Here is a 568,897-nt window from a genome sequence, read left to right on the forward strand (position 1 = left end):
CTCCGTTTTAATTTTCCCCCAGTTGTTCTGTTGGAGAAGCTGTGTATACCTGGTTTTGAGGCATTTCAGAGATAAACAGAAGCAGTTATTTCCATTCATGCTATGGATTATTCCAAAGTGTTTGGCACTTAGATGGAAGAAATTCTAATCTAGGAAACTTTTAACTCATATCCGCAGTGCTTGTGACCACAAAGGTTATTGTACATAATTCATTCAATTATATTCTGAAAAGCTCTTTTACTTCACTGTTTGCACTTGAACCTTTGAACTCGGCAGAGGTAACTCTGACGTTATAGAAATGTTTCAATATAGGTGTTTTAAAACTTGCTAGTGCTTGATTTTAGTGGTATTCTTTTAATATGTTTTGTTTGTACTGTAATAAAAATAAAGTTTTGTGATGAAAACTTATTGCCCCTGATTTAGCATCTGTCTTTCTGGAAACAACATGTCCTTAGTTTATGGCTTCATAGAATCATAGAATAGTTAGGGTTGGAAAGGACCTTAAGATCATCTAGTTCCAACCCCCTTGCCATGGGCAGGGACACCTCACACTAAACCATATCACCCAAGGCCTCATCCAACAATCAATGACTGGTCAGTTCCTCAACATGAGAAAATTTTCCTTAGCAATGTTCACATCTGATCACCGCATAGGAGAAAGGAGAAAACAACATTGTATTGTTTGCCACACAGATTCACCTTTCTGAGAGCTTTAACTAATACTACTATGTAGCCCTTTGAAGTCTACCACCCTTTGGTGGTGAGTAGACCTTTTTTTTTTTGTTTGTTTTTATATGGGTAATGGTTTCACCCCCAAACACACCTGTAATTCCTATTAATACTGATGTGAGTCTAACAAAAACAATTCTACCACACTGAAGCTTTCCTGTGCATAGAATTCCCATTAACTTTAATCTAAGTTCTGCAGAATAAGCAACAGCAGGATCAGCACTCATTTTGAAAAGCAAAGTAGTATGTAATGATTCGCCACATGTGCAATGCCTTCCTGACTTTTATTTATCATGCTTTTATGTCGGTAATCATTCTTGTCTCATTAGAATGGTTATTTAAACTTGTGAGAGGAATCCATTTCAGCATTTTAGCACATACATTTGTATCCATCATAATTCTTAATTTAGGCTTAATAAAATAATTTATCAGTATAAAATCAATTATTAAATAATTGATTTTTTAGCACAATAGTACAAGGAGCAGGCAAATCAATAGCATTCATGGCCACAAAGAATTTCAGGTTATCATTCCTGATGCCTTTGACAAATCAATGGGTAGTTGAATTCCTACTAATTTTATTATGTGTAGCTTGCTAAAAAATTTCACTGTATGCAAAAAAGTCATTCTTCGATTAAGTACATTTCTGCTCTTATTCTCTCCTGTGCTTACTCTCCTCTTTGTCTTCTCGGGGCCACGCTATTTAAATAAGCTCCCATTATTTTCAGTAGGATGACTTGCTAAAGGGAAATATTTGTGTCCCTTCAGTGGACATCTGCTGTTGGTATGAAAGCAATCAAGAGGAAAAAATGATGGTATGAAGCACATTTAACTTTCACGCCTCTTCATCATTCTGCACAAGCGAACACCAACAAAAATTCAATCATAAATATGTCGAAATATATTCCTCCCCTTTCTAAAAAAGCAGACATATAAAAAAAAATCAGAAAAAATGCTAAAGATAAGTCAATTTTACTTGTGAACCTTTCAACTTTGTAGTACCTTCCTTGACCCATTACTACCATTAAAAAAAAAAAAACAACTTCTAAATATACAAATATGAAATAAATTCTACAAATGACTAACACAAACTTCATAATTTAGACTTGTCATCAGTAGAACATATAATTTACTTATCAACAACTTTTTAACATACTAAGGTAAAAACTTGCAGTCAGCACAGGTGGTGGTGTGAGAGGTTGTACTTACATCTATGTTCATATGCTGCCTCTGATGGATTCTGGATCACTGACTACTGTGGGCTCAGAATTGCCTCTGATGAGATGGTATTGCAGTGTTTTGCAACAGTATAAATTGCTGTTAAAGTAGACTTCATGGAAATTCTTTTTTTTTTTTCTGTTGTAAAACAAGATAAAAAGTGCATTTCCTTTCCTTCAACTACAACTGTAAGAAAAAAAATCTGCACCTCATGTGCCAATTGGATCCAATTTTATAACATCTCATGAGTCTCATATGACAACTGCATTGAAGTAATAGTAGGAAGTTGCCTAGGGATGCAGTTGACATGAATGCTACATTGCTAAACAGGAGTTAGTAATGAAGAGGCAGAAGAAACTAATTCTATCCATCCACAACTGTTTTTAAGACCCACAAAGAGAAACAAAGAGGTTGCATATTTCACTTCTGTTTCACAAACTCCTAATTAGCTGTAAATGAACTTTTGTAAAAACTTAATCTTATGCCAAGGCACAGCTATCATTACCTGATGCTAATTCAGAATTATTGAAGAAAAATAAGAGAAATATATGTGAGTGAACAAGCTCAAGGGAAGTCAACAGGTAGAAAGAAAACTAACCTTATATTGAAGATGGCTTTTCAGCTGGTTTTTGCCTCTTTTCATTTTTTCAGCTGGCTTTTGGGTTCATTTTTGGTGGAATGAATCCAAGATGTCAGTTCTCCTAACTGGAGATACCATCAGAAGGGCTCTCACAGACATGATCAGTCAACACTAGCACTGATGGCATCAGACATTACTATTCCAGTTGTCTGCTTCCGTCCTCTGCTTTATATGAAGACAACTGAAAAACAAACTTTTGTCAAGTATTTCTAGAGATTGCTATTAAAGGATATATTCCATCTGATGGGAGCCTGCAGGAAAACACACTTTAGAAATGGGTTTATCTATGGAGAGGGATGGTCTAATTTTTAGCAAAAAAAATTATAATGCTATAGCTCTGCTGGTATAATTCAGTGTGTGTTTCTTCTATTATGTAGTAAATGTTAATTTGTTTTGGAACAATAACTCTGTCTTGAAAGACTGAGAAGTTAGCTAACTTCACACTGCTTATCTCCTAAATTTCGATTCTTCTGGTCTCGCTCTTTGACACAGTTGATTATAAAAGCACTGAACAGAAAGAACAGCAACTTGAAGTTCAAATGAGTAAGGAGAGGTAGAGCAGTACAGAACTTTGAAGACAATGAAATTAAGCCTAAATTTGTAATAGGAAAGGATGTTAAGCCAGATGAGTGACAAGATCAAAGCAACGAATGACAAAGATGATATTACAGTCTGTATTTGTACAGACTTTGAAGACTGAATATATGAATATTTGCAAGTATTTGCATTTGATCAATCCTGTGTTTCTGTTTCTTTCTGCTCCTGACCAATCTTATTCAGCCACAGACAAATCTGAAGGTTATACTGCTCCCAGTTGGCATAAGTCGGTGTTTGTTTAACAGTATTAGGTATTTGAACCATCTTGCTCTTCTCTCCTATACATACCTCCTCATAATGTTGATAGAGACACAGCTAAGGACATGCACTTTTTAGGAGAAGCTAGGAAGAAGTGGGAAAAGAAGAACAGTGAAGATGCTTTTCTTTACAAAGTAAAATATTTTCATTGTATGGGAAAGCTAGAAAAGTATGGGAAGTACAAGGAGTTAGAAAAAATATTGAGAGCCATGTAGTACATTTGAAGATGCAAAAGTAGAAAGTAAGATGGCTCTGAGTGCAGTAACAAGCCTTAAAGGTCCTGATTAGCCTCACCTGGAGCTAGTCTCTGCCTAGTCTTCCCAGGAGCCCTGTTTCAGATCATGCTGGAGCCTTTAGTGTCTACTGGTCCTATGCTGTAGGAACACTGGTTTCCATGTGTCTGGTCACAGACCCTGTTTACCCAGACTCTGGCCATTGGGTTGACTTCTGGGCTTGATCTTGGATCTGTCTTGTCACTGTGGACCTGCTTGGTGATCACCAAACATGATCCTAATTCTGATTTCTAGATTGTCTTCCTGCCTTCATCTCAAACCTGCCTCATCAACATAAACTTGCCTGACGGAGTCTTGGTTGAATCTGGCCATGGTCTCTCAGCATGCCCTACTTAGCTTGCTGGGGCTGGTGGATTAGAGCCCCCAGCCCCATTCCTTCTGGGAGGTGTTACTGCTCTCAGCTTCTGGTTCCCCATTCATTAAGGACCAGCTGACCCCTTCTGTTCCCTGACAGGAAGGTCAACTTTGAAGATCCCTGCTTCTCATGTATACTATACAATGATTAACTATTTCTTAGGGTTAAAAGCCACAATGGTTTTATGTCTTTGTAGATTGTTAAACACAATAGATTTCTAATAAGATGCCGACAATCAGAACACAAGACAGTATTTGGCTTGCAGACATCAAAATGCATCAAACACAACCAGAATGAGGTACATGTTCTTCCTTGTCTGTACAAATCACATGTGGATAGGAGACTATGTTGATTAATGATCAAAACTCCCCTCCAACCTTGCTCTTTGCTTCCAGCAGAAGGGACAGCATTGCATATAGAGTTAATTTTTTTACAAGTTTACAAGCTTCTACCTGCCTAGGCAAACCTCTATCTTATCCACCTTATTATAGTGAAGTGTGACATTATAAAATAGATACTATTCCACAATGTAGCTATTTGTTCTTGGGCTTGAATTAGCAATAACCTTCTTGCTACAATGCCATCTGTTGCTCTCTGCTCCTTCCCTGACTTTCAGAGCCTAAAGGTCCCCCGCTGATTCCTTGGCTATTTCAGACCTGTCACCTCTATTTCAGCAATTGCTCATTAAAGATTGCTTCTCTCTGGTCTTTTAAATAATTTCTTTCCACGGATCTAGATGTGTTTTCTCTCTCAAGTCCTATCTATGGTTTCATATAAAGGCCAAGAGTGGACATGTAGAACTTCCTCAAGTATCATAAAAAATGTTATTTTTTGACAGTTGGAAACAAAGAGGACTTCTGTTTTTAATACCACCAAGCTTCAGAGTGAGCAAGTGAATAAGGCAAGGTGTCCTTGGTACAAAATGGATCATTATCATTGCTTGCACAAATCATTAGTACAAAAAAAAAAAAAAAAGAGAGAGAAAGAAGCAGGCAGTCATATTACACATGACAATATCTGATAGGGAGCAGCCACAGTTGTGATTAGCACATCTCAGTGCCAAATGAATAATCAGGGATCAATTCCAGTGCCAGCAAGCCCCAGCAGCAATAAGCAGGAAAGATGATGAGCCTCTACTGAAGATGGAACATTTTGTATGCAGCAACTTTCGCAGCTGGTTTATACTGACCTTAGATTTTAAGGAGTTATCTGTTGTTCCTCAGAGGCAGGCGAAGATGGGGTATGTGATGAATGTGATCTTTTAAGAACACTATTATGTCCTCACTTTACCCCTCAAAAATAAAAAAGGGGCACACCTGACGTTTTGAATAAACACTAGATTTGTTCGGAACACTACATTTATCACTGAAATAGCTCTTCAGTAACAAATGAAGCTTTTACAGCAGCTAATGATACAGATATATTAAACGTTATGAAATAAAATATAATTGAGTATAATACAATCAATAAATCCTGGTGCAGACATAAACACTTTTTTATTTTTAAAGCTTTCGACAAAAAATCAGCAGTGAATGGAGAAGAATATAAATAAAACTCTGGGTGAGAAGATAAAGCTAAGTGATAAGTGAACATTGGCAAAGGAGATGATATTGCTCTGTATTTAAGAAGAAAGAGTAACAAATGGATAAGAAGCCCAAAACCTTTTACGTTCGGCATATTCTCCCTCAGCCTACAGAGACAGTGGGATTTCTCCTGCATGGTCCTCATGGCCAAGGATTTCCTCTGCAATTTTACTGTAGCAGAGAAGCAGTTTCGATCAAAACAGAATCTGAATCATTGTCTGTATTCCTTTTAAGAAAGAATATCTTATTTTTGCTTATTAGCTGTACTTAACTAAGAAAATGTGCCCCTGTCCTGTGATGAGAATTACTTTTTCACATGTAGACAGTCGTGTCATTAAAAGATTCATGAAACTTGTCTGTCTGGGCTTTATAACAAGATGGAGTGTGCTACTGAAAATCATTCTTGTCCAACTACTTTATAGTGCAAAAAATAGCTTCAAGCTGTGAGTGATGTTATCTGCTACAGATCCAAAAGATCAGGTTACAGCTGTGTAGCCTGCATTCTTGGCCACTTAATCAGCATTGTCACAGGTCAGAAAAAGGCAGGATGTTTGACTACTCACTTTTCTATTTGTGCTGTAACACGATCAAGAGCGTGTTCCTGCTTCATATCATTATAGGAGAGGTGACTTCATGCTACGGATTATGCAGGATGGCCTTGATGTCTTACAGAAATTGAGATATGTTTACTTGTTCTTGTGCCAGTAATATAGAATGAATAGCACTGTGAATATCATTAGTACCTTACAGGAAAGGCAACAGCTAAATAGATAAACAATATATATGTAGATGTTCAGCATATATGTATGCATATCCCAAGAACTTTCCCTTGACATTGGTCAAGTACTTCTGCTTCCACATTATGATAAAATTTTCACCTCACACCACTCCAACCATTAACACAGTTCTTTCTCAGTTTGGAATTTTTAAAAATTATTTGTTAGAAGTAGCTCAGAGATCTGGAATATCAGAAACAGATCTGCAAGAGAATGATCAGCATGGAGAGGGCAGCTGAGCTAGTGAAGTTTGTGTAATAAACCATGTAATTATTGGTAATTTATCATCAGGTTGTTTCATTTTCCCCCAGTGGAATATACACAAATTCCATATTTAAAAAATAAAATAAAAACTTTGCAATGAAGGCTGGTTGTGTGCATTTCCTATTGATGTACATTAAAATCTAGGAGACAGTTGCAGCAATGTCCAGATTATTTTTTCTCTTTATTCCATATGTTTTACTCATTCTTTTGACTCCTTTCAAGCAGGAGTAATTCTATTTGTGATACCTGTGATCTTCTATGCTCCTAAGCTGAAGTGTAAGTGGGGAATGTAAACACGTATTTCTTTGAGGTGAACTTGGTTCAAGAAAAGATGCAAAGTATCTGTTTGTCAGTAAGAAACAATCAGCAAAGTAATTTTTTTTTTTTTTTTCCGATGATTCCAATCCCCTTTCCAGGCACAGTTTAGCTCTTAATGAACTCTCTTGAAGGCATTCTTGGAATCATACCACTAGTGAACCCGTGTTCTTTTCTCTAGTGTTTTCTTGATGCTCTAATTATTTTTCTTGTAGTGTTTCTGGACTCTTTTTTCATACATGCTCCAGTACTAAACCACAGCAAAACAGAGCTAACAATTCCTGATCAGCCATGCATGACCTGTGTTTCCTATTGTTCACACTGGTTTAGCTATTCCCTGGAGCTTAACTGTTTCTTAGATTTACTGTAATTAAAGTAGAATGGTTATGTCTCTGAAGGTCAAGCACTTTAGCCTTACTCCTACCATAACTGTGACCAGTTTTAGATACTCTTCTGTAATTCACAGAACTCAGTGACTTTTGCTTCCATCTTCACTAAGCTAATGCTAGATTGCTGTGGTTATAGGCATGGAGTTTTTGATTCCCTGTAACAAATATGGGGTTGAAAGTTATGGTTTTAGGTCTGAACATGATACCTCACCACACTGTGTTAGGATTGACATTGCCTGATCAGAGATAAAATTTTACGTGTGTCTGGACATTGTGAAACTAGACAAAAGTCATTGTTAGACTAAAAATTAGTTTTAACTGTCCATTTCTGGATTTTTAGTGACAGATCTAGCAGAACACACATTTTACAGTTAAATGTGCCTTAAATTACTTATGAGACTTCTTGAGGGTTTTTAACAGTTTTATAGTTACAAAGGTAGCACTTTCAAGACTAGCTATAAGTTTAGAAGCCATAACTGCAGCCTTTAAAGAACATAAAATTTGCATAAATTATGCAACCAGGAAAAATTTTAAAATAAAAAAGAAATAGAATTTTTACTGCAACACACCCCTAGGTTACCAAGACTTTGGCGGATCAAGGTAACTTTTTTTTCGGGGAGAAGACTGGGAAGTTTCAGGCAAGTAATAAATGAAAAGGATGCTCACAGTTCAAAGGAAGTCTGACGTCAGGAAACACAACAATTAATGCTATTCTGCCCCCTTGCGTTAATTTCTGAGGTAGCTGCCTTACCCCACGCACCTCAAAGCTCACTTCCCTTCGTGAAGATTGCATCACATAACAAACGCATTAGGGAAAACATAACAGAGCAGTGTCCTGACAACAGCATGGCTGGGCGACCACTAGAAATGATACAGCTGCGTGCCTAGGTTTGAAGATGGTGTATTATATGTAAAAGTAATGCAAAATATGCACAAATCATTAATATGTTGTAACTTGCACTATCATGTGGGGGATGGGTAGAGTTACGACTTCAACCGAAATGGGAGTGAAGCCAGCTAACTGTATATGAGTAGGACAGAAAACAGAAGACCTGTGCTGGAGAAAAAAAGGAGAATCTAGTACTTGAGCTCTCCCATTTGTTTTTGCCAGCTCAGGCCCTTAATTATCTGGAATCTTGGTTTTACCTTTTTATTTGTAACCCGCGGGGAATAATAAATAGGCATTAATTTTGGTCACACGTGCTCTTGAAATAAAGCTTGCACTGAAAGCCATAGCCAACAAAAATATGTCCACCTTTAGAAGACCAATTTAGAAACTGGTTTAAACCCAACAAACACATCTCTGCAGTGCCTTGGACACAAGGAGACAAAGCCCCAAAGCGGAAAAGATTGTCAAGCAGCTGTATTTCATTCGTGATGTAGAGATAAGTGCCAGAAGTCGCAGAGTGCAAATAACGAAAGGTAACTGCTATTTTAACGCGATTTTACTTCCATCATTACTACCTAACCCTGCCAATTTATGACGTCATTCTTCACTCACAGGGCTGAAAGCTGCGCCCCTGCTTTGAGCGGGGGGACGGACTGGAGGAGCTCCAGACGTTCCTTCCCACCTCCCGCCCTTCCCAGCCGTCCCAAAGCGCTGCGGAGGGACGCGGAGCGGCCGGGACTGGGGGCTGCGCAAGCGGCTTCGCAAGCGGCTTAAGTTTTATTAGCGGCACACGAATGAGAAGCAATTTATTTACAACGCAGTGCCGCTCGCCGCCAGCCCGGAGAAACCCATTTACATCTCAATTTCCTTTCAGCATCAGCTTTTCGCTGCGAGGGCTGAGCTCTTACGCTGGTGATTTCTGCGGAAGGCCGAGTAGTGGCCTCGAACTAGTTCTCCTGACAGACTCCAGGCAGCCTGTAAAAACAAAACAAAACGGTTATGAGGAGCCAGCTCCTTCTCCGTCTCTCACTGATCCATCCTCCCCTTGTCCCGTTGCCCCGGCACAGCGCCAGAGCGGTGGGGCGAGGAGAGCGGGGCCGTTGCCCTGCGCGGCGGTAGCCACTCTCTCAGGGCCGGGACAGGTAGACACGGCGACCTACGGCTCTCGCCGGGGCCGGCCCGCGGCAAAGTTACCGAGTCGCTGGGTTGAGATTTTATTTCGTTACTGTTATTCCTCCCTCTTCTCCCCTCCTCCCCTCGGTTCTTCTCTCCCCCGCTACCCAGGAACTTTTGACCTCGTCTTGCCGTCCATGGAGCCGCCTCCTCTGCTCACAAAGCCACTCTCGGGGCAGCGAAGGGGGCGGGAAGGAGGCTTGGGCACTTCGCCTCCACAGGCGACGGCCGTAACCGCGATCCCGCCCGCGGCGCCCCGCCGCTGCGAGCCTCGCCCTCTAGCGGGAGAGAGCGGCGGAGCCGGCGGCTGGGCGTGACTTCCCGCGCTCCCTTTAGCCTGCCTGCCTGCCGGGGGGGACCGCGAGTCAGTCAGGGAGCCGAGCTAAAGCGGGACTAACGGCGGCGCCGGGCGAGGAGACTCCGGGATTAACGGTGCCCCCCCTCCCCGGGCACCGGGGGAGGCGAGCGGCCCCTGGGGTGAGGGCAGCGGCGCGGTCGGAGGAAAGCGGGCAGCCTCCGGCCCCTTGCACCCCTTTTCCCTGCCCTTAAAAGCGAATAGAGGGCGAGGAGGGGAATACAGCCCGCGGGGTACCGAGTGGGGGAGTCTGGCTGCCCCTTCCCCGCCTGCACCGCTGCCTGGAGGGGGGCGAGAGGGGCGCCTCCTACTTTGGCAAACACTTTGGCACTTTGCTGGATCCCGAGCAGGAAGGGGTGGAAATATGGGGAAAGTTGGAACTTGCCTGGTTACTTTGGCCGGACTTTTACTGGCGGCGGGAGCGCAGACATTCACAGGTAAGAAGCCGTCTCGCCGCCCCGGGGCTCGGCAGCGCTGCTGCGTGCGGGGGCAGCAGAGGTGCGAGGGGGAAAGCGTTGCACTTTCGGAGCCGGTTGGGTTTTGCTTTGGGGTTTTCTTTTATTTGCTTTTTATATAGATTTTTTTTTTTTAATTTTCCTTCCCTGTCTCGTGCCGGGGCTGACCCTTCGGAACCGCTGCGTACATAGCGGGGGGGAGGGCGGCGGTGGTGCCGGGATGCCCCTGCGGGCTAAGGCGAAGGAGGGCAGGAGAGAGGCCGGCGGGGCTCGGCAGCTCGAGGGCAGGGCTGGAGACGGACGGGCGGGACTCAGGCTCACCCCGGTCGCCGACTTCCCGAAAGTTTCCCGGTGTCCCGGCTCGGGAGGCGGAGGGGTGAGGTGAGCCGCCGCCCAGCCGCGGGGCTGACGACGGGGGAACTGGAACTTGGGGTGCTGCCCGGCGGGTGCTCCACCGCCCGCCCGCCCGCCCCCGGCGGCCTCCCCGCGCTCTCTCTCGGAGCTCCCCACCTTTCGCGCTACCCCCAGTTACGGCTGTGGAACGCCGGCAGAGCCGGAGGTAAAGCCTTGGCCCCTCGTTTTCTGCAGACCCCCAGGATCGTCACCTCGGAGGGCAGGGCAGAAGCTGCCCGCGTCTGCGGGGTATCAGGATTCACATCCCCCGAGGAGCCCGGCAAAGTGCTCCATCAACAACGTTTTGTCTGGTCCCTGAAGTTCTAGACCTGCAGATGGTTATCTTGGTCTCGAGTCCTCAGCCTGCACCCCTGCCCTATTTATATGTTGAAGAAACCCATAATTTTAGACAGAAACTGGGATTGTGAAATAGTTCTGTGTGCTTCACTGAGAAGAGTAACTTCAGATTTTGTTTATTTTGTTCCTAACATGAAGTTAGTGCAACTGAAAAGCACGTTAAATTGAAGACATCTGGTCTTCGGTTCATGCGAAGTGTGCTTTGATCTGGTGGTGGGAAGCAATACGTTTGACTGTCCTTGTTCACGCTGCAGAACAGTTTATGTTTTGTATGTTATATATTGCTTCTATGCAACACTGTAGCTACATCAAGTTTCATGGCTAGGAATTGGTGGTCTGTTTTAAAACTTGCTTTAAAAAATAAACATTTCTGGGTTTATGTTATGTTCCAGGGACCTTTTGTATACGTAGCTGCATTTCCCCTGATTTCTCTCCAGCATTTTTACTGCAGATGAGACAGAAAATCCCTGAGCAGAAAAATGTTTTGTACCGTGGTGATATATAACAATGATGAAATCTTTTCCAAACAGTCACGTTAGGAAGAAACTATGTTCTGCAGAGAATTACGGAGCTGAACTCATGTATATTAGCCCTATAACTCATTAATATTGTAAGTCTAGTGTCCAGACTTCAGTGAAAGCTCTTGCTTTATTAAGATAAATCCATAACTCATTGCTGACCTGCATAAACTGTCTTGTCTTCTTGTTTAAAGATAAGCTGGGGCAACTCTTCTGGATATTTAAATGACTTGTGCATGCGATATGCTGATGCTATACTAGGGTCAGAACAAAACTGATGAAATTTCCCTTTTTGTACTTTACCATTTGAAGTGTGTGCCTGGGAGTTATTTTTGCTTGGGGGAAAAAATTGCTGTTGCTTTTGTTAAAAGCTTGATGTATCAGTGTCATAGAAATTAAATTACAGAAAAATCTGTCCTTGAGTTGGGTAACTGTCTTTTGTAATAGCTATCCCTTGTTGCAGATGGGTTATATGACTAATGTATAAAAAGTTTAAAAACAAAGGAAAAAGAAACAAAACTAGCTTGATACTTGTCTAAGCAAAGAATAGCAGTGGTGAGCTAAGTAATCTCTGGCATTTCTACTTCCATTTTTATTTTTACCCTTTTCCAAAATGACTGTTTTACAGAGCTTGGTTCTAACTTTGCATTCAGCTATTGTTTCATTTAAGTTTCTTATTTAGAAAATAATCTTACTGAAAGATCAGATCTTGGCTTTTTAAGGCCTGGAAGCTTTTGAGTAATCTTTTGAAAGCAGCTTAACAGTTAATAACAATGAGATCTTCTCTGAGTCCTTAACTAAAGAATTTAAAATTCTGGATTCATCAGTTCAAGACGCAAATGGTCTCAAGAATTTGAGTTCATGAGATGTTACTGAAAACTATCTTAAATGGACAATGCTACCTATCTTAAAAGTAGCTGGGGTCTTTCTGCGAGAGTAGGTTTGGGTGGGGATTGTTTATGTGGTTGTTTTTTTTAGCTTCTTTTCTGAGAAACCGTAGCACACCTGATTTAGCTGGTTTCGTTTATAATTTTAACATAAATATTATTAAGTGGTCCTTATGCTAATATGCTAATATTACAAAAGTTACTGAAACATCGCATTCCTGTCATACATAATGCCACTTGACTCCACGGTGTTTCTTCTTCCATCTCCTTGCTAGATAATGCCACCTGACCCCACTGTGTTTCTTCTTCCATCTCTTTGCTAGATTATTCAGGCTAGGGAAAGCAGTCTACTCCTCTAAGAGATTTAGGTCAAACACAGAGATGTGGAAAGTTAGAAGGGGCACTGTAAGCCTGAATATCAGGCCTTATATAAAATAAAGGGTCTGGATAAGAAGGTTTCTGTCAAATAGCAAAATGGGAAGCTGAAATCGAAGGCAAGGAGATGTGTAATAGAACTTGGAAATGGTGTTTTTTATTAGGTATTGTGTGCAGATAGATACACATTTGCACACAGCTGAATGCTGAAATTGGTGCTTCTTGCTTATGACCTGAATCTGACCAAGGATGGGCTATTGAGAGAGAGATCTGGATGGGTAGACTGACTGACTAAAAGTGCTTGTCAGAGGCCATTCATAATGAACTTTGCACCAGGACTAGTGGCAATTATTAAAACAATAGGAGGCAAAGTGCTGTACAAAATTGAAAATCACTTTTCATAGTGACTAGTAAAGGCCTTACATAGAGAATAGTAGTCCTCAAGCTATTTTATGGATTAAAAATACAAAAACTTGCATTCTGGATGGGTGTTGTGCTTTATATTAATCTGTTTCATTTCTGGGTATGGGTGCTCTCAAACAAGAATTGCATTTTTCCAAAAACGGAAGAATTTTGATGTGCTGAAGCTGAAACTTACTGTGATGAAGTTGATGCTTGGTGATTGCAGAGAGGGAAGATGAAAAGAAAGAATATAGGTTAAGTCCTTATAGCTCCTACCCTAGCTGAAATGAAACTTCTGGCAATTGGAGCAACGTACAGAAAATAAAAAGTTTCTCTTATAATTGACCACGTTTAAAGAGATTTCTCAGATTATTTAGGATCTCTGTTTGGAAGTCTTGAATAAATATTCTGATCACTCTACCAGCAAATAGTTCCAAGTGTGGTTATATCTCATTTTAACAAGTTCTGCTGTTGTTTGCATTGCTTATTCCACCTGCTTTCCTTCCTCTCCACCCAACTATCAAGTCTGTATTCCTGCACTTCCTAAGGGAAGTAACATATGCTACTGAAAATGCAGCTTTATTAGTGGCTGACAGAGTTAGCTCATCAACAAAACTTCCAGTTAAATTTCATAGTGTGAACTTGGCCTCACTAAATGGTGAGAGCTGTGGTGGAAAAATTCTTAAACCAAACTTCCCTCTGTCAGAGATTTTTGCTGCTGCTGTTACAGCTGTTAGGTGAATAGGTGAATTACTTGATTTGTGTTTTACACCTAAAGGTATTCATCTTTAAAATAGTCCAGCAAATTAATGGAAGCATGTTGAAGAATTTGCTTCTGAATTTTGCCTTAAAAAAAAAAGAAAATCCAGCCTTTGACAGAAACAGAGAAACTGATTTTTTTTTTTTCTCTATAAGCTGGGATGTACTTTAGAATGTTTCAGGAAAAAATGGGTCTGGGCTTTGGAAGTGGCACAGTTTGTCAAAAAAGGAACTGCAGTGGGTATGTGGATTGGGTTTATTTTTTTTTTAGGTATTTTGGTCTTGTTCTAGTTACAAAAGTTAGTGATGAATCCTCATCAGAAATTAAAAATAATTCATGCAAAATATAAGGATGTAATAACACAGGGAGAGGAAAAAAATCCTGTGATGTTTATTTGGTCTCTTGACGTAATGTTTGTCAGAATCCGCAAAGAAAACGCATCACAGTGTCCTGAAACAATATAGGAACGTATAATTTACGAAAAAAATAATGTATTTAGTGCTCTAAGGAGTTGCTAGATTGACAGGTAGAGAGAGCAAATCCTCAGGCAAATCACAGAACATGTTAGGATAGAGCGAGTAAGCTTCTGAACTCCATCTCACTAATGTCGTTTGAGTCTGACCTGAAGAAATGTGGAGATTATTTAGTTTTCATGTGTGCGTATTCATGCGCTGAAATGGTCAGCAAATGTGTCAAACAGCCTAGCTGCCAGTGGCCAGGTCGGTTTTACACATTATTGCTGAGACAGTTGGTTCAGTTTGCATCATTAGATTCAGCTAGGGGAAGATAATAGGTGTAGACTTGACAGAGCAAAGTCCAGTGATGTTGTGGGGTCAGGACCTGTGAACTGATCCTGCATTTCACATGTTGCAACTCTGTGCTGAAGGAAATGCTATTTGAGAGGGATCTCTCTTGTGTTTAAAGCTCATTAGTATCACTGTCAAAAACTTACATGAGGTAGCTACATCACTAAGTTTTAAAGATGTTTCCCCAGAAAGTGACATGCATTTATGAACCTTTCAGCTCACATTTACAACTGTTGTATAAAGAAGTTCTGAAAATTTTCCAGGGAATAAATTCTTTGTTGATATGTGAATGCAGCTGAATTATTAGATCAGTTTCTTTAGGAAAAATTGGAAGTCCTCTTTATTTCATTTGATATTGCTGATAACTTCTAGATCTGTATTTCTGTTTCAATGTGTAATGTTATCGATGTATTAAAAAGCATTTTAAAAAAAACAAACCAATTTGGAACATATGGTTGTATATGGGGGGGGGGGGGAAGGAGGAGAGGGAGGGAAGGAGGAGAAGTGTAACAAATTTTATTGTCACTTTATGTGAACATAGTGGAGTGAATAAATGCTCCTTTCTGTTTTTTTGTAGTGTCTGAGTTTTGCCTGCTGTGATCTGCTGCTGATCACTAGGTGTAGCTGCATCTCTAAATCCGCTTTTTGAAGCACAGAAAGAGGAAGGGCTGTAAACTGGGCTTTATAAGAATGTAGGTGTGTATCTGGAGCTGGGTAGGTGTGAAAATATTTGATGGATTTTTTTTGACCTAGAGAGTTTTAATCCATTGGTGGCTTGTTTGCACGAGTTTGATTATAATACAAATGATTTTTTAAATACTTGTAAAAAGGCTACTTTCAGTATCATTGTTAGTATATGAAAGAAGGATGAATAAATAATATAATAAAAGTACATAGTAAAATACATGAAATTACGAAGAAATTGTCAGTAGTTTCCTAGTGGTTTTAAATGCAAGTTTTATTGTCATAGAGATCTAATAAGGGTATATCTTAACCATCTTGCTTGATCCTTGTCTTAAGGAAAAGCTCAAGTGTTGTGTGAGTATATCTCTCCTCTCACAACCTACCAAGCTTTCTGTTCCATGCAAACGAATTCTTTTCAGATGTGATGTTGATGTCAGTGGAGTTCTGTTCTGCTTTTGGAAGGTGGTGTGTTGGTTTTTAAACCACGTAACTTCCATTAGGGTTACAAGAAGGTACAGAGGGTAAGTCCCCACATACTCTTTAAAAACGAAGGAAAGACATTTAGTCATAAATTATGGTGATTGAGTGTAATAATAGTAGTTTCTGAGTGTAGTAATAGTGAAAATAAAGGTGTATTTATGCCTCTAACACATACTTGTGTTCAGTAGCTGCAGAGAATAGGAAAGAAATGTCTTGGCCAGAAGTGTCTGACTCCACAGTGACCCTTTGCCACCTGAGGAGCAAGGGTAGGAAACAATGTAATGACCACATTTGTTCAGGCAAAACCACAGCGGGACTGGCAGGAAGGAGTACTGAAACCAGGTGAGAATTAGGGTGTTTGAGGAGGAAAGGTGGGAAGGAAAGTATAACATTTTCTGGAAGAGCTTAAGAGATGAAACTGACTGAAAGAGAAGATGTGCTAGAAAAAAAAATCTGAAGTCCTAAAGGTAGCTAAATTACATCTGGAAAAATGAAATTAATTTGTAATTATTCACATATTTTTGTCATCTTAGTTTTGAACATGTTTGTCTTTAATAATATGTTCAAGGCTTGAACATGTCTTCTGGCAGTGTTACGTAACAGTAGTTGATTATCTTTACACATATAATTAGCTGTAATGATGTTAATGAATCTTTAATTTTTTTTCTGTGGAATGGTATAAAACCAACATTTTTCTTACAATTGTATTTGTCCCACCCCCTCTCCCTCCCCTGCTCCCCCAACGTGTAATCTGCCCTGATTCAGAGAGCAATAAGTTTTGGTTGCAGTAGGGTTTAGGTTGGCTTGGCTCTTCCCTACCCACCCCTCCCCCCCTTTTTTCTTTTTATCTTCAGTGTTCAGCTTTTATAAATATCTCTTACAGCAGTGTTCTGTTAATCACGAGAAATGTGTTTTTGCTCTGGAATAACAGCTAATTGCCTCTTTCATCACTTTAGCTCTTCATCTTCTAGGAAAAGGAAATAGAGCATCTTATGGCTGTATTAGAGCAGGGTTGTTTGGAGTTTGTTTTGCTCTTTGAGGTTTATGGCACAATTATTTTGGGGAAGTTTTCAGAAAGATGATGCTTTATTACCTTGAATCCTATTGCCACTTTTGTCCTTAACTCTGAAACCAAATATTGTTTAGATTCTATTTTTGAAAGTAATATACTGGATAGAATACTTTTGTCTGTGGCCTTTTGTTTTAATTCTGTAGTGCATAAAGGTAGGCTGATGAGGTAACAGAACTGTTTAGTTGTGCTGGAAGATTCTAACATAAGATTGAAGAGGATATTACAGCAGTTTCTGCGTACTTTCAGGTGAATAGATAGTAGACCTCTACTGTCTTGAGGTTTTCATAATGGAGTTGTTCTTACAGGTAAATGAATAGAGGAGCTTTTCACGTTTATTTTTCTAGTGAATATAGGCTAGCCTGAGTAAATAATTTCCATCCATAATGTGTATTTCTGTACTTGTGTACATGCTTGTAATCTGTGCACTAGTTTGTATGTCTGCGTCTGAAAAAATTGATGAATTGTTACCCTTTAGCAGACTTTTGCTGTACTTTTTGGTGTTCTCGCAGCAGTGATGGTTGCAGGGGAGTTACTTTGTTTTTTTTTGGTTTTGGGTTGGTTTGTTTTTTTTTCCTTCTCTTTTTCTTTTCTCTCTAAGGTCAAATAATTCCTTATTTTGGGAGCTGATGCCTAGTAATTCTGTTATACCTGTAACAGTAATTTATGATAAAACAAATTGTCATCTACATGCACATTTTAAAGTTTTGATTACCAAGTTTACATAGTTTTTGTAGAGAATATGGTTCTCCAGGTTTGAAAAAGGAATATTACCAGGTTGTATATCTCAAGAAGAAGCTATCATCTTCCTAAAGAAGTTCATGTTGTCCTCTACCTGCACAGAAACTCTTGTTTGTCTCACTTCTGTTGTTCTCAGGTTCATGGCTTTTTACTGTTTTAAGAAACAGTTCAGGTAAAAGTTGAAAACAAACATGAAAGTCAGTTGCTATCTCAATGAACTGTGTTAGGCCCCAGAGCAGACATAACTATTTTCTCTGGATTTTTTTTTTACAGTTGCTCTTTCTTCTTATGTGATTTGTGTATTTATTTGTTTTTTCTTTGAAAATAAAAATTCCATTATTGCCTATTTCCTCTTCCATCCTTCCAGTAAATAAAATTGCTGTGAGAAGTCCAGTGATTCCTAAGAACTCTACAGCCTGTTCAGAGTATGCTCACAGGCTTGGTAGAAACTTGTGAGGAAATATATTTGTTTCAAGGTTGACACTGTTTGCATATCTGTATGGGACTGTATGTAATCCGTTGTGATTACTGAGATGTTTACGTCGACCAGTAGAATTCAGGACCAACAGAGTTCTTACGACTACAATTTTGGGAAGTAGTTACTATTTTGATAGTGTAAGATCTCTTACTTAATTGTTTAAAGATGCGTCATATAATCTTAACCAGGAGATTATTTTCTCTCAGTGGAACTTTCTGAGCCTGGCAATTTTTCTGGTTTCACATTGGGATGACATAGCCTAACATGATTCATATCACTGGTGCACAGAATGAAAAAGGCAGATATATATATTTTAACTCCAGTTGTAATAGTCAGTTGCTTAGCGATCAGAACTCCTACAGAGGTGTAGGAGACCAGGATTTAAGTCTGTGCTCTGGTATTTGATTGTGTTATGGGTGAGGATTTTCATAGCCAGGCTTTTCTGTTCTTTCTGTGGATTTTTGTTTAGTTTTGATCGGTAAGGTTGTTTTAATTATTTTTTTTTCCCATGGTTGAGAAATCTGCTAAACTTTCATATAAAAAGAAAAAAGAAAAAAAAGGAAGGTGGCAGTTCCAATCCCCCAGTATATTTAGAGAAAATCTACAGCAGCCATTTGTCACCACCTGTAACTTCAGTTTTCCCTCAAACCTTAGCAATGTGCTTAAATAATGTCACATGTTTAGGAGATAGAGACAATTGTGGACATTTTCAGGAACCATAGTTCTCGGTGGGGTAGTTCTTATGTTAATGACTGAGAATTACTGTAACATTTTTTTCTTTAATGTTACCTCTTTTGAATTCTGCAGAGTAGATGAAGATTATTTTACAAAGCGCTGCATTCAACACTTTAACATAAGCACTTTACATAACACATCACTTAAGCTGTTTTTCTTTTTAACTTCTGCAGAGACAGCTGTTACTGAAGTAATTTCTCAGTTATGTAAGGTAAATTGTTGTCCCAGTGATAATTTTAAGACATTGCAGTTGATGCCCTCTTTACTGTGTCTGAAAGATGTCAACTTGACTAGGTCCTAGCTTGGAAGAAAAGCTTTGCAAGCAACTTTCTAAGTATGAAGGCGACCTTTTGGTTAGGTCTGTGAGTGTCATGAGAAACCAACAAAACCAAAACACAATTAAAGTTAATATTTAGTTAAAATGTTAGAGGTTGAAAATTGGAAATGGAAGCCTGTATATTGCCCAGCATTACTACCCTCTGTTTATAGTGACAGGAAAGCACGTGGATTGAAGAGCACATATGAAGCCCATGAGGTGTGTTTTATTTATTTTTACTTTAAGAATTGCTTTTACAATTGCCTACATAAATCTAGGCTAGTAAGGAATTTATGTGAATTAGCCTACCACTTTCATTCAGGGGTCTGGAAAACACTGGGGTTTGACTTATTTATCTAAGAGTGTTTGAGACTAGCACACGCCCATTAGACTGAATATGCATTGAAACTGCCTAGGGCTCAGAAGCCCAAGACAAGTTGAAATACACTCTTGACAAATAAAGGCCTGGCTTCTACAGCAGTCATTCAGCAACAGCAGACATGGACTGGGGTTTTCTTGAGTTTTGCAAACAAGTCTTGCAGAAACTTCAGCATTGCGTTTTTGCATGTACAATTGCTTGACAGAATGTCAGTTTGTCCACTAGGATCTGGTACTTCTTTGCATCCTGAATATTGGGAGTTAAATATTACCCACGTAAAGAACTTGACACAACCACAAAAAGGTGTGCACATAAGAAGCCTAAAAATGTTCTTCAAGTTGTAGTCCAGTGTCTAGCATCGGATTATCCATGCCGGGAAATGATGTGGAAATAGCCCCTTAAGAATAATGTTATTCAGCTACTTCTGTTCTGTTTTCAACCACAGACAAAAATACTGTTGTGCTTGTGGGTTGATTCACTGACAAATCCATTGATCAAAGTACACTTCAACCTTATTCACCTGTACCTTCCTTTGTCATACAGTGGACTTAGAGTCTAGAAGTACAGGTAGTGATTTTCAAATTGGGAGTAAAGCCTTAGGTATTACATATGTTCAGACTGAGAAGTTCAGGTAAAGGCTGTCTGAGTTTGGCCTAGCTGTATTTCTAAAGTTACTTCAAGGGGAATTAGGGAATGTAAATTGTGCATGCATTGTCTGCTGCTTTTGAAATTATTTCTCTGATTTCTACAGAGAAAACAGATACAGTCTTTGGATGATGTCTGAATTTTCATTTGGAAGGTACCGTCTATGATTCAGTGATGAATAGAAATAGAAAGCAGGACTCATCAGTCAGGAACTTCTTTTGGAGATTTTGGTTACATGGGTTGTAGTTTAGGCTGCAGCATAGAAGCTTGTATTTTGAAAGTTATTGCTTGCCTGTCACTTCTGTTGCATTCATTGCAGAAATTGAGTCAGTTTCTGATGTGTAGCACAAACTCCAACACTTTGTAATGAAAACTGTCAATATTTTTTAAGATCTCAATTTCAAAATGAATATAAACTTGTAGCTTCCTGAATTGGACCACAGTAAATCTCCTCAGTGAAGTAGTATATGACAAGCTTGCTTGCTTCAAATCAATGCTTGTAGTGGGTGGATCACAGGAGTTTTTCAAACTGCGATTTGTGAACCACTCACTCTAAGTGAGAAATTGCACTTTTCCAGAACTTGCTATGTTAAAGTCTTTGCAAGCTGCAGAGTGCTAGGCTTGCAGCAGTGAAAAATTAATTCCGGCTTGTATTGCAGAATTGGCTGACGTGTATTTCTGGACTTCTGGGAGCAGAACTGGAAAAAAAAAAAAAAGAGAGATCTGCATGTTTGAAACTGGCATTGAGCAAATATGTGGCATTCACCAGCAGCCCCATTCACATGATTTCAGTGCTTTGACTCTACACAGTGGTCTAGCAATAAAAGAAAGAATTGGCCAATTATAGTAATCTGCCAGAGCTGTGTACTGTGGAATTCTGTGCAGAGGAAGAGGGAGGGTTCTTACCTACTCTCAGTTCCATCTACAACTGCACTTTAGTACCAGCTATCCAACAGCAAATAACATACATATTTAGCAAAGCTTCAACCACCAGGCCTCCTTTAAGAACATATTGCTTACCTGCCACTTCCTGTGCTGTACTTTTCTCTGTTCATGTCTGTTCCTCATTGCTGTGTGCCACAAATTGCAAATCATTTGTGCCTTCCTCTGCCATCTCAATCCTTTGGGCATCTGTGACTGAGCTGAGAAGACAGCGAAGACTGGAGGATGGTAGGTCCCATTAGGATATCCTGTTGTGCCATGGGCCATGCTGTTGTGTGCCCCTATGGTTTGGAGATCTATGTGTGCATTTTGAGAGAGCCCCAGAGGCTCTGGTGGGGGGCTGTGACAGATGCTTGGGAATACAATTCCTCAATGCCTCAGTATTATTTGTAATAAAGTGTTGGCTTTTTTTGTTTGTTTGTTGTTTTTTTTGTTTGTTTGGGTTCTTTTTTTTTGTCTTTTTTTTTTTCCCCCTGAGACAGATGAGATCAAAATGATCCTGTGCATGTGCTAACACACATGGCAGCAAAGCATGTGCGTATTGTAAGTACAGCAAGTGAGTGAAGCTCAAGTCTTTGCACTGAGTACATTCACACCAAATACTTGATAGGAACAGCAGGTGCTGCTAGTGGAAAATGAGATACTGTTGGCCAGATCTAGATTTCAGACCAGATGGACATTATTTGTAATATTATTTGTGTGTGAATGGGTTTTACTAGAGTGTGAAGTAAACTGATGAAGATCTTTTTGTTTGTTTTCCAAGCTGAATGAATTAGTACTACTGGCACTATTTACGCAAACACAAACTCAAAAACTAAAGATGAATAACACCATTTTTGGGCGTACTATGAAAGTAATTACAGAAAGCTCCTGTTGACACAATAATTGCAAGTGAATCAGGTGTTAACAAAAGTCAGCATGAACTCACTAATATCAGCATTTTGTAGAAACGTAGTTACATGTATAGTTTCTGGAAATACAGCTTGGGTTAACCTATGTTCTGTCCATGCTATTTTGGCCTTTGTTTTTATGTGCTTTTAATGCATATAAATGTGTATGCATAGTGTATTCTGTGCTATCAGTGCATATTTTTACCAGTGAAAATTGTGCTTTAAGATGAGTTTGAAAGTTTCCATTGTACTTTGTGCAAATTATTAATGAGGTTCCTATTGATGAAAGTTCAATATATAAGCAGGATACAGGCCATGCTCGCAATGCAATATATAGTCTGTGCAGAAGCTGAAGTGGTCTATTAAAGCATTCAAGTTCTCACACCATATTGAGGGCAGATTTCTTCTTAATCCTCGTATGGCTGGTGTCTCTGCTGGAGTGTTAATAGATAGTCTAATTTGTGAGCTAAATTACTAATTGTATTATGAGTCTAAACCTTATTAAGCCTTTTGTGTAGAATTAGATCACAGAGCTTTGGGAAGCTGAATCCTAGTTGGGTTCTGTCTCTTGTCTTTAATGATGGGAGCAAGTTTCACTGACGTCTTCAGAGCTGCATAGCTCTGAGACTTCCAACTGATTTCTCTTGCTACCTTCTACAGCAGAATCATAAGTTTGAAAAGCAGAGTGACTTTTAGAGTAGATGAAGATTTTCAAGCAGGGTCTCAATTACCTGGAAGGACTAAGATTCTGTGTTAGCTGAGGTGAGGCCATGATTTGGAATATAGAAGGGGGTTACTCTGATCTTGTGTATACACAGTGTGTGGAGGTTCAGCTATGGAGGAGTTTTTTGCAAAAGCTTTAAAATGGCCACAGTTATTTAACAGGATAATGAGTCTGTTAGAGGTATATTCCCATAAAAGTTCAGGTAGATAAACTTTTAACTTCAGCAGATCACTGGAGTTAGATTCTTATTTCCAAATATGCTCACTACCCACCTAGAGGTGGAGGATACTCCCCTTATCGCTCACCTGTGCTGCTAGATTTCACAGCACTCCTCATCTCTTTCTGTGCAAATCTATCTGGGTCAACTGAAACTGTTTTCAGAGGTGGTTCATGCTCCCCATTCTGACTTTGCACTGGAGTCAGCCTGCTAATGGAGCCCGGCTGGAGACAGAGCTGATTGCCTCCAGCGGCAGATTGGTAATAAACAAAGTGGGACTTAATGGATTTTGACATCACTTGCAATAAATTTTTATGTTGATGTGAAGATGGCTGTGAACTGTTGCGCCTTTGATACAAAAATATTGCACCCATAGTAACTAATTTTCTTTAAGAGAAAATATTCACAGTTACTCCATACAGTTTCCTGTGTATACACGAGATAGAGTTGCAGTAGTATCAAGTTTTAATTTACGCACTTTATATACAACAGTACTTTAATCTGTTGTGAGAAGCTACTCTTATTTTACACCTGAAGCTATCAGGGCCCTGTATGTATTTAGTGGCTTTGCTTTTTATTGTTGTAGATTTCATGCTATTTGAAATGCATGGGCAATAAATGAAAATAATAGGATATATCATCTTCTATTTTTATAGAGCTTTTTTCTATTTCTGCATAGCATTTTGTAATATACTTTGTAGAGTATATTAATAAAAATACAGTGTCTGTTCTGAGAAAGAAAAAATCATAGGCTTCTGCACTGTTCTGCTTCATGTGCATTGGTTCTCTCAACCTACACACTATTTATTGCGTTACCGTTGAGTAAAGCAGCCACAGGACATTGCCAAGAACTAATTGTCTTCAGGTGTATCTGTGTAGAAGCCTGTATTTCTGTGTAGCTCCCAAATTGATTATCATACTTATTAAAGTATTTTGGTAGGTGAATGGTTTTTGAGAGAGTTTTTGTTTGTCCATTTTATGAAAAATAGTCCATATTCAGATGCAGCCGCTCTTGAGACAAAAGCTTAAGAGCACTACGTATTAAATTTCTGCTGACAGGAGGGCAGTCATGTTGAAACTCGCAAGTTACCTTATCTACCTTTTGGTAACAAATACAACTGACTTTGGCTTAGATTTGCAGATGAAATAATTTTGGGATCCAGGAATGATGAACTTCAGAGCTTTTTGCATACTTTGTTATAGATGTGGCTAGGAATTAATGATTGGACCAAATCAAGCTGCTACTTCTATAGAAGAGAATAATGCAGGTCACTGAGGCTCATACTTCGTTAGAAAGGCAGAACTAATCTTCCAAACCTTAATGGCCTAACCTGATGTTCTGGGAGGGACTAACACAATCTGTATGTATTAAAAAAGGCAAGTGAGTCACTGTGTGCCCACCCTGAGACCTCCGGTCCCTTATAGGAAAGGATTTCAACACCTCACCCCGGTCTTGCTTTCTCTCAGGAAAAGCAAAGGTGGATGTTATCTACAAAGCTGGTTATCTTGTTTGTAGGTTGACCAGGCAGATGTTGTTTCTCATTGACATGGGTATGTATTAGGAGAAAAGGCCAGACTAGGTTGCTGAGACCCTCTATATCTACATTCCTGCCCACTTGCTGTCTTTTCCTCCATTTCTAGACTCTGTGCTTAAAAAGTACAGTGTCCTTCTACCCTGATCTTTGTTAAATAGTCTTGGTAATTTTCTTGGTCTAGCCTTGATTGGTTTTATTTATTTATGAGGTTTATTTGAGTTTGGGATTTTGTTTTTTGTTTGTGTTGTGTTTTTTTTTTTCCCCTTAGGCTGAGAAGTGGTAATTGAGCATCGGTAGCTTTCCTATGGTGGTTTTCTTTGTGTTCTCTTTTTGCACAAGAGGCCAGGTTCCCATAGAAAATGGCAAGAGCAAATTAGAAGGGTCAGTGTTGTTTCACACCCCTATTAAGTGCAAGTGTCTTTTACTGGAGGTAGTACAACAGAAAACATAGCATTGCCATACTTTATATCTTTTAGGGCTGGTGTCACTGTGTGTAACAGCTTCATTTTCAACTGCAGCTACTGATTTAAACCAATAATTAAGTGGCCTGTTAATTGATTTTTTGAGAACTCCTATGCTTGATCCTTGAATGTATTGTTATAATATTCCTGTAGTTGGAGAATGGAATATGGATTTCATGTCTTCAAATAGCAGCATTTTGAATTTTTACATTCTCTTTGGTGCTTTGAAGAAGACATTGCAGACATAGTGCCTCATCTGACGATAATCAGATAACTACGTGCAAAAACTACCTCCACTGAAGCTTTTGCTGCTGTTTTTCAGCTTCCTGAGGCTGGGAAGGAAGTTGGTTCCAGCAAATAGCAGGGGGCTACAAGAGTTACAGGTATGGAGTAGCTGGGGAGTGTGGTGGTCACAAGTGTCTCTGTGTGTTTCTACATCTGTGCTCCATGTGATGACCTTATCTACTTAATGAACTGAGATGGAAATAAAAAAATTAAGAATATTGGTTTTAGTAAATATGCCCTTTGAACCCCAAACACAAGTGGCTGATAATGTTGGGAGAGTACATGAGAGGTAGGGCACTTCCATATCAAGGAGTCATAGTTTTAACAAAATTTATCCTGAACTCAGTAGCTGTGTGCCCATCTGGCTTACACCCTAGTCTACAACTGGTTCATTTCATTAGTACTGGTCAGGATGGACCCACCTTGGTAGAGCCTGGACTTAAGTTTTAAGGTCTTATACTGGGCAAAAGTTGCCACGTCCACAATCTGTTCTTCTTCCTACTGCTTCCAGCAAAGCGTACTTCTTCCTACTGCTGCTCTGTAGCAAGAGTTTACTTTATGTCTTCCCACTTTTGATGTCTGCCTCCTTTCTACACCTGTCTGTGGGAGCAACACAGTTGCCTCGTTTGGGTTGTAGCTATCTGGGAAGAGGGGGCTTACTCAACTTGAAAAGCAAATTTTCTGTCCCCCGTTGTGCCCATCCAGTGGGCAATGGCATACGAGTAATTCAAGTCAGGAAACAATACTTGTGACTTCGAGTAAGCTGTGGTGGGTTTTTTTTTGTTTGTTTGTGTTTTTCTTGCTACTTATGGTATATGCTACATATTAATAAGGAACCTTCCGTTGCCATGGGCAGAACCTCCCAGTGGGAGGTACAGGAGAAAGCTGTTTCAGAAGCAGAGAGTGATGGAGAAACCTGGCATGGTGGCATGGGAATTGGAGCTGGGAGGGCTGACGGAAACATTGTAAGTGTTGAATCTTTGCCACAGAAGAAGCCAGTGCTGTACTGACTCGGGAGAGAACTGTGCTTTGAGCTAGGGAATTTGTTCTAGAAGTTTTCCAGGGATTACTACCACTGTCACTGCATGAAATGTAGGGACAATTTGTGAATGGACATGCAGCTTTACAAAAGCATTGCAAACTAAGAGCTTTTCAAGGTACATTTAGTTGCCGTGCTTTTCTGCTTAGACTTGCTTATGGTCTCCTATATTGCATTTACGCTGTGGGAGTTTGAGAGCTGTGGCCTTGGTGTTTATTCCTAAAGAAGGGAATGCTTCTATATTAAAAAAAAAGAAAAAAAAAGGGGGGGGGGGGGGGGGGGAGAAAAAAGCGTAACTGTGTGGTTGTTATGTTAAATGAATTTTAAAGCTGGTGAGAAGAGGCATTCAGAGATGAGAATGCTTGGGGGGAGAAATGAAAGCACATTGAAGCTGTTTCCCCTTGAGGGCTTTAGGCGCGATTGAGAAGAAGTGGTGCATACTGAAGCCTTGTTTATAGTCTTTCACTTACTGTTAATAAAACAGGGATGTTCTAAAAGGTTTCCATAATTAAAATGCAGTCCTTGAGTATAGTGCATTTTCAGAGTGGTCTAAACCCCGCTGCCTCTCAAACTGCTTAAATCATTATTTATAAAAAATGCTTCAGTGGACTTACTTAGTGCTTTCAAGTTCTTTTCAGTAAGAATTATGCTAGAAATGTTGGGTATTGAATAAATGAAAATAGAACTTATGGGGAAGCTTATAAGTGTACAAATTGACTGGTTAGTAAGTAATTACCAGTACAAAGATTGGTTTTGCATTCTCTTTTTTTTTTAATTGCCTGAATATTAATAAATGTGGTTCATTTCTGGAAAACAGCAAGTTTTAATAGTCGAGCAGAAATTAATAATAAAAAAAGCTGAACAATTAGCATAATAAATAATTATGGCTTCTAGGGTTTTTATTGTTAAGATAATAAAATGTTAAAAAGCAAACCACTTGAGTAGAAAGTAATTGCACTGACAAGCGCCACACAGCTAGCATTCACAATAAAGTAAACCTTCCCTCAATGTCAACCTGATTTGCTATCCACATAAATGCTTCCTCACATTATGGAAATGTGCTTTTTCTATCAACAGAAAAGAATAAAACTCTCAGCATCTAATTAATCTTGCCTGACATTTGATTTCATACTCAGGTTAAAACATGAGTCAGGTGGGTCTATTTCCCCCCTTACTCTATGTACATGACCACAGGCAAATCTCTCCATTAATGTCAAGCTGCATCTGTGTGTCTCTGTCTTTGCCACATGTCAGTCATTAATGCATTAGTGTTGCTCCTATTTGATTCATATGCACCAGTTTTCTTGTCTGGAGGGCTCGGTAAATAGGGAACCGCCAGGCTTCAGCTCTACATTAGAAGTGTTTCACCTTGACCCTCCCTGTAAAGGAAGAGGGACGCTACAAGAAGGATCCGAAGTAGTAATTTGTAGCATAGGGAATTTCTGAGTTGGTGTGATCAAGTAGAAGAAAGAAGCAAAACCGATTTGGCTTTGACATTTTTATTGATTAAGGGTGCTCTTGTTAAAGACTAAGAACATTTAATAATGCCTAACTGTATTACCTGCAGTAGTTTAGACTTGCTGATGGCAGGATTGTTTTTCTGATGTGCACAGAAAAACTCTACAAAACTAGTCAGGAGCATTATGGGTATTTTATTTTCGGAAATTCTAGTTAATGGTTTCTGCCAGAGGCAGCGTGCAGCACTTGAAAATGTGGTTGTTTGACCTTGTACGCTAAAACCTGTGTAACTCCATTGTATTTTCACATACTTTAGTAGTGCAAACACTTAAAAAGAACTTGGGTCTAAACTCTGCTTGTTTCTAAAAATAAAATAGTGATAAACTTAAGCAGTTTCATAACTAAAAGAAAGTTAACAAACTGAAAAATATCTCATTATGAACGTAGTCTATATGTGAAAATATTTTCCTATAGTGTTTACATGCAAAATCCTGTAGCGTTGGGAAATAAATATTTGCTTATGTAGTTGAAAAGTAATAGGAAGATTTTTTTATTTTTTTTTTTTTTACTGACTAAATGCAAAAAGTAAAATCATCACTGATGAAGAATGCCTGAGTTTTTTTTTTTTAATATGTATTTTAAAAAATTAGGTTTCAAACTTCTGTTTCTAGTGTCAGTCTACTACATAGCAAGTATGCAAGTGTGAGTGAAATTGTTTTTCTCTGCATTCTGCATAAAGAGTCTGGATGCTGTTTGGAAGAAGTGGTTTACAGCAGTTCCTAGATATAGCTGCATAGCAGTCCATTCTATAAGTAACTTATTAAAGCTGCTGAAGAATCCTTAAAAAAATAGCGTACAAGATCAAACAAAAAGATTGGCACAAGGAATCCAGGAGGTTCCTCGATTGTGTGGAAGACAACTTCCTCCTGCAAGTAATAGAGGAGCCGACAAGGAGAGGTGCCGTGCTTGACCTTATGCTTACCAGCAGGGAGGGGCTGGTTGGAAATGTGATGCTCCAGGGCAGCCTTGGTTGTAGACATCACAAGATGGTCGAATTTGAGATCCTCAGGACAGTGAGAAGAGCGTGCAGCAAGCTCACTGCCCTGGACTTCAAAAGAGCAGACTTTGACCTCTTCAGGAACCTGCTTAGTAAGGTTCCATGGGATATAGCCCTAGAGGGCAGGGGGGCCCAAGACTGTTGGTTGATATTCAAGGATCACCTGCTACAGGCTCAGGAGTGTTGCATCCCAACCAGAAGGAAGTGCAGCAGGAGGGCCAGGAGACCTCCTTGGATGGATAAGGAGCTGCTGAGGAAAATTCAAATGAAAAAAAAGGCTTATAAAAAGTGGAAGCAAGGACAGGTGGCATGGGAAGAGTACAGGGACGTTGTCTGGGAAGTTAGGGACCAGGTTAGGAAAGCTAAGGCCCAGTTAGAAATAAACTTGGCTAGGGATGTTAAGGATAACAGGAAGGGATTCTACAGGTACAAAGTTAATAAAAGACAGACTAGTGACAATGTGGGCCCTCTCTGGAAGCTATCAGGAGAACTGGCTACCCTGGACTTGGAGAAGCCTGAGGTTCTGAATGACTTCTTTTCCTCGGTCTTCACTGGCAAAAGCTCTGACCAAACCACCCAAGTCTTGAAGGGCAGATGCAGTGACTGTGAGAATGAAGACCCTGCACCCACTGCAGGAGAGGATCTGGTTTGAGACCATCTTAAGAACCTAAACGTGCACAAGTCCATGGGACCTTATGAAATCCATTCATGGGTCCTGAAGGAGCTAGCAAGTGAAGTTGCTAAGCCACTGTCCATCATATTTGAGAAATCATGGCAGTCAGGTGAAGTTCTTGATGACTGGAGAAAGGGAAATATAACCCCCATTTTCAAGAAGGGGAAAATGGATGACCCGGGGAATTACAGACCAGTCAGTCTCACCTCTGTGCCTGGCAAAATCTTGGAGCAGATTCTCCTGGAAGGCATGCTAAGGCACATGAAAAACAACAAGATGCTTGGTGACAGCCAGCATGGCTTCACTAAGGGGAAATCATGCCTGACCAATTTGGTGGCCTTCTATGATGGGGCTGCAGAACTGATGGGCAGAGCAGTTGATGTCATCTACCTGGACTTGTGTAAAGAGTTCAACACTGTCCCACACGACATCCTTGTCTCTAAATTGGAGAGACATCAACTTGATGGATGGACCACTCGGTGGATAAAGAACTGGTTGGATGGCCGCACGCAAAGAGTTGTGGTCAATGGCTCAATGTCCGGCTGGAGACCAGTAACGAGTGGTGTCCCTCAGGGATCGGTGTTGGGACCGGTCTTGTTCAACATCTTTGTCGCTGACATGGACAGTGGGATTGAGTGCGCCCTCAGCAAGTTTGCCGATGACACCAAGCTGTGTGGTTCGGTTGATACGCTGGAGGGAAGGAATGCCATCCAGAGGGACCTTGACACGTTTGTGAGGTGGGCTGCTGCCAGCCTCATGAAGTTTAACCATGCCAAGTGCAAGGTCCTACACCTGGGTCGGAGCAATCCCAGGCACAGCTACAGGTTGGGCAGAGAAGAGATTCAGAGCAGCCCTGTGGAGAAGGACTTGGGGGTGTTGGTTGGTGAGAAAATGAACATGAGCCAGCTTCAGTGCACGCTTGCAGCCCAGAAAGCCAACCATATCCTGGGCTGCATCAAAAGGAGCGTGACCAGCAGGTCGAACGAGGTGATCCTGCCCCTCTACTCTGCTCCCGTGAGAACTCACTTGGAGTATTGTGTGCAGTTCTGGTGTCCTCAAGATATTAGTAAGTATTCTATGCAAAATGCATATACAACTGATGTTTGTGCCAAGTTGTTTATAGATGAATAGAATGTAACCAGAAGATAATAGGCAAAAAATATAAATAAGAAAAGTTCTCATTATGGTGAGCACTGCACTGAGTAGATGGCTTCTTCACACGACATCTGGTTTTGAACAGTGACAAGTAGAGTAAGATACCAAAGGAATTAGCATGCTCATGATTAACTTCTGGTGACTGTGGCTTTCCTGCTTTGTTGTGTTGGTGCTTGGCTTGGTTGTCATACTGTAATCTTGAAAGGCAGCCTCACCAGGTGGAGGTAGAAGATGGAGCCATGAAATGCCACTAGCTGCTGAATTATTCTCAGCTATGAGGTTCTTCTCTTAGCTTTTCCATGGATAATTCTTGACAGACTTTCCCTTCAAGAAGCAGGTCCAGAAACCTAAAGGAGGAGCAGTAACACAGCTTTGGTCCATACTTACTAATTTTTTCCACCTCAAAGAATGAATATTGCTTTCTAAAAGCTTTAAGAGACTTTGAAACATAGATGTGGAGTTGGAGAAAGGGTTTCCTTCAGAGTACCCCATGTTGGTAAAAGCAGCAGATTTTTAGACTGGTTGTAAAGCAACAATCAGTGCTCTGCAGGTTTTTTTTCAGTTGCTTTTGGAAGGGATTAGAGTCACAGAAAAAGTAGAAAGAAACTTCTTTAGACTGTGCAGCCCAGCCCACTGCTCAGTGCAGAGCATGCTGACTTCAAAGCTACGTCATGTTGCTCAGGGCCTTGTCCGTTTGAATTTTGAGTATCCTTAAGGATACTTAATATGCTTAATATGAACTTGAAAAATTTACTTTTTCAGCATGTTAGCGCAGTATTTTTATACAAGAGAAAAAACTGAAGAGAAGATATTCCAGAGTGTATTAAAACATAGAAGATAAAAGCTAAAGGATGTTTTAGGTTTCTGAATACACCGATTTTGTCATACATCTGTCAGGAAGGTCTTTCTAAATATCTTTTCATAGTTTTGACAAATAATTTTGTGGGTGCCAGTAATGGAAAATGCTTTCTGTCTAGTTCTGAATGAATACAGTTGTAGCAGTGACTGCTTCTGATTGTGTTATTTTCAAATAAGATGATGACCTATATCAAGTAAGAGATAGTTGTTCCACAAAACATTTTCATTTGGTTTTCAAATTCACATAGCTTAAAGGCATAAGCTTAACTACTTTCATAGCAGTAATTGTCATTGTATGATACCAGCATTCTTGTCTAATGACAGAGAATACTGGAGCTCTTCTTAATGAAGATGGTTTTTTTTCAATTAAAAACTTCATCAGAAGAAAATACACACTGATACTAAACAGAAAACAAATTGCAGAACCACTAAAATGAGAAAAATGTATTTAAAAAAATCCCTGTGGAGGGAAATTAGTAGTTGAAGGATAAGAACTGCTGTTTTGTCCCAGATAACACTGGCAGCAAAAGAAATGTTAGTATTGAGACTCAGTGGGGATTTGGAAGGGAGGAGAAGTGGTGCCTCTAGAGTAGTTTGTGGAAAAGAACAACAAGCACAAACATGTTTTCCTCTTGCAGGAGAATTAGAGGTTATTATGCTGTATTAAAAGATTTTTTTCACAGAATCACAGAATGTCTGGGGTTGGAAGGAACCTCTGGAGATCTCCTAGTGCAACCTCCCCTGCTAAAGCAGGTTCACCTAGAGCAGGTTGCAGAGGATCATGTCCAGGTGGCTTTTGAATATCTCCAGGGACGGAGACTGCACAATCTGTCTGGGGATCTTGTTCCAGTGTTCTGTCACCCTCAACATAAAGTTTTATTTCATATTCAGATGGAATGTCCTGTGTTTCAGTTTGTGCCCATTGCCCCTTATCTTGTTGCTGGACAGCACTCCAAAGAGTCTTGCCCCATACTCTTGACACCCAACCTTAAGATATTTATTTGTATGCATTGATAAGATCCTCTCTCAACAGGCCCAGCTCTCTCAGCCTTTCCTCATAGGAGAGATGCTCCAGTTCCCTAATAATTTTTGTAGCCTTCCTCTTGACCCTCACCATTAGTTCCTTCTGTTTCTTGAACTGGGGAGCCCAGATCTGGACACAGTACACCAGGTGAGGCCTCACCAGGGCAGAGCAGATGGGGAGGCTCACATCACTTGACCTGCTGACCACACTCTTCCTGATGCACCCCAGGTTACCATTGGCGTTCTTGACTTCAAGGGCACACTGCTGGCTCATGACTTGTTCATCATCAGGACCCCCATGTCCTTCTCCACAGAGCTGCTTTCCAGCAGGTCAACCCCTAACCTGTACTGGGCTGTGGGGTTATTTCTCCCTAGATGCAGGACCCTGCACTTGTCTTTGTTGAGCTTCATTTCATTCCCTTCCATCAAAGTCTGATTTCCTGTGCTCCTATGCTTCCCTCCCTCCCCCTAATTTATCTAACTGTTGTTGACTCTCAGTTGAGTTTTATTTGTTCCAAGTGCTGTAGAAACCTAAGCCTTTCTTTTTGTTTGGAGACCGAATTAAGAAAGACTCAGAGAAATGGGCCCAACTAGACATGCTTTGGATCCCAGGCATTCTGGTATTCACAGGGCTATTTGTTCGTTTGAGACTTATTTAACATAAGTCTCCATTGCCGTCTGCTTTCCTTATTTATCCTTCTTGCAATAAATTTTGTTCTTGCCAGAAATGTGCTAAGTAATGAGATGACATATGCTGGTCATTTCCAGGGGATTAAAGTTCATGTTTTCAGAGAATTCCAGAGTTTATAGTCACAGTAAAAACATCTTGCTGGTAATCACTGAACAGTGAAAAGGTTATGGGTTATTCTGTGTTTAAATTAATTACCATGTCAGACTTCTAATTAGGAATTGGTGTATTATAGCTGAGATTTCATGAATGACTAAAATCTGTATTTCTTTCTGTGTTTTAGGAATCTCAACAGGCTCTGTAAAAGTGACGCTGGAGAATCTAGGTGCATAGTGGGGTTTTTTTTGTTGCTTGTTTGTGGCTTTTTTGATGGTTTGATGTTTTGTTGTTTTTTTTTTTTTTTTTAGTTCTGTAGGACAGTGTAAAGGGGTTCTTTTTATTTTTTATTACTTCTGGTGTGGCTACCAGTGCTGATTTTTGTCTTAGAGGATAAAATGCAAAAGACTAAGTAGCATGCTTCTGCATGTAGTCATGTAGCTGCTATTATCGTTTGAATCTGTGTGCACATGCATATGGGCACATAAGTGCCAATTTTAAGAACTGTCAGTTCAAAGCAAGACAAAAATACACAGTTTAAAAAAAAAACACTTTATACTTGCAGACCAATAGAATTGTGAATATCGGATTGTACATAAAAGGTATCTGTGAGCATTTTCCCAGAGGTAGCCTATTTGACTCAGGCCAGCAGGGAAATTAAGCGAAACCTCCTAAGTGTAGGTCCTCTTTTTTCATTCTCAGTCTCATTATTTGACACTAACAGAACTCAACACGCTACTTTTAGCCTTTACTTTTTTTTTAGCGTTAACATTCTTTTTACCATACTCCTCGCTGACATAGTAATTGTGGCTGTTTGGAGTATTGCTTTCTATAGGCAGGAGGGCATTTTGAACAGTAGCCAATGGTTCTACAACTTGAAGCTTCAAATTCTGTCTAATTTTACAGTGGCTATTTTATGCCATGGACTGTTACTTGTAAGAGTGAAGTCAGAGAAATAGAGTAGGCAATGTATGGTGTTCTGCATTTCCATTTTGCTCTCTCTGTCTTCATTTCAGTAGTTGACAACGACAATGTCTTCACAGAAATGGTGGTGCAGTGGGTTGTGTGTGTGGTAATGGCCTCGGCTTTTTGGTACTTGGGAGAAAAGGGATCATCAGGATTGTGAGAAGGTAATATAGGAGGGATACTGATGAAACCAGCAAGCAGAAGTTACACAATTGAGAACTTTGATATTTCATTGCATGGTTGGGAACCCACCTGATCCTGATGAAAAGAATACAGTCCCAACCTTTTGCTAGGCCAGCATCTTAATAATTTAAGCTAACAGGAGTAAAGGAGTGTTTTTAGGTGCCATAGTTGGAAAGAAAAGCTTGAAAACATGGACTCTATGCTAACTGCTGCAGTGATGCTCGGCTTACAGATACTCTTTCTTATATGGATGCTGATTTTAGTGTAACATTGTGGGTACCAGTACAGCTGTAAATTGTCAGGTCAGTTTTGCTTTCTAACTATAAATGTAGAAGCAGGCATTGCAGTAGTTTACTGTGGAGAAGACAAAAACAATACTGACAGGCTGTGGCAGGGAGGCTGCAAGCGTGAAAGTCTCCACGCTTGCAGCGCACATCAGTCAAGTATCAGAGGGTTGTAGGAATGGGACAATAAAAGTTAAGGTTTTTTTTTTTTGCATTACTCTGTTATTTTTCTTAGATTTCCGGTGACTTTCCCTTTCCTTTCCCTTCACAGATTAGAACCTACAGATCTGCTTTCCAGCACATCATTACATAAGGCCTCTCTTCTTGGTTTTTCATATTAGCATTAGTTCTTCAGAATGTATTTAAAATGTCCTAGTTGTGAAAAGTGAAGTTTTGTGAGAGAATCCTAGTTGTGTTAGAGAGATTGCAGGGATAATTGAGAAAGGAGACCTAGGGAATTGTGAAGACAGAGAGGATATTGACAGAACTGGGAAAAGAAAGGGAATAGAAAAGACAGGCTGGAAAACCCTGCAAAGCAGAAGACAAAAAAATTGTTGAGAACATAGCCAGAGAGAAGAGAAAGAAAACCAAAATATGTGTGGATGTGGAACATACGGGAATATTTATCTCATTTATTATGTGTAAGAAAAGCAAAAATAAGAGGCAGCAGCAAACTCAGTGTTTTCAGTGTATTTAATAAAAACTAGTTACAGTATGTTGCAACTAAATGAATTACATGATGTCTGTAGAGCTTTTTTATTTTTTGGGGCATCTGATGATGCATGCATTTTCCAGTCTAGATATCAGGTAGATTTGCTGCAGTAATGGACATCGTTAAATTTTCAACTTCTTGTATGCATATCAGACATGAGTAGGTATTGCATTGTCTCTTTCTTTGCAATGATAGTTTGCCCTTAAAAGAATCTTTAAAATTAGGATATTCCTCCCCCTTCCCTCTCTCCCCCCTGTTTTCTACACTCTTCAGTCTGGGCAACCCACTGTGTTTTTAGTTGACCATGAAAATAAAGCAGATTTGTCTACTCATTTAGTCGGTGTTATACAGCCTGCCGATACTGGCAAAACTGCACTGGGGCAACGTTTGAGGCTAATATATTGCTCTTCTTTTCTTTCTGACATCTGCTTAAAAAAATAAAGCAAACAAAAAACAAATGAACAAAGAAACCTCACAAAGTGAGGTTAAAAAAAATATAATCGTTGATGCTCAATCCCCTTCTCAAGCAGGTTGAATGTACAAAGCAAATAATGGATGTTTTGAAAGAGTGTCGTAGATCTGTATGTAGGACTATATGGGTTGTCACAGTCATTGTAGAAAATTATATACTACTGAACTTAAGCTAATATATTCTGTTAACTATTTTAATGAAATATAACATGTATTTACATTCTTAAACTGAATTGCTGCAGCTATGAAAGATCTCAATATTTGCTTCATGTATCTGAGTTCTTCAGGCAAATGCACAAAAATGCTTTGGTCCTTGCTACTGTCACGTCATCAGTGAAAGATATTTCTTCGGTGTATGTAAGTTTAGTGATTGAAGCACGATTTTGGATCTTATCTGGGTATTTGTACACCCATTCAGTAAGAGAATTTGTGATTGAACTGGCATGTTTAATATGAGTCAGTGTTGCATATAGTCTTTTATGAGTACATTTATACAGAATGAGTTATTTAAAATAGAATTCTGCCTTTTGTAGAAAATGCCCTATATATTATGACTAAATTATCTTTTGACTTTAAATATGAACTATATAATGGCATTCCAGTGGCTAATTGTTTTTGCTGCAAATGTATAATATAGTGTAATTTAAGGCTTGGAGGACCATTAGGTCATGATCTCCTCTGATCTCTGGGGCATAGATCAAGTATCACTGCGAATGAAGAACAAGTAAAGCCGCACTTATGAGCACCAGGAGAGGTGTGCTCAGGAGTGTGTGAATTGAGGATGGTACTAATTCCCTTTTGAATACACACTGAAAATTTGGATAACTGTTTGAAAAAAACAGTAAATTATCTTGCTTTTAGGATTTGTGCACAAATACATTTACTGCACACTAGACTAAGATGTGGAATTACATTGTACTGGCAATTCTATACTAGCTTACAAGAGGAGGCTCCTGAAGAGCTGTGCCTGTGAAATAGCTGTATGAACCACCAGTGCTTGGAAAAACAGTCCAGCTTGAAGGTATTCAAACTGCACTGTGGAAAGTATCTATGTAATCTTTGTGGTATTTTATCATTTTCTTGGGATAATTTTTGTCTTTGGTATATTTCATGTCTTATTTTAAAAGGATTTAAAGTTCTGATTTCATTATACTGTGTTACTGTCTTCTGCGGTAGATTCAAGGGAATCTTCTGAGTTGGTCAAAAGATTATGATTATTATAACAGATTTCCCACCCCATCCCCTGCAGCTGTTATTGGGTGGCTTGCACTAGCTGTCCCTGCCATCTTATGAACTTGAAGAAACAACAACAAAAAAAGCCAAGAGACAGTGTGAAAGATGTACACACAGACAGGAATTTATTGCTGTTGGTGCAAATTACATTGCCACAGCTGTTCAAAGTTAGATGAGCATGCATAAATGTGGCATTTATTTTGACTGTTTAATATTTTCTGTTTTTTTTCAATGTTTAACCGTCACCCGACTCTTTTCACCTCTTTGTGGTATTATACAGCCCAGTTCTCATCTCTCGAATTCAAATGCTGCTGCTTAGGGCTGTAATAGGCATTCTTACACTGATTTATTCTTCCTTTGCAACAATACAATTCTGAACTGTGAATTGATGAGTAAACCAGAAGCTAGGCAATGTCATTTGTTTCCTTTTTCAGAAAATCTCAAGGCGAGAATAGTAACTATACCACATCATCTACCTCCTTTTAAAGTTTTGTGCCTAAATTGGAGAGACCAGACTTTTTGTTCCCCAGTACTAGCCTAATATTGATTCATATGGTTTTGAGTGTTTATATTTTGAATAGGCACTATAAAAATAGCATTTCCCCCCCCCCCTTTTTTTTTCCAGACACTTTCAAAATTTGTGTTAATTAGGTCTCTCATCATTTCCTCTCATGTAGCTGCTTCTTCATGGGCATAGTGCTTGTTGTATGCTGCTTTGCTGTTAAAGAAAACCTCCTTTTTTGTACAAGGGAAATATTTCTGTAGTCTGTTCTTTTTAAAGTTATGCTGGATGCAGTGGGAAAACAAGTTCTCTATCAGGCTGATGTGGGTGAAACAGAACCCCCTTAGGTGTCACTGCAAATAACAGTTTCCGATGTCTAGAGAAACAGCTTTTAATTGTCTTGGCTTAGCTAATATTAGCAACTGAGCTGCTGCTTTCTGAATACTTCTTAAATGTTGGCAGTAATCGAATAAGAGATTGGTGATGCCTCGGTGCTTTTCCAGTTTTCAGATGGTTTAGGCATAGAATCATAGAATATTGTTCTAGGTAAGACAGAATACTATATGCATGTGCAAAATGTTTATAATTTAATAATAGTACAACCTTGGAATAAATAAAACGTATGTTGCTATTTGTCAGTGTGTTAATTGTGAGCTCTTAATTCAGTCTAACAATAAGTTTAGCAGGGCTAATTTTAAAATATTTGAACTTTTCAATAAACATATTAAAAGAATATTCTCATTTAAAGCCAGAGGTATTTTTATTTCTTTTAAATATTGTTGAAACGGTGCATATGTAAAAATACATCTTGGATAAGAAATATAAATCTGTCACGTGATTTAAAGGTTAAAAAACATTAAGCACATGTGCCAAGCTGAAAAGATCTCGATGACAGTAAAATAGTTCCAGTTGTTTATTCCCTCCACACTGATCATCTGTAGCTATCTCTTCTCAGCAGATCTCAGAGCACATTACAGAGAAAGGTATGTTTCTTCATTTTATGGAGGTGATTTTGGCCCTCTGCCTTATTGATCGATGCAGTACTTTTTTCTGAGTACATCATAACAACTCCGCATCAAGAGCTCTTGAAGGCTATAAGTAATGATGAGATTTTCTTGTCTTTCACAAGCATTCTGGTGCAATGCCTATGTATGTGATAAGATATGGCCCTTCTATAGAACTGTCCCTTCTCCTTACCTAATGCAGCAAAGGTCAAAGAAGGTATTTCAGGTTTCGTCAGTACTGCATTTACAAAAGTTCAGACATCTGAGCTGAATAAACCTTCATGGATGTAATGCTTGGTTTCTAATGTAGCGTTTTGCAGTCATAAATTTAAGGCAACATAAAAGGCTTATTTCAGCTTTCTTCTGTGACTGGAATAGCTTGACAGTGCTGTAATAGAGGAACTGTAGAAAGATGTGTGTCCCACAGGATTATGAGAGTCATGATGTTGACCACTTACATTGGTTATAACATTCAAAATTCTAGGTCTGATGCATTTTAGTTTTTTTTGTTTGTTTGTGGGTCTATCTAACGTCCCAAAACTCTTTTCCAAAAAATTTTGGATTGCATTTTGACTATTCCATTTTCATGTTTTTTTAGGTGTTTTATTTGATAAAGCGAGGTAAGCTACCATACTTTCTTATCAGATGACTGTTACACTTTTATAGTGAAAAACATGGAAGGCATAGATTGCAGGATCGTTCAGGAATTTCTTGAGACCTACCTGGTCCTTGGAAGATAGAGGATAGTGTTAGCTCAGTTACAGGGATCAGTGATGCTTTAAGGTTAGCAGCAGCAAACCTTCACAAAATCTCATGATATAGTAGTCTCGCAAACTGCATGAGGAAATCCTCCTGAATATATGTTGTGGTGGGTTTTGGAGATGAGACTTCATCTCTGCCTTTGTGTTTGAAGGATTAGCTGTAGGTTTCTGTATGCTCTTGGGAGTCTTAGGAGGCCAAATGATCCGATGCAGTTATTGCTAATGGCCTCAAAATAACACTTGTATTATGGCCAGTGTGATTGACAGGCTGTGATCATCCAGAACCATCTTTAGTTTGGATCATAATTGGTAGTGAGGGACCGATTGCCAACACATTGCATGGACTATTAATGTTTGTACACATCTAAAGTTTTGCCTTAGCCAGAGTTGGGAAGTGGTTGGTGAGGATGGAAGCAGGTTATAGTACACCCTGTAGGCACAGGTGGGACTTGAAGAGCAGTTTGAGGATGCGATGAGACAACCAAGATGTTAACAGCAGGGCAATTTTAAGTGTTCCTTTCTCAAGCAGCCTTGATGTCCAGTTCAACAGTAGTACATAATACTTCAAGCTTGTTTATTGCTTTCTATTTTCCAATATTTCAACTCCATTCTGCAGCAAAAGAGGATGCAGTTGGCAGGTGGCTACTGTACTGCAGAAAAAGAGGATTGGACTTCTGGTCTTTCTTGTGGCAAAGGCCTGTAGAATTTGAAAGGAAACTATCCCTGCCATCTAATTCTATTGGATTATTTACTATAAGAATTACTTAATTTGGAAGATACTGTAGGAGAACTTTATATATACTTTTCCAGTATGCTCAACATGGTTTTGCTAGTTGATATCCCTATTATGTTCTACTGAATTTTATAAAACTATGCCTCCAGACAGATCTGGATAACTCTTCTTAATAGCTAGGAAACAAGTCAAATAGGAGTGGGGAGATGTGTGGTTGCACATATATGTATCCACGCACATACTTACATCTATCTCCAAAATTGAAGGCAGGCATTTATAATAGTTTTATTTTTACATTTTTTCCCTGTTCATCAAACACATTTTGTAAGGGGAAGGTTATGCAATGTAAATTTTCTCAAAGCAATTTTTATTTGAAATTTCTAGAATTAAAAAAAATCCTTTCAACAAATAATAAATAGTATAGATTAGAATGCTTATCTGCTATGTGTAGATTGGAGTGATCTGGGGAGACAGCAAAAAAAATTAGCTTAATTTTTGTTTTAATTAAACAAGACTTATATCAGTTATGAAGCTCCTTGTGCAAATAATCTGCTTAAGTATATTTTTACCAGTCTCATTTAAAATATCATGTTTGATATCACTGCCTTGTAATGCAACTACTGTGACTTACTAATTTGCCACTAATTCTTTATTAACATAATCACTGGAAGTTTTAATAAAATCAGTCTGGCTGATATTAACAATTTGCTATGGATTTGGTACTCTGTGTTAGAGCATATACAGTTTGTTGTGCTCACTTCCTGGTATACAACTTGCTGAGAGTATGTTTCCCATTTTGTAAAAGCTGCGTACAGACAAACCCAAATGCTTCTTTGGAACTAAGTTCTGGAAAAGTATAGTTAAACTACTTGCGGTTCCTCTTAATTATAGTTCGATTATATGTAGAGATTTCCATGCTAGAATAGTAATATGTTTTAGAAAGGCTTTATCCCTGATCTGCTTCAGAATAAAATATTTTTGTTATTTTTACTTTTTTGTTCTAGAAGTATTTAAGCTAGAAAAAAAACAGTGAACAAACCACTATTTCCTCTGAACATGTCTTTTTCTGCAAAAAGTCTTTAAAATTCTTGCTGTTTTTTTATTGACTTAAGAAGAGACAGAAATAGGAGCTTACTGAAACTACCCAACGATGGGAATACCCGCAGTGTGGTTAATCTGAATAAAGTATGGTGGTTCACAGTGAAACTGGTTATGAAACAGTTTTGGCATAACTGGTTTTGGATTTGTATTTTTCTTTCCTGAAGTAGTTTATATGACTGGGTGCACAGACCTCCAGTTCAGTTGCTGCTGTGCCTCCAAAAAACATCATAATGTCATAATGCTCTAAAATCTGAAAAATATTTGCTGTCTTTGCTGTATGGACCTTTATTTCATTTTATGTGAAGTTTTCATAACGAATACAGATTTTTTTAGTTGTGGCAGCCTTAATGGAGAAGCAGCTTAATTATTGATAATTTACAAGGGTGGTACACTGGCTGGATTTCACCCATGTAAATCTGCTGCTGCCTTAGCAATAGCTGGAGTGTATCATTTAGTGCTTAGGCTGTTTGTGAGCTATACAATATCATAATTATAGAAAGAAATGTACAGATGTAGGGGGCTTGAATATAAATGAGTTGTGCCTCATACAGTCTTGTTTTTTTTTAGGAGGGATATACACAGCATGTGTGTCTAGCTCTCAAGTTTCTTGTCCCCCAGTGTTGTCCATAGTGTAAGGGAACAGTTGGTTATTGTTTAGGACTACTGTACTGCAACATAGGAAAAAGGTTCATGGAAGCAGATAGAAAGCAAGAAAGCCATTGTGTATTTGTTGTGAGAAGCAGGACAGTACTTCAGACCTAGACTGGTATTATGGCTGACACAGTGTAAGCAGAGCAGTAGATGCTTTTGGTCAAGGAGAGGCCTACAGCTGAAGATAAAGGACACACTCAAAAATGCAGAGAATAAAACATTGATCACAGCAGCTTTATTAGAGTAAGTTCTGCAAAAGAAAACCCAAACAAAACCACCTCCTCAACAAACGAACCCTGCGAATAAGCAAACAAAATAAACTAAAAGAAAAAAAATAAATTACAAGATTCTGGTTAGTTTGTGTCTGGATGGGGCTTTGAGCAGCCTGGTCTATGGAAGGTATCCCTGCCCGTGGAACTAGATGATTTTTTAAGGTATTTTCGAACCTAAATCATTCTATGATTCTGTGGTTTCCTATTTATTATGTAGCACAAATCTCCAGCAGTCTAGCAGTAGCCTTTGTAATAGTGTCATTCTTGACACACTTGACATTTTAAGTGGCTGTTTTTTTATGTTTGTTTACAAAGATACTTTGGTTTGTTTCCATACGCTGTACTTGACTCTGTGTGAAATATTTTATTATACTGTGCGCTGTTCTTAATGATTATTACTAAATAGAGATGATACAGGTTGGGCAGAGAAGAGATTCAGAGCAGCCCTGTGGAGAAGGACTTGGGGGTGTTGGTCGGTGAGAAAATGAACATGAGCCGGCTTCAGTGTGCGCTTGCAGCCCAGAAAGCCAACCATATCCTGGGCTGCATCAAAAGGAGCGTGACCAGCTGGTCGAAGGAGGTGATCCTGCCCCTCTACTCTGCTCTTGTGAGACCTCACCTGGAGTATTGTGTGCAGTTCTGGTGTCCTCAACATAAAAAGGACATGGAACTGTTGGAACAAGTCCAGAGAAGGGCCATGAGGATGATCAGGGGACTGGAGCACCTCCTGTATGAAGACAGGCTGAGAAAGTTGGGGCTGTTCAGCCTGGAGAAGAGAAGGCTGCATGGAGACCTCATAGCAGCCTTCCAGTATCTGAAGGGGGCCTATAGGGATTCCAGGGAGGGACTCTTCGTTAGGGACTGTAGTGATAGGACAAGGGGTAACGGGTTAAAACTTAAACAGGCGAAGTTTAGACTGGATATAAGGAGGAAGTTCTTTACTGTGATGGTGGTGAGGCCCTGGAATGGGTTGCCCAGGGAAGCTGTGAATGCTCCATCCCTGGCAGTGTTCTAGGCCAGGTTGGACAGAGCCTTGGGTGATATGGTTTAGTGTGAGTTGTCCCTGCCCATGGCAGGGGGTTTGGAACTAGATGATCTTAAGGTCCTTTCCAACCCTAACTATTCTATGTTTCTATTCTATGATACACTATGGAACAAATGTACAAATCCTTGCAAATACATATAAGGAACATCATTCACTCTCCATCATCACCTTCCTTTTCCATCTTCATTTGAATGAAGGATTTTGCTGTACACATTTATTTTACCTGTCACACTGTATTTATCCCTCTTTTTCCGTAAGAACAGAGCTTTGTTAACAAGCAGGCTCCTCAGTGGAGCAGCTCTTCTAGGGAAGAAAAAGAAACTTGAAACATACTAAATATATTGAAGAAGTCTCAGTATATTTATTTAAGCATCTGTTCACACAAATCCTCATTTCAGCTTTTTTATGCACATGGGTTAGATGACATATATTGTTTCCTTCAAAAGGTACCAATTTTGTGCACTACAGTACTCAAATGTCATTGTAGAAGAAGCACAGGTTAAAAGAGATGTCACGAGTTAGGAAAAAGAATGAAGTTTTTCATACAAAATCAGTTTTAGAAGTTTCTAAAGAGTTGAAGTAAAAGAAAATTAATGGCTGTTAAGATGCAACCTTTTAATCTGCTGCTTCAGACATAATGTGTTCACCAGTGCTTTAGTAGAGTGTGAAGCACAACCAAGACATCTGAAGTGACTCGACATGGCAAAAAAGCTTGGAAGTAATACACTGATTTCTGTAAGCAGTGCAGAGCGGAAAAGGGAATTTATTATTTAAATGTTTATGAAAAGAACAAGAAGTTTTAATGTGTGAAAGTGCAGAAAAAAAGAAGAAAGCCTAATTGAATGGTGGGGAAAACTCAGCTTTCAAAGCTAGCGGTGGCTTTTTCTTGCTTCTTAAATTAAGCTAGGAAGAAGGCTTTCTTTTCCACTAAATAGCATAATTACCCCTACAGTAACTGTGTGTCTTGAAGTCTCATGTTTGTTTTCATGACCTGCTTGTTTATTTGTAAGAAGTATTATTAAAATAATTGGCAGGCTTTGCTCAGTAAGGTGTGTGTGGGCAACACACTAAAAAAGTGGGGTATGATAAATGATGCACAGTATGATAAATAGTTTGGGGATTTTGGTTTTAAATTCCATCATAAGGATTAAGGTTTAAGGTTCTGCTTTTTGGGTCTAACTTTTCCAGTCATAATTTGTCCTGTGTCAATTAGATAAGCCACAATATGTTTCTTGCTCTTTTTGATTCTTGGTAAAGCAAAGATAATTGTAAAACAATTCCTCTGATGTGGTATGGATGTTCCTTAGCTGTATAGATTGTTTTGGATGTATTTGTTGTGCTGTACTCTATATTTGGTTAAAATACATGAAATTTAATGAGAGATCTGGATTTAACATTTGGTTTCTAATGTCTAATGAGTTGTTCACAGCTTTCATTTTAAGTTGGGAATTTCTTTTGTCTGCTTAAAGAAATTCCCAAATTTAATATGAGGCCTAGTTTTGTCTCCAGCACTGCATAAAACTACATTCTGAGTAAAGGCTTTTGTGCTTGAAAAGTGGTCTGCTTTTTGGAGGTTTTATTTTTTTAATGATTCTTTTTTATTGCATTTAATTTAGATTAAATGGATTAATACACTTATTTTCCGTTCTTTATATCTGTGCCTTGCTTACATTCTTAGGGAGCACTGAGTTTCAACTGGACATGTACCTCTGACATGAATTTTAGAATTGGCTGGGTTTGTGCACCTCAGTTCATATTGCCAGACCCTTCTGGAGGAGGCAGATTTGGATTCTTTTTGGATGAAACTAAAGCAGGAGTTGTGTCACCTCCTGAAACTACGGGGTGTCCAGTCCTTGAGACTACACTGCCATTACTCTTAAAGTCAAATCCAGTGTGGAAAATGGCCCAGCTCAGCTGTTCTGCTCTGCAAGGCCCTCGCACCATCCAGTTCCCATTTCGTTTTGAAACCCTTACAGGTATGATGATGCTGCAGCCAGGACCATGGCAGATGTTTGAAGGCGTTGCTGCTTTGTGATGCCCGTGTGCCTGTTGTCAGTTAGTGACTGTTGCAACAGAACATAACTCTGTGTTTATTTTCATTCTGTCATTATTTTGTGTTTGTTTTGGGTCACATTCTTCATAAAAAACTAAGGATTAGACAATGAATCCTCTGGCTGCATGGACGAGGGCACTGTACATTGTTAAATGAGTAACAAAGGGTTGGGCTCTTTGAAAACTTTGAAATTCTTTTTTTTTTTTTTTTGAATTAACTTGACCAAAAACTTGAAATTTTCATTTTAATACATTCCAGGGTGTATCTAAGAAGCTTTCCTTGATATTCTAGTATTTGATTAACATAAATGTTGCTAACCCAAAATAAAGCTTATGTAAATCTGTGTACATAGTAAAACTAGACTTACTATACTCTGTAATAGATGAATTTTGTTGAAGAAAATACTTGCTGGGAGACTGAATGGGTTAACAACTATTCTGGTTTACCTGAAAATCCTAACTTGAAAAAATATTCCCAAACTCTTTGCATTATTAAAGTCACCTTTGCAAAATCTCTAGTGTGTGTTATAGAAAATAGAGTTGTTTGCTAACCAACTCTATCGCCCTTATTAAGCTTTTTCCATTCTGTAAAAGCAATAGCTCTGAAATACAGAAGAGGTTGCATTAAATCCTTGGCTGGCAATTTTGTGTGGGATTGAGTACTGAAATGCAGCAAAGCAAATAATGAAGGCATATGTTTACCTATAATTCTTTTTACCTTGGGAGAAGGATTAAATAGGAACAGTTTGGTTGTTGTCAAATTCTTAACAGTTGCTTTCAAGCATGAAACAGTCCCTGGGCTCTCAGAGGATTTACTTAGCAGTTTGAATAGAGAGGTCTTTACTGCTAATGGAACTGAGATGGCAGGCTTAAGCAATGGGGTGCTTTATAGCCTCTTTAGCCACTTGAGAAGATATAGCATCAAATAGCTGAAATTGTCTTGGTCTCCATTGGTGTTTGCAAAGTTGCACAAAGATTGGTGAATAAATAATTCAGAGCTGTAGGAACATCTTGATGGCAGAACATTGCAAGTATCTAAAAGCTTGATTCATGGAAGATTTAATACTAGGAGACATTCTGTAGTTTTTGTGAACTTTACCCCAGGGAACATTTACTGATGATACAGAAATAAAATAATAATTGAAAAACAAAACCCAATCTGATGGGGTTGAGGTTTGTACAGAACGATTTAAGATTCCAAAATTTTCTTCATAAAAAGGCATATGCTATCTTTGTGGAACGGCTTACAATTACTGAATTATTTCATAATTTTTAATATGAAAAAGTTGAGAGTTTTCAGTGTTTGAGGTGTTTGCTGTTGAATTCCGTTACTGTGTGATGCCTTTTTAATAAACAAATAGAGTTTAATAAGATCTTTACCAAAACATTTAGGAAGTGTATTTAGACAATCCACGACTGTGGATTCATGCTCAATCCTACCTATAAATCAGATTTTCAGTTCTGTTTTTACCTTGAGTTTTTTTTTGAATGTTTTGTTTTTGTTTAATATTTACTAGGTATGCAGAGTGGATCCTTTCTTTGAAAGGAGGAGGCAGCAGAAAGACTACTAGCACTGGAAGAATGTTAGGTTTGCATATTACCTTTGTTTTCTGCCAAGTGGGACAACATTATTTATGATTTTAAGAAGTACAAAACATTCCCACCCATTCTCTCCCCTTCCCCTTTTAAATTTCTTACTAAACCTGCCAAGGAGATATTTACTATTTAGAAGGTTTACTACAGGGTTCAAAACGTAATGAGAAACTATTCTGGTTGAATACCCACAAACTTGGGCTAATTTTCAGTGCTTTGAAAAGATTCTTGCCTGCTCAGTTCTGCCCACGCTAATTGCTGAGTTTGTACTGAAGTCTTAAATTTCAGCTTCTCTAATCTTTCCTCTGAAGGCTATCAAGTCTGTGCCATGACTCATTTGTAAGAAGGTCCAAGAGCAAATATATTAATTTATAGATTTGTAGATTTTAATCTTCCCTGTTGCCTTCCCGTTATGTAATGGCTTTCCCATTACATTTTGCGCCTTTTTTGGACCTGTATCTGCAAAGGTTTTGATACAGAAAGTCTATCTGATAGATAACAAGCCATATCCTGAGCTAAGTGGTTTCAGTGGTAAATTACTGTCACTTGGAGAATTTAAATGAATGCCTGTTTCTAATTTGATTTGTCTGACTTTGAGTTTCTGCTCTGTTGTATCTCCTTGTGCATTTTTTTCACTAGGTAAGGAAGTTGCATGTTCTCAGAAATCTCCTTGTTCTTTAAATTCTTTAGACCATGAGCAAATCACCTCTTAAACCTTTCTGAAATTATTAATTATTTGGACTTTATCAGTCTTTCATCAAATGACAGATTTCCCATACCTTCATTAATGCTTGCAGTTCTTTTCTAATAATTCTTTGTTTTCTTCTGCTGAAAGTCTGCTGTACACTGAAGCTGGCTAATTCATCTAGCTAAAATAATTGATACTGTATTTTATTAATTAATATTTTGATTGCAGTATTAGCAGTAGAAGGCTGCTTGTCTTCATGCTTTTAATCCTTTAGTTCTCTTTAGATTCCCTCTTACACCATCTACCCAGCCCATTAAAAGTTAACATCTGAGATTTCAGAAACTAAAGTTCCTGTCTAATGAAAAAGCTCAACTATTACAACTGCTAGTGATGACATCATGAAAGTCAGTATGCTGTATCTTCCATTGGTCCCTTCGTATAGCTGATACATACTGTCTCACCTAATACATTGCTTTTAGTCTGCAGTAGAGCCAGAATCACTCTGATTAGGTTCCCTTACAGGTAAAAAGAACATTCACTCTGATCTGGTCTTGTTTTGCTGTCTTCTGCAAAAAAAATGTTGGTGGAATTTAATGAAGGCATTTTGAAGTTTACTGCCAGGATAAGAGGATACTACTATCGTGTGCAGAACTTGCTCCAAGGAGGCTGAATCCAAAGAAGATGTATAGTGGTGGAAAACATTTTGCTGTTTCTAGGAAAGAGACATCTTGATAAGGGGCACCCCAAATTAAAACCAAAATGCTTTCAGATATTGCCTCAAATGTCCAGCTGGACATGTGCTCTGTGCTGTATGGGTTCTGTCAAAATGGTAGATGAAGTCACAGTTTCCATGGAAGAATGGAAAAATGATGTCCGTCTCCCACAATCTTTGAAAAACTTATGACCTATTGGTAGGTTTTAGTCACTCTCCTGGGGTATTTTGTTGCTAGTTTATTTGCGGGGTTGTTTTTTTTGTATTACTGGGGGGACGGGGGTGGTGGTGGTGAGCCTTTTTTTGTTTTGTTCTGGGTTTTTTTTGCCTGGTCAGGGCTTCCTTCGAGTAACACTCCATTTAGTGGCCTCTTGCTGTGGAATATAAGGGCACTTTTGTTCAGGTCAGCAGACCTTATCCTGAGGTATTGTTACATTACTTGTCTTCTAAAAATGAGTATCACTTCAGGGACTTACTTGGCTAAACTCTGACATGTTCTTGGGAACCTAAAGACTGGTCACCTCCTGTTATCCAAGAAATAGCGTACTTAAAACTCGGCTCGTTTTCAGGCATAGCCAACTTTTACAAGCTTCTTTTCTTCTTTAAAAGAAAGGCAAGGAAATTTTCCAGGTCAAGTGCTCTTTTTCCTCAGCTGTGCAGTGAGGCACATGGCTTCTGAAATCAAGAATATGAAATGGGATAGCTTTGTTCTGCTCAAATCTTTTGGGAGCCAATGCAGTAAGGCATTTTGTAACTATTTACCAGTATGCCTGCAAAGTGTTTGGGATGAAATCCTTGGAGGTTTGGTGAATCCTGGTGTCAACCTAGAAGTAGTTGCTCTGGTGGATGATTTCCACCTGTAAACTCATAGGCAAGGTAGATACGATTTTAGCAATTCAGTTGCCTGGACGTGCAGAGGGATAAACAGATTATTGGTGTGAGTGAAATAACTGGGTTAATGTTAAGACATTGGCAAAAAGATGATGTTTAACTGCTGTGAGAGTGTACGCATGGTAGAGAATTTATTTTCTTAAAAACCACTGACTTCTGAAATCTTAATCTTGCAAGCACAACGCTCCCTGTCCTTGTATTAGATTGGGCAGTTTAGTGATCTGATCATTACAAATCCCTGATGTTCAGTGTCTAGCACTTCACAGTGTACTTGTAAAAGGATGGGGGGGAATATCAGAAATCCTATGTTGAAATTCCAGCTGTATGTGCAGAGGTCACTATAGTGGGGATTGAAGTTTTCCACAAGCAAATCATGGCAACTAACAGTGATGAAAGAAACTCCATTAATTCAAATATAATAGCTATTTAGAGAAATTGGATAGATGAATGCTCTGCAGTGTTAACTAATTTACAAAAGAATGGGTATTAAATGAATTAAAACAAATGAATCGCTCTTTACTCTGGAAAAGTAAATTGCTAGTACGTGCAGGTTATATGCATGCGCTTGCAAATACTGGGCTTGATGACTCTTGATTTCTCTAAAATGCGATAATGAAGTTCTGTTTCTGCTGGTAACAACAATTAGAGTGAAATCTTAGTTTACGGGTCTTGAGATAGTCTTCCAGGCCTTCTGCATTAGGAGTATGTAACAGGAAATTTTGAGCTCAGGGTCACCCAAGCTAAGAGGCAGCACAGCTAGATAAGCTCATAACTGGGTTTTTGGGTTTATGTTTTTTTTTTTTTTTTTTTTTTTTTTGTTGTTGTTTGTTTTTTTTTCTGTTATCATTTTATAGTCTTACAAGCACTGGATTTGAGAAATAAATGTTCACCTTTGAGAGAACTCATCCTTCCTTGTTTTGCTGTATTGTTTCGGTTAGTATTTTGCATACGTTCATTTTGTTTAGAGTGTGTAAGAGGACAATGTTTCAGGGATGTACTTTATCTGTTGTTTCTGCACATCATTGTTACCTGGCTCATTTGTTGCCCAGCATTTTAACACTGCTTGAGTAAAGCCCATAGCATAAAAATTAGGATTCCCCCTAGCTGCCAATTTTTAAAAGGTCTGTGTTGGTATTGCTGAAGTCATGTTATGGATATTAACAGTGCTCAGAAACTCAGAAGTAGGTGTTGCTTTCTCACACCTGCACTCTAACAGCCATTAGTCCTTCACTACAGAAATAGGGAATTTCCATGCCTATTTGCCTTTGAAACGTATGGTCATGAGATAAATATGTACATAACTATTGTTCGGTGAAGCAGAAATCTGTGTATGTATACATATGAAAACACATAGTGTTTCGTTTCCCTACAACATGGTGGCATACACAATGTTGGAAGCTGCTAGAGCTCATGAAAAAATCCAGAGGATACCAATTATATTTCTGTCAGTGGAGTATGCGTAACCTCCAGGGTTGCCCTTTCTTACAGCTTTTTGTTTTCCTATATTTTGTTGCTTTAATAGTATCCACACATTTGACCTCTACATCCTGTGTCAGAGCTTTACTGAAATTCTGTACAGAAATTCTGCTTTAGTAGTCTGTGTCCTTTGCTATGGCAATCTTGTGGAGATCTTTTTTATTTAAAAAATCGACAGAATTTGCTGTTGTGAAAGGTTGATTTTACTGGGCAAGAACTTTTCCCCCTGTTTTGGGCTTAATAATAAATTGAAAGGTATTTTTTAACTAAGAAATGAAAGATTAAGAGATTATTAACTGCCTGTTAAAGGCCAGTTTCCTTCTTTTGTTTCTCTTTCCTTGCAAAGGAAGCTAATCCGGTTTTTGGTTTGTGGAAATTGTCACATGATTTGTAGATTGTATTACTTGGAAGGTACTGGGGGTGGATGAGTATGAGTGGGTCTGTCTGCCTGTGAACTCTAGGCTGTAGCAGTTTCCACAGTTAAATCCTCCTTGTACCCCAGCATTTAATGTCCAGGTAGCTAACTTCCACCTGCTGTTCATATGTGTTTCTTTGACCCCACAATTCTATGAAGAACCCACATTTGGTTGACTGTCTGGGTTTGTTGGTTTTCTTTGGGGGGTGAGGGGAGAGGAGAGGTGTGTGTGTGTTTGTTTTTAAATACTTGAGCTTTGATCCTTCCTTCCTGGCATGGAAGCCCTTGTTCTCCATATTTATCCTTTACCTCTGAACAAAAGGTTTTATATGTGCTTGTCCAAATGATTATTTACTAGTCTCTGACATACTGAACGTAGCTGAGGTTGCTCTGTCACAGTCTTTATTACTTAATGTTTTTCTCAGTCTTTTTGACATCTTGAAACTGAATTTGGGGTTGGTGCAGCTTTCTTAAAGGTCACTAATGCTGTCCTGTTCAACATTTTTGTTAAGACCTTCCACTGTACACCTAGTTAGATTTGGTTTGTTTTGGTCTTTTTCCCCCTAAATGGTTACCACTTGAGATGTGTTTCAGGTACTAGGTTTTCTCCTAGGTTTTAGTTAATTGAAGAAATGTCAGAAATTTTATTTCGTGCTCTGATTTTCTTTGTACAGTGTTTTAAAGTCCTCATGAAAAAAGTGCATCAAAACTGTTATCTTTTGATAAATTTGCTTCTAACGATATATTTCAGTTTTTCAAGGTATTCACTATAAACTGTTGCAAATTTAGGGTAGTTTGATGTGACTGAACTTTGTAGCAGCTGTTCTCTCACTGGGGATTGTTCCAGAATTCAGGGAGAGGTTTCTTGTTCTTGTCTTTTTATTTATTTATTTATTTATTTATTGCCATTCTAGCTTTATCTTCTTATTGCAACTTTATTTTCTGAAATTTGCTGGTGTTCCAGGACTTAAATTCTTGCGTAATTATTTCCTGAAATAACTATGCATGACTAAGAAATTGCTTAAGTCATCTCTTTCAAAAAGTCTGAACTATATGATCTCAGTAGAACTGCCTGTGGGATGTTAGTCATTGATTAACATTCTCCTTTACTAAAACAAAATTAATATTAGAGACTGCATTGTAGGAGAAGGATCCCTCCCCTGTCTTATAATGCAGGTAATACATCTGCAGCTTTGGATGCTTTTCCTAGTGCTGCTCTTAAATAGAGGATAAAGCAAGTCTGCAAACCTAAAGTTTAGTTATATCTTCATTTAATTAAATGTATAACAGTGTAACTTGCCATATTTCCTGGTTTTGAGTTCCTCAGCCCTAGTAAATGATCAAAGGTAGTCAGTAACTTCATCAGGTTCATAAGGCTGTGCTTAGTAATACACCTGGGTAATTTTAACCAACTTCGTCTGGAACAGGACTGGGGAAATGCATTGGAAGCAAACGAAGGTGCATGGGATTATACTTGTGAGATTAACACTAATATAACTGTATTGAAAGCTGGTTGTAATCTTGTACCCTGTTGTCACCAAGTGTGCTGTTTGAACACAAAGGATAGGAAGTCTCAGGCAAAATTAAGGGTAGTTTATCTTGGCTGTACACCCTTTTTATGTAAACCTTGAGTAAGAAATGAAAGCTTTAGCTTTGCTGGATGCATTGTATCTGCAGTTAACTGTCCTAAGTGGTGAGGTATATGTGACTGCTTCTGCTTGTTGCTCTGTCAGTCCCTCATTGCAACACGGGAACTTGCTTCTCCACATTTAACAGCTGAAAAAACCCTCAGAGTTAATTAGTTCCTGTTAGTTGTGTGAAAATTGGTGACTGAGTAAAGGAGAGAGATTCAAGTTAGTGTGTGCCAGGGGAAATGACTGCTGCAGAAGCTCAGCTGTAGAGTGGCTGGATGCTTGCAAACTCGGAACTGTCACTGTGGGATGCTCTGTTATAGCTGATGGGAGGCAGGAGAGAGCATCAGGGTATTGAGGGAAATGTGAAGATACCAGTTTGTGGAAGTTGTGATAAGCTGTTACAATTTGCAGAAGGAAATCTTGGGCTGTTTCCTAGGGCTTTGTTCTGTTGTGAAAGAAGCCAAAGAGCTGATTTTTCTTCCTTTTTTCTATCCTTTCACTTTGATAAAACTCAGATACACAAGTTTAAAATTTGCTTTCAAGAGGCACGCAGTGGAGAAGACTTCTGACAAAGATATTTTGGCTCTTCATTGCTGCATTTTCTTTCAGAGTTGTTTTTAGTATGTTTAACATTCTGCTGCATCCTGAGGGTAGTTCTTAAACTTCTGTATGTTAACATTATTGAATTAATTATTACTGTTATATGGACTTAATGAAGATTAGGTTTTGCAGTGTTTAAGGTCGTTTGCCTGAGGTTCTAAGCTTAGGAATATGATTAGCTGATTGGTCTGCCATGAACTTAAGTCTTGGCCTAAACACAAATAGGACATCTGCATGACAAAGCATGAATTATATATTTCTATGGCAGTTAAAAAATAATTTCTTTTAAAAAAGATAAAAGATAGAAGAAGAAATATGAAGGCTGCTTGCGTTCCTGTCAAGTTGCATTTCTTTGTCAGAGTGCTACTTTAAGTAACTGCAGATAATATTACCTGCGTCTTTTCAAGGCTGAACAGGCCTAGCTCCCTCAGCGTTTTGTCATAGCAGAGATACTCTTGACCCTTAATCATTCTAGTAGCCTTCTGCTGGACTTGCTCCAGGAGCTCCGTGTCTCTCTTGAAGTGGAGAGCCCAGATCTGGACACAGCACGCCAGGTGAGGCTTCACCAGGGCAGAGTAGAGCAGGAGGATCACCTCTTTCTCCACCTGCTGGCCACACTATTCCTGATGCACCCCAGGATACCACTGGCCACCATGGCCACAAGGACATGTTGCTGGCTCATGGTTAACTTGTTGTCCACCAGGATCCCCAGGTCCCTCTCTGCAGAGCTGCTTTCCAGCAGGTCAGCCCTAACTTGTACTGGGCTGTGGGGTTATTCCTCCCCAGATGCAAGACCCAGCACCTACATTTGCTAAATTTCAAGAAGTTCCTCTCTGCTCTTCTCTCCTCCTGAGTGATAGTACAGCACTCTGAGCAATAGCCACTTCACCTAGTTTTGTATTGTCAGCAAACCTGATGAGAAGGGGCAGTCTTCATCCAAGTCATTGATGATTAAGTTAAATAATACTCAACTCAGTGTTGAACCTTGGGGAACACTGCTAGTTACAGTTGTCCAACTAGACTTCAGTAGGTTGTTCACCTTGTGTTGTGAATGACATGAAGTGGAAGAGTTGAATTGCATGTTGCCAGGGACAGTACCATCTAAGACCTTTGCCCTGATGCAACTTGCGACCAAGATGCTGGCTTATAATTTTTGCTTGTGGACAATGACAGCTAGTAGGTGTTCTGTTTAGAAGTTGAATTATGTTGTAGGAATTTCTAGCTTGAGTTCATCCCTGAACTGAAAAAAAAGAAATGCTCAAAAATACAAGGAGCTTTGAAGGCAGTTTCTCACAAAGACAAAAGGCAATTTAAGTTAGTTGAAATAAAATACTATCCCAAAATATTTACCAGACTGGTGGTGGAAATACACAATTAACTTTGTGTAAGGAACAAAAATATTATATTAAGAACAGCTGTCTTCAGAAAAGCTTACAGGCCTTCCTGATCTGCTTGTTCCTTAATAGCCTTCCTCTCCTTGAAAAATCCTGAGAGAACTGGAACATTTTGCATCTTTTCATGAAGGTCAGCATTGTGTAGTTTTGCAGAATCAACCAATTTCAGAGTTGGGCACCCCTGCTGAAAAGCCGTGCCAGAGCATAATACAAACAGAAAAGTGTTTTCCTAAGTAGCTGACTCAAAATTAATGTCAGTGCTACCAATCCTGTGCCTCCACACCTCTCTCCCTAACAAATAACTCACTGAACCCTTGGAAATCAGCTGTTGTATAGCGAAGATCAGAGACGATCTCAGTAAACAGATGTGTCGCTTTGTGGCCAGTATAACATCATGGCTTTTACAAGAGCTGCATTATAACATAGAGAAGAGGCAAGTGAATCTAAAACATGTGAATGAGGTTCTGGCCATGAGAACATGAGTCACAAAGATGACAAAGAACAAGGGAACAAACCCCAAATTAAATACAGTGACCTTGGTAAGAATGCCAGTTACGAAAGTGTCATTGAATGCTCACTGCTGTTATGAATGTATTTGTATGGAGGCAAATGCCCTATCTTTAAAGAAAAACAGCAGAAGAAACTAAAGAAAAAACCCAAACAATTGCAGGCTGCCTAACAACTACAAAATGAAGACAAAATCCAGTAAGGAACCAATAATTAAAGGCAGTAAGCGGAGGCACTAAGCCCATCCATTAATAAATGTACATCAACAAAGTAATCAGCAGATTAAAGTCCAAATAATGAAAACATTAGGACTGCAATACTAATTTAAAAAACTAAATTAAGCAGAGGAGATGTTACCATTGTTTCTGAAGATTCACCCCGTGTATATGTCCTCAAAAATAAAACTGAATTAAACAGCTTTTACTGGCCGGGGGGGGGAAGTTTAATCTACATATTTTGTGGTTTAGTTTTGCTGAATAATAGTGGGTTGGTTATATTCCACCCACAAGCTTTTAAAATCAAAATGTAACCATTCTAGTCAGGAGTAGATATAATACCACCAGTAATTAAATATTAGTAGATGATGTGGTTGCTCTGTCAGAACAGTAGTAAAATAAGAAGGAATAATATCTTTTTGGTAGCACACGGTAGGAGTTTCACTAATAAATGTTTCCCAATAGAAAAGGTATTTCCATCATGGTGTGATCTGAAAAAGCCTGAAAGGGAATCATAGCAAATTAGTCTTGGAAAAAAACCCTTGAAAATCTGATCTTTGCAGAATGACAGATTTGCCATTTTTTGATGATAATTTTAGTTGAAATTACCATTCCAGCTTTATTAGATGGAAAGATAGCCAAAATGCAATGACATATTATGAGTAGTTTATTAATTTATCTTTTGAATAAAAAAAAAGGATGAATTTTTCAGGCAGTAAAATACATTGTCTTGTTTAAGTATTGTAAATGACAAGATTTCTGATTTAAGGCCTTTTTAACAGTTTAAATGACATTGCAGAATGTCACTTGTTCTAGGTTTCTCCTCTCCCTTTTTATTTTGTCCTGCAGATTTTTAGATGACCATAAGTTTTACTCCCATCTGTCGTCTACCTGCTCATTCACTGTTGCAGTTGTTTATGCCACAGCAACAGGGGTAGAAAATAATTGCTACTAAAATCAGTTGAAATGTAATGTGAGAAAAAAGTTCTAATTCATTGTAAGCATTTATTTAGGTAGTTGGTAACATTTGGACATACGCTAAAACGTGGATTAGCAAATTGCTAAAGTTTCTGCAGTTTTTTAATGCCACATGTGATGAGGTTATCTATTACTATCTTTAAAAAATTGATACAGCTAAAATATCTTCAGTAATTTTTTGTTCCTGTCTCTTCAGTTATTGAAATTATGCATCTGTCAAAAGTTCATTATGGTACAAAGATGAAAATCCCATTATTTTAGGATCCTAAATGTCTTAGATCTGGTTGATAATATCCTAATATGATGAAACCACTTCCATAGCTTGTACAACTACAATTTCCAATGTTTCACTTTTCCATTCTAGATAGTGCCCAGGCACATAGTGTATTGTTAGACCTGGGAATGGTTGTCGTTGCTGGCTTGTAGGTGATCTGCTGGAATCACATACTGGCTGCAGTGGTTGATGCTTCTGACTTGCTTAGATATAAGGAAGAAGTTATTTACTATGAGGGTGGTGAGACGCTGGAAGAGGTTACCCAGAGAAACTGTGGCTGCCCAATCCGTGGAAGTGTTCAGGGCCAGGTTGGCTGGGTTTTTGTGCAACCTTGTCTAGTGGGAGGTGTCCCTGCCTGTGACACATCATCTTTAAGATCCCTTCCAATCGAAACCATTCTGTAATTCAGTGTTCTCTCCACTTCTATGCCGCTTGTGCATGTAATAATAAATAGCCTATTTCAGATACTCCAACACCTGCTGGCTCTTATATCTCAGGAAAACTGCAGAGTAGTCATTAAAGCAAAGGTATGAAATAGCTGTTCCATTATTGACACAGCTACAGCCAAAAGGTAACTTTAAACCAGAAAGAGCAATGTATATTAAGAGTACTGAATTAGCTTATGCTCTGAATCAAAACACATTTCACTTTCACTTAACAAAACATATGTGATCATCCTGATTTCTGCTACTGGGGTAAACAAGCTGCTAAAGTACAGCAGTTCCTGTAACATAATGGAGTTGCAGTATGTGCTGAAGTCTGTTGGCTGTTTTTTCAATACTCAGTTCCAGAAGTTACAAAGGGAGCAACTTCAGGTAGTTATAAAAATATTTGTGACCACTTTAAAGTTCAAAATCATTCCTTAGGTGTAAATTCAGTGTACTTGTTCAGTATTTTTCAGTCTTGCCTTCAGTAATCTTGTGTCTTCTAACAGACCTTTTTCACTTCCTAGCACTTGTGTTTGGAGGTGACAGGAAGAAATTGTGTTACTTGGATGTTATTCACCTCTGGTAATAGACTACAGTCTCTAATATTTCTGGGAATCTTGATACCTGGAGGTTGCCTCTACTGCATTGGTCTTTTCCAAGTGCTAAAATTTGTATAAATACCTAATCTAAAAAAACCCAATGCAATGTATTTAATTATATGAAACTTAACATTCATTATAAGCTTCTTAATCCTATTTTTTTTTTTTGAATCTTCAGATAGCACCCAATCTTGCAATAGGTAATTTTAGTGACATTTCATATTGATTTCTAAGATGGATGCAGTTTATCTTTGAATAACAAAAAATCTGAAAAGTAATGTTAAGAGCATGTGAATGGCATTTTAGTAGAGATGTGTATGGTAAGAGAAATAAGAATTTCAACATATTTGTATTTTGTGCATTCTTCAGTTTCTTGGTTTTAATTTGTGGATCAGCTGAGTTAGCAAATATTTTTTCTGCCCATTCCATTTAGAAAAGTTACTCAAAACAGAGATAAGGTGCAGCAACAACTACCATTTACTTTGTAATATCAGTAAGAGAAGGCAGATCTCTTTAATGTCACTTTTTCTAGAGTTTTAACACTTGGATTTTTGCTCAGTGCCTTTAGAAACTCTTTGAGATAAAACAGAATTGCTCTCTCAGGGCTTTTGTTGCTCAGTTCAAGTCCTTACATGCATGGGCATGAGTTTTATGGACATTAATCTTCTGGTAATGGGAGCTAATTTCTTCAACCACTTTTGGTCATGAAAAGCCTCTAGAGTTTCTTTAAAAAACACAGGAAAGGCACTGATAACGGCTGTGGGATACCCAGGCGTTAAATGCTGTGGTATTTGTGGTTACTTCAGTTTGAATATGTGGAACAGGTTTTGCAGTGAAGTTAAAAATCCCAGTCAGTTCTGCACTTCAGCTGTTGGAGGCTGGAGCCCACAGTACGAGGCTGTACATGCCTTTGTTTTCTTTGGAAATGCTGCCTCTAGTTGCTGCTTCGTCATTTAACTTGCAGATATTGGCAGCTGAAGTTTCTGAATTTTGGAAATCCTAAACTGCACATGGTACTGGAAAACCACTGTTAGATTAGCTTTTCATTAGCTGAAATTCAGATGTTCGGATGTTCATTGTATGAAAAATCAAAACACTCAGGAAGAATTACTTGATATGTATATTTCATTAATTGGTGCTTGTTTTGAACTTAGAAGCAAGACATAATTTTGTGTGTGTGTGTGTATTCTTGTTTGGTTTTTTTTTAATTTTTTAATTTTTTTTTTTAGATTGGGTTTGTGCATTTGTTTCTATCAGTCATGATATCATAAATGAAAATCCCTATTGGTGTTTGCTGGATCACAAAGAATGACTGGTATTTTTTCATGAAGCATAAAGAAAATCCATTGTATACGTCTCTGTAATCTGTGTATTTCCATCATATGTTTAATTTCTTTTGATGTCTTTTTTTGAGGTAGGGTGTGAGTGTGTGTGGACGTTTAAAGGGACTTTGATTCAAATTTATGGAATTACTAAACATGTTAAATTGGTGAGAGTGTGGAAGAGCTCAGTATGCTGATCATCAACAATTCAGGTTATCATCAACAATTCAGGTGTCTGTATTTAGAGACTTAGTGTCATTCACTCGGAACAAAATATAACACCTCCACCTCTGTTACAGGTCTTTTTACAGTGAACCAACGCTGTTCAGCAAAAGAAGCTGTGATTTTGGCTGAGTTAAACTGTCTGTCTACCTGTCATTTTGTTTAATAACAAAATCAGACTTAAGATTTTTATGTCAATAAAAGCAAGTTCTCCAGCACTTTTTTCTAGGGATCAGGCCCCAAGTTCTGTATAGTTTGAGAGTTTGCTTTGTGTCAGTGTTTAGTATCTTTGGTTGTTAGCTGTATAGCTACTAAACCAAACAATTAGCATAGAAAAACTTGCTTAGTTCTTCTATGATAAAGCATGTGTTCAGTGATCTCTCACAACAGAACATTGACTGATTAATGTATTGCAGAGGAAAACTGGAAACTTCTCTTTTTCTTTCCTTTTTTTTTTTTTAATGATTATTTTTATTCCTGTGATTGCCTCAGTGCCCTGCATACTCCTGTGTCAGCAATTAGCGGTAGCAGTGTTTCATTAAGCCATCAGATTTCTGATGCGGCACATTCTGAGACCAAGAGATAATAGGGAATCATTTATTTAAACCTCAGGATTAGCCTCTGATGCATCAGGCTGCAGTGTGTCATTAACAGCAGTGGTGGTAGAACGGTAGACTAAAGCAGATACATGGCCTGTGGTTGGTACTCTAAGGTCAAATGACTGCTGTGCTGTCTTTGTACCTTTAAGCTGGCAAACAGGTATTGCAGCTTACATATATTTGAGTAATAGCTGTGTGTTTATATTTCCTTGTTGTATGAATCAGTAGGTTGTAGTCCCCAAATATTTGTTTTACCATGTTAAAATAAATGTAAGTCCACAAAGTAACTTTATAAGATCCGTATATATCAACAGACTCTGAACTTTCAGAATACTTGCCAGCATTCATGTTGGTAAGTCCCTATAGGACTTAATTCTGAGCAGCTTTATATGCATACATAAGCAAGAAACATCATGGGCAGTTATTTTCATTGTGCCATTAGCACATCTGATACCAAATTCATACTGAAAGGAGCTCAGTTTTGTTTTTCATTGTTAAATGCATCTAGATTATTATTAATGCAAAATGCATTTGAGATGTTTCCTTATACAACACAGCAGTTGTATGAAACCAGAGTTTTTATATTCCTTGTAAGCTTTTATAAGGAGATACTTGATTTCTGTGCTGAAGCACTAGCTTTTAAAAGTAAGACCTCAGTTGATTTAATTTGTAAATTACACAGTATATTGAACTTGCAAATTATTGTGCCATTAGAGAGATAAAAGAGGATTTATAGGTGCTTTCTCCTTTTGATTGAATGGTACTGTCACAAGAACACTGTAAGTGCGCAATGGCTGAAGTGATGAACCTTGCAATCCTATTTGGCTCATATGCAGAGACAGAGATTCTACAGGACTGAATGGCAGATAGCAACTTGTCTACAGTGCAATCACAACATGGCATAAATGAGCTCTAGTTCATCTGTGTTACCAGTATCAGGTCTGTTAAGATATGTCAAAGTCCCACGTAAGGGTTGTGCTGCACAGAGTGAGGAGAGGTTTTCCACTGTGACCAGATAGTTTTAACCTGTTGTTATTACTAATGCTCAAAGACTATCAGGCTACTTCTTGTTGTAAATCAGCCCCTGGCTTTGACACCAGGTCTGCTATCCTCTTTCATATCTTTTGCTCTTAGGTCACTTCACTGGCTTCCAAACTCCCTCAGACCTCACCTATAAGATCATAGAATCATAGAATAGTTTGGGCTGCAAGGGACCTTCAAAGGTTGACTAGTCCAAACCCCTGCAATGGGCAGGGACATCTTCAGGTTGCTCATAACCACATCCAGCCTGGCCTTGAATGTCTCTAGGGATGGCGCATTGGCCCCGCCTCTCTGGGCAACCTGTGCCATTATTTTACCACCCTCATTGTAAAGAATTTCTTCCTCTTGTACAGCCTTAATCTCTTCTTTTAGTTTAAAACTATTACCCCTTGTCCTGTTGCAATAGGCCCTGCTAAAAAGTCTCTCCCCATCTTTCTTATAGGCCTCTTTAAAGTACTGAAGAGCTGCGGTAAGGTCTCCTTGTAGTCTTCTTTTCTCCAGGATGAACTAAGTTGCATCAAATGAAAATTAGCCCTTGCAGCCTGTCTTCCTTTCCCTGTTGTGTCAGGAAGAGGACTGTGAGGGAGCCACAGCCGATGTGCCGTCTGTCCCAACATGGAAGGCATTTTCCTGAGTCCTCTGGCTGCAGGCTGGCTCCACTGCCCATAGCACAGATTGTGCTGATGGCTCTGCTCCACAGAAAGTGAGGAGCTAAGGGCTTCCTCCTGGTTCTGCTGCCAAAATAACACAGCCTCAAGGTCAGCCATGACTTGTATATAAATCCATTTGCCAAAGTGTACTCTTGCCTTATCTCCTGTTACTGCAAGCATTGGGGGGGAACCTAGTTGAGGACAATCCTATACCAGTCCTTCCTAAGGCCAAGCAGATCCCTGCGTGGAAGCACTATGGAGGTGGGTGGGAGGGAAGTGAACCTCTTTCCTTTTCTTTCTTATCTTGAAATGTATCAGCTGATGTGAAGGCATAACTACCCTGCAAAGCCAGGCAGAATTTTGCTTGTGTTTAATTCAGTGCACTGGCTTCTTATGTACCTGGTATTCTTAATTTGAAATCAGCAACAGCTGCCTGAAGAAACCTTTTTCTTTCAGATTCTGTTATCTGTTGAGTTCCTATGTTGCCTTTCTAACTTTGGTCTGAAATGTTTCATGTCTTCACAGCTTCTTTATATTCTGTTTGTATTTTTTTGTGGAAGGACACAGGAAGAAATACAAGCCAGCGTAAACTGGAATGGATTAGAAATTTGCTAGCTATGATGCCTGGTTTCATGGTTTCCATATTTTTGAATGGCTGCCTCCTGTTACCGGTATTATGTATAAAGACTAAAGTATAGTAGCTTTGGAATACTGATTTTAATCTTTAAACTTGTGGACTTTACCTTCTAATTCTTTTTTTGCTTGTTGTAATTTCCTTCTGTAATTTCTATGGAAGGTAATTACAGTGTTTAGCAGAATCTTCAAGTCCACAGGTAAATGAGAGAGGAGTCAAGAAAGAATAAGAAAGTCATAGTTTCTGGCAAGGAAAGCTGATTTACTGTTCTGTATACTGAGGCAGGTTACAGGAATAAAAATAGCATGAAAAATACATGGAAACTTTTTTAATTTTTTGCAAATGTCTTTTCCACTTAACTGCTCAATATCTAATTACTACTTCTATTTTGAGAGAACTGATTTTAAAAGTCGACTACAATAAAATACAATAAAAATGCTTATTATAGCTTAAGTTGGTAATGTTGACACCCTTAATTTGAGTGGCTACAATCTCATTCTAGCCCTTGCGCTTTTACTTTGTTTTTGTTGACTAATGGAGAGTATTTCCACATTTCTAAAGTAGCCAAATAACATCCTGATGTATAGGCACTGTATGAGCTAGTCAAGTCTGAGACTGTAGCTGCACCTTATGTAATAAGGAGATCAGTGAATAATGAACAAATACTTGCTGAAATGTAGAATATCAGATGAAGAAGACTTCAAAGCTCAGGATTCTATAACATTTCCTTCTGCCATCTCCATTTAAAAGTAAAATATATATGCCTAGGTTATATTGTGAATAAGAGGTGTACTTACAGGAAATAAATAATCCTTTAGGTCATGTTGAGTCAGCAGAACCTAGATATGCGAAGAAGTCTTACTAATGTGCAATGTTTTCATATAGTTCTCTAGTTGTTTAATTCAGTGAGACCTTTCTCTCTGGAAATACTTAGTTTATTGTGCTGAACCAATTGTCTTCCAAGTAGCTCTGTTTGAATGATTCTGGTTGAATAGTGTGTGCTTCCGTCCTTGTCCTCTCCAGATATCTCATCTTTCCTGAGCTGGTGAAACACTAGATGTTTAGTATATGCTACAAGTAGGTAGAAGTTTGTGGAAAGGTGATGTTCATTCTGCAGACTTTCAGTAAGGACACTGAATGCAGACCACTGTAGCCCTCAGTAGCTGTGTCAGTCTGCATGACTCTGTACAGTGGACTCATCTTTGTTGTCTCCTTGGGGACCAAGAAGGTTTGGGATCTCACAGGTATCTACTCCTATCCCAAAAGCTGTTCTCTTCCATTCCATGTGATAGCATTTGCAGAATTCTTTGCAACAGCCCTGGGGATTTCTCTGACATTAAAAAATAAAGGAAGAAACTGTAACAGAATGACCTTTTATTAACGAGAAACCTTAAGCAACTTGTCAGAGCTGCTGGGGTAAAAGCAACACCATAGTGTATTCAAATTTCAAATTGGTACAGTTACATTTTCAGTTTTGTGTCTGTTAATGTCCTCCCTTATGCACTGGGTGGCTGAAATTTTCTTAATAGGAGCCTTCAGCTAAGGCTTTGGAGAGACTATCCAGTTGACTAATAACATGTAATAATATATAACCTGCATGGAAAATTGATCAGGATTGTTTTCCACTGGGCTGTATAAAAAAAGTTGCATTTCCTCCTCTGGCTGTTTGGGAGCCTTTCTTGGCTTCACTGATGGGCATTTGGGGGCAGGGGTGATAGCCTATTTTCATTTGGAAAACTGTGGCTGAGTGTGAGCTGCTCTTTTCCATGGTCATTGCAGTTAGAAGGAACAACTGAACAATTTGCCATTTACTTGTATCTTCTGGAGCTTTCTCTTCCCTTCACATGAAATTATTTTAGCATCATGACATCATTGCAAATTCATCTGACCTGAGGCAAACTGATCTGTGGTCAATGATGATGGTGCTGTTAAGACAGGTATATAGTTACGGTAGCATGAAGGTAAAGCTGAATTATTTTTAAATTTGGGATGCTATTTCTGCACCAGGGACTAATCCACTAAATAAGAAACAATCTTATTACATGTATCCAGTAGAACTTACTCTATAAAGCTATCAGGCTTAAAAAAAAAAAAAGAAAATTAGCCTCTGATGGATTGTGAATCAATAATCTCCTGCTGTATATGAAATGTTCCATAAAGAAGCTCCATTTTAGGAGAGTAAATGGAGATTAGTCCTGCTAGGAGAGAAATTTTGTGTTATAAGTCATTGAGGCTGCTTATTTCTTTTTCTCCCTCCATGCCCCCTGCCCTGTTTCTCTTGCTTCTTCCTTACAGAGAATATTGTGCCAATGAAGGGAGAATGGCAATCCTAGCTGCCTCACTCTTGTTTTGCAAAAGTGAATATTGAGAAGCGCTTGGGGGGGTTCTTTAAAAATAATTATGTCTTCAGAAAAATAATTGTGTATTCCTGTGCCCTACTCCCCAGATGTTATCAGTGGGCCTTACAAAGCATACTTTGCCATACGTGCTTGTGCAAAAGCAGAGTCCTAGGAGGAGTTAGGAAGAGGCAGTGAGGTGTAGAGGGGCTGCTGAGAGGCAGGAAGACCAGCCTGTGAAGGGTCAGAGCCTGGGGAGAGCAAGGTAGGAGTCAACAGGGAGGGAAGGTGAGTGGAGGGTCTTCAGTAAAGTGGCTAGTCTCCTGCTGGGGCTTTTTTTCCAAGGAATGGGGGAGTAAGGTGGATAAGTTATTTTTTAACTTTCTTTTTTGGGGGTGGAAGAGTGGGAGGGGGAAAAGGTGTCATGGTGCTTTTATTTCACATCACACCGAATTATTGATCAGTGAGGATGTAGATAGAATGGTGGAATTCGGGATCTTGTGTGGTAGGACCAGTAGAATACCAAGTAGAATTGCAACCCTGGACTTTAGCAGGGCAAACTTTGGCCTTTTCAAGCAATTGCTAGGGGAAATCCCATGGGCAAGGCTGCTTGAAGGTGAAGGGGCCCAAGATAGTTGGTTGGCATTCAAGGATTGCTTTTTCTGAGCTCAAGATCAGAGCATCCCGACGCGTAGGAAGTCAAGGAAGAGGGCCAGGAGGCCTGCGTGGCTAAATAGGGAATTGCTGGATATGCTCAAGTGGGAGAATTTACAGGTCATGGAAGGAGGGGCTGGCCACTTGGGAGGAATATAAGGCTGCTGCTAGAGGATGTAGGAAGGCAGCTAGGAGGACTAAGGCATCCTTAGAATTAAACCTCGTGAGAAGGGTCAAGGACAGCAAAAAGAGCTTTTTCAAATACATGGCAGACAAAACTAACACCAGAGGCAATGTAGGCCCACTGATGAACGGGATGGGTGCCCTGGTGACAGAAGATACAGAGATGGCAGAGTTACTGAATGCCTTCTTTGTCTCTGTCTACTCTGCTGCAGGCAGTCCTGAAGAGCCCTGTACCCCTGAGACCTTAGACGAAGTCAGGTCAACGGAGCGGTTTGCTTTAGTCAATGAGGAATGGGTTAGAGAACAGTTGAGCAATCTGGACATCCATAAATCCATGGGTCCAGATGGGATTTACCGGCGGGTGCTGAGGGGACTGGCAGAGGTCATTGCTAGCCCACTCTCCATCATCTTTACCAAGTCTTGGGAAACGGGAGAGGTGCCTGAGGACTGGAGGAAAGCGAATGTCACTCTGGTCTTCAAAAAGGGCAAGAAGGAGGACCCGGGTAACTATAGACCGGTCAGCCTCACCTCCATCCCTGGGAAAGTGATGGAACACCTTATCCTTGGTGCCATCTTAAGGCATATCAAGGATAAGAGGGTTATGAGGGGCAGTCAACATGGCTTCACCAAGGGGAAATCATGTTTGACCAATCTCTTAGCCTTTTATGAGGAAATAACACGGTGGATGGATGATGGCAGAGCGGTGGATGTGGTCTACCTTGACTTCAGCAAAGCAATTGACACAGTCTCCCACAGCATCCTCACAGCTAAATTGAGGAAGTGTGGACTGGATGATCAGGTAGTGAGGTGGACTGCGAACTGGCTGAAGGAGAGAAGCCAGAGAGTTGTAGTCTATGGGGCTGAGTCTAGTTGGAGGCCTGTATCTAGTGGAGTGCCTCAAGGGTCAGTACTGGGACCGGTATTATTTAATATATTCATCAATGATTTAGATGGGGGAATTGAGTGTACCCTCAGCAAGTTTGCTGATGACACTAAGCTGGGAGGAGTGGCTGACACGCCAGAAGGCTGTGCTGCCATCCAGCGAGACCTGGACACGCTGGAGAGTTGGGCAGGGAATAACTTGATGAAATATAACAAGGGAAAGTGTAGAGTCCTGCATCTGGGCAGGAAGAACCCCAGGTTCCAGTATAGGTTGGGGAACGACCTGTTAGAGAGCAGTGTAGGGGAGAGGGACCTGGGGGTCCTAGTGGACGACAGGATGACCGTGAGCCAACACTGTGCCCTTGTGGCCAAGAAGGCCAATGGCATCCTGGGGTGTATTAGAAGGGGGGTGGTTAGTAGGTCGAGAGAGGTTCTCCTTCCCCTCTACTCTGCCCTGCTGAGACCGTATCTGGAATATTGTGTCCAGTTCTGGGCCCCTCAGTTCAAGAAGGACAGGGAGCTGCTGGAGAGAGTCCAGCGCAGGGCAACTGGAGTGAAGCATCTCCCTTATGAGGAAAGACTGAGGGAGCTGGGTCTCTATAGTTTGGAGGAGACTGAGGGGTGACCTTATAAGTGTCTATAAATATATAAAGGGGGAGTGTCACGAGGATGGAGCCAGGCTCTACTCAGTGGCAAACAATGATAGGACAAGGGGTAATGGGTGCAAACTGGAACACAAGAGGTTCCACTTAAACTTGAGAAGAAACTTCTTCTCAGTGAGGGTGACGGAACACTGGAACAGGCTGCCCAGGGAGGTTGTGGAGTCTCCTTCCCTGGAGACATTCAAAACCCGCCTGGACACATTCCTGTGTAACTTTATCTAGGTGTTCCTGCTCCGGCAGGGGGATTGGACTAGATGATCTTTTGAGCTCCCTTCCAATCTCTAGCATACTGTGATACTGTGAAACAGATACGCGTGCACACACACACACACACGCACGCATTCATGTACTGCATCTACATATATATATATCTTTGTGTGTCTGTAAGTGGAAAAGGCTACTATTTGAGATAACCAGGCAGTTTTGCATTTAAAAACACAAATAGGGAAAAAATGACAGAATTTCAGAGTCTGCATTTTCAGCTGCTTTCTCCTGAGGGGATCAAATAATAGGATTAACACTGCAAAACCAAAACCAATGTGTAAATAGCCCTTGCTTTGAGTTATGCTACAGTTAAACAGTTTTTATGTCTCAATATCTATAAATAGTTTGGTAATTCTTGCATTAATACATATGTTGGTAAAAACTGTACTGTTTTTTCATGATTAGAAGCACCACCATTAGAAGAATATAGAACAGATATTCATGCTATGTGATAATCTTCTACTAACTGTTTTATTTGCTGTTTATATACGGATATTGGGTTGGAAGCAGTGCTCACTTTGTAGGGTAGAAGGTGAAAGTATGGCCTGGCTTAGCACAGAACCTTATCAGAAACATACAGTCAGCTTCTGAGGACTGTTTCAGATTTAAAGCATCCACCTTTACCATGTTGTAACCTGTCCAGCAACCACATAAGGTTCTGGAGATAGTTCAGAAAAATCTTGTTGATTATGACGCAGTTGCTCTAAAGACAGTAACTGCAGTGAGTGCAGGTTGCCTGGATTCCTGCTTAAAGCATCTGGCAAATTGCGTACAAATCACCAGAGCCTGTGTTTTCAACACCGTTCTTGCCTGTTCTGTCTGTTATTAAATTACCAGCATATGTTTGGCTGGGCTTTGGTGATTTGTTATGAGGACACCTCCCATTTTGCTTGAGAGTGACAGTGGGCTTTGTTGTAGCACAATCTTCAGTCCTAAATCTGTTACATGTAAAATCGGAAAGATTCCAACATTCGTCTTTGTCAGGTGGGTGTGGAGTTTGGATCTCAGATTCTGTAAACCGTGCTGCCATTCAACTCAATGGTACCCTGACTGTGGAGTTCAGTTGAAAACAAAGTAGATCTAGGATGCTTCTGAATATAAAATTTGTGAAGTTTTGTGCTGTTGATTCTTATGACTATAGAACTTGTATAAAATAATTTTATAAGTTGTTAGCTGACTGTAAGTGAAAGTCTTAAACAAAATACAGTTGATTTAATTGACTACATGGTAAATTAATGAGAAATGTCTATTACGAAATTTTCAGTGCAAGACTCCAGTGTGCTCTACACTTCATTAAATGGTTGTGAGTTTTAGGGTCCCTTGGTAAGATACTGTCAGATATATGCTTTGACTTTGTGTCTGTGGATGACTGAGGGATGACATCTGTGGTACTGTTGTAAACGTTCCAGAATATTTAATATTAATGTGCCTTAATTTATAAACTATTCTTAGCAAATGTATATGTAACTCCTTAAAATCCTTAGGTATAAGAAAGATTTAACAAAATAAAATCTAAATCACTATGTTGTGATGAAATAGGGTATAATCCTCTCAGTGAGCTTTCATGCTGTAAAAGGGAAATGGCTGTTCTGAATTGAATGCTCATACAGACCTCTTTTGTTTGCCAGGTGTCAAAAACTCAGTGTCACATGTAAAAATAAAAATATTTTACAATGGGACAAAAGAATGTAACTAATATGTTCATGATGGCATCATTTGTAGATGGCCTTTGGTCTTTCAGTAAAGTGTTACTCATCTCTGAGAGCAATAATAAGTATACAACCTGTTAGCTTGCCTCTGGTTTATCATCTCTTTGCTTATTATGAAACAGGATCAATGAACTGATATGTAGAAACTTAAGCATGTTTCTCTGTCTCTCTTTTCTAGTTTTTAACTGTTTTTATCAACTTTTTCCTGTTTTTCCAGTCCTTTCTTGTTGATGGTAATGACACTGCTGCTTCTCTATGGTTTACATTTCCATTAGGATTTCCTTTCAAATTCTAGCCCGTATTTCTCTTTCATGGTCAGATGGTCATTTGGGCCAACCGCTTCCACTTAGTCTCTTATCTCTCAGCACCAGTCTGAGTGAAAAATGGGGCAAGTTGGTCCACTGAAATGTGTGTCCCCTCCCATGTTGTTATTCCTCCTTCCCCCCCCCCCCCCCCAAATGTCTGTAATCATTGCTCTATCATTTAAAAAAAAAAATTATAGTCTTTGTTGTTGAAGGCTGCAAGTCACATTGGATTCAATTTCTGAATTTTACACTGACAGGAGGCAGATTGCAGTGAAGACCATAAACTGACAGTTTAGGGCAAGCATGCTATTGCCTGAGGCAGTCAAGGATGTGGACCACTCCATCCTTCTGACTTAGGACATTCATCCCTCCTGAGGTTCCTTGTCCTTTCTGATGATAGATTGAGAAAGACAAGCAGCACATGGATAGACAAACACCTCACCCAGGCACTTGGTGCCATTTAACAGTTTCTTCCTGCATTTGACATTTTCGTTTCCCTTCTTCACCTCGCTCATCACTAACTGTTTGGGTCTTGTTTTCTGTACACAACACTAATAGAGAATGACAGAATACAAATACGAGCTCCATTACTCATTTTATATGCTGTATATTCTAGCAAAATATAAGATTATATAGGAAGCCTCACCAGCTGAACCATGAAAGGAACACTTAAGATTTAATTGACACTGACCTTATGTGACTGTCATTGAGGAAAAAGTTGTTTGGATTTTTTTGTTTCTGTTTTGGGTTTTTTGTGGTTTTGTGGGGGTTTTTTGCTTGTTTTTAATGAAGCATCAATACCCATGAATATGCAGGTATTCATTTATTGCTCTGTAAAACTTTCCTGAGTTTACTACCATCACAGTACCACTATCAAAATATGCGTTGCATATAAAATAATCTTCTTGTTTTGTTACTGTGTTTTGCTCAGGTGGAATCTTAATACAGAAGTAAGAAACTGTAGTGCAAAACAGATTCCTTTATAGACCAAATATGTGAGCATGCATGTATTTTCCAATTCAGTGTTACAAGATACAAGCTCAGGTTGCAGAGGAAAGAGTCTTTAGGGAGACTTTATCTCAGTTTCGTGCATATTCTTAAAACTGAGAGATGACGAGGAGTTAGAATCTTGACCAACTTGGTCGGTAAGTGGCGAAGGAGAAATGCCTTAATAATAATTTCAATTCTGGTCTCTGATAGGGGCCCAGGTGATGCATAGTTTGATGTTCTTCATAGCAGTGTAAGGAAGTTCTCAGAAGAGCCACAGCAACTGTGTGAACCACTGCAGGAGATGATTCCTAGTCGGTGTATTCACCAAAAATCCTAGCTTTCATCTTCAATACCAGTAAGCAAAACATGCCTTTCCATAGCTGTACTGTTGGCATACAATCAAAGAATCAGCTAGGTTGGAAAAGACCTTTATGATCATCAAGTCCAACCATTACCCCAGGACTGCCAAGACCACACTAAACCACATCGCTGAGGGCTTCATCTACATGGTTTTTGAACAGTTCCAGGGACAATGATTCCATCACTTCCCTCAGAAGCCTGTTCCAAGACCTGATTATCCTTTCTGTGACAAAATTTTTCCTAATATCCAATCTAAACCTCCCCTTGCTCACCTTGGGGCCATTACCTCTTGTCCTGTCACCTGTTACTTGGAAGGAGAGACCAATTCCCACCATACTACAGCTTCCTTTCAGGTAGTTGTAGAGAGCTATAAGGTCATCTAGCCTTCCCCTGCATTTCTTCCAGACCTTTTCCGGTAAGATGGTGGACGAGACTCTTCTGCAAATATCTTCAGAAACTTACTACTGACACTTCTCATGCTCTGAAATAAGGCTGGATTAAAATAGGCATAATTCTAGATGATGATACTAGTATATGTTAGTGTAGATTTTTGATTAACAGCATTGATACTGTGCAGAGATTCCATTTTGAAATCTGTTCTTCCTTGGGGAGACCCTAAACTGGGAAGAAGATACTAGAGATCTTCAGTAATTCAGATCACTGTCCATTTATACACTTGGATTGAGGTTTATTGTTTTCATTTCTATTTCTGAGGATTGTTTCCATTAAGAAGAAAATACTGAACTCATCAGAAATCTATGGTCAAGTGTTCTATCTCATAACCTGTGAGCGTGGTTTTATCTTAATCACAAAAAGGAAGAGAGGTAGTCTTTTGTAATAGGAAATAATTGCCTACTCAAACCCACTGAAAAGAAGGTACAAATGGCACTGTTAAGGGTGAATTAACAGAAAAAGAGGCTTCCCGTGTTTTGCTGCTTCCCCTTTCAGATGCTTCAGTGCATTGTGTAGAACAGTTTGTGGAGCTGTGATTTAAGTTAAAAAACTATTTAAATCAAGTTCTATGGGATTATTTAAATCAAGTTCTATGGGATTATTTAAACTGAGAGTCCCACCTGCAGATGGGCAGACAAACTGTAGCCTGCTCAATTGTGAAGTGAGTATTCATATTGTTTTATGTGGTTTATAATAATGGAAAGTGAAAGCTCGTCAGCTATTGATTTTGACTGCTGAAGAATTTAGCAATACGTATTCAGTTACCCAACGATCATGAAGAGCTATAATGGCTTTGCTATGTCTCTCTTTCCTTCTATCATTATAGCCTCCTGACAACATGGACATTATCTCCAAAAATGATAAGTATGCTATTTAATCCTCTTTTACATTGAGCTCCTATGGGACAGATTATGAAGACAGAGAAAAGTTTGGGTGTTATATGGATATTGCAGTCATGTGCATCTCTCATCTCTAATCCCCCATTCTTGAAAATACAAAAATTCTCGTAACTTCTCATGGAGAAATTCATTACACTGGGTTAGGAAGCTTTGCAGGCCACTGTGACTGATTTGGTTGTCCAAATTTGTTTTATGGCTAGAAACTGCATGTAAAGTCATATACGGTCTCAAAAGAATGCTGCTACTGCATATTTAGCATAATGCAGAAGAGCTGGTAGTTAAATATATAAAAAGAAATATCATGAGTATTTACAGATGCTTTACTGTGAGTTTAAAGATAATAATTTGTGGATTCCTTCAAGAAAAAATTGAAAGGTAATTTTTTATAACCATTTATAATGTTACTCATAAATTTTCCAATTTCTCTGCTACTTAGCTACAATACATTATTTAGAACATAAAAGATATTAATTTGAAAGACTGATCTCTAGAGATAAGCCATCTTTCCTTTTTAATAAACCATTTAAAGTACAGGGTGCCTACCAAGAGTTTTGCAGATAATATTTCTGATTGCATTAAAATAATTACTTATTTCCGGTTGTATTATTCCAGACATTTGTACTCAGAGGAGGAGTACATGACAGAATTTAGACTTCATGTCTGATGATAAAACACCACATTCCCATATGGAGTATCTGCAGAAAATGAAGGCATAAAATTTGCTTAATCATAAATACCCTAAACCAGGCGTGCATGCTTCTCTGTATATGATGCACATATGGTTACTTCCAGAATACAAAGTTTGGTTTTTTTTTAATACCTCTTTATTAGATGAATAATATTGGACAGAAAGGCAAACCCAGTCTATAAAATAAATGATAATTCTGAATTCTTAAGGAGGTAGCAAAAACTGGTAAGAAAGTGAAAAGTATCGTATTTGCTAAGCATATGAATCTCAGTACCCCATGACAATACAGATTCTGGGAACTCTTTAGTTATCAAGAGTTTGCTGAATTGATTTACTCTGCAACTGGCTTCATACATAGTTCCCGATTTGGAGTACAAGGATTACATGCAATTATTAAAGCAGCTTCCATCATCTTCCTGCTTGCTATTACCATCTTCAGATCGAAAAACATGTTGGAGTTTGTTTGCCTCTGTGTGTCTCATTTGGAGAGCTGACTGTTGTCTTTCCTGAGTATGCTCGACTGATAACTGGCACTTCACTGGGTCTTCACTATTCAGTGGACCTCTGTGCTTTCTGAAATCTCTCTGATTTCTGAAATCTCTCTGCTCTCGTATGATTCCTAGAATAGCTAGTTGAAGGATAATGCGTTTCTCGGGGAAGAAGAAAACATTAAATGAAGATCCAATTTGATGGATTTTTTTATGCTGAATAGCCACATGAGTGAAATTCAGACTCCTCTTGCTTAAAATGCTACACTTAAACACCAGTGATGTGCCAGACACTTCTTCAATTGGATGGGTGGAATCCAGTGTCTCAGTTTCCTCTCAGGTGTAACTCAGGAGCAAGGAGTACTAACTCGGCTTCTCTGTTCTCCTAGTGTCTCCTTGGTGTTAAAGGTGAGGAAGTGTGGTTTGATGTAGGTAATAGAAGCCAGTTTTGTCTAAGAAGCAGATGAAAATTACCCATTTGCTTGTTGGGAAATTGCTCAGCTGTTTCTGGGACAGACCAGAATGCTGCAGTGCTTTGTTTTTATAGAAATTGCATAGAAATAATGGGTTGTCAGCATCTGGCATGTGCTATCCGGGCCACCTCCTAGGTCTGCTGCTCTTCTGCTGAGACATTTTAAGTTTTTCACTTAAATTATAAAATTTAATTATGTTAAATTAAAACATAATTTAAGTTTTACCTTTTGCTAAGGTAAAAGGCTGCTCTGTTATTCTTGCTAACTGGTTTTTGAACAATGAAGGTTGTTTTAAGATTAATTTCTTGAACGGCCGCTTATTTGGTAAAGCTGAAAAGTCTTTTCTGTATTTCTGGAAGAAATTACACTGTTTGGTGCCGTCTGTGTCTCCTGTAATACAGAAAATGTTTGGCATCATATGTTGTATTTCACATTTCAATTGCAATTCCAAGGTGATAGCAGAGGAACAGAGTGTATTGCTTTTTTTACTATATAATAGAATTGGCATTCACACGAAGTTAAGATGAATTCCTCTGAAACAGTGTTGCATTTCATGCTCTTTTTATACTGGCATTTGCTCGGATATGGCTGAACATGTTGTTTTTTGGTCTTGTCATCTCTCCTCTTGACATGCCCTTTCCACTAGAAGGGTATGAAATCAGCTAAGGTACACTGTCAAGGAAGTTGTTACATGGAACATCATCTCTTTCCCTCTTTCTCATGCATTAAAAGTAATATGCAGGGATATCTTGTCCGTAAAAATTGTTGTAGTTTCTCTATGTGTATTACCAATCTCAATGAAGTTTTCTTGTGATGTGCATTGGCAGTAGATACCAGAGAAGGGTGGGTTAATGTGAAATGTGGATGCTGTGCTCATAATTCAGAATTAAAATAGAATGTTTGTTTTTGCTGCCTCTCTCCCCCCATTCAAAGTTAACTCATTTATTCTCATTTATTTCGCAAGTGCTGCATTGCTGTGTTGTTTCTTCTCTCCCTTCCATGAATGACTCTCTAAATTAAGAATGTGAAACGTTTGTTTCATTTAAAATGAAGAGGATACTAGAGCTGTGATTATGAAACTTGCTAGTGTTCTTAAACATTATAAGCAACTTAAGCATATGCTTGGATATGATGTAGCATATGTTTATGGAAGAAGAATTTTATGAGTAATCACTCTTGCAGCAAAGTAGCTAATAGTAAAGTCAAGAAAGGACATCTGGAATCCTGTTCTCTGGCCAGTGACCTCTACTTTTTCCTGAAGGAAGTGGATGTACTTTTCAAATATGTCAGGAGCTTCCAAGTTGGGTCACCACCTTTTCCTGGCAGGGGTAATGGTTACTAAGTTTTGTCATCGGTCCAGTGCCAACTTTGTTTATAAAACTTAGCATTTTTAGTACATGTTCAGTAATTTAAAGTGCTAGTAGGTTGAGAGTGGGTCTGGATGAAAGTAGGCAAGATGCTTAGTGTTCGTGAAAGATCTTGAAAGGGAGGAGATATCAAAGATAGAGTAGTCCAACCTCAAAAGGCAATGTTTTTGTTGGAGAGAAGTAAAAGTATATGCTAGGAGGAGATGGAGAATGTTGGATCAAGGAAAGTTATTTTAAGGGGAGAACTTTGAGTCATTTTGTTTTTCTTATTTTGACCATGCAGTTTTTCTTTTCTTCTTACACCTTTTTCTCTGACATAAAATTTTGTGTCCAAACCATCCTTTTTCTGCACAGAAGGAGTACGTACTGGTAGATCTTGGCACACAATGGCTTCAGTGCAAGATTTCAAGCACATGTAATTGTTACATACAATTGGGCTGGGTTTGGGTGGTTGCTACAAAATTTAGCAGCTCTTCCCCCAGCCTACCGACAGTGTCATCTGCTTCCTTCTCTGTCTTGAGAGAGCTGAGCTGTTGAGATATAATTGGCAAAATATAGTGGATGGAAATGGAGCTATGTCAGTGCTTTGGTTGGTTGTTGGTTGTCAGAACATGTTTCTTGGTTTGCTTTTTTTTTCTTCTGTTTTTTTTTTCTTTCTTTTTAAGTAAGTGCCATTGTAATATACTGTAAAGATTGGTTCAGATATACAGGTGAAATGTGGATGAAAAGGCATACTCAAGTCTGTGAACTGAAAGTGCGCAGGAACACAATAGATGTGTTTTTGAGGTACACACTTTGAGCAGAAAAGAATTCATAAATAAACTTACATGCTTTGAAAATACAGTTTCTATTGGTGGTTGTTTTTTAGTTGCATCTTGAAGAGGATGGAGTAAAATGTACTATAAAGACAGTAAATGTGTTGGAAACAAAGCTAAGAAAATTCTACTTTAAAGGCCAAAATTTATTAAAAGGCGCCAGTATTGTGAATGCATAATTTATGCATAAAGACTGAATTGTGTTTTGCAGAACATCTTTTGTCCTAGTTTATCTCTTTATACAATACTCCTCTAGTCATTAAATATAGTTTACTTATGTTGGAAGACAAAGTTCTGTATGTTTACAAATCTGCACAATGATCTTGAAAGAAAAGAATCTGTAGTCCTATTGTACTATTGCAAGTGCCTTTTTCGTCTTTGGTGGAGACTGAAATTCACTGAAACAGACCAAAAAAGAAAACAAAGGGGTTTGTGTATTCTTGGATTTTTTTAGCATGTGTACAATAAACTATTCCTTGGCAAACAGGACTTTCAGTAAAGAAACAGTATGTAATTGTTTTAAATGGTCCCCATACATTCCACTGAATCAGAAAATGGAATATTGTAATTATGAGTCACATTTTTGTTTTCGAAACAATGTTGTACGTTTAAAACTTAACATGGGGTACTTGGAGTGTTTTGGGTTTGGGCTGCGTGACATAATTTGTATGCTGCTGGGAAAAAGAGGATATTGCTTTTACCAGAATTTAGTCTCAAGTGCCTTAAAAATTTAATCACTGTAAAGATCAATATATAAAGTATTCAATATTTTGCAAAGCTTAAAGGAAGTTTGGAGTTACAAGATTTTAATGAATTATTGAATGCTACTTGCGGGAGAGAGATTTAAATAAACTAAAAATAATTTTTTTTTTTTTCTTTTTTTTAATAGAGTGCCTTGCTTTGTTAACAGAAGCTTAAATTATCCTAAGGCTGAAAGACTGCTTGTGTAGAAGTCACCAGGCATGGTTTGCCCCAGAATTATTTGGAATGATTGTATTATAAATGCAGAGACTTTCAGGGCTACATGTAAACTGCATGCCATCTTATAAATTATTCACCATAGCCCACAGGTATAATTATTCAGAGAAGTGAAAATGAAGAAAATTATTTCCTATTAATGTTTGCTTATTCAGATAATTATTTTACTTACTTTTATTCATTTTTTTAGTTCTAAATTGTCTGCGTCCAGCTCGTATAATGTACATATACTTTGTATGCATTTTCTTTGTGAGCCAAAAATAATAACAGATGCATGAATAATATGTGTTAATGTTTCTGCAGCACATTATGTATTTTATTTCACTCTTGCATGTTGTGTTTTTAAGCAACTCCGTCCTTTATCTCAGCTGCAAAATACAGACTTGCCATATTCCTAGACTAGCTGTAATGCATCAGAGGATTTCAAAAAGGTGCCGAGGTTGATGAAAGTGGGGCTCTCCAAGCTGCCATCTATAAAATATGAGTGTTCTATATGGAAAATAAAAGGCCTCTGTGTGAAACAGAATGTCAAGAACAAAATTGCTTTAGGTCTCATTCTTCAAACAGTCATATATACAAATGTTTTTGCTAATGTGAGTGTCCCATTGAATAAAATTAATCATGTTTGGTGTTTAAGATAAGGACTCAATACTCCAGCCTCTCCAAAACAAGTGCAAAATTTATTAGAGCTCTTTCTGTGCTTTGCAATAGCTGGTAGAGGCAGTGTCCATTGCCTCTCAGCTGTTGTAAAAAACAGAAAAACAGCAAGATCATGCATATTTTCTTTTTAATTAATTTTGGCCTCTTTCTTGTGTGATTTTATAGCATTTCTGTGAATGACAAGAGCCTTCAGGTGTCATTATATTTTTCTAAGTACAACAAAGAGCTGGAACTAATTTTAAAATCAATTTCATTGTGTGCTCACTCTTCTTTTGAAGCATTGTCATCCATTTGTAGGTAGAGCAAGTCATGAAAAGCAAGTTCTTCAGTTAAAATAAAATCAAGCTCCCCCTCCCCCTAACTCAGTCTAGAAAATAGGGGACCGATTTGTTTCTTTTGACTCAGTGTGTTGAAGTCAGACATCTTGTGTAACCTAGTTGTTTAGGCTTCTCCACTTGTTAGTGGCAGGAGACGTTTTACTGGGTCTCACCTTTCTTAGTTTGGGATGAATTACCTTAGAAAGTGGCTGTCTCCTCTTTGTTACAGGGACAGTGTAAATGACTAACTTAAAATAAATAATGACTTTCCAAGAGCTGAAAACCAGTGAGTGCTTATATTAGTATTTTTGCAGCTCAAGCCATTGGTAATCCTCATTGGATATGGTGCTGCAGGTGCATAATGTCACCATCAATGCTGTCATCACTGTCATTGTTGGAAAGCAGCAATAAATAGGTGCTTTTTCTTGATCTGTCCCTGACCCTTCCATAGCTTGAATTAAAATGTGGTTATAATGTATTTCTCTATTAGGAACTTTTGAAGAAAAAAAAAGTCATCCTTTATGTATTACTATCTAAACAGACTAGTAAATAATTCAGCAACTCTGGGGAGTCCCAGAAACAAAAATATAAAATTAATAAGGATATATAATGGTCTTGGGGAAATGTAGTTTTGTACTTAACTCTTCTCATAAGTAGGTTGCATCGATCAGTTTGTAGTTGATATATGTTAATAGTTTCAAAATTCTGAAACTATTCAGTAATTTTAAAGTTAATCAAGAGTTTCAAAAGAAAAAAAACCCAGCAGATTGAAATTTCAAAGTGGAATGGGTCACCTTGATGTAGTTCATGTTTTTTTTTTAAACTGAGATAATCTCAGTTTAGCAGAGGTAGAATTACCTCTCCTGGGGAGAGAGTGTGCTTAGCTTTCTATGGCAGTTGCAGTAGGAGGACTGTCGGATGTAATGGTGTCTTCCTGCCACAGTGAGTATTAGGTACAGTAGTGCTGCCTCACTGAAACCAGCAACATCCCACATACTTTAACAGAAGAGAACATAAACGAGGATCAAAAAAGTCTGGGTAATAGAAATCCATCTGGCTCTTACATCTTTACCTCATCAATTATGAACGGCTTGTTTTTGTGTTCAGGGACCTCAACAGCCCCTTACAATGCATCTCCACCCTGTGCTGTCTTCTCTCATTCACATAGACAGGCTGGTGCCAGCTTCCATCATCAGATGAGTACAACTGTGGATGTCAGTTTGTGTGACAGTTTATCCATCTCTGTTCACTCCATAAACCTAATTGTCAGTAGATGGCTGTCATCAAACTTGGATATGAAAATGTGAATGTAAATAAACAGAATCACAGAATTTGCTGCTAGCAGTGAGACTCAGAGACTTTCTGTAGAAATATCTTCAAACTCCTAGATCTCTAAATCAGTTGACTCAGATCCATGAAGTTCTTTGGGACAGACAGGCTGTTCCAGTCTGGAATACCCAAAGACTTTCCACATAATTTTTAAATTTTCACTTGTATAAAATCAAAAATAAGCATTAACACCACAAACAAGGTCATGTTTCGACTGTGTGGTATTGCCAGAGATATGCACAGAAGAAATGTGGATCCAGGGCTCACATCAGAGAGTGTCTGATACTCTCTCAGCTCCACTGTCCCTGAATGGTCTGTGTGAAATGGCACAGGTTTCTGTCTTCTTGTTTAATTTCATGAACTTCAGCTGAACTTTCTTCCTCCTCATCGCTCTACTCCCTGACCCATCTTCTCCTTCCACTCCCTGCTTTCTCATTTTCCATATTTCTAAATTCTGGGGAAGGTTTGATCTTGGCACAATTTTGCTAGCAGTGTCTGTCTTCGAACTGTGTTGAGTTACAGCATTTGAAAGCTGTCTAGTTCACATTTCTCATGTGGGTGTAGATGGAAGCAAGATACAGAATTGGCCTGGCATTTAGTCAGGTACTTAATATATCTATTCTTGTTGCCAAATGCTGGGGGTTTTGCTGACATCAGGATTTGTAAAATTGTTCTTTTTGATAAGTACTTTGAAGAATTCCCAATATTAAACAGGCTTGGTCTGCTATTAAGGATGGTGGTTCCCGAACGGCTTCCGTGACTGATCTTACTCTTTTGCTTAAGCTGATACTTAAAGCAAACTGATTTTTCTTCAGTGAATGATATCTTATTTTTCTAGTACTGTTTTCAAAGTCCATTTTACTCAAGTGTCTTAGTTCTCTCTGAGTTGGTCAGGTTCTTCCACAGAATTTTATAACCCTCTCTAATACTTCAAAAGTTAAATATGTACAAAATGTGTTAGGACATGAACAACTTAAGTGTGCAGATTAAAAAAAAAATTATTCAAGAGCTTTGATTGAAACACATTGTTAAGTTTAGGAAAAGAAAGAAATAATTGTTTTCCTTAAATATAAATCTTTAGTGGAAAACAAAAGATATTTTAAAGATGCAGGGTATGAGAACAGTTTCTTCGATGCTTATAAAATGTGAACGTTTGTCCTTAGGCATTAAAATCTTCTTGTGCCTTGCCTGGTATCTCCCATTTGTCCACTTCTGTTGCTTTCCTCTTCACTTTAATAAGTGATCACGTGTGCACCAGCTAAATGTCTGATAAATCTCCAGGCGAAGCTAGGTTGACTTGTGTGGAACTGACTTTAAAAATATTTGATGGAACATTGCTTCAGTCTCTGAATACTTGTCAGCTTAGATTTATTACAGCTGCTCCCATTACAAAGATGTGCACTTTGGTCCTTAGGGATCTTTCTCTCTCCTTTGCTATATAGTCCCAGCTATTGTGGTGTTGCAGTTGATCAATTATTCACTTCGACAATTTGAGTCCAGCAGAACATTGACAGAGTAACTTATCACTGCACCTTCCTGATTACTTTTCTTTTGTATGTAGTTGTTTGGTTTTGTTTGTTTGGTTTTTTTTTTGAGTGAAAGCACTTGTATATTTTATTTTTTTTGTTAAGTAGATGTTAAATTTTATTCATGGGGTGAAAAAGGCTCCAGTGTCTTCTGAAGCATCACATAGTGTGTGGAATAAATGTATGAAATATCAGTAACTCTCCTTAATATGTTTGTTATTGTAGTCATAGCCCAAGTTTCTGTATATAGGTGAATTACTATATACAGTTGTTGTGGGAATAGGAACAATAAGGGAATTCTTTGGAAGATCTTTAATAAATAAATCAATATTATAAAAGTATTTCCATAGGAATGCCTTCCAACAGGCAGTTTAGAGTTTGTGCAGAATCATAGCTGGCATGCCATACTGCTATGTAGCTGTGATATGTAAAATAAATATTCTTAAATATACTTTTTAACCTTCTGAAAATATGTGTAGTCTCAGTGGATTCTGATGTCATTTTACTAAAGTAAGAGGAGTGCGTACTTACAAGGGTATAAGCAGAATTGATGACTTACGCAACTACTGTTGATGATAATGGTATGAATTGTTGTTTAAAAATATCCCTTGAAACAACAGAAAACCTAACCCCCCCAAAACCTCAAACCCCACCAAATTTCTCATTAAAATAATCAATGGTACAGGCTTAAAGTGGAGCCAAGTGGAACTGACAATAAATTAACAACAATTTTAATTCAGTTGGAAACCTTTGAGCAGTTATATACCAGAAAAATAATATTGCCTATGTATTACCATACTTCTGTCTCATGTGGTTTGAGAAAAACTTCAGTAGTCAAGGTTAAACATGTAGTAATCATATTTATTCCTCCCAATAACATAAAAAAGTATATTCTCTAATGTCTTAAAGTGGAAGTATCATGTAAAAGCTCAATCAGTGTTTCTTCCCTGTCCTCAGGAAAAAATCCTCCCCCTCCCTTTTCCTGCATCTGTACTGGAAAAGTGTAGGTCAAAACTGCAGAACCTTTTAGTGTTAGTGGTCAGCTGTGCTATTTAAAGTTCTTCTAAGTGGACCCCTGCGGAGCTGGTCATTTATCACTTTAAAGTGGATTAAGTTAGCACTATGAGGTCAGTTAAATGTTCCTTCAAGAATTTTCTTCTTTTCTCTGCCTTGGGATAAAAGAATAAAAGTGGACTTGTTACCAGCCGTTGTCAGAGAAACTACACTTGACAAACTTGAAACTGGTTATCACCCTGAAACACAGCACTGGGCCATCCTCTACTTCATGAACAGTTGAGATTTAGATTTACTTCCTTTTCCTTTGTCTAACAATTTCCTGGTTTTCTTCTTTTCAGACAAAACTAGCTGCATACTCACTTTTGGGGAGAAACTAAGTGAGTTTGTTCTGGAGCCAAATGATTTTAATTCCAAATTGTTTAGTTTTCTCAAGGCATTTACTCAGTGCTCTAGATTTTGCTCTAGACTCAATGCTCTAGGCTTTTTTCCTGTGAATAAAAGAATGAATACACAAAAAAAATATAACAAAGTATTTTTCCCTTAGTTTTACTGAATGAATGTCTTCAGTAAATATGGTAAGTAGGATTTCAGCCCAGAGAGTAAAGCTGAGGGGAGGTGGTGGAGAGGGAATCAGATCTTACAATCTGTAAAGCTGCAAGAAGAAAGCTCTAGTGGGAAATGGAAATTAAGGGAAAAGCACCAGCATTACCAGCCTTTTACAGTAAACTTATATGAATTCTCTCCCCTCTGAGAGGGGAATTCTTACCAGCATGCATCTGTTCTCTTAGAGGAACCTAGGATGAGGAGGACAGGTGATCTGTAAGGTAACTGGACCATATGAGGGTTTTTATAAAATACGAATAATCTAAATTTCAGCTGAAAACCTGAAAATCTGAATTTTGTGTCAAGAAGCTCTGCTTGTTAACCAGCTGCAGCATCCTGTGCAAGCTTCAGGTTCACGACTGGCTCAGGGTACTGAGCACATGCTGGGCATACTGGGGCACTTCTCTTGCCTACTGTCAAGAGCAGGCTTAGCTGACCTGCTGTGTCATGTCTGCTGTCTTTTCCACTAAGATTTTAATTGGAACTTCTATGCTCACAAGATTATTTTAACTGATTTAATATTTTGGTAGACTTAATTTTAGGAATGCTTTAAAGTTAGTTCATCTTATTCTCTCAGCTGAGTTCAGGTTGCTATTAGGTGAAAGGCTTCCAACCACTGGATGGCCTTTGCAGAGGGCAGTATACTTCTTGTGAGGTTCTGTATTCACATTATTGGGCTGGAAGTTCTGAACTGAATTCAGTTCTTCATTTGAAAAAGACTCTACAACGTGATACATTATGTTCCTTGATATTGGCTGGGGTTTTTTTTGACTGTTGGTTATTTAATTATCTCTAAAGTATCTTTGAGATCTAAATGTTGGACTTAGCTTCAACCACAACTGGTTTGTGACCCAGCTGACGGTGGGGAGAGGGAAGAAATAAATATTCCTGTCCAAATCAAGTGATTCTGAAGGGCAAGCTTTTCTTATGATTTGAAGACTACAATATGGATTTCATGGTGTCCAAAAAATCTGGGCAAGGCACTTCAAGTTTGAAGTTCTCCAGAATGCATTTAGTTTCTTTAGGATCTGGGACTATGAAATTATTTTTAAAATTCTATTTTGAGCCATTGAGGAGCTTTTACAAGTCTCTGTATTACTGTTAACTATCATGACTTATTTCAGTTGTGCAGATGGAGTTAGTAGTCAGCCAAGAGGGATGATGATAGGAATTTTAAGTTGTTGTGTATTTGTCAGTTGGGTAGTCAGCATTATGAAGACAAAATTTGGTATATAATCAACTTTCAAATTTACTGTTTTTTTCAGTTCTTTGATGTAAGAAGCAGATGCTCAGAGCTTCCTTGGATACACTTGCAAGGCAAGCTTAATTAGATAATAATTCATCTGCTATTTGTGAAACACTCTATAGAGTATCTCTCCTGTAGATTCTTGTGCTGGTATTTTCTGTAAAGAGTTTATTTACAGTCCATTCTTATACCTGTATTCTTGAGTTTCACTTGCTTCATGCCTAGTTTAAAACCATAATTAAGTAAATCAGGTTTGGATTTCACATACAGGCTGAGCCAATGTTCAGACAGTGTACTGTTCCAAGAGACTAGTGCTGTCTTGAATGTTGCTTGGTTAAGCAAAGTGACTGAGTACATGTTAGATTTCACTTTGAACCTCATAACTAACTTGCCCTTTTCAGTTAAAACTGCCCACCCACAATAAAGAGGTCTTCACTAAGCAACTTAGTTTAAAAAAGGAACACCATTTATTTTCCCTTCCCTAGAGTTCCATGTATTAAAGGCCTCCCCTTGGCTTTCAGCAGGCTGCCCGTTGACGAGCAGATGCTGAAGTACTAAAACCCTCTTTCCCGGATGGTGGAGATTGTTGGCCACATGTGCAGGGATCATGGTTGCATTTAGAAGTGGAAGGGGAGGGGCTATTCCCCAACTTCCAGTGGCTAATAATTGGTGAGTATTGTTGGGACATGTTGCTTTGCTAACCTTCGTAGGTTACGTCATAGTATGTTGCTTATCCAGTTCTCTGCCTTGGTCATTGTTGCCAGTCTTCATAAAGATTCCAGAGTGGCAGCTAGATTCATTGTGAGCCACATTGTAAATATGCTGTCCATCATCCCTTGAACACATTGTATAAAGACTGGTCTAATATATAACTAGTCATCAGGGAGAAAGGTGAATTTTATGTAACTTAAATTTTAAAGAAATGTTCAGAATTAATTGCCTGAAGTATTTAGGCAAAAGAAGGAATGTAAAAATGATGGACAGCACACCATCTTCCCCTTTGGCCTATGCATGGGAAGTAGGTGAACAGTACCCTGCCAAATCAAATCTCTTTTGGATGGTCATAATGGCAATTTTGTGCTTGCGTATTCAGTATATTTAAAAATGGAAGGTGAGCTGAAGAGCTGTTCGGAAAGTTGCTGTCATTATCTGTGGTGGACAGTTAGGGGAAGGAGAGAGATACTTTGTACATAATGGGAAAATATGGATACTTTAGGTGTCTGGCTGTAAGGCTATCTACTATTCATCGTCTGATTGTCTGGCATCTTTCATAATCTAATGTATCAGTCCTCTGAAGCCCTTTCAGGAGAAGTGCTTGTACTATTAGGGTTTTTTTAATCAGAAGCCAAGGTCTAAAGTGCTAAACTCAAAATATTTTCAAAGGTAAGTGTCATCTAGAAAAGTGAGATGCAGGTCTTTGAAATGTGCAGAGTCTGAATTAATGTATACATTATGTAGATTGCTTGTTCTGCAGTGCTTAACTGCTGAAGTCTTGTGTAGGTGCAGTTATATTGGAATGAAGATGATTTTGTTAACAGTTGTTTCCCTTGCTGAATGGGTATATAAGTACATAGCAGGGCTTTTACCTGCGGAGCTGCCCCAGCAAAACTTTCATCTGTGGTTTTCCTGGAGGGCGTACAGGAAGCGTACTGTTATGTGCCACACTGAGCTGCAGGTTCCCGAGTCCCCAGACACACCCATTTGGTGTTTATTCTCTGTACTGTCTGGAAAATCAGGAACAAGTGTTTCAACATGTTGATTATGATGAAATAAAGATGTGCTTTATCCCTGCAAATGAATTGTAGAAGCTAGCTTATATGTTTATTCAGCTAAGGATTCTTTATATACTTAAGTTCTTGCACATCTTTCCTCTCTCTCCGGGACCCAAATTTAAATCCAGCACTCAGGGATATCGTGCGGATTTGTAGACTTGTTGGTGGATTGTGGTTCAATAAAACAATGAAAAGATTATGCTTATCCATGCTTATTCCATCTGTAACAGATGTAATATTAATAACATATATATTTTTTTTACTTAAGTCACTCAGCTATAATCCAGTGCAAATTAACTAAAATTAGAAATAGTCTTTCTCATTTCAGAGCACTTCAGACAAAAGAACATATCTGATTATTGCTTGTAAAAGATGCTGATAGGTACATCCTTTTTGCATACAGTATGATTTTCAGTGAAACAAAATCATGTTGCAACATGCTCTTGCTTTAGAGGTGGGCTTGCTGGCACATTGACTGAAATGTTCCTTCAGTGGCTTGCTATAATTTTTTTTTTGCAATGCAGAATTCGGGGTTTTAAATGCATGGTATTAGGTAGTGATAGATGATGTTTAGGCTCTCAGTTACTGCTATGGAAAATTCCCTCAGCTGTGGAGACTTTTAGTAGCTTCCTACACCATTTACCACTTTATGGGATAGAAAACATCTTGGGAAGGGAAATAAGAGTCAAACTGCCATTGTTTCAAACTGGTGACGTGGTCCAGGTGAAGTCACAGGCTGCTCAGGAGGGTTGTGGAAGCTCCTTCTTTGGAGACATTCAAAACCTGCCTGGACACATTCCTGTGGAACCTGCTCTAGGTGGCCCTTCCTTGGCAGGGGGGTTGGACTAAATCATCTCCAGAAGTCCCTCCCAACCCTAACGATGCTGTGATTCTGTGAAGCCTGGCTAGTATCTCACATGTATGTTATATTTCTAAGATTTTTCCCAGTTGCTTGTACTTGCAAAGCCTGAGATACTGTATGGATGCTCAGGTAGATCGGCAGGGTCAGCTGAAGTTGCTCATTTTTCTAAATGGAAGTATGCATGTTTTTTTTTATCACTGGGAGTTTGTGTTTTGAAGCACGTATGAAAGGAAATGTGCTCCACAGATACACAACATTCCAGAAATACACAACATTTCTCCTCTATTATTGCATCCGTTGGTTAGACAGGTGTTTGACATTAGCACAGACACACTATAGTGTGGTTAGCAGAAACCATTTAATTACTGTCCTAAATTTCCAAATTGGTTTGTAGATGAATGCCTTTCTTCATCAGCAGCTAAAGTACGATGAAATGAAAGGCTGGAACAATAGGAACACTGACTTTTAACTCTGCAACAGTAGAATGCTTCTCTAGATTTACCATTTTCTTGAAAGAATTTCCTTTAGAAGTGAAAAATTAGGTATTGTTTTGAATATGTCTTAGAAGAATAATTGTACATTGTATATAAATAACAGGTAGCATTTCCAATGGCTGTGTGCTGTACTGAGAATACGGGTATGTTACCATCTGCTTCTTATAATAGGATTGCATCTATGTTTAGTGAATGCTTTAAAATAATCCTTTTTTATTATTTTGCAATATGATAATATTCCTTTTAAATGAACAACATGTATGTTTAGCATGCACTTTTTAAAAGTCAACAATTTCTGTGAAAGCTATCATGGTGTAATAGCATTGTATGAAAAGCTTCTTTTCTTTATAAACCCTTATATTTAATCCCTCAAAGCGGCAAGCAACATGCTGGCCAGAGAATTAACTTCAGATTGAAGATAAAGGGGAGGCCAAAGTTAATGACAGCTACAGAAACCTGAAAGATATAATTTGAGTAGGAGAGTAGCAGCTTACAAAACAGGCTGCAGTATTTGCTTTATGGCAAATAACTGTTGCAAATGGAAGTATATTTTCTGTGTCTACACAAAACCACATTTTCTGGTAAATAGATTCTTAAACTCATATTCCTGTGATCATGCAGGTAATAAGTTACATGGGTTATATTTGGATGATACTGGCTAGCTATTTGACTTTAGAATTTAAATGGCAATGTTGTGTAATATGAAATTAATTACACTAATCATACTTAAGTTTCTATTTCATATTATGAGATAGTCAAATAGAAAGGTAATTTCTTTAATGGGAAAATAAAGAAATCTTATTTGCTGTGAAACCCAGAAAAAGGGATACCATGTTATTAAAGGTCAAAAAATATTATGATTTTCATGACTTTAAACTTGTTCTTAAAGAAACATAGTAAATATTCTCTGACATACTTAGCAATTGTTTTCAGTCCTGTTTCATCAAGTGCTTTAGTTATGTATAAGTCTCAGTGAGTTTCTAAAAATTGATGTGATGCCTCAGAATGTGCCAGAAGTTAATGGTGGAGTCAGGTGGGGATTCACAGCTGTCTTGAAAAAATTGATTTCTTCCTAAGATCATTTAATTTCATTTGATCGGGGTAATATAAAATAGTATACGCATCTCTTAGAAGTCAAGATGTAAAAGAATTGGTCAGGTGTATAATTGACATTTTAAAGTAAATGTTCTCTTAATTTGGGTGTTCCAGGCAAATGCTGGACCAGGCACTATTGTTGACCTGTATTCTACCTCTCCATAATTCATGAAGTCCCAGAATGGCTGAGATTAGAAGGGACCTCTGGAGGTCATTTGGTCCAATGCCACTGCTCAGGCAGGGACACCCAGAGCCAGTTGCCCAGGACTGTGTCGGGATGGCTTTTGAATATCTCTGAGAAGGATGAAGACTCCACAAGCGCCCCAGGCAACCTGTGCCAGTGCTCAGGCACCACCACAGTAGAAAAGTGTTTCCTACTGTCAGAGGAAGCCTCCTGTATGTTTAAGGTTGTGGCCACTGGCTCCGGTCCTGTCACTGAGCACCACTGAAAAGAGCCTGGCTCCATCCTCCTTGCACCCTTCCTTATGTACTTATAGAAAGTGATTGGATCCCCCTGAGCCTTCTCCTTTCCAATCTGAACAGTTGTTAACTGTAGGATTTTTCTCATAGGAGAGATTCTCCAGTCCCTTCATCATCTTTGTGACCATTTGCTGAACTCTATCCCATATGTCTATGTCTCCCTTGCATTAGAGAGCTTAGAAATGGGCACGATCTGGTGGGAATGGTTGGAGATGGAGGGAAAACAGTGATTTCCAACCTGCTGGTTGTGCAGTAACACTGAAAGCCAAGGGTGAAGAGTCTGAGGTTATGAGACCTTCCTTCTGTCCCAGCTCAACTCTTTACTTCTGGGAAGATTCAGGAGTTTTTACGGTTGTGTCTGGATCTTTGTATACAACTTTCACTTGTGCTGTGTATCAGTGCTGCAAGAGACTGCTTCTTTACAGAAGAAGCACCCAGTTTATTGTGTTTTGCACACTTAATGTGGGGAGAAATAATGAGAATAAACTATAGTTGTTCCTTAAGACGTAGTAGTGGTATTCAGCTTGCATGGGTACAGGACTGCTAGGGTAAAAATAAGAAAAAATTCATTTGGAAAATGTACACAAAACCTATTGGATCCATATGGTGAGGTGAACACATAGCAATATTCAAGCAATGCCGCTGTCATGATATTTTCACATACAGAAAGAAAAACACTTTCATCAAGTCTGCTAATAATTCTTTGTGTCACATGGCACTGAGGGTACAGGAACTTTGTCCAAATTACTATTTATTCTATTGAGAACAGAAACAAGGCTTTTACATCTTTGTAATTTACATGGGGTATCTGTGTACTGCAGCTTCCTAGAAAATGCATCCTAAATTAATGCTGCTTTTGAAGTAAGAGGTAGAAATTATCTAAAAATTACATAAGTAATCAGCAGCATTGAAACCACTTGAAGAATGAAGCTGATACAGTCTTGAGAGTTAAGTAGGGCAGTTTATTAAAACAAATGGAAGTTATCAATTCCAAGCTTTCCCACTTTCTGAGCCAGTATATTAGAGCAGGAATAAGCACTGCATAAGAGAATACTTTAATGACAGAATCCTCTTATCTTAGAAACCAAGTAATAAAAACAGTTATTATTGTCTGGATGCAGCTAGCTTAGCCTTGGGATTAAGTAGCACAAATAGGGAATCTGCCTTTTTAAAGAATGGCTGACTGTTTTTTTGCCACATAGGTCAGGAAGGAGAAAACTCTGGCTTTGTTTTATGCACACCTTCCTACCCTATTCAAAAGGCAAAAGGTGGTAATGTTGCTTTTGAAGAATTCATTAATACTGCTTATAAACTTTTAATGCTACCTTACTTGAGGCTTATACTGACTTAGTTACAGTGATTATATCCTCTAATGGAAGATTGTTGTGGTCTCTGTTTTAGAAAATTCAGAATATCTTTTATTGAGGAACAGGTGAAAGTATCTATTTGGTGAATGTTCTATGACAAAAAACTAAAACTGATATCTGAATTCATAATGCCTTGATCCTGTGGAAAACCTTGTTTGGGGAATATTTCCAGGCATGGCATGAGCTACCTATTTCTTTCTGATAGATTTCAGGGTGGTGAGTGTTTTCTCTCTGGAGGGTCCTCTTAAACTGCGATGTTCAAGCTCTGCTGTTAAGCAGTTTTGAAGGGAATTGCAGAACAAAAGTTCTCAACAGAGTTCTGGCTCTTCAAATTGGTGTCTTGCATAGTATTCAGTCAATATACCTTCAGGGAATGCGTCAGGGTTCATGTTTTTTCTCCCATTACTTCAGCCTTTAGATCTCAATTAAGCAAAGTAGCCTAGCACAAGCATATTGTTATGTAGGCAGTCCTGTCAAAATAATGATGCTCTTTAGATCCTAAGTAAGCACATGTTTATGTCTTAATAATGTGGAAGGTGAAGAGCAGAGAGATCAAGGGGTAGTTCTTCAGCTGGAGGTGGGTCTCCCCTCAGAGAAGACATAAAATACTACTGTAGAGCTTTTTAAAATGGTTTTAAGCACTCTGCATAATCAAGTATTCCTAATGCATATTTGATTGCTTTTCCACAAAGAGTGGTTGTTACTGTTTTCTCTTTCTCTGGCTCTTTTCTCCTTTTCGTATAGTCAGCATAAAAGATTTAACATTTTTATTTTGTATTTCAAAACACAGGTTGATGGCCCAATCTCTGGAAAGAAAAAGCTCTGTCTGTGCCTCTGATGTGTCACTTTTCACTGCTTCTTCTAGGAGACTCAGTTTATCCCTCTTCATGGTATACCTTGAAGGTGGGTCATGAGGGTTAGCATGGGCAAAGGGAAAAAGTTTGCCTTTGAATTTCATTTACCAACATGTCAGCTTTGACCCAGGTCATGGAGTCATTCAGCTGAGACTTAGGAAAGGCCTTACCAGTACTGTGCTGGGCTTTCTTTCCTGTCTGTAAGGAGTGACTGCCTTTGTAAGTTCAGACATATTCATACAGGCTTTAATCTCCAGTGTTAGCTTTTTCCTACTAACTGGTTCTAGGCTTCACCAGACTTCTCTAGAAGAAAACACAGAGAGTTTAATGAATCTGCAGAATTAAAATTGTGTCTTAAATGTGCAGAACTGTGTTTTTATTTCTCAGCTTGACAGTTCTCTGTTTAGTCAGATATAGCAGTGGTGTCTTAAAATACGCAGTGTCTGTAACACCTACCTACTTGAACTTTCTGAATCATCAGAAGCATTTGATATATTTCCCCTAATGTCTCCCCTACCAAAATACACTGTTCAGATTTTGCTGAAACTGTTCCCTTCCAAGTCTCTTGAGCTTTTCTTAGTCCTTTTCTTTTGTATCCTTTCATCCTACCAGGAAAAAGATAACCTGCCAACTAATTAGCCCATCTAGGTTAAATGAAATTACCTTATCATCAGGACATTTCATATAACTTGTTATAAATGACAGCATTGGCACTGATTCGCTTCTTTCACTTAAATGCTGTGGTCTTGTTAACAGAGTTCATGTGATGAGCAAACTGAGATGTTCAGAATTGCAGATAATGATCCTCTGACTTCTTTTCACCTTTCTTCTCTCATTTGATGGGACAAGCTCTAGTGCATTCATCTGAGTTATTAAAGTGATTTTTGTAATACATGAATCCCTTTGAAACTTATACTTCCTTATTTCTTACAAAACATAATTATCGCTTCATTAGTAAACTATAGTCATGAGATTTTGCCATGGGTAGCCAGTTAGTACTGGTTTTCTTGTTTGATCATTAACTGAATGTTGTAGTTAGACAAACATTTTGCTGACTAAAATGCCTAAAAATACTTGGTGAAGTTCAAAACCATGAACTGTTTTGGATGACCTTGAGTTTACAAAAGCACATCCAGTGTGCTGTGTGTGCTTTTCTAAGTCTGGGGTTTTTGCCATGGGGATGGGCAGCTGTAAGCATGTCCACATATTTCTGTTCAAAACATTTGCTCATGCTTATATAAATAAAATGTTCAGTTATAAGACATCATTCTTGCAGTTGTGTTTTTTTATAAATTATTTTCAGTTATGGCATTAAGTTGCAGAACAACAGTATGAACAGTCAAAATACTATTTGGGAAACAGCCCATTTCACGTTCATCACATAGTCTGTAGGGAAGTTCTTTGTCCTGCTGAAGCTGCTGTTTTATGTGATGAAAATGGTGGTGGTGTTGCATATTACAGTAAATATGAATAGCTTCCCGAATTTCAAGTAAGTAGACTTCCAAATTAGCAGTCACTTAATTTCCTGCTGATCTAAGAGACTTGGCTTAATTTCAGTCCTTTAGAAGTCAATAAAGTGACTTTTACGTTATTCTTACTTTTTTAAAACATGAAAGTTGACTTGTGCTGATGGGCAAAAGTTGCTTCTTAGTGATAGGGTATAGTGTTGCTAGGCAGTCATAATAGTTAATATTTCTGTGTAATATTTTTGTGTAATATATAGGAAAGCGATTATCACGAAGAACACTATCTGATAATTCATCTGAAATAAAATGATGTTGGCAGAAATATTGGCATGGCACCTATTACAGCTTAAGACCATAAGGAATGTTTATTATTAATACAAAATCTGGTCATGCTTCAATTCCTTTGTGCACCCCATACAACACTGGCAGCACTACTAATACTTGAAATTTCAGGCATCAGTAGAAGTTGTGCACTGTTTTAATCACTTTAGTGTTAGTGTCAAAATTTACCATAATAATTTAAAACCCCCAAGAGAGTAGTATTAGCCAGTGACAACTTCTTGAGCAGGCTTATTTATCAATGTAGGAACTGTACATATTTTATAATATACCTTCCAGAATCCGTGTTCTCTAAGGTCACATCTGCAAAATTCAGGCTTTTTGGATGCAAATTATTTAACCACACTTCTTGCCTAAGCACTTCAGCTTAGTTGATGTGATAGTAATAGGTAATGTAAGCATTGACTCTTGGCTTCTTGGGTTAGAAATTCCACTGTGCATCTTTCTTCTCATGCCTAGTTGGCAACAGTCCTATTGTGTAAAGTTGAGTTTTGATTCTTTGAAACAAGAAAGTGGTTCTATCTTATACGGTGTTACATGATATTGGTAACACTGGTAATTTTGTCTTTCATGTAGTTATACATCCATGTGTGTACTATTTGACAGGGCAACTTTATTCAACAGAAGAGTGAAATATACTGTGTAACTGATAGTTTTCTCATAGAATCCTGTATTTCCATATTTATCCTGTTTATGCTAATCATGCAATTGCTGTATATTCATATTTGCAGATTTTCATTCTGTGCCCGTTGATTTGGCTGTTTCAACTGTAGTTTTTATGTCTGAAGATGATCCATAGAAATACAGACAAGGAATTGTATCAGCAGTATTTTATTACCAAAGCTGAAATATGTCAGACATAATTACCAAGACTAACATCTGGAGTGGTTTATTGAAGGAAAACCTGCCAGGATTGTTAGCACATACAGTGGTGCATTATCCATATGTATGAAGCTTTATAACTGGAGCAAGTTGGGCAAGTAATACAAGTGAAAAGTATAAAGCACAACGAAGATAATTTATGAACGCGCCTACTGTGCTGATGTGTTTGAGTAAACTACTCAAAGAAGCTGTATCTCGAATGTTTCCAAGGTAATGTGTACTGCCCAGCTAGAGGAGATTTTGGCAAAAGCTATGGGATACAGAGTACTTGAGCTTACAGTTAAATATAGGGTAAAGTGAAATGTGAGACTCTTCAGGAGAGAAAAGGTCTGAGGCAGCGTCACAGAATGAGTGGTTAGATTTTGTACCCTTTTATCAGGCCACTTGTTAGCTCTATTAGGAGACAGTTTTGGAGTGCTGAGAGTCTTGATACTGGTTCTTCCCCTGACAGGGGCTTGACAAAATGGTTTGGAAAAAGTGTTAACTATCTATATTCTCCAGACTGTCTTTTCATAGTTTCTCCTTGCTGGTAGAATGGGGGCCAGTGACCTTTAACTATCTGATACTTACAGACAGGCATAAGGCCTACCATGTATCTTGATGAATCTAAGGTACATAGGAAATAATGAGGTAGAAATTGAGAAATGCTCTCAATCCCTTGGAAATTTCCCACCACCACTTTAACATTTTCTACATGAGGATTCCAGTACTGGATGGGGGTTTGTGCAGTCACTCTGCAACACAGGGCTTTAATAGTGGATTCTTGTGTTATAGTTGCAAGCAAAAGTAAGTGCATATGGCATCTGTGCTGGGAGTTTTACAGTGGTTGTTTTGTCTGGTGATGATTTACACTAGTAGCATGCAATAATGTTAATATGATTATTGCTGTAAATCCACTGTACCCATCCAGTGTTTACTTAGCAGTATCTCTTTCTAGCATGTGTATTAGGATAATAGGTTAAAAGTCAAGAGTATTGGAGGGATAAAATTGATATTTTAAACCATTTTCCCATGTTCTCTCAGTGTTAATTGTAAAGCTTTTATTTTATCATGCTTTCTCTTACACATCCCATTGTCGTGCATATTCGCTTTCTGGCCTTTTTCCCCCTAATTGTCTGTTGCATGACTTGATGATTGGCAAAAAGACTTAAAATGTTGATGTAAAATGCCTCTTAACTAGGACATCAAAATCTATGTTATTGATTTCTGGATGTTTTCAGTTATTGCATAATTTGTGAATGTACTTCACATGGATAACTTTAAAAGTTTGTAGAAAAAGCCAGTCACAAAGCGTTCAGCTAGTTCCCATACCAGTTTTGGTAGGTACTATAAGGTGTAGAAAAAATATTTTAATGTAAAATGCTTGTTTATGTGAACTTGAAAAATAACCTGCTTTTGGAAAGTGATAAAACTACCTGAGATAATTTTTCAATGAAATATTAATACCATGTAATTAATTTAAAATAACATTAAAAAGATAATTTGGTAAGTGTAAAATTAAATATTTTTAGTGAGTACAAACCAAATATTTGACTTTAAACCCATGTATTGCCTTAAAAGTTGCTAGTAGTTGCTGGTTGCGGAACAGGCAGTGTCCTGTTTACTTAGATAGCTGCAGTAAATACTTGTTTACAGATCTGCCCTCAGCAAGAGTTTCAATTCATGCTTAATTATTAAGAACAAATGAGTCCCCAAGGAGATGTCATGTATTTCATTATATCTGAAAAGAGCTGGAGTGCTGTTCTAATTACTTTACTAGTTTCTTCGTATGCCAATTATACCTCATACACCGGGAACATCAAGATTTTGTTCAGAATCAAATAATGTTTGAGTTTTTATTTTTCTTCCTCATTTTCAACAGTTTTAAGAAATCGGGTAATCCACAAGGAAGCTTTAATTACAAAATGTACACCTGCATTAGAAGGTAATAGCCCATTAGTCTAATACCTTACATGTCTGAGGGTAGTATTTTATATTTAGTAAAATCAGTTTAACGGCACTGAAAGTCAATAAAACCATAGTGGGTATGGTGCAACCAGGGTTTGTAAATAATCATAGTAACTCCATTTCATATTGGGGATTTTCCTCTTGGGAGGCAGTCATATATACTTAAGTTTGGAATTTTCTTTTGGGGTTGAGCTGAAACCTGATGACTTGAGATGTGTGAGAAAAATCAATTTTTTTTTTTTTTAAAAGACACTTCCTTAAATGGTGATTTGTATTTACTTTCAACAGTAAGTGAAAATAAGAGGCCACAGAGGATTTAATCTGGGTCAACTTTGTGAAACTCATTTATAATATATATGGATGACATGTGTAAATTAACAATAGTCATTTATTTATTTTAGAAGTAATAAACGGTGTAATGAATTACACTGATATGTTTATTTTTCTTTTAGATGTGTGTTACCATAAGAAGAAATACTGAAAATATGGCACTTGACAGTCTTATGGGTAAAAAATGCAATATATGATGTGCCAGTGCAGAACTGAAGCCTCTGTTTAATAAACTGTGCCAGTGCAACAGATTTATGTTGCAAACAAATCTTTCTTGTGCATGTGAAGATCAAGTTAAACACATATTTCCTTGCACGTTACTGGTTTGGTTTTGCTCAAAAGAAAGGAAGTAAAGCTGAAACACAACTTAAAAACAAACTTGCCACATTTCCAAACAGAATGATGATCACTATTTAAAAGAGTGTGCATCCTCCTCCCTCCCTCCCAAACCATTTAATAACCTTCATGTAATCCTTTAATCCTGTAAGCTTTTATCTGGGGTTTTGTATATATTACCAGAGCAACTTTCTTTCATTACAGTATCATCAAAAGAATGGATTTCTGATGTTCTGTAGCACACAGGGAACATTAAGAATTTTTTAAAAACAGTTCCTTTCTGTCACTGCTTTGCCTTTTAGACCTGACAAGTTTTTTCCTTCTCTCTGCTTCTAATAATATATTTGAAAGGCATTTACAGTTTGGAGGTGTAGTTATAAAAATCTTGCAATTGAGTGTTTTTCCACAAAACTTCTTAACGGGTAATAACTTGAAGGTTGATAAGGAATGTCATGTAACTCACTTTATTAATTTATGGTCTAAGAATTCTTCCCTTAGTGTATAACAAGCTGACCTTTTGCAAATTGCCAAGACAGGAAGAATAAATGACATTGTTACAATGAAAAAAGATGTATAAATCGAGTGTTGCATTTTTAAATTTGAAGGCTGAAGGTCCAGTCATGTTATTTCCAAACTTTATTAGTGATTGATGCAAAATTAATTTTCTAATGTTTTGGCTAATTTCCTTAAAAGCTTGATTGCTATAAAAAAAAAGTTTCTGTTTAAAACATTAACATTGATGTCAGTTTTCTGATTGTTATTCTAGACAAATCTTTAAGGTTTTTATGCAGTTGAAGTTATTTCAAACATAATGTGTGGGTTATATTTTTGTTAATTAGATTGTAGCTAGGAGTAACATCCAAGTGTCACTGAATAAGCTGCAAATCCCTGTATTTGTTTTATGTGTTAAAAACAGAGTGTAGTGTTTGTAGAAGTTGTCTCAGAATGGTGTGAGTCAAGTCCAACAATTTTTTTTTAAGCATCAGATCACAGACTATTCCTGTGTGGAAACCTATACGTCTTGTAGTTCTCTTCAGTGACTAAAATTACTGGGGAAATATCTGTGTGCAGAAGGACTGTAAATGCCTCTTCCTGGACCATTCTTACTGTCATCACTGACAGCAGGCAGAAGGCCTGGAGGGGCATCTCTTCCTCAGCTTGAAATACTCATCTTTGAAAGGACTGATTCTGACTTTCTGATTGCCTTTGTCAGGAGCGTGTATGAAATTTCTACATTGATCTATGTCATAGATATTTCTACATGATTTTGTGGGTGGGGAAAAAGTAGCTGAACCTAAGAGAGGCTATAGCTTTCTAGGCTAAATTTGATACATATCTTATGACCACAATTTATGTGAAACGTAACTAGCAGTATTTGTGAAACAAATTGGCCTCCAGTTTCTTTATATTGAATTAACTTGTTCCAAAGGACTGCCAATTATAATCAGGCTTCTTTTGAAGAATCTACTGGGGATTACATTTTTAAGAGAGCAATTTATTTGGTGAAAACACTGTTATTTACTTACAGTGCTCTTTCCATCCTTTTACTGAAAAATTCTGGCCTAGTGTTTGTCACTGCAAGTGTTCAGCCTAAAAATTATTGCAGCAAAATATAATAAGTATTGAAATAGGTCTAGATTATTCAAAGTGGGGTGAAATTAATTCTTATGTCTCCTGCTTTTGAGAGGAAGGAAAAATGTCACATTGACTGGATGTACAAAGGAGGAAGAATTTTTATTAAGTCTTAATAAAATTCACATAATGCATTTTATTGTTGATAATATGTTAATTTTATTTTTAGTTCAAGTGTAAAATGATGGAGTGCTTAGTTGATGTTGGTGCATTTCAGTGATTGGCCATTGCAGATGGAAAAGGTACTTGCTGGTTTTATTCTATCATCTTCTTTCAATAGCTCTATTTCAAAGATACTTAACATAAATTTAGCTAGAACTATGTGACTGGAAGCCGGAAAGGAACAAATGTAATATTTTTTTTTTGTTCATTCTAATAGTAATGATGATTTTACCTGCCTTCATGTGGTCAGTGTTTCACAAATTCCCATATTTCTCTCACGATTTCTGAGAAAATGTTTTGTTTGATTGTTGGGGGCTTTTTTATTATTTTATTTTAACACTTGCTGTATAATTAGTTTTCATGCTTGGCTCTTTTGATCTCCCTTTGCTTCTTAGTTTTTCTCCTAAGAAAGAAAGGACCTGAGGACTTACCTTTATTCTTATTTTTATAGCCAGTATTGTTTTCTAAGTATTGGTTGTCTGTGCTCTAGCAAGAGTTCTGTTATTTAGCAGTCTTGAAATGAGCTTGCTTAAGATCACTTCTGGTACGCCAGTAGTGCCCACTCCCCAGATATATAAATAAGTCCAAGAGAATTTACTGTTCTTATCTGAGTGAAAATTCAGCTTATTCACTTGTAATGTGCAGGACTGATCTAAGTAACTGTGTCTGCCGAAATACGGAAGCAAAATCCACAAAAATCTACGTGTTCATGATCTTGCACATGTGTTGTATGAGACAGTGCCATGTCTCCAAAATTTAATCCATGTTGGATTAAATGCAGTAGGATGGAAAGAATGACAGATGTTCTTCTATCAGCCTTGACAACTAGAAAGGCATCCTTCATAAGGAAACTGTTAATTGTGTTTCTGGGAAGGATTTTCATATGCCTAAATAGACATTTTTTGCTTATTGACTTGTTACTGAAGATGACTGTTAGTGGAGGAAAAAAAGCTATCCTTCATATAAAACCTGACAAATTCCTGCACTGGGAAGCTTTGTAAAATAATAAATACCTGAGAAAGCCCAGAAGCAGCTACGGAATTGCGAGAAGTTGTTGAATAATAAGAAGTGATGAAAAGGTCAGGAGAAAGAAAAGGAGAAAACTTGCTGTCTGTATTCCTCTAGTGTAGGCTAGTGCAAAAAGGGATGGATAAACATGGTTTAGTCTTTGTCTTGACTGTTTTACCAGAAATCTACTGAAACCAGACAGAACAAGCAGTGAATGCAATTTGTCAATGGGCCATCATCTTTCTGATTTTCAGGGCCTGAAGTGAGAAGTGTTAGTTTCAAATCCAGTAAAAATACTTTAAAGAGCTTAGGTGTCATGCCGTGGAGCTTTTTTGGATATTGTAGTGAATGCTGGACTCTTGCTGGGCATGCATGGTCTTCCTAATACATTTGGGGCATTCTCTGTGGGACAAGAAGGAAGCCAAGCGTTCCAGGGTGGCTGGCAGAGTAGGCAGGCAGCTTCGCCAGCTCACCTTGCCAATTCTGCTTAGAATTAACCATCAGTGAAACACCAAGGAAAACAGAATGCCCAAAAGCTTTCAGTGGGTCTTCCGGCAAATGCATCTTCCTGAAGGTCCAGGACTTGCTTTTTATACAATTGCTGCTTTTTTCTCTTGTCTTTTACTGTATAGTAGCTTAAAGTTGTTCACCTTCAGGGTAAGTTCTTTTATTGTGAGACTGTAGTGTCATCAGTCATCCTTCTGTTTTCTTGTCTTTGGACTGGTGAGTCTTGCATCCTTTTCTGCACAGCAGTACATTTTAGTGAGCCAAACCCAGGACAGAGGGTATCTTCCCTCCAGAGAATTTAAGGCTTATGTTGGCCAGTAAACTGAGATCGAATCTGTTAATTTAAATCCAGGAACATTGCAGGACCCCTGTGCTGCTTTTTAAAAATTTGTCTGTTGCTCTGTTGTGTGGTATTCCTTCCCTAGGGTGTATGCTAGCCATGGTCTCTGTTGCAAATAGCACCTCGCTTTGGGATCTCAGTAGGGCTCGTAGCACCTGCCACAAGTCAGGCTTGTGGAGGAAGAGCAGCAGGGCTCAGCTCAAACCTCATAGTTCAGCTGAGCTTTCAAAATAATCAGACTGCTGCAAGGAGTTAAATGCAAGCATTTCATATAGCCTGTTTGGGCTCATCGTAGCCTTAGCTCTAGGGAATGCAGAGCTGAAATTCTGCCACTTAATGAGTTTAGGTGGTTTGGGATTGGGGGACAGCTAAATCAAAACAACAAATACCAACTGATTTTCATGTTAAAATTTTCTTCAGATTGTACTACACCCAGTTGAGGGTTTTTTGATGTTTTCTTTACCATAGTGTCTGCACTGGTATTGTAATCTGCTTTCAACTACACACATAGCTTTTGTTGTCCAAGTAGGACCCAGTGAGACAAGAGTGTATGATTTTACTTAATTGTTTTTCTGAAGTATAGCAATTTCTTCTGTCTGCTCTTTGAATATTAATCTCTCCAAAGAAAAATAAGAATTATGAAGGAGGTCCATATGATAAAAGTCTGCTTCCATCTACCCTGTATCAGGTATGCCTTAAAGGAAGGGTGCTGGGAAAGTTGCAAGAAACCAAAAATGGTGATTTAGATAGTAATAGCTCTTTCAACCTTAAGTATAGCATTGCTGCGGCTGCACTCTGTAATTACGATGTCACTTGAGAATTGCTTAACAATTTTGATGCTTTAAAATATGACAGACTAATTCTAAGAAATGTTATTTTAGTTCTGTGGCACTTGGAGTGGCGCACAGGTGCTTGAAATTTCTGAATGTACACTACTTTCTGCTTAGAAATTTGAGACAAAAAGGCACCTCTGAAATGAACTGTCAAGCTTCCTTAAAGGAAGATGATTCAGATCTAACCTTCCACAGTAGGTGGTATCACTAGGGATGAATGAAGAATTCTGCAAGATGTAATGCCATTTCACCAGCAGGAAAACACTTCATATTTAAGATAAAAATGGTTTTTGAAAGCTCCTGGCAGACTCAAAGTGACAAGGTAGCTCCTATGTATTCGGTCTGTAGCAGGATGGGAAACATCAGAAGAACAACCTGGGACAATATATTTAAGGAAAGCTAGGATGAAACGAAGTTAATACAAATTGAATTTGTCCCTGAGCTTTTTTACTCAGAAATCTTGTAAATGTCACATTTGAGTTTTTGCAAACTTTACTTAAAATAAGATTCCTTGTGCTGCAGCGTGTGTAACTGTCAGGATGCATTTATGAAGCTGTATACCTGTCAGTCAGACCACATCAATGAGATTTGACAGAGCTACTGCCTCGTGTCTGTACTTCCATAAACTTTTCATAAGTCTTTTCATCAAAGGTGGAGAAACTTGCTAGTGAAGTTAATAGTCTAGCTTTTTTTTATTATTATTATTACTATTTTTTTTTTATCCCTTTACCTTTTTCTTTTTTTTTTTTTCCTTAAAGAAGCCGGTCTAGGTTGAGTCCTTCTTCCATCTGTTTGACAGAAACCTGCTGTGGAAGGTACCTCACTCTGTAGTATGAATTGTGTACATAATGCTGTTCTTCTGCTGTGTTAAATTATACCTCACCAACAGCTAAAGTAAATACCCTGTAATCTTTGAAATGTGTGGTACTTTGTCAAATCAATTCCTTTTGTTTTCTTTGTTTTGTTTCTTTTTTTTTTTTTTTTAAGTCTTAAGGGGGACAAAGCCTGACTGGATTTTCTTGTAGACTTGTCTTTCCTGGATGTACCCCCACAGGTTTCAGAGACTTTCTCCTGGCGCACATCTGAAATCAGAAGTGGTTTCTGTTAATCTTCCAGTACATCTCTCCAGATATTTTGAGTGTATGGTAGTATGAATACATTTGGAGTTACACATGGAGACATACACTATCTTTTTCTAAAGAAATCTCTGTATAAGCCATTCTCACTTTATAATTTCTTCCAAACTGAGGAACTCCAGACACTGTCCATCTGTGATTAAATGAAGAGCAATCTAGCTGAAGGACATAATGCATAGTAAAAATACATTCTCCTGAAATGCACACTGTTTGAGCATGGATACTGAAATGACTAGAAGTCAAATGCAGTCACATGCAACAATTACTGCAAGATAAAAACCCTTTAAAAAAGTAGAGAGTATGGATTTTCTTTTCTAAAGCTTAGTGCTCTAGGATTTTGTGGAATGTGTTAAAGTGACAAAATGTACATTCTGGGAGTCTCTGTGCAGGTTATTTCAAAGAGCAGGTAATTACACAGAATCTAGTTCCAGCCCCCCTGCCAACTCACACTAAACCATGTCACCCAAGACCCTGGTCCAACCTGACCTCGACCACTACCAGGGATGGAGCATTTACCACTTCTCTGTGCAACCTATTCCAGTTCCCCACTACCCTCACAGTAAAGAATTTCCTTATATCTAACCTGAACTTCTCCTCTCTAAGTTTAAACCCATTACCCCTTGTCCTGTCACTACAGTCCCTAATGAAGAGTCCCTCCCCAGCGTCCTTGTAGTCCCCCTTCAGATACTGGAAGGCTGCTATGAGGTCTCTAGGGAACCTTCGCTTCTCCAGGCTTAACAGCCCCAACTTTCTCAGCCTGGCTTCATATGGGAGGTGCTCCAGCCCCCTGATCATCCTCGTGGCCCTCCTCTTGACTTGCTAATAATTACCAAATGGCTGCTCACTTGACGTTTTCTTAGAACATTATCAATGTTTTTCTTCTTTTATGAAAGAATTGTTTTTACATAATTTTCAGTATGTGACTTCAGTGCCATGTTAGCTAATTGCTCGAGGAGGTGTGGGGGGAAAATCCTATGTCTTTTGGGGGGTTTGATTCACTATCCTCTTCCATTCCCCAAGGTTTTCATAATGGGCTAATAAGAAACATTTTTACCAGATATGCATTCATTTACTGTATTTAAAATAGAGATAGTAGCAAGTGTTAGTTACATTAAACACATGCATTTATTGTTGCTGTTAATGTCAAGGAACTTATTCTGCAACATTTTTGGCCTTCAGCTTCTTTATCATAATTACAGAACATTGTGCTGTTCTGATGGTTATGGATTCAGACTGTTTATTGACTGGATGTTTTTTCATGAAACGGATGGTGAACAGAATGCATTGAAATTCAGTAATATGCATAATTCATCTATCATAATTTAACAAATGGAAAAGACTAAGACAAGCTGCCATCCATCACAATTATTTAACTACACTCCAGGGTGAGTTAAATTGTATTAAACAACTTTTGGTTTAACAGATTTGGAGATTGTATTGAACAAGTTGCATCTTCTCTATCAGCTTACTGCTACTGTTCAGTGGTTTACAGTTTTGACATTTGTTACAAAACATTTAATTTGAATTAGATATTTTTCAAAGCTCTTTAAAAAACAAACTTGCATAGGTAAAACATTAGAAATGTCTAGCGCATAAATAGCTGCAACCAAATTTGGAAGCAATACTGCTGTAAATCTGAACTGTTTCAGAGGTATCTGCTTGTTTCCTGGATTAGATGGTGGGGGTCCAGGGCCTTAAGGGAACTAATTTTTCTGATTTAGGCAGTTGTGTGTCCAAACTCAAGGAGAGGTAAATCCTCTTGCAGTCCTGAGACTCTTCAACCCTTAGATTCAGCATGTGCCTCAGTTTTCTTACTTTGTTTTGAGTATTGTATGTTGCTTGTATGACAGCTTAGCCAAACTAAACTTTCTTCCCATTAATAAGAGACAAGCTAAATAAAGAGGAAAATCCAGTTAACCAGGTAGTTCCTTTGTACTTTGCTACATGTGACAATTAGCTGTTAAATTAGATTTACATGTGTTAGGTAAGAAAAAGCTAGCACGTTTTTTCTGAGTTCTGCTCTTCCTCAGGGGACTTTCATAGAAAAGGAATTATGGTGTGCTAATGTTGGATTTCGTGGCATGTGGTGATTTAGAGTGAGTATTTGCTTCTGGACCACGTCACTGACTGTGAAAGAGACTACCAAAGATCAGTAGAAATTATTGAGAGGATACAGTCAGAGAAATGCTGGTAGTGCAGGGCAGGCTGCACTAGCTGTTGAACATAGCCAAGGTCTGCAGCTTATATTTGACATGTTGCACCACTGTTGCCAAAAAATCTTCATCCTCTGCCCATCTTAAGAGGATCTGAAATATGACAAATTTAACTGTCAGGCTTTCTTCTTCAAGCCGTTGGAATGTAGCTGCCATCAGACCCAGGTCATCAGCTTGGAGATTCTGGCTGTATTGTAAATGCACTTGGCTGCTGGTCAGTATAACAGCATGGGTGTGATTGAGCAGCATTACACTGCGCTGTATGACTTGGCTTGAAGAAACTTGGGACCTGCCCCTAGAAATGCTAAATGGAGCAGACCGTCAGGCAAAATACCACTGTGCCTGCCATGGGGAATTCTGCTAGGAAGCTGTGCTGAGCACAGATGTTTCTGGAATGTTGCAGTTGTGTTTTCAGATGAGTTCTTAATTTTGAATGCACTTAAGCACAAAATGGAAGTATCTCTGCATGCATTTTGGTTAAGGAAAAAAGCATAATAGAAGGATGGGACATAGAACCATAACTTGTGGGTTTGAATTTCTAGTGTTTCTTGATATACTAATATAAACTTTGTAAACTCAACATAGTTTTGTTTCATCTTAATAGTAAAAAGTCTTCTCTTCAGATTTTCCTTGGTGTCAGCTTAGGGTCTGTGCAGTTCTTACTCTGTTGATAAGTAGCTACTGTATTAGCAACATCATAAAAACATGCCTGCGAAATGCTCTTCTTCATTCTTTACAGGTTCGGTACTGCTTTCAAAATATCCAGAGAAATCCTTAAGATATTTCTGCCTGGTGAAGTTTTTGTTAAGTCACCATAACATTTTTTTAAAAGAAGCTTGTATTGTATCCCATCTCTTCTGAAGTGTAATATGATATCATACAAACAATTACGTTGGAAAAGACCTCCAAGATCATAAAGTCCAACCATTACCCCAGGGCTGCCAAGACCAGCACTAAACCATATCACCGAGGCCCTCATCTAGACAGTTTCTGAGCACTTCCAGGGATGGTGATTCCACCACATCCTTGGGAAGCCTGTTCTAAGACCTGATCACCCTATCTGTGAAGAAATTTTTCCTAATATCCAATCTAAACCTTCCCTGGTGCAGGCTTGAGGCTATTACCTGTTGTCGAATCACTTGTTACTTGGGCACACTGCAGGCTCATGTTCAGCCAGCCATCAGTCAACACCCCCAGGTTCTTTTCTGCCAAGCAGCTTTCCAGCCACTGTTCCCCAAGCAGGTTGCATGGAGTTGTTGTGGCCCAAATGCAGGATCCAGCACTTTGCCTTCTTGATCCTCATGCCATTGGCCACAGCCCATCGATCCAGCCTTTCCAGATCCGTCTGCAGAGCTTTCCTGCCCTTCATCAGATCAATACTCCCAGGCATCTTGGTGTCATCCACAGATTTACTGAGGGTAATTCAGTCTCCTCATCCAGATCATCAATGAAGATATTAAATAACACTGGCCCTGTTCTTTGCAGAAGAGTCTGAATAATAGTTTATTCTTAATCCAGTCCTTTTCATCTTCCCTGGATTATCTCATCTACTCTTGAATGCACTATCCTTATGCTGAGAAAGTAGGGGGGCACTTAACTCATCTTAGATGATGCTCTTTACACTGTTCTTTCTACTCTTTCCCATGCTTCTTGATTTAATGAATCTTGATGTTTTATTGGGGCTACAGCTCTAGTGCTTTGTTTTCTTTGATACATGCATATTGTCTTCAAATAGTACATAATTCTAAAATCAGATGCGTTCTTTTCTTGCCTTTGCAGAAAGATGTTGTATATGCCTTGCTCGCCTCCCCCATCAGTTACTGCAGCATCTGCTGGTGTTCCTTTGTATAGTCCATTAGAAATCCAAAACTGCATTCCCTGCCGTTGTGCTAGAATGAGTGTTAATACTGCAGCCTTTCGCTTGACTTGCCTTCTTCACTAAAAGCTTCCTGCTGTCGGCTTTTATGGATTATCACGTTTGTAAATTTGCTGTTGGCTGTAACTGCATCTTTCTTCCCCCTTCCCTTAAGCAAGGCTAGTTAGCTTTACCTACCTGCTACTTGCGGTCTTCTTGTAGCTGTCTACAAGCTATCTTTCATGCCCCTTAGTCAAGTGACTTCTTCCACATGGTTATCTGAATTCAAAAAACATCTTCAAACCTGACACTGAGACTATGTGCAAGTAATTAGTCAACTGATTAGGATGGAGAGCAGTGAAAGGCAGCCTAAGATGATACTAATTAGGGGCTTTTGGCAATGTGAAAAGTGAACAAAGATGATTACAGAGAGATGGGCCTTAAAGGCAAGGATTTACAGTTTTCAGTAAAGGATTTACAGTACAGAAGCTGTTGTTAATTCACCATCTGTGAGAACTACTGCAGAGTGTTAATTTGAGATTTTATCTTGAGGTTGTCTTCATGAGTAACTCTGTGGGATAGTGGTGTGCCCTTTTTAAAATAGTGAAGCCATCTTTGTTGCTTCAGTTTTTTTTGCTTGTCTGTTTATGGTGGGCCTTCACAGGGACTACGGTTAGCTGTATCAAAAAAGACCTCAAAACCAATTCCATTCTTGTCAGGTTTTGTGCATGTCAGATGGCTCCACACAGTGCTCAGGATATTGTAATGCAGGGATTAGTTCCCTGCAAAGAAAATGCCAGAATTGGGATATTACCATAGATAAGCTATGAAGTCAACAGCAAGCAAGCAGGTAAGAAGGCTCTAACACCATTCCTTCACAAGGAAGAATATGATCAGAGGGCAGCTGAGTGAATGTACATCATCCCCATTGCCCTCATGTCCTGCATCTACCTGGCTCTGAAGTATAGCTGTTTTAAAAGTACAGATTGTAAGTAGGCCATTTCTTCTGTTTTAATAGGCTTCTTTTGGGAAAACAAACCAAAAAACAACCAGAAAAAGAGGTGTAGGAGGGGGGGTATGGGTGAATGCCACTAGTCCTTTGGGACTGAAGAATTGATCTACTGCTGAAAATCAGCAGAGGAAAATGACTTTAGCATTAGTATTAGTCTTGCATTTAACTTAAATAAGCTTCCAATATGCATGAATTTGAAGCTAGACTAAAATACTTTTGTAAAAAATGGGAAGCTAAGTATGCCAAACAACACTTAGAAAAATAAAAAATACAAATCTTATGTCACTGTGGTTCCTTTAGTTTAATTCTCGGTTGTTCTTGGGCTTACCTGGGGGTGGGGGGAGAAAGAAAAGAAAAACTGTGTTAAGAACATTGGAAAATACGGCTGAATGTAATGTGTGTATAAAATGTAGGACACTTGTCTTGTAAATGAGGCAATTTTCTTGGAAAGGAGATCCATTATTTTGTAGTACTTTCCCAACTGTGGAGAAGCAGGGGTGCATTTTGTCAACGATATTTTTAATTTTACATCGATAAAATAACTTTCTAAGGAATAGAAACTGTTAAACCCCGTGAAACTGGCTGTTCATCTTGTAACTACTAGTGTCCATTTTAAAAGAACAAAAGCTCATTATAAATTTTTCTCCAGAAAGTTCTCATGCATAGAATTTCCTGCCCCCATGAATGTTTTAGTCCTTTATTTACTTTTGTTGAGCTCCGTTTCTGTAGTCCCATTGTTCACAAATCAGTGCGTTTCTAAATAAAATGCCGCATTTCCCAGAACACTGCTAATCATTTCATGTCACAGGTGAGTTATATCACAATTTTTCTTTCCCTTGCAAATAAAACAAAGTGTGTGAAAAGGCGTGTGTGTGTTCCTAAAAGCCTCAATCCAGCTTAGTGGAGATATTTGAAAGGGCAGTGAGTACACTGATATTGATGATGATTTCTGTTATAGCTGATTGTTTTACATCATTGCTCTTGAGCTATGTGTGTTATTTTCATGAAACCTTTTGGACTGGTAGGGTCTGTTTAAAAATATCTGTATGACTGGTTTTATGTTTAAGTCTCTGGGTTTTGGGGGGCTTTAATTTTTTTTTTTTTTTTTTTTTTAGGAAATGTCCCATACTTTCCTTACTACTACGATTAGCAATTTACTTACTAGAATCATAAACCCACATAACTACATTGGTAGGCTTGTTTATCATAAGAACATTTCTTTCTAACAATTCATAGGTGCTTATTTGTGCTTCCAGAAGTAATGTGGGTTTAGAAGTAGGAGAGAATGAGGTAGTCGAATTTATATGCAGAATATTACTAATAGCAATAATAGGTTTGGTTTATACTTGTTAAGTAAAGAGGAAAAGTAAAATAGGTTATAAAACTAGAGAGGAAGTGGGGGAAAGAGGTAAAGGAGAAATGGATGTGCATTAGAAAAAGTTAGGAATTGTTTAAAACTGGTAAGAGAAAGCATTAAAAGGGTGAATGGGGATGACCAAGTAATCATCTGTAGAAGCAGTGCAAAATAGTAGAATGGCTGACTGGGAGTCACCTGTGTTATGTATTTGTAATTCTTCAGTAATTAATTTCAATCAACATGAGGTTATGCGAAGGAGATCTTTTCTCAAGAGAGTGTGATGTTTTGAGACAAGATTGACTCTTCAAAGATATGTGACATTTAATATTTGTAAAATATTTTATTTGGGGCCGTTTGATGTCTAGAAATTGGAATAATACAGAACAATCAGCATAAATCAAGTGTGTTTTTTAAAAAACCGTTAGTAGGTCTCAATAACATAATTGTAGTTGGTAATCAATGTGGAGTATGTAGCGGTCCTCAGAGGATTAATTTTAGATTCAGCAGTGTTTAACCTTTTTATTAGTGATAAGGAAGAAATACAGATATTCCATACAGATAAATACAGATAAAAGCATGCAGATGGCAACAGGGTTAGTGCCCTGCTAAGTAGTGATCATAGGGGAGCTGAGTGATCTTACAAGCTGGAGTGCAAGACAGCACTGCATATTTTGACACAGAAATGAAGACATGCCTCTGGCTTCAAGAAGCACTATCAAGCAAACAGTAATTGAAAAAGACTTGGAAGCCATGTTTTTTGATGTCTGATCAGAAGTATCTGAAACAGGAAGAATACTTGGCATTATTATAATGTCATCAGAATACTTCATCTAGGTCATGCACCATCACAACTCCTGAAGGACAACAAACTCAAGGGAGCTCAGAAGAACTATGTTGAACCATTAAGTGTTTGAAAGCATACTTTTGAAATTCCTTAAATCTACCAAATACAATCTATCCAATAAATCAAATCGACTACATTTGATCTGAGTTTGCAAGCATGCTGTAGAGAATCGTTGTTTGATACTTGAGGCAACCCGCAGGATAGCAGGCCACTGGTAAAACAAGCCTGAATGCCTGAACAAATTTAGGCTGAGAGTTAGCTGAATTAAGTTTTGGAAAAAAAATAAGAGTTGAAGTGGACATTCCTTTGGTACCTGCAGTCTAGATGGGATGCACCCGTGAGTGCTGAGGGGGAGCTGGCTGATGTTAAGGCCCTTTCTAACCCTAACTATTCTATGATTCTATGATGTCACTGTGAAGCCATTGTTCATAACCTTTGAAAGCTTGGTGACTGGGAGAGGTGCACAAGAACTGGAGGAAAGCAAACATCATTCCTATCTTCAGAAAGGGCAAAACAGAAAATCCAGGCAGCTGCATGCAGGTCAGCCTCACCTTGATCCCTAGGAAGGTGATAGAGCAGCTAATTCTGGTAACCATTTCCAGGCATATGAAGAAGGAGCGGTGAACATGAACTCACCAAGGGGAAGTGACTGATTTATAACCTTCGTGACCAACTTAATAACCTGCTATGATTAAATGACTGGCTTGGTAGATGAGGTGAGAGCACTGGATGTTGTCTGCCTTGATTACAGTAAGGCTTTTGACATTGTCTCCTACAATATCCTCTCAGAGAAGCTGATGAAGTATGGGCTGGATGAACAGATGGTGGGATGAGCAGAAAACAGTCTGAACACCCAGGCGGCCCAGAAGGTGGTGGTCACTGATGAGAAGTCCCATTGTAACTCAGTGACTGGTGGAATACCTGTGGGGTCTTTATACAGGGTCCAGTCCTACTCAGTGTCTTCATTAATGATCCTGATGATGGGGCAGAATGTACACTCAGCAAGTTTGTAGAAGACATCTGGGATGTATGACTGTTACGCTAGGGGTTGTTCAACAAAGGGAATTGCAAAGTCCTGCGCCTGTGGAGGAACAGCCCCACGCATCAATACACGTGGGTTCTCACCAGACAGAGAGCAACAATTTGAAGGTCTGCCTTTAAGTTCAGTCTATTTCAATACTGATATCACATTTTTGGGGGACAGGCTCTTGTGAGAGCTCATTAGGTCGTCACTCTTGTTACCTTGTAATGTGACTGACTCTTACTAAGGAGAAATGTCAGCTCTGACATTTTCTTGTTCACTTGTGCTTGCATTATTAGTATCATCTTCAGATTTGAGTTTCTTGCAGGGATTTTTTTAAGCTGCTTGTCCATTTGGGGGGTTACTTCTAAAACTAGATAATATCCATAAATCCAGGGACAACTGAACTGCAGTGCATTGCAGTTTCTTTGAGGCAAATGGTCAAGTGAGGTTGTCATAGTCACTTGCTTTGTGGAAGACATGACCGTCTAACATACAGAACAACTAAGAGTACTAGTGTCTAGTTGTTTATCAAATATTAGTAAAACTTAATTTATTTCTTATTTTTGTGTAAAAAAAAAAAGTAGAAGTTCTAATATTTTCTTTCCACACCACAATGGATTGTCTAGCACATACCCCACTTTGGAGTCTCCTGTTCTAGGTTGTCCATGTTTGGAGTGGGGAATGTGAGATGACCTCCCTAGGTCCTTTCCAACCTCAACCCTTCTCTGACTCTGTGATTCAAGAATCTAAAAATGCTGAGAAGTAATATTGCAAATACATTCAAGTGATATGTTTGAGATGGTGTTGTGGTGATAACTGGATTATTCTGCCTGAACTCATTTTCCAGGGAGGCTGACAAACAAGAAGAGAACTCAATAGCTGGATGCATAATTGTCAAATTATTATCAGGAGACAGTTGTAGGAGAGCATCATGCTTCCACACCTGAAGCTGAAAAGAGGACTGTATTGTTAATTCATGGGAACAGTAATTTGAATGGCTGTAAGCAGTTAGGAATGTTTGCTGAAGTGAGAAAGATTGAACTGTTCATCAGGATCTGTACAGTACTAATAGAGAGGGAGGCTGAGGGTAGAGAAAGAGAGGCTTTTTGTGAAGGCAGGGTGTTTTTTGGTTTATTTGTTTGTTTTTTAAAGACTATACCTCCAAGTCCTAAAAATGTTAAACATTATGGGAAAAAAAAACAAAACATGCAAAACATACTGACTTTCTGTGTTAAACTGTTGTAGTATGTTTTTAACTTGAACAAATACTGTTTTGTGTTTACAAGATGTTGTGGGCTATCATCCTTGGCTCCAAAAGGAACAGAAGAACTTTAGATGTGAATAGATTGGGCTGGCTGAGAGTAGGATGAGGGACTGCAGTCTATAATTTGACATGATAGCAGGAGAAATACTGAATTCTACCTGTGAAAAGAGTTGAGAGCTAAGGCCTGTAATGGTGCTCAAATAGACTATGAAAGAAGAGAACACAGTGAGGTTAGTAACTGACATCTCTATAATTTAAAATGTTTAAAATCTGTGTTTGCATGTGTCAATAAAAGATAGGCTCTACTTCAGTTAGGAATCAGTTACTTTACATCCTGAGGTCTGTGCTGTGTGTTGGCTTAGACTGGTGATGACAGATTACTCTACCAGTGTGTTGCATCCACTTGTACTATCCCTGTATTTGGACAGCATTGGCACTTGACGCACAGTTTTCACCCATTGAAGCCTTGAGACCTTTTGGCAACCTCAAAAATAGAGGCCAGACATTAAGTAATATGCATTTACATAAGAAGAAAATTGCTTCAAGAGCTCAATTGTTTATTGTTTTCTCTGTAAGTAATTAAAGGTAAACTAAGAAAGATACTTCAAAATACAGGTAAAATATATATCTGTGTACACTGTAATAACAGTTAAAATTTATGAAAATTGCACTTAATAGTATTTTAAAGTAATTGAGCTAAAAAAACTCTGAGCTAGTCTAATCTGTTGTAAACCAGTGACTGTCCTAGCCTATACTGTTTGGAGACATGAGCATACATTTAGCTTTTCTTAGATTATCCTGTCCTGAAGTGAACTTTGGCAACAGAGGGCAAGACCTTCCCAGTTTAGTAATGTTCTGGGCTCCAAGGAATAGCAGACCCTTTTCACAAAGTATTGGAGTTATTTAGCCCAGTGTGATGACCTGAACCAAGCATTGCTTTCATCAGGCATGGAGCAGGAATTAGTAGAAAGCAAAAAATAATTTCAATCAACCTGACAGTCTTTGGATTTGTTGGTGCTTAGATATTGCAGTCAGTCACACAGAGACTTGAAATGGTTTCTACAAGGTTAGAAAGTGAGAAGCTCTCTCTGGCCTTGATTTGTCTTTTAGTTGTGGTGCAAGCTTTAAGTGAGTTTACTAATGACTTATCCTCTTATAGACAAGAATTGGAAGTAATTATTTTATCTGGGTAGTGTAGTGATAGTGCGCTACTCTATGTGGGAAATTCAAGAGTTTGCTCCTTGGGTCATACAAGATGTAGCATGTCAGTGTTCCAGCAGTAGTGTTTTTAATGCTGTGAAATATGTGTCTCTCTTATAGTTGATCAGACCTTGTGAAAACGTCAGAAGTTTTTAAAATTAATTATTTCTTCTCTTTCTGGAAGGCTATAGATGTTGTGAATGAAATAAAGTATGATTTATTGCAAGAGATAATGACTAAAAATGGGTAAAAAAAAGCAGTAGCTAGCTACATTTAAAAATAGAAAGTTATTTATACCTGTAGTACAGTGAGAGCCTGTTGTGCTGACTGTATTTAACAAGCGGATCTGGGATTCAGCCTTGGTGCTGCTAATGACTGGAGGCGTTATTGATGTAGTAAACTAATTACTCATGTGATGAAGTTGCCTGTTGGAAGTTTTTGACTGCTTCATCGCTGTGGCACCTCCTGCAGGTTAATTCACTGAGCAGCACAGGTAAAACCTCCAGATGGAGGTCCTGCTCTCTTGTCATCCAGGCGTAAAGAGTTGTACTGACAGCGGTAACTAAATTGAGATGAATATTTTCTTGAATTATTGATTGAATAGCTGGAGCTATATCATGAACTACATGGTTTGGGATGCATCTTTAGCATTTCATGGTCGCTGCATGGGAAAACACATACGCAGTAACTTTAAAAGGCAAAACAAAATTATTAACAGCCTTTCTTAGCTGAAAAACAATCCCCAGATTAAATGAGGAAAAGTACAGCAGAAAACCTGTAGACTTAAAAAAAAAAACAAACAAACTTTTTGATAAGCAGGCAGGGAAAAAGGGTGCTGCAGAGAAATACCTCTTTGTATTCTTTCTGTGTATAAAATTCTTTGAATGCATTTGTTCTCAAATGTCTCAGTACACACATTACAATTCAGAACATAAACAGCCTGTTTAATTAGATGATGAACTATTTCACTTAAAATTTATAGGGAAAAATGCCATTTGTAAGATAGGCTAATAGCAAATGGAATGAATACCAATGTCTCCTGTCTGATTTTGCATTTGCTCTATCCATTCATGAAGTATAATATAAACCTCAGCATATTCTGTCCAAATCTAGGCCTTTGATATATTGGGCAGAAAAAATATAAAATCCATCTTAACATTATTAGTTTTATAAAAATATTTTAATTTTGTGGAATCCTTTATGCAGGAATGGTTAATGTTTTGGTTTTTTTAATAGTGGTGTAGCTGAAAAGCCTCATGAGACTAGTAAAACTGACGCTGCTTTTGTTCTTTACTTAAAGCTGGAAGTGTGTTGTAAATAGTCTGGTTTTCTCATCCAAGCTTAATATGCTGTTATCTAACAGGATGCATTAAGTGTTCTGTAACAACTGCAGAACTCATCAAGCAAATGGAAAGATTAGCCCTGAAATCAAGCTTCAAACTTTTATTTTCTCACAGTCAATAGGCAAGTAATGCATGCTGGATTTATAATGATATTGAGATTGACTGCTTAAATCCTTTTTAAAGTTCAAAGCTGGAAACAGATTGTGTGTACAAGCAATCCACTGTAGAGTTTCTAAGTAGGGCTTGCGATAAATAAGTGAAATTGGGTTTGACTGAAATGGCCCATCAGTCCCATAAGGGTTTAACAGGAAGATTTCAGCCTCAGAAAGACGGGTTTTGAAGAAGTATCAAGCATTGGTTTCACATCACCTGAGATTGCTTTGTGGAGTCTGTCCCCTGGGACATGTAAAGACAAGAGGCTCATTAAAAATGAGCAACACCAGAAGAATGATCTAGCTTGAAGTACACTTGTGTTCTTTAGCTTGAAGAGTTTAAAGGTGAAGATACGTTTTAAAAACTCAACTGGCAGATAAGAAGAATGCTGTCAGGTTTCTCAATGAAATCCCTTTATATATGGATAAATAGGATATTACTGTTGTTTTTTGACAACAGCAAAGAAACCCACCAAAACTCAAACTTCCTCAGCTCAGAATATCATGATAGTTGGATGAAATTATAGTTAAACTCTCAGCTATTAAAATTGGATTTGATAAAACAGGTTGTCTTCAGTCTTGCTATCTGATGAATTTAGAGGCACCATTAACTGCTTTCACTGTCTGTGAAAGTTGTGGAAGCTGGGGAAGAAATGAGCCTTGGGACTTTGAGGATATCCTACACTTTACTATCAATCCTGCCCTGGTATGTTTAAGTTTGCTGTGGGCCTATTGGCTTAGAGCTGACTTTCACCTACCCCAAGATTTTGAACTGTTTTGCGCTGTTTTATTTATTGACCTTAGAAAAGCATAATGATACCGAACTTCAAAATCAGAATTTTATTTGCTTCTTATTCTGATATAATCTGTGCTGTTAACAAGTACCCAGGAACGTTTTTTTAAATATCACAGGTTTTGATTATTCTGTGACAGCATGAGGATTTGTTGATGACTGCCCATTTACCTAATGCTGTTAAGGCAAGGAGTGAGCAAAATGACTTTGACCTATAAAGTAGTATTGGTTTGTACAGTCAGAGCAAGTGTTCTTTACCTCAATCTGAATTATTGTAAATTTATGTGATGAATGTGTTGAAGCAACATAGTCTTTTTTTTCATAGTCTCATAGTATGAAATGCAGCTGAAATCTTATTTGTTTTATGAAAACTTGAATGACTTGGCACAACCACAGATGTAAGAACAGTGACTGCTTACTGTGTTGCTTATCCTTGCCTTCATTCATGGCCATTAATTCATGCATCCTTATTACAACATGGGGGAGATAATTGTAGAGTACAATTTCTAATGAAGGTGTCAGATTTTAGTAACTTTAAGTCACAGGTGCTATTTCTCAAAGTTATTTAAAAGTACTTTACTGAAAATCATATTACACTGATATCAGGAACTTAATGGCCTTATGAGTTTAATGACTGGCAGTGGTGGTTGTGGAAAATGGGGTTTGACTGTCTTTTGTTAGGCTGTATATCCCCAGAGCCCTAGGATGGATGTATCATGAAAAGGTTTGTCCTCATGACAAACTGAAAATCTAATACAGTTTTCCTGAACGGATGTTAGAGAAATGATCTGTTGTGGTTTCATGGTTACAGTCTTGATGCCTGTATGTTTCTTAGGTTACACTGTTTTATAAAGTGTTGGAGTGAGCAGACCCTTTATTATGATGGATTTTGGCTGCGAGGTGTGTGTTTCAATCCCCTCCTCTCAGCTGGGGTGAAAAAAAAGACTAAATATCCCCACCCTGCTTTTTCCTTCCTTCTGAATTGCATTTTATTTCATCTCAGATTTTTCCCCTACCTTTTTTCTTTAATGTCATCTGTGCAATTTTGTATTGTTTCCCACTTGTACAGTTGTATTGTTTCCCACTTGTACAGTTGTATTGTTTCCAAAATGCCTTCCCCTGCTCTCCTCTCCCGTTACCTAGCTGCTTCTAGAGCAGCTCTACCATGATACATGTGATTTCTAGTGATACATGATGCTGGGGTACTCAGGTGAGGTGAAGTGGGAAGGAGTAAGCAGTTTTTAGGATAAACAATTTAAAAAGTAGGATTAATATAAAGTACTGAAAGCAGAGAGCTGTCTACTTTCTGTTGTCTTTTGCTGAAATTTGCTAATCTCCAACAGATCAGCACAACTACTTAGATCCTTTGTAAATACTATATTGAGAAATTAATGGTGAGTGATTCTTGAGCTTACCCTTTGTCAGGGCAGCACTTCACGTAAGGAAACAATTTAGGATTTTGCCACTAGGCCTCAGTAGCTCTATAGGCGTAAATGAAGCAAGGAAAAAAGAAATCAAATTATTAATTTCTTAACATGTTTAGGTGTTTTCTCTTAATTCCAACTGCATGTACTTGGGCAGGGGGGTTAGAACTAGATGATCTTAAGGTCCTTTCCAACCCTAACTATTCCATGATTCTATGTTTTGGTGATAGCTCTCCTCAGTGAACTGAAAGAAGTGAAGATAGAACTGCAATAAAATCCAAGTGAGGGAAGGATGGAGGCATTCTTCATAATACTTAAATTGAGAGGGGCAGTTTCTGTTACCAGTGCAAGAAATTGTAAATAGATGTTGAGTGGAAAAGAGGGACCTATAGTATGCATTTTGTCCCTCGGCTGTCAGAAGGGTGAAGTGCTAGAGGCTACTGCTTCAAAGTCAAAACTGGCTAATGTATGGTCCCCAAGCTATCCTGAAAATTACCTTGTTTAGTTTCTTCCCTAGGAAAAGGTAAAGAAAACACTGTCTCGTGTTTTACTGTAGTTTTTCAAAACAGAGGTGTCATTTCAAATCCATTAGAGCTACTGCATATTAATGTGTCAAAAGAAATTATGTCCGGTTGTTGCCTTCTGTATGTATTACTGCAGTATGTACATTTCCCACCCTTCCAATACGTCTCTACTAGTCTGCATTTCAAGTAAATAGGAAAAAGTACCTCTCCCACATCTCTGTTTTGTATCATCTTTCTTTACCAACCAAGGTGATTGAATGCTTTTACATGTTTAATAAAGGAGTTTTGTGCACTCCTGGGTGGTATTTATAAAAATAAATTAAGGTGAATCCTGTGATATAAACTATATGAAAGAGGAGGTGTTTGGTTTTTTTTTTTTTTCTCAGGGGGCTTATTCCACTGCCAGCGTATCTTTTGAATTTTTACTTCTTTTTTTAAGTATGTGAAGAGAAGGTTCCTTTTGTTAGTTATGCGTGGGTCAAAGCTTAATGTCAAAATGTTTTAGGCAGTTTACACAAGAGATTTCTGCACTTTGAGGCATGGTTTTGTCGTGTATTTGTGATAAACAAGATACAAAACGTATGGGAAATGTGTCTTCTACTTATTCATTTTTGTTGTGGTTTTGACCACAGTCCAGAATTTGGGCAGGTTGAAAGAGCTTCAAAACACACGTATATCACCTGCCTTTCTTTTGCAACTGGTATGCCTGATGTAATTTTTTTTAATATGCTATGTACATCTGTAAGTTAAATACATGTTGCAGTCTGGACTTCTAGTTGTTCCTGCAAATTCATTCCAAAGTACTTATCATATAGAGATTATTTATTTATTTATTTATTTATTTATTTATTTATTTATTTATTTGTATAAAGCTTTCTTTCAAAAAATCTGTCATAACGATACGATATTTATTACTTTTGTGAATTCCCTGATCTGGAAGTCAGTTTAAGCATTAAATTAATAAGAAACAACGGTATGGATACAAAAATATGAAAAATGAAAAAAAAACCCCACCCAAAACAATGAAACAAACCAAAACCCCACACAAACCACTAAAACCCCTTCAATCACTAATAGTTACCCATACCAGTTATTTGTACAGGGAATTTCTCTTCAGTATTAACTAGGACTGGAAGGCCAGCTAGTACTTTTAACCTTTTAACCTTTTAACCTCATCCTATCTTTCACTATTACTAAAGCATAAACTCTGATTTCTGCAAATATGCTTGTTTTAATAATACCTTTCAAAATAGGGTTTCCTAAATACGTTTCTACATAATCCTCTACTTTCTTTATTGGATTTAACACTCTCAAATATTTCTTTTTGTAGATCTGTTTTAATTAATGGTAAGTGTAGTAGGGATATAATTTGTGTAAGTCAGTATATATGCACACTTGCCCATATAAGCCATACTATACTAAGAAAAGCTATCACTAATATCGTAAAGTCAAACACCCTGGCATTAAAAAATGGCAGGAATAGGTTTGCTCACAAAATAGTAACATGCACTCATTTTCCTCATAAATATTTACTGATATAAAAATGACACAAATGTATGGATATTATTTGCTTACATGAACAATATTTATTTTAGGAACTTTTATTAATATCTTTTATCCTTGGTGAGTGGTATCTGTTCCTATATTCCGGTATCTAAAAGAAGTTTAAATACACATTTTCTGAGGAAACTGTTCCTTTTTTTCAGAGCTTTTCACTAGAGTCCAGGAACCCAACTTTGAAGCATTCTCAGTTCCTATTAGGCAAGTGTAATTTTTAAAAAAACATTCTATTTGCCCAAATGTGGGCAGGTTTCCAGGGGGACTTACAACTAACAGGTATGTTTTCCGTAAAATGCAACTTTGCTTACAGTATCCTGTGTCACCAAAATTGAAACATTTTGGAGACATTTGTGTTGATACAGTTCTGTCTGATGAGCAGAGGGAGAACAGACAGAACATTTGTAAATGTTTTATGAACCTGTAGTAAGCTTTTGAAGTCTCATAAATAACAGCTTTTAATGTTTATCCAAAACATTTTTTTTCCTCTGTATACTGTCATCACCTGCAATCCTTCTGAATTGGGTCCATGAATTCAGAGCTAACATTCTCATACCACCTTTTCCATGTATCTTAGCACAGTTTCATATCATTTTCCATCTCTTACTCTCCCTTACAGCCAGAATTAATATCTGGCCTTTCTTAGTTGCAAAACACATCTTTCTACCTTAGCATCTTTGCTCTGGCTCATAGGGTTTTTCCAGGTAGCTTTTTCATCCTCTACCTTTCTAAAACCCTTCCTGAGCACAACTGTGATCAGAGAAGTTTCTAATTGTAAAATCAGTTTCATCTTGCTTACCTCCCTCACCCCTACATATATGCAGAGTTGACAAAACGTAGACCCTGTTTTAAATTAGATCACCTTTATTCCACACATGGTTTTTCAAACTGCCTGACCAGTAATCTGTATTACAGTATTTTTTTACAGCTCTGGACACTTACCTCTAATATGTCAAAAACTTGGTTTATTTTGAGAGAAAATAAATGTTCCACTTACTTTAAAACAGACTACCCACTGTTGAAAGCTCACTTGTAAAGCCTGGATAAGAATTGTTGGTGTGTGTGTCACAGCAGATACGTGGCTGCTCTGCGTGCACTTTGGAAGCACACAGAGAAGTGTGTCAATAGCTGTCTCTGAGCTAGCATGTCTGCAAAATCCTTTTAACGTGATGCTGTAACACCTTTGAAATGGCAGGTAGAGCCTTTTTTCCTGAGATCCCAAACACAAAGCAGAATCCAGGCAGGCTGTTATGTCCAGTTTCTAATCTGTTCCTTAAACTGTCCATTTGTGTAGCTGTAGTTAGTCTACTTGAAGTTTTATTGGCTCATTTATTGATTTCAGAGAGTTAAACAATCTCTTATTAAGTGATTTCTGTTATCACCCTATCTTTAATGAAAGTTGTACAGCAGACCAGAGTCATTATACAGGTTTAGAGATAGCATTTTAATGTGTTTTTTTTTACATCAAAAATTGTCCACTGATTCCCACTTCTGCTTTCTCTGTTAGCCAGTGTATAATTGAGAATGGCATTTTATTTTCTACATTATAACTTCTTATTTGCCCACAGGGGAGTAGTTTATTCTCTGATATGATGTTTGTCAGTTTAGGGGCTCAGGATCCTGTTTTCCTAAAGCTTTGTTTCTTGGTTTAGTTTTTAATTGTCATGAAAGTGTCTAGATAAGGCCTTTGTATCAGTTCTAGTAATGTACGCATGTTCCCTGCCAATGCTAGCGTTAATACTCATAAGCATTAGAAATTTTAGCCCTTGAACATTTGGCAGCATATTTTTTCTGGAAATTACATACTGATCTGAGATCTTTGCAGGAAGTGGTGTGTCCAGCTTAATTTTAACCTTGTTTTATGTCATTTTTTGTGACTTAACCAGTCTTTGTCTTCTATTATCCTACTTTTTTATAAGGTATTCTTTGAGAATACTTCATAGCAGGTGTCACAATCTGTAAGACAGAATACTTTTCCTGAAAAAGACTTTATTCACATTAGGAAAAATGTAGTGTATTCTTTATCCCATTTACTTTAATTGGTTGCTTTCATCTTAAATTATATTCCTCATTTAAGCTCATAAATTTTTCAAGATCTGAAGTAATTTAACCAAATAAAAATAGAAACACGCAAAAAGGACTACGTTTGGATGATGGCATAGTTATATTGAACTGGATTCATGATGGTTAAATGGATAATTGCACTTGAAAGAACCATAGGCTGTAATAGACTGTGGTGTATCTTGTACATTTGTCAATTTGATTCCTCTTAGGAATCCCAAAATATCTACAAAATGCAGCATAAGCCAAAGAATCTTAATGGGATACATATCTCCTGTTTTAGTTATAAATATTTCAGTCAGCACAGAATTCATCCTTTAAAATACATTTTGGCTATCCAAACTGTAATGCAAGTATAATAGGCAGGGAAATTGCTTGATTAAACTATATAGCAGACAGTGTGTATTTTGATTGTAATTTATAAATTCTAATAGCAAAAATGGGCAGAATTTCTCAAGTGTGCTAGTTGATTATAAACAGCTGCCTATCTTGGCAAAGTGTTGTGGAAAAGGGCAGGAGGGCTTGAGTAGATGTGAATGTAGGGCTTTGTCAAATGTCATGACCTGTTCCTAGAGAACTTCATCTTATTTGTGATACAGTCAGATGTGAGAGTCTGAACTCTGGGGAGCAGGCATAAGCCATTAGGAGGGTTGATGACTTGTCTTTTTTTTTGTTCCAGGAAGATATTCTGTGTTATTTGTCCAGTCTATAAACTCGCCTAGACTTCTAACACTTATATATGCTGTGTATGCTATTTTAATCTACAAAATACTTGCCAGAAAGCCATGGCTGGGCAAAGCCTTCATTAGTATTCATCTTAGTGGCTGGCTATAGAAAGAAAAGTGGCTTGGCAACTTGTTCTGTTAGAGATCGTCTGTGAACTGGGTAATACTTGGTGCAGTTTGGTTATTAATTGTCGATGGAAATGACTTAGGAATGGAAGGAATTTGAAAGTTCCTTTTGTAGCAGATGTAAAGGTTAGATATCCACTTTGGAGAAGTTATAGTAAATTCACAGAGGTTTGAAGGATGTCAATGGCAAAGATAAAAGAAAAGAAAAAATAAATCCTGACAGTGATTTAGCTATAGACTAGCAACAGAAATGAAGAAAAACAAGCAGTGAGAAACAGTCCTGCTTTGACAGAAAAATGGTCTAGACAAGTAGAGCTGTCATTCTATTTATCCATGTTTTTGACATCTTCCTAACCAGTGAGAAAGGGATAACCCTTTATTAACCATGTAGAATCACAAACTCTTCCCTTTTTTCCAGTATTGGACATTTTGCAGTATTTGGCTAAACTTCTGTGTTTGAGCAAGAAAACACCTTAAATTATTTTATGTTGTCTTATTGCTAGAGATATGTATGATATCATGAGGTATGGGAGCCATTCCATACATTCATTAGTCCTGTGTTTGAATATAAACCCTTATTTATGCCAGGTTTTATTTTGGTGTGTATTTTTTGCAGTGTGCAATGTAGTCAAGCTTGGCATAGCTTGATATTTAAATTTATTTCCTAGTATCATTTGCAGTACCTTTGCAAGGGAACTACCTTTTGCTTTACCTGTGGTTTGGGCTTTTCTATTTTTAGAAAAAAAGAACAAATAGGTCTGTGAAAGTTGATGGTTTGCTTTTGTGTCTGAAACTGAGCTTGTGGCATATTTTATGAAGTTTGAAATTATGCAAGTACTGTAACAAATGCGTAAATGGCTGCCTAATTTTCTAAGCCTTCCCACTGGAAATGTTGCAGATGCTGTTTGATATACTTTATACAAATCTCTTGAATTTGTGAATTGGTTTTAACTTTAGGAGAGAGAGAATTTATGTGTTGTTATCATGGAGGTGAAAGAGCTTGGAGTTGCGAGTTCCTTAATGGGTTTTCTGTTCCTATTAGATTATCTATTTGAATCTTGTGCACCTAAAATTGTACAGAAAGATTCAGTATCCAGAGGTGCCAATTTCCCTGATAAACTTCGAGCTAATGAAAACTTCCTATAGAAAGATATTTTAGGAAGGAGAAGAGTATAGGATGACCACTAGCCAAATTTTGTCTTCTGCTTATTTATAAGGTATTCTGTATTGCCATTTATAAACTTCTAGGAAAATTTAGACTTTTTAAAGTCTTTTTTAAAGCTAGATCTTGTCTGTTTCCTATTTTAATACAGCTTGGCAAGGCTAAGCCTACTGTGCCTATGGACAGACAGCAAAGATGATAAATAGCCCTAAAGTTTACTTTTGTTTGAACAGCTGCAGCATTTACTTTAATATGGACAGAAATATCTGTGACTAGGGTTATATTTGTTTTCCTGGATAGGAAAGATGTCATTCTTCACTGGAGTGAAACATCAAACATCAAAGAAAACAGAGTTTTGTAACCCTGTGTTAGTCTCCTGTTAGAAAAGAACAGTGTAAAAAAGCTGGAAAAGTTTCCTCTGTACCAGAGGAACAAAGCAAAGCTTTTCCATTTTCTTGTGGATAATGCTAAATTCCATTCTTCTAAATCTATGATGTTAGATTTTTCCCTGTCCCAGCTTTGGATAGTGTGAGCTTTTATAACATGTTACTCTTTTCTAAATTATTTAGGAGAAAGTTGGAAAAAGAGAAGATATAATATTGCTTTTTTTCAGAGAGTTTAAGGCTACGTGTAGATTGGCATTTTGAGGTAGATGTGCTGTATTGTACCAGAGGCACTGACCCCACTAACACCCAGGCTAGTACCTGTTTGTAGCACCGTGCGCCAGGAAGCATTTAGACCTCCCCTTACTCAGGATGCATCAGCTGGGAGCTGATGTTCCCACCCTCACAGTTTTCTTCTAAAATGTTCCTGGGCATGGAGTAGTTTGTTTTTCCTGAAGAGTGCTAATCCTTCAGTCTTATAATGTTCTGAATTCTACTGCTTTTTATTTTGCTGGTTTGTTTTTGATACCTGATGATTGTGTCATAGGAGAAAAATTGTCTGCAGTTCTAAATCTGCTCCTTTACACTTGAGATTTTGTTGTCATGATAAGAAGGCTTTATACTCTCTCCAAAAGTGATGATTAATAAATACATAATAATTTGCATTGAGACATCTAAAAGTTAACGTAGACTGCTATCTGCATGCCTTGTTTAGTTTTTATCTTTGTGTTTATTTTACAGGATGCTGTACTTTCGATGAGCCTCTCAGTTCCTGTGGCTATAGTCAGTCAGATGATGATGATCTTAACTGGGATCAGGTGAACGCACCGCTAAAGCCCTCGTCAGGTCAAGGGATGCCATCTGGTTGGTCATTTATTTTGCTTTGTTTCTCCTTGACATTATCGTATGTGTTTATTCAGCATTTCTTGACAGTTATTGTTAGATTTAGACAAAGTAGCATTGTTTAATTGCAATGCTCAGATCTTACAAAGTGATTTTTGTGAGGTGTATTTTGCAAATCAAAGGTTTTCTTTTGTGGCATGGGGAACGTAAAGGTTAGAAAGTAGAAATAGAACCTTGATGTCATCAGGGAAGGCAGAAAGAAAACAGAACAGTGGCATGAAAGTGAATACGAAGTAGTACTAGAAAGAGGCAAACAGAACTACTCAGTAAGACTCAAAGGAAGGAGAAAGAGTAAGAGATAAAACAAAGATGGCCTTAGGCATTTTCATTGAAAAAGATATTAATCAAAATCTGTTCTGAAAAGAACTGGAGGGTGAAAAGAGTTATGAAAAAGGAGAGGAGTGGTATCCTGACACAAGTGCCCTCAATGATACTGTGCTTGTTGTGCTTAAAAAGCAGCTGTGAAACTATTATTTAATGCACTTGATGAACTGCATGCAGTTGGACCTAATTTCATAGCAACGACCCTTGTATCCTGCTGAGCTATAAACTTACTCTGGTAATACAGTCATTCGTTTACCCTTTCACCCTCACAAATATGCAAAATCTGACCATTGGTTGTAAAATATTCACTAGCCTAAAATATATCAATTATTCGTTTTTTTTTACCCAGCCATGTTAAGAATTCCCACAGGTACTGATCTCCATCTCCTGGGGAAAGCAGCATCTTTGGCCTTTAAAAGCAGCCTCTTGTAACTTGTCACCTAGAAGTAGCCAAACAAAAAGACCACTTTATAAAATCACTGGTTTTAGCATCAGGATGACTTCTACATTAGCCTCATAATTTAGTATAAATATATCCAGACACTTAAAAGCATTGCAGATGAATATCCTGGTGTTTCATATCCATTTAAATTATATTTTCAAAGCACTCATAATGTACTTTGATAATTTTGTACAATCTCTTTAACAGTTACCCTTCTCAGGTAAATGTTCCTCTGTTATTTTTGTATATGGGAATTAGGGGATGAACAGTGTGAATCTTCAGAAGTGACTGTATAAACAAAGCCAGAATGTGTGCAGTCATCACTAATAGACTAATAAATGCACTAGAGTACAATATGCATTAATCAGCCCTAGGTATCATTCACTTTGAAAATGCTCACTATAGATTTATCAGTGTTGCTGTGTGTTGTGGACGATATCACATTTGAGGTTGATGGTTGAAGAGAAGTGCCTTTTCCTTCAGCACTTCATTTCCCCTGGCAAAGTTAGGAATCCCAAATTTGAGATGAATGTTCAGTTTGCCTGAGTCTCGGTGCTTGGATTGTTGTGCTTGATTGAGTTCATCATTCCAGATAAAGGAGGTTCTTGCAAATTCCTTTTTAAATTGGATCTTGTCCAGTGGTCTTGGCATACACTGCTGAAAAATTTCTGGACTATTTCAGGAGTGTTTAATATTGTTTCTCAAGTTGGAGCTAATACACATAGTTTATCAGACATTTTGGCTTGCAGTACGAGTTATACATTCTTTTTCTCAGTCACGCCACTGGAAATTCATTTTCTACTGCAAACTTCATTCATTACTCTCCCCACTTGTGTTTTGTGAAAGCTATTGTTGCTATATGTTGTTCAGTCTTCTTGGCAGATAGAAGAGGTTCAAATCTGTGTTCTTTTCTGTGGTGTGAGCATAGGCTTGAAGAGTATTTGGTTTGTTTTGTTTTCCCAGGGGCAAGAGTCTGGACTAGGGACTGTTTTGTTTTTTTTTTTATGGAGGGAGAATGATATAGTTGTAATTTCATTTATCAGATGTCATACAACTTGTTTGTTGTCTTCCTTTCTTTTTATCAGAAGACTAAAATAATGTTCTGACGGTCAACTAAGATATTAAATTTGGTAACAAATTGTATTTAGAGTTTAGGGAGTTTTATTTCTGCCCATAAAGGAAGTGAAATGCTTTGGGAGTCTTGGGTCAGAAGATGAATGAGTTAGTCTGAGGAGGGTTTGGATATTGGTGCCTCAAAAGGTCAAAGACCCCTTTGAGAGGGAAACAAATGCTCATTTTTTGCAAATGAGAAGTGCTGTGTCTAAAGGCACGATCCAGTCAAGTGGTATCTAATTTTTCCTCATAATTTCATCTAGACAGTTTTTTCCTGTTCTTGTTCAAATCATCTTAATGATTTTAATTAGTTTTCAGTTAGCCTTAGCCAGAGGGTTGTGTGATACACTTAAAAAATGATTGCAAGTAGTTTCTCAGCAGTTTCTGAGCTACATATTTTAGAATAAGTAAATTCAGATGATAATGAATAGAACATCTTAGATTAATGGTTTGTGGGGAATTCTTGGCTTGAAAGCAAAATGCTTTATGCAATGATGTTGTAATACTAGACTGAAACAAGAATTCCCAGTTCAGTAGTCCCTTGTCAGTAGAAAACATTAATGCACATAACATTCCTAATATCAGGCAGTATGCTCCAGTGAGTGAGTTGATGTCAATATGTAATATTTTGTATAATTTGGTGGCAGTCAGGGGGAAGCACACTAGTTATGGCATTTGATTTCTTTTAATCCACGTGAGACTGTTGAGAGTGTAGCTGTACTTCGGATAGATAAATATTTTGGCTTGATGTGTTATTTCAGGGGGACAAAAGAAATGTCATATAACATTTATGCATGTGTGTGCATGCATTCATGTACACTCTACATTTTAAATGTTAGTGAGAATTAATAGTTTTTTGTGAGATCTAGCTTCAGATGAAAATTGGTAAGTTGTATCAAAGATGATAACAAAAAGTTTCTAGAAGTGTTTCTTACAGTGGACTTTAATCTTTGTTGAATTGTTACTTTAGTAGAGAAATAGAAATTTAGTGCTAATAAAGTAAGTAGGGTTATAGCACTCTAATTTTCTTGATAAATATAAGCATCGCTTTTAATGAGTCAGTACTAATCTAAAACTGTGTTAAACAGACCCAAAAAGCAATGACATGTATATTTCTGTGTGTATTTGTATGGCTAAAATGAGAGTGGTTAATGCACTTTTCTTCTGTTTCAAGTGACCTGTGAGACAGATGGAGTAAATGCTGTACGAAGAGTGGCTCTTCTCTTTTCTCAGCCCCTTTCTCCTTGTTTTTCTGTTCCAAGAATGTATGTTTATAATATAGTTCTAAACTATAATTATAGAAACAGTCATATTAATGCCATCTTGCATTGTTCTATAGAACAGTTAGACCAGTTTGATATTAATGTATATATATAATGCATGTTTACAATTACAGGTAGCTGTAGACCCTCTAGCTGTAGCCCAATAAAGATGTCTTCAGAAAAATAATGCCCAAACATTAGATTACTCTATTGGCAACTGGTTGGCACTGGGGTTGCGCTGGTGGCTTTTGTGAGAGGAGACCAGGGGCTGCCCCATGTTGGACACATCCAGTTCCAGCTGTCTCCAGTAGGCCAACCTCAGGGCACAGCTGAGCTGTGGCACCTCTGGGATAGCATGTTTAAGAAAGGCTAGAAAATGCTGGGCAGCAGCTGTGGGAGAGAACACAGAGAAAAAAAGTGAGAGGAACACCCCTGCAGACACCCAGGTCAGTGCAGAAGGAGGAGAGGAGGTGCTCCAGGTATCAGAGCAGAGCTTCCCCTGCAGCCTGTGATGCAGACCATTGGGAGGCAGTGATGTGGTTTAAGCCTAGCCGGTAACTCAGAACCACACAGCTGCTCGCTCACTCCCCCCTCTCCTCCTCCCAGCTCTCAAAGGGGTGGGGAGGAGAATTGAAAGAATGTAACTCCCACAGGTTGAGGTAAGAGCAGTCCAGTAACTAAGGTATAACACAAAACCACCAACGCTGCCACCAATAATAATAATGATCAGAGGAATAACAAGGGAAGAGAATACAACCGCTCACCACCCGCCGACCGATACCCAGCCTGACCTTAGCAGCGATCTAGCCCTTCCGGGTAACTCCCCCCAGTTTATATACTGGGGCATATATAATGCTGTGCCCCTGCAGCCCATGGAGGTCCATGGTGGAGCAGATCTCCACCCACAGCCAAGGGAGGACCCCGTACTGCAGCAGGTGGATATGCCCTGAAGGAAGCTGTAGCCTATGGAGAGCCCACACTGGAGCAGGCTCCTGGCAGAAGTGGTGAGTGTCCTGTCTTTATCTTGACCCACAAGATTTTTCATCTCATCTTCTCCCTCTATCCTGTTAAGAAGGGAAAGTGGAAGAGGGGCTAGGTGGGTGTCTGACAGCCAGGCAAGGTCAGCCCACCAGTAAAGGCTTACCCAATCCAGTTAAACACTTGGATGCTGTGGTTGTTTTTTTAATGACATTTTTGATGAGTGTGGGCTGTAGCACCGTTCCTTGTTTACGTCACATTGATGGCATCTTCAGTTTTGGCTTCCTTTTAGAAAATAGCAAATTTAGGATGTAACAATTTATGCCAAGTTCTTGCAGATTTATGTCCCATGGGTATCTACAAACTACTTCGCATTTGAAATGTAGTTGCAAAGATCCTGTTCTAAACCAGCTGCTTTTACATTATTATTTTTTTTAATTTCCCCTCCTGTACTGCATCAAATACAAACTGTTTATCTCAGTTCCTTGTCTGCTGCCTCCTTAGTTATCACATATTAGCATAAGTGGTGTTATACCAGTTTTGCTTTCTGCTGTATCATGACGGCAGTCTTCATCATCTAATTGGTAAATTCCGGGAGAGACCTCTATGATTTCCTTCATGTCGCTTCACCACTGAAAGCTGCACCCTGTAAATACATATGATGCTTTCTCATTGTTTTTAAAACTTCCTTTTGTTGTTATGTCTATGAGGAAAAGAAAAAAATGCTGTGCCTAAGTCCTTTTGTGCTGTTCTGATCAGTACTGTTTCCTCATTCATTTGTTCCATTTTGTGTTTGCCTAGCAGTTCTTGTTTAGTGCTCTAAGGTCCTGTGATACTGCAAATAAGCATAAACAATATTCTGGAGCTTCCTGCATTTCTAATCTGATTTTCACTTGATCTCCAAAATAAAAGATCGGTTGCTCTTTGTCTTCCTCTGGCCTCTGCCAGCTTTACTCTGACTCATTTCATGCTCATTTCCCATCTAGCTCATTGTGGCCTGTCCCATTTTGGTGGTGTGGTGTTCCCACAGAGGAGTACTCTGGTACTTCACATTAAAGCTCAAAACTATTGCTTATTCTTAGATGTTTATGGGAAGGAATGCAGGCTGAGTATGTAACACTGCGGTAGTGAAGCCATCTCTCTGACACCTGGCAGTGTGTCCTAGAAGAGAAGAACAGAATTACTGAGAGCAACAGAAGTGTTGGTTGGATTAAAGGGGAGAGAGGAGGGAGGTACAAGATGAAGAAGTGTGTAAAAATATGTATATGGGCACATGCGTGCATACAGTGATGCAATTAGAATTTTAGAGCTTACAGTAAGAAATTAAAATATTGTAAAGTGCCTGCTGAATTTGTCATTTGCTAGATATATTTTCTGTTCCTGTCCATGTATTTTTTTACTAAACACTGTGTTCAGTTGTGTAAAATCTTTCTGCAATGTTTCACAGTTCCACTTGATTTCTAAAGGACAGTAGCATCATTTTTCTTTGATGCAGAGGTTGGTTTGATAGCACTGAAGGGATGTCACTGCATTTGCAGTGAGTCACTGGCATCAGGTTTCCATTCATTTTAGAATTGTACAAAACCAGTTACAAATCAAATCTTCACAGGCTGCCATTCAGTGCATTGAAAGGATATTTTCAGCAATGAAGACTTCTGTGTTTGATGTGGTGCTGATCAAAGCCAAGATGAAGATTCTGTTTGTGCTATTCAAGGTGATAATATGTGATTTTCATGGCTATATGTAATTTTTTGAATGGCCTACTATCGTTACTTGTATCCTGAATATCTAGTGTTGCTTTAAAAATTTAGTAATATCTGTGCAGTGTCTGCAGAAAATGCATATAATGCTTATATTAATTATTGCTTAAAATGGCCTTTTGATACCTAGTTAGCAGACAAGTGTAGCTAGGAGATATTCCATAGACCAAGCTACTGATTTAAAGGAGTATTTAATATTATAGGCTGTGAAGTAGTTGTGTGAAAAATGTACCTTGTTGTTTTATTGTGCGTGGAAGTGTTGTGATCCGTTTTAAAGACAGATAAAGCGATCAGTTGGCAAGTCTATGTTAAAGCCAACTACAGTGTCACACCATGTGAAGTTGTAGTGCTGTCACTTTCCATTGTGATGAGTATTTTCTCATTAAGTATATTTTAGCACTGCACTATATTTATCCTGTGTTAGCAGGGATGCTTTTCTTCTGTTTAGAATCAGACAGAAGAGAATTAAATGTTTCTTATTCAATGCTGTTTCTCCCAGATTAAATAGCTGCATTTTTAATTTGTGAGAATACTCTTAAGAGATAAAGTACTACCAAGGTGTGGGTGTTGTTCCCTGTGTCACTGTGTTCAAGTTACGTTTTTTCATAGAATTTTCTAGACCTAGAACACCGGCATGTTTAGCATTTTATTGCATATCCAGGTAATAGCTGCAGACATTAAGGACATGCCTGTTTTGCAAGTAGCTCCAGCTTGTGTTGACATATTCAAGCCAGTTTCCAATTAACTGCCTAAGCTAATATCAGTTGCTGCTAATATGGTGCAACGTGAAGGTCAGCCTGAGCAAACCACCTGAGTACGGACCCAGCTAGCTTTGTGCTGCCATGGCTACAGTCTAAGCACTAAAGGGGTTAGCTAGTTTAAAAACATACCTGAAGACTTTAGTGAATAGTGTGCTTAATGGATTTGTTCAACTACCAAAGTAATGCCACCAGCTGTGTCTGAAGTATTGCTTGTTCTGAATCTTGAGGTCTTTTCTGTAACTTCTGACCTGACTTACAGATTTCAGCACCTGACACAAATCCTGGGCTTATTACAAATGTTGAGCCTCCAGTATTCTTGCAAAGGGAAGTAGAAGATTGATCTGAATCAATGATGGAAGATGGTCCTAGCTTGCTTAATAGGCCAGCTGGACAAGTTATTTAAATGCATTTTGTTTACAAACCTAATGGTTTCAGACATAATAGTTGGGTTGATAAGGTAATGTATTATTTAATCTTTTGTTGTAGATGTTCTCTACATATGATTTATTTTACACTTTTTTCTTCTTTTGTAGGAAAAATATTTTGAATATAAGCAGTGTGATTTATGAAGTAATGCCCAGTGTAGATGACTGACTTTCAGATTTGCATTTGAAGTAATGGGCTTTCTTTAGCATTTATAACTGTAACTTAACAGGAGGAGAACAGTTGTCCTGTTTTCTTATACATCCCAGCAGCCCTCTGATGCTTGCAGAAATGCAGAGCATGTTGCACGCTAGAATCTCTCAGTAGTTGATAAAGATTTGTTAAAGATGTTTTACTGGAAAATTATATGATAAATTATGTTTGAGGAACTCTCATGTAGAAGACGGAGTCTGTGAGAGGTCTGGGAATTCACATTTCATTAACCCAAAGTATTCTCAAAGCAACCTGGAAGATAAAATTGACTGCTGAGGGTGTTTCTGTGTAACACTATGTAGTGGCACACAGTGCTAAGCAGGCCTTCTAGCCTAACTCATTTAACTTGCTGTGATTACATATTTCCTGCTGACGTATATAACCCTGCCATCATATGTGCTGAAAAAGTTAACATAATAAGCTAGGCACTGGAGCTGGGCTTGAAATGGATTTCTTGACAACAAAAATATTTAGGATTGCAAAGTTTTACTGTTACGCATTAGAAACCCAGTCTTCCTCCCATCTTCCACCCATAGTGCCAGACACTGTCTTGCTGGTTAAGTGCATCAGAATCTTCTTTCAGATTTCCCGGCTAAATTAAAAGTAAAGTACACTGAATAACTGGGATTTTTTTTCCGTTTTTTTTTTTTTTTTTCATGTTTTTGGGGTGTTCATGAGGAGTTGCTTTGAATGGGTGTAGGATTATCCCAATTGGAGAGAGGGAAAGTGAGGTAGGCAAATCCCAGCAAGAGGGAGGGAAAGTGCTTTGTGTTGTGCAGCCAGTAAATAATGGCTAAAGTATTTTATCAGGGACTCAGGGCAGCTACCTTTGCATTACCTTCTGGTGAACTGGCATTTCTCAACTGGACTATTCACCTGGAAAAGAAAAAATCAGTTACTTCTTGTGTAGGCTCTTAGTTCAGAAAAGACCACACAGAATGTAAATTTTCTTTCCTGGGGATATGCCTGAGACATGTAAATGTACCCCAGGAAGCTTTAATCTAGGCAGTTAGGGATCTCATATAATATAAATGAAATGGCACATTCTGTAGTCCCTAGGTACTCAGTGCTGAAGACTGTTACTGTACATTCCCTACCATGGGTAAAAGCACTGCAGTTTCTGCAGAATTGTCTTAAGTATCAATACGAGTTTTTGTGCTTGTTTGCCTACCTATTTTATTCTGTTGGACAATGAAGATACTTAGCCAGTTTGAGGAGAAATTGTGACCAGTAAAAAGCCTGTGGGGACTGTGAGTAAACAGTGAGTCTGAAGATGTGCCTGTAGGAGCTGCGCTCACTGCATTACAAGATCAGGAGGAAGAGAAACAATCAGAGTATTCCTAAATAAGCTTTTTCTTGTTTAGTAATTAATCTACTGGAAAAAAAGCCTCTTAATTTCTTGCAGTCTTCAGGGCTTTTCTTTCATTCTCATGGTTATCCCATTAGATTTCTTCTCATCCATCCTGCCCTTTAGAAACTAATAAAGAGTGGATCAAAACCTTTCCTTGCATTATAGGCTTTAAAGTATGTAACGTGACTGCCTCCATTTGAGGGCCTAAGTCTGTTATTTCCTGAGTTAGAAGTTTATCTTTTAAGACAGTTCTTTTATAGGACAAGATCATAGTCACAGTTAAAATGCCAGTGAGCGGCAGATGGACTCTATCATTCCTCTTTAGGAGCGCAAATGGTATGATTCCTGAGGGAATCATATTCTTGGCATATTATTTTAAGGATTTTTTCTGCAATTAAAGAGGGAATTCTTGTCTCAATTAGATTTATGGGAGATTTTTTTTCATCCCTTCTTACAGCACTTAATTCGTTGGCAGGCATTGATGACTGATAGTATGTTAACGGCTCGAGCTGTGACTATAGTTAGAGCAGCCAAAAAGTCATTGATTTGAGTGATTTGAGACAGAGGTCATTAAATGCTGCATCAGAAAGCTATTTGGCAAACCTGTCATTCACGGAGTACTTGTTCTTTGGGTTGAATTTGAAATTGCTCTGAAGTACAAGATAGTAATAAAGAAAGCTTCTTCCTCATTAGTGTCTAAAATGAGCCCCGTATTCTGACCAAACCCATCTTTTGATCACAATTTAAGAACAATGTATTTTTAGCATCTCCTTTTGTCTTCCTCCTTTTACCAGAGAATTATGTGGTTTAAATTACTCTGCTAACCTTAATCAAGTCTTGTAGGAAATACTCTGTGTAATATTTTAAAATCTGATGCACAGTAGAAGTGTGCTGGATAACATGCGCAAGCAACCTTTTTCGGATGAAAGGAATTGGTTCAGCCAAAAACAGCACATTGAGCAGACTACGTATAGCCACCTAAAAGTTCTGCTTTCTGTGCACCTGCAAGTGTCTCCAGATATCTATGATTTTTGGGCTTCTTCTCCCACGCTGAGGACAGTCATGTTGGCAGAATGTCAGGTGGCAAATGTGTCTGTGGAGCTAGGTTAGTACACAAGCAAAATGGATGGATCATATTTGCTATTGTATTGAAGTCTTCTTGTATTCAAGGCAATCAGATTTCCCAACATATCAACACAGAGTCTTAATTCCCTTGTATATGTTCAGAGAACCCGGAGTCAGAGAAGAAGCAATTAAAAGGCTTTCATGAATTCCATGAGCTGAATTAAAGAGCTCAGTACTTCTTTGTTTTCGGTGTTAAAGCTATATAGTTATTTCCCTCAGTAGCTGAAATAATGCATTCTTCATCTAGGAGTCACAACATTTCTAATCAACTGCATTTCAGTAGCACAAAGGAAAAAAAACTACCCAGTCTGGACCTCATTGAAAATGTAATGATGTACACAGCCATTTAATTATGAGGAAACAGGTGCAGGTAATTATCCAAGTCATAATGCAGCAGCTAATAGCATCAAATATTTGATAATTGCATGCAAGCAATTGATCACAGTTCTGTGCTTCTCACATGATACAGATTTGAAAAGCACTTTTCAATACATACATATTCATATTAGAACATGGATGCTACAGATGTACTCTTCTCACCCCTAACTTTATACACTGTGATTTTTCAATGAGATTAAATGTTATTATATTGTTACTTAAAATCTTACTGTTTCATTTTTCCCCTTACCTTCGAGGGGAGGAATCTCCTTCTGCCAAATTTGAGTTCCTGATTTCCCCATGTTCTTGCAGTCTTCACCTCTCCTTGGTGTCACAGCTCTTGCCAGTTAACTCTTGAGTCATTCTGGTTTCTGCTGGAGCATGACTTGGTGGAATGCATTTCACTAGTTGCTGTTGCTGGGCATTGTGGTGCCAGCCTGAACTCAGTAGTCAGATGTTCTTCCCAGGGTATGTGTCTCCTGCAATTGCACAAGAAATACATCAGATGTAGTGACAATGGGATGATCCTTAATATATTCTCTCACTTCTCATGTGTTACAAGCCACCAAAAAAGAAGGGAGGGGAACTGGGAACCTGCTAAAGTAGCTTGCTCTTTTACACAAGGCCTGTGTGATCAGAACACTGTTCAAAGGAGCTAGAGATGCTCCTTTCTGAAGCTTCTTTAAATTCACATCTTACAGTTGCAAGGAAATGGCCCTGTCTCCAAGATGGGAACCTAAGTTGGTCATTAGCTCTCCTTTTGCACATGAGCTATTGCAGAAAAGAAGTCAACATGAGAAATTGGTATGTAGAAGAAAAATCAAGATTTGTCAGGGACTTGAGAAGGCTCTGAAAGGAAAACAGCAGGTGAAGAGAAGCATGTCCTCAGTCTTTTACCTCTACAGTATTTTAGTGATTTTCGGTGAATAGGAATCAAAGCTAATTGCTGTTTGAGTGGCAGACAGAACTGACCCTGTGGTTCTCACATCTTAGGAAAGGGATTCTTCTACTATACTGCTACTTGAAAGGGTGGTGTTCAGATCTCTTACAAGTAGTACCCCAAGACGGAACTGAGAAAACAGGCTTTCAGAGGAGGATTCTGGGCTTTCTGTATCCCAAGTAGGGAAGGGTACTTTTCTAGAATCTAGCAGGGTACCTGAAGAAAGGGATATAAAACTTACTATTTTCCTTGGTGTTTCCTTATGAGGTTTCCTTATTATGCAGCCCCATATTAAATGAAATGCCTTTGAAAGGTCCAGGCTGGGTTGATGAGGGTCCTGAGTTCTGAGTTCTGGAAGCTCATCACCTAGCAGCACTAAGAGTGATTTTGTTCCAGTAGCTGAAGCAAAAACTTACATTCTAGACTGGAGTTGGGCAGTGGCAGCATGAGGTTCTCTTCATGAGTGTGCAGTTTACCTGTATAAAGAGATGTGGTATATTTCAGCAGTGTTACTTAGATGTTACCGTGCTATGGTGCTTTTCTTATGATGTTTCATTTTGGCATGAGGCGTATTTGTGAAGGCAGAAAGTTGTTTGGAAAAATGTCAATTCAGGCATTTTACTTGCATGGCTTGAAAAACATAAGCAGATTTACTGAGTGCATGGCAGCTTTTCCCCCGCCCTGTTGTCGTTCCCCTCCACACCCTCCCCCTGCTTTTTAGTGTAACAGTAACAACAATTACATAATTAGTAAGAAGCTAATTATTATTTTAGTTACAGCAAGGAAAAGCTATATTTTGCAAGGATATATTATAGCACCAGTTGAATTTAAATTGCCCACGCTAACTGTTGTAGTATGTCTACATGCAGTTGTACTTGTAAGTTAATGCAAAGTATTAAAACAGGTCAGTTTACCTCCTGTGCAAGTCAATAAAGAAGTAAAGTTCATTAAAAAAAATGAAGGAAAAAAGAAATAGCCCTTGGAATACACACCTTAGGCATGGTGTGTATTCACAAGTGAAGTCAATCTTTAGGATTTCTATGTGTATAAAATGGATTTATATTAGGTGTAGTCTTCACATCTGCACAACACCAGCAGTATGACAGTACTTCTCTTGTGTTGCAAATCCATGTCAATTAACCTTGTCCAGCCTCCCCTTTAGTTTCATCTTTATTTTCTGTTCATTCTCTTCAAGCTGATTTGATGTTCTCTGTAGCATCAAGGTTCAGATTACATGCATCCTTTTCTATCAAGTTATTCTCCTTTATAGCTGTTAGAGATCATTTTCCCTGAACAGCAGTGATATCTTGACTCAGTAACAAATGGGTCATTAAAAAAATGTTCTCGAACGTGGATTATTTCTGGAGTCTGAAATCTGTAATTGCTGTGATCTACTGAAAGATATTTAGCAATGACATGTGAAATTGTCCAGACATAAATGAAAAGTTTAGTGAGTTTGTTTCTCATTAATGAATTTCTTTTCCAGGAAAGAGCTCCTCTGAGATCTTTTCTTTACCTGTATTACTGTCTTTAAATGAAAGTACACTTCTGGAGAAGCTAGCTCTCTACCTGTAAGGATGAAATAAAAATTGATACTGCAATGATGCTTCAGAGTGCTGCTATTTATCTTTTGTGTTGGCAAATATAGCCTATCATGTGTAATCATAGAATGGTTAGGGCTGGAAAGGACCTTTAAAGATCATCCAACTCTAGATCATCTAGTAAAGGAACACAGGAAACCCTCTGGTATAATTTTAAGTTGTCTAGTTTCTTTCACTGGTAAATTTTACTCATATTGCAAGAAAAATATTTGAGATTATGTACCCTGAGGCCTCTGTTTTGCGTGCTAATAGGTAGGTGGCTTTTATGATGAAGGGCATTTTAACAGCTTTTCAATGGCTGTTAGGCTGAAGCCTAACAGAAGTCCTAATTTTTGTACTACATTTGTTAAATGACAGATCTTTGTAATGAAAGCAAACATTAATTGCCAAAAGATTTATTCATTTTTGTTACTTTTAGATTCTGAGGTTCTGTTACTTCCAGGATTCTGTTCTTGTTCCAATTCTGTACAGTTTATCTACTATGATACATCTTGAGAGAATATATATATTTGCAATAATTTAATTCTCTCTTCCTTCTGCTTTAAGCTCAGTATGTGCATAAGATTTCTGTGGTCAGGAAGTCTTCATAGCACCTTTCTAAAGTCTGCTGAATCCAGTAGCCACAGACTTGATATTTTGCATTGTCTATTGTGTTTGTTATTGTGCGCCAGATTTCTCTCTTTGCCACCTCTAACTTGAGATGCTTTTTGTAAGCATTATTATTTTTCAAGGATTCATTTCTTAAGAAAGCTCTGTTGGTGTACTGCATTTTAGCATATCAATGATGTGGAGTCTAGGCAAGCACAAACTGTCAAATTCCCTAAAGGATTCAGGGATATCCTTTTTTATTCAGTAGCCATCTGAGCTTTGCTTTGCCTATTGAAATGTGTTCCTTGATGGTTTTCCTAATATAAATAAAATTTGATGGAACATTTGAAGATAAGTCTAAAAAAGCACATGTATTAATATTTATGGTTGCATTTATTCCAACTCCAGAACTGGATGTAACTACGTTGATGATTTTCAGTACATCTGCTGAGCCACAGGATATTCTGAGCAAAGTAGTTGCCTTTACTTTGAAATGAACACATGAAGAGATTCAGTTTAACTTAGCTTTCACATGCACAGATGCATTACTTAAATTCAAGATAAATAATGTTTCAGGCCGCTTTTTCTTCCAAGGCATCCTTCAATACTTAATACAAAGCTTCATAATGCATGCTTCTTTTTATGTCAGAATTAAGTTGTGAGAAAGCATGTTTCTAGAAATCGATACAATTTGTCTGCGATTTTGGAGTTGCTGTTTAAGTGCAAATAGAAGCAGATGACACCAGGTTTTGCCCTCATCTGGTATTCTTTGTCTACAATTCTGAACTTTGTTATACAACACATGTTAATTATAGCATAGTAATTAAAAGTATAATCACTTTTTCTTTGTCCAGTACATTCTTTGTTATGGTATCAAAAAGCATTTTGCCTCAAAAATTTTAAGTGTCTTTTAAAAGAGACAAATCTCGTTGAAAATGAAATTCCTAGGTAAATTTTGAAGTGTCTTTTTGGAATAGAAGTATTTTATTATAAGAAGACAAAACTTCCTGATGGAAGTTGTGAGGACAGCATACTTAGAACTTGAACAGCATGTTGATTTTTAGTAATGCATTGTGTCCCAACCAGGGGCTGAAGCTGAATTACAGTTATCCTGTCCATCCTGATTTCACCTGGGCCTCATTTACTTATGCTAGGCTAGATACATGCAAATGCTCAAAACTAAAATTGTAATGGACTTTATTTTGTGAGTATAAATTGCTTGTAATTCAAAATAAGGATAAACTTCTAGGAAAAAGAACACAATAAAATAACCTTCCTGTGTCATTCTTTCCTCTCCTGCTCTTTTTTTACTCCTTCCTCTGCCTTCACATTCTTTTTCAGTAATGACAAAGAAAGCCTATTTTGTGTAGTTACTTTACCTTAATTTGGGGGATTATATTCACAACTCTGTTACACTAAGGAAACATAAGTGTAGTTTTACTTTGGAGTTCCAGATTGCATGTATGGATGCCTGAAATATTTTTACTTTGAGACTTGGATGGGAATGTGCTTCTTAATTTTACTGGAGTTCCTTTAGGGGAAAAGAGAGTGGTTTTTGGTGGGGTTGTCTCTTTACAAGGAATGCGCCATGTGCCTTAATATTCTATGCACTCAGACAACTGCACTTTCCAAATATATGTATTGGCTCTGGTCAATGCAAGTGGAATATTAAGTTTCTTTACAAAACAACAACAAAAAAACCCCAAACCCCATTAAATCAAAACCATTTCAGTTTTGAAAGGATAAATCAACCACTTTCATAAAAACAATTGTGTAGTGAAATAGCATAATATTTAAATATTGATGTGCTAAATATATATTTGAGATATTAAATGTTACTACACAATTTACTAAAAGAAAAAATTCAAGGCAGTAAAGTTGTGTGTACAGTACAGTTGCGTAGTGTTGTAGTAGGCCTTGTCTCTCAGCTGGGTATTTTTCTGCCTCTCTAAAATTTTGGGTTTTTTTTTACTATTAGAGGTCAGGAAAAAACTAATAGGTCTCATGCCAGCCTACTTAAGGGGTGTCCTAGTCTATAAAGGACTTGCTTTTATCACAGGCAGGATAGCTGCTGCTGGAATAAGCTTGACATTAGATGAAACCAAGTATTGCCACAGTTGAGGTTCCTGCGGTTCCCATCTGTATTTTGCCATACATCACAATAGAGAGAGGGGAGGAGCTGAAATGTTGCTCAGACTTAGTGCTTAAAGGTGAGTTCCTCTTGGAGTTTAAGCCGTCTTAATTAGCTACATTGTATGCAAAACAACTCTTGTTTGTTTAGGGATGAAGGAAACTTTTAAATGACCAAGTCAGCATTTTCTGAAACCTTTCTTTAAGTATAAGAAATCAGATCATAAGCAAGACACTTCAACGGACATATGGATTGGGTGGGGAAAGAACAAATACAAGAGACACATGTGGAAAAGGGTGCTTGGAAAAGAATAGAAAAAGTATGTACTCATTTTATGGTCTTATGATTGGTTGGTTGGTTGGCTGGTGTCAGACAAAAAAAAAAACCAAATTGGGTTGGTTTTGTTGGTGTCAGACAAATGTCTTAGTTTTCCTTAATTTTCTGTTTTGCTGAGTACTCTGTCCATCAACAATTAAAGTCTAGTTCAAGCACCGTCCAATTAATAAATATTGTCCCTTTTTATCTTGGGATGGGAGTCACGAGAAGCTGTGCTAGATAAGCAGATGAAGATCATGTAGTCTGAGTGGGGCAAGTTGATAAATCATGTTCTGTGCTCAATAGCACTGGTAGCAGCTGGAACAGAATTTGGAGGGCAAGAGATGTTTCAAAAATAGAACATCCAATAAGATGCTGGAAGAACTAGATCATCTTTAAGATCCCTTCCAACCCTAACCATTCTATGATTCTGTGATTCTATGCTAACATTCAAGTCTAATTCATAATAAAATTCCCAGAGCAGTTCTTTTAGGTGTTTTCCAGTAGTTTCTCTTTTACTGGAGCAATTTAAAGTTGAAATGAGGCCTTTCTGGGTTCTGTCAAATGAATCCACCTTTCTAATCCTGAAACACCTTTCTTCAGCATTTTGAAATGGAGTGGAATAGCTCCTGCTTTTAGAAGCCTTTCAAGATTATGCTATGTTTTCAGCTTCTATTTTCCTGTACTACAGGGTCATCCTTTGAAAGAAATGTGATGGGCCACACTGCTGTTACTTTCTGGTTTAGAGGTAGGCCGTATCAGTTCGTAGCTGTGATTTTTTTACTTTTTTTTTGTTGTTTAACATTAGCATGAAGTCTAAGAGGGCTGTAATGGTTTTGCTTTAAGATAGACAATGGATCTACCAACAATAAGCAGTTGTCTGGGTAGGGTGAGATTTTCTGCATCAGTTTTCTCACTGTTATCAATGAAGTGCCTCTTTAGTTATTATATTGCAAACATTTAAAATGTGATGGAAGTGTTTAACTCTGCTGTAACTGCTTTTGCAGAAGACCTGAATCAATAATTCCTGGTTTCTTTAGTAAGCGCTACCTCATGTAACAAATGTGATATTTTAAATGTCAGTGTTGCTTAGGATTTAATTTCTTACTTTCCAGTTTGTACAACTGGAGAGGAAATACATATATTATTATTTCTTGTGGATGAGCTGAGATGAAGCCTGGGTTTCAGTCATTTTACACATGCTTATATGAACTTGACCAACACCTTCCTTCCCCTGTTAGGGAGCAGCAAGGGCTGGCTGCTTCTTAGGAAAAGGAGATTTGGGAGCCAAGGGTGACCCCAGCACCAGCTGTGGCCTCACAACATCTAAACACAGCATGACAGAGCTACTGAGAGGATTAATATCCTGCTAGTGGGATCCAAGGAAAGCCCCAGGTCCAGGGTCCAGAGACCTCGGGTAGGAGCTGAAGGAGAAGAGCCTGGAGACAGGGCTGGGGATGGGCACTCTTCCATCATTGCCAGGAAGAACAGCAGATCAGTTGGGTCCTTGATCTGGTTTACTGCGTGGCCTCATAGGGCAGAAATAGGAAGTACACAGTAGAAAGGTGTGGACTGCTTTCTTTAGCAGTACTGGTCTGTAATGGCTTAAAGAGTAATTTTGGCTACAGAGGTAGGCGCTGAAATGCTTCCTAGCCTAGCTTCTGCATTCCACCTGATACGCTGCTTAACAGATGGCTCATCAATGGTAGTTGAAACAATTCTTTGCCCATTTCAAAAAACAATTACATTTGACTGCAACAAAATTTCATGTTATACCTAGGGAAACTAAAGTTTTTTGAAGGTTATGCATTAACAAGTGTCTCCTGAGAAAAGACCTTTTCTTCCTTCTGTCAGCATGATCTTTTTTTCTGTTTGTGTAGCAAAACTGGAAAACAGCTTATTCCCGTTTTAATTAAGACGAGGGGAAAAGAGAGAAAAAGCTCAGAAGATGTTAGTAAGATGTTTCCTGTGAGTCGACCAATAAACATGCATTCCCTCACCACAAGCTGATGATCTCTGTATCTCTTAAGCAATATTTGGCATTAGCAGGCATATGTACTGTGTAGTAAACAGTCTTCTGCTTCTGGCTTCAGGTAATAATAATAAAATAGAAAACTGCATATAAACAGCTCGAATGGGCTTGGTTTTAACATACCTGTCAAATGAATAATGGTATGCTGTAAAGTAATTATTTGACTCAGTATTACATAGGGAGTATGGTTCTACTTTTTACTAAACCAGAAAATTAATCAAGGACATAGTAATCATGACTAAAAGGTTACCATTTGTTTTACTTTCCAGAACAAAATGAACTGTCTTATTTTTGTGGATGCCGTTGTCCCAATTTTTGTTTCAATTCTGTATGAACTGACGATTATTGTCCTTGTTTCATGCCTGTCTTGCATACTTAGTGCAAAAAAGCTTGTCAATATGAAAAACAGGGCAGGGACTGAGAAAAGTGACATTCACCACTGATGACCATTTGGGAGAATCATTTATCATGCAAAATAACTGCAAATGCACATAGTCTGGCCCTCATAAGCTGATTTCTTGTTAACTGACAGTAATAAAATTTGCACTCTTATTTATCCAAGAATTTCAACTGTTTTTCCAGGAATGAGTAACAGCCCATAACAACCATGAGGCCCTGTGGTGTTCTACATAATTTACAGACAATCTTGTTGACCTACGCAGGCTAACTGACTCACTTGAGATAATGAGCCAGTGGCAGTGTGTGGAATAAAGCTGGGAGGCACTTTAGACTAGTTCATGATTCCTAACAGGATGCCTATATTGCTTTCCATTCTAAAACACCAATGCTATCTCAAAGTTTGTAGTCCACCCTTTATTTCAATGAAAGTTTTTAAATTAAAAACAGCCCTAATGAAAAAGCCATTATTAAAATATAAGCTTCTTATAATGGATGTTTGAACTCAGCACTGGGCAATTATTCTAAAGGAATGCACTAGAAGCAGTGCAGGTATCCCTGCATATAAGGTAACAGATGTTGATTTTTTTTCTGTATTGCATATCTTTCTCACTCCAGTGAGCTCCAGCTTGCAGTTGACTCAGGTGAAGTTTCTCTTTATATTAGTGCAAGGCTGGCAAAAGTCCTTCTCATTCTTTAGGCACTTTTGTTGCAGAAAGCCTGAGTTATACCTCTTCAGCATTTACCCAAAGACAGAGCATTATGTCGAGTACTTGAAGTTCGAGGGTTTCTCTCAAAGTTCATTTTACTTTGCAATCATTTATAAACATTAGTATTCTGATATTACTTGCCAACAGTACTAAATGTAATTTTTTTTAATTTCTAAGTCTGATCATCAGATACAGATTTGTGATACAAATTGCTTTTGATGGGCTAGAGATTTTCTTTGGCAGTTGAAATTTTTAAGTCTTCGATTCCAAGTCTTTGATTTTAGAGATGGAGTCACTGTGCAGATGTACACGGGCACTAGTCATGCTTTTCAGCATTTTTGGTGATGATTTGCACGACTTGGGTATCTCTTCTTACCTGGGGTCAATTAGATCATTTTGAGGCTAACAGCTGCAAACCGCATGAAGGTCTATGGGAGAACAAAGCAGAAGGATAAAGAAAAACGTATAAATTACAGGGCTTTCAGTAGGCTGTGCAGCAGAATTATTTCCACTGGATTTTCTATTAAAATTACAACTATTTTTTAAAAACAGTGAATGTTTATATTACTCTATTATCATATTAGCTAAGTTGTCCTGACAGAACCCAACCCTAAAATACTACTTGTCTGTGCTACCCAAGTATTAAGCCATTGTTAAATAATTACAGTACTAAGTATCAGTACTCCTTGTTCTCAGACAATTAAAAAAGGAAACCAAACAAAAGATTACTTCCTATGGAGGATTGCAGGGTTTCTCTCTTGGTCTTAGTAACCTTATTAACCAAAGTTCAAAAGTGTAAAAGGAGAAGTAGCTACTCTATAATTGCTGTCCTAGCTGAGACAGATAGAAAATCATAATTAACAGTAGAATGACTATGTGTTTGTGCTAGAAATTTGTAAGGAAACGTAAGCCATGGGAAAATATGAGTTTAAATCTCTTTGTGGATATAAGCTAAGTATTAGAGAATTTTAGTTATTTCTGGGGATATGGTCTCTCTTGAAGTGCAAACAATCTTTTCTAACTGTTTAAGCATGTTCTTATACTGTTGTAGGGAATAAAATACTCACTGCTTTTCTCCTCATGTTTGATTAAAAAGTAATTTCCTGGCAGTGGTTTTCTTGGGCATCTGAGAATCCTTAAGCATTTTTTGACTTTTTTTTTCTTCACCCCTTTTTCTTTTCTTTTAATGGACTGAACTAGTGTATTAGTCTTTAAAGAAAAAAGAAAAAAGAAAATCTTTTTAGTTGCCATGAAATAAAAAGAATGCTACAGAGAATAGCTGAAGTGCTGTTATTTTGGCTCAACCACTGTCTTTCCATCTGTTAGTAAATCATTTGGGATTTTAAAGGTATGAAATACTATTTTTGTTGTTTAATGCATGATTAAAATTAATTCATCTAAAGAATGCTTTTTATATGTACGTTAGCACATGTCATCAGTAGATAGGTAACTGATGAATGCACTAAGGTTGTCAATGCTTTCCATTGCTTTCAGACCCTGACTGTGTGCTTAGGTCATGTCTATGTTGCTATTTGCACAGTGTCCCTTCTAATTAAGTTTAAAGGCTCAATCTACTTTGTAGCAATTTTCCTGGTATGCATGAGGTCAGGTCAAACCATACAGTCTAAGTGCTTCTGTATACGATCCACCTGCGGTTTTAGAAATTGTGGTAGCCATCGCTCCCATTAACAGAAATTAAGGAATTGGGATTCAAGACAGAAGCAAAAGCAAAGTTCAACAATTAACTTCTTTAGTCTGTTAATATATTGAATGCCCTTTCAAACTGATTTAGTCAAAGAAAGAGGGTGACTTGTTGAACACTGTGAGGGAAGGTACACAGGGACATGATTGAGGAAACCATTGACTGAAGAGGTTTGCTCCTAATGAAGCAAAGAAGTTAGGTAGAATGTGGCAGTACAAGGAACTCCAGAAATGTAAAGAAAGAATTATGCAGGTAAACTGTGAGTCTTAAACTAATTTTTGTCGGTGTGAAATAAGCATCAGTACTTGTTAATAATTACAAATAATGAACTACCTATACTCAAAAAATGCATCCTTTTTTAGGAAACCTAGATTTTCATAGAAGTAAACAGTCTTCACAGACTCTAGTTCTTAAGACAATTAGGTTTCATAGGATTTTATTCATCTCCCAGGTCTTTGCTTCCTCCTTTGCTTTTTATTCTGAAAGATTCAGAAAAGAGTGGTTATGAATTACTGCTGAAAAGTTTACACAGCAGGTACTGAGACAGCAACTTTTCTAATAAAGTGTAATGACTTTTAAATCAATGAAACAGGAATATAAATTGTAATAATTTAAATAAGTTTTAGTGCTGAACTTGGTTTGTTTTAAAATATTTGGTTGAGGAAAAATGAGGATTCTAGGGAAAACAGAAGTTCAAGATTATTCCTGTCTACTTGCTTAAGGTAGACTTGCAAGGCTGTAGGTCCTTCCTGGAGTAGCCATTGTCAGAATATATTCCAGCATTTTTGTCCCTGACTTTTGACAAAACAAGGAAATTCATAACACATTCTCCTCATCTGCCAAACTAGGCTGAAAATTAAATTATTTTGTATTAGCAATCTTGCCAGCCCCTACAACTAGAGGAAGTCCTGGCTGGAGGTTTCTCTTTTTTAAGAAAAGGCAGCAGGAGCTTGTGTGTACCATTGGCTCCTTTCCTTCATTGCTTTTCCAGTTTTGCAGTGTGACTTTTATTACTGAAATACATGAAAAGGTGACAGACTATTATAAAAAGATGAGAGGAAGCAGTGTATTTGTAAGGCTGGACTGATTAATTCTCACTGACCTCCATTACAGAAATGATATCAGCCAATCCACCTACTGAAGTGATAATAAAGTAGAAGTAATTAAGGTTTAATAAAAACCTCTCTTACATTATTCTTTCAGGAAATTAACTTACACTCTGTTAAAACTCAGTGAGTTTTACCTCTTATATCATGACAAGCCTTATCAAAATGATGAGCAAAGGTTAGGAATAGCCTACATGCATTTGTCTATTAATTTTTCATCATATGGCAAAATCTATGGAGTTACAGTCTGCACAAAAAATCAAGTTTGAATGTTATGAAATGGGTGACGTTGCTGCTTAAGTAAAAAAAACACTTTCCTTTTAGAGTAAGTACATTACAAATTATTAAAAAACCTCTCTCTTGAGAGGCTTACATAAGAGTAAAAAGAGTTTTTTAGTTACAAAAGTTAGTGAAAATTTTAAACAAGGTGTGAACAACAGCGCTCAGCATCTTTGGTGTGACAGTTCATTCTGTGCATAAATGGCATTCAGTACGTAGCTGTCTGTTGTGCTTCTCATAGCAACATGGGTGTCTCAGCAAGCATTTCAGAATACTTGTTTAAAATATCCCCCTCCTTCAAGAGATATGTTTACAAGAATTATATTTCAGATGTTTTCAATGTGTTCCAAAGTCTTCATCTCTGAATTTGTAAATCCATAATTGTGCAACAAATTTAAAAGATTGCAGACATCTGATGAGTAAATGTACATTTGGATTTCAGCAGACTATTCTCGACTTTCCTGTGTTCAGCAGGTGATAAGAGGCAATAGAGGACAGATGACTTGGAAAAATTACAAGTATAATACGGAGTGAGCGAGTTAGCAATGTTCAGTGTTCAGATTAATCCAACAGATTTAGTAAACAGTCCGGTTTGCCTGTGGAGCTGAGCTTTTCGCTGTGCTTCAGAGAGTTGGTACTTTCTAAGGGGTTGTTTTATTTATAGTTTATTTTCTAGCTTTTCTGAAGAAGGCACCTAGGACTCTTAAGATGAAGTTGCAGCCATCTATTTCAAAACAAGTCAACTTCCAAACTAACTTTAAAAGGTGTATTTATGGCACTATACCTACAGTCAGTTTCCCCCTCTCCCCCCCCCTTTTTTTTTTTTCAATTCCATCTCCATTTTGGTTTTAAATACCTGGGAGTCTGAATGTTCTATATACCGTCTAAAACACGCAAAGTACGCTGGAAAGATAGGGACTGTATTATTTTTAGCTTGGCTAAGTACTAGAGTTGTAGGTATCGCTGGTAATAAGGAGCCGAGTAAAAAAAATACCGAGATTATAAATGGAATTTTTAGTTCAAGGATGTTCTGCCACTGGTATTTCCTTGGCAAATTATTCCTGGGATGATTGCAGATAAATCTTTGAAATGGGTGCACATTTCATTTATTTGAAACTTCCCCGCTACACCAGTCGAAAATATTTGCAAATGTAAAGTAGCCAGCCTTCAAGTGATCACAGCAAAAATTCCAGCAGAAGGAACTGTGGTGTTGCAAGTCTGGTTTCGGTAAGTCAAACCAAAACTATATTAGGTAAAACCATCTTATTAGGCAAAATGAGAAGGCAACAAATGAGAGAAGAGAAAACAAATGCAACAGTGTTTCAAGTAAACCCAAGTTGTTTGCCTAAAAATGAATTTATGTCACTATGTTTTGCATTCCTGCTTTTGACAAGTTGTAGTCTGAATGAAACAGTTTTTATTATACTGTAAAGGGTAATTGACTCTAGCAATCATTTATTGTAGGATTTGATTTTTCCTTAAAATTTTAACATAATCTGGTTTACTATAATGTTTTATAATATTTCTGAAGACTTTTTTCCTTATAAAATGCTGTTGGAAGTATGGCTTATTTGGGTATGTGAAACAGGCTTTGAAAATACTTCAGAAGATACATTAAAATGGTTCACATTTGCAGACAAGGAAGGGAAGTTTAAAGGAATTGAGACTTTAAATCATATCTTTAATTGAACTTAAACCAAACTACAGTCAGACACAGTCAGTTTGGAAACTTTTTTTGTTGTTTTTTTTTAATTAATCGTTATAAATACAGAATCATTACTTCATGCATGGTTTGACATACCTAGACCTAAACTGTTGCCTACAGTGTTTGTTTTTATGGTTACCTAGGTATGAGGCTTAGCTTAAGGCTGCCTTCTTGTACACAGGCTATCTGTTGTTAATATTAGGGTGACAGAAATAAGAAACTGTTAATGTAAAAAACATTAATGATGCGTAACAGGCAGAAGCATTAAGGTGTATTTGTAGTAAAACCTGCCTGTAGCTATCATTATCATGGTCAGCCTTCACCTCCCTTCTGCTGAGAGCATTGCAATGGGGATGGGTTGCTCCAGTGGTGGGTTGCTAAGGAACACTTTGTGCCACACAGCAGCATCGCAGTAACCATTAATTGAAAGAAACAGTTGAAATTCCTCTCTTTCTGATACCTAAAGGAGAGCTTACAATAAAGCTGGGGAGGGACTTTTTACAAGGGCCTGTAGGGATAAGGCAAGGGGCAATAGCTTTAAGATAAAGAGAGGGTAGATTTAAATCTAAATCTAGATATTAGGAAAAAATACCTCTGCCCTGTTATCTTTTAGTTTGGTTTCTGGTTGATTCTGCTTTATCCTGCAGCATATCTTAAATACATATAAATACATGTTCCTCTTTCACAGCAGTTAAAGCACTTAATTTATTGCTATTCCCCCTTCAGAATCACTCATGCCTGAATATTTAACATCTGGGTTAAATTCTGTCTTGAAAACATTTTCAGGAGTGTAACTCAAGTGTTGTCCAGACTTTTATGGTTTGAGCATTGCTACCAAGCCTTAACTTTTTTTATAGACCACCAGCCAACCTTAATGTAAAATTTAACTGAAAACACCATACGGAATGGCACTAAATATGGTTCTGCATGGTTCATTTACTTTCGTTAATTTCAGAATTACAGCTCTATCAAGAAGTGCCTAAATACTGTTAGAAAAAATAGTTTCAGGGCTTATGAGTCTGAGTTTACTGAATTAATTAGCGCTTCCTTCTCAGGGCAAGGGTTAGTTCAGATGCTCTGTTAATATGCACAATATATATATATGTGCTAGCATCATTTTACAGCTCCTAGCTCCTAAATTCCTCTTTAGCTACTGTACTTTGTTGACAAATTAGCTCTTATGAAATCACTCTAGGATTTCTGTATCACTTAGGTATTTCTGAAAATTTGTGTGCGTGAATACAACGGTATTTCAGTTAACAATTTTTAAATAAGCTGTGAAATGTCAGGTTCTTTCAACAGCAGGAATTTAGAACTACAGAAAATATCATGCAGAAGCATTATGCATGTACCTTCTCAATTTTTAATCCTATTGAAGCCAAATTAAGTAAGTATCTAAGTGCTTTCCTGAACGATACTTAAGCACATCATTAAACTCTTGTGTTAATTAGAGTCTTAAGCTTTCTTTATTGGGAAAAAACCCAACCCTGTTGTTCTCTTGAGTGACAGTCTAGTTCCTGGGATTGTGAGTCATGGAAACTGGAAGGTTTATTTCAGTGATGAATCAGGCCCAAATTAATACCTTTAATGCATTTATAGCAGACTAGAACTTGAAAATACAAACAGTATCCTCCATGGGACTGCATAGGAAAAAAAGATATGCAGTTCCATGGGGTAAGTTGTTAACTTCATTATGTACACTGGTTGAATAATTTAGGGATGTTTTCTACTATATTTAAGGTGGAGATAAGTTGAGACTGAGTAGGACATAGCAAATAGCTGTAGTAGTATAAGAGTTAAAACCAATTCCATCTCAGGCTTGGAAAAAGACTCTTTAAAAGAATGAGAAAGAAAATTCCTACTTTATCAGCATGGAGATGACTTTGGAAAGTCTGCCTGTTGCCACAGTGAAGAAAATTATTGTGTGAATAAACACTGATAAACTGGCAACCTGCACAGTATTCATTACTTGTGATGTGGTCTGTGACGTAATCTCTTCTAGATAAGAGCTTTTAAAGACAGATTGCACTGTAGTGATTCACATGCCTAGAATAAAATAGTTGAGTCTTTTTTTTTCTTCCTGGAATGCCAAGAAGGTTTTTGGTTTGTGGGTTTTTTTGTTTTGTTTTTTTGGTTTTTTTTTTGTTTGTTTGTTTGTTTGTTTGTTTTTTGTTTGTTTGTTTGTTTTTAAAAAGAATTTTATTTTAGAGGTGAGATTTCAAAATTGTGGAATTAAGTTAAATATGTTCTTCAGACAAATATGACCCTTATGCCTTAAATTATTTTGATTTTTTTCATTTGTCATGTACTGAAACCGTATCATGTAACCCTGTCATAAAACTTAGGCCTTCGATAACAAATATATCTGTACTTTTTACTTGCTTTAGCATTTGGAAATCAGGTAGGAAAAAAGAAATCTGAACTCTTAAGATATGTCACTCTTCTCTCTGTCATTGCTAAGTGTAACAGGATCCCTAAAAGAAGAAAACCTAAGTGAAATATGGCTTTCTATACCAGTTTGTAGAAAATGCTGCCAGCAGCTTCTTTGGCAAAGGTAAAAGTGCATTAAAAAAGAGAGAAAGGTATTCTGGAATGGAGATGTAATGGGTCTCTAATTCCCATACAGAGTCAGTCCAACTAATGCACTATTCCAAGCTGATATACACAGAAATATAAATCTTGGTGTAAACCGGAGTTAAATTCCATTTCAAAAGCAGATTTTGACTTCATGGTGGTGGGGTTTTGGTTGTTTGGTTGGTTTTGTTTAAATTTTTTTGGGGGTGGTGGTGTTGTTTTTTGCCTTTTTTTTTTTTAAGTTTTTTGAAGTTTGGTTTGTTTTTCTTTTTTAACTGTTGTGCAGTTGCCATGGGGCACGTGAGTGCTTTCATGCTGATACAACAGTGCTTTCCTGTGGGTACATGGGCTCAAGAGTAAAGGTTCTGCACCATCCTGTTGCTCATCAGCTAAACACAGGCTCTGATGTGCTTAAAATTTTACTCAGCAAGCCTTACTTAAGGTCTCAGAAGTGTTTCTATGGAAGAAAAATGCTGTGAATGCTAATCTAAATTAATGTGTAGTATAAGTGGGGGAACTACTTGTGTTTTGTAGTTTCAATCAGTGATTTGGTTCACAAAAACAAGCGAACAAACAAAATATAGAAGTATCTTCTAGGGAAGCATCTCTGATTTTACTTACACGGGTAAGCTTCTAATTTCTGAGTAGGATTTTTTATGTGGAAGTGGAAGAATTGAAGCTGTATATGGTTCCTGCTAAGGGAGCTTTCAGATGAATGTATTAAGCAAATGAGAAAAAGATGGTTGCTTTGATTCAAAAGAGTAGGTTAAGCATTACATTGTCATCTACTACAGATCTGAAGTTGTTTTTTGTTTTATTCTGCCCTGTTCTTTAGATAAGGTAGATAAAGTAGATTTCTTGTTGAGTAATCTTTATTCACACTCATTAAACCAGGAGTAAATTACTCCAGTAACAGAATGGCCCTTGAGGCTAATATGCTTCTAAAATTACTGGTATGTTAAACAAGATATCAGAAGACTCCGTATTGTGGGATTTGGCACCATAGGCAATACAGTAATGTTTTGTTTTCAGTCTTAAAGGTCTGTGACAAGCTATCAGACTTTTGGGTGAAATTCAAAAAATGGATTTAATTTGCTTGTGCTGTGTTACTGCAGATACTAATCTGTGTAGCAACTTAGTAGTAGTTTACACGCCTGATAATATTATGATGACAGTTTGCTTTTATTAGTGGTTAGGAAATTGGTAATGGGCCAGGTGGCAGTATACTTTTCAGAGAATATTGTATGCAGAAAGTCTGCTTTTAAATGGAATGTAACTTACTGCTGGAGTGATCTGAAGTTTGGAAGAGTATACCAAGGTATGATCATTAGTCAAACATTAACCTAGCAACCTAAAGCTGAAACAAAATTGAGTTTCTATAAGAGTTGTACAGCTCACTGTCTTTGGGCATTCAGAAGCTTTTTGTTTTAACCTCTCTGTTTAGCAAACCTTTCAGCCAGTCATCAGGAAGGGAGAGGAGCACCAGCAGCACTTAACCCTGTTCTTGGAGACGGCCCTTACTGTATTTACTTCCTCAAAGCTGTTAGTTGAAGAGTAACTGGTTTACCCCAGGAGCTCCCCTGAAACATGTTAAAGCTGATTTCTGCTTATCTCCTGAGCATTGTTTCTTAAATGCTGAATTGAGTGGTTGAATGGTTCACAAAAATAACACCTAATGTTACTAGCTGTTCAGCAAAAAGAATGTGCTTAGAAAAGAAGGGAGAATTTCAGGGCTACAGCATTAATTGTTAGCATGTGCTGGTTAATTTTACAGCTACTTATCTTTGGTGACAAAACAACTGCCTCATGCTTTGAATGCAAAGTTATAATAAAACACGTTGATAGGTAAGCAACTCATTGAAAAACAGCTTGCAGTTTTGCTTGCTTGCCCTCACTGTGTGTGCAACACACAAAGAAATAAAGTTGGATTGGGAAGGAGCAAGCATGGGAAAAATAGAGGGATAAAGGGATTCAAGAGGTTCATCAAGTGTAAAATATCTGACCACTCAGTGTACTGTTGTGACTCTGCCTGACGCTCGATCAGCACAGACTGTCCTGTGTTCTTATTAAGTCCCATTTCTAACCATCTTGTGTGTAGGTACACTCTCATCTTAAGTGTGTGTGTGAATGCTTGTGAACTTCAAAGTAGGCTAATCAGAGAGTAGTCAAAAAGATTTGGGTGCCGGCAGCTGATGTGGGACCGTGAAAGTCAGGGGCTCTTGGGTCTGGGGGCCTGAGCATCTGGGGAGGAGCAGGGTGTGGGTTCCTTTAGCAGACTGAAATTCACATTAGCTGGAGAGGAGGAACAGGGTAGGGCTGCCCATGCTGTTCGTGTGAGTGCTTTGTGTGTTTATAGGGATGCTTGTAGAGGCATCATTTTTTTCTGTATTTGATCTTGGGGCCATCTCTTTGTGTATGAATGCCTGTCTGCATTGGGAAGCCTCACCACCAGCTGGATTTGAGGACAAGAATCTGCAGCAGTCCTGTCTTTGTCAGGCTGGGAGAGGAAGATTCACCCTGGGTCCTGAGAGGAGCCTAGATTTGGGTACTCTGACGCTTTGTGTTGTTTTGCCAGAGTTTGTTGTATCATTGAATTTTTTCTAGAAACTATTTGACATCTATTGTAATATCCTTATTAAAGAAGTTAAATAGCATCTAGTTTAATGCTGATCCAAAGAGAATCTCACTAGCAGAACCTCATCCCTTGTTTACTGGAATTTCTTAATTAACATTTGCTTCAGTGACTCAGGCTTTAATAGACTTGATGTGCTCTGTTATGCTGCTCTAATAATTTTGTTTACTATGTTAAGTACTTTACAGAAGTCTTTTGTATCTTTAGCTGCTGTTTTGTTCACCAATACTTGCAATCCTCTCCATCTGTAAACCCACGCTATTTTTAGCAAGACCTGTTTGTCAGTTGCCATGTTGATTGGTACTTTTTCTATTTCTATCCTTTAGTCCAGAAAATAACTGAATCCTGTATTTTGACTTTTCTTCTTTTGTTTAGGATAGATCTAGCAGCTGTGTTCTAGCAAGCCTGTTCCAATTTCACTGCAGGTACGCAGACTAAAGAGTTAACTGGTGGAGCTGTGTACTATTAGGAACAGACAAGGCTAGGAAGATCTGTGAGTGTAGCCCTTGGAGGCAGGGAGAGAGCCTTTTGCCAAACAAGTTTTATTCTGTTTCTGAGATTGGAAACTTCATCTTATTTCCCTGAAAACAGAACATGCAAAAAATTCTTCATGCTCATATTGTCATTTTGTGTGTGACAAATGAGGTAGTGATTCAAGGAGTCTTTGAAAATTATTTTTTTGCGCATCTTATATGCTCTGATAAGTCTATGGTTGGTAACAGTGTGCTTTTTGCTCAGGGACAGTTCTTTGAAGGGAGAAGAGAGGATTTCTTCTTTCAGAGCACCTGGCCGTAGGAGCAGCTTTTCCAGGGAAGAATAGGGCAAGCAGTAATAGATGTGCTGAATGGAGAGCTCACACTTCAGGAGTTTTCTTAGAGTGATGGGGAAGAGATACAAAACCAGGCCAGAGATGATGAAAAGAGGGGAGATTTTTCTCTTGACCCAGAGGAGAACAAGTAATGTGCATTGAAACCATACAGGTTATTGAAAGTTGCTAGTGTGAGAAGCAGCTCTGGAGGGAAAGGGCCCTTGTTGCAAAGACACAGTTGGGCAGAAAAGGTATTTATTTTCAAACAGTGGTATTTTATCTCTCTCACCCAAAAGAATCTGGGTTGTCAGACAGAAGAGAGTTTGTTCAAGTTTATGTTCTAATAAAACATTGCTTCTTCAAAGCCCTTTCTGTATTTTTTTCGTGTGTTCACTTTAAAGAAAAGGTGCAGACAGGTCTGTGTCATGTTTGAGATCAAGTCATAGCATAAAACTTAAAAAATCCAGCTGTTAAAAGAAATTAGCCACCTTTAAAAAATCCAGCTGACTGCATCCTAAACACTCTTTGAGAAAACTTGAAAAAAACTTTGTGTACCATTTGTGGGAAGACTCTTTAGTGATTTTTACAGATTAGTTTACTCTTTTAACAGTTTATAGCACAGTTCTCACTGGCTGTAGGAGCTCCTGGTGGAGCTGCCAGAGCATTTCGTGTTAGGCCAAACATGGGATGAGAGATCTTAGAGAAATTAAAACAAGAATGTGCAAGCAGCGCTGATGTTTATGTGCAGGTACCAAGTGCTTGGTATCTGGAAGCGGTGCACCTGAGCAGAAGTTCCAGCTTCTTTAGGTACTACTAGTCATGCTTTGAGAGATTTTCCAAATTACAGGAGCTCCATAATTTTCAAATAATACTTGAAAATCTATATTCCTTTATGTGTTACATTAGTAAATAGTAGGAAAAAATACTGAAGACAAAACCTCTTCTGTTTGCTAGCTTTGGGAATTAAAATCCAAGGCTGGCTGTTACTAAATTCAGGTCTTCTGCTTTTTGCAATACTTCCAAGACAGTCCATACACATGTTTATAAAGTATAATAAATAAAATAACATGTATATATGCATATATAGGGAGAGATAGAGGGAGACTTCGCCTTGCCTGAAAGTGGGCACTTGAGCCTTGCAGTTCATCTGCATATGCACAGCAGTTCCAGTATCTTGGACAGTGACATACTTAGTCTTGGGCACTCAAAGTAGTCACACTCAGTGGTATTTTATTGGTAAAATGCAGCTGCCCCTGTTTGTGTTGGCAGTAGTATTGGCTGGCATTTAGGGAATCCTCATTTGTTAATAAAAAGTAACTGTTTATATCCACCTAATCACAGCATTTTTGGTACCTTTCAGCCTTACAGAGATGTTTCTGCACCTGAAGGGTGTTTTGTTAATAAGGTACTGCATAGAATATGTGTTCTTTAAATCAGACTTTCTGCTTTCCACATTTTTCAAATATTAAAGGTCAGAATCGACCAATACTGATGCCTAAATAAGCTAAATGCCACTACATTGACACAAAAATAAATATAATTCTAAATGAAATCACAACAGGATTGTGTCTATAACCTATATAGGTCATAGAATGCTAGAATAGCTTGGGTTGGAAAGGACCATCAAAGGTCATTTAGTCCAACCCACCTGTGATGAGCAGGGACATCTTCATCTAGATCAGGTTGCCCAGAAACACATCTAGCCTAGCTTTAAATGTCTGCAGGGATGGTGCATCTACCACCTCTCTGGGCAACCTGTGCAAGTATTTTAGCACCCTCTTCACATCCAGCCTGTATCTTCCCTTTTTTCATTTAAAACCATTACTTCTCATCCTATCGCAACAGGCCCTGCTAGAAAGTCTTTCCCTATCTTTCTTATAGGCCCCTTGTAAGAACTGAAACTTTGCAATAAGGTCGTATCTGTTTTCACAGTCTGGAAGGAAAACTAATCATTTGTCCTCAACCATGAATAAGACTGGTGAAAAATGAATAAAGTAGCTTTCTTTACTCACTAGTCACGTTTTCTTCATGCATGAAAAATGATATTGCATTCATTTTCATTGCTTCTGACATTCTAAATATAAAAAGTATCACTTAACAAGGTGATATGACATGGTGAAAACCTGCAGAAGTGAGTGGATATTTTTGCTTGTGCCATTTCCATCATTTTCATAGGACAGTACATTGCTTTTGCAGTTGTCAGTTTTGGGGTTTTTATTTAAACACACATTTCTTTTTTCCTCCCACTTCTTGTGTCATTCTATCTTGCACATCTTTTTGTGTCCAAAATTTTATTTTCTTCTGTGCTTACTTCACAGAAAATTCCCATTGATGCTAATGAGAATCACCAGGATGTTTGATTGCCCATTTACTCTGGAGCAACTCTAGTCTGTATTTTATTTTGCAAGTATTGCACCTCCTTAGAATTAATATTTTAATGAACCAAATGTTTGCTGAATTACTGCTGAAACATTTTTGCAGTACAGAATTGTAAACAACAACAGCAACTGTAGCAAATTCGTCAGTTTGTTGATTTAAACCCTCTGGGTAAAATGATGAAATATGGATGATTTAGCAAGTTTGTGGATTAAAGAAGCCTGAATTTAAAGGATGCTGAGTACCATCAGCTACATTGTATTTTATTCTCAGCTTGATTTCAGTGTGTACTTTCAAACTATTAAACTGCATGTAGTACCTAAATATAGACCTAACCACTGAACCTACTACATCACATTTAAACTTTTTGACTGATGAAATATCATCATCCATGTGTTCAAACATGAAAGTACATCTAGGGAAATCAGACATTTTAGAAGGAATATGTTTATAGTAATATGTGCACTTGCTATCTCTTATGAATGAGTACTGAATTGATTATAATTTTATGTTTTCTTGTGGAATAATTTTTTCCTGGCAGATAACTTGTTTCCTAGTAGATATACCAGTGAATAGATGCAGTTATATTTTGTATGTATTTCTTACGTGCTCATATATGTTATAAATGATTCTGGAGAAGTGATCCACCATAAGAAAGTATGCCATGGCTTTTCTGTTTTGTTTTGGTGTTTTGTTTTTCTATTTGCAAGGTTAACGTACTTCCCCCCCACACCCCAGCCCAATCACCCCTTTTTTTTTGGTCAATATTAAGTGTTTATTTGTGTATTTATTTTCTCCACATGCTTTAGATTTATATAACCATCTGGAATAGCATTCATTATTCAGCAATCCTTTTAACAGATGACAATAGTAAAAGCTGAAAGAGGAAATTTCTACATGACTTAACACTGAAGATAAGTTGACTAGATTAAAAAAAAATCCAACACTGTAAGAAAGACTTCAATGCATTCAGTTCACTTTTTTTCTGTATGAAGACAGTATAGCTTTAAGTAAAACGTATGTGATGATTTCTATCTAATGATTATGCCATGTCATTTTATTACTTTTTTTTTTTTTCTTCTTCTTGGGAGATCCACAGTTAGGTGTAGAAGCTGAGTTGATCTTTATCAGAATTCCCATGTCTGGTAAAACAGATACTGTCAAACAAAATACTGAATTCCTTCATGAGATGGCAGCCTTTCAAAGACAAGGGCTAGAAAAGGATTAAGGCACTTACTGGGGGCTTCCATGAAATTTATCATAAAATCATAGAATAGTTAGGGTTGGAAAGGACCTTAAGATCATCTAGTTCCAACCCCCCTGCCATGGGCAGGGACACCTACCACTAAACCATGCCACCCAAGGCTCTGTCCAGCCTATCCTTGAACCCTGCCAGGGATGGAGCATTTACCACTTCTTTGGGCAACCTGTTCCAGTGCCTCACCACCCTTACTGTAAAGCACTTCTTCCTTATATCCAATCTAAACTTCTCCTGTTTAAGTTTTAACCCGTTACCCCTTGTCCTATCACTACAGTACCTAATGAACAGTCCCTCCCCAGCATCCCTGTAGGCCCCCTTCAGATACTGGAAGGCTGCTATGAGGTCTCCATGCAGCCTTCTCTTCTCCTAGCTGAAGAACCCCAATTTTCTCAGCCTGTCTTCATACAGTGGGTGCTTCAGTCCCCTGATTATCCTCATGGCCCTTCTCTGGACTTGTTCCAGCAGTTCCATGTCCTTTTTATGTTGAGGACACCAGAACTGCACACAATACTTCCGGTGTGGTCTCACAAGAGCAGAGTAGAGGGGCAGGATCACCTCCTTGGACCTGCTGGTCATGCTCCTTTTGATGCAGCCCAGGATACGGTTGGCTTTCTGGGCTGCAAGCACACACTGAAGCCAGCTCATGTTCATTTTCTCATCAACCAACACCCCCAGGTCCTTCTCAGCAGGGCTGCTCTGAATCTCTTCTCTGCCCAGCCTGTAGCTGTGCTTGGGATTGCTCTGACCCAGGTGCAGGACCTTGCACTTGGCATGGTTAAACTTCATGAGGTTGGCATCAGCCCACCTCACAAGCATGTCGAGGTCCCTCTGGATGGCATTCATTCCCCTCCAGCATATCAACTGAACCACACAGCTTGGTGTCATCGGCAAACTTGCTGAGGGCGCACTCAATCCCACTGTCCATGTCAGCGACAAAGATGTTGAACAAGACCAGTTCCAACACCAATCCCTGAGGGACACCACTCGTTACTGGTCTCATTGAGCCATTGACCACAACTCTTTGCATGCGGCCATCCAGCCAGTTCTTTATGCACCGAGTGGTCCATCCATCAAATTGATGTCTCTCCCATTCAGAAACAAGTATGTTGTGCGGGACAATGTAAAACGCTTTGCATGAGTCCAGGTAGATGTCATCAACTGCTCTACCCCTTTCCATCAGTTCTGTAGCCCCATCATAGAAGGCCACCAAATTGGTCAGGCAGGATTTCCCCTTAGTGAAGCCATGCTGGCTGTCACCAACTGTGTTTTCTTTTTGCTTGACCTTTGTCAAACCCACAAAAATACAATGGCTTACCTCTGGATTTTAGATTTACCCATATTCTGGTAGTTGCATAAACCTGAGATTTCTTGTGTGAATGTTTCATGTTCATCTGGCCCACAGTGTGTTTCTGCTGATTATGGCCTTCTTACATTTTAGATTACTGAAACATAGTGAGAAATAGAATGTTGCAGATGTGTGTACTGTAGATTTGAGTATAATGTAATCAGAAACTTTTAGAAAACAGTGATTGCATGGAAAAGTGCATGAATCTTGCCTTCTTGCTCTCTTTCTTTCTGCTAAACTAAAAATTAAAAGTTTTCTTCAGCAAAGAATGGATACTCATTCAATTACTTCTATTTGTGTTACCTATGATTAAGGATATCTCCGATTATGTTATAATAGCAGTCTATAAATTTAGTACAGAATAATGCCTTTTAGGAAGTAAAATACTCAAATTTCACAGTTAATTTCCTTTTTTTGTTTTTTTTTTTCAACTTTACAAAGTCATTTATTTCCTCTAGAATGAAAATTAATGAGAAGTTATGCTTGATAAATAATCTAAAGAAACTGCAAAACTGTACTATTGAATAGGTAAACTTATTTCAGATAAAGGTACAGTCTGGACTCTAAACACATTCCATTTTGAGAAATGGCTGAGGAGACTGTATCTCATTAAAATACCAAGGTATCATCACCCATCCAAGTAAAATAATAATAATAAAGAAAACCAACTAAACGGCTTAAAGATTGTTTTCTAATAACTGTTTGAGAAATGTGTGTGCTTACATATTTATGAGAGCAGTTAGCTATGCATTTATAGCATGCAATTGCAACAAATCCATTTCTTGACTTTTATGAAAAATGTAGGGTTTAAATTACCTCATGCATTTTGTTGATGCTTTTTCTTTCCACAGTAGACATTGTGTTGAATTTTATTGCCTTCTGTGATATCATAGTATATGTATTAATAGAATTATTTCCTTGTGATTTGTTCAACCCAGAAGTATTAATGTCTTGAAAAGCATGTTGTATTTTTAAATGTGATGTCTGTGCAATCATTCAAATTCTTCATTCGCACGTGTTCTGGAACATGATTACTTCGAAGGTAAACATCAATTAAACACATTAATAACACTGAAAAATAGGGCATGAATTGACTAGCAGTTCGTGTGAGGGTTGTTTGAATGTAAGTCTTTGAACTCTACGTTCACATTTCTTGTTTGATGCTGAAGTTGGGACCATAGTGTAACATTCACCCCCCTTTTTTTTCCCCTCTCCTACAAAGTTTATCAGTTTGCTGAGTATTTTCTTTTGTTCCTTTTTTTCTCAGCTCTTGAGGGCAGGACGCAATTGTCACAATCAGTCAAGGATGTACCTGGTGATCAGTTAGAGTAAGGCTAAGGAATCGAGAACATTTTAGACTCTGTCTACATCATATACTGCAGTCCACCAACTGAGCACAGCTGCAATTGTTTTTTTTTCCGAACTTCTTAAATCTGTCATCCCAGAGGTGTTACCACTATAGCTGATGGGCTCAGCCTTAGCCAGTGGTAGGTCTGCTTTGGAGCCAGCTGTCATTGGCACTGTCAGTCACAGGGGAAACTTCTGTCAGCTTCCCACAGAAACCACCCCGTGTTTGTTCCACTACCAAAACCTTGCCAAACAAAACTCAGTACAGGGCCTTCGTATAGAGATGTTCATATAGCTGAGGCCCACAGCAGATTCTCTTTTAACATGTAGATTCAGCACAGCGCAGATCACTTTAGTGTTTGTTTGTCTCTTTCTTTGTCCAACTATAAATAAGGATTCTAATACTTACGAGATTTGAAAAAGTATCTTGAGATTCTCTAATATACTTTGAGATTTAAATACCTACCAAATACAATTACTGTTATGTTAATAGAAGCAAAGCAAAATGTTTTGGGGTGTTTTTTTTTTAGTGACCCTTTAATTACAGATTGCCATATTAGGGGGAGGAAAATAAAGAAACTGAATGAGTGACTTTGTTTTGCAGGTTCTTTCATGCTGGTGAATACATCTGGGAGATATGCGGGACAGAAAGCTCACCTCCTGCTGCCCCATCTGAAAGAAAATGATACACATTGTATTGATTTCCACTATTATGTTTCAAGCAAGACTGGATCTAGCCCTGGCACTTTGAATATATATGTGAAAGTTAATGATGGTCCTATTGGTAGCCCAATCTGGAACACATCTATCACTTCTACTTGGAACAGAGCAGAACTGGCAATTAGTACTTTCTGGCCCAATTTTTATCAGGTATGTTTTATTTTTCATGAAATTTTGTTTCTCATAGTAGTTACCTGGTTCTTAGTCATAATGCTGACTTTAAATCAAAATATTTTCTGTATTTTTTTGATCTTAATTATTTTTTGTAGATAATGCTGATTGCTTTTATGTATATGTGGTTGTGTTTATATGTTTACATCTATTTTTAGAAGATCATGAAGTGTATGCACAAACACATGTTTTAAAGGTGGATGAAACAATTATATTGAAACAATGTAGAAATTTTACCATTGATGTCAGTCAGTTGCATTTGTTTCATTAGGGATGCTGGAATTGAATGCCAGTAGATTTGATTGCAGTAGAATCCTCAAGTTTGATCTAGATCACCAATAGCTGTTGCTTTAGAACCAGCATAATCCTTTGAAACCTCAGTTTAAGTCTTCAGTTTGAATGCAATATCCATTTGATTTGGTCAGTAGTAGACATAAATATAGCAGTAGCTTAAACCACGACACTATTGTAGGAATAGTCTTCTGATTACATCCTAAAGATTTAGAAGTTCTCTTGACATTTCCTAAGGGTGCTGCTTTTCTGTAGGAAAGTTTACAGATGATACAGGTATTTATCGTTGAATAATAATTCAACAGTTTTCTCCTTCCCATGAAAATACAGTCTGTCTCCACAAGCAAGTAATTTGGTGTAGTAACAGCAGACCAGTCAATCAAATATGTTGTTTGGGCTCCTCTCATCTTCCCTTGCAGTTTGGAAAGTTTGGGTTGGATTTTATTTGGTCCTGTGCACCATAGAATCACAGAATAGTTAGGGTTGGAAAGGACCTTAAGATCATCAAGTTCCAACACCCCTGCCATGGGCAGGGACACCTCACACTAAACCATGGCACCCAAGGCTTTGTCCAACCTATCCTTGAACACCGCCAGGGATGGAGCATTCACAGCCTCCCTGGGCAACACATTCCAGTGCCTCACCATGCTTACAGTAAAGAATTTCTTCCTTATATCCAATCTAAACTTCCCCTGTTTAAGTATGAGCCCATTACTCCTTGTCCTGTCACTACAGTCCCTAATGAATAGTCCATCCCCAGCATCCCTATGGCCCCTCTTCAGATACTGGAAGGCTGCTATGTCTCCACACAGCCTTCTCCAGGCTGAACAGCCCCAACTTTCTCAGCCTGACTTCATATGGTTTGAAGTTTTCTGAAGAAAAGCTGACCCAAAGATGGGGGTTCTTTGACAGAAGACCTCCCTAGGAAGTACAGTATTGTCATTCCATAGTGTTGTTCCAGGGGGTGACAACATTTTAATACCTACATCAATACCCTGATTACCAATGTCACAAGCAGCAGAGCTTTGTTTCTGTTCTTGAATGTGATGTTTAGGCTGACCAGGTGTTTGGTTCCCTATCATATTCTCATTATGGTGTGGCGATGTCCACTGCAAGGTTCTTTGGGGGGATTCTAGTGGACTTTTACCTGTGGCTGTAGCATCTGTTCTGTAAGGGTGCCTCAGGTGAACTGAAAATACTCCTTTTGAAATTTTTTACATCTAAGTCAAAAACACACTGAAGAACTTTCTGGAGTCTTTCCCTCTGTGATTGTTTCAACCACAATCGACACAAAAAGCCTGGTCCAAAGGATGAGTTTGGAGTGCCTAGCCCATCTTGCCCTTGGAACATGGGATAGGTGGCAGTGAGTGCAGTATTTGCAGACCCAAAAGAGCATACTTACTCTTCTTGCGTCAGATAGTGCGTTCCTAGATTGTGTAGGGATTTTTTGCAGGGTCCACATTTGCATGCTGTGCTGTGCCTGAAGTGGCTAGGAATTGCTACATCATTGGGGCTTCCCGAGAGAATTCATGGTAAATTTATGGACATCTCGGCAAACTTAAGTGGAAGGAGTCATGGTGTGGATCTTGTATAACTGGCTCCAGGCTTGAGGAGTGAATACTGGCAGAAGGGCAGGCATATTGGCAGAGTTGAGGCTTACCTCAACATTGTGGGAGCAGCTGTGTACTACCCGTTTCTCTGGAGCATGAGGCTGTATCCTGACTGCGGAGTCCAAGCTTGATTTAGCCATATCTTTACATGTGTCGGGGTGAAAGGTCAATGTGTGTTTTGTTGTCTGTCAGAGTTCAAGGACTGTTTGCAAAGTGCACTTAATCATATGGTTTAATTTTACATAGTCCTGTGAGGAGCAGGAGTTTAAGTCAGTGACCCTTATGGGTCCCTTCCAACTCAAGATACTTCATGATTCTATGACCTTACTGCAAGACCCCACATTTCCAATTTTGTGCAGATGTTGAGAATGCCCTCCAGTGATTCCAAATAGCCTTCCTGTCGTCACTGAAATAATAAGGACCAGTCTTATTATTAGCCTCAGTAGTTGGTGGGAGTAGAGCATTTGACAGACAATTTCATGGCTGACACTGGATATAATGCTGGCCAGTTTGTAACATGGGATGTACTGGAGGGTTCTGTAAGCATGCTGGATGGTTCAGGAGTGCTATGTGGCGTGTGTACATTTCACAGACACTAGGTGAATGTGTGACTCTCGCGCATGCCTCAGTTTGGACCATTATGAACCCATCTGCGTTCGGAGTGAATTTGGAGAGGGGCTTCTAGTTTCCTGCCTTTTGGGTTTTATGCAACAGAACTAACTGGTCTGTGAAACAACAGTTGGTGAAGACAGCTAGTGCTTCATAGCCCCACTCTAAACCAAAATGCTAATGTGGACAGTGGAATCTTAATAGAAGACTTGACTCTGACTAGTAAACTTAAGCTAAATTAACATGTTAATAAAAATCTAGGCAAGCTCTGATGGTTTTAAATGTTACTGATATTAGTAATAATCTGTGTCAGATTTCTAACAATATGATACATCTGACTGATGTCTGAATAATATGGATATTTGGCCATAGAAATAGAAAGATAAACTTTCTAGTCTGCTTTCTTCTCAAGACCTACCATCTGGACTGATTCACCCTTTTTCACAGGTGAACCCTTATATTCCTGGATGGGCTACTGTAGTTTAGCATATTACCATGTATCAACTGATACATAATAAATACCTGAGTCTGTCTGTAGTGGATTGCCTGTTCTCTCTTTGCCTCTGGAAATACAGAATTTTTTATGTAGTGTTTCTCTTTCTGAGGAATATAGTAAGTAATTTTCTTTGCATTTGCTGCATATAGTCTGAAATAATACCTCCTCGGGTATCACAATTTAGCTGACGTGCCAGTATGTCATATGCTATAGTAAATCCATGGCAGTCCAAGGAATCGGTGTAAAATAGTGTAACTTCACTGGTTTCACTGTAGATAAGCTCATTTATTCTTGGGGAAGCTCTGTCTCCATTTTGACAGGTTATGGTCAATCATCTTCATTTTGTTTTCTCCATCCTCTCAGAAATCTGTGATGCAATTTCCTCACTCACCCAGTGACACTTGCAATTTCTCATTGTTTCTGAATTCTTTTTATCTATTTTCATGCTTCTCCTTCTTCACAGGGTCTATTTTGGGGGGAGGCAGGAAGTTTGCTGCATGCAGCTGGGAGAAGGGCAGGGAAAGGAGAAGGGGTGTATGTGGGTTTTGTGAGAATGTGTGTCTAAATTAGGTGAGAGCTCAGATGACTGCATGTATGGTAGGAGAAAGCAGAGGGCCCATCTGACAGGTGTCTAGCACCCAGGTCTGTTTCCTGAGCTGCTATTAATTTGATTCCAAACTCTGACCTCTTTTGGCACAAATGCACATGTTTATCACATAACCTCCAAAATGCACAAGACTTCCTCCCAGGGATTTTCTGAGGCTGTCTGTCCTTATTAAACAGAATGTAAAAAAGTCTAAGAAAAAAATTAAGGAATGATAGGGCCATCTTAAATTCATATATGAAAGTTGGTAGTTTCCCAATGAGTAATCTTCAGGAACACACTCGATGTTACTACGTTGTCCTGGGTTCAGCAGTAGCAGTCATTTTTCTCCTTCTTGGTAGCTGGTGCAGTGCAGTGTTTTGACTTTCAGCTTGGGAACAGAGCTGATAACAAGCGATGTTTTGGTTTGGCCAAGGACTTTGTGAGCCTCATGCTCTGCCAGGGAGGAGGGGAAGCCAGGAGGAAGCAGAGACAGGACACCTGACCCAAACTGACCAAAGAGGTATTCCATACCACAGCACGTCATGCCCAGGGTGTAACTGGGAGTTAGCCGGAAGGGCTGGGGGACTGCAGGGTTGGAGGAGGTATCGGTCGGAGCTTGGTTGGGCCTGGGGGGGCGAGTTATCGGTTGGCTGGTGGTGAGATGATGTATTCTCTTCCCTTGTTATTTCCTTTATCATTATTATCATTGGTGGTAGCAGTAGTGATCTGTGTTATACCTTAGTTACTAAACTGTTCTTATCTCAACCTGTGGGAGTTGCATTCTTTTCGATTCTCCTCTCCATCCCTCTGAGAGCAGGGGGAGGGCAAGAAAGGGGGGAAAGTGAGCGAACGAATTACCTGACCGGGTTTAAACCACGACAGTTCTTTTTGGCGCCCAACGTGGGGCACGAAGGGTTGAGATAACGACAGATCTGACCGGATTAATAGTCACTTGTCACAATGCTGATTTATTGGGTCTCAGAGTTGTTTTGCTTGATCTCACAGCTTCAGAATGTTGTAACTTACGTAGAGCCGGTATTTGCTGTGATAGTGTTTGTCAAGTATGGGGCTTGGGCTAAGGTTCTTGTCTCACTGTGCTTTATGGCAATGGCTTGTAATACGGGCGGGCTCCAGCAGCAGGGCGGGACGGACGTGGCCGTGGACTTGTACCTGGCCGTCCGGCTGCTCTTCACCGTCCTGGCCCTCGCCCTACTCTCCATCTTCGTGAGGCTGTGGGGAGCCGAGGGGGAGCGGCCCCGGGAGCAGGCGGCTGCTGAAGCGGCCCGGAAGAGCGGCCCCGGGCACCAAGCGGCGGCGGGAGCGGTGCCGGAGGCCGCGAGGGGACGGCTGCGGGTGGAGGAGGTCGGGGCGGTCGAGGAGCAGAAGGAAGGGGCTGCCGAGCAGCGGGAGAAGGCGGCGGAGGAGCCGAGCCCCGCGGCCGAGCCGAGCCCCGCGGCCGAGCCGAGCCCCGCGGAGGAGCCGAGCCCCGCGGAGGAGCCGAGCCCAGCCTCGCGACGGCCGAGAGCATCCCCGGAAGCCGCCCGCCGAGCCCCAGGAGGATGCAGGAGACCACGCAGCATTTCCCAGCAAGGCAGAGGAGGAAGAGCTGGACTCAGGAAAAGAGAAGCTGGCGGTGGGAGAGCCGGCAAGCACAGCAGCTACACCAGCCCCAGTGACAAGTACAGCAGCTACACCAGCCCCAGTGACAAGTACAGCAGCATCAACTGAGAGTTCTGAAGGTTCTGAATGGCCTTTGGGTATCCTTGGGACCTGCCTGCTGATTGTGATGGGGATCAGCATGTTGGCACACACACAGACTGTGTTCTACCCACAACCATTTTGTCTGATCTCAAAAGTTAAGCAGAGTCAGGTTTGGGTCTTGTCTGGGGTTAGACGACGATATGGCGGGACCAAGAGATTTTCCCCAAGGCTGGACAGTCATGAGTGGCAGGGTGTGTGGGACAGTATGTGCAAGTATCTAGTCCACTGGGCCCCTCCAGTGCTTTGGAAGCATCGGAGATGGAAGGCAGCTGTATGGAGTCCCCAGCAACAAGCTGCAGAAACTGCTTAAGGGGACAGTGAATTATTTTGAGCCTGGGGGGCCCATGGCACTTCAGGCCATCAGAGCAGAGATGCAAAAGAGATGGCCTCATGATCGAGGGGTGGACTTAGCAATGGACAATATTGCCCAGGTTATTCACAAGTGTGAGCACTGCACACAGTCTCTCCTGCTCTGGAAGATTGTTACAAGAGATGGAGCCTGACATCATGGACCAGATGGACTCAGCAGCTTTATAGGGACTGGTCCGTGCACTAAGATAAGAGTGCACCGAGATAAGAGTGATGGTATATTGAAAATGTGGGATCTGAGCATGACGTGAATGGTATGGAATAAGGGGTGGATAATGTCCTGGGTTCAGCAGTAGCAGTCATTTTTCTCCTTCTTGGTAGCTGGTGCAGTGCAGTGTTTTGACTTTCAGCTTGGGAACAGAGCTGATAACAAGCGATGTTTTGGTTTGGCCAAGGACTTTGTGAGCCTCATGCTCTGCCAGGGAGGAGGGGAAGCCAGGAGGAAGCAGAGACAGGACACCTGACCCAAACTGACCAAAGAGGTATTCCATACCACAGCACGTCATGCCCAGGGTGTAACTGGGAGTTAGCCGGAAGGGCTGGGGGACTGCAGGGTTGGAGGAGGTATCGGTCGGAGCTTGGTTGGGCCTGGGGGGGCGAGTTATCGGTTGGCTGGTGGTGAGATGATGTATTCTCTTCCCTTGTTATTTCCTTTACCATTATTATCATTGGTGGTAGCAGTAGTGATTTGTGTTATACCTTAGTTACTAAACTGTTCTTATCTCAACCTGTGGGAGTTGCATTTTTTCGATTCTCCTCTCCATCCCTCTGAGAGCAGGGGGAGGGCAAGAAAGGGGGGAAAGTGAGCGAACGAATTACCTGACCGGGTTTAAACCACGACATACGTGAAGGGACAAAGCAATGTAAAAATTTGATTTTCTTTGCTGGTTTTGTATCACATATCCATGTAGACATCTGCATGTTTGTGAATGCCTTATGATTTTGTTCCATTAGCAGGAGACCCACAAGGTGTCTAGCTGCAAATGAAAACAAAATGTACTACAAAAATCTGAAGACAAATTACATGTGATAACATTTCAGAGTTATAGTATTTGTACAGTTTGGGATGTTTAAATACACAGCGGTGGTGGTCTGTTTTGCTGTTGATTCATGGAAAACGTAGGCAGCTCCCACTAGGTAGCTGACTAGAAATTAGATTGTGAAAAAGTGAATTAGATTGTGAAATGTGGAGTGAATTTTAATCCAGCTTGTAAAGATTTATTTCTTTAAACTGTGTATTATTAACACATAAGTGCAAAGCATTCAAAAGATTTAATAATTAACAGTATTTTATTATTGTAACACCAGTTACCCAAGCTTGTTAATGCCTTTCAGGTTGGGTTTCCATTTAGAATTGGCTATTTGGAAGTACAGTCTCTGAAAAAAAGTAATTGATTTCTTTTAGTGTGCACTTTTCCTTTTAGTAGGTAATTATTTGTGTAGGTTTCACCCCATATGAAAGCTGTATTACATATATAAATCACAATGATAACTGGCATGTAACAACAGTAATTGTAGTTTAATTACTGCTTATTTAAACTTAAATTGTCAAGTATTCTTGTGATTAAGGATATCTTTCATTCTATAATTAATGGTCCTCTAAGTGCTACTGCTTAACATCTAGCATTGACTTTAGGGTATGTCTACGTTGGGGTCCAGTTACTGATTACAGCATAGCTGTAGTAACATAGGTTCAAGCTGCCAAACACCTTCTGAGGGTTAAAGAAATCCGTACAGCTTGTTCTTTTCTGCTGGGCCTCCTGGTCTCTGAGCTATTTGTTTCTAAGTAGCTGGGATATTTCTACAGGAGCTAGTCTTATTTCTGTATTATAAAATCCTTTTAGGAGCGCTCCCCAGAAAGCGCATTGCCGCCTTCTTTTTATCATTGGTCACAGGAGAAGTTTGTTTTGCTGAGCTATTGTCTACTTGGTGCATCTTAAGCAAGAGAATCAAGGAGTTTATCATGCCATTAGAGACAGCCTCAAACAAAACAAGGCTTCGCATAATTACTAAGACCTTCACCCTCCATACTTGAATAGAATTAGGATGTACACAGAAAAAGAGGATTAAATACTATGTAGATTTCTATGGGTAATGGTGAGCTGGTTTTTACATTCTTGAGGAGCAGTCTCAGTATGTTAGGAAACATTAAAATTGATGCTTGAGATCCGAGTCCTGAAAAGTCTGCTCCCTAGTGAGGAAAGGGTTGGAATTTTTGGTGGGTTTGTTGTTGTTTTATTTAATTTTTTTTTTCCTCATTTGGATGTTTTAGCAGGAGGAAAATCTGTTGATTTCAGGCTTGTTTCTTGCTTGTGTCTTTGGGGTGGTTTTTTTTTTTTTCCTTTTTTTTCTTTCTTTTTCATGTTTTTTTTCCCTAGGTTAGGTAATGATTGTCAGAACAATTATTACTATTTAAAATATATTTTATGGCTTTGAAGCATTGCAGTTTTGGAACTTTATAAAATGCAAAATGCCACTACTGGATCGAGTCTGGTGAGTGGCTTGCATTCCACAATTTGGAGCAGCGCTATTGCAAGTGACACACCTTCCCCCTATCAGTTTTTATATTTTGCATTTTTTGTTTTGTACTTTGTACTTTTCTGGGAGCCAGGTATGGCAGCAGTGAGCTGAAACAAATCTTGATTAAATAGAACAACAAACACTGCAGTTTTAAAGTCCAGAAATGGAATTGAAAGGATTAAAAATAGCTTCCAGTGAAGTAATACTACTCTCTATGATGCTGCATGTTCTTTAAACATAAATTCCTATGAAGCTGGAATGAGAAAATAGGGTAAGAGGCTGGCAGTAATTCCTGATCTTTCTCCGTAAGGACACAAAGGAGTTACAGTATCACTTCACACAGAGATGAGATTTATCCTTTACATTCTGACACTTTCTCTTGTAAATTAGGAGTTTAGGGAATAAGAAGCAGTAGGTCTAACCTACCTTTTCAAATCTGGTCTTAAACTTTCATTTGTTCCATAACCTGCTTTTTATATGCTTTGCTTGGAGTTTGGCTCATGCAATGTACTTAAGTCATCAGCTAGGACTGAGAATTAAGCTTCTTGTGCAGTAAAGGTCAGGCTCACATTCTTGTGTGTTGTGTGTGTTGCATTCAGCTGTGCGTACACAGTTCCTGAACTGTGCTTTGAACTCAAAAGAAACTTTGAAATGCATATTGCATTTTGAATCACCACCGTGTGTCAGGCATCTTAAATAGTTCTTCTTCATTGAGTTGGGTGATTTGGGAGTAGTTATTTTGAGAAAGATGTGACCGTGTCAAACCTCATACCTAAATTTAAAAACCTCAGCAGTCTAAAAATGGCCAAGAGTAAGCAGGTGTGAGCTTTTTGTCATATACACAAGTCTGTGGTTTCTAAACCAAGAAAGCTTCTGGCTGTTCAGTAGAGAAATGTAAGATGACAACGGATTTAGAAACAAATACAGACAAGTAAGATTTAATAAGTCTTAATATCAAGAGCTCAGTTTTCAGTGTTGCTCAGCTGTAAGAGGTTTTTTTGGAGTCTCACTCAGGCTGGCAGCAACCACCAAAGTCTTTAATGGGCTTGAGTGCTTGTGTGAATGGTGAATGGTAATTGTGCAGGAGTGAGGGGTGGGGAGGGAGATGGCATAAAGCAGATTCCCAGCTAAGGAGGCCTGAACACGTATTAGACAGCCTAAGTCAGTAAGCTGGGATGGGTTTCTGTGGGGCCCACATCTTTGAGGCAGCAGTCGCTGTGATCATGTACTGTTGGTAAAGCGGGTACTCCTAGGGTGAGTCAGAAGAGTCCAGAACTCAACCCACATGTGTACAAGACAATGCCAGTTTTCTGGAGAGGAACTGTTCCCAACACCTTGCAAAATATCGTCAAGGAAAGGCTATAAGCAGCATGTAATACATCACTGTCCCCTTACTGGGGGTGCAGGGAAGCAGGAGTGCAGCCTGACGTAAAGTAGCTTTATGAATACACCTTTCTCTTTATTGTGTTTGCAAAGTGCTATTTTAAGTCCTGTGAAGTACAGTGTGTTTATATTAAGTACAATCCACCTTTTGACCGAAGGACTAATTTCTCTACAACAAAAGCAGGAATTTACGGAGTGAGGTTGTGTGGCAACCAAACCTGTTTATTTCCATTGTTCTTTGTAACAGGCAAGTTATCTTGAGTCGCACATTTTCAGCAGTAAGCATTTATGTTAGCGAGCAGACCCCCTTTCTTTGTTCATATGTAGCAAGGGGAAGTGGCAGGAATGAAAAGCTAATTTTGCTCTTCACTGAAGCAGGGAGGATCAGGGACAGTGCAGCGCTAAGCCGCTTCCCTGGTTCCTGTTTGGCAGGCCTGTGAGGGGGAGAGTGGTGTAAAACAGCTCGCAGCGCAGGCTGACATTCGCAGAGTTCTTCCTGAGCAAGTGAATTGAGTGTTTTAACCAGTTGTTTCCGGACTGATAAGAGGGAGGAATAATAGGAAAAAAAAAAAAAAGGGAAATCCAAGGAAGTCAAAATGTTACAAGACAAGCTACTTTTCAGCTGTGAAGTGGTGGGAAAAAATGGATGGGAAATAAGTTTCTAGGTTTCATTTCTAGTGAAATTACTAGTAAAACTGATCCAGATTTGTGCATAGTCTTGACAACCTTAATACATGCTTTTCAGTGAATAAATGAGGCAACAAATATTTCTAGGTCGATTTCTGAGCAACTTCGAACCCCTCTAACAGTGTGCAGCACACTTACTAGGACTTTCAGAAATGTGTCATGCGTAGAATCAAATTCTTTTTTAGTGTAAAGGGGAAAATGCTTAGTTAAGCAGATATTTTGCTCAATAATTTTCATTTATTACTTTAAATAAAACAAAATACTGGATTTGGATACAGCACTTGATAGTATTTCACAGCCTGTGAATGGAACAGAAATTATGTTACTGTATCTGGAACAGGTGTCATGTTCTTTTATATATGAAGTAAAAGGCACATTAGTGATGTCTCTGACACTGGTATGACACAACTGGCTATAGTGTCTCCATTTACTATAAATTGCAATTTTTTTTGCAGAAGAGGTTAAGACTTACAATTATTAAAGTTGATACCAGGTTGGCTATTGCTTTCAATAGAAGCATGAATAAACTATCAATATTTCAATTTATATTACTTTGGAACATGTCCTCTTTAATGCCAATAATTGTAATTTAATAGTGTGTCCAGCTGGCACTTTCTTGATGCATTGCCTTGCTTACTTGTGATAATGATATTTTTGATATGTTGTCCAGAGATATGGCAGTGTATTTTAGATCACTCACTGAGTTTTTCTCTGTTCTCATAAACAGTCCAATTCAGTTATTTCAAGGTTGCAGTTTCTGCCTGTGAACTGAAAGAACTGATTTAAGTTTAAAATCCTTACATTTTATTTGTCTGCAAGTATATTGCAGTAATATTGAAAACTCTTGGAGAGCCTGTAGCTAAGCTCCCCTGTTATGAATTACAGAAATTAAAAATTTTGGGAACTTCAACTCAGGTATTGTGTACGTTTTCTTTTCTAAAGCCTCAGGTATTTGGTTTTGCTGGAAGTCAGGTAATTCTTTGGAAAAGACACTTCTATGCAACGTTTTTTAAAAATAGTTAAAACTACAGAAATTAAAAATTTTGCATGTGCCAGTTCCTCCCAGGGTTTTCTAGAATTTAGCATACCTAAAAGTGAAGGTAAAATTGCTCTGCAGTGATGGGGTTTTCTAGATTTTTCAGAAAGCCTTATAATAAGTGCTTAAAAAGAGAGAGATGTTTCATTTGGTTTTGTTTTTTTAATAAACTGTATTTCAATGAAAGTTAGAAAGTTAATATTTTTTTTTTTTTCTCTTCATGACAGCATATAGGAGAGAAATCAGTAACTGTTCCAAACCCACTGTGTTTTTATAGGCAGGTCTCAGCCTCCACACTTAGATTCAGTTAACATAATGATTTTCCTAGTGGCAGTGTATTTCCCCATGAAATTTTTCCACCACTTCTGAGACCAGGCTGTCTGCTGGCTGTTCTTCACTGCTGTGTTGTTATAGCCTTGCATTAACTGCAGGTTCCTGGGACTATGCCATGGTTTTCATGCCCTACAGTCTTTCAGATGATCTCCATTTTGAATAGGCTTGGTAGCTCTTCAGAAAGCGGAGCAGTCTCCTCCTCCTTCCAAGGGCACCAGTGTAACCATTTCCTATCAGCATAACACAAACATGCAACTGTTTGTCACGTTTGGTAATTGCGACTGCTCTTTTTCCAAAGTTCAGTGAGTGAAGCCAGGAACTGCATTCTACATCTTGCACTGCTGTCAAAACTTAGGGCTACACTGTGCAAGTCTCTGTATTTCCATTGTAGTGCTGTTAAGGTGAGCATAAGAGCGATCATGGTTGGAAAATCTCTTTCAGGTCTTTGAATGCAAGTTGTTATTTAAGAGCTTCTTCTTTTTTAGTTCAAGAGCTTCTGCTTCCCAAGACAGTTCCTAAGACCAGTTCCACTGGGAAATTTTCTTTTTTGTAGGAAAAAGATGTTGTGAATTTTTGAGTGGTCTTGCTCTGAATGCTCAAATGAATGCTGAAAGCTAAATCCATGTCCTGTTCGGATCAGTGATACCAACTTTTAAGTGCCATCGGAGTACTATTGGGCATTTAAAAGGCCACAGGCTGGGGCTTGTGACTTACCAATTCTTTTCTTGTAGAAATTGTTTCTGCAAAGTTTGTTTGGTGGCTTTTGAATTTTCCCCATTGCTGTCTTGTGTTTTCTTGTTGCTGCCTGGTTATCTAGGAGCAACATAGGCACTGTAGGTTGAAAATTCTGTGTAGGCAGGAGGCAGAACTAGAATGAAAAGTAGTTTTTTTTCCCTGGTCAGCCGTGTAGAGTTAAAGCTATATTTCATTAAAGTGAAATTGGAAGGGAGAAATGAACAGTGTTTAGGAGGACAATGTCCAAGGGAGAAGAATAGTATTGGTGTCCATGAATATAGCAACGAGAAAGATGGGAGAAGGCAGAGGCAAGAGACGGTGAAGAATTTGCTCACTTCAAGGCTTGTTTTAAAATCAGAATTAGTGTTTATTCGTCACCAGGAAACTATGATATAATATTACGGGCTTATGTTATCCATGTGACATATTTCCATTCTGTATCATCCTCTTTCTGCTGAAATAATTTCAGTAAAGGACACGATGCATAGTGTCCTTCTGCATCTGTTCCAAGGTCAAGTAAAGCATATGCATGAAAACAGTTTCTAAACTCTCTTCCTCAGTGTATTTCCTGAGACTAGTTACAAAAGGCAGTTAGAGTTAACTTTCCAAGCAAAAGGATAAATAAAAAAATTACAACCTGGATTTGATTATGAAGTTCTTGAGCATTGGCTTGGAAATGTACCTGTTAATGTTACTGGCATATTTTCTTCTTTTCCACATAAACATTCTTGGGATATTCAAAGCTAAGGCTGCCAAAGTTTGGAGAGGTTTACTTTTGAGTGTACTTAATTCTGACGACAAGAATGGTCCATTTATTTTGTGACCTATTTATAGCCATTAAACAAACCATGGCAAATGGATCTGCTTTACTTAATTCGCTACATTTGGTGGAAGATTAAGAGCATGGAAAATACATTCATGAAAATAGGTATGTTCGTCTCTGATACCGTGCAAATCTCTGTATAATGCAGAACTGTGTTTTTTTTTAATTAAAGTAGTTTACTCTGCAAGACAAAGAATTGAAAATAAAATACAAATCTTAAGATGATTATTTTGTAACTACTTTAGCAGACCAAATACTGGGGGGATTTGGTTATTCCTCATTGTGAGCTATGTATGATCACACTTGTAAGTCTCCAAAAATACTATAAAGATGAAAAAATGTGAATTATGTTCTCACTAATTTTAATTATAAGAACACCACATTTTGAGTTTTTTTAATTGTATTTTGTTTTCAAAGTGTTCTCAACATATTAAAAAATTAGATATATTTTCCATAACAGAATATTTTTATATTCCCTGTGTTACAAAGCTGGTAACTGAAATTCTCTTTTTGCTTCTCAGGTTGTTTTTGAAGTGGTCACTTCAGGTCATCCAGGATATGTGGCTATTGATGAAGTGAAAGTTTTAGGACATCCATGTAGTAAGTACCTATCCACTATTTTAAAGCTAGCCCCCTAAAATGAATAAGCCACTATGCTTCAACACATGTGGAGCAAAAGATAAGGAGAATATCAGAAAACAATGTAACTGCTATAAACGTAGGCTGAGTATGTACAACGTGTTCCTAGCATTTGGGCACTGCACCTTATTGGCTTTAAAGACATCTCTTACATGCACCTCGTGTACAGCACTTGGCATGAACCCCAGAGCCATCTAACTACTCATTCAGAGCAAAAGTCATCAAGATTTGTTGACCAGTTTTCTGTCTGCATGAAAACATCTGTGCAGCCACAAGCTGAGACATTAGTGAGAGCAGATGAAATATACAAGAGCTGAATATATATGATTTTTCTTTCCAAGGTTTAGAAGGAAGAAAACTCAGCTGGCTGAGGGCTGAGGCTTTGCTAAGCAAGGTTACTTAGGGTGCTTCATGAGGTTCATGGCTTAATTTCTGCACTGTTTTACTTATATTTCAGGTAGATTTCCTTATCCCATTATTAAGGATATGTAATACTTAACTACCCTAAGTTCTTTTAAAACTGATGCCAAAACAAACCCTTGTAAATTAATGCTTTAATAGGGTAATCTAGATGTAATTGATCAGACTACTTAGATAATGATGATTTCACATATCTGCTATTTGTTATATGTGTTAAGATCATACATGGAACTGTAGGTTGTTAACTTACTGACCAAATGACCGAGTGGGGAAAAAGACACCTAACTTCTGTGTAATTGTTCAGCATATTGTGCTTGCATGCGTTCTTCATGGCCTGTAAGAGCTGTGATTTAAAATAAAAAGTGATTATCTGTTAGTAACAGAGTACCTCCTGAACATGGCTTTAGTGTTAATGGCAAGAAGATACAGACATTTCTTCAAATACAGAGACAGTTATGCAGAATCAGCAACTGTTATTTCTGAATCACTTAGTTCTAATAAACACAGCAGGCTCTCATGTTGTTAGACAGTATTTGTGCTTCTGCATTTTGAATTTTTATCTTTGGTTCAGATGGGGTAAGTCTAAGGCAGCATTTTATCAGCTTAATAATTTTTCTTATACACATTTTGAGAGGTTTGATCTGTGCATTTGTACCAATCAATTCTAAAAACCTGCAAATAGCTCTTAGTGTGGAGACTGAGTTATACCCCATAATGCATAGAGTTCTAATGTGGCAGTGCTGAAATGCAAAAGCTTTAATGAAAAGTTCTTTGATCAAGTAATTAAACTGTTAGAAATTAAGACATCAAACCAGTTATATTGTCTACAGGAAAATTGAAAATCGTGTGAAAATTGGAATAGAGCTACTGTGTGTCTAAAACTTTGCAAGACTCATAATGCTGTTATTTCTGTATATTGCCAGAAAAAGTACTTTTGGAATGATTAATTCTTTAAACACAAATTGAAATAGGAAAAATATTTGCTAGGCAGTTTTCTGGGTAGGATGGATGAAGACCAAGCAGAACACAAGCTCTAGCTAGGCATGTAGAACTGAAAGGGGTAGATTGTGGTGGGTGGGTGAGGGTTTTCTTGTGTGAATGTTTCTTTTTAAAACCTAATGCCCCTCTTCACCCTCTCCACCAACTGTGGTAAAAGCAGATGTAAAAAAGAAAAAAATGACTGAGAAATGGGGAACTTGCTGAAGAATTTATGGGTTAGTTAGACATTAATAGCTAGATAGGCAAAGAAAAAGGTGACTTTGGCTCCATCCCTGGCAGTGTTCAAGGCCAGGTTGGACAGAGTCTTGGGCACCATGGTCTGTGGTGAGGCATCCCAGACAATGGCAGGGGGTTTGGAAGTAGATGATCTTAAGGTTCTTTCAAACCCTCACCCATTCTATGGTTCGATAAGTCTGTCTGCCCTAATTGGGAAGTGTTCAAAAAAAAAACCAACGAAACAGTATGTCTAATCATTTACTATAAGGGCAGTTATAATGAAAAGATTTTGTTCTCTAGTTAGATATTAATTTGAGCTATTTTATTCCGTCATCTTCTCCTTCTTATACTGCTTTGCACTGGATATTAAACAACTTTTTCTTGAATACTGGTAGCTGGTTACTTGTAATTCCTAACAAACAATTGCAATTTCTCCCGGTGAGAAGATCTTTTAAGAAAATGTTACCAACACTATAAATGGTTGTGGTGCTCTGCTAGAAAATGTATATTTATTTTGCCAGTTTACTGCTAGCACTGGCATTTCCATGTCTGAAAGTAATGTTCAGAGCCTCACTTATCTGCTGGTATTAGTCAGTGCAAAAAGTCACCTTACCTGCAGTAGGATTTGAATGTTTGGGAATGCTGCCTTTTCAAGGATAAGTTTCTGTATCAAATTTCTGTGTTTTTCTGTGTCATGTCGTTGACTTTTTCCAGTAAACCAAAAATATGCATACTGCCTTTCCTTCTTCAGTGGACATAGTTCTTTTTTGAATATTTATTTCATTTATTAGGTTATTTGTAGCTTTAATGCTTAAATTTTTGCTGGAAATGTTTTCTTTTTCTAATTGAAAAATGAGAATTGATAAGGAGAATGCACTGGGTTTTGGATTTGTTTTTTTTTTTCCCTGCAGTGTTGTTGAAAATAATTTTATTTAAAGAATACAGCTGTGGTTGGTGAGTGCTGTGTTAGTATTTTAGCTGTTTTATGTGCTACATTTCTAAAGCATCTCCTCTATGGACACTGTACCTGGTTAAAACAAAAAACTTGTTTCCCTGACAACATCAGTCAACTTCTTACTGTTTTGTCTAGTTGGTAGTGTAAGTATCTAATAGGATATTTTTTCAAAACATAATTAGTTTCTAATATGATCTTTATTAATAGAGTGTTATTACCAGAGGGGCACTGAGCTAAGATTATTTACACAGCAGAAACTATTAAAGAGCACCCTTCTCTTCTGCTCTTTCCCAGGTACAGAAGTAAAATCTAATGCATAGTTGTCAATTTAAACCTTTTAAAGCAAGGCTGTTTAATTTGCTCAGTGTGTTGTTCATAGCCAGTACTTCCATGTTGTATAACTCCAGTGCTCTTATCTTCTTCCAACAGCAAAAACTCCCCACTTCTTGCGTCTTCAGAGTGTGGAGGTCAATGCAGGACAATTTGCTACTTTTCAATGCACTGCCAATGGTGGAACAGACTCAGGTGACAGACTCTGGTTACAGGTAATTTCTTTACTAATGCAGTGATATGCTGGGAGGAGAGTTTGTCACTCTAAAAGGAATGTAAAACATGAAAATGATAGGGCTGTTCATTTCATCAATATTAGATTTTATAGCCCCTTTGCACTGCTGCAGATTAGATGTTCTACTGTAGAAAATTATACTGGAAGATTTTCTTCTCTTGTTCCAATGGGGTGTCTTATTAAAAATAAAGGTACTGGTTTTGTTACTTGTGGCGATTATGAATAAAGGCTAAGAGGAAGAGCCAAGGAAGGCTCCTCTTGGCCAAGAGGAAGGCCAATGAAGAGCACATGACTTTCTCATGTCTATGCTGGCGAACTGCAACATTACATACAATGACTTTCTCTGTTTACCTCTATTTCTGTTTAGTATTTTCAGCTAGAATTACGTTGTTACTTTTTAAGTATGGAGAAGACAAGTATGACAGTCAGATCTGGCCTTTTGTATTATAGAGCCAAAGGATCTTGCCTATATTCATTGTCTGTAATGTTTTACTTATTCAGTAATGTAACTTCTAGATAGGTGTCAGATCTTGATTTAAAGACTCTCTCCAACTCATTTTCTTTCAGTAAAGGCAGTCTCCCCTTATCCATATATGTAATCTTGTATTGAAACCATGCATCTTGATCTCTTTTAGTAACGGGCATGCAAGTTTAACTGCTGCCTTGTCTTACTGCCATCATTCCAGTGTTGTCTGGCCTCTACAGCAAACAGTAGTCTGTGTTTAGACTTAGCCTTAGGGTATAGTAACCTCCAGTTCTCTACACTTTCCATACGTGAAAAACAGCATGCTAGAACTGAGACATTGTCTGTGAGAAGTAAATAAGGATGCCTAAAATAATGCCTAAGGAGATCAGTCAGGTGAAAGTGCAGTATATGGAGAAGGTGGAATAGGAATATTGAAGCAGTAGTAACAGGTGGGACTTAGAGATGAAATTCTCTATTTTTGTTGTTTAAACAATTTCAGGCTTTTACTATAGTCTTCCTTTGACATTGCACTTGATGTAAAATTTCATCAAGCATTTCAGATATGATTCATTTTAAATATGACAGGTTAAACAGATGAATAGTTATACGAAAACTAGTGTACAAGCAAATAAGTAAAACCACTTCAAAAGTGAAGACATATTTATCCATATATGAATGATAAACTGTTATGTCTATCCAGAAAGAGCCTAATCAAGTACAGTAGAGGACAATGGAAATCTCTGTTATTTTCTTTTTGCATGGTATTTTTAATCTCTGTGCTGATTTAAGGCTGATATTTCTCTAATTTCTCTAAGGATATTTCTCTCGAGCCCTTTAAAGCCAGTATTACAGTGTTGAATTGGTAAAATTAGACTCCCATCTTTCCTAAGACACTGAGATTTTTTGAAAGAATGAATTTTTCCAGTCATGAAAAGAGTTTAGCATGTATGGGAAAATAGTGGGTTGTTATTTCATCAGTGATAACCTTTGTAGAGCCTTTGCATCTTTGCATAATGCTCTTTTGTGAAATTGAAGGTAGAATTCAATATAGGGAAATCTTGATTCCATTCAGTTTTTCCATATATTTCAGGACAGTATAACTTCAGCGTGAACTTTTTTGCATGGAATGTATAATCATGTACACAATTATGAGATTTATTTTCTTTTTTCTATATATGAAGAATGAGAAAGTAGAGACAGATTGACTACTCGAGGAATTTTATCTTCCGGCAGGGCCACTATTTACTTATCCTGCCCATTCAACATATAGGTCCCTCTGGTAATCAGTCCAAGGTTGTGCAAATTCCAGGTGTGCCTTTGTGTAAGAACATTTTAAAAGTTGACAGGATCTCCTGGATAGCTTTGATTTATTTTTGTGCTTGTTTGCCAGTTTCCACAGATGTCTGCTGCAACTTTACTGTAAGGGTGATCAGAGAGCTCCATTTGTAGAACACTGCAAATCAATGCTATGAGATACAGTTCCCAACAGGATTAGCTGTATTTTAGTGTACTAAGTCACTGTCTGGTAACAGATCCCTAGGCCTTGCAGTTCTCCATCAATCACCTGAGACCATCTGGTTTCATGGTGTGATGTTAAGGAATTTTGTATATGCCTGCTTATAACATCTCATGATACTGCCACAGGACCATGAGTACAATGGAGCTATCTGTAATAGCTGTCAGGAAACATGATATCTTCTATGTCATATGTCTCATTAAATGGATGTTAAAGATCCTTTCCTGCCCAGATAGAAGCAATATTCAACTACAAAACATCTTAGTGAAAGATGTTCTTATGTACACTAGAGCCAGAATAAAATGAGCATCATTCTCTGGAGACTTTTATGCTAGCATGCAGGTAATAGGTTTTAGTGGTATTACAGATGGGTCATGCAGTCTCTCTGATGCGTCTGCATTGTCCACCAGTAATACTAAGCCCTTTCTAGAATTATTTTGACGTTGTGGGGATTTTTTGGGTTGTTTTGTTTGTTTGAGGGGCTTTTTGTTTGTTTTTTTTTTTTTTTGTTGGGTTAATTTTGGTGGTTGTTTTGGTTTATTTTTTGGTTTGTTGATTTTTTTTTTCCTTTATAAAACCTTGAGGGAGAGCTGCAGTAAATACATAAATAAATAATGGTTGTGTGATTTTTATCAGGGCTTTCTGAGCATTTCTGCCATGTAAGTCATATGAGGAGGCCTAATCTGTTTGGAATTTACAGTTCCAAAATATCATGAGATAATTTGCTCCCAAGTGATTTCCAGTACCAGTCATTTGTTTTCAGATTCACATTGTTAGTCTGAAGTACAGGTAAATTGACAGAGTGAAATTACAAACCCACTGAGTTCAATGACATTTCTGAGCGTCTTCAGCATTGGCAAGATTTTACTCCTGTACTTCTGTCTCTTTTATCTTGTACCTCTCACTTTGTATGTAGCACAAGACTTTTAGTAGTACAGAATTTTTCTCGCAAACAAATATTTTACTTTTTGCAGTCTTTTAGAGACTGCAGGAGATAGATGTTCCTTAAAACAAATGAATAATCCTAACTTGGTTGGTTATTTTAGTCTCCTCTTGGCTGAGTAGTTGTTGGAAACAGCATAGATGTTCTTAGTGTAATAATGTCCAAGCTCTGAAGCAGTCTTAAGTGAAATCTGTAGTCCATTATTTTTTTTAATTATTTTTTTTTTTTTCATTTTTCTTTTCAAGGCTATCCCATTTTTATTTCCTATGGAATACGAAGTCTGTTAATTTATGGAATATTATGGAATTTTTTTGCAATTAAAAGCGTGATAGGGGAACCACAATGTATAGGTTAGCTCTCCAAATTAGGCCACTGAGCCACGAAATATTTTCATGATGCTGTGATCCATATTTACTCTTTGAGGAGAGGGAAGACAGAAAGCTGTTTTCCTATTCCTCAGTGCAGTGTTTCGCAAGAGAAACATTTTTCCCTGATCCTCCTAGGCAGCTGAGAACACTAGTGCATGAGCTAAGATTGCAAGCTTGTCAGAAAATTTGACAGCAAATTGTGGGTATTTTCAGTGATATCATTTAAAGTCAAGCAAAAGGACTCAAGAACACCGCTCTGCATTGTACAACTAGTGTCCAGTAAGGTCATTGGCTAGATTGTATGTCTGTGAATTCACGTCCCAATTAGGTTATGTTCTAAACATAAACATACTTTAAAAATAAATCTGATGACACTAATGAAGGAATGTTTGTAATTAATAGATGCGTCCCCTCTGCTTACATTGTCTTTAACGCATCTGTGGACAACACAGGTTATTTGTCAGGATGGGACGACTCTCTTTTTTGTTGAATGATGGATTAAAAATGTCATTCCTGTGCTCTTTCCTGTGTTTCCACTGTAAGGGTACAATATAGCCTTTACAGTGGGAATTATAGCAGTTGCTATATTATTTATTTTGTTTCTTTTAATTAAACAAATTCCTTCTTGATACTACAAGCTCCAGAAGTTGACACCAAAAATAAGATAAAGCACTATGCACTAAAGAAGCCAGGAGTCCCAAGGAATGGAAATACACTTCAGAAGGAGCAAACAAAACAAACCCAAAACATTTGTAGGTGGGAGCCAAAGTTAGAATTGGGAAAGAAATTAACACGTGGAACACAGAACAGTTAATAGTCAAGTGAAAGCAGCTGAGACAACATCTTCTAAAAAGCTTGTTCTATTATTAGTATCTAGTAGATTGGCACAAGAAACACTAATCTGTATTATAGGAGAAAGAGAGCGGAATTCTTATTTGGAAATAGCCTTCTTTTGGTGCAGCCTAGAAGACTGAAAAAGCAAACATTCTGCTTTCCACAAACATCTTTGAGCCAGGAATCTAAATTGTAGCTTGCAAGTTAGAATGAAGTTTAGAAAAATAAAGATTTATTTAAAACTAGGTAGATTTCCTGCACTGCAAGCCTGAGGTAGACACATACATAGATTTTTTTCCTCTGGAAGTGTATGAAGTTTGAACTGTCATATATTGAATATTTATATGTACAAAATACTATATTAAATAGTAACCAAAATAAAAATTATCAAGTGAAAAGTGCTTAAATATTAAATGTTTCCAAGGCAATACTTGGGAAAAGTATTTAGGGCTTCACTTTGCCTGCTAAATACTGTGTAAATAATGGCTGACTATAATCTTAGTGCTTCATAATATTACGTTGTTTCTGTGTGATGGACTGATATGATCTTCATTTAATAGTTGAGGATCATAGACACTGATAAACAAAATCAACATGTATTCCTTGTGTTTGGAAGCAGTCTCTGAGACATCTGGACCTGATTCCCTGCATGTAAGGCACTGATCATGTGTCCACTGATGTTAGTTGCAACTATGAGTGGCCAGTAGTTTGGGGAATTGACCTTTTCAAAGAGTTTTTTTGTTTTCAAAGGCTTCGAGAATATCAGTAAACAAGAGTCCTGGAAGCACTTTAAGTGACATGGCAGAGGCATAGTTTTACTATAAAACTGAATCTTTTGATAATAATATCTGAAGATTTGTTATAGCGTCACTAAACATGCGACAGTTGCCTTTTTCAGGGACTTGTACCTTGACTCTGTGGGTAGCCTTTCTTTGGGAGAGGTTCCTCAAACAGTGGAAAGCTACAGTTGATGAGAAAGAGAGGTCATCATTTCAGTGAAGTACTGTTTTTCCTAGCCTCATTCTAAAACATGGTTGAAATTCAAATAATTATTTATAAATTTAATTCTCAGGCACATAACATTTATTGCAGAGGTACAGACCTAAGTGTAGTAATTTGTTGAAGGTAAGCAAATAACAATAGGATCTCTGGATGTATCCGACAGCTGTAATAAATGGCATCATCAGACTTGCCAATAGCAAGAGGTTACTGGGTATTCTCTGATAGAAGGGGAGAGTGTGAAGTCTTTCATACCTAATGGTTTGTGCATGCTGAACACATACTACTTGATTGCAGCCAACAAACTGAATAGTATTACTCTCATGGCCACTTTTCTCTACCCTATATAAACAGCTTGTAACCTGTTAATAAGGGATTTCACTTTTCTTCTGGCCTTTCCTGAAAGCTGCCTTTCCCCTAATTCAATGTGTATTTTTGTGTATCTTCAGTAATCTTTTGCTGAAGGTATAAAGAGTATGAAAGGTTTTATTCCTCTACATGCAAAACTGCAAAACCTGTATGCATTATTTATTGTTAGTCAAAGGTAGAGATCTAATCCTGTGTCAGAGGGAGTTCTGGAAAGCAAATTGCTTTCTGTAGGAATACACACACACACGAATGAGAGGTATCAAAAACATCCTTGTGAGAGTGTAGAACCAGTGTAATGACTCCTGGCAAATTATGAAAATAAAGTATATTTATAGGATATACAAAGTACGTATGTGCGTGTGTGTGCACATATGCTTATGTGAATCATATGAAGTATACCACAAGGTACAAGAGTTTTGTAAGAATTTTTCGTTATGCTGTAAACTCTGAGGCTTTCATATAATTACAATTTTCATAGCTACATCTGGAAGCACTTGAGGAAAAAATGTTTCAGCCATTCTTGAGTGCTAAGATAATGAAGCAGTATTTTACCTGTTAAAATTAAATCATATGCATATGTAACAACTTAGTAACACAAACAGGTGGAACTATTAATGCAAACTGTACAATGAGGTAGGCCTAAAAAAGATGTTCCTTTGAATATTAAAAAAATGGTAAGGGTTTGATCAGTAGGTGCTTTTGTGTACCGTGGGAGTGTCAAGTGGGAGCTTGACAAAGTTTGTTTGCAAGTAACCTGAAAAGTCAGTAGCTTTTGATCCTCCTCATTTGCTGAAGATGTCTTCTTACACCTTGTATCTATAGTGTCAGAAGTGCCACTTAACAGAGCCATTATTATTTTTATTTAACAAGGATGATATGACACTTGGACTTTGGACAAAAATCTTATGGTAACAGGTAGTTGTTCTTTTTTCTTCTTCCTTTTTCCCTATTAGAACTGCATCTCAAGTATTCAGGAACTACCAGATACTAATGAATTGACTGCATAGTCCACTGATTTGCAGAAAATTTGAGGACATTTGTGGACATAAGCAAGTTAGAGGAGATGCAATTAAATTTATCCCTTTCCTCCAACGTTATCCATTCCCATAGATAATCTCATTTGATGAAATGACCCATAAGAAAAGTTATGGTGGTATTACCTTTATTAGTCTAACCTTTTTGACATTCTTGTCTCTGAATTTGAAAGTGAAGTGATGAAAGTAGTATTCTCTTTTTAAGAAACTCAGTGTATATGTTTTAATCTAATGATTTTGGAGTGTTAAATAACATAGTACCTGTTGATTAGCAAACTTGAGATAATGGAGCAATTGACCTGTGCCATGGAGGGCTGGTTAAATTCAGCTTGTGTTTTAGGAGTGTGTTAGGTATGCTTGTTTCTGGACTCTGAAGACTGCCTTGATATGAAGCACAGTTTAGCAGCAGTAGAATCACTTAAAGACACATATAACTTAGGCAATTGATGAAGTAAATTCAATAAACTTTCTGTGCTATGCTCTTGGACCTTTGGAAGGAAAAAAAAGAGTGACCTTTACAATGAATACTGTACTTAAAATGTACAAACTTACTGTCGGCGGGTATCATGTTCTAATTGGAGTTGAATGGGGGGTTCTTTTTTAAAACCAAGGGCTGTTGAAACTTCTTTGAGACAAGGAGAATCAAAGTAAAGATTAAATTCAATTAAACCAACAGGGAAAATGACAGGAAGGAAAAACAGAGCATTGGGGGAAGTGTGTATTGGGGGTGGGAGCTGTTAAAGTGACTTAGTAAGACCAAAACACCTCCAGCCAAACCCCTCTGTTAGCTTCCCTCTTATATGAACTAATGTATACCTTATTTATTTAGCTTATTATTGCTGTGGTTGCATTTATTCACTAGCTGCATTCTCACTGTTGAATTTACTACAGTTCCCTTTAACCATAGGCATGTGTCTCTTCTTACCATTCATTTCTTCCATTTAGAAGAATGTTTTCAGTAGGCCACTGCCTCACACTTAACAGGGCATGGGTTCTTGTCCTGAAATGTGTGTACTACTTTCTTGGCTACTTCTTCTTACTTGCTTTGTAGGACTTAGTATCTCTTTGGTTTTGCCTGCTATTCTGGTGGTTTAAAACCTTGGTTGACCCCAGAAGACATGTTGGTCTTCCTGCATCCCATGTTGCTTCTCTTTCCATCAAGATAATGCTTTTCCAATGAAGAGAATGTGGGACTTGAGCACACTGTTTTTTAACTGTCCTGTTATGTGCTTGGATAGAAAAGGCAGAAAAATGCCTGCATTAGTATATTTTGCATTGTATATACAGATGAAACTATACTAATGATCTTTACTTTCTCATTTTCTCCTCATTACTTTGCTTCTTCCCAGCCCCTCCATAAAGCCTGGTGTTTGCAGAATGTCAAACCAGAGTATTTAAAATCAATAAATAAAATAATAAAATAAAAAAGTATGTTATTTTCATCTTTTTAGCAAGGTGTTCATCCTAATTCTTGAAATTTTTAATCATAGAATCACAGAATAGTTAGGGTTGGAAAGGACCTTAAGATCATCAAGTTCCAACCTCCCTGCCATGGGCAGGGACACCTCCCACTAAACCATGTCACCCAAGGCTTTGTCCAGCTTGGCCTTGAACACCACCATGGAACACCGCCAGGGATGGAGCATTCGCAATTTCCCTGGGCAACCCATTTCAATGCCTCACCACCCTTACAGTAAAGAACTTCCTCCTTATATCCAGTCTAAACTTCCTCTGTTTAAGTTTGAGCCCGTTACCCCTTCTCCTATCACTACAGTCCCTAATGAAGAGTCCCTCTTCAGCATCCTTTTAGGCCCCCTTCAGGTACTTGAAGGCTGCTATGAGGTCTCCACACAGCCTTCTCCAGGCTGAAGAGCCCCAACTTTCTCAGCCTGTCTTCATACGGGAGGTGCTCCAGTCCCCTGATCATCCTCGTGGCCCTTCTCTGGACTTGTTCCAACAGTTCCATGTCCTTTTCAAGTTGAGGACACCAGAACTGCACACAATACTCCAAGTAAGGTCTCATGAGAGCAGAGTACAGGGGCAGGATCACCTCCTTCGACCTGCTGCTGATCATGCTCCTTTTGATGCAGCCCAGGATACAGTTGGCTTTCTGGGCTGTGAGCTCACACTGCCAGCTCATGTTCATTTTCTCATCGACCAACATGCCCAAGTCCTTCTCCACAATGCTGCTCTGGATCTCTTCTCTATTAATACAAATAAAAGGATGATGAAAAGTACTTAGTGTTTTGTATTTCATAGAATTAAGATACAGTATTAGATTGAATGATTTTATAAGTAGGGGTATGAATTCAGCAGAATTCTTAGCAGCTGCATGGATCATTGACACAACTTCTGTCCAAAGTATAAAACTCTCCATTACAGAGTGATTTCACAGTGCTCTCTTTTCTCCAGATGTTTCTGAGGATACAGCTTCCTACAAGTCATTTTGTATTCTATTGTGTGCTGTTAAAGATGAATGGAAAGAAGATTTGGGATTTTTATGTATTTTATGAGCACTGACAAATTGTTAGATAATATAAACTCTTCTCAAACACTCTGGAGTTTACTTGAAAACTAAAAAATACATTGAGCGGGGGGGGAGGTTGTTTTGGGGTTTGGTTTCTTTTTTTTTTTTTCTTTTAAAATCTTAAAATCTCTGTGTGGTAATAACAGATTTGTTCCTGTCAGAATGATGGAAAACAATTTCTGTATGTGCAGAGTAACTGCTCTGACTAAATTACACTGATGTTAATGACTGCAGGAAATGAAATAATATCTTTGTGTTCTTTCTGTTTGTTTAATTGTATCTTCAAATAAATGTCATTGCTTAACATTTGAGAATGTGACTACTCGATGTGTAACTTTAGTAATATTTTACATTATTACCTGGCAGCTGCAGCCAGCGTTTAGGTTTAAGCATAATAAACAGAGATTTATGGAGAGCCATGTGATTTAAAGAAAAGTTAATGTTCAGTTTAATGTTCAGTTACCGAACATTAAAATATTGAAAGCTGAAATATTTTTTGAAAGGTAAAATAATAATGTTTTGCTTGAATGCTCATTAGCTACACGTGCAAAGTGCAGTTCTGGCTCATAGCAGAATAATTCCAAACAGGACAATAATAATCTTCTTCCAGCACAGCCTCATTACTTAAATGAAATACACTTGTTAACTTACACAGATGTGTAATACAGGATAATCACAGGATATGTGGTGGTTCTGATCTAGACTGACAAACAGTTGTCTTGGTTATGAAAGCAGTTCTAGAAATTCAGAGGTAGAGCCAACTGTCTTAATTATTGGAATGATATAAACCCTGCAAAGCAATTTTGTTGAGGTATTAATTACTATTTGATTTAGATTTGATACATATTTTAAACGAAATTACTTTAGGCACTGCTGATGTTATTTGAGATCCCACTGGTATGGCTCTAATCACAGTTTTATTAATGTGCATATTTGAAATTGGAATAATGCCGACCCTTTCTTTTATTAAATATATGAAAAGCTCCTTAGTCTACCTGTATGGACAGAGGGTGACTGACTGACTGATGGTTCCTTTTAAGTCTCTTCTGTCAGAATTGTTGAAATATACCCTGAGAGTGATTAATGCAGTGGTACTGCTGGATGTAACGTCCCAGAACTTCAAACCCTTTGAATTACTGATGCATTTTTGTTAAAAGTATTTCTGAAAGGTTAATACATATCTTGCTGTTAGATTGCTTTAATTTAGAAAACTAAGAGTTAGTTCATTGTGTAAAAGAGACTTTAAGTCTCATTTAAATAACCATCAGCTTATTTATTTTCATTCTAGCTTGCCTAAAATGGAAAAATAATATGCATTTTAGAGTGCTTTAAGCTGTCTCTGCATGCATTTTAATATGGTGGTACTAGGAATATGGATTTTTAAGCTGTGTATATCCTGAGGTTAAATTAAGATTTTTTTTTCATATCCCTATGTATTAAGTAGCATGTTGTTTAACAGAAAATTAATTCTTACAAGTGATTTATCATTTACATATTTTCATTAGTTGTCTTAAATAGCATTTTTAAAGATGTGCGTTTGTTTGTTTGAAAAGCTTTCTCTGAGCATTTGAAAACATTATGGGCTGCTCAGCAGCCGGTAGAATCTGTTATTTTTGGTTTTGGGTTTCAACGTCTTGCAGTCTTTTGTTTTGTGGTCAAAACTGTTCTGCTCTAAGAAGGTTAGATAGCTCTGCCCTGGGGACGTGGCCTTTATGGTCCAAGCAGGTCTAACATTAAATGATTAAGGCATTTTCCTCTTTCCAAAGTCTGAAGAGTCCTGTTCACACAGTTCTCTGAGTCCCAGAGGCAGGAAAAGCTTACAGGCGTAGTCTATGGTAAAGCCTCAGTCAGTCTTTCACATGGCAAAGCAGGGCTGAAGTAAAAAAGTAAAAAAAAAACCCCAGTTTATCTTTGAATTGTATTTAAAGTAAACAAATAAAGCCCATCCAGAAAAGAGAAGCATCCTACAGATTTGCTCCAATTAACTGTTTTAATGAGTTCTAATATAGAGTAGATCATGAGTTTTCTAGTCATCTGTGGAATGGGATTAGTAAATTACAGACTTATCATTTTTTGTTTAATTTTCAGTAATTCTTGTGAATACTACTAAAAATAATAATTTGTAAAAAATGGTATAGTGGGATGAACTAATATGTTAAATAAATGAATGTTACTTTGATATCAGGAAGTTATTTCTAGCCATTATAAATGAATATCTATTGACAATCAGTACTGAGAGCTTGTCATTTTTCGCACCATGCCATTTATCATTTTTTGAACCAAAATGTGCCTGTTAAATATGGAAAAGGAAACATTATTGACTCTCCCCTCCAAATTTCGGATAGTGAAAACCGTAAAAGTGACCACTGTCATACCTGTGCAGCTTTCTGAAGACAAATGTGAATCACAAATAAAGGGAGCGAAGCTGGCCATTTCCATATAGTTAAAACAGAACCTATTCTGTACTTAAATATACATATCAAATTATAAATAGCATTTTTCAGACTAAAAATAGTCTTTTGCCATTTTTTCCTTACTAAAATAAGAGTCTGGGAGAGGTTGTAGGTGTAGGATTTTTTAATTTTTTTTTTTCTGTGCAGCCTGTTTAGCTCTCTTCTCCAATGCCTGTGGATTGAACTTTTCTTATACTTGAATTCATTACCTTCATTACCATTCCTTTATATTCAGTTTTAAATCAATTAGGCAACTCTCCTATTCATTTGCTGTAGTCCCAGAAGAGAGAAGACTTGTTCTCTTCAGGTGGTTCTTTTTTTTTCTTGTGGAAAACAAACCAGTTATATTTCTTAGTCTTTGTCTATTCCAGGCACTGTGTTTTCCAAGAAAATATTTTTCCCAAAAAGACTAAATAAAGAAAATCTGTGGGTTTGGGGTTTTTTGTTTAGGGTTTTTTTGTTTGGTTGTTGTTTTTTTTCACCTATGACTTCTAGTAGGAGGTATCATGCTATTGGTTTCTGTGGATCAATTTAAGTTCTAACTTTTAATTAGACACTCTACGCTTTGTCTTGTTGAGTCTGTAATGTTTAAGAGAAGCCAGTCAAGATAATCTTTATGAGTAATAGTCTCACATATATTTTACAAGTGTATTAATAATAAAGGCTTTTTGTTCTGGAGCTCCTTCAAGAATTTTGAATCCACCATTCATAACCATTTCACATATGGATTTTGGTGGGGGGCAAAAATCCTCGAATTCTCTGTAGAGCCAAGCTGAGTTACATTTAAGGCTCATGTAGTTTGTTCATTTGAAGAAAATGATGTGTGCCTCTGAAATGTGCTTTACCTTCTTCCTTTTTTAGTCAAAATTATTGATGTGAATGCATAGCATGTGTTGCTTGGCCATATAAATCAATTATTTGGTCAAACTAAGATTTCCTGTTTTAGAACAGCAGTTAAAAGAGTTGAAACCAGGTGAGATTAGTGTTTTCAAGAATCAGCAGAAGGTGAAAAAGATTATGGGACCCCAGTGAAAAGCTGCAAAGCATTGAATAGTTCCCGTTTTCATATACATAGGCACAAAAAAAGATGGGAAATATTTACTATGGGGCCAAGTATTTGAGCAGTTGCCTTTCTGGACTGCTGTTCATTTATATGACAACTCAGGTTGTGGTGGTCAGGATTTCTGTTGGCTACTGGGAGACCTGATGGGGGCCTGTATGGTAAGAGACAGTCCCCTCTCTGTCTGGGGCCAGTGGGGAGTGCACATGCATCATACCTTTCCATGGTCTCCTCTCCTACTGAGCTGCAGCTAAGGCAGAAATTATACTGCTTCATGGTATTGCCTGGTCCTTTCCCTTCACTTTTTTGTCCCTTTAGCAGCATCCTGTAGCTTTTGTTGGGTGAGAACAGCAAGAAATAATTCTTACAATATTCATATGGTTCTTCAGTTGTGTTGTAACCCATGAGTGTCCTGGTAAAGTCTGGATGCAGTTGCCCTGCATGGAAGGGTGGGTGTACTGTGCAGGCTGGAGTGCAGAGGGGCTTGTTAGCACTCTAAATGAGCTGAGCTAGTTTAGGTACTCAATCAGTGTGTGGCAGTGTGTTGTTCTCTAGGGAATAACTTACCCTGTTTCTTGGCAGGGTAAAGTAGCCTGTGTAAAGCTTCCCGATGTTGTGACTAGTAAAAAGGAAAAACTAGCGTGGGTGGATGTAACGTAAGCACATGACTTGGCTATGCATAGAGTCCTTAAGGAGTCTGAAAGCTGAAGAAATGTACTTTAAAATGAAACTCTTAAAATGTGGTTTGAGACTGGTCATTAGCTCTGATCATTAGGATCAATCAGTTATTGTCTTGGGGAAAATATAATGTTGCTTTTAAGAAATAATAATTCTCCAAAATCATAACTAACCCATCTGCTTGCTTCCTGCTGTCTGCAGCCATTCTTGCTAGAAGGATATTACAGTGGTAAAAAACAGTAGTTTAGAAATAGTAGTGCAAAATATTGCTTTCCAAGTGTTGTTTTGGTAACTGTCATGCCATGTCAGAGAAGCCGGTTTATCAGCAACTCCGAATTCTAGGAATTTTAAGGAGCTGGTAATTGCCTGAAGTACTTCCCAAGTAATAATTTAAGACCGAGTAATTTTTAAGGCATAATAGTACATTCTTCTTTGGGCATCTTACAAGCCCTTTTTTTTCCTTTTAAATAAGCTGTGCTTCACCCATGTTTATTTTTGAAGAGAAAATAACTGCCTTACTGTAGAGTAATCCTATTTACTGTTACTTGTGCTGCTTCTTTAGCATTTAATGGTATGATGAATTTTGATGTGGTTTTGTGATTTATGGGTGAGTTTAATTTTATGTACCTTGTCCTTGAAACTCTCTGGGTTATAACTGGTATTTTAAGGGTACTCTCAATGTAGTGGTAAGTAAATGCTATAACAAAATGAGTTTACTATTTCCTATATAGATATTAAATTCTGCTGGACAAACTACAAAATCTAGGGCAGAAAAACAAATCACCAGCTGTGTTGATGGTTTATAGAAGCTTGGTAGTGCAGGAGCCTTGCCCTGGTTGAAGCTTCTGAAGTCAGGAAATTCTACTAAAACGATCTGGTATCATTATATAGCATCAGACTGGGCATATACCTTCATGAAGAGTGCCTTTTGGGAGGTGCTTATTGGTGTTCTCCAGTTTCTTTTGATGTTTTGATGATGGCTATAGCCTTCAGTTTGTTGAAATATATGTTTCTATGAAAAGTGCATCTTTCTTGTTCGCTTTCTTGAGTGAATGTTTTCGCTAGATTTGTATATGTGGGTTTTTTTTTTCAGCCAGCAGTTGTAATTCTAGTAATTCTAGTAATCTGGTAATTTGATGATGATATATTTTCTGAGAGTTTGCTAGTGTTCATAGGACACGGATCCTGTTTCATGGACAGGTGAAACACACTTTCTGATGACTATCTGAGAGCCCAGTCTCAATGCCCTCATCTTTGTGTCAGAGAACATGACAAGATGTCATCTCTGCCCTCTTACGCCTGCTGCCCTCACTTTTTCAGTCCTGCAGCCATGTGCCAGATCACATGAGGGAGCAGGTTGGTAGCATGGGACTTACACTGGCCTTTGTGCTCCTCAGCTGTTACACAGCTCGTTTTCTTGTGCCCTGCCTACACAAGATGCACAGTATGTTGAACTGAAGGTGAAACACTGCACAAGAGTAGAAACTCCCCAGTTCCCATTATCAGAGTGAGGAAGTGAGAGATGGAGACGGTCTCAGCCTTGTGGTCATTTGCCTGGTAAATCTGTGCCTAGTTTCTTCCTCCTGAGTCACTAATATCCCCACCTGTAGGTGCTGCTATATGAGGACCACCCACTTACATTTCTGTGCAAGCTGTGCAAGATGCATACACCAAGTAGCAGATGCAGAGCAGGAAGAGAAAGCAGACACTGAGTATGCTGGGTTTCGTGTTTCTTTAAAAGAAGTAACTTTAAATATTTGTGTAAAGCAAGCCAAGCAAGTAAATGTTACATTGCTCCTGAATCTTTCTATTAGTTAATCTATAAAGAGTTGAAAACAGCTGTTCCAGATGAGTGGTTGCCCACTGATGATAAATGGTTTAACTCACATGGCAAGGCAGTAAAGTCTCACAGAGTAAACATCTGTAAAAGTAACATACAGACTTCTGCTTTTATCTTGCCTCCCCTCTTGGGGAACTTGAGGTAAATAAAATTGGTTGTCAGTATTTTTTTTCTTAAGTATGACTAACAATATTCTTTATTTTTGTTTCCTTACCTAGGGTATTTATGTAAGGGATGCACCTCTGAAGGACATAAAAGTGTTCAATTTTCGCCGATTTGTAGCTCTTTTCAGTGTGGTAAATGCCACAAAGAGGGACGCTGGCAACTATCGCTGCATGATTCGGACAGAAGGAGGAGTTGGTGTATCAAACTATGCAGAACTGATAGTCAAAGGTATGTCAAAATAAAATTCATTATTTGCAAGCTTGGTACATGGAATTGCTAATTCAGTAAGAGTACCATCCATAGCCTGTTAAAGTCGATAAGAGGTTCAATAAATAGACTCTGTTTATGTAAATCTTAAGAGTCTATCCAGCTGTAACAATGGAATGACAGAAGCAGCCAGGGCTAATTAACCAGTTACTTGTTGATTGTTGTTTTAAATATTTCCCCAAAATGCACTGTTTAGAGCTGTGTATCTTTCAACTTTTTTTTAAAGTATGAGCATAATACTGGCTGTTTACCTCCTTTGTGGAGACTGCTTTCTAAAAACATACTTACTGCAAAATATAAGAGATTTACACTAAAATGAGCACATAAAATATATATACTCCAACATATGCAGGGCTGTTTTTAAAAACAGCAGGAAACACTTAAATAAAATGCATACAGGTCTGTACATCCTCATTATAGAAAACTGTGCTAAACCAATTTTTAACATTCATTATGTTTAAATTCCATTTTGCTTGCTTGTCTGTGAGATGAGCAGGTGTTGATTGGAAAGGAAGAAACTTGAGCTATGAGTTAGACTGGGGAATAATATTAGAAGATTTAAGAGAATCATAATAAAGAAACAATTTTCCAAAAGCAGGAATATGGTTTTAATGGATGCGGATTAGGAAAAATGGACAGAAACAGGACAAGACAAAGAGAAGCATGTTGCAAATAGCCAGTGTGTGAAGATAACAGGACAAAACAAATTGTAGCGTTAAAAGTGAGATGAACTATTAGAATGGACAGATGGAGAACAAAACAGTGGCTGAGATGAGAATATAATTATAAGGCATGGTGGAAGAAATTAGGTTATTTCAGTTCAAGCATGAAAAATAAAAAGAAATAAAAGGGAAATAAAAATGGGTGGCCGAAAATGGGAATGTCAGCAAGGAAAGAAATTGTGCAGTATAAGCCCCAGTAGGAATAGCATCTTTCACACCTAACAGCAGTGAAAATGAGGAAGAATGGAGACTGCCTGAAGGAGGCAGATGGAAGACTTGACTATATCAGTGACAGGAGGTACAGAAGCTGAAGAATTTAGATTTTTCCAATTTCTTTAGTTTAGGGAGTTTTAATTTATTAGTGCTCCCTTTGAGGTGTAGTAGTTGAAATTATGAAGTGTATCATTACAGCATCTGTGCTTACTCAGATTCTTTCAGAAAATTTGCACTGGGCACTGTGGACAAATGGATAGCCTTAGGGTGTAATCCCATTAACTACTTGTAGAGTGGCAAAGTAATTATGGTAATCCCGGTTGCCTGTATTGGAGCTTTTATGAGGCCACCTGCAGGTCATTCCTTCTGACCTAAAAAGACCCATTTTAAACATTGTGCTGTAAAACCTTAGATGACTATACTGAAATAGCAGCATTAGGGGCTAATTAGTAAATACGCTTTTACATTGATGGCATATAATTAAGAAATTGTATTTCCTATTTTTTTCAGCAGCCTTTCTGCAGTGTTAGTTAGCAGAATTCAAAAATAATGGATCGATTTTGGTGCAGCTATATCTTTTTTTAATCCATTACCATCAATAAATCATGGAAAATGTACATTTACCCCTATTGCATGTAATGCTTAGTATACTTGGGAATTACTGATGGCTTAATAATAGTATGTGTAGAAACAGTGGTGTAATTACTCCCTGCTCTTTGTTGGAAACAATGAATCTAATTCTCTTCTCATTTACACTAGCGTAACTAAACTGACTTAGTAGGAATCGCCCTGGAATTACATTGCCAGGATGACAGGACAATCAAACCTAGCTTTTGCAAATTAAACAGAATCAGTTTTTCACTATTACTGTGCTCTGTTTCATTCTGGTTGCTGAATTTGTAACTCCAGTTGGAAATAAGTAAATTCTTCTTTTTCAAAGTATCTTTGCTTTTAATTAGGGAGCACGTTACAGGTCTGTACAACATTCATTCTACTTCATTGTAGACATAGTTTCACTAAGTAGGAACTTATTCTAAGTAAATTCCAATTACTTACATAAACCTTTTGAAGGTTTGTAGTGTTGCTGTAGCATGGTGATGTGTAGCATTGGACACCAAGTACCAGAACTTTTGAAATCAGCAGAAAGGCCAGTAGCAGGTGCTGAAAAATAAACCCGAAATCACAAAGGAATAGGAATGCAATCTGGAAGATAAGAGATGTGTAAGTAACTGCCTGATGTTCTTTCTTTCCCTCTCTTTTGCTTCTTTACCTGAGCAGATACAGTTATAGAGAGGTTTAATCTGTATGGAGGACAAAAAAAAAAAGGCAATTAAAGAGCTGTCAGTTAATCCCATGTTATCTCATTAAAGAACTGTAAACATGAATATTGTGTAGATCACATGAAAAAGCCTGTCAGTGAACAATTAGTCTGGCCTTAAAAACGAAGGAAAAAGAATCAAGGGTATTTTTTGAAAACTTGTTTGTGTTATTTGCCTTTTAGAGGATGGTGAAATAAAGTATTGATTGATCTATTTAAATAAATCCTGAAGGGGAGGTTTTCAATTTACTTGAGTGTTTGTTCTGATAGGAGAGGCTGAAAAGACAAGTGCCTTGTCATTGTGTGTGCTCAAACCGCACACTATCCTCATCTAAGTTTGTTGGAGAATTGGATTGAAATGTCACTTTTTCTAATTGGAGACATGAAATTCTTGTCTCCCTTGCCTTGTCAGATCACCCACTTATTGTAAAAAACAGCAGTTCGTATCTAATAGGTGACATAAAAGTAATCAAACATCAAGCAAAAGGAAAATTGTAGGGTGGAATTGATTAAATGTATTTGGTGAAGTAAATTAGACTTCTACATACAGTCCCTAGGTTGAATTTTTCTAAAAGTGGGCAGACCCAGCACTGATTAGGTTTAGAAGAGCAGAATGAGTCCGTCTGACCAGACATCAGATTATTACAGGGTTCAGACTGCTTATTGAGTTCAAACAAGGTAAACCTAGGTGTCAGATTGACCGAAAGGAGTTTTGTTAGGTTTTTAAGGAAGGACATAGAAAGGTAGCCATCTGTAATACAGGCAGCTTAAATGTCTGCATCTTTCCAAATGGAAGATTTAACACCAAGAACAGAAACAAACCTATTTGGATATCTACAGCAAACAATTTATTCTGGAGGACAAAATCATTTTGAGAGCAAGAGACAGTAAGAATATATTAATGGCTGCTTATCTTTAGTATCAGTTGTTCTTATACATTAAGTATACACAGGTACTTAACATCTCTTCTCTCTGCCAACTACCCTTTTATGCTGGATCCATCGGTCTGTCTGTACCCCTTTTTTTACAAACTGCTGGTATGAGGACTCTATTTTTATGGTTGCTTGACAAACCCTGTCATGAAGTCCTGCTTTCAGATGCTGTTATTTTGACAGACTGACTCCAGGCTGATATTATCCTTTGTGGGTGTGTGCCTCAGCCTGAAGGTTTTGAGAAAACCTCCCGCCAAAACAGATGAGATAGTTCAGCCATCTTAGCAAACTTGCTTTAAGAAAGTGCTGAAAAACTCTGGCTTTTGAAGCAGGAACTTTTTTTCAGGAGGATAATAGTTAGGTCAAAACCACTGTTTGTCTGTTCCCATGAAAGTCAATTTAAAAGCTACTGAATAAAACCCAAACTTGGAGTGGGAATTTAGGGTAGATGAATTTAGAACACTTAGGTAAACAGATGTGGATGGAGTAAAAGTAGTGCAGGCTGAGGCACCACTGTCTAAAAAGAAGAGTTGGCAAGTCAGGAGTGGACAATTCAGAATGTTTGAGTTTGGAAGAAACCATGTTTGGGGAAGAGAACTGTTTGTGCCTTGCTGGCATGGGTAGTAAAAGTACAACTGTTACTACTATAGGGTTTAGCAGGAGTGCCAGCTGATTAGATTACGCCTGCATAGGTTTACCAGTGTATAGTACAAGGACACTTGTTTTTCTGTAAAGTTTAATAATAGGTATAAAATGAAACAGTTACTTCTTTTTAAATAATGACTTTAAAAGGAATTTCAAGAACATTAGGGTAGTGGGCCAGGTCAAGTTTTCATCCTAAACAATCTCAGTAAAGGAATAGTGTAAAATTATCTCGTGTTATGCATCATAGTGTTTAGAGGTATTGTTTAATTAAATAATTAAATGTTTTGGCAGGAATTATTTAAAGCCTTTTTTTGAGAAAAAAAAAAAAACAACAACAAACCAAGACCAGAATTGCATGAGGAACTGTAGTGTTTCGGTCACCTCCATGTCTTTTGTTATCAGCGGGGATATTTGTTGGCCTTCATCCACAATTAAACGCTGTAAAAATGACACTGTTCTTCATCATTCCCAATGGCATGGAATCATTTGCATGCTCAAAAGAGGAGCAGAGGAGCACAATAATATGTATATATGTATATGTGTATATATATATAAAAAAAATGTAGGAAAATGGAAGAAAGTAGTCTTAAGGCTGTTTAGTTGATTTCAAGACTATACAATTATGATGATGTGATTAGTTTTATAAGTATTAAGACCTTATTAATGTGGACATAGCATCAGAGATGATTGATACTTTATCACTCCACCTGCTCATGATATGCTAAACAGTATCACATGGGAATACCATGGTATTGACTTTCTAACAATTACTGTTTAATTTAGGAAATAAATCAGATTGCAGGATTAATGTTTTTTTCCCTGTTCCTCTGTAAGTGAAGCCTGGCTCCATTCTCCCACTCACCTCAGAAGAAAAATCGGAAAATATTATTATTATTGAAGTAGATATCCCCCCCCCCATTTTTTAAATTAGCTCTTCTGAGCCACCAAGGATAAACGTGTATTTTTTGTGTGATGCCTTTCCTCTCCCTATAAAAATTTTAAAAGAACTGCAAAACATAAAGATCTTAGGATCTTATAGAAAATATCTGGAAATTCTGTATTATTCTGTGTAATTAAAATACAAAGCAGTGTAAATAAAGGAGTTGACTTTTCAAGTTTCCAGTTAATATAGAAGGCATAAGAATGAATAGTTTCTATGAATAAAGTTTCTATGCAAGTACGGTTAAATTTGGTTTTATCCTCTGCCTATGAGAAGGGTTGCTCCTTATAAAGGCTTTGTCTTTTTCTCATATTTACTGTAAATGCTCTATTTATGTAGGGTAACATTAGAGCATCTGCCTGAAGCCTTCTGACTTCTGCAGATCTCTGGTTTAGTAGGGTGGCCACTGTTTCCTTTCCATAAGAGATTATGCTTATCTCCATTTGTCACAGAATTTAAAAGCACTGAATTTGAAATTATAGATGAACTTACCTTTTTTTTTTTTTTTTTGAGTTAATGTTGTATTTCAAAAGCATTTTTAAAGGGTTTCCCAGTACTGGACAGCGTTTTTTTTTTAGCTGTTTCAAGAAAGATCTACAAGGAAGAACTCCTCTTTAAGCTAACCAATTAACCTAAACAGCCAGTGCTAGAAACTTGTTTCTGCAATCAGTTGAAATTCTTTTTCTGAATACCCTAGCTGTAAAAACACAGGTTATTGTACCATTTTTGTAAAGGTATTAATCGCAAAGTAATTTGCATGATATGTATTTCAGACTACCCTGGTGGCAAACAGTAAAACTGCTTTCAGTGAAAGGTGGTGGTGCTGCAGCCTGATACTTATCTGATTAAGTGATTGAAATTTCTCAGTATCCTAAAAAAATTAAACCATTCTGTCTAAAGAACAAGTAAAAAATAACAATAAAAAAATAACAGAAACAAATAAAAAGTCAGAAGAACAAGTTTCATATTTCAGTCATGAAATTGGCTCATTATATTTGGTAGTACACTGTATTAAAGTGTCTGCTTAACTCTGGATCTCATGTTTTTAACCAGTCACTTAATAATGAGCATCATATTTGTAATGAAAGGTTCATTTTATGTAACCTCAGTCTCTGGTAAGAAGACTACTTTTAGTATTAAACTACGTTACTAGAATTAAACTGCAGTATATGTAGGCTTTGATAAAATAATGCAGCTTGCATTAACCTTTTGCACTGTGGTCACAAAGGAATGAAAAATATGCCCTGAGGGATAAAAAGACAATAAAATACTGTCTGTTTCAAGTTCTTGTAATACTTGGAATGAATTGTTGTAACCACTAACCTTAGTGACCTAACTCCTGAGTTCGCATTTTGAATGGCACTTCAACAGCTTTTAGTAGCATTTGAAACTTGAAAGTAATTAACTGTTCTTTCAGCATGGCTAAGTAAATGCCTTAGGATGCTCTATAAAAGTTACATTTCATGTCTTGGCTCACAAAACAGCCTAATGATTTAAATTGATGCTAAATCATTTTGAGGCTGTTTCCAGACGTGTTATTGCTGTATGAAGCCTGAGTTTATATACTTCAGGAACAATAATTTCAATAAAACTGCAGTATGACTCTAACCAAAAGATGACATCAGTTTGCCATATACTGCTACTGACATATAACCTTGTTTTCCTTACTGATTTGAAAATGTAAATAATATTATTTTCTTTATGTTTTGGAATCTGCCATAATATAATAAGCAATTTTTATGTCTATTCCTATCAGTGATAATTAGTTAGATGTCTTCAAAGGCATTCTGGATTGTTGCTCACTGTATCATGCTCTTTATTACAATAATCAATTTGTTAAGATGAAAATATATATTGCTGGTGCCTTTGTTTGCCATTTTGTGATGGCATATTTCAGCAATTACTAACAGGTCACACAGATCGAAGCTTACATATGAGTGTGCAGTGCTAATTAGAGACTAACTATCTGAAGCATAGCTAATCTTCAATGTACTTTGTGCTCTGTGGGTTGAGTACTCTTTCTGTAACTAAAGAAAGGTATCATAATGCAGAATAATTACATGTTTGTTAAAATAGCAAATTTGCTATTTTTCAGGAAACAGTAATACCTATTTCCAGAGTTCCTTTGTCCCCTGTGCATCATTCCTATATGTTTTTTGCTTTAACTCTTGACTTTGAAGTCTTTGAAAAGAGTATGAAAAACATAAATTCAGTTTCTTTTCTGTTTGACTACCTATATCTCAGCACGCTGGAAAATGGTTAGCAGAAGAGGATAAATCTGAATCTACAGCTTAAGGAAGGCAGATGTTCTACATTCATTACATATTCTGTGTAGCCTTAAGAAGGTGGCAGTGTTTGCTGATAGATATGTTCAGAATATTGGATAAAACAATGCCTTATTACAGCAGCCTGATTTCATTCTACTTCAATATATTTAACCAATGGAAGGGGTATTTTGTTATTTTGTGCAGCTGTGATGTATGAAGCAGCAGAGTAATTTCCTGGTTAATCAACAGGAAAAAAAAAAAGAATTTATTTTCCTTTAAAAGGAGATGAGGTCTGCAAATTATTTCTGCAGTCTAATTTTAAATGAGGTGTCTATCATCTGTTAAAGAAAAGTTGTTTTAACATTTAAACTTTTGAAATCTTTAGAATGCCAACTATCAAAAGATGCTTGCTCTGTGAGACCAGGTACTGCTTCTGTGTGGCAGCAAAAATAAGCCGTAGGATCAGACTCATATGAAAGACTAAAGAATTCCCCTGGCTCTCATTTAGAAGCTCTTTCTGTTTAACCAGGATAAAGGACTTGAAAAATGCTGTATTTATTCTGCTTACACTGAAGTCTATGAAAATACGAAGGCTGAGTAGCGCAGTCCATGAGAAATAATGAATAAAAAATTCATTTTGTTTTCATGCAGAACTCACTGTTCTGGTTATGTCTAAGGATAGACTGCAATAGCAATTTTAGCTTAAAAAAAATATAGTTTTCTGTAGGATTTCTATTTACATCCAGTAATAACGATATTTTGATAGGAAAACCTGACGTCATCTTCATTTTTAAACTGTAAGTTATAATTTGCCATGTAATGTCTGGTGACTGGAGTATCAGTACCTGGTTTGAAGTTACTCAGAATAAAACAAAATTTTCATATTAGAATCTCCAAGTACATAAGCAACACAGTTTGCATATTAGATTTTATTGGAAATAAATTATTTCTTCATAACCCTAGTTTTATGGATTCTTCAACTCTAATATAGTGCAAAACACATTGCTTATTTGAATGTTTTAGAAGCAGAAAAGAATTACAGTGTAATCATTGCTGTTTTTTGTAACTTGCTATGCTTCAGAGCCACCAGTTCCCATTGCTCCACCTCAGCTGTCCTCTGTTGGTGCAACTTACCTGTGGATACAGTTGAATGCCAATTCTATCAATGGGGATGGACCCATTATTCAAAGGGAAGTTGAGTATCGAACTTCAAGTGGAAGCTGGTATGACATACAACCTGTGGACTCCACAAGCTATAAGATTGGGCACCTGGATCCCGACACAGAATATGAAATCAGCGTATTACTTACAAGACCAGGTGAAGGAGGAACCGGCTCTCCTGGCCCAGCTCTCAGAACAAGAACAAAATGTGCTGGTAAGTACTCAAAAGTAACTGGAAATTTGTAAGCATCTTTCTAAGGTTGAAAACGTAAGTTATTTCACTAGCAGTTTTTACTGTGTACCTTAAACCATCAGGCTGCAGGATCTAAGACTGAATGCCTTTAAGTATAAGCTATTGGTGTATGTCAGCTACAATGACCTTGAAGCCAACCTTCAGTGCCACTGTAGAGATGCCTGTGCAGTCTTTATTGTCAGGTATGCACTGAGCTCTCTCCATTTCATTACACCCCTTCCTTGCCAGTTTATGTTTGATCCCAGGTTGTTTTTTTCTTCTCTCTCTCCCCCTTTTTTTTTTTTTTCTCCCTAGTATCCCAAGCCTGATAAAAATTCTCTTTCTTTTGGGTAAAGTTCCTTTTTTCTTTTTTTCAGTGTCAGATATATCAAACTTGCAGACAAAGTGGAAAGAGATCCCTTGTAACAGCAAAAGTATGCACTGTTAAGTCTCAATTAGCAGATGAGGTTTAGCAAAGGGCTGCTTTCTTGAGTGACTGACAGCATGTCTTTTCTTTAAGTGAGGTAGTGTGATTTATTTTCCTGGGTTTTCCTGGGTTTCTTGGCTCCTGTTTTGGATGTTATAATTAATAGTGCTGACCTCTGTAAAAAGAATTCAGAGTAGACCTATTATACAAAAGCAATTGTACAGTAATTTTCAGGAAGACTGGCAGTGATATTAATTTGGGATTCAACTGCTCACAGTATACTCTGACCTGGAGGGTTTTTTTTTTTTGTCATTAGTATTTTGAATCTTCTTTCTGCTGCTGTAAAGTTGGTGGAAGATAGGCAGAAGTGTATGTAGAGGAAATAGGACTAAGCAAATGGTATTAGCTTATCGATCCTAATCTTTTAAAGAATGACTTAGTATTATTTGTCTTTTTAACAAGAAAAATCACATACTTCAGTTCTTAACTGTGAGGTTGGCGAGGCACTGGAACAGGTTGCTCAGAGAAGTTGTTGCCGTCCAATCTCTAGAAGTGTTCAAGGCCAGGCTGGACAGGGCTTTGAGCAACCTGGTCTAGTGAAAGATGTCTCTGCCAGTGGCTGGGGGTTGGAACTATATGAGCTTTAAGGTCCCTTTCAACCCAAACCATTCTATGGTTCTGTGATTTCATGTATTTCCATTGGATATGAGAGTAAAGTTACTTTTTGTGAAGTCACCTGGCCACCTGTCAGTGGCTGAATGGCATTTTAGGTGAACTGACTGGTAAAACACCAAACATAGAATGAAATAGTTGTTGTCAGAATCCCAGTGTTACGTTTTGAAGATGCAAGCTTATACGAGTACTAACCCTTTTATATTATTTTTGTTTGTTTTCTTACTGTCATTACTGGAAAGAAGTATTTAATGAAAAATACCAGAAAGCAGTATTGTTATCATAACAGTTAAGTATTTAGTATTTATAAGATTTATATTTACTAGACCAAGATAATTTTAGCTTAGTCAAAAGTGAGGCATAAAAAAATTAGAGTTCCTATCAGGAGGCTTTCTAGGTGACTATGCCTTTCATAATAATGTAAAATTATCTGTCTAGTCAAGATAAGTATGTATTTAATACACAAATATTTCAGTTTTTTTTAATTAAAACAGTTTTTTCATAGTTTGATCATAATATGACATAGAGTGCTGTGTAAGTGAACCTGTCTGTGCTGAAGGCTTAGAGTGTGGTGGGCTGATAGCCAACAACCAAGTACCCACACAGCCACTTCACTCAGTCACCTCTGCTGCAGGACAGGGAGAAAATAGAAGGAAGCAAGAAGACTTATGGTTTGAAATGAAGACAGTGTAATAGGTGAAGCAAAAGTTGCACTTGCAGGCAAAGTGAAATAAGAAATTTATTCAGCATTTCCCATCAGCAGACAGGTGTTTAGCTGCTTCCTGGGAAGCAGGGCCTTGGCACACGTAATGGTTGCTTGAGAAGACAAACGCCATAAGAATGAACTTCCCCTCTTCCTCTCCTTTCCTTGTGCTTTGATTGCTGACCATTACTTCATATGGTATGGAATATCCTTTTGGTCAGGTGGAGTCAGGTGTTCCCACTGTATCCCCTCTCCCAGACTCTTTTCCACCTTCAGTCTACTCACTGCAGGGACAAAGTGGGAAAAAGAGAAAGCCTGCAAGCACTGCTTAGCAGCATTCAAAACACTGGTGTGTTACCAATCTTCTTGTAGTCACCAATCCAAAACACAGCACCATACGGGCTACTGTGACGGAAATTGATTCCACCCCAGCCAGACTCAGTAGAGAGAGAAGTCCACAAGTTTAGTTATATTTTTGGCCATCATATCCTTTTGGTCTTTTCAGTGGTGCATACTGTTAAGTGTTAAAACATGGTTTCAGAGTCATAAACCGTTATGTAGTGGAAGTATTTTATTATCTGGTAATGCCTTGTAATACATCAGCATTATTTGTGTTTTCATTAAGCTAAATGATAACTCTTTTCAATTAAAAGCAGAAAGTGATGGCTGGCTGAAAAATGTACATTGTGTGATGATATTAAATCCATCTCTATAAATTGTCTTTTTTTTACAGCAGGAGATCCTGCTTTGAAGGTGTAGTGGTTATTGGTTAACTATTAGCAAATGTGACATGCAAATAAGTGGCCCAAGGGTTTAAAAAGAGATGTTGATAAACTAATGACAGTATAATTAAGCTGGGTAGGAGTAAAATAATGCCAGTCTCCAAAGCATACCATGGAATTAATAAAGCAGGAGTCTTAAAGAGGAGAGTCATTGCACCTTTTTAATTACTGTGATAATTGTATGCTGCTTGCCTGTTCCCTAGGGGTCTAGTGAACCACTTGGAGACTTGAAGCAGTATGCTAGATATTCAATAATCTTAATATTTCTCCAAAGCATTTGAAATATGTTTTCATTTTAGCAAAATGAGATTTCAGAGGCTTGTAATAGACAAGTCTTATCTGCAATTTTAGTAAATAAAAGCATCTATAATTAGAATGCAAAGGAAAAAAAATCTCTCCAGACTTGGTTGCATCACCTCAGTGGAGCAGTTACAGGCTTTCTAAAGTGCTTTGACTTCCTTTTGATCAAATGTAATACAAATGTAAGTGCTTTTCCAGTGTAATATTCAGGAAGGCCAAGGAATTACATTCCGGTCCGGATTAGATTAAACCTAGACCGTGGAGTTCAGGTTTGAAAAAGAGGAGTTTAATGGATTTTGGCCATTGTGGATTTTGGTTTGTGGAACCACATTAGAGTCAGACTTAGAAAAAAGGAATGTTTCTCCTTTCGAGATCTGAAATCAAGACCTCACCTAGTTGTCTGGAATTTGAATCACCAGTTGCTGTGCTCAAAGCTTCCTCTTCCTGCAACTGTCTCATATGGTGTTATGATCCTAGAAGAGTGATGCCAATTAAAAATAAAAGGGGGGGGAGGGGAAGAATATCCATCAGGAGACACATGACATAACATTTCCATCATACAGCATATCTCAAATTACTCTGAGGTATATTTCGACTCTGGCATAGTTGTAAAATAAGGATTCCAGAGTAGTCACACACAATTAGGACTATTTAGGAGCAGGATACCCGAATGCTGCACACTAAAGACACTGTTATTTGAGGAGTAAGACTTTTAGCTTAGTGTGGTGCTCACAACGTCAACTACTACTATAGAGACCTCAACCACCCAGCCACTGCTAGCAGTTAAATAGCTGCACAAATATTTGAACAGAAGGAATCACCTTGTATGTAAGCACAGAACCAACAGTGGCTCTGCCATATGGGATATAATAAGTTTGAGGATCTGAGAATCAATAGTTATAAAAAAAACGCTCTTATGCTTTACTGAAGTAGATTGGGAATCCTCTTGTGCCTGAAAAAATCCAGAATCAAATCTCTAAGTCTGACCCAAACCCAGTAGAACTGCCCATAGTAAAACCTACGTAGGATTGTTGAAGGATTAATAAGGTAGACAGTGTTTTGTAGTTTCCCCTTATCTGTATCAGTATTTCTGTGGGTAGAATTATTTCAATGTTTTGCAGCATGTTTTGTCTTTAAAATGGATTGCATGATACCAATCTTGATCCAGTGTATGTACCTGCACTCTAATGGTGAGACAGTGCCCCAATTAAAACAGTCTCCCAGAAAATCCAGAACTGCTATAGCCTCTCTATTAGGAAACTTTATTTTTTAACAATGTCATTCCTTGAATCCACTGGTGAACAGAAATAGCATAAAGCAAGCTACTGGAGGAAGATAAAATAAAATCCTTTCTCCTGCTAAGGGAGAGGATTTTTAAGGCCTTCTAGGGAAAATCATTAACTTTCCTCATCATGTTTCTTTTTTCACTGTGACATATTGAATAATTCTAGAAAATTAGCATATTTTCCTTTCCCAAATCGGAAGACTCTACTGTAATTTAAGAAATTGAAAAAGAAGTAAAAGACTGCCATGAAAGAAACTTCTGATGGACTATCCCCAATTTGTGAGGTTTTTTTTAACAGTCAGAACGAAACCACAATTATTGCCTTGGGATATTTGCAAAAAAAGTCACTGGCAATTTAACCAATAATTTTCCAGGCAGAGAATTCACACATTCCTTGTACAAGGAAGTAACAGGAATGTCTTAATTAACATAGTTCATTTTGCTGTCTCTTCTACCCTATCACCAGAGATTGTCAGGAGGAAAGCTGTTACTCACAGTACAACTGAGCTCTTGATTCACTGCTGCAGGTTAGTTGTAAACTATCTGTTACTCCTGGAAGGCTTGTTGCAATCTGGAAGAACAGAGGAAAGGAACTCTTCAAATCCCCACTCTTAAAGATTATTCTTTTTCATTTTATGCATTTTGATCACTGCTTTGGCTTCAGCTGGGTAATTTTTCAAGGTGTCAAAATAGCTAGTTCTGTGCTGGCATCTACTCGTGCTGTGAAGAAAAATCTGCATGTGCCAAAATGCTCACTGGAATGAACAGTGAATGAACAGGGATGGAATGAACATCCTCTTTCCTCTGATCAGTTAAGACCTCCTCTCCTATTACCAGTTTGTGAAAATTATCAGGTGTGGACCAGAGCAACAACCCTCTTTTGATTATGGAATGTTAACTAAGTTGCCTGTTTACTCTTCTTCATTTATTAAAAGGGGTCATAATTTACAAGCATATAAGACTTATAGCCATTTGAAAAACTGTAGGGACTTTTTAAATAGTCCCTAAAATTATACAGTACTGTATTGTCATACATTCTCTAACTGCATCAGGTTGCAAGAGACAAAAGTATCTTAAGGCAGGTGGTACGGGCCAGCACCTGTCTTGAACCCTGCATGCAAAATCAGTGTGCTTCTGGCACACCAAAGAGTACTCTATGCCACCACTTCCCTCCTACCCCATGACGTGGAGCGCTTTGCCAAGTCCTACATGGTGGACAGTCTGCAGCACCTAGTGTATGACATTCTGAATGCTCAGTCATCTTCGTAGTTGATTTTCCCTATTTTCTACCCTCTTCTTTTGTCATCAGTTCTGTAGGTAGTCTCTCCCTTTGTCAGTGTTCATGCCCTAGCATGTCTTCAGTCTCAGTGGTACTGCTTATTTCCATGCTCTTCCCCACTCTATATCACTATTAGGAAATTAGTTTCTTCCTAAGAACTTCTTCAGGTTGAAATGGTGGCTGCCTTTCTCTGTCCTTGCAGGTTTCTGTGGATCTTTTGACCCTTTTGTCTCAAGAAAGGAGGGAGAATCTTTGTGTCACTGGGAATTAAGTTCTTCCTTCTTGTTGTTGTACATTGGGGGACTGCCTGTGAACATGTTCAAGTTTTTTCAGGCATATAACAAAGTCTTACCATGGCTTAGTTTTGAGATCATAAGAAAATGTCAACTTGAAGCTATAGTGCAGATTCTTTTCTACAGCTGTTTCTCAAAACTTTGCAATTTTATCTCAGAAGTTTGAAACAAGGTTGTGCAGCGGTTTTGTGTCAGAGCTAGACCTCAGATCACAGACACCTGCACCCTGAGGAGGAGAGTTGCAGATACTGCACCATTTTATATTCCATGGAAAAGTTCAATAGTGTTTCTAAGGTCACCATTCAAAACCTGAAGATGTAATAAACTTTAGTAGGAAGTTGGATTGATTTATCAGAACAGGAAGTCCACAGTGAACTTACATTTCATGTATGGGTTTTATTGTGAAAATAAATTACAGTTTTAAAAGAAATTTGAAATTGAGAATTCCTACTGTATCGTATACCATCCTTTTCCTAATACCTTTCCAGTATACAAATCATTCTCATATAAGGCTCACTTTCTCATAAGGGTAAAGGCTAGTATTGTTTTTTGTTGCAGCGTAGCAGGTGAATCACAGCTTTTGGATGTGCAGAAAGTAAGCGCTTAGATTTTAATAGAATTCCAAGAAAATGTTACCTAGTAGGATGTATGTCCATGTCTCTCTGTCAGTTGTCACTTCCCTCTGATTTAGAAACAAGAAAAATTTATTCTTGGAAAGGGCCCTACTGAAAGTACAAATGATGTCCAGCTGTAACTGCTGTCAGAAAGTTCTTCGCTGGCAGCCACTTGCCTGGAAACTAGGATCCCCATTGTTCCTTACTGACCTCTGATGCTGTTTTACAAAACAGCCTTCCTTGGTGTTATTGGAGATCTTGAGTCAAGAAAAAAAAACAAACATAAATTTCTCCCATAAAAAAAAAATAGGTTTTTTTTTTCAATCCACATCTCCTTTTCATCTCACAGTGCAAAATTCCCCTCTGTGAGTCTGGTTAAGTTCATGAAAGTTAATGCAGCTACAACAACTGTCACTCCTATCTTCAAGACGGGCAAGAAGGAAGACCCAGGAAAGTACAGGCTGGTCAGCCTCACCCTAATTCCTGGGAAAGTGATGGAACAACCAATCCTAGAAACCATTTGCAAACACGCAAAGGACAAAAGCATGATCAGGATGGATCCACAAGGGACAAGTCATGGTTGATGAACCCGATAGCCTTCTGCAATGAAATGGTTTGGTAGGTGAGGGGAAAGCAGTGGAGATACTCAAAAGCTGTCTGGACATGGTACTCGCAAGGGAAATTGCAGGTCAGTTCTCCATTCTGTGATTCTTCAGTCTGTGAATACAAACACTTTTCCTAACAGCAGCAGACAAGGAAGCTGGTGTTATGTAGAAATTACTAATCCCTGTGCTTTTGTGTTGTCATTACTCACTAAATACATATTTTCTGTTAAATTACAGAATCCATAGGTCTCACTGGAGAAACAGAACATTTTCCCTCCCCATCACCTGAAGGGGAGAGCGGGAAGGGGACAGGGAAACTACTGTGAAGGTCTGTTGGCCCTCTCTGATTGGACTACAGATGGCTGGAGTGTATAAGGAATATAGACACATTCTAGTGATGATGAAGACACAAGAGTATTAAACCTGAATGTCAGATTGGTTTATTTTGAGGAGCCTCTCCTTACAATGGGGGGAAGCATTTAGGATTCTTTTCTGACAATAATATTTGGGTTAATGGAGGGGTGAACACTGTGTTTGTATAACTGCCAGGTAGGACTGTCTTTGGTCATGTGAAAACCAGTTATATAAATGGAGACTTAGTTCTTCGCTTTATTATATTCCCATTTCAAAACATTTACAGAGGAAGAAATTAGCCTGCTCTTTGAGACAAATGAACCTTCACCATCTTATAGCAAACCTGAGGGGCAAAACTATTAATTTCACATCTGCCAGGTAGAGGGAACATAAAGAAAACATAATGACCCTTGAGAAAAAATAGATAATATAATTCTCCTTATGACATATTTCCATCTTCACATTTGTTGCAGTCTCTTATTAATTCTAAGGACAATTCTAAGGATAATCTCAAAAAAAAAAAAAACAACAAAACAACCCACTCAAAACCCCAATTTTACCCAACCTTGATTTGTGAAAAATTTCACATTATGGTCTGAAAAAAAAAAAACAATGTTAAGCTGGGAGTGCGCTTGTTATAAACAGAAGACTGGTATGTGAGCACCTTTCATAGTAATGGTACATTAGCTATACTTGTGATAAATATTGATAGCGCATTACTTAGGATTATTCTGTTCTGAACAAATTGAACATGAGCTGTTTCATGGATGCATTGAACCTCTGTTTTCAGGAGTATTATTAGTGAAGATTTATATGCACACAGTTCTCTGTTTTTAAAAGGAATTAGAAATACAGAAAAAGGAATTCTTTGGGTATAGGTGCCTTCCCTGTGAAGTTCCATGGGTACCTTGAATTTATCCTTAAAAACTTTCTGCTGAGCACTTTCTCCCCTCTTCTGAGGGGCAATTTTCACATCAGTAATTCCAGTTTTCACATCCAGTTGTACCATACTGCCTTCCTGTTATAGGCAAACTTCACTTTAGCAAATGATATGGGAAAGGATAGCTTTTCCTCTGCTTTAGTCACTAGAGAGGGTTTTATCCAAAAGCAAAGCAAAATCTTTTATACATTTGAAGTGGGTAAAGTGTATTTGCTTCTTTAATTTATGTCTAAAAGAATAACTAATTATGTGTGCCTGAGAGTGTATATGTCTGTATACATACACACATATATATCCCCATCAATCCAGTTCTCTTTTTCCTTTATATACATGTATGAATATATCACCCCTATGACCAAAGGGGACTTAGGCTCTGAAGAACAGGTTTTGTAATTAAAAAAACACGAACAGTTGGGTGAAATTCTGAGCCCTCTCTTTTACGAGCCAGGAAAGTAAGATATCCCATGGACAATGGAAGCCTTATTTCTGAAAGATTTGTCAACTAAATATCATCACCTTTTGACGGTAATCCCATTTGCCCTTATGACAGACCTGCAAGGCAGGAGGCAGCGCTCAGTTAACCAGGAGTCTGCTGTCAAATGGAGTATTTGATGTTAAGACTTCTGCTTCTCTACCCTGAGCCTCCTGAATGAGTGCACTAGCTTGGCTCTCTCTCATCTTCTGGAATTAAATTCTAGCAGGTCTGCATCAAATTTAAATATGATCCAAGTCGATTTGGATAAAATATGCCAGTGGTTTTAAAGGGGATTGAGAGATGGATGGATGCATGGACAGGCGTGCTCCTCTGTTTTATTATTTTAAGGCTCACTGTTTTATTTGAGACTGTTAGACCATGTGCTAGCTTGCATAGCATCTTTGGCCAGTTGTGAAAACACAGAACTGCACAATTCTATCGGAGCATCTGTGAAGCATGAAACATCCAGGACTTACATAGAAACACTGAAATCTCTTAGTTTTGTTTTATTTTTTTAAATACTTTACAAAAAAAAGTAGAATCACAGGTTTGCAGAACGAATGGTACATTAATTCTGCCTCACTTCAAAGGAAAATGCACAATAACACCACTCAGGTGCTTCCGTTCTTTTTTTCAGTGCTTGGGAGGCATTTTGGCTTTGCAAAGCTGTTTGTTTTACAAATGTAGAATTGTACACTGATTCTAGTCCAGCCTTCTGAAAGTTCCCAGGAAGAAGGGCCTGTTCTGTGAGTTGTGGCTTTTCTGGTACTACTTTTTTGCCATAAAGTACAATTACATATTTATAGCGTGGACTGTAGATGAGGTATCTAGTTTTAAAGCTGAAATCAGGACAGATGCTGATGAAGTTATTTTTTGATTTTGGAAGAAAAAAAAAATCTCTTCAGAGTGCTGGGTCACTGCAGTACTGAAAATAGGTAACGCCATCCTTCAGTTCAAGTATCTCTTCTGGTCAGCAAGTGTACATCACGTTTCTAACTAGAGAATAACAAATTTCATACAGTTCAGAGAGCACTAGACCTCTGTTCTGATAGATTTAAAAGAATATTTCTGTTTGGTAATCCACCTAATTACTGCTGATTGTGGTGGTTACACAGGGATGGGCATCTCTGTGGAAGTAAGATTCTTCCAGACTCTTGCAGGCAGCAAACATTCCAGACAGAAAAGTTGCTCTATATTCTTTTTTTGCTACACTGTATCTACATGGCTAGATGGATTCTGGCCCAAAGAAAATAGAACATTTGACTGTGAAGACACTGAGCAGACAAATACTTGCTTAAATATCTAAAAGGAAATAAAACTGGAAATGCTGTGCATAGCATTATTGTGAAGTACTGTATTAAAAGAAGAAAATGGAGAGCAAAATAAGACTGCCAATGAAGTTGATTTAAGGGTCTTGCCTTTCAGTATGCTTTTTCATCCATAGGGTGATCTTTTTTTAGAATGAGAATTATGACCAACCATCTAAAATACTTTTAACAATTGTGTTTTCAGTTTTATACTTCTGATGTCTGCATTTGTCTTTCAATATATACCAGGCTTTGAGCACTCTTTTTATTATTTTAAATGCAGTAACAATTATCTGTGCATTTAGTTCATAATTATTCATTCTGTTCAGCTTGATCCAGTTCCTCGTAAGAAAAAAAGGTTTTCTTTTGGGAGAAGCAGAGTTCAGTTTTATCCATTAATTCATGATTCAGAGCCCTCTGAAAATGTTTTGGTTCAGAAATTTTGCAGTAGAAAATGATGTTTATAGTGGACTGGTATCTTTTAGTATTATACATATGGGAAAAATGCATGTAGAACAAAAAGTCAGTAGTGTTTACTCTTGACCCGCAGAAGCACCTTTTCATGTCTAAAAAAGTTATATTCTTTGGAAACAAAAATCAAATTGTCTGTCAGTTACTTTTTGTTTTGACTGTTTCTGCAGATATTTTTCTTGCAATTAGCTAAAAAAAATAAAATTCAATAGTTTACTTAATTACTGTTGTACAGCATTGAGTTTGAGAGGATGAACCAATGTGTAACTGGTATGTTTGGCCAAGTAAATTAAAAAAAATAACTTTTAATGACCTGAGCGTAATTATAGATGGCTTTGGAATGACAACTGGCAAAAATTGTACTATAATTAAATTTCCATTATAAAAGTTTCATCTTTTTTGTCTGACATGTAAGGCTGGATTGTGAAGAGTATTCATTTATAAGAGGAAGAATTAGAGAGCTATAATTTATAACTCAGGATAATCAATGAAAGCATTTCTTTTGTCAAAAAAACCTTTCACTGACAAATAGCATTGCATTGTTGTTTTAAAAAGAAATGAAAATGTCTTCTCATTATTTTTTCACTTACTGTAAAAGGAGATGAAAAATTTTGGTGGTTGGATCAAGTCTTGCAGTAATTCAGAGCAATATCATGCAGATAGGGCGCTCAGTCTGTTTTTCTGTTAATTAACATTGTCTCAGTCTATATCTAAGAGTGTTCATGTAGAAGTAGGATCTTTCTAAAGGTCATCTTACCAACTTCCATTTAATCTAGAACAGAGTTGCTACCAGTAGAAGTGATAACATATTGTGGTTTTCAGACTTTCCAGTTATTGACTGAAACGGACCCTTTGCTTTCCGATACTGAGGTCTCAAAGAAAATTAGTTAAAACATTATGAAGCTACCCTGTTCATTTTTTACATAATCCTTCAAAGGGAACTCCATCAAAGATCAGTATTTTAAAAAGTTTTGGCACCAGATTTTCAAAGGTAACTGCAAAGCTCAGAATCATTCTCATTTAACTAACAAATGGGTGACGCTTCGTCCATATGCTCATTGGTGCTCCGTATTTACAGAATTGTTTTCTGTGCTTTTGTTATCACTGTTAATTAGACACAAGTCTAATTGTATAGTGATTCCTCTTACTATACTATCTCTTCATTACTTGAAATGTATATGCCATTAATCTCAAAATGTGATGCTTGCATATACAGAAAAGTTAGACTCTTGACTAAGTAAAATTGCCTTTCATCTTACCAGTGAATCTGTTAAATAAATGAATCTATTTCTGCTCAATTAACATGACAGAATAGTTTGGCATGAATCTTCCTAAGCTAATTTATTTTATTATGTGTTACAGTGACACACTGTCTGCTAAGCAGTTAATGTACAATATTGCACTGAGTTCCTGAAACAACTGACTTGAAAATGGGTGATTTTCATAACAACGATTTTCAGAAACTGTCTGCTAAAATTCAAAGTGATCATTTCTTCTGTGTGTACTACCACTTTACTGTTAGTCTTTTGACTTATAGACCATTGCTTATGAAAGCAGTCAGTGTTAATATCTTAAAACCTGTCAGAAAATTACTGTTCTGTATTCATTTTCACACTGTGCAGTAGCTGCTTTCTGAATGGTAGTGGAGGCCAGTTTGTAGTCTCTTTCTTTTCATTCAGACAACAGGTTTTGAACTCTGCAAGCTGATACATACACTGATTACTAAAACTATACAGTTTGCAATTAGATAACATCTTAGGGTTTATTCTGCATCTGGAGCTTTATAGATGGACAGTTCTTCAGTGGATCAGAATAGAGGTTTTTTTTTCTTCCCTTAAAATTTGAAGGTTTGAGCTGTCTTCTGTTATTGAGAAGTTTTAAGTGGCATGGCCCTAGATGTCTTCTGTAACAACTGTAGTCTAATATCAGTTGACTTGACAAGTTGAAATATTGAAATGGCAGGGTGACACAATATTCTGCCTTTGCAGTGTCTTAAAGATGCATGAAGAAGAAAAAGGCATCCCTCATGGAATTTAGTGAACATGAGTACGTTATAGATACACATAAACATTGAATTATTTCTTCATAGGGAATAGCTTATTATCTAGATAAAAAATGGGCACATCTAGTAGAGCTCAGCAACAGAGTAAAGAAAATCTTTATAAAAATTCTTAGATTATACATAAATGGTGAGTTACAGCTCAGATTTACAACTCTTAAATCTAGGTTTATTTTTTTGAGCCCAGGTAACCAATTTCTTTTTTCTTAATTTTTTTGCACAAGATTATTTCTGGCCTTAAAGGAATGTTGAAGCTATCAAATAATGGTGAAAAGACATGTAATATCAGATAAAATAATTTTTAACTCGTTCTCAGAAAAAAATGGACTATGTTTGCTACCATCTTCCAGCATGATGAAAGTGGAAGAATAGTTGTTTCAGTCTAAATTGTTAATATTCAGCAAGATTAACACAAAGAGTTGGTAAGAGACTGATAATGAAATATATGTGACAAGTATATGTACTGGTATCTGCAGGCCTGTACTTCCTATTACTGTGCTCGTTCTCACACAAAACACCAAATTTAAGGTTACCAAAGCAATTCAGGAGATAATTAGTTGCTTTATTTTAACATGCACTGTCTGATGCCTGCCTAAAATAACATACATTGAGTGTCATTTAAAGTAGTAGTGAATAGGTTTGATTTTATTTGGTAGAAAATGTTAAAGAATATATGCTACTCAAATACTCTTCCTAAAGAAACTTAATGTGATGCCATTTTTATTGGATTGTACAAAAATGACAACAAATTCAAATCAGAATTTTGTCATGCTGTGTTAAAAGCACAGGGCACATGATGTAGAAGAAAAGCAATTTTTGTTTATTTTCAGTTTTATGTTTCCATGGATTGCAAAAGTTGCAATTATGGCTGTTTGGAAGAGGGAAGAAGGCTTCAACGGTGTTGCAGTGGTATTAGATGTTGAAATTATGACTGGAATGACTTTTTCCAGTAAAAAAAAAAAGAAGCTGAAATGTGCTGCAACTCAAGACTGCTCTAGAATGAGACAGCCTGAAGGAAGATGCAGAAGCTGCTATGGATCACTAAACCTTTACCTGCTTAGAGCTTAAGACTTGTGAAAGTTAACACTTGGGTGGCTGGAGGCTCATTTCAGATGGAAGCTTTCTAGATGAGGATAAGGAGACCCTTGAGTCCGTTGCTTTGGTTGAAGCTCATTAATTCAGTCCAACCTTGGCTTGCATTTTTTTGCTGATTTCCAGCATTTTCTTTTTCTTATATCCATGGAGAGAGCTTCTTTCCTCCTTAACTTTCCCATTTCATTCATCATATTTGACACTAGTTTTAGGTAGCGTTTCACATATAAACTGTATTACAAAATAGGTTATGTAGGCGTAATCCTGAAAAACGCAGTTGATAAAGCATGAATTCAAATAATATTAGATTTTTTTTTTTTTCACTAATAATGATCTAGTGCAGGAAAAGAAATTCCAAGGCAAGTCTGTGGTATTTATCAGGAGTAATCAGAGTAGCAAAGCAATGTTTGTTTTCAAGGTACTAATAAGTAATCTGATTATGCTGTATAATTGTATTACCATCATGCTGTTATTTCAAGTGATTTTATTTTGGGGAAAGTAAATATAGGCAGTAACACTAGACTAATTTTGCCTTCCGCAGTCAAACTTGGAAAGGTTTTGTCAATATTTTCACAATAAATTTTCTGCTGACTTTTCCAAAGAATTGCTGTGAGTAATTTGAGGAAACACTGTAGTTTCTTAGACAGCTTAGTGCCTATGGAAACAATAAATGTTACTCCCATAAACGTATTTTTTAAGATTTAGCAGAAGTATGGGTTGCTAATTGAGAATTACCTCCAGCTTTTACATATGCTATCAGAAACTGTGCTTTTGCTGCTCAGTGTAGTCAGCATGGAGATAAAGGCTTTGCAAGAGGCTGATTCAGAGCAGGATCCAAACAACGTGTTCTTATTCATCTTCCAAATGAATTTTTGTTTTTTTTCTTTTAATGCAGCTTTTAAATTAATCTTTTAAGTTTAATTGTCTTTTCACTGATGAGAAAATGCTTGTAAGGGAGACTACCTCCTGCGTCTTTGTAAATACCCACGTCTCTTTGGAGATAAAGATAAAATATTCTAGGATGAAGGTGAGATTTGCTGCTATTATAAGATAGGTAAAGACCTGTTCAGGCTATTGGCACAGTGATAGTGTCTATCATTGCGGAGGAAGGGCCAGATTCAAAACTGAGGTCAGGAACACCTTGTTTAAAGCCTTGCTTTTAGGTCTTTGTTGATTAAGTTCTGTGTTATAATATATGAGATGGTGCTTTGACTTTCTCAATCTGAGCAGAATGTGTTCTTACTCTGAAGAGAAGACAAACGTCTCCTTAATCTTCCAGACTTTGTTAATTCATTTTTAGATGGGTCATTGCCAAGGTTAAATTATAACACTTTGCTTGCTCTCAAAGACTGTTTCGAGGAGTATATATGTAATATACTGCTGAAGCTAAATCAATTGCCGGATTACTCTATGCCAACAGTTTGCCTATATGTCCACTTTTTTTAAATTTTATTTTATTTATAAAACAATGAACAAATACCAGTGTATGTTTTGAGTGTAGGGTTTTTGTAACCAGCTGAATGGTAAAAAACATTGCAGGTCCTATACCACTGCTAGTCAAGATAGACTAGAAAGTACAGTACTGGACTGAGATAGCTTACATTTACATTCTCACATTTTGATAGTTCAAAACAAGACTTCCTTTATACATAATTGGCAGCTGGAAGAACAAATCTCTGATTTTAGCAACGTCCCCTCCAAATCTGATGAGAGACAGGATAAGGTTCTTAAGACAGTAGGTGACTGAAAAAAGGGTGGCACAATGGAAAAAGAAACATAGGCATGCCAGACCTCCCCCTTCCCTACCAAAATATGTACTAAATTCAGTAGGTTCAAATCTGAGATGTTTGATTTTTTAAAAACATTTTACTAATTTTCATCAAATAATTCTTAGAATGTCATCCTGTGCTGCCTGCTTCTTCATTTCTTCTTGTGAGTGCTTTTATTTTCTAGAATCTTTACTTTTTTTACTCTCCTTCCTCAGCTGCATATTTTTCTTTTGGTTTAGACAACCCGTCCCTCTATGGCATGACATTGAGGATCACATTACACTTAAGTCTCACTAAAGTAAATATGCACACCTGAAAGAGTGTAGTAAATTTTACGCTTTTCCATTTTACTGTGTTTGGTATGGTAAGAGTGAAAATATTAAAATATACCTTGTTTTAAGATGCAGATTGTATGTTTGCTTTACTCTTACTATCCTGTCCACCAGAAAACAGAAATGCTAGAAATAAAGCAACTCAAAGATGATGATCTAAGGGACAGTATCTTTATTTCTTTTTCCTCCCTTTTTATAGGAAACAATTTAACAAAAAAAAAATCTAGGGTAATACCTATGGGATTTCAAAATTTTAAAAACTAGAAATGTTTGAAAGAATTCTTTAAAAATACAGGTGACTGAGGCATTATTTAAAATAATACATTGTATTGCTTTCTTTGAATTCAATGATGAAACTTCCTTGCAATGTTTTCAGAAAGCAAGGATGGAAGAGGTTTGGCCATAGCAATAGCCATAAAAATGATCCCAGGCTTAGACACCTGGCAGTTGAGCTGGGATTTTATAGATTATGCTATGGGCATGTCCATTTCTCCTGGGCTCCACTTCTGGGGCTAGAAACTTCTCTGAAACTTTAGCTAAGTGACCTTTTTTTCACTTGTGATCCATTGTCCTTGGCCAGCCAAGGTCTGCTGAAGTCTCCAAAGGAAATGCCAACAAATAAAGGAGAAGCAGCTCTTTCTGTCCTGTGGAGGAATTAAATTTGGCATAGGCCATCATCAGGTGCTTCAAGCAGGATTGGCCTGTGAAACAGATCAGAAGAACCCAAAAGGAATACTATCAAATAAATGTGAATGTCCTGCATCATCTGGTTAATCTTCCTTGTAAAATAGAGAGCTACTTCAGAGTTGAATTTGATCCAAGAAACTCTTGACAGTTTCTTTGATGTTTTTTCAAACCAGTGAGGATTATTTTTTTTTTAAGCTATAGTTTCAGCATTGAAAGGACGTCTGTCATTGATACATATGTGCATTTGGCTTCTCTATGATCCCAAGAATTTGTAAAGAGTTTTTGAAACTTGTGGTGAACTTTTTTCTTTATTTGGATGACACTTTCATCAAGCTATCATCCAAGAGCAAAGTCATTTAGAATATAACCAGGGTGAATTGTGAACTCAGCACACATTGATTTGCAATAAATCTAGACTAAAGCAATCTCATCTTCAGTAGAGCACTGACTCCTCCAGGGATTCAGATAAACACCAAAAGAGACAGAGCTGTTCTTTCAGAAATTAGATTTAGAAAAATGAAAGCTGTATTTCTGCACAGATTTCCAGAGATACATCAAGTTTTGGATTATTCAGAGTTAATGATTTTTTTTTCCCCACAGAGATATTGCACCTGTTCAAACAGTGCTAACTTCAGCATGGAACCATTCCTGGATGCAAAGGAGTAGCTGGGATCCACTTAATAATAATCTTGTTGACCTGTGTGACCCGGTGTACAGGGGGGGTCCACTGGCAGATAGCATCATTCTGGAATTCAGAGCACATTGAAAAAAGGAGAAAGCTTAGGAATTTGAACGTTAGCCAGAAGGCGGCACAGCCTGAGTATCTTGGAATATGGGAGTGTTAAATTGGCGAGGAAAGTCCCTAGTAATGAGGAGTCTTTTAGGAAATAGTTCCTGGACTAGTTTCAACTCGTATTTTTGCAGAAAAACATAAGGAGGAGTATTGGCTTCCCAAAGGGTTGGATTCCAGCCCCAGCACATATGTTTTACTGTATTTTTTTTGCCAGTTCCATGGTATCTCTAGAAATGTAGAACTGAAAACTATCGTGCAGCTAACTAAACATCCAAGTAGAGTTAGCTATAGATTTTTTCATCAGATAGACACAAGACAAAATACTTGCTTGGAGGCCTTTTCCTTTTTCACAGATCAATTTCTTTCAGTCTTACTGCTTTGCTTTTCAAAGTCAAATTTTGACGGAACTCAGATATTCAGAGAAAGCTATTTTTGGTGCCTAGTCTTCTAAGAAAGGATCATGAAATTGGTATTTTAAAAGGGGATGAAAAGAGATTTGCAGCCTGTATAAATCCTATTACGATGCAAATATATAGTGAAATTTCTCTTACGTCATGGATTGAAAGATCTTTTGAAAATACAGAAGTTCATACCTTATCCTTTCTTGGAAAAGTTAGTTAGCAAATTTATTCAGCCACATTTTACAGAACCAGATTGTGCTATAATAAGTAGCAGGATCACCATCAGGTAGGAGCAGCACTTGCAAATCTTAAATGTCATGGATTATGTCATAAATGGTGACGTGTAAAGATCTGCTGTCAAAATAGTTATACAGAATATAGGTATTGCTTGGAAATGTGCTAATAGCAAAAGGAAAAGAATTAGAGGAGAGATGTAATGATCCTTTTAACAATCTGCAGGTCATAATATTTCACTTCCTTTTACATGCATACAAGTGGCAAATAAAAAAAATGGATGTAGAAAGTAAATGGAAAAAGTATTTTTGTTTTCTTTATAAACTTACTTGAAGGAAGCTTGGCATGTGAAAATGGCAGTTCCAACTACAAAAATATTGGAAATATTTCATCCAAGTGTATTTAAACCACAAGAATATTTTCCACATCTTGGACTGGTACTACTGCATAGATACTAGACTTTTCTGACGTTCATTTGTTGAGATGGAAGGAACATATTATTAAATTCAGATGTTAGCATGTTTCCCCTGTTGACTAGTCTGTGGTTTGCAGAGCTGCAGATGTTTCTGTCCTCGTAAAAAAAAGGCAATTCCTTAACTATAATGATACCTGTAGTTAAGTGTGGTTCCAAAACATATAGCGCTAATGATATACAAACTAATTACACCATGTGACTTTCACTGTAATAACTCATGTAGAATCAATTTTATTCTGGTTTGGATCTTTTTCATCTATTCTTCATGCTTTTATTTTATTGTGCTTGGTTCTCTTACCAGTTAGTGATTTCCTTTCAACTGCTAGCATTTCGTTTTTCATGACTATGCAGGGTTAGTGCTGTACTGCCTTTACTAGACTAGAGACAAAAAGTCCAGGTCTAGGGGCCTTGCCTTCTCCACAGGATCTTAGCTGTTATCAGCGTAATTAGCATCACTGTGAATGTGAGAAGTCTCAGACCCTGATGTTCAGTGTGTGTCAAAACTGCCTGGTCTCAGGTGCAGATAGTGGTAACAATCCTCTTGTATACGTATAACATTGCTGGCAGAGTGGTGATTTCACTAGTTTAATTGATATTTCCCCCAGCATTGGCTAGAAACTTAATGTACTCTTTAATTTAAAAATCAGACTTTGAGACAAGGTGGAGGTTAGAGCTCTTAATTTATACTTTCATGGTGTTGGTAGATCAGATAGCTTTAGAATGATTAAGTAATGTGAAAAGGAAAAAAGTTTAATGATTGATTTATTTGTTTTGGTAAAGCACAGTTGAGGATTTTTTTTTCCAGTTTTCATTTCCAGACCTCCATACAAATTTTAACAGCTGTACAGCTGTGCCATTACTGCTTACAGCATGCTGTATAATGCATATAAGCCTATTGACCAGAGGTCTGCTCAGTTACCTGCTGAGGGTTATACAGAAGTAATTGGTGGAGCCACAGAAATCTCAGCTGAAAAACACCAATCCTGGTGTTTTATAGAAGGATTTGTGATAAACTCTGTCATCTAGACTAAATTGGGAATTACAAATTTTGTAAATCCACATGACTGTTACTCCCATGCTTAGTGTGTTTCCTAGCAAATGGTTTAGACGTGGGCTAAATTTTGCATAAAAAGGAAGCAATACTGATCCATCTCCATGCCTGTAGCTTCTTAGTACAACATAAGACTTCTTATGCTTTTTCATTTGACCATCTCTGAATGCTCAGTTCAGAACTGCATAGGTTAATGGCATGTGCTGACTAAAGAATAATGGGAAACAGAAAAAATTGAATTACTTATTCCAGGAGTAGAGGGGAAAGATAAGATTTCTGTTAACCCAGATTAGGTCTGTATAAGTGTTCCTAAGAGAGGAATGCTTGTAGGCTGTGAGCTGGGCTGAAAGTCCTGTTTGCCTCGGTTAGAAAACACAGTATGTTCTTTGGAACCACTATTGTCAGTGATGTATTGCACTCTCATAGTAGCACCTCAGCTGAAGTGTAGGAGGTCTCAAAGCTCAGACAGGCCAGCTCATGCCTGTCCTGGGTTCAGCAGTAGCAGTCATTTTTTCTGCTTCTTAGTAGCTGGTTGTCCTGGGTTCAGCAGTAGCAGTCATTTTTGTCCTTCTTGGTAGCTGGTGCAGTGCTGTGTTTTTGACTTTCGGCCTGGGAACAGAGCTGATAACGCTCAAATGTTTGGTCTGGCCAAGGACTTTTCTGAGCCTTATGCTCTGCAGGGAGAAGGGGAAGCTGGGAGGAAGCAGAGACAGGACACCTGACCCAAACTGACCAAAGAGGTATTCCATACCACAGCACGTCATGCCCAGGATGTAACTGGGAGTTAGCCGGAAGGGCTGGTAGACTGCGGGGTTGGAGGAGGTATCGGTCAGTGCTTGGTCAGGGTGGGGGGCACGAGTTATTGGTCAGCTGGTGGTGAGATGTTGTATTCTCTTCCCTTGTTATTTCCTTTATCATTGTTATTATTGGTGGTAGCAGTAGTGATTTGTGTTATACCTTTAGTTACTAAACTGTTCTTATCTCAACCTGTAGGAGTTGCATTCTTTTTGATTCTCTTCTCCACGCCTCTGGGAGTAGAGGGAGGGAAAGAAGGGGGAGAGGGAGTGAACAAGCTGTCTGGCTGGGTTTAAACCACGACACTGGTGCAGTGCTGTGTTTTTGACTTGCGGCCTGGGAACAGCGCTGATAACGTCAATGTTATTAGTTACTGCTCAAATGTTTAGTCTGGTCAAGGACTTTCTGAGCCTCATGCTCTGCCAGGGAGGAGGGGAAGCCGGGAGGAAGCAGAAACAGGACACCTCACCCAAACTAGCCAAAGAGGTATTCCATACCACAGCATGTGATGCCCATTATATAAACTGGGGGCAGTTACCTGGAAGGGCTAGATCACTGCTTGGGTCAGATTGGGTCGGCGGGTAGTGAGGGGTTGTATTCTCTTCCCTTGTTATTTCCTTAATCATTATTATTATTGGTGGTAGCAGTAGTGGTTTTGTGTTACACCTCAGTTACTAAACTGTCCTTATCTCAGCCCGTGGGAAACATGAAGCAAGGGACCAGGGGTTTCATCTGATGGCCTCAGTTTCAAGACCCTGTGATAAGATCAGAGATCTGCAGTAATAGTGATATAAAAGTTAGGACATATTTGCTCTATTTACCATAAAGCATTTGTAATACTAAATTTATTGTACCTAAAATAACCCAACATAAAAGCTACCTCACCTGAATGTGGTAGAGGTTTTCTAAACTTCAGATAAACAGTGTATGCCATAATTGCTGGTCATAATTGATAATCATTGCTCAGCACACAAAAAAGATGGTCCATATGCTACAGCTTGACAAGGAGCAGCCAGATTGTGAAGTTTTATGATTATTCCTGCAATTTGTTCCATACCAAAGCAGAGGTTACATTGTCCAGACAATAAGGAAATGTCTGTCCTGGGTTCAGCAGTAGCAATCAATTTTTCTCCTCCGTGGTAGCTGGTGCAGCGCTGTGTTTTGACTTCCAGCCTGGGAACAGCACTGGTGATACCGATGTTTTTGGTTGTTGCTAAGTGATGTTTACCCTGACCAAGGACTTTGTGAGGCTCATGCTCTGCCAGGGAGGAGGGGAAGCTGGGAGGAAGCAGAGATAGGGCGCCTGACCCGGGCTAGCCAGGGAGGTATTCCATGCCACAGCACGTCATGCCCGGGGTGGGGGGTAAGTGGGAGTTACCCAGAAGGACACTGGCTTCTGGGTCAGACTTGTTTCTCGGCCGGTGGTATTGTTTTCTCTTCCCTTGTTATTTTCTCTTACCATTGTTGTCGTTGGTGGTAGCGGTGGTGATTTGTGATGTACATTGGTTGCTGGACTGTTCTTGTCTCAACCCGTGGGAATTGCACTCTTTTGATCCTCCTCCCCGTTCCTCCGGGAGCAGGGAAGGGGAGAGCCCCGGGCGGCGGGCCTTGATTGCTCTCGGCCCAGCACCACTCACTGGGAGTGAGTGAACAAGCTGTCTGGCTAGGGTTTAAACCACGACAGTGTCATTATTGTTGATGTGCTTTGTTTATTTACAGTTTTAAGCTAGTTTTATTTTAGCACTAGTAGAAAGAGATGTTTCCAAAGATTAAATATTATGTATATATAGAATCATAGAATCATAGAATAGTTAGGGTTGGATATGTCTTGTTTCTAGGTATCAATAAGGAATATCAGATAACTATGGATGACTTTAACAAAAGAAAAAAAAACTGTAAAAAATTTAGTCAAGGAAAAAGAGAACCTACCAGTGAAAAACAGGCGAGAATTTGGAAAATGCAGTTTTACTGTGTTTGTTCTTAGGAAAGTTTACCAGCTGGGTTATGTTTCTGTAGGAGAAGGAACGGATCCTGAAAATAGTCACTACTTGCACAATTCCCTTAGACATTAGGTTTTTGAAAATTCAGTCGTTCTACAAACTTGTATAACTATTTCTAAAATATTTCCTGAATAATGAACACAGGTAAAGCTTTGTTTATGCTTGTGTGCACCAGTGTCTTACCATGTTAATTTGTTCTTTCTAGACAAATCATTTACAGCTGAAAAGAAGTTTTCTAATTAGGGATGCAGTATTCTATTCTAGTTTTTCAATAAAAAATCAAGCCTGTGCTAGAAGGGTTGAGATTCTTTTATGCCAGCAGAACCCTCTTGAGTTTGTACACTTTACAGTTACAGTACAATTTTAGAAATTCAGGTAAAGAAAATGGTATGTGGTGACTTCCTTATCTTTCTTTTTTTGTTTTTTGGATGTTGGGTTGTTTTTTTTTTTCCTCTTTACCCTTCAAAACCAAAGTCCATATATATCTCATTAGCCAGTAACTCACTGTAAAAGCTGAGGAAGTAAACAAGTTTCTAAAGGTACTGTTATCCTTTAGCAGTAATTATATGGGTTATAAAAGTGGTAGTTATATAAAATATAGTATCTACTATAACATTTCAGCTATATTATTACCTAATATTATACTTTTAGCTACACATTGTAGCTATATCACATAAAATGAGTAGTTATGTACATTGAAGGAAACATATGATATATGTGACATGTAGTCTAGGAAGTAATTCCACATGAAGCCCACAATACTAAATGTTTATTTTACATTTACTGGCTTGGTTGCTTATTTTGCAGCTAGTATTTTTCTAGCAACAGCAATCCAGTTATAATGATTTGTCCTCGCAGAGTACATTGCCAGGAAGCTGAGCCACAGTCAGCCCATGGTTATCTGTTGGTAAATTATCCAGCTTTACAGTAGGCTGGGCCACAATGCCAAGACCTGAGCTGGCTGCCAGTGAACTTAGCTGGGGTCTGGAACCACATGGCTGTGTTTGTGAAAGGTTATGCATTGGAGCCCTCAGGCTGAACTGACATTGCTTCCTGAGGCTTCTCCACATTCTCTTTTCTGCCTTAGACCCATACTGCACACTCCCATTTCAACTTGGTAGTGGCCTAATTTATACAAAGTGTTTCGTATCACCTAGAGAGTTTTGTTCTGTCTTGCTTATCTCATTTTTCCACTATCTGAACAATAGATAATTTACTGTATCTTGGTTTTGGTTGCTCACAGCCGTATAGATTTGATTGGCGCTATATCTTATGGTATGTCTGTAAGACTGTACTAGTTTAATTGGAGTTCTGGCCTTAGACTGGTTTTTGAGGCATGATCTACAAAATCTATGGTTTCATGTGGTTTCATGTGAGCTGTGTACTCCCACTTGTCACTTTGAATTTAGTCCTGCAAAGAAGGAACAAGTCCCTAAGGGTCTTTAAATTTTTAAAAGCTTGTTATCCTGAGGAAAAGGCATATTCACACATTTTCCATTCTCAAAAAATGGCTTCTTTAGTTAAAAGAAAGCTCTGGCAAATCTCTCTCCTCCTGAGCAATAGGGTCTAAGTGGTGGCAGGAAGTATGATGTATTGGGATTATAGCTTGTGCTGTAAAGGTCTGAGCAGCGTTTGGATTGCCAGACTTGGTGATGTACTATAGAACCAGGCATGTACTATTTAACTGAATGTCTGTTCAGTACCTCTTCTGCCATGCAGTCAGATTTACCTCCAGTCTGGAGGTACTTGGTTAACAAAACAAGAAAGGTGCAAAATTAAAACAAGACTGATTTCTGTAATAATTATGTCCTGCATACACAAACTACAGTAGTTATGTTGAAGGGCAAAGTCAGATAATGCCCCAAAGCATTTTAACTTCTATAGCTTCTGAATGAATAGGGGCATGCTGTGACTCTGGGGCATATTAACAAACTAAAATCCTTACTTGGATGAACCTCTATAATACTAACTCAAGCCTGATGCAAATTTTGTAAGAAAATAATGCATTCTAATTTTTAATGCTGTCAGATATCATTGTAATGTTCAGAAAAGAGACAGATTTTCAGTACTGTTCTGGAGTACTTCTGAAAAATTATCCACCCATCCATGCCTGGTTATGCAGATTGCAAAATTTTTAGATGGCATATGCCCTGACAGGCCCCCTCTGAGGATCAGCAAGTATTTTGGTATGGAGATGAACTGTAAAATGTAGGTGAATAGTTACGATTTGAGTATGTGGTAAATTAGCAGAGGAAAATTACATAAAAGGTCTTCTCCATCTTAGCAAAGTGCTAATACTGCTGCCATGTTAACTACCAATATCAGATCGTCCTCCTACATAGCATGGAAATTGCAGACTATCAGATGTGTACAGTAGGAGGTTGTCAGTGAAGTCCTGTGCAATGCAAAATAGATGTCAAGGAAAATCAATAAACAGCTGCTGACACACTATAGGAAAATTAATGGGTGAGGAAAAAAAGGTGGTGAAATGTGTCACTGTTAAGCTTAAAATATTTTTTTTTGAGGAAAAAAGAAACCTCTTTTTGTCTGTATATATTGTTTTTAGAACAGATCTGTAAAAAAAAGGGAAATCGTCTTCATTTTGCACTGTGAATGTGTTAAGAAACAAATAGTTTTCTAACTATGCTTTTAGGAAGTGTTTAAGAAAGCACATGATTTACTTTTCCAAAGTATGGATGGTTGTATTTTCCATGGAGTAATAGTAACAGAAATAGCTTCTGGTTCTTTAATAGCTTCACTCCTTTCTTTGGAAATGGGTGTTACCCATAAGACAAAAAAGGAACACCTCTGCTTGTTCCACTGTACAGAACTGCTAATGCACCCGCATATGGCCCTGTGTTGCGCAAAAGCTTGAAAAACTTGAATGTAGGCATTAATTTTACCTGCATAAAGGTACACAGTTCTGAAAGCAGATGGTGTTCTCAGACTGAGCTTTTAGAGCTTGACTTTGCTTCTGTTACCTGGACGCATGGGGCTGAAAGAGGAACATCTACGAATCCCCCACAGTCAACTACAGCAGCATTTCTAAGCTCCACTGTGGAAAGCTGAGAGTACATTTTTGTCATGTGGCCTCATATTAACGTCACCATCCAAAAACAAAATTGAAAGGAGACTGGTGCTTTTTAAATGCTGTTGGAAATAGTTAAAGGGATGATGATGGAAAGAAACACAGGTAGGGCAGCAAGGCATGTGTTGATAATTCATTCTAGCACTACTTTTCAAGCAGTCAAGAACATTAATAACCTGCAAAGGGCAATATGTATGTTCCCTAATACATTTCCTCCAGCAGTGTGGAATTGCATATTGTGATTGGAATCAGAATTATTCTTTGCTTACAAAGCTTAGTATTGATATCACTGTAGAATTTCACAGAAGACAGCGAAAGAACTGAGTAATTGATTTAGTTCTAAGTCTTTCCCTTGGCTTAATTTGCTGCCTTTTTTTTAAATATAAAGCTAACTTTTGTTACTGTGTGCCTCCATTCATGTGCATTCATTTCAAACCTGATTTTTTTCTAGGGGGAGATATATAACATTGTACATGGCTGAAGCAAAGCAAGCACTTAAAGGAATTTTGCAGTTAGTGTATTGCAGCTGTGGAGTTAGTTTTGTTTACCTTTATGACTTCATAGGGAACAGAAAAAAGAAATAAAGCAGCAGCGGATATGGAAGGAAATCATAACCTAGGAAGAAATCTGGATTCTCTTGTTCCTTTGTCTGAGTTGCTTCCCTTATTCTCTTATTTTCTCCTACTCCTTTCAGTCCACTTAGTCAAGCTAGACGTGTGGTATATTTGCTTAAGTAAAACTAATGTTACTCAAATGACAATGTGTTAGATTGGTGCATGCAGTTGGTATAATTGCCTATTTTTATATTTTGTTCCCATTATGCATGTAATACTAAAGGAAAGAGAATAGATTGGTTTATAATAGAAATAGCTGTCTGGGGCAGTCAAACACATAATTGAATATTTTTCTTGTTTCTTTTCCTTCTTTTCATGAATGATTCTGATAGTCTGGGTCCTGAATGTGATAAAACTATATTTAAAAACTACTAAGTAATCGTGTTTACTCTGTTTACTCCAGTTCAGGTCCCTAAACAGAAGTAACTAGTGAGTATCTTTGAAGATTCATTGTAGTGTTGCTCCGGTCTCTCTGCCAATCCAGAAGGGCAGATGATCTCTCACATTGTCTATCTTATCTGAAATCCTTGTACAGATGAGATATGCTGGAACATTTCAGCAGTAGGCACCTATGTTCAGGCAACTAAACTGTGCTCAAACACACTTTATTGAGGCATGTTGAAATAAATTGTGTGGATGAATTTGTTGTTCGTTCATTTATATTTTCAGATTTTGATATTTACTTGCGTGGGTGAAATCTTGATAGATTAGTGCCGTAGCATCTTCATCCTCATACTGCTTCTGTGGAAGGCAAACATTTGTATTCTATTACTCTAAAGTGCAGAAGTATTACATGGCAATTAGAATTGTGAGGATAATTGCCTCTTATGGGTGCATTATGCATCAGTTGTTTACTGCTAAGTGAAATGTGAAAAGCTGATACCAAAGCAGGCAATAATGAAGGCGAGAGCTTGACAGAAGGGAATTTATTCCTTGCTTGTATGTTCTGAGTGAGGAACTCTTTTTATGTATGAAGAGCATGAGTCTGCAGTCAGGCAAGTCTGCAGATCTTATCAAAAAAAACTTCTACTGTGGAAAATACGTGCCATTCCCTGTGACTGTTCATCATTTATGTGGCAACCCAGTAGTATATTGCTATGAATCCAGAGAAAAATTGTCAATTACAAATATCCACTTGCATGCTCTGGTAGCCAGCCAGAGCCTTGAAGAAAAGGGCTTTGCTCATCTCTGTCCTTCACATTTCATTTCTAAGAATGTTGTACAGTTTCTTCTGCAAAACTCATTCTGATAAGCTCACTGAACTGCTGAAATTGTCTCATTTCAGTAAATCTACAATTACACATGTTATTTTAGAGCATCCAGTGCAAACTAAATCACAGTATGAAAGGGCATAAAATTTGTATGTAATAACAAGTACAGTGTGTACAGTTCTTTCTATGCTGACCCTGATCACTGCTTTGAAAGAATGCCTTACACAACATTGGCAACACGTACTAGACAAAAGAAAGTAGGGTTATTCACAACTCCTGCTACTATTTTCCTTATTTCAATCTTAACAATAAAAAAAGAGTATGCACACTTCTTAATTTAGGATGCTCCAAAAGAAAATTTAAGATCTTGCCTTTTCCACCTTGCTCTCCAAAGGGACTTTTGGAGTTCAGAAAATGAGTTTTTGTGAAATGTAAAAACATGCAATTGAACAGTGGAAGACAGATTTTGTTTCTGTGTCCATGTCTTTTGGTGAAAAATAGGAGGTTTGTAAAATGTTATGCCTTGTGAGAAGGGAAAGGTAGGAATGTAGCCTACATACAGACTGGAGGACAGAATTTAGTACTGAGGGTTGTTCCTTCCAGGCCCATTGAGTCCAATACCCTTGTGTTGCTCTGAGATCATAGCATGTGCATAAGTACTGTAGAGATTTTTTTGGATCTAAGTGAATTAAAGACTCTAGACTGCCACACTAAGGACTTTTTATTCCAAAAACAATGATATGTGAGGCAAATAAAAAACAATGGCATTCTGTATAACACTTAAGTATTTTTAACGGACTATCCAGAATGAAAAACAAGATGATGAGAATCTCTCCATATCTAAATCTGTAGCATCCTTTATTCATTATGTGAAAATAAATGAGTTCCAGATACGATACAGTTATCAAAGAGATTTATCAGAGATATATAAAGATATATTTCTTCACAGTTTTAAAATACATACTGTAGAAATTTTTCCTCCCTGGCATAAACTATATGATGTGTATGTATCTAATATTATCTGATGTTTCACTTGTTCTCTGCAACCCTTGCATCTGAATCTGTTCTGTAGTCTCTGATTTTGTCTTCCATTTTACTGAGGTTGTCAACAGAAATAGGTGCTGTCATTTAATTTTGTATGTATTTGCCTCTTAGATCAATGGAATAATGAATAATTATATAAACTAGGCCCAATGGTTTTATAAGTGATTAATATTATTGGTGTTAGATTAGGCACTACTAGAAGAGTATTGCCTGCTTTGTTGATCATTTAATGATATAACAAGTTATTAATTTTAATATATTTAAAGGGCCATGTTATTGTTAGTAGGCTGCTGTTGAGAACCGTATTCATATAGTATATAAAGCATCTGTTTTCTTTCAATAGATAATTTACCCCCCACCCCCAAAAGATTTCTGTAATTTGGATTGCCTTTTTGATTGTATTACTTACTTATTTTTAAATCTCTGTTTATACATTAGTCCATTATCCTTTCTGGGAAACGGGTGTTGCTTTTTAAACCACTCAGGTGTGTTGACTGGATTTGGCAGTGTAAATGTGCGAAGGGCTTGAAAGGAATGACACAATTGATTCCTTCCTTCACTTTTGGTAGATGGCCATTCAAGAGATAAGTAGGGGGTCAAGACTTTAATAAAATGGAGAGCTAACTGTTAAGTATATTAAAGGTCGTTGTGATGATTTTTAATATCCATTCAAGAATGGGAAGTTACTGTTGTCATTCAAATGCAAGCTGGAGAAAATTAATTAATTAATGCAAGTTAATAGAGTAAAGCAACATTTTAAAAATTTGTAGTACTGAAAAAATGGAGCTTGTTTTTTCTATTTCTTCTTATTTGTCACACACCATTAAACATCTTTTCCCCTAGGCTAAACTAGACATCTGCTACTTTGGCCTACTTATCAAAAGAAATGAAACTTTTATTGGCATGACATCATTACATTTAAGCTTCTTTAAAAGAGGAAGAAAATACCAGCTTAAGGTATCTAGGGTGCCATTTAATATCTAGATGAACTACCTACTTTTAGCAGAGAGAAGTGCTAATTCGTAAATGATCACTCAAGTTCATGCACCTTTGTGTGTACTCTCCTGCTCACACACAAGTCCTTGGAATGATTATATCCCAGATTTTTACATCAGAATGGCCATCAGCCTCACCTCAGAAAGAAAGGAGAATAACCAGTCAGCAAGAGCAAGGAGTTAATGATGTTGATGTGTAGACGGGTTTGGGGATTTATTGACATCAGGGTTGGATTTTAAGTCTCCTGAAGCTATTTTTAAATTGCTGGCAGATTAAAGAAGAGTGTGTTAGTACACAGGCTATTGCAATCACTGTGATTTGTTTTCAAAACTTCAAATGTTTTTTTTTGTTTGTTTGTTTTTGTGGGGTTTTTTGTTTTTTTTTTTTTGTTGTTGGTTGGTTGTGTTTTTTTTTAAGCTAAAATTAAAACTTAATTTCTGGAGTATAGAACTATAGGTAGATTTCTGAAGCTACAATCACAAAATAACAAGAGATTGCTGTATTCCACCTGTCAGCCTAGAGCTCTGTTTATTCATAACATACTTCAGCCTCAAAGGAATCCATAACATTTTCTTTCTAATGCTGATGTCAGCTGTTGCCAATGGGCAAGCTACATTTTCCTTTGTCTAGATTTTTGGAAGCTCTGCGTTCTTAGTCCACACATAGCACTGCATTTCAAAAGCATGGGAGGGATCAATTAATGGCAGACTTAGAAAGCAAGCAGCTATCTCTGGCTTTGGTTTTGGTTTTCTCATGGTTTTTACTAAGAATCTGTTTTCAAGGAAATGATGTTGAATTGAGTTTTCTAGGGGCTTGCCCAAAGCAAACCACATTAGTAACTGAGTACTAGTATTTGAATATTTCTTAGTAAAAACCGGAATAGTTTAGTAGTATTTTCCATTTCTGTTATCACCATGGTTTGCTTTTCAGTGGAAGGACTCTGCCTGTTCTGAAATATGCCATGTAGCATGTCAGCCAGATTTCTTTTTTTTTTTCTTTTCTTGTTTGTGACACCTTTTTTGTCCAGCTTTCTCAAAGGAATTAGATCTTGTAATTTCTTCATCCCCAATACCAGCAGTTCATACGATTAAAAGTTTTCCTAATCTTGAAGCTAAGTCTTCTTTGCTGCAGTACAAACCTGCTATTTTTCAGCTGTAGATGCAGAGAAAAGGTAATCCCCTTCCTGAACATTCTGGTTGAGTCCTGAGCAGTCCCAGCAGTGTTGTTTTTTTCACATGTGATATTGCTAAATCGTAAAGTTAAAGAATCATGACAGGGTTTTGTCTCGGGAGGTCAGCCGGTCCAATCTCCATCTACAAGCAATCCTTAAAAGGCTGGCTTAGCTTGTTCAGAGCTTTTTCAGTCATGTTTTGAATATTTCCAAAGACTGAGGTTCCACAGCCTCTCTGGACAGCCTGATGCAGTGCTTGACCACTGTGAAGAATTCTTTTTTCTTCATAGTTAGTTGAAGTTTCCAAGATGAGAAATGGCTCTCATCATTTTGTTTTGCACATCAGAGAACGTGACAAGTTTTTATCTGCAATTCTCCTTCATGTGCAGGAATGCAGTAATTAGAAATGTCTCTTTGACTGAGCATGCCCAAATGTGCAGTTCCCTCAGCTTCTCCTCATTATTTGATGCATTCCAGCCCCTTTATTCACCCTCTGAGCCATTTCAGTTTGCTGTCAAATCTCACGTACTAAGCAACCTAAACATTTGCACATACATACAGCCTCACTAGTGCCCTATACAGAGGAATAATCATTTTCCTTCACCTACTGCTAATGCAGTCTCATACGTACTTAGTAAGGGCACATTTTCTGTCTCTTTGACTGACAGTACAAGCTTCATGCTAACTACAAGACTGTCTTCTACAGTTTCCAAACTCAGGGCCTGTTGCTTTGTCACAGAAAGAAAATACTGTAATTTTCTATACGATGTTTTCTTAGCAAGTCTGCGTTGTCTTCTACTAGTTTGGCAGGGATGCAAGTAGTCTGGTTAGTTGTTCTATAGCCTTATAATTCTTCATGTATCTTCCTTTAGTCTTAGAAATAGCCTTAAAAACCCCACCTTAACAGCATTTACTTTTGCCTTTTTGAGATCTAAGTTATTTGAGTGCCCTTCAGCATACCTCTTTCTTCTCTACTGCAGGCTAAGATCTTAATCCCTTGAATTTGTTTTTGATAATCAGTAAGTCATAGTTGAGTTTTTTAGTGCAGACTAATACAAAAAGGACATTACATGCTTCAGTTACCTTAGTGTCCATACTGCATATTTTTCCTTTTTGTTCAATAGCAAGCCAGCATTCTCTTTGGTATTCTTTTTACCATAGTTTCTGAATCAATTATATAGTTTTGCTGCACCCTACTGATGCTGTCTTTGTGGCCAGGCATCTGTACTTAGTGATTTGGCTGACTTGTCATTGGCTTCTGGTATGTAAGGTTTGAAAGTAAAGAGCATTTTCCACTTGAATTTCTGAAGTTTTTGTTGGATAAAATCAATATTCAGCCAACAACTTGGATAACTCATTAACCCTCATTATTTTGGCTCCAAAGAAGACGAAATCTTTTCAAGACTTAGAGGCCTATGCGAATTTCATAGGTTATGAAAGAAAGAAATGCAAAAAGCCTTCCATTCTCTGTATAGAAAAGTTTATAGAGGATTTGGACCTTGTTGCTTAGGTATCTGTATTACTCTGTGGATTCTTGGGTGTTGTTTCATATACAAAGTCCAAGTACAGTTTTTCTGCAAGTCCCCAGCTGTATGTACCCTTCTCTGTAGGCATATTGAATCTCTGTGTTTTTCAAAAGAAAAAATGTCAGTCCAACCAACCAGCAGAGCAGAACAGAACAGAACACAATGTTTGTACAGGTTGCAAAATTTGTATTATGCATTGTAAACTGAAGGAGTTTTAAATTGAAATTTTTAAGTAGAAAAGTGCCTCTCTGGTTTTAGACACAGTTGCAACAAAAACTGTGCATTTTTCTTTCACTGAAATGCATATCAACATTAGCAGTGTGAATGACTTCCATGTAATTTGAAAAATACATGTATATTTGTTTCCTTAGGAACCTGCGTAGTTCCTGAGTTTTATGCTGTTTGCTGTTTCAGCACGTAAATCTCGTCTAGCTATTATCTGTTTATTTCCAGAGAATTTTGAGTCTGTCCATATAAAAGATCTCAAGAATATTGCAGAGCTAGACAAAATGAATAGCCAAAGATTTACTGTTTTTCTTACAGTTACTTTGTCTCTTTCACATTTGTGAGTCATAGTATATGGTCGATGAATGAAAGGTAGGTTCTTCTACTTACAATATGAAAAGTGCAATGAATATATAGTATTTTCATTCCTAGCTGTAGAATCTTCAGTGCAGCTGAAAACAATGTTTGTTAAATAAATTTATTTTAGATTGATGTTTTCAACACTTACTTCTTTTGAGTAAGTAAAATAATTCTCAAGTGATAAACAAGAACAAATAGAGGAATTACATGTTATAAGGAGGAGACAGATATTTCTGGGATTCCACAGAATCGTAGAATTATAGAATTGTTTAGGTTAGAAAAAAACTGTAAGATCATCAAATCCAACAGTAAACCCAGCACTGCCAAGTCCAGCACTAAACCATGTCCCTAATCTACACATCTTTTAAATACCTCCAGGGATGGTGACTCCCCTGGGTAGCCTGTTCCAATGCTTGACAATCATTCTGTGAAGAAATTTTTCTTAATATCCATTCTTAGCTTCCCCTGGTGCAACTTGAGTCCGTCACCTTAGGTAGACAGTATACACAGCCTTCCCATCATCCTCTAAGCGGGTCACAAATCATATATCATCAGAAATGTATTCCTGTTGGTAAATGGAACCCTTGGCATTGACGTGTTACCACTTCAGATTCTTCTGGAATGTGTTTCATGAAAATAACCTGACCAGTCTTCATAAATTTCCACTTACAATTCCAGTTGTCAATGTTTACAGCTGGCAGTGTTTGCATAAGTAGTATGTAAATTCCTATGCATTTATTTGTTCAGCTGTAATTAACAAAAACAGAATTTTGTGGTGATGGAAAAGTCAAACTTCTGATCCTTAGTTTAGCCACTTAAATGCATTTTGGATGAATTAAACTGTGAAATTTCTAGAAATACAGTTTACTTTCTATTCCCTCTGAAAATGCCCCATTTGTTCTTCAGATGTTCAGTGGGGTGACGGTGATGATCTGAAACTGAAGGAGAAAACCTTTTTTTTTTTTTTTAATGGTAGTGAGAAAACAAGAATACCCTTGATCTCCCAGAGGTCTTGTTCATCTCCACCACTGTATGGTGGGAGGTGTCCTTGTGTGTGTCTAAGGCTCAGAAGAGCTTTTATTCATAGGCTGCTTTGGCAAATTGCTCTGCATTTTAAGAAGCTAATTGTGACCCTGGTCTTCAGTGATCGTAAGTTCTCATATTCAAGTTTTCAATTTGCACATGTAAAATAAGGCACCCACTGAAATTATAAAGCACAATGGTTCTTCAGAGTGTTGTGAAGTATTTCTACAGTACCTAACTAGCATCATGTCCCTGAAGAATAACAGGAAAAATTGTTGGGGGCAGAACATGAAAATGGTGGCAAAAAAGACCCAGAGAAGACAGAACAGTGATTCACACAAAGAACAGTCAAAGGCCAAGGGTGAGGAACTGAGACAAAGAAAATAGTTAGTGATAGCTTAGTGAATGACAAGGAAATTAGGAGGATCTTGACTGTGGAAATATGTAGGGAAAATTAATATCTCCCTGTGATGAGGAGGTCAAATACAATAAAGCCACGCATGGCAAACTGAAAACAGCATGTAACAGGGTAAAGTGACAAATGGCAGAAGGTGATTCTGCTGTTACAGGTGGAATTCAAGAAATGTGGAGGACAGAGAGGATTTAATTTATCCAGGATAATTCAGGTATGGGGGCTTTCAGGAACCCAGGGACTAAAAGTTGGTTTTTGATAATATCACAAGAGAGAACAGGTGTTGGCAATAGGCTGAATGTAGAGGGGCTTAGAAGGGGTTTAGGTGGGGAAGCTTTGACTTCTTTCTTGCTCTGAAATTAGAGGAGTTATGCTCTTTCCTTGTAGGCTTCTGCCCATGTTATTCAGTTAAGAGGCTTGTAATTCTGAGTTTCTGTTGTCTGACACTGAACAGGTGCTTCAGCTTTTTTTTCTCTCCAATTACTTAGAAACAATTATTTATTCACTGTTTTTGTTAAACTTTAATAAATACATGAGAGACTAGCTAACATTTTGCTTGACGCATCTTAATGACTCCCTTACATCTTCATGTGCTTGAAGATAACTGGTGAAACCTACTGAAAATTAAGGCTATAAATTTACAAGTAGGGATTTCAGTCTAATCAATATTTTGCTGGTAATGATATCAGTTTATTCTTGTGAAATACATTGGTTATAAGGTGTAGACTCAAAGTCTGCAAATGAAAAACAGGTGTCAGGTTTGGCAGGGGCATTACTGTCATGATCTCTGGAGGCCAGTGGGTTGTGTCAGCAAGCATAGCAGTAATTCATAGCAGTATGTGAGGAATTAATGGCAAAATTAGAAACTCTGGTTCTCATTTGTGAGCTTGAGTTCTTTGATAATATGTTCTTCTTGGTTTTACATCACTTCTCCCTCTCTTTTCTTTCAAGTTGAAATTCATAATACAAAATGTATGTTCTCTACCTGTTTTTGTTCAATTATGGCATGAGGTGCAGTGTGTGTTAGTGTTCCTAACAGTTCCTACTCAGAAGAGTGGAACATGCAAACGCTATGCAGGTCTCTGTGTGTGTGACTCTATGTGGTCACGCAAACTCGAAGCAGATGTTAAAAGACTAAAAAAACATTGAGGCCAGAGAAAGAGAACTTAGAAATGGTAAATGTAAACACATTTCCTCATCACATCCACAAACACTTACACAAAAATAAAAATTCTAAAACCATGATTTGTGATGAAAGATAAAACCAAGTGCTGTATAAAAATTAAAAACAGAAAGCTTTTCTCCATTGTATCAGAAAGCTCTGATTTTGCAGTCTGTTTTCCTATAGCAGTTCAATTTTACCCATCTATCAGGAAGCATTTTAACAGAAAAGAAGAGACTGAATAGAACATGTCTTTGCTATAAGTTATACTTTATAAGCTTAGGAAATACTTCAGATGATGTGCTGAGTACACACCGGTTGATGAAAAATACTGCTTATAGTTATGCTAATACAGAAGTAATGGCATCAGTCAGGAAAGGGATCTCTCCAAACTTTGTAGGACTTTGCAGCTCCAGTAGTGCAGAGAGTTCAGGTCTGGTGTCAGGGAATAGTGATCATTTTAGATAAGCTGCTCTCATTATGCTGGGAGTTGCTCATCTTTGGAGCTATCTGTCCGTCACTTGACAAGTCACACTTTTTCTGTCCTCTTGTGGTAACAGGAGGTATCCTAGCCACTCTATTACTATCAACTCCCAGTACTGCCAAATGCATCAGCAGCTGCTAAAACTCTCATCTACAAATTGTGGAAAATATCAACAGTATGATACCATGCTGTTTCTTTATGAACATTAAGAAGATGTCAGAAATAGAATCACAGAATCAACTAGGTTAGAAAAGACCTTTAAGATCATCAAGTCCAACCATTACCCCAGGTCTGCCAAGTCCACCACTAAACCATATCACCGAGGGCCTTATCTACATGGTTTTTGAACTGTTCCAGGGACAGTGATTCCACCACTTCCCTGGGCAGCCTATTCCAATGTCTGAGCACCCTCTCTGTGAAGAAATTTTTCCTAATATTCAGTCTAAACCTCCCTTCATGCAGCTTGAGTCCATTACCTCTTGTCCTATGGGAGGAGAGAACAACCCCCACCTCACCACAACCACCTTTCAGGTGGTTGTAGAGAGTGATAAGGTCCCCCTGCACCTTCTCTTCTCCAGACTAGACAACCTCAGCTGTTCCTCATAAGACATTCTCCAGACCCTTCACCAGCTCTGCTGTCCTTCTCTGAACCTGCTCCAGCACCTCAATGTCTCTCCTGTAGTGAGGAGCCCAGAACTGAACGCAGGATTCGAGGTGCGGCCTCGCCAGTGCTGAGTACAGGGGGATGATCACTGCTTTGGCCCTGCTCGCTACACTATTGCTGATACAAGCCAGGATGCCGTTGGCCTTCTTGGCTGCCTGGGCACAATCTGCTCATTCAGCCAGCCAGCAATCAGCACCCCGAGGTCCTTTTCTGCAGGCAGCTTTCCACCCACTCTTCCCCAAGCCTGGAGCATTGCATGGAGCTGTTGTGGCTCAAGTGCAGGAGCTAGCATTGAGCCTTGTTGATCCTCCTACCACTGGCCACAGCCCATTGATCCAGCCTGTCCAGGTCCTTCTGCAGAGCATTCCTATCCTGCAGCAGATCAACACCCAGCCAACCTGGTGGTGTTCACAAATTTACTGAGGGTAACTCAATCCCCTCATCCAGATCATCAGTTTGATATCTTCATATTAAACGACACTGGCCCTAACACTGAGCCCTGAGACAACACCACTAGTGACTGGTCATCAACTAGATGTGATGCCATTTACCACCACTCTTTAGGCGTGGCAGTCTAGACAGTTTCCAGCCCAGCAAAGAATCCACCTCTCCAGGCTGTGAGCAGTCAGTTTCTCCAGCAGTATGCTGTGGGAGACAGTGTCAAATGCTTTACTTAAATCCAGATACACAATGTCCACAGGCTTTCCTTCATCAACCAGGCTGGTCACTGTATCATAGAAGGAGATCAGGTTGGTCAAGGAGGACCTGCCCTTCATGATCCCATACTGACTGAGTCTGGTCCCTCCGCTTGCCCACGTGTGCTTTATGTTGTCACTGAGGATCATCTGCTCCATGACCTTACCCAGCACTGAGCTCAGGCTGACAGGCCTGTAGTTCACAGATTCTACCTTCCTGCCCTTTCTGTAGAAAGGTGTCACATTGGCCGATCTCCAGTCGCCAGGGACCTGCCCACTAGATCAGAACTGCTGATGGATAATGAAGAGTTGCTTAGTGAGCTCCTCTGCTGGCTCCTTCAGCACTCTTGGGTGTAAGCCATAGACCTTGTGTATGTCTAAGTGGAGGAGGAGGTCTATAACCATTTCTTCCTGAATTATGGGAACTTCAGTCAGCTCTCCATCTCTGCCATCCAACTCAAGGGACTGAGTACCCAGAAGATGGCGGGTGTGACTATTAAAGACTGAGGCAAAAGCAGCATTAAGTACCTCAGTCTTTTCCTCATCCTCAGTCACTAGCTTTCTCCTAGTATCCAGCAGAGGATGGGAGTTCTCCATGACCCTTCTTTTATTGCTAATATATTTGAAACAGTACTTTTTATTAACTTTTATGGCAGTGGCCAAATGTAGTTCCATGTGTGCCTTTGCCTTTCTAACTTTCTCTCTACGTAACATAGCAACATCCTTGTACTTCATTGGGTGACTGTCCCTTCTTCCACAGGTGATAGATTCTCTGTTTTTTTCCCAAGTTCAAGCAGTATCTCCCTGTTCAGCCAGGCTGGTCTATTCCCCATCAGTTTCATTTTTGGCACATAAGGACCGCCTGCTCCTGCATCTTAAGGATTTCATTCTTGGAAAGTGTCCAGCCTTCCTGGACCCCTTTGTCCTTCTTTCCCAAGATATTCTGCCAACCAGCATTCTAAACAGGCCAAAGCCAGCCCTCCAGAAATCTAAGGTGGAGGTTTTGCTGAGCTTCTTCCTGACTTCTCCAAGGATTGAAAATTCAGTCATTTCATGATCACTTTGCCCAAGACGGCCTCCAAACATCACACCACCTCAAGTCCTTCTCTGTTTGAGAGCAGCATCAAATCCAGGCAGGCATCTCCCCTAGCTGGCTCACTAACCAGCTCCCTCCAAGAACCTCCTGGATTGTTTCTTCTCTGTTTCTTCTCTGCTGTGTTATACTTACAGTAGACATCTGGTTAGATTGAAGTCCCCCATGAGAACAAGGGCAAGCAATCGTGGAACTTTTCCCAGTTGTTTGAAGAAAACTCCATCTATAGCTTCAGCTTGGCTCGATGATCTGTAACAGACTCCTACCAGGATATCAGCTTGGTTGGCCTTCCCTCTGATCTTCACCCACAAACGTTCAGCCTTCTCACTCACAACATTGAGTTCCAGGCAGTTGATGCACGCCCTGACATACAATGCGACCCTGCCACCTCTTTTGCCTTGCCTATCCCTTCTGAAGAGCCTGTAGCCATCCACTGCAGCACTCCAATCATGCAAATCATTCCACCACGTTTCTGTGATGGTGATTATGTCATGATTTCCCTGCTACACAATGGTTTCCAGCTCCTCCTGTTTGTTGCCCATGCTGTAGGCACTGGCAGAGATGCATTTAAGTTGCCCTGTGGATCTGGATTCCAACAGCGGCACACTACCCGATGGCTAATGTCTAGTGAGCCTAGTGTTAGCCCCTTCCCCCTTCAAAGCTTGTTTAAAGCTTTCTCTATAAGCCCTGCTAGCTCCTGGGCTAGAATCCTTTTTCCTCTTTGGGACAGGTGTGCCCCAACTGCCACCAGCAGCCCTGGTGCTGTATAGACTGACTCATGGTCAAAAACCCCAAAATTCTGGTGCTGACATGTCCTTCCTGGCCAGCAGAAATGACTTAGTTTTCTTTGCTTTCTGTCAAGAGGATGCCATCCTTGAGCACCTTCTCAATGACTGCCAGCTGAGACCACCTCTGACACCTGCCGGGCTACTGGGCTCTTTGCACTCACCCTGCCCGTGCAGACTGCCACACCACTCTCCTGCTCACTTACGCTCCCAAGGGCAGTGTTCAGGGTTAGTGCCACCCATTGAGTCATTTACTTGGATCAGCAGAGCTGCCCTATCCTGGGCAAGTCCTGATGAGGACTTGGGGCTCCCTTGGTGGCTCCCAGCTGACATCTGTACACTTGCAGTGCTCTGCAGGAGATGTACTTGACCTTTAATTCTAATTATACTTTTATAGTTAATAAATCACGAAGTCTGGATATTCTAACACAATTTGTCTTTGCAAAAGCAAAGCAAGTCATGAAGTATGTGCAGAGCTACTTTCTTGCTGAGATACCACATCACCTGAGAAAAAGACCTGGCATGGGACAGAGTTACAGTATGCCTGTCTTTTAAATAAAGCTTAAACTATTTCCTGCTTTCCTTATCAAAGCTGCTAATAAATGCTAAAGATGCCATGTCTTTGGTACATGCCTCCAGTTAGGTACCCAATTCACCTTATTTCATAATAGTACCTTAGACATCTGAAAACAGAACCACGAGGCTTTCAAGCAATTCTCACCTTATATTTGTAGGTATCATTAGCTAGTCAGTGGACTGCTGAAAGAAACTTTGCAGTGAACTGAAAAGAGGGAACATGCTTCTATTTCCGTGCCTTTTAGTAAGAGAAATCAGTGTATTCCAGAAATGGTGTTTTCCTGATATATCTGTATGCCTGCAAAGCAAAGATTGCATATAGGAAATGAATACAGCATTAAGTTATTGTGACTTTATGGTATTAGCTTCAAGCAGTGATAATGTGCTTTCGATACTTCTGTTATGGTCTTAGACTCCCTAGAGAACATTGACTTTCATCATGAAATCTCATGCTTCAACATTCTTTGTTCATTGTTGTTTCATTTTCCAGTAGGGTGATCTGTAAACTTAATGTCTTGTCTTTTATCACATGTGGAAGCCATATGAATCAGGTAGATTAAATCTTTTGCCCAGTGGATAAATATGGATCTGATATTTCATCTCAGATTGGATATTAAGAGCTGAACAAATGTGCTCATCTTTGGTAAAGGAAGTTGCTGCAGGAAAATGACCAAGCAAAACTGGCTTGTTCACACAAATTGAATCGCTCTAGGAAAATGTCATGACAGATTGCAAGACTAAATTTGTAATCAGTCTGGTAGGACAGCCTTATTGCTCGACAATCACATAGCTGTCACATGGACTTTTGAGGTGTGGGCTGCGCCCATTCCAAAGCCATGGGATACACTGCTTTCTTGAAGAACTTATGAAAACATTACATACATTTTGTATATGAAAGCATATACAAAAAAGAAATATCATTAGCACCAAACCTAATTACAAATCCATTTGCTAGCAATTACAAACTTGCAGGGCTATGTTGCGTATGAAGCAAAGACAGCAAAGCTTGTGAAGACTGGAGAGAATGTTTTCCAAGCAAAAGATGTCTCCAGATTGAGTTTACAGACAAAATCAATTGCCAACATTGTTCTATAAGTAATGGGAAAGTAGATTGATGGAGGCTTCTCACTACTCCTAGCTATTCCATATTGCCGTATTCCTAGATATTGTAAATGCTTTCATTTGTTAGGTAATACCTTCATAAATTCTGTTAATAAAATAAACCAATGATGTGTAATAGCTTAGACAATTTGTGTTACTCCTGAAGACATTGAAATGAATGGATAAAAACAAAGCTGCATGCTCAAGTTTTTGGTCACCCCCTATTAAATGTTTATGCATTATTGTGAATGAAGGAATTTCTCACATAAAATGCAGACTAACTGTGCTGTATCGCAGTGTATACCTAGCTCGGTTTTAAGGCATAAACACTTCTTGGTGTACTTTTAGGATTCTGCAAAACATCCAAATCCTACAATAAAAATCACAGAAACGTTTCACCTTGTGAGAACTAAGTAATCATCAAATATTTAATGAAAGTGGATGCTGACTGTGTTTAATCATGCTAGAAATTGGTATGAAAGATTAAAGAACCATCGTAAGGGAAAACCATTATGTGAAAATGTGCACTTAACAAAAAAGAGAAATGAATTGAAATATATTTTAAATGTACTGCTTTTTTGAAGATTCAAGGGCCTCAGGTCTGCTGTAGATAGAAGGGCCTCTAGTCTTTTGCCTTCTTATTTTGCAACTAGTAGGTGAACAGTTTGCAGGCACTTTGCAGATACTGTAGGCAATATGCTTGGCTTAGCTTTGTAATGTTGTAATTTGTCTTTTTGTTGAAAGGATAGATTTATTTCTTTGCACTCACATGGCCAGATTCTGCCCCGGGTGTGTACCTTGGGTATCAGGTTGCCTGAACCAAAATGACAGTGTAGTTTCCTATAGGCAGTGTTTTACTATAGTACAAGATTGAGATGTTAGCCTGTGCTCACAAGGTGAGCCATTTGCCATCTGATAAAGTTGGTTTTATTTTGAATGCAAGTGAGACAAACACATTTTACAAAGTAGAGTCAGTTGCAAAAGGAAATAGAAGTTGAAAAAGGAAATAACCTTATGAATTATCAGCTTTACTTTGCCATATACCTCCAGCTATAAATGTTTGATTTATATGAAGGACTTCTTTTCTTCTTCAACCTCAGATATTATATTTTAAAAGTTATTTCTACAATATTACTGAAAAAATGTTTACAGAAACAAGCTCAAAAAGCAGTGACTATTCACAGTGTAACAAGTGTACAGATTGTGCTATCCATATACTTCTCTGATTAGAATAATTGCTAAATAAAATTGGTAATTAAAGTTGGAGGGCTTTTTTCTATCCTTTTTCTTCTTTACAATTGTCCTGTATAGATGATGTTCCTTTTTTTCTCCTCTACAATCTGGTCAGCATCTTCCGTTCCTTAAGCTTCAGTCTTGTCTTTGCTGCTATTTAAATTCTGTTCAATAACAAGGGTGCTCACCTGTAAGTACTCAATGTGGTATAAGCCACCTTTTGCTCCCCAGTGTTTGGGAATGTCTCTTCCTGGTGTTGCAGCAATCATACCTAGACCACCAAGCTGGTGGTGACCTGCAGTCTGCAATGGCATAGGACAGTTCTGAAGGTCAGATGTCACATGAATAGCACAATTGTTTTCAACAAACATGCTTATCAATAAGTATCTCATATGACATTTCAGCTATAAACTTGATGGGAGTCAAGAACCCAAATCCTTTATTTTGTGAAATTCTGCTTTTAATAAAAAGAAAGTTTTGCTGTGTTAACCTAAGTCCTGATAGTACTCCCTATTTGCTCTTCTTAAGTTTGCATCTTCATGCAGTTTGTGATTTTTCTTTACTTTCTTTCCATAACTTCTAGAATGATCCAGCTCTATTTCAACTAAAAAGCAAGCTATTTGAGAGCTGTTTTGTCTATTTTCAAGAAAGTAGTCAATGATATGAAACTTTTAAATATGGCTTTTTATATTAGTTAGCCTTAGAGTTCAAGATAAAAATTAATGTCCTGACATTGTGTTACTCAGATTTTGGATATTTAAATGTATTTTAAATTGAAACAGCAATCACTAATGTTGCCATATGGACTGCCAGACTTAAATGCATGTAAAAATAAATTTACATGGGAGTGAGATATCTGCAGGCCACTGCTAAATTCCTCTCCTGATAAGACAAACAGCTATACCTACCTCTAAATGTAAAGGCATACACAAGAAAACCACAAGATCACTCAGATTGATACCAGCATTATTTGTGCATTTCTGTAGCTTTATTGAGAAATAATAGAATTATTTAATTTTTGTAACCAAGTGAAGGAACTCAGGATTTTCAGTGATATTTGTGATACTGTCTGGCTTTTTTCTGCCTGTTTATAATGTTTTCATAATGGCTTTTTTGTATATACAGTATTTTTGTAATTATTATTGAGTGTTATGGGAGCTCTATATTAGTCAGTGGTTTTGGTAGTTTGCCTTCAGAATGTTTCCAATGCTCTTCTTCATTTTTCGTTAAGGAAATGAAGAAAGCTCAAACCAACTATTAGCAATTTTCTTTCATGACATTCTAAACAGTGCCTTGGGCAAGAATAAAGTATCTTCATGTGTATATAGGACAGCCTTCATGCATGTATTTCTTTTGTCTCCATAGCATTGCTATATTTGTTTTGTTGTCCATGTGTTTCCCTCTTGACTTAAGAGATGGCTCTATATTAAGATCAGGAAAGCTGTTTCTATTTTTTAAATTTTAAATGAGTTGCAAATTCTTCTGAAACAAATAGTTTAATTTATTGTAGTTTTAAATAGCTTTTGGGTTGTACTGAGAGTACAATTGTTTCAACCACATACAGTCATGCATACAGGCCATCCTATGGTCTGCTCAACATACTGAAAAGAATAATATGTCTATGGTTATGAATATTAGGCTTTGATTTTATCAAGAGATTCTAGCAACATCATAAACAACAGGTTTGACTCTTGAGTCATTTGTTCATGTCATTGGAAACTGTAGATAGAAATATTGCTTTATTTTATGTAAATTCTTGGGCAGTACTTTTATATATGGATTCTGATTTGGCCTGTTTTTTTTATGGGTTTGCTGTTTTGTTTTGGGTTTTTTTTAATTTTGGTTTTCTTTTTGGTGTGGTTGGTTGGTTTTAGTTTTGTGTTTGTTTTTTTTGTTTGGGTTGGTGTGGGTTTTTTTTGGTGGTGATGGTGGTTTTTGTTTTGTTTTGTTTTGTTTCTGTTTTTTTTTTTGAGAGAGCAACTGGGTAAGTGTCTAGTAGCCAAAACCAGTGGAGGTCAACCCACCACAGATGGGTTTGGTATTTTGACTACTTAGGTCAGATTCAGTTACAAGGGAGTGTTCCCTGAATGAAGAATACTGTAACAAGACCTCAGTAAATAGCACACTAGAATAGACAAGAAATTTTGCGCTATACAAATGTTTTTGTTTAATTTTTGATGAATTCATAATGTATTAAGTACTGGAGCGAAAAGCAACTTTAGATTTATCATCTCTAGGAGCATGTAGCCATGGTAATTAAAACAGTATTATTTTAAAAACTACAGCAGAGCACTCAAGATATATGAAAGGGAAATATCCAAGAAAGAACACCTTTCTTCTGATAACTAAAGACACAGACATTTTTACCCCTACTAAACAGTTAGTTAGATATGCTACAGAATAATGCGGTCTGCAGCGTGGTCTCTGTGAGGAGAGGCCAGAGCTGACGCGTGCTGGGCTCCAGCCAGCTCACTGCAGGTCACAGCTGTGAAGAGGAGGAATCTGCTTGTTTCAGTTTGCTTTTGTTCCTCGCTACTTAAATCTATTTCAACTGGCAATAAATTAAATTAATTTTCCCCAAATTGAGTCTGTTCTGCTTGTGACAGTAACTGTTAAGCAACCTTCCTCTCTTCACCTTGACCCATGAGCTTTTCCATCTTATTTTGTCTGCCTCTCCTGTTGAGGACTTCACAAACTGTGTAACCTATTATCTTCAATTTTTTTTAGTTTCATCACCGTGATAGAGACAGGGGAAAACCTGTGGTGAAATACTTCGGTGCTTGGAAGAAAACGGCATGATTTATAATATATGCCAGTAATTTATAAATTCAGATTAGAGTAAAATATAAATAGTGGCTGTATAGCCCTTGCTTTTTTATTACATTGTGTATGACCTTTTTCAGAGTAGCAATTATTTTCCATTAGTTCAGTTTGATTGGGGGAAAAAAATGCTTAATGGACTTTGAATCCTGAGTCACTGGTGATTGCTGTCATATGCTTTTCCGTAATTTCTTATACCAGCTTAAGTTCTGGTGGACATTTACCAGCCACCTTTTCTGTGTTTTCCATGAGGTGTGTGGTAAAACTGCAATCCAGGGCTCCTTAGTGACCTGTGGAGCTGGCTTATGACTCAACAGATAGCAGCTGTCTGTCTAGGACCAGTGAAACTGTAATCTAGTCCTGGCCTCTCTCCTTTGCTCAGGTTTGCAGGTACTTCAGCAACCAACCTCCCATAACCTCCACTTTCCTGAATATTTGATGGATGCTTTGTGTTCTTCCATGTCAGTTATGGTTCTGGCATAAATGCATACATTCTTTAATCCATTTGACAGGACCAAATTTAGAAGAGGGAAGGAAGCAAAAGGACATAACCAAATGCAAAGTGACCTGTAGCAATTAAAGCCAGGGATGCTGGAGGCAAAAGGGGAAAATGTAGTCCTGATAAATGATTAATTTCTATGACTAGAGAAGGGAAATGGCACAGGCTCAAGACCAAGTGTGGAAATAAAGCATGGCTTAAAAAAAATAAGCAGCACTAACCTGTGGTACAAATTACGCAAAAGCATATTTTCTTCTTTATCCTGTGCTTGCATTCCTTTGTTTACTCTTTTTGTCAGTATTATCATATATTTCTGTACCTGAGGCACACCATCAAAGTCCCAGCTATATGCATTTTTGTGGGAATCTTAGAACCCTGATAAATCTTATGAGGAAAAAGAGAATTAACTTTGAAGCACTTTACTGTCCACTACACCTGTTTTCCCCAGCTCTTTTCCTTCCTCCTCCACTGGAACGTTATTTTATTACAAATGTGTCAGAAGCTAGGATGGGCTGATTTATCCTGTATTTAATAGTATAGTTTGACAGTATAAATTCCCTTCATGAGCAAGCATGTTTTCTTACATTTGCTTTTTACAGGGAATGATATAGCAGAGAATGCTGGTGGCAATTCAGCTGTCACAGGAAAACTCAAACAAATCTGCCAGAAAGGAAGCAATCTGGGGGAGTTCTTCAAGAAATTTTCTAGATATTGTGATGTAACAGGGAAAAAAAAAAGAAAAAAAAAAAGCTAACTATATTCCACCAGCAAATTCAAGCGTGTATACTCGTATTATAGGTATTTTCCAAATACTTCAATGTATAAAGATGTTATGTACAGTTATTGAGTGAGAAATACAGTCAGCAAGAAGTTCCTTTCGTACAAGGTGGCCTGATACACAGGCAAACAAAAATTACTTTACCTACATAATTTATGTAAGTTCTTATATAATTCTAAATTAAAACATCCCAAACTTGAAGTTACCCAGATAGCACTGGGGAAGTTTGTATTTTGCTTCTTTTAAAAAAGCCTGAGTAAACCATTGGTTTTGTTTGTGCTAGCTTGAGAAAGGAATCAGGAGTTCAATGTTAAACTGATATGGAGGCCCAAATTATTAGTGACAGAAGGTACACAAAAACAAAGATGGGAGTTTAGATTGGTGGGTGAAAAAGCATCTTCGTTAACTCAGTAACTCCTCCGGCTTGTGTGAAGCTCCTGGAAAAGTCCTGAGGATGGGCCTAACCTGAGGAAAGTTAAAGGCTGTACCTAAACTGACTGGGAATTATGTAGGAGGTTCTCTTGTGTAAAGGGTCTTGTCAGATACTAAACAGGTGATCTTCTCAGCTTTACAGTAATTACCTCTCATTTAATATTGTGATTACATGTTAATAGTGGTTAGCACATAGTAATGTAGTAGGAAGACAGAATATTCTCTTCCCTTTTGACATGTATGTATCTAAGTCCAAAGTTTCTTTTACCAGTTGTTACAGAGAATCTGATTCATTTATCAGGCTTATGCATTTGAGAGTTATTTGTCAAAACTGATCTCACTCTACATCATTTGGTTAAGGTTGATTGCACATGTCAGATTAGAAAGAATGGTAAATACTCTTTTTGGACAAGTAACATCGATTGGTGACATTTTCTCTTTTACATGGATTTATAAGACCATGTTGTCCTGTCATCTAGGTTCAATAAAGGCCTGTTTTCAATCCCCAATGTAGCTAACACCACTGTACATAACAGCTCTGAATTAATGTGATTTGTCAGTAGCAATAGGCCACAGTGATAATCTGAACATACTGCTACATCTTATTCTGACTGATCTATGAAACAGCATTGCCCATTTATTTTTGCACGACATAATAAACAGTCACTGAGCTTCTACTTTCAGGGCAAATATTGAGCAGCTGAAACAATCACTAATTTACACAATGGTTTATCTTTCCTCCAGCTGACTTCAGGGGCAACTCAAGCAGCTGTGCTGTAAAACTTAATGAGTTCAAACATGCTAATTTGTCACACAACAGGGCAAATGGTACATGTTTTGCCATTAATATTAGTCACAATTAGAACGTGACTGGGGCACTTACTGTACAAAAATACATGTACTGTATTGGTGTATAAAGAGAACAGCTACAGTGTCATAGATGTATTCTAGACATTTCCAGGAAAATGGGCTAGAAAAAAAAAAGATTTTTCCCTCACACTAGAAATTAAACTCTTCTCCTGGGTTCCCAATTTTTGACCACTGCGAAGAAGAGTGTGTGTTACGTTAATGCTGTTTCCACTGTTTATAGCGTCTGGATAAAATTACATCTGTTTGATTATGAGCCAGCCACCTGCACCAACTTTTATATATCTGGAAGTTTCTGAAGTGACCCTGTGTTACCAGGTGGTTTCATGTTCAGTGAAGACAATACTGTTTCATGGAAACTGTGTAAAGGAATTATGTCTGGTGGCCACACGAGCAATTCCTCAGGTCTTCACTTTCCTTTGTGTTGCTTGCAGCTTCTCTAATATGAGCAGCATCTGGGCTGTATGCTGTATAAATTGTTGTATAACTCTGCTACTTGTACCAGCTTCTGAAGGGTGCCACAAGTGTGGAGTACATAACTAAATGTGGCTCTGTGTCAGATCAGGAGATAATTACGTCTGCTTTGTTAACATACAATGGGTGTGATAGAAAGTGACAATAATGATACTGTAAACCAACCATGTGATCAACTCAGAAAAAGGGTTAAACACCTATGATTGATACATTCAGTCAGGAGGGACAGTATAGGTCATTCTGATCCACGAATCTGCGAAAGGTGGTTCTACCAAAGGTAGCATCTAACAGAAATAGCCACTTTATTTGCCATATTACCATAGTAATTCTTCTGAGAATTATTTGTCACAACCATTTATTTCTTGTTGATTTACATATTCATGTAGGTTCCTGGGGTGAAGTGGGGATAAATTGTCACTGCCATATCTGTGAAGTGAAAAGTATATGTCTGCACTCTTTATTTTTCATTTCTCAGTTAGATGTGTACTCCCTTCATGCAAAAGAAAGAAAACCTTAAGAACACATGCTTGTCTGTCTTTCGAACTCTCTAGAATTAGCTTGTCATGAAACGTAAAACTAATGTGTAGTTGTAAAAACCACTGCCAGCATTTTCCTCACTGGTGGCTGATGGCTAAGTAGATTTCGAAATGAAAGGGGTTATTATAAAGTGATTACTGAATAGCTAGGTATGTCATTTTAAACAAGCAACTGAAATCTTGGTTGCAGATTTGGAATGTAATCTTGTTTGTATCATTCATACTTAAAATCCGATTTTGATTGTGGAGGAGTAATCATGTAATGTAGGTAATTTGACAAAAATATATTGACTGATGTTTTTCTTTCATTCCTTATTTAAATGTATTAGAATTTAAATGACTCACCATTCAGAGTATACCTATAAAATGACAACATAAAGAAATATTAGATTCAATTTGAATTGGTGGAGATTCAAATTTACAATAAAGTGAAAAGTTTGAGTATCAGCTCTCATAAAAGAAAATACTGTATAGAAACTAACACATAAAAAATGCTACCTTTAAAAGGGTGGTTTTGATGATTAAAAGGGTGTTTGATGATTAGACCAATATATTTCACGACTGTGAATGTCAGCCTGAAGGCGTAGGCCTCATGGGAGATGTGTAGCCATGAACTGGAGAATAAGACATGAAAAAGCTAAGGAAACCATCTCAGGTAGGATTACATCATTCATGTTTCGGTATCCAGTGCTTGTAGTAATACATTACTAAAAGCTTAAATCCAATACCTCATCTGGTTTCAAGCAACAGCTACACTTACTTTTTGTAAGCAGTGAACTGATGTCTCAGATGCTTATTAGAATGTGTTTTCAGTAAATCTTCTATAATTGGTGAAATATCATCATTCTCTCACAAGAATTCCTGTACTTCTAGGTTGTGTTTCAGCTAGAAATATCATTAAAAATAATCTCCTAGTCATAAGGTAATATTAGTACTTATGCTCCTTCCTGAAAAAAAAGTAGACTGCTGCTACATTTCACATTTGAATTTGTGGAGAAGTGAGTGGGGATTCAAGCTGGCTCATTTTAAGAACTTAGCCTACTCATTTTAGTGCTGTGAGCGGTGAATATGTGTTTTGTTGTTTTCTGAGCTCACACATTGTAGAACTAACCAGTTCTGTCCACAAAGTACAGAAAAACCTGTGGAGAGCTGTGCTCTGCTGTAGTGAGTTAGAAATAAGACTGAGAATTAGGATTCCACAGCTTTTGCTGATGCCTTGTAAACTTCAGCAGATAATTAATTTCTTTTGAACTTCAGTTTCTTTGTATATAAACTAGGAGAAATGCTATTATTGTACCTCATACAGATACAGAAGTTTTAATTACACAATACTTTGGAAGTATATGCTAGAATAAAACCAGTGGAAACACAGTCTTGTGTCTGGTTCCATGCTGAAGAAGAGGGGTATTAGCTATAATCTGACTAACAGCATTGTACCTTGGAAGATGCTAGCTTTTCATTTTTGCCCATTAGCCTGCTGGCATGCATCTCTGGCAGGAAAATGAGGCTGAGTATGAGCACATGCTGTAAGTGTGAATCTTGCAGTTTTCAGATGCTGGAAGTGGGTTATTGAGAGATACAAAACTATCCGTGCTGGGTTGCCCTGAGATATGTTTTTTTATACTTAAGTCTTGTCATGGACACCCCTCCATTGTGACAGAGTGGATGCTGATTGCTGATTAAAGGTGCTGGGCAAAATGTGCAGGAAACATACACTTCTGAATGCTCTAAAGTCTGCAGTCATTTTGAAGGGTGCAGAAGGGACCCCCACAGGCTACTGCTCAAAGGTAGCATCCTGATAACTTTAGGGTACATACACCCTTGTGTTCATCTTCCTTCACTGGCATTTTGACTGCGGAAGATGAATATAATTCAAAAGAAGATAATTATTTTTTTTTTAAGACTTTAATTAAAAACAACTAATTTCTCTTCCCCCGTCCCCCCCAGCAGAATTTGCTCAAAAAAAACGAGGCATAGTCCAGTTTTCATCGTACTTTATATACAAACCTGATCATTCCTCTTTTGGGATGCAGATGTCTATCATTTCAGTTCTGCTGTCTCATAGTTCTTTCTCATTAGCACTGCAGCTCTGCAGGGCTTGCATCCCAGCATTTTTTAAAGTGTCACGGAGTATGTTTAGAAGACTTATGGAAGTGCTACTTTTCTGTGGGAGGCATCTGTTTTTGCAGGAGAGACATGTTCTTTTGGAAATGCTATTAGGAAGTAACAGTGAAAGATTGGTGAGAATTTTAAATACCATAGCTTGAAACCTTTCCAGAAGATGCTGGCTATCTTCTGTGGTCTGTTCTGGCTATCTTCTGTATCTTCTGTTACTCTTACCTAAATGATCTTAGTAACTATTGCTATCAATATCCACGGCTGCTCCATGCCAGGAAGTAGAGATGCCCCAGATGAAACCAATGTTTCAAGTTTTTACAAATTTACAGCTGATCTTTAGAGCTTTTAATATATTTCCTTTCTGCCCAAACAACCTGTGTTCTTAGATAAGGAAGATGACCACTCTCTAATGTTCCCCTCTTCACTCTTCACTTCGTTTTGGGATCTTCAGCAGCTTTGTGCACACTGGTAGCTTTGTCTTTGGTTTCACTTTAAAATGATGGGACTCAGCAGGACGATGACATCAGCACCATCATACTAGGATTTGGATTTTGATCATGAGTCATTTCTCCCTTTGTGTCTTTGTTTGCCTTCTCTTTGTTTGATTCCTTTCTTTTATAACCCAAATAACAGGCGGTATGAAAAATCACGAGGGTAAAGTGGCCCTTTTATTCCTTTAATCCTAACTATAAAGCAGTTCTTCATAGTAACAAATTTGACTGTTCCTTTGGCTTTGAGATGCAGCTGCATAAATCTAATACTTCTGTTGACCAAAATAAAAATGTGTCAAAAAATGGTAAAATTACACCACCTGAAATCTTGCCCATTGAATATTTCTTCACAGCATTCTTCAGGTTTTGGAAACTGAAATTTGAAAAACCCAGATCTGTTACCAGATCTGATAAATCATGTGGTATTTTGAGTAAAGAGGAGCTCTTGTTGAACTTCAATCTGTTGTTGAAGAATGCAGACGAAGAATAATTACAGTATAAAAAATCATTCCATCACAGTTTAATGTGAACTTTTACAAAACTGTCTGACCAAGTTTGCAAGGAGCTTCAAATTGTTTGCATGCATGTATATCAAATCAAATAAGGACAAGCCGAACAACTGACATATTTTGCCTACTTTCTTGTTTGTTGTCAACTACAGATGTATACAAATCTTGAGATTTGTTTTCTAAAAACAAACCAAACATTGTTACTTTGATAGCAGCTGTCTTAGAAGGAATATAGTCTCTTCCCCTATAGATGAAATTATATTTCATTACCTCATGATCTGTGCCCCTGAGGCATAACATAATATCTAGACTACTGAGGAACAGCAGGGTATCTGTTTATCTTGAGAACTGTAGGGTGCGTAGAGAGGTCTGGCTTTAAAACTTCTGCACAGTGGAGTTTTACCAAGTAAAGACAAATACGGGTGAAGTACGGTGTGCATAAATATATTTAAAGTTGTGATCTCTTTAATTAATATTTTTGTTAATTGTTTAATGTTTTATTTTTCCTGCATGGAGAATTGAACTTTCTGTGTCACCTCCTCAGCTGTTCTGTTTTGTTCTTCCCTGGAAGGTACTTCTGATTCAGCAAAGTGCCCTGACAGCCTGATAACTTTTACCTGTGCTGGTGAGCTCTTAGAGCATGTGTTTGACTTAAAACACAAGTAGTCTTTTTTGAAACAAAGTATATGTCTTAAATTGCCTCTTGAATCAGATGTAGCCCTGATTTAGCATGTAGAATCAAGTCTAAAGTGTGTATGTGCTTCTGGTCTCAATCACTGTAGTATGCAAGTTACAGGCATTCATGAAACTGTTTGCGACACCCTCTGATACTGATGCTAGAGTACTCTGCCTTCAGATTACTTTACTCAGAGTACTTGATGTGAAAAAATGTTAAGCGATTTCAGCAAGACTGCTAAGGCAATCTGTGACAAAGTGTATACATTTAATTGTAATTTAATACAATTAAAGTAAGTTAACTTCTGTGTTTAAAAAAGCTGTAGTGGATAATTTCTTAAATCTCAGATGATTCAGTTTTAATCTGAAATGTGTATATTTTCTTGTTCTGTTGATGCTTACTTCCTGTGGAAGGACCGTGGAGTCCAATCTGGAATTTAAATCGTGAGAGTTGTTACAGAACTAACTACACTAATAGTTTGCCTAGACAAGAAGTAAATTCTTCATTCCTATCCAGATGCCTTTGAATAGTATCTAACACACCAGATGTCTGCAGCTACCAGAGTAGCATGGAGTGTCAGAAAATCACCACACCACCACTCTTTTCTTCATCTCTTATTTCAGTAGGTCTGTGCAGTCTGTGGTGAAAAGACAAAACTTCTCAGACTGAGTTTTCATTCTAAACCCAAGTTTTTATGATCAATGACAGGATCCTAAAAATGCACCTAAATGTCTCTGTGATTCTGAAATTGACTTTCTGAAAAAGCATTGTACTTGTGGCAAGAGGTGAAGTGAGAAATGAGCTGTGAATTGCAGCTGGAATGGAAATTGATCCTGTCTGTCAGCCTCTGCTCCATATTCTTAGGAAAACAGAGTGGAGCAGAGAAGGAGCCAAGATCACCAATTAAATGGGATGCTAAAGTGCCAGGGGCTAGAACCAGGCTTGCTGGTCCCTCAGGTCAGAGCTGCAACTGTCAGAATTCACTCCTGGATACCCTGCTGAAACTGGCAGAAGGAGAGCGGTATGAAAAATGCTGCAGGTGCCAGCAGGGGAATTAGTAAGAACTATCTGGCTAAGCTTCAGGCATGACAGGCAGTACACTCCTTTGGGAGGAAAACCTCGTCTCGTGAATTGTTAGGTCTTATTCTCCCCATTTGCCTCATGATTTTACCAGGGAGGTGTAAGAAAATAGCTGGGATACTGAGGAATGACAGAGGCTCAGTTCATCTAGAGAACTCCCAAGTGAATTGAGAAGTGTGACTGCATAACCTCTCTGAAACCTTTCCCAAGTGAGGAAGAAACAAAGGTTCAGCAAATAGCTGTTGTGGCATGAGGTATATACGTTGCATAACAAATAGTGTGGCATATTAATCTCCTTACTCATTTTCTGTACTTAAAACATGATTTCAGCTGTGATTAACGCTGTGAAATTACAATTGTCTATGTAGCTATTCCTTACCGTACTTAATGCAAGGTACCAACAGCAGTCCATTGCTAGAATGACAATCTTCAAGTACCACATCAATAGGTAGGGCAAGTCCCCTGAGCACAACATCAGCATCTCTATTGAATGCTTATTTTTTTTCACTTAAATTTGGGAACTCACTATGGGAAAGTAATAAAAAGATCTGGTAGAAAACAACATCAGATAAATTAACTTAGTATGCTGTGGTAATTAATTCAGCTTCCCCTTTTAAAACAGTCATTAGCTGTCATTCATTTTGTTTTGCTTAACATTTTTCTTTCCCCAAGTATCCTGCATCCTTCATAATTAAGAACATATACTTTCCAGATATTGGAAGGGATCTACTATGCTCTCAGAAGTATGTCACATTAAATATTTCCTCTAGGGTATACAATGATACCTCCAGAGAAGTTCAGTGCTAACTTGATCAAATAGAAACTTACTTTTCTATCTTTTGTTGCAATAACTGCTATTTTTCATGGCTGTTTTAAGCCATGTGGGGTTTTAATCAAAAATCTCCATTGTTACATTAGCTTTTATTTCTTGTTAAAAGTAGAAATGTTCCCCTTCATCTCTTTCCTGCTTATTGTATTAATTAACTGTTCTTAACCAAAAATTGTATTTGACTAAAAACTCAGATGAGCAGATGAGAACTGATATCCTCAGATCTGTAATGAGGTCATGTCTGATAAATCAAGGAAGCGTGGTATTGAAAAGAAAAATGAATAAGTGGATTAAAGTAGTGGTACATCAGGAGTTAGGTTTATTTGATGAAAGAAATAATAAAGCATCATCTTTTCTGCTAACCATGTCCATTTTGAGAATTTAAAAGTGATGTTGAAGACACAAAGTGAGGAAATTCATTGTACAGGCTTCTATCTTCAGAGGCTTTTTCACAAACAAACCTCTTTGGAATATTCAACCTCACTTTCTCATTGGACATCCCCCAAAACCAGCAGTTATTCCACTTGGTGCTTCATAAAAGATGTTGCCTTACTGACTTCCTGTGCTGTGTCCCAGAGGGTTTTTATATTCTAACTCTTCCTTTTCTTTCACTACATGCTGTCACTGAGTTGTTGACACTTACCCATGAAGTGGTCATTAGGGCCCTATGAGTTCCATAATCTCTTAATGAATGGTAAGAAAAACAGGTATGAGCTGCCTGATACTACAGATTATGGAAGTAAGGCAGGAACCAAAGCAACCAGGGCATTTGCCTTATCTGATGAGCTTTATCCTGTGAATATCAACAAAAACTGTGTTGTCTCCATCTTTACAATCAAATTTCTTTTTACCCTGGTCTGTTTTGTTAGAAGTGAAAATGTATATCTGTCATTCTCATAGCAATGACTTCAGGATTTAACTAGAGGGCTAACTCATACTTTTTATTAAGGCAACATGACATAAGAATATTTTCCTCCTGGGTAGAAATCTTGGATAGGTTTTGATCCATTTACTTTTTTTTTTTACAGCTTGGAAAAACTCAGTTTCAGTTTCAAAATGCTATGAATTAGTTTTATATCTCTAATAAAATGATTTCTCAGCTCCCATGTGAATTTTCTGATGTGCCTACTATGGAGCTAAGCAGGCTGTTCCATATTCTTGCAGCTAGGAGCTTTGTTGTATGTCAGGGTCACCCCAATTTTGTTGTTTTCTAGTCCCATTAAGCCCATTCAGGTAGCAGTACAGTTATACAACACCCACCAAATCTCCTTTGCTATTCACAGCCTCACCTACATGAAGAAATGCTTAATAGGAAACAAAAAGAAGAAAGAAATAGAAGAAAACACTTTTTTCTTTACATTCATGTCTGAATTATGCAGGAGTAAATGCTTAAAGACATGAAACTTCTAGGACTTACTTACCTTTGAGCTTTGCCCTCAGTAATCTTAATTGTTGTAGCAGTAGAAAATGTCCCAAACACCAGGATTCTTAGCTGGGGTATCTGTGTGGGGAAGCGGGTAAATGGCTCTATTGTGGCTTATCCTTGGTGAGTATATTTTTACCAGTCAGTCACTAGAAAGGAGACCAGGATTAGATCTCTTACTGAATTTATTGTATTTTGCCATTTTGTCACCGATTGTCAAATATTCTATGTTGGTGATCAACACTGTTGAGTAGTGGCAATTAAGAAAAAAGAAACAAAAAAAAAAAAAGAAAAAGAAAAAAGAATCTGGAGAATTTGAAAGGGGAAAAAATTACCGTCCTTTGTAGATGTTAGAGAGAACAAGCAATTTCTTAACACCTTTTCTTCAAGGAGTTAAGATGAATAACATCTTTGAACAAATATTTCAAGCATGCAGGGATTTTATTAAAAAGTAAGAAGATGAAATCCTGTGTAAATTGTTTAGAACATTCCTAGTGAAGGCACGTTGATTAATAAACATAAAAGAGGGAAGATGCATATTAATTTGTTTACGTGTAAGAGGCTTCTAGCTCATTAAAACTCTTCTAAGTATTTAACTAGTGAAGCAGTGGATAAAACCAGACATTGTCTTTAATCTTGTTGAGGGCTCCAATATGAAAAAAAACTAGATTATTGCTAAATATGTATAATAGCTTTATTAATGACAGTGTTTTGAAGACGTTTGCGGGGGGTGAGGGGGGTGTCAACTCAGTGGTTTCATTGTAATATGGTGGAAGTTTGGCTTCACTTTTCTGTCTCAGCCTCTGGGACCAGTAGGACTGAATGTAGACAAGGCCCTTGGTGGCATGGTTTATTGGTGGACTTGGCAGTCCTGGGGTAAAGGCTGGATTTGGATGATCTTAAAGGTCTTTTACAACCTAGCTGATTCTATGACAAAAATTTAACTACATCAATGACAGTCTTTGGTTCTTGTGTATAAGTAGCCGTGTTCTTGGGTATGATTCTGTTAGATGTGATCTATGCCTGGTTATCAACTGAGAGATCACCAGGAAAGCACAGGTGCATTAGGGTATCAGCTGATGTGCCTTGTCTGTTTCTTTTTATTCTTTGCTAAACAACTAGGACAAATTTTAGAGGGGGGGGTGGGTATGGGGATGGACAACGAGATGACGACAACATTACCAGGTAATGTTGTCAGGAAAAGAGCCCTATGGACTATTTTAAAGGAATTGAAATATTAACTTAATGTCCTGGCCAAATAGAGATTGAGTAATTGCATTCAGTCTAACTTAAATGACTAAAAAATAGCGGAAGAACAACTTAACACTTTTTCTTTGTGTAAACAGTCCCAGGAGAAAATCACTATGTATTTGCAAGTTTTCCCTTAACTTTTCTTGTTAGATACTGGTTGTGTTAAAGTTTTTGCTTTTAAAGTGTTAACGCAAATTAATTTGTAAAAAAAAAATGGGATGCATTTATTTTTTGCAGGCAGCAGATAAGTAAATAATAAGCATCATTTAAACTGTATCATGTACTTTGAGTTAAAGCATAAAAACTTTCTGGTACTTTGTTTGCTCTTCATTTTTCATCAAAGACTTTTCTGTCCCTTTCCCATGTTTTGTCTGGGATTTTTTCCCTGATTTTTCAGATCTGTGCTTTTATTTCATTGTCATTTTCACGATTAGAGATAAAGCAGTGAATTTCTGTTTCTGCTTATACGTCATATTTATGGAAATGTACAGCTTGCTACTCCTGTTACTTACTGCTATAACATGAATAAATAATCATACTAGAATTATGTTGGTAATTTTGCAGATCCGATGCGTGGGCCACGAAAACTAGAGGTTGTGGAGATCAAATCTAGACAAATCACCATTTGCTGGGAACCATTTGGATATAATGTCACACGTTGCCATCGATACAACCTCACAGTCCATTACCGTTACCAGGCTGGAGGACAAGAGCAAGTGAGAGAAGAAGTAAGCTGGGATACAGAAAGTTCACATCCCCAGCACACAATTACTAATTTATCACCATATACAAATGTCAGCATCAAATTAGTACTAATGAATCCTGAAGGACGAAAAGAAAGCCAGGAACTTGTAGTACAAACCGATGAAGATGGTGAGTTTTATATTTACAAATATTTATACATGCATACTGTCTAATAGTCAATACACTTCTGTATAAATGCATGTTCTACTTTCACTCAAATCTGTAACAAAGTTCCCACCAAATTCACCAATTTTAAGGTATTAAAGGATCCATTGGAAGTGTTAAAATGAGTGTATACATAACCTAAAACATCACACGTCATTTAATAATTTCTTCATTAAAATAATAACTTATGCTTGAGCTATGCTCTGCCTATTAAAAGTTCCAGTATCATTTTTAAGAAATTTCAGGTGATTGTTCACAGTATCTTCATGTAAGCTTTCCTATAGAACGATGTGCTCAACATTAAATATTTGTTCTTGACTTGTGGTTTAATTTTTTCCTCTAGCTTTGGCTTTCCAACTACTGGACTGCTTATTCAGACAATATCAGTATATTCCATATACTGACATTGAACTATGTATATATTCCCTTCCTTTTTGGTATTTCCAGCTAATGGGGGGGGGGGGGGGGGGGGTGGTGGTGGTGGTCAGATCTCATTTTTTTAAATTTTGAGCAATAATGTAATTTATGAATGTCTTTTTTCAAAAAAGCATGACAACATAATTGGCTAATATGGCTCTGTAATGTTCTAATAATATTACATGGAAAGGTTATGCTGTCCTCCTAAGTCCTCTGTGATATTATTGTGATATTGTGATTATACTTGCAGAGAGTTTACTGGAACTCTGTTAGCTATGATACCAAAATGTGATTCTTTGTTGAATTGGTCATGCATCAAGAATCAGTTTCACTTTCCCAGAGCGTTCTGAGATATAGCCCCTTCATGCACTCTACAAGTGCGCCCAAGTCTTTTGACCTTGCTTTTAACTATTTTAAAATGCATACTGTTCAAAGAAACGTTATCAAATGACTGGCATTGCTTTGTATAACAAATCTGTCCTCCTCCCAGTTTTATCGCCTGTGATCTGAACAGGAATGGCTTTGTATTTTCTTCCAGATCAGCAATAGATTTACGGCAAACATGTTGGAAAAGTTTCTAGAAAAAAAATCAACAATGATGAGTTCCTCTTATAACAAATACTTGGAGTCTGTCATTTAAACCTATTAAATCATTTACCATCTGCTGTCTTGGTTTTGTGTACTACCAATTTCTAATCAAAATATATGAGGGAATAAATTAAACAATTTAGGAATGTATAGTTGCTATTGCAAAAGTTTTGACAAAGCATAGCTAACAAAACATTGCTTAATTAGAATTAATTCTGCTGTCATCCTCTAAATTTTATTCAGTTCAACTGTAGGATGGCAAAGCTAAAGACCTTATTGTTATCTGGGCTGTTCATGTATTTTCTGTAGAATTTCACATAATATGTTCTTATTCCTGGCCCTCTAGATTATTCCGAGACCTATTAAAAAACAGCATCGGTAGTTAAGAGAATACCGTGGACAAAAATTACAACTTTTTAGTATACTGTACACCTCCAGTAAGGTACATAAATCTGGATGTAACACAACAGAGTGTACTGACCCAAATAACCATCATAATTTTTCAAATCACACAATCATGTAGATTGCAGGGGACCTCCAGAGCTCATTTAGTCCAAGCCTTTTGCTCAGAGCGGGTTCTACTGTATTTTTGCATATAGTTTGTGGAAAAGTGCTAACCCATCAATGCCTGTTGCCTCACAGCAGTGCTGCGTGCAATCCCGAAGATTTTCTTTACTCATTCCATTGCAAGTGTTCAAAAAATAAAACTGCAAATACATGTCTGTGTGCTGTTTACACATATTCTTCTCTCAAAACTGCATTGAGATTGGCTGAGGGATAAGGAAATTTGTTGCAGAACAAACAGTAAACAGAAATAGATCTCTGACAGTGGTCTTGATATCCCTGACTCTTCAGAGCTCATTCACGTAAATTAAGAGACTTTTAAGAAAAATGAATAATGTTAGATATTTGGTTTGGCTGCTTCATAATTACCTGACATTCACCCTGTTGTAGGTCTTCAGGTCTAATGCCACTGAGCACTGCTGTTCTGTTGAACACGTGGCTCATCTTTCCAAGCTAACCATTTCAGTTCAGTCTGTTGAAGCTATACGTTGTTACTTCAATACTTGTCCATTTTCATATATGAATGTTTACTATGTTTTTCACTGTGGGACAGTAACACTGTTGAGAAATAGGTACCTCAAATAGATTTTACTTGCAGGAATTTATATTTGAGATATCGCCTAATTCCTTATCAAATGCTGGCTTATCCTTTTCTTTCATTAGTAGCATTTATGGGGTAAGTGTTATGCTCACTAATTCCTTCTTACACTGAAGGTGACGCGTTTCCTTTATGGCACAGTTTTGTTAAATTAACCATTCTTCTCCTGAACTGCCCTGGCCTTGGGGAATTAATAGTGGGATGGGTTTTATGCCTCTACAGCCCAAATATTCATCAGAGCGTCTCCTGAAATTTTTCTCAAAAGATCATTTTTTCCTCTTTTTATCCATTAGTCCCGAGTGCTGTGCCGCTTGAATCCATTCAAGGGAGCACCTTTGAAGAGAAGATTTTTCTTCAGTGGAGAGAGCCAGCGCAAACATATGGTGTAATTACTCTGTATGAGGTACCTAGCATTTTGCCACGTTTAAGTTGTTATGTATAGTTTTGATTTTCAAAATGCATAATTTGTAAGAAATATTTTTTTTTACAGTGTATGTAAAATTAATCTTCTTTTTGAAGATGGTACCGGTTACAAAGTAATAAAATCACATACGTAATGTAGGAGTGAATTATGCAGGAAGCAAACTGTCCCTGGGTTATCAGCTCTAAGAAACCTGGTATTTTTAGAGCCATGTGATGCAGCATTCTACCTAGTAATGTGGATCAAATATTGTAAAAAGACTGAAAGAGAGATCTTAGTGAATTTTTTTAAAAATAGGAGGCATTACACAGTGGCGACAGTCAACACCACATTTAGACTCATTACAGGGAGCCTATTGTAATACAAACAAGCAGGCATAATTAAAAAAAAAATCCCCTAACATTTTTTAAATGCAAATTAACCAAAATTGCATGTTGTTAGATGTCTAAAAATCGCTGCTTTTCCTCGTGTAGAACCTTTGCCTGAATACCTTTTAGAAAAATTGACAAAAGACTGCACAGATTAAGCTGTCAGACAGTAATCACTGTTAAGCTTCTTACCTGACCTTACTACAAAATTGGTATTGAAATGCTTTGTTTAAAAAAAAAAAAAACACCTAAATGAGATACTGTGTAAAAGAAAAGTTGAATTGAATGGTAACCTATTGATACTGTTTTGAAAACTACTCTATTGTAAGAGGATAAAATGTTATGAAAAACTATGAATTGATTGTTTTATAAAACTAACTACTTTCCAGCTAGTTCAACAGTTGCCTGTCTTCAGGGATCAGAATGTTTTGGTTAATATGTTAATGTTCTTACTGATGTTAGGCTTTGTGCACCTAGACACGCACCATGATGAACCATCTTTCTACTTACAAACGCGCATGCACATCTAATTACACTGCTGAGGAGTATATGCACTGTATACGTGCAGTTCATTCTGTAATGTATAAACATACAGAACTCCATCATCTGTAATGGGAGATGTGCAGATGTATTCAGAGATGGAAAAGAATAGCATGGCCAGACTTTCTAAGGTAGTCAGGACTGTGCAAGTCAAAAGAAACTAGTATTCCAACAGTGAACAGAATATTGAAAGGTAAATGCCGGTATCTCATTTACTGTTTATCTAATGCAGTTCAAAGCAGAGTCTGAGGGAGCAAGGCAAACAGTTAAGTCATAAACTTGATTTAATTACTTTTTAAGTAAAAGATACCAACAGCCTGATACAACCGATCTGTCCCTTGTTTTAAGGGTGCCGACTGAGTCCAGTCAGGTGGCTAAATGTGTACAGACACCTAGTTGCTGAAGATTTATTTGTCAATACTTTTTCTGCCCTGATGTTTTCTTATAAGCCTAAAATGTATCACAAAGGTTTTATTAATATGACTGCTAAACTACCCAGAGGCAAGCAAATATACACAGTGAATCATGGGGACATTTCATCTATTTGAAATGTATACTTGAGGGGAAATATAAAAGTATACTTCAGGCATATTTTATCTAACTGAAGCAGGTCACAGGGTAAGATCCAGACAAGTTAGATGATATTTATGTGGTTTATAGATTGATTTAAACTATTCATGATGTCTCAGTAGACACCTCTCTGGCTGATCACTGTGCTGTCGAGGTAGTGGATCCAGCACAGCTCCAAACAACCCAAGCTTGAAAAGTGAAGTGTCTAACCCCTGCCTATAACTTGTATATAACTTGCCTATAACTATAGGCTTAGAAAAAGAGTCATCTAAGCCCTGGCTGTGTGTACATCAAATATTCTGATAATAAAAAGCACAGCCATTAAAGTTGCTCTTACACAAACACATGCTGTATTTGGTATGTTCATGAAAACTATGGTTGCCCTTGGCATTCATCTTTCAGAGAATGGTCTATCGGATGAGCACTGACCTAGTAAGGAGAAGGTCAGGGTAGGGGACATTTCAGATTGAGGGATTCCCCAGTTCATTATAACATGCTTGCAGGGGAGTGACTGAGGCATGCAGGGAGGGGCAAATGGTCCTTCCATTTACCTGTCACCTGCCACTGGGCTGTAAACAACCATGGGTACAAGAATTGTAGTGCCAGGAGGAAAGCAATTGTGAGAGTGCCGAATACTTAAGTCTGGAGTTGAAGAGGCATAGCTTGGGTGAGGCAAAACTGCAAGTATGTAAGCCTGAGTCAGACGTAGGAGCAAAGTTGCTCTTTCCAGGTGTCCTGGGTTCAGCAGTAGAAGTCATGTTTCTCCTTTGTGGTAGCTGGTGCAGTGCTGTGTTTTGACTTCCAGCCTGGGAACAGTGCTGGTGATACCGATGTTTTCGGTTGTTGCTAAGTGATGTTTACCCTGACCAAGGACTTTGTGAGGCTCATGCTCTGCCAGGGAGGAGGGGAAGCTGGGAGGAAGCAGAGATGGGGCGCCTGACCCGGGCTAGCCAGGGAGTTATTCCATGCCACAGCACGTCATGCCCGGGGTGGGGGGTAACTGGGAGTTACCCGGAAGGACACCGGCTTCCAGGTGGGACTCGTTTCTCGGCGTGTGGTATTGTATTCTCTTCCCTTGTTATTTTCTCTTATCATTGTTGTCATTGGTGGTAGTGGTGGTGATTTGTGTTGTATATTGGTTGCTGGACTGTTCTTGTCTCAACCCGTGGGAGTTGCACTCTTTTGATCCTCCTCCCCATCCCTCTGGGAGCAGGGAAGGGGAGAGCCCTGGGAGGCGGGCCTTGATTGCTCTCGGCCCGGCACCACTCACTGGGATTAAATGAACAAGCTGTCTGGCTAGGGTTTAAACCACTACACCAGGGCAAGCTCTTTAGCTGGTAGCTGTTTTTTATAGGGGTAGCCTTAAAACTACAGGCACCTTCTTTCAGCAAGAGGTCCCAGGGTCTTGATCCCAGCGCACAACATGAATTTAAAGTGCAGTCCTGAGTCTGCATCCCTTCAGCCAGTGAGGAAGCTCAATCTTCTCACCTCTGTATCTAGCATTTCTTACTCTGAGTACCTAACTTTACATGTTGTTAAAAATCCCATAACTTGGCCTGTTTCCCAGGGCCAGGAATTTGCTTTTATGCCTGAAGGAGACAGTCTTTTAATATATGTGGATATCACATATATTGGAAGTGTGTTGAAGTATCAAGTATTAAAGTATTCATTGCTATTGTGAAATTACATGCAAATCCAATTATTTTACCAATATTTAAAGAGAAAAGCCTTTAGATGAAGAAATGACATAATGACGAATTATACTATTTTGCTTCCCTATCATCAGTACAGATCTACAGTTGGAGGAATAAAGGGATTAGTCCTTTGGGCAAGGTTCTGTCTAAATTTGATAAAAATAGTCAGGATCCAGTAAGAAAATGACCCTCACGCCCTTTTTTGTCATCCATCATTCTGGAACATCAGCTCTTAGCTATCTAATAACTAAATGCTGCAAAAAAATTGTAAAAATCTAACATGGACCGTGGAGTCTCCAATATCCTGGCATTATTTTGAATAGAACTTAAATGAGATTTTGGAAAATTCATTTAAGAATCATAGAAATGTAGAAAACAGAGTTTACAGGGAGCAGCAAGGCATCATTTAGTTCACGTATCTACATCAATTGTGTATAAAATGTAATTTTAATGCAGTTGTTTAACCTCTCTTTTAAAATCTCCAAAAAAAGTTCTGACCCACTCTCCCACAAGCAGGCATAACAGCTACCATCAGAAAGGGAGATTATTTTGGGCAATATGTAACCTTTACTTCTTTACTGATAAAAGTTCAGATACTTGGTAATGCAGTATTCTTCTGTCATAAGTAGGAGAGTGAGTTGAGTCATTTTAGGGCACTTCCAGTGCAGTTTATGGATGAGGAGTTGTAGAGGATCTGCCTGTATCCACTGAAATAATGTTGGGGTTTATCTAGGTGGTATCAAAGATTTTATTAACAATTTTCCGCACTTTATTGGTGTTATGTTAGATGAGTCATATAAAAATCAATTTTCATTAAGTCAGAGGTTCTAGGAAATTGCAAGTGTTTAAGGTGTGTAATGCCGACATTTAGATGTTTCTATGTACTGTCTTATTAAGTATAATGATATGGAATAAATATAGCTAAAGGAGTGTCAGTTATCACTTTGTATAATAAGAGTGTTTGGAATTATTTGCATAAAAATGAAACTTTAAAAAGGAGGGATGAATCATTTTTACTTTTTTAATGGGTTTCTTACTTTTAAATTCTCATTACAGAGCATAGAAATTAGTAATTAACAGAAGAAATCTGGATCAAGTTTTACTGTGAACTTATATTAACATTTCTAATGAAAACTGAAAATACTGTTTGAATCAAAGAAAGAGCTGAGGATACAATATACACTATGCATATATTACTTAACATTTTATCTCTGTTTTCCTCCAATGAGTATCTGACCTAGGTACAATGTAATAACCTGAAAAAGTCCAAATTAGCAATTACGATACCTAAGCTTCAGACTAAAATAGAAGCTTTACCCACTTCCTGAAAAATTTGCCTTAAGCTGCCCTTATCATCTTTTATGGATAATCTTATTCAGAGCAAAGTGTAATTATAATGAAGTCAGCTGGAACTGGATGCTATACCTTCTGTTATTTGCTTATCTGTTTACCTGATTGTTTTGGTTTTCCTGTTGTTATTGATTGAAACCAACAGTAAGATGAATTTAAAAAATGATGCTGTTAAAGCCAGCATCTTGAAAGAATTAATGTAAGCCTTAGCCCATCCTTTAGAGTTGTAATCCAGCTGCCTCTAAGTCTCTGTATCTATAAAAGTAATAACTCATACCAGTTACAGCTGAGTTTCTGTGTCCCTTCATGGGATTTGGAATTTGAAGAGTACAAGAGAGTAAGATAGCTTATCATAAAATGTCTGACAGCGCATATATCCAGAGGGTTTACTGGATAAAGATGCAATCTCTGTCCGTCTGTTCAAGGCAGTTTATAACTTTCTTATTCTTTTGCAGATCACCTACAAAGCAGTCAGTTCCTTTGACCCAGAAATAGATTTATCCAATCAAAGTGGACGAGTCTCAAAGCTAGGAAATGAAACACACTATCTCTTTTTCGGACTGTATCCTGGCACTACCTACTCTTTCACCATTAGAGCCAGCACAGCTAAAGGCTTTGGACCTCCAATTACAAATCAGTTCACCACTAAAATATCAGGTACTTGATTAAAGAATATTATAATTTGCTTATGATAACATCGTGTGCAATTCTTTTGTTGTTTAGTTCCTCCTTAGGATTTAACAAGCAGCAAATTGAAGAAGTAAAATACATGTTCATCCCTGATGTCAAAGTGACATATATTAACATATCTGAAAAACTTCCAAGTGCTTAAGTACCAGCTAGTACTTTGAAATTCCTCTTCACAACTGTAACTTATGACCCAAGAAACCCTGTGAATTATTTGCCTCCAGTCAGTGCCAGCTGCTGTTGCAACATTTAGCATAGGGTTTTCTGGACATGAGGATGAAGGTTTCATTCAGAGCTTAGTCAGCCTTGACGTGGTTCTAAATTAGTACAGTAACGGTGCTGGAAAATCTCTTCAATGAGCCATGAACAATTGAGAGTAGAGCAGAAGTACTGTATGTCTGCCACTCGCTTAGAAAGTGTAGCTAACTGCCTGCCTGAATATGTTCCTAGAAGGCGTGTGGACTGAAGTGGATATGAAACTGTATTAGACAGGAACATCAGGACTAGTGGTTTTCAAATAGCAGCAGCATGCCTTTGTCACTTCTGCAAATCCATGAACAATGTTTTAAAGCCCTCCCAGAGGCAAAGAAACACTTCATTTCTCTAGCTGATGGGATGCAATACAATTGCATCCTCTAAAATACTTATGTAATTGATGACAAAATGTTTTACAAAGTTACAGTTGGAATCCCTTTACTCTTCACTTCTATACAATCTTCTTGGGAATTAAACTGACAGTTGAACTATGGCCCCTTAGTAATATTTATAGAAAATTGCCTTATCTATTTGTGGTCAACTGTGCTTTTCAGAAAAGATAAAGGAATGCATTTGGGTTCAACATCTTGTTTCTCTTTTGCTCTCATTCTGTGTATTGTCCCCATCACTCATTTTCTGTCCTCACTGGAATGAAAACAGGTAACAAGTGTTAATCAGAGATAGATAGACCAATTTATTTTTTGTTCTTACAGGAAAGGGCAGTTAATGCATGGTGGAAATTATTGCCAATACAGAAGTTAGTTGATAATTTTCAAGTTACAAAATAATTCTTTGTAGGAAGTCTTAACATAATTAACAGTGATCAGTAAAGATGGGATTCATTTTTCATCCCATTTCCTATACTGAGCAAAATCTTTCTCTGTCAGAAATCAATTTCTGACACACCAAGACTCAATAGGACTTAAGATAGCAGAATCAGCCCTTATTACAATGAGGAAGGAAGAAAGAAGACTATTGAGAATGGATGAGAATTCAATCGTCTGAGAATAGTGCTGGATCTTAAATTTTTTTCTTTTCCAAATTTGATATGTCCCCAGCTAAAACTCAGTGGTGTGAGCAAGCATTTCAGGCATGTTTGGGAATGAGAATAACCTCCAGGCTACTATGTGATGAAGCTTTGCTAGCTATCTCATCTGCACCCCACTCTCTCATTACATTGTGTTAGTTACTGCACTAACAAGGAGTGCTTATGACTTCTCCATGGGTAGTTAAAGCCATGGACAAGCTTTAATCTCCTGGGGAATTTAAAATAGAAGCAGAATGCATATATTTCTTAGTCTTGTTGAAAAATCACAACTGAAATTTTAGCTGTTGAATATGGTATCTTCTGCAGTGCTATTGGCCTGTGATCTCATTGTCTTCCTGTAAAGCTTTGAGGTTCTTGATGTGGCCAGTGCTCTCCCTTTTGGAGATATATGGAACAAAACCACTGAACATTTATGAATGAAAGGGTTTTGGTTTTTAGAACAGATGAGGTGGCAACAGTGCATTCTGACCAATTTCTGGATTGAGTCATTGCATTTTACTTTGTCTAACTCTAGACCGCATTTTCATTTGAATAAGATACTCAAATTTCCTATCTTAAGTGTTTGAGTACTGTTCTGTACTGTAAATAGTTGGTATGTTTCATTCTACAGTAGTGTGATTGGCACTGATGGATGAAGCGATCTGTATGTAAATATGTATTACCAAAAGCAGAGCTGGTAGCAGTGCATGCTATCAGAAATGATGGGCACTCTATTAGAAGACTGTTTTCTGTTCCATATAACTTTGTGAAAAGTCAGCTGTGTGGGCTAAAATCTTGTATGCTGTCTTTCATACTAAGAAGAATTTCATCCATCTGAGGAACGTGGCTGACATTGTGGAAAATTCTGCTGACTGATACATTACTGAAGTGTTTCCAAACTGGGATTTAAATATTTAGCAAGAAGAGAGACATTAACCTGGACCATCACTCTGAAAATCTGTCCAGATTAGGGCAATTTGTAATTTTTACAGTTTGCACATAAATGATTGAAAGTTGACAGAATTGAGCATCTAATATTACCATAGATACCATACTTACTGAACATTTAAGTTCTTTGAGCTTTGAGAGCCTTGCTTGTGTGTTCGTCAAGTCAGTGTGGCCCAACACAGAGAATCTCTAAGGGCATTACCTTTTAGCGCATCTGAGCTTTCTGCTTCCCGAGACGCATGCAGTTGCAAAAACTGTGGACAGGAAAAAATATCTCCTGTTTTCTCTGCTTATTGATAATCTCATTCTTTACATGGGAGCAGTGTGGTGGAGAAATACTCCTAACCTAGGCAGGAGAAAAATGGAAGAGTAGATAATATCCAAGTATCTGTGGTGAAGAGAAAATGTAACCAGGACTAGAAGATGGGACTTGGAGAACCACAACTCATACTCTGGTCAGGAAGACAGTTGCAGTGGAGAGGCACTAAGATTAGTTTAGAGTGCACGTAGGGACCTAGGACACGTAAGTTGGGAAGATTACAAGACTTGTTAAAATGTGGGCAGGAGACCAAGGGCAAGAAATGACAATTGCAGTGTTGTAAAAACATTGAAAGTCCATACAGTTTTCTGGAGATGCACTCACTCTGTGCTTCCCTTGTTTTCTTCAGGATGGCCAACTTGAAAATAGGGCATTATGTGAACAAATTCTGGATATTCAAAACTGCAAAACTAAAATATGTGAAAATTGTGTCTGAACCTTTAAAGTACTGTAATATGCCTTTAGACTTCTCAAAGTGGGTACCCAATTTACTTAAAATTATTAGTTTAAATGTTTGTACCTTATATCCAGGATTGTAAACAGAATAAAACCTTCTCACCTTACAAGGAGGTTTTAGAACACTATCTTTTACATTTGTAAAGCATTTCAAGACAGGTGAATATCAGTGAAAAGCAATGAAAGTGTTAATGTTTTCATGGCAGACTGAGGAGTTGTGGATGAAAGTGTTAATGCAATCTTTACTTGGATATGTAAGGCAATATGAATAATGGAGAGAGTTCATATGCCTTTCAAGTAGATGCAGCTGCTACTGGGAATGTGAAAAAGACTGGAAAATACACTTGAAAGAAAGACTCATATTGTTGCAGCATTTCATTTGCTAGAGGGGCCCACAGGTTGCTATATTTATGCGGAGCATACTATGAGTAACTTCTTCAGCATGGTACACAAAGTGTCCAGTGGCTGGAAGTTTCAGCTGAACAAACTGAGATGCCAAATAGGTCTCCATATTCATCATGAAGTATAATTAACCATTAGAAGAACCTGCTGGAAAAAAAACATCTTGTCCCCTGCTAAATGTGTTTTATTTTTCAGCATGAATCAGCTTAGGTAAGTTCACTGCCCAGCATTATTCTTGTGGTCAGAAAAAATCATTGTGATGACAGCTTTTTGCTTCTGTAGTCTTTTAATCTGCTAATTGTATATCATCATTAACAACTGGAGTCTAAGGATACAACAGGCTGCTAAACAACCAATTAAGCAAGCAGCCTTCCATCCAATATAATGATAAAATGTGACTAGATGATAGCACTGAAAAAAGTAGCAACAGTAAAAGACAATAACTGAGGCATCGTTTGGTTTTATCCCAACTGTAGTTCCTTAACGAGGACATAGTTTGCAAAAGTGCCATGGAGTATGGCTTCAAATGAAGGTACTCTCTCATGGTGATAATCCTGATTCATTATTGTAAATTATGTCTGTGGTGGATAATGGGCCCAGGACAGTTACAGCACTAGTTAAAATTCCAGGAATGACAAATTCTGAGAGTGCATCCCAATACAACTGACATACTGAGAAAGCTGGGCTCAGTTTCAAAAACTACAGTCACTTCAGCATGCGCATTCGCAGATGTTCTTCTTGAGATAAGTTTTCTGTTTCCAAGTCATGGATTCTCAATACTTTCTGCAAACTTACTCCTGCTAGTGTCTGTTTCCTGTCTTGAAATTGGCAGCATTTGGCGAAATTTCTTTGTTTGGTTTTTCTTTCTTTTCTTCCCCCCCGCACCTCCCTGAAGTTATTTAACAGTGGTCTCACGCTTGTGTTGTAAATGGAAAGCATCTTAGATGTATGATATGGTCTTCATATCTGAAGACGTCTTTAAAATTACCTATTCAAATAAAGATACAGCTCTTGAAAGAAGAAATACAGGAATAATTATTATTTCTGCATCTTTTCTTTTCTTATTCTAGCACCCTCTATGCCACCATATGAACTTGAAACACCTTTGAATCAAACTGACAGCACTGTGACAGTCTTGCTGAAACCTGCACAGAGTAGAGGCGCTCCTGTCAGGTACTGGGGGGAAAATCTTCATAAAATTAAAACCAAATTGATTAATTTCTTGAACATGCTTTTTGGGGATTTTCTACACGGCAATCAGTGTCTAAATTCATGTCTTTATTAGCTCTAATTAAATTAAATAACTGAAGAAAATGAAGTGCTTTGATGTTGAGTGTTTGTGTATTGTTTAAAGGATTTGATCCAGATGCAAGTGGCTTGTTCTTTGAAGATAAGGAACAAAGCCATAGTTCTGTTGTGTGGGTGGCTTCTTTAAGGTAATTGCTTACTGCAATGTTATAAGTTCAAGGGCATATCACATATTTTATGCTGAGCTACTGTCTTTAATATTCAGTCTTCTTGTTTACTTCACAGATTTAAGATAAACTCCTAGTAAGTTAGCCCATTTAAACAATACGTGCTGTAACATTCAGAACGGATTTACATTTAATTGACCATGATAGCAGAAATAGGAGAAAAAAAAATCAACCTGGAAAACCAGTAGTTCATGTTCTTTAGTGTTATATAGTACCTGTTAATGAATTTCCAATTTGCAAAGGTTTATTTCACTGCCAAGAAACATGGTACTGTGTAAGTCCTTCATTGATTGGAACAAAAGATGCCTGCTTTTAGCTGAAGAAAACAAAGGAATGATTAGATTATTTTGAATGCGAACCGGTAATGAGCTCAGTACTGTGAATAAATGAAAATACAGATAAGAGAAATACAGATATTTCAGAGGTTTAGGATGTTTCCCTCTGGCTAACTGTGTATCATTGAAAAAGGTGAATTTTTTTATTACTGGAGGAAGTTTCCATCTGTAGTGTGTGATTGTCAATTATTTTCATTGTGATACTAAGGTCTTTGGTCTGGGAAATATAGACCTGGTAGACACGTATATGTGTGAATGAAAATAAATGTGTTTTGGGTTTCTTCAGAATATTCAATGTTCCATGTAATTAGTGGTTTGGTCTTATTTTTACTATGCAACATATTTATTGCTGCCTTATGTATTATATGAATGAAGCTTTAGGTATGTAGGAAAGGCCATCCTGTTGGTCATTAAGAAAACTTTTTTAAAAGAACATGTGAGACTTTGGGTAACTCTGTGCCAGCTGAGAAAAGAAAAAAAAAAACAAACCAGAAAGCATTTAAAGCAGGTTTAATGAAACTGATTTAGCAAGATAGATTAGAAACAGAATGATACAATATTTGTCTTAATTTATTTCACAAAGCTATAATTTGGTCATTCTAAATTCAAGTATGTGGGTTGAAATAATACCAGTTCAAGTTGTTGTTTAAACACAAATGTATTAGACCATTAATAATAATAATAACAAAAAAAATTCATTCCTTTTATCTGCATCCTGAACTTAAGATGATTGACTTCTACAGCAGTAGTGACACATCAGAAACTTCTGACAGTAGAAAGGAGCTAGTTAGGAGATTAAAGTATGCTAAATGAGGGGCTGAGTGGTTAGGAAAATAGGAGGGAAGATTTAATATAACATGAAGCTGTAGAACTGACAGATGAACACAGAGTGGCAGATTTACCGAGGTCCTTTGCAACAGGTCTTAAAATGAATGCTGACTGCAAACCTACAATGTAAATTCTGAGTGAAGCAGTGTGAAAATTAAAGAATTTCTTAATACCTACAACATTTTATCGTGCATTACATTCTCAAGCACACTGTCATTGCTCAGCTTGTAGAACAGATTCTGCATATGGATTTTATCATCTTAATCTGTATTCATTGGGTATTAAAAGTTTAGTCATACTTCATTTATGCACACCACTAAGCAAGATGCCTTGTCTATTGATTCTGCTACAACTACCAGCTTGGTTAATGCAGATTTTTGAAACTGCACTAAACTTGCAGTCTAAATGATTGTTGTTGTTTTATTGATCAACACATCAGCCATGTCACATAAAACTTTTAAATTCCTGAGATGGATAAGGAGAGCACAAATTCTGCTGTTCAAGTCAACAAAGGCAATACCTGAGGTCATTCAGAATTTCAGCTTTTTTTCTGTGATGAAATTCTTCTTCTCTACTTAGTATGAAACATCCTGGTATCTTACAACTTATTTAGAATCTGCACGCAACCACTACAGCATTAAAGGAGAGAACGGGCAATGCTGATTGTTTAGATGTTGATTCAAAAAGCAGACTTTATAGAATGTTCAGGAAGCCCTGTTTACAATGATAAAGTACACATTAATCATGAAGGCCAAATGGCATTCCAGGTTGTTTTAGAATTCGTAAGACTGGACAAGATTAAAATGTATTTTGTCAGAGTTTTAATACAAAAACTTCAATTTCCATCATGTTTTATGACTGTTGCATTTATTTCAAGGAGATTATTTTGGAATTATATATGTTTAAAGCAGTAATGCATTCAGTAATGATGAGTGTATGTGCTTCTTTAACAGCTGGCTAAGCTATTTTGATTTTTTAGAATTATTGTAATTTGCAAGGCTTTTTTTTTTTTACATCTAAGATGATGGCTTTGTAGAATTGCATAATACATGTCCTTGTATCTGAAGGGGGCCTATAAGGATGTGTGTGTGGGGGGATGGAACATTTTGTTAGGGACTGTAGTGATAGGACAAGGGGTAATGGGTTAAAACTTAAACGGGGGAAGTTTAGATTGGATATAAGGAAGAAGTTCATTAATGTAAGGGTGGTGAGGCACTGGAATGGGTTGCCCAGGGAAGTTGTGAGGTGGTGTTCAAGGCCAGGTTAGACAAAGCCTTGGGTGAGATGGTTTAGTGTGAGGTGTCCCTGCCCATGGCAGGGGGGTTGGAACTAGATGATCTTGAGGTCTTTCCAACCCTAACTATTCTATGATTCCATGATTCTATTGTGGATATTCTGTCTTCTTTTCAAAGGTGTATTTTACAGTAAAGTTCTTAAGAATTTTCATTAAAAGCATGGAAATGCAAATATTTTTTTCTATGAGGGTTCTTCAGTATCTGTTGAGGAACTCACTTTTCCAAGGCAGTATCATTTGTATCTTTTACTTCTTCAGGGCAAGTTAGGCTAAAGTTTGAAAGACCCTGAGGACAAATTGTCTGCAGGTTTATAGAATGGTCAGGTCCTTATACTTCAGCTAAGGACCACTAATTTATTGCAAAGATTTGGCTCATACACAGAAATTAAAACTGTAGTGCTCGCTGACTGCATGTTAGAAAGAGTTTCAAATTGTTTGCCACATTCCATAAGAGGTTCTTCTGACCTCCTCTGAAAAAGTTTTCCTCCAAGCTTTTAGCTTCAGCAGAGAGAAGCAAGTTTTCTCTGTCACATAGCTTTCCAGTTAGTCTTGCCATAATAAAGGTTGAGTGTTTCCACTTCCTTTATCTCGCTTACATAATCAGCAAAATACTGTTGCCACACCACCCTCTTCCTGCTGTTCTGTGCCACATCCTCAAAAAACCTTAGTAGTAAACATCCCAAAGACTTCTGCCCAGATAACACAAGAACGACCTGGACATGGCAGGCACACTGAGAGCAGCAGACAGGGGAAAGGAGCAAGGATAAGAAAGAAAGCAAGACCATCCAGGCTCTACTCTGCCCCCTGGTCTCTCTCACATTACTGACTTTGGCTCAGCTGGATTTGCCCCTTCTAATCAGTTAATGGCTCATTCAGACACCCTTTCTGCTCTTATAGACACCATAGACACTTGGTACTCTTCTGTTCCAGTCTGAAGTGAGAGAATAGGAGGGCCAAGTGTGTCAGCTAGCAACACCCTGGGAATACAATACTTGACATTAAGGATGCCGCGGTGCCTTCTGTGTGGAGTATGTGGTATCTGTCCCACAGCACCTGAGGCTGCAAAGTCCAGACGAGAGAGAGAACTGCAGCAATTGCGAAGTACTACAATTTAAAAGTACCTTAAAGAAAATATGGAGAAGGAAGCAAATAAACTTCAAATTATGTGAGTTGAAAGCTGAGAGTGTGCTAGAGTGAAGACAGTCTGTGTACTTTCAATGCATGCCCTTTATAATCAATGTGCCCAACATCTTCAACATGCATAAATAAGAATAACTCTACTGGGAAAATAAAGCAAACATCTCTTTACTTGAAGTGCTTAGTTTTGAATCATACTTTTAATCTCTCTTCTCTTACTTCTCTTCTCAAGAAGTAATGTATACTGTATTTCATCCTGAAAGGCCATATGAAGTTATTAAGTATTTTGAAGTGCAGCTGAAAACTACCATAGAAATTTCAAACTGCATGTTCTCTAAAGTGATAAGCACTCCTTTCTACTACTTATCAGATAAACACTTCACGATCTGTTCAGACTGTTTGAATTCCAGAGAGATTTACATTTCTTATTGGCCTAATGCAGACCTTTAAAGGCACCTTGTAAATTCTGGGTTCACTGTCATAGGTGGAATTAAGGCCATCTGCACATGATCCCTAGGATAGGAACGGCATGATTTAAAGGAAGATGCATGGTGTAAAGAAACCATTGTCAGCTTAGGTCCAGGACATAATCCTGTAGATGGCTTAGGCGTTTCAACAACATTCGTAGTATGATTCTTAAATGAATGACAGAACACCCGATTCCTACACACTGTCTACTGGTAGGAAGGAGTAAATTAAACTGAGGCAGTCACCTTTGAGATGCAAAGACTCATATGTGATGAAACAGTTCCCTACTTGAGCCACCACACACTCCACACTAAGCAGAGGTCACAGTTGCCTTCCCAGCCCTGCCACACACATTGTGAGGTAGGAGGTCATGTCTAAGGGCCTCATCTCTTTCCTTCAGCATGACAGGTACCATAAGGATTAGCTTTCAGTGACTGCTCTCTTTCTCATAGTCTGAGAGCAGGACTTTACTCCTAGTTCTACATCAGTTAGGGCATGCAATACTGTTTGGACATTTCCACGTAAACGGAGATGGGGTCATCTGAAGCCTGAGAGCTTTTGCAGGACCCTGCAATCCTACAGATAGCCTTCCAGAGAAGTCATTACCTGCCTTTATTCTTGAAACCTGCTGTCTTCACAAAAACGCTCACCTGGTTGGCAGATCAGCAGATTAAATTGTTTTCCTGGCAATCAAGAAATCCAAACAAAAGCGAGCAAGCTAGCCAGGCTGTTTAGAAACCCATGGCAGGTATCACTGAAACTCAAAAATCAGCAGGGCTTCAAGCATTCTGTATACAAAAATTTCAGGATATTTTCTATAACCTTGAAGAGTCCATAGGGGCGTTTTTATTGCTGTTGTAACTACATGACAGTGAAAGGGCTGGGCCTTAATGTTGTAATCCACTTCACAGAGAAGAGGTACTGGTATCTCCATCTTGAGTTTACATGTTGCATAGAGTGCAGCATTAATTCCCATGCATGAATTATAGAGGCAGACATCTTAAGTATGATTGTAAGTTCAGGATAAGTGAACAAATGAGTTTTGAGATGAGAGAATGCTGATTTGCACAATAAGAGATTTGTTACCGTTCTGTGTGGGAAAATAACAGGGCAACAGCACATGCAAATAAAAGCATCGCAACAACATCTGTATTTTTAGCTCCGTCCTCTCACAGTTCCTACCTGGCACATTATGTAATGTGCTAGCATGTTATTCTAATTTCCTTCTATTCCCAGTAACATTTTATGATAATAGGGTAATGAGAAAAAAAGAAAACCTCATCTAGATGCAGATGAGGAGAGAAATATCAAAACTGTACATTAACGAGGAGGTTGGAAAGCTTCCCAATAAAATGAAAAATTAACTTTGGCCTTTCAAGAGCTCACTGATAAAACAGTCTAGATATTTGGTGGATTTATGATAAAGGAATGGTTATGTTGAAATAATGTTATTGTACATGTTCAAGTAGCATTACTAACTCGGTAGTATTCTGAAATGCCATGTTCAAAATATAGCCTTTAGAAATAGAGTGAGACTGCCAGGTCTAAAAAGCATGAAGGGAACTTAACTGTCCATTCTTCGGTTTGCTTGCTACAAGCATCCTTTCTATTGTTTAAGGGTCTGTAAACATAAAGGTTTGAGTTGTATGCTGTAGGGTCAGCTCTTGCCTGCAAATTGTATTTTCAAATCATAGTTTTACAACCTGTAAGGCAGCCAGTAAATTTGTTTGAGGATGTCTGTGATACAGAAGGGATGGGTTTTTATTAATACCCATAATTGTCCTTCTTTATAGCAACAAGTATAATTATTTACAGCAGAAGGGTCAATTTCAGTTTCATTGAGGGAACAGTACAGTAATTGCTTATGCTGTAAAAATGCTGTAATTCTTTTTTGTTATGCAGTAGAACTTGTCCTTGGATTGTTACTGGGACTTGAGTTAGAATTCATGGTATATGTTGTCTGGGCATGCCTGGTGCAGCTTCACATGTTCTGCTGGCTTATTCAGAAATTTCTATGGTCCTTTTACTGTGATTTCTCACATAATCCCTTGGTAAAAGGAGCATCAATTCTTGATTTCTTTATGTAATTATTCATGTCACTGAGAGCCTAGCATGTAATGCTATCTGTCATTTAGCAATATGACTAATAAAAATGAATCTATTATAAATAAAGCAAGCTATAGTGATTCCAGAATAAAAGAGAGAATAGACTATTCCATATCTCCGAAGAGATTATTTTTCAGTTTCATATCTCACCAATAATTTCTTGTGGGTTATGGTTATAATTAACAACCGAAGCATTTGCTGCACTATTATGAGGCGCCGCTTTTTGATTTGGTTTTGGGTATTTGGTTGTGGTTTTTTTACTTTCCTTCTACATGCTGGTCTTAAGTAGAATGCAGTGGAGACCATATCGTTGCATAATTCCTAATGATAGTCATCTCTGAGTTGCTCACCTCTCATACTAGCAGTGTGATAGTCCAGTTCAGCTGGGCTAGTTCTCTGCTAGCATCCTTTGGACCACTGGATCCATCAGCAATTCAACTGGTGAATCATAAACTCTTGGAACTCATACCCTGTTTTGCTGCCTCTGGACGACCAGCTTCAGTCAGAATTGATAAAATATGTTTTTCTTAAGCCTACTTACTGAAATGAACAGCTCAGACTCTCAGTGTGCAAGGAACAAAACAGCGTCATTTCGTCATGATCCTTTTCCATGGAACGGCTACTTAGCGCTCAGCTTAGCCTACTTGAGTTCAGACTTCAGGTGTGTGTATTTACTAGTGAATTTTGTATGCCCTATACCATTCTCTGGTCATGAGGCCAGCTGGCTAAAAACAGTCCATGTACATACTGCAGAGCTCACAGGCCCAAGGATCACCTCTAGATTGCCAGCTGAGAATGGGCCCTGATCATGTCTAGAAATTTTGGGGATCTGGTAGCTGGCTGGTCCAAAGCCCTGCTGGGAACCTTTCAAACCATTTAACAGGGAGGACAGTGTTGCATTTCTGTGTTCAATCTCCTGTTAGACATATAGCTTAGATGCATTTAAGGCAGCCCAGTGTTAGCAAGTGTGAACCGCCACCCCATTCTGAATTATTGCTTGAGTATCTCAGTAAACCAGTAGAAACCTCTAACTAGGAGCACACAGTTTCTGAAGCTTCTCCTGGGCAAGCAAGAGACCTGAAGTTCTTGCTCCTTTCTCATGGGACCTTAAATGTGTTATATTTTAGGTGGTCATTGAATTAAAAGGGAAATAATGGACAAAGAGAGTAATCCATTTGATTAGACAGTTTCCTTTATGAACACTATCCTGTGATTTCTTGTATTTCTGTCTACATGCTAGGCCAGCCTCAGCAGGAGACCACAGTAACACTGCTCAGATGGCTGTGGGGGGGGAGCAGTTTGGTGAAAGACCTCAGGTTGAAAACAGTATTGAACCCTGGCCTCCAGTTTCTGATAACATGCTTAAGTTGTTAGGTTATTGTGGAAAAAGCTGGCATGACTGTCACATCTCTCTTAAGACAGCTCAGCCGTTTATCCTAAGCAGGTGTAGACCTACATGGTAAAGCCCCAAATAAAGTCTGTTTCAGGTCTTTAAATGTAAGCATCCACTTCTGGCTGTGTTTAGGTAGTTCCTCAGTTCTGGACACATTGATCACCCTGTAGAGACAGTATGAGAAGTACAATACCACCTTCATCTCAGAAGTAGCCTCTGTAGTTATAAAGAGATGTGTTTATATCTCCCACAGAGTGTGTAGGGGACAGAAATACTCAAGTGTATTTCTGGGCAGTTGCCTTGAGAGAGGGAGAGAGAAAGGTGTTAACTTAGGGATCATAATGAAAAAGTAGTGAAAATTGCTGATAATTACTGCATTGCATGATTTTAAAAGTGTATTTGGTTTATACATACCTGGGTTCAAACACAGAACAACCAGAGCACTCCTTGAAAAGGTAAGAAAGAGATACTGTTGCCCTGTTTTTACTGCCAGATACTCGTTTTCATTTTACTGTGCCCTGTGGGAGGATTGAAGGGGGAGTATGTGAGTCAGCTACTTTTCCCTGAGTGGCTGTTGTACAGGATTACATGGGGATGTACTTTCTGGAAACATTTTGAAGTCATTTTCTGACAGTGTGTATCACAGTAGCTGTATGTTACTTGGTAGCCATAGTGTTGAGTGACCCATTCTGAATTCCTGTAAAACTGTTAGGAACTGCCAGGCACATATAACCCATTACTGTTTTGGGAGCTTTCACTGTTGATCTTACTGTATATTATGCATGTGCACTTCTTACATCCTTAATGTCAATGTGAAATTAGATTTTCCACTCTGGCTTATCATCTCACTACAGTTCTTTTGTTTTCTTGGAGGTTAGAATCTCGTTGATATTTTTGCTCTCAAGTGCTGGATGCCAGTGTGAGGTATTGCTGCTGCAAAGAATGGAGTTGCATTTAGTAATTGTTTACCCATTTGGCTAAATGAGCACTCAAAAGTCAGTCTTGCAGGTCATACTGGAAAACATAGCTGCTTGGGTTCTGTTAGTTCTGAAGCCTTGGTAATGTTGCAAACAGTCTTTCTGTGTTTTAGCTGTGTCATATACTTGAATTTTTTTTTGTTGTTCTTGAGATTCAGTTGCTTTTCTTTGATAAGTATTTAAATTAACTATGTATTTTGAAGAGGCTCACAAGAGCTCTAAACCAGCGCCATTATTATAAGTAAATGTTCAGTGTGCTGTGTTGTGAAGTACTGAATTATCAACTGAGAGGTGACCTGATAACATTCTGAATGTTTTGTTTATAGATATCAAACATAAATACAACACATTATAATCCATTTGGCAGCAAAAGTAGATCCTACCTGCAGCACTGGATTGGAATGCTGCACAAAAAAATACTGAATAGTCTTCAGGATTAACCTCCTACAAATAGGATGAGATGCAAAGTCTGCTTTTTATGACCTAATAGCAGGGATGCATATTGTAAGATACAGCCTCATATCTGGATATAACAGAGAAGAAAGTGTGTATTGATGACTTGTGGTATGACTGAATCATCAAAACATGGCATGGCTGTGAAATATTCAAATAGACTTTACACCGCAGGTGGGGTTTCCAGCAAAGGTGACAAGCTGTAAAAGCCATTGTACAAGACACTGGCAGGACCTCATGTGAACTCCTGTGCCTAAATCTGATCTACCAAGAAACACAGCAGCAGAGTATTACTGCATAAATGATCAGAGAATTGGCAAACTTGTGTTACATGTGGAGGGACCAGGAGAACTGGACCTGTTTCAGCTACCCAGTTAAAGCCAAGAGAAGACATGATTGTTTTCTAAAAATAGATCAGAGGAGGCAAAAGAACTTCAGGGAGGCAAAAGAACAATTCCAGTTCAGAAAGCATGTGCATGAACATCTCAAATATATAGCCTCTTCCCAGTGGTGAATTGAAGCACTGAAACAGGTACAGATATAAATGTCAAGAAGGTGGTGCTAGATTAAATTTATAGGAGTGATGATGAGGTTGCGGTATTGTGTGAGTTAGTCACATGGCACTGTGATGCCAAAAGTCCCTTTTCAGTTTTCTGTATATGACGCCCCACAAAAAGCACAAACTTTTGTCAAGAAGCTCACACAAACTAGGATTGTGTTCATCAAGGAGCCAAAAGTCAGCAGGGCTTTTTCTCGTCTCAGTTACAACACAGAAGTAATCTGTACCATTTTAATTGCCTTTTCCATAGATCTTTTGGCAATTGTGCATTTTCATACTGCTGTTGACCTTAGGATTTTTATTTCCAGTGCCAAGGCCCTGCTTTTCTTCCAGTATTGTGTTTTATGAGTAAGTTTGTATGAGCCCTTTATTCACCAGCAAACACTAAATAGATGCATTAAAAAAGATTCTCTTAATAATATATAAATATATGGCAGGAGGACTGTGGTTTCCAAGACAAAGTAATTTGGGGGAATTCCTGACGCAGTATAAATAATACTTGACTGACATATTCTGTGTGTACTAAAGTATTTTGATCATGCATTACAAGCAAACAAGTGAATATTTTATTTGGTGTTAAGTGTTATTAAAAGAGACCACAGAATAAAGAGGAATGCTACATGGAAAGGGGAAGGAAAGCTATAGATGTGCTCTGAGTGCAGCACTGTCTTTTCCTGTACTGGATGCTAAAAGAGTATTAATTTTACTGAACATTAACATGAAAACTTTCTTTCTGCTACACTGTTCATTTAAGTAGGAAAGGAAATCACTGGCATTTACAACAAGAATCATGACTCTAAAGCATTGCTAAGTAAAAGCTAATCTGCTCAACTGGATTACATTAAATGACATAAAGAAACATTAGAGTCACTTCCTGGGCTCAGCAACTGAAAGCAGCAACTCTTAGGAGCACTATAAATGCCTCAGCCTGAAACAGTCTCAGAGAGCAGTAGCATAGATGTCTAAGGCATTATAAAAATGTTAAATTTAGGGAGAAATTGCCATGGGGAAATCAGATGAAGGCGAATGAATTAACTGTATTCTCCCATCTAGAGTTGAAGCTGTTTTCAAGATTAGTCTCGTAGGGTAGTAGAAGCACAAGACCAAAATCTCATCTGTATTTAACAGTTGTGCTAATCCTGAACTGTGCAGAATCTTTTATCTGCAGCCAGATTTCCTGTGGGAAGAGCTGTACAATGTCATGCTGCCAAGGTTTCTATGCCATCTAATCCTACCAGAGTTGTTCCCAGAGCAGGAAAGAGGAAGAGTTATACCTTCACTGACAAAAGAAGGTCAGCTTTCTATTTAGCCGCAGAAGTCCTGAGAAACTAGGGATGATGCCACAAAAGCTGACTGGTTTTCTGTATCTGCCTGCATCATTCTGCACTGCTGATTAGAGTGCCCTGTGGAGTCTTTTCGTAGGGAAGAAAGGATGAAAATGAACACAGACAGTAATCTCCATTTCCAAATTGCTGGACCAGGCCCCACTGCATTTAAGTTGTGGAAAGAAGCGATAGCATTGAGAATTTTGTTGTGGGTATTCTTGCTGTGGTCCTGCTCTCCCACATCAGAGTTGGCAGGAGAAAAATGTATCTGTGCCTTGGGTTGCTTAAGTGATAACGCTAGGCTTTTCTGTTCCAACAGCACAGGCATGTGCTGCTTTCCACCAAGTCTTCTGCGAAAGCATAGCATCTGGCAGGAGAAAATGGACAAATGAGACAACATCTTAAACCACCGCAGGGGATCTGCTGGAGCTAGTCTCTCTGTGCTCCATGTTGTATCCCTTAGCTGAATAGATTAAAAACTTCATATCCTCTGTGAGTGCTTTAATGAGCAGTAAACAGTTTTCAAGCTTTGAATCCAAAACCTGTTGAAATTGGCTTGTGTATTCATTCAGCTTCCTCAGCAAATATTTTTCTTTCTGTGCTGCATGCAAACCAGCAGGTTGCAGAGCATCATTGAAAAAGGGAGAAAATAAACATTCTTCCTCTACTTATAAATTGCTCATTTTAATACATCTTTTTGTTTAAGTCCCCAGCCCAATTCAGTAGTGAGTTTCCAGTGCACAGCTTTGTAGAATATGGAAAGTTCTCTTTATTTTAGTGTTAATATTGTCATTAATCCGTTAGCCAATCTCCTGTTCTACATGCTACTTCTTCATTTCTATGTAATATACAATTTCCTTGATCAATTTGCATGTGTATATTATTTTGAATTCATAAATATGAGCAGTGCAGCTTGCCATGGTTACACACGTGAACGTTGTTGCATTTGCGTAGTGTCCACACCTCACGGACACTCTCCAGGGCACAGTCACAGGCAGGGCACAGCACTGCAGGAGTGTATGGTTTATTAGAAAGTATTGCAGTAGAATATTGCTTACTTGTAATAAGTTTTTCTCAGTGGAAGTGATTTGTTTCTAATTTGTTTCTAATTTTGTTGTGATTTTAAATATATAAGCTGTAGGTTTGTTTTTCTTACCTTTTGCAGACTGTATCTCTACGAATTTGCAGAGAACAGAATGTAAACCACTGTCCCAGGATGCGGCATCTCATATAATAAACATAAATTGGGAATTGAATACAGGAGAATGAGCAATAGTGTATCTTGTCATCTTTCTATTCTTTAAGAAAATCACATTATTTCTCAACGTATTTTTTTTCATTATTCTTATACTCCATTTTTGTGCAGCTACTGATCTTCAGTGCCACTGAGGAAGAGACCTGGCGTCTGCAGGTGGCCCTGGATGTCTTTAAAAGTAGAAATCCTGCAGGCAGGCTTTTGCATTTTGCCTCTTTTTCAGTTACTCCATTCCTTTTAATTCCAGTACAGTATTTTATCATATTATATCCAGCAAGCCTGAACATTGTAGAATGATAACAACATAGTATAGTATTTCTTAAAAAAAATACTTGATTCTCAAAACTGTTTAGTGGAGATGACATGACACACACAGCCCCTGTAAATTTAAAGAGCTAGGAGTGTCCCAGTTAGGTGGGAGCCTGCCTTCTTGCTTTCTTGAGATTCCAAGTGAGCCGGTCATTTCGACCTTGCTAGATCTGTTCTCTACCTACTTTATGAAGACTGGGTGATAGCATTGTGTCATGTCTGTAGTAAGAAAAATAATTAGTTTGTTTCTTCCTTGCACCCTGGCTTACATAGCAGGAAGGAACCAGGTGGAATCTAATGGTTCAGCTACTGCCAATGACTTTGGTGGAGCTGGCAGTGTGTTGTAATCAATCTTTCCGTTCTAGTCAGAAGCAGAGCTACAATTTGCATGCAGTAATGAGCTTTCTTTGAATGTCAGAGACAGGCTTACATTTTCAGAAAGGCTACTACTGATTCTGATAGGATGGGCTGTGTGATCTCACGTGTTGTTGCATATTGGTTTGCTTGTGTTCAGAATTTTGGAATTTCCTTTTGTTTCGTCCTTGTCGATCTGTACGTCAGTGCCATTGTGCATCAATACTTTCTTTCTCTGTGACAGATTGAAAGGAAAGGATCAATCAGCTCTGCCATTGCTTTTAGTTTTGAATATTTGCTTCAGATCCCCTCTAACTTCATTCTTTTTTGGACTAAATTATTTTAGACAGTTTTGCTTTCTTTGAGTTCTTTTAATCTGTGACAAGCCTTTACTCCTTTTTTCATTCTTTCTAGTTGTTTTATAAATTGGCTTTGGCAACCTGAAAACTTGTGAGTTAAATGGTGTAATATTGGCTTATAAAAGTACCTCGCTTGCTGTACCAAGATATTCTTATCTTGTATTTATGAACTTAGCTTTTTTTTTCCTGTTCCTTTTAAAAAGAAATTAAGCAAAGAACATAAAGCTGATTAAGAAGCTTTGAAATGGTCTTTGGATTGTTCCAAATGTCATAAATGTAAATTCATTGAAAGTATGTTTTCTGGCTTGGTACCAAAATATGTTGCCATAGTCTGAGCAAATTTTGTTGAAATAGAAAATACTTTTAATAAAAAACACAGTTCTTCAGACAATGAAAATCTTATTTTATGATATAATGGCACATTTTAGCCTGCAATAATAGATAAGATTGCTCAGTTCTTATGATTCACTACTACACATAGGATTTCAAGGTCGTATTATTTACTTTGGGCTAACTTACAGTTGTGCTTTTTCCCAATCTGGTCTTGTTCTATTAAGTTTTTGGTAATTCACTTGACCTTACACTCAGGTAAATTGAGCACATGAAGAGAAATGTATTCATTAAGAAGTCTTTATTTATATTTCATTGCTGGTATTTTGTTTAAAAAAAGCCTTGGCTTCCTAAGATGGTAGGACCACATCTGCTATAGTTTGGTGCTGAGAAACTGCCAATCTGACTGAAACGAACACTTTTAGAATCAGCTGCTAGTTCTTATTGATTTTTTATACCAAATAAGGTGATCATTTTGCATACTGTGTGTGATATCTAACCTTTCATTATAAGTGCTGTGTCCTTGTCCTTGTTACAAATTTCTAATTACTGAATTGCAATGACATCAAAGAAAAAAATCACTCAGATAAAGAAATCTTTAAATTAGTTAAGTCAAAAATATCATCAGCAAAAATCTTTCATCTTGACCTAATTTACTTGAAATTCTATGCCTGATGTGAAGATTAATAACAGGTGGCCTTTTAGGGAGCTTTACTTTAATGTTCTGGTTGTTCTTTTATTATCCCAAACCTCTATAACTAAAGGATTTTTTCACCGTGCCCTTTGTTCACAAGATGGGCCTGTAATTGAGTTCATATTTCTCACCCAACCTTTCAGATGTAATTAATATTTTATTATATCAGATTTTATCACTGAATAACTGAGCAGCAGGGTATTGAGCCACACGCACACTCCCACATGCACGTGCACACACAAAAGTGATAGTGACTTTGTGATGCCAGGCAAGTTCCATGTAATGAGTTATGGTTGAGAGAATACAAAATACATTCATGGTACCCGGCTAATATTTGAAAGCAGTTTAGGACTGATCTTATCTTTATCACACCAGGACAAAGAGAAATTAAACTTACAAGAATGAAATATTCAACAGTGTGTTATTATAGCAAACATATGGCACCTAACAAAAATTGTCTGTGCAAGACCAGTTATTATCTCTTTTCATTATTATACTTTATGAGCAAGAACTGTTAACGTCATGCACTTTTTGTGCTAAGAGAGAGTTACACACTGTTTTCTGAGCTTTGTAAGCAAGAACAGCTCCACAGCATGACAGATGTAAAACTCTGAGCATTGAAGTTGATACACTATTTGTTCCTTAAACTGGAGTAAGCCAAAATGCCTTCCTTTCACTGCACTGCATACTGAGGGGGTCTTTGTTACTTTAAACTATTCTGATGGAAAGGAGGTGGGTTTAATACAAGTTTTGAAAAATGGAGGCAATCTTACCATGTAAATAACTGTAAACAAGATTGGAGAGAAATATTTGCTAAACCTATGTAACTGATGATCAGTGTTTTTTTGTTATAAAAACATCACACATAATTTGGGACTAACTGGCATTCCTATTCCCTGCACAATTTTACAGAAATCTCCCTCTGGCTGTCCCTCTGTGGCTGTCCCTCTTTTCCCTTGCATCCCTCTCACCCTGCTCCTCTTTCCCACCCCTGCTTGGAACAGGCAATTGACGAAAAAAAAAATACTCAAGACAGAGGTCACCATCAGGATGGTGTAGAAGAAGGTTTTTACTTGAAACGGTTTGTTCATTCTTTGATATCAACAGAAATAGCCTCTTGAAATGTATCTATGCAACATTTCTTAACATTATTTTTACTGTTTGTACAAAGCAAAGTCACCCAGATAATGAGTGACCCATCTTAGGTGGGTTATAGAGATGAAGAAGAGCTAAGCCTTTTCAGATGGCCAGGAGAGGAATTACAGTGTTTCCAGTTACTGAAAGCCTTAGTCTTACTGTGGTAGGAAGTATGGTCTGGAAGATACAGCACTGGAACTCAATGCAGATGGGAATATTCTTTTATTTCTGGTGCATGTAGGGACAATTTATGCAGTGTTCTGCAAATCCACATATCACGCCATCTCCATTCTTATCTCTAAAATTAAAGTAAATGAAAATAGCATTTTCCTCTAAAGAAAAAGAGAAGAATGTATCTATGTATGGTTCTGAAAAAGTTGGCAGTGGTGAGGACTGTCATAATAAGCAGCTGTATGTATAGCTAACTGTCTGGAGGGAAACTTTTTTACTTACCTCTTCCATGATGCAACCTATCCTAGTGGAAAGTCCTGCCTACAGCAGGGTGGTTGGAACTGGATGACCTTTAAGGTCCCTTCCAAAACAAACCATTCTGTGATTCTGTGATGCCCACCAGAAGATCTCAGAATAGTGGCTTTGTGGAATGTTTTGTGGAATTATCCTCACAATCTGCTCCTGGTTTCCACTTATCTTAAAGCCGTGTTGTGAGCAGACTACAAAAGAAGTAGAATGCATCACTATTTTATATTGCTCTGTAGTGAAGTCAGTCTAAAAGCCCTGGAGAATCTGAAGCCTCAGGTTAGTTCAGTTTAGACCAGCATCACTTAAGTGAGTGATACTGCTGCTTGGGCTGTAAATTAAGAGCATAAAGCCTTGTGGAGTGAGATCAATAGTGTCTGGTGTCTAGAGGGACTGAGCCCTTATACTCAGTAGGAATAAAAACTTGTTCACTGGTAAAATGAAGAAAAGAAGTACTCCTTGGCTTGTGTGTGCTATGCAACATATCGAAGATAAGAAACTTTCTGGAACATAACTAAGTTAAAGTTTATACCTGACTTTATCTTGGTTTCAAAAAAAAACAAAAAACAACGAATCTTATTTATCATGTTGTTCACCTGTCTGTATGTTCCTTTCTTCCCGCATTAATTTTGGACCTCTCAGAAGCTTTCAGACACGTATGAAATAAATTAAAATTTGCATGAATAGTAAGTTTCTCCCACACTTTGGAATCTCTGGATACAGAGGGAAGACTGACATTAGCAGATTAGCATCTGATGAAGGATAGGCTGTGTTACAGTATGAACTAGTTAGTTCATTTCATTTGGTCCATCAGTAGAGAGCTACAATTCACATACCATCAAACCCGTATGTAGCTCAGAAGCAGCCACAGCATGTGTTGCCTCTTTTCCAGCCAATATTTGGGAGATACTAAAAGGAGCTTAGCATATTGAGGGTGGGAGCTGGGTATCACAGGCAGTGTGTGGAATATAGATAAGACTATGGCATGTTCTTGGGCATGCATTCTCAACTTCTTGCTGTAAAACTCGTACCATCTTAGTCTATTTATAAGGCTTTGAAGCATCTTCTGTTCCAAGTGGCATTTAAAGAACCCGGTACTGAATCAATGTATAATGGGATGCTCTTATCACATATACGTTGAAGAGATATCAGCAAAGAAGTTTTATGTTTGCCAAAAATATAATGGTGACATACCTATTAGAAAGGCTACCAGATTGGTATACCGGAGTTATTTATGGGAGAAGCCAAGTATCAGTTTATAGAAGAATTAAAAAAAATAGTAGATCAACATGAGTGTAAAGAGATCTTGTAGCAGTCATTCTTGAATAAACAACCCCCTGAATCTTACGAGAGTATGTGTGATTTCATAACTAAAATAAGAAATCTAGTAATTTTATTAATGTGTACCTTTGTAAAAGGTGTTTCATAATACAATTATGAAATCAAACACCTTTAAAAACGTATTTCATGTAGTTCATAAAAAAGTAGCTGACTGTAAGCTGTTAAAAAAAATGTTTTATTTAAAGTATATCTGTATTAGACAGAATTCCATTTTTATTCTACCTTTCTTCCTACTACCTTTTCTTTCACTTCTTGCTTATCAAAGATAAAGATACATCTCAACCTGTTTCCAATCTATTTTCTGTTCTTTTATTTTCCTGTTATTTTCTTCTTCTCTCCTTCTCTGTATTCCTACCTGTGTAGTCCTTTGTATTAAATATTTCAATATTTTTATCTGGGTTTTTTTTCTCTGTTTTTATTTCTTTTTTTGCATACACATTTACTTATCTACACATTAAAACTATTTAAATGTCTCCTTGCAGTCTCTTAATTCTAAATAGCCAAATTTTCTCTTGCCTTATAGTAATTGCACCTGTAGAAAATGATGTAGAAGTCAGTGTGAAACACATTACAAATAGGTTAAATTTTATTACATTCACTTAATTCTGTGCAAGACTACAGAATTTGTACAGAAACTATATATTTTCTTGGCATTTGTGAGTTTGCAGAGAAAGAAGCCAAATGCATAAATCCATATTAAGTATGGAAAACACAAGCCACAGAGAGGTTGTTAAGTGGTTCAGAAGAAGTATGTTTCTGATCACAGAATTTTGTAGCCTTCAATATTTTAGAGCTGGTGCGGTTTTTTTTTCCAGTAGAAGAAATAATAATGAAAAACTTTATCTTCAAAATGACAAAAGGACATATATGCTTATCTTTATAAAAAAAGGGAAGAATTATGTGGTTATTTTGTATTATGGAGCTGCTAATACATTGTGCCTCATCGAAGTGATTGTATCAGTACAGAATGTAGTCAGTCCCTTGAAGAATGGGCGTGGGGAAACTATTTCAAGATTAAGGAATTTCAGGTGTAGAAAAGTATGTTGAGACATAGTTGTGTCCTTTTCTTCCTGTTTGTACTGTTTCTGACAGTCTCTTACACTTGCATACCAGTATGATAGTATCAGTCCCAAGCGTTCTGGGGCATCACTATTTAAATAATTAGGAATAATTAACCATGTGGGGCTGTATAGCCAGTGAGAAAAACAGAAAAAACAAACAAAACAAAAACAAAACAACAAACAAAAATAAACCCAACCCATCAGTATTTATCATGGATTTGGGGGTTGGAAGGGTTAAGAGAACAATTTTGACTCCATTGCCAGTCAGCAAACCTCAGTGAATAGCAGAGCAGTCTCTTGCGCCACAGTCGTTGTTGGCTTTATGTCTAACTATCACTTACAAACATGTTAATCAAGTAGTTCTTATCAATTTTACCATGCTGTTTCAGCAGTAAACTAATACTTGCTTTGAATAAGGCTAGATTAGCATGTGTATTGAATTTATTGATTTTTGCAAAGGATGGATGGGGCAAAGTTAAAACTGCAGTCCAGCAGCACACTGAATGTTGTAAAACAGAATACAGATTATCTACTGCCTCTTACATGTTGATAATCTTTTATTATCCTGCTAAAGCAAAAATATTACAAGCTGAAATCCTTAAAAGATTTTTTTATTCCTCCCTTATTCTCTGTCTGATTTGTTTACTAACAAAACAAAGTTATATTTTGAGTCATCATTTATGATAATTGAATACAAAGGCAGAAACATTTCATGAATGGTACATGGTTTCCTGCAATGACAAGCCTGAAGATCTGCTGGACATTCTCTGTCCCTGGGCTTAGATTCTCTAAACCAGTGAACCTGTATACCAAGTAATAAGGCAAAAAATTAAATGCACTGTGTCATCAGGACTAAGTGACACCCATCTTGCCAATGGAAGGTGGAAGAAGTGTGCCTCATTGTCTCCTTTTCCTTTCTTGCAGTTTTTCTTGTAAGAATTTTTGGAGCCCAGACTCTGATGTCTCCCTTAAATCCTTGTTCAGACTTGTAAAAGAGGAACTTATCCGTTCTTCTGTGTTTGGAAAAAAAAAATTTAAATCCATGATGAACTTATGGTGGCCATTGCTTTACCACTTTCAGAGCTCACCTGACTCCTCTGCAATTATGATGTTGTGTAGTAAGTGTTTCCCTCTTGAGGGAACTGAATTCATTGTCATATCCTTCCCTGGTGACTGTTCTTGGAGGAAAGATCAGGCAAAATATGTTTAACTTCCAGTGACATAATGCTCCCCATATGAGAACCATCAGGATTTCCTGTATAAAGAAGTGCTAAGGAGAGTTTTGATTGGATGTATTTTTGCCAGAAAATCCCTTTTGTAAATACTGACTTTTAAGTCTTGGAGACTGTCCATACAAAAGAGTTGGGCAGTCACAAAGCAGCTTAGGAGTTTTACATGAAAAACAAGAAACCGTTCCCCAATGGACTTGGTTCTGTGAAGATAAAGCCTATTAGGACACCTGAGAGTTTACATTTGGCAGTATCTCAAGGGGCTGAACCTAAGCTGTCTTATCTCCTCCTTTACAGCTGTTTAGGAATTTCTGCTTTGATTTAATTGAGAAATAGGGGCCCTTGCATGACAGTGGAGGTGCTGTATAATATTTGACCCTCTCATGTTCACTTCAGGTCTGATTCAGAAAGATTTGTGTCTTTCTCCAATGTGATTTTTCCCACGGGCTGAAAATTTCAAGTGCCAGTAATAGTTTTTCCCAAGAACAAAGACAGACCATGCCTTGGAGGATCTAACCAGACTTATCTCTTGACTTGCAAAGCCAGTAAATAAAGCCAGGTATGAAAGAATCACTCCATTCAAGTTTCAACAAGCTACCAGCACAAAGTATTTTTGTTTTCACAAAGGGACTTCCTAGTCCCTTTCTTACACTTTGGAAGCACCAACTGTCCTACAGACATAGAAATCTGCTAGACTGTGGAGCTTTGGTTTGCATAAAACCTCCTGACTTCAAGTAAAGATGCAAACAGAACGTTACAGGATTTTAAAACCATTTACTCACAAAAAGAAAAGGCAATACACCTTTAATGCTGGCATGTCAAGCACTTAAATGCAAGAATCCTGACTGCTTCTGTGTTGCCACTATTATTTGTAATGTTGCCTACTTCTTTTTTCCTGGTTATAAATTAGATCTTAGTATATTACTTTAACAATGCTTGCCTCATTGCTGGCATTGGTACAGCAGTCTTAATTTGGAGGGTTGGTTTGGTCTGGTTTTGTTTACTGTAAATTCTGTATTTTTATATCTGAATCTTATGTTCATGCAGGGCTCTCTGGCTTCACATCTGTACTGAAAATGACTGCACATGGAGTGTATTTTGTTCAGTATATGTTTTGCCACAACTCCAGAAGTAGTGGCAAAGCCTATGATGGTGAGACACCTGATAAATCTGGGATTGTCATTCTGTTTGCCTGATAGCTGTAGATTATTAATTCCTGTCCTTTAAAAAGTAATTTCCCTCTTCCATTTCATGATATGGTTTACATATTATTCCCAGTACTATAAAATCATAAGTTATAGATTAATTACAAGAATATAGTGCAGTATAAGGGCAGGAAAAAATAGATCAAAATAGTCAATTTTAATCCGTATAGATAGATGTGTTATGAACACATCAGAGACAACTAATGACATGAAGAGATGAAGAGGAAGTTATGTTGAAGATTAGATTAAAAAATTGTCCATTGCTGAGGTGAGCAGCTCGAGAGAGGACGCCTTCAACACCGGAGCGGGGGAGAATCCGCGTCCAGGAGCCTCAACTCGGAGCGACGAGAGCCACCGAGGGAGCATCAAGTCCTCCACAGGACCCGCCCGGGAGCCGGCAGCTCAGCTGACGAGAGCGAGCAGCTGACTCACGGGGGGGGGGGGGGGGGGGGGGGGGGGGGGGGGGGGGGGGGGGGGGGGGGGGGTGCCAGGAGGAGCAGCACCAGCCCTGAGTAGATAAAAACCTGCAGTGCAGGGCTTGGGGTGCAGAAAGTGCCTACACTGGTCTGGTGAGGGAATGGTGCACAATGGGCAGGGCTGCACTCGGTGCTCCCTGGTGGAGGTGCTCCTGCAGCAGGGGCTGAGCTGCGGGATGCTGTTAATGGGCTGCGAGATGTCAGGGAAGCTGGGAGGAAGCAGGAATGCTTGCTCCACGCCCAAACTGTGCAGGGGCCTCAAGCATCCGCTGTAGTTTATGGAGAAAAGAAGGAGGCTGTTAACCCAGGAAGCTGGGAAATAGTAACAAAAAAAAACAACGCAAAAAGGAGGAAGAGGACAATTAAAAGCATGAGGTTTCCTCCTAAATCCCCTGTCCCCACTCAGAACTGCTCTGCAGTTCTACACAGGGCTGATGAGGAAACATCCTCACACCAGAAACAAACAGCTGATGCCCTGGTAAAGAAGATCTCTACTGGTACTGCGAGGAAAAAGCAGCAGGTCGTAGCAGTAGGGGACTCTACACTGAAAGGGACAGAAGCACTTGTCTGCCGTCCAGACCCCCTCTCAAGGGAGGTGTGTTGCCTACCGGGGGCATGGAAAAGGGCTGTCTGCTCTAGTAAGTCCCACTGACTACTATCCACTTCTAGTGATCCATGTGGGTGCTAGTGATATAGATAGTAGTAGCCTGGGGAACATAAAGAAGGACTACAGAGCCCTGGGAGAGGTGGTTAGGGGCTCTGGAGCTCAGGTGGTCTTTTCATCAATTCTCCAGGATACAGGGGAGGACCTAAAAAAAAGCTAGGAGGATTGGCCAGGTTAATAACTGGTTAAAAGGGTGGTGTCATAGTCAGGGGTTTGGGTGCCTTGAACATGGGACCCAAGTTTGTAGGCCAGGTCTAGTGGGGGCTGGTGGAGCTGGTCTGATAAAGTAAAAGAGCAGTTTTGGTAGGAGGCTTGCCAGGCTGGTCAAGGAGGCTTTAAAATAGATGTGTTGGGAGAGGGGGGCATCATTCCATCCCAACACACCCAGTCAGTTGCCAGAACCTATAATAAATGCTCAGAGCAATGTAGAGATGTCCCAGCTGCTCCAGCCAATGAGCCGGCTTCAGTTGGAGCTCGCTCAGATGCCTCTATGCAAATGCCTGTAGCATGGGGAACAAACAAGAGAAATCGGAGATGTGTGCACGTCTACGGGAGTATGATATAATAGGTATTACAGAAACATGGTGGGATGGCTCCTGTGCCTGGAGTGTTGGAATGGAAGGTTACAGGCTCTTTAGAAAAGACAGGCCTGGCAGGCGGGGAGGGGGTGTTGCCCTTTATGTTAGGGATAGGCTGGAGAGTATGGAACTCTGTCTGGGGACAGGTGAGCAGTCCACAGAGATTTTGAGGGTCAGGGTTAAAGGGAATATAGCGATGGGAGACATTACTGTGGGCATCTGTTACAGACTGCCTGATCAAGGAGAACCTGCGGATGAGGCACTCCACAGACAGATAGGAAAAGCCTCACACTTGCAGGCCCTTGTTCTCATGGGGGACTTCAACCACCCTGGTATCTGTTGGAGGAACGGTACAGCCCAGCACAAGCAATCCAGGAGGTTCCTCGATTGTGCAGAAGACAACTTCCCTCTGCAAGTAATAGCGGAGCCGACAAGGAGAGGTGCCATGCTTGACCTTGTGCTTACCAACAGGGAAGGGCTTGTTGGAAATGTGATGCTCCAGGGCAGCCTTGGTTGCAGCGATCATGAGATAGTCGAATTTGAGATCCTGGCCTGGAGTTCGAGAGAGCAGACTTTGGCCTCTTCAGGAACCTGCTTAGGAAGGTTCCATGGGATACAGCCCTAGAGGGTGGGGGGGCCCAAGACTGTTGGATGGTATTCAAGGATCACCTACTGCAAGGTCAGGAGTGTTGCATCCCAACTATGAGGAAGTGCAGCAGGAGGGCCGGGAGACCTCCTTGGATGGATAAAGAGCACCTGAGGAAAATTCAAATGAAAAAAGAGGCTAATAAAAGGTGGAAGCAAGGACAGGTGGCATGGGAAGAGTACAGGGATGTTGTCTGGGAAGCTAGGGACCAGGTTAGGAAAGCTAAGGCCCAGTTAGAATTAAACTTGGCTAGGGATATTAAGGATAACAGGAAGGGATTCTACAGGTACGTAGCAAATAAAAAACAGACTAGGGAGAATGTAGGCCCCCTCAGGAAGCTCTCGGGAGAACTGGCTACACAGGATTTGGAGAAGGCTGAGGTTCTGAATGACTTCTTTGCCTCCATCTTCACTGGCAAAGGCTCTGACTGCACCACCCAAATCTTGGAAGGCAGACGCAGGGACTGTGAGAATGAAGACCTTGGGCCCACTGTAGGAGAGGAACTGGTTCGAGACCATCTTAAGAACCTGAATGTACAGAAGTCCGTGGGACCTGATGAAATCCATGGGTCCTGAAGGAGCTGGCAAATGAAGTTGCTAAGCCACTGTCCATCATATTTGAAAGATCATGGCAGTCAGGTGAAGTTCCTGATGACTGGGAAAAGGGAAATATAACCCCCATTTTCAAGAAGGGGAAAACGGATGACCCGGGGAATTACAGAGCAGTCAGTCTCACCTCTGTGCCTGGCAAAATCTTGGAGCAGATTCTCCTGGAAGGCATGCTAAGGCACATGAAAATCAACAAGGTGCTTGGTGACAGCCAGCATGGCTTCACTAAGGGGAAATCCTGCCTGACCAATTTGGTGGCCTTTTATGATGGGGCTACAGAACTGATGGACAGGGGTAGAGCAGTTGATGTCATCTACCTGGACTTGTGCAAAGCATTCAACACTGGCCGGCATGACATCCTTGTCTGTAAATTGGAGAGACATCAATTTGATGGATGGACCACTCGGTGGATAAAGAACTGCCTGGATGGCCACACACAAAGAGTTGTGGTCAATGGCTCAATGTCCAGCTGGAGACCAGTAATGAGTGGTGTCCCTCAGGGATCGATGTTGGGACCGGCCTTGTTTAACATCTTCGTCGCTGACATGGACAGTGGGATTGAGTGCGCCCTCAGCAAGTTTGCCGATGACACCAAGCTGTGTGGTTTGGTTGATACACTGGAGGGAAGGAATGCCATCCAGAGGGACCTCGACCCGCTTGTGAGGTGGGCTGATGCCAACCTCATGAAGTTTAAGCATGCCAAGTGCAAGGTCCTACACCTGGGTCAGAGCAATCCCAGGCATAGCTACAGACTGGGCAGAGAAGAGATTCAGAGCAGCCCTGTGGAGAAGGACTTGGGGGTGTTGGTTGATGAGAAAATGAACATGAGCCGGCTTCAGTGTGCGCTTGCAGCCCAGAAAGCCAACCGTATCCTGGGCTGCATCAAAAGGAGTGTGATCAGCAGGTCGAAGGAGGTGATCCTGCCCCTACTCTGCTCTCGTGAGACCTCACTTGGAGTATTGTGTGCAGTTCTGGTGTCAACATAAAAAGGACATGGAACTGTTGGAACAAGTCCAGAGAAGGGCCATGAGGATGATCAGGGGACTGGAGCACCTCCCGTATGAAGACAGGCTGAGAAAGTTGGGGCTGTTCAGCCTGGAGAAGAGAAGGCTGCGTGGAGACCTCATAGCAGCCTTCCAGTATCTGAAGGGGGTCTGTAGGGATGCTGGAAATGGACTGTTCATTAGGGACTGTAGTGATAGGACAAGGGGTAACATGTTAAAACTTAAACAGGGGAAGTTTATGTTGGATAGAAGGAGGAAGTTCTTTACTGTGAGGGTGGTGAGGCACTGGAATGGATTGCCCAAGGAAGTTGTGAATGCTCCATCCCTGGCAGTGTTCAAGTCCGGGTCGGACAAAGCCTTGGGTAACACGGTTTAGTTTGAGGTGTCCCTACCCATGGCAGGGAGGTTGGAACTAGATGATCTTAAGGTCCTTTCCAACCCTAGCTATTCTATGATTCTATAATAGTTTTTTTTAAAGAAAGATAAAACTTGTTACATCACATACAATGAGCAAAGATGTATGAATCTGTGTGTTCAGAACTTGCATGAAATATTTTTAAAATGCAATTAAATGTCAGTATGATGATGATCTTAAAGATCTTTTCCAACCTAGCTGATTCTGTGATTCTATGACAGGACTTTCACTGTCTACACAACTATTGGTGAAATTGTGAGGACCCTACCGTTTGCTAGATTTGGGCAATCAAGTTATTAATGGACATAAAACTGGGAAAACAAGGTGGTTTGGGGGTCTCTTAATTTTACCCTCTATTGGAACGTGAGTATTTTATCAGAAGATTGCAGTAAATTGATTCTAGCATATAGACAAATTAGGGCTGTAGGAATAAGTAACTGAAATAATGGTCATTATGCAGATTCAGGGTTATTCTATTTTTTGGTGTTTTAACATTTAAACGAAGCAAGCAGACAAGTCGAGATACAGATCTATAAGTACCAGGTTTATATGTTTATAATAAAGTATGAGACTAAGAACAATATTGTTAGAATGAGCAGAAAACTTAAAATTAATCTTCATAGTGTCACCATAACAGTCAGCCAAGATAACCCAAGAGTTTACACAGCTGATCAGGACACTGTTAGTGCAGTTTAACAGCTCTGCAGGCTATGTTCAGGTTAAGTTTTCAAGGACAATTCAAAAAGCAGATATTGAAGAGGTTTCAGTTTTGAACAGTTGAAGCAGGCTAGAGGGAGTAAGAAACTTTCCTATTCTCATTTCACAGCAGGAGAACTGTGGCACAAAATAATTGACTTGCCTAGAATCACACACAACAGTTGTATTAAGATTAGTAAATGAATTCAGATAATCTTAGTCTAGATTCAGGTCTTTAGCCCATCTTTCCTTTACAAAATAATTTTTAAAAAATTCTTTATCGCTTCCATTAAGTGAACCATCAAGATTGTTTAAGAGAGAAAAAATAAAACTGACATTTCAATAATGAAGTAATCAAGCTTGTTTTGCCTTTGTTTTTGATTTAAAATTACTTTTGGTGGAGGTATAATCATAAATTCTTAAGTCTCATGTAATAAATGCCTAGATCATTCATGTTAAGGACATCTGAATTAGGAATCTGAGAGTCCATGCTGGTATCCAATAGGCCCTTATTGAAAAATTATTTTATCACTTTGAATAAGACTTTGATTAATTAAAATTTGATTTGCTGTGTTCCAGTAATATGGACTAGTGTCTTGATTCAGCTGGTTACTGAAGCTCATCAGTTCATGTACTTAAGAATAGATATACACTTAAGTCTCTAGAATTGTTTGAACTGTCTGGTTCATTTGCAAAATATTCTTAGCATCTTTGATTACTGTGTCAACATGTTTTCTTTCTTCTTTCATGTCTCTTGTTCCACTCTGAAAAAAAAAAAGGTATATTTAGCAGACATTGACTGACTATTTTAATTTAAGCAATCTGATTTCAGTAAATATCTGAGAAGGCTGGTATGTCTAATTTCTAATGAAAATTACAGCCATTATTTTCAGGTCTGTATCTCTGCACAATTATTTAGATTCGGAATTGGTTTGGAATTGTTAAAATAAAAATTAACTTCAAAATTGCATATTTTTTTCCCCAGGCATCTTTTTAATCCCCAAATTTGAAATATTTGAATATTAAAAATAATTCCCATGTGTTCCTTTCTTGATGCAAAGTAAGTTTCAGTCTACATAAAAGTTGATTTTGTGTTAAATTTTCAGGGCATTGGAATTCTTCAGGAGAGCTGTGTAATATGAATTAAACTTAAATTACATTTCTTTCCTTCAGAAAGATCAATCTAAGTTCTACCAATAACCAGTAATGCTTTTGGCACCTTTCAGTGTAGTGTAGCTTTTATTGTTTGGATTACAGATAGGAGGAATTTATTCTCTGAAATGTAGAGGTGTGGAAAAGGAATACTACAACCTCAAGCAAGCAGAAAATCCTAAGAGGAGTAATATAGTCCTGGTGCAGTGCTAGCTCAATTCTCTAAGCCTGAACTCTTTTCAGAGTAGACAATTCAGCTGTTATGTATTAAAGAAAGCAAATTTAATAGTAAGAATTAGAGGAAGCTTTTGGATTATAATTGTAATAGGGGTAATTTTGTAAGATTCATTAGGAAGATCATCTCATTTATACAAATGTAAAACGTATCACATATAAAGTTCTGTCAGGTTTCCATTGACCCAGGTACTTATAATGTGTTAATTTACATCAGAGAAACAGCAGTGTGTGGAAATTGGGCAGCAGGTAGGATTTAGTTATTTTTCATTAGCACTTGGACTTTGATAGAGGGGAACAGAAAAGAGCTGCTTGACCTTCCAGTGCTTAAATTATTAAAGAGCAAATAGATTTGAGGTCTAGATGCTTGCAAATCTAATTTGGCTTGTGGAGTAAGGATGAAAAGACATTTTGAGTCTGAAATTGCTCCAGTCAACTTAGTTTGTTCTTTAATGTATCTGAAGATGAATAGATGGTAGGCATTTAAAATGCAATATACAAGGAGTAGTGCATGTAGTATAACTAACATGAATTTCCCAGGGGAAAAGTAGCATTTTAATGTTTCTAAAGTATCTACAATCTTTACGTTTAATCACTGAGTGAAAAAGTAAAAGAATCCTCATTTCAACCCACAGTGAAATACATTGTCTGTTCTGAGGTCCCTCGTATATTCGGTCCTGTTGCAAAAAAAATAGTAACAGTACTCTCCTGAAGGTGACAGCCGAACAACTTAGTTCACTCTCCATCATACTTCGGTGAAACTGAGGGATTTTTATGTTTGCTGTGCTACTAGCAAGTGTATCCAGCTTCATTACCTTTCAAGATGTTAACACTGCACCCTACTTTTTTCCACTACTCCCTTTAAATTTGAAAATGGTATTTATTGTAGTTTCACTGTAAATTAGTTGTTGGAGGAGGCAACACGCTGTCCTCAAAGTAGCTCAGAATCCCAATTCTAAGCAACTGTGTCTTGGGCTAGAAAATTAACTGCTGAAATTGTGTCAAACATGGATTTGGAAGAGCAAAAATAAGATTTTAATGTAGTTATTTCAGGGCTAGTTTTTACAGATCAGTTCTCACAGGATCAAAGAAAGGTTGCCATTTATTGACCTTCATTTACTACTCAGCATGGAATTAATCAACTAATAAAAATCTTTCTGCTAGATGAGTAGACTTTGTTTCACAGAGCTGTAAAATGTACAGATGGTGGCCTTCAAGTAGACCCTAGAGACATTTGTTTGGTTTCCTGGCTATACCAAACATAAACATGGTTGAATTTCTTCCTGGGGTTCAGCATTGATTAAAGCTTCTAAATTTACATAGGCCACTTACAGATGTCTACATGTGAGCTGAGTATTTAGTTATTAAATACAGTCAAGTGGAGCTTAGGAAGCAATGAACTGAACCCCAGAATAGACCCTCTCTGGTCAGGTCTTGAAGATCTGTTGCCTGAGCTGAGTAGGTCTCAAGTGACTGTAGTAAGAGTTTACAGATGTATAAACATCTTCATGAAGACACTAAAATTTAAGTGTCTTAACTTTAGGCTAAATTGCCACCATAGTGAAAGTCTAAATCAGGCAGAAGAGGTATTAAGCATTCTCAGTGATAACTTTCTGGGCATTTTTTGTGAACACGGGAAGTGCAACATCTCCTAGTGGAGATGCTAGATCTTAAGAACATAGTGAACAGGGTCTGTTGCTCATGATCAGTAGGTCTGGTAAAAAAAAAACAACAGTAAGATAACCAAGAGAACAGGCGTTCTTTTGCCTCTTGCTGATACTCAGCTATGAAGGCTATGCAGACCTAGCATCATGCTGTGATAGAAACATAGGATCATAGAATGGTTGCAGTTGGAAGGGACCTTTTAAGATAATCAAGGCGAACACACACACCAGCTGTGGGCAGGGACATCTTTCACTAGACCAGGTTTCTGAAAGCCCTATCCAACCTGACTTTAAGCAGTTCCACTGATAGGCCATTATTCAATCTCTCAGCATTATCTAAACATGCAAAGGTAGCTCGAATCTAGAAGCAGTTAGTCTGGTTGTGCACTGGGTCAGTAAGGCTCCAGGGGGTGCAAGAGGTAGAGAGCTGTATGCCAGCACTCAAAGCAGCTTGAGTCTAACAAGAGCCCCAGAAGGTGTAGTTTGCTTGCTATGAGCCGACCTGGTGACTGCACAAAGTCATCCCTTTTATTTCTAAACCAGATTTGCCTTTGGAAGGGGAATAGCCATAGCTGTGCAGTGATATGACTAAGCCAATAAGCCCTGTTAGGTCCAGACTGAGACCTGCAGGGGCCCGTGCCACACATCCCTGTACTTTGGGCAGAGCCTTCTGCAAACATGATCATGTACATATGATGGAGTGGGAACAACATATCAGAGACAGTGCATATTTGAACTTTAAGAAACATACCATATGCAGAGAATGCTGCTTTTTATGAATTATCAACCTGAAACGTTATAAATTGTTATTAGATGTAGATGATGTGCAAAAATGTGGACACATTGACACTTTAACATCAGTTACCTATACTGACTTGCTTTTCAAGATTCCAGGAGACAAATAATGATTAAGAATCACTGGTCCCCAGTGAAGCAATAAACTTGCAAGCCAGTCCTCTTTAGAGACATGGACTTCCCACTTCACAAATTTGAAAGCACTGACTCAGGTTTTACAGCAACTGCAAGGGTATAATGATTACACTGTTTGCATATACAGCAGAAATCACAATTTCTTTGTTCTTGCTTGAATGTCCATAGCACCTTTACAACGAAGAAGGATGGACTGCTCCCTTTAGGTCCCAGTCTAGCAAAGAATGCAAGTGGAAACTGCTTTGCAGGATGCAGAAACACTTAAAAATCTGTTTATCTTTCAGGTGTGTAAAAGTTCTTTGCTGAGTGAAAATAACTTCCATCAAAGTGTTTTATTCTTGCTCAGCAACAATCAGTATGCCACTGAAATTTAAAAAACCTGTACTTTTGTGTGCTTTTGTAAGTAATTATAGTGTCAGCAGTTAAGCAAATACTCTTCCCTGTCTCTCTGTAATTTATTTCTTCATTTTTGTCTTACTACTAACTCAATTTTCTTTAAACAAGATAAGCAGGTTAAAGAATGGAATCTATAGCTTTATACTTACTTCTGTGAACAAAACAATACATAATTCACATTTTAGCACTAATTCAGGAAGCTTTTTTCTGTGCAATAGTTAGAATAAGAAAGTGTTCTGTGCACTTGCTGGAATGAAAAGCTGTGGTGTGTGTAGCTAGATCTGTTTTTCGAAAACAAAATTAATTTATTTGAAAGCATGAATCTATTCCACAAATACGTAAATATCAGAATGACATTTTCTTCCTGTGTCCTTTGCTTTTAACTATTCTTTTTTTCCGTAAAAACCGGTATGCTAATATGGTATGAGAATGAGTCGACTGCCCAAGTCTTAAAATAACCTGTGTGTTTCTTTTGTTTGTTCCTTTATACACTCTTAGTGTCTATCAAATAGTTGTTGAAGAAGAACGCCCACGGAGGACCAAAAAGACAACCGAAATCCTGAAGTGCTACCCAGTGCCCATTCATTTCCAGAATGCCTCACTTTTGAATTCCCAGTACTACTTTGCTGCAGAGTTTCCAGCCAATGGTTTACAAGCTGCTCAGCCTTTTACTATTGGTGATAACAAAACCTACAGTGGTTTCTGGAACACCCCTCTTCTTCCTCATAAAAGCTACAGCATCTATTTTCAAGCTGCTAGCAGAGCCAATGGGGTAAGTCTTATGACAGGTGTGGTTTTCTACACAGTGTGTAAACAGATGATTGGCATGAACTACTAAGACACCCTTTTTAGTTGCTAATGAGAAAATGAAGTAACCATGAAATTTAACACACTGAGTTTAAAAAAATAACAGTTTTCCTAATGCAATATTGCTTAATGATTAAAAGTTACAGGAAGGAGGAGGGGAAGACAGCACATTTTGTCAATAGTGAATAAGCAAAGTAGTGCACTACCATTCTATCTTAGTATTTAAAAGCTGTCCAATGAGTTTGTTAGGTTGTTTTTCTTTCTTTTTCTCTTTTGTTCTATTGCTTTGAAGAGAAGAGTGTTGTGGTGTCTTTTGTGAAATTTAAGCCAGACTTGATTGTAAATTTTAGCACATCTGTCTTGGCGCATCCTGTCCCATTACCTTAGTTTGTAACATCTTGAACACCCATTTTCTCATTTGGTTCCCTGACTGAATTAGAAACCTCTTTTTTCACCCCTTTTTTCAGACAGTAAAAGAAGATAAGTAGATGGGACTGAAATAAAAAGTGTGTAAAAAGGGCTTTGCAGATCATGTTTCATCAGACTAATTCTTCCTAGAATTGTTTTTCATTTCCTGGACAGACCTACCCAGAGCCTTTCAATTCTTGATAAGCTTTGGCTGTCTGTGCTGACAGCCTGGAAATGTCTTCTGCCAGAAACCATAATGGTCCCTCTTCCACAGTGTACTGACAGTGCAGAAATGTGAAACACCATTGATTATTTTTTCTTTCTAAAATTATCTAACATGATGCCTTAAACTGTACTATCTGTAAGAAAAAGAAAGATCTCCCAAGGTCATTGTGTTGCCAAAGTAAAAAAGCTGAAGTCTTGCTTGTGCTCTTGTGAATATCTTTCACGTATTCTACTATACAGGTTTCATTCTTAGAGGATTCTCAAGTGAAATGTTTACGTACCATACCCAGGCAGTGTTTGTCCATAGCATGAAAGCACATTGAAATTGCATAAAAAGCAGTTATATATCTAATGAGGCACATTAAATAAACAGTCCTCTGACATTCTATCAGTACTTTTAAGAATAGAATCGTGGATTACTTTCTTTTCTTAGAAACACATGATGTGACCTTTTTCCTCTTTATTTGACACAGGAAACCAAAATCGACTGTGTGAGGGTAGCCACAAAAGGTATGTTCATATTATGTCATGTATTTTGTATTTCAGCTTGCTGACCTTCCCTTCACACCGTCTTTGCAAACTTCCAGGAGTGTTTATTTCATAAAAGGCATCACTGAAACCATTACAGAATTTTAAGTGATTAATTTGCATCTCTTGTTGAGCTTTGGGAAGTTTGTTTGTTTGTTTGTTTTTAATAATTATTGCTCACTTTTAGTTTTCTACTTGAACACAAGGTTTTTAAAATATATCCTGTGGGTTTTTATATGATCTCACAATAAATATTTTAGACTTTTATATATATAGTAGAGTTGTAAAATTGCAAATTTCAGAGTGCATATTAGCTGCTTATACATCTGTACTGAAAAATTACCCCTTACTCATAAGCAATTATCTTAATTGTTTTATAAAAGAAAAATGAAGAAATCATGTTCTTCATTTTCATGGTGCAGAACAGCTCCGTTTATCGAACTGTCAGCACCAGATACTACCATTTGTGAGACAAGTTTGTGGAACTGAGACAGTGCTAACTGTAGGTTTGATCAGCAAACAGGGAAAGATAAACGTGCTGCTGCTATATTGAACTTCGGAGGCTACGATCTGTCAGTGATTATCTTTGCAGTGTCACTTTTTTAGTACATCTAGCTGGTAGCAACTACAGAGCCTGAGAAAGAAGTGATGGGGTAGTATGATTATATGATTATTTGGAGTTTGTAATAGAGGAAAAGGGAAGAAAGTTCTGTTGTGAATAGGAACAGGTACTACCACCCTGCGATCTGGGCACCTGGTAAGAATAGGAAGCAAAAACTACTTCACCCCTGTACCACTGTTCCTTGTGGGAGATCATGCATGTCTCATAGTGACTATCCCTAATGTAACTGATGCCAGCATGATTTCCTTTATATGTAGACTTCACAGTTCCACCGCCATTGCTAAATCTAAATCAGATGGATGAGAATCTCATTGCTTAACAGAAATCTTAGTATGCAGTTGCCTCTGTTGAAAGGCTTGATCCTCCCTAATGTGACAAAAATTCTTTTTTTTATGGTTCTTTGAAGTGGTTCCTGGTTTGGTAGTTTTTCCAAGCCAAAAGAAGTAATTTTACTTCTAATTTAACTAACTGACTGCTTATTAAACCATAGAAAACTTTCAAATATCTAAACTAAAACCCAGTAAAGTATAGATGAGAGACTAACTACAGATTCAAGTGGAATCCTTTGTTTGTTTCCGGTAGATCCAGTGGTACTATGAGTGGGACACATTACCTCAGAAATCATAGTAGATGATTAGACGAATGGGTTTTAAATTATTTTAAGTATTGCATTCCTAATTGCTAATAGATGTTCAACTATTTCAGTTACATGACTGACTGAAAACCTTAACTATCTCATTTGAGAAGCTAGGGTAACTTTATGGATCGGAATAGCTCCCATAGCAACAAACTACTTTGAGCTTACCCGTTTGGCAATAGATATGTGAGAAATGCAGCTTTTATTTTAAACAAATCTCCATACATTTCTGCTTTGAAAGCATGTTTCTGAATACTTTGTAATACCTTTATGAAGCCTGTAAAATTATATGAGGGGTTGTTTTGAAGACTTGGAAACCAGAGGTGTCCTCTATGGCATTTATAGTCTCCCCTTGCAAAACTTTCTTGGGGGGCTTCTGTAAAGCGCTGAATGTCTGTATTATATTTTAAACTACATTAATATTAAAAAAAAGAATAAAATGGTGGCTATGGCATATTGCAATATGATATTATCATAGCTGTCTGTACAGATTTTTTTTTCCTTTAGACAACGGATACTTGAGAGAAAAGTAGAGTTCTGTGCCCCTTTTGGACTTTCCACATACGCACTAGAAAAAATAGCAAAAATGCTGAATGTCTGTAGGTCAGAAGTCACCACACCTACAATGGTGACCTCTGTAGGTGTGAGAGAATTGTTCTCTCTTGTTCACGCTCCCTCTTTTGTAGACACCCCCCAAACAGCTTAGTAGCAATAGTCAATGAGGTGTCCATCTATTTATTACAGTGCTTTTTACAAATAAGGTTGCAAATGCTCTCCAGTGCAACATGTAGTTTTCATATACTAATAACATTACTGAAATTTTTGTATTCTGGGCATCTGTCATCTTTAAAAGTTCAAGTTTGGTGGGTTTTAAAGCTAAAAGGGAGTGCTTTAGGCCATTCATGTATAAAACTGGTACAACCATTTTTTTAAATTAAGGTCTGATCCTGAAAATAACTGCAGCCTTGTGTAGGCCACTGGAGTTAGCAGATGTACTCTAGAATTTAATATGAATGTGGGCAATTTAGGTTCTAATCAAGTCAGCTATGTCCCTAATTTTGAGCTCAAAGGATAATCTCATAATAATTGCAACTATTCTGTCTTAAAGTAGAAATATATGTATTTTACTGGATAAAAGATCTGTGCCATAAAGTATGCCCTATAAAACAGAACATGACAATGCAGCCAAGCGCTTGTTTCTCGAAAGCTTCTGCAATTTCCTTTCTGTGGAATTTAAGGATTGCACCAAGGAATCCTGCCAAAGTATCAGCAGCCCTTCATGGGATCCAGGTGACCTAAGGCAACCTTCAGACTGCTCAACTGAGCCAGCTGAGCTTGGTTGTCTGTATTAATGATGTGTGGTTAACCTGTTTGCAGTCTGTTCTCAGGACCAGTATGGGAGTTCAGAACCTGATATGAGTGTGGCTGTATCACTTGCTAGCTCTTTAATTATCCCAACTCCAGATTATCTACAAGTTGTTGGTGCCCTTGAGAGCTTCTGAAGGTCATAGAGATTCTGTTTTATTCCAAGTTTTGCAGTGTCCATTCAGTGGCTTTTCTATATTTTTTGTTAAACTAAAAATAAATGAGTAAGTGTAATATAAAGATAGAGTGTTCTTGCCCTGGTTCCAGCAGAATCCTTGAGTATGTACTTCACTCCAGTTGATGCCAACAGGAATAATGCACGTGATTACTGTTAAGTATGTGCTCAGCTGGCACAAAATAAACTGTGTTGTTGGATCAGAGCCAAAGTGTGCCAGATAGCATGTTACTGTATTGACAGGCTTCTTGTTAGAATAGTACATCCTAACTCTACTGAGTCAAATGCATGTGTAGCTGGATAATAGATAATACATTTTCATTCCATCAAGTATGTAACATTTTGTAAAATGCTCCTGGTTTATGACCATTACAATTTTACAAATGAAACCTCTGTTAAATGTGTTCTTTTAGAGATCATATAAAAATCCTGATTGCAATGATTGTAAGTGTAATTTAGGATCAGAATATTGGGGTTTGTAGAGCTGAAAGTTCTCTTCTTGCTTCTGCTGAAGTCAAGGGAACCTTTGCCACTAACATTGCTAGGGGAAGGATCAGACAGCATATTCTTGTGTTGTGGAATCTTCTGATCTTAATTGTCTATGGAGAAAGGCTTCTAGGACCTCTGTGACTATTTGGTGTATATATGTGGAAACTGCAGGGTTTCCATTCCCGTTATATTTTATAAGATAATTAAACAAACAAACAAACAAAAATCAGGAAGATATTTCTTGTACCAGTGGTAATAAAGGTTGTGTTTTGCTTGAAATATGGCTTTCATATACCTACTCTTTCTTCAAGCTAAAGGACTGTAAAATCTCAGCAGACAAAGTTGAAAACATTCCAAAACTACTCCAAGTCTATTGCTATCAACTTTGTGGTGGTTTGTGATTTATATTAAGGGTGTATTTCCTGATGTGATTTACAACACTGTCTGGATAGAAACATCTTGATTACCTCCAAGGAATCCAGTTCTCGAGGGAGACATCATTGTTCTAATTTTGCAATATTGGAAGGCTTTTATTAATTATTCGAGAGAAAAGGATATTATAATATTTTAAATCCAATAGCAACAGTACTCTAGCAGCTATTATCAACACTGCATTTCAGTGTTGCAGAGGGATATTTCAAAATATTATGCAGCAGCAGTTTTGCGTTTAATTGTCTGCAGATGGTAGATGATCTATTTTCCTCACTCATTGCCACATTTCTAATAGCACCCAGGCTGTTCTATGTAAATGAGTGATCTTTCATATAATTTTGTCCTTAATTTTCCAATATTTTTTCTTTGCATCATTCTCCAGCTGCATCATGTTGGATCTGACCTTTTAATTTTTTTTATATTCCTTAATATATATGTATCATAGTGTGCTTAACCATAGAGGCAATCATAGAACTGCTGGCAAACAAAGAAATACAAGAATATATTAATGTCAGCCATGGTAAGAGTAATCTATACCAGTTAATGATTGTTACAGCTCTGACACAAAAGTCTGAATACTTCAGGCACACAAACAATTCAGGTTTTTCAGCTGTTTTCTTGTCTCAGTTGGCAAAACATGAACTTGAAACTCAGACCCCAAAGAGTTACATCCATACCTATGTAGAAGCATGCCAACTCCCAGTGGTTATTCTCTGTATGCTGAAGGTTAAGTATACATGCAGCGTGTGCATTTTCAAAACAAAGACCCAAGTGGGTACAAGAAAAATGAATGTTACCTAGCTCAAAAATACTTTACATGAAAATTGCCTTTAAAATAATTCTAGGAGAAATGTACTATTATGAACTAGAAAACGAAGTGAAACTAGTTCAAATTACTTGGAAAACTTAATACTTAGAGTGAGATGAATAAGCAGTTAGCTTTCATTTAGAAAGACCAGTGCTGTGACTAGCAGAGCCAAAGAGTCTCCAGTTCCTTAAATGCATTGTATGTAAGTAATGTGCCTTAGTCCTCTTCCTGAATGAAAGTCACATATGAAATCTTATTAATTTGCAGAAAGTCACATATGAAAGCTTATTAATTTGCAGAATAACCAAACTAACAACTGAAGATAAAAAAGAACTTGTGGGAGTTTTTTTGGTTTCTTTGTAAGAAGTTCAGACAACAAACTATTGACCAAGATTCTTTTTGCTGGCCTAGCTTCAGTCTGGCTTTTTTTTCCCTCATGCATGCTGACCTGGAAATCTTCCTTTGCCTTAGCTGCGATAATCGTGACTCAGCTTACAACACCATACATTCGCATCGCCCCTGCTGCAGGCGACGACCAACTAACAGGTCAGATGTTCAAGTACAGACAAGTCATCATGCCCATTTTGTCTCATTTTCTCTGGCTCCTTTTCCCTGACGGTTTCTTCATTCTCTACTCATGAATAGTTTCCTATGTTAAAAGTTTCTTTTTGTTTTTACATTTTTCTTCAGCTCCATTAAGTTAAGTGGTGTGGTTGGCACCAAAACTTACACACACATCCCTCTATCTCCAACTCCGCTGCATGTGCCCATTGTGTGTGTTATCTGTGGAATGTTCCTTCAAGACTGATGTTGTAAAGCAATCTAGTCTTGCTCCATCCATAAATTAAATGACAGTTTAAATATAGATATATATCTGTGCACCTGTTTATTTTTTCTCTTTTAATAGATCTAGACACTAGAATTTCTAAATCATTTAGGCTCAAGATTTGCATGTGTAAGTTAGGACAAAGATCTTGCATTAATGGATTGGATTTTTTTACTACAGAATGTTGGGAAGATCATATTTTCTGGCAACATTTCAATATGCAGAAAATCAAAATAAATAAAATTAATTCCCTTTTAATTCATAATTAATACATGAGTTCTGGGACTAAAACAAAAATAACCTAGCAGGTCACATATGAGAATGCATGAGACTGTAAGGTTTTTAAATCTAATTGTCAACATAAACTCAGTATGCAAGGTAGTTATTAATCTGTGCATGGCTTGAAGGTTGGTTCAGAATGTATCAGCAAATCTCTGTGAACTTGGGGAAAGTACTCATTTAGTCAGAAAATATATGAATAAAGGTTTTAAGAGATTTAGAAATCTTTATTTTCAAACATAAAGACCATTAAATCTCTAGAATCTAAGATGAGTTTGATGGAATATGTAACAGGGGAAGTTAAGACCCAGTCCATCAGTATTTAGCATATGATAAAATCATTGCCTTGTATCAGGAATACTGGCATAGTTATTTGGGAAGCATGTAAATGTTGCAATCAGGATGTCTAAGGGTCAAAGAGGAGTTCAGATGCTTAGAATCTGGATACTGGCATAGTCAATAAGAAACAGTTAAATGATTCAGTTTGACAGGATTAGTGACGTATGTGTTGCAGCTTTTAATTCTGGGCTATGTGTTATAACAAAGCTGAGTGATCCATAATGGCCAAGTTGCCATGTCAATCAAGACAGAATTGTTGCATGTATATTTGTGTTATGTAGTAACATATGAACTAACCAAAATAACATATTTAAATGATGCCAGGAAGTACTAGCTTGTTCTTCTTAATGCTCAGTCCACATACATTTTTATAGCTTGTTTTTTTTTCACTTCAGAATACAAATAAATCATTGAAGAGAGAAAGAACATCTCTTCCATAGCCTCAAACGTCAATGAGTTTTGATTTCTTCATTGAAAGATTCAAATAAGTTTACAGACATACAGCTAGCACAAGATAGCCAGCAAAGTATTTGTTTGCTTTGTCACTAGTGGCTCATAGCATTGGCACTCTGTGGCTGTCTGTCAGATATGTGACTTTAATTTCCTTTAAAATAAATAAATAAATAGATAAATCAATAAATCTGTTCTAGTAGAAACTAATTTTATACTGAAAAAGTTCACATGATACAGCATTTATGGCTCTCTGTGAAATGTATTTTAAAAGCCTCTGAAATCCTCTCATTATTTTCACGACACCGTTTCATGCTTGAAAGATTCACTCTCAAGTTGCCACAAATGCAATAGGGAGTGAAAAAACCTCACCCAAGCCACATGATTGGTCCCATGACAGCAACAGCAATTCGTGGTTGTTCTACAGAGGCATGCTTTGCAGGGATACAGTAGGCAGGCTTTTCTCTCATATCACAGTACAGCAATAAAGGTATTGGCAGTATCCACGAGGATTCCAAAGATTTTCCTAATGGAGTTTTACAGGATCTGGACTGGACACAGGGAAGCATGACTGCATTCCTAAATATTGTTACCAATTTTGAAAGATCTTTTTCAGAAAGATGATGAAAATACAGCTCAGCTTTCAAAACAACTCTACTGGCACTCACTTCCTCCACCCTTGTCATCAATGCATCCTGGCCTTTACAGGTGCAGTTTATAAACAATGCATTATTCATCTTTGCTTTTCTTTTCTCCTTCCTTTTCATACAAAAATAAGATGATTTTCCTTTATAGGATTACCTGCTATTTGCCTTAAATATCTTGACAACCAGTCCTTCAATACTCCTTTGCAGCCTATAGCAAAGGGAACTTTTCCTTGCAGTTGCACTTAAATACCTATAACGTAGTTGTTCTTAAGTTATAGTATAATAAAACATGCTGTAAAGACAACTGTGTGATTTTAATTCTTACAAGACAAAATAGGCAAATTGTCACTGATGCACTAACTTAGTAACTAAGGAACTGAAATTTGGGGAATTTTAGGGAATAGTGTTCAGCTTTCAGTGTTAACCTTACAAAAGTAAGGTCACTCAGTTGACTCTATCCTCAAATATATAGGGAGAACATCTATCTACCATCTGTCAGCCAGGAGAAAATACTATGTGTACATGAAGCACAATAGTCCTCATGATACCATCTCCATGTTTTCATAAACAAATACACTTTAACAGGGTGGTTGAAATCATGTAGAAGGTTAACAAAAACTTAGCAGATGCACAAGTGACTGTATGATCTTGACTTTAAAGTTGAGTAACAAATCCATGTTTTTGAGAAATCCTGAAAGCATTTGCAGTTTGGTTCACTGTTTTGTAAGAGACACTTCATGTATCAGGGTTAAATTGTCCGTATTTGGTATTCACTTGGCCCTCATCTGTTTTGTTCTGTCTGCATTCTGATAAAATAGCATGCTTGGAATTATGATTAGGGTGTTTATTCTTTCAGGCATTTTCTTAATTGTTGAATTATGTCTGAGCTACTTATATTTAAATTAAAGTATTTCCATTTGTGATTTAGTGGAGCAGCCACTACTTTACTGGATATTGTTAAGGCTGATTTTCGTAGAACGCCCTTTTTTACCACCCATTGTTAATGCAGCTGGAAGAGAGAGTTCTGTAATGTACACTCTTTGTGGATTAAATTCTTGGTACAAATCAGATACAGCAAGATATGTCAGAAGTTTTGCAGAATGACTGTATTTAAGAATTGGGAAGAATTATTTTTTAAAAAAAGATGGTGGCAATCTTAAAGCTTAAATTCTTTTTACCTAACATACATTAAGGTCTAGACGAGCAGCATATTTTATAACCGTGTTAAATGTGACGTAAAATAATCTCAAAGGCTTTCTTCTCCCTTATGAAGTTAGTAACATAATAAAATACACAGTGTATTTAATACAGAGCAGAATTTATTACTGTAGTCTGGGTCAGATTCCATTCTTAGCCATTCCACTGTAAATGTGGAAAAAAGCAACTGAAATCATTGATTGATTAAATCGCAACCTCATTGGATTTTCTTTATGTCAAGGGATTTCTTCCAGATTAATACTGCATTACTGAAGATACAGTTTGTTTATTAACACAAAAAGCAACAGCGAGAATTTGAGAAGGAATGTTTTCCTGTTTACCTAGTTTCTTGTCCTTTACAGTGCATTTGAGGTATAGCAACTTGGGCTGGACAGACATTCGCATTCATTTTTCTCCATCCTGAACCATGTAACACTGATTTAGATGTATTCTGACATGTTGAAACTTGAAGTGCTATTTTGTGTAATGGAGAAGTCATGAGTTCCTAGTTGAGACTACAGTTCTTTACAGTTCTTCTATAACAACAAAACTATATGCCGATTTGTCTGTCTGCAGGTTGAATACACCATTTTATGAGTTTATTCTTCTCTCGATTCTTCTGTACACCAGGGTGGTGTAATATCCAAGCCATATTATGATGCTGTTGCATGGCCAAGTGATGGGGAAAGCAGAGTGAGAATGGGTCTGACTCTCCAAAGTGAAATTCTAAGCCTGTTTTTTACATGATGGTTCCAGAAATTGTTGCCCTGATTGTTTGAGGATTCTAGTCCTCTTGCTCAGCTGGGCAAAATGCAAAGCAAGAGGAAATCTTCCTACTTTCTGCAGCACCGTTTGAATGCATTTCAATGGGCTGTAGTGTCACTCGTGATTTATTGCCCATTTTTGTTCTTTCATGTGTTATATTTGTCATTTTTGCAGTGACAGTTTCATCTATAAAACAGTATAGTTACAAGAAAATGTTAAGAGCATACAGGAGTGCCATGGGAGCTACTGTTGCCTTTTCTTCTATTTTTTTTTTTTTTTCCTAGTAACATTACAGAGTCAAATGTCAGATTTTCTGTTTTTAAGACAGTGATGCCAAAGCATCCAGGATTTGGAACTTAAGTACCTGAAAAAAACCTGAAGCTAAACAATTAGACAAAAAGGACATAAAAATAATACTGGTAACAACTCACAAATGCTGAAATAACCCATAATATAAATACAAGCCCTTTCCAGCTGCAGACACTAGAGAACCTGGGCTGATGAGGTCAGTTACCAAGCAGGTTCTCTTAGAGATATTAAATGCTCCAGTTATGTTTTACAAAAATAAGGATTCCTACAAGGTTTTCTGAAAATGAAACCGTAGTTTTGAATGTGTTCAGATCATTACAGAAAAGCCAGAGGCAGGATTCCTTCCATTCAGCTCCTCTCACCCTGAACCGGTTGGGCTGGGGACAGTGGGACCTTTGCAACTCTCCTGCGTAAGTAGGAGACTAGGGAGGATTAACTGCAGAGGGTCATACCAGCAGTTCTGCTCCAGCCATTGGTGCTGACCAAGTGTTGGCCAAGGATGTATGGGTTCATCACCACCCTGGCACTGTATCACCAGAGCCAGTGGTTTTACAGACCTGAGACAGGAATAGTTGGAGAAGATCCCAGGACCTAGAAGAAAGTATCAATCTTTCTCTACCCTATAGGAAGGACAAGAGGCCTAATTAGGTATGTTTTGCATTATAGAAACTGTTTGGCTTTTATTCAGGGGTGTTAAAAAGTTGTTTACCACAGAGTTAATAGTCAGTTGTTGCAGGTGCTGTGTTACATCCCTCAAGTGCATAACTGATGGTGAGACTTGAATGTTCCAGTCCATAACTGAGAGAAGAATGTAATTCCAAGTGTCAGTGTCAAATATCCCTCTCGTGAAGAAAGTGAAAAATATACCTTAGATCACTAACAATGAGTCTGTTTGATTCATCCTAGCTTGAAAAAATAATCTATTTGCACAGTAATGTGTAATCTTAATATGAGGATATCTGTGAGATTCTTTGAGTTTGGACTGGGGGAGGGCACTCTCCTTAATCTCATTACAGAGAATGGAAACATAAAACCCAGTCATGAAAATGTCAATATGAGTGAACTGACCAGGATAAATTCTTAATGAACTGAAGGAATCTCTTCCATCTGTCTAATACTGATCAGTGTCACATCTAATACAAAATATTTCAGCAGCAGCAATCCACAGAGAAGCAGAAAATGTAGGTGAATTTTAGAGCACATCATATAGTGTGCTATTTCATTTTTGTATAAAAGAAAATACGCCTCTGATTTTTAGATTCAAAGCAGAACGTATTTTGCATGTACCACAATGAAAAATTAAGGAGACAAGGGAAGAGAGAGAAATTCAGAGATACAATTAGTAACTAAAAAAAAACTGTGAATTTCAGTGTTTCCCATCTGTAGTTATGAACTGTATTCATAAAATGCTAAGCAATTAGAATCCTAATTTGAAAGAAAATGTGGGATCAGTTGTGGGTAAAATATCCTGTAGTTCTTAAGAACTGCTAGTCTGGTGTTTGTATCACTGGAGAGTTTAACAAATGTGTAATGCAGTATTACATAGATTGCCTCTGTTCATGTGTAGGTGAACATCAAAATGTGTTACAGTTAAATAGAGTATGGTGAAGAGGAGAGTAGTAGTGTTGTCTTTAATCAAAAGACACAGAGCATACTACCTTGGGCAAACTCTTGTTTCAGCAGTTCCTTGAAATAACTGATATCTAAGCTGCATTTGTCTGCTTGGAGTAAAAACTCACTGTTCAAGCAGTGACTGTAGTTACTGATGGGTTTTTAACACTCACTTCTCCAGTCATTATACCAAAATGTCCTTTTCTGCAGTAATGGGAATTAGACTGCCAGAGCCAGTAATTCTAGAGCTCTAGGAAAAACATTCAAGTATATGTGTGCATTTTCAAGTCTTTATTTTCTAAACCTTTTAACTTTCATTTCCTTCTCTTAATCTGATTTTCTGTTACTGCTGACCACTAAGAAGTTTTTGTGCAAATAGAAAACTTCCATACAAATGAAAGTTGTGTCACAGTTTTGCATAAAAGTGAATGGAAGTTTCTGTCTTACATGGTTTCAAGCTGACAAGAGAGGGAATGCAGCAGATTCAGGTAGTTTCATCTTTTGAGTGCACATCAGAAATACAAAGGGAAACAGGAAAAATAGTAAATTGTCACTGGTCAGAAGGGAACAACATATTCATGAAACATTTTTTAGGCAAAATTATTATATTTTGTCCTTTTTGGTATGCTTCTATTGAATTAGCTTTGGGTTATACGTAAGTGTGTTCATAATTAAAAGTGATGTGAAAAGAACTGATGAGGAAAATGGCTATTTAAGGCATTCCTAATCAAATAGGGCAAATGGAGATTTTTCTGTAACCCCTAAAACCTACAGGAAACATATGATAAATGAAATGTAGATCAGAGGTGACCATTCAGAGAAGGCCTAGTCTATTCTTCTCTCTGTAATAGATTTGGTGCATCTAACATTGCTTTGGTTTGGACAGGCTTTTTATTGGCAATACTGTAACTGCTTCTGAACTGTGAACAAAAGAATTGCTACACTGTATTGGCACAGAGTTAAAATTCTGTGGAATTATTTTTCTTTCCTTATGCTGATTCTCCTTTTCAGGTCTTGTAGCCATCCTTCCTACCCCAAAACAGTGTTGACTCTGGAAATGCTTTAAAAAAAAACAGTTTTGTGTTTTTTTTCCTGCTTTTTATGAATTTATCAAAAAAATATTTTTTAATTTCTCTGTGAGTCATTGCATGTATAATTCTCTTTATCTTTGAGCAGAAAGAGCTATGTTATGCTCTCCTCCAAGAAAATACATAGATAGTGAGTAATGATAAGTAAATTCTGAGAGTGATTGTGAAGGATTTATGAAGAACCCATCATAGGGGATACAACGTAGAGGGAGGCTAGTAGTGGAAACCAGCAGGAATGTCAGCCTCATCTATGAGCCAATGGCAGCACAGGCCAAAAAAATGCACAGATGTGCAGACCTACCAATGGGATTCCTATATTACATTGTCCTTCTGCCTACACATTGGCAAAGTAACCACGTCTTCACTGACTTTCAGTTTGGAACTGTTCATCAGTGTTCCTGTAAATAAGTCCTCAGTGGCATCAAGTTCAGAAGACAGTACCTTACTCCACTGTTTCCTACCCATAGCTTCAGGTTACCCAGTTCCCAGGCTGGATGTGATCCCTTGCATTCATGGATGGAAAATAAAACATGCTAAGAACACTTCAGCCTGAGTAGGTCAGCTCCAGAAACATTACTCTGATCTGAATTCACATCTTTCCTGCCTGATGAACGCCGAGTACTAGAAAAATACATTTTTCATCTCCTGAAGAGGGCAGAGTCATCTTCAGGCTACAAATCCACACCTTTTTTGTTTGCAGAAGATAGCTGAAATAATAAACTTTCAGGGATGTCCGATATTTCTTGACACTTTTCAGAATACTTTCAGTAGTAGATCTGGTGTTGAAAGCATGAGAGTCAACCAGAAGTCTCCTTTGGTGACAGGTGAAATTTAAATGTCCTTGGTGAGGGTGATGATAAATTATCCAGTCTTTCTAATGGAGTGGTTAGAAAGTGGTGCTGACTTGCTTAGGAAATGTATATATGGACACAATCAGTTGGGCTGACTGCTTTCATTTTCTTGGAACTAATTTGTGTCACTCTTCTACCCTGAGTACTGTTGAGTTGAGGTTATCTAGAGAACCATAAAATCAAATGTTTCAGGGCTAAAAGCTCCCCTTGTTGTACATTATACCTTTAGGACTTCTTGTTCACACAAGTCAGATTTATAAGATGTTGCACTTCTAATGGTTGCAAGTGGTACCTTTTCTGCAGAGCATCAGCTGGTAGTGAGTCCTACATTTCAAAGTACTGAGACACCTGCAGTTCCAGCTCTTGTCGGTGCCTCTTTCTCAAACCTCCTTATCCAGTATGAAACCTACATGTATAAAGCTAATTTGATCCAGCTATGTTCATGTTGCTCCTTGGTCAACCCTCTTGTTCAGAAATTTGCATCTCATGAAGTCATATTGACTTCTGCTGTGTTTGGCTCGTCGGAGAGCAGTTTGGTAAAGAAGCGCAGTTTCTTCTTTCCATAGCAGTCAGGATAATTTTATCTTTTGTTTCAGTGGCAGGTACTGTCTTTCAAATATGCTGCCATGACTTTTCCCTTTGTTGACACAGAGGTCTCTGATGTGCACCATTGTGTCTGCTTCTTTGGCCACAAGGAGTACTTACAAATATGTAACCAAAAACTTCATATTTTTTTACTTAGGAAATTATTTATTTCCAAGAAAGATATCCAGCATGTCTGTATATTCTAGACTGGTAGTGGTGTAGCTGTTGAGCCTGCTTTAAACATCCCTTGATGATCTCAGTGCTATTAAACTGCAGGAACTTACACTTTCTTTCTTCCAGTATGAGTGAGGGTTTCCAAATGCTTGGGTGCCCACTGGAGAGGAAAACTTTTATGTATTTTAATTATTTAAATTTCCTTGATTAAGAGGAAAGAGAAAGAAAAGGAGCTAGCAGGAAGGTTGGTGGGTTTGTTGCAGAGGAGAAAATGAGCTGTTTGTCAAGGCTTGCTTGCTTGTTTTCTTGTCTGTCCTTTTTTCAAAAATCACAGTTGCCAGAAAAATCCAGTCTAAGGCGCCTGGATTAAAATCCTCATAGAAAATAGATTGTGATGAGACGAAAAGATGTCAAACTGTGAACTTTATTTGGTTTAGGCATGTTTTGTAAAGAATGTTATTATACTTGACAACCAGAAACACAGATGTTTAGCAAAAAAAGTCTTTTCGCTCGCATGCACCAACATGAATCATCTACCAGTGAGAGATAGAGTTCATTTGATAGTCAGTTAAATGAGTCATATTCATCAGTGAAGTAGTTCTTTGCATTTCTTTTCATGCAGTTCTTTGTTGCTTATATTTACATTTTTTTAAAGAATATAAAAAACAAAATTAATAATTCATAATTATTGTTACACAGTGGAGCCTTATTTTGATAGTCCCTTCTTAGCACACATCTTTTAACAAGGCTAATTTTTTCCTGCATTTAAAGAACATCCAATAAACAATGTACAAAATCAGCATGGGTGTCTTATGGAAGTACAGAAATCTTTTTTAGGCAAGGACGATCTGTACACAGCAATATGTATGGAACCGGTGATAATAAATTACATAGAAGGTACTTTTCTGCTAAAATATAAGTGCTATTTGCCATCTTTCCCATACATTCAAGAAATAGATTTAGGAGCACTAACATGTCATAGGAGGGAGAATCAGGATACATTGATTTCAACATTTAAATGGCTCCTGTGCTCAGCAAAACAGAAAGATAACATAATCCCTACCCCGTGGAAAAGCAGTTTATACATGAGCATTTCCAAAAGAGTCCAAGAACAGAAAGGGAAAAATACTGCAAAAAGTGAAGTAAAGCAGACCTTACTCTGAGGCATTTACAAAACCAATATGTTTGAGGCATGGAGTAGGGAGAGAAAACTGAAAAAAATACTGATCAAAATCACCCTCTGTCACAAATTATATACCCTGCCCAACACCACCTCATAACTTCTACCATATGGACAAAAAAGCAGTGCTGTTTTGAAGGAGAACTAGGAACACTGATTTGAAAGCTAACAATGAGGAAAGGGAGGGAGAACTTTCTCCCTGGAGTTCTACCAGGAGTAATAAAACAAAGACTTTGTTAGCGGAGTACATGCTGGCTAGCAGATGAGGACTGAATGCCAGTCACTTACAGTATAAACAGACTAGCCAGTGTGGTAATTCATTTCATCTACAAATTTGTATGTGTTTTGGGTCTTGTCCAGGACAGCCACAAATCCTGGCATCTGGAATGAACTTGAAGCTCGAATAAAAAGCATGTTGGATTGGCTTGCCTTTTCATAACACCAGTAGTGCTGCTACAGACTTACTTAAAAATGAGGGTACAGTTTCCTGCAGTCACGGGGAATATGGGGATATAAATGCTGCAGAAACTTCTGGAGGAAACTGGATATTTTACACTACTGCCCCATTCAGGTGTATTTTGCAATCTGTGACATAGGACTGTAATTCCTGTTGATCGTTTGACATTTCTGAGAAGGACCTATCTCTGTGGAGCACCCCTTTTCATATCAGTAGCACAGACATATTTGTGTACATTCTTTTGTCATACTGCCTTTTATCCCAGCCCTGTACTTTTGGCGCTTCTGCTTTTCCTACCTTTATGTTCCTTCCTTCCTTGGAGCACCCTAACAATCATCATCCATAAAAAATTCCATCATCCATAAAAATTCTGTCCCTCAAATCATTCTTGAAGACCTGTTTCTACTGTGTTACTAATTGGAAATACTGAGTGATGCCAGCTAGCTAAAGGAGCAGGAAGGGTAGAAGTCTTCATTTATTTGGGCATTGTAAATGCATTTTCTTAGGGATATTTGCCTTTCCCTCCCCCTTGTGATTGCTGTGCTTGCCTCTTATAGCCTAACTCAGCTAGATGGTATGCTTTTAGTGGCGAAGATTGCTCAGCTGTGTGCTTGCCCTGTTCTCAGCACAGTGGGCCTCCCAGTCTAATTTAGAGTTTCCAGATTCTACTATCATACAAATAATAGAGAGTAATAATTATAATGGCCTTTGTAATTTGTGTTGTCTTTGGAGAGCATGGGCAGAGACTTTAAAGACGAGTTCTCTGATATTTTCAGTCTTTTTACTTTGTGGTAGGGACAATAGAATCCTAGTGATGGGTATTCCAAAGAAGCATCACATCTCTCTTCCGCCTTTCTGCCTTGTACCATTTTGCATGATTTCTGCCACCTAATCACACTGTAGCTGTCACACAGGGGTATAATGTTTCATTTTTCTACTCACTCTATGAAGTATACTAAAAGTAGGAGCTGAGATAGTTGAATCACACTGCTGGCAATAAAAAAAAATCATGGTCTAGTTACTAACACAAGTTAGTTTTGAGTTTGACTGGGAAGAAGGATGATTGGGACTAACTTCATTATTACTTTAAGGCCTTGTAAAGTTAGCCGTTACATCAGTCACTGGAACACCTGTGAATGAAATACAGTTGTAAAGTCTTAAAAGTGATTTACCAAGCAAGTAACCTTTTAAGCCGCAGAAAGGAAGTATAAAAGGTGGCAGATATGAGTGAGACAAATAAAATTACACCAGTGTAGTTAATTAAAGGAAGGGATTATTTGTTGACTCATCTAGAAGAAATGTCTGGATCTTTTAAAGATGACTTTGGATAAAACAACCTATAGCTATTTTTTAGTACTAACAAACGGCTTTGATCTTAATCCTTTCTTCAAAAGGATAACTACCAGCTTCTAGATTATTAAACCAGGATTACTTTATTGGTCATTCTTTACTATAAAATGCTCAGTCCTTTCTAAGTACACTTTTTTAAGGGGTTAATAAACACTGAAAAGCAAGTCCAAACTTTTTTCATTTACAAAGAGAAAATGAGAAGTTTTGTTCAATTTGGTTGAAGTCCATTTCTTTTAGGGAAGAACATTTTCGTTGGTTTTGAAAAACAAAGTAACGAAAAGAATGATTTTTTTTTTTTTTGCTTAATCAGTGATCAGTCTTAGCTTCCATTTTAATGAGGAATAGTTCAGCTCAAACTTTTCTATCCATAAACTACCTACAGGAGATTATTGCTTATGAGTTTTGGGGTTGACCAATAACATGGCACTTGTGCCTTCTAAGTGAGAAAGAGATGGCAAATTTTCCAGCCAAGAAAGTAGCAGAACCCTTTTCTGAAAAGTATTATTCCTACAATACTAATACCAGACCCTTATTCTCTAATGAGAACTAGAAATTCTTCAGAGACAGGAAAATTTTTACCTGGTCTTCTAACCCTTGGTACAGAAATATAAATTTCATTGCATGAAGTAATTTAAGAATTCACAGTATGGCAGATGCTAAATATTAGCAACTAGAATATAATCCAGTTCTCAATCTGAAGAGAACATAAAATGCCAAGAAGTGGCTGAGTAATCACTGAACTTCAGAAAAGGAGATTCTAATGTTAAGAAAAAGGTAATAGATCAGGTCTGAGAGTTGGAAAAAAGTGAAATAAAATCCTTAGGTTGTTTCATGGATACTACTTAAAAATATTATCCCTGGATCTTGCGAAGTACTGAACAAAATGGGACCCATGAGGGAAAGTCATTAATCAGGCCAGGTGAATACAATTTTTCTCAAAGTGAAGGAAAAAAAACAAAAAAAAAAAACCAAAAAACTTTCAGATTTAAAATGCTTCTGTAGGGAAAGCCACAAAGAATGGGCAATAAATAAGAAAAAGGGAAATTGAAATCACTGAGATTAATTAGAAAAATAAATAACTACGGCTATGGAGCCAAACAATGTTACTGTCTTCAACTCTATTCAGTGCAGAAAGACTGTGGAAATACTTCACTGGGTTTTGTGGCACCTTGGGGTTTACCTATAATTATATCTCTGTTTTTCACTTCTGGCAGGAAGCACTCTAGCTCTCATCAAATAAGGACTTTTCAAAGTCAGCACCTTAATCCTTTTTAAACTGGCAGGAAGCATTTCCTTGTCCTTTCATTTTCTAAGTAGTAACCTTGAGCTGTCCAGTGCTCACTGCTCTTTGTTGACCTATTGTCTTTCTAGAGGTGGACCACAGTGTATGTATCAGCTTGACGTTGACTCTTCCAACTACACTAGCCCTGACAGTCTCAGTAAGAAAACAGAAGTGAAGTTACTGTGCAAGGTTTGAAGTCAGGTTTCTTGTGTGCAAGGATAGAACCAGAACCCCCTAAGTAAGTCATTACGTCCAGTGTTACAAGGAGAGTAGACTTAGCTCAGCTGCTGGCAACAATATGCATTGTTCTAATTAAAACCAGGTATTTTAATGGAGATACAGAACTCCAGTAGTCTTGCAGTTATATATTGTTAAAGGCACTAGAGTGATCAAGGAAATAAAAAATTGCTATGTCAGACACACTTGTTGAAACAATAATAATAAAGAGAACAAAACACCAGGGCTATAATATCATGATACAATAGAATCATAGAATCATGGAATGGTTTGGTTTGGAAGGCTCCTTAAAGATAATCTAGTTCCAACCCCTGTGGACACCTTCCACTAGACCAGGTTGCTCAAAGCCCCAGCCAAAGTGGCCTTGTGCCTTGTACAGTTAACATCATTTATGTTAACTATATAAGTATATACATATACATACAAATATATGTATGTTAATATTATTACTCCAAATAATAGTGTATAGTTAACATTATTTCTGTAAAGAAAGATTACAGTTCACTTAACTGTTTCAGTTGTATCAGTACAGCAGAGTAAAAGTGAAATCATGGCATTGTTTTTGTAGACATTTGAGATAATTTTTTTAAATCTTCCTTGAAGACATACAAACAACACTAAAAGCACAGATTGACATTGAAGTTTATCAAGTGACAAAACAGATTTCGGGACTACTGCCCTAGCTGCTTCAATCCTCTTCCGCATGGTTCACCTTTCTCTCCATGGCGCCAGTGCAATTGCCTGTGTAGCTATAGGTTTAAAGTGAGTTAAGAAGTAATTATGGTGTGAGAGTCAAATATTACTCTGGACCAAAAATACCTTTTAGACAGAAACTAGAGAGAAGTAAACTGCCAGCTTTTATCATAGCAAATGCACTTCAGAGTTTAATATTATATGCTGTACAGTATGTTTGTTAAATAACATGGAAGAGTGAGTGTTGAAGCAGCAACTCTTGAGTATGATGCTAAGTGATGTGGGTTACCAGAACTCAAACTGGACTCTGAAGGATTTCAGCAGAACAAAAATTAAACTGAATAAAGAGGTAGTGCCAACTCAAATTTCAGTCTTCATAAATGCAGTGTAGTGTTCAGCAGAGGTAAGTTTGAATTACTTTAAATTTGAATTACTTTTAACTCATACAAGTTTCAAAATTGAACACTGCACTGAAGAAAGGGATGCAGGTTTCACTGTGAAGAGTGCACCAGTGACCAGTTCAGTGTTCATATGATGTCAAAAGAAAACCAAACAGAATGCAAAGGGGTATAAGGAAAGGAGTGGAACACAACAATTTTTACAAATCCTGTTGTACAAAAACTGAAGTATGTTAAAGGATTAAACAGTATTCAATACAATTAAGAAAGTTGATCCAGAATTCATAACACTGAAAGGCTCAAGGGATGCTCAAGAAAGGTGAAAGGTGGCAAATTTAGTTCATTTACCCAAATGGATTTTTGAAACCACTGATACCAAGAAAGGTTCACCAGTCAGTCAGGGAATGACTGGGATGCTGAATGGACCTAAAGGAGAATTAAGGTAATGCCAGTCTTAGGGTTTTTGTAATAATTAATGATAGGAGTTTTTAAAAGGCATGTCAAACATCACATTTCCAGTTTAAGACAATCTGTTACGAGTTAGGCTGAGTCCATCATAGCGGGAAGCTTTATTCTATTTTTAAATCAGGGTGGCATCACATGCACTTTTCTTACACAATTTGAGATGAACCCTCACTTCAATAATCAATAGATAATGCAGTATGGTGAGTTCAGAGTCCTGATGTTAGGCTTTCTATCTCTTCTTATGTAGGCTTTCTTTGAAGAATTTGCTGTAGTGATGGATTCCCCAGCTTGTCCATGACTCCCAAGAGAGTAATACTTTGTGTCATTGAAGGCATTTCATTAAAGTTGTGCTCCATGATACAGAGAGAGTGTGCGTGCTCTGATAACAATTTCAATATTGTCTCCTCTACCTAGTGTAACTCTCAGTGGTTCCACTGAAGTGAGGACCCTGTGCTGTCAAAGAGAGACTTGACATGGATAAAACACATTGGGTAGTTGAGAGTTGTGTGTGAAAATGTAGCAAGGCTGCTTTCACTTACTGTTAATGTTTAGTATTCATGATCCCAAAACTAGCATTGGGAGTCTTAACTAAAGGAATAAAACCATGAGGCAGAATTTGATTTAAAGAAAGAATTGCCAGTGAGTATTCCAGGAAGGTGAGGTACCCTGAGAGAGATAATGAAGACTAGACTTTGGAAGGAACCAGTCTTAGAAATTACATCTAGAAAGATACTGCCTGTTGTTGACTTTGCATTTTTACTTGTCTGGATTTTAGATAAAAAAGAGGACTGTGAAGTTCTTGTCATGTCTTGCTATTTGGAACATACTTGATTCACTGTTTCTGTTTGCCAAGTTTAATTCAACAGCTGCCTTTTGCACAATGATACTTTAGATGTCTTCTGAATATCTGCTACAATTTGAGTGCCATGCAGGTTACAGCAGTACAGTTTAACAAAATTATTTATATATGACACAAGGAAAATAGAACTGTTTATAACAGGATTTTGTGCATCTGCACTGAAGAAAATAGAGCTAGATTCTGTTACCTTTACTTGTATGAAGTGAGAATTTTACTAATTCAGAATTGTGTTGTGTATTAACAATACAGTGTATTGCTGTTGAACTAATACTCTGGTGGGACTGGGCACAGAGACCAGCAGCAGATCATCTTCTCTTACTTAGCACTCACACAAAATACCATGGCCAGAATTTTCCAAAGAACCTGGTTCCTGCAGTTAGCGCTAGATATATTTTGATTTAAGGTTATCACCTTCTCTGGCAGCAAGACAAATTACCAGGTTTTCCTGGCATTCCTCCTTGTAAGGAGTTTTGAAGATGTAGTTACACAAAAGTGTAACTGTGGCTACGCAGAAGTACTCAGAACTGGTTACAACTGCGATTGTAACATTGGAAATGCTTTCATTGGACTTTTCAGAAAATACCTCTGCATGTAAACTGATCACAGTTTTGCTTTCCCTCTGTAATGGGTTGACCCAGGCTGGACCTCAGGTGCCCAGCAAAGCTGCTCTATCACTCTCCTCCTCAGACGGACAGGGGAGAAAAAAAATAACAAAAAGCTTGTGGGTCAAGATGAGGGCGGGGAGAGATCACTCACCACTTACTGTTGGGGGCAAAACAGACTTGACTTGGAGAAATTAATTCATTACTAGTCAAATCAGAGTAAAACAATGAGAAATAAAACCAAATCTTAAAAAATACTTCTTCACAGACCTAATTTCACTCTCAAATTCTCTACTTCCTCCCCTCCAGTGATGCAAAGGGATGGGGAATGAGGGTTGTGGTCAGTTCATCACTTGTCTCTGTCACACCTTCCTCTTCAGGGGAGGACTTCTCGCACTCTTCCCCTGCTTCAGTATGAGATCCCTTCTACGGGGTGCAGCCCTTCAGGAACAGACTGCTCCAGCGTGGGTCCCCTGTGGGGTCACAAGTACTGCAACAAACCTGCTCCAGTGTGGGCTCCTCTGTCCACAGGGCCGCAGATCCTGCCAGGACCCTGCCCCAGTGTGGGCTTCCCACGGGGCCACAGCCTCCTTCAGGCGTAACCCTGCTCTGGTGTGGAGTCCTCCATGGGCTGCAGGTGGAGATCTGATCCACTGCAGACCTCCATGGGTTGCAGGGGCACAGGCTGCCTCACCATGGTCTGCACCACGGGCTGCAGGGAAATCTCTGCTCCAGCACCTGGAGTACCTCCTCCCCTCCTTCTGCACTGGCCTTGGTGTCTGCAGGGCTGTTCCTCTCACATATTCTCAATCCCCTCTCCTGGCTGCAGTTGCACTGGATTTTTCCTCCTCCTTCTTAATTCTGTTATCACAGAGGTGCTGCCACCATTGCTGATGGGCTTATCCTTGCTAGCGGTGGGTCCATCTTGGAGCCGTCTGGCATTGGCTCTGTCAGACACGGGAAGCTTCTGGCAGCTTCTCACAGAAGCCATCCCTGTATTCCCTCCCACTACTAAAACCTTGCCATGCAAACCCAATACACTTTCCAAGAAAAGGAAGTGAAGAAACAAGTAAAATATAATTGGTGGTATCAAAGTCATCTGTGAAACCCAGACTATGAGAGTAGAATGTGTTCTTGAAATATTACACTTCACTTAGGCTTTACTCTTCCTTCTCCTTTTCCAAAAAAGCTGTAGCAGGAAAGTGATCCATAATCCCTATGTCCACTTTATGACATGGTGCCTCAAATAATGAATGCTGTCACATTTTGATTTTTTAAAAAAATGGAAGTCCATAAAAAAATAAAATTGGTTTAGTGAATTGAATGTTGCTTCCTTAACATTTTTCATCCTGAACTCATTTAGAGGAGGAAATGGATATTTCATCAGACGTGGATTTGACGTTCCATCACATTATACAGTAAACAGTACAAACGATATTATTTTTTTCAAATGGAGAAGCTGGAAGAGCTAAGACAGTAGCTGCTGTAAGGCACTGGTTATCTCATTTAAACAGATATTAAATGTAGGTGCCAGTGGTGTGATCATCAGCTGCTTCCCACTTTGTGAATAAATTGCTTAGAAGGAGTCTTTTTGCCTACCAGATGTGACCTAGATTTAGATTTCCAAAGGCTAAAAAAAAAAAGTCTATTGTGTAAAAAACAATTGTGGGTAAAACGCATGGAAAATGAGCTTATCTCACTTTTCCAGGTGTTTAAGCTAATATGTTATGGAATTACAGCTTCATTTATGAAAAATAATTGAGGAAAATGTTCCAGCAAATCAAATTTGGATAAAGGCTTAGGCTGGTTATTGTGTTGTTAGCAAGTTTCTAAATGGCAGAAAGAAAGCGAAGCCAGCACAGATAATAAAAATACAGAAATTTCTGAATCTGTGAAGAGGCTCTTATAAAAGGTTCAGGGCTGGCAGAGGTATCCCACCTGTGTTGTGCTCTTGAAAAATATAATGGAACAATATGAAGAATTATATTCTTATCAACACATATGGAAGCAGCATTTTTTTTCTTAAAAGACCAGGCACTGATATCTGTTGGCTCTGGATAAGACTAATGACATCGGTAGGTTAAATGATAAACATCGAAAGAATAACATCCTTATTATTTTTCTATCTCCTTTTTCCTTTGACTGATTCCATAGGGGCTGCCACTCGAAAACCAGACCCAGAGCCTGAGAAGCAGACTGACCATACCGTTAAAATCGCTGGAGTGATTGCAGGAATCTTGCTGTTCGTCATTATTTTTCTGGGGGTCGTGCTGGTAATGAAGAAGAGGTGAGCAATTAGTAGATGTTCTCTATGTATGTATTCATATCACAGCATCTCCTACAGCAGTTCTCAGTTTGATATTGGCAAAAGTATCCAGCCACCTTCATGCCCTTTGCCACAGAGTTTAGGAAGTACTGCTCCTTCCCACCCCAAAGCTCTGTTGAGTTTTCACAAAAACCACAGTTATCTGTTTCATCCCACCGCATTTGCTGTGAATTAATGTTTGTGGCTTTGTTATAAAAGAAAAACAGCCAAAGGTTAATGGTTCTAGCACTTTATGCATTAGTACTGCATGATGGACTCTAATCATAGAACAGTATCACTATCCTAAAAGTGTGAATCTCCACTCTATTCAACAGAATATTAGATATAGTTTCATTCTTGCATGTAAAAGAAATCCTCAATCAAACCGAAACTAGTTCTAAGGTAATTTGTGCTAAGAATGGGGTCTCTATTTTCTGCATAAATGTCATTCCCTGAAAAAAATATGAGAACATTGCAAGGCTGCTGACTGTTTCCAAATGCTGGTTCAACACACACATGGACTGAGATTGTTTTGTTTTGAATAACATTTGAAAACTAATACAACATTAGAAGTGTAAGGTTTCTAAACCTGATTGCCTTTCTCAACACTATAAAAGGAAAAATAATAAAGGGGAAAATACCTCATAGCTAGGGAGGTGGCCTGGGTAAGAAGAAAATCCATGTGATCATAGGAGCTAAATCTACATTGGAAGAAATTAATTAGCAAATAGAATTAAGTTCTTTGGTTTTATCCTGAGCAGCTGTAGAGATAGGTTTTGGAAATGCGTGAGGGCTGTGTAAAGGAACTGAGTCACAAATTCTCCTTCCATGTCTGCCTTACTGTCCCTTAACCCCTCACCTCTTTGCTATGCACGCTGTACTATCCCGTATTCTTCCTTTGTTAGCAATCTCGGTCTGATTTTGCTATCCCAACAAAAAGTGATTTAACTGTACGTTAACTAGTTTGGCAAGTCTGAGATAGTCCAAACCCCTGAGATGCCTGAAATTCTTCCAGAATTTGAACAGAGGAGGTGCATAGCTAAGGAGGCAGCTGCCTGACAGTGCCTCTGGGTAGGCAACAAAAGTAGCTGCTTTTCACTCTCCTTGAAGAAAGAAGCTGGGCCATGAGATAGAAGGGCTCTTTGCAGAGAAAGGTGAGCTGTGGCCAGGGCTGAGGGATAGGTCATGACAAGAGGCGGGTAAAACAGTCAAAAGCTACCACAGAGAAGAGACTGAGTCTTAAGCCCCAGGGTTAGTCTGGCTGCAGCAATGAAATTGACCCAGTAACCAAATCTTCTCAATAAAGTATGGTGTAGCCGAGTTAAAATCTGTTCTGACTTTGCAGTTCTTTTTTCTTCCCACTTCTGATTTCTTGTGTCATTCATACCTTCAATTTTAACAGTTGAACTCCCAAACTCCTCCTTAGGGCCAGACACAGCACTTGTCGTGCAGGGAGGAAGGAAGGCTTCTCACGTTGTCTGGCCAATCCTTCTCATAATTCCCTGGTCAGGACTCATCCCTCTCTCTCTTCCAGCTCTGAGTCTCTCCTTAAGTGTTTGCATCAGAGGCAGAATGTATTCACCTGGGGGAGACAAGTTCTTCTTAATCTTGAAGGGAAGGCATTGTAAAATGATCCAAAAAGTTTCACAGTAAATAAGGTGTCAGGGTCTCTGGCTAAATGGATGCTATACCAGCTCCTGCTTCATTCTCTAGGGAATAGCTCTTTGATAATCTAATTGTTAGACACAGGAAGGCTCACATGCTATGTGTTTGCATATTAATGCAGAAGAATACTTGATTCCTTCTGTCTACCACAGCACAGTAATTATTATTCATAGTATTTCTGTTGTTAGAAGAAAAGTGCATTATGTGAGCTTCTTTGAGGTTTGAAATAATCTGCTTTTGACGGAGATAAAACTATTAAAAGTACAAGTCCAGGAACTCTGTTACCAAATGCAAACATTTTCATTGCATAGTACAAAAAGAATGGTACCAATAACTTAAACATATCCCAGAATGATGCTGCAGCCTTCAACAAAACAAACTGAAACGAGTTGAAATGAATATTAAAAAGTAAGAATGGTTCATCTGTGTAACAGGATGTGACTAGGCTTTAATGAGTGTTTCAGGAGGTTGCTATATTGTGTCCCAGACCTCTAAAGCAGATGCTGTAGCATAGAAGGTCCTGAATACAGTTATACTCATGACTTAAGCAAAAGATGAACCAATTATTCAATCATTTGTTATTAGTGCATTTATTCACTGTGCTGCTGAGAGCCTCTATGGTTTCACCTTGGTTCAGTTACAGTGTATGCATTATGGATTTGAAGAAAATGTATAAATCATTCTCCAAGCTTATTATAACTGTAGTGGTTTTGCAGTTTTATGGTACTTTAAGTGCTACTTTGTGAAACAGTCTTATCAAGCTAGCGTGTCATTTGACTACTGTACTTGATCATTTTACTTCATTTACTTTATCAGGCATTTTACTGGAGTAAAGATCAGAGTGAAAAATAAAATAGCACCTTATAATTCAGTGGCACCTTTCCCCTGGGAGCTACTTTACTCTCTCCATTATTACGTGCTGGGCTGCGGTGCAAGGTTTCACTGTGCTGGGTCTACATGTTCTGAAACTTTTCTTGCTTGGAGTTGGCTACAGTACTATACCATTCACACTCCTCTATCCCAAGGCATATCCCAAGGCATATACTGTCTGTTACTCATTTCATGGAAATTGTAGACCTGATCTCCACATCTCACCAGTAGATTAAATTTATTCTGTCTCTGGGGCTTCACAGTGCTTAATTAACTTAATTTCAAACCATTGCTTTCTGTTGTCAAGAGATTTGGAAAGCAGGTTTACTGTATATGATAACCATGACTTTGTCCAATATAATCCTTTAGTAGTCACCTCATTTTATCCAGCAACCATTCTTTGCAGGGTTGATGCCAGGCACCATAGGTTTGCACAGATCAGCCTCTTTGACTTTTAATTCAGTAGCCAAATAGACAAGACCAGCATTCAAAGCAGAACTTTCAGTGCAGTACAGACATGCTTTGGATATGGTCAACTATCAGAGCAGTAGGTAGAGAAGTTCTGCAAATCAATACTCATTATTATTATTAATTTCACTATGTAGTGGTATTCTGAATTAGTTATACTATAAATTGGGTCACAAAGAGATTAGGTGGCCTCAAGGTATGGTATGGAATCACTAGTGAGGGTAGGAACACCATGTACACTAAAACATTTTGTGTGTGGACACTCAGTCTTTGACTAAAATAAACCAGATTTGTGTGCTTGTCACCTGGGTCAGTGGAAGGCTAGTGGAAGACTTTTAGTGATTAGTGCTTTCCTAGTTTTCTCACCACTTGGTTGTTCAGAGTTCTTTGTCTGTTCTGTTCTTATCTTTTCTTTATCCATTCAACCATATTCCTGCATAAAGATGTCATGTAATGTAGACTAGGAACCTGCAAGCTATTCCTGATACCAGTATAGTCATATCAATGAGGTGATTCTTCTCTGTGAAGTCAGAAAAATGCCAGTAGGCTTTCCTCTCATCAGCTGTGTACTGAATCTCTCCCATAGGAGGTCACACAAAATCAGTGGAAACCAATGCATGTGTTACCACAATATTGCTCCACAATAAAGTGGATTTTGAATCTGATCCTGAATATTAAATGTCAGGCAAGGTCCTTGATCTCTGTCAGTCTTTGATACACCTGCATAGGACTTTATAAAACATAAAAAATAAAACGCAGCAAGTAAGTTCACCTTTTGGTCAACTTAAAGTAAAGGGGTGAAAATGTTCCCACAACCTTTGGAAAAGCAATAGCAATTAAATCAACACTTGGAAAAAATCAGAACCTCACTACTTTACTCTTTTCTCTCTCTTTTTTTTTTTATATATATATATATATATATATTCTATTTCAGCTAAATTTAAAAAATATGCAGGAGTTGAGAAATTAGATTTGTTGGTCCAAGGTTCGCTTAATAGTATTTGTGTTTTTGAGAAAGCTGTTTCTTTCAGGGAGACCATCTTGCTGCTGCAGTGGGATTGAAGTAAGGAAGCAGTTATTAAAATTTAATTATATTGGCTTCTGCTTCAGTTGTAGACTAGAGCTCTTCTGATCACTGCATTTCTCCATGAGAAAAGGTTCTCTTCTTTTGCCTGTCTTTAGTTTCTGTTTTCAGCTGTCTCTGTGCCTGAGCCTTCCAGTAGATTCTGATATGTGTAATTGTGGCATCTGTTTAACTCCTAGTTCTCAGAATTATAAGGTAGGCTTTTGAGCTCAGTGGAGCTGGTCTGGGAATACACTGGTCCCATTCCCTGATTGCAAATCAAGCTGTTCAGTTATACACCTTTGCCAACAATTTAAAGCAGTTAGGATAGAAATTGGAGATAACAGGTCTAAAGGAAAGCTACAGTCTTCTCCTGGTGCTACCCCTGAACCTCTTGTTCCCTCTAGGCTAACTGCAAAAGAGAGAGAATGAAAGAAATCGCTGCAGTAATTACACAGTTCCGGAAGTTTACACTTTAAGTGGTACAGTCCTCCTGCAGCCAGTTGGGTTGGTTTTGATAAATTTCATAGTGGGGCCTTGTTGTACAAGTGATACTTATGAAATTTATTTATGTCTTCAGTCCTGAAGGATATAAAAGTGCTTTATATTATCCCTATACACAGAAAGAGTTCATTGGCATAAGACAGCCTTTCTAGTGGGATATGTCTGAAGAGCCACGCACAGAAGAAAATTGGGCAAAGATTGTCCAATGTTTTTGGGTCACTCTCTTTAAGAGAAAAAGACATTTCATACATAGAGAGAAAGTTTGTATACATCATGGAGTAAGTAAAATGGAACTTGTCCATATTTCTTAAAAAAGTTAGATCTTTTTCAGTTAGGAATGGTGATTTTTCATGTGGCCCAAGAATTTGGAAGTCTGAAACCTACTGTTTCTGTAGGATTTTAATTTATTGTTTTTACCTGTTTTTTATGTGGTGTCAGGTATTCTTGAGAGTCCAAAAACACAGTGCTCTTTTTCAAGGACTTTCATATGGAAAATCTCAGAACTGTAACAATATAAAAATACGTGGATCTTGAGACTTAATTTTACTCATCACATACAATTTTTTAATGGGGCATTTACACAAATTAAAGCTCCTGGATTTTCAGCATTTTTTCATAAGGAATAATTTTTCTCTATAACATATTTGGCAGAATTCTGCATATAAGTACCAGCAGTGCTCCACTGATAAATTGTATTTATTGTTGTTTCTCACATTATTTCACATCTTTTAGAAGTATGAGAACATTTGTACTAATTACATTAAATCTCTGTCATGGCAACATATGGCAAGAAACAATGTTGGCAGTGTTATGAGATAATAAATGAAAGTGAGAGAATGAGTTATTCTGAGAAGAAGGGGGGGGCGGTGGGGGATATAATTATGACTGAACCAGAAAACAGCCCCTTGCTAATAGAGCAGGTAAGTTGATCTGCTTTGATAGGATCTGATTCTTTGCTCCTTACTGAAGGCAATGGGATATATGTGCTGGTAGAAGCATATAACTGTTTTGCATCTTTCCCATTACTCTGTTCTTAGTTGTCTTTTAAAACTCAACCCTAACAGGTGTGCCTTTTTGCAGATGTGCCAAATGATTAAATATTAAGTATCTAGCCTCTTGTGTTTGAACAATACTGTTTGCACTAGAAAAATGGGAATAAAAACTGGGAAATATTTCTAACAGCATCTTCACACAAAGAAGATGAGAGAGAAAAATTGATGAAAGCCTAGTTTTCAAAGAGTTGCCTGAAGCATGTAGCTAGAGGCAAGTTAACGTTAGTTATAGTCCTTTGCAAGGCCTGTTTACATGTTTCCTCTGTAGTCAAAGGGCTGTACGTATGTGCTGTAATAATTACAAAATTACTTTCAGTCTTTTATCTTACCAACATGTGAATGGTACTTGACATTATGCTCAGATATGTTTTAAAATCTCCTGCCTCTTTTTAATTGCAGTCAATATATGGAATTCATTTGGGTTGGAACTTGCCCCTCTTGAAGGGTTGCAGTTCTGCTTGTAGTGGACTTGTAAGTGAGAGAGAAAGAGATGTAAAGCAGAACAGTGTAGCTTGAGGGCTTCTGTACTTTGTGCTTATGCAGAGCATGTCTGAGTGGAGGATCAGGCTGTGCAAGAGGTGATGCAGGAGAGACTGGCTGGGTCCATACTTCTCAAGATGTGGTGCTAGGTGTTCCCAGAGTCTTCTCTTCTCCAGGCTGAGCAAGCCCAACTCTCTCAGAACCGAGAGGTGCTCCAGCCCTCTGATCAACTTTGTGGCCCTTCTCTGTACTTGCTTGAGCAGGTCCACCTCCTTGTGCTGCAGGCCCCAGAGCTGATCATAGTACTGCAAGTGGGGTCTTGTTGAGGTGTAATTGGAAGCATTTTATCACTTCAGTTGGGAGTGTTTGTATGCAGAGATAAATGAGCATTAAATACATCGCATTACTTAGACAGTAGGTTTACTTTAAGTTGGTTCAGTTTGAACGTGCATTATGTATTGTATTGCTTAATGTTCAATGGAGATTAGATATGTCATCTGTCTGTTCCAGGCGCTGCATGATATGCTAAGATACGCATTCTTGCTACCTTTCACTTGTGTCACCAGTTCTGGTCTCAGTTTCATCTTGATTTTTCATACATTAATATTTGGCTTTTCTTTCCTTCCATTTCATCTTTCCCACCACTGCCTAATCCTTCCACCATCATGGCAGAAGAAGCTATCACTCCTACACTTACTACCTGTAAGTAATTTCTTTGTCATCAGACATGCACTTTCTGCCATGTTGTTTCATGCATAAGTAGTGAATGCAAATCTTGACAGTTCCTTTATAAAAACAAACTTCGTAAAAGTTTTAGCAAAAACAAAAACAACATGGTCAGTATTGTAATGAAATATTAAGCTTTATAGCATTTTTTTTTGCCTCTTGCTGTGCATTAGAGTCCTTTGAATATCATTATGTAATGAATTTTCTTAATCAAAACATAGTAAGTATAAATATAACTACCATGTCTGTGAGAAATTTTCATGCCTAAGTAACTATATCTAGAATATATTTAGTGGTTTCTTTCTCATCTGTTCTGTGAAAAATATAGCATTGGTTAGACATGTACAAGCATTTCCATTTGTTGCTGCGTACATATTATTACTTGTTCATGAATAATGACTATTCATAAACATTATGAGTTGCCATTACTGGAGTGAATTTCAAAGGAGAGAGCACTAAAAAAATGAGGGCAAGATGAAGCAAAACTTTCAGTAAGTAATAACGATTCATTTTGATACAGTCCTTAGTAATACCATTATATGATTCTTTATTTACCCAAAGCCTTTGTTTCATTCCATGCTGTCAGCAGGTGATGAATGAAACAGGTTCTTCTGTGAATTTAGCAATTCCCTTTCTGAGGCTTTTCTCACTTTCCAGGTACAAGGAGTACATGATAGCTTTGGATTAGCAAAATATTAGGGGTCTTAGTCACAAAATGTGATTCATTTAAGCTTAATCTTGTTGGCAGCTAGAAAAATCAGCTGTCCAGTAGATACCTGTGTTTTTTAAAGCTCAGATTTAAAAGTGATGGGAAACTAGGAGGTATTTTTATATACTCTAAAGAAGATGGGGTGTTACTTGCATGAGACGGATTGTAGTACAAGTTTTCAGGTACATATGGTAATGCCATGCTCTTGAAAGGAACGAATTTCAGTAAATTTTTTATTCATTTCTAGTTGCCCTTCAAACTTTTAAAATATTATTTTCAATTATTTTGAAAAAGCATGAAGTATTAATTTATGGAATTTATGGAAAATTAGTAGACGTTTTCTAACTTGAAAACTTGGTAAGCAGAGGCATGCTTGAAATAAATTAGAGCAACTAAAATTTAAACCTCTTAGCTGAAATTCTGTAAGATTTCTGAATACATTAAAACTACTCAGTTACTTAGTAATTCAGATTTCATATTCCATTATTTGACACTTACAGTGCAATTTTTTAAGTGTTCTTTAAACCACTGTATTAATGCGAAGGTCAGAAAAAAATTCTCTCTTCCACAGATACAGTATTTCAAAATTTGTTTCTGTTCCCAAGATGGAAAGACCATATTTCCATGAAATAGGCCTTAAAAAGGAAAAAAAATAACCCATTTGGGACCATTTAAATGTAGTTCTTTATAATGTCAAAAGAGTATAATGTAGTAAGTTTTAATAAGTAAATATACTTAAATTAATATTTAAAATATTAAAATTCTAAAAAAAAACCCAAACATTAAATGAAACACTGTTTCATTATTCAAAGAAATTGGATTCTATCTTTTTTTGTCATTTTCGCCCACTATGGAAAATATGTGATTTGAAACGTTTTTATAGACTGGTTTTGTCATGAGTTTTGCAATCATACAGCCTGTTAATAGTTGATGGTTTAGGGCTTCTCTGATTATTTGAAATACTTTCACAGTGGCTTCAAGAAAGGATCTGTCTTGTTGTTAGTGTGATACAAATTGTGTGACTTTGTAGTTTGGGTACATTAACTCTTCCGAAAGAAATTGTGTGATCTTAACTCTATTGTTTTTCTCACTGTCTGGCAAAAGAAGGGAAGAACAAGCCCTGGAAAGAGCAGACAAGGTTGGCCCCCTCTAGGAGGAAATATTTTGGACCAAATTCTCCACCTGTTTATGCACCACCCAATTTCACTGAAATTGGTGGAAATCTTAGATGAATGCAGAATTTGTTACAGTTTTATTTTTAGCTGAGGAAGTTGGTACCAGTTATAAAATGTTCTATATTTTGAGAAACATTTGAAGTACTCTGCCACTGCTAATTTACCACTTCTATATTGAGTATCATATTCAAATTTGCTGATTAGTCATTGTAAATGCAAGCTGTAACATCCAAGCAAGCATCTATGCACTGAAATAGTTACTATTGTCTTGTGTGCTGCTTTCCTTATGTGCTGTGGGCTCCTTTCCCCTAGTAGACTGCTATCTCTGCCACTTCTAGATCCATCCTAAATTAAAATTAAAAGAGAAAAAGTTGGCAGTTCCTAGAGCTGCTGCAGAATCATCAGAGGTGAGCCTACAGCTGTGCAGATTTGGCAGAGGCTTATTTCCATTTTATCTTGTGCTTACCAGTTAGCCAGTCAAGAGACATTACAGAAAAGGAGTTGAGTATTGCTGTTGAGAATTATACTTCTTTTTAATAGGTTTAAGTGCCTTTGTCAGCATCTTTCTTCTCACTCCTACTTTCCTGAGAACTGGCACATTTTTTACCTTTCACCTCAGTCAGGCAGCAGATTGGGGGGGGGGGGGGGGGGGGCTGTCTGTCTGGCCATAGTTAGTCCTCTGTGAGTTCTTTTGTTCTTCATATTAGAGCAAATGTAATAGTGCTCATTAACTCTGCAGCAGGTCTTTTGACTTTGCAGTCGATTTCAGGTGAGAAAAATGAAGAATAGAGATGGTGTCATTAGCAACACTTGTAATGACTGGTGTTCTCAGCATGGCAGCCAACACGGGTATGAGTGCTTTCTCCTGACATGTTTTCTGATGGGCAAAACCCATTCAACAAAGACCAGAGAAGGAAAAGTACATTAGTAGTTTATTGTGTAATTATGGTTAAATGAACTAGATAAGCCTGTTGTTCAGGTGACAATGAGCACCACTGTGGTCATTAACTTATGTATTTGAGATTTTCATTTTGAGAAGGGTTCTGCCCTTGGAAATCATTAATCATTACTCAGGACCTATCAGGTAGATTCATGCAAATTCAAGCATCAGAGAAGCAAAATGAATGCTTGGACCATGTGAGTTTACTCAAGGCACTGGCACCTGATGGAGAATTTGAGGAATTCAGTTTACCCCAAATTTTGGGGCAGATAGTTACAGATTGTAGCTATTATAAATTGCTTTGAAGAAAAGGCTTCAATACATTGCTGTGAGTAGGATGTACGCCCAATTAAAATACAAAGTTGTGAAGGTAGCTTTCAATATTGTACCTCAATTTGAACTTGATATCGAAATGGTATATTCTGATTATTATTGATATTAAATACTTATGCAACAATAAACTGCACAGCAGTTAGGTGCATAATGTTATTCTATTTTTGTTCCTTTTCACAAGTCACTTCAACTTGTGAAAGGAGAAGTAGGGAAATAGGAAACAAATGTTGCCAGTATTCTGATAAAATAGTAATCATGTTGAGATCTTAACAGATCAGATGAAATCTGATATTGTCTGTCCCATACTAATTATCTAATTACGTGACTTATGACAGAAGTGCATCACAGGTTTGTTGCCTACATGGAAATCTCGATTCAGAAGCCTAATACAATGTTGAAACATTGGACTGTATAGGGTTAGAGATTCTGTTGCCTGGTATTTTGCATATGATTCAAAAGTGGACAAAATTCTTCCTATAGCAAAATTAATTCTACAAACATCAAGCTTTTTTATATAAAAGTGATTAAAAACATAACCTTCTTTTCATGAGAATTTGATAGTTTGGGGCCCAGTTGAAGTACACTTGTCTTGTGTATCTGACTTGAGCTCAGGAGCCTGAGAGTCTGTTCTCAGTTTAGTTATCTATGTGTCTGTTGCTTTGCTAACAGATTTTCAATGCTGGCTTCTGGAGCTCTGTACAGAAACTTAATTTGTGGTTCATTTCTCCAGTGTCATTGTGACTGATCAAGTACTTATGGCAGAAGGCAGAGGTTAGCAAATCTGCAAAATGACACAAATAATCAAAGTCAGTAGAATTTCCAAAATATCAGTGGTGTTGAAACTCTAAACAGTGATTTCTGGATAATTCCCAGAAATACGCAGTCATTGTGTTTAAAACTTCTGTATTAATTTGAAAACAGTGAGAGAGCTGAGAATCAATCTTGTACGCTCAACTGCAGCTGCCCCTGGAACTAGAAAAAGCTCATCGGTTTGCATCTTAGAGATGAAGGAGAGCACTGAAAAGAAAAACATGAGTGTGTTTGAACTGTTTGATGTGTTTGATCTGTTAGACTATGCCTGTGTTCTCTTCTGAATCTTTAAATATGCATAGATACATACATTTGTACCACAGAATCATGTAACCCAAAATAAACGTGAATTTCTGTAATTGTCTTTAAGCTAGACTTAAATGATTTGGGGCTATCCCGTGAGTTTTGTTGCAGCTGGCAAAGTCTAGAATGCCAACATTGAAATCTTTGGATAATGCACAACGCTGAAAATAGCAACGAGGGTATCTTACAAAATTGCCATAAGTGAAAAATGCATTTGTGGGTTGTGTGCCTTATGCTTTGAGTACAGAGGTACAATATCTAGCTTTCATGTGGAGATACGGAGCAATCTCAGAATTAGAATGTTATTTTTAATTAAAATACACCACGTAGTTTTAAAAATATGCCTGAAGTCATTGATACACTGATTCCTTTTGGATCTTCTGATTCTTTTGGATCTGATTGCATTGTTTTACAGCTAAGGCTTACATTCCCATTACTCTGTTGAAAAAAACCCTGTATATAATCCTGAATACTCAGACCACCAGTAAATAAATACTTTTTTATTATTATTTCATGATTATTATTTTTATTATACTAGCTCTTTCTGACGTGTGTGATCCCCCAAGGCAGTGATCTGACTATGTGAAGTAGCTTTCTTGAGATGCAACAGGGATCAGGTCATTCATGTGGAGAAATAGCTCTGCTTTAGTTCATCTTTCCTGGGCTTGTTTAATTACTCACTACAAGTTACTTTTACAATACCTACATGTAGAAGGCCCATAGTAATTTTTTAAGTTACCCAGACTTTTTAAAACCACATTAGCCCAGTGTGTTGAGTGAGAAACCATAATCTGTAATGTCCTACAAGTTTGGGCTTTTTAAAGTAAATGGATACTACAGAGAGAGTGAGGTGAAGTATTAGAAGTGGTTGATTGCTATGCTGGTCTCACAGTCACACTCAGTTACTGTCCTTGGTCCCTCAGTGTCAAGCAATAAATTCGCAAATGAGCTGGGATTTGGAGATTTTTCTGTCCATAGAGAGAGGTAGTTTCAGTTTACACTGCTTGTTTTGTGAAGGTGCCAGACATTTAGTGAGGGAACCATTATAAATGTAGGAAAAATAAGTACATATTCAATCTAGAGGGGTCTTCATTCCTTACGTGTTAATAAAAGCTTTGTCTTGCTTTTCTAAACTAATATACAGGGATTTGAATTGGATACTGAAATTGCTTTTAGAAATTGTGGATTCCATATACTCTTGTAGGATAAGCCTGATAGCCTACCTTTATTGTATATAACACTAAGACATAATACATATATTTGGGACGGGAAGAGAACAGAGGAGTAGTTATGTGTATAAAAGAAGTTACCTTTGTATTTGAGTATTTCTGTCCTATACTGAGCCTTGTTCAGTTAATGTTAGCAGTTTGCCAGGGTGGACTGTCTTCTCTATAAAATTGTGAATTGAATTATTTCTCAGTTAGCCTGTTGACATTGTAGCTTCCTAAAAAATTTCATTCCCAAATAAGTCATTCTTACTGTCAAGAGTAGTCATTCTAGGCACTGAGATTCTGCCATTATCTACCATCATTGTTGAATTATAGTTTCAAAGAGCGTCTAAGGTAATATTTTTCAGTCACTTTTTTTAAGACTTTTACCGCAGGAAAAAGGTGCAATTCATGTGTTTTTTACTCCGAAGTTGCATTTCTGTATACATGGATAGCTGAAAACTGACTTCAGATTCTATGATTTTAAATCTTCAAATAGAAAACAGAACCTTTCCTTATTTTAGTATTAGCATTTATTGTACAGGAGGAGTAATGGCATTGGAAATTTATTTTCTCTAAACCCCAAACTTGCTATCACACTTTGTGCGACTGTAATTGTGTTAACAGTAAAGAAGTTATTAAGCATATTAAGACTAAAACTCACTTCAGAATTTATGTTGCTAAAGGCCTGTATTTTTTCTACAAGATTGAAGTGATAGTTTTCAAAATGGCTTAATTAAATATTGAACTGATCGACAGATGTCTGTAAAGGTTGGGGCTGCAAAGAATAAGGTGAATGTTGCATTGTATTTCACCTGGAATCAAGGAGGACAAGCAGTAGAAAAAATGCTTGAAGAAAAATGGGTAGAATTTAGCCAGACGTCTTTGCTCCAGTAAACCACAGGCTTAATGACTTCTGTGATACAGATAAGAACTGTAAAGAGATGTTTGTGTCCCTTGAGTGATGTCAGGAGAGGGCACTGAGGAGTTGTAGTCAGTAGTATTGCAATAACTTCTATTGACTGATTATGGTTTTGCTTGAGCTTCTTATCTGTAATCTTTTCTCTGTCCCCTGAATCCCATGGGAGATGCTTCAGTTGAAATGCCTTTGCTGAGCCTATCTGCAGGGTTTATGGCCAGGTTAATGATAATCCACCTCAAGGTAGCATCTGTCCATGTTCACTCTTAATTTCACAATGAAAATGTTCTAATCTTGGCTCCTTTCAGCTCCTTTTCATTTCAGTTCTTATCTGCAGTGTTCCTTGAGCTCCCTTAAAGTCTAGACTGCCAGATCCCTGGAGGGAAGAACAGTGGCCATTTGTTTTCTGTATTGTCTAGCTGACCTAAATCAACATTAATTTCCAAATTTTCTTTCTGTCATTTTTCTTGGTCATTGTTTTGCTGAAATGAATTACCTGACTCTGTCATGGGAGCATAAGGAACCATTCCTCAGTTGCTTTCTTCTGCCCCTCCTGGTCACTCAAGCCCTCTGCCTCCATTGTGAGTCTGTGAAAGGATTCTGTCTGATCAGGGTTCCTCTGAAATTCAGAGCAATAGCCCACATGTAAAATGTAGGTAGGAAGATTGCATCAGCTGTGAAATTGAGCCTCACAAGCAAGGAAACAGAAGAATGGACAGTGTTGTGTGCTTATAAATCCTGCAAAGCCTAGCATTTTATTAGTCCCAGAGACCCTGTTGCAGAAGAAAATCTTTTACAAGGCTTATCATAGATACCAGAATCATGGGTTTATTTCACTTACAAGTGTGCAAGAAAGATTTTATTATTGTTGTTATTATTATTATTTTAGTATATGCTACAGAGAGAAATCTGTCGGACTGTCAGAAGTCAGTTCCTGTGCCAACCAGAGAGCAGCAGTGATCCAAATGAAGAGGTAGCAGTTGGAGCAGAGCAGAGTTTTGTAGGGCTTGTGTCATAAGCTGTTTGGTCCTGTAAGTACTGAGCTGGTGAACACAAAGAAGCACATGTGTTTTTTGTCTTCTAGCAGCTGGAGCACAGGATCACTTACGCATTTGATCTGAGATCCCTTGGTGAGACACTGAACAAAATGTCTAGGGGTAACTAAATTGTACTCAGTTCACCTGCAGAGGGAGTTAGGTTCTCTCCTCATTTCTCATTCCCTGATCATGAAGATATAAGAGCTACCAGAGGCATCTCTGGCTTGTCTGAAGCAAAAGGAAAGCAAAGCATCCACTTAACCTGTGCATTTCACAGTTGTATATGAATGAGAGGATCAGCTGGTTTAGAGCAATTATTCCACTCCTGTATCACCTATTGTATGGTGATAGCATACTTTCCTCCTGCATGGTGCTGTGAGAAGCAAAAAGTAGATCTTCCAGTATGGAATTGGCCAACATGTTCATATTGAGTACGATAATGCATGTCTATTGACTGCAGCAAATACTGATTTAGGTGTGCTAGGTAGATAGTTTGCTTAAAGATGTGTATTGGATTGTGCTTTAGGTATAGTGGAATGTATCTTGCAGCTTATGGTTCTATTTAGTAACTGCCTATGGAAGTGTCACTTCAAAGGGACTACTAGATTCATGGCTTACAGTGTATTTTCAGAAGCCGATGAAATATTGAAGGTTTTGAATTTACTGAGGTTTTTATGGTAAGATTGTAATGTTTATGATACGGGATAGTATAAGGCCCTGATCCTTAGCTGTAACATGCAGGTGTTACTGCTAGTAGAGCTTTAGTTTCTGCTTACCAAATAGGGAAGAGTCACGTCTGCATTTTTATCTTTTCCAAATTAAGATTAGAGAAGATATTTTAAACTAAGAAAAAAAAAGAGAAACACGTAAGGATGTTAGTAGACTGTATGCTTAAAAAAAAAAAATAAAAAATGAGGTATATTGTTTGCATATTGAGTCCTAATACAGACTCTCAGCAAAAGCTGATCGATTCCTTTTGCTCAGTAGGTTACTGCAGTTTCAGCTGCCTTTTGCTGGAACCCAAAGCCCTGTAAACCTCTTTTGAGTCAGGAGTACTGTACATTCATAGAAGTGTATTGTCCAGTTCTTGGTCCACAAAGGGTTTTATCTTACACCTTTGATCCTGCTGTTAATGTCTTCCTTCTAGTTTCTTTTTCTCTTTTAGCATTAATGTGTGTGTCCAGCTCTTAAGCCTGCCTTGTTGTCCTACTGACCATTTCCTTTTTCATCTCTCTTCCTCTGCTCCTCCTTTTACTTACTTCTCCTTTCCTTTAGCCTCTTTTGCTCCCCTGCTCCCCCTCCCCACCCAGCTACTATACGTCTGTCCTGTCCTGAAAACAACTTCCTTAAAATTGCTCTATTTTCATTCTCTATACTTTGCTTTTTCACCTGAGACTAGGCAGGATGCCTAGCCATTGGTTTTGTTCCACATCCTGCCATCTCTCTCCTCAGAACCTATAGAAGGGAAGGAAGGGCAAACCTGAGAGCATCAGAATATCCTTATGTTACTCTGCAACCTTTTTTTTTCTAATTCTTTTTATTCTTGATATTTACTAAAGTGATTATTTCTTAGACAGACTTACTCTGTGGGAACATTTAACACAGTAAAATTAAGAAAAGACTGAGATATATGTCTACATGAGATATTTTCATAGGGGATTGCTGGTTTTCTCATTTTGTCTCATTAAAAAATAATTTTAATAAACAATTTTGGCTTTAAAAATATTCACCTCCATGAAATTTAGCCTGCAATATTTTACATTCAAAGAAGAAAAAATTTATCTTAAGCAACTGAAAATGATGTCATCATGGAAGTTACAGTATAACAATTATAGGAAGCGTACTTCAATAGCCACAGTACTGTGTATTTACTTATGTCAAAACAACGTAATGCTTACTGTATTAAGAATAGCTTTTCATTTTATGATTGCCTGTTGTTCTTTGAATCATAATCTTCACTCGCTTCTTTAATTTAGGAGAAAAAGCCATTAAACATAGATACTTTCTGAAAGTGTGTGCTGCATGAAAGCTTTAATTAAATCTACAAGTAAAGCTTTAAAAGAACAAGATTCAAATTAATTGCAACAAGGACCGTGCATTTATTTCTGTGACAGGCCTTTGCGCTTTAGAGAAAAGGCAATCTGTGTACCCTTATCTGAATTAGTAAACTCAATATCACTTTTCATTAGCATGGTAGGTCATTGTCATGCGTCTTCAGTGTGACACTGTTTACATGTTAATGACCTCACAAATAGAGTCTGTTCCAAACAGTTTGCAGTAGTAGAAAGTTGTAAATCCATGAAGTGGAATAAACTGTCCTCTGCTTTCTGCATCATTGCTTCTTGTAAGTTCCCCTCTAGTCTGAGATTCATAATTAGGCAGAAGTATAATTAAGGCGAATTCGGTAAATGCAAATAAGGCAAAAGGATTTATAGCTGATTACGGTTGTTATAGCATACCTGAAATAAATTAATTTTTAAGCATTGTTATTAGCTGACTCTTCAATTACATGGAGTCCAGAAGTAGAAAGCACTGTTCACAAAAAATATTTGTAACTCAAAATAGTATGAGTCCATAGATGTATTCAGATTTACAAAGTGCTGACATATCCATGAAAAAAAAACACAGAAAGATTCAATAGAACATACTGCTTTAGTTGTTTGGGTTCTGATTGCCTTGTATAAATTGAGATTTTTAAGATTATATTTTTCCCTCACCATAGAATGTAATGAAATCAGCATGCTCCCTAAAATCATATCCTTAAAGAAAATGTCATATGTACATCTGGTAATTTGACTAGATAGTGGAAAGCTTCACTGCTTTAACGGCTTGGAATGATAAAGCCAACATCAAATGAGTAAAACAAACTCAGCATAAACACTTAAATCTGATTGTGTAAAACATCTAAAACAAAGACCATTCTGATACCCTGCTGTGTGAATTTATTTAAGTGCTGAATGCCCTCAATTCCCATTGACTTCAGCACCTTGCAAAATCTGGTCCTGTATTTGGATGTCTTCACCCTGCCATAACAAAAAGCCTATTTTTCACTTGTTGTATGCAGCATATACCTGGTATTGCAAGACGTACTCTGTGGTTCTGCCTGCAACAACCTTGGGAGTTGCTTTGCAGACAGAGAGTAATGGTTTCTACTTTAGTCACTCACCTAATATGCAAAGTGAGTTTAGTTATATGCTGTCCAACCCCCTCTGCTACATATTTTTCCACCTGCTGGCTCTGGGTGAAATACATGGTTTCTACGTGCAAAGGTTACTAGTAAGTGTACAGTGCTGCTGGAAGCATTTAAGGCTAATCTTGCCCTCAGCGTGCATAATGTAGCTAAGTACTAATTAAAGGTTAAAGAATAGGGATCCATCTTTTCTCTGCCTGATGAATAGAGGAATGTGTTCTGCATGGAGTCAGATGCTGTTTTCAACTAGACAGAATTGCTAGGATGCTGCAAAACCTAACTACATGAGACTAAAATTTGAGAGTCTCCAGATCTTTTCACAGCACAACTAATAAATCACTGTCCTGTGCTGTGTAATGAATTAGCTGGTTTACTGTGTTTCATATAAATATGTAAAGCTGCAAGGTAGACATGGGTAGAATGTGGATTTGATTTCCTAAGGGTCATTTTTTTGTCCTGCATACTGACTTCTGAAAATTATCTGTAGCCCAGTTGTACATTTTGCTATTAAAGAGAGATATAGTTCTGGCAAGGCAACGTTATTGCCCTCTCTCAAATCCCAATAATAGCTGATTAAAGCAGGTTTTGATTACTTCTAAATATTGCTATGCAATAGAAGAGAAATTAGCTGCTGAGTGATGGAGCTGTGGTGGCAGATAAAAACTTGGCCATTCAGTGAAAGTCTGTCTTTGTACGGCTACATTTTCCCCACAGTTTCTGGAGGTTTTTTAATTTTAATACCTCTCCGATACCTTTCCTACCAGAATGGACTAACTTTGCAGTTCTTTGAAATAATCCTTTCAGAAATCCTGTGTTCAATTCTTTTTTGTAGATCTTCCTAGCATAAAAATCTAATAATAGAAATTGGTTTTTAAATAAGCTTCCAAATAGGTTATGGGAAGAGCGTGCGAATGAAGAGGTCTGGTTTCTGCCACCAGCTTTCTGATGAAAGTTCTTAAACCTTTGGGTGCCATATTCTTCACATTAGTTAAATTTTGATTGCCATTAACTGCTGCAGAGCAGTGGTTTCAGGGCTGCTGGAGGTCTGATAATCAGAGTTCTTCATGCTTCCTTTATCATCACTTGTATCTGAGAAAATTTGATCTTTGTGTTTCCAAATAGAAAGCCACCACTGCCTGAAAATACATGTTGTTGGAATACTAGTACCTTAAAATCAAAGACTGAGATATCACCAGCTAAGGCAGAATTATCCACATACATATACTTGCAGAAACACATGTTGTCTTATGAGTAGCCCCTGCAAACGCACCAGGGGAGGTGTAAAGTGTTTTCTCTGACAGTAGCTGCTTTGACACTTCAGTGGCTGCAGAGCTGCGCCTCCTTTCCCACAGCAGGAGTAATCAGCATCAGAGCTTTACTGCTTGAACTCCTGGGCATGTGGATTACTCTTTTGACAAAACAAATAAAACAAAACAAAACAAAGTCATTAGTTAAAGCCCAGATACTGCAGTAGTAGGTTCCTTGAATAAAGGTATGAAAGCAGTAAACCAGAATAATACAATTATTTAGCATCTCTTCATTTTCAGAAATGCATAAATAAAATAACTGAGCATACTGTACCACTTAGAGTCTAATCTGCTGTCTGATTAGAAGTCAGGTCGCCATAGGGTGAAAATAAGATGGAAAAGGTCATATGATTAAATTAGCTGCATTCAGACAGGCATTACTTGAAATGTTTTTTTGCTGTGATTAAAGAAGATCAACAGTTAAATCAAGCATAAGATCGTTAGTGACCCTTAGAAAGGGAAATTAACCTCAACATTAAATGAAAGGTTACTGTCCACTATGAGCACTGCAAGATATGCTACTCTTGGTTAATCACATCTTTCACTTCCAGCTACGCATATAACTGCCATTCTGATTATTTAGAGAGGAAAGGACATCCTTAATATGGGATCCAAATATTAAAACTTATTTTCCCTTTCTTTATAACTTACACTGTTTCTTTAGTAACACAAGAAATGTCTAGTGTGGTCCTAGTGCTCAGGTGCTCATCCATTAATATCCTATCAGATTTGTCAGTATTTTCATATTTTGTTGTAAACAGATTCACCTGAGCAGTGCTGTTTGAGCATCGCTTAACCTCTTGTAGGTGTTTCCAATCACTACATTATTGCCTCTTGGGTTAAAAATATTGCCAACAGGTTAAAGTTTTGGTCACATGATTCTTCCTTTTCAATATTGAGTTTATTTTCCTTTTGTGGACATTCTTGGGAGCCTGTTTTTTCCTGCTGTGTCTTGCCAGACACAGAGTCTAATGAAAATCTGTGCTAAATCTATAGTGTTGGCTTTTCATAATATATCTCTTGCATTTTATTAATCGTGGAGAACCTAGACTTTCATAGTCAAGTCAGTTCTCTCTCTCAATGTCTTTTAATATGGGTGAGGAAGTATGGTGGTCCAAAGAGTTGTAAAATCCCATAAGAAGTTAATGGTGTTATTTGGTACTTGTGAATTTGCTGTGAAAGAAAAATTGCTCTGCCTTTCATTGTCTGGGAGCCCAGAAAGGTGTTGGAGTGACTAACCAGGAGTGAAAACACAGCAGGAAGGTTCACTGTCCTGGTTCATACTACTCATTAGTCACCAAAAGCTAAAAGCTAAATTGGCCTGTCTTCATCTTCCCTATATTTCATTAGCCTCCACAGCACCTGTGGTCTAGGATTTTCCTTCTGGGATCTTCTCCATATATACTCTTGCAGATCTCGTCTGTTTCTGACAAAAAGGATTTCCATGCATATTAGCCATTCATTGTCATTTATGTAACTTCTGTGTGTTGGTTTCTCTTTGGTGTTGAGAAATGCCTTCTTTGCAGATGTTACACTATGCTGTGGTAGAATGTCTTTGTCTTTCTGAGGAAAGACAGTGATGGGGTGTAATTTTCTTTTTTGTTGCTTGTTTTGCTGCCAGATGCTTACCAGACAGTAAACCAAAACAGCTACAGGACAAAAGCATTTACAAGCCAAACAGACTTGGCTGCATATTTAAGAGGATGTTATAGTTACAAGGAAACAAGAAATAGTTAAATCCTTCCTCAGAGTTACACCATTTTGAAGTGGCATCATCCAGTCAGTATTGAGTAATCATTGAGAAACTAGATTGAAATACTAAATAAACCTATGTCCCTTACTACTTCTTAGATATCAACTAATAAAATGTTAATGCCATGGTTCCTCATACTCTCTACAGGCTGTTGTTTTATCGCATTATGTCCTACAATGACACTGTCACCTTTAACGAAAAAAGTCTTTTCTTTCCTTGTCTTCCCAAGGTCAGTAAGAAGGAGAGTGCTAGCTTGTGTCATTGGCATGGAAGCCATTACTTGGGAATGAAATTTGAAGATAGACCAGCAAATGTCATAGAAGTTCAGATACATTTAGTTTGCCCTTGCTTTAGCTAGTGAGAGTGATTTGACAGCTGTACTTTGTAGTTTCTTCCTTCTGGAGCATGTGATCATGCTTTGATAGCAACCCTTAATCTATTATTAATGCAGTTGTATGTAGATCAAAACTAAAGCTCCTTAGTCATGTCAGAAAGTAATGCTAGCCTATTTTTATATCATCTGAGGATGTATCTGAAGTGAAGGAAATGAAGTGCCAGAGTACTAACATCAGGTATTTCATACCTCTTTCCTCTATGATAGCTGTAATCTGAAGCTCTGTGGGTGTGCATGCACATGTGCACCACACAGTAAACCTCCTCATTTTTTTGTCCCAAAAACTAGTAATAAGTAAGTGCCTCATCTGAGTCTTTTACTTCTGTTGATTTTGAGCTGTGGCTTTTTATCAAGATTTGAAGAAGAGAATTTGAGGCTTTTTTATGTGAAGTCTTACTAATGTCTAGTTGCCAACATTTTGATAATATTCTGTGTGCACCACCTTTCAAACTCAAGGGGGTTAATTTAGCCTTGTGACTTTCTCTAGTAACATCATTATTGCAGGTTATTGCAGAAGTGATGCTGTGTGGGTTATGTTCACTCTCCCATTCTGAAATGGGCTTTTTGTGGGTTTAAGCTATAAAGTTTTACTGCAGAAGAGCACATGGCTTGCTATGACCTCATCTTTGAACAAGCTTTCTCCTTCCTCTTGTTCATACTCCTTTTAGATCAGGCAATGTCTGCATGGATGGTCTTTAAAAAGCAAAGCAAGCCATTCAGCTCTTCACATTGCTGCCTTGTAATGCAACACAACTTTTTGAGGTAAAAAATGAAACCCTGGGCTGGGGCGCATCAGGGGGTTTAATTCTGCTTGTTGCAAGTCTTAAGACATAAGGCATTTACAATTTACTAGCTTTACTGCTGGAGACAACTGAAGCAGCCATAGGCACCAGATGGAAGTAATGAGGCAAATGGCTATGAACCGGTAACAGTCAATGGGCGATGTCATCCTGCTGACATCCTGACACCTCCTGGAAGGCTGGTGCATCCTCCTGCAGGAACTCCATTGCAGGACAGGTGAACACTACCATACATGCCAGTTTCTTATGTTGGTTAACTTGGATCTGCTAGAAAACCAAACCCCTGTGCATTGGGATGATCATTCTCAATGTCTTCTGAGGATGAAGTTGGCATACACGTGGCTGCTAGGGTTAATGAGCACTCCTGGGCCATGAGCCGGGAGACAACTATATGCTTTATCAGGAAGAAATGTGCCCCGAAAAGGAACAGCTAAGGAAAACAAATGTACTGGAAGTCAATACAGAGAAGGAAAATAGCTGTGAGACTGAGGCATTACTTTCAGTATAAGGAAGAGCATTGAAAATCCCCAGCTGCAGTGCTTCGGGTGCTGACAAATTTCTCTCACGGAACATCCACAAATATCCGTTTAACCAGAGAAATAAGCTGGTATCACATGGACTGTAAATTGCTGATGACACAGAGGCAAAAGTGTGCTATGGGAAGAAAAGTAACTGGGACCCTTCTCTTTGACCCAGTACCCACACACCTTGTCACAACATTGTGCCAGGCAGTCACCCTTCTATTGCTGAAGTGGAGGTGGGAACAGCAGGAACTTGAGAACTGTCACTGTTGCAGTATCACAGCAAGCAGAAGTCCACCGAAGGACCTGTGGCAGAGGTCCACAGAAGCTTCAGGATGGCCCAAATTTGAAGTTGCAGATCTCAGTGGTTTAGTCCATAATGTTATGCAACAAGTCATTCTGTTACTACATTCTGCCTTTATATATCTAAGGAAACGGGACAATGTTATGTTTCCTTCACCATCCAGTCAGCTGCACAACAAGACAGTGTCATAGCTTTTATTACGAATATTGGAAGATTTCCTACAGTAGCTAATTTGCCAGTGAAATATAGACATTTCAACATGTCAGCTGCATTTTTTATTTCCTATATGCATCTTGGAGTTTATATACAGATGGCATTTTTACGCTTATATCTAATAGCTATTAAAATTTTCCTGTGCGTTATTTCTTTTGAATGTGTCTCTACCAAGCCTGTCAGCTCTTCATCTCTGAAGCTAAAAATAAATGTTTATACAGAAATCAGAAGAGATTGAAATTATGGGTTGATTCACAAATAGAAAAAAGAAATTACACAGCTTTCATTAATTATTCCATGGATACTTTTGTTTGTGGGAGTGGTGCATTGAGCATCTGTTTTTTTCAATCCTGAAGAAAGTTAAGTAGCTGAAAACACGAGATTAGAGAGAAACAAGCCAAAGTTGCACATTGCATTTAGTCATAGGAAATATCACTTTTTGTATTACATTGAAAGAGGGATTGCATATCCACAGCTGGAATTTTTGCTACCCTTTATTGTAGCAGCAGCAGCTGCCATTTTTCTATTCCATAGCATTAAACCAACCCATAATTTTGCAGCAAATTCTGCCAGAAATGTGCCAGTGAATACTGATACTCTATATGAACCAGGCCTCTAAATCTTTTTTCTTATTTCTGGGCAGTATGAGACTGCTAAAGGAAATGACATTTTCATGTTGATGTGAACAGTAATGGCATAAAATCATCTTGTGACATTTTCAGGTGGCAAATGACTTAATGAGGAGCAAGAAGGATGAGTAGTTCCCAAATAAATAACAGTACAGCCATAAGAAAGCAAAGAGCACTGTACTGTAGTCCTTTCAGTGATCCTGCAGTTGAAGATGATGTTCATTTTCAGAAAATGCATTTTTCATATCATTACTTAGTTACACACGGTAATAAGGTTAAAAGTGTGATAGATGAATCAGCTTCCAGAATTTGATGTAGCAGTATAAAAGTTTGCATTTCTGGAACAAATTCCATTGAGGATTTTAAAAAGAATGGTGTTTCACAAAGAACATCAGAGGCAAAGCTAGAAGCAGCATTCTGTATCTCAGTCTGCTATTCACATAAAAAAGTGTTTGAGCCAAATGTGTCCCTCGGCCTTCAGCTGTTCATTTTTAATGTATGTGTGTCTTCCACATGCTGCAGTTCTTATATTCAGTATTCCATCTTCATTCAAATATAAGTGTATTTACTCCAGGGACAGAGAATTCTTGACTATCAATACTGTACCTCACTATTATTTATGAAGGTTCTTCTTTTTTGCTCTATTCAAAAAGATGAAGCACTATTCCAGGCATTTAATGATTGCTCTCATATATGCAATTATGCCAAACAGATCTAAGACAAACAAATCAGAACTGCAAATGAACCTTGCATTCAGTAGGTTACTTTTAGCAAAGAAAGACCATCTTTCTGAAGAGTCATGTTAAATTGCAGAAAAGCTGAATCCAGCTAGAACAAGTTATTAAGAAAAGCGGCCTACCGTGGCAATTTTGTAGGACAGGTTTGTTTTGACACCAACTGTTTTTCTCTCAGTAACTGTCAGTGAAGTCATGTTCACCAGATATTTACTTTTATTATACAGTTGGCACTTAAAAGGCTATTTCCAAAGTCAGGTGGCTGTATCTCATCTTCCAGCTATACTTAGCCCTCATTTCATATACTTTTTGTTTGCTAAATGCCTTACTTTACTTTGCAGACATTCACAATACTTGGCGATATAGTAAGGCTGCAGTATGTTTTCACTGAGGTTATTTTTTCTGTTGCTTGAAAAACATTTAATTGTTTGAAGACCAGTTGCGCAAATGGTATTTTCACATCAAATATGTTTGTATTTTTATGTCAGCCAAGTGGAGGCTGAATTTTAAGACAGTATTTTATTGTGAGGTTGAATGTCAGCAGATGTATAACAAAAAGAAGAGAACTCCAAAATAAATCAGTTTACAATGTTTCACAAACTTATGTAATACCACAGTGAGCGCCTGTCCTATTAGCAAGTGAAAAGCAAAGAGCAGGATACATTCCATCTGTTCTATTATGAACTACAAGGACATATGGGATGGGAAAAATGTACAGAAGGTGCTTTATGACCAAGAACTCTTTGACTTGTCTAAAATAGCAATAGTTATGTATTAGGCCTTGCTTATTTGCTGTGATTGTAGCCAAGGAGTTGTGCCTACACAGTCTGAAAAGAGCATAAGCAAGAAGGACTGCTGCAGCTGAAACCTACCCACCTCTTCTATCTGATGTGAGTCAATGTGGAGATCCAGACCATGGCAGAACCTTTGGGTAGTTTATTTAAAATGTTTATTTTGTAGAAACAGGTCTCTTCCTACACTCCACTGTGTTAATGGCATGTACTTACAGTGATACAGTGCAGAATGTGACTATAACCAACTTGCTTTTTGTTATTGATAATATTTGAGCAACCAAGGATTCCAGGCTGGTCATGCTGTTACTTCAAGTCCACATTTCATTTTGACATAGGTGCTAAAACCAAGAGTCAACTTATTTCTTTCTGCCAAGTCTGTGTCTTTGTATTGCATGTGTTTTGAGTTCATTATCAACCTTGGTAGACAAAGATCCTGATTTTATTAGAAAAAAAAAGAAATCCTTAGTAAAATTCTTGCTGGGTTTTGGTTACATTAAGAATATTTGGCTTGAGCACAGTCAGAACAAGAGAGTTTCTTCATACAGTATTTGTAGTTAATAGAAAGGCAAGTTGATATTTTTCTGAGTATCTTTCTCCCTCAGGACTGAGATACATCTACATACAAATTCCTACCATATATTCAGGTCTCTAGAGAGGAGCAATGGAACTCCTGATAAGCCTTTTTGTAATTCTTCATTTGCCTGTATCCATTTCTTTCATAAATTTGATATTCTATGGTTCTATGATTCTGTTCCAGGCATCAGAAGCAGCAGTAGGTAAGCAGACACATACTTACAGAATAATTCAGGTTTGAAGGACCTTGTGAGGGCAGCTGGTCTGATGACCCCTGTCAGATGATCATACTCAAGTCACTGGTTCTGTTCTAGCAAAATGTCCTGTGTGCTCAGAAATGCCTGTGACATCAACAGCATTCAGAATCTCACTCATTAAATCACGAATACAGAAGGTAGGAGCACCTTTAATATGTATTTTCTAAGCAGAAAATCCGGAGTTATTTGGAAATAAAGAAAGCAGAAAATAACCTCAGCAACTTTTTGTCATTCTGAATGACCTTCCTTTTTTTTTTTTTTTTTGAAGCTCACTGCTTCACCCTAAGCAATACCTTCAACCTTTACTTTTTCTGTTTAGTTTGTTAGATGGTGAGCTGTCTTATCAGCTTAGTTACATGAAGCTTTTTCACTACATCAGATGTGAAAAATCTGTCATCATTTGTGTTGCAATTATGCAGTAAGCCCTCTGTAGGTGTTCAGGTAAGCTGTCATGAAAGTGTGCTGGAAAGAGCATCTTTGCATTCCCACAGTTCTGGGCTGACTGTATCCTGAGTCAGTGCTCTCCTCCAGGATGAACCCCACTGGCAATATGTAAGATGATTTGAAAACGCATGCACTGTGGGGCCCTGGAACCGGATCATTCCATGTTTCCTTTCCATGAAAACGAGGTCATGAAAGGTGAAAGGAATTAGTGATGGAATCAGTGTAGTTTCAAGGTATGGACAAGGAGTGAGGACCCAGAACCTGTTTCCAAGTCCCCTTTTCTATATGTAGTTGGTGTCAGGTCTAGATGGAAGTGCCTAATAAGTACTCTGTAGGCCTCTAGAAACTAAGGACAAGACAAAACTTTCTAGCTCTACGTTGTGTCAAACCCTCTGATACTGGTGAATTTATTTCACGGTTAGTTGGGTTGCCTAGGTGTTTCTGGAAGTGCTGAGCATGATTGTTCCCAACCCAGTAAGTCCACTGCATCACAGTTAGTATGTGCACACAAGGCACAGTGTCTTTGGCATGTTCATTGTCAGACCTGTTGTATGTTGCTGGGTAAATCTCAGAGCCTTTTGTAGCTGTGGGCATGGAAACTGCTTAAGTGGGTCTGTGCTCAGAGTTAGGCTGAATGCTGACTTTTCACTGACCCACTCCCAAAGTAGATATGTTGTGTGCAGAGGCTGTCTCTTTGAATCAGAAAACAGTGAAAATCCTTTTACCAGAATTAATGAAGCAAGAAAGATTTATTGTATCTATATATTGAGATGCATAGGGAACATTGTATTAAGATTATATCAAGCATGATCTGAGATCTCAGACTCATAAATTCTGTCCCTGATCAGACTTTGATTTGATACTGTTACCCATCTTCTGAAAATTTCAGTTACACCCACAGTAAAGTCAGGAAATAATACTGGGCAGTAGCAATCCCACAGGCAACATTAGAAATCACACAATTCAACCATGGAGGCAGGATAGTTTTACTGTTTGTTTATTTTAAAGCATAACAGCCATTTAAGTAGTATATGTATATACTGGCATGCTTTCCTTCAGTGTTTAACTACATACCACTAGCACAGAGAAATAAAATCAGGGTGTTCCATTCTTGCTTCCAGTAGCAACACTTGTACATGATAGGTGTTGAATTCCATATGTCTTAAGAGGGGATTGTATAACAAAAAAGCCCTTGTATATTCATTCCCTTTTTTAAACTTTGTAATGACAGACTTAATCTGAAACTAACCAGAGGTAGAATTTTGAAGCAGCCATTTGTGGCAATTGATAATAATATGACTACGTTACTTCTTATGGAGCCTGAAGATGCTAGTGGCTATTGCTCTGAAACCCTTGTTTTTATTTGTAAATGAAAATTACACTCAAAGGTGGTCCAGGGCATATTTTACTCTGCATTGAGCATTGATGTGCTCATAAAAGTGTAATCTACATTGTGATCTAGTAATGTGTTAATGCCAAGTTCATAAGATTAATCAGGCCGCACACTGTCTTTTGATTCTGCTAATAGAGTTTTGAGTAGCATCACCATTTTCATACTTTTAATCTGCAAACGATCCTTGCATGGCAATACACTGTGTAAGCAGACATCTCACAAGATGTTTTCGGAGCCCGTCAGCCAGACTGTGCTGCAGATTTCCTGAATCTTGACCTACCTCAGCAGTTTGCCCCTGGTTGCTATAAACATATTAAAGACCAGTGTGCACTGACCTTTAAAAACTGCAGTATTTAAAATAAAATGCATAACTAACTTTTTAAATAAATCATCTGTTGAGAGTTATTTTTGACCATCTCTTTAATTACACATATGAGAACCCATTTTCTGTTTTATATCTGAGTCCCCAGACTTCATAATCCAGAACTTGGTATAATTGTGAAATGTGGAAAAAATAGCTGGTTGCTACTGCAGTTGGTGTAAAGGGGTGAAAGCATAAAAATAATAAATTGAAAAAATAAAATACTTTGTGTACACATTAACTATTTAAGGTTTGGACTTCACTGGTGGAAACGGGCTTCATAGGATAAATTCAATTTTATTTGGTTTTGTTGGTTTTTTTTTATCTCAAAATCCAATTCAACATCATAAATTTCCCAAAAAATACTTTAAGACAGACTTGAGGTAATAATATATTTTAAACTTAGGAGAATCTCAGAATGTTGCTGTTAAAGACATAACTGCAAAGATCATATTCACCATCACACTCCACCTGCTTTGGGATACTTTGGAGATTAAAATCAGCCATTAACCAGACTTAACTACCCAGTTAAGTCAATTTATGTCCATTTTCCACTGCTAAATCAGAAAAATGCAGCCAGAATCTATTGATCCAACTGTTCTAAGTGAGATATTTTAGGCATAAGGCCTTTACAAGCAGCCTTAGTTGTGATTCTCTTGGTCCACTGCAAAGGCAATGGAAATACAAGTCTGTTTTATGTCTGATATCCTCCCAGTCTACTCCTGACATGCAGGAAGAGAACTTTGTCCTTGATTCCTGGAAAAAAAAAAAAAAATAGCAAGCTTAAATCACGTCTTTGTATGCATCCCAAATCCACTTTAGCTCTTCAATACAGGCATAACACTCTGAAAGTAGAACCAAATGCCAAAGATTCAGCTTTAGTAAGGACATTTTCGAGCTTCTCTCTATTCCTTTACAGCTGGATTCAGTTTTGGCTTTCCATTTTACAGTATTATTAAATCGCCAGACTCCTTTCACTCACTACCTCAGGCAGCAGCATTGCAAGAGAGCTGAGGATGTATGACTCTCACTAAGTGAAAGTTGGAGATGATTCTAAATCTGCAATTCTCAGCCTTATGCACTTAATGAAGGGGAAAGATTTTTTGTACAAAAGCAATAAATTCGAACCTGACATGGGATCGGCATTGCTCCACTCATACCTTGTTTATGCCTGCTACTGTGTTTAGCACTGCATATCTGTCTACAAATCAGCTATGTTTCTGCTAAAATCTCTCCCAAAGGGTTGTACTAAGTCCTTATCACAAGTCTTATGTTTGAAATAAATCAGACAAGGCAAGCAACAGGGCAGAACTGTACGTAGCATCTGCCCTTGCTTCATGAAGATACTCCCCTTAATCAAGATGGACAGCTGCATTTAACCCAAACTTTCTTCACTTAGTTTCTAGTTTTAATTTAATTCAGCTGTAAGACTTGTTGACAATGAGTAAAATGGTAAGTCACAAGCTAGAGTCCAGATGAGGTCGTGCCAGTGCCTCATGCCCTGGCATCAATACTTCTGTATCTCTGGAAATTTCTGTCTTCTTACAGCTGAGAATTGGATTTCCTTTTTTAAGGCTACGTCATATTGATGGCTTATAATAATATTGTGATAAATAATACACCCAGGTATTTTACGTCCTGTGTCATTTTGATTTAATGTGCTCTCAGCTTTTACTAGATGCTCCTAATATTAGGAGTAAGTATGTAACTTTGTACCAAATTATAGAACATAGAATAGGAAGGAAGGATTATTTTAAAATTAGATTCCAAGGCTGTGTTCTAATTTCTGGTTCTGCCAAAGAGTTTCTTCATGATCTGGTACAAGTCAGGTTTTCTGTGCCTCTCTGGAACTTGACAATGTGATATTTTATATCAGAGCACCACTGGAAATATATTTTCTTTCTTCTACGCAGTATGATTGAAACCGCAAGGGATGTTTGAAAACACAAAATCAACATAATTAGTATTCTTCAAAAATAACTCCCTTTAGCTCTGAGTTAGCTCTGGTTATTACCGTAAGGTTCAGTTACTATACAAGTCACCAAGCAAATCATCAAAGGTGTGAAAGTAATCGTCTGAACCATTTGACATTATATCTGTTCTCTGTTCTTGATTTCCCTTCTAATGCTGTTTCTTCCTTGTCTCCATACTGAAAGGGGTTTCTTAAACTAAGACGATGTTTTATCCTATGATCATGGTTAACATGGGGATAAATGCCTGTCAGCAAGAATGACTGACATGAATAAAGGCATAGAAATGGAAATTCCTCTGTAAGGTGGAAGCAAAATTCAACTCCGCACCCAAGCTGGAGAAAGCAAATGATGCACCTTCTTAAATTCCAAAAGAACTGTCAGATGAAATGAGAGGTCCACTAGCAAAAATCTTTACTAGAGCTATTGAGTCAGAGTGGTTCTGTATGACTGAAAATATCTACTGTAGTGCCCATTTTCAGAAAAAAATCCACACAGGCAACTGTTGTTTCAGATAATTTTGCATTAACTCAAGGCTTTAGAAGATTTTTTGAAGAAAATAACTTGGAAATGAGGTTAAATGTCAATAGGTTCATATGAAAATAGATTTACCAAGGTAGGTACTGCCAAATTAGGGAGATATTTCTGTATAATATTAATGCTTTTCTACACAGCAGGCATTGTTTGTCAGTCTGCCTGGAATTAGTTGGACAATGCAGTGCCATTTGGATATTTATTAGTTAAGGTAAGCAAGATGGCAATTATTACAGAAATTGTAGGACGTGTAAGAAAGTGATCAAAGGAGAGCTGGCAATGCTTGGTTATATTAATGGCAAAACTTCTTTTTTGACCTAGGAGCTTCTTAAGTGTTGGTCTAAAGGCTGATTTTTTTTCCTGATTTGCCATTGCTCATATCATATAAACACAGAAGTCTGCTAGTGAAGTTTACTGATGAGTTAGCAAGCATTATAAATATGTTGGAGGACTGGGAAATGAGGGTGAAGTGGGGACCTTGAAAAGCCCTGGAAAGGTGATGGTGGAGTTTAACAGTAGAAAGAACACTGTATTACAATCAGTGCCCTTTAAGCAATTCATAGCATGCATGTTAATTGCTAGCTAGGAGACCAAGAGGTGGCATGGTATGCTGGTTGGAGGTGTTGTCCTTTGATCTCTGACTTCTCAGGGGGCTATAATCATGCAGCCATGGGTCTTGGACAAGATTTCACCGTGATGAGGAGAATAAGGCATAACTGGTTCACTGAACCAAGTTGCACTGATGCCATCTTTCTTTGTTAATTTAGCCGTCAGTCTTCCTCCAGATAGTCACTTCTGTTTCTCCTGGCTGTACATACAATCTTGTGCTAATCTGACATTAAATAAAAGGTAATATTTTGACAGCAGAAAATAATCGTGCATCTCTGTGTGTGCTTTGCAGTGTTTGGATTACCCCTTTGACCCGCCTGAAGTCATTGCAACACAATGCAAGCAAGAATAGAGTAGATTCCTGAGTGGTACAGTATGTGTACTGAAAACATGTTGCGTGATCAAAAAATATCTTTGCATTAAAGCAGTGGAGGTTGCTGCTAGCATTGTCGATATGATAAACAATCAGCTAATTAAATATTCCAAATTATGTATAGCATACCTTTAATGGCTGAAAAGCATTCCTTCCGTTCTTAGTTCCTTGCAGACTGTTAAAACTTGTGGTTTCAAGCCCAACCTTCATTATATATCTAGGAGTGATTTATTCTTTCTTGGCTTATGTCTATGAATTTGTTTTTAGTAAACATGCTGTCATGAAAACTGAAGAAAAAAAGAAAGACACAGAGGAATTCTAGTGGCTGCTACTGAAGTTGAAAGTATCCTCCTCAGATTATTTTGCAATCATCTCTTTAGAATAGAGGCACTCTTCCAAGATGGAAGAAAAGGGGGGGGGAGAAAGCCTTTCACAAATCTTCAAAAAGTCTCTCTATTTATTTAAACTGCCATTGCTGTTTTTGTAGGAACAGAACACAGACAAATGCTGTCACTGTGTTGTGGATGCCTAACAGGGACAATACTGAACTCATTTCTGTTGCTTTAGTGTCAGTTAACATTTATTCTAGATACACAGATTACAGTCTTAATTATCACATTTTTTTTCCCCCTTTCAGGGTGTGTAAGTGTAAAATTGTTGCTGTTAGTACCCACAATCACTAGCTGTCTACCTAAACATAACATTTTTTGATTGTTAGTCACTCACTACACTTTGGGATATATTTTATCCCTTCTTTGTGTGTGCTGAATAGCGTGGTAGGGTGAATTGTATCTTGACATTTTGAAGTGAAATAGGCTTGTTTCTTTTTCAAATCCCCAAAGTTGTTTAGTGAAATGCTGCAGTCTCGGCCTTTTTTTTTTTTTTCATTGATATATAAATAGAAAGAAGATTAGTTTTGAAAGCACAATGGCTGCTTACAGACTACAAAACAGTAGAATAAAGGGATGTGCATACCTTGATGTCAGTAAATTTTCTAGGGGTGGGGGGAGGGAGGAAAGAAGGGAGAGGAAGATTCAGAGATAAAAGGAGATGGCTTCCAGCGTAGTATCTGCGCCAGTGAAGTGCAACAAATGGAAGGTGTTGTGGTAAGAAGTGTCAGACTTCTATAGCTCCCTTAAAACTCATCTAAAGCTGTGTTTGCACCAGATTCAGAGCAGTGATTGGATTAGAAGTTCCGTATCTGTGCATCATCTTCATTATTCCATGTATAATATCCTATTATTCCATGTATGCTGATTTATTCTTTTCAACATTGTTTCATCCTAAATTACTTATATTCCTTTCAATTTCCTTTGTGATCTGTAATGCTCAGGTCTAGTAATGGAGATAGCCACAGTATTCAAAAAGATTATATGAAAACTTCAAAAGATATTAAATTTTTGAGGTTGCTTGTACCTGTACTGTTTGTAACTTTACTGCTGCTTTTATGGAGTGGCTTCTCTGCTGTTATTGACCAAAACATTGCCCAGTTAAATGTTACAGTTTATTGAGTTTGCTTGTCAATTAGATAAGGATTCTAGCCAGAAGAGCAAAATATAATGACTGTTTTCAAATGCTGAGAGTGTTGTAGCATTCAAGAACTGCGATACAGCATCCACGAAAGACTGAAATGTGGCAAGAGCTTTACGTACCAAACCATCACAGTCATAGTCATTTTGTCAAGGAAATACATTTTAGTACTGTCTAAACCGGCAAAATTAAATTTTCCAGCACAACTATATTGTGCTGTATACTGTTCAATTAGTTTTATCTACCTGGTGATTCATCCGTCAGAGACGCACAAACGTTCACATGGTGTATACACGGCGGACTGCACAAGTGAATAGGGCTTTACTCGCAAGAGCTTTTTTTTGCAAATTTTCCAGCTTTCAACTTACTACCAGGCTCCTTAGAAAACTACAAAATCCCAGGAACTTTAGAAACACCTAGAGATTAAAGAAAAATGTGTTTGCACTGGATGCCTCTGATGAAAAACTGCATGTGTGGCACTCTCTACAGCAGATCTATGTCCAATACAATCAACACAGCTTCAATCCACATCCTTATTGGGATAAAGCAGTGAACGGTTATACAGTGTAACTGCACACTCACAAAAAATCAAAAGGAATTTTTTGTTTACATCTGTACTGGCACAGTCGGCCCTGAAAGTGTTAAAATAATGCCATGACTCTGGTTCTGCCATTCTTTTGAGATACAAGCTATTAAATCGCAGGGCTTCCAGCATTTCTAAACAACAAATAAGTACTTGTAACTTACCTCTTACAGTGATAAATGTCTAAATTAGCCTTGCTGGAATATAAACATTCCCTTCAGAGCTCTCTGTGCATTCCACACCAAGATTTTAGATTTGTAAGTCATCTGTTCTAAAAGGAGTATGAGGGAGTGTGTGGAGAATTTTGTTCAATTCCTGAAAATTCTAAAAGAATTGATAAGTGGGCTGAATGAATAATTCAGTATTGTAAGGGAAGTTCAAGAAACTATAGCTATTATAAAGGCAAATTTTCTCATAAAGGATTTGAGGTACAGACTCCCAGGATGTGTCGAGCATTTTCACACGTTTCTACTCACATAGTCAGTTACCAACGCAAGATTTTCACTCATTATGCCCAAATGTCAATGGCAGAGCAGATTCACAATTTCTTAATTGACTTTTGTGAAGGAAAGAAACAAATTTACCATACAGTAATATTCTAGCACATTTATGGAATGAGTTAGTTCAGTGGGAAAGATTTTAAAAAGAAGCCCTAGGCATCATCAAATTAAATATATAACGGTACAGTCAGTTAACTGTCTATTTGCATATAATGTGAGTTTATAGTTGGAAAAGGTTCTTTAAGAGGACATATAGCAGAAATACAGAAAGTCTTTTATATTATATCGCCATGTAGCCTTAGCCTGGTAACACAGAAAGATGCATGTACGCTGATGTATGTTATGCATACATAGAAAAATAATTTGACACATCAGAAAAGGACATTTTTAGCTGTGATCTAGACTGCCAAAAATGAATTCCTCTGTTTATTCAGTTAGCTTTCATACTTAATTGCCTACCTAGTCATCTGTGGACATAATGTTGGCATACTCTGCATAATATGATACAGTCTCATTTTAGGTGTATAATGAACTTCAGTTTCCTAAGTGGAGTTTATATTAGGGGACATCTTCCTTGTTGAGAAAATTGCATTTCTTTGGGAAGAAGCTTTACAGAAAAAGTTTAGAGATCTAAGTTAGTTTTGTCAGTTTTAGCAAAACGTTTGCATTGGATCACAGCTAGAAAGTAAGCTGAATGACTTAATGGTAGATTCCCAGGACCAGGCTAAAAAGACACCAAGAATTCTATAATTTCTTGAACTCCTGTGATTTCTGTTGATTGTACTTCAGAAGAGTGGCACTTCTTGAATACCTCAGGAAATAAGACATGCTTTTGTTGTTGCTGTTTAAATTAGGCAAAGAAAAAAAAAAAGAAAAGAAAAGGAAAAAAGAAAGACATTTGTGTTAATATCCACCAGACTGTTCCGCATAAATTTCATCTCAGCATTTAGAGTGCAAATGTTCACACATAGTGAACAAACCTTCTCCATCATTCAAGGATGGGAGCATTTCAAGTGGAACCTTCAAACTGGATGTTTTATTCACAGTTGCCTTTGTCTCTTCTGAAGGCCATTCTCACAGAAGTTAAAGGTCTCTCTATTAGAGCGCGTCACTTAGAAGAGCATGAAAATGCCAAGGATTTAATTATTGCTGTTCCGTTGCCACAGCAATTGTATATTTAGTTTCTCTCTTAGAAGTAGGACAAGAAGAAAAAACATCTGGTACGTGCATCCATGTTTTTTCTCCTCTTCTTCTCATGAAGATACATAAAAGTCCTGACTGAATAAAACAACCTGTGTTAGTTTCTCTAGCTTGTTATACCGTGATCAGAAGGAGGAAGTTTATGAAGAGGAAGAGCCATGCAAAGCCCATGCAAAATAATTGCAGGTGATTTTTGTGATAACAGAGCAAACCTCGCAACAAAATTTCCAAAGACCCTAATGAGAACATTGTTAGTCTTCATGTTTGAAGTCTGCTAGACTGACCCTGTGGCAGATTCAGATGACAGATAAAAACAGCTCTGACTAGTTTACAGAAAATGATGTGATCTCCATGTCCACACCAGATACAAAACAGGTTCTTACAAGCCCCTCATACTTAGGGTCTTCACTTTTGACACAAGAAGATCGTGAGCATTCCCTGTATGTTTATTACCTTTTCAAATGAAGGTCTGGCTTTCGCATTTTCCCCTGTCTATGAACAGTTTGGTGCCGCAGGGATGGAATGGATTGTAAGTCATTCTAAACCTCCCAAGGGAAGAATTTACTCCCTCTTCTTGCTCTGGTCATGCTGAGCCAATGGAGCACACTAATTACATGTGAGGACTACCAGCCTGTGCTTGTGCCCTTTTGATTTTCCTTGAAGGCCTTCTTGACTTTCCATTTACCAGAAATAGGAAAAGTTAACAGTGTTGAGTCAAGCATTGCTATTTAGAATTTGGAAAGGAATATATTCTCCTGTTCTGCAAGTTTGTCTCATTATTTACTCTTACAAAATGCAGCCTTTGTTGTTAGACCAGTTCAGAAACACAAAAGGCTTTCAGCCAGCTTCTTAAGAGGCTGCACTGCAATCAGTCTCATAGGAAAGTGGAAGAATTCAAGCTAGAATAAAGTAGTGAAATAATTTAACCCAGAAGGGCATATGTGCATTAGTGTTGTATAACTCTAAACTACTCTTACTTTGGTCAGTCTTCATCTGAAAAAGAATATTGAAGGGTGAGAGAAATATCAGAGGGTACATGAGCAGGGCCTGGAAGATTGGGCATTGACCATTTAAGGGAAGAGATGAAAATAGGCACAGTGAAAGTAAAGAAATTAATCAACTGGATATCATACCAGGAATTTTTATTCTCCATAAGTCAGCTAATACAAGCATAAGGGGACCAGGTTTTTAAAGTCACCTGCATTTAAAATATGAACAAAATCTGTAATAGATTACATTATGAAAGTCACCAGATGCTTCTTGGGCTAAGATTGTAGTAAGACTCAAAAGTGAACTGGACATCTCTGTGGATTTGAAGAAAATGAAGATGTAAAATTTCAGGTAAATTTCAGTTGCAAATACCACTTAAAAGCCTTTCGGAAGGCATGTAAAACTTGGTATTTAAAAACTTCGAGCAATTTCTTGCCATTAGAGAATTTGAAACAGTTTTTTCCACATAAGCATTTTATGGTATCTCTTATATGTTCCATGAAACATCCAGAACTTAACAGAAACAGGATATAAGACCAGCTGGGTTCAGGTCTAATCCAATATGGCAGTTCTTACTTTACGATTAATGAGATTCCCATTATCAACAGATGAGGCTCTGACCTTTATGGCTCTGCTGCTTATCTCCTGATTTATACATCTTCATAACCTGCATCTCATTTTGAATAAAACAAAAATCTAAATAACCTTTTCAAATGTTTGCTCTGAACAGGGACATTTAAATCATTTGTTCACAGTATTTCAGATTGTGCATCAACAAGTACTCTTTTAAAGTATAATACTGCTAGTAAGATTTCTTTTATATGCAGACATTCGTTATGAAAGAAGAAGTATCCTCTGACATTTAGGAGAGAAATAATGTACTTACACTAACCTCCCTGCATCTAAAACCTGAACTCCTGCTTTGAAGACCCAGTTTTAGAAATATACATCTCTCTTATTTAGTATTGTGAGAGGGTTAGATATATTCAGAGATTCCTGGTTTGTGATGCTAGTATGATTCAGAACATGTTAGCTTGATGTGTTATAAAATGAGCCAGTTTATCTTTAGTTTAGCCAGTGATCAGTGGGGAGAGTGCTTTTCCTTTGGGAATTGAATGCAAAATAACTGAAGCAGATTGAAGTTGGCAGTGACTAATGAAGTCTTGTGAAGGAGTCAGGAGTCAGTGCGTTACTACATAGGATGGATTGAGAAGAGAGTAACAGCAGCCTCTTTGTTAGAGTTTATGCTGTTTTGTTTTGGGGTTGTTTTGGCATTATCAGTGCTGCTGTGAAGAAAATCTAAAAAAAAACCAAAAAATTAAAAATTCCTGATGTATGTCTCTGAAACAGACCCATTCACACACACATTTGTTACAGTGGGGATAATTCTAGGCTTCCATGTGTAATGAGCCAGCCTGGCTGCCTAAAGGTGTTCTACATGTTAATAATTTTAATCAGTCACACAGAATTTATGGAGTTAGAATTCCAACTGAAATTAGCATGAGTAAAAACTGCAGTCATTTATTTCTCTGAGAGCTCCCCCTACTTTGCCAGTTTGATAATATGCCCTGTCGTCAGAGAATCTGGCACAATAAATCAGTTGTAATGCAGATGCCACTGAGCAGCCTGTCATGGGACGTTTATACAGAGCAGAACTACTCTGAGTAGAAAGCACTGCAGTTGTTTTTGCATTTGCTACATGTGTAAAATTTGTGGGCATGGAGTGAAGGTTGAAGGAGCATGAGGAGGAGGAGGATGAGTATGCCAGCCTGGCCTTGAAGGGACTGGGAAAGTGGCAGAGAGAATGCTAGCTAGCCAAGCCCCTGCCTCCAGCCTGGCAGCTGACCCAGGTGAGGAATCCCTGTAAATTGGTTCGCTTAAACCCATGATTAAATGATTTGAATGACTGCTTAACTTAGACTGGGTGTAAAGCAGGATGAAGGAGGTCAAACACTGAAAAGGGGAACATGGCCTGCTTACACAATCTGTGGGGAGTTTAGCCGGGCTTTGTGTTATGGGTAGTGCTGTGGAGTTTTTCAGCAATGCTACAGCAATTCAGAAAACTACTGTGGTATTGGTATTACAGTGGTTTTGTTCCTGAAGCATTTTGTTTATTGAAGCCTTTTGTTAAACAAAGTCTCCAAAACTTTTCTTTTTTTAGAGTTCTTTTTTAGACACACAATAACCTGGGGATTTTGGCTGAAACATCGTGAAGCAAACTGATTCACACTCTCTGCAGTCTGTCCCCCAGCCTGCACACACAGAAAGCAACAAGATTTGTGTTTTCCACCTCATTAAACTGACAGCAGAAATTAGTTTGTGGTATTAAAAACTAAAAAGTTAAATTACAGCTACACGTGTCCTTTATGCAATGGGGTGTGTGAAAGATGTTTGATTTTAATGTTTGCTATAATGGAGAATTTAAATTGCAGTGTTTGTCAAATCTCTAATCTTTGTTTCAGAGTGGAATATTAATTATGCTTTTAACTACAAGAGGTAAATAAAATGAGCATCCACTGCCTGCCTAAGGGTAAATTGCAGATTACTGACAACGTGACGTGACGTACTAAATGTCAGTTTTGTCAAACAAATTTAGAGGAACAGTTAAACTATTAGCTTCCTGTTGTTACAGGGGTTTCTTTGCAATGAATGACTGTTCCTAGCAGCAGGGGCACTGTACCATATGGAACACTAACAGAGCTAAATCGAATAAGCGAGATGAATGAGGAGATAGCACTACAGACGCACTCAATTAGTTTATAACTGTCTATTAACTTCTGTTGGTGGTTTTGAATAAACAATAGATTAACCATTACACCCCTTCTTTTTCTTTCTGAAACCAGGAGAAAGACAGTGTGGTAATGGCACACAGTGAAGAAGAAACTGAACAATTTCTTCTTTTTTATTTTTACCTCCTGCTTCTTAATGACTTGGCTTGTGTGGTGTTGGCAGTACCTGCAAGTAATAAACCACATTATTTCCAAGAAGTAGATCAAAATATTTCAGATGTGGCTATGCATGCAAAATAGTTCTTTGGATACAATTACCAGCAGTTACTCCACTGGATTCTTAGGACCTGTTTCAGTAGGTGGGAAGCAATAGTATGGCATGTGCACCTAAGCCAGTTGTGGTAATTTATTTCGCAGTTAAAGGAAAAGTGATCAGTGCCAAAATAAAAATGTAATTAATATGTCTGCCTATATCTCTGTGCCCCAAACCACTTCTAGCCCCTAACTACTTTTAGCAGTTAAGAGCTGATGCATTAGTGTGCCCCAGACTAAGAAAACTTAAAACATGGTTAATATTTTTTGTACCTGATTATGTCCTAGTGAAGTCATTGGGGTCAGGTTATTTCCATCTAATATAAATCCTAAATGAATATACATAATGCAACATATTACTATCCCTGGCTTCCATTTGGAGAGAGATGAGGACCTCCAAGGGGCACTGAGCTTACTTCAGATTCTATTGTGATATTTTGGCCTGTTGTTTAATTTAAAATTTCTCATTAAAAAAAAAAATAAAATTAAAATCTGAAGACCTCACTCAAGCTATTCCATGTCACACTTTTACATCAGGCGTTCAAGCATCTAATCAGCGAAGGTCTCACCGCTGCTGAACCTAAAATCCAAAACACCAAACATGATTAGCTCACAGTCTGTCAGTGAGAGTGGGCCATAGCTGCCATAAGCCTTGTCACTATGTCGTTGCTTGAAGTTCAGCACTTTTAGATATAATCCTGAATCAAGCTTAAGTTATATAAAAATAACATGAGAGTCTTTTATAGTATAGGAACACAAATTTAGAAGATCACTGTAGTGAAAAAAAAAAAAGAAAGAAGTGGCAGAGACAAACTCAGGCTGGGACTGCAGAGGTGAGATAAGATGTCTTTATCAGATACAGCCACAGTATTAATACATTCCTATCCTTATGCTATTTTGGTATGTAAAAAAGATATTCCAAATTATGCAAACATTCTGTCTGCTTCTGGAAGAGTAAATTTGTATTTTATTTTTCAGTTAATTGCAGTAATTAAGAAACTTCACCTAATTTCTGAAATCAGCTGTCATAGTAGAGGAAATTCTGTTCTACTGCCATTTAAAATTCTACTCAAACTTATGTCTAAGTGTCCAAAGCAGGTGTGTGTTATCTCCTTCAGCCTTTATTTCTGAGTCTGGATTTGAGAAAAACTCTTGTTTATCTAGCTTCTTGTTATCATAATGTCTCCTCTAATGTCAACTAGAGTCTCCTTACCAGTAATTGGTCTGTGTCAAAATATGATTACAATGTCATTGCCCACTGGTATTTAGTTACAGGTTTTTTTTTATAGTGTTACGATTTTTTTACTGTTTAAATAGTGAACATGTGTCCCTAATGAACTGCACAGATGTCCACTCATCTGTTTTCAAGTTACTTATTTCCTTGCTATGGAAAAAACTAGCACAATACTGGTTTTTATCTAGCGTTTGTAAGCTTAAAGGTTACTAGCAACTGTTAAAAATTACCCCATAATGAAGGATAATGTCATTCCATGCAGTGACTTACAGTTCAGTAGAAAGCTTTTATAAGTACCTGTGATGCAGCACTTGGGTCATCTTTTCATTAAGAGGATTGCATTACCAAGTTTATTAAAAGACCAAGTTTAATGGATGTACTAAAGCTCCTGGTTTACATTGGGTCTTACACAAGTAAACGTTAGGAAACAATAGCACCTTGAAAGAGGCAGCACTCCTTTCTCCAAGGCCAGAAGTGGAATGCACAATTCTGAAGTTCTCATTCATGTAATTCTCCACTGGAGACAACTGTAAGGAGTCTTGTAATTTCATTTGAAAGATAAACCTTTTCAATAAGTTGTCTAGATAGGCTAGGAAATGTCAAAATATTTGACATCCGATCTTAAATTTATTATAACTTGAATCAAACAGAATGTTAAAGAGAAACTGCCACATTCTAGTTCCTGAAAGTGATGTATAGCTTTAGAAAACAATCACAGCACCACAGGTATTTTCAGGTGGTTTTGTACAGTTAAATACCTATAATTAATATATTATGGATTACTTACCCTAATCCAGTAGAAAATATGCCAACACTCATACCAAAACATTAAAAGAACCTGTTCCACAGTAAATACTGTACTGTTTTAGAAGCATTCCTACTCACTGCATTTTTTTTTTTAAGTTTAGAAAACTGTTTAAGCATTATTTTCATATATATTCAATATATTCCACATATTCGAAATGTTACTGACTGGTGGTGATGTCTTGTAAATTAATATCCTGCCAACCTCTCCCTCTAATTTCTGTTAACAGGACTCCTACCAACACGTGTTTCCTGACCTAACCTGCAGTTTCTTACGGGCATTAAGATGCTCCTTCTCAAGTACCATCTCCCAGGTTTTCTAAAGGTTTAACAGAGAATCCTATCCTAGCTATATTATTCCGTAAACTCATAGAAAGGGTATTATTAACCATTAAATTATTAAGGGCTGCAGAATCACAGAATCATAGAATAGTTAGGGTTGGAAAGAACCTTAAGATCATCTAGTTCCAACCCCCCTGCCATGGGCAGAGACACCTCACAAACCATGTCACCCAAGGCTTTGTCCGACCTGGCCTTGAATACCACCAGGGATGGAGCATTCACAACCTCCCTGGGCAACCCATTCCAGTGCCTCACCACCCTAACAGGAAAGAACTTCCTCCTTCTATCCAACCTAAACTTCCCCTGTTTAAGTTTTAACCCATTACCCCTTGTCCTATCACTACAGTACCTAATGAACAGTCCATTCCCAGCAAACCCTATAGGCCCCCTTCAGATACTGGAAGGCTGCTATGAGGTCTCCACACAGCCTTCTCTTCTCCAGGCTGAACAGCCCCAACTTTCTCAGCCTATCTTCATATGGGAGGTGCTCCAGTCCCCTGATCATCCTCGTGGCCCTCCTCTGGACTTGTTCCAACAGTTCCATGTCCTTTTTATGTTGAGGACACCAGAACTGCACACAATACTCCAAGTGAGGTCTAACGAGAGCAGAGGAGAGGGGCAGGATCATCTCCTTCAAGCTGCTGATCGCGCTCCTTTTGATGCAGCCCAGGATACGGTTGGCTTTCTAGCCTGCGAGCACACACTGAAGCTGGCCCATGTTCATTTTTTCATCAACCAACACCCCCAAGTCCTTCTCCACAGGGCTGCTCTGAATCTCTTCTCTGTCCAACCTGTAGCTGTGCCTGGGATTGCTCTGACCCAGGTGTAGGACCTTGCACTTGGCATGCTTAAACTTCATGAGGTTGGCATCAGCCAATCTCACAAGCGTGTCAAGGTCCCTCTGGATGGCATTCCTTCCCTCCAGCATATCAACCAAACCACACAGCTTGGTGTCATTGGCAAACTTGCTGCGGGCGCACTCAATCCCACTGTCCATGTCAGCGATGAAGATGTTGAACAAGACCGGTCCCAACACTGATCCCTGAGGGACACCACTCGTTACTGGTCTCCAGCTGGACACTGAGCCATTGACCACAACTCTTTGTGTGCGGCCATCCAGCCAGTTCCTTATCCACCCAGCGGTCCATCCATCAAATTGATGTCTCTCCAATTCAGAGACAAGGATGTCATGTGGGACAGTGTCGAACGCTTTGCACAAGTCCAGGTAGATGACATCAACTGCTCTGCCCCTGTCCATCAGTTCTATAGCCCCATCATAGAAGGCCACCAAATTGGTCAGGCAGGATTTCCCCTTTGTGAAGCCATGCTGGCTGTCACCAAGCACCTTGTTGTTTTTCATGTGCCTTAGCATGCCATTCAGGAGAATCTGCTCCAAGATTTTGCCAGGCACAGAGGTGACACTGACTGGTCTGTAATTCCCCGGGTCATCCATTTTCCCCTTCTTGAAAATGAGGGTTATATTTCCCTTTTTCCAGTCATTGGGAACTTCACCTGACTGCCATGATTTCTCAAATATGATTGCCAGTGGCTTTGCAACTTCATTCGCCAGCTCCTTCAGGACCCGCAGATGGATTTCATCAGGTCCCATGGACTTGTGCATGTTCAGGTTTTTAAGATGGTCTCGAACCTCATCCTCTCCTACAGTGGGCGCAAGGTCTTCATTCTCACAGTCCCTGCGTCTGTCTTTGGTGGTGCAGTCAGAGCCTTTGCCAGTGAAGACCGAGGCAAAGAAGTCACTCAGAACCTCAGCCTTCTCCAAATCCAGGGTAGCCAGTTCTCCTGATAGCTTCCTGAGGGGGCCTACGTTGTCCCTAGTCTGTCTTTTATTCACTTCATACCTATAGAATCCCTTCCTGTTATCCTTAATATCCCTAGCCAAGTTTAATTCTAACTGGGCCTTAGCTTTCCTAACCTGGTCCCTAGCTTTCCGGACAACATCCCTGTACTCTTCCCAGGCTGCCTGTCCTTGCTTCCACTTTTTATAAGCCTTTTTTCCCCTCAAAGTTTCCTCAGGAGCTCCTTATCCATCCAATGAGGTCTCCTGGCCCTCCTGCTGCACTTCCTTCTACTTGGGATGCAACACTCCTGAGCTTGTAGCAGGTGATCCTTGAGTATCAACCAAGGATCTTGGGCCCCCATGCCCTCTAGGGCTATATCCCATGGAACCTTACTAAGCAGGTTCCTGAAGAGGCCAGAGTCTGCTCTCTTGAAGTCCAGGGCAGTGAGCTTGCTGCACGCTCTTCTCACTGTCTTGAGAATCTCGAATTCAACCATCTCATGATTGCTGCAACCAAGGCTGTCCTGGAGCGTCACATTTCCAATGAGCCCTTCCCTGTTGGTGAGCACGAGGTCAAGCATGGCACCTCTCCTTGTCGGCTCCTCTATTACTTGCAGAAGGAAGTTGTCTTCCGCACAATCGAGGAACCTCCTGGATTGCTTGTGCCGGGCCATACCGTCCTTCCAACAGATGTCAGGGTGGTTGAAGTCACCCATGAGAACAAGGGCCTGCGAGCGTGAGGCTTTTCCTATCTGTCTATGGAGTGCTTCATCCGCAGGCTCTCCTTGATCAGGTGGTCTGTAACAGATCCCCACAGTAATGTCTCCCATCGCTGTTTTCCCTTTAACCCTGACCCACAAACTCTCTGTTGACTGCTCAAATCATTTATATGGAAGTCTTTTAAGTTTCACTACAGAGGTGCTGCTTTCCTTATTATCGAAGTCTGTTGTTTGGTTGGTTTTGGTTTTGTTGTTTTAATAAAAAAAAAAAACAGCATTTTTCTTTGTGTCTGTCACAGTTTACATCCTTTCTTTGTAAATAATGAGTTGGAGAGTTAATTTTAGCACTACCACATTATATCTTAGAAACTTCATCGTTGTTTCTTATTATTAGAGGAGTGCAAAGAAATCGTTTGTTATTTTCAGTGCAAGAGCCTGTTAGTTTTGTTTCTGACTGCACTGCCACCTCTCTGCAACATTTCAGATGGGTCTGTGTGTCTCTATAAAGCTCAGCATACTTCCTGTATTGCATCACTACTGTAAATTGTAATATTCCAATATACTTGAAGTACTGCACTATGCACTGTAAGAACAGCAGCTATTATTATCTGTGTTAAATTGCAAATTTCAGCTGACTGACATTTTTATCGATGTAGTAGTATTTTGGTTGTTTGGGGTTCTTGCCTTCTGAAGAACAGCACAGTGCCTAGCAACTCATGTTAATACATATAGTATTCTTAGATGATTTCATTGGGGAAGGACTATGACATCATTTGTGGCTTTTATTCTGTGTGCTGAAAAGGAATTATGTCATGCAAGCTCTCTTCAGAAGTTTCAGATTTTTCCTTTTGCAAGGGTAAATGGTGTCTTTCTGTCTTTAAAACAAAGTATTTTCACAGAATTTAGAATTAGATTTGGGAAAAAGCACAAGCCATTCATTTTCTCTTTGTTTTTCTGTGAGAGAGATGTAGACTCAAAGGTAGCATGGTTCCATGCAAAACTTTTGATTCCAAACTTTGATTGATGAAAATCCCATATTATGTGCAATTACTAATTAACATTCTTCTCAAATGTTAAAGTTATTGTGGCTATAACACTGATTTTTTTTTTTTCCAGATGAAACTGTATTAGAAAGATTTAGAAAAGCTTTCCTTCACACCTCTCTTTCTTAAGAAAGCCTTTGGTGTTTATAGGTTCAAGCTTGTCAGAATTAGAATTGAAAGGATCTAAATACATATATTTAAAATGTTTTCATCTAAAGCCAACATGGTGTGCAGCTGTATCAGCTGCCCTTTCCATAGTGGTATAAAGAGCCCCTTAAGTGGATGAGCCCTTGCTAGACAAGCCTCATATTATCATGTTCATAATGAGCCATTGAATATAGAACATAAGACCCCAATACACATACCTGCTAAGAGAGAAGTAGGGGACTGGACAACTTCATTATCTGTTTATAAAGGGAACAGATAACAGTTTCTCCCAGAAGCCCCATTCCTCTGTGTGGGATAAGATTGGATTGAGGGTGCAGCTGCATCTTAAACTGACCAAATAGTATCAGCCTCACAAGATCTCAGCTGGGCTGCATCCTCCTGTAGTCATGGCTTTGGATTATCAGCAGTCCATCTGCCACTGCACTTCCACTGCCAATTAGATGATATACCCAGGGCTTGGGAGAGCACTTGAATGGTTTACAAGCTGCATGCTACTAAAGAACCACTGCTTAATGCCTTCCTTCCCTCAGTGATCACAGAACGCTATTAAATTAGTGTACTACCAAGAACACTATGCTCCGGGTGTATCTTCATGCATCTCACTAGTTATTCTATCTGCCTTAAGGGGATGGCCCAATTTCAGCACCCCCTTAGGAAAACATTAGTTTCTTTCTTACATGACTGAGTATTGCCTATTCTGAGTTTTTAGTCAGTGACTTTTGTTGAGACAGAGTTGTTCTTGTGGAAGAAAAAAAAAGACTCCTCTAAAAAGCTGATTAAAAACCCTATGCAGTTGTTTTGAACTGATGAGGTGTATTGAATATTACAGTGTCTTGAAGGAGAAAATTGCTTGAAAAAGTGAAAGATGCATGATGGTGCATAGGTAGTGCAGAAAAAAATTGTATATGAGTTTGTGAATGCTCAGTACCAACACTAGGAAATATGTTGTACAGGCTGCTGCCTGTACTGGGATGCAGACAGTCAAAAATTATTTAAGTACAAAGTGTAGGACTGTGGTTTGAAAGTCAGTCTGAGTAAGGAGTGCAGTCTTGTGAAGAAGTACCTCCCACTGCAGGACTCTGCTGCCGGAGCTAGGTGAAGATACTTAATCCATCTACCAGAACACCTGTACCAACGCAGTGGAATTTTTCAACAGCAAAAAGCCTTTTGCTGTTCTGTGTGTTACTGGGGAGCAGCAAGCCAATGGATGAGTTGTGTTAGATTAAGCCTAATAAAACCTTTGCTTTTGGTTCTGCACTACACCGCTACATATACTTACTTATATATTTACATATATGTGTGTATGTATATAATATATACAATACGTGCAACATATTTGCATACATTTAAATAGCAAATATGCTAAGGATTCCTTTAAGGAATGTTTTGGAGAACATTAAGCAATTTATTTTGACTGTGTTGTATGCCCTTATACTGATAAAGCCAAATGCCTTAGTTTGTGTCCAGTGAGAAAGAGATGTATGCAAAGACCTAAATGGCTTGAGCGGAAGGTATTTCCTATGTTTAAAACTGCCACAGTTACTATTGCGTTCTATTAACTTGAGCCTATGCAAGCCTATAAGTAACTGTTAGACTCATTAGAAACCTGGGAGTTTGTTTCCTCCACTGAGACTTGCAAGACAAACTTCAATGAGAGTGACAAGTTATTTCATGCAGGAAATACCTGTCCCATACCTCAGGTAGTGATGCACTGTGGGGCTAGGGATTTTCCATTTGTGGAAGGAAATGCTTATGTGGCAGATTTACTTTTAAGGAAAGACATTTCCCTGGCCATGCTTAAGGAGTTTAGAATATTATAGTGAATCTCAAAGAGAGGGGCTAATGGGCAGAGAGGAGGATGAAACTACCATATAATAGGTACATCTGCCATACAGCTCTGTAATTTCTCATCCTGAAAATGTGGGGAAAATTTGGTGTGGGGAAATCATCCCAGAACAAATTTACATCCATTTAACACTGTCTCTTGTCTCAGTTTGTGAAAGCAGAGGGATTCTGGGCACCTGTGGTGCACACCACCCATTGAAGTTTGAGGCTTTATTTAAAACTGACAGCTATGGGATAAGAAGGTGTTTTCTTTCATCATTAGCCAGCCTTTTCTAAAATGTTAATTAGTTTCAGGAAGAGAATTTCAAAATCTGTTGTGAATGTATTCCTGTGAAAAGCTTTCATATTCATGCTGTCTGGCACTGCACATCACACAGCTACCTCCTCCTGAGTAGGCCCCAGTGTTGTCTGTTTAGTTCTTTATTCGGATCATATGATAATATAATGGGGGAAAAGAAGAAAAAGAAAAGCTGTTGAGACAAAGGAGAAGACTTGCAAAGTCAAATGCAAAATATATCTTAAACAATATGTTATAAATATGGTGTTCTTGTACCATATGCAGAGACTTTAATACCCATCTAGACAATACTATGAAGGGAACATATATCTCCGTGAGCTCATACACATCTTTCATTCATCTGAATTGTTTCTTTTTAAGTCTTATCACTTAAAATGAAGTCATGTATGCATATTCATTTGCATACAAAAGAACCTAGATATTCTTGTTAACTATAGATAAGTAAAATGGCATATATGCTAACAAAAGAGAAATCCCAAGTTCTGTATAGAATTTCATTTACTGTTCTTAATAGATTTAGCTAAGAAAATGAAATTTCCTTTTGTGGGGAAAAGTATCCTCAGGCAAAAGGAAAGGTCAGGTGTGGAATTTTCCTGTGACCATACATTTCAGAAAAGGATCTCTTCAGACACTTCAAATGCTTCATTTCAATAATGTTGAAATAGGGCAATAGAAAGCATGTAAAGTAGTGTAATGTCATTTTACATTTATGTACAATTAATGTGCCACAAATTAATACAAAACAAACACAATGGAAAATGGAACATTTCATCTTCATAAAAATGAGAATGTGTATATTATTAATACCATATTAGAAAATTAAAATAGAATTTGTCTTATTTCATGAAAAATTCTCACATTCTCATTATGCATTTCAATATGAATATAACTTGAATATAAATAGCTCTGTAGTGAAAAAGCTTTATTGCTAAAAATATTTATGCCAGCTTTGCTCCTTAAGTTAGAAAGGTGGTTTAGTACATGTGGCAGAAAAAGGTGGTTAAAAAATGAAATAAGTAAATAAAAGGAATCTATATCTATCATTGAATTTAATTATTTGACTGTATGTAATTTTGCTAGTATTATACTGTATTGATTCTGAATGTGCCTCTCAGGTGCATTACTATTCCAGAGAAGAGGCACAGTTGAGAATTTTGTTCTAAATCTGTAATCCTTTAAATCCCTGCAGCTTCCTTTTATTAAAAAAAAAAAAAAAAGCAAACCCCCCCAAAAAACAAACAACCAAAACCCAAACCAAATCCAAACCACAAAGCCAACAAACCCAAAACCAACAAACCTATTACCAGGACATTTAATGGGAATCCTAGAATAATTTGGATCAAAAGGGACCGTTAGAGATCTTGTGTTCTAATCTCCCACTATAAAGCAGATTTAAACTAAATCAGGTTGCTCAGGACATTGTTCAGCAGGGTTTTGAGAACCTCCAAAGATGAAGATCCCACTTCTCTTAGCACCTGCTCCACTGTTTGACTACCCTGATGGTGACAAAATTTTACTTAGATCTAATAGGGATTTCCTGAGCTGCAACTTGTGTCTAGCGTGTCTTGTCCTTTCACCATGTGTGTAGAGTCTAGTTCTGTCTCTATGGTCTTCCATTACATAATTAATAACTGCAGTAAGATCCCCTGAAAGCCTCCTCTTCTCCAGGCTGAACAAGCATGCCTCTTTCAGTATCTACTCAGTCAGGACTGTCAATCAAGAATGATCCAGGTTCAATTTCCTAGTCAGGTAATATTTAAATAAGTCCATTTCCTTTCCTATCAGGAGGTCCTAATCTCTTGGTTAGTTGTACATGGTTTTTCATAGGAAGAACTTTCCAAAGCCTTTAAAAATACACTGCTTTGGAGAGAGTAATTCAAGACTAACCAGATCAGAGAGTTTGACTTTCTGGGTTAGTCAGCGGAGAGAGAGAGAGACCTGGGTGCTCGTCTGCTCCTATGTCAAGGACTTTAGGGATTTTTTTCTTTTTTTTTTTTTTGTATAATGCAGTCATTTCATCCCTCATCTCCCTACACTGTTTTAGCTACTCCAAACTGCTCTGGACCCCTGCAGTTCTCATTATAACAGACCTCTTAAATGTCCAGCTGTCCTCTTTTCTTCCTTGAAAGGGAGGACAAGCACATATCAGTTTATTGTCACTCTGTGATCTTTGGCCTTCAAGCATTCCAGGTGGGCTACTGAGTTCCTCCCAGTGCTTGTGAAGGTTTTGTCATACTTTGGCCTCTCCTGTGTTCTAAGTGAAACCCTGATCCTCATCCTGCAAGTAGTTTCTTCCACATGACTGCTCTAATCTAAGTAAATCAGTTGGCTAAGTCTTTAGTGAACTGAACAGATTCATAAGCATTTGCCTTTTAATTCATTTGGGGGTGAAAAAAAATTCAAGTGTTAATATTCTGTGTATTTTTCCTATACACCCTTACAATTCAGAGGACCTTTAGGTCAATTAAAGATTGTATTCGTTATTTCTTGATTAATTTAGGGATCATAAGAATCAAAACACAAATTTAAATTCATATTGCAAAGTTGTTAAATTTTGAAGCAAATTCAGAAATTTTGTGGCTTTTAATTTTTCCTTTCTTAATTCAGTTGAGTAGAATGGGGCATTTTATTGTCTGATTCTTAACTCACCATAGATCAAGGTCGTGGTCAAAATTAGATAATAGTAAATTTTGAAAAATATTGGTGTTCACATTTCATTACTGGTTTATTCTTCTGTTGGAGAGGCAGGGGGATGTTAGATTTTTTTTTTTTTAAAGTGTGTGAGTGCATTTTTCTAAAGACCAGGAGCCGGAAATAGTGCAGCCAGGATCTTTGCAGACATATACTTTTGCCAAAGCTTCTCAAATTCCTTTTTACTGCCATAGCCTAAAGCCTTCCCTGAAGATCCTGTCAATCATGGTAAAATGCACTGAGGTCTTCCCAGGTGGACAAGCAAGAACTAAACTGTAACCACAAATTTAAGACAAGAGTCAGCCCATTTCAAATAAATGTTGTTACGTTAATCTGACACACCATGTAGCTCCATTTTTTTCACACTGTCAGTCAGTCATCAGTGTTTCCCCTCAGCCACTTTGCATCAGCAAAGAAAATCTCTCAGTGTGATGCCTCTTTTGACCTAAAATGTTCTTGGGTTTGGTGCTATAACCCTCACTTGCAGAAACTCAGATAACCTGATGGAGTCCATGTAAAGCAGAAGCTGAGAACAAATAGGCAGAGTTTTAAATGATGTCACTATAACCAAACCTCAAAGCATGTGTTGAATACCTAAATTCAAGAAATAACACTTAGCAGTAAGGGTAAGTGAGCTGTGTCTGTAATGGCAGCTATGCTGTATTTCTCTATTATCCTTTCCTTATTTCCCATTTCCCTACATATTTTCTATCTCTTTCTTGATCTACTCTATCTTAAGTTATGCTGTTTTAACTGTGTGCTATTTCTGATATTTTGAGAACAGGATGGAGCCAAATAACTTTTCTTTTTTTGCTTTCATCTCATGTGATGCTAATGAACCAACCTACTATAAATAACAATTAAGTGCAAAAAAAAAAGACCATTGAAGTTCTAATGTGTAGTGAGTAAAAAGGCAGGTAAAAAGCACAGAAAATCAAAGCTGGTTTTGTTTATGCTGGTATAAATCAAAACCATTTTTCATTAACCTCCACATTCATTTAATAAGTTTGTACTGATTTTAAAGTCAATTCTTGTAATTGTGTAAGTGAATCTTCCTTTCCCCTTTTTACTCTTATTCCTTTCTCCTTCTCCCTTTCTATCCAGTCCTGCTAGCAGTGGGATGCCTTCTTGGTCCTGCAGTACTGCTTTTGGTGTTACTGAAAGTGCTTGTAAAGTCCCTGCGGCAGAAATGAAAGACACAGTGAATGAAAGCAGGGAAATGAAATCCTGTGGTATCAGGAACACTGTTTTCAAATTCAAGCAGCATCACAGCGTTTTCTTAAAATTCATTCTTTTGTCTTTATCAAAGAATGCAAGAGCACGATAAAAATGAAATTCATAATGAGCACTTGCTCTAAAGCAGGAAGTTCGTAATTAAAACAAAGAGAAGGTATCTTAAAGAAATAACAATAAACCACCACTTTATAAAGTCAGGTAAAAGGGTGTACTCAGCCTTACCTATAGTCAAATATTCATAATCTCTTCCGTACTGGTGTAGCTTTACTTTGTTGGGATGTCAATATGAAATCCATGTTGGACGTCTTAGGACAAAGAGTAATTTTATAATCTAATATAGGTTCACATACTAAGAGGTCCTAAGCAAGGAACAACACAATTCAGTGGGATCCTGCCTTCTTTTTTAATTCTCTTGATAATTACTTTTCCCTGTTGTTCTCTAGAAATGCTAGTTCCTGAAGTAGGGACAACTTGTAAAGCATTTTATTAAGTGTTTGCTACTCCTTGCTGCAAAATGTAGTGCCTTTAAAAATGCTTCTCCTAACTTTATTTCTGTCTGATAGAGTGTTGACAGTACACAGTTTAGTGTCACTGTGAAATTGCATTCTTGAGCATATTACATTCCAATAGAAAGCATATAAATATGAAATTGAATGACAAGTTTGCTATCACTAATGCCATACCTTGTTTATTGCACTTCCCCGCTTGATTTCAATTGCTTCATATTTGTATCTCATTCAATTCAGGGAAGATAGAAAGGGTTCAGTGCAGTCTGTTGCTGTTTTGATAAGAAATATAAAGTATAATAAAAGTATTAATTAATTATAATGATAGTTATATCACCTGAAGAAATTTCCCATTTTGATTGGATTCAATATTCAGGTTCCTAAAACTTGTTTAGAATCATAGAATCATAGAATAGTTAGGGTTGGAAAGGACTTTAAGATCATCTAGTTCCAACCCCCCTGCCGTGGGCAGGGACACTTCACACTAAACCATGTCACCCAAGGCCTCGTCCAGCCTGGTCCTGAACACTGCCAGGGATGGAGCATTCACAGCCTCCCTGGGCAACCCATTCCAGTGCCTCACCACCCTAACAGGAAAGAATTTCCTCCTTATATCCAATCTAAACTTCCCCTGATTGAGTTTTAACCCGTTACCCCTTGTCCTGTCACTGCAGTCCCTAATGAAGAGTCCCTCCCCAGCATCCCTATAGGCCCCCTTCAGATACTGGAAGGCTGCTATGAGGTCTCCACGCAGCCTTCTCTTCTCCAGGCTGAACAGCCCCAACTTTCTCAGCCTGTCTTCATACAGGAGGTGCTCTGGTCCCCTTACCATCTTCGTGGCCCTCCTCTGGACTTGCTCCAACTGCTCCATGTGCTTTTTATGTTGAGGACACCAGAACTGCACACAGTACTACCAGATTTCTTTCCTCAATTGTTTATAAAGTCATATAGACCTCATACTGTGTGTATATAGTTAGGATTTTTTTTTTCCCATATGCATTACTTCATATCTGTCAACACTGATTTTCCTTCTTAAGCGAATATACAGTCACTCTACATCATGAGATAAATTTGTAACTTTTTCCACTCTATTTCTGATTTTTACTATACATTAAAAATTGTTGTCCAAAAACATTGTGGACAGCAATGTTGTTCAGCCATTTCCTAAATCAGTGCATGGCGAATAATATACATCCCAATATGCACTTCTGTAGAATGCCCACTAGTAATGTATCTCTTTTGAGGATTATTTAGTTCTACCCTTGGTGTTTTTTATCTTTTTAAACAACTGTTATTTTATGAAGGATCATTCTGATTGTAGTTTATATTCTTTCAGGCATGTGGTGATCGAAATATTGAAAGCTTTCGTTAACTACAACTGCACCACACCAGAGGCTTGCATTAAAGCCCCTAATCCTTTCTTCGTCTGAAACTGTTCACAAACAGAGAAGTAAAATTTGAAACAATATGTATGTAGGAAAGAAGAAGATATTTTATTTAAACTTACAGTAAGTGAAATAGTTCATAGAATTAATTAAAGGAAAAAAATAGTGAAATCCCTTTAGCAATACTATTACAAATTTCATGTCACTGCATTTATATATCACACTGTTAATGTGTTTCTGGAGCTGTGGAAAGTAACAGCATCTTGTTTTTCCTTTCTTTGCTTGGAAGAAAGGAGGCATACTGATACACAAAGGAGAATACCACTCATTTTGGAATTGTGAAGAAGGAAGTGAGTGCTTTTGCCTGATTCAAATAAATATGCTTTTCTCACTAAATTCCTAATTATGCTTTACTTATTGTTTCTAAATTAAAATGGAAGGCACATTCCTTTCAGAGCCTAAGTTAATTCCAGGCATCAGTCTAGTCACCATTTATTACTTTTTATTTTTATTCTTACTATTTACATCCTCTAACTATAGTAGTATCCCATTGTGCCTTGTGCTTTATGCCTAGTGCTTTACAAACACAAGCGTAAAAGGCAAGCTAGGTCCCAAAGAGGTTGTTACTAAAGTCAAGACAGGAGAGAGAAACTTGATACAGGTAAGCAGGTGAGAAATGAACCAAATAGAGGCTGATCTTAGTTATTGGTGTTGTTCTGTTGGAGGATTTGAGGGAGAAAGCACAGAGAAAGATTTTTGGAAAGGTGTTGAGTCAGGTGTGAAGAAGCTTTATAAGGTGATCCTTTCAACTAGAAGGGACTGCATAGGAGAAATGCAGCATTTAAGAGTTTCACGGTGGCAGACAAAACTGGGGACAGATTGTGATGAAGCCTCTAGCTTACTATTTTCTTAGGCTGATTTTATGAATATTTGTAACAAAACAGAGTAAACAATACCCAAAATCTCACACAATTTTTGAGGAGGAGTCTGTATGTTTTTCTGCCCTATATTTTCCTGTATTTTTAGCATTACACCAGCTCACTTCTCAACATTTCTTGTGCCTTAAAATACCAACAGTTCCTAGCCAGTCTTGAGGTTGTTCTGAATATCAGGCTTCTCTTTTCTGAGACTAATATAGTATATTCTCTTTCCTCACATAGTGATGGTAACAGTATTTGGGTGGTAAGCATTTTGCTTTCCCTCCATCAAGAATTTCATCCTAGGTAATCATCTGGGAGCTTCCATCTGTTTTATTTTTAACTCTGGTTGTAGATCTCTTTTCCTTTAAGAAGGTGGAAACATCAGAGAATAGCTAGTAGTCTTTTCTCTGAGTGAAGATGATCAAATATTTAAGTCTTTTTTTCCCCCAAATTTACTTCAAGTCCAAGAGCGTGAGTGGTGATGGTGATGTGAAGTACTATGGTTTTACACATTTCTTAAATCTTGTATAGCTAGAGTCTCCCAGGGATTGAGAGATCCAAGGAACGGATGACTTGCAGAGGCTGCAGCACTGCAACACTTTCAGCAATATCTGAAAACTGCAGATGTAAAAAATTTTATATTCTGCTAAAATTTACTTGACTGAGTCCACTGGGTGTTTTCGTTCACAGTACAAAAGTCTGGATGGTATCGCTCTCTTCCTGTAACAGTTGTTTCAGGTTTGAATTTTTCCCACAAGACCTATTTCCAGAATTAGATTCAGATTGAGAAGTCCTGTACAGTTGTTAGTGTCATAAAAACAATCTGCTGTAGCTGTACTATGGGACCAAACCCAAAAATTAAGGAAATGAGAAAATGTTAGTGTAATTTCTTTAAGAAAATTAGCTGTCTTTTTATAAAATTCGAGCTTCATGTTGTTGGTGTAATAAGCAAGAACTCTGGTTTTCTTTGGAAAGGATTCCATTTTTACTGTAAAATAAAACATGTAACAGGAGATGCTTGGGATGTGCACCCTGCAGCGCATGGTGTTTTTCTGCAATCTCATTGAGGGACTGGTATCATATATTCTACCATATCATAGATTTTCAGATATGGATCAGTATAACTATAATGTTACCCAGGGCAATTCTCTAGTAACTTTTCTCTGGAAAGCTCTTTAGGAAGATTTGTTACCTCTTCATTAGTACATTGTTCACATGCAAGAGTTCTTAGATAAAGTGCTGAGCTTGTGACACTGGTAGCGATTAAAGGTTTTGTGAATAGAGAGTACTCACAATTCCACTGATGGGCAAGGGAAGACCACTCTATACTGCAGTCTCCTGGCTTAGTGAATATGAGATAAGAGACAACAGGGAGGTAGGTAGGTGGGGAACATGGGGAAACTCAAAGCAATACTGATCAGCTTAGTGACCAGTGATATCAGTACTTTGCAAAGTGTGTCTGCAGGCAGTGATTTGAAACAGAGCAGTGAATTATTGGTAAGGTTTACAAAAAGCTCCTCCCATGCAATGTGAGGGAAGACAAGTATGTGCCTGCTTTAAAATCTAGTTGACAAAGAGAATGGCTTTGAGAGTTAGCACAAGTTGGTTATGCTTGATGCAGTAGACCTCTAGAAGAAGGAGGAAACATGAGATAATAAGGTCCTGTAGTTTCTAGTTGAAGATAGCTAAAACATCTGTTGGATGGATATGAGCTGGCTCATTGTGTTTTCCACAGAGGAAAAGTCATTGAATGAACATATATGAGAAGATCAAAGTCTATGGAGCAGTTACTTCTGTATAGAACCCATACCTTGAAAATACTACACAGATGGAATCTGGAAAATTTAAATGAAGGCTGCTTGCAAGACCAAGCAAGGAGAAGGGCTTGGTCTAAGACAGAACCACAGGCCAGGGATACAAGACAAATGGGTATAGAGCCCACCATCACCAGGATCACAGGCATCTCACAGATGTTGAAATAAAAATCAAGTTTTGGACATGTTATTTTTTGATGGTAGCTAAGAATAACTCTGGGGGAGACAGAGTGAGATTTTAGTTTAGACAGATGTGGAAACGAGATACATGCATCTAAAGCAGTTCTATAGCTTAATGAATCACTGTAACAGTATCAGAATCAAGATCTTGCCTCAGACAGACCACTGCTGCTAAGAAGCAACTAACTATTGTGACTAATTCTCCTGAAATGAGGAGTGACAGAAAATAGTCTTCAGAAATGCAATTCAATTTAAAATGCCACTTACTTGTACAAAGTGTGTTGAGAAATCAAACTGTACAGTATGATATAAACCAGTTAGCTGTAATATATGGTGTCTCAATGAAACAGCTCCAGACAATTCTACACATGAAGTGAAAATCATTACTGATTTGTCAATTCCAACAAAATCTTCTCTCTTATAATTTTTATTTATGGATATAAACTGAGATAGCCTCTGATAGAGTAGCTCACATCACCTTTGTATCCAAGAGACCTCACCTGGAGAACTCTGTGCAGTTCTGGTGTCCTCAACATAAAAAGGACATGGAACTGTTGGAACAAGTCCAGAGGAGGGCCACGAGGATGATCAGGGGGCTGCAGCACCTCCCATATGAAGACAGGCTGAGGAAGTTGGGGCTGTTCAGCCTGGAGAAGAGAAGGCTGCGTGGAGACCTCATAGCTGCCTTCCAGTATCTGAAGGGGGCCTATAGGGATGCTGGAGAGGGACTGTTCATTAGGGACTATAGTAATAGGACAAGGGGTAACAGGTTAAAACTTAAACAGGGGAAGTTTAGGTTGGATATAAGGAGGAAATTCTTTCCTGTTAGGGTGGTGAGGCACTGGAATGGGTTGCCCAGGGAGGTTGTGAATGCTCCATCCCTGGCAGTGTTCAAGACCAGGTTGGACGAGGCCTTGGGTGATACGATTTATCGTAAGGTGTCCCTGCCCATGGCAGGGGGATTGGAACTAGATGATCTTAAAGTCCTTTCCAACCCTAATTATTCTATGATTCTAAGTAGTCCCCTTTAATTCAGTGGTCATCTAGAGGATTAAAGTGCTGTTCACCGTAAATCAGGGCATTGGCAACTATCACATGATTATTAGATGCCATCAAAAGATGTGAGTGCGAAATCAATTTAAGTCTCTAGAAATGCAACAAAAATTGTAAATGTTACTTAATAATGTGGTTACAAAGTACAGTACTGATCTAAGAAACATGAAGATTATGTTTCCTCACTGAATGTTTTTTTTCTTTTCTTTTTTTCCTCATTCATTCCTCAAGAAAATTGGCTAAAAAGCGGAAAGAGACATTGAGTAGTACACGGCAGGAAATGACAGTGATGGTGAATTCAATGGATAAAAGCTACAACGAGCAAGGCACCAACTGTGACGAAGCTTTCTCTTTCATGGACACACACAATTTAAATGGGAGATGTAAGTTTTTTCTTTTCTTATCCTTTTTTTTTTTTTTTGGAAGTTAGAAGAAAGGTGCAAATGGTTTTTAAAATATTCCTCATTTCTCAGTCATGGAAAATCCATGGGACCCAGCGTTTCCCACTGTGCAGCACATAACAGTGTGTATTCGAATGAGCAAGGCAGTCAGACATCAAGAACAGACTCCTTTAAAAATAACAAGGATAATTGAGCTTTTTTCTGTCCATCCTTTTCTTCTGCAGAAGAGCAAAGACATTACTGAAACAGCTGTTGTTTTACCTTTTTCCAGTCTCTATTACATTCAAAATTTTGTATCATTCCTGCTGTCCCAAGTCCTTCAAATGCTCCTGCTCACTTCTTCTTTATTTTTTTTTTTTTTGTAGGTGAAGTTTATTTTTGAATGTCATAACTTAATAATGGTGATCTGATTGTCTCATTGTTTCCAATTCTAGATGATGCTTTTTCTGTTGCTTGTACAATGGCTGAACTCAGTGGAATTACCTGTTCTGAAATTTCATAAGAGATTCTGTATATCCTGGGTATTCCTGGATCTACCCTGAAAAGAAATAAAATTTGGGATATAAAATTTCCTGTATTAAATTTTTGTCAGGGACTTCCTCATGTCTTGGGGTTAGCACTAAGCAAAGACCAGGAAAAACAGTAGGTTTTGATAATTGTTAAAAAGAATAAAAGAAAGAATGGCTATGTTCGAAAAACTTTGTTGGTTTAGTAGTTCTTAAGGAACCTCAGTTTTTCTTGTGTACCAGTGGTTTTGAGCATCTTCAGAATTTTTCAAAGATTGAATTTTGTTTCAAGTACTAACAGTATATGAGGCCCAAATCTCACTCTTTAATAACGCGTTTAAGAACTTACCTTTGACGAGCTCAGTTGTACAAAACCTGTGAGATTTATACAGTGAGACTTCTCTCAGCAGCATTAGGCTTAGAATTTGCAATGTTAATTTGTGTTTGAAATTTGTACTTTTGGAATTGCTTTGAAATAGATCTTTTAAAATCTGACTTGCCTTTCTAGTGAGAATATAGCATTGCAGTTAATGAGATTACTTCTGTGAAGAGATCAAGAGGTTTGACTTCATCTTCCATCATCATGATGTAGTTTTTCAATAGCGTTACTAAATAAGCACCAGCAACTAAAGAAGCTGCAATGAGTTCCTGGGACTAAATCAAGCTATATAAACCACCTTAAACCAGTTTGAAATTATTGGCATAGCAAGTATTTTGTATCACATGAGGGTTAGACTTCCCGTAAGATAAGTGGTCACCAGAAGCAGCAGTCTGACAGTTTTCAGAAATACTTTGTGTAAGGCCTTGTACTCAAGCAATTTAGAACATTCCTGCTTCCTATTAATGTTTATTAGCCTGGCTGCATTCTGCATATCTAGCCAGTCTTACTAGCTGCAGCAGCCCTGACCTCAACTGATCTCTGCATTCAGACCCAAAAGGAGTCCCACTCTCTTCTTTCCATCCAGTGATTCAGGAGACATAATCAAAGGAAAGTAGTCTCAGATATATTCATTTATATGACAAGTGATAACTGCCAGCATTATTTAAGCCAGTTTTCAGATAGCTCCATCTTAACAAAGGCTGGCAACTGTATGCCCTAGAAGATCAACCAAAGAAAAACAAAAGGGATGAAAGCCAGCAGGGGTAACCTCACTCCTTATCCAGCAGATCCTGTCTTCCTTAATTCAAGCTTTGTTTTACAAATTCCTGTTAGTCTGTTTATCGGTATCCAGATATCCAGAATGTGCTTACATTCACCGATTTTGAGCTGTGTAGACAAGCAACTAAGGCTGAATTTGCGATGAGTTTTGCTTAAAAGCCTTTATTGACTCTTTGACTGAACATCCTGTAAAGTGTTGTGATTAACTCCCACCTGTTAAATGTATCTGTTTTACAAAAGTAATTCACATTGTCTTTGCATACCAGCAAACAAACTGAACTTAATTTGTTGCATTGGTCTTTCCCGTAGGTTTTACAAATGGTTAAATGATTAAATACCAATGTGAGCATTGATCTATGTATCACTTTGAAAGTGATTGTTAAACAAAGAGGCTTATTCAGAGCATAATAGTAGCTGTGTACACATCATCCATCTGTCTGAGCAAATAAAAAAAGAAGGGAGAAGAAAAAATGAACTATAGCAGAATATTTGCAGTATTTATATATTTACCCTATTGTTAATTAAACTTACTAATGATCAAAGCTTCTGTCAAAAACGCCTGTCATCATAGTATCAGTAGTATCAGTAGCATCACTATTCAGTCTCATCTTGTAAGAAGTAGATTTGTTATCACTGATCAAAATGCTTTCCCTGATGACATTTCTTTTTAGAGAATTGATCAAATTCAATGAGCTATTTTATTCACTAGGCATACCTGGTTTTCTCTAGGTCCTGATTCCAGCACAACAAACACAACAGGATGGACTCTAAACAGCCAAGTCAATCACATGCACTGTATCACTCAGCTTAAATAGCCACGTATCACTTTGCTGCCACTAACCAGCTTTGTTTCTCTTTGCAGCTGTATCTTCACCATCTTCATTTACAATGAAAACTAACACATTGAGCACAACAGTGCCTAATTCTTATTACCCAGGTAACCGATTTTTTTCTTGGTTTCCACCCCATATAGACCTTTTCATAATAGAAGCACATATAATTATGTTCGTATACTTCTTGACATCGAAATTGAATACATACATAAGCAACATACTGATTGCTTACAGTAGCTTTCTGAAAGAAAACTCGGGAACCCTTATCAACCATTTACTGTTCTCTCTCTTTTTACCTTTTCTGCATTGACCTGCTTATGATGTATGACAGATCCATTTGTGCCAACTGCAATTTTAGGTGAGAACATTTCCCTTTATCAAAGTTTATTGCTGAAGTAATTTAGAAAGTCACAGTTCTCGGGGTACAGACAATAGTATGTAAAAAGCTGGAATTTTATCCTAAAGGGAGGTGTGGTAGGCTTGGCTACACTGAGAATGCTAAGGACACTATCAGGCTTGATTACTACTGTTGTAGTGCAAGTCAAGGGAGAAAAGAAATACTTTTAACAAGTGGATTTGCGAGGAAATGTTTATGCATGTATTTGGAGTGATACAAAAGAATTTGATTATTGCAGCAATTGATATAGTTTCCCTCTTTTTTTTTTTCCATTTTATCTCAGAACTGAAGATGTCACTTCTTAAATGTAACATTTTTTCCTAATTAGGCTATTCATGATACAGAAAATCAGACAAAATACAGTTTTGTCCATCCAGCAGCTATCATTTCTTCTCACAATACCACACAGTTTCTGACATGCTTGTCAAAGTGAAGTTTCAGAGGAGAGATGGTATTTTGAACAGCCAAATGATAACATGAGACTTAGAGTATATAGTTTATTATGCATCAGGTGTCACGGGAATGAAATCTAGGAATACCTGGGGAATCTAGGGAAACCAGCAATTGTCCAATGTCAAAAAGAGAGTTTTCTGCACAGTGATAGAATAATAAGCATGAAAAGCTATTGCATTTCCAGTGCTTAAGTAACTCTTAACTGCTTTGTGGCTTGTCTTCATTTACACCTCCTTCCCATGCTAACTTCAAACTAAACAGGGAGATATTTTGTTTTTTTAAGTAGGAAGTCAAAATGTAACAGTGCACTGTAGCAAGAATTCACACTCCAGTATTAAGCTTCTTTACTCTTTTTACAACGATTGATGTGTTTACAGCAAATATTTTTCTTTCTCCTCCTTTTTTCTTCAAATCAGTGTAAAAAATGTTAGACCTCTTAACTGATTCCTGCTCTTAAATTGCAAGTTAAACAGGCTTAAGTAGAATAAAGTATATAAGAAGTTTAGGAAGGTGATCTTGAAAATTTGTTATTGTGAAATAATATTTAGCGCAGTGCATTTCAGCGTGATAACTTGGAGAAGGAACTTATGCGTTTTTATACATTATGTAAATCTGGAAGAAGGTAATGATAGTGACTGTGACAATGTAATAATCTGCATGCAAATGAAATTTGCAGTGCCTTTTAACTGCCTGAGATGTTAGATTTTTTGTGTGTGTGCTTTAGCATTCATTCAACACTTCATCCAGTAGATGTTCTTTCTGACCTTGTGTGTGGGCAAGGAGAAAAGTGCTATTATCAGGAGAAAAACTTTGAGATTTCCTATCTCAATTATTAGGGTTTAGTTAAAGGTTTCTCTGATTTAAATTTTTTTTTTGTGATCCTTTGCTATATAATAGAGATGGTAAAAGTATTTGTTAGCTTCTTTTTTCTCCACAAGAAATAATCTCTAAGCAAGTAATTCAAATATCATACAAACACACACTGGGAAATAAAATTCTTTGCCTTTACTAAGTCTTTAAAATCTGGGATTAGTTAAATATGTATTTTATGGTCTGCTATGGCAACCTCTGCATACTCATCTCAGAAAATCTGCCAGTAATTTCACCGTGGAAAATTAATGTTTTTGTAAGCTTACATGTAAAAAAATTAGTACCCTTTTATAACTGGTGTTCCATTCAAACCAGTGGTGTTCCATTCTCCCAGAATGTTTTTATGGCTGCTTGTATAGGAATAGTGTTTTTTCTGATGCAAATCAAATTAGCTATGCTTGAGTCAGTAGAGCATTATAGAAATTAACAAAATATGCTGTGTTTTAATTGCAAATAATACCTGTTGTTGCTGTCTTCCGGCCTCCAGAGAAATTGTGTTAGCCTACATAATCAAGCCTGTAGTTAAAATTAAATAAGCTTTAAATACTTTGGATAATGGTGGCTGAATTTATAGATGCTGATCATGAGTGTAGGTCATGTTTGTCTAGTATCAGTGATGTGCATTTTTCTGAAACTCTTGAGCGTCTCAGCCCTGAAAAGATATTGGGCTGGGTTTCCAGCTACCTTCCATGCTATAAGTTCATATAACTAGTAAATAAATATATTATTTATGAAGTGTTGTACAGCTCTATGAGAATGAGTAAGTGGAGAGTAGAACAACTGTAGCTGTAGGAGTATTTAAGCTGGGCAAAATTCCTGTTGCGTCTGAACGCTGCATCTGGAAGAGGTCACCCTGTGAAAAACAGTGGACTGTTATGCCTGAAAGGCTCATGCAGCAGTGCTCAAAGGCAAAGCAAAAATTATGAGGCTCCTAATGTATGATATAAAACAAGGATTGAAAGCATTTTATTTAAAACATCTTAAAAGATCACTCCCAAAGAGGAAAAAAATAGTATTAATGGAGGTAAAGTAATGGAGAGAGAAAAATCAGTCTAAAACAAAGGAGCTCATAGGAAAGAGATTCATAAATGGCTGCTTTCATAGTACAAGACCTTGTTAACTGCCTTCATCTTAGTTACTAAGAAGGAATTCTGTAGTTTGCAAAAAAAATCCCCAAGTTTTCTAGCCTGTTTCTAAATTTGAAATAAGCCACATAAAAAATCATGATCAACCTCCTATACTTTTTTTGTCTTTTGTGTCTTAGCCACCTTGTAGTTTTCAGGTGCCATTTCAACAGCAACATATTGTACCTACACTTGTATACCACGCTTCATACCATGCATCCCAAGGTGCTTTGCAGTAAAATTTTATCACGTATTAGAAAAAGTTGTTGAACTTTCTGGGTAAAAGATGAATCACTTTACTCTGAATTAGATCATGTTAGCAAACTGACAGGAAAGGTAGTGAAATTCCCATACTAATACCCATAATTTCTTCTTTGTAATTTTTGATTTAGGTTTTAAATGCATAGTTCATATTGACTGTATGCTTACTGAGGACCAGTTTTTATGTGTCTTAGTACAAGTGAGAATTGAGAGAGCCTAAAATCATCCTTGAAATATGCTTTCTTGAGCTCTGTGGCTTTAACATCAATTTTCAGTGGTTTAGCACCTTTAATGAGGTGAGGTAGTATTTTTTGTGTGTACATGAGAACCTGGGACCTTTTCATAATGAGTATTTGCAGAACTTTCCACTATAATATGCCTAACTTATGAATGCAGAAATAGTATTTTAATACTTCCCTTCCATACAATATATTTTACAGAGTATTAATTTTTAAATAAGTATAGTATTTTAATAAACCCCTTGCAGTGTTTAATGTGCAGCCATTGAGGAAGAGCTTGGATAAGTCAAAGCACCACCTTTAAAATTTCAGCTAAAAATCAAAAATTCATTGAAACATGTAAAATTATTATTTGGGTAAACAGAAAATATATTTATGATGATATTTGGACCTTAGAATTGGGGTTGGTTTTTTTCTCTTGTCAGGTCTGAACAAATTTTTTTAAGTCCACCTAAGCAGGAAGAAAGTCATATTGCTTCTTTTGGTAGAGTGCACTTTCACATCTATCTGTTTACTGCTAAGTGTAAGTTTTGATCTCAGTAGCATCTGTGTGAATTCACCCATAGTAAAATACCTTGGTTTCATTACATTTATTTTATACTGTGAAACTAAGATCAGAATCTGACTCATTTAGGAAACCACTCTGTAAAGACTAAATTACAAACATAAAATTACCTGTAATTATTAATGTAGTACTGTTGCTTATGCCCTGTTTCCTTTTTCTCCTCCTCTTTTTTTCTCCTGATATGTATCTTCTTAAAAGTGCCAATCAATGGTAAGTTGCCCATTTGCCCCACGGAAGAGATGTGGAGGGTTGGGAGAGTATGTGTCTCATAAAAATTTTAACCAGCCCAGTGGGTTCTCCTGTTTGTTGGCTTGCATGTCAGTTGACATATAACATTCCATGCCTAATGTGATGGCTCATGATATACCATGGTTCCAAAGCATGTTCAGCAGCCAGTCAAGACATTTTTCCTGATGAGATGATCCTTTGCATTTGTCCTCTCACAGTTCATCTCCAAATGTTGTCTCAGATCTACATTTCCATTGCAGTCCTAGCTTGATGAAACCATAAGCCATTTTGTGCATCTTTTTATTTTGCTCACTCCAAACATTTGCTCTAAATTTGCAGTGTGAAATATAGCACTTTAGTAATTAAAGAATACAAGTCCAATTTCATTCCATGGGGACTTGTTGAAGTTTCAGAATGAAACTTCTATGGAGTTTAGAACCAAATGCCTGATTTAAAACCTGCTTGTAATCAGCTAGTGATATTTAAAACAATATTAGAGTTCGGACTGCTCTGCAATGCTCAATGGACTTTGCCTCATTCCAATTAGTCTTGCAATTTCCCTGTGTAAACTGCTCCATGGATTTACTGTTCTCCTGGTGTAGCCTTCACAGACAGAAACAATATTGATGGTGTCAGATTTCTGCCATTCCTCTAGAAATCTGTGTAAGTTATATTTCTGTTAATAAGTGAAAATGAGCCAGTACGTGATGAGTTACTCTTGTTCTAGATGAAACCCATACGATGGTCAGTGACACAAGCAGCCTGGTCCAGTCCCATACCTACAAGAAGCGAGATCCAGTGGATGTTCCCTACCAGACTGGGCAGCTTCATCCAGCCATCCGTGTAGCTGACTTGCTACAGCACATCACCCAAATGAAATGCGCAGAAGGCTATGGATTCAAAGAGGAGTATGAAGTAAGTGTCAGGTCTAATGATCTGATTATTATGTCTTCTGCACTGTTGACTTTTCTGTCTGCTACCTGTGCTACAGAACAGGAAAAATAATTACTCAGCCAAGTAATACAGCTGCTGTGTGAGGGAAGATACTGATGGGAAAGATCATCTCTATAGTGAGGAAATTTTCTGATTGTAACCAGCCAGAATGAGGAGTGAGGCATAAAAACCTTTCTTGGAAATTTCTGCCTAATTCTAATTGCATAAAGCTCTATATTCAAAGAAACGGATCCACTAGTGTTCTCCTAGTCCTTCCCATGTTTTTCTTTTACTACTGAAGAATAGGGCTTTTCCCAAAGTTCTATATCACAGATTTTCTAATCACAGTTGCCCTGTAACACGATATTAGCTTAGTAATCTACAAGCAGTATTTCTTGGAGTAATAGTATTTGTCATGGAGAAGAAGTATGCAAATCCTCAGAGTGTCCCGTAGGGCTATAAAATTTATTCTGCAGTGCCTGAAATGTTTGCCACTAGCTGGAGGCTACCCCTAAGCCTCATTATTTTTCATGTGAACTTACAGCCTCTCTTTTTTTCCTTTTTTGTTGATTCAACTTCTGTTTCTTCATTTCATGCTAGAGTGACCTGTTCCTCCCTGTTGTCATCTGAATTTTAAATGTCCCGAAAAACAAGTAGTATGAATATATTACTTCACAAAGGAAACATACTTAAGTTGATCCACAGAGTTGGCCTGTAAATTGTCAGAATTGACGTAGGTGTGTATGAGAATTTATGAGATAAATTTTATTGATCGGGAAGATTCACTTGTAAGAGTTTGCGGGGTCTGATCTGGTGATCTGTAGGCAGACTTGAAGCTGTCACCTCTGAAAGACTCTGCTAACTTTTAGTCCATTATATGGACTATGATCCAAGATGTAATTAGATTTACCAAAAAAATATTACCTGCCATGTGGTCTAGAAAGCAAATGATAAGCAGCAGATGATCCCCACCATTTCCAGGAGTGGGTTACACTAACAAAGTTTTTATCTGCCTCTGTATGTGAAAGTGTCCCTTTATCCAGTTGAGGAACCTGTCCCATCCATTTGTCCATTTGAGGAACCTGTCCAAATTGCACTGCGACTCCAACCTAGTGCACAGTCCTAAATTTCCTTTCCTTGGAAAACTAGAATGTGAAACTAGAATCAGAGGAACAGGTGTAAATGGGTCTTACTGTAATGTGACTCTGACATAGCTGGTGAGAAGCAGTATTAAATAAATCCAATTTTAGCTCTGTCTTCTCAAAGCAGAAGCCAGGAAAAAACAGATCCCTTCTCATTCTTTCATCTGATAGAAAGAGAAGTGAGAAGGACAGCCAGCAAAAGTAATTTAAATTACTTCCACCCATAGGGCAAGCAACAATTTATCTTCTGGGCATGCACAAGTATACACTGCCCTAGAGGGTCAATATACCATGCTTAAATTTTTAAGGTAGGAACTAGTGTACTCACTGTTGCAGACCTTTCAGGATGACTCATACAATTATGTGCATACTGCTTGCATTTTACAAGAGATGGTGGGTTTTTTGAAGTTTGTGCTTTGTCATGCCAACTCCAAGTTACAAAAATTGCTGAAATATGTAATCGTTTAAACTGGTCTTTATAGTATTAGACTTCCAAAGCCCATGCTTCAGGCCACTTTCATAGTCACTGATGACATTTTTTCTTCTAAAATGTAGAAAACAATTAATTCCCAGAAGGGGCTAATCACTTGTCAACTTTCATTTGTGTAGCTGACTTAAATAAGTTTGTTCCTATGTGGGTTTTTATGCCACCGTTATTTAAAAATGATAGAATTGAAAATTCCTGTCTTTGGAAAAGATTTGTTCATCAGCCAAAACCTTTTATGCCAGCATTAAGCCTAGAGGAAAGCTACAATTAATTTATATTAAAAAAAAAGAAGACTGTAAAACGGAATTTATAATGCAACCAATGACATGGCTTTTTAACTACAGCGGATCAAATGGTGCTGCTGAGAAACAGTTTCCAGGAAAATCACTTAATTTTGAGCTTACCATGCTGATGAATGGCATCCTATTACAGGCAGTAGGTGCAGTCATGACTAATGCCAGTAGATGCAATACACTAGAGTGCTGTTTATTAATAGTGGCAGGGATGGGAGACTTAAAATACTGCAGCTGCATTTGAGAAAGTCCTCTTTATATATGGAAATTGTTTGTAATTAGAATGAACCATAACTAGCTTTATCTTTGGTTTATTTTTTTTCCACTGAACTACTGCAATATTGCTGTTTTTCCTCCATATGCAACAAACAGCTGTCCAATATATTCCAGCACTGCTAAGACTGCAAAACTCTGTTTATGCTGCTGTCAGACTGATACAGTCCTCTTTACAAGGTTTAACATGACAAAGAAAGAATCTTTTTCCTTATAAATTATCAGAAGGATAACTGTCTAAATGAAAAGGAAGAAATAGTTTGGCAGGGGATTTGTTTTGAATGAAGTCTCGTAGATGATTTTTGCTTTAACAAGACAGCAGGATTATATAGTCTCACCAGGGAACGAGTTTGATTCAGGAGAAATTCACACAGGATTCACTCTGAAAATAAATCTGTTGAACTGAACAGAAAGAAAAGGAGCATATTACCCATTAACAGCATTTCAGAGGAGTGCAAGGATACAGAATACTTACTGTCATGCATAGTTTTAAGTGCTTTACAATAAAGCTTAATAATTAGGCCACTATTCTCAATAATTAGGGCTATAGTTCACAATCTAAGTACATCTACGTACTTTTAAGTCCTACTGGTTTCATGAATGAGTTTTTGGAGTACCATAACTGACTCAAAGGATAAAGGTTGAAAAATTATCTTTAAGCAGTGTCTGGCTGGTACTTAGTCACTCATTGGTCAACTCTGCATTAGGATTACCCACTTCAGTTCCTGAGTATATTTAGCTCCAAATAATGGGTGCTGGGAGGAACACTGTACTTCTTGTGATTGTGCCCTTTTGTTCTCCTTCTGCGATGAACTGAGATACTTTGTCTCTCATCACTGAAAATGCTTTGGTTGAGTATCAGCCGGGAAGCATCTCACAGCCTGGCCCTGTTCCTGTGATGACATGTGCAGAGGCTTCCATTCCCGAGAGCAGGATTAGGCCCTGCTTCTTGGATGTAATGGTGCGGCTTCTGGTTTTCTGTCTAGCTGTGCCTGTAGAACGAGAGCAAATACAGATGTGTCCTTAGTGGCACATGGGTAACAAGTTCACTGCCCATTTTCCCATGAGTTTCTCGGGTGTGGAAATAACATGGACAAATTTCGGTAATCTGTGGACTCAAATGCAGACCTTCATTTGCAGCCTAGTGGAGTGTGAATGATTGGAAGGGATTGCACAGAAATCCTTAAACTCTGGGAAATTTCCACACAGCTAGTCTGCAGTGGATCTTTAAAATCCCTTCTATCCCCTGCCAGACCCTTAAAAAAGGAGAGATTTGAGCTTGGTTCTAGCAACGTTAGACTGACAGGATAACATTGGCCTGATTTCACATGCACCCCTACACTAATTGTGTGTTGTTTAAGCTGCTCCCCAGTACTACAGCATGAGAGTGCTTTTACTGATCATGAACGAGGCTCATTGCTTATCACCTTTCTGCATTACAGAAACAAATTAATAGAAAAGGAGGGTGAAAGTGGTCTCTGCAATTCATCATTTCTTTCTCCTTACATCTGCCCTCTTTTGGTTTTAGACTCCCTAGTTCAACAGTGCTTTACACTTTCTCCTTTTGCAAGGATGTGTATCTATCAAAAGGCCCTAAATACATAGGCAGAAAGAAGTTTGTCTCCTTCCTATACAGATGGACTAGGCTACTGGAGGCCAGCATAGCTTGGCATAGCTAAGGCAGAAACAGAGACATTCATCAAAATCTTATAATTTAAAACAAGTTTTTATTTTTAATCCTGTTTTTGGATCAGCAAAAATTGGTGCCTGTTCAGTGTAAATTGGTTCTTTGCCAAATTAAGGTTAGTTGACATAAGACAGTTTCAAATCAATTTCTGAGTGTCCACACAGGAGCTTGGACTGGTTTAACAGAGTTGATTTAAAAACACACCTTTAATTAAAACAGTGCAACTTTGTGTAGATAAAGCCTTACAAAATCAATTTCACGTTATGTTCCATGACAGGGAGTTGTGAGCTTCCATTATCTCAGAACCAGAGGTTCCTTTGAAAAGCCAGGGTTTGCAAAAGGTATCCTGCTCAGATCAGCCTCACGTACTGTCAGTAACAGGACTGTGTCAATAGCAGAGTTTAAAAAAAGTTCCTCCATGTAGCTTCAACTTTAAGGCCTTTCCCCCCACTGTCTGTCTTGTGTTCCCTCTTCACCCCTCCTGTCGAACAGGAACCTTCTCAAGGTTTTGTGGCAGTCAACTGTTTTAGTCAGGAAATGATTCTATATTAATATCATTAAACCAATACTATTCCTAATACTCTGAAGTTATATACTGTCAAGACAAACTGTACTGATTATGCCCCTTTTATGCTGCATGGTCTCCACTCTGAGGGGTTGCACCAGTGTAGCTGTATTAATCCCTAAATCACCATAGTTAAATAGATGGGTACAGGCTCAGAGGGCCTATCAAGGTCAGGAGCATGAAATATATTATCTAATGTATGTTGAACAATTCATTTCAGTTTAGCATTTCTTAGCACCTATTATAGATTGGTAGAAGGATTTTAAAATAGGTTATTTGGTCGTGGTCACGGTTCAGTTATACCTTGTGGGATTATGGTCAAAGAAGATCATAAAAAATGGATAATTCAAGAGTATTTGGAGGTGAGTGTTGAAAATAATTGGGGTAAGAAAGAAATCCTGTCTTCATAGCAATACATTTTTTGAAATAGAACTTCAGAAGATATGCAGGTAGATGTGCTGATAGCCAAGAAAAACAAAGTTTTTCACACAATGTACTATTGGCCAATGAAATATCTGGGGTACATAGAAAATGGTTTGAAGAAACAACACTGGAAAAAAACAGCAGAAATACAGATTCTTGGGAGCAGAAAATACTGCAGGCAAGCAGGAAAGTTTTTATAGGGGATGTTTACCGCATAGATGCCCACTCCAGACTGCTGTTAGATAAATGTCTGACCTAGGGCAAAAGTCTGATATAGTTTCCATTTTCTGCTGTAGTGCAAAGGCATAACAGACTAGAATCGTCACTCCAACCCAGTCCTCCAGTTGTAGCTTTTCTTTCTCTTTGGCTCCAGCTGGAAGACAAATTTGCTGCTACATGACCCTTCAAAGCCATGTGATTCTGGGCACCTGTTCTGATACCTATAGTAGGAAAAATAAGTATTTTATTGATGTTATGTTGATATAGCTACTGGCAGGACCCAGCTGATGCTGCTTTTTCTGATGTATTCCTTGTGACTGCAACCGGTCTGTCTCGCCTACAACCTGTACATTTTTATCATGCTTTTTTTCTCTGCTTTTATTTGCTATTCTGCACCAGCTGAGACAGTCAATACCACAATCAGTGCAGGTTATTTTCTATCCCACAAGACACAAATTATAAAGAAGCGGAAAGATTCTGGAACACTGGGTGGGAATGGGGACATTAGTCAACAGTGTAGATACACTAAGGGCAGCATCTGCGTCCTTCAGAACTGAGAACAGGTAGCTGTTGTCTCTATTTCAGTAATAATGAGAAAACTTATTAGAGATTGTGAACATGACATAAAAAAACCCAGAAGTAAAATAGGAATTTGTCCTGAGAAAATGGTGTGGAAAATTGTTGGAAATATTAATCTGTAGAAATCATTGCTATTATTGTCTGTGAAGTTTCATCTGTTCAGATGCGGCTCAGAACAATCACCCGAATGCCTGGTTGAATCTTTAATACTGGAAATACCACTTTAATCGAGTGGTCTGGTTATAGGCATATATTATATAAGCTTTCTGTCCCATGCATAAAGGATAACCACAACTAATGGTGATATAAACATCCTTTATATGAGGCAGGTATTTCTCATTTATCAAAGGACTGTGTTCAGAAAAACCCAGTTTCTTCAGATAGCTGTGAGATCTGCAGCAGCCTTTCAACATTCCCAGGTAACTTGTTCCTTTTTGGGTTTATCCCAGATTCTTGGAAGCCTCAGCACTGGAGAGATCATATCTAGGGAGGTCAAAAGCAGTAGTAAAAATTAACAGCTGCCATGCCCATGAAGCATGTTTTGGTTTGGAAATCCTAAGGTACTCCAGATCAATACCAAATTGTTCAAATAAAGTCATCCCAAACCAGAAACTGCGTTCACTACTGAACAGCCTATGTTATTAGTGACACAACTCCTGAAGCATGCAGTATGCCTTTAATTCTGAAATAAGTCTTGTAGTAAGATGGGTGACCTCCAGTTGTTGATCAGCAAGAATCAGTTGTCAACAGTTTTAGCTGGTTGGCAGTTAACAGGAGCTTTTTTTCAGTTCAGTGGAAAGGCACTTAGTTTGCTGAATGTCTGTAGGTGCGTGAGCCAGTTTTATGCAGTTCTGAAGCTCTCCTTAATAGTTGTGAATTTCTGTTCTTGCAGATTTCAAATGTAAAAAAAAGCTGTCACAGTGCTTAATATCATTCACATGACACTGCCCTATTGCTGCAGTGTGGATAACTGCCTGGTGATCAAGGGTGTCCCAGGACTTCATAAATCTCACCGTTTCCTTCTTCACTCTTCCTAAATGCCTTCTTGGACAATTTAAATAAAAGTGCATGTATATGCATAAACAGCTTCCTAATTTGTTAATTTGGTTTTGTTTAAGCAGGTTTCATTAGAATTTATTCTTTTCAGAGATTATAGATTTAGGCAGACTATGGCTTTATTAGAAAGGCTTTGGGGTTTGTCCATTTAAATAATTAAACTGCAGAGGTGTATAGATTAAAAAGCTTCCAATATCCTTTGGATCTCAGTAGGACGTAGGCAGCTATTTGCTCATGCTGTGACATGGCTATTTTTGGTACTGATCAGCTTGCGATTTATTTGGGTGTGAACCTTCTGTTTTCTTCTTCTTAGTAACCTGAGCAGTCTGAACTGTATATCAGGCAGCAAAGATGCCTAAAAAGGACAAGGATGCCTGATGCAGCCCCACTTGCTGTCAGTAACTCACTCTCTGAGTTTGCCAGACTCAGTCCTGTGTGTAAACTTTAGACTCTGTCCTAAGGAAAGACTTGCAGCTTCTAAGTGCATCTTTCATGACCACTGTATCCCTCTAAGCAGTTAAAACAGAGGCTGGTGATATTGATCCCCTCAAAAGCGTTGGTGCACTTGAAAGTTGTGAGATACAGACGCGTAAGCTGATCAATTGGATGGATGAACTGAATGTAGATTGTTCTGATGTAGGAGCTGTAGAAACTATTCTAACCATTCCGACTCTACTGAATCTGGTAGTCCTGGTTTATGTGGTTGCAAACATATAAATGAATGCAAAATCTAGCAGCAATTTAAAAAGTGCTGCAACCTGTCAGTTCTCATGGTCCTGACAATCTTTTCCATGTTCAGATATTTAGCAGACATTCATTTCATATTTCAGCACAGCTGGATGGAAAATCCGAAAGTAATGTAAAGCATGATAAGCACATCTGATATTATTCATGATCCTTATTAAGTGAGTCTACTTAAGCATTTAAAATGGAATCATTTTAGCTGTGAATGCAGTTGTGTGGTTGTGCCTCTTGTCCTTCATTATCCATAGCAATGAAGTTTCAATCTGCTTTAGCAAGTTGTGGCCTTTTCCCCATCTTAAGTCTAGCTGCCACAGCAGTCTTTCAAAACTTGTTTTAATTTAGGTCCTAACCTATGACTCCCTCATTAGGATCTTTTATTCTCTGAAGGTGTTGCAAAATCTTTTGCTATTTATGCTGGAAAGATTTTTGGGCATGTGCAATGACAAATTGGAGCAATAAAGGAAATAGCTTCCAAGTTTCACTGATTGTTGTCAAGTTGGCACTGAGCAGGCCTTTGGAAATCCAGTATCCACATCTGGTATGTCCAAGTAATTAACACAGGGGTTATATAATTTTAATGGGAAGAATTAACTTTTTCCATCTTACTGCTTCCTCATGGTTGGATGTACACAGAGGTATATGCTTACTCTTTTGATAACTAATGCTCACACATCACTCCACTGTTTTAGCATGTGAAATCTGTTGCACTATTATTCTCCAGTCTGTCTTTTCTTCCTCCCTTTTAGCAGCCACAGGTTGGGAAACGGTCAAACTGTACTAATCAGACTTCTCAGATTATATTTCATTCTCATTATGTGTTAGGCAAGTCATTTTTGCTGAGGGATCTTGCTACTATGCTTTGGCTAGTATCAAACTTATGCTCTCTGTACCTATTGAAATTAGGGCTTAGTTTCATATTTAGCCAATTTGTGCATCATTATGGGCTATCGAACACCACGGTAGGAAACTAAATGAGGCCTCTGAACTTAATTTCACTCATAACGTGAGGTTCCAGTGGGAAATCTGCAAAAATGGCTTTAATGCTCACAACGATAAGGTGATAGGTTAAACTTTCTAAATGTTAGTGACAAGTACGATTTGAAAGAAAAAAAGCTTTTGAAACATTGCAGGCTATATGCTGCATATTTGCACCAGACTGACTTATTAATTATTCAAAAAAGACATTGAATATTTGATCAGAATCCCTAATCCCTTCTTCGGTTAGCAAATTCTTTACTTTTTAAAACTGCTGATGTACCATACTTTTCCCATTGCACCTGCAAAAATGAGTTAGTCCAATTTATGTGCACAGAATAATATATTGTTCTTTAATGTGAAAGATATTATTCATTACTTCTTACTCATATAAGCCTTCATACCTCCTTCATATTTTATTAGTGCCCTTTAAAAAGACATAAAAAATCAGTCATGTAGTTATTCCATTTTAAATTATGCAAATGATGTTAAATGCAATTATAATCTATTCTTTAGTAATTATGTATACACCCTATGTGTTTTCTATCGAGTATATTTATCCACTACAAATAATTAGGATTTTAGTCCATTGCTGATTTCATGACCAGAGCACTTTTACTGGCTGTTTGTAAAGAGAGAGAAACACTTTTCAAATCAAATTAGCATAATTTAGCTATTAGGAATTTTCATTTAGCAGCACATTCATCCACGGCATACCTAAAATATGCATTATTTTCTATAATGCATTTGTTTTAAATAAGTTAAAATAGCCATTATAAATTTTTCAAGAAATGAAAATTCGTATTCTTATGTAGCCTGTGGCTCAGTGTATCTTTTAAGAAGTTTTCTAACTGGAATATGAGATTTCTTACACGTTTCCTATAGTGCTTTAGTAATTGTTCTGTCAATGGAACAGATGATCATCATTTTCCAGCTGGAATGATCTTTCTGTTACAACACACAAAAGAGTCTGTAGGAAACGTGAAGTCCACTGAAAATCTGGGGGACTGCAGTTGGTCAGACCAGGGGGTTGGCAAGCCTCTTTTCTCTTGTGCTGGTTTCTTGCCATCGCCTCTGTCTCTGTGCAATAGCTGTTCCCTCAGTTACCCATCGTGGAATCTCACTGATGCCACTGCCTACACTCTTATAGGGCTACTGCTGTTCTCTAACTGCTTGGCTCTGTATCTATCATCTTATTAATTAGCAGTTAGGTCACTGGGTCCTCAGCAAGTCATCTGAGAGGTGAAGAGGACATAGCCTTTCAAACAGCCATGAGAAGATATCAGGCATCTCAGTCAGGCAAAGATGAGCAGGGCAACTATGGTATAAAATTGCATCCCCAGGGCAAAACTGAAGGGAAGACTGGAGTACCCATAGAAACAAAGCAACCCAGCTGGTGGGCAGTAGGAAAAGCAGGCTGGCTTCTGGGGCTTGTGAAATATTGCCAGCAAGAGACAGTATTTCAGAAATTACATAATGGTAACATCAGCTATGTAAAACTGCTGGCGTTACTGGATTTGAGGCTCAGTTCAGGACTGATGAAAATTCATAATAATAACTCTTCTTCATAAGACACAAGCTGCAGACCAGAGTTGCTTGCTACAAACCCACACACAGGAGCTGAAAGATTTGGGTTTACAGCGTGATTTGGCATCCTCAAGCATGTGTTTAAGCCATTTAGTTTTAAAGGTATGTAAGGGACTGTTTTAAAGTTGCTTTTAATACACATTCTTTCCTGGTTTTCATTTTACCATTCACATAAGTGGAAGCAACACCAGGGCCATCAGACACATAATAGTTTAGATATGTTCATGTAATGGTGACAAACCTTGAATATCCGTCAACCCAATTGGCACCGTTTCTTCCCTTTAAGTTCTTTAAAAGAGTCAGGACTGACAATGCTTTGCTTTGGTCTGCGGAAAAAATAGCTAGCATGTGTTTATGTGAGGTTAAAATGCATCTACCAGCTTAGTTCAGTTATTACCTGTCTAACTTAAAGGTGCTTGCCTGTGCAACAATAACTGCTCTTGATATATAACAGAAAAGAAGCTCTTATGTCTACAAGAGAGTGGTCTATCTCCACTCATATCCAATACATCAGAGGAAGACAAAAGAAGTGAGGACCTTCTTTGATGCAAGGCTGGGGCTGTTTGGAAGCAGACACAGCTGTTAGCTGCCTTCTGCTAATAAAAGGTAGCCTTTAGTAAAGGTGCAAAATTGTAGAATTTTTTTTTTGTCTCTGTCCTATCCAAACAGCAACAGGATTCCTTTCTATATAGAATGCCTGCTACTGCTTGCTCTGGAATGGTGGGAACATCCATGCAGTGCAGTGCTGGTTCCTGAAGTAAGCCTAAAGTTCATAAAGCTATAGCCTTGATTTTTATCCGTGCCTGCTTTTATTTGTTATAGGTGCCTCTGGTTAAACTGGAGAAATAACTACATAAAAACTCTGTGTTTCCAGTTACTAGTTTTGCTCATACACCCATTCGTACTTCAACTCCAGCTTTTATGCTCTGTGTAACGCATCTGTACACAGCTTCTGTAAGGTTGACATAATAAAACATGCAAAGATCCTAGGAGAAAAGAAATCCTTAAATTGGCACAGAGCCATTTTACCAGCTCCAGTCTCTACTAAGTCTATCAAGTCTCTACCTTGTTTCCAGGATAGCAAAATATCACTCATTCCTGGCTGCTGTAATGCCCCCTTAGGATATTCTCAGCTGTGCCAGAGAACAGTGTTACTTCTGCAATGCTAACAATTATTCATTATTGCTTATAATCTAGGGAATCAGAAGCACCCAACAAATCTATTAGGCAGCAGGTTTAAAATGAACAAAATGAAATATTTTTTACACAGCACATAATTACATTGTGGAGTTCATTGCCTCAAGATACTGTGAAGCCAAAATTAGAAGTGGGTTCAAAAATGGGCTAGACAAATTCATTATTAAACGCAATGGCTATGTGCACTGTCTGGCTGAGAAAGAGATTGTTCAGGAAAGCCACTGACTGCTAGTAGTTAAGATGGTATGTTGGGGAAAGAGTCACTCTTTATTTGCTCTATTCTTCATACACTTTTGTAAACATCTGCTACTGGTACTTTTGTAGAAAAAATAATGGGTTGTATGGATCTCTGGTTTGACCCAGTATGTCTGTTAACACACATAAAGAAGAAGAAAATAAATCAGTCCTTGTGTATATACAAAGCAAACAATGTGATGTGAAATTATAATCTTTTTTTCTTTTTTCTTTACATACTGGTAGTCAGTTTTATAGAACTAACATCACCTCAGAATGAACACAAAGAGCCCTTTAAGTTAACTAGCATTCTGTGTGGTTTCTAGTTCTTTTATTTTAGTAGCTGTCCTCCTGGTCCACTGTCCTGCTGTGGGTCTGTGAAATGCTGTAAATGGAAGGAGAAAAAGAGAAATTCGGTTGTAAAATGTTCTTATTTAAAATGTATGTAGCTGCTCTGCTAAAGCCTAATCCTCGAGCCTTGATTTTAGATAGTGCTTATTCTGCAAAGAACCCTGTTTATGTTCATTAGGCCCTTTCAAGAGAGTCGTGTTACTTACAGTACATAGAAGTAGTGGAATTAAACTAGTATGGGAAGTAAACCTCTTCTTGCCTTTTGGAGAGCAAAAGGGGGACAGTTATATGAATTCTGAAAGTAAACAAATTGAGCTTCCAAACCACACCAAAGCATCTGCTTTGGTTTTGCACTGGGTAAAACATTTCAAATCTAAACAAATTTGGTGTCTTGCTGCTTTCTTAGTATTTATATACACATTTCAGTTTTATCACTGACTTTGTAATTGGCTTTTCTTTTACATCACCAGCTTGAATCTTACATTTTGATGGATGCACTGTGAATCTAGTCTATAGAACTGACAGTAGCTAGAACATACAAGAATGTTTGAATCCAAGGAAAATCACATAAATTGCTCATGCTTTTTATGTGTTTAATTGTAGATCTGATTAGAGATTGACATATTTTCCCTCCATTTGTCAGTTCTTTGCACAGCATTTGTGTTTATTTTGCTGATATTTACTAAGCACATGTATCTGGCGCACAAAGAAAGCTAAAAAAGGCCATGCTGTCTGCAGCGTTTAGAGCTTCTATAAAGTTTAACTGTTTTGTGGATTGCTTTTTGTTTCTTGTTACTGAGACTATGTGTTTGTTGCTCTTTTGGTGACATTTTTTTCTAAACGCTATGATTCTGCCGTCAATTGATTTTTAAACATTGCTGAGGTAGAAGGACAGCCTAGTTGGGAAGCAAATGTCTTTCCTGTTGACATAATATAGAGTATGTTTTCCTTTAGCTTAAGTATGCTACAGTGGAATTGCCTTAAATACCTTATAAGGTATCAGGTTGGAGCTTTTTAAAATAGCCTTGTTCCAAGAAATAAGTGGAACTACTAAACTTCTGTCTAGATGCACACTAACACAGAGATCTGCTGGTGCTTACTCAATATTTACACTCATTCCCCAGAAGAGCTCCTTCTGCTACCAGGACCTTTCCCCACAGATAAAGCTTTACCTTTCACTACCTCCCCTCCTAGAAGTGGGGACCCCGCAACTCACGTGCCGACTGCCACAGAAGGGCAAGGTGAAAACAGTCACAGTCACATAGCTATTGAGGGATATTTAAAACACAGAAATAGTGTGGAACAGTGATTCTGCCTTCAGTGGAAATGATGCTAACAATATGTAAGTTATGCTATGTGTTTCACTACTTGGTCCATTCCAGACCTACCATGCACCTCTCAGCCAGGTTCTGCCATTGCCATCTCCTTCTCCTGAGTCCAGAAGGTACAGCAATGGGTGGTGTTCCTCCTCCCTAACATCAGGAAAAGTGAGGAGGAGGAAGTGAATTATATTCCTGATTTATTCCTTTCAGCTAGCAGCACTCTTCTTTTTTCCCCAGAAAAAAAAAACATGGAGAAGATATGCTGACTGGGAGGCCAAAGTGTGGAAACATCTGCGGGAAGGAGTTGTACTAGGGTAGTGATTCTGCATCTCTGGGATTGAGGGAGGAAAAAGTTACCTGTTTATGTGACCTATTTCCCCAGTTTTGCAAAATAGCAAGGGCCAGAGTCCCTGAAAACCTGACTGATTAATCTAGAAGTTTAATAGTAACATGATTTTTTTGGTGTCATGAAAGGTTTGAACAGTACTACCCATATGACGGTTTTAGCATGGAGGAGCTGTGTGTTGGAGTGCTCAAGCTTCATAGTGCAGTAACATAAAAACAGCAAAAAAGCCTGCTTTCCTATTTCCATGGAGAAAAAGTCCTGTAGAAAGGACTAATTTTAATGACACTAATACATACCAGATTTTTAAAAGCTGAAAATGCACGTACATAAAGCAATGAAGGTACTCAATTCACTGTACAGTTCTGCCCATGCCTGGAAAAGTTTAGGCATCTTCTAATGAAAAACATTCAAGTTTGATCTACTATCACAGCAAGTGTTTGTATTTCAACTGAAATGTCAAGTTTATATACCAGCTATTATGACTATAGTGAGGTTACTGAGAATAATAAAAGCAAACCATACTTTTTGGGGGGTGTTGTCTCAGATATACTTTTACATATATTCTCATGGAACTAAGATTCAGCTTACAGAGGCTGACACAGGGCTAAGCAGGGAGCCAGAGTGGGACATGGGACCACCATGTTACATTGGCAGATTTGCACTAAATCCAGGCAGCTTACAGATACCAGAAGGTTTCTGCTGGAACCTTAAATGTGGTTGGCAGTAGAATACTGCACATGTGGGAGAAAAACAGAATTTAAGGTTCACTGAGCCTGAATCAATTTTACTGTCTTTTACTGTCTTACTGTCTTTTACTAACTTGACTATTTTTACCATCCCCATGTCCCAGGAGCCTATTTTATTTTTCGGAAGGCAAATCTTTTCTTGTACCTTGTTGGGTAATTCCAGGATATTTCTACTTGCAATGCAATTTTGGCTGAAACCTAATTTTGAAGAACATTGTGTCCCATGTCCAGCAAATTGCAAGTATCAGGAACATATCCTAATCATTGAGCTGTCAGGTAAATTTTTAGTACCACGGTCAAGTTGCTCTTGTATCCAGCATTAAAAGAAATTGAGACGTTTCTTTCTCTTCAGCTGAATGAACTAGGGTTGCTTAGTCTGGAGAAGAGAATGCTCAAGAGAGACTGACCTTCTGTCTAGAGCTACCTGAAAGGAGCTTGTAGCAAGGTGCATGTCAGTCTCTTCTCCCAAGTAGCACGTAATAGGAGGAAACAGCCCAAGGTTGCGCTAGGAGAGGTTGAGATTGGATATTAGGAAAAATTTCTTCATCAAAAAGGTTGTCAAGCACTGGAACAAGCTGCCCAGGGAAATGGTGGAGCCATGTTGTGGTTTAAACCCAGCCCTACCCGAGCAGTGATCTGGGCCTTCCAGGTAACTCCCCCCAGTTTATATACTGGGCATGATGTGCTGTGGTATGGAATACCCCTTTGGCTAGTTTGGGTCAGGTGTCCTGTCTCTGCTCCCTGACAGCTTCTTGTGCCCCTCCCCAGTGGCAGAGCATGAGACTGAAAAGTCCTTGATTGGAGTAAGCGTTACTGAACAACAACTAAAACATCGTTGTGTTATCAACGTTGTTCCCAGGCTGAAAGTCAAAACCACAGCGCTGCACCAGCTACTAAGAAGGAGAAAAATGTTACAGCTGAACCCAGGACAAGTTGCCATCCCTGGTGCTATTTGAGTGATGCGTAGATGTGACACTTAGGAACATGGTTTAGTGGTGGACTTGGCAGTGCTGGGTTAACATTTGGACTCAATGATCTTAAAGGTCTTTTTCAACCTAAACAACTCTATGATTCAAGAAGGTGCACTCTGCCCCATCATCCAGGTCATTAATGAAGGTGTTAAACGGGATTCAATTCCCTAACACTCCAGCTGTATACTAGTATATGTCTTCTGTAGTATTCCAGCTGGAAAGCCTAGTCCCTGCTGAGCTATGTCTCTGAATCTCATTGCAATATGTCTTCCCCTGTTGTTTAAATGGATGTTTGTCTCAAAGTTGGAACTTTCACTAGATGTCAAGACTGGAGCACTTCAGTGCCAAGTCACCCTTGTCCATCTAGCTCACTCATTTTGTCTGGGTCCTTTTGCAGAATTTGGTACTTAAAATCTAATAAGAAATAACTTTTAATAAGAAATCTGATGAATGTGGACTTTACCGGATTATTTTAAACAACTAGTAATTGGTTTAATGAGAGACAGATGCCTGGAATCTTTGTATTGTCTTGTAAGGAAAATATTTATGTAGAGACCCAAATTTTTTAAAGTTTTGTTTTATGGAGGGATGCAGAGAATAGAGGCATCTCTTGCTATTCAACAGAGCTTTTATAATGTTGGCTTGCTGCAATTAATCGAGCTTGAGAGCAGTGTTCTAATGAAAGGAAAAGTCGAATAAAAATGTAGAGCCGCAATGTATATAAATCTTGAAATGTCCATGGAGAGCTGATAAACTGCTGTATTTTGCTCAGTTTATGCAAAAGAGAAAATGAAGAAGCAGATTGCAAAAAAAACAAAATTATACATCAAGTCGTTAAACCTCAATCTTCATTACTGAAGAATTGTTTTGATACTCAGCAAGATCAGAATCAGAACAAAGGAGTAGCTAGGTGACATGTTCACAAAGGTCCTGCGCATCAGGAAACAACCCACAGAATAATGACATGGGTGTGATCTAACTGCAGAACTATGATTACTCCTTTTCTGTCCTTAAAGCTCTGAATGTAAACAGTATTTTGTGCTTTTTTTTCTCTGACTATCCCTTTGTTTGTTAAGTTTCTTATTTCATAATCTATTTGTGTTACATGGGCTTTGTAACTTTTTAGTTAGCTCCCTTACTCCATAAACAACTAACTTTCATGTCATCACTGTATTGTCCTTCATAAAAAAACTGTCCTGTCAAAAAATGGCACTTTTCTTCCCTTTTCTTTTTTTTTTTTTTTTTTTTTGACAAGGCCCGTTTTCTGTATTGCATCCAGTTTTATTATTTTGCTAAACTGTGCTGGTAGTGTAAGGCACTATCAAACTCGAGTAGAAAAAGCATCCTTGTTGCACATCTGCCTAGTAAATAGCTGATGGCACTCAAATTGTCATCTCCATCATTATTGCTGGAGATTGATATTTTCTGTTAGTTAGTCCAATATTTATTTCACTTGCACAATATATTCCCTGAATGTATGTCATGTGAGTGATAAATCAGAAGGAAGAGACGTTTGCACTGAGGCATTCAGAGTTCTCCATTGTATTGCATAAGGTCCGTAGAAGTTTATAAAACTTCTCAAACCTTTTTGAAAGTTTTTTCCCAGACATCAGGGATATACTAGCTGATTACATGGAAACAGAGTAGGATAATACAAATGTCCATTGATAAGCTTCTGTGGGTATATGCCATAGTCTGTTGTGTATGTTGTGTTTGTACTTTCCCATTGACAAAATACTAGCCCTGTATATCTGATGTTAAATTAATAACACAGAAGTGGGCTTCAAGTGACAGTGTTTAGAGACAGGAACCCCTCTTGCCCCTCCCTTATCCTTAATCTATAATACTTTCACTTCACTTCATCCATTAGCTGAGTCTGAGTCATTTGAGTAGCCTGTGATCCCATGTATTATATGTTTGAATAAGCTAGTTTTAAGTCTAGTTTTAAGCCTGGTTGATCAGTTGCTGCAGGGTTACCTCTCTTGGAATTAGAAACTGCCGAGTATACATTTCAGACATCAAAATAGGACAATTGAGGTTCGTGAGCTGCTGGTCTTTGTTAGTGCACGTAACGGGATGCTCTTTGTTCTAGCAAGTAGTCTTGGGGCTGTATTGAAGCACTTACTGTCTGTCAGTATACAATGAGCCTGCTAAAAATGATTAGGTAACAACTGACAGCAACACTTGTCATCATTGTCAATCCCATTACTATCACTACTATTTTGATCCTGATTATCTCTATATGCTCTTAAATACTTTGTATTATTCTTTCAGTAGTTTCCCAGAGAGCTGTAAGATTGTCTAGGACCAGCAACATATTCTTTCAAAGGTTTTATCCACCCACTCTTTTCCAGTAAGTGTGTAGTTGTCCAAAGGGAAGATGATTGGCAGGAAGTAATTATAGAGTGAGAGCCTGCAGAGGTATGTCTGGGAAAAGGAAACATAACTTTGAAAAGCCAGAGCCAGGAGTTCTATATAGTGAAGTAGCAGGAGCTCCCATTGCTGTGGAAGCATTCAGCAGCTCTGTGGTGACCCATTACTGCTCTCCCCTGAGCAGAACAGCGTAGTAGATGATAGGTCTGGGGACTGGATGCCAGCCAAGAAAAGTAGTTAGTAGACACGAAGCTTTAGATAGAAGGAGATCTTTAAAACAAGGAAAATGATGGCCTAAAAGTCAAGCCAAGAGGAATGAATAATTGTCTTTATATATGCTAGCAAATAGTGTATTTGCAAACATGCAAAGCAGACACCAAGGCACCAAAGTTTCCTGTGAGGATCAAAAAATGTAATGAACCAGCACAATGAAGTGCTATCCTTTCTTTGAAAGGGCACTGCAAGTAGACCCTTATCTATTTTAGGCTACCCTACTGCTCTTGCTTCCCTTGAAAAGTACTGTCTTATCCACTGGGAAAAACAACACTGTGCAAAATATTTGCGTTCCATCTGTGCACGCCAATGTACTCTGGCTTTTATCTCGTAGTTTAATATAATGTCAATGTTGTCCTGTAACACAGTTAAAATCTTATTATGTGAGCTTTGTTTCTTTCTTATCTTCTATCTGAACTGTATTAACTAGAGTGGCCTAGATACACTCATGAAAACCCTTGTGGCTTACTTAGTGAGCAAAATCTGAGAGGTGCTTTTTCACTTCTGAAAGGTTAGATCAGCTGTGTGTACATTGCAGCTTGGATGAAGATAGGAGGGGTTTTGTTCACTTTTCAGATTCAACATTTGTTTGCTTTGTTTCATTTCTCCACGTGCTCCACTGTTGCATCAGTAAACTTTATTACATTCAAGTTTTTTTCAAGTTGTGTGATTCTACATCCAGAAATAGGTAATTTTTACAGGTTATTTGAAGATGTTATCACATTTTCTATGCTTGGGTCAGCTGATAATTTGGAGTCAGAAGTTCTTATGAATTCTGAGCCTGGACCGTCTCAATTACAGTAATTTATTCAGATAAAATCAGGCAAAGCTATTACTGGATTAGTTATAAATGTGTCAGAAGTCACCTTCCTTATGAGTGTGTGTGTCAACCAGTGCAGTATCGATCACCTTCCGTAGAAATAATCTTCAGCAAGCAGATGAAAAAAGTGCACAAGTATTATATAAATAGTACCTCTTCAAATAATATAGTTGCTCAAAGAGTAGTATCCCAGCCTATAGTGTCAATCAAGTCATGGAAAGAAAGTATTTTTCTGTGGAAAGTATTTCCCACTTCAGTGTCTTAGAATCCTTAAGCCTTGTTTTGTACATTACATAGTATATATAAGCAATGAGTGGAATAGCTCTCATTGACCACTACATAAAACAAGAGTGAACAGAATATTTTAATGACTACAACATAAAGCTTATTGCTTCAGTAAAATGTACGCCATTGTTTTTCCTCTGATATTAAAAAAAAAAAAGTGCCGTCTTCTCCCTTCTCTCTTTTTATCTCTGTATTTTTTCCATGTCTCTTTTTTTTTTCTTTCTTTCCCTTTTTTGTTATATTTTAAACCAATGGTAGACTCTTCTCCTTGCTGTAGGAAAAATTCTCTAGTTCCTGCCTACATTTTCCATAGCACATTGTATCTTTATGCTCTGCTTTAATAACATTTCATTAGCTCATTCAAACCATTCCCTGGGGTAAGCTTTTATTATTTGTAAAGTAAATAAAATATCATAGTGCTAATATTTAAGAGGAAAAATGGGCCAGACTCAGAAGAATAAAAGTTTTCTATTATTTTTTTGAATTAAAATTTGAAGTGCACAAAAAAATCCCGAGTAATATTCTGGAACCTCTGAAGTAACTAAAAACACCTTGTAGAAACCATCTGCCTGCTAATATTCTGAGTTCAACAGAGAAAGTCTAGGAGTGATGTACTTCTAAGTAGTAATGTGGAAGTAATCTGTTTGTTAGAAAGACACTTGAAAAAGAGTTTATTAATTTAAAATTGGACACAAAAGACAAGAATAGACATCAGCAATATTACAGTTTGCTCAGTCTGGAAGTTCTAGAGGTCTATCACTGTGGCTACTTGCAATAATAATGATAATAATATCGTTAACTTCCCTGTCTTAAGTCATAGTTTCACAGTTTCACAGTATTCTAGAGATTGGAAGGGACCTCAGAAGATCATCTAGTCCAATACCCCTGCCAGAGCAGGAACACCTAGATAATGTTACACAGGAATGTGTCCAGGTGGGTTTTGAATGTCTCCAGGGAAGGAGACTCCACAACCTCCGTGGGCAGCCTGTTCCAGTGTTCTGTCACCCTCACTGAGAAGAAGTTTCTTCTCAAGTTTAAGTGGAACCTCTTGTGTTCCAGTTTGTACCCATTACCCCTTGTCCTATCATTGTTTGCCACTGAGTAGAGCCTGGCTCCATCCTCGTGACACTCCCCCTTTATATATTTATATACACTAATAAGGTCACCCCTCAGTCTCCTCTTCTCTAAACTATAGAGACCCAGCTCCCTCAGTCTTTCCTCATAAGGGAGATGCTCCACTCCCTTAATCATCTTCGTTGCCCTGTGCTGGACTCTCTCCAGCAGCTCCCTGTACTTCTTGAGCTGTGGGGCCCAGAACTGGACACAATATTCCAGATACGGTCTCAGCAGGGCAGAGTAGAGGGGAAGGAGGACCTCTCTCGACCAACTAACCACCCCCCTTCTAATACACCCCAGGATGCCATTGGCCTTCTTAGCCACAAGGGCATAGTGTTGGCTCACGGTCATCCTGTCGTCCACTAGGACCCCTAGGTCCCTCTCCCCTACACTGTTCTTTAACAGGTCGTTTCCCAACCTATACTGGAACCTGGGGTTGTTCCTGCCCAGATGCAGGACTCTACACTTTCCCTTGTTATATTTCATCAGGTTATTCCCTGCCCAACTCTCCAGCCTGTCTAGGTCTCGCTGGATGGCAGCACAGCCTTCTGGCGTGTCAGCCACTCCTCCCAGCTTAGTGTCATCAGCAAACTTGCTGATAGTACACTCAATTCCCTCATCTAAATCGTTGATGAATATATTAAATTATACCGGCCCCAGTACTGACCCTTGAGGCACTCCACTAGTTACAGGCCTCCAACTAGACTCCGCCCCATAGACTACAACTCTCTGGCTTCTCTCCTTCAGCCAGTTCACAGTCCACCTCACTACCTGATCATCCAGACCACACTTCCTCAATTTAGCTGTGAGGATGCTGTGGGAGACTGTGTCAAATGCTTTGCTGAAGTCAAGGTAGACCACATCCACCGCTCTGCCATCATCCATCCACCGTCTTATTTCCTCATAAAAGGCTATGAGATTGGTCAAGCATGATTTCCCCTTGGTGAAGCCATGTTGACTGCCCCTCATAACCCTCTTATCCTTGATATGCCTTAAGATGGCACCAAGGATAAGGTGTTCCATCACTTTCCCAGGGATGGAGGTGAGGCTGACCGGTCTATAGTTACCCGGGTCCTCCTTCTTGCCCTTTTTGAAGACTGAAGTGACATTTGCTTTCCTCCAGTCCTCAGGCACCTCTCCCGTTTCCCAAGACTTGGTAAAGATGATGGAGAGTGGTCTAGCAATGACCTCTGCCAGTCCCCTCAGCACCCGTGGGTGAATCCCATCTGGACCCATGGATTTATGGATGTCCAGATTGCTCAACTGGTCTCTAACCCATTCCTCATCGACTAAGGCAAACCGCTCCATTGACCTGGCTTCATCTAAGGTCTCAGGGGTACAGGGCTCTTCAGGACTGCCTGCAGCAGAGTAGACAGAGACAAAGAAGGCATTCAGTAACTCTGCCATCTCTGTACCTTCTGTCACCAGGGCACCCATCCCGTTCATCAGTGGGCCTACATTGCCTCTGGTGTTAGTTTTATCTGCCATGTATTTGAAAAAGCTCTTTTTGCTGTCCTTGACCCTTCTCGCCAGGTTTAATTCTAAGGATGCCTTAGTCCTCCTAGCTGCCTTCCTACATCCTCTAGCAGCAGCCTTATACTCCTCCCAAGTGGCCAGCCCCTCCTTCCATGACCTGTAAACTCTCCTCTTCCACTTGAGGATACCCAGAAATTTCCTATTTAGCCACGCAGGTCTCCTGGCCCTCTTCCTTGACTTCCTACGTGTCGGGATGCTCTGATCTTGAGCTCAGAAAAGGCAATCCTTGAATGCCAACCAACTATCTTGGGCCCCTTTACCTTCAAACAGCCTTGCCCATGGGATTTCCCCTAGCAATTGCTTGAAAAGGCCAAAGTTTGCTCTGCTAAAATCCAGGGTTGCAATTCTACTTGGTATTCTACTGGTCCTACCACACAAGATCCTGAACTCCACCATCTCGTGGTCACTGCAACCAAGGCAGCCCTCAACTCTTACTGCTTCGACCAGACCCTCCTTGTTAGTGAGGATGAGATCCAGCAGCGCTCCTCTCCTGGTCGGCTCATCCACCATTTGCAGGAGGAAGTTATCATCCATACACTGGAGGAACCTCCTGGACTGCGGCTGGGTTGCCAAGTGGTCCTTCCAGCAAACATCAGGGAAGTTAAAATCCCCCACGATGACCACGGCCTGTGACTGTGAGGCCGCTCTCAGCTGCCTGTAGAAGGCTTCGTCAACTTCCTCACCCTGATCTGGTGGTCTGTAACAGACACCCACAACAGTATCGCCCCTGCCAGCCTGCCCCTTAATTCTCACCCAAAAAAAAAAAAAAAAAAGAAAAGAAAAAAATAAACAGAGGGGAGGTGAGGCATCCCCCCCCTGCTGCAGCAAGGGACTGGAGCAGGGTCCCTGCGGGGTGCTGGTGGCACAGGGCAGTGCTGTGCCCATGCTGTGCCCTCACACCAGCCCCACACGGGATAAGGCAGCACCTCATGTGTTAGGACACATAGTTAGATGGTTGTAATCATAGAATCATAAAATAGTTTGGGTTGAAAAGGACCTTAAGGTCATCTAGTTCCAACCCCCTTGCCATGGGCAGGGATGCCTCACCCCAAACCACATCGCCCAAGGCTCTTTCCAGCCTGGCCTTGAACACTGCCAGGATTGTAATGGTATCTTGGATACCAGCATTAGCTCAGAGTTGATGTTTCTGCCTTCACTCCAATTCTTATCATTTTTGGCCTATGACATTCAAACCATATCATAGTTATCAGGCTATTTTCCTTCTGTCCAAATCATTTGAGGTATATATGTGTTACCTTTCTAAAGATGATATGAAAAAGTTAATTTGGAATTTACCCTAAATGCACACATTCAGTGCACTGTATGCAACCTTGATTCCTGCTCCTTTAGTGTGTATCATAGAATCATTGAATCACAGAATAATTTGGATTGGAAGAGACCTTAACAATCGTCCAGTTCCAACCTCCCTGCCATGGACACCTTCCACTAGACCAGATTGCTCAAAGCCCCATCCCACCTGACCTTGAACACTGACAGGGATGGGGCAGCCACAGCTTGTCTGGGCAACCTATTCCAGTGCTTCACCACCCTTATAGCAAAGAAATACCTTTGTCTTCATAAGTAGGAATTCTCATTAAGAAATAAACAACTCTTCAGCACCATCCTTTACTCATGTAGTGTTTAACAGTGCAATTAACACATATAATTGGATCCTTTGGAACAACATAGTTAGGAAGCAAGGAGATAACAGAGTTACTAAATAATGAAGTGGATAATTTTGTTTACAAAAGTATGGATAGTGGCTATGTGATGATCAATGTCTTTTTTCTATTTCCTTAGAAGAGGTTTCCTGTCAACACACAGAAGTATTTTATATTCACTGTAGCCTGTGCATATTCACTTTATGTTTACAAACATTACAGTTGTGTGTTGCTCAAGTTCAGTCTTCTTGCAAATGCACAAGGTACAATAGTTGAGGACAAAACTTTTTAATTACATACTGTGTTGAAAGCAGGAAAGGAATAGGGAGATATGAAAATCCCACATGCTGTACATGAAAACTATTTGTTTAAATCCTCCAAAAGCAGAAAATCTATTTTCATAGTAGGAAATAAGCACTGCATGAGACCAATGATAATTTTTTTTTTACACACAAGTTAAAAAATAATGTATCCTGCACATTAGTTATAGTGCAAGTGTGCATATTGTACCCAGAGGGTTCTTTCTATAAAAAAAAGGATCATAAAATCCCATCAACGTACTATATTTTTCTGCTGGAGATAAATCAGGAAGATTAATGAGGTTAAGTTATTGCTGTCTAGCATGCCAGGGAATAAGTTTCTAAATTAGAATTTTAATTGTACGTTCTATTGCAGTCCTCTTACTAATTCACATTTCACTGTATTTCTAAAATCTTTCCTTATACAGAAGACTTAAAGAATCTTAAAGAAATTAAAGTAATGGAGTTTTTAAAACTTAAGGGGGTAAAATGGAAATGGCTCTGAAAGCCTGTGGAAACTAGGTTACCTATAAAGTTTTTAGACCATTCTGCAGAATCTACAAAGATTTCTATTCCTGCTGTTGAATCTTACAAGTGACCTTCAGGTATGGCAGATTTAGATACCAAGATAATAAGTGCCATTAACAGATATCATGAACAGGTTGGCATATATGGAAAGTGATTCTTTGTTAGTTATTTTAGAAATACTCTATGACACTCTTTTGTGGTATTGTCATGGTTTAAGACCAAATGACAATTGGTCAGTTGAGACTAAATGTACTCACCTACCAAAATATTTCAATCACAGATATATGCAATTTTATAAATTGCAGTGCTTTCCTATTCCGCAGTAGAGAGGACACGGTCCAGTAGTGAAGTTGGCTGGGTCTGCATGGTGGTTCCAGCCATGCTGTGTGTTCTCCTACAGTGTCTCTCAGGGGACCTCCTCCCCTCTCCTTTGGGTTCTCTTCCCGAGAGGCCCTGGCCACTTTCAGATGTAGGACTGGGTAGAAAAGAATACCTGATTCTCAGTTATCTTGTTCAAATGCACTTGGCACCTAAAAACTGGGTTTCACCATAGCTGGCACTCATGATCTGCTATTTCTGAAGGCATGCAACATCTTCACAACTTTCACAGTGACTGACAAGTCGTTTCTCTATTCTTATACCTGAGCTACTCTGTTATCCTGTAGTGTTAACTAAATTTCATAGGCATTTGCTAACCCTGTGGTCAACTAGAGCTATCTCATGCTAACTGCTACAAGTCATTAAAGATACCACACCAAAGCAGTCCAGTCCTTTTAATATATTTTCATTATGAGCAATAGCTTGACTAGACTGGCTGAGTGTCCAGGATGTGCCAAAGTCTGTGACCTTAAAAATACAAATGTGTTAGAAAATACACTAATTGAAAGCATGTTGCTGCTGAAAAAAATAAGCACACCAGTCCAATGACAGAATTAGTCCCAGATTTTGTCTTACCATGTGGTTTTAGCCCTTTTTTTTGAATTCCAAATGGCAAGTCATGTGGCAATTAGTCAGTGGAGAAGGCAGTGGTTCCTCTTCCATTTCAGCATTTAATTTAGGCAGTGACAATGATGTTTAGTGTCTCAAAAAAACAGGAGGACTTTTGCTTTCCTACTTTTCTTCTCATGTGTGATGTAGACTAACCTAAATGCACCTGAGAAGGAAAAAACTGTTTGCTGCCTCTGGCTATGCAAGCCTTCTTGAATAGATGTTTTGGTGGGATTTTCTGCATCATTAAAGGACACATAAGCACAAAAAGGAGCAGCAGGAACAATATTAGAGAACTGCTGTATGTTGGACTGTAACTGCTTTAAGACTGATCTGAAAATCTTATGTAAACTATCAGCCTATTTTTGTGAGAAAATTCCAAGCAGAACTAGGGGGGTTGGGTGATAACATCAGTATATACTATTCGCAACAGTCTTTATTGGGTTTTTTCCTTCCATGTTCAGACCTAGGTTACAGTAACACACTGGTAAGTGCTTTATAATTGCTGAAGGCAGTTTACATTGATTAGATAGATTTTCACATTGGCTCTTGCAACATACAGTTTTCAAGGGCAGGCATAGTAAAATGTTTTTTTAAATTCCATTATTTGAAAACTGGACATAATTCTCCATGATTGAAGCTGACAGAAAAGAAAAAGCTGATGGTGAATATATTCCCTAGTGACACGCTGTCATCCACAAACGCTTTCAATGACCAAAGCAGTGATTGAAGTATGAAGAGCTACTTGCGTACGCTGGGTTGCCATCAGTGAAATCATTCACCACTGCTCTCAAGCACTTGGGGTGATCAATTACTTGCAGGTGATACATTTTCAATGACAAAATCTTTCCTCAAAGTGACTAGAAGATTAACAATGTTGTTTCATAGCTTGGACCTCTCTGCAGATTTCTTTAACGTAACTGTCAACGACTCTTTCTTCTTAATCTCTAAACAAACTGAATAAGATTATGTCAGTTTTCTATTTTAAAAACAGATAATGTTATTAAGTAACAAGAGCATCCTCACATGACTGATATTCTGCAGATTCTGAACACTGAAAAACCAATGAACTGATAAATTTACTGTAATCATAAATCTTGCACTGTTCATTAAGTGAGCCTTAAGGTCCTTGTCCTCCAAATGTTTATGGACTTGCTTAAAATAAAATGTGTATTTACTAGGGTTTGTGAATACAAATATGAGTCTAATGTGACAGTAGAATTTAACTCAGAGTTTAATGGATGCATTTTCTTCTGTTTGTGATCTCCACATATAAAGCAGACATAGCAATAGTAAAGGGTGATATATTTAGGTAAAACAGTGATGATTCTTCACAATCTAATTCAGGGCATTTTAGGTATCTATTTTAGCTGCAACTCAAAGGACCTATGGTAGAAATATAAGTTTCTTTTGTAACTAAGTTTAGACAAGGACTTCCATTAGGACCACCATTAGTTGTCTGGTCTGGCCTAAGGTAGACAATGTGCATAACTCTCTGCATGTAGCTTAAAAAAAAAAACCTTACAGGCATTTATAACTGCATAGGTCATATTACTCATTTTGCTAAAGCACATCTTAATCTGGTTATCTAGAAATAGCATGGAGAAACTGATGTTATCAGTGGAGAAACTAGGGTCATGTGGGAAAATCAGATATCGTAGAGTCATACATTTGAAAACAAATACACAGATCAAATGTAAGATGGTTATGCAGTGAAATATTTCCTTGTATCTGTGAATAGTGTTCTTCCTTATTAAGTAGGCAAAGTAGATTTACTATGTCCTTAACTTCTCTTTTTTTCTCTTGTAAGAGCTGGCATTTTGTAAATGACATCCTAGGAAACTACACTGTTGTCACCTAGCAACTGTGAAGTATTTTTTTGAAAAAGTTGCTGCTTAATAATAAAAACAGTAATTCCGCTCAACACTACATTTGTAGATGTTAAAGTACTTAGAAAGATGCATTACCTTTACTGTCCTTAATTGGAAGCAGGAAAATCTAGAATAGAAAGTGTTGCCAAAAATTACAATCAACAGACCTGCAAATTGTTTCCTGAAGATCTCCACATTCCAGCCTCTTCAAACTGTACTTTTATATAGGTCCCTTTCAATATTTTCTGGGTTTATTAATTTTAAATGAGGAAAGGGGATAATTTAAAAAATCTGTATTTGCAATGATTATCTCCCCCTCTCATTTGAGATATTGCAGTTATTTTCTAGTCTGAGGGTCACAGTGAATTAGCCCTTAGCAAATATTTAATTTTTAATAGAGACCACTACAGCATTGATTTAAAGCAAGCAAAAGCTTCACATTAAACAGGGGAAGTTTAGATAGATTGGATATAAGGAAGAAGTTCTTCACTGTACGGATGGCAAGGCACTGGAATGGGTTGCCCAAGAAAGTTGTGAATGCTCCATCCCTGGCGGTGTTCAAGACCAGACTGGACAAAGCCTTGGCTGACATGGTTTAGTGTGAGGTGTCCCTGCCCATGGCAGGGGGGTTGGAACTAGATGATCGTAAGGTCCTTTCCAACCCTAACTATTCTATGATTCTATGATTCGTACTCAGATGATCCTGCTGCTGCATCATGACCAGTTCCATGTTGCATATACAGCAGTTACATATAATTCTGGGGTTTGGGATGGTTTTTTTCAGAAACTGTATTATCCTGATTATTGAAATATTTTCTAACAATAAATGACAGCTGACATTGCATACTGAAATGTCTGCTGTACCAACAGCTGGCTTGAAAAGTGTTTCATTTTTCAAGTAGATCATGGAGGCTGGGTAGCCAAGGTTTTCTCAGATTTGATTTAAAGAAATACATATTTTAAATTCAGAATGTCCTACGCTCATTTTTGATTCTCTGCTGCCCTTGCCAAGCATTTGGTGAAATGAATCAGTTTAGAGGCATATATCTTTCTAATAGTCCACATTTTTTAAGAAACTTTTAAGGATGAATTAGAACAAATAGCCACTAAGTTAATGTGTGGGCTGCTGTGCAGCAGTCTCCCTGGAGAGTGATACGTCAGGAAAGAGATTAAAAAAAAATCTGTAATGAAATATATATTTCTCACAAGTAAGGAAGGATCTTGACAGATTATCTGATATGAGGTAGGTGCTCTGTTCTTTACTTCGGACAAATGGGATTTCTCCTTATAATTCATTGCCGATTATCATTCTGTGCAGTTTGTGTAATGGCAGCACATCGCGAATTTAAGAAATGACACTCCAGCTGTCTTTTACAATAACTGTTTCTTTTTATGCTTTTTCGCTGTAATACCTCTTCCTTCACGTTATCTTTTCTGTACACTTCTCACTGAAATACCTGTGTGTATCCCAAAATGAATTAAAAAGAACAATGGTTCTACATAAATTACATCTATTTATTTTCCTTATGTGATGGGGTTTATTTCCTTCACTAATTTATTGATGAAAACCCAAAGAAAAAAGAGAATCTGGAGTTCTTTTTCTAGAATATATTTTTAATAAAGAAAGTGAAGACAATATGCAATAGCTGGAAACATAAATCTGTCTCCTGGCTTTTGTTATTGTGTGAGATTTGATGTATATGTATTCTAAACAAGAGAATTATCTATGTTGCAGATGCATTATTAGGAAATACTTTATCTGTAAGGGTCATCAAGCTTATAATTGTTTTCAAAAGTTCCAAACAGGTGGAAGAAATTGAACCTGTATGTTAGCAGATGAGATGCAGACAAGCTGCCCAAACAAGTGCATTGCTTATTGTATATCTTACCTGAATTCAGTACCATGCAAATCTTTCCCAGCTGTCTCCAGAGATTTACTTTAATTGAATGATTTAAAACAAGTTCAGATAGTGTAGAACTTCATTAGGTAGAAGTTCATTAGTGGGACAGGGAGGTTTCCTTAGGAGTCTGTCTGGGTCCTCTGTATTTCAAGGTGTAGGCTTGGAAGCCTATCAGCAGGGCTCTTTCTCTGTAACAGCACACATAATGCTTAGTGAATTAAACCCAAGACCACTTGCTGGGTAGTGTCTTACAGGTCAATTCTGTGAACTAGTCTCCAGCAGAAGGACTGTAAGAAAACTAGAATTCTTTGTAGTCTATCTAGCTGTCTGAAATGCAAAATCCTGAGGAAGATACCAGGTCAGGTTTTAGACTGGATGAATGATTAGTTTCTTCTGCCTTTGGAACTTTCATCCAGTGTTAGGCATCTGAGAGTGTGACCTTTGCAAGAAATTGCAACACAGGTTTTTGCCCATGGAGAGCAATTCTTTATGCTGTTTGGTCTGGCTTATTACAAAAGTATTTTCCATCCAGCCTGAGTTGAGAGTGTTCTGGAGTGGGAGGGCTTGCTTATTTTAGATGCCATTGAGTAATGATTGGCAACTTTTTTGCAAACAGCCATAAAGCTGTAAACCATCTTAGGATTTGCAGGGTTTTGCTTCTCTATTCAGGCAGCAATCATCATTTCTCAGAGCTGTACCCAACAATGGTATGCCATTATTAAGGAGAAACTTATTTGTATGAGTAGGTTTTAATAATTTCAGTTTGCAGAGCTTAAAGAATTTTCTAAGGAAGTGTGGGGAGATGAAGGACAAACAAGTTGAAGCCTTTTGACAAGGCTTCTGTTTTACTTCAGTTATTGTTTACAAACTTTTCAGAAATAATCCATGTATTTCCAGGAATTTCTATATAATAAGTTCAAAAACAGCATTCTAGTGAACCTTTTAAGAGAAAACTCATTTCAGACAATGAATGCTTGTGTTCCATTGAATTTAGCAAGAGGTCAAGGGTTTATTTTGACTCTCACAGTTTTTACTAAGGGAAATGACTGGGATTTGAACAACAGTGTATTTAAAGTATGAGGGCAGAGGACACTAATAGTAGTCGCTTTAATAGGCATTATCTATTTCAAACCGCTCAGAACATGTTGAGGTCTTGTGAGAGGTACAGTCTTCCAGAGGTTTTCCCTGTTTAGTTTGGGACTTAGCCATTTTTGGCTACTGTTACAAGAAAAGTAAATCATGTACCTTGATGACCCTCTTGATTTAATCCCCTTATCATTCCAGTAAATAGATCAAAACATGACTTAAGACTGGCCATAGTCCTGAATTCCACTGGTTTGCTTGGCAATTAAATATTTTTAATACAAGATTACTATTTCAATAAAAAATTATAAAATGCATGTACATTATATGACTTACAGATACAGTGCATAAGTTAAGAAATCGTGCAAATGCCCTTTAGGAACATGGAATGCATATAACTTCTTTGCTGCCCTTTCAGCAGCCTGTGTGTTTTCATAATGTAAAGTACATTTTTAGCACCTTCAACTTTCTTATTTACATTATATTCATTAACGAGAGCACAGAGGTTGTGTGAATATGTCATTATATCCTTAAAAGAATCCCATTATTTTTATTCTCTGACAAAATAATCATTTTAGTGGTGTCCTAAATTGTGTTTAAACAAAAAGGTACGTACATGCGACTTGAATCCAAACTTTTTAAATGCCTGTATCTGACCTCTGATCCATGAGGTCATCTACCAAGAAGTAACTAAAACTTACTAGAAGTAACTAAAACATTAAAATATGTCAAAAATAAGACATGTTAGTACGGTGTGTAATTCTGCACTCAGCTACTGGAGCAACTCCAACACCAATGATGAAGCTCCTTCAGCTTTGTGTGTATGTATGAGAGCTGTGCAGAGAATCTGGATAGCACAGATGAAGAACCCTTAATGTTGCAAGAGTACAGCTTTGGAAAGGTTTAATAGCACTTCACGTGCAAATGATTCTTCTTGCTCTTACGCATCGAATCTCATGTAAAATTTTAGGTAGCATCTGGAGCTATGTGTAAATACCACCTAATCAAGACTCTTATTTTTACTCAATAAAAGAATCAGTTAAATGACACTTTAAGAACAATACCCACAAGTACTGTTTGCCTTTCTCCTTGGTTTATCCGTAAGGTAAATATTGCTGCATACTATCCTTAATGTCACTTTCTTTCCTTTTTTAGAGTTTCTTTGAAGGACAGTCTGCACCATGGGATTCAGCTAAGAAAGATGAGAACAGAATGAAAAATAGATACGGAAATATTATTGCATGTAAGTATTGATGCTACAGTTGTGCGCTGTGTTAACTTCCCATCAGAAATGGGTAAGAATGGCAACCAGCCTCATGCTCACATCAGGCTTATATTCATCTCTCTAATTAAGGAGAGAAAAGTGATGGAAGATGGTTTTGGCTTGGTTTTATTGTTGGTTTTTTGTTGGTTTTGTTCTTGTTTTTGTTTTTGTTTAAAGAAAGCTGTCAGATTTAGTGCATTTTGTCAGCTAGCCTCCTGTGATCAACATTTGGCTAATGGAGAATGACACCTTTTACCAGTATTCAGCTCTTAACAGCTCTTAAATTGCTCCTGGCAGCTTAGTAAAAGAGTACCTATGACTGCATTGGTACCTTGACTTTGGGTTCTGGATATTGTAGGAGTGGACAGTACTGCTGCTTAAGTATTCCTTAATAACAGTGACAGCTATCCTGGCTTACCCTCTTAAGTCTAGACAGACTAAGGAAAAAAACAGAATCTGTATGTTTTACTTAAAAATGCCAAGCTTGATAAAGATTAGATATTATAATAATCAAATAACTTGAGGAGATTATAGCATGTTTTGGTGAACAACCCCTAAACCTGGCATTATCAGAAGATGATGCACATGAGCATGGGAACAGAAAATATATCAATTTTGATAAGAACACAGAGGTGGTAGGTATTGCACTTAAAGGGTAACTTCCAGTGACCTTGTAGGACATGATCCCTTCCCTGATTGTTTCTCCACAATCCAAGTTGAAGATAGGTAGTGGATGTGTTTCTACTACCAGCCAGACAGATAACCATGAAGCTGGTATAAACAGAGAAATAAGTACCAGACACAGCACATCAGAAGGTTTGGAAGCATGAAAATAAATGATGGCCCTTAGGGACAGATCATTTAATGATACAGCTGGAGTTTAGAAATCATGTATAACCCTGGCTACATGGGAGAGCATAGACAAACAGTGCTGATTCTCTGAACATTATGAGGTCCTATGGTAGGAGTATGTAGTGCATATTTACACTGACTAACTTCAGCACCTGCTCTAGATGCTTGTCCAGGTACAGATGTACGTAGTTTTCCTTATCAGTGAACCATAGGGACCTGACAGAGAGAGGAGCAGGGCTTCTAGAGAAATGATTCAAAAAGCCCACTTGAATGTCTCTGTATCACCACCTCAGGTGGTCTCTCTGCAGTGACAACTCTAGAGAGACCAACTCCTAACACAGTGACCAACAGTACGTGGTATGAATAGGCTGTTACAGCACTGTGGTGCAGCTGGGCTGCAACAGTCTATAAGGAGAAAACAGCTCTGTAACTTGCTGCGGAAGGAGAACCCACAGGAAATGCTTGTGGAGGCAGAGGCAAAGTAAGCAAGAGATACTATGCCACATCGGTTTGAATGGACTTGCTGGTATTGCTGTGTGTTTTGGGTGTATAGTGTGCTACTTACTGAAAAAGGAAATGAAATCTTCTTGGGAAATGTGAATATCATGATGGGCTGGAGCATACGCAAAAGAAGTTCAGTTAGCTAGATGTGGTTTTTTGTGTTTCCTTCCAAGTATTCTTTAATGTGTAACAAGCTTGTTATTTTGTGAGAATGTATCAATACGTTAGATGACTTGTCATTTAAGTAAAAACACTGAAAGCATAAAGAATAGCCAAAAGTTTTATGCTTCTCTTCCCTTTGTGAAATTTTTGTTTCCAGTCCAAGCCTATGACAATAGATCTTCTCTTTTAGTCGAGTTTAGTGTTGTCAGTCCCCTCTTTAATGTCATGCCAGGCATCACCTTACAGACTGACACCCTTTGGCAGAAGAAACCAGAAGACTACTAGTGCTCTGTATCTGAGGTAATGAAGTGATGAGTAGCCAAAGGAAAACAAGTAAAAGATATTAGATGCACAGATCAATGGCAATTGCAAGTGATACTGAAGGCTTTCTGAGAGGGCAAGTATAACTCAGATCATTTAGATCTCAATTTACTTTTAATGTCCTCAGTCTTTAGCAAGGGGAAAGAATTGGATGGAGTTTTTATCAATAATGCTTCCTATTTATGTGGCTGTGAAAACACAGATAACACAAGTTAAAATTAAAATCCATTAGCGTTAAAGGCAGTATCTTAAAAGAGAGGCTGAAACTTGTCCACAGTTTGTCATTTGTTAAATAGATGTATGCAAATGGGGTAGTTAACTGTTTAATTATTTTGTCTGGTTTTCTGCTGAGTAAATGATCGCTTCTCAGAGTCTGAGAGTACAGTTTTAGCAGTCCACTCTTAAAAATTTCTCCCAGATAGTTGTAGAAAGTATTTGCTTTAGCTGAAAAGCATTTTACTAAACTGTCCTTTTGTGTTATGTTTAAAGAGCTAAAAATACATTGGTTCAGATGCCGCTGACTATGGGTACATAATTATAATGATTTTTTTTTTTTCTGCTAAGTATTTCATGGGGTTTTTTTCATCCATTTATCCTCTTTGTTTAAATTTTCCCCAAGATACTGCTGTCATATTAGTGCTTATAATCGTTATTGTTCCCTGAGAGAGCTAAAACAATAGCATCAAGCGGCCAGCATTTCAGGAGCTTGTCAAAATGGCAATATGCTTTACATTGCCCAAGTGATGTGTGTTTAATTGGTTACAAGCATGTCCTACACACTGTACGAAAGTCAGTACAACTTGTGAGCCATGGTATCAACAAGCTAAATCATGATCACCGTCCAGTCACTCACAGAAAACATGCTGCTTCTTTCCTGATCACAGAAAGCTTTGTGTTTTCTCAGTAGGAACTAAAACTGACATGAATCTGCCAAATGAAACTTTTTTTACCTAAGAAAAATTTGGTTGCTGCTGTAATTGTTTAGGTTATGCATGGATTTTGGTAAAATCTATTGGTTTTTCCTCAGGAGAGATCCTGAGGTAATTTTGGCATGGTGGGGCTTCTGTATTTATTTTTACCCAACTCAATATTGACTAAATGAGAAGAAAATATTGATCACAGCTTTTAAAAGCAGCTAAAGATTTTAGGGGAGACATTTATAAAAGGCTTGACTTGCAAAGACTCAGCAAGGCACGTCCCAAGCAAGGGTCAAGCTAGGCGTTCTAATCAGCCAGCTACTCCAGGGGCTTGTTAGAGATCACTATGTGCAGCCTGGCATATACATGTTGTAGGTAACATGAGATAATATTCATTATCTATTACCATTTTCTACAAAGTCAAATGGATTGTAATTTAAATGATTTTGAAAGGTTAAGTGATCAATGCAAGCTTAAGTTTGATCTCCTAATAGAGGGGTATCAAAATAACAATAAGCTGGAAAAGAGAACATTTAAAAGCTACAAAAAGTGTCAAGAGCATGTGAAGTCTAAAGGAAAAATAAACCTCTGAAAAATCTAGACAGTTAAGCTAGAGGCTATTTAAGAGCCAGCATACATGATGGAATAATGTATGGCTTGGGTACCTCTTAGGCTTAAATCTACTAGACATAAGCACAGGCAGAGACACAGTAACATTTCTTTTTGTTGACTGAAGTTTTTTTTCAAATTAAGGAGTGTTGCCATGCAGTAACTACTTAACTAGAGTTTTCAAAGCAATAAAAAACAGGTCACTCCAGCTCCACTGCAAATAAATGGGTATTGAACAGTCCAGTACCTCAGAATTCCCAGAAACTTAACTGAGAATGCAGTACTAGAAAGGACGCACTTGAAAAAGGAAAAAAAAAAAAATGGTACAAAGATATTATGAAGTAACTACTTAGTTTTGTCCAATGCAAAGCAAGAGTTATTGCAAGAAAAGAATGGAGTACCTAAAGGAAATTAAAAAATAACAGGAAAGGTGCAAAAAAAGGTACCACTACTTCTTTTCCAGTTGTATAAATCAGTCTAAAAGAAATAACAGGAAGTTATATTTTTTAAGATGTTCCTTAGTGGGAAATTTGAGCCTTTTTAGCCCAATATGGAATTCATTAGTGTGCATGTCATCAAAGATGGGATTCAGTGGCTTAAACACAGACAACTAGTCTGTGCAGGACCAGCAAATGTGACAGTGTTATTCTATAGTGGCAGCTGAAGGCTCGGCAGTATATCCTTGGGTATGTAGAGTGGCATGTGGTGCTTCTGCTTAGACAACTGAATTGTACCCTAAGTAACTCAAGAACTACACAAGTGTAGATTTTTACTAGCCTGATTTGTCCCGGTGAGAATGCTTTTAAGGCAGTGGTGCAGGAAATTATGAGAACGTGAATGAAAACACACCACGAGTCTTAACTTCTGGAGTCTGCTGACTTCAGCAGAAGTTGGATGAGGTCTCCAAACTGTAGAAGCAGCAGCCATGTCTGGAGCTTAGGTAATTCCTAATGTAGTGTCTTTCTTAAGTGTTTCTTTTAGAATTACAGGCCTGTAAGTAGAACAGAAGAAGAACTGTTCTGAAGAATCTGATAAATAGCTTAATTAAGCAGAGAATAGCACAGCATTTGAATATGTGTAGCATGGAAGAGTCAGACCACCGTGGGTTATGTAATAGGGAGTCATATTTCTATAAATTTGTAGTCCTGGAAAAGTGAATAAGGCTGAAAAGGCTGACCTGATGAAAATAATTGGTTTAAATATTGCAACATGTTTGGAAAAACTCATTCTTGAGGACTGCTGGGTGAAATAAACACAATAAAAGAACAAAATAAGAGCTGTGTAGAACCTAGAGCTAGAATTTTAATTCATTCTAATTTCCAGTATTTGGTTTAAAACTATGCCTTTTCTCTCTCCCAAGGGAGTGCCAGAGAAGCAAATGAGGCTCTGAGATCTTTAGTCCCAAAGATTCAGAGCATAAAAGCAGAAAATAAAGAATTTGCCTCTTCTTTTCCTACTTATTCATTTGAAAATTTCTTTGACTTGTAATTCTAACACACTGTTATTTTAAGAGCCGCTTGCCCTTTCCTTCCTCCCCCAAAATATTATGCCACTTATGAAGAAGGTGGATTTTTAACCCACTTAGTGTTCTTTCATTCATTCGTTAACTTTTAGGATTTTTAAAGCTGAAAAAAATAGCTGTTTGGAACATGAGTGGCAAGTTTCCGGTGCTCTAATGCTTATATACATTTACAACAAAATAATGACAGGAAGGTCTGTCATAAGCTGCAAGTAATACCAGCTCAGCTAGCAAGCAGCATTCAAAACAATTATACACAGGTATCTAATTAGCAAGAGTAACCTGAAACCAATGCAGGAGGAAAGTGGCTATTTAATATCTCTCCATTCTTGAGATCATACCCTCAAATTGTTTTATAATCAAGCCACACAGCATTTTGGAAAAGCCATTGTGTTTGGTTGCTTTTGAACCAAAAGTATCAAGAGGAGCATATGAAGTCTCAGAGAAGAAAAAGCCGTATCAGCATGCAAAGATCTTTTGGCAGGGGGGAATCTAGCCTCTAGCACTTCCTAGTCATTGCTGTGGTGTCATAAGGAAAATGAGGCAGCTGACAAGAAACAAATTCATTCAATGGTGTTTTGGACTGGAATATGGAAAATAGAGTTGGAATTGTTTGCACATTTCTGAATAGACACAAATGGCCACAGTGGAGCAAAATTCAGTGACAAAGCCGTTATCTGACTGCTTGGGGTTTGTCATTACTTTCTTTTGCTTTCTCCCTTACTGAAAACATAATGAGTTTCCTTCAGAAACTGTGAGGTGGCAGTATGTCTTGTAGAATGACTTTAGCTTATTTTGAGTACTGGCAGACACATTTTGAAATTACTAGACCTTTGTCAACTTAATGTTATTTATTTTATTGACAAAAGGAGTGGCTGTCAAGGCAAAAAAAAAACATAATTGCAGTAGGTTTCACAGTATAAGACTCAAAATCAGAGGAGATTTGTAAACCCTTATAAATGACTGATGTGAGTTTTCATGGACAACAAAACAAGCATGAACTTGCAAATGCTGAGGGTTTAGTTTAACTTTAAAGGGGTTTTGATGAAGGCTTTGTTATTGAATGTGTCTTTAATTACTTTTTTTTTCTCTCTCTATTGTTCCTATTTCAGATGATCATTCTCGAGTGAGACTGCAGCCCATTGAAGGAGAAACAAGTTCTGATTACATCAATGGAAATTATATTGATGTGCGTATACTGATGTAGTCAACAAACTTAATGTTGTGTTCAGTCAAAGAGGGAGCTCTTATTATTCTCATGTTATTCATAATTTGTAATAGATATCACAGCTGCTAAACATTGTTGCAAAGTACTATCTTTGGAAGCTAGGTGTACACTGAAGGGGAAAAAAAGGCCTCAAAGATTTTGTCAATAATCAAATGAAAGGAGTAATTTCCTCCAACTGCCACAGGACTGAAACCTTGCCAGAAACACTGTATGGCTATTTAGCCTGCTGGTGCTTATAGAGGCTAACAAAATGTTATTTTCACTTTCTGTCAACAGCCTGGCATCATTCCACATTTAAAAGAAAGCTGTTTGCATATTAATGTGACAAAACTCTGTAATGCCTAATGCAGAGATTTGCAATCTCTTGTCATTTCTGCACTTTTAAGTCGCCTTCAAAGTATATTCTGCAGCTGTTAACCAGTGCTTCTAATGCAAGCAAGACATTTCATTAAATATGTAGGCTGTTTAATTATTGAAGGTGGCTTCTTTGTTTATTCTGCATCATGTTAACTTAATGTTTTACATTAGAATAAATTCTTTAAGAGTCAAGGTGGTTTTAGTTGAAAGAATGAACTCAAGAGTAGAATTGAAAATCATTAGAAAGTCAATAATATCTAAAGACATAAAACTGTAGATAGCAAAGATAATAATTTTATTGCTCACATGGAGTACTGGATGTTAGGCTAAGTAAAACAAGTGGTGCTTCATTGGAAACTGTCTGCTAAAGATGTCTTCTTCAGCCAGTGGCATCTTTGAAAAATGGTGTCACAGTCTGCAGTTCAAATCTCATCACCAGTATGAAACAGAAATGTAACAGATGTTTTTCTCAGAGACTGGAGAAACTAGAGCTATACCAGAAAAGTAGGTACTTCAGTTTTAACAATTTCAAGTCTCGAGTTGTAACTTTCTGAAGATGCCTCCTTCTAGTGATGTTTATTACAATGTTCAAGAACCATTAATTTCAGCTTAGATTTCTGCACAGTCCTTTGCTGCTTAAAAGAATAGCACAGACACCAAGAGTTAAAGGCACATATGGTAATACATTTAGTTAGACATCTCACTAAACTCTGAAGGGAGTAATTTTCTGTCATGAAAGGAAAAGAGTTCACATTGGGGGCCTACGTCTGAATTCAATTTCAACTGAATACACTTTCTATAACATTCAGGATTGTTCTCATTTTAGGCTACTAGTATATTCTTGTGTCAGATTTTGATCTGACTCAAAAATATTAGAAGATGTGAGGAATTGGACCATACAGTCTCATTTAAAATGCTGGTAAGATAGCTGCATAGCAACTTTTTTTTGTTTATGGAAGCACAAGAGAGAACGTGGCCCTAAAAGAAGCAGTGGGTGAGAACCGAAAAATTATCTCCCTCATCCTCAGCAGATGGCTTCATTGCAGAGCTTGGAGGACTGCAGACATCTTCCAAAGAGAACTCTAGCACAAAACACAGCATTTTTTGTTTATAATCTTGTAAGTCAGGTTTCCATTAGAAATGCTTGGTTTTCTACTACAGAAGCAGCTGCAATTTTATTCTTGCATGTGCTTGTCAGTACAGTTGTCATGTTGTTAAACTAAACATGCAAATAAGGGAATGGCACTGTCACAGACACTATGAAATTTTCTTGGATAAAAGAGAGGGGCAATGGTTATGCTGTGTTTTTTCCTATGGGTTTTTCTACTGGGAAATGGAATTGTTTGATCCCAGCCACTAGGGATATTAGATAACACATAGCAGAAAAGAAATCACCACTGTAGCTGTCTGAACATTTCTCATTTCATACACTTCCAAATTTTGCTTCAGTGGCATGTAAAGGAATCAATTCTGTAATTCATGCTATTTATTCTCTCATGTTCAAGGTATCTTCAACTGTTTTGAGTTCTTTCCCACCTTGCATCACCACAATGGCCCTTGCTCTTTGCAAAGAAATTGCAATGGCATGCGAGCTACAGTTTTAAGTTCTTCCTGCTGTTGACTGAAAATGAACAAATCACAGTGGACAGAGTGAACATCCCCCCCACCATTCCCCAACCCAAATGCAAATCTAGTGTTCTTTAGCTGTTAAAAAAGGAATAGGCTTTGCACTCAATAGCAATAGCTTGGAGGTATATCTCAGCCTCCATGAGCATCTGATGCCATTAACTGCAAGTGCTAGAGAGGATTTCATGCTGCTCATTTTCAGCAAAGTCAACAAGGGACTGAAAGAGCATATTACTTCTGTCCCTTAATGTACAAGGCTGCAATTAAGTATCTTACAGAAAACACATTTGCCTCTTGTTCCCTTTCTCCCTTGCCCTTCCCCCACTGGAAAGAACTTTTGCATCTAATGCATTATCTGTATTGTGATTTTTACTGAATACTACTCTAAATGAATTTTCATTCACAGCAACATAGCGGAGCATATTGCTTATTTTTTTTTCCAAATTTATTTTAGGGTTATCATAGACCAAACCACTACATTGCTACACAAGGTAAGTTTATCACCCTTTCTTGTTGTGAAACTAAGAGGTTTTGGTACTTGGATTACAGTTTATGCTCTAATATGCTTTCTTGCCACAGTCACTATCCAGGACAGAGTAGGCTCTGTCAGTAGCAAACTGAATTATTACCTAATTTTCTAATTTTCAGGTATGTCAAGTAAGCAGCCCTTTACTTTTGTGTTTAAATACGTTTTGAGTAGAAAAGCAAAGTCACCCATTTTGGTAGAAGTTACTCAACATGTTGTTACTCATGAAAAAAGAAATAAGTCATGGTATAAATACTCACAGCAGCTCATAGCAGCCTTCCTGTATCTGAAGAGGGCCTATAAGGATGCTGGAGAGGGACTCTTTGTTAGGGACTGTAGTGATAGGACAAGGGGTAACGGGTTCAAACTTAAACAGGGGTAGTTTAGATTAGATATAAGGAAAAAGTTCTTTACTGTGAGGGTGGTGAGGCACTGGAATGGGTTGCCCAAGGAAGTTGTGAATGCTCCATCCCTGGTGGTGTTCAAGGCCAGGTTGGACAGAGCCCTGGGTGATATGGTTTAGTGGGAGGTGTCCCTGCCCATGGCAGGGTGGTTGGAACTAGATGATCTTACGGTCCTTTCCAACCCTAACTATTCTATGATTCTATTCAGTAAGCTTTTGAGAGAGACAATGGTGTCATAAAAATGAAAGTTCTCTTAATTGTTCAATGATAACTAGGACTCAGGTCCTAGAAAACACTTCACTTAGCAAGTTTTACTAGAGAACCCAAAGACATATTATGCTTGTGAGGGGATTCTTCAAAGGGATCTAGTAAGACAATTTTACAGGCTATTGTTTAAAAGCTTGCTTGTGGACAGGAGCCCATTCCTTCGACAACACACAAATTATTTTTCAATTTGTACTTGCCTTCAAAGACATAATTTGCTCATTCTGATGTAGTTCTTAATTAATTTTTGGCCAAGTTTAGAGCTGGAACAAGTGGGAAAGATGAATCTTCTGTGTCGGCTTCACCGTAGTATTGAACAATATGCCAATCTCCTGCCTATGCTTGAATAGCATATAGGTGAAAATTTGATAGTTCCTCCGCTGCTTGGAGGGAATTTTCTCCGTAATAGGTGTTCTGTGACAAAGCTTCCTGCATTTGCCCATGGATCTGAAGAAGCTGAGCTACACCCACACACGTTATTTCAACACATGTCCAATCTTTTAAGAGAGCCAGCTGGAGTACTGAGTATAATACTCAGAATAATCTTACCATGTGTTGGATTTAAAGGTTATGCCTACTTTTTAATGACTTTTTATCAAAGCAGAGAAAATGTTGGCCATGTCAAATAAGAGCTCTGTGATTTCAGTTGTGCCTTAAGTAACCCAGTCTGCAGCCTCCAGTCCCCACTTCTGCCAGTGGGAGGATACATATCTCTGCCTTTCTGTACTCCAGCTCTCGAAAGTCCCTTTGTGCTACTTTGTGTGAGATGACAGTGGGGCAAGACACTGGTCTTATTTCTAGAACTGCCTCACTACTGTCAGTATTACACTTTAGACCAGAATTAGAATTTGTGATCTTAGAAAATGAGCCATTTAAATGTGATATTTCTTCCAATTCTGCTAGCCACCCACTGCATTCCTCAATCCACAGTCTTTCTACAGAGGAGACAGACAGGAAAACTAGGACAAAAATACAACATTTGCTTAATTCTGTTTGGGCTTTTGCACCCTCCTCTTCTGAGAATACATGGATTGTTTCATTTAACCTTTAGCTAATGAAGATGTTGCTTTTCACCCGTAATTGTATCCTTAAAATGAGAAGTTACACAGTTGGCATTTTACTTGCAGTTTGTAATGCATTTGTTTTCATCAGGAGGTTCACCAGGAGATCCCCCTGACAGCTTTCTGATAGACACGTAAGATCCCTATCTGAAGCAAGTTTAAATGCAGCTTTATCACTCATCATAGTACTTGAATAGCAAATGTTAAGCTTGAGGTTTTTGTACTTACAGCTTTCAAAGCCAAGTATGTAATAATGTATGAATAATGTACTTAAAGTCTCTGTACCAGATCTGCCAACAAGTCCCAACAGTTTCTTTGCCACAGTTGTTTCCCGATACAGTGTCAAGAAGGATAATAAGAGAAATAGAAACAATTCTTCTTCCAAGATGTAAAGGATATGTCTGTTTCAGCTGTTATTCTTTGGGGCAGGTCCCATCAGTTTCTTCTGTATAGGTGCAGCTAAGTGGACACAGGGATGCCTAACCCTTCCCGCAAAGCAAAGAGAGAGAAACTGACTCTCTGAAGAATATAAAATTCATTTTTAAATGGGCATACAATTTATAGCAAATTCAGAATAATCTGGCTGTCAGTTTTTGATGCATCACATCTGTAACATCCTAATTTTTAAGGCCAGTTGGGAAATAGATTTGTATCTCCAGTTTGGAGGAATGAAGAGCACTGGTATCACTCATCTCAGGAGGTTGATGAATGCTCTCTGGCTCTGTCCCTGGCCTTATGAAGAATCATGAGAAAGTTTCTTTTCCTTCCTCTGTCTCAGCTTTCCCGTCTGCAGAATACAATTAAAAATACTCACCTGCTTTTTATAGTTTTCTGCAATGTCCTGATAGATGCAGCTGTGTAAAGGCTGTTTAGTGTGATTCCCCAGTATCACAGTTTCCTGACAAAGCCTTTGCACAATAGTAACACTTCCAGTAAGATGCAGTCTCTGTCTTTTGCAAAGGTGGTAAGATTACTGGGAATAATCTATAGGACTTCTTTAAGGCTCTATATTCACTGTTACAAGAAAGACATTTGTTTCACTTGTCAAACAGACTATGCCTTTGTATGCCTTCCTTAGTAGTAGTTAGCCTGTCACAAGGCATGGCTTTCGATATAGCTGATGATGTTTATACTGTTTTAGAACACACTTTCATATAGATATGTATAAACACATCACCGCAGTACAACAGTTAAGCTGCGTGATTAATTCCCTTGATGTCTACTTTACATCAGTCTTTAAATAACTTTTCCCATTCTCCCTTTTCTCCTCCACCGCAACTTTCACAGGTGCACATGCCTATTGTTCTTTGTTCTTTGAAGGAAAGTATCATTACGTGAGTCAGTTTAACATCTCTGAGGAATTAGAATGATTGATACTTAATTTTCCTATGTTATTCTTAGGCTGCATTCAACATATCATTGTTAATGAGGAAATATAATTGTTTTAAGTGAAGAAGTGGCAAATTTAATCAGTTTGTAATAGATTACCATTCTGCTTTTAACAGAGCTGGGAGTTGCATAATCACCTGTTTATTAAAGTGTTACTGTCTTCCGTACTTAGCAGAGTTTGACACACAGACTGCTATCTTTCCACCTTGGCATGTGTAGCTTCCTGTTGCTAATTTAAATTAGGGGGAGAAATGTTCTTTAAAAGGTAGTCTAATGGAGGCTTTCTCAACTAATAATAAAAAAAGATTTTGTTTCTATTTTTAAGAGTAATACATTCAGAGGGTGCAATTTCAATTATAAAATTAATATCAATTTTCCTTTATGTGATAACTATAATGTGAGTGGTATACTGAATTTACAGCTAATAAAGACTTTCGGTGATCTGCTGTAATTGGCGTCAACAGATGGGATCCGCACCTGAGTCACCATGATTAAAAAAATCCCATATCACAAGCCAGCATATTGGGCCATGAAGAACCAGAAAGCTGATGCAATTTAAAACTCGCTATTTTGTTTTATGTATCCCTTGTTCCCATGGATATAATTCTTTAGATTTTTTTTATAGCAGGATATTGAGCTCTTGTATGATCTGCTCAATTTACTGGCTGCTAGGGTTGGGTTTTTTTTCCAGGAGTTAGATAATCAATGAATTTTAAACAGGTCCTTTAGTAAGAGCATTAGGTTGAATATCGCTACAGTACTTGTTCTCACACACAATACTGGATGTTCTTACTATCGGATGACTGTTGTTCATCTTGTGTGTCTCACCTGATCACTAAGCAGGAAAAATTAATCTTTTTTATATTTACTTGTTCTCTGTCCCCTGGAGTTCGTAGAGTTAGCTTAGCTAAGACTTAGCTTCTTTTAGCAAGTCTCTGTCACAGGTTTGGTCATGCTTCCTCCTTTACCACTGCACCAGACACTGTAAATTGAGTGACAAACGAATGTTAATATATTTCTACAGTGTTGCTGATTGCCATTTCCACCAGGGCTGTTTTTTGAGCACACCAATAGTGTGAACAACAAACACTCACATGCAAGCTGCGTATTTTTATATATGAAGTGCATTCGCTTGTGCATCTCAGACTTTTGAATATTCCTCATGGTTCAGATTGTCTCTGCTTGCTGCAGCTTGCAGATGAACCAGATCTAAGGTATTTTGTGGAAGTAGTTCAGAGCATTTCTTAGTGACTGTAAAAAGCTCTTGAAAATAAAGCAGCTTCAGATATAATAGTGCAGTGTAGGCTTTCAAATTCTTTTTTGTCTGTGTCCAGTTGTAAAGTAGATGCTAAACCATTTCAGTCTGTGTATCACTGAATATGGAGACAGACATCAAGTCAAGTTTCAGTCAGGAGGAGTTTTTTAGGTATGAGTTAAAAACTTCTGAAAATAAGTATTTACAGTGAAAATGTTTACAGTCTTCACTGCAGCAGCATACACTTGCCACTGTAATAACCCCTTTCATATTCCTTCCCTTTTCTGCAAAATATGTCTTTCTTCCACACACGACTGTGTATGTTGTGTGAACATTTTAATAAGGGTTTTCAGAAACAAAAATGCATTTTCTTTCAAACTTAAAATTCCCATTCAGGCATCTGAAGCAGAAATACTGCTCTGAATAGTAATACTCAACTTCCATGGCATGTTTTTTTGGTTTTATGTTACAAAAAGTTATCAGAACTACAGCCGTGTGGAAGCCCCACAATTCTCTTTGCAAAGAAACTTTTGCTGCCATTGTTTTAGCCTCCAGATGAAAATTAACATTTGAAATTACTTCAGGAAGAACTGAAAAACAACAAAGCAAGGTAGTTCTGCACAACTTTTCAGAGTTACATATGCTGTCATTTTTGCATGATGTAGGGTAGTCAGGCTGATTTCCTGATACATGTATGTACGCATGAAGAGATTGAATTCTATATACCTGTATTAATGCTAAAGATTCAACTGTGTTTGACTCTATTCTTTACTTTTTAATCATCAAAACTTTAAAAAGGCGGTTGAAGCAATCTGTCTTCAGTGAAGGAGATAAACCCATAAGAATGCACTATATTGAATAGGTGAGGCTTTCTGAAACATGTCCTTCACTTGTTTTGCAATACTGATGACAAATGGCAAAGAAGTTACTTTTCTTCCCACACCCAATGCATACAGAAGTACTAGACCCTTTGTGTTACCTCCAGGTTATACTGTGAAGCCATATGGCAAATTCACCAAAGCTGTCTTATGACTGTTTCCCACCAAAGGCTGATGATAACAACTACAACATTTGAGCACCTTTTGAAAATCGTTACTTTTACTAGTGTTGAGGACAAAAAGTGTGTATTACAAATGGTAACTATAAAAGTTAATTTTTTTAACAGTTGCCACATTATGGTACATGAGAATACCGGAGTTTCTCTCTGCCTCTTTGTTTATAATAGCACATTTTATCAATAACTGTGTTAGAAGAGTTGACCATTTTCATGATTCCAGTATTTTTCTGTCTTTGTCTTAATCAGCTGTGTGTTCGTTTTGTCTGCACAGGGAATGAGATGCTCCTGTGGAAGGCTACAACTGCAGAGCTAGCATAGTTTTATTAAAAAATACAAAGTTGGCTTAGGCTCTGTTGAAGTGTGTCACTTCTCTGAATCTTTGTGTGTAGACCAAGAGAAAGGGGAGCATTGTTGGAAAACTGATGACAGATCCATTGCTAGGTAGAACCACTTATTCTTTACATATGTGCAGCTACATTTTGCATAAAATACATGCCTACCTTTAATAAACCTTTGGAATTTCTTTATAAGAACAAACAAGTTCTAGAAATTATGTTAAATAATTATTTGATATTTATTTATATAAAGCCTGACATGCCATGCAGGCTTGTCCTGGGTTCAGCAGGACTGCATTGACTGCTACTGCAGGAGAAGGCTGTTTTTTCACTTACTTGTTAATGTGGCTTGTGAAACAAAAGTTTGAGAAGCTGATGATTTTTCTGTAGCTCATTGTCAAAGCCGCAGAGGAAAAGCGATCCTTCTGTCCTCTTCCCTACAAAGATTGAACAGCAGGAAATCAGACATAAAGGTCTTCAGAGCATATACAGATCTCTGTCTCAAAGCCAAGATACTGGTTTGATTTGTCTGTTGTGAAGTCAGTCTAGAATAGCTACAACAGACTTCTGCATATCAGAATTAAGAAGCAAGAGAAATGAGAGACTACAATAATTAAGTAGACAGAGGTGAATCAGGTACAAGGAAATGTTTCAAGGTTGTATTGTAAAAAATAGAAGATTGTGTGAAAAGTAATGTAGCTGTTCTCCTTTCAAAAATGTGACTGTAATATGTCATGTAGACAAGGAAGTTATGATCTTCCTGGAACTCAAGAGCTAAGCAAACTGTCCTTGTAAACCAAACACGCTTTCAGAAAAGAACATTATGGAGGTGGCCATCTATTAGCATATTTGCTGCTGACTCCTAGTTACCTAGATTATGCACTAGAATTCACTTTTTTGTCCCAGGAAGGTGTGTACATCAGCATTACAAATGTATCTCACATGTCTGGTTTTTGGGGATACAAATTATGAGAAGTTGATGCTTGATGATAGGTTGTCCTCAATAAAGAATCAGCCATAAATTGGACTTCATGGGGAAGGTACCTGGCACTTTTGATGGAGTACCGTTAGCATGCCTGCTAGTGAATCCTAATACTAAAGCAAAAGGAGCAAAGAAATGCAGTTTGTCAGGAAAATCACTTGGTCAAGGCATCTTGGTTTTCTGTGAAGTTTCTTTTCCAGCTGGACTTCAGAAGCATGGAGGAAGCTTGGTACCAGGTGTAAGAAGGCTTTTTGTCTTCCCATTTGCTGATAAAAATGAGTGTAGCAAATTGGCGAACTGGATATATTTCAGAAACCCATGTAACAAGAAACAAATAAGGCAGGTTTTTGTTCGGTTTTTTGGTTTTGGTTGGTTTGTTTTGTTTTTTTTTTCTATTATCACCATATCCAAATGTTTGAAACACGTCATCTTTTCTCTATTCTGTAACCTTTGGTAGTAACTTAAATCTCTATATTGGTATGGACACCAATGCACACAACAGTCTGGGTGATTTTGAAGCACTGCCTTTGAAAAAGAAAAGATACAGGCTTACGAGATTAATTTCTTTCCCTATCCATCTGTATTATTCCATACAGTTGCATAGTCAGATGAAGACTTTGTGGAGAGTCCCTGTGCTGCTGCTAAATCCCATTCTGTTGCAGGCATGCTCCTGTTACTGTGTCTGTGCCAAGCACAAATACACTCAGTTTGTTAGAGTGGCTTTCCTTGTTTACACTGTACATAGAATACGGTAGTCTCCCATGAAAATATAACAAAAAATGGACTGAAAAGGTTAGTGTTTCACTTTCCTACTTGAAGCAGTGAAAATAACCAATGTGCTCCCAAAAATAACAATAAATAATAGAGCTGAGAAAATCTGTTGTCATGGAGATTTAATTTTTATCATAGTTGTCTTGAAATCAAAAGGAAAAACATCCAATACACATTTGTTAATACCTTCACATGTATCTTGATCTAAGGTTTGTTTCATTCTATTTCTATGACTGAGGAAGAAACAAATGTACCAAAGTTCTCCAGCCTTAAATAGAAAAATATATTGTGAGAGATACAGCTCACTCATAAATTATGACAAATTTGGTTTTTTCTAGCATTTTTACTTATGCTTTAATGTAGACTAAATTACCTTTTTTGTTCATCTGGGTAAAGAGTTCGTGTTAATGCACTTAAACTCCCATCATAAGTTTAAAACATACAGCATCTGAATATCGTACTCCCATGCATGAGCAACATTCCTTCACAGTAAGGTCCTTGGGGAAAAATAAAAGAAACTACGAGCCAAAATGAACTCATATTTTCAAGCTTGTGAATAGTGATGATTTTATTACATTCTGATGCTTATGATTGACTCAAAGTGAAAATAGAAAGTAGAAATGGGAAAGACTAATTAGGTTCTTTTGTCTATTCCCTAAGGAGCCTTCTACTGAAGGGGATAAAATGATCTTAAACTTCTTATCCATCATCAAAATTGATTCTTCATTGCAAGTTGATAGGAAGAATCCAGTCCAAGAAGTCAATTACCTGAGATTTTGTTTTGGAGATGTTACAGGCAGCATGTTTTTCCAAAATAAATTATGTATTTGTTAGTCTTCCCAAGCTCAGCTGGGTTATTTAGAATAAGTGATTAGTAGGTACTCATATTACCATGGTGCAAGTCACCCTTACTGAGAAGAATGCACAAACTAAAAACTAAACCAACTTTCTTACTGGAAAACATTGATTTAGCTGAACTGAAACTTTCTGTTGGACTGCTTTCACAAAGGCAGTTCAGGTTCCAACTGTGGACTCAAGGCTCCTGGAATAAGCCTTCAGTCAGAGCTGTGACCTCAGGGAGAGCCAGTACTTCATGTTGCTATTTGATCTGCATTAATTTGGACCTGTATCTCAGTTTCCCAAATGAGTTACCCATTGTTCTCCCGACATGCCTGACTGTAATTAAACAAATGTCTGTAGGGCATAGAGAGAAAGAGAGGCCATGTGCAAATGAGACCAACTCTGTTTCTCTGTAGCTAGTACACTCCATTGCAAAATACATAAAGACCTCTAGTTACAATTATAGTTATTCAAAGTATTCCTGTTGGGTAGCAGAAAAAAATTGAAACATACTCGCTGCAAGCCATTGCCTAGCAGTACTCTCTTAAAAGCTGTGTGAGGTAAATATTCAAGCCTCTGGCCTTATTCAGGTATCCCACATAACCCTCACTAGGGGATCTCTGACTCCTGGGAGCGCTACATGTAATGCAAAATCAGGAAGATACTTGATTTATCCAGTGTAAGGAAATGTTAATGAGAGGAACAGACCATTTAACATCCCTACCGTGAGGCAAACAAATCATTATAAAAGTAAGAGTTTGTCAGTTATTCCGGGTTATCTACATCAAAGAACAACTACATCGTTTTATTAGGTTTTTTAATTTCCTGCCATTAAGATCAGAAAAAGTAGCTCTCTTGCATAGCATAGTGGTACTATGTATGCAGTTCTTATTGCTTCCAGCTTGGCCTAATCTCAGGCTAAATCTTGGAGCATTTCTTTTGCTGCCAGTTCCTTTGTTGCTAGTCTGCAGTACTTCTGGGAGTAGTCAAAAAGTGTTATGGGAATGTGCTATTTATTCTTTGGGAAATCGTATGACATTTTCATTTTATTTTATTGATACAGAACAAACTGAGCTAGTATTGGAAATCTAACCATGGAGAAATGTCAATCAATAAGTGCGTAACACTTTATTAGATGGAAGCTTAACTGGTAGCATTAGCTGTAGTGTTATAAAAGTGCCTTAAATAGCACCTGCCAGTAGTGCACAAATAAAGTCTGGTCTCAGACTTACAAATAGATGTAAGTGCCACAGTGACTTGTTTGTGAACATGGTGGAAATACTAGTATGTAGTAGGGACAGGTAAAATTAGTCAGAAATTACCAGGGAACTGGCTGCTCTATATTATACCAAGCCTGTTCATTTCATTCAGACCCTGCCTTGCCTCCTGTTGCCTCTCAAGGTATGTTTGGATTGTGACTGTGAGGGGCATGAACAACTTTTGTGTATTCAGGGGCATTTAGTATGTAATACAGTTCCCGCAACAGTGGAGCCTCGGTCTCAGACTGGGATTTCTAGATGGTACCATAATGCAGGCAAAATAATGCATGAAGATGTGCACCGTTCCAGCCTTGTTAGATCTGTATCAATAAAGAAAAGAAAATGCTGTATGATATTCCAGAGAATAAATACCACATCCCTGTGAAACTTTCTGGCTACCCACAGAATCACCAAAGAATAGGATCAGAGAAAATGCCAGCAAGAGAAATGATCCAGCTCTAGCCAATAGTTGATGTACTACTGTACATTTTAAATGGCATGTTACAGGCCAAATGTTTTTATATTATTTTACATTTGGAAAGAGATGGAGAATTTAGAGGTCAGTCTCCTCCTTTGCTTCATCCTGTGAAATGCCTTCTGCTGACTTTTCTGAATATAGGAGGAGGTGGTATAGGAAGCCAGCCAAAGCATGGGTCAGTCTCATGGGAGCTGTAGATAAAATTTCTGTATGCACCTCAGTCACTTAGTAATCTAAGCCTTGTTGAAAGCTAATGGGACTTGAAAGCACTTTGAAAATTTCATTTTGTGAAAGCCAGTTTTCACATAGAGCAGTGCACAGGCAGCAGGGCTTGCTGACTGGCTAGCTCAGAGAAGGTAGGATTTAGTTTGTGCTTGAAAATCAGCTGATTACTATTCACTGTGCTGTCTCTTGGCTGATAATGAGAGGAAGTTCTGTTTTCTCTGAGCAAAGGATACAGTAGAGAGCCTCTATGTGCTAGTAGCTGCACTGGGCAGGATTTGTCCCAGTAAAGCATTTCAGCTTGCTTTATAAGCAGCGTTTTCCTGAGATGTCAAGCTAACAAGATTCAGTCAGATCTGTGTCTTATTGACAATCCATCTAAGATGAGGAAATAATGAAAAACACATTTTAAATTCATAGCTCAGTTCTGATTAACTCACTTGAGTGTAGCTGAGATGACTTGCTGTGGAATAGTGTTGCTGCATACTGTCTTCTGTTTTTTTGCATTGTAAGGTGGTATCGTTGAAAAAGGACAGAAAAGAAATGGTGGACTGGCTACAACTCAAATATAGATTCTGCATATAATTGGTATGCATGGTATATTCTGAAGCCTGGGTTTAAACTAATGTTAGGAGAAACATTTTTTATTTGTTTCTGAATGAAGTTTGGATAGACTTCTTGCTTACAAAATGGTGACACTTCTTACCTGACTCTGGATTAATTACTGCCTCTTCAAAGAAGTGGCTCCTCTCTGCGCCATATGTGAATCTACTACCACGGAGGAGACAGTTAAAATAAGGTTTAAAACTCAGGGGGAGGTTTTTCCATACCTCACAGAAGAGTAGCCATAGCCTCAGGCTTTCTTGCTTGGGCTGCCTCCTGGCTTAACATACTTACAGGGAGCCAACTTCAACAGAACTTTATCCACAGCTTGCTTTGTTTGCATTTTTCCAACACAAGAGAGATTTTCAAGGAAGTCTTATCAGGAAAGCCAGCATAGCTCTATAATTACAATATAGCTCTGCTAAAGACTACATAATAATTAATATTTGTAAGGCTAAAATTAGAAAGTGCTTTTCAAATGCCATCACAGTCGACACTATAAGTCAAATGAAATAGAGTGATAAAAGCAAGAATGTGGGTTTTCAGCTCATTACAGGGGTTTTGTTTAGTTTAATTTCATTGAGATTCTTTAATGCACAGAATGTCTGGGGCTGGGATATGCAGAAGTAACAAATAATAATTAATACTGAAGCTAGAATAAATAACACTGAAGTATTTGTGGCCAAGTTTTGCCAGTGTAAGCGTCTTTTGCCTTTTAGGTATGCTAATTTTTACAATGATGATGCTATAGGAGACTTCAGTAAAAGCTAATAGATGCATGGCACTGGGGTACATTTTACCCTCGATGCTGGTTGAGTTTCTGGAACAGTCTTGGGAGGACTTTAATTAAAGCATTAGAAGCATCCAGGTTATATGACCTGATTCTTTTTCATCGTTATTTTCTTGACACTTTAAAATACAAAAAATTGATCTGTATGCATTTGGATAGCTATTGGTGAGTGGAGGGCCCATATGGTTTAGTGATATCTTGACCAGCTTTATCTCAGACTTAAAAATTATTCACATTATTTATAGGAGCATACATACTGTGCCTATTAAACATACTCTTGTAGAAGTTTTAAAGTTAATTTAAGTCTATATGTCGTGGTAGAAAACAAATGTCTAAACCTATTTTGAGAGAAGTTATAGCTGAAAGACTGCATGATCACTGCCCGAGTTTTTTAAGTTTTTATAGCAAAGCTTTGTTCTGCACTTCACTGGCCTCCATGGAGGCACTAAACCCTTAAGAACTCCTGGAAATGTGAGTGAAAGTTAAATGTATGCTACCATAGCTACTCAACAAGCATATGGTAAAGGCTGCTCTTCAGAAATCAGATTATCAGGAACTGATCAGATCTTCACAGTGTCTTCCACTCAGAAACCCCCTCATTTGGAGAGGGCAGGGATGAGCCAGCATGCAGCTGTACTGCTGTGGGGCAGTAGCAATGCAATTACAAAAAACAATGAGCTAGCAGTTAATCTTGCTATTTGACTGCATCAGCACAACTGGGATCTGTCACTTCTCATTAAGTATGCTGACTATTTTAGATAGAAAGATCAAGACATTTTATTTTTGTTTACTTTGCTATGAAAAAACAGAACCTAATCTTAAACTCCTTAGTCTACGTCTCAACATGCAAAGAGGTGTCCAGGATTGCAGAGCTGATGACCACTGATGACCTTCCCATGAGATTTCTGGAAGGCTGAAGGAACTGAACATTCATGGAAACCTGATCACCTAATGATGCGCCTGCAGGTTCCTGTTGCTACAATCTTGAGCACATTGCCTTATTGAGTAGGGGAAAAATATATTTCAGTTAAGGGAGATGTTCCCTTGCCTACAGTCAGTGATATTTATAGTTTAAAGGAGCATTTAACTGCAATTTTTTACATAACTTTTGAAAGGGCATTTTATTCTTACTTCCGAATTCCAGCATGATTAAAAGAGCAAGTAGCATGCATTTATGGATTATCAGATCACTGGACTGGGAGAGCATTAGTCACCGTGTAGTTTTCATAGAATCAAAGAATGGTTTGGCTTGGAAGAGGCCTTAAAGATCATCTAGTTCCACAGGCAGGGGCAACTTCCACTAGACCAGGTTGCTCAAAGCCCCATCCAACCTGGCCTTGAACACTGCCAGGGATGGAGCAGACACAGCTTCTATGGCCATCTGTGAAATTCTCTTTTCATTACCCTATTAACAGCTAGTTTGTCCCATTTAAGAAGTTTATTAGGAAGAGGAGAATTCTCAAACTTTTCAATCTGTTAGCTTGTAGCCTGTTCTCCCAGTAATTTATTTTTTTTAATCTCTGGTTTTATGCTTTCATGTGTATTTTGAGCAATTTCTGCTACATAATGGGTTGGGGGGGGGGGGGGAGGGTGACAGTGTAATTGCAAAGGGAATCATTGCTTTTGGCTTTTTTTGCCATGCATCTGTTAAGAAAGCATTTACCATGTCGCAAGTTCATGTTGGATGGATCATGCATAGTTGAGAACACCACTCCCTCTATGCAAGTATACTAGCTAGTTGTCCTTGAATGGCCAAGTGATAGCAGCAAGCAGCAAAAGGAAAAATACTTCTGTGAAAGGTGAAGACACTTATCATTGCTACTAGAAACTGGAGAAAGTGTTAGTCAAGGGCACCATTTTATAACCACCTCCTCACACGGGGTGGATGCATCGGCTCACTGGAAGAAGGCTTATTGCACTCTTTTCAAGGTGGAATTTAACTGCTGCAGATATAAGTCTTGCATCTTGTCAGTCCACTGCTGCTATCAAGACGTGCCTAATGGCTACAGCTACCTATGCACTGTCCCTGGGGAGCCTTTGGAGCTTAAGGGCATCTGTTCATTTTCTGCACAGTTCTAGTTTTAATATCTGTCATTGAATTTGGTTTCAGGTGGACCAAACATCAGCTTTTGGATTTGGTATTCTACACGTAAGAAAGGTTTAAGAAGCTATTTTTTCCTTGTTTAGGCCGCCGGCTCTTCTAGAAACTGAAAAATTACCCATAGATTTACAATTCCATCTCACTAAGTGCCAGGCACATTTCAGGATGCAGTTTTACTTGTTTCTTGGTGCATTTGCTTTCTTTCCTACATCTGAACACTTTTTTCCTATATTGTGGGCTAGTTTATCACATTTGTATTGATCACATACCCTATTTGCAATACTAGCTGTTAGAATTGGGTCTCACAATAACAAGCAGAAATAAAGGCTCTAAAAACCTTGCTGTATAGAAGCAGCTTCTTAAGAGTTTAAGCCATTCTTAAAAGCCGTGTGATTTTCCATTTCCTAATAAGCTTGCATTCCCAGAGCAGCAACTAACAACTACTGGTAATACAACTAATGGTTGTGATATTTACAACTGATCATTTCTGTTGAGTTTTTTCAGTAATGCATTTAATTAGATTGGGGTTTGGAGGGTTGATTTCTCCTTTTCATCTTCTGGTGTCAGTATGTTGTTGATTTCTTTTTTTCACAGCAGAAATCTTTGATACCAACTACTATATTGTGTAGCTAATGGGGTATGCCACAGGCTTACTGTTAGGCAGCACAGTTCCTTCTCTTTAGACCTTCTTCTCCTGCAAGGGGGCAACTGCTGAGAATAACCTCCCTGCCTATTGTGCACACATCTGTTAAGCTGATGCTTAGAACAATTACAGGCTCTTTCCCTATCACAAGTCTCTGGAATCAAATTGTTCAGTTCTTCATGACAATAAATCCTCAACCCTACCTAGCCTCTAACGCTGTTCAATTCTAGCTGGAGACAAGTAATAATTTATTCATATGTCAGAAAATAATTTGAAAAATGTCAAGGAGAAAAGAAAAATGGAGTAGAAAAGAATTACTTGCTGAGAATTTAAGGTAGGGTTTTAGGTTGGGTTTTTTTCCTTTCGATGTCCTGAACATGAAAAAAGTTTGGAGGCTGTATGTAAGGGTTGGAGGGGAAAAGCAAGAAAACACTTCAAAATACTTGAGGAGAGCAGGAAATCCTGTCAAGCACTTTTAATTAGATTGTCTTATCATTTGGATATTAAGATTGGGAAAACCTTAGCACTGAAGAACAGGACATTTCTTCTAAGAACATTTGGAATCAAGCTTGAAGGACTTGTCAGAGCTTAGCTCTTTCTCTGGCCTGAAAAATGCTATTACTTTTTCTGAAGATTTATTTTTCTCATAATTTTTCTTCTTTATAAAGAATGAAAATTAAAAATCTTTAGGAAGAAATTAGTGTTTAGGATCTATCCCCAGTTGTAGTTTGTGATGTAGGATTCTTTAAATCATGAGAAGAATTATGCTGTCTATAGAAAAAATCAGGAATAAATTGTCACAGGTTATCCCAGGGCTGTCAAAAAGAAATGACTGTTGCAAAGTAGAGACCAATCATCTTGTATCTCAAGCGTATCTGTAAGAAAAGTGAAATAACACATAAAGAAACTGGCTACATTGCCCCTCATTTCTCAAAGATTCTGGCATCTTACAAGGGAAAAAGAAGAGGGCTGTGTAGACAGAGGATCTTTTCTCACCTTTCCTGGAGCTTTACCCTAAACATATTCAGATGAACAATCTTGAAACATCACATAATTCTGTGCTGACAGAATGCAGTGGAGCCATTTAGATTTTCTCCATTAAACAAAGTTGTGAATCAGAATTCTTGGAGCAATAGCGTGGTGATTTTTTGTCCTTGATCAAGCTTAAATAATCTTAATAATGTGTCAAGAACTTGCAGAATCTTTCCAGGTCACTACTCTGTGAAAATCTGCCTTTCCACAATCTTATTTTTAGCTACACCCCTTAAAAGATGGTAGCAATAGTAATTTTGCTGAATATTTGTTTAAGATTTGAGAGAACTAGTATTTTTCTACAGTGACTGAAATACCCTCCTTCCTTTTACCAGTAGGAGAGGTTGGCCCAAAACCTTTCTAAATGACTTTAATTACCCAAAAAGCTATACTGAATCCTACAATATTAAACCACAAGCAAGCTAAACTTGCAGTATAATGTATATTAATTTTCTTACTGTGACATTCAATATGGCACTTGGACCATGCATGTATTACGTATCTAGGACATTTACTTATAAGTAAAATACTTACTGTAAATTTCCAGATGGTGGAGAGTGATTTAGGAATTGTCACACTTCAGAATGAAATCTCACAAAAGTATCACCCGCTCTGTGCTGTAAATTAAAATAAAAAAAAATAAAATAAAAAAGGTGTCCAGTTTTGCATCCACATCATCTTGAATTTGGTAATTTCAAATACTGTAGGTTTAGATTCTGCTGTTATTTCTACTCTGAGACCTTCTGATGTTTCTTGTGTTCTAACAGTCATAGGTTCCTGTTCTTTTAAATTGCTTTTTCTCCTGTTACATGAACAACCAAAGCCAGAAAAAGACAAGTTGTGAGACTGTAGGGAAACCTGTGAAACTAGCTATATATGCAGAATTCTTAAAAGCAGAGAAAATAAGGGAGAGAGTACATAACATCCTTGGTCTATGCAAATTATGGATGATAAAATTATCCTTTGGAATTCCTGAAAATTCAGAAGTTTTAGACTATTACCATCCTTTTTCTGACACTTGAGTTCCAAGTAAGTTAGGTCGTAACTGTAATATTAGTTATTTGCCTAGTGAGTTGGTTTTGACTTGCCTGTAATATCATAGAATCACAAAGTCATAGAATCACAGAACTATTTGGGTTTTAAGGGACCTTCGAAGATCATCTTGTCAAACCCCCTGCCATGATAATCCAGTAACAACATATTACTACATTTTTCATTAAGTACTTGACTTTTAGAATGAAAGTTTTATGTTCGAAGTGAGCTTAAAGTACCAAAACATGGGAGCCAAACTGCCCAAATCTTCAGTGTGTAGTTTTGTAATGTTTTAAGAGTGTTGGTTTCTTCACTAGAGGGAACATTTAGGCCAATACATTGTCCATTTGTCCTCCAGTTAGCTGATTGAAGACAGTCCTCTAGATAAGCCACTAATTGCTTACTTCAGTGTGGCAGTACACTAACGGATTCAGTATAGATGTTTAGTTTATAGGACTTCATAGCATTTTGCATTAGCTTATCTTTATTGGATCAGTGATTTTAAAGTAGTGGTTTAAGACTGGGGTAGCACATTGAATGTCATGAATAAGACATATAGAAGTGGATAGGATGAAGTATACATAAAGCGGTGTGGTGGGTCTCAACACTTTGTTTCTGTAACATTTCCTGTGGGCTGGTACCCAGCTTTAGCATGACACTAGAGGAAGCCCTGTGTGTTTGTCTACAAAGGCACAGGTTGTTGAGGAAAGCTCTGCAGAAGACATGGCCGTCATGGCATGGCAGAGTTCTTTACCGGTTTCCCCCTGGTTTTGCAAGGTGATATACTGCTGCAAAAAAAAAACCTGTAACTTCTGCCTCGCTTCAGGAAGTACGATTTGGGAACTGGAGTAATTTGATGGATAGTGTATACTAAGAAAAATATTAGAAACCAGGAAGCCACATTGTCTCTTGAGGCTCATTTTATTCCAAATACCCCTTCCCTGGGTTATCATCCAATTGTTAAGAGAAAGAGTAATGTTATCCATTTTTTATAATTCCACCTCTGGGTATTACAGAGATAAATACCTAAATGCTGGAGAACTAACTTTCTTTCAGAGCACTGTTTCAGGGGGAAAAGACTTAAATGCAGATAGGTGCGATGACAGAAAAGAAATTGACCCTAAACAAAAAATATGATTATAGTGATATGAATATATGTGTATAGTCACGGTTTCTCAAAGTTCCCCAGAGACAAGCTTCCAATCATAAGACTTTCAGATCATAACCTTTCATTTGATTTATTGTTTCAGGACCAATGCAGGAGACAATATATGACTTTTGGAGAATGGTATGGCATGAAAACACAGCCAGCATAATCATGGTTACTAATCTCGTAGAAGTGGGAAGGGTAAGTGATTTTTGTACTTAAAAATATGAAAGACTTCCAAGGTGTTTGCTTTTGGAAATTAAATAACAGACCAACAAGGTGCTTATATTCTGAGTATAGCACATAAAATATTTATGACTGCCTGTGCTAAGAGGTTCATTATCAATTATTTTTAAACATTCCTGGGATGCTTGGCTTTGATAACTTTAGCACAATGAAGAAATAAGTGATAAAGCTGCATTCCGTAAAGCATAGCCTGCAAAGACTGCCAAACAGGGAAAGCATCGTATCTTTGTGTATGTCTCAGACATACCATTTCTATTAAGGGAAACCAGGGAACTGGAACACAATGAGGTATGGAGTCATCTATTTTTTTAAGGGAGGCTGAGAGGGAGAAAACAGATTTCTGAGGATGGTAGTTAAACTATGAAATCACACCTTCTCCATGGTATATTAGTCCAAATTAATCTGATTTATTTGGGGTTTTCGTCCTATAAGCCACGTGGACTAAACCAGAAAAAAAATCAGCTTTTCCATTTGTACACTAAATTTGTGGACCAGGAGGTCTTCTTTGGGAGCTGAGTAGTAAAGTAAAGCTTGAGTTACCTGATGTTGATACTGTGTACTTTTCTTTCTTTCTTTCTAAACTTCTAAAGTAGGCCTCCTACTCAGGTCATTATGGCTAATTTTGTTTTCAACATGTATTGAAAGGAACTGTTTTCTTTGTTTCTCATAACTGTCAATAATGGAGTCTTTTAATTTACTGCTTTGTCTATGCACTGGTGTCTTAGTCCTCATCTGGGATGGGTATTTTTCAAGGAAGTTTGCTTGCGGACAGAGCATAAAGCTTTCATTTGGAATGAAAAAAAAAAAAACACAAAAAACCAACAAAAAAACAGCCACTGCTTCTATTGCAAATACTGCAATTATTATACATCAGAGTGTAGAGATAAGAAGTCAAATGCACATACCTTGGTGTGAGCCACGTGTTTTTAAGAGATGTTTTTAATTTCACACTGGTGGAGTGGCTGATACCGCTCTGCCCTGTGGCGTTTGCATGAGGAGAGAGCACTGTTCATGTGATGTGAGTCAAAGTGTTGGATCTTGTCTCCTTTCTAGCAAGTCCAGTTTCAACAATCTCAATTTATTCTTCCTTATGTCCTTTGTCAATTGTTAATATAAATCCTAATGTTTTTAGATATCTGTGTGCCCAACCCTGACAACAGATCAGGTGCCTGTATTATTTTTAAATATGAAAAAGATGGGATTTCTGACTGCAGTTAACACCTGCTGCAGAAGCATATGCACACCTAATTGCATAGACAAAAAAGGATCATGGAAGCTGTCTTAAAAGTACAGTCCCTTGAGTGAAGAGGAAGATAGAAATAGTTCAGTGGTCACATATTGATTCGAAACTGATTTGTAAGAATAAGAAGCTCTCAAAGCTTCTTATTCTTAAGAGGCAAACCTCTTTGCTGAAGCTTCATACACATAAGTATCTAAGCACACAACTTAAAAAGGGATGTTTTCAGGGTATGGATAAACAAGCCTTAGAACAAAAATAGTATACTGCATGAAACCACAAATTGTTTTCCTAAAGTCAGTATTAGAAAGCATCAATTAGAGTGAACTGTCAGGTATCAGCTAGGGAGACACAAGTCTTGTTGCTGGTGTTGGCAGCCTCAACTCAGAACGTTTAGGTATGCAGCACATTCCTTTAGCAGCAAGCAACAGTTAATGCCACCATGGAGATTTCTTCAGGGTGCAGGCATCCTAGTGGGATACAGATCTGCAGTTTTGTTTTTTCTGGCAGTGGTAAAAATGACTTTGTTCTCACTTTCTCTGGAGGCCAACATAGGTGAGATCAGAGAGCAGAAATTGAAATGAGCTTTTAATGGAAATGAGATCATATGAGCCACAGAAAAATGCAGCCAGTCCTCCATCGGTGCTTCTGTCCCACTCCTAGAGCTGGAAACATCAGCAACAGGGAGGCATATTACAAATACACCATCTGTCCTGCAACCCAAGCTCTTTGCCACCTTGATTAGTAATGATTTTAATGGACCTTTTGGTAGCATTCCTGCAGGGCAAACCTTGTAACCTGCCCAACCTTGAGGTTTTCTATTTCAATTGCTATTGCTGGTGTAAGATTTATAGAGGTTTATAATTCATATTTTTTAACCCTCTTGACCCACTGTAAGCTGAGGAGGAAAAAAACTTTATATTTTCAGGGAAGCGGAATTTCTATTTAACGTGTTTGCCGTACAGTGTACATCCTTCATGAATTAATCATTAAGGGGGCGTATGTGTATTTGTTTACCAGCACTGGCTGGATAGTCATTAAATCAGTGCTAGGAACTTGCATCTTGCCCTGGAGCATTAAGCATCAGGACTGTTTTAATTGCGGATGGAGGAATCACCATGAGGCTGTCCCTAATACAAGCACCTGCTGCAAATGACTCAGTCCCCACATTACCCTCCAGCAGGGTCTGGGTACATCTGCCAATATCTGTCATTATCTGAGGCACACTTGTCAAAACCATGCATCCCTTTAAGCTCTTGTGTGTTCCAGCAAGGGACCCTTGTCAGAGTTTCTGGCACCTGCAGACTGCTGTGCACCTGGTATTTAAATGGCACAGAAATGTGTTATGATTGTTTTCTCTCTTTAATGAATCCACCTGAGGGACATTTAGCTCTTTATCTAGTAGCCTGTTACCCAGTCACTCACATTTACGCTGCTTGTATGGAAATTCAGAACTCACTTGTGCTGTTATACTAATCCATCTGCCAAAAATCTTATCACAAAATCTGCAGGGCTCCCAGAGGAGACTTTTGTACTGGTAATTTAAGCTAATGATTTCTAAACATATTTAGTCAGTTTTAGGAAGACCTCATTAGAATGTGACTGTTTATTAAAAATCTAAATGAGGTCTCACAGTCATTTAGAAAAATCATTGCTGAATTGCATGAACAGTTCTTTGATAATGGGTGATGATGGTTTTTTAGTTAAGATTGGCCTAGGTTGACATAAGAACTTCTGCAAGAAAAACTAAACAAATAAGCAAACCTTGAAGCAGCCTTTGAAAAAGAAAAGCCTCTGTCATCTTCATGCTGGAATCAACAACTTTCCACTCTCAATGAAGTTCACAAAAAGGGAATGACAAGTAATTAATGGTATAATATAGCTACATTTTAGTGCAAGAATTGGAATTCTCCAAACCACACCCTAACAAGTAAAAAAGCAAAGCCAAGACTCATAAAATATATCAGTATGACCCCAAGCTATTTCAAAGCAATATATTTGGGATTATATTATTGCAAGAGGTTTGCAAATGGTAAAGCAACTGAAGGTGGAAGTGTAATTTCAGGCAAAATCTCTTCCTGAGAGATTTAGCATACTCTGATGGGTTATTCTAGATGAAACAAAACTGTTTATCCCAGCAGAGTAGATGTGATCATAAAATGGACACAAAAGAACATCTTGCTTACTCCAAGAGTCTGCTCCCAGGTACAGGCTTCAAAAGACAGACCTGGATCCTTCCGTGGAAAGCAGTGGGAACTAGATCAAGGTCTTTATGTACTGGCCAAAGTCTCTGGCTGCTTCTTGAAGTGTTTCAATGTTTGCACACATTGGAACATTTCTCCTTAAAGTTATTTTGGGAAGATTTAGAATGTATTCAATTTGCCATCTAGCTGTCACCTCCGTCTTTGCTCTTGTTGGGCTGGTGCTAATACTTGGTTGGCAGAATCAAACTTGGCATCTCACATCATTTGTTATTTGTCAGTAGTCACTGTCTCTCCCACTCTTTTTTTTTTCCCTTGAGGCAGGAGAAATTTCCTAATATCTGATTAATCAGTGGTGAAATGCGCTGATGAAATTCAGTGGAGGTGGTTAATACATAAATGTGCTGCAAGGACTCGTGGTTGTTATCATGCTTTTAATATAATAAAGTATTTACCAACAAAATCACTAGAAATAATTACAAAAACTAAAACCTCACCCCAGGAGCATAGTAATTACAGTAATTAGAATTTCTCAATTATTATCCAAAATTAGAAAACTGCCAGTGCTAATAGTGTTAATAAGCACACAAAAGACCCTTTTTTTGAAAGGAGGCAAGGTTGATGACAGCAGAATGGATGTGACACAAACAGGGGAATGAAGGTCAGCTGTAGACTGGTTAATAGTCCCTATGCCTAAACACATGCCTTAGCATTACCAAAACAGCTTCTCACTGCCGTATGATCTCTCAGTTGTGTTGTGCTTTCCTGAGAGCTATCTCACACTCCTCCTGGGTGACTTTTCCCTCCCCAGAGCCAACCGGACTGTGTCTGCATAGGGAAAAAGAAAGCACACAGTGGTGGTTTAGCTTTTCCATTGCCTTTTTTACTGGACCTGAGGTTGAAATGTTATATACATGACACTCTTATTTGCCTTGCTGCAAAAATGTTGAGGGTTTGACTTTTTGTGCTTAAGACTATTGGGGTCCACATGAGAGTGAAGAGACCCGTACAGTGGTCTTCTGACAGAGAGGGAATATCTCCTTGATGCTGGCTGGCTTAAAAGCACTCCCTGATGTAAGGTAACATCTGTCAGAAAAGAGTTGCTCTTTTCAGGATTGTATAGACCCTGCCCTAAACAGTCATATGTTCTTGGGCCTTGGGTGCTCAGGATGTGCAGTATTGGTCATCATTCAAGAGACATTTCTAAACCATGTGCAAATATGTTTCCTTAACAAACAAAACAAACAAAACCCAGATGTCTTTATGTTGAACCAGGTCTTCTTCAGATCCATCTGATGATCTGTTTCTTCTATAGACAGACATTTGACATCCAAGAAAAACAGCCGATTAAGGCCCTGTTGAAAGACTTCTAACTAAAGTATGTTGCAAGAACTAAATGAAAACTCTCTATGAAATTCCAGCAACATAAAAAACTGAAAAAATTCCAATGGATGTGCCAGCTATTCTTAGAATAAAAAGGAATTTTTCAACACAAAGCTGTTATGAAGCTTGAACTTACGCATTTACAAGTTTTGAGAATCTTCCATGTGGAAGAGCCCTCTAATAAACAAAGGTAAATTCAAATTGTATTTAAGATTCAGATCAGCTATTACAGAGATATTGCAGAGGTGAAACACGGTAACTCTTTAACAGGTCACACAAACAATACTTTTGCATTTGGTATAAATAGAACACTACTCTATCTAATTGAAACTGCCTCTAAATGTAATAAGCCAAATCACTTACATTGGTTTTATTTCAGGGTACTGTCATTAATGCTCCTTAGATGTGCCAAAGAGTTTCTAAGCTTACTGGTAACTAAGATTTCATTTTAACTTTTCTACTGAAAGAAAGAAACCACATTTTATAAATGAGAAGGAGAAAAGTTGCTATATGAAACCCTTCCCTTCCTCTAGGTAATTCTAATCTCAGCTTCTAAAAACCTTTATAGATAGTGTCCTTCACCATCTAGAGAAGGTTTTTTCTTTCTCAATCATGTTTACCCAGAAAGCCTGGGACCTGTGCTTATGGTACGTATGTTACCATGTATTCTGCTATTACGCTTTTGGTTCCACTGTCATTCCAGTTTCACTTGTTAGACAGAGTTTATACTTTCAAGAGTATCAGTGAGAAAAAAAGAAACTTAAAACTATTGTAAGTCATTCAAATCTGAGCCCTTCTAGTCAGCAAAACAGATTTCAGCTTTCTAGACTTCTAACCAGAAACAGCAAGTTAACATTATTCTATTATGTGTACCAGGGGAGGAGCCCTTGGGGGAAAAGAAAAAATTGGCAGTTCTGCAGCAAAGAGAAGGAAGGACTCTACAGTCGTTTAATAAAGTTGTCCCCTGATTAGCAACGTTATCATCATCAAACATGACATCAATTTACAAATGCTCAGAAGTGTCCCATGTCACTCAAAGCAGACATAGTTGCAGTCCTTAGTGTTTTGATGCATTCTTGTTGCCAGCAAAAGCTATGTTTCAAAGAATTCTAATCAACAGAGATTAGTATCTTAATGCTCACTAATCCAATTGAGATAATTCACTTTGAGGAATAAATAAAAGAGGTTTAAGGATACACAAATGCATTGACCCCCTTCTTGCATTAGCCATTGAAGTGCTGCAAGTGTAAGTGCAGTTTACAAAGAGGGCTTCAAGTTCTTCTTTGAAATGTTGGGGCTAGCAAAATGGCTTCATCACTCAAGTCTCCTCACCTCAGCAGTCTCATTAATCTCTCAGTCTTTCCCTATAGCAAAAAATATCCTGGAGGCACTGGCAGAGTTTTACCTTACCCAGTAGAGTAACATGTAGAGCTTTCAAACCTAACATCAGATGATCAGGTTTAGAGCCAGAAGGCAATCTGCTAACTAATGTAATGATTCTGCTCTTGGAACAGAGCACAGGCTGTTCTGCTCGACGTAGGCACATTAGGTGCTCAAAGCACAGGATCTAAGCAATATGCCCATACTTTCACAGTTGTGTAAGGGATTAAGACAAGCTTTGAGGAGCTCCAGCTAATCCTGTAACTATCCTTCACCTTTGCATGGAACCATCCTTCTTATCATTTCTGTGCTCAGCCTTTCTTTCTCCAGGGCTTGACTAAGGTGAGTAATTTACAGCCTATTTTAGTGGCCAGTGGGAAACCAAACTGCCTAAACATAAGAAATAAAATAGAGGTAATCCATATTCTTCTGTTGGTATTAGCAATGTAGGCAGGAACACTACAACAGCTTTACCTTGGGTTAACTTTACCCTAAAGCGATTCCTGCAGACTTAATTCGGTTTTATGGCCAAAGGAACGCCACACGATGGGTTTGGCCCATCAGCTTAATTTCATCTAACCCAAGCCACTGGGTTGGTGGCATGCTACCAGTATACTGTATTCTTAAGAAAAGAACATCATGCTCATTCCCTCAGAAAGCAGAGTGTGTGGCTACAACTGGAACGTCCAGAAAACCAGCTATTCTGGCCAGAAATTGAATGGGAGTGTATCCACTAAGCAACCTATGATTGCGCTGCTGGGGCAACATGGGGCAGGAAAAGGTGAAGAATTATGTCAGCTCTGAGTCGTCACTGGAAGAAGTTAGACTGAGCTAGTAAAATTCATGGAGACATCTCTCCCCCTCTGGGAGTTGTGAACAATATGAAGACTTCTGGCTGCCTTTATACAGATCCATTTATCTAATGGTGCCAAACAGTATCTTAAATGTTGTATTTCTCTTCCATACCTCCTTTAGAAAACTGTAAAAATGAGGTATGAATCAATTAACTGATTTGCTCAAAAGCAAACAAAGAAAATGAAAAAAAAATAAAGACTTTTTTATCATCTGTCAAAGGTTATTTTATAACTTATAAAATGTTCTTAAATCACAATACATTTTTTATTTGAAAAGTATTTAAATAAAAATAGTTTCAATTATTGGATGTCCTTTTACTTCAAGTTAGCCAAATAAAAGTATATGATGTTATCCTAGCTACCTCTGTGAAATCTGTTAAAAATTTTCACTGGTGAGCTTGGTTGGCTATTTCATTTTATATCGTAGAGGTTTCCCTTCAAAATTTATGTCTGACTTATCGTCATTACTTAGTTCAGGATTAATTTTAAATTAGAATGTATAATACTGCTCTTCACTAACCACAATCCATGCAGTGCGTAGCAAGTTATATCACCTTTTAGATAAGAATATTTCAGAATCAAAGGGAATTGGAAACTTTGAATAATACGTGTTATTTAAACTGTTCTGTACGAACTGCAAAGTATATTTCACAGCCAGCTCACATATTAATTCTGTAATATTCCTCCTATTCCAAACCTCTAAGTAAATGAATTACTGTCTTGGCTTTCATACTGCCTTTAGCTGGATGTGTCACATTGCCAAATGGCTAAATACACAGCTTCGGAAGTCACAATTTGTGTTCATTAGCTGTCCATTGCTTACACTGTTTGTTATATTTAGAAGTAGGAACAACTTTCCACGTTCATTTCTAATTCTTAGTTTCTCACATTAGACTATTTTGCTGGGGGATGAAGCTAGGGGGTGGAAGTAGATAATCATATTCTCCAAATTCCTACAATTATTGGTAAAATAAACATGTTTGGAACAACTGGACAGTGTACCTTGGGATGAATAGATTAAACGAGAGCATTTTCATTATGTCTCTGGCAATCACCCTTTCATCTCATCTTGTGATGAACATCTGTATTTCTTGGCACGTTGTTAGGATATAAATGTGGGGTGTATCTGAGCAAACTCTCAATTATAGCTCTGCTCAGATGAGATTTCAAAATTATGTTTTCTACTTTGTGGATGATATTTACTGTTATGGTAGCAACTGCCTGAAAAAAAACACAAAACCCTAATACATTTAATATTCAGTTCTGGATTCATGTATCAATTATTTAGCTAAACCTTCTGTTAGTAGTTTTTTTTGTAAAACATGTACCAAATGTTTATAAAAAAGGAAAGAGATTCGTCAAGTTACAGTAGCTAAAGCTGTGCTAGAAAGAAAAAAATGAACATATGTTACCAGCAGTGTTTCTCATATTTGATGAGTAAAACCATATTCTATTTTGTTGCAATTGTCTTTCCTTGTGCAAATAAAGGCCCTGATCCAATAAACATTTATAAGTATGATTTTGATTTTCACTATTTAATCTACTTGTGTTTTTAAAACACCTTAGCATTTATTTTAGAGGTCCTGGGGGAGATGGGAGACTGGTCTTGAAGCATTTACTTAACTTTTGGCTCATGAGGAGTCCACAGAGTTCCTACGTCTAGAGCTCAGCACATGCAGCAGTGTTGCAGAACGAGAGTCAAAAGCAGGAAAAAAGCATGAATTAAAAAAAAAAAAAAAAAAAGAAGGTTATCCCACACCCCCCACCACCACCACCCCCGCCCTCCCAGTGAGTGAATCATTTAGTGTTGGTCTGTGGCTCTGACTGCGGCTCTGGGATCATTGTCTGGCATCATTCTGATGGCTGTTAAAGCCCCTCATTCCACTTGGGAGGGTTTTCAGGAAATTGTGTTGTCATGGATCCTTCTGCTCAGCTCCAATCTGCTCCGTGCCCAAAATCCCCTGTGCAGCAGAGTAAGAAATCTCCAGTGAGCATGAGCTGCATGAGGCACAAAAGGCTTTAACTTCTGTGCAACATTCCCCAGTGCTTCCCTGATTATTCCGCTGGATCATCTTAAATAAGGTTTAAAAAAAGAATGGAAACACATCCAACAGTTGAGACATAAGAAGATGGTACTGTGCACTTCTAAATTGGTCTTTCCAAATGTCCCTAGTTCTTAGTCATAATACAGACTGTCTAGACTTACCAAGTTAGAAACAGGCATGTTTTCCTTCAAGCCTAAGCAATTTAATTCAACCAGGTTTCTTCTTTTTTTACCCCTGATTCTTTATTTTACTAAACTGAGAGCTGTTTTGAGGATGGTAGGCACCTAGCAGAAAGAAACAAAGCTAAAGTTAGGAACAAAGAGACATGTTAATCAGTAGTGCTGTGGCTAGGATCACTGCTGCAACTGCTCCCTTCCTACGTGCATTGACTGACTTCATGTGTTCAGGTTCCACCTATGGAAAGGATGAATGAACAGGCAGGAAAAGAGAATCACCTCCAGAGATGGGGTTGTCATTGTGCTGCTCCAGTCTAGAGATAGTGTGAATTCCCTTATTCTGCATGGAGAGTCAAGAAATTATCTTAGCCATAGGTAGGAAAACTCTGAGAGTTCCCAGCAATGACGATAAAAGGGTCAGTCTGCTAGTCTAAGGGATTTAACAAAATGAATTTTCTGGATTATTTTAACAACACAGGCAAAACAATAAGCATTCAATGTTTTTCTCTTAACTCCTATCGGAGGACTTTTGGAAATACATCCAAAGATAAGATGGGAATAAATATCAAGCAGATGCAACAGCAGATAGCAGCACCAACTACCAAACTGCTTGCAGCAACATTTAATGCTTTTAAAATGGTTGTTCATTGCTAACAGCTGATAGATACACTTTAGAGATGAATACGCATTTGCCAGAGATCCTGTCATTTAGGTACCCTGGGACTGGCCCTTGACTTGGCCCTTGGCTGGTGGAAACCTTCTCATCCACACTGACCCCCTGTCAGCTTGCTGGCTGGTGAGCATGGCTGGGGAGATAAATCTTGCCACCCTTGCCCCTGTTACAGGAGTGCTAAGCACTGTGAGGGCTATTCAGGGTTCCACCTCCAAGCCTTTCACTATGCAAGGGAGCTGTATAACCTGCCAGTTGTCCTAAAAACATGCTTATTTACCAGATGAAATGTGAAGATAAAGAATTTTTCTTTGTCAGTACTAATGCAGTTACTAGGTCTGAAGACAAATTTAGAGAAATAAATAAAAACCTGCTTATAGATACCTGAACTTCAGCTCTGTTCAAGGAGCTTTCCATCAGCTGTGTAAGCAGGAATAAGCTGTTAGGATGCTTATATAATTTTGTGGCTGGGAGCCAGGGCTTACAACTAGGCTGCTTTTTTTTCCTCTGAAGAGGATCCTGGTGTTGGGCTGTGTTTTTCTAGCCCTTCAACTCAGTTCTGTTCAGATTTAAATTTAGCCTGCTAAACCCAGAGAAAGGGAAAGGGCTACTGACCCTGCCTGGAAAAACCTTTTATTTTATCAGCTCATGTTACTACTTTGATGTGTCAAGACCTCTGTTCTGTCCAGACAGTAAAGAGGGGTTGTACATGATTTTCAGCTATGTCACTTGAAACAAATTTTGAAGGAAAGTATTTTCTCCTGCCTGATAGGACAAGTTTTTACTCTCTGTGTAATCCTTTATAAACTGAATCTGGAGTTTGTTTAAAATATATCATTGGAATCATGCATTACAGTTTTCACTGTACGCTTACACACACATTCACCAGTTCTACCTTTTGCTCAGAACTAGACATGATAATAATCCTAATATTTTGGCATGAAAATAGGTTTGTGAAATATTCTACATATTGTGAAGTTTAATTTTTTTATTTTCCTATCAGTTTTCCATTGAATATTTTAAGTGTTGGGGTTTTTTACCCAACCCATTTAAGTGTATATTTAAGTAAACCACTAGATTTGCATATATTAAAATATCCATTTGAAGTTTTCCCTTTTGTGAGGGAAAGAGAAAAAGGGAGACCATTCCATGCATCAGATGCATAATAGATGTTACTCCCAGCACATAGTGCACTACTGGACGATGGCCAGATGCAGTGGTGATAGCATAGCTATTACCATGATAGAGCAGAATGAAAGAGATATAGAAATAATGTGTTATGTTCCCTGCCCACCATCTTGTCCACCTAAATGGGAAGGAGAAGAAAGTTCTTAAGTCTGTCAGCTATCTACATCATCATATACAGAGCCCACAAACACCTACTTTACAAATAACAGAATAATAGTGTGTGTTTAAATGCATGAAATAGTGTAAAGACCACATCAGGGTGCAGAAAATCTGAAACACAGTTCACAAAACCCACCTTCTTTCTGTCTTCATATCCCAGGATGAATCTGCCAAAAGAGCAGAGCTCCAGAAGCTTACTGAAATGAGTAGGAGGGAAAGGGGAGTTCAAATTCACCTAACTTTAGCCATCAAGAAGCTGAACACCTAGGCAAAGGCAGTCATCTGAACTCTTTTTGTAGTTAACAAAAATAAAGGCACCTTTAGGAGGCATTAATGCTACTCATCTTGGTTTGAGCTAAGTGAGATGAGTCCTATCCATAGTGTTTGGGGTCATCTAGTGAACTGATGTTAAAGCTCAGACATAAAACACATCTCTCGACTTCAAGTGTTGAGTTTTGCCATTTGACCTCTCATCAGTTCCTTTGCAAAGTTAATCTGAGAAAACATACTTTCCTAACAGTAGAGAAGATCCTTCCTGTCTGAAAAACACATTTTCATTTTTTAAGATAGGAAGATATTTTTGAGATGAGTCACCAAGTAGAGGTTGGGGGAAAAGCCTTCTGGTGGTAGTTGTCCCTCTGGGCACACCCTGCGTTGGAAAGCACAGGAAATGAGCAGATAGTCTTGAGTTGTGCAGGGTATAAATATCCCTTGTGCTCCATACAAATTTGCCTTACTTCACCAACCGCAAGACAAATCTCACCTGCAACTCTGAAAGCTGTCTTAAAAACAGAAGATGCAATGTCCCTTAAACATTAATCATTTCCACATGCAGAAAATGTGACTGATTTGCACCTGATTGAATTTTAAAACCAAAATCATTTCACAGAAAACAGAATAGATTCATCATGAACCTTCTAAAATAAATGACCCTTAATTTCTTTTGTATTTTTTAAAGGTCAAGTGCTGCAAATACTGGCCAGATGACACAGAGATATATAAAGACATTAAAGTTACCCTAATAGAAACAGAGCTCCTGGCTGAATATGTGATTCGAACATTTGCAGTAGAAAAGGTAAGTTTCTAAATTCAGTTTTCTTAAATACAGTTGTATCTGCCTAAGTTACTTACATACAAATTCAACATGGAAAAGTTAAATCTTTGACTGATAGCCCAGTTTCATAGCTATTTTTTGGGTATACAACTACCGCCCTCTTATGGTGAACGTTTTTCTTTCAATGCATCAACTTTTCTGTGCTTTCCATCACTGTTGGCCCCTGCCTGAGTTAGAAAAAGTGATGTTCCTTGCCTGGGAGAAATCGAAGCCTCCCTACCAGCAATCAATTGAGAAACACATTCGTGTTGTTTTCCCATCTTATGTTCCCTACAATCATTTCTGTCAGTACCGGGGGCTGCATGCACCATTATTTAGAGGTCCATGGTGGAGAATACTATTATCTGTTGGGATAGTATGTTCCTGGTCTGCAGTGACAAAGCTGTAACTGACTAATTTTCTTCTCAATGCAATTTCACTTTTCATGTGGAATCATTTTCATATGGAGAATTCAAATCAGCACGTTGTATTATTGATAGTTAGAATAATGACATTAATTTGTTCTGTGCTTACTAGATCTTATAGCTCTCCCAGAAGAGCTAACAACATGCAATTAACAAATAAGGTACTTACTGAAAGCAAGAACAAGCAGGGTGAGTCAGTGCTGAAGTGTGTTGTGCCTTTTGTCTCAATTCATGGCTTTTACTCAGACTTCATTAAATGACAGAAATGTTTCAATTGTATGTATCAAGACTCATTTGCGCTTCAGAACAACAAGGAAAGAGCTGCTTTGGAAGACTTCATATTCCTGATGGAGCACTGAAGTGGTGTTCTCTCAGTATCACATTAGATTTTCAACTAATTAGCTAAGAAAAAAACTCCTTTTGATTTAAGTGCAGTACCTATGATATACTGGTTCTGTCAAATGATGAAATAGTATTCAGTTGCAGGTTTGAAGAACATAATTTTTAGCATCAAAGAATCCTACACCCAGGTAGGTGAAGCTGCCAAAAAGAGACAACCCAACAGGGTCTCTGAACATACATCCACAGTAACAAAGGAATTGGGGGGGGTGTCCTGTTTTATTGTTTTATTCTTCAATGTAATACTAAAATATGCATCAATGCAGCAACCTGAGGGTAATAGAATTATGTGGTTTGAATGAACAGAAATATTGTATCATGTTTACGACTATGCATACTGTACATCAAATTCATTCAAGCCTGTTGTTTCTGTGCATTTAGATATTTTTAATAAACAGCTGAGAAACGGTGGCTACACTTTGAAGTAGATGAAACATTGGTTGGTTTCTATTCTGCAAATTTTAAGCCCATTCTTTGATGTTAGCTTTTCGCTCCTTAACTGGGACTGGAAAAAAAAAGACCCAGAGTATTTTACAGTTAAGCATAACCAAACTGTCTTGAATAAGTGCATTAGAACAGATAGAGATAAAAGGCACTAAACATTTTATTTCTTTAAAAAAAAATCTCCATCTGAAAAGATTTCATTTAGACACTGCTTTTTAATAGTTGGTAGTTTTTCAGTAAGCCTCTAAAAGCAGCATCAGTGTAGTTTAAGTGAAGTGCTGTTGTTTTTACTTTATTTTCCATATTTTTTACCTCTTACAATGGTACTGGAAGGTCAAGTCTCTACATCTCTTCCACCATAATTCTCCTAAATTTATGTTTCTGATCTACTGGGACTTACACTTTTCAGCCTAAGACAAGCTGAATGATGCAACAGAGTGTACCCTAACCAAATCTGCAGATAATACTAAGTGAAAGATGGCGTTGAAACACTGAAGATTGGAGCCTCAGTTCCTTTGGACTTGAAGATTTGGCCAACAAAACCTTTAGTGATTCAACAAGGGAAAACACTAAGTTCTGTGCCTTTGGTGGACTGGCCCCATGTGTCAGTACGGGCTGGGAAATCCAAGATTATTAAGAACATAGGACATAAAAGCTGAAAGGGAGATTAAAAGAACTGGCCTTTTTCAGTGTGGTAGAGATGAGGAGGAGGGGTAAGGAAGATCTAATTTCATCTGCAACTACTTCAAAGGCATTTAGAAAATCAGGGGCACCAAATTCATCTCCTCATTCTTCTCAATGGTAGTAAATAGCAAAACAAGTATCAACAGCCAAGAAGTTGCATCATGGAAGGCTTGCAATGGAAAGCTCCTTCAGGAGTGTAGTGCAGTGCTGGAGCAGGTTACCCAGAAAAAGTTGTGGCATCTCCACAACTCGTGATTTTTGGAGGTCATCAAGGCTTAGCTAGGCAGATCTCATGTTGGTCATAGACCTGCTCTGAGTGTGAGGTTGGATTATTGACCTCCAGAAGTCCCTTTTGAACATCTTTTCTATTTGTGGATGAACATCTCATGCCTACTCCTCAGGCACAATTTAGAAGTTGATTTGTTTGGACAGAAATTGTTCACTTTTTTTTTTTTTTTTAATGGCTATTTGGTAATTATAGAGGAGTAGGGGGATAATGCTAAGAAAATTGAACCCAAAATTACACTCTGATTCTGAAGGCCACTTCCTAGATGCACTTCATGTTGTGCACGTAAGCAGTTCCTTTGGAGCAGTTCCTTTACAGTGCAACAGTTAACTTAGATGAATTACTCAGATAGTTGGATACAGCAGCACCGTAAGTATTTGTAGCATTTATTAACATCCTAGGGTTTGTTAGCACTGTGTACCACTTTCTGTTTGTTTCAGCTGAAAGAAAAAGTAAAAAATACAGTCTCCAAGCTGAGCATATGCTTTTATGATTCATGCAGTTGTGTTGCTATTTTGGATCTCAAAACCAGCAGGCAAGCTACAGACATGAAAATCATTCTTTTGTAGGCATAATAAGCAAACTTATTTTAGAAGGACCCTATATGCCTTACCTTTTCTAAGTAGCTGAGTGTTGCCAACAATAGACAAAAATGCAGTCAGCATGACAGACATTTTCAAAACTAATGCACAAGATATATGGGACATATCCTGCGTACATGTCATGCAACAGCTGGGCACATTATTTTAGAGGGGCAGTTTGCTTTTTGTAAATCACTTGAAAATCGAGTCTGTGTACAGCATGAAGAATTTGTGTGGGGTACTCATTTCAGTCCTCAGTTTGTATAGTCATAACATTGCTTTTTTGCATGGGATCTTTGTTGCTTGGGGAATTGTGGGCAGTTGTTACGAGCAATATGAAAGTGTTTGGGACATGGATACCCCACCTACGCACAGTTATTTATGGAGTTGGAGGCCTTGCTTTCAGTAACAAAAAGACATGTTAAGTAACACACTCTGAAATCCACAGAGTACAGAGACCAAATTGTATTTGAATGTGTTCGCTAGACTGTCTTAAAATGCAAATTACTTTTTCCTGTTCCTGAGTTTCAATATGTTTTAAAATTGGGTTTTAGAGCATAAGGTCATTTCTGTTGCAAGGGTGTGATCTCAATCCACATCAGTGTCGCATCTACTGTTCATCTTCTCCCTTGCCTGCCTTTTTGTATCACAGTTTCTAAGGGAGATGTGTATTCCTCTGAGCAGATACCCAGATTCCACAGACCCACAGCCTGAGCTATCAGAGCATCAGGACTCCAAGATAAGTCACGCCCGCTCCAGTCATGTAGCATGGCCAGAATTTCACAACCATTGAAAATCCTGGACTCTTTTAGCTTGCATAGTAGCAATAAATTAGGAAGTTTATATTGCTTCATTATGCAGAGAGAATTAGACCTTTTATATGCAAACAAGCTCAAGACAGGTAATACATCTTTAAGAAGAAAACCTGTAAACCACCAGTTATTAATAGCACTGACATTTAGTCCACTCTCAACATGATATGTCATAATTTTGCTGTTTGCATATGAGGTATGTGTGATGGACTCTGGTCTGTGGCCTTCTACTGAGAATAAAATACTGGCAGTTACATTTTTAGACAGGGAAGAGGAAATACAAGCATTAAGAAAACCAAATTTAGCATACACGTCTCTAATATTCAGACTGCTCCAGAAAGCCATATGGGAAATTACTTAATCAGCTTTTCAATTACCTGTCTCACCATATCCACGTCCTTCTAGACTGTGGCAAATCACTTGAAGGGTGAGCATGTGGAGGGCTACAAACACAGACACTATGATTGGAGGATTTCTTCCTATTCTGCTATTTCTTTCAGACCAATGAAGGAGACAAGTGGTAAGGAGAATTAGGCTGAAGCTATACTTCCTTGAAGTCAGCAGCAAAGCTCCCATGGAGAGCAGTGGGGAAAAATGTCATCTGTGCTGTATGCTCATGGCCTTGCTGCTGACCTGTTCTGTGAACATGGCTTGCATCTTAAGGCCACAGTTTTCAAAGCAGCCTAATGCTTAAATGTAGAGACAGAGATCTATCTTGTTGCTTAAAGTTTCTAAGCAGTCTAGTGCTAAATTACTCATTTTTGTTGTAAGGCTTTGAAACCAGTTGATATGTAACCTTTGAACTTGCTCTTCTGCTTTGAGAAAGCTCTCCAACAGTCTGTACAGATTGTATTGGTAGGGGGTGGATGCTTTTCAGCAAGGCTCAGGCCTTTGAAGTTACATTCTTACAGAGTCACTCATCCAGTTTCTTTCACATTCCAATTTGTTTTTCAACCCTTGTCTTTTCAACAGAGAGGTGCTCATGAGATTCGAGAAATTCGGCAGTTTCACTTCACTGGCTGGCCAGACCACGGTGTACCATACCATGCGACAGGCCTGCTGGGATTTGTACGGCAGGTCAAATCCAAGAGCCCACCAAACGCTGGCCCTCTGGTTGTTCACTGCAGGTAGGTAGAACAGAAATCCCTCCATCGTATTGTTCACTGAACTCCAGACGTACTTTTTGCTTCTTCTGTACTGTGTAATCCCCACACAGGTTGCTGAAGCCACTGGAGCGCTACGCAAAATAACTTAATACCTAAAATATAAACAAGAATGGAAAAACTGAGTCTGAAATCCTGCAAATGCCCAAATGCAAGGCTCAATTTCAGTAATCATCCCACTGATCAAGTACCTGCAATATGAATCTTTACACTTTTAACTTTCCAGTACACTGCTGAACATTAACTGTGCTCTTCTTTACTTTAGTGCGGGTGCTGGCAGAACTGGATGCTTCATTGTTATTGACATCATGCTAGATATGGCAGAAAGAGAAGGTGTTGTAGACATATACAATTGCGTGAGAGAGCTTCGATCTCGAAGAGTTAACATGGTGCAGACTGAGGTATTGTTAATCAACTGGAATAGTGCCTTATGCTTTGCAAGGAAAAGTATTCTTCTGGCCCATAAAACTAGAGCCCCTTTGTGGTTGGCACCACCCAGAACATAGTTTGTTCAATCATACGCAGAAGAAAAATCCACACACCAACCTGAAGAGCCGCTGCCAAATAAGTGCATGGTTATGCCACACTTAAGGCTCACAATGGTGGGTTTTTTTAAAAAAAAAGAAAAATCATGAGTGTTTTCTTTCTCGGAAGGATTCATTCTGGGGTACATCTTGTTGAGTCCTAGTTATGTGGTAGCACCTACAGAACTGTGCAGAGGAATGGAGAAACCAGAAACATTCTGAATTTTATTATGGAGTTTTACTGCACTTCTGTTTGTACTTAAAACTAGCTTGAGTCAATCCTTCTATATTAATTTCTAAGTGAGTGGAATAAAGTTTTATGAACTGCTGTTGTTCCTTCTGGTCTTGCTTCCATGCTGCTAAAGTCAGAGAGGATTAGAGGCAACCATAATAGTTGCTACTGTTTATTTACCAAAATACTGTTACCATATGCACTCCATGTCAGTAAGTGTTTGAATTGCTTTACCAGGAACAGTATGTATTCATCCACGATGCTATCCTGGAAGCCTGTCTTTGTGGGGACACATCTATACCAGCTTCTCAAGTTAGGTCTGCTTACTATGAAATGAATAAACTGGATCCTCAAACTAACTCCAGCCAAATCAAAGAGGAATTTAGGGTAAGTTAAGTTGTGGCTAGCATTACCTAGAAGCTCTGCAATTCAGGTATACGAAAGACTTCTGCTTAAGTGCTTGCTTATGAATTTTGGTCTAGGCCTGGGAGGGAAAGACTGCAAAAAAGGGAAAATAACATGTCACTAATTGTTATTGAATTATGCTAAATCATAAAATAATGCAATGAAGAAGTAGTAAAACCTTCTTTCTATTCAAGGGATGTCAGATCCTTCCAGTGTTGTTTCTTCAGAAGGCAGGTTATTCTGCAGCTGTCTTTGAGGTTATTTTTCAGATCTGTACACTTCCAGGATTTTTTGGTTCTAAACCCTGCTGACTGTGATGTGTTTTCATTTCTTTGCATATTGATTCCCACAAAACTGAATGCTGAGATGATCTATTCTTAAATATTTTGGGATGCTTTCACTGCTGTGTTAATTTTTCGGTTGTATTGTTTACTCTTTTTGAAAGACTTTAAATATGGTGACTCCGACACTGCGTGTAGAAGACTGCAGCATAGCACTTTTACCACGAAATCATGAAAAGAATCGCTGTATGGATGTTCTGCCTCCAGACAGATGCCTGCCTTTCCTCATAACGATAGATGGGGAGAGCAGTAACTACATTAATGCTGCACTGATGGATGTAAGTCTCTACTACATCATTAATAATAAACAGGGAATAAGCAGCCCTCCAAACTGAGCAATGCCAGAAAGTGGAGTCAGCACAAGAAAGCTGAAATCTTTCTAGCTTGTTTTCCAAAAACATGGCACAAAATCTTTAAACTCCCAAGTACATTTAGGATCCCACATAAGTTACGTCATAGCCAAGGTTCAAAGCCATGCTCAGAGAGCAAATCAGGGAGTTTTGATAAATTATATGTGTCTGGATTTCTCCCTAGTGCTTGAATTTTTAACCATCTGGCCTAGGAAAAATAGAGTTACCTATTAAGATACTAAGGCAGTTAAGTAGGATAATAAGGTTTGCAGCAATATTTCAGTTCCCTTTGTTTCTAATTTAAACAGTAATTAAAAAAAAAATTATTGTCTGTCAGCACAAGATAGTACAGAAGCCATTACTTCAATCTTTCGATTTATTTCTGTTTGAATGAATGATTCCTCTTCATGTGTGTGTGGATTGTTTTTTCTAATGCATCTATGGTAATTCTAATCCTGCTAATAGAATATCAGTAAAAAGACACTTAAACTGCCTTTACAGTCTGTAGATATTTATAGCCTATCTTTGACAATTTAGAGTTATAGTAATTATGGTTGTCAAACACATAAACAACAAGAAACCCGAGGTTAGCAAAGAATGAACACATTGTAAATGGCCTTTTTGAAAAGTGAAGCTAGAGTAATAACAGTTTATAGCAGTTTTTTCATTTCTTTCCTTCCAAGTTCTCCAAGCATTTTCCTAAAATAAGCCTAAGTTCAAAACACTCCTCTGAAAAGGTAGCTGTATTATCTTTGTGTTTATCTATGCAGAGAAAGTGAGAACAAAAGCTGAAGCAACCTCTCTAGGTTCTCACAGTAGGTCAACAACATTTCATATTAGAACGGAGCTCCCTTGATCTGCAATTTTTCAACTTTGCCATTACATTGTCTTCTTTCCTGGAGAGTTCAGTACTGTTTTGTTCTGTAAATTAAGTACTGCTCAGAAAGAACAGTGCCTCAATACTTGCTTTGAAAGTGCTTCCCTTCTTCACTATTGACACAATGAGCTGCATCTAAAAGTGTGTCTTGGCACAAGGCTCTGAGGGAGAAGGTGGTTTGGTTTTCTTTCCACCTGAAGCACCCTAGCAAGGCTCCTGCAATGTCCCTGCACTGACAAACAGAAGCAGACATTTGTCCCTCTCTCTAAAAACTCAGCACTCCTTCTCCAGCAGGCAAAATGATGCATTTCACCTTCAGTTGCATCAGCTGAGATGTTCACCTCATGTAAGCCTTTAGAGCACACTTCAAGCAAAAGGGGTAGCACGCATAATTTTCATTATTCAGTATCAGAATGAATTTGAGAATGGTTTGCCCTAAAAAAAAACTGCTGGGGCTTCTAACTAAGGAAGTGATGGAGAGCCCATCAAGCATCTGTCATCTGCATGCAACTTCCAGCAAGAAAAGACCTGTAAGATAGAAAGCAGCTGACCGATGTACCAGCAGCATCGATACCTGCTGGTTGCAGTTTGCTGAAACTAAAACAAAGAACTGAAATCTTGCATGTCTTCATCTGTACCCCAAAACACATTGGGTTAATTTTCTGTGGTATCTACAGTGACTGTCTCTGAAAGAAGGATGCAAATAGCTGATGAGATTTTACCTCTGGTAAATATTTCAGTCCCAGGCATGTGAAGGCTTCCCTTCCTTCCTTAACGAAAGCAACAGTAACCCCTCCAACAATTACCCCAATACAGCCACGCTGGCCTTCAACACTCAGGAGAATGTAAGTGAAAATGCTAGTATGAGATCCACAATGGAACAGTTTCACCAAACACCTCAATCAATGACATAGTCTGGTACTAAAGAAAACAAAGAGCACTGAAACTTATCCCCTGGGTACCTTCATGGCTGTCAGAGAAGAATTTCAACAGTATTTCTGAAAAATAACTAGATATTTCCTTTCACAGGCATCTTTCAAATTAACAGCTAAGTGCAGACTGCCAAGATTAATCAGTCCATTAACAGCTCAAAATAAAACTGCTGCTCAGATATTTGTAGGAGTTGCATTGGAGGCAAAAACTTATGATTATTTTACTCTGTGCCTGTGGCATAAAATGAATTTCAGAAATACAACATCTGCAGAAGTTGTATTCTGCCCAAACACAATTTATTAACTTTGAAGCATAGAAAATCTCAGGAAAGAGCTGAAAACAATGCATTAATTACATAGAAAATAGAAATAATGCTTTCAGTCCCAAAGTTTTGGGGCTATGATGGGATAAATGGGTTTTTACCTCTTACCATTCCTCTCACTAACTCGATGTTTCTTTGCAGAGCTACAAGCAACCGTCAGCTTTTATAGTTACACAGCATCCCTTACCAAATACTGTCAAAGATTTCTGGAGACTGGTCCTAGATTATCACTGCACTTCACTCGTTATGCTTAATGATGTGGATCCTGCACAAGTAAGTCAAGAAAACTGGTCCATTCAAAAGAAGAGTGCTAGTGCTAGTATTTCAGAATAGCTTTAGGATGTAGTTAGTTTTATAAAACAATATTAAATACTAACACGCTAAAAAGTTGATTCGTAGCTTCTGGATACATACAGGGAAAGAGGAATAAATCAGACAATCAGCAACTTCTCTACCAAAATGTTAATGCACACACACATAAGCGCATGTACCCATCATTTATTCTGATAAGTGAACATGCTTTGGGAAGAGCTGTTAAGAAACAAAAATGATGGTTGTGGAATTTTGACCCAAGTCTGAAGCACCCTAACAATAGCCAACCATTGTAAACAGAAGCCAATTCATTAGCCCGTCTGAAACAGGTCAATGACCTTGGTCTGCTTACCAGGAGATATGTATTCCCAGTGTAAAAATCTGTTATGTTTGGCATAAAATTATATTGTTATCAGGGAAATAGGAACTAAACAAGACTGGGGACTGAACATCCTTCAGAAGAGAAAACAGGGCAATGAAATGTGTGGGGGGATGTAATTACCTTACAAAAGAGTTGTGCATGCTGTACATGTTCTTTAGAAAATTGAAAAACCGTACCTACTGGTTTGGCAATTTAATCACTAGCATTAATCACAGAGAGTCCTAGAGCCTGGCTCACAACTGTGCAGTTCCAAGTTCTTACACAAATATAATTTCCTTGGTTCCAACAAACTGCACCAGCCATCTGCTGGAATAACACAGTGGTAATCTGGATTCTTAATATGTAAATATTTGCTAATTATTGGTTTAAGAGCAATTGTTATTTTTTTATAGCAGACCACGTCTTTTTTATTCTTGACATGATCAAGAATCTTTTTAGCTTTGTTGATTATTGCATACGCTTAGAAAAATGTTTCCTCTTGCTTCTTTTTAACATGAAGAATTTGTTTTTAAAACACAGTAATCTTCCATTTTGTCTTTCAAAGGAATATGTAAGAATTCCACACACTATTTTAAAGACCGAATTTCTGATTCCAAGCCCTTAATTCTCTACAGGGAAAAAAGAAATATAAATGAAAGACAAAACTTCTATTCATGAGCTTCAGATTATTTTCTGAGTGAACAAGGAAAGACTCAAGGGAGTCAGACTGTTAAGGACTGCTGAACGGAGTTTTTTTTTAATTTGTGGGCTGTGTTTTGAATTGACAATAGTGCCTGGCTATTTCAAGCATTTATTAGCCTCACGGGGTTTAAAAGCTATTGGGATATGCAGTTAATGCACCTGCCTCCGCAGTATGTTAAACCTTTTTCCTCTAATGTGAGTAACAACCTTTTCATTAGGAATAAATCTCAAAACCCTCAGAGCAAACAGAAGCGGAGAGAGGGCAGAGCTTATTAAAAACACGCTTTACATTCATATTTATTAACAATCAGTATTATCATTATTATTTATGTATATGTGGAGTGTTTATAGTTCTGTTTAGATATTACAATTTATGTGGATTTTTATGCTCTATTGGGAAATTAAATTCAACCCTTCACAGTGCCTCTGGTTTAAAGAGTGTCACTAGCATCACATGCATGCAAAATGCACAGACCTAAACACTTTTGGTTTCTTTAGAACCTGAAATTGTGGCTTCCTAAAACAGCTCCAGCAAACAGCTCTGCTTATTATCTTTAAGCATTTTTCAAAGATCTGTTTGACCAGTATTCCAATGTATTTGAAAGATGGGTACTAAACCGTGCACATGTTAAATGATCTGAGCGCTGGCATTTGCATTAGTTGTGTGCATTGCATGTTGCTACCCTATACACAAGCATATTTCATAATAAAAATTTATGTAATATTTGACAATATTTGAAAATAATTTTCTCAGCTGACCAAATTGGGGGGGGGGGGTAAAATGAAAAAAAAAAAAACTTTCTTATTCAAAATTTCTGTTTTTAACTTGTTAAAGTGAATTCCTGCAAATCAGAACCTGTTCTCTTTTTAACTGATGTAGTAAGTGGTTATGTTTTCCTAAAATGTAGTCATCCCTAAATGTCTTTATTGAGGACTAAGTGTTAGAAGAAATGCAAAACAACATCTGGAGTAAATGTGATTTGTCAACTCAGCTCTGGATCACCAACAGCAGTGCAGCAGAATGAAAACCACAGCTGTTTTATTGAATAAAATAAAGTTCCAAATATGACATCAATGCTTCTGCAAGCAAACAAAATTTCACGAGTTCATACTTAATTTTAGTGAATGTTTGCAAAAGCTACATGCTTGAACTGCTCTAAATATCCCTGGGAAAAAAAAAAAAAAAAAAATCATTGGGGTTTTTGTGTTAAAAAACAGACAAGCAGAGTCTGGCTTCAAAATCCTCCTTGCAAAGTGGTGATTTAGTCTTTAAAGTATTAAAACAGATGATAATTGGTTCCTGGATGAAGGCATCATGATATTATTAGACTAAAACGGTGCAATATAATGTTAATATTACTTTGTAATCTTTAGATATCTAGAAGTAATGTCTTCTGAGCACTAAAGAAAGCATAATTACTATTTTCAGGTAGCACTCGTAGGATGATACCGAGCAGTTATTATTGCAGAATTTGAAGCAATTCTGGTATTAGCCGGTATCATCAGTCACAGGTGGAACAGATATGAAAATTAACTCCTGAGATTTGAGAACTGCTGCACCCTCCGTAGTATAAAGCACACATTCTGATGTGTGTTTGAGGTATTACCAACTTCTCAGAACATTTGGCGATACGAGCCTTCAGCTTCATACTGTCTTCGAGACACAGTAATATCTGACAGCACCCCCTGTCTTGTCATAACATGTTGCAGAATCGATGTTGAGTGTCAGATGTGTTACTCCAAATACCAGAGAATGGCAAGTATAGTGGCAAGCAATAGCATGTTCAGTTAAGTGAAAAGGCATTTCTTTAAACTTGCTGCACACAAGTAAAAGCAGAGTGCTCTGAACTGGGGGAAGATGGTACACTGTATTTTGTAAAGACACTGTGTGACAATTTCAGTAATAAATGTAGCACAAATTAAAATCTAGAAAAGTATATTGAGGCAGCAAGAAATTCAAAGTGATTAACTGTGTGCTTTTATGTCTGTGGTCTTCTATAGTTGTGTCCTCAGTACTGGCCAGAAAATGGAGTACACCGACACGGTCCTATTCAGGTGGAGTTTGTATCAGCTGATTTAGAAGAAGACATAATCAGCCGGATATTCCGAATTTATAATGCAGCCAGAGTAAGGATATTAATTGCAAAACAATTCTGTGTCAGTAGATGACTTGACTGTACTCAACTCACAAAAATGGAAGTTAAACTCATATAAAACCATTCTCATTTCATAGCATATTTATTTGGAAGCAGCGGTGAAATACTGAGTCACGCCGTAATCAATGAGAAAAAAGCCTTCTGCATATAATTAAAGTAAAAAATATTTTAATGCATATCTCAAGTGTGCTAAATGCAAATGAAATAAATGCAGTATTCAGATTGTATGGTACCCCAGAAATGCCGAAATCAGTGCTGTTTTCAAGAGTGTGGAATTAGCCATCTTGCATATTTGTGTCCTGTGCCATGTGAAGAAAGCTGTGCACCGATACTAGGCATCTTTGTCAGTACTAGTCCCAGGCTTTTAGCAAAGATTTTGTCCCACTAATCACACTTTGTAATACATGTAAGCACTTCAGAGGGATGAATATGTTCTCATGTCCAGCTTTACCACTCCCACAAAATTGAGAGAAGACTAGACAACACATGTCTTCCAAGCTGAGTGGAAAAAGGATTCCACCACAGACCAGGCATCTCTTCCCATCCAGATGGAAGGAGCCTTTGCAATGGACTGGTATCAGTCACCAAAGAAGCACAGCTAGGAATTCGCAGCACTTCCTGCTGAAAAGAGTCATCACTACCCTAGATCCAGTAGCTCCTAGGACAGTGAAAGGCCCCAAAACCACACCCAAAACCATACTAATACCCAAACAGGGAAACCAACTGTAAGCCTCAAGATACATGGCAGGGGGGTTGGAACTAGATGATCTTAAGGTCCTTTCCAACCCTAACTACTCTATGATTCCATGATTCTATGAATACTGTGAAGGCCTGGCATTCACAGTAATAGTGGCAATGTGAAAACACGATCTCCAGCAGTGTTAATGTGAACTTTAGCAGGAGCTGGGTCTGGCTGATGTGCTTTGGGAAGAGGGGCCATCAGCCGAAAGAAACTGGCCAGGAAATCAGTAGATTCCAAATTTTGACATAAAGCAGACAAAACCCATTGAAAAACATATCTAATGCTGCATCCACTTTGGTTTATTCCCTTATCTCGTTAATATTGCATCCTCTCTATTGCCTCTTACTCTAGAGAAAAAATTGTATGTCAACATTTCTGTGTGTTGCTAAATGCCCTCACTTTGCACAGAAGTGAAAGTGGCAAATCCTAGACTCCAAAAAACTGTTTTCATGTGTGTATTTATTATGCCCTTTTCAAAGGACTGTAATTTTCTGCCACTAACACTTGTTCTATGCTCCTTTTTTATTTTAAATCACCATAAAGCAACTGTTCAGTAGCATTTCACCAGAGGGGATCTGACTGCTGCAGTAACACACAGTAAAATAAAATGTGGTTAGATTTTTTTTATAAGCAGAAACATCTTAAGGTTTTATTTGGGATTTTAAATGTTTCCTGCTTCAGAATGTCTTGAGAGGTTTTGACCTTTCTTATATAAAAAAGACAGAAGCATACAAGCATTCTTCAAAATGCTGAAGCATATAAAAAAAGTATATAATTGAAGTTGTGTTGCAGCTTCCTCTTTGCTACCAAGTTTCTGCTATGATATTAATTAATTACTTGCTTTATCCTGCAGCTGTAACATTGTGCTAGTCTAGTCTATTTGTATAGCACTGTTTAAAATCTCTTGTTCTAATAACTCTGTTGGAAATTAAAAGTTATAACTCCTCAGGGGCAGTTAAAATTACATCAGTAGTTTGTCAGCAGTGATCTTCTTGAACAACCTCCCTTACTGATGCAAATATCTCAATTATGTACCAAAAAATGCTTTTATTTTTCCTGCTTGTTGCCTGAATCTCTGCAGCCCCAAGATGGCTATCGGATGGTGCAGCAGTTCCAGTTCCTGGGATGGCCCATGTACAGAGACACTCCAGTTTCTAAACGCTCCTTCCTGAAGCTCATCCGCCAAGTAGAGAAGTGGCAAGAAGAATATAATGGGGGAGAGGGGCGCACAGTTGTACATTGCTTGTAAGTACTGGAAACAGAAGGGTGATTCCTCTTCCAGACGTAAAGCACAGCAGTAAATATGGCATGATTGACCAGTTATGATGATCCTGTAATTGCCTTACATTTTGCACCAGGGGAGGTTTAGATTAGATATTAGGGAAAAATTCTTCACAGAGAGAGTAATTAAGTATTGGAACAGGCTTCCAAGGGAAGTGATGTAATCACTGTCCCTGAAAGCATATAAAAACTGTGTAGATGAGGCCCTCAGTGATACAGCTTAGTGGTGGTCTTGGCAGTTCTGGTGTAATGGTTGGACTTGATGATCTTAAAGGTCTTTTCCAGCCTAGCTGATTCTGTGATTCTATAATAACGGACTTTTTGTCCTCCTGTGACCTTTGTGCTCCACTGGCATTGGCTCTCATCCACTCTGCCAGCATCCTTCTTTTGATACGGCTTAATACTTGTACATGCTGTTTGCCCTCAGCAGAAGCCGATCTTTTGAGACTGAGTCTTCAGTGCTTGAAGTTGTATCCCTCTTCCTCTAACCATCTTTTAGAAAAGGGGCATGCTAACTGCAAAAGCACACACTAACACACTTTCAAAAGTTGGGACCCAATGTTAGATAGATGGAGGAAAATCTAAGAGTATATTAATAATTCCCACTATCACTGACCTTGAACAAGTCATTGCTCTTTGGTTTCCCCATCTGTAGAATGGGGATAATAATACTTTCATCAAAGAAGCATTGTGCAGTGTGATTAATTAATGTTTTGAGATCTTCAGCTGAAAAGACCCTTTTGAAGTGCAAATTACTGTTATCTCTGAGGTGGCTGATGATATTAAATAGTTGTACAACATCACACATGCGTCACTTCCAGGCAGTAAAGAAAGAAAGAGCTCTAATATAATCCTTTTCAATTACTTTATTTTAATTAAAATTCTCAAAGAGTCCCACAATATCAGGCAATGTTTTGGCAGCAGAGAGCATTCTTTTCATACTGCCTGGATGTGACAGATGTGCGACGTTGTATCTTCCTTTGAAAATCAACCATTTGCGAAGCTGGTTGGAAAGACCTGCTACCTAACTAGTCTGCACTCTGGTAATTATTAAGGTTTATTATTTTCCGCGAAGCACAGCCTAAAGATTGTAGCCTAAAGCCTCGAGCAGCTTTAGAAATAATAGGGTTCCCAGAAAGAAAAAGATTCTCTTGAAGATTAAAAATAACTGGGGATAAAGTATTATTAAATACTGTATTTGATCATGCATATGAACATTTCTGCCTGGCTTCTTTGTTAGCGAGTCACTTTGGGTTCTCATCCTCTGATACTGTGGGTAAAGGAGGAATATATACACTTTTAAAAGCAGTCACTGCCAGGCAGCTGGCCCCTCTGCCTGCTGCCAGAGGAAGGTGGCAGCACCACCTGGTACCCTGCCAAATGTGCAGCCAGCAGAAGGGCTACAAACGAGACTTTTGGAACTTCTGCTATTCCTTCAAAACACCTTTTGGTCCAGGAGGAAAGCACAACGATCTGGAGTAAAAGAACTCAAATATCCATTTTATCTCTAATATTTCTAGGCCTGATGCTCATTGCAATCTTGTGTGTTTAGAGTGCAAAGGGGTTTTGAATCTAAAAGTACCTTGTCGTCATTTCAGCATCCTCTTTGTGCTGTCTCAAATGTTCACTGAAGGCTGGTGCAAAACTCAGCCATTGTATTCCCGCTAGGCTTTCAGCCTGTTGAATTCTGAATCATAGCTTTGAGGTCTTTCAGCCCATTAATTCCAATTAAAAAGTGTGTTTTGCCCAGAGTTTGGTAGCTTTCGGGGACAGGAATGTTCTGTTGTTTCTTACTACTAGAACTCATGCTTTCTTTAGTCATCCATGGTGCTGTACAAACTTGTAATATGGGAGTCAATTGTAGCTGAGCTGTTTCATCTCTCTTACTGTAGGAATGGAGGTGGCCGCAGTGGGACATTTTGTGCAATCAGCATTGTTTGTGAAATGCTTCGACATCAGAGGGCTGTTGACGTATTCCATGCTGTGAAGACACTAAGGAATAATAAGCCTAACATGGTGGACCTTCTGGTATGAGCTTTTTAACTGCATCACTAAATAGAAGATGTTCCTTTTTCTCAGAAGACTCAGTAAGATTTCCAGGATTTGCAGTGGGAGTTGTTCACAAAGCAAGCAAGTCATTTTCAAAGGGGATAATGAAGTCACTTCACTTGTAAGAGTATTTTTACACTGCTTTCTTCCCAAGGAGGCTTTGTCTCTGTTCATTTGAATTTTTTAAGAGTTTTAAACTTTCAGCCGAACATCCTTATTAATTTTCTTTTCTAGCAGGCTGAGCCAAGTGGAGAGCAGCCCTTGCATGGTAGAAATAATAGTTATGTAAAATGAAATGCCAGATTTTCAAATTATATATTTTATAAATAGCTTAATCACCTAATATTTATCAAAGCTATGAATTTCAGTTTGACATCCAGAATATTGCATTTAATTATGGTTGCTCTATCTCATAGAAAGATTAAAGAAGTTCAGAAACAAGGGGCCACGTGCAATTATTTTCCTAGAGAGTGTTTTATGAGCTTTTTTTCTTTTTTTTTCTTTTAATGGAGCATTGCTCAAGTGCCAGCTGCTATACCAGAAAAGCTGCAGAACCAGCTTAAACTAGCAGGTCCTTACACTCCAGCATGGAGTTCTTACTTGCAGGCGGGTGGAGCATGATACCTGATTCTGAAGTGGGGGCTATAAAAGATACAACATCCTGCTGTAGATGTGACTGCTTAGGAAGCAGCTGTATTTCATTTAGCATCATAGTCAGGAGGAGGCAGCATCTGCACTGCTTCAGGGATGCTAGCCAAATTTGAGCTGCTTTTGCAAGCTCTGATTAAACAAACTTGGGTCATACTTGAACATTACAGGGTGCCCAGGGTGAGGCAGGAAGTGTCTCGCAGCTGGTCCAGCCTCTTGTAATTTTGGGAGAGATCCCTCTCTCTCAGATGAGCTAAGATCTGGGTGTGAAACACACTGGAAAATGGGCTAAAAGCAGGAATTTCTGTTGGGAAGAATGAAGCTTTCAGGCTCATGTGTAGATGGGCAGAGATATCCACTTTGCCATCACACGTATCACTGCACCTCATCTGCCCCATCAAAGAACAGCTCCTGCCACATCTTCCATTGATGTCCTCCCATCTAGCCTGCACATGAAGTCCCAGACCCTCCCCTAGGTCCTGCTCATGGAAAAACCCAGATGTTGCCAGCTGTGCAAAGCCAGAAGGGAGTTTACAGTCAGGGCCATGAGCCAGCAATATGGAATTGTGAGCATTGTATCAGTGAGAAACTACCAAGCTTTTACAATGGTGGGAGGGGGCAGCTTAGTTGGCTCCTCTTCTTCCTCTAGTTTATATTCTTAGGAAGAGAATCATCATGCTGAGAACCATACATTTTCACTTCCTAGATATTAGGAAAAATGTCCTACTTCATTCAGATAGTATAGTTTGGATAGAGACTTGGCAGGCCTGCTGTTCTCCCTTCTCCCAGAGCTTAAGTCCACATAACTCACTGATCCCTTATTCATTTATTTTATAGAAATAAAAAGAAAATTACCAGTGTGAAGCTGTACAGTGGAAGAAAAATGCTCTTCATAAATTCCCATTTGTGACAGTTCTCCAGGTATAGATCTGTCAGGCAGCAGACTCCATTTTTCAACAGAGAATTTTTTTAATCAAAAGCTAAATGTATTATTTTAGAATATAAAAATAGCTTTTAGTAAATTAAGGATGGTCTTGAGAATGTCTGGATGGTATAGAGAGGCCATATAAGGCCTTTCCATTGGAAGATTTCAAAGCACTTGTGAAGGAGATCAGTATTTTTTTCCTTGTTTTTCAGACAGAGAAAAGAAGGCAGGGGATAATCAGGATTTTTACCATTAGCATGTAATTCACTGACAAAGCAGAGTTAGAACCACATCTCTTCAGTCTTGCTCTGCTACTTTGTAAGAACAAATATTTGAATTAGCAAGGTTTCAATTTCCATGTAGATTGTTTCATGGTGAAAGGGAATTGTGACACTTGAGTTCTTTTCCTGATCTGTTACTGACTTTATCCTTTATGACCTTTCTTATATTAACATGTCTTTTCCTCAGTTTCCATATCTGAAAAGTGAGAATAGTAATATTCATCTACCTTTGTAAAATGTTGTGGTAAAAGATAAAATACTCAGAATTATAAGGGTATTTCACAAAAACAGTTTCAAGACTGCTTTATCAATACCTGTTATGCGCTTTCTGACTAAATGAAGGGCAGTGTTTACAGTCCATACTTAGAGATTCATCCCTTAATTTCATTGAAACCCTTGGTTTTCCTGCAAATGTAAAAATCCGAATGCCACATCCATGCAGTATGGATATCTGTGAAATTCTTCAACCATTGTAGGAAAGTAACACGTGGTATTACAAAATATCTATTACAGAGTGCCCAAAGCACTTTGTGATAAATGTTGTTGGACCTACCAATAAGTGTCCCAGACAAAAAAAATAAATACACCTCTCTGAAGCTAGCTAACGTAAAGAGATTTTTAATATCCATCACCAAGTGAATAACAAAAACATATGAAGGGCATACATGAGTGAACACAGTGGGAAATGACTGCTTTTTAAGACAGGTATTCGGTTTAGTAAAAATGACAGTTATTCTGCTGGATCAGTAAATCAGCATAAAATGAGCATGGGAAAAATGGAAATGGATGAGTGGCTGATCTCTTGTTTTGATCTGTTATTTAGTTATAGCATAATTTTCACTTATTTAGAAACATATGCAAGAAAGCAGAAAAGGAATAATGTACATAATACTCCTTTCTATCCTTTCTTTTTTATTCTTTTCTCATTCCAAAGAAGACATAGTTTGTGAAACCCTGCAGGATATCTAAACCTCACATGCAACTCATTCATAGCTTAGGTGATACATGCTCCTAAGGTTTGTTTTGGTTCGAAGTGACAACTCTCCACAAAAAAACTTGCAAATTGTCCATCCATGTTAATGGCTTTTTGATGGTTGTAATATTACTTTGTCTCTTATATGTTAAGGTAGACTCTCTTCTCAGCTAAAATGTGACCCAAAATCACAAGTACAGGCCAAAAGAGTTAATCCTTTAAAATGCTTGCTTTGGTGAAAATGAGGATATATCTGAAGTGTAATTGTAATCTTCCTACTTGTGATGCTGGGAAGGTGAAGGCTTGAGTGCTGTCTTCTAGCTAAGTCTGTTGTTGTTCCTATATGATAGTACATGATTAGTGATCTTTTATTAATTGATTAATGTGCCTTAGAGAAAGAGGCATTTCAGTGGCAGACATAGTCATAAAACTGGCAGGTATTTCCAAACTGCATTTTTCGTAGCCAGAGCTCTTGGATTTGGGGAACCCACAGCTACTATTTCTTTCAGCTTTTTTGCTTCTTTTAAATGTTAAGAGCTGTTAAGAGCCTAACTTAACCATCACCATTAATTGCTAAAAACTAACTGTAATTAACCCAATTTATTTGGCTCAGGCCTGATTCCACAGGCCTGTTACACTGGGAGAGGACCGTATTTTGGCATGGGCTTGGGCTGCACGTAGAGGAGGAACAGTGGTATTACAACTCTTACCCTGAAATGTAGCAAGTGTATGAATGACATTAAACTAAAAGTTGCTATCTTGGAAGCAACTGGGTCTGTTTTAAAATAAATACTTCCAGGGAGGAATTTCAATATCTTCGATTCTGGTGAAGTGGTACCCAACAAATTTTGACAGACAGCAGAAGGGGTACAAGTCAATTTGCTTATGTGTAGTCAATTTTCCTCATACAAGTGTATTAGAGCGTCTAAATACATATCTAATATGAGCAGTAGCGTAAGTTACTGTGTGTAATGTCTGTTGTCTGGTTGAAATAAAGATTTTCTTATCTGAATACAAATTGAATTTGCAAACTGGTTCCCACTGACAACAACTGATAGTAAATAATTTTAACAGAAGAGAAATATTGATCCCCTTAATTAAGTCCCTTCGATAACTCACTTTGTGGCTTTCTTTTGATTTTTCAGGATCAATACAAATTCTGCTATGAAGTGGCTTTGGAATACTTGAATTCTGGCTGACTGCATAAACAGCACAAAGTTCCTCCTTTCAGCACCACAAACAAAGCAAGTCGCTTCATGATACCTGTGTAAATGAGATGAAGACTTCTCAGTGTTATGCTTATACGGCTTTGTATAATTGGCTCTTTTTAAGAGCCCTAAAAGATGTTTATAAAACTGCTTGCACTGCCCATTTTCCACTATAATGCCGCTGCCTGACACCCATACCAACATACACCAAACCACGTGGCAGTTGTTGAACACTGTATTCATACCTAGCCATTGATGTGGTGAAGCAGCATAGTCCTCTGGTAAATAAGAGAGCACAATTATATTCTTATGAAGGAATTTGTACTTTTCTGTTATATTTCGTTGCCTGTGATTCTCAGTTATTGTCACAGCCTAGTGTATATTTCTGTTCTGTGGAGAATGCTGTCTGGCATTTTGATAATATATGATTTTAGTTATATTTGTATTCTAACACGTGCATAATAAATGAATCATATGTAGCTTATCTGAACTAATGGAAAGACATGTACCAAATCATGTTAACTTTGTTGAGTTGTAATTTCTATCCACTTTGTACCATTTCAGAGAGAATCTTGATAGAAATACAGTTAGAAAATGCAAAATACAGGATGCTCAGATTAATATATCCAAAGCTTTTTCATTTGTTTATATTGTAAATATTTTTTGATTTCATCAAATTATTTATTCATTAAAATGAATTTTTTTGTGAAGCACAGTGAGTGACAATCATTTTTATGAAGCCCTGGAAATGCTTACTGTACAATAGTGTAAACATTTGTTTACCTTGTATGGATTCTCAGCTCAATAAATAATTACATACATGATAAGATCTTGTTTAATTTAATATCTCTTGGCATCTGAGTGCCTTCAGCTAAGCCTCTTTTCAAATTAATTCTTGTAAATACTGAGCTACCTCGAGAGCACTTTTAATGGTGTGATCCAGTGTTCATCCAGCCAATAGCAAGATGTGCCGTGCCATAAAAAGAGGTGATTTGTATGTTTAAAAATGCAAATGTACAAATGCAGAACCTGAAAACTTCCCTGCTGTCTGAAGAAGAGGTGATGTTGGGCTTGCAGTACTCAGTCTTGCCACAGCATTCCTCTGCAGCCCTCGGCATGCCCTGCCATTCACTCTGTGTCTGCTGCTACAAAAGGGGTGATGGTGCACTGGTTCTGGGGAAGAATGACTGCTGTGAGGAGAAAGTAATTCCTTGTGGTAAAAATACCAATACTGAAATGACTGGGAGGGTGTTAAAAAGTGAGTAAAATTACTGCTCTATTACTAGTGCTGTTCTCAGTACTGCCAGCAGGCAGGTTTATACCGTTAAAGCTCTTGCCTCTCCTGACTGTGGCTGTACTGCGCTTCCATGGTGTTTTGGATAGTTCTCCCAAGCACTTACCATTGCCAGAACAAGCTGGGACTCGCCTCATGTTCACAGATGCAGGAAGTGCAGCAATAAAGTAGCAAGAAGGGAGAATGAGCCATCACACTGGAGCTGCAGATCTTTCTCTCACCCAGAAGTGGCAAGGAGATACGGCAGACGTAACTGCTCGATACTGCAGCCTTCCAAAGCTATATAGGAAACCTAGTGCAAGGAAGAGGCAGACTGCAGAGTATCTCAGCTCTTAAAAAGATTCTTTCATGTGCTAGCCATCTGGAATGGAGGCAGTATCTATATAGATGTACCACTCACAATGTTTCAAGAACCTCTAAATTGCTAAAGAGATCCAGCTTGGACAGAATGACTCACAGTTTGTCAACTCCCAGTTTGTGAAATCCCAGTTCAAAACTGCTTCAGATCTGAAGACATGAGGATAAGCTTCCTCTGCAGCTAGAAAGCATCTCTTTTAAAGTTGCTTTAAAATGTAGCTGGCAAGTATCAGTCATTGCTATAAATTGCACAGATGTACACAAAAACTGATGAAAAACAACCCTAGTTCTGAGAAGAATTATGGTCCTTTGATAAACCCTGTAGCACTTCAGCCTATTGCAGAATATGCTCTTGTACATTGGAAACACTACTGTTAGGAAATAAAATCCAAACCTATTCCTCACAATCAGTTTAACAGACCAGGAATGCCAGCCAGGCATGCTTCTTTGTACTAATTGTAAAAGTTGAGTTCTGTGATCTATTTAGTGAAATATGCATGTATGTGTCCAGTATTTTCTGATGTTTTCAAGAAGTGTAAGACAGACAAGAGTGCTGAAGGAACCTGAGCACAGAAGGTAATGAAGGCCATGTGATCCCAAACGTGAATGAGATTTATTGAAATGCGGCAAGAATCTCCCCAAGGACAGAGACTGCCAGTGTCTGGCAGGCATTATTTCAGCTGCTGTACTCTTGCAGACATACTTTGCACAGGTAGGTCTTGAGGGATGAAGGGGAGAAGGAGAGAGCTCTCCAGTGTTTCATGTTGTTTTACTGATACTACCTTTTTGTTGTTGTTCTTCTAACATAGGCACAGTCAAACCTGTGTTACAGAGTCTGTGTGATGTTGTCCCAAAAGGCATTCTGTGAACTACAATGCCTTACAACTGGAGACAGCTAAAGAAAGCACAGTAAGAAGATGTGTCCTCACTCTCATACTGCAGCTATCAATCCATACAAATGCCAGAGAAATCCAGGCTTAGGTAAAACAATATTTTGGCAGGAAATAAAAACAGATGAGGACTTCAGGAGCAAGCATAAGAAATCATAAAGGAGCAGAATGAAGAGATGAATGTGGGGGGCATGTATTCAAGAAGCAGCATTGAGCTTATGAAAGTTGCCCTGGAGTGCGGCATTTTAGATGACACAACAGAAGAAAACAGCAGTGACAGCCATTCTAAGTGTTCGTAAACCAAATTCCCTTTGCAGGAGAATGCTACACAATTACAAGCCCAGTACAGCTGCAGAACTTAATGGAGACATCAGTCCTAGTTCGAGAGGAAGAGAGGAAGGGATGTTTTCTTCAATCCAAAGTATACAAGAGGTACATAAATGATTAAAGAGATACTTTAAACAGTAGGCCATATGTATCACCAAACTCATCATCTCCCTGGGATTTGAGGTAGATTATTTTTGCTAAGCTATTCTGCAATAACAGGAATGGGGATGGTGAGAGACATGATCACACGCAGGTGATCTCTATCTTTTTAACAGCAATGCTCCTGACAGCTTCCTGGGCTGCTTTGTCAGCAAAATGAGCCTGTCACTGGCAGGGTAGCTTCACAGAGTACTAATGCAAAGCTTAAGTACTACATATAGTAAGACTAAAAAAAATTAACCACAGAAACAATTTTCTACTCACCTGTTTGCAGTGTGGCTCAAAAGGGTCTCTGTGCCACAGACTTGCTCTGAAGTGCTGTGCAGCATCAAGACCACCTTCCTTTTGGATTTCTCCTTCAGATCCTTAGGGCTCATCTTTAATATCTCTGAAATATTTGCTTCTTGTTTCACTGTATATGGGTGCTCCCCCAGGTCTAACTGTATATGCCCCTTCTCAGTCAGCACTGGTCCTTTAATAACGTGTAGCAAAGACATAGATAGGTTTTCCTTCTTTGAGGTGTGGCAATGAAGACAAATTGACCCTTTCAGCAGCAGCTATTCCAGACCGCTTCCCTTGGGGAAGCCTGGAGAGGGTGTAGTGGTAGTAGCCAAACCTAAAGCCCTTTGGCATTACACAGTCCAAATCACTCACAGCAGGATCAGCTGCTAAGCCTCCTTTTGCTTGTGGCAATTTTGTGTCTTCCCCCACAAATAAAGGATGACTAAAGAAAGTGATGTGAAAGTTGTTTACTTGAGGTTTTACGGCCTCATTAGTTTCCTGATTCAAAGGTAATTCAGTTGTTCTGCTTCCCAGAATAACTCCTCCAAGCAGTTGTGCATTTGCCTTCAGAAACAGGAAGCTATGTAATGCAGATCATTGTAACAGAAGGATTTGCCATCAAATTGTTTTACATTTTATTATTTGCTTTACACTTATTTTATCAACTTGGAGCCAACAAAATCTCATGCAGCCCATGATGTTCTTTCTGGGAATATGACTTGAGGTAGGCGCAAAGGAGATGTGAGGCTGGAAGAGGTTTGGGTCTGTAAATAGCCTGCCATGATTTTGTTTAATATTGTTGATAGTACTCGATGCACAAAAGCACAGAAAAGGTGGGCTTTGACAGTGAAGAGTGAGAGCAATGCTTGCTGTAGCTTGTCTGAGGGAATGTACCAGGGGAAGATTAATATCTCATGTTCACTGACAGTCTTTCAAAGCAATGGTATTTTTACTCCTGGAGCTCTTCTATTGATGTGTTTTCAGTAGCACCTTAGAAGACTTCTAATTGTGTCTCTACAGTTGTGATATTTCTAGCAATTTTTTTTTTTTTTTTGTGAAGATGTGCTCAGGTGCCAAAATTAAAGCATAAGTCTCATTCATGCTAGACATAGAATCATAGAATCATAGAATAGTTAGGGTTGGAAAGGACCTTAAGATCATCTAGTTCCAACCCCCCGCCATGGGCAGGGACACCTCACACTAAACTGTATCACCCAAGGCCTTGTCCAACCTGGTCTTGAACACTGCCAGGGATGGAGCATTCACAGCCTCCCTGGGCAACCCATTCCAGTGCCTCACCACCCTAACAGGAAAGAATTTCCTTCTTATATCCAACCTAAACTTCCCCTGTTTAAGTTTTAACCCATTACCCCTTGTCCTATCACTACAGTCTCTAATGAAGAATCCCTCCCCAGCATCCCTATAGGCCCCCTTCAGACACTGGAAGGCTGCTATGAGGTCTCCACGCAGCCTTCTCTTCTCCAGGCTGAACAGCCCCAACTTCCTCAGCCTGTCTTCGTTAATCCTGCTGTCAGGCCTAAGTAAATGCAATCAGAAGTCCTAGTCCTACAAACATTTATGTTCACATCCTCATCTGTTCCCACTTGCACAAAAAAAATTCAGTGCAATTCACACATTTTGCATCTGAGCTCATCAGTCCTTCTACATGTCATGATGCTGTATTTGGTCTGAAATGGGATGAATGGGAGGTGACTGGTGAATGCCTTTGCATTAGTAGTTTGGTTGTTTTTTTTCCCCTCCACTCTTCTTTCCTTCACTGATTAAACTATCTTTACCTTGACCCACAAATTTCCATGCTTTTCCATCCTATTCTCTTCCCTATCCTACCAGAGGTGGAGGGAGTGTGTAAGTGACTGTGTGGAGATTTAGCTGCTGGCTGGGGTCAGCCCACCACAGATGGCATAGAAGTGTTTGGAAGCCTAAGGTCTACAGCTGTCAATACACAATATGCTTCAACAAAAAGTTTTAAATGTGAGCTTACTTGTCATAAAATAAATAGGATTGCTTAGGTGCTTAAAATTAAAAACATTATGTATGTTATTAAAAGCACATTTTTAAAATAAACCTAAATAGACACAGGTAGATTGACTCACTCAAAGTGATAAAAACATGGAATTCTGTGTTGCAGGAAATTTTGGGCAGATACTTGGCCTTCTCTGTATCTGAATTCAGTCAGTTTTAAGTGTTGTCTATAAGCAGCAGATACTACACCAAAAAAAAAAAAAAATGAAACTCTGCTATTATTTTTCCTATGCCACGAATGAATGCTACAGGAGCAGCAGAGCCCTGCCTGAGATCTTCCAGATCTGCACAACTCTAGATGCTCTACAAGGAGGTGGCATTTCACGCTGATGAGTTGCTCCCTCAGAAGGCAGAGCACCATGCTGGATCACATACTTAATACTCGTATTACATACACATCAGGTTAATGAATGCAGCCTCTGAAAAAGACTCTGGGATGCACCGAGTCTTGTAGCTCTCTGTGTCTGTAACTTTCAGAAGTTGAGTTGCATGCCCAGAGAATTAGTCTGCTGTTGCATCCCCTTGAAATTCTGATTTATATGGTATATAAAAATCAGCCTATAATACAGAGCGTTTGGGGGACGAAAAGGCATCAGAATGAAATATAGTTACTGCCTTGCCACATGAAAAGTGTGATGAAATTTGATGTTGGCCCTTGAAGGCTTCATTATCTGTTCGTCTGTGTGTTCTCCAGTTTACATAGTTTGATTGGGAATGCCTGTGACGCTCTCACACAGCCAGGCTTAAGGAGAGTAACCCTAGTTGGTCACATACAGGAATTTAATCAATATTACACACCACATAAAACAAAATGTAGCTTTGCTGTTAAAGGGGATCAGCATAGATTCAGCCATGCTGACGGGCTGCAGCCTTGTGTTTTGGAACAATGACAGTCTCCATCTGAAAACACCAGCTTCTGAGCAAATCCACAGAGATAGCACTGCTGAAAAAGAACATCTGCTGACGGCTTGCAGTTCTTGCTCCATTATATTCAGTTGTGTGTACATTGGTTTTCTCTTGGTAGGGTATGAGCAAAATACAAGCCATCCCCCAAACATGACATTCTTCCTATGGTGCACTTCTAGCCTGCCTGTACCAGTCCCTGTCAAGACCTAGCAAGAAGACAGCACATGCACAGATCTCTACCTTTGTCAATGGCAAGAAATTAATCAACTGCTATCAGCCTGCCTTCTGCCTTCTTTAGGCTGCCTAGTGTGGAGCTACACCTCAGTCTGACAGCCAAAAGGGTCGGTAAGTCAGTGATGTTGTAACTGATTTGAATAAAAGCTTTTGCTATATTAATCTGTACTTTCTATCAGATAACAAAGCCTGCTGGTCAAATCAAGCTTTCCTCTCCTGTTGGCACTCCTCCCTTCCCTCCTCCCTCCCCCTCTGCCAACATCCCCTCTTGCCAAATCACACTGACCCACATTCTGAATCTCTGACTACACTTCAAGGATTAGTTTGTGGCCATTCTGCGTCTGTTTTGACAGGCGGCATTGCCAAACGCATTTTCTCCAGTGAAGGATCTCATTCATGCTGACAGCATTGCACTCCTGTCTGCCATCCCACCACATCTGTCAGCACACAGCCTGGGGCAGAGCATTGTCTGGTGAAGGTGGGCAGAGTTTTATTGTCTTGGGTGGTGTTTACTTTCCATGTTTTTAAATAGAGCATTCTCCCTCATCCCAAAACCTCTGCTCAGAACACTCTCTTTCAACACATGCACTTGTTGCATGAAGTTTCCATTTAGCTGAGACTCTTAGGAAGAATTAGACAACCTCCCTGATACTGCTGGTACAACTGCAAATTCATTTGTTACACTTCATCTGGACCACAGAGATATAATTTAGTCCAACCTTGCAAATAAAGCCACTAAACACTTTTTGTAACCAAGTAGACAGAACAATATTGCAATGCAATTTTCCACAATCAGCTGTGTCAAATGTACCGAGGTTATGGTGGTTACCTTTCAGAGGCAGTCAGGCAAGAGCAGCATCTTCCCATTACAACTGATAAATGGCTGCATGATTTGGCACCAGATTATTCAAGCAGACAAATTAACTTCAAATATTAATATATTCAGCAGCCAGTCAGACAAATTGCTTGTTCTACAAGTGCCAGAGTGGTCATGGGGGGATTTTCCTTCTGCTAACAGAAAACATAACCTTCAGAGCAGTGCTCGGCCAGGCCAGCAAACCCATCCATCACCTAACAAAGTTGGCAGCAGTTAAGCAGATCTTCATTTCTCTCTGGAAAAGGAGATGGGGGAAGAAATAAATGACTTGGCTGACTCAGTCAATTTGGCCAATGTCTACCAGGATTGCCAGAAAGCTGTATTTCAAATGAAACTAATGTGCCAAGGGCCTGACTCAGTCATTAAATCATGGCCCCCTGACCGAGGACCCTGATAGGAGTGTGCCTACCCCAGGACTCTTTTCCCTTGAAGACAGAGATGACCATGGGGTAAGTCATCCTTGAAGGGGTCCATCTGTCTCCAGAGGCTGATGTAGATGGTGTACAGATAACAAGGGCCACCATCACCTCTCCTCTCCTCTGGTATATTTCACACCTAAATCCTTTCAGGAAGAATGAACCTGCTGGTTAGATTTAATGAAATTTTCTATATGATAATAAACAATGGAGAAATTGAGGTTTATGTATATATATGATTATAGCAGGAGAGTTTAAATTTGAAATGCTCTTATCAGTTAATGAGAATAAAAAATCCCTGAATCAATTTAATTCTTTCCAGCTTTCCAGCTTTTTTTAATATATTTTTTGAACAGTAATGTTCTTAAAACTGATGGTAACTAAGTTGAATATGGACTTGGAAACCAGTCTATCGGTGTAGCATATCACTAGAACAAACAAATAAAAAGGAAGAAAGATTTGCAACGCATGACACTATACTGGCTGTGTGAAGTAATTATTGTGCTCTTTGTACTCTACTTAATTGTCTGGTTGTAGAGCTCCAAAAAACACTTCTAGTAAGGGAATATTTGAAGAAAGCCTTCAGGGGAAAAAACAAAAGCCAAGCTGACTGTTGCAACACAACCAAGATAAGATTACAAATATAAATTCTGTGTTCAACAGGCAGAAAATGTGTTTATAATTTTATCATTGTACTCAAGGTTTCCTTACAATTTACATCTTCATGGAGTATAAATACATTTTCTATACAACATATGGCACTGAACTGAGCCAATCAGGAGGCACCGTTCATGCTCTAAGTGCTAAAGCAATTTCATAAATTATGCAATATATTTTGTCAGTAAATGTATAGATGGGAAAATCATTAACATCACAAATCACACCTTACTGCTGTATATGTTAGCATATTTTTTACTGTAACTCACAGGTGTGAAGCTCTAAATACACTTCATATGGTGATGAGGTATGTGCATCCAATTTGATTTGGCTTCAAGAAGGTGTTTAACAGTACCAACCCGTGGAGATGAGATTGTTCCACCACTGGACTTCGAATTAGTGGCATTGCTGTTCCAGGCCCAGCAAAAGGCTGAATCAAACTGAGCACTGCTGCCCATGTGGTGCACTCTCATTACTGAGAGAGGCTTGGCAGCACAAACACATCCAAGTCATGAATATGCCTACAGACCTCAATGCTCCTGCATTCATGCCTACACTGAATAAATAGAGCAAAAAAGTCCCTTAGGACAAGAGATGTGTAACTACTCCAGACTTGGTCTCCACAATTTAATTTAGATGTGAACAGCAGTAATGAAGTTTTAATTTAAACAAAGGCCTTTTATATCCCTAACAGCAGGAATATAGTGTAAAAGATCCTTTATCAGTATCACATGGGCAGTGTGCATAAAATCACAGAATCATAGAATAGTTAGGGTTGGAGAGGACCTTAAGATCATCTAGTTCCAACCGCCCTGCCATGGGCAGGGACACCTCACACTAAATCATATCACCCAACACTCTATCCAGCCTGGTCTTGAACACTGCCAGGGATGGAGCATTCACAGCTTCCCTGGGCAGCCTATTCCAGTGCCTCACCACACTCACACTAAAGAATTTCTTCCTTATATCCAATCTAAACTTCCACTGTTTAAGTTTTAACCCATTACCCCTTGTCCCATCACTACAGTCCCTAACGAATAGTCCCTCCCCAGCATCCTTATAGCCCCCCTTCAGATGCTGGAAGGCTGCTATGAGGTCTCCACACAGCCTTCTCTTCTCCAGGCTGAACAGCCCCAGCTTTCTCAGCTTGTTCTCATAAGGGATGTGCTCCAGCCCCCTGATGCTTAACTTCGTTAAAGAGATTGTGTTCCCTTAGAAAAGACCACAGGATAAAACCTCCATTGTCCTGATCGCTTGAGGTTGAAGAGCAGTTTTGGTGCCTTAAGTGCATGCACCTCTGAGCCTTCAAGGCTCCTTTGCTCTCCCCTTGACAAGCCTAGTTTCCCACTAGGAGAAAGCTGTCCAGGACACACAGAGGCAAGCCAGTGCAAACAGCTATTCACAAATGCCTCCAGCCTTGCTGAAGTTGGTGTCTGGAGTATTAAGAACCATAGCCTTTTTAGGATATCTTTCCAGACACATCTGGCTATGAGTTAGTTTATTACAGGTGAGACCTTGCATCAGCCAGCCCTGCATCGCAGGCTCAGACACAGCATGCAGAGGACATGGTGTGCTGCTCCACAGGCATCTCCTCCAAGCCCTGGGGCCACAGCCCTGGCACAGTCGCCTGCCAGAAGAGCAGCGCTATAAAATGGGCAGCAAAAAGTCAAGAGAAGCTGCAGGTCCTCTGGAGGCTGTTAGTTATTAATGGAAGGAGCTAGCAACCAGGCCAGCACATGAAACTCACCTTCTGCCTGCTGACCCCAGGCTGTGCTTCTTGCCTAGGGAAAGCAGAGAGGTAAAGCTGAGCTGTGCTGCATGCAGTGGTGGACTTTGTTTTCCCTTTGTGGGGTTCATGCCATCACTGCTGTTCTTCTTGCCTCCTTCCTTAGTTACTTTCCCAGCAGCTATGCAGATGTTTTACAGAAAGGAGGGGTAGCATGCAAATTAAGTTCTCTCTCTTTCTGAAAGGTACCAAAAATAGCCCTCATCTCGGTTACTTTAGACTATGTGGTACTACCATTTGGGGTTATGTTCTTTAAAGGCAGATCTTCTACCCTGAGTTCATCCACATCTATCTGTATCTGTTTAGATACGGATTTTTTGCTCATGGAAAAGGGCAACTGCCTATGAGTAGTTTGTATTACTTGCTGCCCAGGTGACTCTTCATAGATTTGTTCAAAAAACAAATTATGGTGATTTCTTCAAAAAGGAATTATTTTTTTTACTATAATGTTTCCACTCTACATGTCCCACCCCAAACTATTCTAGACCATGAGGGAGTTTTTATTTCTCTTTTTGGAGGAGGACCCATCACCACTCTCCAGACAATGTGAAGGGCTTAGCATTTAGCCTGAAAGCAAAGGCAGTTGGGTAAAACCCATTTAAAATGCAATTATCAGACCTGGGACAAACTTACATTTCTGATTTCTCTTCCAGGAAGCTTGTGCTAAGCAGCAGCACCACCTTGCTCTTGTATGCAAAACCCGGTCTCATCAATATGTTTCTAAAAGATATTCACTGTACTAAACAGTTTTCAAGAGATATCAATCTTCAAAGCCCAGCTTCCATCATTGGAAATTCCATGCATTTACAGAAGTAGCCTCTTCTCTGATTCCCTGTCTTGTGGGTTAAGTAGCTTTGAGCCCTAAGTCAAGGTAGAGGAAGAGGGAGGTTAAAACTACCCAACTTCATAAGGACACTTTCTCTCGCTGTATGGAAGAATGTTTGTAGTTGATGCCAGCCTACTCAGCTAGAACAACATCACTCATGTGAGCATCGTGCTCCCATTTGTAAGAACTTCCCAGAGTATCTGACAGCAGCAAAGCAACTGGCTCCTCTGTGCCACCCCATTTCCCAGGGGCATCTGTGCAGCAGAGGGATTTGGTTCCTGCCATGGGGACCCAAACATCAGGACATGACCAGCCGCTCAGCCTAAAGCAGCTGCAGTGGGTGCATGGTGCAAAACACAGCACTGTCACACAAGTGTCTTGGGGTTAATGACTTCACTAATGATGCATCTTTCTGGAGAGCTTCTGGCGCTGGCTGGCATCTACTGCCCACTGCCACCTGTGCCTCATCCTGTGCTCTGGGCCAAGGGGAAAAGATTCTCTTGTGTGCAGCCATGCAGGAAACAGATCTGCCTCTCTGAAGGATGGCTCTGAATGATAAACAGTGTAAGCCAAGAATCTTGGCAAATTAAAAACTTTAATTTATGATCCTGCATAATTCCAGCTGCTTAGCAGGTGTGACATTACTCACTTATTTGAAAGCCAAAAGAGGTAAATTAGATGAAAATGTGTTTTGTAGGAGGCCAGTAATCAGAAAGGACCACTGGCTCCTTTAAACCCCAGGTGTTTCCACCAAGTGGACTGTGCCACCAGCAGAGACCTCCAAATCTCACAGGTTCATGGCTGCCTATGAAAGCTGTTTGCCTTGTTGGTTTTGGCAGCTGCTGACAGGTCTTTAACAAGGCAGTTTTTCCTCAGAAAGGCTCAGCTCCTAACGCCTCTTCCCTCAGCACAAGAGCTGATTCTCAGCACGAACTGGCACAGCTCCTTGGCTTATTCTGTATCCTACAAATAGCTGCTGAGCAAAGCAATTCCGGAGAAAGAATAACAGTCTGGAACCATTCCCACCCAGTGTCACAGCAAAGTTCATCAGCCAGAAGATTTCTTTTGTTTCCAAAAAGAATAACATTTATCTCTGTAACAGAAGAAAATTAGTCTCTCTGTGTGGCAAGGTTTTACTGTTGCTCACAGTTGCTACTACACTTGCTCAAAAATCTAAAAACACCTGAAAAAATGAATCACTGAATGTCCAGGACCTTCAAGATAAAAATTGCTACAACAGGTATAAAGGAATAAAAGGCATTTTCCAGGTCTACAGGTGGTTTCAGACAACCACATTTGGGAGGAAATATAAATATTATGGGGGATGGAGGGAATTAAGTAGTTATAAGAAGTGAGAAAAATATTGATGCTGGCGCTCAGTTGTAAGGCATCAGGGGCTCAGGGCTCTGTTCTGGGCTATGCCACAGACTCATGCTGGTCCTTTAGCTTGGTTGTGTCACCTCACATTTCTCCAGTTGTGGGACACAAAGAAAAATAAGACCATACCTACCCTATTATTTAGTAATTCCTTGGAAGCTGCTAGTACAGGTGTCATGTGCACAGCCATGAGATATCTTTAATTCAACAGCAGTGAATACAGGAGAAGGCAAAGCAAAGTAACCTTTTATGTGGTGTGGCATAGAAACTGTTACTTGCTCCCATCCCCTGGCAGCAAGCAGGGTGCTGCTACCCTGCCTGGTTCATGTGAGGATGTGGGTTACCCATCTGCTTATTTTCAAGAAGTAATCTTTTCAAAAGCTTACCTGAGAGGTGGGAAGAAGATGCTATGTATTATTGAAGAGGCATAGAAATGGGAGTAAAAGTCAGTACAGCAATGTATTTGAAGCTCAATTTCATCAGCACTCTGCAGACAGGACCTTCCTGTGACACGATATAAAACATTTCTGCATACTCCTTAAAATATCCTTTTTCTGTCCTATGTGAGTCAGATTGCTATTTTTATTTCCTTTCAATTCTCATTTCTACAGGTCTGCCTCTGCTGGCTTCTCAGCCTCCCAAGCAGGGCACAGCTGTCAAAGCAAGCTGTGAGAGAAGAGCAACACCCACAGCCTGAAGGGTCCCCAGCTGGACAGTTAAGATGGGTTGGACCAGCAGTCAGCCAGTCAAGAGGTCTCCTCTCATTCTCTGCACAAAGGTCTGTCAGCCTCCCCATGCCACTCCTTCCAGGCACACATTTCAGTCCTGCTGTGTTTCCTTCCCCTTCTCCCAGTGGTTTGGGTTGGGTTTTTACTGGGTGTCAGGGGTTCCAGAGGGATGGAGGTTGTTGTTGCTGAATTAATCTGAGGCTGAGGGGAAATTCATCTTCTTGCAAATTCCTGCTCATATTTCTAACTCAGTTGAATCTTCTAATCTACTGTCACCTCCACCTCTCAAACAGCTCCCTAACAGGGCATGAAATACCAGTGAAATGAACACCGGATTTCAGAGAGCCCAGAGCAAATACCTCCTTCTGGTTCGTCACTGTCATTAATTTTTGAACTTTCTTTCCCTCTCCTTAAGTCCTTGATTCAATCCTGAGCTCTCATTGCAGTTTCTTTGCAGCTCAGATGGCTACTCATTATTCACACCAGATTTTGTGACACACTATATCAAATACCTTACTTAAGCTCAGAACTGCTTAATCTGTTTCATTCCCATCATCCATTAATTTAGCAATCCTATCAAAAAATAATCTAACTTGGGGGGTATGATTTGTTCTTTGTAAACCTGCATACATTTTTTTTCTGGGGGTTTTCCATCTTCCAGACATGTATGGAGCTCTTTTCCCCTTAGTATTCCATTACTGAATAACAGGCTGATACTAGACTCACCAGACACACTCTGACAGCCATGGCAGAAAGAGGCTGCATGATCCTTCCACTCATTTTACCACAGTATGGGGGGGATCAGCAAACTAGATTTCAAGACAAGTAACGTCCTATAACACATGGGGAATATGGTGGGCTCAGTCCTATCATTGCAAGAGTCCTGATTACTCCATTCCCTCCAGTTTTATATCTAAGTCCCCTAATTGTTTTCACCGTCTCCTAAAATCCTATGTGTTACAAAGCATTTGCTTTTTATCCCACAGACTAAAACATGATGTTACCAAGCCTGTTTGTATCTCAATCAAACTATCAAGCAGAGAGCAGTTGTTTAGAGAAACATTTTTAAGAGGAATTATTTCTTCCTTCCTCCCAGAGAACTGGAGTGTACTGGGACAGGATAAACACGGTAAACTTGCAAATGAAGTAGATATTCTTACACATGCTGATCAAGCAACTTCTTCAGCTTTATCTGCTCAGTGAGTAAAGCACTATAAAGCCTGATGGTGCAACTAAACAATAAACTGTTAACAGGCTGTCATTTTCAGTTCTTCAGATGGGAAACTTTTTTGACCCTGGACCCTTCATTTCTCAGTCGCGGCATTAGGCATTAAGCAGCTGGGATGTCAGGCATTCAAGCTTTAACTGGAGTTCACCTGGTGTGATTGCATGGACTGTTCCTCTGTGCTGACCACTGGGCAAGTTCATAGAATAATTAGGGTTGGAAAGGACCTTAAGATCATACAGTTCCAACCCCCCTGCCATGGGCAGGGACACCTCACACTAAATCATATCACCCAAGACCTCTTCCAACCTTGACTTGAACACTGCCAGGGATGGAGCATTCACAGCCTCCCTGGGCAACCTATTCCAGTGCCTCACCACCCTAACAGGAAAGAATTTCCTCCTCATATCCAATCTAAACTTCCCCTGTTTAAGTTTTAACCTGCCACCCCTTGTCCTATCACTACAGTCCCTAATGAAGAGTCCCTCCCCAGCATCCCTATAGCCCCCCTTCAGATACTGGAAGGCTGCTATGAGGTCTCCACAAAGCCTTCTCTTCTCCAGGCTGAACGTCCCCAACTTCCTCAGCCTGTCTCCATACAGGAGGTGCTCCAGTCCCCTGATCATCCTCGTGGCCCTTCTCTGGACTTGTTCCAACAGTTCCATGTCCTTTTTATGTTGAGGACACCAGAACTGCACACAATACTCCAGGTGAGATCTCACAAGAGCAGAGTAGAGGGGCAGGATCACCTCCTTCGACCTGCTGGTCACGCTCCTTTTGTTGCAGCCCAGGATATGGTTGGCTTTCTGGGCTGCAAGCACACACTGAAGCCGGCTCATGTTCATTTTCTCATCACCCAACACCCCCAAGTCCTTCTCAGCAGGGCTGCTCTGAATCTCTTCTCTGCCCAACCTGTAGCTGTGCCTGGGATTGCTCCGACCCAGGTGTAGGACCTTGCACTTGGCATGGTTAAACTTCATGAGGTTGGTGTCAGCCCATCTCACAAGCGTGTCGAGGTCCCTCTGGATGCCATTCCTTCCCTCCAGCGTATTGACCGAACCACACAGCTTGGTGTCATCGGCAAACTTGCTGCGGGCGCACTCAATCCCACTGTCCATGTCACCAATGAAGATGTTAAACAAGACCGGTCCCAACGCCGATCCCTGAGGGACACCACTCGTTACTGGTCTCCAGCTGGACATTGAGCCATTGACCGCAACTCTTTACATGCGGCCATCCAGCCAGTTCTTTATCCACCGAGTGCTCCATCCATCAAATTGATGTCTCTCCAATTTAGAGACAAGGATGTCGTGTGGGACAGTGTCAAACGCTTTACACAAGTCCAGGTAGATGACATCAACTGCTCTACCCCTGTCCATCAGTTCTGTAGCCCCATCATAGAAGGCCACCAGATTGGTCAGGCAGGATTTCCCCTTAGTGAAGCCATGCTGGCTGTCACCAAGCACCTTGTTGATTTTCATGTGCCTTAGCACGCCTTCCAGGAGAATCTGCTCCAAGATTTTGCCAGGCACAGAGGTGAGACTGACTGCTCTGTAATTCCCCAGGTCATCCATTTTCCCCTTCTTGAAAATGGGGGTTATATTTCCCTTTTTCCAGTCGTTGGGAACTTCACCTGACTGCCAGGATTTCTCAAATATGAGGGCCAGTGGCTTAGCAACTTCATTCGCCAGCTCCTTCAGGACCTGTGGATGGATTTCATCAGGTCCCATGGACTTGTGCATGTTCAGGTTTTTAAGATGGTCTCGAACCTCATCCTCTCCTACAGTGGGCGCAAGGTCTTCATTCTCACAGTCCCTGCGTCTGCCTTCCAAGACCTGGGTGGTGCGGTCAGAGCCTTTGCCAGTGAAGACGGAGGCAAAGAAGTCATTCAGAACCTCAGCCTTCTCCAAATCCAGGGTAGCCAGTTCTCCCGAGAGCTTCCTGAGGGGGCCTACATTCTCCCTAGTCTGTTTTTTATTTGCTACGTACCTGTAGAATCCCTTCCTGTTATCCTTAATATCCCTAGCCAAGTTTAATTCTAACTGGGCCTTAGCTTTCCTAACCTGGTCCCTAGCTTCCCGGACAACGTCCCTGTACTCTTCCCATGCCACTTGTCCTTGCTTCCACCTTTTATTAGCCTCTTTTTTCATTTGAATTTTCCTCAGCAGCTCCTTATCCATCCAAGGAGGTCTCCTGGCCCTCCTGCTGCACTTCCTTCTACTTGGGATGCAACACTCCTGAGCTTGTAGCAGGTGATCCTTGAGTATCAACCAAGGATCTTGGGCCCCCCATGCCCTCTAGGGCTGTATCCCATGGAACCTTCCTAAGCAGGTTCCTGAAGAGGCCAAAGTCTGCTCTTCTGAAGTCCAGGGCAGTGAGCTTGCTGCACGCTCTTCTCACTGTCCTGAGGATCTCAAATTCGACCATCTTATGATTGCTGCATCCAAGGCTGCCCTGGGGCGTCACATTTCCAACGAGCCCTTCCCTGTTGGTGAGCACGAGGTCAAGCATGGCACCTCTCCTTGTCGGCTCCTCTATTACTTGCAGAAGGAAGTTGTCTTCTGCACAATCGAGGAACCTCCTGGATTGCTTGTGCCGGGCCATACTTTCCTTCCAACAGATGTCAGGGTGGTTGAAGTCACCCATGAGAACAAGGGCCTGCAAGCTTGAGGCTTTTCCTATCTGTCTATGGAGTGCTTCATCCGCAGGCTCTCCTTGATCAGGCGGTCTGTAACAGATCACCACAGTAATGTCTCCCATCGCTATATTCCCTTTAACCCTGACCCACAAACTCTCTGTGGACTGCTCACCTGTCCCCAGACAGAGTTCCATACTCTCCAGCCTATCCCTAACATAAAGGGCAACTCCCCCTCCCTGCCTGCCAGGCCTGTCTTTTCTAAAGAGCCTGTAACCTTCCATTCCAACACTCCAGTCACAGGAGCCATCCCACCATGTTTTTGTGATGTCTATTATATCATACCCCCGTAGACGAGCACACATCTGCAATTCCTCTTGTTTGTTCCCCATGCTACAGGCATTTGTATAGAGGCATCTGAGCGAGCTTCAACTGAAGCCGGCTCATTGGCTGGGATATCTCTACATTGCTCCAAGCATTTATTATAGGTTCTGGCAGCTGACTGGGTGTGTTGGGATGGAATGATGCCTCCCTCTCCCAACACATCTAGTTTAAAGCCTCCTTGACCAGCCTGGCAAGCCTCCTACCAAAACTGCTCTTTCCCTTCTTTATCAGACCAGCTCCACCAGCCCCCACTAGACCTGGCCTACAAACTTGGGTCCTGTGTTCAAACCCCAAACCCCTGACTATGACACCACCCTTTTAACCAGTTATTAACCTGGCCAATCCTCCTAGCTTTTTTTAGGTCCTCCCCTGTATCCTGGAGAATTGACGAAAAAACCACCTGAGCTCCAGAGCCCCTAACCACCTCCCCCAGGGCTCTGTAGTCCTTCTTTATGTTCCCCAGGCTACTACTATCTATATCCCTAGCACCCACATGTATCACCAGGAGTGGGTAATAGTCCATGGACTTACCAGAGCAGGCAACCTCTCTGCCACATCCCTGATCCGTGCCCCCGGTAGGCAACACACCTCCCTTGAGACGGGGTCTGGACGGCAGACAAGTGCTTCTGTCCCTTTCAGTGTAGGGTCCCCTACTGCTACGACCCGCCGCTTTTTCCTAGCAGCACCAGTAGAGATCTTCTTTACCAGGGCATCAGCCGGCTGCTTCTGGCTCGAGTGCGTTTCTTCATGAGGCCCCTGCAGGACAGCAAAGCGGTTCTGCGTGGGAACAGGGGATTTAGGGGGAAGCCCCTTCCTTTTGGTTGTCCTTTTCCTTTTTTTGTTGTTTCGGGTTTTTTTGTTGGTTTTTTTTTTGTCACTAATTCCCAGATTAACGGCCTCCTTCTTTCCTTCATGAGCTAGAGGTGAAGCTCGAGGCCCCTGCACAGTCTGGGCCAGGAGCAAGCATTCCTGCTTCCTCCCAGCTTCCCTGACATCTCGCAGTCTATTAACAGCATCCCGCAGCTCAGCCCCTGCTGCAGGAGCACCTCCACCAGGGAGCACCGAGCGCAGCCCTGCCCATTGCGCACCCTCCCCTCACCAGACCAGTGCAGGCATCCTCTACACCCCGAGCTCCGCACTGCAGCCTCCCCTCTCACCGGCTCTGTCTGGGTGCCTACGCTGGTCACCGCCGGGGCAGCCAGAGCAGAGCTCCCGGACCGGGCCCTGCTCATACGACGGGTGCTCACCATCCCGCTCGAACTGCCGTGCAAACTGCCTCGACCCGCTCTGTTTGCCGCTGTGTTCGCCCCGCTCCTGGTCTCTCGCGCTCCCTGGGGCAGGTTTTTACCCAGTCAGGGCTGGTGCCGCTGCTTCTGACTCCGCCCCGTGTGAATCCCTGCTCGCTCTCGTCAGCTGAGCTGCTGGCTCCTCGGCAGGTCCTGTCGAGGACTTGAGGCAGCGTTAACCTGCAGCGGGTGGTTGCTGAGCATGGACAAAGTTTTCTTTTCTTCTGGGAGCCCCAAGAGAAGCCACAGGGGATGTATAATTCTCTAGACCATTTATTCAAGTGGCAGGTGTGAAATGCAGTTATTGAAGGCTGAGGGTTGTGTTTTACTTTGGCATTAAAGAACAGGAGTTGATCACAACCTTTGCTTTGTGTGTGTCAAAAAATAAGTCCAGGGGTTGGATCTTGCTCTGAACTCTGCTGGGTAAGAGATGAGAACACTGAGGGACTCTCTGAAAGTTTCTTTAATTTTGTCAGAAAGAACAAACTGGTACCAAGTTAATCCACCAGCTAAAAAAGGAGGACATGACTATTAAGGACTCTTTACTAACTCAGTCGTATGACAGGACAGACTTCAGGGGACCATGATCATTTTGAAGTGCAGGAAGGAAAGAGGCCCTACATCTTTGGATTCACTACCTTTGGATTATTTTTCAGCACATTCTTTGAGGTGCAGACAAGTAACCCACTCTTAGAGGGAGATTTCTACACCTCATCTTGATCTTGAACATGTCTGGAAGCAGGTGCCACAGGGCAGTGTCGATTTACCAGCTCAAATCAGTGTTGTCTTGGGGACAGTCACGCTCCAGTCTCAGGAGTTTTACGTGCCTTATTTCCCTTCCCCATTATATTTTTCACTGAATGTTCCAAAAATCTAATTGCCATATGGTTTGCATTAGCTACATTTCTGCTTTACATGAGCCATCTTAAGTCTCTGTTAGTGTGGATAATCAAGAACTGATTGCATGATGTCGTGGGGGACAGAAAAGTTTGAAAACAAATGGTCTCTAACACATACCTTACCCCATCCTTTCCATTTGCGGTTTTCTGGTCCCAGCCCAGAAGTTTTTCCCTAGATGTTGTTGGAAACTAGTCAGTTCCAAAAGAGCACCTCAGGCACAGCACCTCAGAGCAGCTAGTAACTGGAAGAGAAAGAGAGCTGAAAGAGGGAGAGAGGAGGGAGAATCAAGTACATGTACTCCTCAACTCTTATAATAACCGAAAGAAGCTGGGCAAAATGGTAGAAACTTCACTTGAAATGCTCTGTTAACAGTTTTTTCTTCCAAAGGCAATTTTCCTCTATACGTTATTATAAGATCAGTGATGGTTCATACGTACCGCAGAGTCTGTGGTCGCAAATCACATTTGTGCTGAACAATCGTTTTGATTTCTATATGCTGTCTCCTTGTCATACAGAGAAACTATCAACACCTGCATGCAGACCATGGACCTCAGCCCAGCAGGAATTCCAGAGATCTTAACAAATCTCATTTAACCTCTGCAGTCTCTGCTAGGAAGCTGTGATTTTCAGTGTAAATAACAAAATGGTCTGCACACACTATTTCTGAAATCTGAGGACACTGGGGCCACAGAACTGGCTAATGCTTGGCCTGATGCTTGCTATGACTTTCTGTAAAAGATCCACACTGGAAAGAGATTGCGAGTTCTCTTGCTGGGAGGCAGCCATCACAAACAACTCATTTCTTCCTGCCAGCCACCTTCTCAGAATTCACTTTCTGAAGCTCCTGAATAGCACCACTCTGCTTAATTGCACAGCTCATTGCACACCATGACAAGAGGCATCATCTATCTGTGTGCTTCCCCTGAACCTCCTCAGTTAGGTTAAAGCATGTCTCAGGGGCAACAGAAGCAATCTCCTGAGCCTTGTGAGGGTCCCCACAGGGACAAAGAACATTTCCAGGCTATGCTGAACTTACTTTATTATTCCCTCTGCCTCACCTTATCCAGGCCATGACCTGCACTGGGCTTTGCTCCCAAAGACTGTTTTTCTCAGGAAGGTGCAGACAGCAATGCCTGGATTTTCCCATATTATATCAGAATGGCTCAGGGCTTGAAATGATTAAAGGTGATTACTCTGACCACTAAGGTATTTACCACAGGCTTGCCAACTGGATCCCATCTGATTTTGGTCAAGAAAAACAAAGCAAACCACCATTTCAGTGACTTAGAATGAGGTGCTGATTTATATTTATTTCAGTAGAAAATTTAAGCCTTTACGAAGAGGATAAAGTTCCACTGAGACTGAGTGACAGATCCTGACATAAGAAGCTTTTGCATTGTATTCATTTAAAAGAGTGTATTTGTAGTCACTGTAATGCATGACAATTCCAAATAACAATTTTTTTTTAATGTGCTTTTACTGAAATAGAAGAAATATGTTAACAGAAGCCTGTGTTCAGAAATCCAGTATTTGCAACATATTTTATGCAAATAGCTATCCTTCAAGGTTACTGTCTGGTCTCTGAAGGTGGGGAGAGAGCTCTTGCAGTCTTGTAAGACACTGAACCTGCAACCAGCAGAAAAAGAGGGGTTAAATCCTCATTTCACCTTGGTCTATCTGATACATTGACCTGATGCATTGCCCTCAGTGCTGACAGCCTAACTCAGGTTTAACTAGGTCTGCTGATGTTAAAAGCTGTTTCCCTTGCAGCTATACTAACATTACCCCTCTCCAAGCTTGCACTGTGACTCCTGCTTCAGCTCTGCTCTACGTTTCCTCCTGTTTTTCTGGTGGCTGTGCTATGGTTTATGACTGAGTGAATGTAAGGGACAAGTGTGAAAGCCTAGTATCCTTCATCCAGATCTTCAGAGGTGAAAAGCATTAGCTTTTCACTAACCGGCATCGCGGTGGAGTAGAAGCATCTTGAGAAAAATGAACAGAAAACAACAGAAAACCAATATTTTGAAAAATGACCTAGAACTTCAAAAGAGCATTAATCTCCCTACAGATAAATGTACGGAGGTTAAAGAACACTGGAGATGTGTAAGGATTCAGTGGCAGAACTTTTCAAAGGTAAAAATAGGAGCAATTGCCCCACTGACATTCATGTTTATTGTCACGGATTTTATCTTTACTATTATTATTATTTGTGTTTCAAAATTTCCCCTGCAGTACCTAAAGTGGATGATGACAGACACTACAGGAAAACTCAAAATAGGTATTTTAACTATAAGGATGTGGAAAAGGAAAAATAGGAGCCAAGTGCAGAAAACCAGCTACATCACCTCTTTTTTTTTTTTTTCTTAGATGCTGAGTTAGATCTCCAGACTAAATGTCTCCAAAAGTTGACCGGAGGATGACATTTCTGCTTTGTGGCTGCTCTTCAGGTTGTGACATTTATTGTTGCTGCTGTGTTTTTTACTCCTTGCAAAGAGAAAAACAAGCTGTTTCCATTGTTTGCAAAAACTGGGGCTGTGCTGAAGCACCAGTTTTCAGTATCCGATGCCTGCGCTTGTGACTCCTGGTGATGGCAGGGCTGCCCTGCAGCACGGGGCTCTTCCCCTTGCTTTTCAAGCCTTCAGAAAAGGCCTTGCTGAAACAGAAACCATCCTGTAAAACATCTGACTGGTAAAGCAGCCTATTTCCTGTATGATAAATGAACAGCACGTACTAACCAGCTCTAATGGGCAGGATACGGGTGAGTGGCTTGAAATTGGTATAAGAATAGGAACAAATGGAATGGACTGAGGGATAGGAAAAATGCCCATTTGCAGTGCATTCTTGTCATGGTGATATCCCCTCTTATCCCATTAGTAGCATTTCTGAAGAGGCTGCTGCTGCCCCTGCAGTCTCCGATTCAAATGGGAACAGAATTAAAATGACACCAAGCACATTTAAAATTCGCATCCCAAATACCTTTTCTTTGCATATTTACACTCTTGATTGGCATTAGCATGCAGTCTGGTACCAGATGAAAGCACAGACTAAGTTCATCAAAGATAACAAGTAATTCTGAGTAATGACTAAATGGCATTCCCTGATACCTACTTTTAAAAAAGGAAATGAATAGTTCTGGTTGTAATTACCAACTCGGGTTCCATATACAAAGCTAGCATTTATGAATATCGAACTAGACTGTATTTGACTATGTTAGGTATGTGTCAGTTTACTTTCCTAATGCAAAAAAAAAAAAAAAAATTAGTCATTATCACTAGAACTGTTTGTTAAAGTTGAAAGGAGATAAATCATTAATAGGGAAGTCATTTATTCATTACAGCTAAAATATATATATCCACTTGTCACTTGTATGAATCTAGTTTCTTGTCTCATCTCAGATTATTGACATCATAGATGAAAAGAGCTTCCTTACTTCATTCCTGTTGGAGCTTAAAGCCTCTACAATGGTTTATTGATGAACTAGTATTTTGAAAATCAAGACTGCTAAGGCTTAAGATTGTAGAGACAATTACATGGTGTTTCACTGCAAAGCTAACAAACAATTTGCATGGGATTGATGATAGCTTGATATTAAGCAAATAAAGTATTATTATTGTAATTTAGTACAGACTTTTGTAGAAAACACTGCCTTGGACCAATGCAAAAATGTCTGCTACAGTGCTATGGTATTTCTTTCATGCAAAAATTTAACTACTTAAATACCATTCAACTTGACATCTGTAACTTGCAGAATGCACACAGAAGAACTGCCAAGTCCTGTACACACTACGGCATGTGGGTAACTCCTTCAAGTGGATTAGTTATGCTGCAGATTATTTATCTGCATGAAAGAATTCATGCACCCCCATGCTTAGAGGACTGACCCTGGAAGACCTGCTATGAGTGTACGTGGTAGCATACAAGCTTCAAAGGTCTTGTTGCTAGATGAAGAGATTTTTCGTATTTTGTTAACCTATTTATTGCTGCCTCTGAAGCCTCTTAACCTTTTTATTGATGCCTCTGTCCATTCAGTGTATCCCCTGAGGGAACATCTTCATCAACATTAGCTCTGAATTACCCTTCCAGTTAAAACTGGGCATATGCTGGTGGCCATCTGTCTAGGAACACAGACTCACCACATGGAGGGGTGAAATAATGCTGCCTAATGCTGATTAGCAGTGTGACTTCTTCCCAGGGACTGCCAGATCTAAGAAAATATTGTACGCTTTGATAAACCACATGCACCTACACAACCTAGTATTGCATTGGGGGCATGTACAGATTAATGATACAGATCTCACAAGATGAAATACATTGCCTGATGCTTTAACACCCTGAGATTATTGTTCACTGCTGACTAAATTGATAGATTATTTTTTTTAAGTGAGTATTTTTCTCAAACACATATCTGCCTCTCCCATCCCCACATTGTCTCTAAAAGCAGTGAGGACATCTCCATAATCTTCCTTCCTGATATTCCCTATTGTGGCTTTATTTGTTGAGTTCATGTTGATATCATTTCTGTGTTCTGCACGAGACATTGTTTTGTGCTTTATCACTTAAGACTTTCAAGTATCGTTACTCGAGTCACAGACTGTAAATTTCACAATATAGCAGTGATATATTTGAACACCACAGTTTAAATTTATTGTTTTATTTTCATTTATACTGAATTCACTCAAACTGCTAACATTTGAGCATGCACAGAGTATACCGTTACACTTTGATTTACAAGGCATTGCTATTGTTTTCATTATTAATATTCTGTATCTTAATAATAATAAAGATTTTTTCCTCCATTTAATTCTACAAAGATTTGTGAATCTTAGCCTAAAACAAGATCATGAGATTTCTACTGTTGTATCTTTTTCCAGTTGTCTCCATGATACACCAACTGTAATAATTTGTCCTGTACATCCCAAAACATCACTTGCCAAAGACCAATACAGCAGATCGCATATTGCATGGCTGGCATTGCTGAACTGGCAGTGTTTTCACCGCTGTACCACCTAGTTCAATCTGCGCCAGGTAAGTAGGAATAGATCCTGATTTTCCAGTGTTTCCCCTGGGTGCACTGGTGACGCTGTATCCTCTGTGGCAGAAGCGGCTGGGTGTGAAAGCCATGCTAAGTTGCTAGGTCCAAATGAAGGAAGAAGCTGACAAACTCAGAACAGTCTGTCTTGCAAAGAGCTGGTAGAGTTGCTCTTCTCTGTGTTTGTTTAAATATTTTCAGCAGGTACATGGCTATGACAGTTACATGTGCAAAGTGGAAGTACGGAGTTTGTCTGATCATGCAGAGATAGAGTTAAAAAAGCCAAAGCTGACTTGGAGCTCAGTCTGGCAAGGGGTATGAAGGACAACAAGAAGGAATTCTACAAGTTCATAAACAGCAAAAGGATAACCATGGAAAATGTGGGCCTCCTGCCGAACGAATCAAGAAGCTGGTTACAAATGATATGGAGAAGGCTGAGGTACTCAGCATCTTCCTTGCCTCAGTCTTTACAAGGAAACCTATCCTTCAGGGATCCCAGGCACCTGAGAACAGTGTGAAACTCTTGGACAAGGAAGACTCAACTTGGTGGAGGAGGAACAGTTCAGGGAGCACTTAAACAACCTGAATGTACATAACTGCATGGGGCCTGACAGGCTGCACTCACAAGTGATTAGGGAGCTGTCTGATACAGCAGAGACATTTTTTATTATCTTTGAATAGCCACAGTAACCAGGAGAGGCTCCTGATGACTGCAAGAGAGAAAATATCACTCCCATCTTCAACGAGGCAAGAACAAATCGAGGGAACTACAGGCCAGTCAGTCTCACCTCCGTCTCTGGAAGGTGATAGAGAAAATCTTTCTGGAAAGCATTTTCGAGTACATGGAAACCAGAAGAGACAAGAGGGTGATACGGAGTGGTCAGCAATGTTTTACAAAGGGAAGAACAGCTTGACCAACCTGATAGCCTTCTACAATGATATGACTAGATTGGTGAAAAATGGAGAGTAGTCAACACTGTTTACCTTGACTTTAGTAAAGCTTTTGGTATCAACTCCTGCAACATCATCATAGACAATCTGACAAAATATGGGTTTAAAAAGTGGCCAGTGAGATGGATTAAAAGCTAGCTGAATGACCAGGTCCAGAGGGTTGTGAACTGTGGTCTAAAGTCCAGCTGGAGTCAAGTCACTGGTGGCACAAGCCACAGAGCTCAATATCGGGTCCAATACTGTGCAACATCTTTACTAATGACCTTGACAATGGGACAGAGGGCACCCTCAGCAAGTTAAGAGACAACACAAAACAGGATGGAGTGACTGATACACCAGATGGTTGTTCTCCTGCTCTCCACTTGTACACTGATCTAGTCACATCATTAGCAGGACTGTTGCCAGCAGATAAGGTGATCTCCCCTATGTATTCGGCACTGACGAGACAACACCTGGAGTGCTGAGTCCACTTCTGGGCTTCCTAGTACAAGACAGATATGGACTTACTGGAGCAAGTCCAGCTAAGGGCCATTAAGAAGATGAAGGGACTGCAGCATGTCTCATATGAGGAAAGGCTGAGAGAGCTGGGACTGCTGAGCCTGGAGAAGGATGAGGGGGATCTTATCAATTTATAGAATTAACTTATGCTTTCCATAAGTTAACTTTCAAGTCAAGAAGACAGACCCAGGTTCCTATCAGTGTTGCTCAGTGATAGGACAAGAGCCAAAGGACACAAATTAAAACACATGAAATTCCATCTGAACACAAGAAAGCACTTTTCTACTGTGAGGGTGGTCAAACACTTGAGCAGATTGCCCAAAGAAGTTGTGGCATCTCCATCTGTGGAGCTATTCAAAGCCTCACTGGGCATGGTTCTTGGAAACCTGCTCTAGGTGGCCCTGCTTGAGCAGTGGGGTTGGAACAGACAGTCCCTTCTAACTTCAGCTGTTCTGTGATTCTGTAACAATGGGTATAGTTTGATTGGTCCATTCCACAGATCTAAGGATCTCTTTCTGTTCCACTACCACCTAAAATGGGCTATTTTAATCAGATTAAGTTTTGCAACAGATTGTAACTGGAGGTTACCCTTCCAATGAATAGTGATAAGGGTCTTATGAACATAGTATGGAAGGCATCAGCCATGACTTTCAGTTTAATCCAGCCATTTCGGTGTCTAATACGTCATCTCACTTGGTGTCATTCAACAGACACAGTCTACTCCATGATTTCCAATAACAAAAGAGGCCATCTCAGCAACAGGAGCCCTTCATGAGAAACCTGGACAGGGGTAGGGTTGAGGAACTGCAAGGCAGAACTTTTATCACAGTAATTCTGTTAGACTTCTCCACAGGGAGCTGTAGGGAGGGCGAGGGCATTTCAGAGAGTAGACGCACCAGGATCTGTAAGTTCATAAATACTTCCCCTGAACTAAGGTCCTCATTCAGAATGCCACTAAACTTTAGCAAAGTCTAGATCCCATTTTATGCAGCTTATGACCATTTCTTATTAGAGCTGGGAAGACTAGATATAGATCTTTGCCCAAAACAGTAATCCTCTTATATTTCATTACTAGCACCACAAGCTTCTGTGAAGTGGTCTCTATCAGAACCATAATAACAATGGGTTGCAGCTAAGCTCTCTATCCCAAGTTCAGTCACGGCAAACCCACTAACACATTAAATCTGTGCCTGCCTTTGATTTATTAGTACTCCTTAAGCCTTTCCACAGTCAGGTATAGGTCTGAGGCAGCAGCTAGCAGCTGAGGGGAAGGAAAAGAGATTCTAGCATCACATCTCTGCTATGCCTGGCTATCGGAGCACTTCATTTCAGGGCATGCTATCTTAACAAGGTACTGAAGATAGTTCAAACTAATCTGTTATTTTGCTTTGCTAGGAATTGGATAGTGTATAACTTAGCTGAGAGCTGGTAAGTGACGACAAGGGCTCTTCTGCTCCATCTAGGGGAAAATTCAAACAGATGAATTTTAACTGATCTGATTTTTGTCCTGACACAGAACATACGTGCTCCTGTGGACAAGTATAGAATTACAGCTATCAGCCAAGACTAACAGGTGAGCAGCAGTTAAGGACAATTTCTGACTTTCTCCTCTCAGTTCCATGTGTTCTGGTCTGCTCAGTAGGAATGAGGAAGTCAGTTGCTGACCCTGTTTCTTCCAGTATGTTGTTAATTCACACTTAAGTTTCAAGGGGTGTTCAAAAGTGCTAAACTGGACAATTTAGGCTAGTCTTTTTGTCTCTTGGGTATTCAGGACATGAAATGTCCTGTGCTGGGACTCTGTAGACCTACCCAGTGACTCCAAAAGTGGATGGATGCTGCCTTTAAAAGAGCTGAAGTCTGGTTTAGCTTTTGCTCCTGGCAGGGAAACTCTGCTTTTTGACAGTAAACTATGAGATGAAGGACAAAAATACAAAAGATTGGTGCTTCATCTCCAGCAAAGTCAGTGCACAGTTCCAAGGAGATGGCCTTTCCGAGTAGTCACTTCTCACTGTACCTGTTGAAGACTATTACAGCACACAAGTTGCAGTTGATAATTTTATTGAGTATGTATCTTCACATGAATAGTCCCTCACCACACTTTTGCATCCAAACCTTTGTTTTCAACAAGCAAACCTGTACATTGGTCAAATAATAGCTATGTACATATTTTTTGTAAATAAATGGAAGTTTGGGACATGCTTCTCTTCCTTTCAACAGGACAGTAGAGAACAAAATAGCACAAAATAAGAACAAATGCTTCACTTTTTCCCCCAAAATTGGGTATAAACTATTTTGAAATAATTCTCCAGCTAAAAATGCCATCAAGTTCTTGTGCAATAGCATTCTGCAGCCACTTAACTAATACACCGTTAACTTGTGACAGGTGGACACGGCTATTTACTGCTGAACCTTTAAGCAAGTGCTATTATATTTTACTTGCTTCCTGTAAGCAAATAACACCATGCAGGAAAAAAAAACCCTGTGATGCATGTGGTATCATCTAGGTGGTTAAACTCTTTATTTCCACAGGTCTGTGCTAGTGAACTTGATGCTAGTCAAATCTCAACAACTGTTACAGACCGCCTGATCAAGAAGACCCTGCGGATGAAGCACTCTATAGACAGATTGGAAAAGCCTCAAGCTCGCAGGCCCTTGTTCTCATAGGTGACTTCAACCACCCTGACATCTGTTGGAAGGACGGCATGGCCCGGCACAAGCAACCCAGGAGGTTCCTCGATTGTGGGGAAGACAACTTCCTTCTGCAAGTAATAGAGGAGCCGACAAGGAGAGGTGCCATGCTTAACCTCATGCTCAACAACAGGGAAGGGCTCGTTGGAAATGTGACGCCCCAGGGCAGCCTTGGATGCAGCAATCATAAGATGGTCGAATTTGAGATCCTCAGGACAGTGAGAAGAGTGTGCAGCAAGCTCACTGTGCTGGACTTCAAAAGAGCAGACTTTGGCCTCTTCAGGAACCTGCTTAGTAAGGTTCCATGGGATATAGCCCTAGAGGGCATGGGGGGCCCAAGATCCTTGGTTGATACTCAAGGATCACCTGCTGCAAGCTCAGGAGTGTTGCATCCCAAGTAGAAGAAAGTGCAGCAGGAGGGCCAGGAGACCTCCTTGGATGGATAAGGAGCTGCTGAGGAAAATTCAAATGAAAAAATAGGCTAATAAAAGGTGGAAGCAAGGACAAGTGGCATGGGAAGAGTACAGGGATGTTGTCCAGGAAGCTAGGGACCAGGTTAGGAAAGCTAAGGCCCAGTTAGAATTAAACTTGGCTAGGGGTATTAAGGATAACAGGAAGGGATTCTACAGGTACGTAGCAAATAAAAAACAGACTAGGGAGAATGTAGGCCCCCTCAGGAAGCTCTCGGGAGAACTGGCTACCCTGGATTTGGAGAAGGCTGAGGTTCTGAATGACTTCTTTGCCTCGGTTTTCACTGGCAAAGGCTCTGACCGCACCACCCAGGTCTTGGAAGGCAGACGCAGGGACTGTGAGAATGAAGACCTTGGGCCCACTGTAGGAGAGGATGAGGTTCGAGACCATCTTAAAAACCTGAACATGCACAAGTCAATGGGACCTGATGAAATCCATCCGCGGGTCCTGAAGGAGCTGGCAAATGAAGTTGCAAAGCTGCTGTCCATCATATTTGAGAAATCATGGCAGTCAGGTGAAGTTCCCGACGACTGGAAAAAGGGAAATATAACCCCCATTTTCAAGAAGGGGAAAATGGATGACCCAGGGAATTACAGAGCAGTCAGTCTCACCTCTGTGCCTGGCAAAATCTTGGAGCAGATTCTCCTGGAAGGCATGCTAAGGCACATGAAAAACAACAAGGTGCTTGGTGACAGCCAGCATGGCTTCACTAAGAGGAAATCCTGCCTGACCAATTTGGTGGCCTTCTATGATGGGGCTACAGAACTGATGGACAGGGGTAGAGCAGTTGATGTCATCTACCTGGACTTGTGCAAAGCGTTCGACACTGTCCCACATGACATCCTTGTCTCTAAATTGGAGAGACATCAATTTGATGGATGGAGCACTCGGTGGATAAAGAACTGGCTGGATGGCCGCACGCAAACAGTTGTGGTCAATGGCTCAGTGTCCAGCTGGAGACCAGTAATGAGTGGTGTCCCTCAGGGATCGGCGTTGGGACCGGTCTTGTTTAACATCTTCATCTGCGACATGGACAGTGGGATTGAGTGCACCCTCAGCAAGTTTGCTGATGACACCAAGCTGTGTGGTTCGGTTGATACCCTGGAGGGAAGGAATGCCATCCAGAGGGACCTTGACACACTTGTGAGGTGGGCTGATGCCAACCTCATGAAGTTTAACCATGCCAAGTGCAAGGTCCTACACCTGGGTCGGAGCAATCCCAGGCACAGCTACAGGTTGAGCAGAGAAGAGATTAAGCAGCCCTGTGGAGAAGGACTTGGGGGTGTTGGTTGATGAGAAAATGAACATGAGCCAGCTTCAGTGTGCGCTTGCAGCCCAGAAAGCCAACCATATCCTGGGCTGCAACAAAAGGAGCGTGATCAGCAGGTCGAAGGAGGTGATCCTGCCCCTCTGCTCTGCTCTTGTGAGATCTCACCTGGAGTATTGTGTGCAGTTCTGGTGTCCTCAACATAAAAAGGACATGGAACTGTTGGAACAAGTCCAGAGAAGGGCCACGAGGATGATCAGGGGACTGGAGCACCTCCCGTATGAAGACAGGCTGAGAAAGTTGGGGCTGTTCAGCCTGGAGAAGAGAAGGCTGTGTGGAGACTTCATAGCAGCCTTCCAGTATCTGAAGGAGGGCTATAGGGATGCTGGGGAGGGACTCTTCATTAGGGACTGTAGTGACAGGACAAGGGGTAATGGGTTAAAACTTAAACAGGGGAAGTTTAGATTGGATATAAGGAAGAAGTTCTTTACTGTGATGGTGGTGAAGCACTGGAATGGGTTCCCCAGGGAAGTTGTGAATGCTCCATCCCTGGCAGTGTTCAAGGCCGGGCTGGATACAGTGTTGGGTGACATGGTTTTGTGTGAGGTATACCTGCCCATGGCAGGGGAGTTGTAACTAGATGATCTTAACATCCTTTCCAACCCTAACTATTCTATGATTCTATGATTCTAACTATTTTTAGAACCAGCTCTGGATTTTGTGACTATTTTTGTTGTTAGACAGCCATCTTGTGGTGCACCTTATTAACAAGAAATAGTAAAAACCAGACTATTACACTTCAGAAATTGTGGTCCACAAAGACTCTGGTGGTTTTAAACTTCCATGTATCTGGTCTTCTCAAAACTCCTTTTGAAATGGAAATACCTAATCTCAAATTGCACTTCTGAGTCATAGCAATACTTGTTAGGGACTGGGGAAGAGGACCTATTTCTCTATGCTTTTTAAAAAAACTGAATTGAAAGGGTTTGGAGTGCAAACAAATAGCTACAATTTACAGCACAGTTTTATGCCTTCCCTAACAATTGATGATTGATCAAGGTAGCAAGCAGGTGGTCTGGCTTTATTAATGTGCTATATGTAGCTTTTGCATCCACAAGATTTACAAAATATTCTGGAAACCATTTAAATTCAAACAAAACCTGTTGTTACTGGGGTCTTATCTTTAAAAATAGCAAAAGTACATGTTGAAGTGTTGTTTAGAATGCTTGCACATTGCAAGAGTTTTCCAGTGGCAAGAACATATTACATCACACTTAAAATTCCTGTTTTCAAATCTGTAGTTAACTGAAAAAGATAGATGCACATGAACTAACAGTTCATAAAACAATTCAGAAACTGCTTTGAATTTTGGTATATTTCCCTTTCCACGAGATGCAAACCCTCACACAGTGTTTTAATAAGAAAATAATGCAGTGTGCAAAATATTACCAGGCCTCTGAAGAATCAGTGTTCAGCAAACAAAACAAAATCCAAGTCTTTCCATAAAACAGAATGCCTATATACATTGAAAGTTTTGCCTCTGCAACTTTGAATGAGACCCTAACATTTTTTTCCTGTATGTACAGAACTGTTCTCTTGTCCATTAATAAGCTATAATTATCTATTGTCCTTTCCTTGAAAGGAAAAAAAAGCACTATGTAGCCAAAGATCATTACTGGTCCACCCTCTGCTATCAGAGAAGTCAATGAAAATGAAAAGGTAATTATAGAGGGCCTTTAGAATAGTATACAATAATTAGCATCTTTTCAGGTATCAGGCAGAAATCAGGTATAAAATTTAAAAAACGCAGTCTTATGTGATTGCCTCTGCAGAATTTCCTTAGTTAATCTCTTTTGCTCATCTTGTCTGATATTTATTCAGGGTGGGCAACAGGCTTTCATAAAAAGATCACAAGATAAAAAACATTTAGGAACCAAATGGGGAGAGGAAAGCCCAAGGAGTGAGGACCAACAATGGGGTGAACCCTGATGCACAGACTAAACCAGCCTAGGCAAGACTATTTCAGTTGGAAGAGACCTACAATGATCATCTAGTCCAACTCCATAGAGAGGAACTGCTTTGGGATACCAACTGGAGAGCAGACATGTGATTCTTAGAAAAATGCGAATACTTGCAGCTCAGACCTTTTCTAACCCAGTAATGAACAGTCCAAGCAAATGAAGCTGTGAACATGAGCCATTGGTGGAAGGATGCTCTGCTTTCTTTCAAAGTCCCTAAAAGTCAGAAGCCAATAATCCAAGCAGAGAGATCTGCAGACGACATCATGACATTGGTTTGTACCCTTTCATATCTTTCAACTCTATCTCCCCATTCTTTTCATAGCATAGGTGTGAAAAATGAAGACAGTATTCTAGTACTGTTGTTACTATTGATACAAAGTCTCCCTGCTTCCCTTTACTCCTTCTTCCTAAAATGTAGCATTAATGTTTGATTTTGAGGTGAGCTGTCAACTCTTCTTTGAGTCACTCATTTACCAAGACAGAGCTAGCAAGTCTGCACAATGGAACAGACATACCTGAGGTGACCCAGAAAGAGTTAATTTTAATAGGAAGGACAGCATAGCCAAAAACACACGCCAAGACAAACTAGCCCTCCTAAAAAGTGCTCAGTCGTGTCTCAGATTTTGCTGTGCCCTGTAATGACACCTAGTTATAGATAAGGCTCTTCTGAATCACAGTTCTTTGGACTGGGTAATTGCATTTAATTAGGTAACTAAGTCCTCTCTGTAAAGCAACTTGTATTCATCATCTACTTCCCGGTCAATCTTTATATCATCTTTAAACCATTCAGGCAAAGATTCTGTATCATCATCTACACAATTGATTTTAAAAAGAGTGTTGAAGTACTTTAATGACCCCTTTGGAGCCTGCTGGAGACACCCAGCTCTGTCAGCCTGGTGTCAGTTGCACTTCAAGGCCTCTCAGTAATCCAGTTTTAAATCTATATGCTGTGCACACTGGTTGTCCCACATAAATCACATATTTTATTCAGAATGTACAGCATTATATCAAACCAAATGGAAAAATCCAGTACAACTGCCTTGTTCTATCAGATCCATAGTTCACTATAAAATAAATGAGTTTTGAAAGAAAGATCTACTTTCCACAAATGATGCTGATTGCCAGTTTAAGTTTATAATTTTATTTTAAACAAAATTAACTGTTTTGCTACTTTGTATAGGATTCAAGCAAATATATAGATCCCTGAGTTTCCTTCACTTTCTCTAGGACACTGATGGAAATCCTCACTGGAATGTCTCAGGTTTCAAGACAATTTGAAAATTATGGTTATTTAATATTATTCCAAGAAGAACTTTAACAGCACATAAATTATTGATATAATTTAAATTTAGAAGATGCTACCAGATAGTCTCCTTTCTACTTTTCTTAGGTAAAGTAAATGTTCTGTTCGATCCAGAAAATGAGACCTTTGTTACAATGATCTTGTCATCTCTGTCATAAAGAAGCCAGTTTCATTACACCTTGTAACTTGGGCAACTGTGTGACCAGACACATGCTGGCATTTACACACTAACCTCTGAACAGTGACACTCACTAAGCATGTCCTTTGGTCAAGTTTGTCGTGTAACTGAAAATAACACTTTCAAATAGCTGATAGGTCTTCAGGAATTTGGCATTTAAAGTTTTGACACTACATAGATAGTCACTGCTCAACAGGGCAGGCTCTGCCACTCGTACCTCTTCTGTACCCCAGACATGATTTAAGCTGTTTTTCTGGTGGACCTCCTGGATGAAGGAATGATGTAAACAATTAGAGTCTTCCCTGAATCATGCTCATTTTTACTGCTGAGAAACCAAACGTGCACTACAATAAAGTAGTGACAAGGGCCAGATGAGCTTGACTGTTCCCACCTCCAGTACATACCATTTTAGTTTTGACCACATTTGTATAAATGTCACACAGCACTGCCCGTATGAATAGTTGATGCCAAATCTCTTGTTCTGCAAAGGGAGAGAACATCTGCAACAGAGAGCATTGTGACTGCATGGTCCCAAACCTGGCAGTGGCTGTGAAAAACAAGGGTTTCAGAAACATGGATAGGAATTTCATGCCTTTTCCATACAACTGGTAGCAGCCTGCACTTCCTAGCCATCACTTAACATAAACCAACAACCAAAGTGCTGATGGTTGAGGCCTCACTATACTGAAATTGGAGGTGAAAAAAATAACCTCCCATTATCTTAAATAGAATTGGGATTTCACACTGACAAATATAACATTGAGTGTATTTTGATTCACGTTACATTTTCTGGATCATAACATCATTCTGGTTTATGTAATTTGCACCTTGCAATTAAAGAGAGGGAAAACCAAAATCTGAACATGAAGGGTTTTATGGTTTCTAAACTTTGCTTCAGAATCTTACCCATGCTCTTACCATCAGCTTGCTCCATTACTACATACCCTCTTAAGACTATATTTACAAGAGGTATTAACATACAAATATTTTACAGAAGTGATTAATCTCTTGATATCGGTTACTAATTTTATATATTAAATACTAATCTACTATATTTCATTATTTACTCCAGTATTATTTTTTTTTTCCAGATTTTGAAAATAATGTGGGTACAGCTTCATTCTTAGGGTCATTTTACTGTCAGGGACAGAACAATTGTTCTCTTGCAATTTTTTATCTAAATCTTTGCAAAAAAAATTTGATAATGCTTAGTCTGCCTTTCAAAATTCATTTCACATCTCTGTCATTATTCCTTCTGAAAAAAAAAAGAAAGTCTATTTGAGTCAAGAGAAGAATGCAATGCTATCTCTTCTTCATTAGGAAAGAGAACGGTGGTATCAAACATACGTAGCAGCAATAACCCTGCTTTCTACATATTGCACATTTTATTTTAATGCTTCATCTATTAAACTATGCTAATATAGACACACTATCCATGCACTTTACTCCAATTTCTTGTCCCATGTTCATTTTCAAGCCAGTCCATCTTCTAGTAGATCGGAATACAGATTTGCTAAGGACAGCAAAATCACAAAGGTTTCCAAGCCATTTCATGCAGCCATGAGCTTCCATTTGCCTGTGGACAGGTGACTCACACGTTGTGACTGATGTTGGCATTTCACTCTTAAGCATACTTACAGCCATCATGGATAGGCTGTTTAAAGCCAGAGATTTGTACTATTTCTATTGTAACCATGCAGAAAAACTTTATTCTTCTGTTCCTGTCTGTCCTTAATCTGCAGTTGCATGTACAGAATTAGCTGGCAGTGAAATACATTAGGAAGGATTGAGTGCTAACTGTAAAAGCCCAGCTCTCCATGTGTGATATAAAAAACAACAGACATCACATTTAAGATTATAATGGGCATCAGAGCTAAAATGAGATTAGAAACTTTTAACTGAACCTAAACTACATTTTTCAATTTTTAGTAATTGCCTGACAGTAAAGCCCTTCTATGCCAGCCAGACCAGAATATGCAGACTTTTTGAGTTTTCCTTTCTTAAAACATTGGAAAGGCTTTTTGCAGGATTTTCTTGATACCTTTTATTCACCATGTCAGTAATTGAGGGCTCAAAACTAAGTGGCCAAGGAAATGTTTTTCCTAATTACATAACATAAGCTCTCTACCATATTTTTAGCTCTATTCTCAGTTGTTCAGGTTATACTCAAAATTCAGTTTGATACTATGAATAATTCACGTATTTCCTCTCACTATGAGACTGTAAGATTTACTGCAGTGAACAGGCAGCACCTAGTGGTCTGAAATGCATGAACAGTTCAAGTTCTTAACAGTTTCAAGTTCTTGAAATAAACATTTCATGAACTAAAATCAAGTATTAGTTTTCACATGTGTTAGCATGTGCAAGTGTGTGTGTATGTGTTTGCATGGGACAGAAACCATTCAGTTTCTGACTTGCTCTGAGATCTAGATCTTCATCTGGAGGGAATTTATCCTTTGGTACTTCACAGATAAATACAAGGAAGAAAACAAACTCTCGAGTTTTATAAAAGCTATTGGTTACAATGAAGCCAACCCATACAAAGCCTCCACATTTTACAAAAATTCTGATTTACAGTGAGTAAAGTACTTTAATGCCTCCATCTAATTGTAACCCCTCAATTTTAAATTCAAAGCCCCCAAGCTAGTTATAATAATTACCAATATTGATTATCAAACCGCAGAGTCTATTTCTGCTGAAATTAATAAAAAATTTGAAACCTATTGGACAAGTAACTCTTCAGAATTGCTAGGAAGAGCATAGCATTAAAATTAAGGAGGAAACTTGGTCAGTTAAGCTTATTATAACAGCCTGAGCTCCATAAGAATGCATACCTTGAAGGTAAGTTTCATATTTTATCATATTACAGCACTCAGAGATTATTGGATCATTAGCTTTGATTTTATTCTGAGAATTTGTTTGTATATCCATTTATCTGCAGGATTTGTTTTTGCTCTCTACTGAGTTTCTCACTTCAAAAGCAAATATATCTAAGACTATTTGAAGCATTGCTAGAAACAGGACTGAAGTAAATGTGATTGCATCAGCAAAACCACTCTGTGCATTTTTAGTATTCTTCCAAACTTTATTGGAAACTTCAATCCAAAAAAAATAAAAGTATTGCATATGCACCAGTTTGAGTGCATAGAAGTCAATGGACACAGTCTCTGCTTCCATTTTTGGGTATCCCAAAAGGCCATGACATGGGTGGACCAAGAGAAGAGTGGGAATTGCTTCAAACACTTTCAACCAGAAACTGCAACAAGCCACTTACTGCCCCTGCCTGGACTTCTCTGTAACCCCCCCCCAACCCCAACAGTTCACCTGCAGTATGCCAGCTTTACATGGATGATGGATGGATGGATGGAATGCATTTTGTATTTCCTATACATGCACTGAAGCTTTCAAAACTGCCACCTTCTTTTACAATGAACCTGCTGCTACATTTAAAACAAAGAACTGGAAAGCTTAATATGGAGCATGACTACAGAACTAAGGCCAAATCTGAAGCCACTCCACTGAAGTCAGTAAGAAAGATGTTGCTCTTTTGTGAACCAAGGAATTTAGCAAAATATAATTCTAAGAGACCCTTTCATTAGGGATGAGGAGCTGCTTGCCCTGACAGAACACAGCTCCCACAGCAGACCACACAAATCCATGGCAATAGCTGAAGAGTATTAGATGTTCTGTATCTCCAAATTTGTTAAAAAAAAGAGGGCTAGGCAAGCCTGTTTCTCCTGCTTATTTCTTTTCAGTCCTCCCAAGGTTCTCTGCAAATGTAGAAATCAATCCTGCTCCCAGAGAGATATGGAAAGCTGTTCGCTCCTGCATGAAGAAAGGTATGGATTACATACATTACATACATGCTTTAAGCCCAGCCAGCAACTCAGAACCATGCAGCCGCTCTCTTGCTCCTCCCTTTCTCCCCCTCCCCACTACCCACTCTAGGGGAGAAACAAAAGAATGCAAACCCCACGGGTTGAGATAAGAACAGTCCAATAACTAAAGTGTAATCAAAACTACTACTACTAATGATAATAACGATAAGGGAAATAACAACAGGAGAAAATATAAAACCGAAAAAAAGTTAAAAAAACAACAATGAACACAAATGATGCACAATACAATTGCTTAACACCTGCCAACCGATACCCAGACCAATATGGGCCTTATGGGTGACACCCCCCAGTTTATATACTGGGCATGACGTGCCATGGTATGGAATACTCCTTTGGCTACTTTAGGTCAGGTGTCCTGTCTCTACTTCCTCCTGGATTCTTGTGCCCCTCCTCACTGGCAGAGCATGAGAGACTGAAAAGTTTTTGACCAGGGTAAGCATTACTCAGCACCAACTAAAACATCAGTGTGTCATCAGCATTGCTCTCAGACTAAAGCTGAAACACAGCACTGCACCAGCCACTAGGAAGGAGAAAAATTACTCTTAGAGCTGAACGCAGGGGACACACATATACAGCCTCTTCTCTATGTGCATGATCTGCATAATGTCTCAAAGAAACTTAGCCAGAAGTGACAGTGATCAGAATACAGCCCATTAACTCTCACACTAATGGTACTAGTAAAAAGTTCCTCCCTCACATAAAATCATTTTATTGTCTTTGTACAATTTTAAGGTACAATCAAGAGGCCATCTTATACTATTGATTTTTCCTAACTCCACACTGAAATCAATGAGGAGACCTGCTTAAAATCAATAGCATAATAAAGAATCTGCAGACCTGTTTACAGTAGGACTTTTTCCAATTTTTGTTTGTTTTCTTCTTTAGTTGATCATACTCAATCTGACATGTTGATACTGGATGATAAATAACCCATGTGTGTATGGGATTTGTCAAAAATGAGAACAATATGGACACAATAGTGTTAACATTGAATTTTCAGGGGAAACAAATATATTAAGGAACTAAAACAGGGTGTGGTATCACTCAAAATTGCTATCCTTTCAAATCCGAGAATGGGTTCTGATGGCCTAGGAAAAAGGTTCTTTCAGTTCACTCACACAGTAAATAAAATATTCAAGTCCAGAAAAGAAAAAAATATGTTAAAAAGAGGGTTTATTGCCCAGATTAAAAGCAGTTTAGAAAGTGTATCTAAAATTCACATGGGAATCACAGTTGACCACCCTGGAAAGAGAGGGAAAAATATTCAGAGCTGATGGATTTTCTGAAAACAAGGAAAAAAAAAGGTAGTTGTTTATTTCCACCAAAGAAAAAAGTTGCACATAGATCCACGGCCCTGATCTTTTCACAAATATAGAGAGTAGAAAAAAGAGCAATGAAGCTAACAGGACCCACCGAGTTATATTTGATAAGAGATTGTCTTTGGATATTAATCTGGGAGGGAGAATCTGCATTCTGCTATGCACCTTGAAAGAGTCTGTATAAAACTTTGAACTCTCTGGAGAAGAGAGATGTCAGCTATAGCCCTGTGCTTCGCATTTTTGACAAAAGTAGCTCTAGACTACTATTTCTTGGATTGTTCTTCTGAGGTGCTAGAACTTTTCCAATATACAATAGCCTTGAAACATGGCTTTTAGACTACTCTGGCAGTGTGTGCATGTAAGCTTGCAGTCCCTATTTTGTATTGATTTTGACTGCCATTGTTTTAAAAATTATTTTGCCACCCTTTACAAAACAGCAAATTCTAACCAGTTTATGACGGAAATCCTCAGGATTTAACACATAAAATAACCACATAAAATTTTTCTAATCAGTCTAAAACAGTACACAGCCAAAACTACCAGGGCCTCAGTTTCCCATCTGTAATATGGGCATAATGGCATCCTTTCAGATGTGTACTGAAAAGAGAAATTAATTATAACACTAATATAGTTCAGATATTACGGTATAAGTATTGCAGGACAGACTGTGAGGAAGATTGATTAAAGAGACATGTAAATTAACTATACTACTGTACTCAATTGAGTAGCATGAGTTCCTTCCACTGAAATGATGGCCACTGTCAATATTCCATCAATAACCTTTAAGCTTAGAGAAACTGGGTTTGATAGCCATGAAGGCTGACCTACCAACACTGCTCTCCTCCCTCTCACCAACAGAACGCTTCATGTCTTTTCTTTTAAATATTTGTCTTGAAATAACTGCAACCTGGATCAAAACTAAAGGTGTACAAGGAACAGTGGAAAGCAAGAAAAAAAGAAAAAAAAAAGGCATGAAAATAAAAAGTTTAGTCCTAGGATACAACATACAACATATAGGGAATATATGCTAAAGGCTGTAGAGCAGAAATTAACAGTACAGACACAAAGTGACAACTCCAAACAGCTCACCACATTGAAACAAGACTCCTTTCACATTTCCAAACATATACATATGTACTAGCTGCCCTAAGAGTACTGGGATATAGAGGAGGGATGGAAATATTAACTATTATTTACCTTAAGAACACAGATTGAAAACATACAAAACCAGCCTTTTTTTCCCCTTACAAGTGCTTATTAATAAAACAAGATATTTGAGGACTTTTTGTTTGCTTGTTTCTTTGCTTTTTAAGAGGTCAGAAGCTCATTTTCCATTTCAACCATGCTGCTGTACCAATCCTGTGAGCATTGCCCCAGGCTTTTTTCTCTGGCCAATACCAATTTAATTTGTAATGAAAACATTGCAAGTCAGACTACACTACCTACTAACATATTGATTATTTTTCGCTAAACAATTACAAGGAAATCAAAATCCCATCTCTTTCTCTATTTTTTTGAGCTAGTTTTTGATTGTTTTTTTTTTTTTCAATGTTGATCTTTTGTTTGTGTACATAAATGAGTTGAAGTGTAGGCTATGTTATCCATAGAAGTTGTATAGGTCTACCAAAACTTTCTTATATAGTGATATCAGCACATCCTTTGTGTGTAGGTATTAATCTACTGATGCACATTCATAAGTACATCATACATACAGACTCCAACTTAGGGTAAGTGTATGAACTATACCAATACAAACCTCTTTGTAACAGTAAAAGAACTTTACAGTTCCTAAATATCATCTCCAGTTCCCAAATATCACCTCTTTCCAGCTGAGCAAAAGAACCCATTTTCCATGCTTTTGATAATGACTCTTCCTCTAACGATCACTTTCTGGCATGGGTAGGAGAGGAAGAAGTCTAGATGAAAGCATCACTCCCAACCATCTCTCACAGCCAGAGGTTAAAATGCTAATCAGATCACCCAGAGATGGCAAGTAAAACTCTCAAACTAATACTGTGCCATATCTAATACCCTGGAAAATGAATTACATTCCAAGCAGTGAATGATATTCTCTGACATAAATAAGCAAAACTCAGAAGACCATTTTGAACGTTTATTTGAAAACCTTTCCATCAGCAGCTACTGCTGGTGTTGTCTGTTTTATAAAGGAAATCCAAACCCAGCTATTGGGGAAAATAAATAAATAAATAAATAAAAATTCTGCAATAAAAATACTTGTTTGGAGTGAAATTGTTGAGGGTATGATAAACTCATTTCTGCAGTAGTGCAGGTTGTCCACATGCTTCTTCTTCTGCCTGAGATTTGTAATTTGGTCTTGACAAATAAGGACCTATTGCTCTACTAGTTGGTTTAGGTTGATGGGAAGTCTTTAGGTCTGTTGGCCTGGGTTAAGTCAACAGTGTGCCCTGGCAGCCAAAAGGGCCAGCTGTGTCCAGGTGTGCATCAAGCACAGCATAGCCAGCTGGTCGAGGGAGGCTATTGTCCCACTCTACACTGACTGGGGTGGCCCTACCTTGAGTACTGTGTGAATTTTTGGGCACCTCAATATAAGGACGTCTAACTATTAGCGTATATCTGGAGAGGGGTGACTAAGATGGAGAAGGGCCTTGAAGGCAAGACTTCTGAGGAGTAGCTGGGGTAATTTGTTCAGCTTGGAGGAGAGAAGGCCCTGTACTCAACTGATACTGTGACCTCATTACAGTCTATAACTTCAGCAAGAGGGGCAGTGGAGGGAGGAAGAGGTGCTGATCTCTCTCTGGTGATCAGTGGTAGGGCATGAGGAAATGGAATGAAGCTGTGTCATGGGAGGTTCAGATGGACATTAGGAAAAAGCTGTTCACTGAGAGGGCAGTTGGTCACTGGAACAGGCTCCCCAGGGAAGTGGCCAAGGCACCAAAAATGTCAGAGTTCAGGGATTGTCTGGATGACACTTTCCATCATATGATTTCATTTTAGGTAGTCCTGTAAGGAGCATAGAATCGGACTTGATGATCCTGATGGGAAGAGCTGATCCTTAGGAAGAGCTGATAGGTCTTGAGGATCTATCAGTGTTGCAAATGGCTCATAGCAAGTGCCCGATTTTGGAGAACAGAACTCTAGAGGAAGGACCTAAGGGAAAAGTGAACAACTCAAAACAAAAAGGTTATCTTGTTATGATCTTCTACTTGCTAGATTATTTCACACTCAGTGATGGATTGCCCTTTCAAATACCTAATTACAGCATTTTAGGCAATAAGAGGATGGAGGGACAGCAATACATAAGAAGTGTTGGGGTTGGTTTGTTGGTTTTTTTTTTTTTTTTAAGGTTTAGACCATTCTACTTGCTTGAAGAATCACTGGTATTTTCTGATGAAAATTAGTGACATTAAGAAAAATACTGAACTAGTTCTCTTGTTCTTTGTAACTGTTGGGTTTTGGGTTTTGTTCTTGAGAACATAACCTTTCTGTCAAACTGTTTCTTGTTTCTTCCACAAAATTAGCTCTTGAGAAATCATTCCTATATACCAGTGGTTTCCTATGTGTAAAGCCCAATTTGACGTTGTGGCATTTCCTTAGCTTACAAGCGGGAGTGAGAATCTAGAAAATGGGACAAATTTTTGCAAACATCCATTCTTTTTGGCCGCTCTCACCTCTGATGTTCACAGGAATACTGCGTCTACCCACAGATCTCAATTAAAACTGAATCCTTCCTACCTCTGGAAGTCAAGCTTTGATGTTGCTGAAAAATCTGGATTCTGTGAACCCTTAAAATTTCCTCAAATATCCCAGCGAGCAAGGCTCACCCTGATCATTTTCCTCCACGTGATTTATGACACTACTTCCTCTAATGCCATTTCCCCTCTTTGCTTGGAATGTGAGCCGCTAGACTAGGCAGTGGTTAGGGAAAGCTCCACGCCCAGGAGCAAAGATGTCATCCATATGCTCAAGTACTGGGTTTGGATTTTACAGTGAAATCCTCCCCAGCCGACACCAGCACCGCGAGTGCTGCGGCACCCGGGAGCTCCACTTGACTACCTGAAGGCAAATTTAGGGTAAACCCCGCCGCCCCGGCAAGGACAGCCTTCACGGGGCCACTAAGCGCGGCCTAACTGCGCAGGTTCCGGGTACACCAGGCCGGAGCCCACCACGGATCACTCCACCGGAGAGGCCGAGGCAGCGCGGGGATAAGGCCCACTCCGGGAGGCCGCCGGGCCGCCCTCCCCATCCGCGCCGGAGAGCACACCGGCAACGACCCGGCCGCCAGCTCCAGCAGAACGACGGGAACGCGCGGCCGGCACGAAGCCGGCGGAAGGGCGGCACGGGAGCGCTGCCGTTCCCCGCCCCCGGCACTGCGGCGCGGGGCCGCGGCTCCGGCACTGTAGGGGGCGCTGCGCGGCCTGGCGCAGGGCTGGGTGCGCCGCTCCCGGCGGCGGCGCAGTTCCCGTTCCTGTCGGTGTTGCTGTTCCCCTCGGGTCGGGTCGGGCCGGGTGGCGGCCGTTTCTCGTCCTTCCTGTCCCCCCTCCACCCCTGCCTCGCAGTGTCGGCGCCGGTGGCAGGGAGGGCGGGAGCGTGGGGCGCGGCGAGGGAGCGCGGCGCTAGCGCGGCGCTGCCGCATGCGTCGCTGATGGAGCCGGGCTCGGGGCTGCCGCAGCGTAGGGTGGGGGGCGGCGGGCTAGACCTCGGGGCGGGCTCCGCGGCGGGGTCGCCGGCTCTCTCCGGGGGGCAGTCCCGCCGCAGGAAGCAGCCGCCGCGCCCGGCCGACTTCAAGCTGCAGGTGATCATCATCGGGTCGCGGGGGGTGGGCAAGACCAGCCTCATGGAGCGCTTCACCGACGACACCTTCTGCGAGGCCTGCAAGTCCACTGTGGGTAAGGGAGCCCGCCGTGCTGTGCCCGTCATGTCCCGGGGAGGGGGGTGTCCTCCCCCTGTGCCCACCCTACTGCAGGGCCCGGCCGGGGGAACACGGGACTCTCTGTGGCTGCCGCCTTCCCTGGCCCCTCGCCCGCTTTTCCCCAAGCTTGGCACCCTCCCCGCATGCCGGCCTGAGGGTGTTCCCTCGGGGCCTCGAGGGCCTCGTCCCCTTCAGGGTGCTTGGTGGTGGTCCCCGTCCCACTTCCGCCCGGCGGAGTGAGGTTTGCTGAAGCCGGGTGGGTTCCTCCAACTTCCACAGTGGAAACCTCATAGGCAGTGTGGGGAGGGAGCCCTTGCTGCCGGCCTTCCCATCTTTTGAGGGGAAAATCGTGGACGGCCTAGTTACATCATTGCAAGTTTTGAGAAGGTGTTGGGTGTTCAGTTTCAGCCTTGCTAACGACAAACAAAGAGCACAGGTTAAAAAAAAAATAGCAAACTAGGGATGGTTGGTAAAGTGGAGGTTTTGTGGGGTTTGTTCGTGGGTTTTTGTCTTAGGTGTTGTATATAGGGTAACAAGTATTTGGGGAGTTGAAAAGTTGCACAGTGTGCATCCAGTGTAGTCAGCGGGACTTCAAGCACTCTTCCAGACCATAGTCTGATTAACTTCAGGTTTCTGTTGCACCTTCCTCAAGAACCCTTTGCCCCCCCGTGATGAAGGAAGTTATGTTTTGTTTCTTGAAGAGTAGTACCTCTTGAGCACACTGTGTGTTTCACTTTTCACATAGCTAACTGGAGAGCAACCTCCTAGTTCTGTAGTACACTGGCTTATTTGTGGTTTAGTCATCTGTATGAGTCTTGGGGTAATTTAAGGCCTGCTGTCTTTTAATACACACAAAAGGGTAAAAGAAGGAAAACAAGCAAGTTAGTCTGCATTGTTATTAGAGTCCTGTCCTTGGAGTTGAACTCTGAGTGTTGCAGCAAAGTGCTTGTTAACTCTATGTCATTGGATAGTATGTATGCTTAGATTAATTGTAGCTTGGAATGTGAGGAAACTTACGGCATCTGATGAAAAGTGATTGTATTGCCTTCTAGACGCCGAATTATTACTCTCCAAAACTGTCTTCTGGTGACAAAACAATATACGGTTACTTTAGTTTTAATGTGTATTTTATCAGTTATTTCACTCTTTTCTAGGTACTCTAAAAATAAAAATCTGGTAGTGCAGATTAACATGGTTAGTGTCAATATATTTTTGTTTTGAAGCTGGTAACTTTGTAGAAGTTGGACAGTGGTAATGTATCAGAATCATTAATCCTCAAGTGATATGTTGCAATTAAGATGTACTGATGACTTCTGTAGATGGACAGATTTCATTGAAGATACGGTACAGCTGAGGAAGTAGTACTAATAGTGAAATGTATTATTTATGAATTCTGCAGGTCTGTATGTTGTTTTGAATTCCCATGCATCTTCTTTGGATTGACCAGCATTAAGAATTCCTTCAAGGTTGGGCTGCTGTCTGGAGCTAGGGTTAGTTTCCTGATACAAATTTTGAGAAGTAAGAGGAGGTGCTCTAGACCCCAGTTCAGACTTCCAGGCTGGTGCCTTGTAAGCAAAACTGATTTACTAGATAACTCAGGCAGTGATTGAAGCAGAGAAGCGTCCTTATTTTAGAAAAGAAACAGGAAAGAAACGTGGTATGCTGCTAGACAGAAGATTACGTAATGTTTGATGTGCAAAGTGTGCCAACATAAAACACCATAGGGAAACAGCTTGTACCAAAATACATCTAGAAAGACCTGCATTAACGGCATTCTTTCAAGGTCCTCTGCCTAAACTTGAGAGGTGTTGAGATTCCCCCAGATCCTTTTGACTGCTGAGTGGAAAAGCTTTTCACAGCTTGCACCCTACTTTTTTGAACTACAGAGCAAAAAAAAAAGTAACCTCTGCTATTAACATTTCATGTAAATTGAAAATAACCCACACTCCAAAATGACCTGAAGTCAGACTTTGATACACAGTTGAAATCATAAAGCCCTTTCTTTGCCACCACTTGCTGCAGTGGTTTTCAAGAGTTACAAGTGGAGAACATATTTTGAAATGCTGTTGAAAACCCTGTGGCTGGTATGATTCCAGGGGAAGTTTTGTAAACCAAGTATACCTCAACATTAAATTTGAAAGGGCGATGTAACCAAGCAAACAACTAAAATTTGTTGTATCTGCCTTATGTTAGTGAAGCTGTATTTTAAATACCATGCTAGAATACATATTTACTCCCTTACCTTTATCATGGTTTCCACCTTTTCTGATTTAATTCTAAACCCATGGAAGTATAGGCCAAACAGAACAACTTTCAACACTTAACCTTTTGTATGAAAGTGTATGGGCTACTTGAGGGTCTTCTCTGACAGTGGACAAAATGCACATGTCCAAAGTCTTTGGCCATCTCCTGCCCCAAGTGCTGTTTAGGATAACAATGCCGTGTCTTTAAAAAGTAGAGTGTATCTGCTACAAAGAGGAGGTGTGGATTCAATTAAGAAAGATACAATATTTTAATGCTAATTTAAGAAGACTACATTGCCAGATTGGTAAAGTAAATTCTGTAATAAAAACACATCAACATGTCTTCAGTCTTGTCTCAAATACTGAAGTTCTTTGAAAGTGTTCAAAAATAGCTTGGCAGATTTCAGCACATTATTCGTAACAGCACACGATGTGCTGTTGATCTAAAATTCTTTTGATGTATTTATTTTGGGCATTAAGTTAGTTGCATAGAATATTGTGTCTACTTAATCTGCTATTTACATAGTACTGTGAATACTCAATATGCTCAAATGTTTACTGATTTTAGCATGTGCTTAACAGAAATAATGTTGCTGTTTCCAATTTTATGTGCTAGGGTTTGAATGTTTGTTCTTACTACTAGGTTATAACTATTTTTATTACTTGTTTGGGTGAAGAAATTGTTTTTAGATACGTTCCTCTGTATCTTCAGTGATGTAAAATTACTCTCTTCTTGCCAGTTTTAAATCCAGAGGAGTTACAGTAACTTCTTTTCTATAATGGATTAACACTTGTCCATGGGTAATATTGGCATCATATTAGCTTTGTCAACAAACATAAATATACATCTTTTTTTTTAATACAGTTTGTTCTCTGTTTATGATTTGTTACCTTACTCCCATGCACCTGCATTATTCATACAGGAGCAGAACCCAAAACTGTCACTTTTTGGTTTTTCAGACTTGACAATTAAAAACAGGAATGCCAAATTTGGCACGAAAAAGGATGATCTTTCCAAAAGTAGTGGATAAATACTCGCTGCCTCATTTGTGAAAAGATTCAAAGATGGGAAGTGAAGGAAGAATGCTTGCCTTTGCTTCTTCCCCCTCCTTACCCTGCCCCAAGTAGTTATTATTCTGAAAGAAATTAATCTTAATTCAGATCTCCATAGTGGTGATGTTATCATTTATATATTTTTTTTAATGGTGCTATCTCACCCTCTTTTTCATCGGAGTCTCTTTACTTAGCAGTCAGAGTTCTCTGTTCTCTTCCCAGCATCTGTCCAGGTCTCACAGTTGTCTGTCCTACCTGCATACACTAAATCTTAGCTCATTCCCAATCTCTCTCCTCTGTTTTTCTTCCATGACAGATCAAAAAATTCCTGTACTCGGCAGTATTTCCTGTCTACCTAATTTTGCTGCAGGCAGTACCCTTCTCTCTGGGTTTTAATCGCTGACCCTGAGGCCTTGCACTGACTCACCTCTCAGATGGCTGGCTCTCCCACTCATATCAAGTTGAGCTCCTTGGCTTTTCTTTTACATACTGGCTTAGTATGTGAAGTTACTGAGGCCTAGTCTTATCCTTTAGCTCTTTTCCACTAAGTCTGAAAGCATCCCAGGATAGAGTCCTTGTCCTTGTTAAGGTCAGAGCTATTGACAGGAAACTACAGCCAGACTTGTAAACACTGAAGGTTTCTTCAGTCCTGGTTTACAAGCAAAATCACAGGTGGAGTTACTCAGCTAAGTTTGTAATGGAAAGATTTGTTGTGGATCAGGATGGAAATGTGGCAGCCTGTGATCTGTTTTGGGCTAATAGTAGCCTGTGGGATACAGATCAGTGGCATGTAAATGTACTGCAGTGTAAGACTCCTTTGATACTCAGAAATACTCTTTGACCTTGTTTCACCTTACTTTGATGTTAGTGTGAGATGGTATGCAAGTTGGAAACTCATTAGATTTACAGCACTCTGTAGCTTTTTCTTCCAAGCAGTCTTCTCTGTCAGTTCTTTTTAAAATGCCCATGTCTGTGCAAAATGCCTAACATCCATCAAATAAACAATATCAGTGGTAAAAACTTTAGGTTTATATTTTATCAGGGTAATCTTAAGGAAGGCAGCTTCTGGTTTTAATCCATGCACACGTATATATGTTATACATATATACAAATATATATATATATATTGTTCTGACATAATTCAAACCCTTTCCTTGTTCTCCTTATCCTTAAAGAATGTGGACTAACAACATAAATGTTAAGTTCCATTCCCACAGGCTTGTCATATAACATAATTATATTCACTTAAAAGTATCAGCCTATTCATTGAAAAAGTATTAATTAGTCATTTTTCAGAACCGCCCTTGAAGTTGCTCCTCAGTTTGTCAGTTACCTACTCAGTGTTTATTCTCACAAGCACTGTAATGTGGCATGTGGTTTTGAAAAATAGTTTTCTGTAAATAATAATTAAAATTCTTTTAAAAACAAGTTTAGTAATTTCATGTAATCTGAGGTGAAGAAAAATCTATATAAAATTTTCCAAAAAACATCCCATATCAACTAGAACAACATTTATCTTTTTGCTGTGCTTGTATGTGTGTGCTGTTTGTGATAAGTATAATTCGTTTTAATTTTTCTTTCAGGTTTTTTTTCCTCTTCCATAAGATGGCACTGAAAACTTAGTTGGGGTGGGGAAAGGGAAGAAAAGGTAGAAATAGGTGTCCCTTGCTTTACCACATCATGACAAAATAGCAGAAAGATGTTCTTGCTTTACACACAAAATCAGCTGTGAACTCAGACTGATACATTTTTGCTGTTGTACAAACAAAGGAAGAAAATTCTGGTCAGTGATAGCTATTTCTGTGAGAATCAACCATTCTTATCTTTGCATGTCCAGGGTGTTAATACATATATTTTCTTATACAGGATTTTTGGCTAGGGAGGAATAGTGTAAATAAACAAGTATCTCATTAATGGTGCTGTGACTACTTGACAAACTACAAATATAAGAGAGCAGGAGGTTGGAAACTCTCGTAGAAAACAATTTTGACTTGCACAAAACCTTAGGATAATTAGAGAGTACCTATGAACTTGTCTTGTTTGTTTTCAGTTCCGAAACCATGACTTTAAGAAATGCAACTTGCAATAGAAGCCTGTGTTGCCTGGAAGCTGTATTTTACCTTTAGGAGCAGTGTAGCCACTTGTGGTTGACACAAGAGACTGCAGCAACCTAAAGCATCAGGCCAGTCATGGTTGCCTTATGTGTCAACTAAGCATATTTTACAGCATTTGGTGTAGTCAGCAATTGTTTTCTATGCGTAATGGTTTGAATCCTGACAAGGTAACAAAACTATATTCTAAAATAGGAATATGTACTAGGTAGGTGATACAAATTATCAGGGTTCAAGAACTCAGTTTTGGGGAGGTATGGGGATTTTAATTAACAAAAGCTTGCAAAGAAAAGCAAATATGAAATTGTTTTCTTCATTTGTAAATTAGTTGTTAACTTCAGCTGATAGAAATATTCAGGTACTGGGTTATATCAACACTGCAGAACTATCAGAGCACCTTCTAGACCCCTAGTTAGTACATATATGAGAATGTTCAAATAAAGCAACAGGCAAAATGAAGAGACCACTTGAATGGTGTTGGCTGTAGAGTTTAGTTTGCAAGGAGAGTGGAATGCAGCTGTCAAACTCAGTCTCTGCTGTGAACAGCTGAGCACGTCAGTAGCAAAGGGAAAAAAATACAGTCAGGCCATATGAGTCTCTGTTATGGACTTTCTTATTTCTTGCTCGGAGCTTAAATGTTCTTTTAATAAAAATAGTGCATGCACTATGCAGAATAATTACAGTTTACCTGTACTAAAAAATGGAACAGATGGGATTTTTAGAGTGCTTTTCATCACAAACATGCTGAAATCTTTGTAAACTATCTTCACTAGCCTGTCCTTAAACAGGAGGATTAATATTTCCAGTTGTTATGATTGCAACTATTTAACAGCATATAGCAACACCTTTATAACTTACTTCTTCTGATCTGTCAAGGATTGGAAAACATAATACCCAAAACAAAATGCTAAATTCAGTCTTATTTTGAAATATATTCCACCTTTTTAAATCTAGATAGTGCTGCTTATTAAATAATTTAGGGTTTTTTTCACATGCAATTTTCTGGTCAGGTCGGGGTAGACCAGTGGCTCACGACGTTTTCCTGTCTGTAATCAGAAGTTTTGAAATTAAGTCTTACTCAGGAAGACACAGTCTTATTCCTTACAAGTTCTCTTTCCACCTCGTTCTGTTTATCAAAATTTTGGTGCGCACTTTGAACTTTGTGCCATAAATAGTGCCAAAAGCCTACGTTTTGTGAAAGGTTGAATTTACTGTCCACAAGAATATAAAGAAGTTGTAACTTTCTCCATTCTCATGGAGTTTGGAAGTACTAAAGATCTGGGATGTTTAAAGGCTGTATGATGGACATTCAAAAATCACCTTCATGTCCCAAAAACTCATTAAAATTACCCCTTCAAAATTTAGTCATGCCATATACATTAATTTTTTTTTTCTTGTTGGTTTATCTGTTCCACTCTGGTCGGTAGCACAGTTGCCAGTTGAGATATGGGTACGCTTTTATTTTAGGCAAGCAGTTCTCAAATGTCTGCGTGTCAGCCATTCTAGAATTACATGCTGAAGCTTTATGGGCAATGTACTTTACCTGCCTCTAAAATAATATCCAAACTGGCTCATATCTGACTAATACTTTATGCTTCCAAATCTTTAATTTCTAACATGCAGTTTGAAAGAGGTGTTTCTGCTTTAGTGTGTGTTAAAATTAACTGCATGTCCTACAGCTTAAGTTAAAATAAGATACAGTGTGTTTGGATTTGTTTTTTTCCCCAAACAGTTTTTGTAATCTCCCCCCCCCCCCCCCCCCGTACTTGTTGTTGGCTTCCCCTGTCTCAAGAAAGACAGTACAAATCAGTATCAAAGCTATTGAGCATCTTCTCATTGACTTCAGTTGTTTCTGGGTAAGTCTAAGTTGTTGTACTGTATTTAGTTACAGGCCAGGACTAATGAAGCTGGTTCTCAGCTCAAGAAGCATGTGACCTCAGTCACCAGTTGTAGCAGAAGTTAAGAAAATTTGTCTATATAATGCTGTCAGATGTCCAAATTAAATAAACTGTTGCGGTCTTTGAATTATATGTTTGTTCTAATGGTTAATTAATGTACAACCTCTGATTATTTAAACTGATTGTGTTTCTTTAAATGCAGTCTGATTATTTTTCACTGATCGAATTGCTTTGATGAAAATCACTAATAGGCCTATGCAAATTTAGTCTGTTGGAATTGATTTTAGTTGGAGGGGTTTTTTTGTGCTCCCTTTGCATCTGTTTTCCCAGTTCTTCCTTTAACTTTATTATCAGGAAATCTTGGCCTCAGAAAGGTCACTCTGTGCATTAAGCAGGACAGCTTCCACTTCCTTTTTCTGGCACTTAGTGGGGAGGGGAAAAAAAAGTATGAAAACATAAATGCAAAATACGTTTGAAGAAGTTTTTTCACTATTTGTTTTATTCCTAAACAATTTTTTTTGGCTTTAAAGAGAGAGGCTAGACCCAGTTGTGAATGTTTCAGTTTGTACTTTCATAGATAACTTTTATTTCCTGTTTGGGGCAAGAAAATAATATGCTATAATCTTTTCTGGGCTACACTCCATTTTTATTGGATTTCAGTCTGAAGTTTGGAATGGTCTCAAGTTTGGTTCAGTGACAAGATAAATCACCTTCATTGACTTTACCCTTATCTAGAACTTCATTAGTGCACTTCTATTTTGAGTGTCTGTTTTCTTTCCTTTAAGGCTGTTTATTTTTGAAAGGAGTGCAGACAGTTTGCTTAACAGGGTGTTTAATATACTTTAAAAAAAAAAACAAAACAAAACTATTCTACCAGCCCTTTATTTTCACTGGAAAAAAAAAAGCAGTTTCAACTGAGTGCTTGTCATAATAGATGTTCTCATTTGCATGAAGCACATTTTTAATCTAAAGTTCATGTGCTGTTAACAAAGACAATGTGCTTTGTATAAAAATTTGAAAATCCTTACCTAATAATCTTACCTTACACACACCATATAAGTGTTACTATACTCAATGCCTTATTTGATGTGTACCTAGCCTGTGGAGAAAGGGAAGTAACTCATTTGTAGTTCCTAGTGGTAGGGCAAACTGAAGAAGTATGCTTTGAAACACTTAACAGGTACAAAGTCAGAAACCCAAACTAGGGGCTGAGATCTGTATTTTTGTGCCTTTTTCATTACTTCTTATATGTGTATGGGTTGTCTGTTTGGATTGTTGGGAAAAAAAGAAAACAAACCACCCAAAACAAACAAAAAAACCACACCCAAACCTCTTCCAGAGTAAAATGGGGGTCAAATTCTGACATCCGAAATGCACACCTTTAAATCACACAAAGAGAGGTGGTGATCTGGATTTACTAATGGTGCGAGTGCAGTGATTTTTAGAACAACTGAATACATTGATTGCCTGTGGTCCATGCAAGTCTCATGTGCAGATAGGAAGCTGAATTTGTAATTGCAGGGGAGATTGTAATAAGCCTTTTCGTTCCCCTTGCATCACTGTGACATGGCAAAGGACACACTTCAGTACGATCATAAGCACATGCACTTGTTGGCTCCACTGACATGGGTACAGTTGGTTATTCATTAACAATGAATTACCCAGCAGGCATTTAAAATGCAAACTAGGTAGCATGCAAACCAGCAATAGTTTGATGGTGTTGTGGCAGCTGAAGAAAGCCTTCTACAATCCTTTCTTTTTATAAGACATGCTGTTCAGATTTAATGCAGTTGTCACCAGTAATTATTGATTTCTCTGTTTTGTTGAACTATATATAAACCCATGCTCTCAGTTCTATTTGCATAATTAAGGACACAAGATGCTTAAATGGCTTGTGTTAGCTGGTGTTGACATCCTTTCAGGCGATACCCACCATAACTGGAGGTGCACAGTGTGAAACATGTTGGTGTAGCTGTGCTAGTAGAGTGTTATACCAGTCCTGTCTGTCAGTTGCACGTGTCTTAGCACACCACTGTTCATGCAGCTATATAGCTTCAAGTAGCCTCTGGTGGGATTCAACACAGAACAAATGCACAATTTTATTAAACTTGGGTATTAGTTGCATTTTGGGATCTGGCTTATGGGAGTGGTAACTGTGCAAGGACTACAACTATCATTACAAACAGCATAAAACCTGAAAAAATTCTGACAATTTGTCTATACTTAACATGTCTTAGAATTAGGTTTAACAATACTGAGAAACATGTATCCTGCTTAGAGCAACTGTATATTAAGAATTTGTTGAAGCAAGGATTTTAAAGAATTTATTTAAAGTATTGTTGGCATCACAACAAAAATGGGAGTTTTGAGGTGTTAGTCCAAATCTTCTGTTCTACAACTGCAAGTACAAACAATGAAAAGGTGCAGTTGTATAACTCTGAATGTCATGTATGACTAGTATTTGTTATCTGTAATAACGGAAAGTGTTAGTTTTCTGACTGACTTTCAGAGAACATTAACAGTTCTTCATCTTGTTTTTAATAGCTGGAGTAATTTTACGGATAGAGAAACTTGTCATTGAGATATTTTCACTGACATTAATCAAGCTAAATAATCTGTTTTGTTGAACTTTTTCTTAACTCAAGATGATACTTGAAATTGAAGTGGAAAACAAATTACTGTATTGCTGTTTTAATTAAATTACTAATTTGTACGTAAACTCGAAGCACTACCTTTGGCAGGTCTATGGTGAAAAATGGTAATGAAACCTGAGGGGCTTAGAAATTTGTTTCTTCATGTGCAAAAGGAAAGTTGCCAGATTTTTTTCTTTCAGTATTGGCAGACATGAAGCTTTTGGTATTGTGTTGATGCTTGCAGAGCATTACTTATTATGAAAAGCAGTTGAGCAACCTTTGTGTAGTTCTTGCAAGCTATCTGACTTAAGTGTTAAATAAATTCAAACAGTTCTGTAGAAGAATCTGCTTTTCCAAAACTGTTACTGCTTTGCCCTGTTCACTGCAAAATTTAACAGGGGAAATGTTTCATGGTCTGACTTTAAGATGGTTAATAGAAAGATCTGCTTTTGAAGTAAGTACACTGTTAACATATTTTAAAACCATCTCTTCAGTATATAGGGTATTTTCTACTTCATATGTTGTGCCTGCTAGTCCCAGGAAGTACCAAGTTGAAAATTTATTACAATGGGTGAATTTTCTCTCTAGTTCATTATTTATTTTTCCTTTTAAAAAATGCAACAAAACCTTTTTGTTCCTTGGTTCGTATAAACCACTTCTACAGAAATAAAAGTATTTTTTGGTGGAGTTAGTGAAACTTACATGATATTTCTTTGAAGGTTTTTATTACACAATTTTGGATTGGAGATGGTTTGGACTCCTTTTGCTGTGTGACAGTGGGGCTTTTTCTTTAAACAGCAGAGCTATATTCTCTCTCTGCTTAGATCAGGCTCCTCTACCTGTGTAATTTTTAGCCAAAGACAAGTATACCCACCTGTGTACTCACCTTCTTTATGCTTATGTTTCTGTGGGAGAGAAGAGCAAGATTATTTTTTTGTTTTAACCTAACTTCTCAGATGAAAGGCAAATCGTACACTATGTTGTATATGAGTTAATGGCAGGATTGAGAATTGGAGGTGAGACATGTGGGCGGTTAATTCAAACTTACTTAAGAAATGAGAGATTTGAAGCAGTTTTAGGGAATACCTATTTTATCTTTAGCAAGTAAAGTTCCTGTCTTTGCTGTAGACAAAGCTATGACAATTATGATTGTATTTCATAGTCTGAATGCATTTATGTAGAGAAGACTTTTAACAGTAGAAATGGTTGTGTGTCTCTTTATAAAAAAAGCTCTCATTAATAGAATTCTTGTAATTACTGCTTTTCTTATTTCCCATATTTCGGATAGTACAGCATAGCTGGATCATTTCACTGTCTTCTGCTGTTACACTAACACAGATGGTGGTTTTTCAAAAGTGTAGAAACTGTTTCTTAACATTAGGATAAATAAATGCCCTGAAATTATAATCATTCTGTTTTTATATTTATTTTTTTTTCAATTTGAATACTTGAAAATTGCCATTAAAATTGTAGGCCATGGTAGAAATCAGTTTAACTCTTTAGCTGCTGTACTGGCTAAGAACCTTACTAGGGTTTGAATGGGATAAATTTTAGTAAGTGAAGTATAAGCATCATATGTCCTGAATAGTTCTCCTAGAATTGGTGAATAAGCATGCTAGATGCTTTTAAGGACATGGAGAAGGAGGACAAATGTTATGGTGATAACAAATACTTTTATCACAATGTGATGTGCAAATGCAAGCTGTTCAAAGGGATTTTTGTTAAGGAGAATGAAGATCAGTGATCCTTCCATTTATTTAGTCTAGCTGAATAGTGGCAACCTGTTTTGCGAGATAAAAATAGAATTGACTGTATCCTTTATATTTCAATCAGTAAAGCCTATCTAGTCTTTTAAAATTTATTCCATTTTATTGTCTCATATCAACAACTTTACAGACATAACAGTCTTCTAAAGTTTTGAAACATATGTCAAGTCAACAATGTGTACCTGGTTTTCAGGATGTAAAATGCCCTTTTTTTTCCCCCATACCTAAATTATTAGGATTTTTTAAAAGCTTTGCATAAGGGCCACGTTCAGTCCTTTTTTTCAAAGTTACAATCCAGTCTTGATTCTAACAACATCAGCAGGGGCACTCAGTTTTTACCAAGACACTGGGAAAATGTGTAGTTAGAGGAAATAAAAATCTCTTTCCTCTTCACTTTCATCCCAATCCTTGCTATACAATTGTATGTGAAGTAGTGAAAGTGTTTCACACTATGCTTCTGCACTTTTGTGTGAGTTTTAAGTGTCCCAGTCTGTACCATGTTCTCTTGTTTTTTTTTATTTCCCCCTATTTGATTTATCAGTGTTATGAGGGATGACATTCAGAAAGAATTGAAGCAAAACTCTTCATACACATATATACTAAAATCAACAGGTTCACAATCTACAAATACTATGATACTGTAGGACATTTATAACCTGAAATATCCTTGTAGTTGAGGTGGTGATCTTTTGTGTCTAGGTATTGTTTGATCATAGTATGTCTTACTTGTTGATTGGCAGCCTAGGTTTGTTTTGGGTTGTGTTTTTTTTTTAATAGAAGAAAAAAATTTCTGTATAACAAGGTCTTCATGGTTTTATCTTATATTTAGCATGCATTCAGAATACGGTTGGAGTTTTGAGATGATGGATAAAAGTACCATACAGGTATAAAAGAAATTATGAAAGTCAAATACCCTTTCTAAATCTAAGCAGTTTGCTAATATGTATTTGCAGGAATTAAGAATGACAGTGCTGACAAACTTCATAAACCAGCCACTATTCCAGCACTTCTGCTAAATTACTTTACAGAAGCTAAGCATCACAGCTTGGAAACCAGATGTGTATTGTTCTTTTTAACAGAGAGCAAAACTGATGTGGAGGGATTGGTTCACTCCACGGCTCCAGGGCATCTGTGCCACTTGGAGGGAGAGCAAGCTTGTACTTTACAGTCAAGGTGAATAGGGAGGAAACAGACATACCCTGCCTGTTTTACTGTTCCCTTGGGTTTACCTGCTGCTGGAAGTGTTGCACAAAGTGGAAGGTTTATGGTGTGATGCTGCCAAATTGGAAGGCTCACAGACTATATCGTGATTATCAAATCCCCATGATGTTCCTAATGTGACCTATAGTGGTGCAAACCCTTACTGTTATAAGTTGATATTAAAATTATTTAAAAAACCACAACTCATTAGTTTTGCTTCTTATTCCTCCTTTTCTGTTTACTGTATTTTATTTATAGGTGTTGATTTTAAAATCAAAACAGTAGAGCTAAGAGGAAAGAAAATTAGATTACAAATCTGGTAAGTAAAACAAATGTGCAACCAGCAGTATGTTTTAATTTTTATGTTCTAGCATGAATTAATATGCTTGTCTAATACTATTAACTGTAATAAGCTGGTTTAGCTCTTACCCTGTTCCTCCTCTCTGCCATTCCCATAAGACTTAAGCAAAACCAAATAGTTCTTAGAATTTTATGAGGGGAAAGGGGAATAATGGGAGATAAGGAGGTCTCAAGCTCCTTTTCCTGAAAGAATGACATCATCTACATAAGAAACAGAATTAGGAGCTCTACAAACAACAAAAGGTGACTGTGTTAAATAGGCACTATTTAAAAGTACACTTCACTGCTGCTGTTGTATTTTATTTTTTTTTTTTATTTTCTGGACTGTTTAAAATTCACTTTAATTGTAACAACAATTCTAAAACAACTATACAGTGTTTTCTAAATTGTTTTTCTAAAAAAACTTCTAGGTAGTGCTGTCTCTTTGGAACTATATTAAAGAACTTTAAAGTGAAGGGCATTCAAGACTAAGTAAATTATATCCACTCAAAACAGCACTGAGAAGTAAAATGATCCCATACAAATAAGACTACACCTTAACTGATATCGATGTCCTGTGACAGAATGCTCAAAGTCTGAGCTAAGTTTTCCTTTCTGGAGTACTTTACATGTTTTCTGATAATGATTCTCCATGTGAATGATAAATACAGTTTTTATAGTTCAGAAATTGAGCTTAAGAGCTCCTTTGTCATGCAAAGTAATACAATACGTAAACATTTTTATGAGAGAATAAACCAGCTATGTTCTATACATTAATCTTACATACTGCTGTGTAGAAGCTTAGCTTTGGTTTATTAACAGTGTGTGATGTATAATTGGCATTGTAGTTAAACTGTTAAAGTCGCTAACAGTTCATAGCGGGGAGGAAGCGCTAAATATACTCATTGTTACACTTTTGGGATATTCTGGTGGTTTCTTATTAATTACATGGATGCAGTAAATTCAGCTTACTAACTCCTCTTGGCAGGTCACCATCAACTCTGTCACACCATGTGTCTGTCTTGCTTCCCTCTGAGTTAACTGCTGCTTCATCTTTGGTATCATCAGTCACCTAATACTTGAATGTTAGTGGCATGTCTTCATCCATCATCTGTCCCTGTTTGGAAACCTGTGACCACAAGGCTGGCAGTTGAGCCAGCAATTGTTAGCCAGGGTCTACTGAAGCAAACAGAGGTAACAAAAAAATTCCAATATGGAGATGCTACTGTATGCCTGGTATGAATTCTTGATATGAAATGTGCTAAGCTTATCAAACAATTTCTTCATGTTGAATAAATACTTTATAGGAGTAATGTCTTGTTGGAAAAGATATATTTAAACCATTATTTTCCACATATTGAGAATATGCTAGGATATAGAAGACTTTTAAAACTGAAAATATATAGGTTGCTAAAATGTGACCATTACTCGTGTGTGAAGCCCTGCTAAAATGATGGAGAAAATCAAATATAAAAAGGTAGTATTTTAGAATATGATTAAATCCATTAATACAACATTCTGCCAGTCAGTGTCACCTTCTTTCCAACAGCGACTGTTAAAAATGCCTGTTAAAATGCTCTTCTTATCCTTAAAACTGTCTTGGCATACTTATTTTTTTGGAAAAGCAATTAGATAAGCACTCCTTTTGCTAATTTATCCTGAATTATGTTGTGTATGTTGTTGGGATTATTTATGAACTCTTACTATTATAGAATCACAGAATCATTTAGGTTGAAAAAGACCAAGTCCAACTCTAAACCCAAAACTACCAAGTCTACCATTAAACGCACAACATCTTCATCTTTTGAATACCTGCAGGGATGGTGATTTGACCACTTCCTGTTCCAAGGCTTGGCAACTGTCTCAGGGCAAATTTTTACACATATGCAATCTAAACCTGGTGCAGCTTGAGGCCATTTCCTCTTGTCCTATTGCTTGTTACTTGAGAGAAGCGACCAAAACGCACCTCGCCACAGCCTCCTTGCAGGAAGTTGTAGAGAGCAAATAGGTCACCTCTCAACCTCCTTGTTCGCCATGCTAACCAGTCCCAGTTCTCTCAGCTGGTTATTATACTTTCAATTGTTAAATTGAAAGAGGAAAGCAATTTACCAGGTAAAACACTTACACCAAGTCAGACATGTATCAAGCAGTTAGGTGTGCAAGGTATCCTTTTGAAAGCAGCTTTCACACCTGCTGCTTTAGTAGAGTAGTATACAAATTGGTCTTGTCTCCTGTATCCCTTTGCTGATGGAATATTGTGCGCTAAGGATCACAGAGGCATCTGCTTTCGCCTCTAACTTACCTATTCCTATCTGGTCCCTGAGTTTCAGTCAGGAAACATTATGAAAGGAGCATAATCCTGCTCCTTAGAGTATGAAATATGGTAGAGCAGCACTGAGAGCACAGAGTAGCGTCCGTATTTTCTATGCCACCTGGAACAGTAGTAGTGCACCTTGGGCTGCCAGAAGTCATAAATAGAGTAAATTTCCTTTCTCACTGCAGTTCTTGTCTGAAACAAGCTCATATATTCTGTAAGAAATTTGCATGCATGCAGCTCAGGCTGTGGGTTAAAGTAATAACAACTATTGGATAGCTTCAGTGACCAAGTGAGTAAGAGCATCTGTGAATCAGTCAGTGTTTTTCCAAAGCTTGCTAGGCCAAATAATAGGGACCTCCCTTTGATGCTTTGAAGAATAGGTGTGCTGGCAGTTGCTCAGCAGGACAGTAGTGTGTCTGACTGTGCCCTTATCTGGGTCTTTTGGGCTGAAAGAAGCAGCTGTCACTTCTGGCTTCCCCTATGAAAGGATGTGGTTGCTGGAAGCTGTGGTTCCCTACCACTACACCTGGTTCCACGCTGGGGAGCCAAAGGGACTCTCTGGTACCTCTGCAGGTTTAATGCCAAGGAAGCCAGTGACCTGGCAAGGAAGGAGTTCTGATTTGCTTCTGAAGGTTGTTTAAATTGGTTCTTTCTCATAAAATGTTCACATTCTGACAGCTTGGCTTTTTCTAATGGACAGTTACTGTTTTGGAAAATCTCTGGGGTGTGGAGTAGTTTGAGGAAAAGATCAGCTATCCTGGAATAAAACAGAATGTAGTTCGTTCTGTTCAGGTCCTCTGAAGTAATTTCATATAGAAAAAAGATCTTAGCTGTAATTTTGTTTTATGGGAGGAAGAAAGCTCAGCTTGACAGCTAGAATCAACCTCTAAACTTTACAACATTAAAAAAAATACTGCTTGTAGGGTCCATAAAAGCACAGAGAATGTGGAAGTGTTAAATTAGTCTTAAATTTTTATCTGTGTTTTAAAAAATTTCCTTTCTATTGCCACTTCACACCACCAGTCATAAAAAACTGATTTAACTTCAGAGCCAAAGACAGTTTTGAGTCCGTCCTTGTGTTTGTTTTGTCCGTTCCAGTTTTGAGTCTGTCCATGTGTTCATTTAGAGAGACTGTTTATGTAAAGCAAAAATTATCCAGACCTATTTTAATTAAGATCAACTGTATTTGTATTGTACTTTTTGCAGTCTAAAATAGTGTGAATATGATGTGTCAACACTTGAAAATGGTCTTTGTGTGTTTTCTTTATTTGCTTTTGTTTGGTGTAATGTTTGTATTTTTGGAGTGGTGTCTAGTTTCTGTTTTGGAAGCAGAAAAACAGTCATACAGTGGGATTTTATTATGGCAGATGATAGTCAAGGAGTCATTCACTGCTTCTGATTACAATTTAGAAATACCAGTGTTTCTCCATTAGAACAATTTGTTTTTAAAAAATCAATAAAAGAAAACTGCTTTTAGCATTAAAAAGGGGGTAATCTGTTGTCTGGGTTTTTTTTTTTTTTAGTGACAACAGAAGCATTGATCAAGTTGTAGTATTCTATTATTTGGACTTCTTGAGTTTGAATTAAATTGAACTGCCTTATTCTGTTATGTTGATTTTGACCAGAGCAAATAAAGAACTAGCAGCCCTTAGTATCACTTATGAAATTAATGAAGTTGCTTACTGTTAAATAGTGCTCAACTCTTTTTCCAGCATTCAGCTAGTGCTTCAATAGCTATTCTTACTAACCACTCTAGCAGCAGGAGTGTAACACATCAATGAAAATGATTTAACTAACTTAGTTGCTCCAGCACTGCACATGGAAAGAAGGCATTTTAAGTCAGATATGCTTTTAATAATAGCTCTGTATTAGGGATTGTATTTTTTTCACTCAATATTAGAAGAATTTACTGCACATTTTTATGAAAAAATAAGATAGGAACTGCTAGCAGATGAGATTTGCCACATAGAGGATCAACTTGATACTCTTCTCAAACAGCAACTTATTTAGGTAGCTTGGAGTTGCATTCTAAAATTATTGCAGAAATAGTTTTCCAATTTTCACTTTACTATTTGAAGGCTTGTAGAATGTTATATAATGTTAGAGACCACAAATTCATCTTAGTTTCTTCCACTTTCCAAAGGAAAGGGTTATCATTCTTATAGTCAGAAACCTGTTGACTGGTTTCATTTAAACTTGCTGCATCAATAGAGGCATTGGTTGCATGAAGTGTGGGGAAGTCAGTGACTTAAAGTAAGGCCAAGAAAGTCAGCCATAATTCACTGTAATTAGCCAGGCTGTCTGTCCATGGGTGTTTTAAGCTAGCCACAGTATGTGGTGTGTCTCACATAGCCAGCAAGCCAGCCTACAAGTTTCATGTGGTATTTGTGTGAACAACCTACGTAAGGGGAGTGCAGTACCTGGGGGTACAGCAGCTGAGAAGAGCAACAGCCTGGGAATACTATAAACTTAAAGAGCTTCAGGGTGCTGTGGGGTGAGGAAAGGCTGATAGTACCAGGTAGACTTGGAGATACAGCACTCAGCAGGCATTGGGAAACGTGAAGTTGGAGATAGCTGAAGTGGAAGAGAGTAATGTTACGTGATTGGCTCTGTCTCTTACCCCTAGGCTTATCCAGTGATGATGACTGTCTTCAGGGAGGGTAGTTGAACATTGGTGTGTTTATTTCCTCTGTTTTTCTAATGTATTAACTGAGTGATCTGGTAGACTGTCAGAGATGGAGTTGCTATAAGTCCTTAGCAGTGACCCAAAGGCACAACCAGGTGACTCTGAAATAGCCCCTTTAGTTCTGTGTTCTGGTAGGGCACAGAGAAAATGGGGAAGGTTGGTCGGGGGGGGGGGGAAGGAACATTTTTCTTCTCCCATCATTCTGGCCAAAGCTAGGATTGATGCATTCTTCCACATTAGATATGCCCTTCCACCTGCCATCTAGTTATGTCTTTGCAGAATGATGGAACTAAAGGGATCTCATCCTTAATATGTTTGATCAGTAGGATGGATTAGCAAGACATAACAGGGGCTGCTCTACAAGATCTTTATTCTGAGTAGTATGTTCATAAGAACTAAAGTAATGTTATACATATGTGGAAAATCAACAGTTCGTACTAGAATTTTTAAATATTTAATGGAATGAATATCCAAACCACCTTTCAAAAATTAAATCTGACTATGGCGAAGAAGTGATGGAAGAGCAAGTAGAGTTCCTAACTCTGAGTAATACTTACATATGTAATTTCAGCTGCCAGAACTTGCATTGCTTTAATAAAAATGCCTCATTAGTGATAAGAAAGCAACCAATTAACCACCCAAAGTTGGTCTGACCTTACGGAAACAGGCTGCCTGTTCTCACCCTTTGTAGAGTCCCAGATATTTGTATGAATGTAACTCAGAAGTTCTGAGTAGAGAATGGGATTTGAATAAAATAAAAATGGATGTGATATATTCTCTTCTGCCCTTTACTGCAATGCCATTGGCTTGCAGTGAAGTATTAGTCAATATTTTTCTACAGACTATGAAGCAGAGGTTTCAAATCTGTTTCTTATCAACACTGCTTTACTTTGTGAAATCACTTGCAAAAATTTCTTGCTATTGAGTACACTTGTGGCAATTTCAGAAGAAAGTATTCCACTTATAAACCTGCTTAGTTGAAATTCGTAAAGACTTGAAGATCAAGATAGGTTCGTGGTACTTTATTCTACTGCTTGTTGAGAATAGGCTTTAAAAGAATTAATTCTTCAGGACAATCAGTGTGGCATGTTGTGAGCATTACTTTTTTTTTTGGTAACAAGTGTTTCAGGTCTCCATTGTTAATCTCATTCCTAAATTCATCCTCCTTCTCCTTTTGTCTAAAATGTGACTGCTGAAGAGAGTTCCTTTTAAGCTTTTGAGTGCCAACACACATGAACTTTTTCCCTCACCCACTCTTAATTTTGGTCCATCTTTTGGCTTGCTCTAACAGTGAAATTTCAAAATTATCCATTGACTCTGGAGGCTGAACTCAAGCAGCAAATGCTTGATCTCTTTGGGGCACCATATAACTTACTTTCCAGTTGTGATACCAGTCACATTTTAAGACTTAGGATTATGCACCAGCTACTTTTTTTTTTTAGTATACCTGCCAAAAGTCTTCCATAAGTAGACTTGATGATATAATTAAAAGCAGTTCACTGGTTTTCATGGTTCAGTAAAATATAGCCCTTCTGTCTCATCTACTTTGGAACATAAGCCATAGCTAGTACAGGCAACATGGTGTCCTTGCTGGAAAATAGCCTCCACAGTAAATACACCTTGTCCAAAATGCCTACATTGATAAAAATGAGAATGGAAATGTTATTTGAACACCTGCATTAGTAGATGCATGCATGAAAGCCAGGCATCTACTTTCAAAAACCATATGACATAGTGGTTGCTCACCCTTTTCATTCAGTTTTGCCAGTAGCATTAGTTTTAGAACCATGGTTGAATTGCTGTGGTTGATCCAGAAAGGCTCTGAAAGCTCAAGTCATAATGATCAATGCATTGCTCATTTTATAGTTGGATGTCTGGCTGTGTTTGATAAGCATGTATCCATTTCTTTTTTCTTTTTTTTTTTTCCAGAGCTATTAAAACAAAACAAACAAAAAACCCCAAACAAACATAAAGACCTCACAGACAAACCCCAACAACACAAAACCAGGTTCATCTGCTGGACACCACCACATGTAGAAGTGTTCAGTGGCCTTTCTTGGTGTAGTATGGGATAAGTAGTCCAGATACAAAACTTTCTGTGATTGAAAGTGCTGCTCCATTAAATTTTTTTCCCTGAAATTCCCACCTATAGGAGGAAATCTTGGAGATAGAGTGTCTAATGAGTGTGGGGATGTTTTTATTAAAATGTAAACAGTTATTCTGTACTTTGCGAATTGGTGAAATATTTGTGCCAATGTTTGCTGCTGCTTCTTAGGGACACAGCAGGTCAGGAGAGATTCAACAGCATTACCTCAGCTTATTACAGAAGTGCCAAGGGAATTATTTTGGTGTATGATATCACCAAGAAGGAAACATTTGACGATTTACCAAAATGGATGAAAATGATTGATAAGGTAGGCTTTAAGTATTTTCTTTTTATGTAGTTTTTGTAAGAAGCCATTTTTTCCTCAAAAGTACTCTGTAAGACTTGTAACAGCATTGATACAGGATTGTTGAACTAATGCTGACTAATTTTCAGCAGATTCTTTTATCCAGGAGTTAACATTAATGCATTGATGTTGCAAAATGGTTGTCCATTCCCACTTCCTTGAACTACAGTTGTCCCAGTTGTAAGTCTCAGTGGCAATATGTAACATTGCTCATTTACCTGTTCACTGGGGGTGAGTTTTATTTCCTGTCTGTGAAATAAGGTCATTCTGTTCATTCTTAGATAAACTAGAACAGCTAGTTCGAAAGTCTTGTTTTAAAAGTGGAATTTAAAAATTGAAGGTTTTTAAAATACCTTTTGGAAAGAATGTTTACATATAAACTGTATAGGTGTGGTTCCTTATTTAGTAGGGAAGTTGCCCTTTTTTCATATTGTGTTTACATTACAAAATCTTTACATTTCTAGATTTAGTTCATTAAAAATGTTCTAATTGCAGTATGCTTCAGAAGATGCAGAGCTTCTGTTAGTTGGCAATAAACTGGACTGTGAAGTTGATCGAGAGATTACTCGGCAGCAGGGAGAAAAGGTAAGAACAGGTCTAACCAAATTCTTAGCTACTGTTAGAAGCAAAACTGCTGTGGAGTTGTTGCTGATGGTCCATAGCTAGTCTTATCCAGACTGTTAAGCCTGAAAAGCATATTGAGAGTGGTGGCATTCTGTCAAAATCCATATGGTATTTACTTCTATGGAATGTGCATATATATGTGTTACTGCTGGAGCAGCATGTCTTTAGATCAAAGAAAGAGTAAACTACAAGTTGGCTTGCACTACACAGTAGTTCAGGGGATACTCCTTTTGGGGCTCTGAAAGATTATATAGTGGAGACTTGACTCACAAATGGTCAGCACATCTTTGTGAGCCTTCTTCCAAACAGTTGCTTTTCAGTAGTATCTTAGGACAGGCAACAGTCCTGCTTGATTACTTAGCTCACCTTTTTCATATTTCTTTTATTCTCTTCCAACTCCCAAAGTGGTAAGGAACCTGACGAGAGGGTATGTCTTAGTGTGACCCTCATAGCACCATCTTCACCAAGACGCGATCAATATGGACATACTCAAAACGTTTTCCTTCAGCTACCTGTCATCTGTTGGAGTCAAGGCTAATTCTTACATCTGTACTTCTCATTTCTGAATTTTAATAATAAGGTTGAGATTAACTCTTTTGAAAAGCTCCTACTTTTTGGCAGTCTGCAGTAATCAGTGTTAACTGAAGACATGAGTTTCTCAGACTTAAGTCTGGAAAAATGCAGCACACTTTTCCAGTAAACAGACTTTAAGTGAAAATTATCTGTATGTGGCAATATTTGCTGTACCTTGGAGATTCAGAATTATTAATTGAATTAGACTTTAGTCACAGATTTGAGGAAGGTTGTGGGTTTTGTTTTCCTTAAAGGTTTTATGAGGAGTGCTTGTTTTGCTGTTTGCTGCTGTTTGTGCATATCTTCATGTAGTTGTTTTCTTTTCCATCAGTTTGCACAGCAAATAACTGGGATGCGGTTCTGTGAAGCAAGTGCCAAGGATAATTTTAATGTGGATGAAATATTTCTAAAACTTGTTGATGACATTCTGAAAAAGGTAAAATATATAGAGGTGGTAGCACCTCTGACCACAAAAACGGTCAGTGTTTAAATAGTGACTGCTGGTACTTGTTGGGAGGACATAGAGGGCGAGTGCACAGTCAGGTGAAATTTTTGGTTAATACATAGTGGGCATGATGTAGTTCACAGACTCTGCTGAACGCTTTTGTTAATAAATACTGCTTTCAAATTTGGTAAACATCTCCTATTTGTTATACTTTCTCTTTGCAATAACTTCCATATATATCAGCAGCTGACTGTATGTTTGCCTGCTTTCATTTGTGGGCAGTTCTGTTGTGATTTGTTGTAATTAGTTTAGGAAGTGGCTTTATTTTCACCAATGTCTTGTAACTTTTTTCTGAAAGAAATTATTAACACAACTTACTCGAATGTATTTCACACATACAAACCAAAAAATTCTTCAGTTAAGGCTTTGGCTGACAATGAACTCTTGGAATGAGTTCTTTGTGCCGAGTTCTTTCCAGATGACTGTTTACAGGTGATTTTTCTTTTCTTTAAGATGCCACTGGATGTTATAAGAAATGAGTTGTCCAACAGTATCCTGTCCCTGCAACCAGAGCCAGAAATCCCACCAGAACTGCCTCCTCCAAGGCCACATGTCCGTTGCTGTTGACTTGTTACTCCATACAGAGTGAAAAATAGGAGCAGGAGGGTAAAGAAAGTATCTGTACTACTCTGCACTACAATCATTCGGCAGTTTCTCGTTGCACTTTGTTATTCGAGTCAGAGCTACACACTAACTTGTAAATATGCAAATATGTGATCCGATATAGGATTCAGCTATAACATTTAATTATTACCCCTCTCCCTCACAATGATGTTTCATTCATTGCCCCAGTGTTATAAATACTGTACAGTCGGTGAGGGGTTTACCACACTTCTGATCGAGGAGGAGGAGAAATTAAATCTATACCTATTCTTGACATAAATGTTGTAATAGTTCTTTGTTATTATAAACAGGCAGGCAGAAGCTCTTCTGGTATGAAGATAAGTATATGGTGCTTTGCTAACTATTTTAAAGACAAATTTTTTAAAAACCGAGGACTTTATGTACAAAGCTTCCATAATCAGCATTATTTTTCCTTTTAATGTAGTGAAAACACTTTTGGCTGTAGCATCCTCTGCTGACTGGATTTATTGAAAAGCTAAGTTTAATTTTTTGGCAGTCTTTTATTTATTTTGTTTAATGCTGCACCCTTTCTTTGTGTACCAAAACATCACATCTGGTGCAGATCTAAGATTGCACTCGGAGATAGCATATATAATTTTCTGCATAAGCATAAACTTGGTTGCAAGAATTATTAAGTTTCAATAAAAGAATGGAGATATATTCAAGTTCTAAAAGAAGGTATAAAAAGCAATGCTGCTGTCCTAGACAAATTCTTAAAAGAAAAAAAAAAAAGATACATTTTCCTGTGGTAAGGAATATATATGTGTATTTGTCTGGACATCTGTAGGGTTGGGGGGAAGGGAGTCTAAGGTAAAATTATTTTCTTTCCTAATGATGGAAATTATTCCCATCAAGCAAATACTGTGTTAGGTTTTGGTCTGATAATGAATTTGTGAATTATATCTTTGGTATATCTTTTATTAAAATGCACTGTTTAGTTTAGCTGTGGTAAATATAGTTACATATTTGAATAACTTGGTGTGTCCTGAATGTTGTGGTATTGAAAAACCTTGTGGTCTTTCTAAACTAATGAAGTGCAAATAAAATTTTGTATTTATGAATGACAGTGGAACTGCACCTGTTATTAGAATGGCAAGTATCAAATGATGGGTAAAAAGTAGAATCTGGACTATGGAACAACACTTGTTTTAATTTTGTTATGATTTAATTTTCAGTTTGACAGTTCCTTTAGGTGTAGTTAGAAAAGCAGCAGATGTTAGTTGTTCACCTTGATCACTGCTCTGTTGGGAGAGCAGCTGATGACCTAGCCCAGCTGATGCCTTCAAACAGCATGTGACTGCTTGTCATGCTATCTTAGCAGGTGGTCACCAAACTATTAATTACACTGGGAACACAAGTATGAACCAGTCTTTTTCACACTACAGCTTCTCTGCTTCTCATTCTCTGGTGCTGGAACCCATTTTGTCACTTCTGCCACTCTTCTAGCCAGAACACTGGGATTGACCAGTAAAGTATACCACTGACTTAAACAGCTTCTCTCTGTTTTCTAGAAGGAAAAAAGACACAGCAAACTGTTAACGTTTTAATAAATAAATAAAAGATGAGCCCTTATTTCACTGAGTAAGCTCTGACATTCTGAATACAATACCATGCAGGTCCTTAGCACACCTGGATTTCAACAGGCAAAGTAAAGAAACATGGTTGATATTTGTGCTTATGTCTTCTGCCACCTTGTGCCTAAATGGTTTGCTTTTTTACATAGTAAACTTTAGGTTTACTATCATTGATAAAATGAAATCAGTTTCTAAAGTGCTTACAGGATTTCTGATGGTACTGTAGGCAGTAGCAAGGAGAGGAAAATTATGGAAATGAGTTTTAATTTGACAACTATTTTATTTTAGCCGATTTGTTTTTATTTGTACTTAGAAACTTGTGATTTTTTTTCCTGCAGTTTTGAATTTAATAAAAATTAAGAAATTTGACTTAGATAAACTTTTCTTTTTGTAATTCTGTGCTGTTTGTATATAGGTAGATTGGGATCCCAGTCTCTTGTACCAAAAATTAAAAATTACTGCATTTGAGAAAGACATATTTATGTAAGAGTGTTTGAATGTGTTTGATTATTCATTAGAAATCATAAAACATTCAGGAAACCTGTTTGCTTTGCATACATTGTACTATGAGACCGAAGAGGGTTTTCTCTCCTAATTTTATCTCTGCAACTTTTATATCAGTCAAAAAAAGTTTATGTCCTTGTTCCACCTAGTAGGCATTTGCAGTGTGCCATGGAAAGATGGGTGGGGAAAAGGGTTGTTCTTGTTCCTCTGTTGCCTCATCTGGAAGTTCAGCAGCCAGCCTAACCCTTGTTGACATCTAATGATGGACCAGTTGAATGGTCTGCGCAACCACTGAGAGATCACAGGATGAAGAAAAGGGAAGATGACCATTAGCTGCAGCTTTAAGTCTGTTTTAACTCTACATTAGCAGATGGCTGTTTTGGTTAAGGGTGGCCTGTTCCCAGTCTTCAGGGGGTGTGTGGGAATTGTTTTGTTTTAATACCAAGCCCAGTCTGCTTTATCACCAAACTCATCAGATGCTGCCACGGTCCTCTAGTCCCTGGCAGTTTCTTCATGCTGACAAAAATACACAGGAGTGTCTTTTGATAAGCAAGCATGGCAAGCAGAAATCACAGGAGTGTCAGAAATTGGGTAGTAGCATCTGCTCCGAAGTAGCGGTGGTAGGTCATGGTCATTGAGCAGTAGTTCGCCACTGATTTCAGCATGGTTAGGTTTTATACTACTAAGTTCCTGCAGTTGCACAGTTTCAGTGATGTGTCTGGTTAGCAGTGTGTCTTGTACCAAAACCAAAGTTAAAGTCCATCAAAAGACTCATACAGTATTTGGTTGTGTCCATAAAGTTTTAGATCTACCTGTAATGGACATCCAACCATTAACAGACCGCTTCTTCATAGGTGAGCAGAAGGAAAGCAGGAAGACAAGAAATTTCTCTTTTGTGTAGTAGTGAGTCTTGATACAAAAAAAGCTGGTAACTGCTGGCTTACCAGGACATCTTGAATTACATACTGGTGCTGTGAGCTAGAGGAATAGTGACAGTCACATCTTCCTTCCACCAGATGTTCTACTGTGTCAGAGCAGAAATACACAGCCAATGTCAACATTTGGTACTTCTGATGAAGGAGGATGAGAAGAATGTGGGAAAAAAAAAAAAAAAGGACTGGAAGTTAAAAGCCAGGATACAGGAACTTGCTAAAGCAAATTGAGGGCTGTGTGTTTGTGCCCTTGCTGGAGATTTCAGCATTCCCTCATTCATAGAATCGTAGAATTGGTTAGGCTGGGAAAGACCTTTAGGATGGTCAAGTCCAAACATTAACCTAACACTGCCAAGTACACCACTAAACCATATCCCTAAGCTCCATGTCTGCACATCTTTGAAATACATTCAGGGATGGTAACTCCATTACTTGCCTGCGCAGCTGTTCCAATGATTGGCGACCCTCCGGGTGAAGAAATTTTTCCAAATATCCAATCTAAATCTCCCCTGGCACAACTTGAGGCCATTTCCTCCTGTCCCCCCTGTCTTGTCTCTTGTTACCTGTGAGAAGACACCAACACCCGCTTCACTGCAACCTCCTTTCAGGTAGCTGTAGGGAGCTGTAAGTTCTCCCCTGAGCCTCCTCCTGACTAAACAACGTGTTTCCTCATCTGCTCCTTGTAAGAGTTGTGGTCTAGACCCTTCACTGATTTTGTTGCCTTTCTTTGGACACACTCCAGCACCTCAATGTCTCTCTTGTAGTGAAGGATACAGAACTGAATGCAGGATTTGATATGTGGCCTCACCAGCGCTGAGTACAGGGAGATGATCATTGTCGTGGCCCTGCTGACCACACTATTTCTGATACAGGCCAGGATGCTGTTGGCTGCCTTGGCTGCCTGGGCACAAGCTGGTTCATATTCAGCTGGCTGTTGACCAACATTTCCAAGCCCCTTTCTGCCAGGCAGCTTTCCAGCCACTCTTCCCAAGCCTGTAGCATTGCATAGGGTTGTTGTGACCCAAGTGCAGGACCTGGCACTGAGCCTTGGGTGAACCTCATGCAGTCAGCCTCAGGGCTCAATCCAGCCTGTGCAGATCTCTCTGCAGAGCCTTCCTACCCTCAAGCAGATCAACACTCCTGCCCTACTTGGTGTTGTCTGCAGACTTAGGGAGGATGCACTCAATCTCCTCACCCAGATGATTGATAAAGATACTCAACAGAACTGGCCCCAATACTGGGCCCTGGGGAACACCACTTGTGACTGAGGGACAACTGCATTGAGCTCCATTCACCACCACTCTTTGGGCTTGGACATCCAGCCAGTTTTTTACCCAGCAAGCAGGACAGCCATCCAAGCCATGAGCTGTCCGTTTCTCCAGGAGGATGCTGTGGGAAACAGTGTCAAAGGCTCCACTGAAAAAGCCTAGGTAGACAACAGCCACAGCCCTTCCCTCATCCACTAAGGGGGTTACCTTGTCATAGAAGGAGGTTAGGTTAGTCAAGCAGGACCTGCCTTTCACAAACCTATGTTGACTGAGCCTGATCGCCTTACCGTTCTGTATATGCTGTGTCATGGCACTCAAGATAATCTGCTCCATAACCTTCCCCAGCACTGAGGTCAGACTGACAGGCCTGTAGTTCCCCAGATCCTCCCAGTCCCTCCTTGTAGATGGGAGTCACATTTGCTCAATTCCAGTCAATGGAGACCTCCCTGGTTAGCCAGGACAGCTGAGAAATGACTGAAAGTGGCTTGGTGAGCCCTTCTGACAATTCCTTCAGTACTCTTGGGTGGATCCTATTGGCCCCATAGACTTGCATGTGTCTAAGTGTTGCAGCAGGTCGCTGACCATTTCCCCCTGGATTATGGGGGCTTCATTCTGCTCCCCATCTTCCAGCTTGGTGGAGCTGGGTAGCCAAAGAACAACTGGTGTTGCTATTAAAGACTCAGGCAAAAAGGCATTAAGCGACTCAGCCTTTTCCTCATCCTTTGTCACTACATTCCCCCAACATTCAGTAAAGGATGGAGATTCCCCTTAGCCCTCCTTTTGTTTCTAATGTATTTAAAAAAACATTTTGGATTGTCCTTTACAGCAGTAGCCAGATTAAGTTCTAGTTGGGCTTTGGTCTTTCTAATTTCTCCCTGTGTAACCTCACAACATCCTTTTAGTCCTGAATTGCCTGCCTCTTCTTCCAAAGGCCATAAACTCTCCTTTAGTTTCTCCAAGTTCCAGTCAAAGCTCTCCCTTCAGCCAGGCCAGTCTTCTAATGTGCTGACTCCTATTTTGGCAAATGGTGATGTCCTGCACCTCTAAGATTTCCTTCTTGAAGAATGCCCAGCCTTCCTGGACTCATTTGCACTTCCAGGACTGCCTTCCAAGGGACTCTATCAACAAGAGATTAATTTAATTGATCTGTTGCTTCACTGTTATCACACTGAAGGATCAGGAATTTCTGTCAGCAAAGGGCTTGCCTTAATTAGTTTGCCTTTTTATCATTATTATTTGTGAAAGTGATCTCATAAACTGATCATTACTTTGAATGCTAGATTTAAGCAGGATTGGAAATTTGGTAGGTCTTTCAAACTTGGGCAAGGATTTCTTGTTATTCCAGTTAGGCTTGGAAGCCAATAGTTGTCTTAAAGGCTAGTGCTATCAAGTTGTCTAAATGGGGCTGTTCTGCTAGCTGTCAGTGCTAGCATCAGCTCTGTGATCCTTTTGTTCCACACCTTTACCTTTCTGCGTGTCAAAATCTCACTGAGATTGGAAAATTTGTAACAGGTACATTTTTGAGGTGGGAAGGAAAGGAAGGTATGTGAGAAAATGGGAACAGAGCAGCCAAGCTAGTAAAGAAAGAACATGAACAAAAACATTTTCTAAAAGGGGGGTAGGGAACGTAGCCCATTTCCAGCTTGGTCACAGTCCTGTAGTGGGAGTTCATTCACATGAGTTCATCTCTGCAGTTTGTGAAAGACAAAAAGAAACTGCACCAACACGCATTAATTCATTCTTCCTTCTTGTGTTGGCAGTTTTTCATTCAGTGGAAACAGCAGTAGTTTTGCTAAAGCAAAGAATCCTTTTGCTGTAATGAAAATGTCTCATTCCTGTACTAATGGCAGGTATGTGTCACTTTGAGGGGAAAAGGCAGAAATACTTGGACTCTGCCTTTCAACTTACTATCATTTATGCAGACTCTTGATTGTCCTGATTGCAAATCTTCCTTTTCAAACAGTTTAAATGGATCAATTTGAGATATCGGTCCTTAATATTTTTTATTTCTTGTTGCAAGATGTAAAACCAGTTGGCTCTATTTCTTAAAAGGTTGAATTTGCTTTGTCCTAACTAGTTGTCCGAATATCTGAATTACACATACTGTTTGCTCACCTTTCTCTTCCTTCTGATTTAGAACATTTCAAATGCTCTAGATACAAAGGTGACAGCCTAGTAGGTACAGCCGTCTTGAGTGTGAGCTATAAATATGTTCATGCCAAATAATGAAAAGCCGAAGTGCCAGAGTTCACGTTAGGCTGAAACGAGAAGGTTTGAGTACTGCGAGTTTTCATGGCGTAACTTGAATGTCCTGCAAGGGCAGGCGCACCGATGGAAGCTGCCCATTAGGGGTCACTGAAGATCCGCCGGTGAGAGTCTATTGCCTGGTCCGTCGGATTCGCAGTTGCTGTTCGCTGATTCCTACCGACTGAATGTCCCTTTTGTCAAAACTCCTGCTTTTTCCAAAGCAGCAACTTAAAGTATAATAGCGGTGGATAGCTGTGGGCGATGAAAATATAGCCAAAGAAATGCACGAGTGTGTTGTGTTGGTACAAGGAAGGAAGTAGTGCAGGATTAAAAATAGACACTTCTCTTTCTGTATGTGAAGCTGTGTTTGCTTAAGTATGTTTTCTGACAGAAAGGACACTTTAATCTAACTTCCAGTGGTCTGTGTGATAGATGCAATTTATTTTAGCTGTACTTCTTGAGGATCATTCAGGCATCATTAGGTATCCAGATGGGCCTTCTTCGTTTCCTAATAAATGAATCAAAATGTAAAAAAAAAAACCCAGCCAAACAGTGTGGTTTATTACATGTATTTCTATCAGGACTCATAATATCTTTTCTAATTCTTAGATTTGCCCCTAAAATCTGTTCTTTGTACTATTACTTGATTAGGTGATCTTGAGTAAAATTATTTTTCCTTCTAACTGTGGCCACATTATCTCTGGGGAAGGATGTTTTTCCTTAAAATCGTAAAGGTAAAATTTTAATTTTAATTTTAAGTATTTCAGAGGTCCAATTCTATAAATTATCCTTCAAGGATGCTGGTCTGTCACAGAGGGTTACGGGGCAATGCTATTAAAACAAAATTTTATGTTAGTCTGTGTATGTGCCAGCCTTTGCAAAAGAATCCATCTTTCTGTAGATCCTAACAAATACTTAAGGAAACATTTAGGTTTTATTTATAATTTTAAATTTTTATTTCTTGTAGATGATTTTGGTCCTGGAATCAAACAGGAGGACTCCTATTTGGTAGTTGCTATGATTTTTATTGTGATGTGGGAATTACGATTTTGTTGACTAAAATTGTTGTTTTTCTCTAACTCAGAGTTCCTTACCACATCCTATAAAGCCTCCTCATGTTGCGTTTAAGAGTTATAAAGTCTACCAGGTGTATCTCAATGTGTTACACTGAAGCACAATCCTAGAAACACCTTCCCTAGCCGGCAGGAAGTTGCAGGTCCCTAGAAGCTGGCTAGTACTGAAGAAAGCAGTTAGTTTTCTTTCTCAGGGACAGCGGTGCAAATTCACAGTAGCAATGTGAACACAGGTTTTATGGAATTGTCCAAGCTTGCATGAAAAGCGGGAGGGAAGGCAGTAGGGCAACCAAAATGTGTTACCTGCCAAGTCAAAAATTTACTTACTTTATGCTACAGGTTTCTGACTTTGGTCACTTCTTGGAGGATACTTCAAGCTGCCCCTAACGGGGTTTCTAGTGGCATGTCAGGAGGGACAAAATCTAAAGAGCTCTGATAACCGCTGGGAGAAAAAGGAAACCAAAATATCCATCTGTAGCCAGTGATGACCTCTGCATTAGGGCATTGCTTTGTTTGCTTCATTGCAGTTTCAATTTTTAAGAACAGAGAAGTGGAAGGGGCTGCTCAGGCCTTTATAATGTAATCCCCCATGGTCACAGGCAAGCATCAATAGAGGCTTTTTCCCTACTGCCATCCTATAATAGACAAGGATTTAAAGAAAATACAGTCTTTCCCCTGCTGGGTAAGAAATCTTGATGGTGAACTGCTGTCGCTGAGCTGATGAATCGTAATAGCACAATGGATTTTTCTTCCAAGAACTGGTCTGATTTCTTGCATTTTTTTAGACCCGTGTGGCTTATCGATATCTTCAACATGGTGTGGTAGTAAGTTCTACAGCAAAACAATACATTGCAGGAAAAAGTGCTTCCCTTTACTTTCAACCTATCACCTGCTAATTCATTTCATTCCCCAGCATTCTCTTACCAGAATAAACAGTTGAACAATCGTTTCCTTTTTGCCTTTTCTGTGCTTCCCATAAATTTCAGATCCTTTATCAAATGTTTCCATCAGTCATATCCTTTGCAGGCTTGACAAGTCCTAATATCTTCAATTGTTCCTGTTATTGAAGCCATTTCATACCTTTAAAAGTACTACAGCTCTGCTCTGTATGGGTTTTTTTATTACTGTCTTTTATTCAAGAAGGCCAGCACTGCATTCAAAAATGTGTTTTCAGCATAGGTTTACACAATAGGTCTTTATCATTTAATCAGTAGTTTATCCACAAGAGGACATTTTTTGCCCCTCTACTCTGCTCTTGTGAGACCTCACCTGGAGTATTTGTGTGCAGTTCTGGTGTCCTCAACATTAAAAGGACATGGAACTGTTGGAACAAGTCCAGAGGAGGGCCACGAGGATGATCAGGGGACTGGAGCACCTCCTGTATGAAGACAGGCTGAGAAAGCTGGGGCTGTTCAGCCTGGAGAAGAGAAGGCTGCATGGAGACCTCATAGCAGCCTTCCAGTATCTGAAGGGGGCCTATAGGGGTGCTGGGGAGGGACTCTTCATTAGAGACTATAGTGACAGGACAAGGGGTAATGTGTTAAACTTAAACAGGGGAAGTTTAGGTTGGATATAAGAAGGAAATTCTTTCCTGTTAGGGTGGTGAGGCACTGGAACAGGTTGCCCAGGGAGGTTGTGAATGCTCCATCCCTGGCAGTGTTCAAGACCAGGTTGGACGAGGCCTTGGGTGATATGATTTAGCATAAGGTGTCCCTGCCCATGGCAGGGGGGTTGGAACTAGATGATCTTAAGGTCCTTTCCAACCCTAACTATTCTATGATTCTATGAAAAAGGGATGATCTTGATCTGAATTAAAATGCCAACATAGGCATGCCTTGCATGAGATCAAAACCATGGTGATTAAAGCTCTTATCTGGCTTTTTTTGCTTACTGGAGCATCTTCCAGTAGTGAAGGAAGAAAGCAGGAAATTAGGACTGGAACCAGGAAACTAAACAAAACAAGTTAAATGTGAGAGAAATGTGAGGTTGCATAATAAATGCACTCACGCAACCAGTGAGATATCTCTGCAAAGGCCATGAAATATGAAATGTGAGAGACCAGGGTCACCTACACTTAGATCAAGCTGAAAAATTCAAAAGCTCTGTCTGCAAACCTGGAAAAGCATACAGTCATAGTTCAAAAGCATACAGTCATGGAGGAAAAAAAAATGGAAAGTTACAATATTAAAAGACAAGTGCACTTCAAACTGAATGTCATTCTGCTAACTCCAGTCCTTACTTGTGATGTCTTGATCTCTTTTGTGTCAGCTGGGGCAAGGCACACTAGGCTGTATGAAATGCCAGCTAACATCTTGAATTACAAAAGTCAGGGAGAAAAACAAGATCTGATTCTGTGGTGAAACCATCCACTCAGAAGATGCTTTTCAATGCAAAAAATAATAACTGCATGCTATTAAATGTAACCGTAAACCCAAGCTAATATTTTGCTTATTCCCACTGGGTGGGTTCCTGTGAGTCTGATCTTTTGCATCTCTTTAATCCCCGCACATGCTACTTTATGCATTTTCCTTTCTAATACTCTGCTTTGCTACCTGTTGTCTGTGCACTACATAAATTTTTGTAAGCATATGGGATTATCTTTTTTAGCAGTAGTTAGCACTGGCTGGCATTTGCATGCTACACTCATTCAATTCAATTACTGATTGTCCACAGGGCAGTAGCTGCAGTTTCAGGAAGCTGCAGTTAATGGGTAAATTGAGTTTTATGTCTTCCTGGGTCATAAGATACTGATGGGTAAAATGTATTTGAATAGTATAGACTTAAATTGTGGCAGGCTGTGCTAGCAGCTCATAAAGAAAGTTTAGGTGTCTGCTGAAATGAAAATGTCATTATTGATAATGGAACCCAAAGGATGGAAGAGAGCTATCCTGACCAGTTCAACTTCTGTTTTCCCAATAAATAGACACAGCATTCAGTTTGGTTGGTGAAAAAAAAACCTTTCTGTTTTTCTGCAATAATGACTTTTCCTGTGCATTGCCCAACTCTAAGTAAACATTGTTTGAAGGTCAAAAGGCTTAAAAGAGAGTTTTGTCTAATGTAGGGGTCCAAATGAAAACTGGACATTTGCCTCCAGGTGCCTGTCCATTTTTGGAGAGGTCAGAAGGCAGTCCCTGTAGTACCTCAGTTACCAGCTTGATCAACAGGCATGAGGGTTGATTAACTGTATCAGCCATCCAGTTCTAACCAGCCACTATCTAGAAGCCGAATTCCCATCAAATATGGGGCTTTTCTATATGTTTCAGCTTTTTAAAAAACCTTTTCAAGTCAGTGGTTCCAGAGAAAGACTAATTTGTCCCAGCTCTGCCATGCTAAGAGAAAGAGGTTATGCTGCCATAATGGCTTTCTGAAAGCACTATGCCTTTCAATAAAACATTAAGGCTCACATTTTCCTGTATGGCAAAAGGTTAAGAGTAACTAAAATGAGTAAGAGGGAGAATGCAAATGTAAGTAGGGATGTGGGACAGTCAAGCCTCACATCTCAAATGTTACACACCAAGTAGTAATTCAGCTGAGAGTCAGATCTGCCCTGTGTTGCTTGGGGCATTCAATGCCTTATGCTTTCCATCTTTACATCCCCTCAGTCTCCTGTGGAGGGCTTCAGCGAAGGCTGACTGTAGGGATCTGGACCTGTTTTCTTCCTCCTCTGGCACACTGCAGCCTTAGCCCATCTGACCTCATCTTTGACCTCCCTTAAAAGCTCTTCATTATAAAGTATGTCTCAGTCATGGCTGGAACCTTGACCTCTCTCTTGACCCATACATACCCTTCTTTCTCATTTAACCCCATACAAGGCTGTGTTAGCCAGGGTCTGGAAGGTCAGTAACTGCTTATCTGGGCTTTAACTTCTCAGTGCACTTGGCTACTGTGGCTTTAGGCAGGAGAATTAGAGGTGTGTTTGAGGAAAAAACAAAAAGAAAGTAGAGAATGGATAGGAGTATATCACAGGTAGACTGAATTTAGATGAGTGAAAGTGGGGGAGCAAAGGAAGAAGACATGAGAATTATCAATCAAATATTAGTGAGGTACTGGAAGAGGAAATTGTGCTCATTAGTATTAGACCTGTAAAGTCAGCCTGTCAGAGTTAGTGGGGGAGATGCCTACCTTGTCAGCACTAGCTGAGCTGAGCTGAGGTCCTGCTGTGCCCAGACGAGCCATCAAAGCTATGTCTTGCCAGTCAGAAGGTGGGGGGGTAGCTGAACACCATACAACTTGCACACCAGTGCTCCCTGGGCAGCCCTGGTGAGCAAGCAGGGCTCAGATCCTCAGGACAGGATCCAAGGACCCATAGCATGAAAGTCATGCACATTTCATATCTACAGGATCGGACTGACGGGAGCCTGCAGAACACTATTGCAATGGGTGCAAAAGAATTAAAGAAAGAAAAGGGAAGAGAGAAGCAGACAGACTGAAATGGAAGAGGAAAACTGAAACAAATGTTGATAATATTGAATGCATAGTCTACATCTTGCCAACAAAATTGTTAGCATGTGAGTGGAAGCATCTTTCAGCTAGAATCCACTCGTATGCACTTTGGTTATTTCTAAAACATATATGTAGGTCTGCTTTTGTGGTGGCACAGGAAACCAGCCCTCTGCTTTGTTTGAAACTGTGCCAATAACAGCAGCAAAACCTTTTTCTAGCATTGCAATACTGGGACTTGGCATCACATGTGATGCTCATGACAGCAGAAGCAAAAGGGAGGTGGTAGGTATTTTCTGCACTGGTTTCAGCTGGGATAGAGTTCATTTTCTTGCTACTAGCTGGTACAGTGATGTGTTTTGGATTTGATGTAAGCATTATATTGATAACACATTGATGATACAGTTGTTGCTGAGCAGTGCTTACCCTAAGTCAAGGACTTTTCAGCTTCTCATGCCCTGCTAGCAAGGAGGCTGGGGGAGGGCATAAGAAACTGGGAGGGGACACAGCCAGAACAGCCAACCCAAACTGGCCAAAGGTATGTTCCATGCCATATGGTGACATGCTCAGCATATAAACTGGGGGAAAGCTGGTCAGGACCCACTGCTTGGGAACTGGCTGGGAATCAGCCAGTAAGTGGTGAGCAGTTGTATTGTGCATCACTTGTATATTTTAATTTTTCTAACATTATTATTATCATTACTATTTTCTTCCTTTTCTGTCCCATTAAACTGTCTTTCTCTCGACCCACAAGTTTGAGTCTTACAATTCTCTCCCCCATCCTGCTGTGAGGGGGAGTGAGAGAGCAGCTGTGTGGTGCTTAGTTACCAGCTGGGGTTAAACCACAATGATTGGATAAACCCATTTAATGCTATTACACTATACCGTCTTATTCCTCCCTATGGAAACACAAGCACCTAAGCATATGGCAAATAGTTTGAAAACATTGCTGGCAATTAGAAGTCCCGTGTCCTTGACCATCCACCTCTGGCAGAGCCATAATTAAGGTTAATTCCTCAAATTCTGAATTGGTATCATGAGAGCATTTTATCCCATTTATTTATATTTTATGGTAATGCAACACATCAAAGGTATATCTTGGCCTTTCTTGGCCTTCACATCATTTGTTTTCAAATTTCCACATAATATTGCCTATATCCCACTCCTTTTCTTAGCATATGACCAGCTGAGGGTGCTCTCTCCTAATGGCTAGTAATCATTTTCTGATAATACTATAGTGTTTCCATAACCAAGATGGATATTTCCAAGGGAATGACTACATGAGTGCTTGCAGCTGTGTTCAAAACATAGTACAGCCAAAGACTGTCATGAGTGTATGTTACACACCCAAAATTCAGTTCCGAACAATATCGGGACTGTGTTTTAAGAGCTCATGTTAATTCCTAGGCCTGTCCATGAAAATCAAAATTCTTGATATTTTAGGATTAGTCTGCGGCAAAACTCATCTGGAAGATGATTTTTTAATCCCACTGAAACTGTGGGTGGAGATCTGGTTTCACATCCTTACTCTCTAACTATTCTCTGTTCCTGGCCAAAGCAGAATTAGTTGGGATTGTGATCCTTAGCCTATTTAAATGGCCCTTTAATAAGGGTTCAGGTTTTCTCATTATAGACAAAGATCTCAGATCTGAGGTTGCAGTGTCTCCATAGCTCTTTCCTAGGCTCTACAAGATTATATTAGCTCATGGTTCTAGCCCTGAAGAGAGTGTAATTTCATCCTCACATTTCAAAAGGTTAATCTCTTCTCATTAGCAATAAAGGGTCACATCACATGGCTAAAAAAATAGCAACATACATCTGAATCTCCTACCCATGTGAGCACTGGAAAAATGAACAGGAGTGGGAAGGAGTCATCACATCATATACGTAACTCATCTAAATCTGGATGCTTAAATTAGGTTCCTCCACCAAGTGGAGTCAGGAGGAGTCATCTCTTTCCCTGTTAGGAAAGTTAAAAGAGCTCCTCATTTATTTAACAAAATGTTCAATTTTATTTGATTATGTATCAAATACCTTAAAAAGGTGCTGTGAATATCTTGGCTTCCTCCCAGGCTCTCAACTTCTTAGGCTGCCGGCTTGCTGCTCCTGCTGACCTTTCAGAAGTACACCAGAACATCTTTCTTTGGGCTCCAGGCCAACAAGAAACAGCAAAAAAAAAAAAAAAAAAAAAAACAAACCGAAAAAACCTTGAAAAACACCAAGAAGGAAGCATTTTTAGAAAAAATCCAGAGGTGAAGAGGAGGAGCCGCAGATGTGTGTCACAGCCACAATAGCTGCTGCGTTTGGAGATAGTTAAATTCTCAGCCCACATGAACTGTGAGATGTGAGAGCTTAATGAGCAAAACTGGCCATGCACTTAATAAACATTTAGGTTGAAGGACTGAAGAAGGTCATGTTTTGAGGACCTAACTACAGAAAATCCAATCATAATGGGGCTAACAAGGTATTTCTAGGAGGCAAAAGTGTCACTGCAACAAAGCCAGGTAGGCAGGAGCTGTCAGAGGAAGGGCTACCAAGATCACAGCTCTCACAAGCAGATGCCAGCATTCCCTGTGGGACTGTAAGGGCCCCTCTGCTATGATAGCTTCCCTGCCCTTGGCTTCATTAGCCCAGAGGTTGCAGAAACCTTTAATCTGAATCTAGCTAGATGTGAGATGCTGCAGGTACACCTACCCATGCCATAATGGCAACTTTGATTACAGTGTAGGTATCTTTGAAAACAGAAGATCTTGAGAACAGAGGTCAGGGTGTGATTATAAGAATTACAGGCTTTCCTAAAAGTGCTGAGGAAAACAAGAACACAAGCAAACTGAAAAATCCATTGATTCTTCTGTTTTAATCCTGATGACCAGCTACATCAAAATGATCTGCCTGGAGCCACTGCAGCCAAATCCACAATAAAGGAAACACCATTTGGATCAGCAGCAGACATCAGAAGCCTGCCCAGAGGAGAGAAAAGGTAAGGAATGTAGTACTGGCCTTGTTGCTTCTCCTTTGGAAAATGACTAGCTCTCAAAAACCCTAATTAAGTTTCTGTCTTTAAAATGTGATTTCCATTTGCTCCCTGAGGTTTAAAAATAGTGAAAAGATTTCAGCAATTGATGACACTCTCAGTTGTACTAAATTAGAGCCTAGAGGAATTAGAAGCTGCTGTTGGTTTCACATCATAATGGTACCTCCTTTTCTTCTTTCCCTTGCACCAGGACGCTGTTCCCTGACGCCACCCTCATGGGCAGCAGCTACATGCCAGAGAGGTAAATCACCTGCCAGTGCTGCTCGGTGGTCAGAGTAAGTTTTCTAGTACTTAAGGTTTCATATAACCTTTGGAGCCCTTCTTTCAGTTTATCCCATGGGCCTGCACCTCCATCTTTCTTCACATATGCAGTCTTGTGAATGTGGGAACAATTTTGCCTTTATGAGTGTTTTTGACAACAGGTTAACTTTACTGACTGTGATGGAAATCCTCTAGATTTGCAGTGCAATGAACTAAACTGGGCTCAGGGGATTCATGTGTGTGGGTACAGACTGCTTAATTGCATGTGAGCAATGTTGTCCTCTGACTCAGAAATATCTTTGCCTTGGGGAAAAATAATATATCCCCCCAAAATTCTTGTCTTTCTCTATACACAGACATCATCTCTTTAATGGTGCTCTTAATTTGTCTCAACACAATTTCTTGAGTAAATGGCATAAAAAAGACTATTAGTTGTTTCTACTGCAATCTCTGAATGATAAACACATGTGGTTTACTCCTGTACAATAATTGGGCATTTCTGTGATTAGATAGTCCCTAATTAAAAGCATCTCACCTGCTCTCAATATGATAGCAGTAAAAACATAGCTATGTGCTGTGTTTCTGGCATAGTTTCAGCTTTTCCACAGAGCTGAAATCATGACCATATATACCAGTTAGCTTAGGCTTCAGGCTTTGAAAGCTCAATGTGAGTAATGAAGAGAAAGCAATCTGATTAGCTGGTGGAGCTGTCTAAAAGGCATCTTCATTACAAAGGAGCTTAAAAAAGGAATAGAATTATGCAAAATAGATTAAAGATAAAATAATAATAATAGAATCAAACAGCATGACAAAGAAAAATGTCTGCATTCATCTGAAATTAATATTTAATAGATTGCACAGTGACGTCCATGGCTTTATATTCTTCTATTTTAATGATCTTCACCACAGCTTGAGGTCCTTTGTCTTGTCCCCTTCTACTGACATCAGCTGGAAGAGACAGAGATTAAAACAAGGGTAATTTCCCCATGGTGGTTCCTTGGCACTGTTTCTGCTTTGCTCAGCCATGAACTGAAGTTTAAAGGATGAAATGTTGTCACTCAGACTGATTCTTCCCTCCACCCCTCCTTACCAGGGTTAACCACTCAGCTAGTCACCAAGGAAACGCATGGCTCCTTTGCCCATCTTACTGCCATCCTACAGCCTCATATTGAGAACATCACCATAATCTCATTAGGAGGTTGAATTTCCCATTGAAGCTTGAATTCCCTTAACAGGAGGGGACTGGACTAATGCAATTAAGCAAATTAGTGTTTTGAGCCATTGCATGGTATCTGTCTAATACCATAAGCAAAGGCTAGGTAGTTATTTTTCCTAAAATAAAATAAATCAACAAAACCAAAACCCCAGCCCTCTCCCCACATTATGTTCATGGAAATACTGTAGTCCTCTCTCAGCGGTAAAGGTCTTTAGAAATGGGAAGATAATTGTTCACTTGACTAAAAACATTAATTGCCTTCCCCTTCTTTTTCCTAGTACTCCCATCTGAGTGGTTCTGATTATTTTTGTCTGTGTAACATTTATGCTTCTAGAGGTAAAGTAGGGTAAACCTGAACATTTTGTTTTGTTCCTCTCTTACAGTACGTAAAAATGGTTACCAGATCGGAACAAAACTCCTATTGGTTCCAAATCTATTTTGATGTGAAGTGTTTGTTAAGTGCTATGAATAACTATTTTAAAATGCACAGAATTTTCTGGAGATAATTCCATCATATTCAGTAATTCTCTAGAAATGCAGATTATTAAATGCTTAATGCAGAGCTTTTCTGCATTTTGTTGTGTGGTTTTGAGCCTAATCCAGTTCCCTCCTCCCTCCCCCACACTGCCAAGAAAACAAAGCTGTAAGAGCGGACCATAGCAAGAATCAGAATCCATAGATCTTTGAATAATATCCTGGTACATGAGTTCCAAAGGCAGTGTATTTTTCTAGGAGCCTGGGGGAGGGAGAGGAGAAGCGGTATCCTCCTGTGGATAATGCTGCCGTCTCTGTCACAGCATTTCTTCCTGGGGAGACGGAAGATGGAACGACAGGGATAGGGGTCTAGGAACCTCTTACCCGTATCGATTACCAAGGAGGTTATGTTGCTGGCTGTTGGCTGTGTTCAGCTTTGAATGAGAAAGGCAGGAATAACAAGTGTATTTTAATAGATGTTATTGTGCTACCACTCATCTTCTCACGAATAAATCCCAGTCTGCCACTGGGCACTACAGTTAGAAGGAGAGAGAACACGGGTTACTGCTAAATAAAGATGTTGGGTTTACACTCCACTTTCCTTAATACACAGTCCCCATCCTAAGCCACTTACAAAATAGATATGTGTTACATAGGCAGTACGCATAGTCCCAAAGGATAGACTAATCTTAGCATTTTTGCCTGAAAAAACAAGTAACTTCAAGACTGAGTCAGTACTGAGAATATCTGTCACAAACTTGAAAATAGAGTGTAGTACAGATAATGGTGCAGTTATTTCAAGAGTCAAGAAACTAATAAGTATTTCTGTGGTCACAAACTCCCAAAATGTCAGACCTGAGCTCCTGAGCTGGTACTGAAGAGAAATTGAAATGTGCTGAAACAAAATACGGGACCGAGCCTCACAAACAAAATGAGCTCTGCACTGTTATAGCAATAGCCATTCAGTTTGGATTAAAGTATTTCAATATTTATGGTGTCAGATTAGAGAAGAACAAAAAAAAAAAACTCAAAAACCACCAAAACAAAAAAAAAAAAAACAGAAGAATTAATATTCTGAAATACCTTTTTGCCCTCTTGATATCATTACAGGTGATGAATTATTTCCCTATGTAAGTTCTTACATAACAACTAGTCATGTTTTACACATTTGATTTTTCCCTCCTATCATGTTTGGATTTAAATATAGCCTTAATCCTGCATATCCTGCTTTGAAAAGCTTAGATCTGTAATGTTTTGTATAGTATTCCCTAAAAGGCTTTGCTCTGTAGTGTGTAGTGTGTGCTAGCCTTCGGCTAACAATACAGATTCCCATTCTTAACTTTACGCTTGATAGCTTTGGATAATATTCTTATGAGGAGTGTTCACCTAGACTGCAGGATCCATTCATACCTTCCTCATCTCTTTGGGAATTTGTTAAAATAGTACATGGTTTTGCCTCCTGAGATAGTGAGCTCTTTTCTTGAATGGAAAAAGGATGGTGTACAGAACCCCAAATTAAAGCAGTCAAAGAGAGCTTGAAAGTTACAAATTTTGATAAGCTTAAAAATAATGAGCGACAAGTGCCAATTTAAACAGACGTAAAGATATTTTTTGGTCTTCAGCAGAGAACACAACTGTTATAAAAATTAATGCACATCTCTGGAGTGTGGCAGTGCAGATTTTAGTAAAAAGGTCCAAAAGACACAAGGACATAATCTGTGTGTGACACTGCCACCTCCAAATCCATTACTGTTTGCAGACAGCACTTAACAAAACATTTTGATGAGATGACTCAGGTGTGTATACTTCTTCATTCAAATGATGGCTGTCATACTATAATGGCTTGTGTTATTGTTCACTGTTTATTGCCAAAAGGAAGTGTCCCAATTTTAATATCAGCATTTTGCCTGAATAAATCCCACATGCCTGTTTTTTGAGAAGCAAGATTGATTCATGTAGAAAAGGTAACTAACAGCAAAGCGGAAAAGGGGGAAGAAATAAAAATAATGGATCCTTAGTGTTCCTTTGCAGGAAAGGCTCTATTTATGAAGCAAATGATACAAAATGAATGTATTCATGAATTAAAACTGAGAGGTGGCGCAAACATAAACAGACTATTGTTGAAATAAAACTGTACTGCTGTGCTTCCTGTGAGCCACCGCGTTATACTGGCGCTCCTCAGAGCAAAGCTGCTTACTGTCATGGGGGTGAGTGGCTTCTGCACTAGTGAACACAGAGAGCAGAGGGATGTCCTCATGCGACCAAGGCTTGTGATGTGTGGGGTGGATTTGTTAGAAAGAGGCACTTCCAGCAGGCATCA

At 38.5% G+C, this 568,897-nt stretch overlaps 2 protein-coding genes and 1 long non-coding RNA gene across 13 annotated transcripts; 2 read left to right on the forward strand and 1 right to left on the reverse strand.

Annotated features, from left to right (window-relative positions):
- Positions 1-7,228: 7,228 nt before the first annotated feature.
- Positions 7,229-9,665, reverse strand: LOC134171056 (uncharacterized). The gene is made up of 2 exons (XR_009967464.1): positions 9,501-9,665; positions 7,229-9,281 (listed from the first exon to the last, which is right to left on the reverse strand). It is a non-coding gene; the product is annotated as an uncharacterized LOC134171056 (long non-coding RNA).
- A 151-nt stretch (positions 9,666-9,816) lies between these two features.
- On the forward strand, positions 9,817-483,255 carry PTPRM (protein tyrosine phosphatase receptor type M). Of its 11 annotated transcripts, XM_062632987.1 has the most exons (35): positions 9,817-10,271; positions 123,064-123,186; positions 159,808-160,073; positions 173,855-173,933; positions 176,992-177,107; positions 192,433-192,607; positions 200,765-201,058; positions 258,082-258,390; positions 260,887-260,996; positions 265,992-266,193; positions 270,701-270,803; positions 301,693-301,966; positions 303,108-303,144; positions 308,162-308,236; positions 326,489-326,621; positions 333,414-333,443; positions 384,166-384,317; positions 386,863-386,937; positions 387,165-387,191; positions 390,941-390,952; positions 391,698-391,885; positions 422,989-423,076; positions 429,091-429,167; positions 431,644-431,680; positions 449,484-449,581; positions 461,878-461,994; positions 466,616-466,770; positions 467,072-467,207; positions 467,800-467,949; positions 468,413-468,586; positions 470,932-471,063; positions 474,167-474,292; positions 476,145-476,308; positions 478,237-478,372; positions 482,366-483,255. In XM_062632987.1, exons 1-35 carry the CDS (start codon positions 10,199-10,201, stop codon positions 482,417-482,419), a joined length of 4,497 nt encoding a protein of 1,498 aa, XP_062488971.1. In that variant the 5' UTR covers positions 9,817-10,198; the 3' UTR covers positions 482,420-483,255. The 11 variants fall into 11 exon arrangements, with proteins under 11 accessions (XP_062488971.1, XP_062488972.1, XP_062488973.1 ...); XM_062632988.1 differs by lacking the exon at positions 390,941-390,952; XM_062632989.1 differs by lacking the exon at positions 333,414-333,443.
- A 42,822-nt stretch (positions 483,256-526,077) lies between these two features.
- RAB12 (RAB12, member RAS oncogene family) lies at positions 526,078-551,507 on the forward strand. Its single transcript, XM_062633002.1, has 6 exons — positions 526,078-526,509; positions 539,695-539,755; positions 547,054-547,192; positions 547,724-547,813; positions 548,757-548,861; positions 549,384-551,507. Exons 1-6 carry the CDS (start codon positions 526,266-526,268, stop codon positions 549,495-549,497), a joined length of 753 nt encoding a protein of 250 aa, XP_062488986.1. The 5' UTR covers positions 526,078-526,265; the 3' UTR covers positions 549,498-551,507.
- The last annotated feature ends 17,390 nt before the right edge of the window (positions 551,508-568,897 follow it).

Source organism: Pezoporus occidentalis, unplaced genomic scaffold (genome assembly GCF_034315485.1).
Source record: "Pezoporus occidentalis ecotype Australia unplaced genomic scaffold, CSIRO_AGI_Poc_V1 ctg4, whole genome shotgun sequence".
Classification (NCBI taxonomy): Eukaryota; Metazoa; Chordata; class Aves; order Psittaciformes; family Psittacidae; genus Pezoporus; species Pezoporus occidentalis.

Bases quoted from the DNA above. Each gene is read 5' to 3' on its own strand.
- PTPRM (XM_062632987.1), top strand. From the start codon at position 10,199: ATGGGGAAAGTTGGAACTTGCCTGGTTACTTTGGCCGGACTTTTACTG. The intron at 301,967-303,107 runs GTAAGTCTTATG...TATTTGACACAG, and splicing joins CTGCTAGCAGAGCCAATGGG to GAAACCAAAATCGACTGTGT. The intron at 461,995-466,615 runs GTAAGTTTCTAA...TCTTTTCAACAG, and splicing joins GAACATTTGCAGTAGAAAAG to AGAGGTGCTCATGAGATTCG.
- RAB12 (XM_062633002.1), top strand. From the start codon at position 526,266: ATGGAGCCGGGCTCGGGGCTGCCGCAGCGTAGGGTGGGGGGCGGCGGG. The intron at 547,193-547,723 runs GTAGGCTTTAAG...TTCTAATTGCAG, and splicing joins GGATGAAAATGATTGATAAG to TATGCTTCAGAAGATGCAGA. The intron at 547,814-548,756 runs GTAAGAACAGGT...CTTTTCCATCAG, and splicing joins CTCGGCAGCAGGGAGAAAAG to TTTGCACAGCAAATAACTGG.